Consider the following 550,379-nt stretch of genomic DNA (forward strand, 5'->3'; position numbering starts at 1 on the left):
AGGCAGCGCGTAGTAACCGACCAGAGAAGCCCAGATGAGCTGCGCGGCCTCCAGCCACAAGCCTGCGAGCACATTTAATGTACAGACGTGTCAAAACGACGAGTCACTCAATAGGTTAAAAAGAATCAGACCTAGTTTTTGCAAAACCATTCCACGAACTTGCAGGCTAACAGCCTGTACAAGAGCGCGCTCACTTTCCGAATGGTACACCCAACATCCTGTCAAAAGATAAGAAATGTGATTTATTCAGGTTACGGGGCGCTTGTTATAAGATGTTAAACGTGTGTTCACCTGTGGCCCCGCTATTGATAATGAGATGGCTCAGTATGTACTCAGCTTTCTGCAGTTTGCCTACAGGAGAGATGGCGATTGATTTCAATGTATTTGTTTACTCGTGCAGCCGCAGTCTCAGTCACCTGAATTCAGGTACACGCGGGCCTGTCGTACGACCAGCTGAGGGGCTACAGGGGCGCCTGGATAGCGCTTGTGAAGCAGCTTGCTGATCTTCAACAACTGCTCAGACTCGTCAGTCCAGTAGAGAAAGCGGTCCACCAAGAAAATCACAGCGAGCGCCACGTGCGCTTCCTGGGCCACGATGGCGGCCTCCAGGACAATCTGCCGATACAAACGTGAAAAGTAAAGGACCTGTCTCACTGGAGACTAAACATGTTCGATTTTTTTCTCCTGAGACTTCTCCAGAAGGTCTCTGCGTCCCAATGAGCGGCCGTCACCAGGAGTTGAGGTAGATGCTGGCCAATGAGCTCGCTCAAGTTGCTCTTGTCATCGGAGCTGATGTCCTGCTTGTACTGCCACTTTTCGGGCACAAAAGGCCACCTCATTTCCACGGCCTCCTGCAGAAGCGAAGCCAGCTCCACACATAGGATATCTGGAACATTAGGACAAGCGTGGAATCAGCGTCGGTCCTGTTGCAATAGCGCTCTCTTGTGTCAGACCTCTGACACTGCAGTAGTTGTGCATCTCGGCCTCAGTGAGTTGCGCGGAGCTTTTTGCTGCTGCCGTGAAGCATTTCTTCAGCAAACTTCCCACTTCCTGGCTGGTCATTCTTTTAAAAAATCAGTAAAGCCATCATATTGTAGTGTTACCGCTCGTACGGTCAAAGTCATTTATCTACATAAGTTAATGGAACACCTACCTTCCAGTAGGTTTCAAGTTTTCTTTCACTTTCTGGTTTAAGGGCGGAGACTTTAGCATGCTGCGTTCATGGAAATAGGAAATATGAATACGCATCACAAGGAGCGTTTGAAAAAACAAGTCAGCCTGCATTTAGACTTAAGGGCTTCTTTGCTTAGATATAAACGTATTTTTTTGTATTGCATTCATCTTTTATGACTTGATAAGCTAGACGGTGTCACGTGACGCACAAACACGCAGCGGCCGCTCGGCGTGGGGTGTTACCGTGACGCCACCAAGAGGCGGGACCGTGGAGCTGCAGTGCGAGCCGCACACAGCTGGAAGAGAAGACCTGGCATCATGCTGACCAGATAACTGCAACGACCGACACGCAGCCTGATGATAAATCGCCGCGTTTTGCACCTCAGGACAGCATGCAGTAAAATGGAACAATATTTGCTTCGGCAATTAAAACACACGCGCTGCTGGGACTTCTGATAAGTTGTCATTTCAAGCGCCATTTAAAAGACAATCGTTTTTCTCCCTTTTTTTTTTTTTTTTGGGAGGGGGGGACGCAAATGTTTCTGTTGGTATCAGTGTTCCAGCTGCATACGAAGGGCATGGGAACCGTCCTCCTCTAAAGGTAAGACAATATGAGGCTCTCAGCCCCCCCCCCCCCTTAACCTACTTAAGTCACTTTTGGCGATTTACTAAATTTGAGCAGCAACATCAGATACAGTGTGAAGAAATTGTGGGTGTATTCGGCACCTAATAAAGCAGCCTCGCTACATTAAACTCAACAACCCGTGGCGTGTTGCCACTGCTGCACAGAAGCACAACTGGCGATAAACACATCGACATTCCGCAAATACTCGAGAGGATGGAGGAATGCCTTATCCTAAAATAGACGCGATGTGCAAAAAAAGTGACTTGCTTATGTCTGGGAAGCCCTTTAAAGTTGTCATTTATTTGGCACGCGCCCTCATGGCCGCTGTGTGAAACGTGGCTGCAGGTGTCGTGACTCAGTGGTGATTTTTGAAGCATATTTGGGTGCCAGGCCTTGATGATTGCTTCCCTTGCAACATCTTTGTACGCGCGTGTGTTTTATTGGCGGCAGAGCAGTGGGATTTTAGGCACTAATCTGGAGTCTTAAAGTCTTAGCAGTTGTCAAGAGGCATAAAAAAAAAAGAAAAAAAAGAAGACCTTTTGAATTGTATTCATAAGATGCTCTTATTTCGGAGGATGATCAAAATGAGGCCATGTGTCATCGTGAACTGACAAAGATTAATAACCCAATCACAAATTGATTTAATTAAGCATTTCCATCGATGCAATCTCAATATCGTATGAATCGGTGCCATCTCCACTCTTCTTTTCTTCTTCCCCCGGTCGTGTGCTGCAGTGCAATTACTTCAGGCCACCTTTGATATTAATATCGCCTCCGGCTGAGCCCACGTTGCACTTATCAGGCGCTCGGGCTCTTAATTGGCTCCATTGTTGAAGACGCCAGGAAAATATTAGAGACGGATAGAAGGCACAATCAGCTCGTTTCTTGACCTTATGGGATCTCTCCCTTTTCATTTCGCCTTTTGTCCAAAGGGCACATGCTGTGGAATTGTTTAATCAACGCGCTCCGCCTCCTCACCGTCGACAAGGCGAAGGGGAAGGGTGGGAACTTGAGGAGCCACAAAAGCAAGCCATGGTCAAGAAAGATTAGCCTGATTGCTGGATGGTTTGGAATCGCACAGGCTTGAGTTCAGTGAATTCAAAAAAAAAAAAAAAAGTCTGACTGCTACTGATGCAAATGTAGGACGGCAGGCAATTCTGGAGTTTGTGGTCACCTCAGTTTATAATACTAGAAAACGAGAACTAGCTGGAGCTGGAACGACCTTTCAGGCTGTGAGCAGCTGGGCGGGGTGAAATGAAACCAAGAATTCAAACAAAACAAAATAGCCCAGAATGACTTAGAGAGCCAGATTCAATGTTCATTTAGTTCACCAGGAAACCCTAAACCAATGTTGTGAGTGTGAAAAAAACAGCCCTATTTTATTTTTCAATAAAGAAGGGTTCAATGAAATGAATGTGCATAGTCAACTGGTGAGGTTCAGTACCACCAATAAGCATAAGAACCCGTTTTATGTCGCTTTCTGTGCGACGACCAGAAAGAGGAGCCAAGCATAACCCGGCGAGGAAACAGAGAGCAACCGATATAAACAAAACAACCACTGGCCTGCTTTGCAATTCACCAGGGATCCATAACTCTTAATGGCTGTCAGAAAAAGGCAACGGCCAACATTTCCGCTCACATCTGTATGCGGAATTTGTGGATGCCAGCATAAACAGAAAGTGACTTTTATGGCTTCGGCGTTGCCGAGCAAGCAGAAGATGACCGAAATCTCGAAAGGAGTAAAACATAAAATAACAAACGTAAGTGCAATTGCATTTCACGTTTGTTCTTATACATACACGACTTCCAGAGCGGTCCGGGTTTCACAAAGGAAGTTGTGTGATCAAAAAGAGGAAGTGAGAACGCAAGTCTTTACATTGCATCCATTCTAAGTGTGTCAACACGCACACGCACACGCACACGCACACGACACACCTTTCCTGTGTTTGTTGTGGGGCAAACGGTCACATCTGGACAAAGGACAGAAGTTTGAACAGGAAGCGGAAAGCAAAAGTCTGACACGGTGATCCAATTTAGCAGCACATTGTCACAGGCTTCACACTTTGGATTTGTTAAATTTCCGATAAAGCCACCATTTTTTAAAATGCGCGATCAATGACCGCCCCTTACTTGGAAAGCCTGTACTGGCGGAATTCCAGTCGCACGTCCAAATTGAGCAGTAATACATTTAATAATAATGGGGTCAAGTTGCATTTTACAATTTTAAAAATGTGCAGAATTTCACAAGTTATTTCATGTTAAAGATTAGATAGCTCTTAATATGAAAATAATAATGCACTGAGCTGCTTACAAATGCAAGTATGCCATCTAGTGGCAGAAAAATGACCAACACAAATCAATATCACACTTATTGTTTTTTTTTACAGTACTTTTTTTTTAACTGAATTTTATGAATTATTATTAAAATACTGTATCAATGACTAAAAGATGCAGCCATATTTAATCGCTTGTCACCCCTAGTAATCATTAAAAATAATAATTTAATATTTCATAATAATAATAATAATAATAATAATAATAAAAATGAATACATGTTCTTGTCGACGCCAAAGCCAGTTAACAACCAGCCCGCTTCGTCCGCCCTCATTTGCTGCCTTTTTAAAGCCAGGTACAGCACTGAAGAGCGTCTTTGTCATCCAACACCTGCGAGAAGATCAACATCTGAATGCGAAGGTTCGGCTCGGAGGGACCTCAGGCAAATCAGTAGCCGCACACGTGAGCATGCATGGGCTCGAAGTATTTACTAGCATCGAAATGAGCCCATTATGGGGTGATCAATAGTGTCATCAATCAACGCTAGTTTCGATCTGTCTCGTGGAGCTAGTATGCCATTAGTTGGTGTCTTGGGGGTGGGGGGGGGGGGGGATAATACAAATGGATTTTAAAAGCATTTTGGGGTAAAAGCAGCAATCCAGAGCTGAAGTGACATTTTCCAGCCACGTCGCAGATGTTCGCACAGTCAGAACTGACCTGTCAAGCTCCGTTTCCTCCCCATCCCGTTGCTCTCTATAATCTGCCGGATCGAAGGGCTTGACTTGCCATCACCAGGCAACCACGCATGACATACCCCCCCCCCCCTCCATACCCCCCCACCCATCAATGTGTGCAACCTGACACAGCCGAAGAACAGCCACTAAGGAAAAGGGGGGCTTCGTTGAATGCGCTCATTTTTAGGACGATTTGTTCTGAATTGATGACAAATTACAGCTCCGATTTCCTGTCTTGAAAAGTTGTCACACCTTGGGAACATACCTGGCCGCAAAAAAAAAGAAGAAAAAAAAAGAATTTCCATCCATATGGGTTCTGTTAATTTTGTGTCTCTTATAGGACAATCAACTCCTTCCTTTAGCGATTTTCCCCGCATAGGCGCGTGCACGTGTGTGTACACGCGCGAGGCGCCGGGAGCCGCTGAAGCTTGTAATTGAGTGTGTGTGTCCGCCCACTGCTCTGCAGCAGAGATGGCACCGTGGAAGTCTTCATTGCGCCACACGCAAACACGGGTGCACAAGCCGGGAGGTGTCGTTGTTGTGACACCGAATGTATATTGAGGAGCGATGCCGTAGTTCTGGTTGCCATGGATACCTCATCGTGTCCGAGTAAGACATACCTGTACACGTTTCCCCCCCCCCAACAATCTGTTTGTTGGATGTAGAGTAGGGATAGTATTTGACAATATTTAACATTTCTACGACTATCGGCATCAGCCATTTTTTACAAATCTGAAGGCCGATAAAGCAATGGTATCGCCCTGAGCGGTGAATGTTTGTACATTTAGTGGGGTTTGTGTTTTCTTTAGGGTTTGTAACATGTTGCAAAAGGTTGCAATGGTGTTTACAGTTTGTCACAAACAGGTTTTCTTGTCACAAAGACATTTTGAAACGTGTTCTGACAAATTTTCACTCTTTGCCAACATATTTGGAAACCTTTGGCGAACTCTGACGAGAACCCCCAAATTTGCTAGCTATCTTACGAGATCCATTTAACCCAGAAATCATTTTATTTAACTTTTTATGTATTTAACATTTTGCTTAACTTTACGTAAGAGATGCTGCTTTCTGCTTTTGTTAAAATTAACCCCTTAAGACCCCTATTTTTTTCTGCTGGACATTTTTTTTTTTTCACATAAGAACAACATGGAATTTGTTTTTAGGGGTTGTCTCATGTTTTTATTTGTTATAATGGAAGCCATGATAATATGGCTGTAATGTGTTGCAAACTTACCAAAAACTTATATGTAACATTTTTAACGTGAATATCATGCAAATCAACTTGCGGTTGTGATTGGTTAGCGAGGATCCAATCATGTACCAGAAGTGATGACATCATCCAAAGCATCATCTATTGGTCCGAATTGGGTTAAAAACGAAAATAAGTGAAAGTCTAACATTTCAGTTATGGTGAAATTTTGGAAAAATATTTACTTTTTTGTTAGAATTTTAAAACAAAAGATGTCTATTTGCTGTATGTTGAAATGAAAAGAAAACATAAAAAATGTTGAAAAATTGAAAAGTTGTTTTAACAAACATGCTTGATTTATTTTTTATTTTTTTTAACTTTGATGCTATATATTATTCTACTGGAAAAGAATATTGGCTCCAAATATCGGTTATCAGCCTTCTTGCCTGCTAATAATCGGTATCGATATTGACCCTGAAAAACAAACAAACACTATATCACTAATTATAGAGGTGCCAAATCCAGGTCCAGGACATAATTGAAACTCTTTTTGTGTATAGTGCAAGACCGTACGGGAAGCTCCGGGAAGGAACCGCAGCGGGGACAGTTATGGAGCCCACCACGTGTGAGCAATCGACCACAGTGGACGACTTGGTGGAGTCGTGCATCCGAGCTTTCGGTTTGTCATTTTATCCATTATTTTTTACTGGCTTTCTTTGTGAACATGTTAAACATTCCACTCTTGTTGTTGTTGTTTTTTTTTTTTGTAGATGAAAAGGGGGTGTTGGTGGACCCTTCCCCGGTGCGCATGTTCCTCATGATGCACCCTTGGTACATCCCTTCGACTGACATGGCTGCCAAGTTGGTGCACAAGTATCCTTAAAATGTGATTTGAAGTGGTATCGAAATCTTCGAAGCTTAAATGGTGGAAGGTTTCTCCTCGACTCTTCTCGTAGATCTCAAGAGGATGATTGCACAGCGGAGCGTCGAAGCCGAATATGCCACCTCGTCAAGTAATGAACAGTCTTTCATTCACACAGATCAGCTTTTGCAAAAGAGTCACACGGCGTTTACACTCGACAGATATTGGATCTCCGAATTTCCCGCCGAGTTCGATCTGAACCCGGAGCTGGCCGAGCAGATGAAGGGCTTTAAAGACCTCCTCAGCACAGAGGGCAACGAGCGCCAGAGCCAACTCATTGACATCGAGAGCGTGTAAGCCTCCAAAAGTTCTCTCCGTCCGTCGGCTTTCTTTTATTATCCTCGGCTCGTAAACGCTCGTAAAAAAATTTGGCGCCACCTCAGCAGCCCTTTAACTCATTCACCGCCATTGACGGCTATAGATTTAAAAAATTCACTTTATTTCTATAAATGTAAATTTTTTCCCCACTTTTGTTAACAAAATTATGAAAACCTAGAAACAAATGTTTTATTGTACATTTAGAACAGATATAAAGTTAACTAGAGAAGTCATCCGATTAATTATGATTAAAAATTTTAATCGCCGGATGCCCCTCATTTTTTATCTTTTTTTTTTTTTAAGATTATTAAAAAAATAAAAAATAAAGAAAAGATAAAAAAATAAAAAAAAACTTATACATTTTTTAAAAATAGAAATGATTATTGAAAATTAAAAAAATTATAATTAAAATATTTTTTTTAAAGAAAAGATGATAAAAAAAATTCAAATAATTAAAAACATAATTTTTTTTTAATTACAATTATTAAAAAAAATAAGAAAATATATATATTTTAAAAGAACAGATTATTAAAAATTGTAAAAAATAATTAAAATACATATATTTTTAAATATTAATAAAAAAATATATAAAATTAAAAAAAAATTGAAAATATCTAGAGTCAAGCGATTGAAATTTGTTATCGTAAATAATTGCATGATTTCACTAGTTAACTCACGATTAATCACACATTTTATATCTGTTCTAGATGTACAATAAAATAAAAAATCTAGGTTTTCATACTTTTGTTAACAAAAGTGGAAAAAAATGTTAAACTAATCAAAATAGTTCAAATGAATTTTGACGTCTATAACCATCAATGGCAGTGAATGAGTTAACGGCCCTGAAGGACGAGCTTGGAGCAGATGTTGCAGATTGACAACAGCAGCAAGCAACAATTATACGCCGTTTCTCTAGCCTTTCTGCATCCATCTTATTGTTTACTTCCCATCTTTTGCCTTTGCATGAAATCCTTGTCGTTGCCCTTAAGGCCGTCTTACGAATGGAAGCGTCAAGTGACTCAGCGTGTCCCGTCCATCTCCAAAAAGAGGAAAATGTCTTTGCTCTTTGACCACCTTGACTCGTGCGAACTGGCCGAGCACCTGACCTACTTGGAGTACAAATCCTTCTGCAAGATTTTGGTCAGTCGCGCCGCCGCCGCCGTGAGGTAGAATTCAGCAATGAGCCTCGGATTGATTTCAATTGTTGTTTTTTAGTTTCAGGACTACCACAGCTTTGTGATGCACGGCTGCACGGTGGACAACCCCGTGCTGGAACGCTTCATCACGCTCTTTAATAGCGTCTCTCAGTGGATTCAGCTCATGGTGCTCAGTAAACCAACGGCGCCTCAGAGAGCCTCGGTCATCTCGCACTTTATCAGAGTTGCACAGGTCTGTCTTTGCCTTGACTTGGCCGTTCTTTCATTTACCAGTACTTCTTTTGTAAACACATCTTAAATCATGAGTCATCTTCTAGTCAGGGACGCCAGCTATCTATCTCTGTTCCACTTTACTGCCTTATATGGTGCTCGTTATAAGAGGGAACCTCGTTATCCTTTCAACTTTGCTTTAAATCATATTGTTCCAGCTGATGCTATCACTTCCTTTGTTCTATTCATAGATATAAACACCAAGATGACGGCAATGTTGCTCAGGGCTTAGGCAATGACCAATCACAGCTCACCTGTTTTCTGAAGCTGAGCTGTGATTGGTTGTTACCTGAGACCTAAGTAGCAATGATGTCATCTACAGTCGACAGCAAGTGGCAAAAATAGCCGCCCCCTGAGACGGATAAAAACGGCTGGATTTTGCTGCTTAACTCATTCACTGCCATTGACGGCTATGGACGTCAAAAATTCATTTGAACTATTTTTTATTAGTTTAACATCAAGAGTATGAAAACCTAGAATTTTTTTTATTGTACATTTAGAACAGATATAACATTTATGATTAATCGTGAGTTAACTAGGGAAGTCATGCAATTAATCACTATTAGAAACTTAAATCGCCTGGCCCCCTTTTAAAAATAATATTTTTTAGTAAATTGCGTCAGGCGATTACATTTTTTAATTATAATTAATCGCACGACTTCAATTGTTCCCCCCCCCCCCTTTTTTTTGAGAGATGATGACATGTCGAATCGGTAAAATTACCGAATGAACAATACTGAGCTCTCTCTCTCTCTCTCTCCAAAAAAAAAGAAGAAAAAAGACTTCAATTATTAACTCACGATTAATCTTACATTTTATTCTGTTCTAAATGTAAAATAAAATAAAAAATTCTATTTTTTCATACTCTTGTTAACAAAGGTGGAATTGTTTCTAAATGACTAGAAATAGTTTAAATTAATTTTTGACGTCTTTAGCCGTCAATGGCAGTGAATGAGTTCAATCATATTCCACAAATATAATATTAATCAGAATTCCCATGTTTAGACGAGTGAGGTCACATAAATGTTTAAGGTTGACTTCCACTTTAAAATGGAACTTTCTGGGGTAGTAGTTGCTCAGCACACACCGGACTGCCTCCTGTCTGCTGATTGCAAACAGGCGACCTGAATGAGACCATGCCCCTCGGGCGGCCCTCCCACACAGCTGCGACCGGATCGATATTTTCAGGGTGACGCCACACAGGCTGAAGGGCATCACGGGTCCCCCGCGGAGGGCCATTCACAACTCGTTTCAACTTCTATGCCATCCGGTTAAAGCACTGGCTGTGCATAACCTTCTGTGCTTAACCATTGTTTACGTTTGCTCTTCAACAGAAACTCCTGCAGCTTCAGAACTTCAACACGCTGATGGCGGTGGTGGGCGGCCTGAGCAACAGCTCCATTTCACGCCTCAAAGACACACAGGCGCACGTCAGCGCCGAAACGAATAAGGTGACCAGAGATTTGCCGGTTGTTTGATAGGCCTCACTCGATTGGGTACACAGTAAAAGTCTGTAAATAAAAATTTCCTCTACAGTTGGAAAATTAAAAATGAATAAATAAATAAAAGTCACTCAAGGGTTGAGGAACAAGCACACAACTTCAGTCAATCTTAGTATGTCAGCTGGAATCCTCGTAACTCTAAGATGTTTTTTGGTTTCCTTTTGGATATAAGCAAACAGTAGAAGTGGCATAGCTCAGGTGGTAGAGTGGTAATCTCCCAAACTGAAGGTCGTGAGTTCGTTCCTCAACCCTTGTGTAACTTCTATTTTTTTTTTTTTTAATTAACTACACAATAAATTCTGTAGAGTAAATTTGACTGTTTAGAGTGGGACCTCAGTTTTAGAGTAATATTTACACTTGGAAGAGAGTAAAATAAAGAATTGAAAATAAATTAATAATAAAAAGTCGCTCATTGAGGAACGAACTCATGACCTTCAGCTTGGGAGACAGCCGATCTACTCCCTGAGCCACGCAGCTTCTGCTGTGTGTTAGGTGGAATCTTTGTAACCTTTTAACCTTGTAATCTTTGTAAGACCGAAAACATAGTTTTGGTGTCCTCTTGGATGGAAACAAACAGTAGGGAAGGGCATAGCTTAGGTGGTAGTATGGCAGCCTTCCAAACTGAAGGTCGCGAGTTTGTTCCTCAACCCTTGAGTGACTTTTATTTTATTATCAATTCTTTATTTTACTCTCTTCCAAGTGTAAATATTACTCTAAAACTGAATCTATTTGGTCCCACTCTAATTAGAGTCAAATTTACTCCAATTAGAGAATTTACTGTGTACAATTTAGTCGTAATCTCTTCTTGCAAAATTGAAAAGTCTTTTAATAGGTTTTTTTTTCATGGCATAGACACATTCTCTCATACACACTAAAATACTTTGAGTAAGATTTACTCTGAAGATTTTACTCTCTTCCAAGTGTAAATTTTACTTTGTGGGACCAATAGACTCCCAATAGCTTTCCCCAAATGTATGTGTTTGTCACCGCTTTCAATCGCCATCCGACCTTTTCCAGGTTTTTAACAGTCTCATCGAGCTGGTGACGTCGTGCGGCAACTACAGCCAGTACCGAAAACGCTTCTGTGAAAGCTCCGGCTTTCGCTTTCCCATCCTGGGCGTGCACCTGAAGGATCTGATCGCCGTGCACGTGGCGCTGCCGGACTGGACTGACAAGGAGAAGACGCGGGTCAACTTGGCCAAAACCCAACAGCTTTACGTCATCCTGCAGGAGCTGGCGATGATACAGAACACGCCACCCAATGTGGACGCCAACACGGACCTCCTGAACCTGTTGACAGTGAGTGGGTGCTGGGTGGACGTTGGATAAAAAGCCGCCATTTGCTTGAATCGGGTTGTAATGAGCAGAAATGTGCACAGGTATCTCTGGATCAGTATCATACAGAGGAAGAGATCTACCAGATGTCTTTGCAGAGGGAACCTCGCAAGTCAACGGTAACAAATGACACTTCTGTGCTGGATTTCACTTTCCTTTCTTTTCTTTGATCCTTCCTCGGGTCTCCTGACAACCTCACGACTCTAGCTGGATTCGGTTTAGGTGAACGGTATGGGATTTTTAATAGGTTTTAGGTAAAATAATGAGTTCACATGCACACATGCACATACTCTGAAACATACAAAATAAAAATAAAATAATACAAAATAAATAAAAAAGAGAGCAATGATGATGACATGTCAAATCGGTAAAATTACCGAATGAGCTCTCTTATAATAAAAAAAAGAAGACACTTCTACTCGTAGAGTGTGGAAAATTGACGGCAATGTTTGTGTCTGCAGCAGAACTCCAATCCCGCTCCAGCTCCAGACGCCAAGTCCGGCGTGATCGACGAGTGGGCTGTGTCGGTGAAGCCCAACGCTGACCCAACAGTCATTAAGAAGCACATCGAGAAGATGGTGGAGGTAATGACAACTCGTGGATCATTTAAATCTCCTTTGCTCGTCAAATCAAGCCATCCAACCCCCGTCGCTCCGCGCAGTCTGTCTTCAAGAACTTCGACACGGACGGCGACGGCCACATATCCAGGGATGAATTTGAGGCCATCAGGAACAACTTTCCCTACCTCAGCAAGTTCGGAGAACTGGACAAGAACCAGTGAGGGCCGTTCGTCCGTTCGCAGGCGTAAAAGCGAGCTGCGCTAATCCGAGCGGGCGTCCCGTGCACTTCCCGTCCACAGGGACGGCAAAATCAGCCGAGAGGAGATGATCGACTACTTCATGAGGGCCAGCTCGCTTCTCAACTGCAAGATGGGCTTCATCCACACCTTCGCCGAGGCCACCTACGTCAAGCCCACCTTCTGCGAGCACTGCGCCGGCTTTGTAAGTTATCATTGATTACTTTCTATCTTTGCTAGCATCTGTGCTTCTGAATTCATTCTTCTCCATTCATAAAATAATCTTTTTTTCTGCGCTCATCTGCTGCCAGGTTAGCCCCAATTTTTCTAATCCACAACCTGGGAAAGAAAGATAATTGTGTGTGTGTGTGTGTGTGTGCGCGTGTGTGTGTGTGTGTGTGTGTGGCCCTTGACATTTCCCGTAGATGTGAGTGGGCTCTAACAAGAGCATTGTATTATAAAAGGGCATATTTTGAATTTGGCATGCAAACGGCAGAAGGAGAATGCGGTTCTCAAAACAGAAGCGGGGCGAGATAAGGACTCAAGTACGTGTCAGCGACACATCCTCCTCCTCTGCGAGCTTTCCTCTCGGCCGAACAGCGATAATGATTTTGACGTCTGCGTGTCCGCATGACGTCACGCGCGACCACTTTCAGTCGAGATGGATGCCATGTAACGCGGCAGTGCAATTCTACACCCCCTAAAAATACACGCAATGAAATTAGAAGCACAAGAGAGGGTGAGCGGAAGCAATTGAGGGGACCTTCTTATCATCTGTCTGCATGTTGTAAAAAAAACAAACAAAAAAAAAAAAAAAATTCAGGAAGCGTCGGAACAAAATGGCACTTCATTGAGAGGAAAAGATAAAAGACGTTAAAAAAAGAAAGAAGAGAATTGTATTGTCTCATGGTGTGCAGACAGTAAAGGTCAGCGAGTGTGAACCCTCCTCACTTTGTTGCCCACTGTGTGTGTTTATGCGTCGGTGTGTGAAGAGGTCAGGATATTTTCTGCCTCCTCAGATGTTCCGGGGGCCGCCGTGTGTGATCTCGCTTTCATGTCATTGTTCCCCCCGCCGTGTGCACACCGACACCTCCCCCACCGGCATCCCCTCTTGATGTCGTCCACCTCCGTCCTCACGTCGCGCTCCAGTTTTTTTGCAATCTCGGATTCATTCAGAATGTCACTGATCCTTCAACGCAGTTCCCTCAACTGTCAGGGTGGAACGTGAGGGAAACCATAGGGAAAACGGTTAGCAGACAACCTTTGACTTGATGGGACCATTTCAAGATCTACTACACATCACATCTAAAAGCTAACAGGATCCAATACAAGAACTTTGTCTGTGCTATGATAATATTCGGCCTTGAGAGAGATCGCAAACTTTAACCATCTATATCTTCTTCTTCTTTGAAGATATGGGGCTTCTACAAGCAGGGCTACAAGTGCAAAGGTAAGGCAGTCAAAGCCAAGAGCTAAGATTGACAAAATATACACCCATACACATTGCCTGGTTGCTATATCTCAAGGAAACATGATCAAATTAACTCATTCACTGCCATTGACGGTTATAAACGTCAAAACATAATTTTAACTATTCCTTTTTTCTTTTCTTTTCTTTTTTTTCTGAGAGAGCTCAGTATTGTTCATTCGGTATTTTTACCGATTCGACATGTCATCATCATTGCGCTCTCTTTTTTTAAAATTATTATTATTTTATTTTTATTTTTATTTTGTGTGTGAGTGTGTACTCATAAGTTCACATAAAACCGATTAAAAATCCTATACCGTTCACCTAAACCGAATACTTCAGAATCCAGCTCGAGTCGTAAGGTTGTCAGGAGACCCGAGGAAGGATCAAAGAAAAGAAAGGAAAGTGAAATCCAGCACTGACCAGACATTACCTACTACCCACCGGGTTACCAACCAGTCTTTCACCAAATCCAGAAATTTTAACTATTTCTATTAGTTTAACATTTTTTTCTACTTTTGTTAACAAGAGTGTGAAAACCTAGATTTTTTAAATTGTACATTTAGAACAAATATAAAATTTGTGATTAATCGTGAGTTAACTATTGAAGTAAGAAAAAAAAATAATTATCGCCTGACGCCCCTAATTTTGAATAATCATCTCGTTAGGCGATTACATTTTTTAATTGTAATTAATCGCATGACTTCACTAGTTAACACATTTTACTTATTTATTTATTATACTATTATGTTTAAAAAAAAGTGGATTTTTTTTTAAACTAATAGAAATAGTTGAAATGAATTTTTGATGTTTTATAGCCGTCAATGGCAGTGAATGAGTTAATCAGAGAAGTCGAAAGGCCATTAATCACAATTTTTATCGTTTGACCGCACTCAGATCTGTCGTACCATCAACCATCTTATTTGGGCAGATATCGCCCCACTTGTTACATCCAGAAACTTGAGCACACACGGAAAATAATGATTTTCAATTAACACACGAAGGACATGTTCAAATGTCCATCCCCATCATTCAGACTCCCCCTGGTTTGCAGAATTGTTGTCAGGCCCAGTTGGCCTCGCCGTGTGTTTGTGCGAGTGCTCTTGTGTCTGCATGGCGTGTAGCAGCAACTTCCTACCTTTGCCGCTCGACCCTCTGTCTGACCCTCTCTCTCCACCCCGCCCCTCGTCTTCCTGGCATGCTTCCACTCGCCGCCGCCGCCGCCGCCTCTCCTTGCCTCTCCTCCGAACGGCCCATCCGGCGCTGCTCCTCCGAAACCTCTCCCTGCCGCCGTCCCTCCCCTCCGCGGACTCAGCCTGCGGGGTCAACTGCCACAAGGCCTGCCGGAGCCGCCTGGCCGTCGAGTGCCGGAAGAGAACCAAGAGCATCAGCCACGAGACGCCGCCGGCTCTCCAGGCCAGATCCTACAGCTTCCCGCCACCTGCCAATCCTCCATCTAACCTCCAGAACACCGGTAAGAACCTCCGCCATTGCCTTTCCTGATCAGGTTCATGATCAAGCCTATTCTAGAGGATTTAGGGTAACGAGCAGAGACTCCAAATTCGATTTTTTTCAAGCGTTTTTCATGAAATGTACAATAAAAAACCGATTTGAGTGATCTGTCAACAAATCCTCCTTAGTTAGCTAATTACCGACGATGAGACATGAGACACGACTTTTGGCCATTGGCTTATTCAAACGAAGTCGCCACTCTTACGGAAAGACCTCGCCGTGCTTAAGTGGAATTCGTCTGCTGCGTCCCTTTCATGTCCTAGCGCTTTAGTCTCCCTCTCAGCATATGGTGCATTTGGAAGATGTAGTCCTAAAAACAATGGCGATTCATTTGCAATGGAAATGTAATTGGCCCACTGCAGTGATGCCACCAACACACAGACGCGACGCGTTTTTTTTTTTTTCATCTGATGCCTTCCTCTGGCATCCGCCAGCTGGCGGCTTTTAAGTCGACGGGTTAAGCGCCGCTGCCGGGCCGCCACAACAAAGTGACAAGATAAACACACGAAAGCTCCACAATTCATTGGCTTTTTTTAAAAATTTTTTTACCCACATTGGATAGACCAAGCAACCTCATGTTTCCGCTGTGTCTTTGTTTTATCCAGTAATCGCCGAGGAGGAGCTAGAGGCGGTGCAAGAAGGCGTGTTTGATGTTCACCTATAACAGGTGAGGAGATGAATTCACCATTGTTTGATTCAATATGACAAACTGTCAAACACAGCCATTTAGAATGAAAACACTGGCAAGCAACTTGGAGAAGACGATGAAGCTCAATTAACACTGACGTCACTCACTAGGCCACACCCCTTTAAAAGTACACATGAATCACCCAGTTTATTTCTTTATATTATATTACAAAACTACGGAAGCGTATTGTATTCACTTGTAAAAATAAATCCTCTTTTTCTGACGAATTTTTTGGGGGAGTTTGTTTTTGTGTGTATTTTTCATTTATTTTTGTTTTTCTGAATATTTTTTCCTGTCATACATTTTTGTCCCATATAACGGGGGGGGGGGGGGGGGTGAATTCCAAAATTCTATAAAAGCAGGAGGAAAAACTACTCTAAAAAAGATTCAGAAAAACAGAAAAAAAATATTCTGACAAACAGAGCACCAGCTTCTGTTTTTCGGAGTATTCAAATTTTTCTTCTTTTTTTTTACCTCTGAACTCCAAGTCACTTGTTGCAGACTCTCTAATGGCGGACACTTTCTTGCGTGCAATACGCTTCCGTAGAAACATAACTGTTAGCTTACTAAAATAATGCCGATCGATTGACCTGTTCGAATACTTACCTTAACTGAGCCTGCAGTAAGTGATATAGTTGGAGGTATGTGGGAAAGTGTCCACCATTAGCGAGTCTGCAACAAGTCACTTGGAGTTCAGAGGTAAAAAAAAAAAAAAATTTGAATACTCCGAAAAACAGAAGCTGGTGCTCTGTTTGTCAGAATAATTTTTTTCTGTTTTTCTGAGTAACCGGTAACCCCCTCTGTCTTTCTGAATATTTGTTTTTTGTGTGTAATTTTTCCTCCTGTTTCGCTGAATATTCCCCCGTTTTCTTAAATGTTTTTATAACAGAAAAAAATATTCAGAAAAACTGAAAAAAAAAAACACACAAAAACAAAGCTCCCCCCAAGAATTTGTCAGAAAAACAGGAGTTTTTTTTCTCTTTTCTTTCAAGTGAAAGCAATAAGCTTCCGTACAAAACAATGCAATTTTTCTTAATTTAAACACATTTTTGGAGGTTTAGAAATGAGCATTACTATATTATGTTTCACATTTGATAAAGCTCTTAAATAGCATGACCCTGAATTTGCTTAATTTTGAAGTTAGTGTCTCATTCCTTTTCAGGCACGTTGAAGTAAGGAGCTTTCAGCTCCCCAAAAGCTCGGAGACAAAACTCACTGCTGCCACACAGTGGCGGCACACTGCTCCTGCAACACTTGCAAACAGCACTTCTACTGGCCTGCCTCGACATGCCAGTGTTAGTGGAATATAAGTACAAAATGTCTGCGTTGGGGCTTGTGCAAGTGTGTGTGGCCCATGAACAACGTTATATTTGCGTCATGTGTACCCAGTGCTTGTAGCGGTGCAGTGATTCACTTCCTTGCAGAAAAAAAAAAAAAAAAACTTTTTCTGGAGAACCACCTTTGATGCAACTTGTATGTTGCAATGTCTTTGTTGTTGAACGGCAAATGATCATTTTTGGTGGGAAGCGCGCAAAAAAAATTCATCAAAGAAGCGTATTTTGTTTTCCCGCAGAGAGAGAGACGCTCTCAGCCGACGAGTGCCATATTGTGAACATCTGGTATGCTGTTTCCTGTGTGAATAGCTTAAAAAGCTGCTGCTGCTGCCTTGATGAAGAATGTTTGTAATGAGTATTTCTGTTCATTTATCTTCCATTGCAAGCGACTCGAGTCAACTTCTTCTTTCTCTCTTTTTCTTTTGGCGTTCCTCTCCTTGTCTGTGCAACACTGCTTGTCAACTGCCTGTTAGTGCAGATGAATAAAAAGGAATGCTGATGTCATAATGATCTGAAGCACAGGTTGGTTTTCATCAAGCACTATATATATATATATATATATAAATATATAAAATTATGTATTAGTAAAAAGATTAATGACGGATGTTGTAAAGCTGCCTCTGACCTAATACTCGCTTTGATTGATCTCCTTTGTACTTGTAAGTATGCGGCCACCCCCAACTAGCACATCCAGCATCTCTTTTAGCTTGTTGATTGATAGACCCCCCCCCTCCCCTCCCCATTCAGCTGCATCAAGGCCCTCCTCGCGCCACTGCCGCTCACAGCCTGCAGAGTGATATTGATCCAGAAAAAAAAAAAGAAAAGATTCTGAAATGAGGGAAATTGAATAGTGTGGCAGCTAATTACGCCCCGATGACAGCAGGATGGAAATAACCTCACATTGTTAGCTGCCTCTCGCTGAGACCTTGATTGCGAGGAAAGGAAAGATTTAGGCCCTCATGGCGCAAATGCACTTGAGCAAATATGTCGTTTGCCCGCTGAACAGTTGGTGGTGGAATATTACAAGTAAATTTGCTATTTATGCTGCCTATATTGGCAATAAAAAAACACGGTAACAGGTGAATAGTGTGATAGTTCATATATTGTTCATATTGAGCAACAAATGTTTGACAGGAGAGCCTTGACGCCCAAAAACAGGTCATGACTAAGGATGACCACTTGGTGGCAATGTTGAGCTGTGGCAGTCACAGCAAGGGGGACCAGTAAGTGTTCAGTCAAATCACGACAAACATACGCACGCAAACATGCTGCACATATCATACGTGCTTTCTATAAAATGACAGCATTCTTTTTTTTGAATGAGCAAAATTCTTTTTCCAGCATGACCTTCATGCCTTTGTTCAATTTCAAACTCGACAAAAGGCATTCACGCAAGAGCTGTGAGGTCTTTGCACAAAGCCACATTGCCAACAATGCACATTAGGGATTTGGGACATTTTGACAACATGTTCTGTATTCACAGACAAAAAAAACAAACACAAAGCCAATAGAAGAGTTCTGCGCTCATCTGCATAACCCGTCTTGACAGCGCAGGCACAGACATGCAGTGGAACTAATAGACGCCTCATAATGGCTCAATTTGAAGGCGGGCACACTCAGAAGTTATCCAAAAAGGTCCTTTTCCTTTTCTCCGATCAAACATAATCACACACGATGAGTGGCAGGAAAAGGTGAAAAAAATGGGAGACGGATCCTCGCCTCACAAGGGCGAGACGAAAAGCGGGTGTGAAACGCACACCCCATTGATAGTTGCCTATATCGTTGTGGTCAGAGGAGGACATTGGGGTTTTTACAAGCTCATAAGCCAGGATTACTCGCCAACCTCTATCAGGTTTTTATGGAAAAACCTCTGAAAGGCATGTTAAACCTACCTTTATTAAGGCCTCTTAAGCTGCCTTTATACCCAACAGCAATTGCTGCTTTATGTAAGCATAACCTTGCTTCGTGCCCGCTTATCAAGAAAATGACTAAAACTGTGGAGTGCAGAAAAATGATGGTAATGATGGAGGAAAAGTAGATCCAAACTTGACGAGCAGAAAGAGAACTCGGATATCTGTTGCCGGTTCCCTTGTATTTGGTGATGATGTGACTGCAGGGCAGTGGCTCTGGGTTCGATCCAACCCCAAGGGTTCGGTGGAGGTCTGACTCTCATTGGCTGCGGGTGATCACGCTGGGAATTTGGTGCGCTCAGTAGTCGGTTGTTGTAAACAATTCATACTATGTTAAGCCCCCCCAAAATAAACCAGTGGTCTGACAAATGTGCGTAATATGAATTTACCTGTAGGCGTATGGTGTTCCACAGGGTTCAATTCTGGGGCCTCTGCCGTTTTCTGCAGCCCCACTAGTCAAAATATGGTATTCTGTTTAATATTGCGTTAGTGGAATATGAGCTAAGCAGCAAAATCCAGCCGTTTTTATCCATCTCAGAGGGCGGCCATTTTGCCACTTGCTGTCGACTGAAGATGACGTCATTGTTGCTCAGGTCTCATTTAATGACCAATCACAGCGCAGCTTCAGAAAACAGGTGAGCTGCGATCAGGTCGTTCCCTAAAGCAACATTGACGTCATCTTCAGTCGACACTCGAGAGCAAGTGGCAAAATGGCCGCCCCCTGAATATAGAATAGAGAAAACACTGGTATTTGGCAAAGAGTCCACCGGAGTGATCGCCTCTTTGCAATTCGGCAGTATGGACATTTACTCTTAAAGCCTCCTGAGATGTGTTAGCTTATCCTCAGGCTTTCTTGGACCTTTAATAAAGCAAGACTCGACCCCAGGTCTTGTGTCTCTTTCACTAGCCTCCTCCCTCTGCTCGCAGCCTTGCTTTTAATTGCTTTGAAGCGCAGCGCCCACCTCGGGGAGCTCAACAAGATGTTTTACAGAGCTTTGGGGAGCCCGACTATTAATAAATAATACCTCCCTTGTCTTCTTCCCACACATTCCTCATGACAAACTGTGACAGCTGAGAATCTGTGTCGGCTGAAAGGGTACAAAAGGTTCGCGGTCACTTGCGATACACTTCAGTAGCACCGCGTTGACAGGTGTGATAAAATGGTCATGAAATGCATATACTATTATTCTAATTAACGCCTTCAGACAATCACGTTGCAAAAAAAAAACACCCTGCAAAGCGTAGACTGGAGTACAGCTTTTTATACATGTCACCACTTAGCACTAAACGGGGAAAAGTTGCACTCAAATAGGCTTGATTAAACCAATTAGCGCTCCGAAATAGCCTAGCAACAGGGTTTCACGCAGTATTTTAAGTCCACGCGGGGAAACATTTTAACCAGAGACTTTTGTCTGGTAGCTTCAATACATAATATGCTTTTAGTTTGTGTGAAAACATTGGGTCACTGCACTGAAAAAAATTAATCATTAAAAAGAAAAAGAAAAAAGCTAAAGGTAATATTGAAAATAACACATTCTTACTTTGGAAAAGTGAATTAAGATAGCTCTTTGTGCAAAGTACTATAGAGCTAAAAAAAAAATCTGAGGAATACAGCAAGGATTCAGGTAAGCATTCACTTAGGATGGAAACCAGCAAATCCTTCTCCCCAGGTTTGCTTTTCTGCCAAAAAGAAGAGTTACTGTGAAGTAGGCTTTGTGCGCCGAAGCTGCCTATGGCTAGCGGCATAGCTTGTTAACTGACTCTACGGGATTTGTTCCTTTCATGAACAATTGCCGGGCAATGTGACCAATTAGATGTTGTAACACACAAAAATGTAGGGTAAGATTGATCCGGTCCTGGATGAGTGATAGAGGAATTGATCACGGGTGCACGTGGCAGAGGAACAACTGTGATAACATTGCCTAATGGGGACGGATAGCTGGATGGAATTAGAAGGTATGCGGGCAATCGATCAGTCTGTTTTTATTTATTTTTAAAAGAAGGTATTTTTGGATGGATGGACAGATTAACCGAGTAACTGGTTTGGTTGCCATAGCAACAAAAACACGTGTTACAGATTACAGATCTGCAAATGTGGAGTAAACATTTTTCACTAGTGAGTACGTTCAAACGTACTCGCAAATACGTGCAACATGCTTGTAGGGTAAATGCTACAAACGTAGCATATTTTTCCCGTAATGCCATGGCAAATATGTTTGAAATATAAGTAAAACGCATTGCTTATGTAACACGTTGTTTGCCAATTTGTATTTTTATGTACTTGTAATTGACTTATATTTGTTTTGTGAATTATTACTTTTGCTTTTGTATTTTAGTTTACATGCTGAAGTGTTTTTGTGTACTGCACATGTCATAAGCGCAAGAGAGAGAGAGAGAGAGAGAGAGAGAGAGAGAGAGAAGACAAGAGAGAGAGAGAGAGAGAGAGAGAGAGAGAGAGAGAGAGAGAGAGAGAGAGAGAGAGAGAGAGAGAGACAAAGAGAGAGAGAGAGAGAGAGAGAGAGAGAGAGAGAGAGAAGACAAAGAGAGAGAGAGAGAGAGAGAGAGAGAGAGAGAGAGAGAGAGAGAGAGAGAGAGAGAGAGAGAGAGAGAGAGAGAGAGAGAGAGAGAGAGAGAGAGAGAGAGAGAGGTGTAACTGAGCGAGCCTCGTCCGGAGAGAGTAAAATAAAAGAGAGGCGTGCTTGAATCCTGTCCTGCCGTGTCTGGTTAATTTAGCAGGAAGACGCCAGAAAACATTATAAACTCTTTATGATTAATATGTCTGCTGTGCATGATTTAGGTTCAGCATTCCCATAATGCAATGGGGGGTATTCACTCACACATACGCTAATGCTAATATGCTAGCTGAAAAGTATGTGTGTGTTTTAAAAAAAAAATTCTCTGTCATCCAGGTCAGGGTAATCAGCAATGCCTGAATTTTTTTTTTCCCCTTGTAAAAAAAATTACATACATATATATATATATATATATATATATATATATATATATATATATATATATATATATATATATATATATAGGCAATTATGCTGTTAGGCTAACGACACCGAATAGTAGTCTTCCTAAAATAAACTTCTTTTAATAGGTTTCTTGATCTCAACTGGTGGCACCGTTTGTTTTTAACGTTGTAAAGCGCGTTCTTCCCATCTCCCCTCGCTTTGTTTACGAGGGTCTTGCTTTAGTGCCGTAATAGGTTCGAATGATTGCATATCATGGACACCGGCGTTCACTACACTGCGTTATTTTGCACAGGAGGCCATTTGGATAGGAGCATTTGCCCTGCACGCACCATGTTAATGAGATTGATGTATCGCACGCGCACACACACGCAGAGAAAAGCAAAATCAATGGTCTTTTGTTAGCATTTATATGGCTTTTGCTTGGCTATAGCCAAGAGAGTGCCTGCAAAGCCTAATAAAAGCACAGAGGGTGTTAGCTGTTACAGCTGATAGCGAATGAAGCCGACGAAGCAATGTTGTCCACTTAGCAAAGGCCATTAAACATCGTTCCAGCGCTAAATGGCCTCTTGCATTAACACACATTCACAACAATCATTAATGCTTTATCGCCACCTCCGGCCAATCACGAGCCGCGAGATCCTATCGCTGGATTCCCGACAAAACGTGCTCAGTCGTTTTTGGAGCCATAATCAGTCGTAACGCCTGATGATGTTTGCGCCATCTTGACGTGTTTCATTTGCAAATGTGAATCCTTTTTAATAGGCCTGAGAAACACAAAGCGGCGGTTGCAAGCCGATTTTAAGATTCCAGGTAGATTTGACTGAGCGCCACGCGCCTCTTATCTGCATCTCCCGAGTGAAACTGTGAGTTCTTAACATCCTGATGTGGAGGGAAAGAGAGCGACTGAGCATGAAAGTCAAACATAATCCATATCTCTGGGTGCTAATCTCCTTGATTTGGGCAAATTTCCCTTCCACAGCCGAATCAAAAAGGTCTATATCTGTGTTTTTTTTTTTTTTTATATTATTATTAAAAGATTTTTCATAAGCAACAAGGTTTTCATTTGCACACTTTGTCGGATTAGCTCAATTCAAAGCGGCTGCCCGAAATGGAAGAGATGTCTATCGCAGACGTTCCTTCATTCAGCTCACCTCATCCAAATTCACGCACGGAAAGGTTGTCGCCTTTCATGCCGGATCCCCTCGTGCTAAATTATATTTGGACGGATTAGCTTTCTGTTCAATTGGATATGCTAATCTGGCAGCGCTCTTCCCTCGCCGGCCTCGGAAATGCGGAAATGGGAAGACAAGACGTCATTCCGTCCTTTTTTACTAACACCACTTGATTACGTTTACCTTTTTTAATCCCTTTAAATCACCAGTCGCGCAACATTTGGGTGCATTGGCGACAAGATTGTCATGTTTGCTGCGACTCGGGCAAGGCTGGAGAGCGAGGAGGCTGAAAAGCAATTAACATTCACAAATGGCGTCACGGAAACTATCCGCCGAGGTTACGCAGTCACTGAATGTCACCTACTGCCTGAGCTTGCTTCCTTCATTAAACCTTCCCACAAGGGCAGACACACTTAAACACATATTTGCATACAAATGCCGCCATTAACCCTCCCAGTGCCGACATTTCATTCCCAGCTTGTCCGTCACGAGGGGAAAATGATGCTTTATTGACACGGCTGATTGTTCGGTCAGTTCTTTTGGTCTTGTATGGATTGTTGAGACATGGCGCCTCAAGTTCTATGAGCAAGGTATAGTTTAAGTACAAATAAAAAAATATAGAGCCCGTCCAATTTAAGCAGTCAGCCGAGAACCTCTTGCAATAATAGGAAATTCATGAAGTAGCAAATTATACGTTATGGATTTATTTTCTTGTTTTATATATATATATATATATTGTAAAGCTTAGACATACATACATACACTCTTTCCTTTCTCATACTCTAAAATAACTTCCTATTGTTAAAACTGGGGCTGTCAAATATTTTTTTAATCCATTCTTCTTCATCGTAGTATCTGTGACTTTGAACGTGTGCGGCTTTAAAAGCCTGGTGAGTGATATGGGAGTCGATGAAAGAGATTTTTGGTTCTGTTTATGAATATATATATATATATATTGCTAAGCTAATCATCATTACAGTTTGTTGATAATGCGATAAACACTGTGCGTTTGTCACTTTCCAATAATCCCACTCTTGCGGGGAGTTTGAGTGATCGAATGGAGACTTTTTCAGCGATTGCTCCCCTCCTCCCGCCGCTATCTCCCGCCGCATCTCCCACCGCTGCTCGTTGGCAGCACACACAGCCGTGAGCGGAGCTAATTAAATGCTTCTAAGTGAGTCGCCTCGCCTGCCATCGCTGCCTCGGCAAAAGGTCATCCGACTCACGGGCACGAGGCAGACATTTCTCATGACTGTTTTCCTTTTGAGAAATTTAGCAGATTGTTAATTATCAGATTACAAGTTTGCCTTTCCAAAGGCCAGCACACTCAGCCCCCCCCCCCACCCCCCTTGCTCCGCCTCCCCCAAGTCAGTGGAGAGAGTGTGTACCGAATGAAGACAGCTTTCAGCTTTCAGGCTTCTTGCCTCCTTTCGCTTGAGTTGAACTATGATTTGCTATCAGAGGAAAAAGCGAGATAAGCAGAGGAGAGGAGCTCTTTCTGTCTGACACTGACCTCCATGCTTCTGTCAGCTGGCATCAGCCCCCCGAGCACGCACACCTTCCACCTCGATGTCAATTCATTGGATCAACATTGAGGCCAAACAGTCCAGTTCAGATCCACACTCTTACAGATGATTTTTATTAGCATAATTTTAGACTCATACCTCTTTCACGTTGTCACTTGTGTACCTAATGAAATGGCCGGTCGAGTGGAGGCATTTACTGATAATGACGACCATTTAATTAGCTGATCACATTCAAATTTGCGATGGGAGAACGAGTGCAGCCCATGACAAATTGCAGCTTTAGGGCTTGATGCTGTGTTTTGTCATCATGATCGTCAATGTCAACTCTATCGTTGCAAATGAGCTGCGGGGCGCTTGAAATCTATTTTGAGTTTGACCCCACACCGCCTCACAGCTCCACTTCATGTCCGTCTATCAATAAATTGATTTAAAGGCCCATTAATGGAGCTATAAATCCTATGTGTCCACAGTTATTGACAGGTTATCAAGGAAAAATGATGTTGATTGGTTCCGTTTGCTGTTTAAATGGCAAATGAATGAATAAGCTGCTCTCTCTAAATTGTGAGCCATTCTCTTGGGGTAAAATGGAGGAAAAAAATAAATAAATAATAATAATAAAAGACGCAGGCCCACTGTGCATCTGCCCAGGATCCAGGGGAGCAGAGCAACAGGCACAACAGGAAATGGGCGGGGCTTGCTAGCACCAGGTGAAATTGATAGTGTGGGCAAAACAAAGGCACAGAAAACAAACAAAGCAAGTTCATATATAAAGTTCCCCTCCTTTGAATGGGGGCATTCACAAATTTTTTTTTATATTGGACATTATTAAACATTTATTTTCAAGGCAGAATTTTCAAGAGTGACTAGACATTATTTAATTTTGCACTTCCTGAGCTGCAACAACTAGCAAGCTCAGATTAACCGACACTATCTACCCCTGAGTAGCAGAAGCGGATGCATTTTTTTCCTGTGAATAATAAGCACCTGTGGTGAGTACCATGTATTGTGTTTTAAGTTTTTGTCATTTTGTCAGACAAATATTGATAGTGAACTGTTGCAGGCAGAGGAAAGGAATCAGAAGCAACATGGAATTGGCAACATTTCGGCTTGACAGGTATGTTTGTTACCTCTCTTTGATTTTCCATTGACTGTATGTTCCCAAAAACTACACACATTACAAATAAGTCATGCTAATTAGCAACCGTGGCTAACATTGGCTTATTTACACTGCTATCTTGTTTAAGATGCACATGCGTATTCTGTGACAGTTTACCATTACACACTTTGATAATAATCGCGATTATATTCGACATAACTCCACGTAACACAACGTACGTGACAGTATGCCGTTATCTCGCTGCATGAAATTATACGGTGAACTACTGAACTGTATGAAATGCTTATGAAATAAGATAAAAAAAACAACAATCAATTAAGCAAAATTACGAGAAGGCAAGTTTGCTGGGGGTTAAAATGAGTTTTGAGGACCAAGTTATAAAAAATGTATCATTATCCGCCATTTTCGTATAGTATGTTAAGTTATTAACATTGTTTTTCAGTTTCAATTTATATTTTAGCCGTTTTGGATTTAGTTATAGCTGTGGAGCTCAATGAATGGGATTGTCTATTGTATCTGTCTCACTCTCCTGAGAAAATAAGGGAGTGTATGTAGTCTGGTACCTGTCTCTGTCGGAAGGGAGGCACAGGCTGATTATTGTTTTTCTCTAATCTGATTTATAGCTATGGGAACTTGCAGAAGGGAGGAGAGAGGAATTCTCTTGTATTTACTGAGTTGTAAACAAATGTATTGTGGGCTGATGGGAGGAGACTTTTCGTATTCGCCCACTTATCAATAAATAATGATGTGCCGGAGTAGACAAGACACAATCTGACCAGAACACGGCTTCAGTGTCGTCAGTCTTTGTCATCAGAAGCTTCTGATAATTATAATACCTTTGCAAAGGGACTTCTTCACCAGAATCCCCACCATTCAGTTAATTGAACACGCAAAGAGTACAATACTTAATATTGCTTAACTCTAACAAGTAACACCAGACATTAAGTCTACCAAACTAGCAACAGTGACTAACGTTGGCTTGTTTACGAGTGCTAATGCTAGCTTATCTTTGCTAGCGCTGCTATTTTCTTGAAGCTGGAAATGTGTTTATTTCATAACTTTCATAAAGTATTCTGAATGTTGAGATTGACAAAATGGGATTAGCAAAGAGAGGCTACGTTCAAATCTTGCTAGCAGTTTTAGCGCAGTCGATTCCCAATTTATTGGACTGCTGATTTATTTCCTATTCTTAGACCTCACCTCGCATCGGTGATTTGTAACATTTAGTGTTATGGTAACACCGCATTATAAGTTGCGCTACCAACCTCGCTACAACCCACGTTTGCTTGCTTACAGTGCTAATGCTAGCTCATTATTGTTAGCACTGCTATTTTGTTGAAGCTGGAAATGTGTTTTTCTGTGACAATTTATCACTGCACACTTTCATAATGTCCTTTTTTGAGAACTGCAAATGGAGCTACATTCAAATGTACACTCCACATTTATTGGCATGCTGATATATTTCCTGTTCTCTGACCTCACCCCGCATTGGTGATTTGTAACTAATGTGCATAAGAAGTTATTTGTGCCCCTGCCAGAGGCAACACTCTCTGCCCAAACAACCCGCTGCAAGGCCAAATAAGTCAATTAACGGGACGAGAGCAACAAATGGACAAAGAAATGGATGCGCTCCTCTGTGGGACACACACGCAGGCAGGCCTAATTTGAGGTAATAAAAGACCACGTCAAGCGTGACCCCTGCTGCGGAATGAAGGGTCGATGGATTGTCTGACTGGTCTGTGCAATCTCAAGTCAATTGCTCACAGGTCCAAAGATCCCATCGGCATGATGGACACAAGCGCGCTCAGGAGGGGGGGGGGGGGGGGGGGGAGAACAATACTTGGCGCTTAATGTTCATCTTTCAACCTTTTTTGTGCTTGGCGGAACATCTTCATTTACTCAATTATCAACTTGCAACCGCTTTCTGTGCGTCTCTCGTCCCTGATTTGTGGAGCAGGGGATTATGGGTAATGGCCGGAGTACTCCCAGCGTCGGTCGTGTGATCTGATTCGTGGCAGAGGGCAGCCAATTATAACCATCACGTCACTTTGTTCAAGACTGCGGCTGCCTGCAGGAGGAAAAGGATGATTCGGAAACTTAAATCCATTCAAGGCCATCCACGGCGATACGAGTCACTCACAGCTACTTTGATGCGAGGACAATAGCGCCCCCGTCGTTGCCATGGCGACCCTACATCACCGACACTCGAGATCCACGAAATCGTATTTTACAAATGATGATGCGAACTTTGACGAGAGAAGACAAATAATGTTGACGCCGCTCTTTGGCCGCTCTCCCATGAATCTGTGCCCGTTTTCTCATTTCCTGCGACAAAGCTAATTTCCTCTGCATGCTTCCTTCATTAGCGCCCATAAGCTCCGGCGAATAAGATAATTGAGGGCTTCTTAAGATTTTCTAGGTGACATTGAGAGGGAGATTGGCTTCACTGTGTGGGTATAAGCTTTGCATAATATTTAATGACCACTCATGCTCCACGCTCCACACACACACACACACACACACACGCACACACAACACTGGCTGTGATGTCAGTATTAATTAATTCCCACTCTGGAGGAGCTGCATATGCACTTGTGTGTCTTGAGTGGAGGTTTAACTTGACTGTAAGAATCAGGGGGTGTCTTGTCTGCTACGTTCTGGCCGTGCGTGCGAGCACAATGCACGCACGCACGCCTCCCCGAGTGGCGACAGGACGGCTTGATTAGCTGGCCGTCCTGACGGAGCAGTCCTTGAATAACCTTTTGGGTGCACCTTCTTATTCTTATTGTTTGCATCAGTGCGGAAGGTGGACATTACAGAGTGTCTTGTGGAAATAATTCTCAACGGGATAAGCGTTTATTTTGTAATTTTTTTTTTTTTTTAAAGCAAATCCTTACATCTCGAGAGTGATGGATCATCTGATATATTAAAAACTACTGCTACTGCTGACAGCTGCTTGCTATTCCACATGTCATCTTTTTCAGTCGCTCCCGATTAGCGCCTGAACATATCTCCTGGCTAGAAAATTAAGTATTGATCTATTTTTCTCCGCTTGGTTCCAACCTGCCATCCCATCCTAAAACAGTTTCTGTTTTTTTTGATGCCACAAGCTGATGGAATTTCAAACGGGAGGTAGGCTAGAGAGAAGTTAACCGTGAGGAGAAAATGTATAACAATGACAGCCGTTAATGCATCGGTCCCAAGATGTCCTCTATTTTCTCTTCGGTGCAGGCAGAGTGAGACAAACGGTGTCAGAAAAGTTCCAGAACTGGTGTCGCAAAAGATATACAGTGGTGCCTTGAGGCTCGCGGCATTGGTAATGCTAATGTTAGCGTCAATGTTTGATTTTAGAACAACGAATATTTCAACAATGGAGTAACGCATGTAGACAGATAATATCGTAATACACACCCATGTTTATTCTTTATCCTCTTGACTGATGTCCTTGATATTTTTTGTGTCAGCATGACTGTATTATACTGCCTCCCAGTGGCCAAGGTGGGCACAAATTTTTTGTTTTGGGGGGGGGGGGGAATTACATTTTTATTCATTTCAGTGTGATTTAAGACACAGGTGTTTTGAGTAAAAAAAAAAAAATCACAGGTGGTTTGGAAGGTTGTTCTTATATGGTGATGTTCTTCTCGGCCAGGAAGTGTGAGATGCTCAGCTCAGGAAATTGTGAGCAAAAATATATATATTTTTTACAGTAGTATGTTATGTTCTATGCAGCCCCACTAGTCTAAACACGGTAAACTGATCAATATTGAATTTGTGAATTTGAATTAAGCAGCAAAACCCACCTATTTTCTCATTTCAGGTGGCGGCCATTTTGTCACAGTTGTCAGGGCTCAGGTAGCGACCAATCGCTGCTCACATTTTCTGAAGCTGAGCCGTGATCGGTTGTTACCTCCAACTGTGATGTCATTCTGAGTCGTCAGCAAGTTGCAAAATGGTCGCCCGCTGTGATGGGAAAAAAACCATGCATTTTGCTGCTTAATTCCAATTTCTCAAATGCAATACTAACCAGAATGCCACGTTTAGAATAGTGGAGAACGCGTAGAACATTTTGTGAACTATTAAATACTGTGTAGGTACAGTACGTTATGCATGAGCCTTCAAAAAAAAAAAAAAAGAACAAATACAACTGATTTACATTTGAATCACATCTGCCCTCCTCCTCCACCCCTATTTTCTTTTTGGCGAGAATCTACTTTGGGTTGCGACGGCCTCAGCACAGAGTGTTTGTGACGGGCCACGATGGCGTCGGCTCGCTGCTGTCTCGGAGAATTACTCGACATTCTGGCAAACGAAAGGGCTGCCCGCTTCCTGCCTTTTTTTGCGTGAGTAAGACCGTTGTGAACCTCCCGCAAGAAGTAAACGACACCTTGATGATGACGTTTTTAGATATGCGATTGATTGATCGTTATTCAAATGTTTGAGGGCCCCAAACCGATTCTAATCGGACAATTTCCGTTCTCTGCTCACTGGCGTGACCATTGAGTAGACCGGGTTGATGCGCAGTGCCATCAATCCTTTTTTTGGGCGAGGGCCGTAGCAGCTAAATAAGTGTTGCACTGCACCAGGCGGCTATCATGACTTATCGTGCCTGACAAGATAAAGCAACAATTTGACCTTTGTTTTTATCCATCATTCTCAGTAGGAAAAAAAAAAAAGCACCCCAGCCTTTGTTTCAGCTACTACCTTTTTGTCCATAAAATCCATCTGAACTTTCACACACCATAAACGACCACAATGTGGACAGTGCCATTTTGTAAGCTTGAAGAAAAGACGCACATTAAAAGATGGCGGCAGAACAGATGGGATGTTGTGCTCTGTTGACAAAGCCTGGACTCGGTCCATTTATGCGGTCCACCAAGGATTCTGCAGGAGGGGAGAGCAAGCGAATGGCGACTGGATGAGATGCTACCGTCCAATTATTTAGTGTCAGGAAAAAAGCCTCTCCTCCACCAAGGCTGACTCTATTTGAAGAATCTCAACAGAGCAAGCAGCAAATGTGCTTTCATTTGCAGTGGCAGCAAAGAGCCATGATTGAATGCCATTTTAATGAGCTTTCCCAATGAGGTGCCACCTGTTTTATCCAGATAATTGGATGATTGGCCACCCTTAAACGACCCAGGCTTGGCGACGGACTCCTTTCCTTCCCTCCTTCCAGTCACATTACAATCTGTGTATGCTGAAAAATGTCTCTGCCACTGTAAATTATTCTGCCGTCCACAAACATCCACTCAGGTGAGTTTTTTTTTTTTTTTTAAACGCAGGCTCGTGGTTGCCATGGTTGCAGTGCACACGCGCTCGGCCGCTAACTCCACTTCATTTTGCCATAATAGGTCTCAATCAGAGCAAATTAAGAACGTCACCGCTTGCTGGCGATATTTCCCCACCGTTATAATGTGCAAGAGATCAAACTGCCGGTGAACTCCCGACTGCACCAATTTATATGATTGCATTCGTTTCGCTGGCGCCAGTATTGGAGGATGCGCGGAATAGGACGACTTGGAAGGCAAATGTATATAATTGCAGAATGAATATTGACAAACAGGAGGGGACTCAAAACTATAAAATTCCGCACCAAAATCAGGACGGGTTACAGTAGAGAAGTGGATCACTCTCCCAAAATTTCACGTCACACAAATAATTTTAATGAAATAGTTTGCGCTCCTGACTAGCATCTTTGAACCTGAACAGTGCGGTTACAGATTAATGGAATAAATGAGCTCTTAATCCCATCAAAGAATCCTCGGGAAGCCCCCCCACCCCCATCCCATTTAATCTGCCTATAATTACACACAACCAACACACAAAAAACACAGTTGACCTCATGCAAATAAAACACACCCGCTGCCTTCTTGAGGCAGTTCATCTTGAGGTGACGGACGAGTATGACATTTTGTCATATATATTATGTATGTGGGGGTGTGTGTGTGTAAATGTAAATATATATATATATATATATTAGGGGTGTGAATTGCCTAGTACCTGGCGATTCGATTCCTATCACGATTTATAGGTCACGATTTGATACCGATTAATCCCGATACAAATCTATAAATTGGTTATTGCCATTTTTTTTTAAATTCTAATTTAGAAAATACTAATCAGTAAACTTGTACATGTACACTGTAAGATTTGTATGAAAATGTATTTATTTATCTGAAAATTCAGGTTGCAGTTTGTTTCATGTTTGAACAGCACTGAAATAAAATATTCAGGCTTAATATTCCATTAATATAACATTCTTCCATGCATAATGTGGGAATCCTAACCCTAAGTAAGACGTTTTGTTGAATATTACCATAAATAAAAAAAAGAAGAAGATGTTTAAAAATCGATTCAGCCACATATCGAATCGATTTGAGAATTGCGCGCTGTAATATTGCGATATATTGCCGAATCGATTTCTTCTAACACCCCATATATATATATATATATATATGTATGTGTCTGTGTGTGAGAGAGAGATATTTATATTTGAGGACACAATGGAATGATTAGTATCAGTAGAAAACCAAGCATTCAATGCACTTTTATGACTGGCGTGATGTATTGCAGCACTCACACACGTTTTGATCGATCTCATAAATGTCTCGAACAGGATCGCTGTTGAACATAAATCCTAAACGGCACAGGTAAGATGAGGAGAAGGAGAAGGGGGAGGTGGAGGAGTTTTTTTTTTTTTTTTTTTTTGTTGTCCTGCTAAAGGGGCAAACACCACGGCTAGTAAATAATATAGTAAATACTGACGCTTTTATTCCCCAACACTCCCATCTGTCTGGCCTAGGGAGGAGAAATAAATACTGTTGGAGTGGAGGAGCGAGGGACGGGGATGGAGGGAGGCAGGGAGGTGGCGATGGATCATCCGGCAGGGCCTACAGCAGATGAAAAATGCAGATTTGAGACAAGAGAGGAACATCAGTTTGAATTGCGAGGCCTCCTGGGAGCGTCTGGCATTAGCAAAAACAACCTCTCTGTATGCAACAAACTCGTCTCGCTGCTACGGGCGGATGTTTGGAATGGGCGCGCCACTCAAAACGGTCTCAATTTTTTTTTAATATATATATATATATATATATATACATATATTCAGCTTATGTACAGTCATGCATATTTATTTTAGTTCCTCAAAGCAGCTTTTCTAACCTTTTTTTTGCAAACGCGTTCATCCATGCTACTTTCCTCATTTAATAGCACGGCAGCGTATGTGCAACTCGACGAGCGGGCTATTAGCCTTGGCGGAAGCCTTGCCTTCTCCACGCCGCCTTTTTTTTTGACTTGTTAAGTCTGCGCTTGATCTCGAGTGCGCCACCGTTCGTAATGGAGCGAGGCAGCAGACGATCTGCTTTGAGGCACGTGGAAGGAAATTTCGCGGCCGATTCCCTCTTTGAATTGGAAATGCTTTGAATGTAACTCGCTGAATGCATTAGTCCAGGCTGCAAACCTACGACGCTGATATTTTTTCTGACCTGCGGTCTCTGAGGCAAAAAAAAAAAATGCATGTGGTGGTGATAAAATAAAGTCCAAAGGGTGGAATTGTATAGGATTGGATCCAAACTCGGAAACAATAGGACTCCATAGAAAGAACTTCAAAGTGTCCCCACACATGGAGGATCATTGGTTTTGTTTTGGGGCTGCTTTGCTACAACTAGCACGATGTACTAAAATGAAGATTTCATTTAATTTCTTTGTCCAATAAAATCTCCATTCGATACTCAACAATGCGTTCTTGACTGTTAAGAAAAGGTAGAATTTGCGCTATCGTGCTGTGACTTTTCATCCAAACTTTGCTCCCTGGCAACCTTGTCGCCAGGCAACGCGCGTCAGGTCCACCGGGGGGGGGGGGGGGGGGGGGGGGGGGGGATAGCGCGTCTTCTCAAAGTCTCTTCTTAACGTCCGCTTTGTTAGCTCCATTCTAAGCCTAAATGATGCTGTGCGAGTGTGACGGAACCAGAAAAAGCGAGCCATGGACGGAGAGGCCACGCCTACCAGAGCATCTCGCTTGCTTCGTATACAGGCAGGTGGAGGACTTGGTCTTGGTTTTTAGAGCTCTTAAACTGCAGAGCTGCAATTACGCATTGACGCCCGCTCACTGCCGGGCAATCAACTCTCCATTAGCCTGATGTGCATATGACACACACACACACACACACACACAAATAAGCTCTTCTCCCTTCTCTCCCGGCCCTCACAATTCTGGAGGGAACACAAATCACGACTGACTGCTGCAGCTTTTTATTTTTTATTTTTTGTATCATCCTCCTTTTCTCCTATCTCTTCCGAGTCCTTAAATTCATACCACATCTCAACTTCCCGAAGGGTAATTTTACCTTTTTATTTTTTATTTTTTTTTATTATCATCATATTCCAGCACAGGGAAATGATCATGTAATACTCCGCCTGAGGTTGAGAGTGAATGTGTTATTCATGGCCAAAGGCGTTTTCTATCATGTTAAGTGGAAAATCTGCCACAGATAGGCGACTTGTCAGGAATGAGCGCACACACATATGCACACTTTCGCACGCGCGGAACATGCTAATGAGCAAACACAGTCGCAAAAATGAAGATGAGTGAGCAAATATCGTAGTTCTGCTTTTTGGGGGGAAAAAAGCAACGCTGTGCATTCCAGCTTGCAGCTTTACATATTGGCCGTCTTTTCGTCTCCTTTAACGTATGTTGGCGTTTCCCCTCGCTTTCTAGGAAAACATGAACCCTCGTCCCCAAGTGGGTCATGAACGTTCCACCTCTTCTAGTCAATCTCAAAAAGTTGTTTTCATTTTGGAAAGAATCTGCTGGACAAATTCCTGATTGGATTTTTTTTTGTTCAATATTGCATAGTCAGTCAAGGATATTTATTTTGCTTCTTTTCTGCAGATGTATCCAAGGCAGTGGTTCTTAACTCGTTTACTGCCATTGGCGGTTATAAACGTCAAAAAATCAGTTGAACTATTTATTTTAGTTTCACATTTTTTTACTACTTTTGTCACCAAGAGTATGAAAACCTAGACTTTTTTTCATTATACATTTAGAACAGACATAAAATTTGTGAGCAATTGTTGAGTTTAACTATTGAAGTCATGCAATTAATTACGATTAACATTTTTTATTAAATTAATTAAAATTTCCAATTGTAATTAATCGCCTGACTTCACTAGTTAACTCACAATTAATCACAAATTTTATATATGTTCTAAATGTACAATTAAAAAAAAATCTAGGTTTTCATACTTATAGAAATAGTTCAAATGAATTTTTTACGTTTATAGCCATCAATGGCAGCGAATGAGTTAACCTGGGTTCGGTGAATCAGTCTCAGGGCTTTGCCGGAGGTCAATCATCGGCTGCAGGGATTTTGGTGCGCTCAGTAGTCGACTTGAGACTGTTGTGATGCTTCGTCGTGTGATTTCGATTTGCAATGCTAAGTTGAGCTATGCTAATGCAGAGCCAACTAGCTATTGAGCAAAAGTAGAGCAACACGTCCGTAAGCTGCATGGAGATGGTGAATACAAGAACAGCGCTTTCTGAATTCAAGGCAAATGTAAGCCAAATTCTATGAAAAAGCTACCAGTAAACCCTAAGTCATGTCTTGGAATTTGAAAAAATCTCTATGTTCAGTAAATTCGCATAGGAAACTGGTAGGGTTCAGTACTTCCAACAAGGTGTGTACCTGTAATGTACATTCAGAATGTGAAAAAGAACCAACATAGCTCTTTTGTACTGTAATATATACCAGCCATGGTATCAAAAAGGCAGAGCTGGAAACCCCACGGCTCGCTCTCTGATTGGTCGAGAGAAGTGGAGCAAACGTTGCGGTCAAAACCAAAAACAAAGAAACAGTTGACTCCAACGTGCCGCTTGGGGAGCTGTCACTCCAATTACGTTGACGGTTTGACCCACTGACACACAACGGCGACACACTTTCCCAACAATCTCCACGACAAGGACCGCGCGCACGCACACACGCACGCACGTGCACAAGAGCCACTTGCTGAGACTTTCACAGCCGACGTGCAGCAGCAGGGGGTGCGAATTGCTTCCCGGCTCATCAAGACTCGCAAGAATTCGACATCGCCACATGCGGCGCGACACTTCAAAGTGGCTGATGCGACTGGCAACTACCCTCAACCCTGCCCCTATCTGACAAATATCCAAATGCCACAACAAACCCTTTGCAGATGTATTCTACGGAAGCGTATTGCATCCACTTGGGAAAAAAAACCTCTTGTTTTTCTGACAATTTTTTTTCGAGAGCTTTGTTTTTTTTAGTATTTTTTTCCCAGTTTTTCTTTTTTTTTCTTTTCTAAAAGAGCTCAGTATTGTTCATTCGGTAATGTCATCATCATTGCTCTTTTTTTGTTTTTTTTCAGTTTTTCTGAATATTTTACTAAATATTTTTTTCGGTCAAAATTTTTTATGAAAAACAGACTGAAAAAAAATATTCAGAAAAACAGGGGGTGGGGGGTAATTATTTTTAAAAAACTGAAAAAAAAAGTATTCAAAAAAACTGAAAAAAAGGAGGATGTGCGGAATAGGACGACTTGGAAGGCAAGTGTAAATATATATTTTTTTAAAACAGAAAAAAAGTAAAAAAAATTCAATAACACAAGAAAAAAAATGCTCAAAAAAAACAAAGCTCCCCCCCAAAAATTAGTCAGAAAAACAATACTTTTTTTTCAAGTAAATGCAATACGCTTCCATAGTATTCCAACTCTTCTTGTCTATTCCTTTTGTTACAGCTTTGTTTGTTTTTTGTTTTTTCTTCAAGACCACCGAACGATTATAAATGTCCACAGCAGTAAATACAACTTAGTCTCAGAGCATGAAAACCCTTTTCCACAAAAATATATCAACTTGTTGTTGCAACATTATTACTTTTAAATTCCCTGATTTGAAATCTGCACATCGTTTGAATAGAAAGCGATGGATTTCAGTTTGTCACGTCGATAATGAGGGAGAGAAATACCCGATTGACGAGAAACGTAGAAAATTAACAGACTAATTATTAACAGAAGTGGGTCTTCATCTGTCAATTTAATCGTCAATAACCGGGTCTGTACGGACTGACGGACCCCGCTTCATATTTATTTACAACCGTACGCCACATCGGGGCATTTTTGCCATAAAGACAGAAATCAATGTATTTAAGGTAAGATGGCTGCTGGTGGTTTCAATCCAGTTTTATACTATGTTGACGGTCCACGCGGGAAAAAAGTGTTTTCTAATTACCGATTCTTTGTTTTCATTTAAATGTAGACTATTCACTCCAAACTGCTCTTGTCGATAGTTTAATGAAAACATAGAAGAAGCCCGACAAAACTGCGAAATTTAAGAGAATCTTATTTTTATGACTTTATTTGAGCCGTTTTTTTTGGTCCCCAAAATTACCGGCTTTTCACCACTTACCAGTTTATTTATTTTTTAATGATGGACTGACAGAGCAGTGAAATTTATTGACGGTTCTAAAATAGAGGCTTTAATTTAGCGATGATGAAAGAGAGGTTAAACAAACGATGACAAATGGACGATTACAGTTTTGTTCTGCTTGAATTAATGACGGATTGACGATGACGGACGCGTGCCCCGGCCGTTGACGGACCGTCAAAATTGAGTGACCGGGCCCACCTCTGGAAAGAGTGAATGACGAACGGCATTTACAAAAGTCAGCGACATTCAACTTTAGCATTCTGCTGAGTCAGTATATTTGTTTGTTTTATTAGCATGCCAGTCCCCATATGTAGATGCACTTTTTAATGATATACAACATCATTTATTGCAAATGATTCTGCACAGGCTTCATGGATCCTGGTTTAAGAACCACGCTCCCGGTTCGACTGTCTGAGAGCTGACAAGAAACAGCGGTGCGGTGTTTTTAAATGATCCCAAATTCAGCACTTGTGTTGTCATCGCGCAAAAAAAAACTCCTGTCGAAGAAAACAACAATTCACGAGTCCACTTGGCTTTGCGAGCGCGGCTTTCTTTTGACATTTAAAGACGCCATCGTGTTTTTTAACGGGCTGCAAATCTCCCCGCCAGACCGCCACGATTCGCACGCTTAATGTGACGTATGATAATGACTTTTTTGTGCACTCTTCCCTCACTTGACATATGTCTCTGTCACGCGGCGATAAATACAGAAGCTCTCTCGGCCAGATTGATTTGTTTTATTCAGTGATTTCTCGGTTGAAGTAGAACAGCTAAAAAGTATCTGGGGGGGCTTCAAGTGTGTTTTTGTTTTTGTTGAACAACAGGAACAAGCAGTTGATTTTCAACAATGTTGCTGTCAATGATTGTCTTTAGCTTGAACCACAATTTTAATGCCCTTTATGTATAAAATCAAGGAACGCCATATTTTCGAGTACCTTCGAATGTAATTAAATGTTTTGGAATGTACTCGCAAAGTTTACCCCGTGGCATTATGGGATAATTTTTGGGCTGGGTATCGATTCTAATTTCCTCAATCGATTCGATTTCGATTCACAAGAGTTCGGTCCAATTCGATTTCGATTTTTCTCTCTCGATTCGATTCACTTCAATCCGATATTGATTCATTATTGAACATCGATTCTTCTTAAACATCAAGGACATGATCAAAACTCCACAAACATTACATTCCAAATTCCATTTTGCAAAGGAACTGGTGAAATGATTTAGTTTATTGACTCTTAATGAAAGTAACACATGTTGTAAACACTTAAGTGTTACACAAACATTGACATCAGCAAGGATGAGATGAAAATATTTTCGTAATTCAAATTCAATAATTGTAAACCTACATTAAACAGATTCTGAATTGTCTTAGCTCATTTGCTCCCAAAATTGTATAAATACCTTCTATTTTAAATATTACCAGTGTCCCCCAAAAACGTATTTATCCGTTTTTTAATTTTAATTTTTAATAAAAAAAAAAATGCTAGACTACATGTGTCAAGATCCAGTCCTCGAGGGCCCGAGTCCTGATTCAATGATCAGGATAATTGTCAGGCTCCTGCAGAGCTTGCTGATGAGCTTAAATAGGAATCAGCTGTGTTGGACGTGGGAAACCTCTAAAACATGCAGGACTCAGGCCCCCGAAGACAGGACTTTGACACCACTTTGCTAGAGCATACAGAAGGCTTTGATGCAGCCTCTGAACTGCACAGTTGAAGCAATGGGAGTTATTACAAAAACGGCCAGCAGGTGGCAGCAGAGTATAAGACATCAACCAGGGCCATGTTGCAAACAAGCTGTTTTCACCACAGTTTAAAACTGATTTGTTGTTTTGGATGGAATATAGTTTTTTTTCCTGATGAAAGAAGAGACTCTAATCTTTCTTTTGGTATGTTTCATATTTTTTAGAACACAATATTCTGTGGGTGTTGCAAAATCAGTCAAAATCCAGTAAACCAGCCGTGAGTGAAGGGGATTGCTTCAGTGAAAAGGGCTAGGAGTGAATGAGTTAATGTGCAATATTTCAGGACTTTCATAAATGCAAGAAAGTACTTTTAAATGAATGTGAACAGCAAATTTCAAGAAAACAGTAAGGCCTTGCAAATTCTATTTTCTTGTAAATTTATAGGAAAAAGAGATATTACAATAATCAATTCATGGTTTTATTAATCGATAACAGGCTCGAAAAGGAAAATCGATTCAATATAAATTTTTCTATTTAAAATTTTTTTTTTTAAACAGCCCTAGAAAATTTGCTATGTTTTTAGCATTTAGCCCACAATAATGCTTACACGTATTCGCGAGTATGTTTTCGAACGCATTTCATTTTACCCTGTGGCATTATGGTAAAGTTTTTAGCAAGTACGTTCAAAATATCATCGCGAGTATGTTTGACCGTATTTGCGAGTACATTTGAACGTACAAAAATCTTGACTCCACGTCGGCACTTACTCTTTAACAAATTGATATAATGTCTTATAACTATCATTTAAAAAAAAATATATATTTTCTTAAGAGCTCAGTATTGTTCATTCGGAAATGTCATCATCATTGCTCTTTATTATTATTATTTTTTAAAATTATTATTTTTATTTTTTTAATAGGGGACCGCAGCACTGCTCTATACCGCGGCCCCCAACCGATGGCACCCCACAAGCCCCCCCCCCCCCCAGTTGTGTGGTGCATTAAAATTGGAGGGGAGTTGTAGGGTGAAGACGGTGTTTCCACCCTACCCCACCCCCCAAGTGTGTTATGTGCCCTATATGTCTATAAAAATGTATTGTGCAAACCTAGTGTAGTGAGTTAAGAGGAGCGACCAGCGGGGCCCTCCCCAACCGGGCGGGGGCAGGAGGCGCACCCGCCCACCAAATCCCCCCCACCCCACCGGGATACCGATAGAGCTCGCCCCCCGGATACTGGGTCCCGCCCGAGGCGCCAGGACACCCACCGGAGCGGGGCGGGCACGACCTCAAACCCCAGCCACCCCCGCCGGCCCCCGGAGCACCGAGACCCGGGCCATGGATGGAGCCCCCGGCCCAGGGGAGGGGAAGGAAGGCTATCATTTCTAACCAGCCGGAATGAGACCGACCACCTTGCTAGCACGTCATCCCACAGGGCTCCCTCACTCCTTCTTGCTAAATACTGCGCCAAACAGGCCATCCCGGCTCTTTAACTCATCACGCTCCCATGCAGAATTTGTCAGAAATGAGCGCTAATTGTGCTTGTTGTAACGCGCACCGAATGACAGATGAGATAAAAACCCCGGCGCGCGTCGTTTAGAGTAGACTTACGTGAGCTGCGTTTGATGCCTGCGCTGCCTTTCATTTTCCCCTCCTTTTTTTTTTTTTTCCTGCAGGGGGGGCTTTCATGTGCAAACAGTCGCTGGTGCGTCTGAGTGCCAAGCTGGCAAAGTAAAGTCAGTTTAGATACGCGAGCGTGGCAGCGAACATCAGAAACAGACGTTTGGAGTGCTTTTGGTGTCTCCTTAAGTGTTTTTGTTTTCAACACAAAAAGTGTTGTAATGATGACGCCAGGCCCGGTGTGGCCTCCCTGCATTGCACCATTTCCTAACATTCTTTCTCTTTTGTCTTATTTTCTAGCCAACAACATAAGAGAAACCCTGTTTTTGTGTATTTATCACATGAGAGTCGTAAACACACAAACGAGGCTTCGAGTTGTCCCCTTTAACATGCGCATGTGCGCACACACACAGAGGGCAGCGTGTAAATAAATGGTCAAATAAAGCAAAGGACGGACTGATGGACTGTCTTCATTATGTTCCAGTCAGTCCGGAGACCACTGGGAGGCGACATGGTGGTTTTAAATAAGCGTCATTTGTTCTCGCTGCTGCCGCAAAGTCCTTTTTGCTTCCATTTTTATTGTAGTTCTCCCTTTTTGGAGACTGCTTGTAGAGCGCTATGGAAAAATGTCTTCGTTTAAGTCCATATCGTGCGCGTTGACTGCTATGCATTATTCCTTACTAGAGGTAAAAGGAATCCTGCGCAGGTGCGCCACTTTGACAAGATTACCTCCGCACGCAATTGACTTAGTGGCAGACTCGAGTCAGCGCTCAACCTTTCGGGAGCGGCGTAATCATCGCAGATGGCTTTTGCTGCCGGGATGTGCACGGAAGCCTGAGAATGCTCAGGGAAATGAAAAGTCAACTATTTCTTCCGTGCAAATGAAATCTAGCATAGTTTAGCATCTCCAATGAAGGGCTAGCGATACGAGGCGTGCTATGTGATGATGCTCCTTGTAAAATGGATTCAAAAAAGGAGCCTGCACTTTGTAGGAGCAGTGAGGCAGCAGTTTTTCCCAACGTGCGATCAAAGCATTTCTACCTCACCGTGCACGGATCGTAGAACTATTTAACCCCCCCCCCCAAAGATGTCCTTGGGCCCCCCTGCTCCTTTTGCTACATTTAAATTCTTCTGCCACATAACTGATTATTTGCCTCTCCTGAGTCACTTTCAATTTACTCCCAAATGTTTCCGCTTGACTGCATCCTCATAAGTCGGAGACACTGATGTATTTGTCTGCAGTTGACGGCCGCTTGACGGCTGATTATCAATACGGGTGACAGGTTACAACTTAATATTGTAATTAAGCATGCCATTAAGTTTGAAACCTCTCGGAGAGGGTGTCAATCAAAACTTTTTAAAGGCAGACTAGAAGAGTTCAAAATTCAATTTTCAAGTTAACAAGATTCAAGGTGTAAATGTAAGTTTACCGTCAACCGAAACATAAAACAAAGAGAATGAACATCCACTTAGCCTAGCCTTTCCGCCCCCCCTAGCCAAATGCTAATGCTAAATAGAATCGATGGGGCGGTGCTATAACTTTTTAAGCAACATCTTGAAAACAAACAGTCATATATTCTTGATCCTCTGCGAAGAACGACCAATGAATGTCGTACTGATGAGCTGAAGAGTTGAGACCTTTCAATGTACAGTACATCCATCAACTCCATTTTTTGTGCTTTTGCATTGGCAATCGCCAATTGTTGCATTTGGGTCTTATTCCATTGTTTAAGGTGGTGGTAGCATATTATTCAGGCCGACATCCTGAGTTTCTTCGCTGGGCATTGTGGTACATAGAGAGAGAAGTGCGCGGAGGAAATCGATGCCGCTGCAGCTTCCTCCGTCCAAGGGTCGACCATCGAATGCCAGAGGGCACCGAGGCAATTCACAACATCCCTTTCGGGTGGTGCTTTAATGAGCTTGTTCCTCATTAAGCCCTTCCCCGAGGAAGGCTGTGTCCACACTCTGGCGATTTTGTTGAGGGAAGGATTTGTGTTAAGAAAAGAAGAAAACAGAAAATATTTCAACGCTGGCTATTTCAGTGGCTAAACATTCAACGTGTTAAACAAGAAGTCAACATATCCCGAATTCTAATGCGTATTTTTTCGAAAAAGAATTTCATTTTCTGTGAATGTGCCCTACGGGTGCATTCAAAGGAACTGCACACTCTTATGCGACACATGCACTCGCCAGATATGAAATATGATTTCAATTGAAAGTGCCTCAGGTCTTAATACTAGGTATGATGGGGTTTGGAGAGCATGAAAGGTTCATCAACAGTGCAGCAGGTTCAGCCCTGGGTGAAGCCAACATTATGTAGAGGAGGCAGTCACTTGCTGCTCTTTCCTTAATCATCGTGTCTTGCGCGACTTTAATAATCCATTTGGAAATGTGAGGAAATCGCAGGTGTCTCTGCCTCGGAGTAAAACACCACTTAGGGTGCATTTGCAGCCTCGACTGGGGCCAGTTGAAATGGTGTAACGGGGCGAAATTGCCGCTCACTTTGCGCCATCAGCAATTCAATGAGATCCAATGACGGGAACAGAACAGCATTTAAAGCCTCCCGAATTCTAAAAAGTAAAACCTCTCATCTTGTTTCATCTTATAAACAAGTAGTACACCTTGACACATGCTATTGCCTGTTGAGAGTGTTTTACTGAACCTTGCTAAGTACAATATAATAATAAGTAATTGTGAGAACAGACTCTAATAAGGGAGCTCATACTTTTACATTTTTGGGACGAACACGTGATTGAATGTGAAACCAGAGGTGCCTTCATGTTGGAGCCATACTACCCTTTAGCATTACAACCTCCAAGGACCTTCTGACTGTATGGATGAATTTTCATCATTAACTTCAGCCTGAATGATTGTTTTGTAGACTCTCACTTATCCAGATATGGCGATCTACGAAGGTTGAATGAAGGCAAATTCTTGTTCCTTGAAGAAGTTTCCTTTTTAATGCAAAAGGCTTCATCAGCTCTATAGCGAGGTTTGGCGTCCCTCTATTTATACATTGGTGAGTGTTTTTCTTGGGGGTGGTCAACAATAAGGGGGTGTGGGTAGTGGCTAATGAAGCGACCATTCTGCACAACAATCAGTCGTCTGTGACAAAACAAGGCGCACAGTGCAGCACTGGCGGTTTGCGTCCTACAGTTCAGGACAGGGTTTTTGTAGGTCATTAAAAAAGCATTAAAAGTCATGAAATGGATTTTGCAAAAAAATTGGTGTTAAGAAGCATAAAAAAAAAAAAGTAATTCAATTTTTTTCTTAAATTTGTTATTTATTTTTATATTTTATATTTTTAATTTTTTATTAAAAAAAAAAGAAGCATTAAAAATTATGACCAGAAGCATTAATTTTATAAATAATTGTGGAGATTCAGGTTTAGTTGGAATTTACAATTAACAAAATGGGCAGAGTTCCTTCATTTTTCCAATTAATTTGAAAAGAAAAATGTACTGTTCCTGTCACCAACATCCAACATGAAACCCTAATGCTACCTAGTGGCACAATTTTTTTTATCTTGGAACAAATTGGACTCAATATTTTACATTTTTGTACATTGTCTAACTTTAAATCAAGTTATAACATTTATATATACACCGTGTTCCAAGTCGGGCGCCCAAGTATGCACACTGGTACTGGCACATTTTTGGTGCAATCTGAATATCTGAATGGCAAATTTGAGCAAACAAAGTGAACCAGTGCGTGCTCGAAGGGCATTTCCAAATGCAACCGTTGCACTGGTGGGTAGCATCCTCAAGTCCAGAACAGGGTTTCTGCGGCTCAATAAAAAACATTAAAAGTCATTAAATGGATTTTGTGAAAATGAAGACCTTAAATGGCATTAATAACGATATCCGGAAGCATTCATTTTATATAAATTTGTAGAGACCGGGGATTAGTTGTAATTTACAATGAACAAAATGGACAGGAGTCTACAAGTTCCTTCATTTTCCAATTAATTTCCTCTTAATTTGTAAAGAGAAATGCACTGCTCGTATCAACAACGTCCAACATGGAACGTTAATGCCAACTAGTGACAGAACCCCCCCCCCCCAAATCAAGCAAAACAAATCGTATTCAGTTTTACACACCTTTTAACTTTCTAGTACAGTATGTATTATTAACGTCCAATCATTTTATAAATTATTGTATCAATTAATTAAATTACAATACTTGTATTTGGTAAACATATTTGTCAAATTCTATGTTAACAGGAGTATGAGAAATCTGAAAAAAAAACTTTTATTGTACATATAGAACAAATTTTGAATAATAATTTGTGACTAATCACCAGTTAACTGTGGAAATCATGCGATTAATTATGTTGTGTTGTAATGTATACATTATATATTTATGCAGTGTATTTATAGTCACATTATATATTTATTGGCCCCAACGAGCTGTTTTAGCACAAGACGAATAAATGACTGATTGGAAGTCAAAACAACGACGACACCCTATTTTTGACCACCCCCACCTACGAGGCATAAATACTTACATACTCCACAACAAGAAATTCCCCACAGGACGAATTACTGCATCATTAAGAAATGAACTAATTGTGTTCGTGTGCCACCTGCAGCACATTTTACAAGGTATCCGTGTCCAAACGGCTCGAGTGTTATGGGTGTGTTCAGCTTCAGGGCACTCTGCAGAAGGATCAAGTCTGTGTGAGCTGCACACCATTTACTTCCATTGACTCCAGCATGGGCTCTGTGTTTATACCCCGCTGTCAAAAGGAATAAGCTGAGACAAGGCGCAGTGCGGTGGTTGGCGGCGGCGTGGGCGTGTAGCGGTCACAGTAGCGGTGGGCGTGGCCGTTGCCCGAAATGCACAGGCCAAGACAAAAAAAAAAAAGAGGGGAGACACGGGGGAATCAACCACTTAGGGATAACAAAGTGTATGTGGGTTTGACCATGTGTGAGAGTAAGCAAGTGCATATGTCGGAGAGAGCCGACATGCTTCCACCAGTGCTGAGGGCAGCCTGTTTTTGGCAGGGACTGCGTTTTTCATGGCTGCCGGCAAAAGTGGCGAGACAGGACGAGCAAGAGTATTTAGGCCAGGTGGCGATGTCAGGCTCACGTCAGGCCCGGTTTTGATTGAAGCTGACCTTCGGACCTTGCTGTCTTTTACCGACTCCATTCCCATCATCATCATCAGCGTCCCCAAGACATTGGCAATGTTTTCCTGGGAGTGCCTTTACCCGGTGAACAATAAAAATAAATGTTGAAAGAAGAGGTTAAAAAAAAAAGAAGAAGTTAAATGGAGCTCACGGTGACAGGCAGCTGACGGGAGACCAAACAGACACAGGTGACACTAACGATGGGTAAAAAGACATGCACTTCATGAGCTTCAACTCTTTAATGACGCCTGCAAACATTTCCTTTTGTGTCTAAATATAGAAAGCCCGTTAAAAAAAATAGAAGAATATTTGTGAGAAATAGAGGAAAAGCATCTCACCCTGGCACGTCACCTGTTGTTTTTCTTCTCCTTTTCCACACGTTAGATAACAACCACACGGAAATGACACGTCCGTTACTGTGAATAGCGTTTTATCTCAGGTTAAAAAAAACCACACACACAGATGCTTGAAAAAAGATCTATAGATTTTTCTTTTCTTTTTTTCTTTTCTTCTATAGAGCTCAGTATTTTTCATTCGGTAATTTTACCGATTTGACATGTCATCATCATTGCTCTATTCTTTTATTTTTATTTTGTGTGTGTGTGTGTGCGTGCGTGTGAGTGTGTACTCATTAGTTCACCTAAAACCTATTAAAAATCCCATACCGTTCACCTAAACCGAATCCAGCTAGAGTCGTGAGGTTGTCAGGAGACCCGAGGAAGGATCAAAGAAAAGAAAGGAAAGTGAAATTCAGCCAGACATTACCTACTACTATCTATTGATTTTTCAATAGACTTTTTCCTCATTTATCGCACATGTGATCCATTTCAAGTTTGCTGATAACGACACGTGAACATTTACCTATTCATTTGAAAGCCGCACTGACTGTGAATGAATGAATGTAATGTTCACCCATGTGTGACATGTACATATGCTAATCTTATACACAGTTGTTCAATGGAGGACTTTTAATTCTATTACTAAATCTTTAAATGCTGAGCGTTTCTTCATAATTTCATCATTATAACAGTTGGACTTTAGTTTCTGAAAAAAATGTACAGTTGATTCGCAATCCCATTTACAAGGACTTCTTGGTTAGGCTGGTTGACGGAATGTATAGAAAGTGTCCACAGTTTTTTTTTTTTGGACCGCTCAAACATTGGTTCTCAATTGGTCTAGTCTAGCCCTAGATTGGTCGAGATCAATACTGCTTGATTGCTTCTTCATCAGACATTTCTCGACCTCTCTACTGAGGCAACACGAGCCTTTCCCCCTGCCTGGATCAGTGATGGGGAAAGGGGGAGGGTTAGGCAATTGGGAGCCATACGAGCCGTCGTCCCCTGCTGATGGATGTGGGACATTATGGCTCTTGGGGACAGGTGCCACCGACGATTAAAGGCCGCAGCCAGTGGCTCGGAAAGTGGAACGAGGAGATGGAAAGCAAAGCGAAACTGTTGCCGCAGAACAAGTCAACACAAATGCTGCAGGGGGGGCAGGAGCAGGTGTGGCGGTGGTGGCGGTGGAGGGGGGGGGGGGGGGCGGCATTTCGTCACGCTGCGATCTAAAGCGCTGAGGAGGCGACGGGTCATCGAATCCCGACGCTCTGTCAACGTCATCTGATACAGACGCGTTGCTTTTTGATGACCGGCAAGCATGATTGGATTCTTATGAAAGATCCTTAGAGAAGCCGTCCGTCCGACACGTTCAGCGGTGGGTCTGAGAAACAACCCAGAATTTTCCATGGCGGGCGGCACGGTGGCTGACTGGCTAGCCCGTCCGCCTCCCAGTGCAAAGGTTGTGAGATCAAGTCCGGGCTTCGGCCTTCCTGGGTGGAGTTTGCATGTTCTCCCCGTGCTTGCGTGGGTTTTCTCCGGGTACTCCGGTTTCCTCCCACATTCCAAAAACATGCATGGCAGGTGAATTGGACACTCCAAATTGTCCATAGGTGTGATTGTGAGTATGGTTGTTCGTCTCTGTGTGCCCTGCGATTGGCTGGCAACCAGTTCAAGGTGTACCCCGCCTACTGCCCGAAGCCAGCTGGGATAGGCTCCAGCAACCCCCGCGACCCTTGTGAGGACAAGCGGTACAGAAAATGGATGGATGGATGGACTTTCCATGGCAACATGCAAACATTCCCTAAGAGTGGATTTTTTTTTTTAGCCAAGGAGATGGCAGCAGTCTAGAAGCAATAGGCTTATCTTTGTTGAAGTACAACAGACTGATTGTGGAATTGAATCTTTTGATGGGACGGAGGCGGGCAATAATGGGGCCCTGCCTGAGAGCAAGCAGCTATACTTTTTGGTTTCAAACTGCACAGCAGAGTGGAGCGGCAAAATAAAAGGACCAGTGTCTATCTCTGTAACACAGGTGATTATCTGGAAATTGCCTTGACATTGGGCTGTAATTTGGTAGGTAATGACCGCCAGGCGCGGGGTCTTCTGCCATTGCTGTTATCAAAAACTGGTGTGGAAAAAGGTTTGAACGTCTGCAAGCAGCAGGGGGGGGGGGGAACCGCTTTTTTTTCAAAGCCAGCACCTTTTCAGTTTGCCATCTGAATAGCTTTCTTCGGTAATACTCTCGCCATTATTGTTTACTGTTACATTTTAATGTTTGCTCATCTCCTTACCCATAATCCCTCTGCACACAGTCCCTCGCCTCCTTGGCCTCCATATTAAGGCTCCGTCGTCACTGGCGGATTAGCTTCTCTGATTCAGAGTGAGCACACTGCTGGCTGCCGTATCCGCTAACATGGTCTATTGGGGGGGGGGAGTGTGAGATGTTGTGTGCGCGTACGCAGTTGTTGACTACAAAGGAAGATCTAAGAAGCTATGATCTGTCCTTTGAACTAAAACCAACGAGCTATGTCATTTAATGTACGTTTGTCTTGTTAAGGTGCTCGGAAGCCATTCCATTCCGACCAAGGCGGAACACGTGAACTTCAACAAGGAATTGCAATTCCCTTGGAAATTACTGATGAATGTGACCTGATTTTTTTTTCATCTTCGAAAATAGCAATGCCATATTTCATAAACAGCCCTGAGAATTGTTGAATGCCAGGATTTATTTTCGAAAGAACCGTAGCCCTAGTAGGAATATTTTACTCTCTCATCGTTGACGTAATGACCAACCCCCTCCAAATGAATGCATTCAATTATAATGAAACTAAAGTTACAATGCCTGACTTGCTGTCATGTTGGTTTCCTCTTCCACCTGAAAATGTCCCTTTTATCAGCAAATCCACACCGGTACAGCTCACAATGTCTTGCCAGCTTATCTCTGTTGGACCGTTAATTAGCAACAGAGTGCAGCGATTACGCTCGAAAAATCCGAAGCAACAAAGACACAAAAAGCTTGTCCGCCCTGGTCTTAAAACTGGACCGGCTCCCACAAATGAGGGCAATGGCAGACGACCGATTGGAAGGAAAATGAGGCAGCGAGATAGTAGTGCAACAAAAAACGTACTCGGTGCTCAAGATAAGACTTAGCTGCCAGTATTAATTGGTTTGTCTCTCCTGAGAGGAGCCCTGAATCTGGAAGGTTTTTCACTATGAGCTCTCTTGCTGTGTGAGTGTGTTCACAAGGAAGTTGGCATTATGCCTGCAACTAATGCTCGCTACTTACATTGGTATCAATGTCGGTATGTACGAGACCTATTTAGTTTTTAAAGAGGATTCCAGCTTGGGCAGCTCAAACGGAGTTTGGTTTGATCTTTCGTAAAAACACAGCCTTAGCATTGGATCTCATTGTGTGTGTGCAGCACAGGTGTGCATAATAAAATAGGTGGCGATCCATTGGAAGCTAACTGTATGTGCTACACTCTGCTGCTTTTTTTTTTTTTTTTTTTTTTTTTTTAAGAGCTCAGTATTGTTCATTCGGAAATGTCATCATCATTGCTCTTTTTTTTAATTTTTTTATTTTATATATATATATATATATATATATTTTTTTTTTTTTTGTGTGTGTGTGTGTGTGTGTGTGGGTGAGTGTGTGTATGTGCGTGCGTGTATTTGTTAGCTCACCAGAAAACCTATTAGAAAAAATCTCATACCGTTCACCTAAACCGAACACCAGGAGACCCGAGGGGACCAAAGAAAACCAAGGAAGGTGAAATCCAGCACCGACCAGACACCCCCCACCAGAACTCCTCCCCAGCCCAAGAAACATCCAGACCCCAACAAATCCAAAAATAGCATTGGATCTCATTTGTGTGTACAGCACAGGTGTGCATAATGAAATAGGTGGCGATCCATTGGAAGCTAACTGTATGTGCTACACTCTGCTGCTTTTGACAGTGTCTGAAAGAGCCCGGGGGGCTCGCGTGAGCCCTGCGCCGCCACTTGTATATCGGGCTGCTGTTTGAACAGCTGACTAGGAACTGGCAACCATCTGGCGCCGCCGGGGATCCAGATTCCCTCTGTAGCATTCGACCAGAAGTGCAGAACTCCGGCGAGGGAAGTACAGAAACACAAATGAGGTTGTAGGACAGAATCGTAAAGACGGCCCATTTTCCATTTACACAGTCAAAAGTCGTCTACGTTCACTTTGATCATTTCTCTGTTGGCTTCATCCTAAATCGAACCAAGCACAATAGTGAAAGGCAGAACGAGAACCATTTTCCTATGTTTTTCTTTTCTGAATCCTTCTTAAAAAGTGTAACCTCCATCCTATTTTCCCATCAATGATCTTTTTTTTTTTTCTTGAGCATCCAACTGTCGTACTCGAAATCGCACTCATTGTTCCCCCGCTGTTGTGATTCAAGCAACATTCCGTAATGCCTTGAGAGGAGGAATCCTCACACTCGAGGCCAGACCCAGATATCAAACGACAAAAGGTAAAGCACATGTCTTTTTTTGACTGCAGCAGCAGATTTAAAATAGATCTTAAGCCACAGTGCGAGCTCTATTTTGAGTGTTTCAACTTGGGAAGGCTCACAAGGAAGCGGTTTGAAGAAAAAACAAAAAAAACAAAACAGGAGTGGCACATCCATTTGTAAGTACGGCTGTAATGTCAGGACGCTGGCGGGAACGAAGAACAGTGAGGCTGATGGATGAGTGTCACCCCTCCCTCATGCCTGAACGTTCCTCCTTGGAACACTGACTACGTTTACATGCAGTCAGTAACCCTTTCACAACCCGTATATTGGCAATATTTGGGTTTTGAAACTGCCATTTAAACCGGAATTATTTTTAAAAACCTGAATAAGACCCAAATTCTTGCCCATATGAACACATACAGAATACCTTGATTGAATTGTTTGGCATTGGATCGTCTTCTGCACATGCTCTTTTTAGATCCTTTTCTTAATTGGTTTTTCTCAGGTTTCTGCTCTTAAGACATCAGTTCAGGTTATTTTTGTCCCTTCCTCCTTCGCGACCAATGAAAGATACCCCGACTTGTCACTCTTATCATAATAGACCCACAGTAAGTTCGGAGAGATGAATATAGTCAACGTATGTGTGTGACCGCTGATCGACTTGAAGGTGACGGAATAGCATTAAACACATCTCAAGTCGTCTGTGCTGATAAGCAAGGGTCACGGTTCTCACTTTTGGCAGAAATTGAGTTCTTGGAGGAAATAAATAAATGGGCCCAATGGATTTTCAAGGACTTTTAATGACATTTCTATCCAAGAAGCAGACATGAACATGTGAGTTGAGTCTTTATCATAGCAACATTGAGTCCATCCAATTTGGGACTGACAAAAAAAAAAAACAGGACAAAGAAGTTTGTTCACATCAACAAGTCTGACACCATGGCCATGCCAAATTGTGCAAATTGTAAATCATGGTGACAGAGGGAATAACAAGCATGCCCGTTAGTGACAAATACATGTCTAACATAATTTGTTCTCCCTCCAATGAGAGCACTGCACTGGGTTCAGCCTTAATTATTCATGTGCTGCAAATCAGTTTGTGAGTTGATACCAGTTCAACGAGTTCATCTGGACCTCCAGTGAAACGAGTCAAGACCATTATTAAATTAAAACAAGTAAAAGCTTTACTTTGCAGAAGAAAGAAAATGTCGAAATAGGTCATTAAGCTGTCTAAAGATGTTATTTTCTGAATGAGTGCACCTGTCAAGATACGAGCGGAGTGCATTGGAGAATTTTCCATAATCACGTATTGGTGCATTTTTAAAAGCATATTCTGCAGATTTACTGAAAATAGCAAAGGAGCAGCCTCGTGGGAGTGTTCATTTTGCGTACGATTACACATTTTGAGATTTGACATTTGACAGACATTTTTAGACCACTTTAATTGAATAGTTTGAGTATTAACGTTAGCCAAGAGAACTGCATAAAAGATGAGCGCTCCTCTCGCACTGCGAACAGCCTGCGATTGATTTTTGTTGGCCCCTGCAGATCTCTTAACAGATCCCTCCGAACTGTAACAGTAAGGAATTTCATTAAACACGGCTGGAGCGCACAGGGAGATGGCGAAACAGGCAGATGGTGGTGGGAGAGAAGGCCCGGTTGTCAGTCGGGGTCCATCCGTCAATAGCGGCGGAGCTCGCCGCTGGCAAGGGATCGAAATTAGAGACGGCCGCTGACCAATTACAGCGGCTGTGCTTCCACATTGTCTCGCAGTGCACGTCACATTGTCATATATTGTACACTGTATATGCGGATACACAAGCATGGGAGGAACCTGGGTGCCCCGTAACCACGGTGACCAAATAACATCTTGCGGCCATGTTTGATTCCAGGCCACAGTGAGTCAGCATGCCTGATTGGGTGACTCATTGCCTCCTTGGGGCGAGGAAAGGCCTTTCACCACTATCTCTATCCTCTTGCTCGTCCCGACTCCAGTGTTTCCTCTAACGCACATTCCTCTCTTGGACCTTGTCCAAGCTAATACATTGTTGTTGTTTTTTTTTTTTTATCCTTGTATAATAATTTGATTAAAAACAGTCGTGGTTCAATTTGTGTATACTCAACGAGTAGGATGGGATTCAACCTCTTTTGGCTGACACTTGTCTTGAAATATTTTTACAGTAACATAATTTTATTCTTCATAGTGCAAAGACGGCACAGCATTTTATGTGAAGTAGGCTTACTTTGCTCCTGTCACTTGGCATCTTTTAGCCCTCACAAGTGCATACATTTCAGGTGTTTAATCCTGAGTAGCAAGCCAATTTCAGAATGTCATTTAAGTGGTGTATGGTTGTCACAGCGCCCTCCGGTGGACCAAATAGTTGCTTTCATAGAAAAATTGTGTTACCAGCCGAGATCAAGACCTTATTGAGACTAGAGAGTATCTAGACCGAGGCAAGACCAAAACTTTTGGGGGTTGAGGCTGAGCCAAGACCAAGACTGTTGGAGGTCGAGACCGAAACAAGACCAAGACTGTTGGAGGTCAAGACTGAGACAAGACCAAGACTTTTCTAGAGGTCGAGACTGTGACAAGACCAAGACTGTTGGAGTTCGAGACTGTGACAAGACCAAGACTGTTGGAGGTCGAGACCGTGACAAGACCAAGACTGTTGCAGGTCGAGACAAGACCAAGACTTTTGGAGGTAGAGACCGTGACAAGACCAAGACTGTTGCAGGTCGAGACAAGACCAAGACTTTTGGAGGTCGAGACCGAGACAAGACCAAGACCTTTCTGGAGGGTTGAGACCGAGACAAGACCAAGACTTTTCTGGAGGGTCAAGACCGAGACAAGACCAAGACTTTTCTGGAGGGTCAAGACCGAGACAAGACCACGACTTTTCTGGAGGGTCAAGACCGAGACAAGACCACGACTGTACATGTTAAAGAAAAAAATCACAAAAAAACATAATAAAATAATCATCTTTTTTTCATTACGTTTCCAGGAATAAAATCACTGCTATGTTGTTTTCAAAATAGTACATCAAAACAAATCTCAATACTTGTTGTTTTACTACTCTTTTGTGATTGACTTGACTCTGACACTAGCTTCTTCTTAACTATTATGAAATCATACTTATTAAAATTAATTTTCTGAAAAAAAATCAGAAATAATGCTTAAATTAAATTAAGTGAATGTTTCTCACTATCACAATAGTACTGATCTGTTCTAAACTGATCTTGATCAAAACTCCCGAGTTCAATCCTGCGATGAGACCAAGACCCTTAAAAAGTGGTCTCGAGAACTACAAAACTACCTTTGGCTTATCCAACAAAAACAATTTGACTAGCCAATAGAGTAACTGTCCCTCTCCATTAAAAAGTCTGTGTGAGTTTTGTGTTGGTCATTGGCTCCTGCTGACTTCTGAACCACAACAAATCCCGCTATCTCTTTCTTCCCGACTTTGTCCGCCTGTTTTTAGTTCATCTACTTACTGTTGCCCTTATCTCGCGTTCTCACAGTTTCACTCTAATCCCATTTTCTCTGGACCGCTTTCAAGTTCTATTCTTGCTCTCTTCTTTTTGTAGTCAGGCCTTTTACTTCCCAATTTTCCTCTCGCCACCTCATTCCGCCAGCTCGCCTTTCCGCGCGCTGGTCCGCCCTGCGGCCTCGCCGGCAATACGCCTCCATTATACTTTCATCTCTGCCCATTAACCAAATGCACGGTTCATACTTTCACCTGCCGCAAAGATTGATATATTTACAGAAATAACTTTCCTTCTTAGATGACATTGCATCTGTCTGTCTGGTTGGCATTTCAACATTTTTCCTTATTGTTCCTTTCAAATTGAAAGTTGGTAAATCCTGCTTTTGTTTACACCGTGTAACCTTGGGCCACAATGATGTAGCACTGAGCAACGCTTGCCATGTGCAAATTAAATTGCTTTGCTTACCAATTTCATGTTGTTGTTTTTTTTAACTATTGCATTTATGATATTGGTTATGCAAACACAGAAGCAACTGAAGGGCGTTTTATTCAAACATTTATATATTCTCGACTGCCTTTTGTGTGGGTAATAATCCTGACACAGCAGCACAGTTTGACCTATTGTTGAGTGGCTACTTGTTTTATTATTCATCATTCTGGGTCAGCGGTGATTAAACAGCCGAGCTCACATTCAAAGCCACAATCCAGACTAAAGCAATTATAAAAGCACGTATTTGAATTGAGATGTTTGAAAGGACTTTGAACACATTATTTTCCTAATTTCAGACCGTAAGGAAATAACGAGCAATGCATTTCTACTCTCCTTGCCGCCCGCTATCACTCCATACATTTAGCCGCGGCAATGATGATGATTAGAAGTCGCCTGTTGTTTTGAAAGATGGATCAAAAATTACGGAGTGTTAAAGCCCCTTTTCATCGCTTCTAAATGGAATTCACGCTTAGGCGACGCTCAAGCAATGACACGGCGAGCCTGCTTTTTCATCGCAGCTTCGGTGTGTTTAAATTTAAAGCGATCGCAGATAGGACTTTAACAGGGAACGCGCCCTGCGAATGTTAGAGAAGATGGATTCTGGCCTGGTCTCGGGCCACGCAAGATGAAAAGAATACCGTACATGCTTGAAGTCATGAAGCGGCTTCACATCACGCATGAGAACACAAAGGAAAAGAGAGAGCGAGAAAGTGAGGGTAAGCTATCACACCCGCTACTCGCTCAGGTTACTACCTTCTCGTGTTGCATTCTCACTCATTTCCTAATGAGCCTAATGGACTGAGAGGAGAGTCTCACCTCTTTAAACCCGATTAGGTCGAGCAGAAAATTGATCTGCATGGTGAGCTAATAGGAGCTTGGGTGTAATGAGACAGACACTGCACGTTTCTTTCCTGTGCCATTTTGAATTCTAAGAAAAAAATACTGCTGTGCGCTTAAAGTGCATCGCGTTCGAACAAGAAACTCGTCGCAAATTCTACCAAAGCTTTGGTGATTATGGTTCTACCCGGAATATTTCCCAGCAATTTCAAGACTTGATCACATGGCTAAAAAAAGAAAAGAAAAAAAGAAGTGAATATTTTAAAAAATGTGGGTTCGATTGAACCCCATCATTGGTTCTAGCTACAAGCTACATTGCTTGGCCCACCTGTTCCGCAGGGAATTTGCTCAATAATCGACTTGTGTGATGGTACATCGTGTGATTTCTCTATTATTTTAACCCCTTCATATTGGTGAATGCACATAGGAAATTGGTCAGTACCACCATCAAGAACCACCAGTTTTAAATCTTCATGTCTCATTTGAGTCAATGCTTTCAATTAAATAGCAATGGTGTCTTTCTATTAGCTCGCATTGTAACACTCCACTTTATAAAATAATTTTTTCAAAAGGTCAGTTTAAAAAAAAAAGAAAAAAATGTCACCGCTTCAAAAATTAACACTCACTATTCCTGCATACGAAGCATTTCATTTACCAATCTCGAGGTGGCCTTGAAGCACACAAATACTTGAGGGCGCTCAATCAATGAAATGACGAGCGACAGCATTGCGATCTCGAGGCAACACCAACCGGTGGTTCAGCTCACTTGGGGGAAAAAAAAAAAATCGAATCAAATAGTGATCCTCACCAAGGTGGCTCTGATTTTTATGTTTCACAAACACACCACTGGAAAGATGTGAGCCGTCCCCATGAGCTGTTCGCGGTTGCGGGGGTCCGGCATGATCAGAGTCTCTGCTTGGTCTCTGAGGGTCCGATTCATGTGTACAAAAGAAAAACTCGGGCTTCAACGTCTTCTATGAGATGAGAAAACTCAGCTTGTGGACATGATACCGCACCGTAATATGGATTTGGGTAGTTCTCGAAAAAAAAAAAAAAAAAAAAAAAAACATGGTCCAGAAGTGTGACGTGAGCCCAAAATTGAACTTAAACATGATAATTGCTTTAAATTAAACTTTTCTGTCGTGTAAATAAAGCGAGTTTTTTTTTAAATTTTCGGAACAATTTAACTAGTACACATGATGAAGCAACCTTAACGTCTTTCTGCCGATGTATTGTCACATTATGGATAGCATGGAACTCGATTAATCTGTATTGTTATAATTTTATTTGGCAATTTTATTGATAACAACTAGTTCTTCATTTTGGCGGTATAAAAGGTTCGTAATTACATGAGAGTGGCAGCACGTCGCGAACAGGAGATAGTCACAATGGCTGGTAATCACTGCGCAATATAATATCTGCATTATATATGCAATATTGAAAACGGTTGAATCCGGTGATTGGTTTTAAAGGGGATAAAAATTCACCATCCACAGCTCGGGGCAAGTTTTCTAAGAACCACCCATGTAACTTTACTGAGCAACTGTGATCAATTACAATGTATCCAGACCTTTGTGGTATAGTACATAGTAGCATGAGTATTAGTAGTTCTTCTCAGGGGATAAAGAATATACGCCTGTAAGGATTGTTTTAACTGTTTACATGGGTAATTCTGTTTGTTTTATAGCTTGAAGCCTATTTTTAGAAGAATCGGCTACCTCTCTTATGAAAAACACGAACGTTGGAGGCTCACTAGAATTGGATTAGCGTCCAATATTAGCCTAAATAATAGGAAACAGAAACACATTGCCAGACCTTTGCCTGTCAATATTAGCCTGAAATATTGATCCCAAGATCCTGTTTCTCACTAGGGGTTATTCATGAGCTTTCAGAATCTTTAAAGCCCGAAAACACACACTTTTGTTTTGTCTCCTCGTGAGAAGCGGGCGGCGCATCAAACATGTGACAAAACCGCTGGTTAAAAGAGCATACTCGATCTTATTTCAAGCTGTCAATATAGAGCGGAGGAGTGAGACCTGAGCTATAGGAAGACGTCGCTGCAATTTCGGCTCCTCAAGTCAGAATTTAGTGCCTCGGCAGTGGAAGCCTTGCAGGGATGCCTAATGAGAAAATGCCGCTAAGGCAGCGGCTGACATGAAGTGTGCCATGACACAAGAGGTGTTGACATTTAAAATAGACACAGAGGCTGCGCGCCTGTCAATCACGCACACGGCAAGCCAGTCTTGGCAAGACTCCTTTTGTTTCTTGTTTTGTTGTTGGGTCTCGCTGCTGTTTTGATTGACGCGTCCAGTCCTCGGAGACCGGCGAGATTGAGAAATTCATATGCGTATAGCATGTGTGATTGCATTGGATAGTAATGTGTTGTCTATAGTCTTCTGCCTGCATTCTCAATTTCCCCGGACGTCGTAGACATTTTACATTGTGCTGCTTTTTTTTTTATTTTATTTTTTTTATAGCACTCCATAAATGCATTGCATAGAATATCGCCGTCAGCCCTCTGCAGACCAATCCGAACGTAAATATCCAGTGTAAATTATTCAACAATGGAGAACTCACTGAGGGATAATCGTGCATCTGTTGCGCTCTTGCCCGGGTTCCTCAATCAGTTTTATATGAGATCATGACAGTTGGTATCTACAGTATGTCTGTTGTGATATTTATGATTGTATTTTTCTTTTGGCTTCTTTCAAATCTCTTTGTAAACACGCTTTTAAAGGCACTATATAAATCCCCGAGACGAGAGACGAGAGTACGCGGCTCTATGTCCTTGTGAGCGTCCGAGTTTTTTTTTTCGGTCTGTGTCAAGTCACCCACGGGGGCCGCGATTGACAGCTTGGGTGGGGGGTAGTCGCGTGTACGTGTTGCGCGTCAGACGCAAAATGTTGAGTCAGAGGTGATGTGTGTGGAAGGGCAATTTGAGAGTAACAGTCTCGGTCACATAGAAATAATGCAAAGAGACGGCTCGTGTCAGAACAAAGGTGCCGCAGGTTCGCAAAAACGTTTGCCGAGATCTGCTCATCATGGTGGCATTTGCGGCAAAATGAGCACTCGCCCTGACATCAGGTAAATCACGCGTCGTCCTCCGAGGATGTAAAAAAGGAAGCGGATGCACCCTGAGACCAATGTCACCCCTGTTGTCCAAACAACAGTATGACGTGCTTAGCTGAGCATCGAAGTTTGTCTCTGGGAAACGACACCGGCCTGTGGCTGACTTTAAATCGAGTGCCGTTAAAAGGAAGGATTTGTGTGCGATAGTCAAATCGGGCGGTGTCAATAAATGCGATGTTAGGGAGGTCACTTTGGAGCGTGATAACAAGCTGTGTAACTGAATACTTTCTCTTCTGCCTGTGGCTGTGAGTCCTGACCTGGCCTGTGGGTGCTTCCGCTCCCCTTTTGCCTCTTGCTCCCTGAACGAGGGCAGTCTTGGCGGGAGGTTCCTGGACTGGATGGCCGCTCCCGGTCCAACTCGGGTCCTATGATTGAGGGGAGGATTCCCGAGTGGGCTGCGTTGGTTGACATGAGTTAGAAGAGAGGTTTTTTTTTTTTCGTTTTTTTTTTCTTTTTTCTTTTAAGAGCTCAGTATTGTTCATTCGGAAATGTCATCATCATTGCTCTTTTTTTTTTTTTAAATATATATATATATATATATATATATATATTTTATTTTTTTGTGTGTGTGGGTGAGTATGTGTATGTGCGTGCGTGTATTTGTTAGCTCACCAGAAAACCTATTAGAAAAAATCTCATACCGTTCACCTAAACTGAACACCAGGAGACCCGAGGGGACCGAAGAAAACCAAGGAAGGTGGAGAAGAGAGAGTTTGATGACCAACTAGAACTGGGAAATGGAAGACATGGATTCAGTTCTTTGACTTGATCAGTTATTCCAAACCAAATTTTTGGTCTATCTTTGCTAGTAGCATAGGCTTTCTTTCATCCTCATTTTTATCAATGACCTTTAGCATCCTATCTCACCTCCCCTGTCTCTATCGCTATTACCCAATAGCCAATGGGTCGGGTGAGACGGACTACAACGATCTCTCAAGGCCCCCCAGGGGTCCTTACAGGACATTGATTCCTCTGACCTCCCCGTGACTGCTCTTCTTCCTCCACTGACCGAGGTCCCCCTGCGCTTTCTTCTTCAACATGCTTGGTTGCGCAGCTAATTTCCCAAGGCTCGCGCTACTGCCGACTATTAGCGCTCGGGGCTAAACATTGGCCACCACAGACCGTTGCCTTGGCGAGATCTATGAGCATGCAGGCTGGAGTGCGGTTGTCTGATGCACCAACAGCGACAAATCATCTCGAAAACCCAATACAGTACATTAATAATTGAGTCCGTTTACAAAATCAGATTTTGCTACGTTTTCTAAATGAAACAATTGAGAGCATGTTCCAGCCCTCAGAATTGGGAGACGACGTCAGTCCTTTGCATATTTACTAGAGTAAATATTCAGACTCGATGTCGGACCAAATTGTTGTCGGCCTGCCCCCCAAGCATTCATTTTTGTGGAAGTGTTTCAGATGTGGCGGGCATATCGTCTCGTTGTCAAGGAGACAACCTCAATCTTTAACTGTAACAAATTACCGGCGATGCATAAGGAAGCCCAGCGTCCAGTCATAGTTCTTTATCCAGGGAGAGGTCTACAATCTCACATTCTTTCACCGTAACGTCACCTGCGCTGTGAAGCGCTTGCAGACTGAACTGCTAGTTTAGCCTTTCTGGCATTTCTCCCTCTGTTGGTCATTGTTTTCATGTTTCTCGGATGGTTTGAGTGAAATTTCATTGCGCATGTGTAATGACAAAGTTATTCACTTCCAGTGAAAAAAAACCTACTCAAGAACTAGTGAGCATTTCACTCAGTATTTGTTTTTCAATTGCACATGAATATATACAGTTCATCCACTTTAATCAACAATGTTGGCATCTGTTTCATTGCTCATAACAGTTTGAGTTCTGCCGACTTAAATATGTATCTTTATTAGCTGTGCAGGAATTCTTTTGAATGCATGCAACCTTTTCGACAGTGATGAGCAGCGAATGTGATGTGGTTGACCTGCTTGGTTTTTTTTTCACGGAGTATTACATTTTGCAAATGTAAACGGAAACAGCCTCTTGTGTGTTTCTCAATTTCCAAGTGGAGTTCTCGTAGGCTAAAATGCTGATATTTTTGATGACAGTGCATGACGTGGGTTCTTTTTCCCCCCCATCCATCAATTTGCTATACGGCTTATCCTCACTCGGGTTTTTGATGTGTCGAAAAATATGAATTTTTTTTCCTAAAGTTAGAATTAAAGATTGGTGCATTCAAAGTTGTGCTACTACTACTGTTGCTAAAGGCAGGTAGGTTCAGTCACATTAGCTTCTGTCCACCGCTGGACCCAAGTCAAGACATCAGAATCCCCTAGAGGCTGAATTGCTGAACAACTCTTCCTTTGCTAATCCCCCAGGAAAAGGTGACCAGACTCAGTGTGTGTGTGTGTGTGTGTGGGGGGGGGGGGGGGGGGAGTGTAAGCTTTGAAGGTCTTTGGCTGGCCTTCAACACTCAGTCCAATCCTCGGTGATCCTCCCGGATGAAGTGAGACAAAGCTGCACCGAGAAGATGTCCGGTGCCAAAGCGAGGCGGCGGTAAACAAGCTTGCCCGTCGGCTGTGAACATCAGAACTCTCACAAACACACACAAGAGAGTAGGGGGGGGGTTCAAATAAATTGAGCTCGCACAAACGCACCTCTGCCTTTGCTCGGTTTTTGGTGGTCAAGGGTCGGACCGTGTAACTTTTGGGATGACAGTGAGAATGATGTGGTTTCTAATATCAGAATTTAGTAGGACCTTTTGAGAATATTAGCTAGACAGTCCCAAAATCTGTCAATAAAATGGCAGCAAAAAACACCCGAGGCTTCTGGTGTAAGAATATTTTTTTTCGTTATTTTCCTGCAAATTGGACCATGAAACGCACTTCAAATGGCAAGAAGATAAAAGTCCTGTTCTTTCAAGTATTTGTACCGTACAAGGTGTCAGTGGTATGGAAATGTTGTAGTTTAGTCTCCAACGGTTGTTAATTAGTGATGAACTTTCAGTTTCCAGCCTCAAGTTGTGACAAATTGTTTTCTTGCAATGCAACATGCATGCAGGAAATGACGAAAAAATAATGAATCGAATGGAATCGTAGTTGCAGCAGTTGATTGAGTAATTCGTAATGTCACAGAAAATGCTTGAAGTACGACACATATAACGCAATATCGAGATGCAAAATATACATTTCTAATTGTCGTACGTGTTGCTTTTTTCCCATTAGAAGTAAACATTCTGCCTGCATCCAATTATAAGGACGTGATTTTCACTAACAATCTCACATAAACATCTTCTCATTTACTCCACAGCTGGTGGATAGAAAGTGAAATGGTATTTGGGTAATAATGGACAAATGAAATGATATTTGGAAATAGCGAGGCGCATAGCACACAAATTGCCCGCAGTGACACGTTTTAGTTCAAAATTGGAATTTAATTGTTTAAATGTGCACAAGCAGATATATGGAAAACAGGAAAATGAGAGCATAAAGATAAAAATGCACACATTATTATCTGTATGTGAGATAGGTAACCAAGGACGCACAATATATCAATACCAATCCACAGCTGATTGATGTTAAATGTACAAAAACAATAAATCGATCTTCTCCCTCTTATGAGCCATACTTGAAATTGATCGTGTATACAGCTTATTAAATAAGTTGTGCCGCATTTTGTGAGTCATTGCAAAGCGCTTCCATGCATCCATTTGCACACACATAGAATGTGGGAGGTTTTATCATCCACTTTAAATTGATTTTTTTTTTCTTTCACGGGCTGCTGGAAGTCTTTCTTTCCTTGGACATAATTAAGACTTAGCTACTGTACTATATGCTGAATTTCAATGCCTATTTAAGAATATTTTGCTTTCCTTTTTCCATTTATAATCTTTTTTTATTTTCTTGAGGTTTTTCAAGGGAAGATGAGTGGAAGCTACACCGTGTATTTAAAACGACCACCCAGTTTGTTTGGCGAACCTAAAGTTTGTTTAGCCCTAATGCTAACAAACAACGCCATAGGTGGGCGGCCATTTTATTATTTGCTGTCGACTGAAAATGACATGATAGTTGCTCAGGTGACGACCGATCACGGCTCAGCTGTTTTCTGAGCTTGGTCATGTGATGTTTGCAAGTTGAGCCCTCAATAAGTGTGATGTCATTTTCAGTCGACAGCAAGTGGCAAAATGGATAGAAATGGTCGGATTTCACTGTTGAATTCGTATTCCACCAACACAAGACATTTTTTTTCGGTAGACTTTCCCTTTAATGGTGTAAAATTTGACCAAGTTGGTTTCAATAGATTCCAGTCCTTTTATAGACAGTGGAGTCATTTAGGGTGCCAACAAAAAAGGACAGTCATTTCCCTCCAAGAAAGTCACACGGCACATTGAACACTGCCTTATTTAATGCTCCAATGGTGATACCTTCCCCCCCTAAGCACCCCCCCCCCCCCCACTGTTTGAAAGCTTTGTTTTCCCCTGGGGATTTGAAGCTTCCCTTTCCCTTGCAGATGCCTGGCTGACATAAATGCACACTTCCCCGTGGCAACCAGCCAGACTAATGGGAGCGAATTGGGGAAGCTGCTGGGAGAGAATGCGACGTGAGGTGAGAGGCTGAGCGCGAGTGAGTCGGTTGCAGTTTAAGAAACATGAAATGGAGCATTGGGTCCTTCTTCACTTTTACTGTCTATTTGTCATCCATTTGCAAAACACACTCCTTGGAGAATCCATGCGGTAAGTTGTTGGTAGTGAAATAAAAAGTTAATGGTGTTACATGGTTTTTAGGTCCAGTCTTGGTGTCTCAATTTTTTTTTTTTACATTTATTTATTTATTATTATTATTTTATTTATATATATAATTTTAAAATTTAAGTTCAGTCAGCAAGCCAACTGTTTGGGCCACGTTTACGTCAATCACGCAGTTTTCATGTAGTGATTCATACGATAAAACGATTTAACTTTTGAATCGCTAACGAACGTGTTTTTTCGCATACTAGAACTACTTCCTGCTTCCGTGTCTGAGAACCATGGGAAATGTAATCCTGCTAGCCTAATGCCGCGATCGCCGCGGCGTCAGACCCAACGCAAGAGAAGCTTTTGTGGCGGCATGTTTTCAATGTTATAATGCAGGACCGGCGGCGCAAGGTAAATGGCACTGAGCTTCCATTAGCTTTCGGGACTTCAGTGCAATACTTTAGTTTTTATTAATTAGTTTTGACTTTTGTTTTTTTAAATTCATTTAGTTTGTTAGTTAAAAAAAAATGTAGTGTAGCTTTTATTAGTTCTAGTATTAGTTTTAGTTTTTCGATATGCATGTGGAGTATTTGTTGAGTGCAAGATAACAAAAAGGTTGGAATAGCGTTATGTAATAAAGTAAACATAAATTCCCAAATAGCTGTTTGACCTTCCTTCTTCTGTATGGCCTAACAGTAATACATAAATAAATGCTTTTCAATTTTAGTTTGTTTTTTCGTTCGATTTTTTTTTTAACCTATAATAACCTTGATTTGAATAGAAATGTGCAACACATGTATATAGTCATATATTATTTATCCTCTGCAAGGAGCTGTACTGTTTGATGGTAAAAAATGAACTAATACGCTATAGCAGTGACAGGACCCATCCCATGTTTGAATATGTGGTCATGGTGAGTGGGCTTGTTCTCTCTGCTGTGTGTGCTCCTGCCATCTCGGGGGGAGTTGAGGGAGAGGGGGAATAATTGCTCACCCTCACACCCCGCGATAAGTGTCTCCTAACAGCCAGCTGCTGTGATGATGGCGATAACAACACTCTTTGCTCAACAATGCTCTTCTCACAACACAAGGCACCGATGGGACTACCTGATGGAGTGAAACACGTTAAGAAAAAAAAAAAATCCCAAACACGAAGGAGTGGCATTAAATATCATGTTATTTGCTCTCACTCCTCATGAACAAATGCAAATAAACAGGAAGTGCGTCACACGACGAAACAGTCCCACAGCGTTTTGCTTTCCGCTCCTGTGCAAAAATGTGCTGATGTTTGCACTGTGCTGCACACGCACGCAAATGCATGTCTAAAAGGCTCTGTAGGGTAAATATGTTGGGAGCCATCATCCCGGATCATCTAATCATGACGACTCCTTCAGGGAGGGGGGGGGGGGGGGGGGGTCTTTTATTCTCCCCACTTCACCTCGCAGTGCAGTTACACACTTGCTTGCAACACAACAGATTCCCAACGCTGATAGAAGAATAAAGTGCCTTTTCTGACACATTATCGCTTCCTCTCTTTTGTTTTGTTTGATGTGTGGGTTTTCTTTGCCGCCGTTGTTCCTCCTGCCACATGATATCAGACGAGATGTTTCTTCACCAGTGCGCTGGTGTCATCGTACATGTTGAAAGAAGCTCCTCACGTTGCAGTCGACAGTACAGAAAAGTAAACAGTATGCCTTGATTCTCCGAAGGGGGGGGGGGGGGAGTAGCTTTAACACTCTATCGATTATTCTGTATTTAAGTTCGAAAAAGCAAAAAGCTTCTCTGACACATTGCTATAATTGATGAAGCCCCCCCCCTTCCCCCATATGTTCATTGAGCACTGTCGCCTGCATGCTTGCTCCACAATGTAAAGGCTCTCCAAAAGGCTCCCTATTGACTAATGTATCAATAGTGGAGGCGTGTTCAATGGTTCCCAATGGCTTCGGATTGATCTCCCACTCAAGTGTAAAGCAGCCTTTTATGTACTTGATTTTGAAAGTTTAACAATGCCATAAAGGGGCATGTGACTTTACACAGTGTACTAACCTGTCAATGGCTGTGCACATCATATTTCAGGAAAAAAAACGCCCCCCCCCCACCAAAAAAAAAAAAACTACGAGGATTTTTGCCTTGTCACACTATAAAGTAGGAATACAATATCAAATAGAGAGACAGGAACGAGGTCTACTTTCTTATTCGAGCTCTAAAACATTAGGTTAAAAACTAACGTAGAATACATTTACAAGTGCAAAAGCATATTTTTTTTCCAAAATAAATGCATTTCAAAGCACTACATGCAAGATTTAAAAAGATTGATTTTGATTTTTTTTTTGAATTAACAATAATCATAATCATAATAAAACCTGACTGAGTCATTACTTTTTCAGGTGGGTCTTTCCCCCCCCCTCAAAACTAATGATGTAAAACTTGACAGATAATGCAATATATATTACATTATCTGTCAAGTATATTATACAGTAAGGTCATTTTCAGTCCAAAATTCTGACATTTTTTGTTGTTGAGATTATGTCATATACATCCACGGCAAAAATTGGAGTGTTAAAATTTTGGTCTTAAACGTTTCAGAGTTAATTTCAACCCCCAAAGTGTATTTTTGACACTGCCTGATTTAAATGGAGGTCAGTGTTGGAGTTACTTGACAGAGTTGATTTATTTAGTGTTAAATCGCTTAAGAGAGTTAAACAAAGTAAGCTCTACTAAATTTAATAAAATATTATTATATTTTTTTATATTTAAGAAAATATTTTATTATTATTATTAATATAATTATTATTAACGACATTCTTGGGGTGGAAACAGCAGTCGCAGTACCCTCAACAAGCCTGCAAGGGGCGTACCTGTGCACCGCCACTTGGCAGAAATTGGACGTGCATCAGATACCCCTAGAAAAAGCGCGGCAAAAACGATAACACAATAAAACCCAGCAGGCACACCTACAGCTGGGAAGCTTTTATTTTGAAGCCAACTCTCAGCTCGCATCCGTTCACCACATTCTGTTCCCTCTGCAGGTGGAGCGCTTCGTCCGTCCAGGAGCGTTCACATCTGTCTTGAAGGACAGACGCTGTGCTGCTCGGTGATGGTGGGGGGCTGTGGAAATCTGCTGTGGATAAAGAGACACGCGTGACACACATCCACACTGGGAATTTGTTTTTGTTTTTTGGGGTTGTTTTTTTTTACACCCTCAAAATCTGGACAATATAACGCGAGGGCTGCAGCAGAAACGTAAGTAAGGACTTTTCTATTTCTCGTCTTTGCTGTGTGTTTAATGATAAGTGTTCCGGCGGGAGGCAGACATTGTAATAATGCAGCAAACACATGCACGACAATGACGTTTAGGTTGGTTGCTATTTACGCAAACGATGCGTAATTGGTCTACAGTGGCAGATTGATTGAATGGAGGGACTGTGACGCTTTCTGCACCTTTTGACAAAAAAAAAAAAAAAAAAGCGCGGACGTGGTTTCGTCCCCGCCGGTATAGGTTTCAAAGCCACGTGTGTTAGTCACAGGGACAAAAAGAAAAGTGTCTTTTCGTCTCCTGCGTGTGCGTTTATGTGTTTTTTACGCATGTCAGCCGCGCGAACGTTCTAACAGGTTACACATTGTCTGCTTGCAGTTACGCACGCGTTACGTGCAACTTTTATGCACGCCCCTCACGCACACGCCACAAAATCGTTTTTGCATATATGCTTTATTAAAACAATTTCTTTCTCTGGCTGGGGGGGAAAAAAAAGGCGCCAAATGGAATCATCGCAAATGTATATCAAAAATTCTGCCTCACATAGATAAATACCTAGCACTGCCTCATACCTTTTAGCTGTTCCTAATAATTTGGCCAGAACAATTCAGAAGACGTCTGGTCATCTTCTCCAACTTTCGCATTAGATTAAAAAAAAACGAAACAAAAAAAAAACTTCAAAGTGTTGCATGTGCTATAGTGCACGGGTAGAAGTTGCAGCCTACGCCTGATGGAGGAGGCATTGCCTCTCATCTTTTCATCATCCGCGTCGACGGAGAGTGTGAAAATTGGAGGGAATGGAGAATGGGAATTGGGTAATCTTCCTGTAATCCCTGGCATGGCGGGCCGAGAGACATGCAGTCTGCCTCATTAACTCCCCTCCTCTGCCGCTCCCTGCCTGGCCCTCATCCATCTTCCCCGCTCATCCGTCCAGCATGCGAGCGAGGAGAGAGGTTAAAGGAGCTTAAGGGAGTCATAAAGGCAGACACTTGCATAAAAATGAGAGGATATACACAATAGGAAAATGAACAATCCCCCCCCCCACCCTCCCCCTCATACTCCACAAGCGCGCGGTGATGGAAGACGTGCCCGCCCTGCTCTTCCTGCCGCACTTGTATCACTTTTCCTTTTTGATTAAGCGGCGAGGAAGGCCCATCATGCACACTGAAGGACCTCTCGTTGTTTCTGAATGATTGCATGCATGAATCTGGAAGAGAGGACGGTGGGCCAAGGGGGGGAGAAAGCGAGGGCGAGGATTCAGTGGTGACTTATTGATCCGATCAGGTTTCCCTTCCTCGAGGTTGCCATGGCGGCGAGATCCAGACTGAGGTCAAATGTTTAATTTTAACAACGGATGGTTTTGCGATCCATGTTGGCCTTTTGTTCGCTTGTAAAGCAGATCGGCGTCGTTTTTTAAATTATGTGTTGGGGCACTGAAAAGTTTTTGGCTTGGTCCTAGCTTTTACTTGAAGAGGAGCTACTGCACAAGTCAGACTTTTAATGGGAGTCAATGAGTAAAGATTTGTGACCCCAGACTGGAAATAGAGGCATTTTGAAATATTTTCTTGTTATCAACTCATTCACTGCCATTGACGGCTTGAGACGTCAAAAAAATCATTTGAACTATTTCTATTAGTTTCACATTTAAATTTTTTTTCAAGAGTATGAAAACCTACATTTTTTTTTGTACATTTAAAACAGATATACAATTTGTGATTAATCGTGAGTTAACTATTGAAGTCATGCGATTAAATTAAAATTAAAACATTTAATTGCCTGATCCCCCTAATGTCTAATAATCTTTTCTTCTTTTTTTTTTATTAGGGGCATCAGGCAATTATTCACATGCCTTCACTAGTTAACTCACGATTAATCACATTTTATATCTGTTCTAAATGTACAATACATTTTTTCTAGGTTTTCATACTCTTGTTAACAAAAGTGGAACAAAATGTGAAACTAATAGAAAATAGTTCAAATGAATTTTTGACGTCAATAGCCGTCAATGGCAGTGAATGAGTTAAAGGGGAAGTTAACCCCATTTATTTTTTTTTTTTTACAATAATATGCACTATGCAGTCCCACTATAGTCTAAATATGCCATTCTGTTTAATATTGCATTAGTGGAATATGAGTTAAGCAACAAAATACAGCCGTTTTTATGCATCTCAGGGGGTGGCCATTTTGCCACAAAAGATGACATCAGTGTTGCTCAGGTGTCAGGTAACAGCCAATCACAGCGCAGCTTCTGAAAACAGGTGAGTTGTGATTGGTCGTTTGCCTAAGCCCTGAGAAAATGTGATGTCATCTTCAGTCGACAGCAAGTGGCAAAAATAGCCGCTCCCTGATGATGGATAAAAAGGGCTGGATTTTGCTGCATAACTCATATTACACAAATGTAATATTAATCAGAATGTCATGTTTAGACTAGTGAGTTCACATATGTATGTTTATGTAATGTTTTTGTTGTTGTTTTTTTAAAGCGCTTTGTGACAACTAAGGCTGTTTGAAAGCGAAATGTTTAAGGTTGGCTTCCCCTTTTAAGATTTTTTTGGAGTTTAAATTATTACGATTGACCCCAAAAATTCTGATGGCGTAAAGCCTAATACATATATATATTTTTTAATGCCAGTTTTGTTGAATATTTTGACAAACGTTAAGAGACTTGAAAAGAGCCCCTTCCCTGGATTCCTTTTTCTACTTGGCTAAAAGCACCTGGCAGTTAGCGGTTGTAGCACCACCTGTTGCCTTGGCATGCACTTGACAGCCAGCAAATGCCCTTTGATTTCAAAAATTTCCTCGCCATCGTGGGCCGCAGAGGAAATCTGGCAAAATTGTTGTGTGATAGCTCCGCTTGAGTTCAAAGCGCGGCACCGCTTTAAATAATGTGCCTTTGGTCTTCCTAATTGAGGAACTGTTGAGGGACTCGCCGGGAGAATCCTGGCTTCTGCATCCAAGCGTATTCCACCAAGGTTGGGTCATGAATTAATTCAGCATGGCTCGCAAGTACATCTGAATGTTTGATGAGTTTTTTTTATTACTCTTTCAAAAATGTAATCCCAGACCCCTTTTTTTTTTTTCCATTTCTGAGTAACTCCGCAAAAAGCAGGCACTACCAATGAATTAATGAAGATGCTCTTTGTAGCCTCCAGCAATTCCCTTATATGGGATATTTGCTGTACTTTATTGCTTAACTTTTGGGATATAAATTCTTGGAAGTACACTTAGTCCGACCATCTTCTCATATAATTTTGAATTCCTACATTTTGTGCTTTCAATTTTTTTGCAACAGTTTTGGGGAAGGCCCCTTTTTTTTTTTTTTTGCACATCTCGAGCTCAGGTCCAACATGAGTAAAAAGACATCTGGAAGCTGTGATTGGCTCCATGATTTCTTACGGCAAAGTGGAGCAGGTTGTGTAACGGCTATATGGGACACGCATAAGAATTTTACGCTCATAATTGAGGAGTGGGTGTTTGAAACTAATCCGTGTGTGCTGTGGGATATCACTCATCCACACAATTTCCAGTTCTGCATAATCATACAGTTTGTTTGCATAACACTAGCACGACTCCAGAGCCTGAACCAAATTAAACCCTAAAATCCAAAATGCACTGTCATACTTAAGTATAGTTTTACTCTAATTGCTTGTCACTATATTTTATTAAATTGACCTTTACTGTACATCGTATACACTTTAGGTCTCAATACATAAGCATTGGAAACATGCAGTTAGCTAGCGAGCAATGTCTACACCCTGAAAATCCATCTCCCCTTCGGACAGTCCACTGTGGCTGCTTTAGAGTGCCTCATTGTTGCACGCGAGTGCATGGATATCATGGAGAGAGAGGCGGAAGAGTAAGGTAATTAAAAAAAAACGTCCAACGTGACAGGAGCTTCAAGCTGCTGCTTTAGAGCGCCTCATTGTTAGCCACGAGTGTTCGCACATCATGTTTGAAATTCATTCATTTCTGACAAAAGTTGGCACACACTGCCTTGTTATTGGTACACCCCAGTCTGATTTGCACATTTCTTTTCAAACAGATCGCTGTCCACAGCGTCTTTATTGATGCCCCGTCCCCATTTGTCAGGGACAAATGAGCCACATTTGTGCTGAGTCACAGCTTTACGAAAATGTGGAGAGCGTCTGTCCTCATCAGTGTATTTATTATCTGGTTCAAAAAGTGCAACACAAAGCTAATTTTGGACTCGGCGTGTTTTATTTTGTTAATCAGTGTCCTAAAATCAATGGAGCGATAATGTTACAAGATCATGCTTTTCAATTCATGGCTGGGAAATTAAATGAGCTCAAATTGTGTTGGGCTCAGAGCCACTCTCCCAATCAATGGTACTAATTGTTGGGCTTTAGCACGTAGCAGGTTTCCAAGCTCACACCCACCCTTCTCTTTTCATGCCCCACCCCTCCCTTTCCAAAAGGGAGCAGTCCAAGATTCTTTTCAGCGCTCGTCCAAGCTGCAGTGACGCACCGTTTTGGCCAGAGAGATTTGCGATTGGCACGTATGGGTGACACGCACTTCCCATTCTCCTGGTGAGCTCCTGGAATAATTCAGCGATTTGACACGGCGCCTGGTGTACGGCAAGCTGTGGAGCATGTGTGTGTGTGTGTGTGTGCGTCACGCAGATGGTGTCGGCGGCAGATATGCTCTGGCCCATTCTGACAGAATGGATCCCTGGGAATGTATCAGCCATTGAAAGCATATGAAATTGGCCTGTCACCCAAATTAATGTTTGACAATTGAGCTTGGACAAAATTAGCAACATATCGTAGTCGTTTATTTTTGTCTGAATAGGGGCCAGCCAGCAAATGTTTTTGCCCTGTTCCTTCATAATAACTAAGTTGAAAAAAAAAAGTGGTTGGACGAATCACATGTATAATGGAACTTATGGTGTTCCACAGGGTTCAATTCTGGGGCATCTGCTGTTTTTTCGTTTTATCTACCGCCCCTGAGTTCCATAAAAAACAAAAACAAACAGTGCTCTATTTATATAGAAAGTTGAAAAAATAAATATTTTATTTTTCAATAAAAAAGGATTTGGCAAATTCACATTGGAAACTGGCGGGTTCAGTACTTCCAGAAAGGTTAAGAACCACTGTTTGAGCATCAGACTCCAGGACCATGGACAGAACCATGACGTGATTATGTGGAGCTGTTTTTCAGCACCAGATTGTCCAACACACTTCTCACTCATTCCTCTTTTCTTTGTGTGTGCGTGCGTGTGTGTCTTTTGTGCGAGCCGCAGCTACTGTTTTTTCTTCTATTTCTTTATTGACTCTCGTGAAGCCGGTGGGAAGATCTTACAGCCCATGTGGGACAAGTCTATGATGATTATATCTGATTTACAGCACTCAACCCTCCTTGTGACGAGCCCACACAGACACGCGTACACACACACACACACAGTCTTTCTCACACTCGTCTCCCATTCCCCAGTCCCACCTCGCTTTCCTCCCTTATTCTTTTGATATCAAGCGATAGACGTGAGAGCCGAATAATTTAGGCTGGAAGCAAAAAATGTGCTGACTGGAGCTGTTTGATGTTTTGGTTGCTACTCTTACCGCCGGGTCATGGTGTGTGTGTGTGTGTGTGTGTGTGTGTGTGTGTGTGTGTGTGTGTGTGTGTGTGTGTGTGTGTGTGTGTGTGTGTGTGTGTGTGTGTGTGTGGCTCAGAAACTGTTTAATAAATAAACAGTTTTGACATACCTGTACATCAAAAGCTATTGCACAATGGCAACAGTTCTCAATATGCATTATTAGGATCACGTCAAGACATTTTCCATTGCATTAGTGGAGGTAATCTACTCTTTAGAGAATGAGCACGATGCACAATGAGCACGATGGATATGCATGCGTCGAGTGCCCGGCACATGTCCCCGGGGGCCCCACCTGTCAGGCAAAGCAGGGTGAAGTCTGTTTGCTGATGCAGCAGCTGAGGTGTCACCTTTGCTGTGCAGATGGTCCTGATAGGCCACGGCACACAGCAGAGACAGCTGCTACACACACACACAGGAGAGAAAGAAGGAAAAAAAAAAGACAGCGAGAGAGGCGGTGGGGGATGAAGGGTTTGAATGGTAAACATACTGGAGGTGCTCTTTGTGAGAGAAAATGCAACTTTTTAACAGCTTCACTGCAGTTTGGCAGAATTAATACTTTTTCAAAAAACGATGTCTCCCCGAGTGTCAACATAAAACAAAGAGAATTTGACTTTGTGTCATTAAGACAACCATGTAACTTTGCCTTGGGAATTCCCCTGCTAGCTTAATGCTAACACAATGCAAAACTCCATTGACGGGCTAACGGATTGCATCTATGTTGTGGTGATAGCCCTTTAAGAAATAGATCTGAACACAGAATAGCAACGCAATCAGACAATATGACAGTATATATTCTTGATACTCTGCGTAGAATGACTAATACTAGTGTCGTACTGACAAACAAAAAATGTTTTACAAAGAAAAATATTACTGAGTGCTATTTTTCTTATTTAAAGGTGCATTGTGCAGTTTAAAAATGTATTATGAAAGCTTTTTTCTACATCATGCATGCTCCACCAATGCCCGGATAAGTATGAAGAGCCCTGACTGTTTTACTCTGAGCGCATCTATCAGCTTTTATCTTCCCTTTCATAGTAGAGTGTGCGGACCCTCACACTCCACAGCTTCTTTGGGGAGGGGAGGGGCAGAGTTTTTCTTACCTCATTTGAAGTCATGTCTTCGTTTGTCAACTGTGGCTGTCGCTTTAAGATCGTGAACGAGCCTGACACAGATGCTGCAGTTGCGCTTTGGGCCAGAGGTGGCAGTCACGAGTAAAAAAAGTGACAAATTGCACAAAGATCCTTAAAAAAATAAAATCCAAAGTTGTTTTTTTTGTTGACGGAAGGCTGTAATAGATTATTTCCATTAATTCAGACAAGGAAAGATCATTTGAGATATCACTTTGGTCACGGAACAAATTCAACTTGTGTCTAAAGGCACCACTGTACAGGAAACCATTGCACCTGAACGACCAATCAGAGACAGAAGACGTGATTTACGAGGCCAAAATAGTTTTTGAATATTTGGAGTATCATTCATATTTGATTCCGCAGTTTAGTAGTACTGACTCAAGCCAACCAATCAGGGTGAAAGTGAATAGAATTGCTTCCAGTCGGTTAGCTCAGACCAAAAAGAAGAGGTGAATAATATTATAGAAGAGTGAGCAAAAATGATTACAATGAAAAAAAAACTTGTTCCACCTCTTGACTCCAATCGAGAGCGAGAAAGTTGAGCAAAAAAGTGTTTTGACATTGACTCACCTTGAGTGCTCATCCTTTTTTTTTTTTTTGTCCCCTCGCTGCTTAATAACTTTATTGGCCTCCAGGGCACGCTAATGCTATTGCGGGTGTTTGTGCACAAGCTGCTAGCTAATAGCATTCACCTCTAGGTGTTATTTCCTGGTGCTCACGTGGCTTGACATTGCGTGTATGCAAATGAGCGGCTCCCTAATGTATTTTGGGAGCGTGTTACCTCGCATGGGCACACCAGGTAATCAATGAATTAATCAACGGCGGGTTCAGCGAGACACCTTCATTCCTCATCTTTCCCAATGGTAGATGATAACGTCCTGATACTTTTGTAAGTGAAGGTGTTACACCCAATAAGTGTTAAAGGCTGTACTTGTCTGTTGTGGGACAAGGTATGAAGCAGCGAGGACACTGCAGCTATCATCCATTCCGATTAGGGAGAGAGGAGAGGTAGCAAAACCCATGCGGGGGAGGGGAGGGGAGGGGAGGGGAGGACCCCCCCCCCCCCCCCCCCCCACCGTGAGCAGGGACGAATGACAAAAGCTAGAAGAGAACCAGGGAGCCAAGTTGCAGTGTAGTGTCAAACGCTAAACAAAATGCTGTTTTACTGCAGAGGCTCTCGGCGCCGAAAGACATTTTGTTTCACCAGATGTGGGCGGAGTCAAACGGAGACGTTAGCTGCAGGCTGAACACGTGCTTGTAATGCTTCCTGCTTGTTTTTTTCCTAAAGATAGTGTAACTGCGTGGAACTGCCAATGTAGAGTAAACATTTTTGACTGTTCGACCATATAGTCGCAAATTCGTTAAAACATACTCGAAACTATCTATCTATACTTGTGAGTACGTTGGAACGCACTTGTAGGCTAAATACAACAAACATAGCATCTTTTTCTCATAATGCCACGAGGTATTATTTGCGTGTGCGTGAGTGAAAAAAAAAAAACACCTGCCCACATTATACCAATACGTTTGAAGACATTTTATTTGTATCTTTTATGATTTATTATTATGTCTGCAGTGCATTATTTAGGTTCAGCATTTTTTCCCATAATCCAATGGGATATTGACATGCTACGGTTTTAGCATTTAGCCTACAAGTATGTATGAATGTACTCACGAGTTCGTTTGAACGTATTTGTAGGCATGTTTGAATATATTCGTGCGTACGCTTCAACGTATTTTCATGAAATACTTTTGAACGTACGTTCGAACACACTTGCCAGTCAAAAAATGTTTACTGAACATTGGCAGCTTTCTATCCATCCATCCATCCATCCATCCAACACAACAGCCCTTTTTCATGATAGCATTGAATATTCTTGGCCCACTGACCACATAAAAGGTCGCTCACATTCTGGCAGGAAAAATGGAGACCATGTGAGAACAGAGAGTCCCCTGGGCCTCTGCTGTGTCTCGACGCTGTCCACAAAAGGTCCCAATTCCAAGACGGATTATATTCCATGGCGGATGATTATCCCATACTCTCCTTCGTTTCCTTTTCGTGGACAGTTTGAGGTCTTCCCGTTCTCAAGCTATTGGATAAATTCTCCCAGTTGCAGCTATGAGGGAATAATCATGGCTACGACACCCTGTCCATGTAAACAAGGCAAGATTATGTTTCCGGACCTGCAGTCTAAGCTGCCTTTTGTACAGCCTCTGCCCAGTGGTATGTGAATGTTTCATAATTGAATTAACCCAGGGCTTATGGCCTGATGTTTAGATCAAACGCGACACTGTTTTGTGCTCATTATTGGGGAATTGAGGTCAAGGAAATGCGTCTGTGTTAAAGATGTGCCACCACCCTCAACAAGACCGGAATGTATCCAATCTGCATTATCTCGCTTGATTTAGATCACGTCCCGGGAAGCGGCGATGATTGCCTCCTCATCACGGGCCGTGTAAATCTCGAGAAAGTTGAACAGCTGTCAGACGCATCCATCAACCGGGGCCCTCGGAGCAGAGAGCTGGAAATAAATGCTGTCATTTATCCGGCGGAGCGGAGCACAGTTGCACTTTTGCACGGGGGAAGTAGCCGACGTACTTTAGCGTCATTGCGGTCAGTCAGCTGTAATGCTAACCTAATAGCAGGGTTGGGGAATCCAGGTCCAGAGAGAACACACCTTGAAACAGTTTGACTTTAGCCACACAGGTTCTTCTATGAGCTCATTTACCTGCCAGTTAAGTAGAAGCACCTGTGGCCAAAGCCAATCTGTGGCAGGCTTTTTACTTTCTGGACCTGGATTCCCAACCCTGCCTAATTGTGAAAGGAGCTTGTAACATGAGGTGCGGAATTAGGACCCAAACGCTGACGGGCGGCCGTTTTCTGAAAAAGTCATTATTATCACAAGGGACAAAGCAACTGCATAGAAACTGACATCGTCATCACCATAAAGGACATAGCAAATGCATTGCAACAAAAAAAAAACATCACAAGGGATAGCAACTGCATAGCAACTGACATCATCACAAAGGAGATAGCAACTGCATAGGAACTGACAACAACATCACAACGGCGATAGCAACTGACAACAACATTACAAGGGCTATAGCAACTGCATAGCAACTGACAACATCACAAGGGATATAGCAACTGCATAGCAACCGACAACATCATCAGAAGGGACATAGCAACTGCATTGCAACTGAAAACTTCATCATCACACGGTACATAGCAACTAAAATAATGATCATCACAAGGGTGATAGCAGCTGCATAGCAACTGAGAACATCGTCATCCTCATACGGGACATTGCAACTGAAAACGTCATTATCACAAGGGACATAGCAATTGCAGAGCAGCTGAAAAAATCATCACAAGGGACATAGTAACTGCATAGCAACTGACAACATCGTCATCATCATAAGGAACATAGCAACTGGAAACGTCATCATTACAAGGGAAATATACAGGACTATAACAATTCAATGGCCCCATGACCCAAACCAAAACACAAGATTTTCCCATTAAATTTAGGTAATAATGACTTTGATGAAAGTCAATCAAATCCAAATTTTAAAACATGAATCATTAAAACATACCGTATTGTATGCTGTGCATTTGGCAGCGGTTAATCCCAGGTGACATGGTCACATGCTTCAATCCAATCTCATTATGTCATCTTGTAATTTATAGCAATTGACTACATTTAGTTCCCTTGGATCCAAAATAACTTCTGGATCCGGATGAAACCGGCCTCTCAGAGCTCCCGTTTAGCGTTCTCTGTAATCCCGAGTGTAGAAAATGGCGCTCATTCATTTCTATCTCATTTCCTTCTAAAACATCTTCTGCCATTTTCCTTTGCCGCGTTAAAGCTGAGTGATGCATCACACAAAATACGCTTAAAAGATGTTCCCCTCCTCGCACAATGCCGACGTGATAAATGTGCTCATTGGCTAATCGGTTTTGGTAGACCGTGGTTCGCTACGGTGGTTCTGAACAGGAGTGTATAATGAGGATTAAACCACGAGGTACGGTTGGAGCAGTCGCTGAGTGCACCGCTGCAGTGTCGTTTCTATTTCACAGTCGAGGTGTCCGAGGCTGCACGCCGCAGCAACACGCAAGATCAACTCACCCTAAACCCAACCCTAAACCCAACCCTGACCATAACTCTAACCTATTTGATCCATGATCTCTTTAACACAATATTATGTATGGTGGTTTGTTTCCCCTTTAAATAATCTTTAAAAGCTTCCCAATGTGCTTCTGGCATCTCCCATTTTCCCTCATCTTTGCTGTCGCCGGCCCCCCACGACCCCCCCCCCCCCCCCCCCCCTGCTGAGCATGTTTTTACACTCCCACTCCCAGTCGACTGCAGCTTGAGGGCTGTTTTGACTCCAGCGGGCAGAAGCTGTGTTTAATTTTGTCGCATCCCAACCACAGCTTAACTTCTGTCTCACTTTACTGGGGGGGGGGGGCAAAACGGCTTCTTCCTGATGAGTTTTGGGCTGACTGCTTGCCGTTTGGGTCTGTTTGGTTTGGTCAATGAGCGCTAAGTTTATTGGCTCTGTGGCGAGTTATTACGGCCGTTTGCTGCTTGGCAACGAGCCCCTCCCTGCACGTCATCCCCGGGCACGTTCATCATATTCCTAATGACCAAAATCAGAAAGCGGCCGGCACTCGCCTGTCGGCTGTCTGGTTTGCGTGTGCAGATGGAAGCCTAATTGGATTCTTATTGGTCCCTGGTTCTGCTGGCGTTGGCCTCACACTCCAACTCATTTGTGTTGTTTCGAGAAGACAGACTTTTTCTGCATGCATTTGTATTGTATCAGTATCGTCATAACATGCCTTTGGTGTCTTCATCATGAAAGTGTAGCAGAATAATGAAACTCTGTGGTCTTATTTTAGATGGATTTGGGGAATTGCTAACTACAGTATTTGTATCAAGTGGATAAATGATACAAAATCAAATGTGCATTTTCACAACTTATTTGATAAAACCCTAACCAAAAGTCACTGATCATGTAAATAATATAATGCTTATGAACTCAACTGATCTCAATTTTTTGGGGGGGTGAAATGTTGGGAGTCTCAAAGGAACCGACTCAGCATTTATTTGACTAGAAAATGCAGCAGAAATGGCCTAGCTCAATTTTCTGAAAATATGATAAAATATGCTTTATGAACGATTGGAAATTTGCTGTTTGCCGTTGTTGGCCGTTGAGCCGGAACGTGAGAGAAATTTGCCGATGCTATCAGTTGCTGGCGTGAAGACACAAGAAAAGAAGTAGAAAGACGCTCAAGTTGCTTTCCCATTAAAAGTCAAAACAAGAATCATTGGAGCGCTACTGCTGTGACTGCACTGCATCAGCATTTGCAGTCAATGAATTGATCAGTCAGTGGTGGAGAGACATTTAGCTTGGTTAACATTTCAATTACTTTAATTAATGCGCCTTACACTGTTGCGTTAGATGGCAATCCATCTGTGATGCGCAGTGATTTACCTGAATATTATTTCACGTTCGCAGCCTCGGCGGTCCAATGTGACCTTTAATCAAGCTTCCGCTGAATAATTGATGTGGAAACAACTCTTGCGTTTACTCCCAGTGCCACCGAAAAAAAATCACCCAGTAAGATGAAAATGAAAAATTTTGTGTTTTTCCAGCTGCAAAATGCATCAAAGAATGTGCGGGATACTCTTTTGGTTTTAAATGACTCTTTAGGGAGGTGAGTGGGGGGAAAATTTGCATATAAGTTACTCCATATTGCGGAATAGCTTCTTATTGGCTTTCTTTGGAGCCTAATGGAAAAGCCCCTCCCCTCTTCCCATGACCCACTCAAGGTCTGTCAGTCCAGAACACGACAGCCAGAGTCAACATTTATCAGCTTACCTGCATGTAGTGAAAGTCATATTTCCTTTTGGAATCTTGTTTGGACTGGAAGAGGGTGTGAGCCGCTGTTGTCAGAGCGCGTTAAGTCTCAAATAGCACTCTGGGGTCTCATTCAATCAGACATGCTCGCTGTGGCCCAGCGTGGCGCACATCAGCGTAGCTTTGGAGCCTCCGACGAGCTCCCTTCCGTTTCCGCTCTCTCCCGCCGCGACTCGCCAAATGTGCGTGGCCTCGCCCGAGAGTAGAGCAGCTGTCCAACTGTGGCGGGGAAAAGGCTTGCGCTCACATTTGGAGGTTTGAGGCCTGAGAGACTGCTAGCAACAAAACATGGGGTAGGGCGATACCACCAGTACTTTTGACACATAGAATTTTCTGCCAAAAAATAATGATGGATTAAAAAACAAACAAAAGGCAACAAACAAAAAAAACTATATAAATTAACTCATTCACGCCCAGCCATTTTTACTGAAGCAACCCTCTTCGCTCCCGGCTGTTTTACTGGATTTTGACAGATTTTGCATGGCCCGCAGAATAGTGTGTTCTATTTCTTCTAAAACAAAAATAAAGATTAGAGTCTCTTCTTTCATCAGGAAAAAGTATATTTGTATCTGTTTCCGTTTTGCAGCAAATAGCATTAGAGTATAGCTAAGTTTCATCATTATTCACAAATCTGTTGAAAACATTGGTTGATCTCTTATGCTCTGCTGCCACCTACTGGCCATTTTTTTGTAAAAACTACCATTGCCTTAAACAACCTCTTCAGGTCAGAAGCTGCTTCAGAGCCTTCTATATGCTCAAACCATAAAAACAACAACAACGTATGAATACGTTTTTGGGACCATGGCAATATTTAAAATATAATGTTTTTATACGATTTTGGGAGTAATTGAGAGTTATTATAGCACGCTTCCTTTGAATTGCATGGAATTGATGGCAGTTTTCTATTTGTATGTATTTATTTTTTTCCATTTGTTCACAAAATACATATTTTGTATTGAACACACAACAAAATGAATGTCAATAAGTACATTCTTAATGGGCAATTGTCAGACATCATGTGCCTGAAGTTCCTGATTGTAAAATGGCCACAAGAGGGTGGTATTGGCCATTGTCGTGAGTTCGGACACCTTGAAATAAGGCCGGGTATCGGCCCGAGTGCATATTTACTTTCTATTCTGCTTAAATATTCATTTCTTTGTGAATTGTTTTGGTGTCGTGCTCGTCGCACGAGAAAGAGAGAGAGTGGGACTGAGGCAAGACCTGTTCATGTCGGGGAAAAATTTGAATAGTGACACAGCTGAATAGCATTCTGCCATGTTTGTTATGCGGTGAGGAAGACAGCAGAAAACTTCCTTACTCAAACCCGCCATTTCGCAGTCTTCGATGACAGGCTAAAACTATTTTTAAGACTCTTAAACTTGTTGGGGTGTACTTGTGAACAAAATGAACACTGTTTTCTTAATACGTAACCCAGGGGCAGCAGTTGCAATGAAAACAGCAGAGGCCCCAGAATTGAACCCTATGGAACACCATACGTCCCGTTATACATGTGAATTCATATCGCACATATTCGTTTGATCACTTTGTCGTTTTGCTCGACATTTGACTTTATCTCTCTAATATAATTATTAGTTTTATTAGTGTGTATCATGGGAGCTAGCTTACGCATGTGTGTTTTGTGGACAGGGCACCTCGGAGACCCTTGGACCAGTCCTGCTATCAAATAAAGGTTTGTAGCGCACCGATATGAATCAGGCTCTGGAATAATCGAAGGGAATGTGTTGACAAGCTGCAGCTCCCTTGGCCCCCTTGTGATGATATTGTTAAAAATCAAGAGGTTTGCTGTTGTCTGAATAGCGGACAATGAGCATCCCCCAGCATGCCAACATCAAATTTAGCATGCCGCGAAGCCCGCGCAGGCCGAATAAAAAGCGGAGTGCCGATTGCCTCCCGGGGCCCTCGGAAAATGTGTCGGAATCCTGCAGAAATCTGCGCACCTTTTCATCTGCATTCAGTGCTCCTTGAGGAGAGTTTGGCAGGGATAAAAGATGGATAGATAACAGCGGTCGACATTCACGCCGGCTCTTTTACAAAAGGCAGCACCAGAGAACGTGTAACGTGACAGATCAGTGCTTTGGATTTGGACTGGATTGGTTTTAATTTAAAAAAACAAGAGTGAGAGGGAGGTTAACTAGACCCCGGGATGAAGATGCTGGATCAGGCATCTCCATAATTCATTCCCAGCTGTGGGTAGAAAAATCCTTCATTCCACTTGAAATAATACATGAGTCGTCCGCCACAGACACACCCTTGTTAAATTTTCATGACCGTCTGCTTTCAAGGGACTATTTCAAATCAATCACCACCCTGAAAAAAACGCTCCTTCATCGCCGTGCCCTATTTCATTCAAAGTTATTAACAGACTGCAAAGCAGTGAGGGGCTTGTCTCAAATGGTTGTGGGGGTCCGCTTTGAAGGCGCGCTGGCATTTGCCCAAAGAATCTCTTGTTGAAATATGCAACCCTGAGTGCCTTCTCGCGTCCCGTACATGAAATGGGCGCGAGCACTCTACTTGAAGTTGTGTGCCACTTGTAATTCTCTTCCCTTTCCATTGGTGTATTAATATACCTGCACTCCAGAATTAGTAGCAGTCAAAGTGTCCCGTTTTGGTCTTGGACAAGCTTTTGAGTGTCTACATTTCGATCATTATGCTTTCATAATACTGGCATTGGATTTGCATTTGTCTTCTGCTGTAGGTTTTGCTCTTGCGGTTCTGCGGTGCGTTTGCATGCGTTTCGGGGATGAGCGGCGTTGGAGGTTTTTGCCTCGCAGTTTTGTGCGCTGCGCATATTTGACAAAGCTGCCGGCACCGTCTCTGACAAGTGTCAGAGACGACCCACCTCCCCGAGCACGCACACACCAAGTCCAATTTGCTTTTTGTCCCTTCCTCCCGCTAGAGTAAGTTTTCACTGCAAGTGCCAAGGTGCTGTTATAGATCCAATATGACATGCCCCCCCCCCCCCCCCCCATCCCAACTCACAACGGCATGAGGGCGGAGACTTAAAGTCACGCTTTAGTGACTTCATGGTGAAATCAATTATGCCGAGTCATAATGGCCTCCCTCCTCGCAGTCTGACATCCCTGCTTATGGATAATTGCTTCATGATCGCAGCGTCTTATCGAGCGCATCGCGCCGCGCAATTTAGCCCCCGACGCTGACATGCATTTTTAATCCCGGATGCATATCTTGTGTCTCGTGATACAACAGCACGTCATCTGCAAGGTCATCTGCACGAGAGAGCCGGTGAAGTAACCCGTGCCGGGGACGTGTAAATAAAAGCTTTTATATACATCGCGGGTTCTCAAACGTATATGAAGAGGTCAAATGAAGTGTTGAGAATGTGTTTGTCTGATCGACACCTGACACAGTTTAAGCCTTGACACCACCTCAGGCCAACCTGATTAGACCACCTCTGCCTTGCTTACATCCACTTCCTATTTATTAGCTAATAAGATTAGCGCTCTCTCGGGGGAGAGGGTCGAGCTCGCGCCTCTCCGTCTTCTGTCTTTTGGCCTGTTAGCCGTCATAATCCCATTTCGTTTTTTTCCCTCCGTTCCTGCTCCGAGCTTCCCCTTTGAACGCCGGCGGGAGCCATCTTGTTTTGAACGCGGCCACAAAACAACACGAGACGATCCTGCACGTTATATTCACTCAATTTAAAGTGAATGAATTATTCAGGCTGTTGCTGCTCTGCATTTAGGGACCCATCTCCTTCGTGCACTTTGTGTTTCTGTTCACCCCCCCCCCCCACCCCCACCCCACCCCCGCGGGGTAGAAAGCCACTCGGAAAAGAAGGGCAGGTTTTATTACTGCTTTGCTACTACTGCTGGGCGTGGAGTCATAAAAACCGACAGCATCACCCCTGACTTATCACTAGCAATATAAACATAATAACTCCACTGCGATGCTGCATTACACTGTAATTGACCCTTTCTCATCTGCAAAATGTAGACCATCATTTCCCGTTCATGTGTGGCCAAACCTTTGTGTGGATGATGAAGTCAATTAATACAAGCCGCTCCGACTTCATAAACGCCACAAGGAAGTTCATTGTTATTGTAGTTTGTACTGTAACGTTATTACAGTGCTCTTCTGCATTGCGACGTCAATGACAACGAACTACGGACAAAAACAACTTGGAAAAACGTCTTTTTATTTCAAATAAATAACAGTGAGCCAACTATTGTTACAAAAATCGTGTCCCTTTCGGCCTAAAGATCATGTTTGGATAAATAGATGGTTCATTGTTTTCCAGTTCAGGGCTCTATTTTTTGTGAGTGGCGTAAATCCTGCGCAGGCCGGCGGATCTGCAAAGGGGGGCGGGGTGACAAACCCGATTTCAAATTTTGCCCAATCAAAGCAGACTTTTGTTTCATTTTAGTTGTGCTGAAGCACATCTGCACCATGGGCACTTTAAGGCCGCCTACCAACCCTGATCGTTTGTGTGACACCCCCCCCCATCCCCCCCCCCTCCCATAGCTGAGCTGCCCCATGAGATGATTGTATTTTTTAAAATAATATTTATGAATTAAATACGTTGAGTTAGACCTGCTACCGGCACTAAGATGCATATTGCCAACCTTCCCGATTGACGTGGGAGACTCCTGAATTTCAACTCTATCTCCCGAGTGGTTCCCGATTTGTCATTTCTCCCAATAATCTTCCGATTTTACAGTGAAGTAACAGTTTACGTTGTGGGGAATATTTCACACCGCATCTGGCAACACGGTGAGAAGGCCAAGTTCAAAATACACCTTACACCTTACCTTACCAAATAATGTATGGAGCATTTATATTTTGAAATTGTCCCTAGCAGCGTGTCGTGGCGTAACGACGGACTCGTCTTACAGAACGTCGTTCATATTGCCGTCACAAACTATTGCGACAACACAACTTGGTCCTGAAATCACGGCCAATCGCCAATTAACGGCGCTAACAAAATGACTTCATTACGCTAACATTGTATTGCACGGCACCTGTTGGCAGCAATTAGCGGCGGCTAACCGCGCTACCCGCGCTAGCAGCAATAGATAGCATGACTTTTCAACGGCAGTTTAGTCGACGTAAATAACTGCCGTTCCTTGCTGATCACTTTAACAAACCAGGCTTACTAACCCTTTGTTTCACGATCCAAATTTGGCAAGTATGGAGCCGTGGTCTGACGAGGCGTACAGGTTAGATGGCCACCAAATCGTCACTCCGTCAGGTGTGATTCCCAGACTCCTAGACCCTCCCTCTGCTGATACAAAGATCCCGATCCACCGACTTTGGCGCCGTGGCACAGATGCACTCTTTCTGGAAAATAAAGTCCTCAGAATCCATCTGAAGGATATATACAAGATCGGTTAGAGCCTTTCAAGCTCCGAAGATCCGGTGTCTGTCCTTGTTGAGCTTCTCGGGAGCTTGATAAGTTCTTCTGTGTTTACATGATAAAAGGAAGTTGCTGCTTTGTGTTAAAAAAAAAAAAGCACAAGTACAGAGGCAAATGTAGCTTCGACTCAAAGCGATGTATGGATCGAGGTAAAAAGCTCTTGGCGAGAGCGTGTCAAGAGAGCTGCGGCGGAGCGTGCGTGTCTCAGGCAAACTCTGATCATAGAGTGCGTGGCTGTTGTGGGATCAAAGGCTTTGTCAGTCAAAGCCCCTTAACTGTGCCTCAGCTACTCTGGGAGGCCTGGACGCGGGAATAATTCATGACCAGAGATGCTCGCTCGTACTCGGCCCGGGATGAGACGGCACATCTGGGGTCAGAGGGTCCCGGGGCCTCTCCTTATCAATCTCCGCCTCCCGGCATGGAGATGAGAGTAGCCGCGGGGGGGCTGGCTCCTCGCGCTCTGCCGTATTATCTGCCTGAACATTATCACTGCTGAATTTCACGCCACCGTGCGCGTTTGGCACAGGTGCCATGTTTTTCATGTTATGGGAGGGCAGGTGGGTGGACTTTTGGCAAGTGATGTGTTGCTTCTCCTTGCCAGCGTGTTTGTATTTTTAGCTAACTAATCCTTCGGTGGTGCAAACGGTTAAATTGCACTCATTTCCCAGATTCCGAGTTTCAAGTAGCATATGGTCGGAAGCTCGCCGCGAGGCCGCATGAATATTGTTCAATCGTCTTCTGGCAGTTGCGTGACGCAAAGTTGAGGAGCATCCAAAGCTAACAGCCTTGCTTGGAATGCAAATGAACTCTAATACTTGCTTTGGTTTTTTTAGTATCATTGGGAAACACTGCGGTGCATGCGTCAGCGTTGTCACCAACGCGTTACTAAGTAATGCGTTATTGTAATCTGATTACTTTCTTTCAATAACGCGTTCATTTTTCCAAACCAGTAATCTGATTAAAGTTACTTTGTCATTATTGTATGTGGGATACCATTTTTTTATAGTGCGCATGGGCAATTTGTCCACGATGTGGCTCCATTGACTCCCATTATAAATCATAATTTTTCATGTTTTTTGATGCACTGTACACCTGATGTGTTATAGTGCAGTTCCCACGACTACTCAATTTATCCCTTCAGTGGGACCTCGACGAAGGCTAGAAAATAAAAAAATGTGATTTGAGAGTGTTATTTTGACATCATCCACTCGGTGGCGCTAGAGAGGTAGTTATCACTTTTGATAATAATTAGTTTAGTGACATACATATAGGAAACTGGTGGGGTTTAGTACCTCCAACAAGGTAAAGAACCACTGCTATTAATGCACTAAAGGTAAAAGTAGAAGTACAGATTTTACTCCTTAACGTACGTAAGAAAAAGCAAAAAAATTATATACTTACCTTTGGACTTATGTACATGACGGAGTACAATGTATTGACTCTAAGTCTGTCACTTTTACCTAAGTCTCATTTTAAATTCTTAAGTAAAAGTAAGAAAGTACAGACTCTTAAGAAGTCAATTTCAAATCAGTACTTTTACAAGTATTTTTTCCCCCACACAATTATACTGCAAACAAACATTTTACGCTTCAAATGCGAAAAACAAGCACAGAGAGCAAAAAAGTCAAATACTGTAGTGACAACTTCGTCAAAACCCTCAAGTGTAACTTTGTAGCGTCTTTGTTTTCTCCTGAACAAGATGTCCAAAATAACATTTCATTTATTGACACGTCTTCTGCCGTCTACCAGCATTTGTGCTTGTATTGTGCAGCCTGCCGCAATTAAAGTGTTGAGACGCATATGAAAACGTTTTCATTATCCTCAGAAGCCCATGTGGCATTAAAGCCAAACACAACCCCCTTTTGTTAGCCGGGCAATTACATTGATTCTTCACTTATGCTGCTTTTTCGTGCTTTGTCTGGCATCCATTTCTTGGAACGGCCCTGCATCAATGAGCCTTAGATATGACCAGAAAATGGAATACATGAGAAGCCGGGAGATGGCAAAGCAGCAGCAGAGTGAAAGAGAACCGAGTCAGACAGCGTGGCAATAAAAGGAAGGGGAAAAAAGGATTATTGAAAATTGTGCTATTGTTAGTCGAGGACGTCAGAGTGCTTGTGTGCGTAATCCAGTAGGGGCGGCAAGGGACTCACAAAGCCATGCCAACTGTTACTGACAGCGTGCTGCAGGATTATTGCTGCACCTATTCACTCCCTGCTTTCTTATTGCCCACTCACCTCTCATAAATAAATAACCTCACGTTCAAGGAAAACACTCTTTATTCCCCAAGTCAGACGTTGTGAGGCATGCCCGCGTCTCAACGTCCACCCTGTGGATCGGCATCTGTTATATTTTAGGGGGCGGATCTTCATTATCCGTTCAGATGGCCTTTTTATTAGCACCACCTGCAGAATATACTTTAATCCAACACGGGAGCTGAATAAACATTTATTCAGCAATATTTTGGTTGGCTTAATGATATGCATGAACGGTTCAAAACATTGGAAACCGCTCTCAGTGTACGCCACAGTGCAGTTTTGTAATAGCCTCTTTTGTGAATCCTCATAAAGTGGCGCTTTGAGATTTGAGCGACGTAACTATTAAATAATAATTATAATTAATAATTATAGCACTGCTAGCAACTAACGGCGGAGCCGCCGCTAAATGTTAGCAATACAATCTCTTATACAATACGATGAAGTCTTTTTTTAGCGCTCTTAATTGACGATTGAACGCGGTTTTAGGACATCTTGTTGTTGATATCGGTAGCAACAGTTTGTCATAGCAACATAAATTAGGGCTGGGTTTAAAAAAAATCGAATAATCAATATCAAATTGATTTTCCTTTTCAAGACCGATATCGATTCATAAAACAATGAACGGATTATTTTATATATCTCTTTTTCCCATAAATTCTCAAGAAAATAGAATTTAGAATTTATTTATTTATTTTACTGTTCCCATAAATTTAAACCTATTTTCTTACCTTTTATGAAAGACCTGACTTAATGCACTTAAAACATTTCAGAATCCTTTTAATTTATATTTACAATTATTGAATTAGATTAGACTTGCTGATGTCAATATTTGTGTAACACTTAAGTGATTATAATACATGTTACTTTCATTAATAGATTATTTGACCATTTACTGCCGCCGCAAAATTTACTTTGGAATTTAATATTTGGGGAGTTTTTAAATCATGTCTTTGACATTTAAGAAGAATATGATGAGCCTTAATTAATCAATATCGTATTGAATTGAATTGAAGTGAATCGAATCGGGGAACAAAATCTAAATCAACTCAAATTGAACTCTTGTAAATTTAAATTGATTGAGGAAATTAGAATCCACACCCACCCAGCCCTAATATAAATGCCCCAGTCATAGTCTGAAAGACGAGTCAAGTCAGCCATTACACCGCGACACGCTTCAAAATAAAAGTGTGCAAAGGTATTGATGTCCATATACTCTTTGGTAAGGAAAGGTTTATTTTGAACTTGAAGTATGATCAGTTGTTGTTTGGCTTGGCTTGCATACTTTTTCCTGACAGCGTACACATAAATATCCCATGCATAAAATATGTATTGAGCTTTTTTTTATCGAATTTGACTGAACGGATTAATTACATTTTCATTCATTTCAATGGGGAAAGCTGATTTGAGATGTGATTCGCGATATTGCATTTTATCTCAAGGCATCATTTTTTAATAATAGACCTTATCGAGTGTCAAGTGAGTGCATAATGAATTGCTCGACGTGAGGACAAAGGTTAATGAAACGTTTGCAAGTACAAGCGCTGACCCCGACGTTTTCTACAGTGCCAGCCCACGTCCAAAAGTGCACGCCGTTCATTTTCGTCGCCATTACTCCTGCCGCTGGCATGCTGCCCGTGCAAAGCCTTCTGGTCCTGCTCTCCTCCACTCTCACTCAGTTTACCTTGTTGAAATATCCTGTTGAATAATGAATGCAGCCCATCAGTTTGAAACAGTAATGGTCAAACCTTACTGAGCGTCTCCCCTACATCACTAATCGTTCCCTTGCAGTGCTTTGAATGGACGACGCTTACGTTATATACATTGTAGACAGGATGAATAAAATCTAACTCATGGATTTTGCTCCACTTTTTTGGTGAGAGACTGAAATGATGGTTATAGTGATGTTGTCTTAGACCTCTATCCCTGTCAAGAACCCCCCCGCCCTTGAGGACCAATGACATCTATGTGTTTACGGGCCTCTCACAATACATTGAGTATCATGATACGTATCGCGATACACATGTATCCCGTTACAGTGTCTTGAAGGTGATACGTATCCTAATATTTTACTTTGCATGCATCTTTATTAAAGAAGTCATATGTATACCCAAATTATGTTTTTATTATGCCGGATGGCAAAAATGTTTCTTTCTTCTAATGTTAGCAACGCTTCCGGTTTATCGCCTGGTTGAAATGTGTGCACAGTGCAAAACAAAGAGCAGGTTTCAGAGACGTGACTATCGATACATGTACAGTGTTTCCTCGTTTTTCGCTGGGGTTCCAAAAAATACCTGCAATAAATAAAATCCGCAAAGTTATCTTTATGTTTTACATTTATTATAAATGTTTTAAGGCTCTAAAACCCCTCACCACACAGTTTATACTTTTCTCATCGAGGCATTTACATTTTCTCACATTTCTCTCTTGTTTAAACGATCTTATGTTCAAACCTTCCTAATTTTTAAAAATAAAAATAGGTACACTACTGTAAAAAAACAAAATCTGCAAAAAAGCGAGGCAGTGAAGTGAAAGTGAAACGAGTTATAGCGAGGGAACACTGTATTGTAAAGAGGTCCACAACAATGTATTCTCATATCGATTTTTTGAGCACACCCCTAATCTGCATTTTGTCGTAAAAAAGAAAAAAAGAAATGACTGTATAGATTTGAAGACAAGATTAACTTTTTTTTAACCATTTACATTTTTTTTTCCAGGACCCACACTGTGCTCCCCAAAAGGTGCATAGTTTGAAAATTGCCATTTTTTCCCCCTCTCTTCATTCCGCTCTCATCTAAGAAATCGAAGTGCTGGATAGTGCCCCGTTCCCCTGTCCTGTCTCTCTGTTAGGTGTCATGATTTGTTATGCTTCTTGGACAGTTGAAAGTGTAAAATGAATTTTGTTGCTTTGTACTTGTGACATGTGCAATGATAATAAAATCAAAATCCATTTCCATCTTCTTGCACCACCTCGAAGTCCCTCTTGCTACGTCTGGCGGCTCGCTTTCAGTCCAATCTTCTACGACACTTATTTTTTTACATTGAGTGTGAGGTTAGAGCAGGGCGGCTAAACGCACTTTGGGAGCCATAGCAAATGCAATATTGTTCCCCTTTCACCTCCTCTTGAAATAAATCCAACACACATTATGTATGGACGTGGGAGAAGTGCCAAAAAGCCTTTCAAAGAACAGCTTCCTTGTGTCTCAGTATCAATCATGCAGTCTCAGATTTGGTGGAAAACATCTCTCACAGGGAGACGTTAATGACATAATTAGCAAATTAGGAATGCCTCCACACATTACGTATATTGATATGCAGAAAGTCATTTAGATGGCACACTGATAATTGTATAACATGGAAGAGATGATTCCTCTCTTGATGCTATCTTTGCTTTGCATAATGAGTCAACACGAATCCTGACTGCTGAGGCCTATATGGAATATTCGCAGCAATGCTCCTTGGCTTGCGTGTCCTTTCCGTTCTGCATTTCATGATGTCTTCACTTCACTCCCGAGGTTCGGAATCGGGAGCGGCCACGCTTGGCACGGAGCGGCAAACTCCACACGGCAAAGTGGGAGTCTTTTGTGTGTGCGCGAGACGGGAACAAATATGAAAAGAGGAGCCATGTGTTGGAGTCGGAGGCACTAACGCGTATCAACTTCTGCTCGGCTGAACTCTTCCTCACCTCACCGGAATCAGCGTAGCCTTTGGCACACAACGTCAAGAAGTGTGAAGCGGCGGAATATCAACATTGTGGATCTATAACGCCTCGCTGGCACTTCTCTCCTCAAATATGCCACTGCACAGTCCAGAAAGATGTTGGGAAGCATGCGTCATAATGAGACTTAGGTTTCGAGGATAATGTTGTTGTGTGAGGACAAAACTTGATTTGAGGAAGAGAAAAGGCACTGTTTGTCTACAAATGACCTTGGGTACCCTTCATATGACGCTGAAAAAGAAAAAAGAGGAAGGATAGGATAGCCGTTCATCTGTTTGCTTTGTCCTCAAGTTGGAGATACTGTTGTTGTAGTTCTCGAGATCAGTCTTGGTCTCGAGACCACTTTTTAAGGGTCTCGGAATCGAAGGTAATTTACAGGACAGGGCGGGCTTAGGATTTGTGATCAAGACCGGTTGAGGCTTGGCCAGTACTATTATGAGCAGTGAGAAACGAAGAATGGTAATTTGTTGTTTTTTTTGTGATTTTTTTTCTTTGATATATAAAGTTTTGGTCTTATCTCGTTCTCGAACCCCAAAAGGCATGGGGTCAGTCTCCATACTCCATAGTCCTGATAATGTCTTGAACTCGGTTAGTCTGGTCTAGACTACCACACTCGTCAATACTAATAATTAGCATTAGCATTAGCATTTGCTCATATTGCCTAATAGGTGAGCTGAGACCGCACCTTTTCTAGTTTTTCTCAAGAAAACCAACCCTCATTGACGCCTTTTTTTCCTTCTTCCCAGTCTTGGTACCTGCGGAAGAGGCTGCTGCATGTCCTTGGAGAAGGCTGCATAGTGCTAGCATACGCTCCAAAACTGCTTACATTTTGGGCCCCGCCCTCATCTTCGCCCTCCTTTGAATTTCCCAGAGGTGACAGGCGAGGAATGAGGACACTCATTGTTGGGCCACCGAGAGCGAGCCCATACATTTTTAACCAGCTCTGACACACTCGTCCTCTCCGTACTTTTCCCCAGCCGCCGGCCACGACTTGCTTGAGTCAAACCCAGTGGGGAGCCACTTCACCTGGGATGGCAAAAGTCAGCACTGCCCCCCCCCCCCCCACTCCTTCCACTTGCTGCATTCATGTGTGTAAGCACAGCCATTGTCAGTGACCTTCTGCTGTTTGAAAGAAAGGATTTACTCGCTGATATTCTCTGTTGAGGTGAATGTGAGTCTGTTTTAAAGGTTCTTTCATTGTTGACTAGAAGCTGTTAAGAGAGCTCTAATGGAAAAGTAAAGTTACTTGCTTTGTTGATGATAGAAATATACACGTCATTGTGACCATCATAATCTAATCTAAAATCTTAGTCCTATAGTATTGTAAAGTAACTCTTGTGTAATCGTGCTGACTAGCAAACAATATGTAATAATCACCCTTTTGGCGGTAGAAAAAAAAAGAAGTCTGCCATAAAAATGCAATTACACCTGAAATAGCAACCACAGCGGCGGAATCAATCTCGCCGGACAAGGTCTCGATAAAAACAACCACATCATCAATCAGCGACAACGAGCTTCATGAAATATTCACGTGTGATGTACACGAGGAGATGGATGTAAACTATTAGCTAAGAGATCATGCACGGTGTGTTTGTCCACCAACAAGGCTATTTTGAGGGCCGCTCACTCACCAGCCAGCCAATCAATTTTCATGATGCATTGATCAGCCAGTTGGTTTTACTTGATGTTGTTGGGTCACATAACGATAAAGTATTCAACTTTGCCTTTGGGCGACATTTCTTGTTCAGTATTGTTCCTCTTTTTCCTTATTTTGAAATAAACGTATTGATAAATAATATTCCATGGATCTACAGTGCTGCAGTGGCGAGTTCACATAAAATTTGTTTCAGAAAAAAAATCTGGTAGCCATTTAAGGGCTTTTAGTCTAGCGGTTAGTACTACCTACCTCTCAAGCGGCAGAGCGTAGAAACACATTGTCCATTGCTTGATGACATCACAACTGAGGTCAACTCTCCGCTGCTCCGTGCTCCATTGTAATAGAACAGGTTCTTGATGGAGCTACTGGTATTGAACATTCGTACCCCCTCAGCCTGCCTTAACTGCCTTTGGGTCTATTCCTTTAGTTATCCCTCCCCGAGCTGCTTGCTCGAAGACCATGAATTAGTCTCAGCCTTCACCTGGGACGCGTCTGTAATGAAAGCCTTTGTGTTTGTTCTCTGAGCCGGCGCCGCTTCAAAATTGAACGGGATGTTGCAGCCCCGCTCGGTTTCTCTTGGCCTTCCCATTTGTATCATTCGCCCCACTCTCCATTATGCGCGCTGTTCCTTGCCACCATGCTTGCCAATGCGTGATCCTCCATGCGCTGGTGTGTTCAAACACATGATTGCATGTCTGCTCCAAACATGTTTTGCTCCAGCACACTGCTCTTCCTTGATTGTTGTTCACTGCTTTCGCTCATTTGTGCACTTACCTTGTTGTTGTCCTCCTAGTGAGTGCTCCCGTTTCAACCAAAAGCACTCAGCAGAGCAGATCAAGACAGAAGAAGCTGTACTTCATTTGATCCATACTTTTCAGCGTCAACAATGATTGGGCTTGGGGTTTGGCTGGAACAATGGTTCTATGGGCACTTTAAAACATACATCACATTTTTCTTAAGATGGGAACCCAGGGCAGCAGACGCAATAAAAACAGCAGAGGCCCCAGAATTGAACCCTGTGGAACACCATACCTTCCTTTTTTTTTCTTGTTTTTTTTTTTCTTAAGAGCTCAGTATTGTTCATTCGGAAATGTCATCATCATTGCTCTTTTTTACATATATATATATATATATATATATATAATTATTTTATTTTATTTTATTTTATTTTATTTTATTTTCTTTATTTTATTTATTTTTTGTGTGTGGGTGAGTATGTGTATGTGCGTGCGTGCGTGCGTGTATTTGTTAGCTCACCAAAAACCTATTAGAACACCATACCTTCCTATATACCTGTGAATTGGTATTGCACATATTAGTCTGACCACTTTTTTTTTGCTCAACATAGTTAGTCTGCAGCATTACTGTAATAAAGAAATCACACGACGTACCAGGAGAAAAAAAACATATTTATAAAAAACAAAAGCTCATATTCATAAAAAAAAACATCTTGTCATGTGCTCCTACTAGCTTAGGGGCACAGAGCATCATGGCCTATGTAGTTAATCTGGTGATTAACGTGGATCTTAAACATAGGTGGCAAAACATGTCTAATAACAATTTAACTGAACTAATAAACCAATCACCAGAGGGTGCTAGAACTGCACAAATGGGGAAAAACTGGCCTTTTAAAAAGGCGTGCTGCTTTTAATATCGTAACATGACGACGACGATATCATGGCAATTTTAATATTGCCGTCATCATGACATCCCTAATTTTGAGACATCAGGAGTATAGTAGAACACAAACAGATGTAGTGAGTGACAGCCTCGTTCCTTTGCTCTTTTTTTTTGTATATCTGCTTCTAATCCTGTCTGTTCTGACACAATGGAAATTTCAATCCATCAGCCTTCATCTTCTTTCAAGTCACTTTGACAGTGACACTTTTTTTTTGTGGTACTAAAGACAAAAACATGCAAACGTGACATTTTGCCTCTCCGACAGCAGAAAAATATAGCGGTGCTAGCATTGTGCTACAACGAATCTGAGCATCTTTCAGTAAACACAAAGACATGATTATTGCACTCAAATGTACCTTTTCCAGGTCCAAAAATGAATGTCTCCAAGCCCAAGCTATAAATAAAGAAAATCAGAGCCCTCGAGAGTACCTGAACTCTGACAACATACTGTACTTCTACATTCTTTGTCTATTCAGCTTTTTTTTTTATTTTTCTTATCTCCATATCCCCAAAGAGGAAGCAGTTTGTTCAGGTTGGATGCTCAAAGAATTCCTCCTGCATTACCTTTTTCTAATCCTGAAAGAGTGAGCATTGCTTGCATGATCTATTTCGTTATTCTCAAACGACGTCTGCCCGGCGGCTTGTAAATATGTACACATTATGCACACACATTGTGTTTTTCCCAGTTCTCCATTTGTGTCTCGCTGTCCATATGTGTATGCGCGTACACAAAGCTGCGTGTCACCTCGCATCTTCTCAAGCCCCGTTCGTGCTACTTCCCTCTCGTGAGTCACAAAGCGGCACCGCCATGGCCGTGCATGTTCCCGCTCGCTCGGATTAAGAGCTGCGCCCGCCAAAGCAGAGCCGAATCAATGTTTTTTTTCGAGGAGGGGAGACTTCGCTTGTGTGTTTCATCACGTCTCCGCTCGCTTGTGGCCTCCTCGTGGGAGCAGACGATGCGGCGGAGGAGGAGGCGCGATACCGAGCGTTGCATGCAAGGCCCGAAGACCGAAGGGGAGGTTTTGTTTGCGAGCGGATCAATACACCACCATTTGAAGGATACTAAGTGAATTGAGAGGCCCGTAATGAGCTCAGTGTCTTCCGGGGGGGGGGGGGGGGGGGGGGGGTGACATTAAACACATTGCTCACGGAGTGCACATAGCAAGGTGCATTGTCTCGTATCCGTGCGCAAATCTGAATGGACACTGTGAAGCTGCACTATTGAGTTGAACATTAAGGCCCTGAGTCGTTGCTCCTTGCAGGCCTGCAGTGTTTGCTCTTATTCTTCTTTGCGATGCGATTCGCTGACGGTGCAAAGCGTCACAAATCCTCCGATGTGGTGATTTTTGCAAATGGATGCTTGCCCTGCCGCAGCCTCCGGGGCCTATGAGGGCCAAAGAGATAAAGCGTATTTTTTCGTTCATGGATAGATGTTGAATTGAATGCGTCTGCGACTATTGATGCTAATTGTTAGCCTGTGTATGCTGTTTTCAATTATGTCTTAGCATTAAGCTAGCAGGGGCAAAATTTGGTTGTTTGAATGACACGTCATTCATTGTTTGAAGTTTATGACCGTGAACTTCAAGTGCGAATGGCGTTAGGTTTATTTTTAAGCCAGCTGTTGAATGAAAGTACTTTCTCACCTCAGTGGCTATTTTCGACTATTGTACGGATACTTGTGCGGAGAGGATGAAGGGATGGAGTGAAAGAAAGAGGTTTTTGGAGTTGAACGATATGGAGCAAGAAAGCCGCTTTCTCTACCCTCTCTGCCCCCCCCCCCTTCCCCCCCTCTGTCTGCTCGTCTTCTTGTTATCTACGCCAGCCTTCTCTGTCTTTTTTCCTGCGTGCTGTCTCACTCGGTCGCCCCTGAAACCCTCGCCTCTTTTTCTCCCAGATAAGGCCGGCGGAGCTGCAGGCTGCTGGGCTGGTTAATTGGAAGCGGGAGAGTCTCGAGGCCTGGCCAGTGAGCCTTGTGCTTTCCTACCCAAAAACATCTCCAGGCATCAGGACAGCCACACGCATGCTGGCGGCCATGCACGCACACGCGCACTCGCACACATAGCACCACCCACGCACTCAAACCTAATCGGCCATATTCCCTCGGCGCCCACAGCAAGCATTTCACGCATGCACATCATCTCAACAGGAAGTAGTTGAGTATCTTACTCAGAGAGATAACGTTGCATACTGTAAACATGCGAGAGTTCGCCCCCAGCTGCCTTGGATGTCCGTTAAACATTCCAGATACAAACCTCACTGAATGTGTCACACCGCAACAGAAATTGATGAAATGTTACCCCCGTTGCATCGCGGCAAGATGATTTGAGTTAATGGTAACTTACGAAGTAACTATAACTAAAATTGGAAACAAAAGTGGTAATGGAAAAAAAAAAAGAAGCTTTTTATTGAAATGCGAAATTACATCTTACGGATATAGAACTAACTAGAATTATAGCGATTTTTTTTGTCTTTTTTAATTAACATGACAGTACAGATACCAGCTGTCTGTATCGGGCCAATACTTATTTCAAGGTACCAATATATGCGATGGCGTCTGATACCGGTACCCCTTTGATAGCCTTCTTGTGGCCGTTTTACAATCAGGAACTAGAAATTAGAGCAATAGTAAATTGTGATAAATTTTGTGCAATTTTAAGGAAAATGCTAAAGCTCTTGATCTGCTTCATTAGCATCTCCTCATCGGGGATAAACGCAGTTAGCGCCGCCGTTCTACTGACGGCTTAGAGCTGACGAGGCCCATCAAAGCAACGAGGAGAGCTCGCATCTGGTTTGGCTCCATCAGGTAGCTTGGCATTTTATTTGCACTTTTTTTTTTTTTATTACCTCCGCCAAGGTGGATGGGTTTTTATTAGCTTGAGGTTTTTGGTTGGTTCAAAGTTTCAAAATCTGGATGGAATATGCCAATGAACCTTAAATCTCCCTTTTCTTTTCTTTTTTTTAGCTGTCATGGCTCCCTAGTTTGCATTTCAAAAGTGATACCCCAAAATGACTAAGTGGCACATTTTCCTCTAAATTTGCATGATGCCACTTCTGGTTTTTGCATGTTGCCCATGCTGAATATTAAAAGTTTCTCGGCGTGAGTCTCTGGTTAATTAGAGCGCGGCAAGATGATTTGAGTTAATGGTAACTTACGAAGTAACTATAACTAAAATTGGAAACAAAAGTGGTAATGGAAAAAAAAAAAGAAGCTTTTTATTGAAATGCGAAATTACATCTTACGGATATAGAACTAACTAGAATTATAGCGATTTTTTTTGTCTTTTTTAATTAACATGACAGTACAGATACCAGCTGTCTGTATCGGGCCAATACTTATTTCAAGGTACCAATATATGCGATGGCGTCTGATACCGGTACCCCTTTGATAGCCTTCTTGTGGCCGTTTTACAATCAGGAACTAGAAATTAGAGCAATAGTAAATTGTGATAAATTTTGTGCAATTTTAAGGAAAATGGTATATATGTATATATACATACATACATTTAAAAAAACTAATACTAAAACTAATAAAAATTACAAACTTGCTCTAAAATCTAACTAAAACTAACTGAATAAAAAAAAAAAAAAGTCAACACTCCTATCGTGCCCACTCTACATTGGGCAAATCTTGAAATTTTCGTGATCGTTGTTTGTCTCCCTTTATCGCAGATTTTTACCTATTGTGGGTGACTCGAAAGGCATCACCAACGTGGTGACCTTAACGACCCCGTGAGTAGCCCGCTGGTCTGTTCCTGTGATGGAACATTGTGATTTTCTAGGATTTTTGTAGAAGTCATTATGTAAAAATGTAAACACTGTCAGACATGTTATAGAAATGTGAAAAGGGTCTAATATCATATTTATACTTGTTGTAAGAGGATCAGTGTCATTGTAATAATAAAAATCATTATAAATTATATCATTCAATCATTTTGTTAAAGGTAATTTCAGCAGGTCATTTCCAAAACTGTTAGCCCTTCAAATTAATCAGTGCCAAAGAAATAGCTCTCAGGTTCAAAAAGGTTGGTGATTCCTTGTCTAGAACACCCAAGATCCAATACAAGCTGCTGTATTGTTAATAATAGCCTGTCTAAACTGCGTGCGTCATACTGGGAATTACTATTTCTAACAGTCTTGGGGTCAAAACATCAGAAAGTACATTTCAGCTTGCACAGCAATCATATTTCCCCCCGATGATTCACCTTGTCGAGGTATCCGAGCCAAAACGGTGAAGCAACGAGGACTCCCGCTGAAAGTCGAGATTAATCTGCCGAGCTAACGGCAAGGCTAAAGCTCTTGATCTGCTTCATTAGCATCTCCTCATCGGGGATAAACGCAGTTAGCGCCGCCGTTCTACTGACGGCTTAGAGCTGACGAGGCCCATCAAAGCAACGAGGAGAGCTCGCATCTGGTTTGGCTCCATCAGGTAGCTTGGCATTTTATTTGCACTTTTTTTTTTTTTATTACCTCCGCCAAGGTGGATGGGTTTTTATTAGCTTGAGGTTTTTGGTTGGTTCAAAGTTTCAAAATCTGGATGGAATATGCCAATGAACCTTAAATCTCCCTTTTCTTTTCTTTTTTTTAGCTGTCATGGCTCCCTAGTTTGCATTTCAAAAGTGATACCCCAAAATGACTAAGTGGCACATTTTCCTCTAAATTTGCATGATGCCACTTCTGGTTTTTGCATGTTGCCCATGCTGAATATTAAAAGTTTCTCGGCGTGAGTCTCTGGTTAATTAGAGCGCGGCAGCAGCGGCCTCATGCTGACGGATGCTTCCCCGCTGAGCTTCTTACAGGATAGGATTAATGACTCCTGCCTGACTTGAATATGCGGCGTGAGTGTGTATGTGTGTTTTGTTAGCTCGTAAGTGTGTATTATCTGTGTATAATCCACACACGCGAATGAAATATGTAAATAAGTGTTTGAGTTATACTTCCTTTATTCTTTGTCTGGATTATTACAGTATGACTTTTTCAAAGCCATTGTAGACGTCAGAATTGAGAGAACATGTCAAACGAGCTGCAAAATAAATATACATACACAGACAGTGATGCCAGTAACCTGTGACAAAGTAGTGTATGTGCATTTTAACATCTAATATGTTACTTTTTCCACAAAAGTAATCTGTTACATAAATTACTTAACCTCCCTGAAAGTTACTTTGTGCCTCTACATAAAACACGTTATTTGTTATTACTATCAGGGTTGTGTGGAATCCAGGTCCAGAAAGTAAAAACCCTGCCACAGATTGGCTTTAGCCACAGGTGCAGGTGTGGCTAAAGTCAAACTGTTTCAGGGTGTGTTCTTACTATGATCCGAAATCCAATGCTTTTCAAAGCACGGACCACAGGGATAGGGAGAGAGAGAGGGTGGGGGACAGAGAGTGAGTGAGTGAAAGCCACATATCGATCGAGGCTTTTTCCCCCCACGAGTTTAATCGTGCAGCTTTTCTTAAAGATTGTGTCAACATTGACCTGTTACCTGTCCTTAGTAAACTGATTATTAAAAAAAAAATTGTAATCCCAGACGGGCAAGGGTGTCAGCACCACTAGGAGTCTGCCTATCATTTCCGTATTTTACCTGAAAGAGAAGGGTCTAGGTAAGATCTAGATTAACCTGGGTTCGACCGAACCCCAGGGGCTCGGTGAGTCAGTCTGAGGGGAAGGGCGGAGGTCAAGACACGAACCCGACTCAAATGATTCATGATGATATGCCCTGACTTGGCCATCATTGGCTGCAGGTGATCACGCTACATTGCTTGGCCTATCTGTGATGGTATGTCTTGTGATTTCTTTATTATTAAAATAATCCCTTCATACTATGTCGAGCAAAAAAAAAAGAAAAAGTGGTTGGACAGACACAGTATGTGCAATATGAATTCACATGTATATGGTGTTCCACATGGTTCAATTCTGGGGTCTCTGCTGTTTTCATTGTATGTGCTGCCCTTGGGTTCCAGCTTTAAGATTTTTGTGTATTTATGCTCTGTTGCATATGTTATATATTCCGTTCTTCATGCCACACAACTCAAAGTCCATCTTTGCCACGAGTGATGATATAAAAATATGAAATTGGGACATTTTGCGCTACAGACTCCTCAAGTGATGGTGGAGGGGAAGTGTGTGTGTGTGTGTGTGTGTGTGTGTGGGGGGGGGGGGGTTGTGTCAAGATCCTGATGCCAACGTCTCCCACGGGGTTGATGTGGGAGGAAATAGGTCGCTTCTCGCTCACATGACCATGCAGCTATCCCCAGGCGTTGCACAGCTTCGCTTTGACAAGGAGTCGGGTCAGGGTGTGCAGATTGCTCTTTCACTCAACTTGCCTCTCGCGCTGCGAGTGCGAGAGCTGTCCTTTTTCATAAGGAAAAAGCTGAGACACATTCGGAAAGGAATGAAACAAAACAGAATGCAATGGATTTTGTCGTTTGTACCACACATTGAATTTTTGATGCAGAAACACTTCACGGTTTTGTCTGGAGCATGTGTTTTTACATTTTTTTTACACGGTAACATAGACGGAATCCTTCAGTTGGGATCAAATGACAATATTTGAAAAGCATGTATGAATTGAACTCCCTGATGAGAACTGCCGTAACTCCACAAGGGCTGCAAGCACAACCAAAGCGTTGGCACATGCACGCATGGGCACCATCCACACAACTGTAGTTATGCCTCCAGTCTTGTTAAGCTTCTTCAGTGTCCTTGAATTTTGGCAGTCACAAAATCAGCAACAGGCTTACTGCCACCAACCTGACATGGGAAAGTTAAACATTCAGTGTGAGTCGTCAATTCGAGTGGCTTTCAAATGTCAGAGGGTTTGTCTTGTCAGCAAACACAGACGGACTGTGACTAAAATAACAGATTTGATCGCTCTGTTATGCTTCACACATTCGGTACGCCGTCTGTCTGGCACTCGGAGAGTCGTGTGGTATGAAATTGGAAAAAAATGATCTATATTATAGTTGGATACAAGTAAAAAAAAAAAAAATCGATTTTAAATGAAAAAGAAAACCGAGGAAAACCGGAAAATATTTTCTCCGGCCTCTCAGTCCTCCCTCGTCTTCCTCTATCGACATCACGCCTCTGGGATGTTGATTATGCAGATGACACACTCTCCGTCCCGCCTGCGCTTTCAATCCGACACCATCGCTGTCAGGAGAGCAGAAAGTGGAGCGACGTCAGGGAAGACTGTCGGAATCGTGAGCCAAATCTCAGGGTCAAGGCTATCTATTCAAATTTCCACTCAGTCGCCGGCACTTTACCGTCAATTCCATTTGAGTCAATGCAGCGTGTTTGCTTATGTTTTGCTGCCGCTAATGACCTGAAGCATGGATGCGTGCTTCGAGATCCACATTCATCAACAGGTGCTCAGACAGACCTCCGCCAAGGCCGAACAATTCTCAATTGCGCCATCAAGCTTTATAGACGCACACTTGCTGCATATAAAGCTGACCTTTGTTTTCATAATGTTGCTAGCACCCCAAAAAGCAGGTCTATTTCATTAAAAAATGTGTTTTGTCTCTCTTCTCCAGATCCTTCCTCGCCCCCGTCATGATGCGACGCATAGGCACCTAATTCCTCCTGTTCCAGAGAAGAATGGCTGTCTACTGAACTCAGGAGTGCTTTGGTCCTAAAGAGACCAAGAGGCTTCATAAAACCTTGGCCTAGCCTCCCCTTTCCGTTTATGCTCCATTATTTTTCATTCCATTCCTCAGAATCCTTGAGGCACCAACTGATGGAGAGGCGGAGGAGAGTTAGGATAAGGACAAAGAATTAGATCAGGGAGATCTGGAAAAAGAACTGCTGAGTCATTGAGAAAATTGGAAGGAAAAAGGCCCCTGCTAGGCTTTTTCTCGGGTAGCTCCAAGAGTGAATAATTGTTGCTCACATTTCAAATATATTGACGGCAGCAAAAAAAAAGAAAAGGTCCTACCTCTGCATCATTTAGACCCTGAGAACTTAAATCATGATAAGGGGCTTTAGATTCCCGTGTTGGCCCTTGCTGCCACTGGCCCTCGTCAGTCTGCTCTCCAGAGTGAGGGCGCTGGAGTTTGGGGGGGCGCCGGGTCAGTGGGCCCGCTACGGGCGCTGGGAGGCCGGTTCGGTCGGCGAATTGAGTTTCAGCCTTAAGACCAACATCAGCAAAGCTTTAGTCCTCTACCTGGACGATGGCGGCAACTGTGACTTCCTGGAGCTGCTGGTCGCCGGCGGACGCCTCCAGCTGCGCTTCGCCATTCACTGCGCCGAGCCGGCCGTTTTGCACATGGAGACGCGGGTGAACGACGACCGCTGGCACATGGTCTTGCTCACCCGCAACTACCGGGAAACCCTCCTGATGGTGGACGGCGAGACCAAAGTGGCGGAGGTGAAGTCCAAGCGGAAGGAGATGGCGGTGGTCAGCGACCTGTTCGTGGGGGGGATCCCGCCCGACGTGCGCCTCTCCGCGCTCACCTCCAGCACGGTCAAGTATGAGCCCCCCTTCTTGGGCTTGATCTCAAACCTGAAGGTGGGGGAGACACCACCCGCCCTGCTGAACAGCCAGGGCATCCAGAGCGACCTGGAGTACCTGTGCACCAAACAGAATCCCTGCTTCAATGGAGGCTTTTGCTCTATCCAGTATGGAGAGGTTCAATGCGACTGCACCCACACCCGCTTCAAGGGGAAGTACTGCAAGGAAGGTAAGGGACCAGCCTACCTTTGAAAAGTATCCCCTGTAAGCAATTCACAATTTTAAAATTTGAGTCTTTACATTCCTGTTAAGGATTTTTGGGCGGCGGTGATTAAATATGGAACGGGAGACCTTTAGCAAGGCCTGACAATGGTATTATAATGTCATATAAACACACTGCCTGAAAGTTTAAGGGCAAATTACTCATTCTTTATTCGGCTTCTTCGACGATCTTGTTGAAAAATGATGGGCCCGAGCAGTATGAAGTATTTTCTTGGCTTTTCGAAAGGTATCCTGCACTGAGGTCGCACTTGATTGATTTCCGTGGTGTGAGGCGGTGAGATGGAGTACAAGGAGGACTCAGGGTTAAACTCTGGTTAAAGCCGTCTAGGACCCAGAGGAAGGATACACTCTTTCAGAGCGCCTCTTATTTTTTTATCATACGTCTATATTGAAGTGTTAAAATAGATGTGACTCGATGAGTCTTGGAAAGAGCACAGATGGTGGAATTTTGGAGATATCAAACATTGTTGGCGTTATTTCTTTGCAGGCCCATTGTCTCTTTAGCAGCGACGACCGCCTTCATGTGCTCCTGTGCTGTCAGCTCATGTCAAACTCTGTTATGTTTTAGACCTCCTCCTTCCTCCCTTACTGACACATCCCATTTCCATATCTTCTGTGCTTGTGCCTCCGCTGCACATTTATCCATCTCGCTGGGTTAGCACCCCCCCCTCCATTCTCAAGGCTATCTGGGTTCTCCATCTCTTCTTCACCTCCCAACAAGACTCTCTTGCTCTTTATCTCTGTTGCTCTCACGCCGTTCACTCCACTTATCTCTTTTTTTTTTTACCTTTGACCGCTGTCAGCATTTCAACTCCCACCTTGCTTACATCTACCACCCCTACCCACCCATTTGTTTTTACGCTGACAAATTCTGAAATGGATTTTGCTCCCCTAAAATCATTTGTAAGAGAACTAAAGTGTCGGCATGAATGGACAGTATTTTGGCACACTTTTGATGAGTCTCATAGGGTAATGGAATAAAAAATATGTACTGTACTTGAGGAACTCCTGTACTGTTCCCTTAATCTACACTAAATAGTCCAGCCTGGACAATTGTGGTCAGGATACCGATAAGATTGATGTAATAAAAATGAAACATGAAGGAAAGGCTAACTTCGCTCATGAGCCAACACGTAGATCTTTAGCTACACCACTGAATTAGACTAACTAAATGTATTAAATAGGGGTGTCGGGTGATTATTATTTTTTTAATTGTAACATAATTGCATAACTTCAATAGTTGACTCACTATTAATCACCATTTTTATATCTGTTCTAAATGTACAATAACATTTAAAAATTTTCTCTAAGTTTCATACTCGCGGTAACATAAAAGTGGAAAAATGTTAAACTAATAGAAATGTGGCTGCATCTTTTTGTCATTGATACAGTAATTTCATGATAATGAATACAAATAAGTTAAAATAAAAAATATGTACTGTACTGTAAAAACCTGTGATTTTTCTGCCCCTAGATGGCATAATTGCATTTTTAAGACAGTGACGGCTCAGTGCATTTTTCTTTTCATATTAAGAGCTATGTCATCTTTAACATGAAGTAACTTGTGAAATTCTGCACATTTTTCAAATTGTAAAATACAACTTGACACCAGTCTCCACAAATATATGCTTTATTATTAAATGTATTACTGCTAAATTTTACATGGACATGTCTGCTGCGTTGCGACTGGAATTCCTCCAGTACAGGCTTTCTAAGTGAGGGGTGGTCATTAATCGCACGTTTAAAAAAAAATTGTGGCGTTAAAGGAACTTTAAGTTAACTCAAAATGAACGCACTCATTTTGATACCCCTAATAATAAAATCACAATTCTAATGACAAATTTTTTTGTATTTATTTTAACATTTACTTCTGATACTTGAGTAATTTAATATCAGAAAATTACCTTTGGTACTTAAATACAAATGTCAGATACTTAACCCATACCATAACCCGTGTGCAGAAGACAGCCTTAAATGGAAAAGGATGACACACTGTGGCAAGCCCTAATGGGACAAGCCGGAAGTAAAAAAAAATAAAATAAAAATAGATGTGACTTTTAAAAGTGTAGATTTGAAAAAGGGTAAATGAGTGTGTTCCGTATATTTTACTTTATAAACAGCTGTTTCTCTTTTTACTTTGGACATTTTGGAAAGTCACAAGAACTTAATCATCACGTAACCCTGATTCCGATCAAGGCCTCCAAGTTGCCATGTGGGAAGTGCTGAACAATAAGTAGCTTCACACAGCTATTGAATTCATTTCTTTCTGCCGCATGAACGGCTGTTGTTCAAGGCAACCTTTACAGCACAAAAAAAATGATGTCACCGCTGGCTAGCCGTGGATTCCTGTCTGCCTGCTTCCTCCTCCTCCTCCTCCTCCTCTTCGTCTTCGTCACTTTACTGTCTTACTCGCCGCCTGTCTGTGTGCTCCGTGTCAGATTGCTGCGCGCTGGCTAGGAGCTAAATTGAGAGCAGAATACCAATGCAGCGCTACAGTGACTGCAGGAAACATTTGTCCTTTTGAAACAGAGCGAGAGAGCGACCGCGAGGAGACAATCATTCGCCCCCGTCTTCATTTATCTTCAGAAATGTTCTTCGGCTGTAAATTGGGTCATTGTGGCGGAATGCTGGTCCGGTGGTGTATTTATTCATTTTGAATAAAAGCGTGGACAGCAGGTTTGAAGAGACACACGTCTCGGCAAGCAAATGCGTGCAAGCATGTTTTTTTTTTTTCCCCTGCGCATTTTTGTGTGAATCTCCAGAATATTCATCTTTTTTTCATGTGTCACATATGACACGATTTTCATACCTGTGGTGATCTGAATGAGACTTTACCAAGGATTAAATGGTAGCCTATTTCAGAGTAGAGAAAACGATGTCTTGGAGCAAAATTGTACAAAGACAGAGAGAGACAAATCGGCAGCTCGGACACATTAAAAACCGAAGTCATAGACCACAGAGAGTGGTCTATTTTAGTAGGAAATTATTGTCCTCTAGAGATTTTATCATCCTGGATTGTTTTCTTCGGCGCATCTCCCGCGCACAAATTTCTTCAACCCAGATAGACTTTGTCTCCTGTTACATTCATTTGAATACAAACCACTTTAATGAAGAAATCACTTGGAAATTATTTTTGTCCATAATTAGCTGATAGGTTGCTAGGGCAAGTAATGCACTTGCACTGTAAATGTGTCCAAAATGCTGTAGCAACATTTAAAGACTTGTGAGCTAGGTTAGGGTTAGGCGACATAATTAGGGTTAGGTTAGGGTTAATTCACATTACCTGCATGAAGAGTGAGACATAATTCCTCAAATGAGAATTCAGAAACTTATCTGGAGTATGCATCAACGATGGGAAGGTCCGGTTCGGAGCCGAGGTGGCTCATCCAAAAACTCGTAATTAGTCCCTTTCAGCTGTTGTTATTGCTATTGTGGTTGTTCCTGTTTATTAGCCTTTTTAGTGTTGACAATGTCTCAATGATATTTGGCGATTTTTGATTTTGACCCCTAACTTGTTTTTTTAGGTCTTTGTTACATCCACATTTAGCTCGGCAAATGTCTAAGCTTTAATTTGATATAATATGGCTTGTTACCAAATATATTATTTCAATTTATAACTGAAGTATCAGGTGTTCAATTACCTTTTTTTGTTGGTAGGTTGAGTTGCAATGAATACGTAAAGCAGCAGAAACCGGTGCACTATTGGAGAATTTTCCCATCAGCTCTCAGATTTCATTTAAATGTTTAACTGTGGTTGGATATGGAGGGGAAATACATTTGTTACCCCCCCATACCCTCTTAATTACAGGAATGGTTCTATGGCTAATTGGAGATTTCTATGTAATTTAAATATCTACATCTTTGAAACATCACAGAGGAAGCTGATGTTGGTATAATTTAAAGCGTTTTCATAGTCCTACAAAACTGTTACAAAATGTATTCTATCTACTCACGCATAACAAAAAAAAAAAATCCCAACTCTAAAACATCGAAGGCAAGTAAAACTGTGTATCTTATTTTCCTGTCAAAATAAGGCTGTGGATACTTAAGAATGTGGATACATCTTTGTAAATATTCTAATGGGCACTTAGTAAATATTCTTACGGGCACTCCAAAAGTTTCTGAGAAATGAATAATCAGCTACAATTTTAGGAAGTTTGTCAGCTTGTATTTCTCAAAGGGGTTGAGAGCAAAAAAAAAAGTTGTGTTTTGGTCTTTTTATTTCCAGGGAAAATTGTTGGTTTAACTTCTTCTGGACAAACGGCTACTGAATATTTTCATGTTAAAAATGTTAGCATTCTACCAATCAATGTGCTGATTCCTATCATTTCTACTAAATTCTGATGAGCACAGGCTGTGCAGGACGTTGGCCGTGCGGGATACGAGTGGCCCCTAGCAAGGGTGTCAATCGAATATTTTCCAACACAGCACCTCTCTGGCGTTTGTCAGGTGAGACCTCGGTTGGCTCCGAGGTGCGCGGCCGCCCTGGCGAGCGTCCGTCAGATGCAATTAAATCCTGCTGTCAGTCTTCGCCACGTGGAGGAGTGAGCAAGTGGTCTGGCTCGCGTGGCGCCTGACACCCGCTTGGCGGTCAAGCTGACAACATCGAAAGCAAGTTATTCATCAACATTAGTCGCCTCGCTCGCGTGGCCGTGTTTGCATTCTGATCTTGTTGTTCCCGAATCAAAGCTGATCACAGATTTGTATATTCAGTCAATGTGATTCCAAACTGACAGGACCACCTATGGAGTTAATGCGGCGCCGCATTCACCAAATTACAACGGAAATGAGCGCCGACTGCCAAAGTGCCTCCTGCTTGTGCTGCTGTCAGTCAAATCCCACGTTGGTTAGTGGCTCATTGGAGAAAAAAGTTAATTATGAATGCTGTTGATTTAGGGCAGCTTAAAGTTTGTTTAAGAGCCTGTAAAGAAAATTCTGAGATTTTTCCAACATATACTTATGGCTACACTCAACGCATCTTCCCTTTGGATAGTTCACTGGCGTGGTGGCTTTAGAGTGCCTCGTTGTTGGCCATGAGTGTGTGCATGTCATGGAGAAAAAGTGGAAAAGTGATGGAGAGAAAACAAAAAGAAAAGTATCACATGAAAGCCATGAAAGTGTGGACAGGGACTTTGCATTGGCGGGGCTGCTCTTAGAGCGCCTCATTGTGTGCCATGAGTGTGCGCGTGTCACAGAGAAGATGAAAGCACGAGAGTGTGTGCGGTGGTTGGTCCAATGTATCACCCAGAGCATGGACAATGACTTTGCACTGCCATGGGCACTTTAGAGCGCCTTGTTGTTGTGAACTGATAAAGTCACACAACATTAAATGATATAACGTCCAGCCACTGGACGCTTCAAATTTAGAAGATTTTCACTTTACAGGGACTTTAGGCACTATACTGTTGAAGGTATTTGTGTCAAAACCTTACTGGCATAATATTTGTCTATCCCTTTACACCAGCCAAGTAATTCTAACATGTTATTTCACAGCCAGTGCAATTAATCACAAATTAGCATAAACATTGACATATGCTGGCCAGGAAAGGTAAATATTGACTCCTCGTCAAAACAGTTTTTTTTTTCTCCTGCGAACTGAACTGAGAAGGACGCGTTGTCCGCTAAAGATGACGCTGGTCAGCCTTTATCTTCTTCTTCTCCCGCTGGCTGTCCAAGCTTGTTGCCAGGCGATACGTCTGGGAAGAGAGGTCATCCCGGTTGCTGGGAATTACACGATTTCGCTGTAAATGCCGTTGACGCGGAAATAAGGTTAATCTTGTTATGCTAGGGGGCGGGTGCCAAGTTTTTTTTTCTTTTTCTTACAATGGACACGGCTTCTCCTCGCGTTGCCTCTGCCAGCTGTTGTTCCGATGTGACTCTAAGCCGACAGACAACACGCACGTCTCCGAGTATGAATAAACAATGCTTGTTGTGCAGCCATGGATTAAATTAGCTCCGTCGTAGTAACAAAGTCATACAAAGTCAGTAATTATAGTGGTAAGTAATGTTCCCAAAAATTCACTGTAGACATTTTTGGGTGATTGTGAAGAAGTATATGGCTGAAAAATGCAGTCACTGGAGCGACTCCCCTCACGTTCAAGAAGCCAACCATTTCAAGCCTTTTTCAACATGACGACAATGCGGACCACTCCTCGTTCATTTTCCCTGAAAAGCAAAATGGGCGTCATTTCATTTCCGCTGCGACTGGATCTTCAGTAGGCGGCCGCTGCTGACAATCATGCGCCGAAGCAATAACTAAGAAGGACTGGTGTGTGATGAAATCGCTATACAGCCGACCCTCTTATTACCCTTCAAGCGGAGAATGGCGGGAACATGTGCAGATTATCTTCCCTGGCGAACTTCGAGCCGCATCATCCCTGCATTCCGACGTGACGCCTTGCTGCAATATTAAGCAGTGAGGACTTGATTGACGTTGATCGTTGCATTGCTGTAGTCTTGGGTGCACAGAAAATCTTCTTTGGCTTTGCAGAGCTAAAAGCATCAATAAAAGGTAGGCTCGGATATGTGTTTGCAGGCCGCCTCCCAGGTGGAACTCCCCGTCTTTTTCAACCTCTTGAACATTACTCTTCCTAATACTCATTGTGGTTGTGATACCGCCATGTTTTACTTTGCTATTTGGGCCTTGTTTAGCGGCCGAAACTAAATCCACCATGATGCTTTTCATGACAATAACACACAAATCCCACACCCACAAAGCCGCTAGTGGAGGATCAACCTTGGCATTATCCTGTTATCCTCTTCCACTGGGGTGTTAATGTTGAACTAAGTCTGAGAAGAATCGCTATCTGCAACACATTTGTGACATGGAAACAAACCTAAAGCTAACGTGCTACACGGGAGACTAAACACTCATCCGGCGCTTAAGATGGAAGTGTTTACACTGTCTCTCACCCGGCCAAGTTACTACTGCGATATGGCCTGCTTTTTGAGCCTGTGAATATTCGTGTGTGTGTGTGTGTGTGTATGGCAGGCAGCAGGGAAGCAAGCGGGCCAGCAATCAGGTAGAATACCACTGAGGTGGAAATAACAGTCTGGACTCCTCAGTGGCTCAGAGGCCTGGCGTGAAATGTGGCAGCCGACGCCGTTGCTTCTCCTTGCAGCACAATCTGGAACTAAATGAGTGCATAAACAAGAAAACACAGAAAGACAAACACAATTAGTTCAATTTTGTAATCACTGTGCGGGAAATCTAATGTGATATCTTCACTTATCGCTGCCGACTAAAGCACAAGTACAGTGTGTTTTCTCATCTGTAGCATAGAAACGTACATTAAAAAAAAAAAAAAACTAGCAGTGTTTGTGTGGACCTTGGCCTCTGCGTCAGATACTTAGAGAAGACAGACGAGCATAAGCGCGTTTGGAGACTGTGCTCAAGGCTTTGGTGGCTAAAACATGATAGCATTATACGCTTGACTCTTCCTGACCTGCATATAAGAGACATCAAGCTTCCTGTTGTGTGACAGACCAGTCTAGTCCCTTCTGTTGTATGTCTTCCAGAGCCTGTCGTTCCCTTTTTTTTTTTTTGCTACTTGGCAGCGAGGCGCGCCGACCAGTCAACTTTCACTGCAGTGAAAGTCTGTGACACATCCATCGCTCAGAGTCGCTCCTTTAAGAAATTGAAGGGAGGTGGGGGGCACGCTTCCTGGAGGGCCCGCCGTCAGCTCAGCCCGTCAAAACAAAAGCGGAGTTCCCTCGGTAAATTTGGTGTCACAGACGGGTGCGGAGAGAGGGAGGCAGCATTTGATCCTGCTAAGTTATCGACACCAGTGACGGAAGAAAACCTGCAAAGGCAAAATGAGGAAACCCAAATGTTTTCTTGTCTCATTGGCTGAAGGTGATCACGCTACATTACTTGGCCTATCTGTGCTGCAGGGAATTTAGTGCGCTGAGTAGTTGACTTGTAACTGTTGTGATGGTACGTCGTGTGATTTCCTTATATTTGTAATCCCTTCGTGTTATGTCAAGCAAAAAAGAAGAAAGTGGCAGGACGAATATGTACAATATGAATTGACATATGACGGAACGTATGGTGTTCCACAGGGTTCAATTCTGGGGCCTCTACTGCTTTCCTTGTTTTTGCTTTAAGTGCTCTATAAATATAAAGTTGAGTTAAGTGATGGAAGTCAGCATCCTAACTGCATGATTTGTAATGCTAAGTTGAGCAATTGTAGTCCAGCAAAACTAAAGGAATTCTTCCTTAAGATGCATTGATACGGGGAATACAAGAACACGCTTTCTGAAATCAAGGCGAAGAGAGCCAGATTCGATGAAAAGGCTGCTCTCCCGAAAGAGAAAATTGGGTGCGGTTCCGAACCTCCAACAAGGCTAAGAACCACTCGTCTAGTACCCTCTGGCAGGACGAATATGTACAATATGAATTGACATATGACGGAACGTATGGTGTTCCACAGGGTTCAATTCTGGGGCCTCTACTATTTTCCTTGTTTTTGCTTAAAGTGCTCTATAAATATAGAGTTGAGTTAAGTGATGGAAGTCAGCATCCTAACTGCATGATTTGTAATGCTAAGTTGAGCAATTCTAGTGCAGCAAAATTAGCTATTTAGCAAAACTAAAGGAATTCTTCCTTAAGATGCATTGAGACAGGGAATACAAGAACACGCTTTCTAAAATCAAGGCGAAGAGAGCCAGATTCGATGAAAAGGCTACTCTCCCTAAAGAGAAAATTGGGTGCGGTTCAGAACCTCCAACAAGGCTAAGAACCACTCGTCTAGTACCCTCTGGCAGGCATGTTTAAATTCAAAAGAATTTTCTGAATGTGAAATTGTCCCCGTTGCCTTTTAGACAATCACACGTTTGAGCTGTCAAACCTTGCAGAAAGTCTTGTGAGAAGAATGGAAAAAAGGAGGACCATCAATGTTTGCTTCCTTTCACTTGCTGTAGTTAGAATGGTCCAATAATCTTCTTCTTTTCCCTGTCTGTATTTATGTCGGCTTCTCGCCGCTGCGCATCCTGTGGAAACGTCCTATTTGGCGACTCACTGACCCATCTGAACACTGTCCCTTTGCATGACGCCTACAGCCCATTTCACATTCACTCTTGCGGACGGGACTGAAAAAAAGTCGCTACGTCGTTATAGCCCTCGTTCCGACTCCTTGGTTCTGTATTCCCTCCTTATGCTTCGCTGGCTGCTGTCTCATTGAGAAGCTGCGAAGCTGATGCGGTTGTTGCCACATCCGCATAAGGGGGGGGTAAGTAATGTCTCAGTTCAACAGCATGGGGGCCCCAGACGTGAACACGGGCTGCTTTAGGTCGATAACGTGTACGTCTCAAGCAGAAATGAATGCCCTCAAACCCTAGAAAGAGCTGCAGTTCCACAGTATGGCCACGGGCGAAACGCTGCACTGTGGACCTTGTGACCGAAGCGTGTGCATGTCTGCTTCCAGGTCCGATCACAGGAATGGATCTGTTTGCGAATGTTTAAAACCTCAACTGGTTTCACGACTCATCTGCACACCCTTTTGCAGTGGTGCATCTTTTGTGAAGTGTGCCTGGTGAATATCACTCCTCCAAGGGGCATTAGATGTGCTCAAGCGCAAACCTTAATGAGCAGAGTCGAATGGCTCCAGTACTGTAACGAACAAAATTAGGGTGCATTCACATCTGGTTCATTTTCTTTGAGTAGCTGTTCTGAAGGCTTTGATCATCTCAATACTTCTTTTTTTTTTTGCTCAGTCTCTCAACATACATTTGATACAGTAAATTCTATAGAGTAAATTTTACTCTAAACGGACGCCAATTTGGTTCCACTCTAGAGCAAAATTGGCATGTGGAAGAAAGTAAAATAAAATTAGAGGAGAAAAAAATCACTCAAGGGTTGAGGAACCAAACACAAAACTTCAGGTTTGGGGACCAAAATCGATCTCCTCTTGGATATAAACAAACAGAAGGAGTGGCAGGTGATAGAGTGGCAATCTCCCAAACTGAAGGTCATGAGATTGTTCCTCAACCCTTGAGTAACTTTTTTTTAACTCTCTTCCAAGTGTAAATTTCACTCTATTTAGAGTGGGACCATGTAGATTCAGTTAAAATTTACTCTACAGAATTTGCTGTGTAGCTTTCTGGAAGTGTCTTCAGTTGCAGCCCCTGGTGTCTTTAAAAGGAAACGACGGGAGAATGTTCGGAAGAGCAGATTTGAATGGGAATGCCCACATTTGAGGGTTCCTCCACCCAAAGTGCTGATGATGCAAGATGGGAGTATGTGGCACTGATTACATTTCAAATGTTATTGTTAAATCCATTTATGAGGACGAAGCGTTATCAAGGCTGTGCACTAGTTTGCAATCTGATTGGACTCCGCTCGGGAAGTTCCGCCAAACATGAAGGTAGGCGAGGCAAGGCGAGGGGAGGCCTCGGTGTAAATGAATAAATAAAAAGGTCACGTCATTATTTCATAAAAGCTCATTAACTTTTATCCTCTGCAAAAGATGTCGGTGTAATTAGAATGATGGAGCCCAGCTAATGAAAATACAATAAACAGTTGTGAAGTGGAACCAAAAAATAATCACGGCACATTATTGGCAGCTGCCCTTTCAAGGTTTGGACAAGGATAAGGATAGGACAGATTGGGGTGATTCCGGGGTTAGTTTGCACATTTCATGCGCAGTTCAGTCCACTTGCGCTAGTTGTGCTAGCACTGCTTTTGGTTAAAGCTAATTAGGGGATTGTTCTGCTCGGTGTATGCTCCTTGGCCCTGCGCTGAGATGATTGGACGCCACCTCCGCGCTCATACATTATTGACAGGGTGCAAGTTTAGCTTTCAGTGTTTGTCGTTAAGCAGATGAGCAGCGTCATGAATGATGGATGACACCTGATGATGCAGTCGCCCAGGGTGCTGTAAGACTGTAATCAAGTCCGAGGCAATTGAATCACCTCCCGGCTCTGATGTCTGCCTTTGACCTTCACATGTGGAGGTCACTCCGCAGGGCCGCCAAAGCCGATACCAGACAGCGATAACGTTGAATTGTTGCATTACATCAACAGCAGCATATTACAAGCTATCTGTCTGGGCTCCCGAGACAACGTGGACATTTGCCAGCCGCTTTTATTTGTCCACCATGTTGTTGCTGGAAGCCTATCAGCCAATCTAGGTCAAAGACGATGCCTCCTCTCATCTCCTCTTCTCTTAGCCTTGATCTCCGCGCTGACCTTTTTTAAACGTATGCTTGCGTGAGCTTGTGGCCGTCTCAACCCAATTCTCGGATCAATGCGGTCTACGGAAGTCTTTGAAACAATTCTCGCGGCCGTCTTTGAAGAACTGAATCTGATCTGGTCCATGAATATAATTCTCTATGCCGAGCTTGCCTGTGTGGGATGCGATGCAAAGACTGTACCCATCCCAATGCTGCGTGTTTAATACACAAAGTGCCAGTCATCCTGCGTGGCAGATGGACAGATTTTAATTGGCAGATACAAGCGAAGAAAGCGTTCATCTGTCAACAAAACAACTGTTTGCAAGGCTCCTGTGTAATATGCCAATGACTGAATTTGCGCTATAGTAAAACAAATGTTTAAAAGGTGTTCTTAGAAAAATAATCTGGAGTGCTTCATGCTCCTTCTTACTGTCTGATATTATCACCAAATCCACATATTTTTTGTACATCTTAAATTTAAAGTACCACTGATTATAGAGTCTATCAAAGCATCAAAACATATTGTTAGTGATCTGTGCTAATTAAAGTTGATCATAAAATCCAGAAAATGGATGAATATGCAAATGCTGCATGTTAATAATTGGATTCACTTTTTGCACTAATTCTTGATGGCCAATACCCAGTTGAACATTTACTTACTCGTATCTTTCGTTTCTCCTGCAAAACCTAAATGGATTTGATTCAGGATTTGACGAGATTAGGATTTGATGAGCGGATTCCTTCATGGAATGACTGCATCCACAGATTGCGCTCTGGGATCAGATTAAGATGCAATCAGATTGCAAAGCAGAACGCTTTAAATAAACATCGCGCTGTCCACATACTCCCAGTTTGAGCTGCATTTGGTCTCCAAATGAACAGCAGTGTTGTGTACACAGCTTTGGTTTTGAGTTAAATACTAGTCAATTAAAAAGGAGGTGAATTGTCAAGACTAATTCAACAGACGAAAGAGTGCATTATAAAAAGTATGTTTCCCTTCCTTGCGCTACTCATTTCATCCCATGTATTACATTTGACGATAAGAGCTTCAAAGGCTTTAATGGAAATGACCCAGTTCTTCTTCTCCTTCTTTTTTTCAAATATAAAAGTCAGAAGTGGCTTTGAATACATACACTATATAAAAAAAAAAACTCTAGTCCCGTGCCAGATTAATGACGCCTGTACAAGCCCTTTGGTTGCAGTTTGAGTAAATTCTACATTTGTATATGCGTCTTAGTCCAGTTAAAAAAAACAAAAACAAAAAAAAACAGGCTAATCGTTTGGAATGTTTCCAAGTCCAAAAAGGGCCAGACAATGAGCTGACATACTGTTTTGTCACCGTGCGCCATATGAAGACTGTACAGTGGTGAGGAAGACAGGCTGTTTGCGTTCAGGATTGTATTCCCGAGTGTTTACTTTCTGCTTGCATTTTTTTTTTTGTCTTTGCACCTGCCGGGAAGCCTCAGTGGCTGCAGCAAGTGTGTCGTCACTGTTTGTTTTTACGTTTGCTAATCAGCTCCAAAGTCATGAGCTCAAACTGTCACCGGCACGTCTTCTTTGGCGATGATGCATCTCGAAAAGGTCAGCGTGTCATTGTCACGCTTTTTGCCGACGTGTCACACTTCCTCCCTCACTTCTGCCATTAATTCTGCACTTGTGTTGGAGATGGTGTGATCAGGTTTTCACAATTTTTAAATCTGGGACATTACAATTTCCCTGAAAATATAATTTACAATCAATTCTCACCAGAAGTATTTCTGACAAATGCAAACGATAGTCAACCTGGTGATTGTGTTATTACTTTAGCTAATGCTAAACGCTGTCTTGGTTGCCAATTCAAAACTGGAAATTCAATGCATACTAAATAATTGATATCTCAGCCCATGAAACAGATGGAAACATAATTCCAAAAACATTTGAGCGCTTACAAGCACGGCTTGCACACAAACCTAAGTTTATTATTATAAACCTTCAATATATCTTTAAAAAAAATCAACAAACAACTGTGTCGTATCTGCGGGTGTATTTACCTTCAGCGCAGGGAATTTAGTGGTAATTATTCGTTGTCCATTCCGTTTCAAAGACGTAAACATTTTCAACATCCTCATTGTCTACAAACATATGTCTTAACAATATGTCACTGTCGACTGGTACCACTGGTTCGAAGTACTCAGCGCGGCGTCCATCACCATAATTTATTTCATAACTCCCGCGAATCTGTCAGCCATGAATGCTCAAATAAAATTCTAGAAAATGCTACGAAGCCTTCGTTTCATTGACGTGTGTGTTCCATTTCATTGGCTAAGAGATCGAAAATTCGTCAAAACAAAATGATGCATCCGCTTTCCCGGCTTTAAAGGTAGAAGAGCGCTGCAGCGCTCCCGGCTCTAGTGGTAGAAATGCAGTAATGCGCTCCCGGCCTAAATGGGTTAACGTATAAATTACTATGACAACTAACAATTGACTTGCTGACTGGACTTAAAAAATAAAACATTATTCAAACGGAACGTCTGGTCACCCTAGTTCACAAAAGGTTGATTTCATGTTGTCCTACTTAAAGTAGCTGAAAGCTGGATTCATGCCAGCTTTATTGAACTGTGTTAACAAATTGGATTTGGTGTATTTGGACAAGCTACAGGATATAATTAATCATTTTTTGTCTACCAATTAACACACTGCAGTTTGTTTAGTGCCAGGAAGTCAACTTTTGACATTGTAAACACAAGAGAATCCAGGTTACTATAAAACTGTATAATTTGCCTCTTGGAGTGCATTGACTCACTTGCAGAAACATGAAAACAACGTCCTTGGGCCCGTTTCGTCAAATTTAATAATTGTTATTGTCTTTAGCCTAAAGTCGGAAGTACAAAGCGTTGCAGACGACTCGCAGCCACCCCAGCGGTTGCCCAACGAGCAAACAAACTGTCTGCAACATTTATTGGACTTAAAAAAAACAACAGCACGGGATGGTTATTTTATTATTTTGTCGCTGCAGAGGTGGGAAGTTAATTTTCGCTGAGGAAAATCAAAAGGCGTTCTCTCCCGCACATTGTTTGGCTCCAAACACTTCGACAAAACAAATCAATGTGCCTGTGATGAAACAAAACAATAATTTCTGTCTCACTTGTCTCCCCGAGGTTTTTGCTCGCTCGTGTTGATGTTTTACTAACAAATTCCTCACAAACTTCCTTTCTGGACTGTATGCTGTGCTATTATACAAATCTCGGCTTGACCTGCTCAGCACCTCAGGATCTCCCTGACCACACACTCAGGCAGTCAAATTAGCTCCTCTTGACCTTGCATCTGTAATCGCCTCTGTCAGTGTGTGTGTGAGTGGCGTTTTAAGCTGTGCTCTCTCCCTTAATAGTTTTGCAAGTGTAAGTAGAGATGTGGAATGTGAGCGTTTACAGCGGCTTACTCGGACATTACAGCATCAGCAGCTTACCCGCGAGAGATGATTCCGCAAAAGTGATGCAACCGTGCCTCTCGTGGAAAGTAGTTCACTTCGAAATGTTGTGAAAGTGTAAAAATAGCCATTTTTCATGGGTCATTTTGCACAAGTGACAGCTTGTTATGTTTACAATGGCTTAGTTGCGTCTAAACACCCCGCACATGAAGCTACAATAAAAGGAGAGGTTGGCGTTTTCATTAATTCTGTCCACAAGTCTGCTCCTGAGATGTCTGGAAAAGAAATGGGAATTGGGTTGCTTGCTCTTCTTGTATTTCTCCTCAACAATAGAATAGCCGATGCATTGGGTCGGCAGGCGAGCTCAATCCTAACTCAATCGGGGATGGTCAATAATTGTCACTAAATCTGCCCCTTTAGTCTTTAGCTTCTCTCTCAATTTATTGCGAGTGAAAGGGCTTTTGTTGGCCGACTCTGCCGCCTGAACGGCAGCATCGACAAAGGCAATTTACGAGCGGGATCGACAGATGACTCCAGGTCTAAAAACACACCAAATAAACAGAGCTGCGAAGAGTGAGTGGGGAGATCAAGAGATTGGTCAGGCGTTCCATTTTTTATTATTATTATTGTTTGTTTTGCCCCTGCTTTTATCCAAGGGGGCTGTTGATCTTCTCGTTGGCTTATCTTCACAACAAATTGCTTGACACGTGTCCATGCCAAGCAACAGGACTCAATCAGATTTTTTTTTTAGGGCTTATTTGTCCATGTCACAGCAAGAACCTTATTGATTTTGATTGATTTATGGCACACACTGGCCAGGGTTAGACCTCTTTTTCAGCTGCCAGCCGAGGCTTTATGGCTTTCTACCTAGGACAGTGGTTCTTCACCTTGTTGAGGGTGCTGAACCCCACCAGTTGCACATTCACCGAAACCTTCTTTAATGAACAATAAAATACGATTTATTTATTTTTCAAATTCAAGAATTATAGGGTATAGTATAGTGAACAAAATAAACAGGGAGAGTATCTTTTTCATCACTTTGAATTCAGAAAGTGTTGTGTTCTTTTATTCCCCATCTCCATGAAACATTCCTTTATTTTAGCGAGATAGCTACTGTTTTCTTAAGATGGAACCTAGTGGCAGCAGATACAATGCAAACAGCGGGGGCCCCAGAATTGAACCCTGTGGAACACCATACGTCCCGTTATACATGTGAATTTATATTCACACATCCGTCTAACAACTAGTATGAAGGCATTATAATAAGAAATTGCACGACACCCCTAGGGTTCGATCGAACCCAACTTAATAACCACTGACCTCGGAACATGAATCCAACACATCAAACTTTCTTCTAAGCTCTTTTGCCCTGTTGACTCCAGCTCAATTAATATCCAACAAATGAATGTGTGCATGCAGGGCATAACATTATCATTAGTGGACTTGCAATGGATCATTAAAGATCCTTTCTTGGAGGTCACCAGAACATGTTTCCTTCCAGCCAAGGGTGAAAGACTGTTTTATTTACCAGCCCATGTCTGTTGGAGCACATTAAGCAAATGGGACCACATGTAAGAATGTCTCATTAGCATCTTGACGGGGATAAAACTACTTTTTCTGACACCAAACTGTAACCCCTGACCTTGGGCGGTGTGTCCCAGCTCTAATAACAAGGAACAGGCTTGAATCCACGTGGCTTGCTTCTTGTGGTGGGTTGAAACTCCATTAGGGTGTCCTTGAAATATCTGGACAGTCACAATTGTTGCCTGCGCCGGCCCATTAAGCAGCAGTTGGGCTAAAATAACGCGGAGTCTTGACATTTCTTATGACGCACTCTTGTTTAGGCGCTGCCATCTTGCCTCTTACCTTGGATAGGAGATAAGTCATCTTGCCAAGGTTTCTAACTGTGACGCCGCCTTACGTCTCGTATCTATACCCCCCCACCCCACCCCACACCTCCCCATTATCTCCCCCATTCTCCCATCTTTCCTGTCTTCCCCGGCTTTGCAAAGATAAGATGCGCTGTCCCCAGTGAGTGCCGGGTGTCGATACCAATGTGCTGCTATCATCAGTAAACCGCCAGACCGCCTCCACGCAGCCTGCCCCTCTCCTCTCTTGACCTTCATTCCACACCGACGTGTTTCGAATCACAGCTTTTTAGTTGTCTTCATTAGTGACCACGGCAACAAACATTAGGATGGTGGAGATTCACTTGTCCTTCATCCACAGCAATTCGTGCTTACTGGCAAGAAAATCCATCTGCCCAAATTTATTTAGCGAAGATCTGGAAGAGGATTTAAGAGGACAAAAGAACATGATCCCTCTTCTGTCCTATAATGAATTTGCCGAATTCCAGGAGGGCTTGCGGGGGTCACTTTAAACGGAGCTCAGTAGAGCATTTGTCTAAATGTACAACAACATGTAAAAATAATTTTGTTTTATAAATCTGATTATAAATTGTGTATTGTGTTAAGCTTGCCAAATGTAAATGGCCGTGAACACTGCTGAGAGAAGCAAATGATTATAAAGAATGTGAATCAATTGCAAGTTGCTTTACAGATGTGGGACAAAAGGATCAGGGATCAATCACCCCATATTGATCTCAAGGTGGGGGTTCCTAATAATCCAAGATTAAAAACCTTCAAGATCTTAAGATATTTTATTTTCTTCTAATAAACACACACTTGCTGCCATCTGGCCTACGGTCCCCAGCCTGAGGGCAAATTCAGTGAAAATGAAGCCTTCATTTCATCGGCTGAAAATGTTCCTTTCAATATTTTATTAAATCGAGTTTGATCTTTTTCTACATCATCGCACGCGTCAGTGTCTGTTATGAGCCTGTTGCCTGCCATCAATCATTTGCCACCCATGGGAAGCGTTCTCTATCTTTCTTTCTTTCTTTCTTTCTTTCTTTCTTTCTTGATTAAAAAACACAGCCTTTATCGCTATCATCCTCCCCAAAGGTGGTATTAGTTTTTTCAATGTTCAAGCCCCACTGATCAGCAGATTTAGGATGTAAGGGAAAAAAAGACCGTCATTACGTCGAAGTAAAATGCAGGACTTTGCTATGGTTAAAACCGATAATTACCACCACAGAATCTGTCAATAGAGCCATTCGTATTGGATATCCTGCAAATGGTTAAGAAATATGAGTTCATGAACTGCTGCAGGTCACTTTCCAATCACTGCCGACTTCATTGACTGCTTACTGTAGAAAAATAAAAAGCGTACTTTGGAACTGCCACAGAAAAGATCAATATTTAGACATGCTGCCAGGTAAAAATATACCATATTGTTCAATTATTCGACATTTTTCTTGTGCAGAAAACCTCTTCCGATGGAAAAAAAAGTGCTTTCATATCACGCTCATCTGTGTGATCGTCTTCGTTTGACCCCACATCTCGTTTGGCTGCTTTCATCCTGAATGTGCTCCGTTGCAGTGATCCAAATCAGTCAGTGTATTTATTTATTTCTCTCTTTATCTGGAAGAGAACGTCTTAACTGCAAAGGCCCATTTGTCTGGCGCAGGTTTTTCTGTTCTTTTTTCCTTTGTCGTCGAGATTTAATGTGAAATCTGCAAAGGCCGTCTCTCACGGCTTAACTTTTCACAAAAAGTTTTTGACAGTGTGATGGAGTTCAGGACAAAGCTTCTGCTTGATAAAAGTAAATTCGTCCATCTCTTCTCTAAAATGATAACAAATGGCGTTTTTTTTTTTTGTCTCGGCTGATAAAATCAAATGATATAAACCTGTCTTGACAATGTAGTGAATCTTCTGCTGCTCTGTTACTACAGTAGTTTTATGCACACGTTCTATAATTGTCTTCTTATTTCACCTGTTCTATAAATACTTTTATTTTATTTTTCATCACCAATACACAATAAAGGTGCTTTTCTTGATGTGTTGTTCTTAATGAGTATAGTTTTTGGGCAGTTTTGAAATGATGGCTCTGTGCTACTTCAATTTTAATTGGTTGATAGCAGTCTTTGGCAGAGCAGTGAACACACACGACACACACATTTCGCATAGCAGACATTATCCCATATTCCTGCGTACAGCCCTAGCACAGTTTCAAACCTCGGGCAATGTGAAATCCATTCTAATGGCAAACACCTCCAGGATAAAGGTAATGGGTGGTAAAGACAACTCCAACTGTCAGCAGAATAAAACGGCATAGGTGTGCAGTGATATTCCTCCTCAGGCTAGATTTTTAAAGTGTTCTCACTTGTGTTTAGAGGCAAGGTCTGCCCAATTAACCTTGAGTCAACCTTGAAATGATATGGACAACATTTCGTGGCCATTCAAGCTTGTTTCGAGACTGAAATTAGAGCTGGGTTTAGCTAGCTAGCTAATCTTAGCTGCTAATTTATTTATTTTAACCCTGTGAAATATGTAGCTAATTTGAAATTAGGGCTAATCTTAGCTACCTAGCTAGCTAATTTTAGCTGCTAATTTCTTTGTTTTAACCCATGTAAAATATGTAACTAATGTGTCCATCTTTTTTTTGTCTTCTCTCTGCTCCCTCTTTGGATTCTTCCCTGAAGCTGAGGAGTACGCTGTCGAAGGTAAAGCTGACGTTTGCTTCCTTGACCATGTTGTACAGTAGCTAGCTGTACAGTGGCCGCTTGCTCATGCTCTGTGCATTGTCACGGTGGACTGCGGTTTGAAGTGACTTCCAGGGGGCTAAAATTGACCGCAACTCCCCAGCCGCCACTGTTATTTCTCCTGTTTATTTTCTTTCCTTCTCGGATTTACTTTTGATTCTGTCGTGCTAGCCTATAACTCGTGTGTTTCTTGGCAGCAGAGCTCGGTTTGTGTCGCTTGTCCTTCCTGTGTACAGACTTATGGTCTCCCGAACAACATGGTCACGTCAACAATATATGATCTCTGCGCTTGAGTGGCAAGCAGCTGCTTAAATATGCATATGATTCCCGTCGAGTTGCAGATGAATGGATTACCTGTCAAGTCGCAAAAACAACCATTTCTCAGTCCTCGCGCCAATTGTGAGTTGTATTTTCATATTCAAAATAGAGAAATAAATCGGCCATTTGCTTGTTGTCATTTGAATAATGCTTGGTATTGTATGTAAAATTCAGGCACTTGTAGGCAGCTTGGAGCTACAGTTTCTTCATTCAGTTCTGACATGAGAAAGCGTATGGATGTTAGGACATTGTTTGCATGTGTGTGTGACAGTGTTTGTGTAGGAGTTCATGTCAGCTGGAGTTCAAGGAAACTGCTAGTGTTTGTATCATATTGTTATGTTTGGAGTGCTAGGACAGTTGTGTTTTAGTCTGTTTTTATAAAATCATATCGCGTCATATAGTGTAGAAGCGTCTCATGTGAATCATACTTTCAGAACACTACACGACTTTCATGCCATTTTGAAAAAAAAAAAACAGTCAGTGATTATGTTGAAAGTCTCTTGCTTTTTACGTGTCGTGTCTAAACAAATGAAAGGAAGAAACATGGTGTGGTGCTTTAATTTTTTTGACTGCACATTAAAAGGAAACACCCAACCAGAGAAGTAAACAACTTTTACAATTCCCAAACGGAAAGCCGATAAATGTAAATTAATTTTACTCCTGGAGTCATCCAGTCTATTTTCAGAACAAGAGCTTATGAAGGCGATGCAATTAATTGGACTCTGGTAGCACGTCTCTTCTCTATTTTTAGGGATTTCCCTTTGACCCTCTTGGGCTAATTAGAGTCACTGACCATGCGTTCAAAGGTGCAGTGAGATTGATGACGGCAAACTACAGAAGCCCGGGGGTGTTTTTGGAAAGTGATCGCTGGGCCGGATTGATGATGTTCCTGCGACACTGACCCGTTTTCATTGGCAAACAAGGCGTGCTGCCATCTGTGTCCTTACAGCAAGCGTGCACCCCCCCCCCCCCCTTCCCCTAACGAAACTCATGTATGATGTATAGTCTCAATATTTAAACACCACATACCCTCTTGTTATTACTCAACACTTGAAATGCGCTTTGTGGTCACTTGGAGGTTTGAGAAATGGCTCCGTGACCTAACCGCCCACTTGGTAGCCGCGGTGCTGTCTGCATTGCTTATCCAAGCCGTTGGACTTTTCAGCTTGTCTATGCAATTATTCAAATGTGATGCAAACGGTTTTCCGCAGCTGATTGGGATTCATGCATTTTAAAAGGCGCTAAAACACATAGGGCCATTTTTAATTTCCTCCCTTATTCACCTGATGATTGGACAGCGCACAAGCCGGCGAAGTCAAAACCAGCGCGCTCGCTCTAGTACGATTGGACAACGGCAGATTAAATGCGACCCTGGTCAGCTTGTCTGATTTAATGTTGGGCTGAGCGATGTTGCGGCCTAGCCAAGCTGATCTTAATCAATCTGATCAAGGCTAATGATCTTTTCTGTCTCAGTCATCAGACCGCCAGCCTAATCCTATCCTCAGGGAAGGACAGTAACCAGTTTATCATTGCCCTACCATCATCAAGCTCTCTCTGTAGAGAAAATGGCTTGCTTTTGGCTGGAGATACAGGATTACAGATTGAGTGGGGCCCTGTATTTAAATGAGATTGTTTGGAATCACCCGGAATAGACAAAGGATTTTGTGCTTATTTTATCGTGAGAAAGAAACATCATAAAGCCAAAACTTTGGCATAGAAGCAACAAAAAGAGATAACAGCGCAGTGAAGATATTAAATGCACTCATGTTGTTGTGGTATTAACCCAGATTCCCTTTGTTTCTAGAACATTGCGCTCATGTAGATAATCGTCAATTGTAAGCCAAATGTTGGCGGACAATAAGATTGGTGACACCTGTTGTGACGTGTCCAAAAATGGCCAAATTCTGTATATTAAACTCATATGACATTCACTTAAATCACCTGCTGATCAATGAGTTCAACAGTTTTTAAAGTCCGTGTCCTACTGTGTGGCTAACGTTTGCGATGCTAGCGAATGTTGATTTCACGTCGATATTCTCTAAACAGTTTTAATGTGTTTTCTTGTCAAAAGAAAAAGACAAGAAAAATGTAGAACGTTTAGCGAATGTTAAGCATTAATTAAAATTTAAAACCAGGACACTACCGTTTTGATGAAAATCAAATCTACATAAAATGTTCACCAGAAACTACCTCTAGCCAGTCTTGTTTAGGGTGGCAACTTCCATAAGGTCTAAAAGGAGGACATATTTCAAAAAATTAATAAGTGTTCCCTTGCTATAACGCAGTTCACTTTTCACGGCCTCACTGTTTCGCAGATTTTTTGTGTGCAATTTTGCATGCGTTTTTTTTACAGCCTATTTTATCAAATTAATGAAGGTTTGAACATTGAGAATGTTTAAACGAGAGAAATGTGAGAAAATGTAAATGCTTCGATGAGAAAAGTGAATAAACTGTGTGGTGAGGGGTTTTAGAGCCTTAAAACATTTATAATAAATGTAAAACAAAGCTATAATTACTTGCGGATTTCATTTATTGCGAGTATATTTTGGAACCTAACTCCAGCGGAAAACGAAGGACTTGCGGTGTATTTTCATCAACAATAAAGTTTTGCATGGTTTATAGATCATGTTTGTGCACTAAATGGTAAAAATATAAATAAAATGTCAAACTTCTTTTTGACAATTCATTTCGTTTGCAGTACCTTGTTTTTAACCCATTAAGGTCGGGAGCGCTTCTACCGCGCTTCTACCGCTAAAGCCAAAGCGGGCCAGCGCTCTTCTCCCTTTAAATCCGCGAGAGTGGATAAGCCATTTGGTTTTGTTTTGACCAATTATTGGTCTCTTTTCATCAGAATATGCACGCGCCTCGCAGCATGTCCTGGAATTTTATTCAGGCCCAAAAAATATTGAAGGTTAATCATAATAAACTTATGTTTGTGTGAAGGACACCGGTGTAAGCTCTGAGATGTTTTTGGAATTATGTTTCTATCTGCTTCAGGAGCTGAGATATCAATTATTTTTTAATATTTTAGAATTTCCAGGAAAACTTATAGTTTTTGGGGGTGACTCAAAAGTCACCCATAGGTTTTAGAGGCATGTTCTGCCATGCGCTTTGTCATGCGCAGACCAGTTGTGAGAAACGGGGGTGAGGCTGATGTTGGGTCACATAAAATCAATCACGGCTCATTTTCTTTAAAAGGCGGACAAACCAGCGTCCGGCTTAGGGTTGCGCAGGACGCCTGACTCATCACTAAAAAGTAGGACTGCCCGGCCTAAATCCGGACGTCTGGCCACCCTAGTCTCGTTGTATTATTACTTTAGCTAATGCTAAACCTAGCCAGGTTGGCAGTTCAACAGCTGCAAATAAATTAATGCACTCACCATTATCAAACCTTTTTTGCTCGGCCCCGGCAACTTTTGAAAGCTGTTTGTGCCATTTACGTCCCGCCGATCTCGCATCGTAACATTGGAAATATGCCGCCATGAAAGCTCATCTTGCATTGGGTTTGACCGGTGACCGCAGCAGTACGCTAGTAGGACTACATTTACCACGATTCTTATACACGGAAGCAGGAATTAGTTCTAGATCAGGTATGACGAAAACATGCCTGCTAGCAATTTAACAGTTAATTTCCTTATTGATTAGTTTATTATATGAATCGCTATGACAACTGTGTGATTGACATGCACATGGCTCAAACAATTGCCTTGCTGATTGGACTGGGGAAAAAATAGAACGCCGGGGTGGAACCTGCAAAATAATGCCACTAGTTAAATCCTCCGGGACTCGGGACACGAAGGCTCGAACCCAGAACTATTTCCCGGTTAAACCGGGACATCTTGTCACCCTACCGGTGGGAGGTTTATTCAGACAGAGCAATCAATATGCAGACGATTGCTGCCTTGCTTTTTCACACACGCAAACATACACAGAAAGGAAAACAGTCATCCGTGAGTGCTAGCCGATTCCCTTTGTGTACCTGCAGCCTTTTCCAGATTCAATTATGCCATGAAAATGCCAGAGACTGCAAAGCTTAGACCTTGACACAGGGGGTAGATTGTGCTGGCTGAAAAAGGTTCATCCTCCCGCCTGTCCCTTCGCCTTCTGTCTCGCTTTGGAGCCAAAAGGTTGAGGGAAATGCCACATTCACGCCGCCCACCCGCCTACACATTGTGATGTCCTTATTTGACAGTATCACACTTGTCCACTTTTTTTTTTTTTGCTCAAAAAAAAATATCACACTTTTTCATCAGAATGCATCACTTAATTTTAATGAATGGAATTGTAGTGGGAGGAACATCAAAGGTTAAAAAGCTCAAACGCTCCCAGCTTGGTTTAGAACCACTGTGGACATTTGCTGTGTTCTAAAAGTGCACAAGCTGAGTTTTCTGCAATTTTCATGCATTAGCTCATTTCAAGGTCGACCTGATTTGTGTTTTGTCCTCCCCGCGAGTTCATGATAAACAAAAGCAGACATTTCTGAGAAAATGAAATGCTGAACTGTCTATTTTACTCCCGTGGGCAGCCCCCCCCCCCCTCCCTCTTTACACTATTTTTCTCTCTCCACTGTCACTTCTTCTCTGATGAGTAATCAGAAATGAGGCGGACTTGTTCAGCAGATACCAAAAAAAGCTTTATTCTCTACAACATTCTCCTCTCTCAGTAGTAAAGAAATGCTTTAAGGGTGTCGGACCTTGGTTGTTAGAGCAATTATTGACCACCGTTCAGCAGCTTTGGCCTATCATGCAGTTCAATCAACTAAGAAAAGGTCAATAAGTCACTTCTAGGGTTAGACAATGCAGACAACTCCAACCTGGGCACTGACAGGCACCTCCAAGTCCAAGAGCTTACTTCCTCCATCACTATTCATAAACCTGTCTTGACCTTTTTGCGGAAATGTTAGGGCAAATTAGTTGTCAGAGCCCCGGACGTGGGAGCCATGCCAAGCCCTGAATGCACCGCCGTGCACCTCTTGCCTATTTTTCTCCTTTCCCATTGTGGAATAACCTGGCGTTCCATTTGTGTAGTGGAGCAGACCAGAAATATTGCGACCTGACACGGAGTCACACATATCCGGGGTAACCCTAATAGGGTATATGCCACGGAGGAGGCGGGACTTTCGACTTCCTGGTTTTCACACATCAGCTTTGTTTCCGTTTCCTGTTTGCGACGTGTGGGCCAGTTCTTGCGCTTCCACCTTTGTGCCCCCTCGGTTGCGCGTTCCCGTTGACGGATGCGAGTGTGTAGTGTGTCTGTCTCAGTTGTCCGAAGCATTTAGATGGGCGGGAGCGTGCGGTTTGGGGTGCGAGTGTTGGAACGCGCCCATCAGTGGCCGGAAACGACCCTGATGTGTGAAACCCGGAAGTCGGACGTCTGTGGCATCTACCCCATTAGGGTTCGCCCGAAACCATATACTCGTCCCTGAGGGCCAAAGACACAAACCCCGAACTCATACCCGGGGGACGGTGGTTCGTCCTCGGCTACGCGTCTGGTTGATGTCGGTCCTCTGGAGGTCTCCAAACTTGGCTTTAACCTTTAACCCAAAAATTCCAAGTTTAGAGTTTGGAATCAAAATTTGGAACTTGGAGATTGGAACTAAACCATGGAATTGGCAGTCATTGACATCCACCCGGACCTTATCCACCAAAGTCTGGTTCCAAATTGGTCAAATCTTCCACGGACCGTGCTCTGCCAACAGCTGAACCCTGACCCTAACCATAACCCGCAAACACTGTTTTGTGAGCACGTGTAATTCCTACTCAACTAAAGTCAACTTACAAATCTTGATCCCAGGCTTTTACATTTCCATTGATGCTGCTCGCAAGTACTTTAGCACGATGTAACCGAAACTCTTGGCTTTCTCTTAAGTCTTATTTCTCACGTCGACCTCAACTTGGCAATCCGTTCTCAGACTGAATTAGATCACGACTTGTTCAGTGCTTAAACCTCCTCCCTCTTCGGACTCTCCCCGCCTTTGATTGTGAACCTTCGCCTGACGCTCCTCAAGTCTTTTGAAGAAAAGTAAAGATAAAAAATGGATTGAGGGTTAATTCAGACTGCTTTTAAGTGCCGTTACTTGAAATCCTTTATTTTCTCTCTGCCCGAACGCACAATTTGATTAGCCCGAGATGAGCACAATGTACATCCCCGTACCTTAAGCAAGCGATGAGCCGCCGTTTTGCCCACCTCCCCGCGAGCGTCGTTCACCTTTAGTTGACTGCGGCGGTGATTGAGTGCCACGGTGGAAAGCGTCAACATTCATTTCATCCATATTTGATGAGCCAATGTCTCACGCTCATTACGCACAACCAGGGGATGCTTGTAATCAGCATTCACAAACACTCTGAATAATTATTTACCCAGATTGTTGTGTTTATGCATGCATAGAAACAGGTTGATTCTCTCTCTCTCTCTCTCTCTCTCTACATCCACGCCCTGCGTTGTTGCATCCCTACAGCTATGTGATAAAGAGACCTCTGATTAGGTAATAACAGGACTGATTTCCTGATGTTGTTTTTAATCATTTGGCTTGCTCGGGCAGCCTCCTGATTTGTTAAGCTAATGTTATTGCTTCCTTCCACTGAGAATGTCTGTCACCACTCCCTAAATAAACTAATATGGAACCGATCCAGCATCCAGAAGCCTATTAGCTTGTTTTCTGGACTGCAGACTCCGACTGTTGCGATACTTCATAGGATCTCGTGAGTCTCCTTTCTACCAATCGCAGGCAGGATGCGGCGTTGCATAATAATCTAAAACGATCTCATTATATGCTGTCAAGTAGCGTATATCAGGCCTTTGGCTTCTCTCAGCTGGGGAGTGCAGATAAAAGTCCAAACGCTCTTTATGCAAAGTGCAATCTGTCATTTGCCAACATGAAGTAAGCAATGCAACAAAGCAAAAGGTGCACTTTTCATGTGGCAGGCAAAATGTCTGCTGTCCTGTCTGTGAACTTATTTATTCCCCTGGTGGAGCTTTAGCTATGCAAAGAGTAGCGCGGTATGGCTGATGGCTACAGTGATGCTTTAAAACCGTGGCCACCAGGCCACCGGCTCTCCATGGAAAACACCGCAACTGTCGTTCGAATGGGATGGTAGTCAGGAGTTCATCGGGAAGCCATTAGCCTGCTAGTAACGTAGGGAAACGAGGGGTAAACATTTTTGACTGGCGCGCACGTTCCAACGTATGAATACAAAGTCATACCCCGTGGCGTTACGCAATATTATACTATTTGTAGCATTTAGCCTACAACGACGTTCAAACTCGCGAGCATGTTCAAACGTAATCTCCAGTCATAAATGTTCACTCCACATTAGCAGTTCCACACTTCCGTACAATCATGACATTGCACTTTCTACATTTATTTACTGTCACACTTCAAAGCTTGATTGAGCTGCCACGTTTGCCGCTTTATTTCAAATATAATAACTCTTTGGCGGTCTGGATTTCCACATACTGTAGTTTCCAAACTCCCACAGAGAGGGCGTTCCTTGCAAGCAACAGCGATGAGCACATCACAAGTGGAGTGAATCTCCAAAGAAACAACAACTCCTTTTCACTTGAATGAAAAAGCCACAGTTTGGAATTTCAAGTTCTTTTGCCTGATGGTTTGCGGAGGCCGCAGAGCCTTTTGTGGGCTCGTGTCGCATCTCGCCTGTTGGTGTGTCGTCTTTGTCGTCGGCTTGTGTGGCTCTCGAGATGTGTGAGTGCAGCCAGAGAGCTGCATTAAAGTTGCAGCTCCTTTTAGATGCCTAAAGTCCCTCTTTTGAATTATGGAGCAGTTAGGCACGCGCGTACGTGCGCCACCTTATCCAAGTAAGAAGAGACAATAGAATACACTTTGTAGGAATCCATTTATTTTTTTCATTTTTCTTTCCTTTATAATCCTTTTAATGGACATGGTGCAAAAACGTGTCAGACTAAAAGAAAGTAAAATGCAGCGGTGCCTTGAGATACAAGTTTAATTTGTTCTGTAACCTCACCATTAATCGGTTCCTGCTTGCCTAAAAACAACAAAGACAATTGTCATTGTTTCTTTTTATGAGGAATAATAACACTGACTCTATATTACTAATGACCTAGACTAGAATTAACAAAGATTACAAAAAAAAGTAAAAAAAATATCCTTAATGAAACAAGATAAATACAAAGATATTAAAAAAATAAAAATGCACACAAAAAAAAACAATAATTTTTTTTTCAATTTAATATGGTTTTTGATATGTACAGCGAGTAACGACTCAAGGACGGTTCGATTTGAAAGTGGAACAATTTGATTTGTTTTAATTTGGTGGGGTTACGATTCGATTTGATATGGTATGACTCTCTGGGCAATGACTTTTAGGTCATTTTACAAAAAAATTTATGAACTTGTAAGTACTGTAAAAGTGCCATTTCCTTATATGATATATCTCACCAAACAAAATGATTTGATATCTATCTCGATATATTCCAAAGTGGAACCATTTGATTTGGTTCTTTTCGATGTGCTTGCTTCTTTTAAATTAAAATGTGATTCTCTGGTTCAAACCGTTTTTTGTTACAACCCTAAAAAAAAATGGTATTAATGTATAAATGTGCATTATTTGTGTCCCAATATCAGTTGCTTAAAGGGTTATTATGCGTTTCTCATTATGTGTTAGCATTAGCATTAAGCAAGTAGACAAAAGGCTAACCGTGTGTTTGTTTTAAATACACATGCTTATTTTGACACTAAACTTCACCCTAAAAACAGTTGGGTCAAAAGTAACCCAATTATGGATCAAAAATGGAACAATCCACTTTATGGGTCAATTTAACGCAACTTTCTGGGTTGTTTTATACAAAATGACCCAATATTTTGACACAAGTAAAGGCTCTGACCAATACTTGTTTGAGTTGTTTTGCGCTGAAAGACCAATTTCTTGACTCAAAATTGGGTCAAATCGACCCAAGTAGAGGATCGGTCCATTTTTGACCCAACTGTTTTTAGAGTGTTCAACTGGGAGTTGCATTAAACAGTATGAAGCCTCTTTTCTTTGTTTCTTTTTTTTTTTAGGAATTTTTTGCAATAAATCAATTGAATGACAGCTTGTTTCTTTACTTCACAATTTATTTAAACAAATATATTCTTCCACAACATCGATATTTCCCCCCCACTATTTTTTTCTCCTGCACTTTCTCTTTCAAGCGGACGTGAAGTGACATCAGACACCTATTAAATATTTGATGTCACTCCCTTAGCCATGTGAAAATAATGGGTACTATAAAAGCCATCATTTCCTACCAGCAGCAATGCAGTGCATGTACTTCTGCTATCAAGGACATTGTTTCGGCAGATTCCTGCATGGAGCAAATGTATTTTCTTGATTAATATTTCTTTGCCCTAGATTCGACATTCATGTCCCAAAATAATCGCATCTCCAATTCCAACCCACACGTTTTCTTTTTTATTTGGTGTAAAGTTGCCAACATTTGCAACAGAAATGTTTAGCCTCAGCCTTTGAAATTCAAAATTGGTTAATTCATTTAAATTTCAGATTCTGGTTTAAATGGACCAAAAATGGTGAGTCTTGGCCTCCACTGATCAAAATGGCCTAGGGCATGTTTTCAAACGTTTATTTTGAAAAGACTACCCCAAATAACTACCCCATTAAATATTAGACAGAATAAAGTTGCCTGTTTTGCACCTAATTTTAATTTACACATTTCTTGTTTATCTGGCTGGAGTCTCAATTGGTCTGTTTTTTTATCTTTTCCACAAAAAGACCACGGAAGGACTCTCATAGCATTTATTCCAAGTACCTCTTGATTTCCTTTTCTCACGCTGACCAATCAATATCTAATGGACACTAATACAAAAGCAGAGCAAAAATCACACACAGCGTGTGCCCAATCAGCCGCTATACTTTTAAATCAAATCTGCTTCAGTTGCTCCTTGGAGGCGTGTGCGTCAAATGCCTAAAGACATGCAGGGGAAATGTCGCACACGCGTGATTTCGTATTTATTGTTTGCTTAAAGTGGCGCTGCAATCAGCCAACTGTAACGGCTGCCCTTTGCGAACACCTCAAAAGTGGCGGCGCGATTTCCACCCAGCACGCCGCTTCTCATTGACTCCCACTTGACGAAGTCAGGCATGCACCGTTGTTTTATTTTGATGGCTATTCAAAAAGGGTGTGCGGCAGGTTGACAGTGCGAATATATATAATCTGCATGTATTGGCATGCTGGATACAATGGATGCATGCTTCATAACAATTGATTAGCTCCTGGAAAATCATATGTAAAAAACTTTCTTTATGTATGATGCATCGACATCAACAGTCACACAACACACACACACAGAAATGCTAATGGCACTGTTCGTCAATTCAAATCGCTGACAAACACGAATAGCGTTTCAATCTATTCACAAAAGAGGCTGCAAAGAGGGCGCCATGGCAACCGTTAAATGATGTGCCTGTAGTAATAGTCCATCTACTCAGGGTTGAGTGCATCTCTTTAGTCCAAAAAGTGAATATAGAAGTTGTTTTATTTACAGGTTTTGTCATTTCTATTTTGGCTTTTATGTGCAAGGAGTGTCAACGTGTGTTTTAAAATACCAGCACGCTGAAAGTAAAACACACACACAAAAAAGGCTCGTAAATCACCCCGACGCCCCCCCCCCCCCCTTGCTTTTTCCCCCCTTATGCCTGTTATGAGGCACCGCACGTCCCGCAATGGACGGCTCTCATTATTTATGATGGCCTCCGCCTGTTGCCGCCCTGGCGAGCTGTCAGCCGCCACCTGACGCTAATGCACGGAACGCCGCTCGGATGGATACGTCGCCTGCGCCGGAGTAGGCATGCCAATTATCGGCGATAAGCTATAGAAATAGATTCCTCTCCACTTGTGTTCTAGTTTTATGCCCATTTGTGGGCAAAGTTGAATAAAAGGAACCCCGACTGTAATGACAAGTTTGCCCTATGTTGTTTATTTTTCAAAAATCATATCCAGTTTAATACATTTGGGCATACATTATTTATTTCATTCAGCGCGTAGTGACGTAGAATGGCGGCTGGCTCCCTGCCAGCAATGTGAAACACCTATAAAAGAAAGCAAAGTAGATCTCGTAGCGTTCCTAAAGAAACATGTGATCGGGAGAGTCAACCTCCCCCACGCATTCAAGAGTTTTCATCGTCCCTTTAGGAACGCTACGGAGGCTTACCTTGCTTTCTTTATAGGCATAAGCATTGCGACGTAAATAATAATGGTGGCGTACGTCCAAATAAAGTTTCTACAAAATGTATTAAACTGAAAATGACTTTTGAAAAATGAATTTCATAGTTATGTTAGTTACAATTAAATAAATAATATAGAGCAAACTTTCATTACAGTCGGGGTTCCTTTTAACAGTAGAGATGTTTGATAGCATTTTTGAAAAACTATTTTTCAGACCGAAACTGCGTTAAATTAATGGCAATTTTCCATTCTTTGGTTTATAATTGTCCGCCGTCTCTGCCCTGAAAGAGTGAATGTTTAAATAAACTTGGTAAGATTAATACAAAAATGGCCATTGAAAAATCAGGCCATCATGATGGATCAACACGCCTCAAACAGACAGAAGACAGGATAAGAAGGGGAATATACTGTAGCACTCGAGTAATGAACCCATTTCTTCTACAGTAGTTGCTGATATGTCCGGCGCCGGCGCCGCCGGTGGGACAACGTAGCCGACGAGATAACGAAACCCCGCCGAGGTAACTGGCGGCTGTGTGGGACTTCAAACCCAAAGCACTTTGGAGTTTGTGTGTTTTGCGCTTTGCCGCTCCTCCTCGCACCGCCCTCCCCCTTCCCTTGGCGGTGACATTTTCCGAAGTCGTGCGAAGCCATGAATGACAACGAGGGGGCTCTTTGGAGTGCGTGTCGGCAGAGTGGCCTGCCGGAGCGAGATAAGACGAGGGGAGGCCGCCCCGCGCGCACGCTCACGCCCTCTCACATGCACGGCGGCCATGTTGGGGGGATAGAAAAGGGGTAGGGATGTTCGATACACCCTTCTTTTTTTTAATTCACTTTGGAGTGCTCGCTACTACATAGTACAGATACCACCAATACTTTTGATACAAACATTTCAAAAAACACGATGACAGTGACAATGATAAATACTCAATCCATAGACAATATCACCGTTCCTCTCAAATATTGTTCACAAACTAGTCTAAATCTGTGATAGTGAGCACTTCTCCTTTGCCGGATAACCCATCCCACCTCACTGGTGTGCCATATCAAGATAATTAGTGCACAGGTGTGCCTTTGACTTACCACAATGAAAGTCCACTCTGAGAGGTGCAGTTTTGTTTTTTGGGGAGGGGGGGGGGTGTCTGGGAACTCAGAAAATGGTGAGAAAACTGTGTTTTTCTGAGCCTCCCCCCCACACACCCCCAATGAAGTAAAACTGCACCTTTCAGAGTGGTCTTTTATTGTGGGCAGTCTAAGGCACACCTGTGCACTAATCATGGTGTCTAATCATTATCTTGATATGATTATGGGCAACTTAAATGCTGGAAGGAGCCACAATTTCCTATCAGTGCTACTGGGGGAGGCACATACTTCCTAAACAGATGTAAGCCAAAAATGCTATTTTAAATATGGACAAAATATGTCTCTTAATATACACAAATTTTTAGGACACATTTTTAATGCATCTATAAAAGATGAACAACGCTGTTTGAAGGAAACAACAAAAATAATCATTTAGTGTAATTTTTTTCCAGTGCAAAGGGCTCTCTTGCATAAAACTGCTGAAGAAGAATCCTACATTAAGTGCAATAACTCATTAACTCATTTTGTATAGTTCCTCTCAAAAATCAACTCACTCAAAATGTTAATATTACTGATGTATCGTTATTAGGCTACTCACGTTGTAGTATAGGACAGTACACGACTCGGTGAAAGTGCAACTAAGACATGTCTGCCACTTAGTGGTGAATAGTGAAATTACAACTTAAACATTGAGTTTTTTTAACCAATATTCTCTCTCTCTCTCTCTCTCTCTCTCTCTCTCTCTCTCTCTCTCTCTCTCTCTCTCTCTCTCTCTCTCTCTCTCTCTCTCTCTCTCTCTCTCTCTCTCTCTCTCTCTCTCTCTCTCATAAGTGTACTGTATATAATGTACAGAAGTTCTTTACGAGGGCTACCTGGTATCGATACGTGCCCGTCCCACTAGAAATGTGCCGGGGCATGCAATTGTGCAAACAATTTAAGTGAAGGTGTTTGCAGAAAAGAAAACTTAAAATTTTATGCAAGTTGCACAGACTAATATGCTTTGGCTTTGGTAATATTTGTTAGAAGGTTGCATCACATCGCACACTTTGCAACATCAGATTGTTGTTAGTTTTTCCTCCCAGATATCCTCTTTGGGGTCACTATCATGAAGAACATCACACACACACAAACACACACACACATTCACAAGCATAAACATACACCTGTTGCATCGCACTCCCGCAAAGTATTCCGACAAGAATGCTCCCTGTCAACCACAGATGCTCATTAATATGCATGACCCCAGCCAGTCACCCCGGGTGGTACGTGCGCACACATTCGCACTCTGTTACCACTTTATTTATTTTTTTTGGGCTTTTTGCTTGGCACGGCGCCTGGAGAACGGTGGCGGCGGCAGATGGCCCCCCTTTCAGAAGCGCAGAGTAGTCATATCTGTAGGCCGGGGTTGGGGGGCTGATCATAGTGATGCAGTCGTGACGAGACCCCCCGCCACCCCCCCCCCCCCCCCCGTGCTTCCTCCCCCCGACGCGTCCGCGCTTTGAGGGAAAACAGTCGATGAATGCAAATAAGTCCGAAAAGCTGCCAGCTCGTTAAGTCAAAGTTACAATTAGCTCCTTATTTGATGCTAATGAAATATTCCGAAAGACGTATTGATTTGGATCTCGGTTTCTAAGCTATAGCTATTATTAATCTCTGTCTGGCTTTCAGCTGCGACCTTTAACTGACAATTAGTTTTAATTAAAGGAGCGTCAGTGGGAATTGATTGACTGTAATCCACGCCTTTTCAGCACATTGTAATTATACATCAGCGCCGTAGCACGACGGGATGCCTGAGCCAGGTAGTCGAGGTCGTCGGTCAGGGAAAAAAAAAAAATCTTGTTTCTCGCTATTAAAACTAGAATGCTATTGATTGTGATGCACAGGTGATGTACACTTTGCGGCCGTACTCAGTGGCGGATTTATGAGTTTAGGGCAGACCTAAAGTAATAACTCTTGTCTTGTGACCATAATTAATCTTTTTATATGGCCACATAATAGCTTCTAATAAGTAAAGGAAAGAGACGTGGGGTGGGGGGGTGGGGGGGGGGGGGGGGGGGTGGGGTGGGGGGGGGGGGAGTGGCACAAGCCGCCACATTAGCATTCATGGAGCATCATGGATTAAAATGTTAATCCTCACACAGCCTTTATTCATTTATTGTGCTTATTGTGCCCGTCGCGCAGTACCCCCCCCCCCCCCCCCCCTAATGTGAATCAAAGTTTAGTACCCGAAATGGAAATATCAGCATGGAAGTGTCGGTCTACGATTTCAATATAAATATCCATATTTTGCCGTGTTTTCTTCTCATGTGTATTTAGCGTCACTAGTCCAGTGTTGGGTGGAGGCCATTTGGTGTCCAGCTGCAGGTGCCATCTCGCTGATGACAGAGGCAGCGTCGAGCTCCTCTCATCTCCTGCCAGATACAGCAGAGGTGGTGGAGGAGGGTGGGGGTTGGTGATCAGGAAGGTAAAAATAATGGCTTTGATGGCAAGAAACCTGTGAAGGATGCAAGAAGGGAAACAGCAGATGGAGTGGTTTTCTTAAAGAGCTGTCATGGGGCTGAAAGCATCACGCTTGATATGATCTGATGAAGTTGTGACAGATGGGGAGCAGTTTTGTTGAGCGTGGCCCAACCTTTCTTATTAAGCAATCCTCCTGTAGCGTGACAGCAAACGTACATGTTGTAGTGTGTTCACTATTACTGACTGGTGTCCACATCACTCCAGACTACTAAACTCCACAAGATGCCAAAATATTTGCCTTTTTTTTTCTTTCTTTTTTTTTTTACAGAAGATAAAGAACATATGCCTATAAGTAGTATGGTAATATTGTCTGTTTTCACGTGTTGCTAGTGATGCTAATCATTAGCATGTGCATTGCATTATCCAGTGTGTGTTAGCATTAAGCTAGTGGAGGAATTTTGAAGCAAAGTATTTAAATGCATTAATGCCTATGTCTGTATTTCATTATGTTAGACAGAAATAGCCCTAGAAATAGAAATTATAATAGAAAATTGCCATAGATTGCATGCAATTTTAAGAAAACATATATAGTTAGATATTTTCTTTAAAAGAATCAGTCATTTTTGGGGGGGTTTATGTATCCAAATTACTAGTGGTATCAGTACTTGATATCGGTATCATTGACTACTCGAGAGTTGAGTACTTGTATTGGTATCGGTCTGAAAAAAATGGTATCTGACATCTTGCTTAACCATTTACATTGCATTTATTCTTCGTAAATCCTCCCACTAAAAGTTCCCAGAGTCCCCACATAGGCGCTCGTAGTCCTGTTGCCGTGACGACAAGGGTCAGCTTGGTGCTAAAGCGTCGTCAAGTTGTGCACAGGTTGTCTATCCATGCAGCTCGCTGCAATTGTAACTTTAAAGCTTTTTTTCGGAACTGGCATTTTTCATTGTTAGCCACACACAAACAGACAGTGTGGATTTGTTGGCGGCTTTTCTCCCAGCGCTGCTTTTCCTGCGCTCCCGTCATACGTGAAAAGCCATTCTGCACAGAGCTGGCCTATTTCACACAACAGCGGCACCAGACGTCTCCGCCATTGTGTCGAGCGGTGTCGGAATATTTGTTTACAAGGTTCAGTGCCGTTTAATTTTCTTGTGATCAGCTCACGCTCGTCTCTGCTTTGCCGCCACTGGCTGCAATTCAGGGCCCTATTTGTTTGAATATATGCACAGGACTTTTTTTTTGCCTCTTTTTGCACTCATCCCTAAAGTAATTAGGGAAGCTGAACAAATAGTAGGCAACAGTGGTGGTGTTTTGCGATTGGCAGCTAATAACCTAAATTGCCAAAATTAGGTGTGATGTGGAGATGACCCCTATGCAAATAATGACCTCTTTACTATATAGCCAATTAAACAATGAATGAATAAATGATTTTACCTGGTTAATGTGATGTTGGCTCCTAAATGTTAGTGCACAACATCAGCATGTCAGGGCTGTTAGGCGCCACTTTCTTCTGTGAGGCGGATGTAGCGCCTTATAATGTTATAATTTCCTGAAAATGTAATACAGTTTGCACTTAATAATAACAAGTGATAACAATTAGACTGATAATGTAATACCTTTTTAGATAATTGGGGATTTATTTCATTTTCAGGGGGGTCTTTTATTGCTTCTTCTCAAAGCTTAAATTTTAAAACTTGACAGATAATGTAATATATATGTTCATTTGCAGTCCAACATTCTGCATTTTGTTTTGAGAGTCTAAGATTGTTATTTAGATTTACAGCAGAAATTGGAGTGTAACATTTTTGTTGTTAAATGTTTTAGAGTTGATTTCAACCCCCAAGGTGTATTTTTAACACTTTCTGATTTAAACAGAGGCCAGTGTTGGAGTTATTTGATAGAGTTAATTTATTTAGTGTTCAACCATCTCTGCAGATAGTTCATCAAAATAAGCTCCGCCTACTCGATTGGAACTGCTCTTTCGCAAAGACTTCTGGAATTAAATTATCGGTAAAAATATTACAATATCAGTCAGGATTTTTTTTATTACATTAATGGTGAAATTATTACATTATTTAGTTTTAGGACATGTTTGAGCAATTTAAGTGCTAATTTTATTATATTTACATTTTCAGGAATTTATTACATTATAGAGTGCTATAAGCACATACATACATTTAGCACGTAGCATTAAATGTTCCGTTTCCTTTAGAAACTTTTTGTAAGATTGTGGTAGGGTTGAGGACCCAAATGCAGGAAAGCAGGGAGACAAGGCATGTACTCAAAAACAAAATATTTATTTAAAAAAAACAAAGCACAACAGAAATAACAAGATACAGAATCAGAAATAATAAAAGTCCAATAAACAACACACAAAGTAACAAACCCAAACTGGCAAGGTAACCCAAAATATCAATACGATCGATATTTCTACATATTTGTATGGTCTTTTCTGTCTTATGGTTGTTTAATATGCATGGATTTGTAATTCCAGAGTATTCCAGAGCACCCACAATCCAAATCCAAAGCACAAGAACTAAGAGGTCGATGACCAATTTTGCATAAAATGCAAAATATCGGCCGATCCTGATCCAGCCGGTCAGAGCTGAACTAATTTAATTTAAAAATAAATACAAAATAAATACTTCTAAAGTCACAGAGTCAGTCACAGTGAACCTCCAGCATGTCTGCAGACATGGAGATCTCCTGGCGTTCACCCTGCTCAACAAACTTGAGTGCATTTTTTTCCCCGCTGGAAGACATTAATTTTCCATTACGGTACATTGTCGTCGTTACCCGCCGCGTGCCACTCCCCGACATCAAATATATAAATAAACAAAAAGCCCAAAAGCTCGCGACAGGCCCCATTTCCAGGAAATTCGACGTGATTTTCGTCCCTGCTAGCGGAGGGGAACGCGACTCGGGCCACTAAACGCTGGCTGAGGGAAGGGGAGAGAGTTGTCAAAATGAAACATGAAACATCAGCAGCGGCTCAAGGCGAGGATTTGTTGTGCACTAATGTGTCCCTCTGATTGGAGCTTCCACGGCTGAAGGGAGGGCCGGGCGTTTTGCTGCATAGGTGTGTGAGGCCCAAACCTTCCATGACGCCAAAACTCAAGAGGAATGCCATCACATCCCTTGTTTAAATACTGTATTTAGCGTGGATATAATGCTGTGCGGTAGTTCTTTTCAAATCCTGTAAGAAGGCGTCACGCGCCCACGAAAAGAAGGTTGCCTCCTTGGTGCTCATATAGAGTTGAAATGCATTGATTGCTTTTGTATTTAAAGTGTGAAGAACGTCCTCCCTGCTAACGACCCTGTCAGCCTCTCCATCACATCTGACACCACAATTACCATTTCCAGGGAGCAAAGGAGGGGAAAACAGAAAATGGACGCTGGAAGGATGTGTTTTGTTGCCCACTCTCTGCTCTCAGACTCCACTAATGAGCGCCATTCCAGAAGTGGCAATCAGAGGCATTCAGTCCATGAAATTGCCTGTGCAGAAAGGGCGGCCGGACCGCTGGTGGGCTGCATCTGTGCTGCCGCTCGTGGAAAATTAGGAACGGGAGAGAGGCAAGTGCAGGTGGGTCATATTGGCGAGATCTCACTTGGGAAACGATGATTAGTTGCGACCTCATAAATGAAAGGAAAATAGAGGTCGCGGGGAGAACTTATTGGTTTCTGCAAGATAAACTGTGGCTTCTCCGGGCCAAAAAAAAAAAACTGACAACGTTTACTGGAAAAGCGCACGCATGCGCTTTATTTCCCACACGTGCTAAGCCGTTAGTTCCACTGAGAATCTCCCGTCTTTCTGCCGTAAATTATCCTAAGTGACGATATCATCAATATCGCCGTGGTGTGTTCGCTTCCAGCGGCTAAAACCTGAAATTAGTCCTCGCTCCCTGGCTCGACATATGGAGGTCCTATTTATTTATGAACTGCTTCATTACAACGCGAGAGGCAGCTGCTCGCTTCTCTTCCCCCCTTCGCCAGTCTCCGGGTGATGAGGTTTATTTTCCCAGACGGATCCCATGACATATTAGCTGTGTTTTAATGAACAAAATGTGTGCGTCAAAGTGATTCACTCAGCATTGCGCAGTTAATTAGGAGATGTGTGGGAGCAGATGAGATGCTCGTTCTTGTTTTGGGTCTCAACCTCATCACCAAACATTGACGTGTTAATTCCAAGTCTTTTTTTTTTTTTTTTAAAAACACTAATGACATACCTCCCACTTGGGCATTTGAGTGTTTTGGATTTATTTGTCATATGTTTCTGTTGATATGCATTTTTAATTACACAGTACGGCGCTGTCTGATAGAAGCTTTAAATACAGTGGCGCATATGCCGAGAGGGTCTCCAAACAACTTAGCGCATCACTCCTGACAGATGATGGCTGTCGCTGCTGTGTAAAGTGGAAAGTGACCATAAAGATTTAATGACTCACACGCGCAGGCTTAAGTGTCTTTCCAGGGGGAGGGGTCAATAGTTCCCCTTGGAATTTCAGAGAAAAACACACGGAAAATACAATGCGTGTTTACACCGAACCAAGTCGGAAGCGAGCTTTTAAAACTGCATGTAAACACATCGACCGCTGATATTCTTTCAAACAAAAATATTATTTAGAATAAAGACCGTTCAAAATACCTCGAAGACACATTTGCAGAAAACGTCTTCAGTACTTACCTGCACAATCTAATGCTATTCAAAATCAAATTCTACCTTTTAAATTTTAATCTGTAGTTGTGAGGCATTAATCTAATAATCCATATTTTTCTTAATAGTTACTTTGTGCTGCTTAAGTAGCGTCCTGTGTGAGACACACGCACACTTAAAGGAATGCAAGACTTATGAAAAACTAACCGCCTTATCTGTGAAATGGGTAATTTCAACTCTTCCCTGTAAAAATTGTCAATTTATGTTGAGCCATTATGATTTTATAATACTTTTTATGAATATTTTTGCATTAAGTACAGTATCAGCCATTTTGGACGGTCATGTGATCATTGTGACGTATCATGTGCGTAAAACATGCATATATGACATGGATGCTAATGACAACAAAGACACTCACAAGGAATTTATGCGCCCTATGGCGGACATCAAAGGTGGAATTATGTCTTATAGCAAAGAAGCACTTCTTTAAAAGCAGTACAGCCACGGAGGACTAGATTTGTGTCCAGCCGAAAGCTGGATGAGACTGGTCGATAAGTAGGACTCGTTCAGCCGACCGAGTCGAAGTTGGGGACCTTCTCACTCTGGAAATGTAAGTTGTGGACGGTCCCTAACCTGGACGGTAAACATCCGGGTGACTTTTATTCTGACAGGCCATGCTACATGTTGTGTGCTAAGCACACTTTAGTCCACATTAGAAGACCCCCCCACCGCCCCATTCCCCACACGGAATGAAATGAAACCTGACGTGCTGAGGTTTTTAGAATTTATTTATTTTTTCTCTCTTTTTTTTTTTTTTTAAGAGCTCAGTATTGTTCATTCGGTAATTTTACCAATTTGACATGTCATCATCATTGCTCCTTTTTTATTTTTATTTATTTTTTTATTATTTTGTATGTGGGTGAGTATGTGTATGTGCGTGCGTGTGAGTGTGTGTGTATTCATTAGTTCTCCAAAAACCTGTTAAAAAATCCCATACCGTTCACCTAAACCGAACACCGCCGTCAGGAGACCCGAGGAAGGACCAAAGAAAAGAAAGGAAAGTGAAATCCAGAGAGGTTTTAAGAATTGGCGCAGTAATTGGGATAGAAGACGGACTTTTTCGTTCCCATTATGTCAGAAAACGCCCATTCAAGTGAATGACGGCGGCTGTCGTTTACGGCACCTGATACAACATCACGATCACGTTCACCACGATATGTTCTTATTTTAATACTTAATCAGTTTAAAAGAAATTGCAGGGAATAAAATGCCAGAGATATTTGCACTTTTATTCTTTATACACAATGCCTAATCAAATACTGGAAAATGAGTTATAAGTCTTAATAAGTATCGCTTTAACATCACTCTGGAGCTTACATTTGATTTCAAAAGTATTAAATAATAAATGAATAAAAATACGACATTAAATAATATTTTCAAAGAAAATCTTGCATTGTACAAATAAAAAAAAAGTCAACCTTATTGCAAAGTTGCTCGTAAATAGTTGCAGGATTTGAACCAGGCAATTGTTTTAAAAAAAAATTTTTTTTATTTTAAAGAACTGAATCGTTGCACTTTAGAATATATTGAGATACACAATTGTCTTTTATTGGAGTGATATATCTTAAGGGAATGGCACATATACAGTACTGACAAATTCATTCAAATGTTTGTAAAAGGACAACCAAAAAGGCATTGCGTCATACCCTTTCGAAGTGAGCCGTACCATAACCACATCTAATTAAATCGTAATCCCACTGAGTCAAACTGCATTTTGCACCTCACGTATTGAAAACCATATTGAATCGTCTTTTTTGGAGCAATGCACAGCCCTATATATATATATATATATAAAGACAATTCAATATGTTTTTTTAATATGTGAGGTGCTGGTTCAATTTATTAATTCACCTATCAAAAATATCAAGTATCAATCAATAAAGTAAATAAGTCATTAAAACAGAGGGCCAATTTAAATGCATATAAAGTACTTCTACTGTTTTTTTTTTGTTTTTTTGTTTTTTTCTTCTTTTTCTTTCTTTGTTTTTATTTTTATTTTATTTTTTATTTTATTTTTTTATTTTAATTTTAAGAGCTCAGTATTGTTTTTTTTTAAGAGCTCAATATTGTTACTTCTACTGTTGATCTTTACATAGATGTCAATTCCTCGCAAGTGAATACATGCATAATTGCATCTAGCGATTGTCACCTTCATGTAACATTGCTCCCCAGAAATGAGGTCGCACATGTTGCACATACCAGAAAGCCCCACATAGCTTCATCTCACCGTCCTCCCAAGAATGGTCTCATGTCGCTCAATAGTTATATTGGTTCTTAAAGAACGTACATGTTATAATGTTTATTTACCAAAAAAAGTGTGTCGGCAAATGTGAGTAGTTCTGAAGTATAGCATGTAACTTTTGAAAGTGGGCGCACTCTATTAATAATTGAAAAGACCGAGAGCCTCAGAGCCCTTTAACACGATTCTATAACTCTCAATATTTCACCTCTCACTATCTCATCCTTTTGAATTATTACAGCACTTTAAATTCGAGCCATCTCCATATTACTTAAGCTGTGAAAAGACACTATATGCAATATGAATGAGCCTGCTGAGAGGAATTTGTATTCACTTTCAATCAGAACCATGTTTCAACAAATGTCTTACAAACGGCGTGTGAGCCCCGCCAGCACCTTTGGGTTACGTGAGACATACGGCAATGATTACGCTATGAAACTTTAACAGTGCCCGGGCTGAGTAAGAGCCACTGATTTGTAGATGCCGTTTCCCTTTTATAACACACGCCAAGGGTGCAGCAACCTTTCCTTTTCCCCTTCTTGTGTTATTCTACGTGACTTTTACAAACTCACTCTTGCCATTGCTCGCCTTTTGGCCACGCTTTGAATGCTGAAATACATCATGAACGTTTCCCCCCCCCGCTGGTGTGTCATCCTACCATTTGGGCATAAAGAGGAAGATTAAGCGCAAGTATGTAAAGTGTGGCAGCCATATGCTGCAAAAGAGCCCTGAGAGGATGCTGCTATTTAACATGCCGTCCTTTCGCTACGGGGGGAAGTAAACACGCCGCAGACGTGGTCCATGTGTCCATCTGATGGAAGGAAGCAGGAGGGGTGGAAGCGACGGATCGATGCGAGCGAGCGTCGTCGCCGCCCTGAGACCCAACACATCTGTTGCGCGTTTGTGTGGCTCATCATCACGTCTCCACGTCCGGGGGACATTGTGATGCATTAATGCCTGGCAAGGTCATTGACGAACATGCTGCACCACTTCCTCATAGATGCCATTTAACAAACCTACTGTAGTCCCCCCCCCCCCCCCCCCCAACGCACATTTTATTTCCCCTGTCATATTTGCCCCCGTCCCTCTGTTATTGCTTCCCTGCCTGCGTTGGACAATTTCACCGCTTTGGTATGCAGCGGAACAGCGCCTCTGTGTCGTCGCAGGAGACTTTGCCTTATCTGCTTAATGGATTATGAGTAAGGGAACAAAAACAGAGGGTGGTGGAGTGACTATGATTGGAGTCCTTGTATAGGGCCGGCAGAAAACCGGACAGCGGTCAGATAGAGAAAAACCCCCCTCCCGCCCCCTCGGTGTATTTATTCCGACTGTTTGGGAAGAGGGTTTTAGAAACTACGATAACTGTGGTATGAGGCTTAAATTCTGAGATGTGTCTTGTTTGTCTGGTGTCAATCGCCAGACAGCACCAGAAAGTCCAAAACAAAAAGCAAACGTTTGCTGGTTGAATCTTCTTGAGAGTCTCGGATGACATTTCTCAGGTATTTCGGCTCCTGTGGCAACGGTAGGAAGAGGAAAGGCGAGCCTCCAATGAGCTATAGGTTTTATTTATCGATTGAGTCGAGACAGGTTCCCTTGAATGGTGTTGACTTGCCCGAGCGGCTCTTGAACGTATGTCCCGCCTGAAGTCAAATCCAATTGCTTTGTTTGGGGAGTTGTGTTTGCTTTTGTCAGATTTAAGAATCCAACAATTGAACCGGCAGGAGAGGCTTTTTCTTGCCGAGAGTAGTTTGTTTGTTTTTTTCTTCATCCACGACATGGCTATTAAAATATTCAGTATTTGCTTTTGGGCCGCAGTCTACATGTTGACAAAAGGTCATTTTTAAGGCCATAGTTATCATGAACAACAACTTGGCGGTAGATTGAAGCGCTCCATCCTTTTTGCGGTGTTTTTATTCCACAGACACTGAAGGTGTTTCCTGGCTCGTATTTTGGGAAGGTTGAATTGCTTTGGCATTTTGAGCTTTACGGACTCGAACGTTGCCGGTTATCTCGCAGTTCTCGTGAGATGCGCTGCCTACGGTGAGCCAAGTCAGTATTTTCGATCGCGGCTATTATCTGCGTCGGACTAATCTTTGACTTCTTCAGATAACGCATCCGACCTTGTCTGTGTGAGACCTTGCAGAGCGTCATGTTGGTTTTCTTCTCCAACAATTTGAGTACATCAAGAGCGAATTTAGCTGAAGCCTTTTTTTTTTTTTTGCCAAACAGTTTTTTTCTGTGTTCCATAAGTTCTCCAGAGGGAAAAAAAAAAGCATTTGTGAGAGCAACAGCCTTCGGGCGTTGCGCCAAATAAAAAATGCTTCTTTTTTTTCAAAACCCTTCACACACTTCACTCAAAAAGTGTTTGCTTGTTTTCTGTTGGTATTCTCTCGCTCTCTCTCTCTTTCGAGCTCTCTCTCTCTCTGTTCTTTTTTCTGTTTTGGTTTGAACTCTGACATCCAAGTCTGCCCCAGGATGTCTGTCACAAACTGCAGTCCAACGTTGTGACAATGCTTTTGTTCTTCCCGTGCCTTTTATGACCTTCTTTTTCTTCCTCTTTCTGTTCTTTTTGTCTATTTGTTCCCTTTCAAGGTCTGGCGCACCTGACGTTAAACGACCAAGGTATGGGTTCATTCCTTTTTGTTTGGGTTCTCTCTTTTTTTATTTTTTTTTATTTGACTCCCGAGGATTTGACTCCTTGCCCTCAGCCCTTTGAACAGCTTTTCTTTTTCTTACCCTTTTCTGACCTTTCCTCTGTATCATTGAAATCCTCTCGTTTTTCAACCCTTTGGATCATCTTCCCTAAATGCTCCCCACATCTCACTCCTCCGCCCTCTCTCCTTTGTGCCATGTCATTGTGTTTTTCCACTGTGACCACCAATGTGTGTCCCACCCCTTGTCCTGTCCTATGGCTAACGTCCTGGACCTTCACCCCTGACCAACTTTGACCCCGATGACTTCACCCTGGGGCTGAAGGTAACACTCTTCTGCTATTGTCAAAAAAAAAAGAAAAAAAAAACACAGCTACTATGGTTTCATTGGGAATGTTTGCTGGTCATTCACTGACACTTCAAGGTGAAAGTGTTTGTGTTGAATGTGCAGAGTTTTTATCACCACTCTGCTGACATTCCTATTGTTTGGCAATCCTGTGAATTTAAAGGGCTCTCGTTCAAGTTCTTATGTAATAGCTGCTGGATTTGAGAAAGAAAACACGTCTGCCGCTGTTGTGATGTTTCTGATAACTGCTTTCAATTCATTCACAGCGTTCATTTATCATGCACTACAGCTCGCTGTTTGTCCGACGTGTTCAAATCATTTGCAGCTGACTTTCAATACACTTTCTTTTTCTCCTTTTTTTTTTACACCATGCTAGTAGTGTCCCATTGGCTACACTTCCTCGTGGTTCTCTCCTTCTGTTGACCTTTTTTGTGCTGTTGGCCTCCAAGTGAGGACTGTCTTACTCTCTCTCACTTTTGCTCTCCTCATTTGTTGACCTTTCGACGCCACCGGACGCTCAGTCAGAATTGTCCGCAGGAAAAGAAAAAGGGAAGTGTCAAAGCTGAGTTCATAAAATCGAAAGGAGTGAACAAGAGCAGGAGTCAGTGAGTGTTCTGACCTTTGCTGCTGTGGGAGAAGAAAAAAAAAAATCTTCCTCTCTTCTATTATTGCAGTGCATGATTCATGTGGGCAAAGATCACTTTGCTTTAACTCCAACCCTTCAAACTCGAGCTTCATTCAAGCAGACGTTCCCCGAGACGTGAAAACACAAGTACTGAATCAGTCGGACAGCGCGCTAAAAGGACCTGCTGGATGTATAATGCCGCCAAGCACTTGACCGTATTTCCTCGTCCTATATTCTTGTATCTTTATGCTAGTAAATTGACGGGACTTGCATTGAATTTGCCCTTCAAACTCAAAAATGTTTCTCCTTCAACCGAGCTCGCCGTCTTATAACATCCCATACGTTCCACACCTAATGTAATCCATAAAGGTCTGTGCTGGCTGTTTATTTCAGCCGTAATCTTGTCAACAGCCGCGCGCACTTCCAGATAATAGAAAGTACTAGATAAATGTGAAAACCACACATTAGGACTTTATTGATCCAAAGGGCTTACTATTAGTCTGTATCCACCATGTATGGGGCTCATTTCAAGCAACATGAAATCACAAGGCAGCTAACTTGGACAAAGGACGCATGCAAATACAAATCGGTTATACGGGGAAGCAGCTGATTATTCATCGAACATTGCCCAGCCAGCCATTTATATTGATCGCCTTGTTTCCACGATTAATATGGTTTGCTCCAATGTGGATGGACAAAAAAGGAGGGGAGAGGGTGGGGGGGGGATCAATAACCTTATTTAAAACATTTGACGCGTTAGCAAATTACCTGCTCTTTTTTCCAGATTTTTTATTTTTTTTACTTTACATATCTCCTGCTTCCCTCAAACGTGTGAAAAAAAAGTAGCCGTTAATGATCACGGGCCGTCACGTCAGCCGTCACGTAACAGGGCCAGAAAAATCAATGTCAAGTCTCCTTAAAGCCGCGGCTGTCCTTCACCGCTGATGCAAGGACGAACCCCAGGCCACAGTCACCGTTGATCTGTATCTCGCCGTTTGGAAGACGCCACATGCTGGGCAGGCAACAGATTAGATTCAATTGCCAACATTTCTCTTCCAAAAAAAGAGAGCATTTGCATATAAAGTAGAGTGTTGGTATTAATGTTTATTATTGTCGTGGCAGTTTGCAGTAAGTCGTTGCGAACATGCTTACGTAGCTAAATAAGGGGAACTATAATATTTTGTGATATCAAAGCTCATTGGATGGAATGAAGTGGCCTGCGGGTATATTTAGTCAAAAAAATGTAAAGTTGTTTCCAATTCGCGGCCCATTCCTTGTGGTTTGAAGTCAGCAGACTGAGGTGCTCATGTGCATCCCTAACAGTTTGTTTAGAAGCTATTTTTGGAATTAACACGCTGGGTATTGCTTGTAAAAAAAAAAACAAGTTACTTAAAGGATCTAAATTGCTGCCGTTTCCACCCTTTTGGATTGCAGATGCTTTTCACTCATGGTCCATTTGGTCTGGATGTCCAAATTTCTCCTATTTCCAAAGTCAGGTAGACGCATACTGAGAATTAAATTAAGCGAGCCCTGGGAGAAAGTGTCCCAGCAGGTCTAATGTAGATCTCCTTGAAGATACCGCAGGGAAAATGAAGGGAGTATTGAGCCGGATCTGTATCTAACCTGCAATGTAATAGACTAGGTCCAGGTCACGATAGCCATCAAGCTCAGAGCTCACTGAGGGCAGTTTATAGACTCGCTGTGTTTGTGTGGCCACAGCTGCTTTTTTAAAGAGGATGGAGCCAACAGCGCTTCATTCATTTTAAATGAATTTCAATGAATTTCCTCGAAAATGAAGACATAAAAGTGAACTCAGAAGTTTCTACATTTCCGACTCGTTTAATCACCAATCTCAAGAGTTCATTATTGTAGCCGGTGCTAAACGAGTAGTCCATTTAAATGCCATAATTACAGTCACCGGGCTGATGCTGATTGACAGGGCTGGGCGGAGGCTACACTGTGGGACCTTGAGCGGCGAGGTGTGTGAAGGTCGTTGTCGGTCCGTCGGGCTGCCACTCTTAGATCAGTCGGAAGCGCACGCGGCGTTTCCGAGTCGAGGCACGCGCCGTTATTGGCAGCTTCACTTGGAGAAAGTGACAGCGTGAATCATGCGTGCGGTGAACACGCACTTAAATGACACGCACGCTCTTCAAAGAACGGGCTCCGTTTAGCACTTTTTTGGCATCGTCCAGGACAACAACGCCACCCTCCTTGATCGTCATCAGCGGCGGTAGCAAATTACATGCGGTTTTGTGTCACATTCACAAAAGGTAGTAAACTCTCAATTAAATTCCGCTACTACGTGGAAAATGTATGCTAATTCATCTGGCATTTTTCAAAAACAATAAATATTGTTGCTAATTCTGTCCACTAGAAGTTTCACTGATTACTAGGGGTGTGCCAAAAAATCAATTCTCATAAGAATCGCGATTCTCATTTAGTACGATTCAGAATAGATTTTAAATGTCCCAAAATCGATTTTATTTAAATCATTTTATACTGTCTTCCCTTTGTTTGTGTGTGCCTTTATTGGGAGCGCTGTTCATGTTGTACCCGATTTGGCCACTTAGGAGCAGTGTGGTTCCACGCAGTCTGATACACTGTTAAGTTGTAGCCACATTTGAGAGTAGAAGGAAAAAGTCACGATCAAGTTATTCCAATAAAAGTATTTTTTTTTGCAGCATGGAGTTGTTCTTTTGAGCGATAAAAGTGTCGCGAGTAGAGCACTAATTAGCATTAGCGAGTCAGACTGGAGTGGATCATTACGATTTCTTGAACATCTATAAACTGAAGCAAAAATCATTTTCAATCAAATAATTTTGAATCATAATCTTAATCGAAAATCGATTCTGAATCAATTCGCGCACCCAAAAATTGGAATCGTGAGACATTCAAAGATTCCCACCCCGACTGATTACCACGACCACCGTAAGGACCACTTACTTAAATGACATTCTGAAATTGGCAGTTGCTCAAGATTTGGAGGCTAAGAAGGAAGGAAGGAAGGAAGGCCTATGTTATATTAAATGCTGCGCTACCTTTGCACTGTGAAGAATGAATGAATAAATGAAAATGAATAACTACTGTAGAAATATTTTCAGAAACTGAATCTTGCAAACTGTCAATCAACGACTTCAGTTCAAAAGAGGTTGTTTTTATGCACAAGGCAGGGGCGCAACTGCACCTTCATTCTAAAAAGTGCCCATTGAGATTGTATGGTGTGATGAGCCTGTGTAGGATGTCAAGGCTACCAGATCGATGTAGAAATTTACAGCATGTACCTTTAAAATGATTTATAACAATATATATCAACTTGTTTAAAAAAAAACAACAACTACACAAAGTTTATAGAGCCAGTGTAAGTTGAACATGTATAAATAAAAACACTGTCTCATTCAGTTGAAAATAAATTTCAGATTGTACATATGGTCTGAAACACAATGTGGAACAAGATAATCAATAAATGTGAATATTTGCTCTCTGAATTCACTTGTTGACTGACTTTGAGCATTTATGTTATGCATTCTAATTTCAGCAATAAATAATAAATAATAAATAATAAATGATAAATACTGCGTTTTTCCCTATCCGACTACAATGTCAACATTTCCCCAAATGTTAAAAATGGCGCGCACACACACGCACACATCGAAACGCATAATTTCAACAGAACTTAATCAAATTTGGCCAGTGGGGCATTCATCTAGGGGGCAGTGCGGTTTGAGTGTGGAAATTGGATCCAGGTCGGGTTTTTACAAGTTGTAATTAAGGCCACCGGGGGGAAGGGGGGGGGGGGGGGGTATGGGGAGGGTGGAGCGTGAGATGGGTGACATATAGTAGGAGATGGAGGTATATACCAGATAAGGCGGTGAGGTGAGGAAAGCTGTTTGGATGACTAATGGCTCTGAGAAATAAATAAATACAAAAGCAACAACTGCTTGTGCTTTACACACACACACACAAAAAAAAAGGGACCTCAAACTTATCTCGTTTGGTTTAGCACTTCATTAATTGTAACATTTTACAAAGTGTTTTCCAAGTGAACCTTCAAGGGCACCGTGTTGTCCCTTGGTAGTATGTTATAGTGGTATGCACATTCGAGAAATATCTGATATTCAGTAGCAATTGGTACGGAAGCGTATTGCATTCACTTGAAAAAAAACAAACAGGTTTTTTGACACATTTTTGGGGGGAGCGTTGTATTTTTTTTTTAATTGTCTGTTTTTCTGAATATTTTTTTTCTGTCAAAAAAATATTCAGGAAAAACAGGCTGCAAAAAAATATTCAGAAATACGGGAGAAAAAAATTATTTAAAAAACAGAGAATTTTTTTTATTTAAAAAACAGAAAAAAATGTATTCCAAAAAACAGAGCTGGTGTTCTGTTTTTCGGATATTTTTTATTTATTTTTTTACCTGTGAACTCCAACTGACTTGTTGCAGACTCGCTAATAGCGGAAGTGGAAACTTTCCCGCATACCTCCATAAGCAATAAGATGGTCATGTTTACTTACTGGCTCTCAATAAAGGAATGAATGTGTATATTGTATTGTGGTTTGTTCTCTAATCTCTGAGGGAAAATCCTTTTAAGAATAATATTGAGAAAAACTAGAAAAAAAAATCTAAAACCGAAAAATTACTTAGAAAAACAGAAAAAAATATTCAGAAAAACAGAGGAAAATATATATTTTTTAAACTAAAAAAAAATACTCCCCCAAAAAAAAACAGGACAAGTGAATGCAATACACTTCCGTGCAATTGGACACATTTTAAAGCTTTAATAGAGCAATAGCTACCATTTAGCAATATAGAAAATAAACAAGTGGCATGAAATATTCTTACTGAACTGAATTGGTTTTAAATGAAATTAAAATTAAAATTAAATAAATATATATTGTAATAAATCATGTGTGTGTGTGTGGGATTCCCCGGCCAGGATTTTAGATTGCAGCTAAATTGATAGCTGCAGAAGTAACATTCTGTCCTTCCGAAGGGGGGAACACTAGAGGGATGACTGAGATGTAAAGTCATGCACAAAAAGAATTGCTCTGATTTCCCCTCTCCTGCAGGAATGTGATGTTTCTGCATTTAGTGAATAAAACGGAAGGAGAAGTTAATCCCCTCAGTGAGGGAGGAGGACGGCCTAATGAAATATGTTGACTCACAAATTAGAGTCTTCTAATTGAATAAAGGGGATTTCGAGAAGGGCGAGCATATTAAGATACACTATGCGGAGATGGAGGCAACTCATATTCCAGCGCAAGACGGCGCCTCAGGGAGGCGGGATGTCAGTCCTACGTTTGTGTTTTCATTTCACGTTAGCAAATGTCTTACTCAACCCGAAGGAATATACTGTAGTTAGCTCCAGAAATTGCAAATACAAAACTGATAGCAATGAGAGGAGATTCGGGTAAAGGTTTGGTAAAGTCAGCTCGCCTCACGCTAATATTTTTTAAATATATATATATATATATAACACACTGCAAGAGGTGTGAGGGGTTTTGTGCTCGCCGGAGCATGCGAGCAGAGGCAATGAGGCAAGTGGAATAACATTAGAGCCCCTTGATGGAAATTGCAATCCACGGGGCAGGTAGCCGATCCTTGCTGATTAACGGCATTGTTTTTAATATTATGTCTTCTCGATTTAAAAAAAAAATAGTTTTACCGATGAAACCAAAGAAGTTAGAGGTTTCTGAATTTTTCAACAACATTCTGAGGCTATAACTCAGAGACCCAGTTATAATCCCTTTGCCCCAGCCAATTAATTGGTAGATTAATCGACTAATACCAGCCTCAAATGAGTAATTTAATCAAGCATTGGAGTTGTAACCACACACCATTAACCCCGGTGGAGCAGCACAGCACGAGTCCAAGAGCCTTAATAGCCGGTCACTCGAGCAAATGCACAGAAGAACCTTTTGGAGAAACCTTTAAAGTCTCTTTCATTTTTTTCTGCTTATAATGTCACTAAATTCCCTTTACATTCTTTTCAATTAATTTATAGCTTGTGTATAATTGGTAGGACCTTTCACGGAGCCTCTGACAGGCATCGTCAGGAATTACTTACGGTTTTCATTTACACGGTTAGACACCTTGAAGTGTTTATGAGCAGAAAGTGTTCTAGCCAGTGAGTATATTTGTTGATCGTACCACCGGCCATCAAACTGAATTACAATCTTTAAACAAAAATACTGCGCGTTGTTCATTGTGAGACATTTAAACAAAGTTCTATTAGAAGCTTTTTACCTAAATCACGCGAAAATCAAGTGTCCCCTTTTGAATGCTCTTTTTCTCACAGACATAAAAACATGTTGACAGTTTAATACCACAATCTGAGCGGCATGGCTCTTTGACAATTTGAATATTTATTCATGCAATTTCCATTTTGTTGTAAAGAAAAACAACATTTTGTCACATCCAGTGTTTAGTGTTGTTCCATTTGATTGGCATGCCCAGGCAGTGGTCGTGGCAGGCTCAAATTACACATCGGCTTTCTGGCTGCAAATTGCAGAGCACTTTTGTGAAAAGGGGCTGGCGGGTGGTGAGAAGGGTAGAGGTTGTGGATGCAAAGAATATCATGAAATAAGCTATCAAATATGGATGTTTTTTTTTTAAGCGAGGAAAAAGGATCTTATTTCGAAAAACAAAAACAGACTGCTTGGATATCAAAATTCTGCTGTGGACAGTCTCTCTATGCAGATATGACGGCTCTGGCATCCTGTTGAGAACCATTTTATATCAGAGGAGAGGTATGACCGAAGAGCAGCAAAAGGGGATTTGGCGAATTAACAGGTTGCAGCCTCAGCATCGAGTCCAGGGGATTAGCGGGAGGGTCCAGGAGAGAGATGGGTCTTGAAACAGGATGAGTATTTGTGAGGTGCGCCAGTCAACCTGTGTCACATCACAGACCTTTCCATAAACGTCAAAATGTATCGGTCCACTCCAACAAAAGTCTTTCCCTCAGATGTGCCAGGCAGAGGTGGCAAATCCAGATCGAGAGAGTACAAACCTTGCCACAGTTTGGATTTAGCTTTTTACTCAGTTCCATCTTTCTGGACCTGGATTTGCCACCTCTGTCCAGCCCCACCCTAAATCGCAGGCATCGTTTCCAAAAATCAGTCCCATCTTTCATATTCCAAATTTGAATTGTTTGTCCATAACTTTCCGCCGGTTCCTAAACTCAACCGCCCCACCGTGTAACCCAACTGAGTCCACAAAGGCTTGTCGTATAAAGCAGTCGGCCGCCAGCTCCCGTCATGTAACATAAATATAAACAAACAACATTTAGCGCCATGCACAATTTTGACTCGTTTCTGGCTTTCAGCCACCGTTGCGCCTTTCTGTCTCAGATTGCCCTCCATTTGCGAAAGCCGCGCTAGCTGTTTTGATCGCGCGTCCCGTTCCATCTCTAGAGCCACTCAAGCTTGCCGGGAAGCAGTGCTCGGTGGGACGCACTCTCCCCGGCAAGGCCAGCCACTCAGCTGTGTCTCTGTGGCTGTTACCTGGCAACAGAGCTTGCTCCAGTTGACTCTCACTGCAGAAGCAAAGTAATAAATAACCATAAAAAAAATATCAATAATTATGGCCAAACAGTCTTGTTATGCAAAGTTATGAAGGACTCAATCTTTATGATTACATTTTTTTTTGTCAATAGGTTTTTTTGTGTATCATATCCCAGAGCAAAAACTGGGGGTTTAGAAACCCAAATAAGAACATTTTGGGGATTTGTGTGCGTGTTTACATGAATTCTCCTCTAAATCACGAATATTGCCAATTTTAGTTTAGAAAGGTTTATTGACAGCAAGTAAATTTAGTCCTTGATTTCTTAGAGACTAAACCAAGTCAATCTCAAATCTTGGATTGAGATTATTTGTCACTCTTAATAATCCACCTACTCTGGTCGGGATTCCGGTTGTTCCGGTTGTTTTTCTTGGAAATGCTCAGTTATCCCATAGAACTGTCTGTTGGCTTTAGAAGTTTAGGCAATAGTAATTTAACATAATTTCTATGTTGTTAAGGTTACAGCTAAAGTCTTCTTATCTGATGTATTGTTAATGATCGTTGGTGCCGTACTGGGCTATGCTTATTTCACTTTGATGAGTACTACTTGAGTAACGTCGATTGGACTTTGACTGACAGTCGCTATTTCAAAGAGTTATTTATTATCCAAGCCGCTAAGAAATAATGCAAACGGACAAGATGTCTGGCCAAGAGCAATTAACATTGATGATTTATTTACCTTTCCGAATTGCGGCTTCTAATTATGCGTTGTCATAATTTAACCATTATCCATGCCATTAAATTTGGTCTCTTTTGGGGAGAAAAATAATTCAATTGTGTTATCTGATGATTCTACCATAATTAGAACAAAGGTTGTTTTTCTACCTTCTTTTGCATATAAATGCAAACATAGGAAATATGAACGCTGCCTTCATGTTTTTTTTTGTATGCTCTCATTAAGTGACTTCCTGTGTGGAATGTTTGCACCACCCTCTGCCTGTGCATCTGATGTCCTCCTTTCTTTCTTTTTTTTTATTGAGGTGACTTACTCATCTTTTTTCCCTCTCTTCTCTTTCAGGGGACTCATCTCAAAGCGGTAAGACAACTCATTTCTTACTCATGTCCGTTCTGTGAGCCATCATTGGCTCGTTGTTGTAATGTGTGCGCGCCTCGTCAATGATGACAAGCGGTCCTAGTTGGATGCCTTGCCAAGCGGCGAGACCTACGTGTTGGTTCTTTTCTGCTATTTTAAGAATGATCTCCTTTTTTTTTAAAATTGTTCTTTCCTTATCTGGTCACATACATTCACTTGGGTGGTTGTTTACCATTTTCTGTGCACACTGTGACAACGTTAAATCCCCCTCCGATGTCCTCAAGCCTCGAGCTGCCTTGCTTTCCAATGTAAATGTAAATTTCTGTAGAGCACACTGTCTGAGCATGGCCGCTATTATGTGTTTCATTAATTTTGTTTACAAGGTTGTTATGCTGCCGCGCCGTGTGTGGCTTTCACTAGCCAGAGACCAAACGTCTGTCCTGTATTTTTCCGTTATGGTATATATGCTGACACGTCACAGCAGGCTAGCTTTCTATTAGCACGTCGTTTGGATTGCGCAGGCCGGGATAGGATGATGTGACGGACAGACTAATGAAACGTATCGGCGCCTCACTCAAAAGTGTTGAGGAAACAAGATGAGCTCAGTTTAAAACTCTTGCCTGAAGCACTTTCACAGTCCGTTTTTTTGCTGATGTCAGTGTTACTTCTTTTTTTTTCTTTTTTTTTGGTAATTAGGTTCTTCTTCAGCTTCCCTATGAATGTATAATAGCATGACTTAATGCAGTTCACTTCATGTAATGAGCCAAAAAGTCATACACATCACATACATAACACGTCATATTCTATTATGCATATAGAACAAGTTGCAAATTCAGACATCTGTGCTGTGCAGGATGAGGATATGGAAGTCACAAGTCTGCGGGCTGCGTGAGCCGGCAAGAAAATCTTTGCATCTGCTCGGATTTATTTTAGTTATGAAAGTTTTGCTGTTCACACTCTTGTCTGTTACTTTGGTGACAATTGTGAACGTTTTGCGTAAACACGGTAGTGGTATTAATGCTCGCCTGTAATAAGAGAGCGAGAGACTGCGTGCAATTGCAGGCATCTTTTGGTTGTCCTCCAGATGCAAAGCATATCAGGCTTTCGCTCATGGGGCTAAATATTGCTCGTCCGCCAAGCTGAAAGCAGAGATCTTCATCTGCATGCCTTTTAGACTCCATCAAATGACTTTGAGAGAGATGTAAACATCTTTCTTTGCATCTGCCTGTCTCAGCGTCCCAAAACAGCGTTCTCAACCCGGTAGATGATTAGCATCTCTCCTTTCCCTTGTATTTCTTCCCGCTTTTGCCGTTCCCTTGAACGCCAGGCGAGTGCCGCAATAGGATTGGCCCGCTCGCCCCGGGAGAACGCTCACCGAGACGCGCATTCCACAATTTGGAAGATAAAGCGGGGGATCCGAGCTCTGCGCTGGGTGGAGGGCAGCACTTAGCAGAACACATTGTTTTCCTCTGCGTTACTCCCTACAGAACGGCAGCAGTCTGACAAACCTCAAAAACAAAAGTGGCGCTGCTTGGAGCTGTTTGTTTAAAACTCCCAACATCTGGTATTATGCATTCATCCACAGTTGGGGAATTCATTATTCTGCTCCGTAAGCGGCTTTATTCTGAGCTAACGCAGGCACGGCAAGAAACATCCCTGCTGTGAATCCTAACATTCCTCATTTATGAACTGCTTTCATCACCTTGATCATCACATTGCACACTTTTGTCGGACTCATAAAATTGCTCTATTATCCATGCAAATGTGAGCGGTTATCTTCCCTGCCAGCTGATAACCAGCCCGGACTGAACGGGCCACAACCAAATGGCCAACAACAGCCGAGCGTGTGGTACATTTCCGGAGCGGAGGGTGCTAAGGAACTACCTGAGATATAATTACTGCTCGAGGAGTCGAAGCTCTCAACCCCTCCGACTGTGAAAAAGACATTAAAGAGCTGCTCATTTGCACCATTTTAGGCATTATTTACGCTATGCGATGCTCCTCTGTCTTACAATGGACTCATCAAGGGATCTGAACCAGGACATTTGGGCTGCATGCATTCATGGTAAAGCAAAAGTCGTTATTAGTGGAGCTTAAAATTGCTATTCCCTCAGAAAATAAATATACATTTTATATCACTTGCCGGCTGTAACTACTACATGATAACAGACAAACGTGATTATTCATTGAAAGTTGAATATTCATTGAAAGTCTGAGGGTATGGATATTTTGACTCCTTATTGTTGCCAAACAAACAAAACATTTAAATATGAAACTGAAGTGTGAGAGCTTACATTTCAAGAAAAACTTTTGTTAAGGTCATGTGATCCACAAGGTCAGCTAAAGCAAAAGGTCAAAATCTTACTAAAACATACACGGATGATTGCATAATTGTGATTTGTGGGATTTGATGTGTTTTTGAATTCTCGTTCCAACAAAACCTAAGTTGTAGAAATGAAGGCGGCCGTACATCTTTTTGTCCAAAAAGTCCAAATATGGTGGCCCCTTGCTCCCAAACCCCTGCTCCGATTGACCTCAAATTTGAGATCTAGTGTTGTGACATCACTATCAACAAGTACACCAAGTTTCATTAAAATCAAATGCTGCTTAATTAACAATTTCTGATTTTTATTTTTATTTTTGTGAACAAATCCTGTTGCACACTCTGTGGGGGTGCGGCAACTCGTTTTCATGAGTGGCTGACAGTGGTTTTGTGATGATTCAAATTTTGATGCATCTCTTCTTTGAATCTCAAACTTCTGCCATACAAATGCATTCTATACAATATACATATATTGTGTTTTATACGATATTTTACTATATTTATAATTTAATTTGTTCCCGTACATTAAATAGTGAATCATGCAGTCTCTGTCACAAAATGTGTGGGCGACATCAGTCAGTCACTCACTCCTTTTTTTCTCGCCTACTTCTTCTCTTTATGACAACCACGCTACATTTTTATGGTTTAACAAAAGTGATAACCGTACAATATATGCGGAGCATGCCAGCTGCAAGGCTACCTGCAAACCTTGTGCCGCTTCATCTTCGTGCGGCTTGAGCACTGTATCTTTAGTTATTTTTATTGTGGCCACAAAAATGTGCTTTGAGTTTTTCCCCACTGAGCAATTGAGTTCCACACTTACACACACGTCTTTCGTCATTCACATTAAAGTATGACATGGGGCATTGATCAGTCGCAACTGCTGGATGCTTCCATCAGCGTGTTCGCTTGTTGAGCGCAGCCTGCTTCAGAGGTGACCCGACGGGAGTCAGAAGCTCGATTAGCCACATACATGGGCGCTCCCAACTCCGGTAGTTAAGAATAAGCTGGTACAAATCCTCGATATTGTTAAATTCCTTTACAAACAATAACATACGTAAACACTGCTTCAGCGTATAAAGATTCCACAAGAAGATTCTACATGAGAAGAGAGAAAATTGTCTTTTCACTGCGTGGTATATGTCCAGGTGGTACACATTGAAGTGATTAATGAGGCCCGATGGACCCCGAGTGTTATCAGCGCAAACGCAAAGAACACAAGGTCGGGGTCACTCTCAGTCAGATCAGGATTCATACCTTTAGGTCGTAGTAGAACACGGCGGAAGAAGACCACTTGCGTGTGTTCAAGGCAATGACACATTGTAATTAACTGTATTATATGGTCCATGCATAATGAGTTTTGTGAATTTATGATGCGAGCAAAAGTATTATTGTCTCCTGTCTTATATGTACCAGACAACATGTGGACATTTTCCACTAAAACACCTGAAACGTGTTGGCTGTGGTGATGAGTGACTTTTTACTCTGCGCGTACGCGCAAAGGCAGATAAAGTGCTTGACAAATGTGCTTGTTAAAAAAGGCAGGCATCTGTGACGCGATCAACCAATTAAATGCAATATGTTCCAAGGGACGGATGACGTCGTAGTGTAAAAGCGCAGGCCTCACATAATGTATATACACATGCATCAAATAAACAATCTAGTACCAAGAAATCGGGAAAGTGTCAAGAAAAAAACGCTCACACAAAAAATCGCTCCTTCCTCCATGAGCAAAATGCCGCTATGTCGACTTGATGCTTTGAAAGCAAAACATGATAAAAGTTTAATGATATTATTTTTGCATATTTGCCCCCATGTAGGAGCTCAGCCATGTCATCAATTAATGAAGCTGACGAATGTTGCGTAACACCCTCAACTTCATCTCAGCCTCATTGTGTCTTGTTTGTATTTGTTTGCCGACGCCGTGTCAGCGGAGCGCGAGAGGGTCTGCGGTTAAAAGTTCAAAAGGAGATCGCATGACAGATGCCGCCGTGTTGTGACGTGTGGAAAGGGAGGAGAAATGTATTTATTACTGGTGTCAGATGATTAAAAATTGTAATCATAATTAATCGCATGACTTCAATAGTTAACTCAACACTAATCACAAATCTGTTCTAAATGTACAAAAAAAAAATTCTAAGTTGCCATACTCTTGTAAAAGTGGTAAAAACAATTTAACTAATGGCTGCATTTTGTAGTCATTGATACAGTAATTTCATAATAATTTATAAAATTGAGTTAGAATTAAAAATTAAAAAAACTGTGAAGTGTGATATTGATTTGTGTTGAGGCCATTTTCTGCCACTAGATGGCATCATTGCATTTATGAGACATTGGTGACAGCTCAGTGCATTTTTATCATGAAGTAGTAACTTGTGAAATTCTGCACATTTATAAAATTATAAAATACAACTTGACCCCGCAGTCTCCACCAATATATTCATTATTATTTAATGTATTTCTTCCTCCAGTACAGTCTTTCCAAGTAAGGGGCGGTCATTAATCACGTGTTTAAAAAATTTGTAGCGTTAAAGGAACTTTAAATCAACTAAAAATTAATGCACTAATTTTGACACCCCTATCAATATATATATATATATATATATATATATATATATATATATATATATATATATATATATATATATATATATATATATATATATATATATATATATATATATATATAATATGTGTGTATGTACGTGTGTGTAAAATGTATTGAAATGATTTCCTTTTTTGCCATTAATCTTGCGATGTGTGAATAAAGAAAGCATTTGGCTACATTATTTTCACAAGGCAAACGAGAGCATTTAATTAAAATGTGGGTCCAGAAATAGCTGGTGATAATGTCACTGGCTGGGAATTGTCTAAATCCTCATGTGTAAATCCTGTGCATCAACAGGAAGTCGCCTCATTTTCAAGTGTGAAGGATGCAGATTTACTCCTGAGACATAATCCATATTCCCCACCCCTTTCCAATTGCATCCTTATCTCTGGGACTCCAAATAATGTTTGTGTGTTGCCTAGGAGTGGAAAATTTGTTATGGCAGAAAATACTGTACGCACTTTATTAGGGACACCTGCACAGATCCAATACAGAAGCTGATCGTGAAGCGCACTTTTGGCATTAACTTAACACCGCGTTTATTATCGTGCTTTTAGTTTGCAGCGGACTTGAGCGCACACTCAGGAGCTCGACTTAATGTGGATTTGAGGAAAGCAGGCAGTTGGAGGAGTGGTGGGTGTATAACGCGACGATTGCCATGCCCAGCACTCGTAATGAGACAGAGTTGATGTTGTAAGATCAGGCGGATTTAAGAGACATGAGCATCCTTGTCGATCAGAGCTGAGTGAAAGCACAGGACGAGGGCTATATAAATATGTATAGTAGCTATATGTGTTTTGATACTGAAGTATATGCACCCATGCTATGGCCCTCCAATGTTAAGTTAAGTATTTTGTACTTTATATAATTTAAATAAATCTGAGCCTATAGGCTCACTATTTCCTCAATTCAGGTTTGCTATCACAGCAAACACATAAATAAAAGCAAAAATCACAGGAGAATTTGGACCACTTGTTTGATTCCACTGATTAGGAAAAACACATTTTAGTTGTATCAAATAACATACGACTGTCAACATTTGACTTTTGTGCCGAAGCAAACAAACCAAGAATCATGTTTGTATTTTTGTCTTCAACAAATTGTGATATGATTGGAGGAACGCCCAAAAAAGTGTCATTTGCAAGGAAATGTATTGTACTATGTCAACAATGGCTCATCCAAAAGGCTTTTTCTCTGTTGTGTGTTGCCATTCTCAACAAGTTCTCTGACAATGGAGCCCTGATTGTCATTTTCAAGTCAACAATAGCACCGTGATTTGCTTGTGCTATTCACATTGACAAGTGATGTTGTAAACAATCTTCCACGTGAGCTGCTCTGTGTTGCTGGGATGTGTTTGTTTGTGGGAGGGCAGAATTGGGGATTGCGGTTGTTCTTTCCCCGAAATGCCATTTGTAATCCATTTCATTTTCAAACCAGATTGAAACTATAGGGTGCTCTGTTTTTCTTGTGTATGTGGAACTCCAGTCCCTGGTGACTGATAATAGCTTAGAGCAAACCAAACAACGTGTGTGTACTCATTCCCAATGGACCCCTCATCGCCAAAACCAAAATCATAAAAAAAAGATTCAAACTAAAAGCAAAAGCAGCTTTTTTTTTTTACTTATTTATTCCAACTTTAAACTGTTCATCCAATCCCCACTGCTCCCCCGCCTCCAAAAAAAAGAGCCAAAATTACTATTATTTTTCTCTCGTCTAATTTCTACCTTTTTTTTTGACCGATTCCATTTCAAACCATTCTGACATCAACATGTCCATCTCATTCCAATCACTATATATCATTTTAATTGATTCAATATCATTCTACATCATTCGATATAACTCAAAATCAATCCACAATTTTTCATTCTGCCCCTCAGCCTTCACACTCAATTTGTCCATAAATTACGAACTCTAGTTACTTACTGTATACTCAACTCACTTTGAACTCAGCAGCACTTTTTAGTGAACAATTCCTCAAGAAAGATGTTTCAAGATGTTTCATGCCACTCCCAGTTGAAGTTTACTGCCAAACTAAACATGAATCTAGGAGATTTACATATACTGTAGCTTTTCCCTCAGAATGCTAATGCTAACTCATAATGGGAAACACATACATATACACATATAGAACCCCATAAACGCACTAAACATTCAATATAATCAAATTTAATATTATTTATCCTCCGCAAGGAGACGCCTTTTCCGTACAAAGATGTACATGTAAATATATATCGATCCGATACTGCCCCCATGTGGCCAGGCGAGCAACAACACATTTGAGTGGTTGATGACTGTTGGCCCTTTCTTCCATGATGAGAGCAGGTCAGTGCGACTACACACACTACAAATGGCCTACCATCAGGTACGCTGCCCCGCTTTTCACCTAAACAGCTGCTCCTTTGGCTTGCCGCCGCTCCCCGGAGTGCTCACCGCTTTGTCTCTTTGCTGCCAGTAATCTGTCGGTGAGTTTAGCGTCTTATCTCAAACCTCCCGACTCAATTCGTGTCAGCCGTAACGTGGCGACGCGTATGTATGTTTATGGCTTTGCGCAGTCAGAGTGGCGGACACGCAACGTGTTTCACGCGGGCGTTGGTGCGTCCATGCGTGCGGTGCCGGCGAGTGTGCGTGTGTTTTGAGGTTTTTCCCGGACTAATGAGGGCCTCCCGGCAGGCACGACTGGCATCAAGAACACATTGAGGCGCGGCAAGACAGATGCATTTGAAGAATAGCTTCATCTGCCTCTCTCATCAGCAGGTGTGCAGGTCGCCTGTTGTTGACAGCAACAAACACGAGGCACCTTTTTTCGTTTCCACACTCCGCTCGCCAAATCATCAGTGTCCCTCCCTTAAGACCGATTCCCTTCTGGATTCCATCATTGAGCATTACAGCTTTTTCCCCATTTTGAGTAATTGGGAGTTAAAGGAAAGGCGCTGCAGTAGCCTACAGAAGTGATTAAAAGAGGCAACTTAATTAAAGTTGGGGCGAAAAGAGATTTATCACCGCCTTCAATTAGCTGGCAGTGGGGACGTGGAAAACGCCAGCAATGTGGAGATCATGTATCCATCTTGGACTCTCTGCTATTGATCCAAGCGGAGGAGTGACATATGAAAAGCGTCGGTCTCCTCTGCAAATGTTTCTTCTTAGCCGCCGCAGAAGTGTAAAGACAAAACCCTCGTACCAGCTTGGATGAATGACGAGGGAACACAATGCGCTGTAATTGCTACTGGTGTAGCTTTTCCATTACCAGTTTTGCCTTTCATGAACAGAAGAATAGCTTGCGTGAAGAGCATCTTTTCTTCTACGTGCCAGCGGAGGCAGAGGAAACTTAAACAACAAGACTGGAGGTGTGTTGTTGTTGACAGGTTAAGTTTGTGATGTTGCATGTGTTGGCGCTTCTGACTCAGCAGCTGGTCTGGGATCAGAAACGCTATCCGTTTTCCTCGTTTCGGCCAAATAATGATCCGTAATCACATCACATCCCTCCTTGCTTCGTCAAGGCCAAAGCCTGAAGCTATGACTCATTTTTGGACTCCATTTCAGTTGAGGAAAATTTTCACACTGTATGTAGACGCATGGCTACCAAGTTGAGGGTTACAGTCAGATGGCTGTTTTTCTGAAATACACTTGCTTTATTTGTTTTTTTGCCTGGCTGTTGTTACCCAAGATCTGTTCTCTGTCTTGACTTGTCCAGCTCATTAAAACCAATTGACTCTACTGTCGTCATAGCAACAGTAGAAAATGAGCCACCTGAACAAGCTGCAAAATATGTCGCTCCGTTGACCCGCGCAAGGCTCTTTATCCACTTGTCACCACCGTGAAGCCACCATGAGAGTCGTGCCGCAAGTCTACCTGATGGGACGGGAGCAGAGCAGGGCAACCATTTGTATGCACGGAAACAGCCGGGCTGTCACGGCGAGGGCTAACCTCGGAGATTAAGAACCCTTTGGAAGCGTTGGCGCCGGGAAGAGATCATGTTTTGGTCCTCGTGATCGCTGCCACATGACAGCGTGATAAACAGGGAACTCAGACAGCGCATATCGCCGGCGTGATTTAAATTTCCCCTCACACTCGCGTCACCGTTAACGGGGGGGGGGGGGGGGGGGGGGGCAGTTCTGAGCGATGCACTCTTCATGCTTACTACTAATAATCCTGGTCAGGAAAGTAGAGGATGTTGGATGGGATTTAATTGATCTAGCTTTAGGTTTCCTCTGTTGTACCCCAAGGCTCAGTCCTTGGACCTCAATCACTCAGGATTTCGAGTTTTTACAAGTTGCTTTTGATGTTGTCCAGTCTCGTCTGAAGAGTTTGAAATTGATAATTTCAAGCACTGATCCTAAAATTAAGTCGTAGAACATGAGATCAGGTCTGCTTTTGACATGATTGGCCAGTCAAATGTGTTTGCATGTGCAAAATCTTTTCACCTCTTGTGCAAGGGAACCCTGTTAACAACTCCCTTTGGGGGCTGCGCGCAAATGTAAGATGAGCCAGGAGAAATGAGACAAAAGGAAAATGGAGAGGAATAAATGGATTAAGAGGAAGGGAGAGGGTTGGGGTGTGACAGCGTCTTGGTTGAGTGAGCATAATGGATCGGAACTTAATCAGCAATCAGTATTAATGTTGATGTAGCTGTGTATATTCAAATTAATCATCAAGGACGGAGCACCCTCCTCCCCGTGCCCGAAGAGGAGAGAATTCGTTTCTTCTGTGCCTTACTAGGGAAATTGATGATGAATGAGTCCGTTTATCAAGCTGCCCCCATTAACGAGCCTATTGACAGCCCCGGCTTCCCATCCCGGACGTCGTTTGCTTTGCCTGCGAGGGAGGCTAATTTGGCTCCTTTTGCTTGCCGCTCAGTGAATAGTGGCAGCGAGCATCAGCGGTGATGGCAAGGTGCGACGGCGCAGCCGACTTGCATTTCACTTAACATCTCGTCGACTAGATAAGTGGATGAGTTGCGGTGGAGGTAGCACTTACAGGAAGCAAGGATGTGCATAAATCCCAGGGTATATTCTCTGTCAGCTGTGGGTAAACAAAGATAAATGATTGTGCAGCCACTCATAAGAAGGACGTGTGTGTACATAATCAACACCTACTTTGTTTATGAGGCTGCCGAGATGCAATTCCACTTGGCGGGCGCTGTTCAAGTTAAAGTAGTTAAGTTTCAAACTCAAACGAGAAAATGGCATTTTTTATACCGTAATGGACAAAGTCGGTCAAATGGGTGGCGACGAGGACTCAGGGATGATAGTCAGCTTTAAGATGTTTCGTGCCAACAGAATTACAGATATTTAAATACAGTCAAACAAAGCTACCTTAAGAACGCTAAATGTGATCGACTAATGCTAGTGGTTAGGCATCTTTGTAATTTGTACAGTAGGCTATTGCTGTCGTTACCTTGAAAAAGTAACTTAGTTACTTTACTGATTATTTGCTTTAAAAAGTAACTTTTGCATTTAGCAGATACCAACCACTATGCTCAATGTAATTTGTAAGTGTGTTTACTTATTCACCCCAAGCCACTTTTCACTGAAGCGACCCCCTTTGCTCCCGGCTGTTTTACTGGATTTTTACTGATTATGCTGGGCCCACAGAATATTGTGTTCTATTGCTATAAAAACGACCAAAATAAAGATTAGAAAGTCTCTTCTTTCATCAGAATTTTATATTTCTATCTGTTTCCGTTTTGCAGCAATTAGCATTAGAACATAGCTAAGTGTCATCATTATTCGCAAATCAGTTTAAAACAGTGGGGGGTAGAGCTTTTTGCAACATCTGCTGGCCGTTTTTGTATTAACTACCATTGCTTTAACCGTGCTCTTCAGTTCAGAGGCTGCATCAAAAGCCTTCTGTATGCTCTAGCATAACAAACGTATAAATATGTCTTTGGGAGCATGGTGATATTTAAAGTAGAACGTAATTATAAGCAAATGGGTTAACCGTGATTTTTAAGAACAGATTGTTTTTTAAAAATCTAATAAAAATAAAGACAGCAACCTTTTTGACATAATTATTTCAATTAAAAAAAGGTAAAATGTTTGTTTTGTTGAATTGAACAGAACATTCATAATAATAATAATAATAATAATAATTAATTTAAAACACACACGAAAATGTGAAATTTGAATGCTCACTTAATGCATTTCACTATGTTCAATACCAGAGTTTCATTTTTTTAATGTGTACCATAGTGTTAGGAATCAGGTGTTTTTTCTGTATTTTGTTATCAATTAGTTTAACATTGCACTGTGGGTGAGAAGAGTGTCCTTTTCATTTAAGTCTTGGCAATTATTTCTCACTGGTGGTAGTAACAGATGCCATTCTCTCAAATACTGATGTTGCTTACCTTTGAAACAAGCACATTTATCAAAGTAACTTGTTATGTCACAAGAGTACTTGGCTGGAAATAGTAATGTGTTAGAGGTTTGTTAGCGGTCTGTTACAGTTACATAGAGCACTATGTACACTACACCAAGTTGTAGTATTGGCAGTAGTTGTTTTTTTATTTTTTATGGTTGGTTGTGGTCTCCATTTTTATTCCTGCTGACTAGTGTTCCATGACATGCCAACGTCTTCTTCTGCCCCATTGTTGCAATGATCGGCCAGCTGAGGCATTGTGATTTATCATTGAGTTTCGACCTTAGCTTAGCTCAGTTAGCATTTGTCTTACTTCAGCAAAGATAGGTCAGAGATTGAAACTAAATAAAAAACAATGGCGAATCATTAACCACCGGGTTTCCAATGAGAGGATGGCCGACCAGCTGTAAGACTGAGACAGAAAAAAAAAAAAAAAAAAAAAGCAGAGGAAAGAAAAAGAAGCAATTAGGTGAAAAGACGAAGAAAGGCTTGTGGGGGACGAAAAATGGCACAAAAGTCCAAGAACACATTTCTTGTGTAAGCAATTCGTCATGTAGGGGCAAGAAGAAAGGGGGGTGGAGAGAATGGATAGCTGGGTGGGGGGCGGGGGGCCTTGGGAGGTGGAAGCCGGCGAGTGATGAACGGTTGGCCTCTCCCATCAAGGATGCCTTCTAACCTGTGCGACAAAGAGGCATATCCATCACGCGGGCAGCCGAGAGTGCTTTGCACAAATGTGCAGACGTATAGCAACACTCTGGTCACATGCTGCCGGCGTGCTCAGAGGGCCGCCTCCCAAGAAACACATCATGGTGCTGGTCAGCTGCTTCAAATCACGAGTACCACTGAATACACCTGAAGCTGCATCCAAAACACTTCAGATCCAGCCATACAAGCACTTGGCAACTGGCGCTAATGGTTCTACTGGGGCGACATGACACCTAATCACGCGAGCCTGCCTCAGACACTCACTTATGGATTCCAGCTATTGACTGTTGGCGAGGGTGAAGGCTGCGGGGAGGCTGATAAGACGACGAGGCTCTGGCCGGGCTTTTATTGACTGGCTGGCCCAATCAACACTTGGAGCCGATGGAAGCGTTGTTACAGCAGTGCTGTACTTTCGGTCGAATGGCCTCATGATGCACGCGGGGGTGTTTGCGCGAATGTCAAGAAGAGTTCAAGTGGAAAGCAAGGGCGAATGTCAAGTGTGCAAACTTACGTACATGCAGTTATTATTTCATGTGGGGTTGAAAAAAACTAGTACTTTGGTTGGCTACATACTACATAGTAAAATTGGAAGTGTAAATTTAACTCCTATAGTGTTAAATGTAACACTTTCCCTGTGTTTATATATTTCTAAGTCCGAGTTAAATTTACACTACCAAACTTTAACTCTTTGGTAGAGTGAAATTACAACACCCATAGTGTTATTTGACACATAAAAGTTTTTACACTTTAAAGTGTTATCTGCTTTTCAAATTGTCAGTGTTATTTCTTAACACTTATAGATGTTATTTCCTTTTTCACTTCAATTTTTCACAGTTTTAGTCTTGCTTTTAACCACAAAGTGTTATTGTAATTCCTTTTTTTTGTGTTAATTTCTCACAGTTTTAGTGTTACTTTTTGACAAGTTTTATTTTCCAACCCAAATGGAAACAGTGCGACTCAAACCTCGCAGTAAAATCGGAAGTGTAAATTTAACTCCCATAGTGTCAAATTTAACACTTTCCCTGAGTTTATATAGTTCTCACCAGTTTGGAGTTAAATTTACACTTCCAAAAATGTAAGAAAAATTAACTCTTTGGTAGTGTGAAATTACAACACCCATAGTGTTATTCTTTGACACATAATAAAGAGTTGTTGTTTTTTTTACACTTCAATGTGTTATCTACTTTCACATTGTGTTATTTTTCCACATTGTCAGTGGTATTACCTTAAATTTTTTGGGTGTTCATTTCTCACAGTTTTAGTGTTACTTTTTGACAAATTTATATTTTCCAACCCAAATGGAGACAGTGAGACTCGAACCCAGTACCTATATAGCACTTGGGGGGCAACAACACTAACAAGTATGCCACAAGATAGTACATGTTCATTTTCGCAAAATTCTTTCTGTAGGCCTAGTTCCCGCACGACTCCCGGTAAATCCGAAAAATATCTGCTTCGTTTTTAGTTTTACAGAAAAATTATAAACATAAATTACACTACTCATGAAAATCGTGAAGCTTTTTGTTTTATGTCTAACGCTTTTTCTACGTTAACTCATGAACAAAATAACTCAAGAACTGTATATTTTCATCCTTATGTTATAAAACAACACTCAATAACTAAAAAAAATAGTTAACACTAGATTTTTAACTGAATTTGAAACTCGAGAATTTGCTGCTTATTGGCAGCATGGCTCAGTGGTAGAGTGGTTGTCTCCCAACCCACAGGCTGTGGGTTCGACCCCTGACCCTTGTGACCATGTCATAGTGTCCTTGAGCAAAATACTGAAACCCCAGTTGCTCCGGAAGCGCTTTGAGTGTCTTAATAGAAATGGCAAAGCTCTCAACAAAGTTGAACACCATTTACCTATACCACAGTAAAGCTGTACTTTCAACGTAGATAAACAAAATTCTTCGCATTTTTTTTTTCAGCCATTGGTTTCAGAACACTAAGCATGCTCTCTAAGATGTCATGGAAAATTCCTGGTGAAACTCATGTGAACACAATCTCACAAGATCGTCAAGGTTATTTGTGTCCATAGAAACACTATTATCAAGAGGTAGTCTACTGTGGATCCAACATCAGACGCAGATGAGTCAAGGCTGTGTTGGGCCCTTCTATGATTAATGCCGTAGTATATGATCCGCAACATGCCTATCCGCCGTACCTTCAAGGTTGGATGTTAGAATAGCGGATGGTTTTGTTCCCCCCGTCACACTTCCATGCAACACGAACACATAGCAGTCGTTCGGCAACCGTTAGCGTTGCTAAAAAACGCGCAATGGCCTTCATGCCCAAACACAATCCCAGTGGCAGCAATTGGCGACACACTTCGCAGGTTTTGAAAAGGAAAGGGAAGCGGGGGCGAGTTAGAGTAACGACACTCTCAGATGAGTGTTATTAAAAATGAATGAGGGCATTACTTACTTTTTTCAATATCTGATTCAGAGTAAATGAGGGAAATTAGAGCGAGGGGAGGGGGAAGAAAGACTGATTGTACAACGGAATGGGAACTCTGATGTGACGCTCTGAGCCTTTGTTGCTATGGAGATCAGCGGGGCGGCAATTAGAAATGTGCAATCATGTTTGAATGGTGTATACATAATTGATGGTACCAATCTGGTTTCGGTGGCGGCGTCGATGATGATAAATCAATACTTTCTTTTGTCTCTGGCTCCCATCTTTGGGATGCCGCCTCTATTTCTCTTAGTGTTGGATCTGAACTCGAGTTTATAATGTGCTAAGCTTCTCTTCCTTTGAGCACAGCGTGTAGACAAAGTCACTGAGGAAGAGAGAGTGAGCTCGTTGTGTTCATTGTGATCTGGTTGTGATGTGCCAGGAAAATCCCTCTCATTCGCTTTCTGTCACCATCGTGCATTTCCTTGGCTGTGGTAATACCTGCAATTCAGACAGTCGCCATGGTGATGTGGTGTCCATGCCATTGCCTGGCATCGGTTTATATTTTATTCGGGGGTGGGAGTGATGCATCCAGTCCTGCAGGTGCCAATGTTTTGCTCACAGATGAAAGCAAAACTTTTTGTATTTTTTGGACTTCCATAAAGTTTGATTCATTTGAAATCATATGTGAAACACCTGCTATTCAGTATTCATTCATTCATTTGGCATGTTTTCCTTTTGGAGTTCACCACCATCATTTACTCAAGCCAACGTGTTTGTTTTTATTCAAAACACAGCTCGTAATTTGTGTCTAAAGGGAGCTCTGTTTTTTTTTTTTTTTAAGCTAGTTCAATAAATTGATTCATTCACTGAAACTGTTTTGTTCATATTGAGGACCTAATTATTCTATGTATGGATCATCCACTGTCTGATTGAACCAATGTTGTCACATGTCTTCTGGGCTTTGTTTAGTTTGATCCCAAAGAGGCAAGGAAAAAAAAAGTCTGCTTGTTTTTCACTTATTGTCTCAGCCTCTGGTAAACAACTTGTCCTCAATTAGAGCCGCTCTTTCCCTTTTTGACTCATTAGCCCACAAGAGCAGCTGCTGCCATTTTCGGTTCCATTTTTGGGTATATTTTCCTCTTTTTGAAAGTGATGGGGTGAACAGATGGAGAGTTCTGTATCAGATTGGAAATACAATTGTGCAATTTTCTGCTCTTGTTATTAATCAAGTGTGATGAATTACAAGATTGTTCTACAAGATAGAAGAATATGTTTAAGTAACGCAACCATTTGAGGGGCAGGAACAGAGACGGGAACCTATGAGCCAACAAATGGGCCCAATAGATGGACCCAAAAGGGTAACTAATTAGACTCAGATCACTCACATGCTGTTTCTCATTATGCGCTATGGTCTGTATTAGACTCCACCATTCAAGAACTACTACTATTACTCCAAGCACAAAAACAGACAAATTTCAAGGAGTTAGCTTGGACATTGAAATAGGTCCTTCTGACCTGCTTGTGTTTACACCAGTGAGTGACACGAGCTATCCCCACAAGAATATTTTATGTTGGCAAGGTTGCATTTTTAATTATCATAATAAAGTGAATGAAGAAACGAATTTGATATGATCTCTGTGGCCTTCATACAAAAATATCACCAACCAACAAGTCTTAGCCCTCATAACACCTCCCTTCCCCACTGTGAAGCATTCACTCAGTCGCATAACATGTCTGCGCCCCCCGTGGGATTGTTCACCATTTTCTTTTTCTTTTTTTCCCTGAGCAAAGATTTCCCATCTGTTTACCTCGCCCAGAGTGTTGTTAATAATTCAACATACAGGGACTCTTAACTAAACCCATTTCTCAGGATGCATTCACACCTACAGTTTGCTTTATTAACTCATTTGCTCACAAAAACTTATAAATACGTTCTATTTTAAATATTACCAGTGTCCCAAAAACATATTTATATGTTTATGTTTTTTTTTTAATGCTAGAGCATACGAAAGGCTTTGATGCAGCCTCTGAACTGAAGAGAACGGTTGAAGCAATGGTAGTTATTACAAAAACGGCCAGCAGGTGGCAACAAAATATAAGAGATCAAACAGGGCCATGTTACAAAAATCTGTTTTCTCCACGGTTTTAAACCCATTTGTGAATCATGAAGAAACTTACCTATATTCTAATGTTAATTGCTACAAAACGGAAACAGATACAAATATACTTTTTTCCTAATGAAAGAAGAGACTCTAATCTTTCTTTTTGTAGGTTCCATGTTTCTATAGCAATATTCTGTGGGCCTTGCAAAATCATTCACAATCCAGTAAAACAGCCGGGAGCGAAGGGGGTTGCTTCAGTGAATGAGTTAAGCCCAATCAGGGCATTCAGAATCAAAGCGAGGTCATAGCAACCAGAAATAACCACACAACAGTGACTTTTGTGCTTCGTTCAAGTAATTGCTGAGCGGTTCTTGACGTGTAGCCAATTGATTGGTGGAGGAGAGCGACAGAATGACCCTGTCCCCAAAGGACCTTGTGATAACATTTGGGTGTCAAGATTTGATTCAATCTACATGTGCGAGGGTCCTGAACTAGTGCATACATGTGCATAAAATCTCATAGGGGAGATTTACCGTGCCTGGTATTTATGGTGGCAAGCTCCTCCTGGAGGTCAATGCGAGCTGCGTCTTTGAAATGTAATTATGTGGCGATTGCCAAAGTGTGCGCACGGGGAGAAGGATTTATGGGTGACATGGACCTAATGGATGTCAACCGAGTGACGTTCCATCCACCTCCCGGGTGGCTCAGAATAAACACAGTGAGCAGGTGTGGGGCTTGAAGGTGACGAGTGCACAGCCCAGTACAAGGAGAGGGCAGCAAAAGTGTGTGCGACCCATCTCCAAGCCAACGCTGCCAATCTGACTCAGGGTTAATGTGGAGATAAAGAGCTCATGAAGGTGTCACAAAGTTCACAGCAAGGATCTTTGATTTGCATGAGAAGTGAGTCCACGTTGACGGTGATGCCATCCTCACGCTGAACGCTTCAAGGTCATTTGACGGATACCACTTTAGGACCGATTCCGCCATCGGGCATGATGTCATTCTGTTGGGGAATGTTTTCTTGTGGGTGTAATTAACTGTGAATAGAGATTAGGATTATTTCATTTAGGTAATCTGGCCAAGGCGTCCCTGTCCTCCTGCCTGTGGTGGCAAGGGGAGATAGTGGAGGATGAACTGGTAATATCCTATAATGAGCAACTACAACAGGCAGGCTTATAGCCCCAACCAGACAAATAAGCATGCAGTCACCCCATTGCCTTCTCCATCTAATGTGGCAGGCCCTCAGAATAGGAAATCATTTTTTTCCCCCTATTGCCTTTTAATCAGTTTCTCAATTTCTCCCTCCCTAACACCCATTTCTGAAAGAAATCTCATCTCAGGGACACTTCAAGAGACATCATTTTGGACACAAGATTGCAGACTTTGCATAGATGCGTGGTGTAATTTTGTCATATTTGGGCGGCATGGCTCAGTGATAGAGTGGCCGTCTCCCAACCGTGAGATTGTGGATTCGATCCTCAGCCCTCAAGTATCTTTGAGCAAGACACTGAAAATGGCAGCGCCCTGAATGGCAGGAGTCGAACACTGGTGTATGAATGTATGTGTGAATGGGTGAATATAAGGCATTGTAAAGTGCTTTGGGCACCATATGGTGTAGATAAAGCGCTATATAAAAAGCAGTTCATTCACCATTAGATTTACTGTACAAAGAAATATATCAATCCATCTGTATCTATAGAACCCACACAGTGGAAATAAACCAACCCAACTCCTCAATAACAAAGTAGCGTGATGACCAACGTCAGTTGTGGGGAAGGTAACTAGGTAAATAAGTAAAGTAAATAGGAAGGAATTTAACAGTGAAATTCCTTTTTAATTGGTTTATTGTATGAATCACCAGGACAACTGTATGATTGACCTACACATGAACCAAACAACTTGCTGGCTGACTGGACTAATATTTTTTATTTTTTTTAAACGAGACACCAGGACTGAACCTGCGTAAAAGTAGGACAAAACAATGGGGCTGGCGAAATCCGCTGGGACTCGGGACACAAGGCTCAAAGCGAGTCTCGGTCAAGCCGGGACATCTGGTCACCTTCCCCTGAATAGCCGCCACTGCTGCAAAGTTAAAAAAGCTTCTGCTCTTTTTGGGGGTCGATTGCCGCCATTTTTTTTTCCAATATCCCAAGTGTGTTTGTTGGTGGTTCTTCTCAATCAGGTATATTATGACCAGCTCAAGGAAATTATATGAAAGCACAAATAAAGATGTTTGCCAGACCTGCTTACCTCCCTTCAAACTCAACCTCTGCCGCACTTGGAGAGATGTTTGTTGACCTGAGGCTGGTTATAGAGATGCAGGGAGTGTAATAAGCTGCGACCCTGTCGTTTTTTTCCGAATCCGCCCGTGTGTGTGTAGCAGCCCTCCGGAGGCTGAATCATCTCTGCTGACAAATAATAAAAGAGAAGTGGGAGATTGTGAGCGTTGGCCCATAAATATTGAAGGAGTGGAGGATTATTACAGGGTTGAGGTTTATGATTGTAGTGGTTTGAAGGGATGCCCTCATACATTTTTACCAATTTATATGTGTGGATGATTTGGTTTATTCCTTTGTCAGGATCTCGGCACACGTCCAGGCCTCATAGTGTGTATGATGTGTTTATGTGAATTCCTGCAGGGCCGCTTTATTATGATGGAATATCTTTTCAACCACGCAATTTCTCTTCACAGCTTGAGAATTATGAACTCTGACTATATCGGATTAGAAATTATATTGCGGCAGAATGTGGAATAGAGCAATACCTGGCAACATCATTTGTATTATAATGCATATTGAGAAGGGTTTTATTCAGTTACAAAGAAACTGAGTGATTGATCTGGATTATGTCAATGAGTTGTAAAAGTCTTAAAGTTTTAAGTAACTGTGTATTTCCAGCGAGTCTAAGGTTCTTTTTAATTTCTGTGAGGAATCCCAGCATGCCCTGCTCTGTAGTCTCAATTCCCAGCAGCTCCCAGGTGGTGCAAGGTACTTTCATCGTATCCCATTGGTCGGGGGATGAGGAAAAATGACTGTGACATTAGTTATCGATTCCACATTTAATGCATCGGGCTGCAACGTTGTGCCAGACACATTGATTTCTATTTGGGATGTCACAGAGGACACAAAAAAAATGTAAGTCATGCTCTACTTTGAAAAATGAATGGTGTGTCTTTTCCGAGGAGAGGGGCTCAGAGTTTTGCCATAACCAAAGAGGTCATATTGTCTTTTTCATTGCCCAGGTTGTTTGCGCCATAGTTGATGTGTTATTCTCTGTGAAAGCTTGAAACCCCGCATTATTTATATATCGCTTGCCTGGCTTTCACCATGAAAATACTCTCCACACGGTGAAGAACCACATTTAGAAAATGTGAACGCAAATCAATTTGGTTTGACTGCACTGTACGGAAAGGAGTCTGGTGTAACACCGTGAAGCAATTCCCCGCCCTGTGGGCAGACGTGACTTTATGTTGGTGCCAATGTGTGTTTTGGACGTACAAAAGGTCGTAGATGGGGTGCATTAGTAAGAGAATGATGACTACAAAAAAAAAAGAGTGCTCATCGTGTCTCCCCAGGTCACTTCCTTGTGTCTTCTGCCCCCCGCAGTCCACGCTGTCAAGACCACTGATGTCATGTGTCAGTCAAGCTTGTTCCAACTGATGCGTGCTGCTTGAAAGTCATTAACCACTATGAAGGATGACCGTTAGCTTTGGTTGTTTAGCTAGTCCGCTGCAGAATAGGAAAGCATGTATAGCATATAACAGTGATTCTTAACTTGGGTTCGATCGAAACCCAGACACACTCTGACAAGGATTGGCCTAACTAGTAAACAACCTCACAATCTAACTCGTACACGTCTTGATAAAAATGTATGCAAAGAGGTAAAATGGGGACACCAAAGAAAATAAATGCAAGACACTCAAAGTGATGAGGAATCAATGTGTGTGTTTTAAATATGGAGAGCCTGGAATATGTGGGAGGATAGGAATCATCCTGGATAAATGTGAAAGACATTAACTGTGAATGCAAAATCCAATGATGAGGAGTTGATGAAGAAAAGAAAGAGATACATTGACGAGGGAGGGGGCCGGCGACAAGAAGAGGAAAGAGAGGACTTGTCCCAACAATTACTGTGCCTGCCAGAAAGAGGCTAATCAAATGGCACTTGGCATGGCGGGCCTGTTCTTCACGCAGCTGGTGTGGGAGGGAGAGAATGAGCTGTGACAGGAGGGAGAAAGTGGGCTGGCGAGAAAAGGTAGCGCGGGGATGGCGTGCTGAGGCGCAGGCAACAAACTTATAGGGAAAGATTAGGAGCACGGGAGGAGGAAGGATGGTGGAAATGGACACAAAGATATCCGTGGAGGGATATAGTTAGAAATATGGCTGCATCTTTATCATTGATACAGTAATTTCATAATTCATCAAATTGAGTTGCAATTAAAAAGATGTACTGTACTGTAAAAAAACAAGTGTGATATTGATTTGTGTTTAGGTAATTTTTCTGCCACTAGATGGCATAATTGTATTTGTCCGAAGCTCAGCTCAGGGCATTTTTCTTTTCATATTAATCGCTACCTTATCTTTACCATGAAGTAACTTGCAAAATTCTGTACATTTTTAAAAACTGTAAAATACAACTTGACCCCAGTCTCCACAAATATATGCATTATTATTAAATGTATTACTGCAAAATTTTGATGTGGATGTATCTGCTGCGTTGTGACTGGAATTCCCCTAGTACAGGCTTCCCAATTAAGGGGCGGTCATTAATTGCGCGTTAAAAAATGTGTGGCGTTAATGGAACTTTAAATTAACTCAAAATTAACACAGTAATTTTGACACCCCTAATATATATATATAGATATATCTATCTATATATATATATATATATTCCTATAACGTTTACATTTTTAGTGCAAGGGCCTATTACTTTTAACTGTGCTTTGTAGCTTGTGTGTGTTTGTGCGGTGATAATATTTTCGGGTTGTGTGTGAGTGAGTCACAAGAGCGAGCTATAATTGAATAAAATCACAAAACGGATGGGGCTCAAAGCAAATCGGTGACCAGTCAATGTTCATTTCAGTAACTCTTTAATTGTGCTTGTCAGGAATGCTTTGGTTCAAATAGTGCGTGCACGTGCGCGTGCATGTGTAGAGACTTTCCTTCTCAAATATTCATGGTGGGGGATGTACAAAAATGATAGAAATGCTTCTTGAGGGAGTTGTGTTGCTCGACGTTGGGATCAGAGGAAGCGAGGAGTGATGGAAGGTTAACACACTTTCCTCTTTTCTTCAGCCCTCCCTTGTTCCAGGGAATAGCTGACACGGTGACATTGTCTCCTCCTCTTCCTTCTTTGCCTCTGCCATCCCATACGGCACCTTTTTTCTCCATGTGTCATCTCCAGATGCAAGCAAGGATGAAACTCTTTACTGCCGCTTTGCTTCGATCATGACAAACTAGTCTTGATGTGCCAATGGCCTAGAATCAGATTATTATTATTTTTTTATCATCATCCCATCAGTAACTAGAAGAGAGGGATCGTTTAAACCCATATGGACGTTTTTCTTTCTTTCCAGGTTTTAAACTGCAATAGATGGTGTAATGGCAGCCAATAATATAAAATTCAAATGTGAAATGCGCCATTCATTCTGTTGTAAATAGCCTAATGATTTTCGAAATTTACCATTTAGCGTTTGTTTTGCGTCATGCTAGCCCGTTTCAAACATTTTACAACCGCTCTGTTCACGTTCTCTTTATTTTTAGTTTCAACCCTTTATTCTCTTAGCTAAATTTGCATTATATTAAAGCATTTTAGAGGTGATATTTATTGTTATTGGAATTACGACGACAAGCTGTCATGAAAACTGCAGTTGTTTGTTTACAATCAAACTAAAACTTGCAGCCAATGTGACGGCATGGAATTCGATACCAGAGTGCCAGAGTACTGTCAGTTTCAGCCTGTTTGACTCGTGTTGACTGTGAAACTGTGAGTCTTTCCTCAACCACACACGCATGCGCACACACACACACACACACACACACACGCAAAATCTCTTGCAGAGCCTGATGTCATATCAATCTCACGAGTCTAAGCAGGCTGTTCAGTGAGATGTGAAATTGAAAACGTAGCCTTGGTTATTAGACAAACAGTGCACCGGCACAACTGCTGCTTCTCTTGTCAATAACCCCCAAGAGTAAGCAACTAACAGCTCATTTGTCCAATCGCACCAGCCGGTTATTGCAGCGTTGTGTGTGTATTTTTTTTGTCTGTGTGTGTGTAAATGAACCTTAACATAATCGGAGATAGGATACCACAGCGTGGTGGGCCCTACTCGATGTGGGACCCAGAAGTGAGATTTTATATGGGGCTTCCTCCATTGGTGATTTTTGTTGGCTTACAAATTAAATCAAAAAGTTTTGTTAAAAATGTTACATTTGGCAGTTTGTTGAAAATGGGTAAAAATCAAACAATAATTATACACAGACATAATTTGTGAGCCCTAGCACAACATGCAAATAAACAGATGTCCTAGTGTTAGTCACATTTTTACATGATTTACCGGTAAATGAACCGCCAGACAAACGAAAAAGGATCATACCCTCTGCAATCACAATAAAAAAAAAAGATTATATTCCAACTCTTTTAATTCCTTGTTTTTTTTCCCTTAAATTCCCTCCCCCACACTTTCAGACACACGCTGTGCTTCTTTATTTAGATATTGTTGTATTTATTTATTCATTTTAAATTGGTCTTCATTAGAGATTCTCACTGCAGTCTCACTGGGTTGTGTGTATCTGCAAAATAAAATGCCTGCTGTTGAAATGGCTTGTCAAGTGATCGCGGTAGTTCATTTGGCACAATGCACTTTTTCTTAACACAGCCGAGCACATTTGACAAGCCACCCTTGTTTTTACATATACGGTATATAACCATAAGTTACTTTTAGCTCATAATGCTGCAAAGACTTGTGGAGGGGGAAAAACAAAGATGAAATTAGAGCACCAAATAGATGCAGGGTCATAAACACTGCCACGCCGTGATATTGTGCTTGCTGGTGACAGACAATTAAAGGTAACTGTTTCACCTGCATCAAGTGTTGTATGCGCTTCCACTGCAAATTTCCTCAAGAGTGAGCGTGTGGTGTAAGACAATGGAGGTGAAGGTTTGTCATTACAATTCCACGTGATAAACCTTTGGCACTGGGGTCAAAACATGTATTTTTATCTTAGATGTTCTCAATATCCAGTCCGCCAATTTAATATGCACACCAGTATGCAAAGACCTTCAAATGCTGTCAATCAACAGATTAAATTAACACAAACACATACTCAAAATTTGACCTGGAGCAACATTGAAAGGTGGAGGAGGAAAATAATGTAATAAAAAACTGAATCCAATCAAGAGTCCTCAAACACCAAGGGCTCTTTAAACACATGACATCCGCCACCGCACTTAGTCACCGCTTTGAACAAAGCATCACAATGCCGTGTTGACTTCGCTTTTAGCAATTAAGTCAAGTGGTTGATCAGAGGCATCGCTGCATCTACTGTTCCATGTCCAAAAGATTCATCACTCACACATGGACACTTCATTAGGTGTTCCAGATGCATTACTGCTCTACCCAGCTCGACAGTTAACAGAGGAGATGTTTTGATACGATCTTTTCTTTTGTTTTTGTAAAACTGCAATTGACAAAGTAGAAATACAGTACAACATTAGAACAATGTGTATTATGTCTGCCTTCAGGCTTTGGGAGCAATCAGATGACAAAAAAAGGGAATTGTATTCCGTTACAGTTACAGGAAAAAACATGTAATAAGATTACAGGTACATTTATTAATTTTTATTTTTATTAATGGGGATTAAAATTTCTACGAGAGAGAGATAGAGAGAGAGAGAGAGAGAGAGAGAGAGAGAGAGAGAGAGAGAGAGAGAGAGAGAGAGAGAGAGAGAGCGCGCGCCCCGGCGATTGGGACCATTGCGACATGTCAGGGAGGTGGGGACAAACAAATTGAATAGTCGTGTCCTCCACACGCGGGCAGTTTGAAAAAGCTTCACATCGGGAAGAGGAAATGGCGGCCGGTATTCACTGGAACTTACTCGGAGCGAAAATTTTGAGCTGAGAGTCCAGCGGCACGCTACGCGCTGTAGCTTCTTGCTAGCTAGCCCGCTAGCCTACAACCATAATGTGAGTTACACCTTCCAAACAAATCTTCCTCCCACCAGTTCACTATTTAAACATCATACACAACATATACACAGCTAAACTTGTGGCTGGGATAAAAGTTAATTTTGCAGTTGTCACACATTGTCATCATAATTGGATGGATGGATGGATGGATGGATGGATGGATGGATGGATGGATGTCTATCTGGCTGGCTATCTATCTAGCTAACTGTGAGGTGTGGTTGCTTTCAGTGACAGTTCGAAAACAGCTTATGGCCCTCAATCAATAGCCTACATGCTTTTTAATTACACAAGGATTTTTGCTATTTGTAGGCTGCCCGGTTCCCTATCACCCGCAAATAGCAGGGGCACATTGTATAGAATATATATTGTGGTGATATTTATTTTCATTTTGTCTTCATGAGCATACTCAATATTGGAGTAATCCAAAAGTATTCCAGTTACATTACTTTAACCATGTCTGCCTTACATTCATTTCTAGCTATATTAGCATACATCTGTGTCAAAACGTGAAGAAAAACTTCCAATTAACACACCGTAAAGTGCAGTTCTTACAGTGTTCAGAACATGAATCATACTATATAACATGAATTAAAATAAACAACAAAGGTATGCTAACATAGTTACAGTAGCTTAATGATGAGCAAAACTCATGTCTGCTGGCATAAAATGCTAACAAATGCTAACGTCTTAAATGACTCATCTTGTTTCATTTTCTTTTTTTATTTATTGGCAAATTACACATTTTACCACAGCCTTATGTAGGCAATGAGTACACAATCTGATATACACCACACATTTGACCACTGTAGGGTGCTAATAAACAACATACACTCAATGCAAATACAACGTTACAACAAAACCATTACATTAGGAACCAACAAGACCTCTATGCCTCAATAATAAACAATCAAAATGAAAATTGTTTTTTATTGGTCCCTAAAATTTAAACCATTGCCATTTGTACGGGAAATTTGTTGCCCCAAGGCGCTTTCAATGATTTTAAGTCAAGTCCTCTTTATTTGAAATAATATTAAATCATGTTAATAAACATTGAAATAAGAGGTTATGATGTCAAGGAAGTAGGACATCTTCACCAAAGGGGGTCTCGCATAGGGCGCTAATCAAGCTAGGACACGTTCCGCCTTTATGACTGTAACATCCGCTCGAGGAGCTGACAACGACATTGATATAAAACATTTTATGTGCGCCTTTTTTATTACCGCCATTTGTGGCGCAGTGTGCGTGTCAAGTGGAGACATGTTGTAAATATCCGCGGATCAAAGTGGAGACATGTTGTAAATATCCGCGGATCACGCGTGTCATGTTGTTGGCCACGATAGACAAGCGAGCGCTTGTGTGCGGGCATTTTGTCCCCCGCTGTATCTTCTCTCTTTGAAAGTGAAGTGCTCCTTCAGAAACTTAGCGCGGCAGGTGGTGCCATTGTGGCCTCGCTCGCAGGTGTGTTCTAGTGTAAAAAGATGTTACAGTGAAGGGAGAAAATGAGTGAATCTTCTTCACATAACCTAGCCATTGTTGGTTGTGTGTGGAACCATGTCCTCACCCCTCCTTAAACAGACTTCCCGTGACCCCAAAGGTGCAGCAATCAGAAAGCAGACAGTAAATGAATAATAAAGAGGCTATTATGTGTAGCTCCATTTCAAATGGCCACTCTCCTCCATGTAACCAAGTCTTACTGTGAGGCTAATTGAGACCTTGACGGCACTTAAGTCTCCGGTTCATGTGTAGGTCCTGACTTCCATCAAGCTATCACGTTAAGCCTATGTCTCCACGGCGGCACACGATGTTTAAAGACAGCTAAGAAGGTGGAGGTAATTGCTGGTTCTGATGAGATTTTACGAAAGCTGAAGTGACATCTCATCACTATTAGCAAATAATTGCAAATGGAGACGTAACCTTCCTGGTGTTGGTAATACCAGTGGACAGTATCTGAGCTCGTGGCGGTCTCCTTTTCGGCTTATCTGGCACTCTCAGCCTTGTGTTTACTAAAGAGGCGTAAACAAAAGAAAGTGTGCAGTCAGCTCACGGAGGCAAATCACACGCCACTCACTGTTAACATACTTAGCTTGTCCATAATTGAAAATGGCTGCTTTCGCGCTGCCAACATCAGCATCGCCACAAGGCTTCCCTCAAGGGGATTTACTTTTGTATTTGTTTCAGGCGCCGCCCCGCCTTCCCCCTTCTCGCACCGTTCCGTCTATCTCGTTCTGCTTCTTCTTTAATAGCTCTTTTCTGTGTCAATTCACACTTCACTTGCGATTGCTCAGAATGTCAATTTTGAGAGAAAATGCGCCTTTAAGAGACGTTTCTCCATCTCAGCCATCATAAAGCGGTCGGCTCGATGTGAGCGCATGTACGCGTTTTTGTTTGTGTGTTGGGTTTGCCCTCCAGGCGATGATGACATTTACTCATCTTTAACCATCACAGGTTGTGAATGTGCACCGCTACGACAAATGGGTGTCGTATCTGGCATGCCTGCTTGTGGCAATACCTTTATGTGGTTTTGTCTATCACCTGTAATTTTGCTGGAATGGAACCAGATTTGATGATCCACCACTTGAACCCAGTCCTCACAGCAAAAAAATTGGAGTGTTAACATTTCAGAGTTAAATTTTTGGGAGTTTATTTGAACTCCTGAAGTGTAATTTTGTCATATTTTCAGAGTTAATTGGTGTTATTTTACAGAGTTGATCACCCAGTGTTAGATTAACTCTGAAGAGATATAACTCATCCCCGCCTTTGCACATTTCAATGAACGACGAAGAGTAATTGCTGTTTAACACTGACCAGTGTTGAATAGTATGACATTTTAACTACCGTCAGAGTTGTTTTTATCTTGGTGTAAAAAAAAAAAAAACACTTTCAAAAACGTTGTTTTAACACTTTTGAGGTGTCAAATATAACTCTGTAGGTGTAGAATTAACACTGCCAATTTTGCAGTGATTTGTTGCGGAAGCAAGTCGCGTTCTCCTCACAGGATTTTTGATCACCCATTATGTATTCACCTCACTTTGTTTCTTGTATCCTACTTTTCTGTGATGCAAATCAATTCATCTCACAGATGAAACACTGCCGAATTTCTCGCTGATTTATCACCCGAAAGACATTTCGGTGGAGACATTTTTATACGAGCTGCATCATCGCAGTCAATAAGCACAGCTAATTGGTTTCATCCGGCAATATAGATCGGAGGTGTGTACAAATTAATGTGCGGAGAAGCAACTGAATGGGGAGGGTGCAAATCCAGGTCGAGAGAGTGAATATGTGATATCCATAATATGTGAGCATTTATTTTTAAGTGTAATGTTGGACGATAGGTTTAAAATGAAAGTGTCTTCGGGTCAGAGTTCAGTTTCTTCTTCTATGATGCTGGTGGTGTGTCTCATTTCATGTTTTGACGTTGTCCCCCCCTCACAGGAAAGGAAGAATCCGTAGCAACCTTCAAGGGCAACGAGTTCTTCTGCTACGACCTGTCGCTGACACCGATCCAGAGCAGCACGGACGAGATCACGCTGTCGTTCCGTACGCTGCAGCGCAACGGCCTCATGCTCCACACGGGCAAGTCGGCCGACTACGTCAACCTGTCGCTGAAGAGCGGCGCCGTCTGGCTGGTCATCAATTTGGGCTCCGGGGCCTTCGAGGCCCTGGTGGAGCCCGTCAACGGCAAGTTCAACGACAACGGCTGGCACGACGTGCGCGTCACCCGCAACCTGCGCCAGGTAAACACGCAGCGCCCGTAAAATCCGGCGCTTTTGGATGGCTAGCTTATGTATGCTAGCTGATTTACTGCACTCACAGTAGAACGGATGTTTCCTACCTATTAATATCTTTGCTTGTGTGTCAGCTAAATTTATTTTTCAAGGTTAACAGTCTGCTATTTCCTCCCTTTTTCCTCTAAGAAACTTACAAGAGTTCTTTCACCATTTAGTTCAAGGCTCTTTATCATTTCATAAGGCCCTCATTGAAATGTTCTTCATACTTTTTGCTTCCAGAACATAATTGGAGGAGGGTGGAACCCTGACTTGGTCAATATTTTTGCAGTTTTTTTTTTTTTTTTTGAAAAAGACAAACAGTGGAACATGCAAATACAAAATGACAATGCTAGCAATTCACTCATCTCATAATGTCCTTCACTAGGCCACGCCCCTTGAAGGCACACATCCAACACACAAATACATATGTTCTAACAGTGACTACGTGAAACAAATATTTAAAGACAAAGTAATTTGTAAAGTTTATCTTTTGTAGAGATGGGCGAGTACCAATTGGGGGTGTCGGTATTGCCCTTATTTCAAGGTAATCGTGTTGTGGCTGTTTTGAAATGAAACGAATAGAAAATTGTCACTCATTTCATACAATTTTAAGAAAAATGTTGTCTTGAGATTTGCACTCTAAAAACAGTTAGCTCAAAAATAGAACTGTCAAACGGTTACATTTCTTAATCAGATGATCATATTTTAGAATTTTGATTCATCACGATTAATCGCTTAATTAAAAAGGCTTTTTTTATCAATGTATTTTGCCTGCCAAATTTGACGAGTACCTGTTATGTGTTAATTATTTTGACATTTAATGTTATGAGGACGTCTTCAACACTAATATGTACAGTATATCTAAGTTGGTTCAGACTAGGGGTGTTAGAAAAAATCGATTCGGCAATATATCGCAATATTACATCACGCAATTCTCGAATCGATTCAATGCGGCCGAACCGATTTTTAAACAATTTTTTTATGGAAATATTCAACAAAACGTCTTACTGAGGGTTATGATTCACACATTAAGCATGGAAGAATGTTATATTAATGGAACATTAAGCCTTAATATTTTATTTCAGTATTGTTCAAACATGAAACAGACTGCAACCTGTTTGTTAAATGCAGTGGCTCAGTTATAAGCCTGAATTTTCAGATAGATACATTTTCATACAAATCTTACAGTGTACATGTAGAAGTTTACTGATTTGTATTTTCTAAATTTGAGTTAAAAAAAAAAATCGCAATAATCAATTTATAGATTCGTATCGGGATTAATCGGTATTGAATCGAATTGTGACCTATGAATCGGGAAACTAATCGAATCGCCAGGTACTAGGCAATTCAGACCAATTCACATAATGCAGGACGGTCTCAGTGCGTTTCTCAAACTTCTATTTGATGATAAAGATTGGTTGGGAGCGTTCACCAGGTTTTCTGGCCTTCATGCCTGTGTGTAGCAAGTACCTGCACATCTCGTAGGTGCTGAGATCATCACTTGGCACTTGCCGAGTGCTTCGGTGAGACACAATCAATTTCACTTACACTCGCCGTGCTTACTAGCTCACATTTTGGAGGCTAATTATAATTGGAACGAATGGCTTGTCAGAGCTAATAATGGCCAGTGCGGGTGGCTCAGAATGCCAAAACAGGCCAACGTGCATTAAAACCAAACAGGGTTGCTGAGAGTGAAGTTGTGGCAAACTCGATGAACCCTCACCCCATCTCCAAGCGACGAGCCACGCAATTTACGAACGTGCGGCGCCGTGCAGCTTGCGTGTCAAATCAGCAGAGCGAGACCAGCCTAATGACTTTGAAAAGCCGTCACGAGTTTGAAAGATTTGCGGCGTTAAGCGAGCCACCTACCCACCGAGTGCACCATAATGAGCAACACGTGCACACGATTGTCTCTCTCCACTACTTTCAGTTCAAAGGAACGCATAGCTTCAAACATTTAGAAACGGTTTATACATCTGTTAATCCTACATGGATTCACTTGAAATTGAGGATTATATTGGATCAGATTAGTTGACGCTTTCTTTTTGCTGAAGATTTTTTATTTTTATTTTTTTAATCAGAGGTGAACAAACTTCCGTGGACGAGGGTCACATTTGAATTTAAATGGACAGGTGGACCAGATCATAAGGTTATCGTTCAATTACGTATGAAATATTTTTAACAAACTGTAGCATTAATTTTTAAATAAAACAACAAAAATGTGTTTTTAATAAGATAAAACGCACTATGTACATAATTAATTAGAAAAATACAGTCATGACATATTTAAATACAATGTAAAGAATTCAACCACGTTTTTTGCTTCAATTCAATGGAATTGTGCTGCTCCTTCTGGTGTGTGCGTCTTGGCCATTTGGGTGCAGTATAATACAGATCAACAGTACGTGGAAATGCTCTTAGCTCCTCAGTAAGATAGTAATAATAATAATCACTCTGTGCAGAGGATAAAGAATATATGGCAGAGTATTGGTCAGTCTACATGTGTTGTTCCATTGCATGTGTTTGCATTAAGATGAGTTTTTAGATGATTTAGATACACAATGTGTAATTGTTTTGTTTGACAGTAAACTTTAATTGTGAGTGGCAATAAGCATCTCTTTTTTTTTTTTAAGAATAGTTTACTATCTGCCAAACCGCCTCTTGTTGTGAAGTCGTATCAGGCACCACTGTTTGCAAAATTGTTTATTTTACTATTAGAGTTTATTTACAATAAATCATTTAGCATTATTTAATTAAATACGTGAATAAAAGAAAGTAAATAAATTTAATGAACCAATATTAGGACAATTTGACTTAATTATTGCAATCAATATTACAGGATTCTTAACTCATTCACTCCCAGCCATTTTCACTGAAGCAACCCCCTACGCTCCCGGCTGTTTTACTGGATTTTGACTGATTTTGCAAGGCCCACAGAATATTGTGTTCTATCGTTATAAAAACATGGAACCTACCAAAAGAAAAACTAGAGTCTCTTAAAAAGTATGTTTCTATCTGTTTCCGTTATGCAGCAATTGGCATTAGAATATAGCTAAGTTTCATCATTATTCAGAAATCTGTTTAGAACTGTGGGTAAATTAGCTTTTTTCGACATGGCCACCTGCTGGCCGTTTTTGTAATAACTACCATTTCTTCAACCGTTATCTGCAGTTGAGGCTGCATCAAAGCCTTCTGTATGCTCCAGCATAAAAAAAGAAAACTTTTTTTTTTTTTTTACTACTTAAAATAAAACTAATTAATACGCTTTTGGGAGCAAATGAGTTAATAATGTAAATGCTCAGCGAGGTACTTTATCTCCCGTTTATTTGGTGTGTAATTCCACTGCTGACACTAGATTGCTTAACACTGTAATTTTGAAAGAAGAAGAATGAAAACATGAAGTTGTTCATGTTCAGCCTAATTTTGTAGATCATTGAATATCAAAATATTTTCAGTCCTGCTTTTTACGCCTACAGAAAGCGACAGCTGTAGTTTAATGTTATAACGTACGTCTTTGGGCATGATTGTTGATGTAGTTTGTGAGATGATAAGTTTGTTTGTATGGAAAAACTGGATTTTGTTTACTACATAGAGGGATTGGTAACCTGTTACACTATTTGTATTTTGTACAATATTGTTTTGTTATCCGTTGCGCTTGTTCCCTCTCAATAGATTATGTTTTGTTTTAATCCAAAAGTGTCTTTAAAGACCTTTAAAAATAGTGCTGTAAAGACTTTAAAAAAATATGGCTAGGGAGTATTTAAAGAGGGTATTTCTATCATGGATTTTACTTAAAGCGGGGGTGTTTTGGAACGTAACTATTGCGATGGAGTGCAGATTTGGAGCCAGAACTAACAAACTATATCAGCCAATCTGTGCCAATAAAAGTGTGAATCTCTCGTGGTGCTTTCTAGCAGATGGCGCAAGCGTCCTTTGACCCTAACTCTACTCCCCGTGCGTGTTTTAATCTGCTTTACATTTCTGTATGTTGCTCATGTATTCCACTGCTGAATAAATGTCTCCACGTTCTCATCCAAGAGGAGATAACTTGTCATAAGGCCCAGTTCTCCGCCTTTTTTGTCTGTTTTTGTAATTAATTACTTTGCATAAGCATAATGTAGCTGTCAGCAAAGTGCACAATGAGGTGAATCTCAGGATATGGGAGGGGCTTGAGGGGAAAAATTAAGGTCTACCAGATGACCATATGGTCGGAGCGCCGTCTGGTGGTGAGCGGGTGCACCACAAGTGAAGTGATAATTGTGACGTGGTGGTTCTTCCACACCAAACCCCCCAAACGGGAAAGCTGGAAAGGGGAATTTTCCATCGACGCTTGTCCACTTATGGACACGTGGTTTGTTTTTCCGGTGGGAATAAGAGTAGAGACAGCTTTAGCGGCGCTATGTGAGCCGAAAGCAAAAGGAGAAAAAGAGAGACAACAGTTTGTTCCTCATCTAAGCGAAACACAACAGAGGCGACTTGTAATCCCCGATGTGACTTTACAAGCCGGAGATTCAACATGCAAGTGACAGAACTGGGCCAGTCACTTTTTAGCCAGCGTCTGAAGAGACAGGCTGCTCAACTCATATCGCTTGGATTTCTCGCCTTTTAAACATCGACGCAAGGCTCGTTTGCATGACTTTTCCACCTGTAATCAGATAACACATCGTTTGCTGCACAAAAACACACTCAGTTAGTGATTAAGGAAACCACAATGAGGCAATAAACTCTGAGAATGTGCCTCAGGTAAGGAAACTAAAAAGGGGAAATTATATTTGCAACAAACAGTGGATCTAAAAAGTCTACACACCCCTGTTCAAATAACAGGTTTATATATATATTATTTTTTTAATGAAACCAAGATAAATTTTACTTTTTTCCAATAGGCCACAGGTAGGGAGAAAACTTGTACAAGAAAAAAAACAACTGGGACAATGTGATAGCAAAAGTGTGCACACCCTCTTAAAATTGTGCCTATTCAGAAATAACCAATCACATTCTCAATTGGGTTAAATGGGAGTCAGCATACACCTGACACCTTTTCAAGTGCCTCTGATAAACCCAAAATAAAGCTCAGCTGTTTTAGTAGGCTATTCTTGGCTCTTTTCTTTTTTGTTTGTTGCTTTTTTTCAAGCAGAAGCCTGAAGGTTGTTCAGTACATAATTCCCTCCACCACCTCTCTTCAATTACTTTAATCACTGTTTTTTGTTGGGTTTTATATGCTGTTGCAGTGTTGTAAGTGCCAATTTTGGAATTACAGTTATGGGCAATACGTTCATAAGAATTTCCCAAACGTGTGGGAATATTTGTCCAATTTTTCAACTGAGGGTTACACATTAATGGTGGAAAAAAGTTTGAAAATGATTCATCTTAGTCTGTTTTTCTATTACAGAAAATTTAAGCATCGGAACAGGGGTGTGAATATTTTTTATATCCTCTGTATGACACATCCATCTTATATATTCATCTTTTTGACATATGATGATTGACCATCTTTCCCTATAGGGTATCCTGGCAATGCTGTCAAAATAGGAAATGTACTAATTCTACTACAGTGTATTTCTTTCCCCCGTTTTTCAGGGTGTGCAGCAAATACTAAAGCTTCCTTTTTTTATTAATCTACATATTACTGATTTGATTGATTACCTTTCAATCTGAATTTGGGCTGATTTGTGTCCAATTGCAGCAATTTCAAATGAATGTCTCTCGCATCAAGGATCCGCAAAAAAAAAAGTCCCATACACATACATACACACACCAAGTAGCCAATCACGACAAGCCACAAGTCCCTGTGTCCAAATTTTGCTAACTCTTGTCTCTTTTACTAACAACAAAGTAAATTTGTTCCAGTTTGATTCTGTTCATTGGTGCTTTGGTTTGGCCTCTCCAGTTATGATTTCCACTAACTAACACTGTGTCATCCACGGAATGTCAACCATTCTACTTAACCTACAACGTAACATACTAACAAATGTGTTATCCTTTTTTCCCCCTTTTTCCTTTACTTTTCTAGATAGATAGTGTAGTTGTTCAACAGCTTTCTTTATTTCTTGATTTGGATATCAATTGCCACATTAGGGAGCTCGATGCATTCTTTTATATTTATACAATACTGTAGTGTACCTTTTGAGAGAAGATGGCTTTTCTTCAGTCTCCACTTTTTGGGGGCGGGGCTTAAAGTGTGTTCTCCTGAGTTTAAGGTTGGTCATTTTTTTCCCCTTCCCCCCCTCCCTGTTTTCTCCCGTAGCACGCAGGCATCGGACACGCTATGGTAAACAAACTGCATTATATGGTAGTTATCATTCTAACTGTCTTATAGTTTGGTTTGTCCTTCTGGGTTTTGTTTTTTTCCCCGTTTCTCTTCTGTTTGCTTTTCAACGTTCAATCCGCCATCAGGTAGCTGCCAAACTCTGCCTCCTTTATATTTTGATACATGTTTTTATTATTTATTTTTTATTGCCATCCAGTACTCCCCTACCTTTTTAAACACACATCCAAAGAGGTCTACATCAAAATTCTAATATGTATTTTCTAGACTTTTTTATTTCGCTCTTTTTTTTTTTTTTTACATCACCTTGTCCCCTTTTGATTCTTTTTTTTCTTTCTATTTCCTATACTTATCCCTATGAAGAAATAAAGAATTTTACTCCAATATACCTCAATTAAGCTTTAGAAAAGTGTTTCGTTTTGGGTTATTTTTCCTTTTACTTCCCCCTCCTGATTTATTTTTCCAAGAACAAGCCCCAAGACGTGAGCGCACACAGCAGACTTGTAAAGCGGGTGAACAAACATCCTCTGATGGTGCCTCCAGTGAATGTCAGCATAGCACAAACATTCTCTCATGTTGATATATTCATTTGAAAGATTGCTTTCGACTAGAGCACTACTGTGCCATGCGATCCATCCATGTGCCACCAGAAATTGGATAAAATGGATGTATAGTATAATGGGCAAAACAAAGAGATGCTGTTCCACTAGATGGCAGTTTACACATGTATCCAGCCATTCATACAACAGCATAGCTTTTATTAAAGTCCCTGTAAAGTAAAAATGCAATTGTATATTTGACACACAACGTGTTTGATCTGCAAAAATAAATCCACTTAAAGCCTTTCTAGAACATTTCCCTCTATGTCTTCTTCCAAGGGCTTTTTCACGCCATGACAACGAGGCGCTCTAAAGCGGCCACACCAACGTGAAGCCCGGTATAAACACTGGCTGTCACATTGGACTTTTGAATTGAATTTTTAAAAACAGTTTTCTCTTCCGCTTGTCTCTGTGTGAACTGTGCACACTCACAGGCAACAATGAGGCACTCTGAAGCGGAAATTCATTGATCGGCAATGATCAGCAAGTCTGGTTAGCTTCCTGTTTGGATGGATAGATAGATAGATAGATAGATAGATAGATAGATAGTCTTTCACTGGGGATGCCATCAGTCAATTTTAATGATCTACGCCGCAAGAGCTGAACTGTGTGCAAGCGAGCAGTCATTAATACTAACACTAACGTGCACTTCTGCATGACACCCCTTTTCTCAAAAGATTACATTAAGTATATATGTATATGTATATATCATGGCTAAAATATATACATGCATATATCAATACTTCTAATATAATCAATCCGGCCACACGACACTTTAGCCACAACACTCCCCCTCTTGTGCTGTTTTTTTCCCCCTCTTGTTTGGTTCTTTTTGAAATTAACCAACTAAAACCAATAACGACCTCGCACATGGAAACAAAGGGAGGGGGGCTAGGAGCTGGGGGAGAGAGGACCGACACTTCCCACTTTGCATTGTGTTGCATTGAGAGTAACAAATGCAGTTGCAATGTTAAATCGCAAGTTACAAAAATATATATATAAAATTGCCATGATGATGCAATACATGGTGACGTCCTTGCGCTCCTCGCTCTCTTGTTCCCCCTTCCTATAAATAATAATAAATCATATCTGCTGAGTTAATCCGTGACATTGTTCCCATCCTGTATTCTTTGAATGCGTCTATGTCTGGTGTACATCCTCACTGTGTTTTAATCAGATCATGAATGATTCTCCCCATATGTGTCCTGTCCAGTTCCATATTTATGCATATTTCCATATTAAGTGCATGGCTTGTGCGTCACCTTTTCACAACTTGAATGGATTCTTTTATTTATATTTTATTATTAAATTCAAACACCTTAAGTCCAAACATGGCTTTGGTTTGAGCAAAGAATCCGTTACCCATTCTCTCGACTAATTAAATTAAGATTTAACGGAAAACTAGAAATAAAAACACACAAATGTGCTACTAATCTAACGTACGTTGTTGCAAGTGTACTAACAACCATTTTTGTGTCTGCCTTCCCCTTACTGACCACAGTACTAACCGATTGTGTTCACAACTAAACAAACCCTAACCTGCCCCTGCACTTTGGACCTCTACTAACACACCTGTGGAGCTGACACGCACGCATAAACACAAAATTCTAATCTGCCAGACATCTATTGAATCTCCCCTATCACTCTCTTTGACTCGCGGATATTATTTATATGACATTGAGTTTCTCTGCAGATGTGCTACCAGAGAAGGTAAGTTAACTTTTTTACGTGTATGCCCAAAAAACAGTTAGGTCAAGAACAACCCAACTATGTGTCAAAAAGGGGGTGGGGCCCTTTTTGACCTATAATTGAGCTATTTCTGACCCACCTGTTTTAGGACTTGAGTGTTCATTCTTGCATTTATTACAAATGTAGTTTGACCACTGGCACCCCCTGCAGGTGTGGAGTTTCATTGAACATCATATTTTGGGGATTTACATGAAAATGTATTGCTTTGAAAAATAACATGCCCTAACTCTTAAATGTTGTTGAAATAATAACTGCAGCATTTTTGCACATGCCAATATGTAGCATTTCTGCTGACTGTCGATTGCTTCTTTTTTGTCCATTTGATTGAATGTTCCTTCTTGTATGGAGACCTTCATAGGTGTCTGGCAGTTTTATCATTCAGCAACTTGATCCACAAACACAACATCACAATGTGCAGCCAAGGAGTGAAGCTCAAATTTTCACTGCAAGCTTCAAAAAGAAAAGAAAAATGAAGAAAGGGAGAAAAAAAATGCCCCTGGCCCCCAATACACAAGTCGCCAGGGGGAGCAACAGCAGACATAAAAATGAGTTGCTTTGTTTAGAAGGGAAGTACAACAACAACAAGAATAAAGAAATGTGACCTTCAGCTGAGAAGAACCTGTAGAGTGCAGTCGCAGAGAACAAAAAAAACACGACTAAGATATGAAATACTGTACAGGAAAAGAAGAAATAATAACACAACTGTAATTGTACATTACAAACAAGTTGTTACTGAACCATGTAAGACATTTTTTCCAGATGTGTTAGGGGAAGTAATCTGCGCTTTTTGCTATATCAGCATTAAAAATTGCAAACCACAATATGCAACCATGCGTGAAAGGAACTCTAAATAAAAAATAAACAAGATAGTTGAACAAGTGTAATACTGCATTCTAAAGGGAAGCGGACATTTTGTCAAAACTAAAAACAAGCATGTACAAGCACATAGGGCACAAACCAGCCAATCACTCAACTGTTTGTCCTCCACTATTTTGCCTTCAATGTTCTAATTGTTCTCCCGTCTATTCCATGCCCCTCCCTCTCTTTATCTGTTCTGCTGTCACGCCTGTTGCCAGGTAACCATCTCAGTGGATGGCATCCTGACCACCACCGGCTACACGCAGGAGGACTATACCATGCTGGGCTCCGACGACTTCTTTTACATCGGCGGGAGCCCCAACACCGCCGACCTGCCGGGCTCGCCCGTCAGCAACAACTTCATGGGCTGCCTCAAAGATGTGAGTCTCAGCGGCAGGTGGCAAAATCAAAAATAATATTTAAGTTCTGATTGAAGTCCTCTCACTAGCTATGCCAACCCTCAAAAACTAGTTAGTGTAGAGTGCCTCGTTGTGGGCCCTGAGTGCATGCACATCACACAGAAATACTAAAGGGCAAGAAGGGGGCAAAAAACAGAACAGTCAGATGTGACAGCCAGCATATGGACGAGGGCTTCCACTGATATGGCTGTTTTAGAGCGCCTCGTTGTCAGCCATGAGTGTGCGCATGCAGCCACTGTGCGAAAGACGGTAGCGCAGATAGTTTTGGTGAGATGAGAGGACCTGTTGATTGAGGTTGGCTTTAGAGTGCCTCGTTGTCTCCTGGTGGGTGTGATATATTACATCTACATTTTCAACAAAAGCAACACATTGTGGATCACACCCAAGAGAGATGCACACCAACACACCCACGCAGAAGAAAATAAAGTTTTTTTTTTCCCTTTCTAGGTTTTACATCAGTGTTTAACAAGCTATCAAGAGGCACAATCACAGTTGAACGTATTATGCCCTTGTAAAGGTAATGACTTGTGTAGAGGCACGGCAACATGGTGCCACCGCATTTTCTCATAAAGCCGCGCTGATTGAATAAGTAATTACTTTTGCCATCGCTTTTAATGGATCTCGCCGTAATCACCCTCTCTAACTTAATTATGCTTGTAGAAAGACACTTTTTAGCATTCGCCTCGCTTAGCGGAAGGATCTCCCCTTAGGGGGCGCTGAGGAATTTAGCCACCCCTTCAAAGCAACAGTCGGCGGTGTGGAAGTGGTCAAAGGAAATGTTAGCAAAGTTTCACTCAAATATGCAAAGAGGGAAACATTTTATACGAGGAAGCACATTTATCAGCAGTTTAGTTCTAAATGAGCAAATTGGCAAAGTAAGAGGAGACACAAATCGTTTTTTTCCGAGTCGGCTCAACATCTTGGCTTCAGTCAAGCTTTAACAAACACATCACTTTGTCTGTGTGAGTCGTGTCTGTGGAGGAGGGGGTGTCAGCGCGTGTGTTTCAGCTTGGCTTATCGGCGGCTCCGGCCCGTGGCGAGGCTTTCATGCAGACGCCGTGGTCAAACGCCTTTGACACGCTTCGGCAGCACCCTGCGGGCTGCAGAGGTCCCTAAAAAAAAAAAAAAAGAGGGCACTGAATGGCTTGAATGTGTGAGTGTTAGTGTGTGCGTGGGGGACACAAAGCCACACAATGCATGACCTCATATAATGTGCATCAATGAGTTTGCGAGTGTGAAGATAAGCCGACGTTACGGTCGGTGTTCATGCTTCTGATCAGTCTCCAATTTAACGGAAGTGATGAGCACACTGCAGTGTGTGTGCGTGTGTGTGTGTGTGTGTGTGGTCACAAGTTGTGCGTTTTATGCCATACAACACGTTTTTCTCTTTTTCTGCACCATCTGCCGCAGCCTTTACCCGCCCGCCCGAGACTGTGACCTTGCTATCTCCCATTTCGCACCCCCCAACCCCCTTCCTTTTCTACCATCCACCTCTCCCATCACTCATCGTTTGCCTTTCTTGGAGGCACTTTTGTGTAATTAAGTCCACGGTATAAGCGCTGCAGTCGCTATGCCAGCTTTGCCATCCTGGCTGCGGCGCGGCCTAAATTAAAAATTGATTTCTTTGACTGATTCCTCACACTGGATGAATTCGCTCACCTCCCTGACTGCCGCAACCCCGCCCGTTCAACTTCATATTGATGTTCTGACAGCCTCCTTCCAGTGTCACCTTCTTTTTTTTTCTTTTTTTTTTATGCGTGTGTGTGATAACATCTTTTTAGGGTTACGCTCACTCAATCTTCAGTCCTTCAGCCTTTCCACTTGTTGGACAGTTTATTTGGTACATAGATTCTTGTTGTTAGAAATAAAATAATATCAGAGCTCTCTGAGTTCCTTTTAATATTCTTCTTAAGCAGGCAGACTGGAATCACTTTTTGTTAAAATAACGGTTGCAGACTTGCAGTTCAGTAAGTACACACTAAAACCAATTACACATTCAAATATGTCATTTGTCTTTACAGCAGTTAAGAGTGAGTTGTAATGGTTTTGGAGTTTTCATTATACTTATTATTATTATTTTTTCAAATTCAGTTAGTTTTTCAAAATGCTTCTTTTTAGTTTACTTTAGATCAGTTTTAATATTAGTTTTAGTTTTTTTAAACTATGGAGTATTTGTTGAGTGAAACCTAATTTTTTCTAAAGTTCACAATAAGCAATGTGTAATAAACAAATTTAAGCTACAATTCCTAAACGTCTATATGGCCAAACGGTAATACTGAAGTAAAGTAAATACATTTAAAATGATGTATGGAATTAACTGTCAAAGGTAAAAATGAAGGACAGACTGATTATTATTATTATTATTATTGTTGTTGTTTTTGTTATTAGGGATGGGCAAGCACAGATACCAAATCTCAAGCCGATACCTGGCCCCATTTCAAGAAATCGGTACTTGCCTATTGTAGCCGTTTTACAACCAGGAGGTAGAAATTGGATAAATAGAAAATTGCTATTAATTTCATGCAATGTTAAAGCCCGCATCCCACTGAGGGGGCGCATGTTTGCGACACGAGCGAATGTAGATTCCACGTCTCGTTCGTTCAGGGTCTAAATGTTCTCTAAACATTCTTTAAACCGTTTTAATGGTTCTCGAAACAGTTTTTATATTTTTTTCTTGTCGCTAGAAAATGTTCTGTGGGATACGGGCTTAAAAAAAATTATATATTGGGATGTATAGGTCTTTGTCATTGTTTTTTTTATTTATGGTTCTCTAAACAGTTTAAATTTTGTTTTTTTGTCGCTCGAAAATGCTCAGTGGGATACGGGCTTAAAAAATTGCTATATTGGGATGTATAGGTCTTTGTCATAGTTTTTTTTGTTTTTTTTATATATTAAAAGTACTAGTTGGTATTCAGTTATTTTTTTATTATTTAATTAGTTTTCATTGATAATAATGACATTGGTCAAGTGCAGGTGCTCCATTAAGTATTTTACCTCCTTTTGCAACAGGTGTCACATTGATCACTTGTTTTTGTTTTTTAACACCAAAAATATATTTTTTTTTAAAGTGAACCGTTCCAAGCTCAGATCTGCAGCAGCTGAGGAAAACAGAATCATTGAGTGAGCTCATTGCCTGTGTGTGTGTGCCTACGTGTGTGTTGAGGGAGCATGAAGCAGCTCGGGAGGAAAACACACACGTGCAACCGCGCGAACACCGCCTCGCACCATTACCTGGAGGACAGTCGGTGCCTCTGAATGCTGTCTGGAAGGTGTTCAACAAATATAAGAAAACAACAAGAAGCAGGGATAATTTACTTTGCCCGTGGCTGTGAATCTATGATGAATGCAAAGACACAATTTGAGTGGGAACAATAGAGCCACCTTTCATCAAAGGCTGCCTGCGTCAAGGCTGCAGGCACCATTTGGAGAACGTCACCGTGTGTCTGCGGCTCCCTAGAAGCCTATTATGGCATCCGCACTGACATTCCTGAGCTGTTTTCTTTTTTTCCGCTGCGCTTGTGTGCTTATTGTCATCGTTATTGGGCAGGCCCCCGAGCTACACTGACATCCCAAGTGGGAGTCGTCCAACGCGTGAAGGGCATTCTCTGCAAAGCGTTTGGCAAAATGGAACATATTGTGGATTTTTGGTGTAGTTCTGTGCTGAAGCTAAATTCTCACAAGGTCATATTTCATTCATCCGAAATTGTTCCCCTCAAGGTGGTGTACAAGAACAATGACTTCAAGTTGGAGCTCTCCCGCTTGGCCATCCAGCGTGACCCAAAAATCAGCCTGAACGGCGACCTGGTGTTCCGCTGCGAGGATGTGGCAGCCCTGGACCCGGTCACCTTTGAGAACCCCGAGTCCTTCATCTCGTTACCCAAGTGGAACACGAAGAAGACGGGCTCCATCTCCTTCGACTTCCGCACCACGGAGCCCAGCGGCCTTCTGATCTTCAGTCACGGCCGGCCACAGGCTTCCAAAGAGCAGAAGCCCGGGAGGGAGTTGAAAACGGATTACTTCGCCTTGGAGCTGCTGGACGGCTATTTGTACTTGCTGATTGACATGGGCTCTGGCAAAACCAAGCTGAAGGCCAACAACAAGAAGGTCAATGACGGAGAATGGTGTCATGTGGACTTCCAAAGAGAAGGAAGGAAAGGTAAGGAGTGTCATCTTGGTCTGAATGCCACACGCCGACAGGGCCGACTCGCCCATTTGGCGAGATACTAAGGGCGTCGTCACACCAAAAATCCAGTGAAAATTAACCTTCAATATAATTCTATATATATATAATTACTATAAACTATAAAACATTGAATTAACTCTTGAGGTTAGTTGCTGTATGGTTCTATATTTATGATGGTGTAAAAACCCAAGGTCACACATTCTTTTGAAGTCAAACACTCATTTGAAACCTGACTTTGAAACCTTGACTCAGTTAAAAACTGATCTCACGCATTCTGACAGCTGAATTCTGCAACTCAATTTCTGTTGAACATTGTGACCTTGCACAGAAGCCAAATCTTTCTTTGAATTGTTGACTCCTTTAAAACTTGACGTCACACATTCTGACAGCTGAATTTTGAGATTCGATTTTGGAACATCTGTTAAAAATCGTAAACCCTCCTTTGAAACCTTATTTTGAAACACGGACTGTAAAAATTAAAAAAAAATTGTGACCCTGAGCCAAACCCTAATTTGAAATCTGACTTTAAAACCTTCACTCCTTTAAAACCAGAGAGAGCTGAATTTGTCATCTCAATTCTGGAACAACATTTAAAAACCATGAACCTGCATGGAAGACAAATCCTGACTACAAATGATGACTCCTTTAAAACCTGAATTCACACATTCTGACAGCTGAATTTTGAGACTAAATTTTGGAACATTGGTTAAAAATCGGGACCCTCTTCACTTCAATTCTGAGATGCAATTTTGGAACAACTGTAAAAAAAAAATAATGTGACCTTGCATGGAAGCTAAACCTTACTTTGAAACTCTGATTCCTTTAAAACCGGAAGTCACACATTCTGACAGCTGAATTTTGAGTCTCAATTTTGGAACATCTGTTAAAAATTGTGACCCTGCATGGAAGCCAAACTCTCTTTTGGAACCTTAATTTGAAACACGGACTCCTTTAAAACCCGAGGTTACACATTCTTACAGCTGAAATTTTCAACGCGATTTTGTGACAACTGTGAAAAATTGTGACCCTGAGCCAAACTCTCATTTGAAACCTCACTTTAAAACCTTCACTTAAAAACCATGACCTTGCATGGTAGCCAAATCCTTACTCCAAACGCTGACTCCTTTAAAACCTGAAGTCACACATTCTAACAGCTGAATTTTGAGACTCAATTCTGGAACAATGGTTAAAAATTGTGACCCTCCATTAAAGCTAAACCCTACTTTGAAATCTTACTTTTGAAACTCATACTCCTTTATTTGTTATATGAAAATAAAATAATTCCAATTAATTTTTATTATTATTTAATGCTAAACTAAAAAGTTAATGATGCTATCTGACTTATTTTGTAAGAGTATGTATATCGTCGACGGAGGTTGGCACCATATAAAATCTCGCCTCGGGCGCCACATCGACTGTGCATATTTGTTTATTTCCATGCCTTAAGCTCATCTTGCGAGGTCTCGTTCCGTCTGTGGGCGCAAATGTGAACATCTGCATGTGTGACTGATGAACAGCGTCCATGTGGTCTTCCTTCTAATGGCACGCTGTAAACAAGAAAGTGTGTGACGAAGCGTGTGCATCTGTCGGCGTGTGATCTCACTGCTGCACCCGCTGTAATTGGCTTTTAATAGAAAATGAAGACAGAGCCGTTAATCACAGAAAGAGAGTTCGAAAGAGAGGGGGTGGGGGGTGGCGGTTCTTTGCTTCACCCGCTCCCTGCTGCATTCTGCTTTCTTTCTCCTCCATTTAGCTTGTGAGCAACACATTAGACAGATGCTTGTTTTTGCGCCGTCACATTCACGCAAACCCGATTTCATCCCGTTTCAGGGTCCATCTCGGTCAACAGCCGCAATATGCCCTTCAGCTCGCCAGAGGGCAGCGAGATCCTGGACTTGGACAGCGACATGTACCTGGGCGGCCTTCCCGAGGCCAAGACGGAGCTCATTCTGCCGCCTGAGGTGTGGACGGCGCTGCTCAACTACGGCTACGTGGGCTGCGTCCGCGACCTCTTCATTGACGGCAAGAGCCGTGACGTTCGACGCTTGGCCGAGATCCAGAGCGCGCTGGGCGTTAGCAGCTTCTGCACGCGCGAGCTGCAAAAGCGATGCAGCAGCACCCCCTGTGGTAACGGCGGGTTGTGCAAGGAGGGCTGGAACCGCTACATATGCGATTGCACCAGCACAGGATTCCTTGGCATCAACTGCGAGATAGGTGTGTTCTGGAGATATTGAGAGAGACTCAGTCACCTCATAAATATGAAATCATCCTAAAATACTGGACAGTTTAGTTGGGCTCTGACTTAGCATTTATGTTGAACTAAAAGCTCATGGCACAACTGAAATGTCCCCAAAATAGTACCATAATAATAAAAACCCTAAAGGGCCACAAATACTCTTTTCAATGAGGTTTGATTATCAAGATCAGACAGGTCACGTACACACTAATGACGCATTCTGGTACAGCGAATAATGGATAATGCTAACAAGGTGATTTTGTGTTTGTGTAGCACAGAGCATAATTGTTCTGTCAGTCATGGCTGGAGTGGAACTCATTTTCCGTTTCATCGCTAGACCAGCCCATTTTAGTTTACAACTTTTTTATTAAAATAGACAATTTTGCCCATTCATTAGTTTATCTATCTAAAATAGTGTGATCGAATGTCTTAGATTGACCGGGACAGTGGGAGTGGCATGTGGTAAACAGCACAACCAGCTATCAAAAAAGGTTGGATAATGATGAGTGCATTGACTTATTTAGCACTGTTGAACTGTCAACCAAGATAGCATTTAGCATTAGCTAAAGTAATACTTAATAATAGCTTAATAATATATTCATAATGTATTTGATCAAAACTATGATCAAAATTATAGTTGAATGTGCTTACAAGATCACAATCACTGTTTAATTGAACAAGTATAAGATCATAATGGACAACAAGACTAAAATGATCCAATAGAGTAAAGTGTATACAATGTGATAAGACACTATACGGCACACTTATCAAACACTGTTTAGTCAGCAATATTTTGGCTAGCTAACACGGTACTTCCTGTTAGCGCTCTTATATGAAACCTATTTACACCACTTGCAGTGCACTACTTAGCGGACTAATGCTAACTTTATAATCACACATACCCAGCATGCTTGTTGCGGTTACAAGTAGCTCTTAATGTAGGGTGAACTACAATTTACCTGAATATCAAACATTCAATAAATTCTCATTAGTAACTATAAATTGGTAGTCAATTTGGTTGTGTTAACTTATTACTTTAGCTAGTGCTAAATGCTATCTTGGGTGACAGCTCAATAGTTGTAAACATGCAATGCACTCACCGTTATCCAACCTTTTTTGCTCTGTCCGGACAGCTATTGAAATGAGGCTGTGCCGTTTACCTCGCACTGGTCCCGCATTGTAAAATTGGAAATATGTCACCAGAAAAGTTCAGCTTGAGTTGGCAGCATTGGGCTAGTAGGACTACATTTCCCATAATTCTTAGACACAGAAGAGCAGTATTTTTATTTTATTTTTCAGACAAGGTGTAATATAGTTGCAGTAATGTTGTGTCCCATAGTGAATTCAATTATTGCTATTTATTTGCTCACTACGTGAGTTGAGATGATTGGTGTAACAAATATGACTTAAAATTTACTGTGGCTGGAAATCACTGGGCTGATTATATACAGTGGTTTGGTTACGGTTACATTTACCTTCTTATTTTACCCTTGACCTTTATCTTCCATCGATATCTTACTACAATACTAATTATGGAATAACACACGTGCATAAGGTTACAAGGGATGGCACATTTGAGGCCCAATCAGCTTGGCGGTTTGAGTGGGTTGAGCAAGGTTTATATTCATGTCAGGATGAAATGTCTTCATTTTTGAAAGGATGGATTATTGTTTTAGTGAAGTTTTTCTGCCATCCAGTGGTTATGTTTGTTACTGCAGGATCAGACAGACATGCTCAAAGGATCAAAATGTTGTTTTGTTTGATTTTTATCAAGGCAAGTGTCATTTTTTATCATATTTATTTGTTTTGTAGGGTCTAGTGTTTATCACGTCTAACTGACATTTTTTTCATATACTAGAGACTAATTCAGGCTTTCTCACCACGCAGAGGCGACAGTGCTGAGCTACGACGGCAGCATGTACCTGAAGATCATCATGCCCGTCACCATGCACACGGAGGCCGAGGACTTGGCGCTTCGCTTCATGTCTCAGCGTGCCTACGGCCTGCTTGTGGCCAGCACCTCCAAGGAGTCGGCGGACACGCTGCGGCTGGAGCTGGACGGGGGCCGCGTCAAGCTCACCGTCAACCTCGGTAGGCCGCCGTCATTCCTCATTGACCTCACCATCCTTCCATTCTTGACCTTCTCGTCTTCATATTTCGATTTTTTTTAATTTATATATATACCTTTCTATCTAACGGTACTAGTGCTCACATGAGGGGAAGACGTACTCCCTATTTTGACCACTAGATGTCGGCAAAAAACCGGAATCAGCTTGTCTAGTGGAAGCGATTTCCTAACGGAAAGCTGCTCAGGCTACTTTTGCCTCTTACTCTCACCTTCTCCTTTTTATTTTCTCTTATCACATCACAGCTTCTCCAGTTTGTATTATAAATATTCGGATGTTCCAAAGCGTCATCCCACTAAGCGTTATAGCAACACAACCAAAAGGTGCAACATTTTCAGTTTCTTTTGTGATGATGTTGCAACTTTTCCAGTTGACCACCACATAAGGGAGAAACAACAAGCGATGGCATTATTTTCCTTCTCTTTTCTGCTGCCCATACGCATCAACCCGCCCATCCATCCCATCCACGGAACTTTTCATCCCTTCAATGGCTTGTGTTTCTGCGGCCTCGGATCAAACTGTCAGGGAGACCTGCTCACAGCCACATCACTTTTTAAATATTGCTTCCAAAGGATACGTCATGTCGTGAGAATGAAGTACCTCCAGGACATGTTAACATGAAATCTGAATGCGGCTTTTAATTACCTTTATTTAGGTCACACCCACTATGCTGTGATGCTGGTCCCCGGCTGTTTGTGTCCACTATTCTGTCGCGGTTGACAGCTCGAGACCACAACTCAGCTGCTTTCACCTGCACGCACAATGCGTAGATGATGTGTTGTTATACACTAGTAGTAACAAGGAAAATGACCTATAATGGCTAATGCTGAATATAAAATGATATTTATAGCATTTTTACAATGAGTCTTTTGTCATATGTGCAGCAGGAATGAAGTGGCTGGGGTGTGCAGATCACCCTTTCTTGTCACTGTTTGTTTTGGGTCTCCAAAAGTGCTGCAGGAGGCAAATGCACCACTTTCTACTTGTATATGGATGACAGAATACAACACGACACATAAAAAGCAACAATGTATTCTTCTTTTTTTCATATGCGATGTTTATTTTCATGTAGCTGTGGCTTGTAATAGAATTACATTGTTTGCATGGAAACGTCAGTGTAGCGGTTGTCAAACTTTTTACACCATACCTAAATTAATACTTACATTTTCGAGGACAATCATAATGACCAAAATGAAATTACAGTAGTTCAGTAGGCCTAAGTGTTGATAAAAAAAAGGCTAGTTTTAGTTCTAATTGGTATATTTAACATTATTTTGTTGTATAATTCAGACACATTGAAGTTTATTGCACCTAAATAAAAGATTAAAAACTAACAGTTTTGCTTTTGTGACACCTCGAACTATAAAACAAAGCAAGACTGAGAAACAGATTTTGATGGCAAAATAATGATGTGTTGAGATCTCACAAGATCTATTTTCTTTTGGCTGTTTTTTTTTGTGGGGGGGGGGGGGTTTGCTTGTTGTGCCAGGAATCCAATTGGAGGTGAAACAAGTCCTTCAGTGATTCAATTACCTCGGTTTAAAAAAAAAAAATGCTCAAGGTTTTTTTTTTTTATGACTCTAGTATTCGCTTAATTAGCATACACTGTCAGGAAGACAGTCAAGCCAGCTGCAGCAACACTTTGTCAGTAACGCGCGGTGAGAAGGCCAACTTCAGAATAAACCTTAGCATGCCATACATGTCAACACATCTCAAAATCAAGCTCACTGGACTTAATTAAACTGATATTGTATTAGATGGTGCCTGTTGCCAGCATTTATCGGCGTCTCCAGCTTTAGCAGCTATCAGTTTTTGCAGCTATCAGTTTTAGCAGCTGCCGCTAAATGCTAATGCTGCTAGCTGCTAATGCTGCTAGCTACTAATGCGCTAGCTGATAATGCGCTAGCTGCGATAGAGTTGCTGTGCTGATCTTTTTTTTTTCAGGCTTACTCAAATGTGCTGATTTAGCCGTCAAAATTGCTACAGTAGTTCTGACGCCACCTCGCCTCATAGACTAAAATCCATGGGGAGAATTCTTAGAGAGGTATACGTATATGTATTTTAATTTTATTTTTAATCTGAATACCCGATTATTCAGTAGAATTTTCAGCAGGATATCAGAATACCAAGATATTAGAACTTTTAGTAACAGGAAAGCTGAAGCTGAGTTGCGCACACACATATACATACATTGGGACCGACAAACTTGGACCCTGTGGTGCAATTTTGCCTTCTGCTGCACGTCGGTGGCCGGAAACGTTGAGTGGGTGGAACGGGGGCTGATGAAGTGAAAGGGTGATCCTGACTCAGAGCCGTCCCCGGATGGTGGCCCAGAGCAATACTTGGTTGTCTGCAGAATGTACCTTGAAGGATGTAAAATGTCTTTTCTCTCTCTCTCTCTCTCTCTCTCTCTCTCTCTCTCTCTCTCTCTCTCTCTCTCTCTCTCTTGCTCTTTTGATTTGATCTCACCATTACGCTCTCTCTTCCCGCCAGATTGTATCAGGATAGACTGTAGCCTCAGTAAGTTGTTCTATCCATTTTTATGACTCAAATGTATCATCTTATACAAAATCGGTGCGGTGGCCCTTTTCTGCTCCCTCCTGATCTAATTATCAGTGACACCTCATTATGCCCGCCCACCCCCAATTTTTCTGCAGACTTTCTTCTTAACCGCATGCATTGTCTCTGCCTCATTTCTATTATAGATATCCAAACACAATTAAAACGATTAATCAGTCAAATAAATTCAATTCATCCCTTAACGTCCCTCATTGTTTCAGAAAAGGGCAACTTGACACGACTATGCAAGATGTAACACACACACACACACACACACACACACACACTGCTAAATTATCTCTCAGGCATTGTTTTTGGCCTCTCACGGATAGAAGTGTTTATATTTGTGAAGCAGGTAAGTGGTGGCAGCAAGCTCGGTGACAAAGAGTGGGGAAAAAATTAAATTGTCTTTCCACATACATAATCGTTGCATTTCTTTTTTTCCTCATTATTATTATTTTTTAACCTTTCCTCTGTGATAATCGGTGAAGTCAAATGTCTATTGAAGGCCCTGAAGTGCACTACTCAGAGGATGCACCACTCGGGTTTACCACTAGATGTCAGGCAATGACAGAGAACAGATTTGACTGTTTTTCTGCAGGTGCATGGAACCATCAACGGAAATTGCGTGGTCATTTAATTACTTTACAGGGCAGACTGTTGATGACTAATTGATGTTATGTATCTCCCAACTTGACTGAGCACCTTTTTATGGTTAGTCAGCCGTGCACTGTATAAGAACTGTGTGCGAGAAGGGGCTCTGAAAGTGACATGCATTCTTTGTAGGGTTGCTGCAAAAATAAATCACCTCAAAGACCTCATTTCAGAGTCGGGTCAGGGTGTGATAGTATCAGTTTGGTAGCCCTTTCTTATTGTATGACATATGGCTGCCATGTGACCGTTTTTTTTTTATCGTGTGATTCGATTTAGAGGATTTTTTTTCATCTGCATTTTGTTAGCTTTCTTTTTTTCTTTTTCTTTTTAAACACAATGGCTGTTCATTTCACAACACTTTCTTGAGGAACATGGGGGCGTGTTTAAATAAACAAGCACCAAATACAGTAGTTTGAGTGTGGCTGCTATATAAGCCATACTTTTATTTTGAAGGCCTTCTATTTTGACAGGATGTTATGCCGAGCAGGCCGGGAGGCTTGTCACTACCTTCAGTTGGGAAATACTTTGGATTTAGTCAGACTTTATGGATTGGAATAATCAGGAAAAACGAAGATCCACTGTATATTGCAATACAGGCGTGATGTGATACCTTCTTGACATCGGTGTGATGTTCCTTCACTACGTGCTCACAGCACACGTAGCACAATCCATGTATCATTTATTCAGTGATGGCGCATTGCGTGTTCTGCAGCCTTTTTGCATTGTAATAGTGCTTTGCTGAATGTAATTTGGAGTGAGTGCAAATTTGTCGTGGCCGCTGTACCATTAATATTTATTGTATTCTCATGCTCTCACCTTTTTCTGTTTTCATTGCGTCATTCCTCAGCGCCATTAAATCAAGTCTATAAAATGTCTTTCTAAGGTCGATAGTCACAATTTTACAAGGATTTGGATTCCAGAATAAGTTAATTTGTTGCCATGATGATCTTCTTGGGGGCAGATCATGTCCAATAGATATCTTTGCCAAATATGTGCAAAAGTTGCATTGAGAACAGATCACCCATTAGTGTTAGATTTCGACTTGTATGTAATGTATTTTGAAAACGCTTGAATTGAGTTTTGATTTGTTAAGGCAATTTAACGCTCAAATGGAGGCCAGCCATTTTTAATTTAATTTTCATTTGATCTCCCACCACTCCAGGCCACATACGATGGAGTTGGCCAATAATATTCTCCTTGCATAATAACTCTCACATCTATGCGCCAGCAGAAGAGACTCAACCTTTTTGAAAATATTTAGATTTATGTCATAAATAATCACCAGGCTCAGAATGAGAGACATCAACATCACTTGTTTTACAGGTAATTAAACTGTATATTGTTTTGATTTACGGATAACAGGTAAAACTCTACCGCTGCCTTTATATAGCAAATTTCAAGGAAATGTGCTTCACATATGCAAAGAAACACCTAAAAGCATTTTCAAACACAACAGCTCACAACATTCAAAAGCAAAGCGGGGAGAAAATAAAAGTAGTTTACCAAATGTACTAAAATAATGTACATTGACAGCATTTGAGCAAGTTAACAGAAGACTTTCTAAAGACCGTTTTCTATAATTAGTAAAATGCCATACAGTGGAATAGATAAAAAAAAAAAAACCTTAATCAAAGGTATGGGAAAAGTAAACTTGGATTTGAAAATTACGCTCTGGGCTAATTTCACTTCTGTTGGCAGCTTATTCCTTTTGCGCGCAACATAAAAGCAAAATGCCTCTTCATCATATTTGCTTTAAACTGTAGGCACCAGGGGTGTGGCAAAAAATCGATTCTCATAAGAATCGGGATTCTCATTTAGTACGATTCAGAATCGATTTTAAATGTCCCAAAATCGATTTTATTTAAATTATTTTATACTGTCTTGCCTTTGTCTGTGTGTGCCTTTATTTGGGAGCGCTGTTCATGTTGTACCCGGTTTGGCCACTGAGGGGCAGTGTTGTTCCACGCAGTCTAATACACTGTTAAGTTGTGGCCACATTAGAGTCGAAGGAAAAAGTCACGATCAAGTTATTCCAATGAAAGTTTTTTTTTCCCGGCGTGGAGCCGTTCATTTGAGTTATAAAAGTGCCGCGAGTAGCATGCTAATTAGCATTAGCGAGTCAGACTGGAGTAGATCATTACAATTCCTAGCACATCTATAGATTGAAGCAAAAATAATTGTCAATCAAATCATTTTGAATCAAAAATCTTTCTTAAAAATCGGAATCGAATCGTGAGACATTCAAAGATTCCCACCCCGAGTAAGCACTACTAATTGACCCGAGTCTGCAGTCAGAACAATACTGGATTTTTATTCAATCAGCATTCTTTAATGTACCCACAACTAAAACCATTCATTGATTTATTAGCCAGTAGCAGAATTTTAAAATCTATTTTACAAGACATTTAAGTGCACCTGCAGTCAACTACTAAGCTCTAATGCTATTGCGAAGGTAAAAAAATGCCTCATAGGTCATTGTTGGGTCAGTGTAAAAGGAGCTTTTGGTCGCTATTTACTGCCTTTTGCTTCCACTGGTGACCGGAAAAGCACTAATGTGATACTCAGATCAATATTTTCAACAACAGACATACAGGATAAAGTTTATTTTCCTACGATCCTGGCCACGTCATGAGGCACACCTGGAGTGGCCAAAAATGTGACTCAAGATGTTAGGTAATAACAGTTAATAGGTAAAAATTAGTCAAATGGTTAGAACTTATTGGATGGCGCTTCACAGTGCTGATGGACAATGACCCGAAGCATATTCTGAAAGCAACCAAACAGTTTATTTTTTTTCCTGCAAAGAAGTCTAATTCTATGCAACAGCCAAGTCAATCAATCAATCAATCACTACTATGTTACATGGCATCGCAGACAGGTTGATTTGATCACAGTGGGTGTAACGAGGGAGCTGTCGAGACCCATCTCATCTGGCAGGACAAGATGGCCGAGGAAATGTGGTTGAAATCATGAATCAACTAGGATTTATGCAGCGTGTGAAGTAGGATTAATACCCTGCTTTCACTGAGCAGTGCCGAGAATGTCTTTCGGCAGCAGCCATTTGCATGCAGGAGATATCGGCGGTAGTTATTTAGCCAAGGGATGCTAAATCAATGATGTTTGCCAGCATATACAACCCCCTCCAATTCAATCATGACCACATACAATATGCCCCAGTTTTTCCAGGGACCACCCTAGTGACAACCCTCTAAAGTTAATGATGAACACATCTTTTTATTCCCATGTCTTTCCTGACAGAGTGTTTTTTGGATGGCTTTTGTGCACGCACACACACACACACACACACACACACACACACACACACACACATCGAGCACACAGCTTTTCATCAGACCGGCGGCAATGTGCCCGAGATGGAAAATGTGATATCTTAAGATAGGAGCCAAATGGCATCATCATCAAAAAGGAGGCCTTCTAGCTGCGGAGAGTAAATCCTGTCTTTTGTTAAGACAACAGCGCATTAACTTGTGCAGCCTTATGTAACCATTGCAGGCCTTTGCTTTTAGTGGCAGAAGGGTGGGGGTGGGGGTTTGGGGGGGTGGACACATGTAACAAGTCCTCATGGGTCACTTGGCTGTACTCTCAACCCTCTCGAAGCGGCTTGTGCACAGCAGTAGAAAGTCAGCGAAAAATGTATGCTCGTGTTTGTGTGTGTGTGCGCTAGGGGTGGGAATCTTTGAATGTCTCACGATTCGATTCCGATTTTTGGGTCTGCGATTCGATTAAGGATGTTTTTTTTATTCAAAATGATTTGATTGACAATGGTTTTTGCTTCAATCTATAGATGTGCAAGGAATCGCAATGATCTACTCCAGTCTGACTCGCTAATGCTAATTAGCGCGCTACTCGCAGCACTTTTATCACTCAAAAGAACGGCTCCACGCTGAAAATAAACAAACTTTTATTGGAATAACTTGATCGTGACTTTCCTTCTACTCTCTAATGTGGCTACAACTTAACAGTGTATTAGACCGCGTGGAACCACACTGCCCCTCAGTGGGCTAACTGGGTACAACATGAACAGCGCTCCCAAATAAAGGCACACACAGACAAAGGCAAGACAGTATAAAATAATTTAAATAAAATCGATTTTGGGACATTTGAAATCGATTCTGAATCGTACTAAATGAGAATCACGATTCTTATGAGAACACCCCTAGTGTGCGCGCCATTTGGTCCGATCTAGCCTGACTCAAACACACATGTATTTCTAACTGTCCAACTTTTTAAACAGGGCACATTAAAATCTGGCAGTCAGTTCACAGAGTGGCTGGCCATTAATGCAAACATTTGACTACTGGGGTTTCTAAATTTATTTTAATAGACCATGCTGACGTTCCATTTTAGCCGAGCAGGTGTTTGCCTGGAAGGAGACTCATTTAATTTCACAAATGTTGTTTTGTGTGTGTGTTTGTTTACCACCCATAGGGATGCGTGAGTTTTGTGTGAAAGATGGAGCCTTTTTTAAAAACACAGTTTTTAGTTTTCTGATATGTGAGCTGTCATTCGGACAATTCTTTTTCTTTGAGTTGCGAGCAAAAAGCAAAAGGAGACGAAAAACTAATGCTAATGGGAAACGTGACTGTTTTTAAAATTGAGCAAACTCATTTAATTTATTGATATAATGATTAGGATTTTGTATGTATATTGTTGACTATTTAAAATTGTTGTAACAATTGTGTGTCTTTGTTGCCCCTGTGGCCAGGTCAGTCTTTTTAATTATTATTAATCTAAATGAGTTTTTTACCTGGTTAGATAAAGGAAATTATACAAGCGTACATCACAACAAGCAACAGGTCAGCAGACAGCAAACATTTCCCCCCCAAAAAGACATCAAACTGTTTTTTCCACTCAGAGTTCATCTTTAGTGAATTGCACTGGTATTTAAAACAACCACATAGCTTTACCTTGGAAAAATCTTTTTAGCTATATGCAGACAAAATAAAAGACGGGCTAAGTGTTGCGGTGTTGTAACCCTTGAAGCAACAAATATTTGAAGACAAATGGAGGATTAACAAAGACAGATAATATAACAACCTTTACAGGCATATATTCTTTATCTTTACTGCCGCCAGATTACATTATTTTTGTCATTACTGCATTTTTAAAAAGTACAATATTATTATTATTATTATTATCATTAGTAGTAATAGTAGTAGTATTTTTTTAGGAGATTGGACTAGATTGTCATTTGGTGCATTTAATCATGGGTATTAATATGCAGAAATGAATTATTCAAATTTTCTTTATTTTCTTGCTTTAATATGGTCAATGTGGCGGCGGCCCCACTAGTTTAAACATGGTATTCTGATTAATATTGCGATCGTGGAATATGAATTAAGCAGCAAAAGCCGCCTATTTTTATTTTCATTTTCAATCGACAGCAAATGGCAAAATGGCCGCCCCCGAGGTAAAAATTGGTGGATTTTGCTAATTCATTCATATTCCACAAATGCAATATTAATTAGAATGCTTTGTTTAGACTAGTGGGGCGCAAATAACTTACTATTGTAAAGAAAATGTTTGACATGTATGTATTAGTCACTGCTGCCCTGTATACACACTTCTTAAGAAGTTAACATTATTCACTCCAAAATGAGCATCGAGATGTTTTGGCCTCAGCCTCGCCACCAGCCGACCCTGCGTAATCATGCGTGAAGGTTGTGAGGACTAAACGGCCATTAACCTCCCAATTTAGAAACAGAGGGCTGTGTGCGCGTGCGTGTGTTCATGCGCTCACCGTCTGCCCATCCAATTTGAATATTCCTAAATTGTAGTACAGTGCGTATGTGCCTGGCATGCTCGGGCCCGCTCCGAGTCTCCTGTTTAATATGCTGCCAGCTCGCCCTGCACGATACCATGCAGAACCGGCCCATCTGCCGTAAGTGGACTTGCCACTTGGGTGCCCTCATAGCCAAGCAGGGCAGTGGCTGATCTCCTTGGCGCCACTAGGGGGCGATGAAACGAAACGAGTGAATGAGTATCTGCTCGTTTGCAGCAGGAAGTCAACGCCGCCATGAGGGGGATGCACAACAAACAAGGTGAAACTAAGTGCATGCCTGCGGGTTAATTCACTTATCATTACAGCAGTCATTGTTAATATTAATGCTGATTAGGCTGCGAACACTCATGTGCGTGATGGTGCTTGTTAGAAGTTAGTGTGAATTGTGTACAAGGACATTAGTAGTAGCTATCTTGCTATCCTTTACCAGCAACATATTTACCCCTTTAATGTCATCCAAATGACCCCGAAACAAAACTTCACAATAAGTTGGAGTAGTTCACAATAAATATTTATCTAATATGACAAAAAACATTAAGCTGACAAAAACTAGCTAAGTGATGGATAAATCTTTTTCTGGTTGAAACAAGCCAGCCGGGTACAATGTTAGCCAACATGTCCAGTCGGCCTTGAAACCAATTTTGAATGTCATCCAATTATTGTCCTCCTCCACCCAAATTGCAAAAATATTTAGCGCTGATCAACCAATTGTGGAAAAATACCGACGTCACTCTAAAACTAGGTGAAGTCCAAGTTTGGTGAATCTAAAATCAGATTGCTCTGGTTATACTTTGCTAATAGTGCGCATGGTTCTTCTATTGCAAATTGCAATCGAAGCTTTTTGTGTGTGCACAGACTTACTCAGGTGTATGTAAAGTAGGCATGGCACGGTATAAAAAGCGGGAGCAAAATTCTCAGCTCTGACAGCTCTAAAATGATTTTTTTGAAATATTTGGGTAAATATAAACGTAATCTATTTTATTTGTAAACAAAATATAAAATATTTGGTACAGAAGAAATTTGTACCTTATGTTTTAAATAAAACCTTTTTTTTTTCTTTTCTGTCAGACCCGTGGGCTACTCATGTTGTCCTTGGGGCTTACTAGTGCCCGTTGGCATATATTTGTATTTTATTAAATTTTTGGGGGACAATGTACATTTACCAACAGAATAAAAAATGCATTTGTGTTTGCAACAAGCAGATAATCATATATAAATGCAAGCAGATAATCATATATAAATCAGTAATCTAGTGTTGGGGGGCTGTCTGCCTGAGGTTCATCACCTGGTGATGAAATGCTAATGGTGAACAAAAATAAACCCCAAAGCGGCATGTTGATTATAGCATCTGTCTGGCTCGGAAGGCATTTGCAGAGATGCCTTATTTCCAGCCTGTTGACCAAGATTAAGGTCTATTCCTCTTGTTTGAACCACTATTTGTTTTCCAAACTGTCGTGTTAGCTTAGCAGCCTCAAAATATTCCTCCAAGCAAACGTTGACCTTTTGACTTGGCGCCGCCCCCCGCAGTTACCCGTGACTCCTCCGCTTCTCGACATGCTGCCTGCATATGCTTGAGTGACCCTGACAAATGTCTACACCACCACCTCCTTCCCGCCACCATGTGTGACCGTGAGTCACACGGCTGGCTCAGCTGCCGTCTTGCCAGGAAGTGCCCAGGGCCCCTCTTGTTGTGTGCCATTGTCGTTTTGATCATTACTCTAAGCCTGGCTGCCAGCCCTCGTGACCCACGTGTGATTTTGGCACATTTAGTTGACAATATGTTCAGCAGAGCACACAATGCTTAAGGTCTTTTCTAGGGATGGGCAAGTGGTATCGGGCCGATTCCAGGCCTCACTTCAAGGTATTGGCAATTAAAAAATACATATATATCCTATTTTGGGATGTATGTCTTTCTTTAAAATTATCTGTCATTTATTATTGGCAAATTTTAGGTATCAAAAGTACTACTGGTATCTGTATTGGTGACTAGTCAAGAGTTGAGTCTGAAAAAAAATAGTGGTATCGAACATCCCTATTTTTTGATTGAAAACATCTTTATAAGCACATTTGGATGTTTGTCACTCCCAACCTGGTGGATGAAGTGATTCAATGAAGACTGCTTTAGAGTGCCTCGTTACCGGCTGAGTGTGTGTGCATGTCACACAAGTTGGGTTTCCATTCACCCATTTTTATTAGAATTTTCAAGAAATGCGAAAATAAAACTGAATGGAAACGCTAGAAATTCAAAAAAGGCCCAACATTTGCAAAAAAAAGTTTTTACGCTTAGAGGGGGGTGGATTTGGAAGCATATTGAAAAAAGGAAAATTTTGGCTATGGAAACAGGTTTTTGCGAATAACCACTAGCAAGACCGGATACAATGTCGAACGATAAAGTAAGGTATGTTTGGGGGGACGACGAAACAATGAATATTAATGAAATTTTAGATGGAAAATAGCAAAGAAACGCTACGTTTTTTTTAAGAACAACAAAAGCAAACTCATACGGCATAGTCGTGCAAGGTTCAATTATGGGGCCTTTGCTGTTTTCATTGTATCTGCTGCTCCAGGGTTCCATCATAAGAAAACGGTGGTGGTTGTTTCAAAGTGCTCTATAAATCGTTGAGACAACTAGCTATCAAGCAAAATTAAAGGAACACTTCCTTAAGCTGCATGGAGATAGGGAATACAAGAACCCAACATTTTCTAAATTCATGGTGAAGAGAATTCGAAAAATACACATTTTATTTTGCAAACTGGTGGGGTTTTATTTTTTTATCTAAATTTTTATTTAAATTATTTTATACTGTCTTCCCTTTGTTTGTGTGTGCCTTTATTTGGCGCTGCTCATGTTATACCCAATTTGGCCACTTAGGGGCAGTGTGGTTCCACGCGGTCTGATACACTGTTAAGTTGTAGCCACATTAGAGAGTAGAAGGAAAAAGTCACGATCAAGTTATTCCAATAAAAGTTTTATTTTTGCAGCGTAGAGCCGTTCTTTTGAGTGATAAAAGTGCCGCGAGTTAAGCACTAATTAGCATTAGCGAGTCAGACTGGAGTAGATCATTACGATTCCTTGAACATCTATAAATTGAAGCAAAAATCATTGTCAATCAAATCATTTTGAATCAAAAATCGTTCTTAATCGAAAATGGATTCTGAATTGAATCGCACACCCAAAAATCATAATCGAATCGTGAAACATTCAAAGATTCCCACCACTAGTCTCAAGTCATACTTGATTGACAGTTGAGTGAGGGCGGGATTTCAGCGCATTTAGCAGATACGTCCCGAGAGAACAACTTGATTTTTCATCATTTTGTAGCCCTTTTTTATGCTTGCAGTATTTACTTATTTTTAATTAGCAACATGTTCCAGTATGTATGTTGGAAAAACTCGCATCAACTTTTCTGGGTTTTCTCTACTTGCTTTGTCACCGACTGTGCAGAAAAAAACATGCGTGTTAATGGGGCACTCACATTCTCACACACGTGCACACACACACGTACACACAATTACTGCAATGCCGTGATTTCCCTTCCTCGCTCATCCACAGGCAAAGGACCCGAGACTCTGTTTGCGGGCCAGAAGCTGAACGATAACGAGTGGCACACGGTGAAGGTGGTGCGAAGAGGCAAGAGCCTGCAGCTGTCTGTGGACAACGTCACTGTGGAAGGTTAGTTGTGTATTATCAAAAGCGCTTGATGGCGGAGAAAGAACACATTTATTTTTAAATCGGTCTCGGCTGTATTGAAAGCTCTGAGGTGTATGCGGCGGTAGAACTGCGTACAAAAGAGCCAGTGGAAGGATGAACGGTCAAAAGATGAGGCGGAGTCACATAATGCGGCCCTGGGCAAAGGACTGTAGCTGAGGATAAGGACAGAGGCGAAGAAAAAGGTGCAAGTTGGATGAAGGGAAGGGAATGGAGTGGGTGCGGTGCGTCCGGGAGCAACGGATGACCCTGTCAAGGTCGGCCTGCTTTATGAGGCAAAAAAATGAATCCTGGAACTTTTAATTTCCATGCTGTGCAGCCACAACACTCCGAAATCCAAGTAAACTAATAATCACATCCATGCTTTATGTAATGTTTGTCTCATTTCCTGCGCTGCAAATGAAACTAAATATCGAATTTGCACCCTGATGGAACTTGTAATCATGGTCGCCTAATGTCAAGCTCAATAGTTCCCTCGACACCTTCCGTTTGCCTGAAGCAGAGCAGCGCAACGTCATTATTCGCCCTCTCTAAATGAACGATGTTTATCAGTCCCTCATCATCATCATCATCATTCCAGGCCAGATGACTGGCGCCCACACACGTCTGGAGTTCCACAACATCGAGACGGGCATCATGACGGAGCGCCGTTTCATCTCGTTGGTGCCGTCAAACTTCATCGGCCACCTCCAGGGCCTGACCTTCAACGGCGTGCCCTACCTCGACCAGTGCAAGAACGGCGACATCTCCTACTGCGAGCTCAACGCCCGCTTCGGCATGCGCCACATCATCGCCGACCCGGTGGCGTTCCGGACCAAAGGCAGCTACTTGGCGCTGGCCACGCTGCAGGCATACGCGTCCATGCACCTGTTTTTCCAGTTTAAAACCACCACGCCCGACGGCCTGATGCTCTTCAACTCTGGTGATGGGAGCGACTTCATTGTTGTGGAGCTTGTCAAAGGGTGAGCGTGCATTCAAGGACGAATTCAATAGAAACTTATTTTCCCCTAAAATCTCTTTATAATGATACTAGAAAAGAGGCTTTTGCTTCCTCGTGTTCCCTATTTAGCAGTATTATGAAGACAAAAAGCCAAGGATTTGGTGCTGCGCTCGTTTTGAATGCAACAGCCAAAATAGCATCGGCCCCAAACCCAAATTATGTCTGCAAAAAAAAAAAATATATTTGGGGGAGCGACACTAATCTTAAAGGGCTAGTCAAACCCAAAAAGTCTGTAAAAATAATATTTTCTATGCAGCCCCACTAGTCTAAACACGGTATTCTGATTAATATTGCGTTTGTGAAAAATATAGTAGCAAAATCAAGTTGCTTTTATCTATCTCAGGGGGCGGCCATTTTTCTACTTGCTGCTGATTGAAAATGACATCACAGTTGCTCAGTGCTGAGGTAACAACTAGGGTTAGACCGAATATCAGCTGGGCCGATTATCGGCCCCGACATTTAGCATTTTGATTAATGTCGACATTGGCCATTTTGAAGAATCATACGGGTGATAATAGATCCATTTAAAAGTGTTCATGGAGAAAGAAAAAAAACTTCAGGGAACTAATTATTTAAATTTTCAGTGCCGCGGACCCTGGGAACTCCCTACACCTTCTGTTTTTGTTTAATAGTTCAGATATTTTGAAATTTGAATAACCTTTATTTGCTGTAGAAAACAATAGGGAACTTTTGAAGACATGTTACTGCCTCCGGGAGATCCCTGAACTTTTTGTTCGATTTTTAAAACAGAGATGTCTATTGATTGACATTTATTATTATTTTGTACTCCAATGTTTTACGAACTCTAAAAGTTGTTCAATAAACATATGCTTAAAAATTCTAAACATTTAAGAGCTGGATTAAAAAAAAATCATTTTGATGCCAATATTTTTTTCTTTTCATGAAAATGAATTTCGGCTCCAAATATCGGTTATCGGCATCCTTGACTACTAATAACTGGTATCAGCCCTGAAAAAACACATCAGTCTAACTCTAGTAACAACCAATCACAGCTCATCTTGCAAATGTCACGTGACCAAACTCAACCCGACCCCCCCCCCCCCCCCCCCACACACACACACAAAAAAAGCAGGTCAGCTGATATTGGTCGTTTCCTAACCGCTGAGCACCTGTGATGTAATTTTGGGTCGACATCAAGTGACAAAATGGCCGCCCCCATGGGCTGGACTTAAAAAAAAAAAAGTAAAGAAAATTTTGGGCTTGATTTCCTGTTTAAGGCTGTGTACCCATGTGCATGCCAATGAGCAGGTGATGTACACTTTAAATAAAATACAAACAAATTGGTGACATGGAAAATATGGAGCCATTAGGCATTGCGAGCGACGTGTCATCCATCTTAAAGCACCTCCAGACAAATTGGTGTGGCGTGAAGAGGCACAGAGGACGGCAGATGAATTATATTTGGAACACACACACACGGGCATCATCATTATCATCATCATCTTTGTCATTGTTACCGCCTCCCTCCCCAGATACGTCCACTACGTCTTTGACCTTGGCAACGGCCCGTCGCTAATGAAGGGCAACTCGGACAAGCCGCTCAACGACAACCAGTGGCACAATGTGGTGGTGTCCCGGGACGCCAACAACATCCACACGCTTAAGATCGACTCGCGCACCGTGACGCAGCACTCCAATGGAGCCCGCAACCTGGACCTCAAAGGTAACAAGTCAGTTCCTGCCAGCTGGCCGGCATCTGGCCTCTTAATGGCAGCTCAATTGGAACCATTTGAAATATCTATCCTGTTTGTACAAGGATTTAATTAGCCCATCAGTATTAACGTCCACTGGAATTACACTCCAGAATAAACACAGCTCGAGGAATCCTCTTGACAAATGTGTCGACGAATTTGTACGTTTCTAGAAATATGCTGAATGCACACAGCGCAGTCTGGGACTAAAACACAGATATAGCAATTCCCACAATCTCCCAGGCATGCTTCTACCTGTGTATCAAAGAAAAGAAACAATTCTCCGAGCTTTATCTTGCCTGTAGAAAGTCTCTTTGTGTGTGTGTTTACAAAATAAAAACAAAAAGAACCTTCCAGCTATCTTTATTTAAAAAAAAAAAAAAAGGCTATGGAGAACAAGGAGCTTCCCTTTAAACTAGCCATAGTCATATTGAGCATACAAGTGATTCAAGTGCAGTTCATTAAAATAAATAAATACACCAAACATTGTTTACATCTGGTTGTAGGCTGAATAAATAAGCATTACATGAGTGTGATGCCTGCACTGGATATGCAATACATCCGCTGAATAATTTCCTTTTGAACAGCGCTTCAATTTGCACCTGGTGTAGAATCGCAAATGACGGAGGTGAAGGCTTTGTAATGAAGCCCTGTCAAAGCAGGCCTCGTATGCATTTGCATGATAATAGCCAAACAAATCGCACGCAGCGTAACTGGATTAGTGCCTCACGTCAGGTAGTATGAATGTCTCAACTCCAGCCTGGCGTAATCGGAGACTTCGCGGGTGGCGAGGAGACGGTGCGAGAAATGTTAACTTCACGTGCCGCCGTCGAGTTCGGTTTGATCGCTGACGGTCGATCTTATCAATTATGCTTTGAACGGCCACCGTCGTGTTCATCATCAAGGAAACTTGACAATGAGTGTTATTTCACATATGAATGTCATTTTTCATCCTCCTGTGACAAATGTATCTTTTAGTGCACTCATGAGAAAAGTCAATTACAGTCTACTTTATATCTACTGGGGGAGCTTTAGAGCTAATGAGCCGCGATGGTGGATATAAAACTGGTAGGAAAAGAATCAAGTAAAGGAAAGTGTGAAGTATGGAAGATGTATGACAACAAGGTCAACTATGACAGACAAAAATATGGGCAAGCGGAATGACAGGTCAAATTAAGCACTTGAGGGGCCTCAGCCAAGGCAAAAGCAAAAGACACTGAACCAGATAGACATCTCATATGGAGGGCAATAGTTTAGGATTCTTAAAAATTTAGTTAGTTGTTATTTTATTTTGTTTATTTACCTTCATTCTTCTGTACGGCGTTACAGCGATACCAAAATAAATGTGTTTAAAATGAACCCCACAAGGCACAGGGACTTTTTTTTTTTAGAGCACTTTAATGCACAAGGCAACAGCCACGAGCACAACATCAAGGCATTAACATGCATAACAAAAGATTTAAAGATATTTAAAAGCAGAAGAAATCAATAAAAAGTAGCTTTGTGAAATTCCTGAAGACCGTTTAGTGAAATTGATTTTAAAAATGCTTAACACACCTTAATGAAAGGAATGGGAGAATGCTTTTAACCTTTCTACTCTGAGCTAACTTAATTTCTGATGTCAACCTGTTCCATTTGCGTGCAGCATAAGATCTAAATGCTGCTTCACCATGTTTGTTTTGAACCCAACCTCATATTAATTGACAAAGACAAAAACAAATGACAGTTACACTATAATTTTTTTGTTTTATCAACATAAAATCTAGTTCCAGTTTGTTAGTTTTTTTTGAAGCGTTATAATTTTTAACTCATTCACTCCCCAAAACGTATAAATATGTTCTATTTTAAATGTTTTAAGTGTCCCAAAGACGTATTTATATGTTTTCTATGGGGGTTTTTTACGCAAGAGCATACAGAAGGCTTTGATGCAGCCTCTCAACTGCAAAGAACGGTTGAAGAAATGGTAGTTAATACACAAACGACCATCAGGTGGCAGCAAAGCAAAATAGATTAACCAGGGCCATGTTGAAAAAAAGCTCACTTACTCACAATTCTAAATAGATTTGTGAATAATGATGAAACTTAGCCATAGTCTAATGCTAATTGCTACACAACGGAAACAGATAGAAATGTACTTTTTTTCTGATGAAAGAAGAGACTCTAATCTTTCTTTTAGTAGGTTCCATGTTTTTATAGCAATAGAACACAATATTCTGTGGGCCTTGCAAAATTAGTCAAAATCCAGTAAAACAGTGAAGGGGATTGCTTCAGTGAAAATGGCTGGGAGTGAATGATTTAATCTATTTCGGTAGCAAAACTATTTTATTTTTATTTTTTGTTTTGTTTTTATTAACAGTAATAACCTTGATAGAGGGAGCGTTGAAAGTGTGTAATGATGCTGCACAATTTTAGAACCCCTGAAAGACTCACTGAAAAGTTATAATAAAATACCTCCATGTACTGTGTATTGTTTATATTACTGTATGTGTTTTTTTCTCTGTCTGCATATACACTCCCCTCTGCAGAAGTAAGGCACAGCTTGAACAGTTTTAACACAACAGCCCGCAGGGGGTTTGAATCTATGAAGATGCTGAATGGGCGGAAATAAAAATTATTATTTTTTTAAATGAATAGTGTTTGTGTTTATGAAGAATAAATTCAGTCTTGGCTACAAAAACATGGTGACACCAGCCGAGGACACAATCTGGAACCAGAGCCGCACTCCAGTCTGACTAAATGGATGCTTACAAAACACACTGCGGCATCATTATTCCAGCCACTTGATTGACTAATGCCAAAATAAGTGCCATGGCACATGTCACATGATTACACTGTCTAGTATAAAGCCCATGCAGGATAACACATTTTCCTTTCTCGCCACATATTTCAACCCTCTTGACCGCCTTGACAAGGAAGAAACGCATCATTATTTAGCAGTAACTTGAAGATTCCCCTGAAAGGTGAAAGACTAAACTGCTTCTTGCTCAATGAACGCCAACTACCAAACTGATCAATAGCTACTAGGAGCCAATCTAATTTCCACTCTCTATTCTGCTCTTTTTGTGGGTGGTAAAGTGTGCATGTTAAATACCAATTTGTCGCGCAATACCCCGGAATGCAAAAAACAGTCGTGCAAAATGAGCACAGTGGTCGGGGCATCACGCATTTGCCGCTCAGCATTCTGTTGGAATTGAGTTCTTGGTTTCTTTGTGCAGGTAATATGCACTTTCACTGAATCCAAATTATAATTCATTTTCCCTGAAAATACCATAAAGTTATATTTGTTCACATTTAATGCCAATTTATTTGTTTGAAAATGCATCAAGGCCATTGTTAACTTCATGAGAGCAGAAAAAAATCTGTATTGTCTTCAAATAATATTGGACATACAGTGTTTAATACTGCAGCAAGATTAAATATATATTTAAAAATAAAAAAGGCCCTAAAATGGAAACTTGTGGTACCCCACATTGTATCATATGCCTCTCAGACTCTATACCTTTTATACTGACATATTCCAATCTATTATGTAAATCATTACTAAGCCACTTCAGACCATGTCCATGAAAGCCATACCTATGCATTTTTGTAAGTAAAATAAAGTACATTGGAGAGACTAAGCAGGCATTACACAGGCACATAGAGTAACAACGGCATGCGGATTCTTCGGGTCCAGAGTCAGTGGTTCCTTTCTGTTTCAGGGAGGGACATTCCTTTAGTCCTTTTAAGAATGACCATGTCCAAATTCTGGATATGGAGGACTAGATGTCAAACTATGTCAAATTAGAAAAGCCCTCCCTAAACAGAGGAGAAGGTTTGCGGCATCACCTGTCGTCTTCTGGATTGAAAGTCAAACATCTTCAACAAACAAGAGCGAATGCATTTGCTTTGATTCTACATGGAGATCCCATTTACAGGCCAAGGATATCTTCGAAAGGTCATCTTTTGGCTGCCACTGAACTGATGAAAGTTCAGTGGACAAAATTGGCTCGTCTTAAAGTTGCGATAAACAAGACGTGCAGAAAGCTACCTCCCAAAACTCTTGATTGGCCTCCATAAATGTTATGTCAGCACGGTCCTGCACGTTCTGCTGTCAGGGGCCTGTTTGAGCTCAGCATCTTAGTTTCCCCGACTCCCTTCGCTGGCCCATAAGAGGTCATTACGGTAACCATGGAGACGCGGAGGTGTTCGGTCTCTGGTGATGTCTGCACGGCTATAATTGCTCGTGCCTTTTGGTTCGCTCCGTGCTGTTCTGCAGCACAAGCATTCATCACTGCTCGGACAGCAGAGTCAGACCAGGGCACTCGGGAAAGTGGTTACTCATCACTGTAACACACGGTACATAATGTGGAGCAAAAAGTTGGTCCGCTCAGGTAAAATATCTCATTTGGATAGCAATTCTTATGATACGCAATCTTTCCGAATAATGCGTATTACCTTAAAGTTTAAGGTAATTATTACCTTAAACTTTAATAATTAATAATATTTGGCCAGTGGTTCTTAACCTGGGTTCGATCGAACCCCAGGGGTTCGGCAGAGGTCAAGACATACACCCGACTCAAATAATTTGTGATGATACGCCCCATTTGGCCATCATTGGCTGCAGGTAATCATGCTACTGTACATTGCTTGGCTGCAGGGAATTTGGTGCACTCAGGGAATTTGGTGCGCTCAGTAGTCGACTTGTGATTGTTGTGATAGTACATTGTGTGATTTCTTTATTATTGTAATCCCTTCATACTATGTCGGACAAATATGTGCAATATTAATTCACATGTATAAGGGAACGTATGGTGTTCCACAGGGTTCGATTCTGGGGCCTCTGCCGTTTTTGTTACCTCCAACAAGGTTGAGCCATTGCAAAGGCAGGATTGGTTTATTTATTAACATAGAAGGACTTAGTGAAAAGTGTTTTCCATTGTAGAAAAAATGCAGTGGAATACAGTTACCACAAAAGAACCCTTTGCACAAATCATAAAAAAAGAGCAAAACAGCTTGCCAAAGTCATTTTTGCAGTGCACACTACGCCTTGCAATCCCTCTTTCCGCAGCGGTGCAGTCAACCGGCGGCGTCTCAAACAAAGCGCGCCATTTGGTCTTTGGAGATTAACTCCATACAGATAATTTCATATTTGCTAAATGGTTCTCCCAGCTGCGAGTTCACCGCATCACTCTGTCAGACTAATGAATTCATTATATTGATTGTAAGGCCCAGGCGGGGAAACATGAAGTGTCAAGTCCTCATTAATTCTGTAGAGAAGTTTGCAAACATCATTGACTTATTCCATTACACAAAGTCCACGCATAATTGACCTTTTGGCTCATTGCTTCCAACAGGCTGTAAATTGAAGTTTGGCACACAGCCTTTATGGTACTAAAATTTTGGAAGGTTTGACCAAATTTATATATACATGAGTTAAGACTACCTAATTTCTAGGTTCTACTAAAACATTATTTTGCTCAGGGTTGACAAATACCGCTCATGAAATATGTCTATTTTTCAAAAGTTGAAAAAATGGCATGGCAATTTCCGTTATATGTTAGCATTAAGTTAGAGAGGGCCATTCTTAGACAATGTTGATTTTATTGTCTTAAATAATGTGTACGGTATTTCTAATTGTTTTATACGGAAGTGTATTGCATTCACTCCGAAAAACTTTTTTTTTTTTTTTTTTTAATATTTCCCCAGTTTTTCAGAGTAATTTTTCTTCCTGTTTTTCTGAATATTTATTTTTTCTGTCCCCAAAAAATATTCTGAAAATAAAAATAAAAAATACACAAAAAAAGCTCCCCCCAGTGAATGCAATACGCATCAATAGTTTTATACGGAGCCCCTAAGGTGACACGGTAGGGGGAAAAAAATACTTTGCCTTCCCTCACCAAAAACTTTTCTCGCAAAGATTGCGAGATAACGCAAATTATTATTCTTTCCCTACTTTGTCACCTTAAGGGATCCGCAGTTTTATGTTTAGTTTGACAACAACAACAAAATCAACAGGGAGTGTGAAAAACTCGTAAGTGGGGTCATTTGTTTTGCTTATGTTGATGTAATGTACTGTGTTTTGCAGGAGAGCTGTACATCGGTGGCGTGATAAAGAACATGTACAGTAATCTGCCCAAGCTAATTGCGTCCCGGGACGGTTACCAGGGCTGCCTGGCCTCTGTCGACTTGAACGGGAGACTCCCTGACATGATTGCAGATGCCCTCCACAGGGTGGGCCAGGTGGACCGAGGCTGCGATGGTAAGTGGGTTGCCTTTGCATAAAAAAGAGGCAACGTGCATGATTTGATATGTTTGAAATCACTGGCCCAGCCCTATTCCGTCCTAAATCCAAGTAAATGTTTTTATTTTCCCTGCCCGGGCCGTATCCTCCGAGCCTGGCATCAGCGTACGCTTGTGTGGATGTTATTTACTGATATACACCAGTGGCCACGCCCATGCTCTCACAACCCCCGGGCAGCCTTTGCAGTCTAAGCCCCTGTCATCTGTAAATCCTCTCTATTGCACCATAAAACCTGCATGAGCGAAGAATCTTTCAGTGTAGCTAATCTCAGCGATGCCCCCGCCCTCCTCGCCGCGTGCCTCATTAATCTTGCATTTCCTGCGTGTTTACCTCTGCTTTTGCTCATACTTTCCTCGCCGCAGTCTCTAGCCGCATGCGCCCGTAGAGTCAGGCCGGTTAAATCCGGGATATATCACTGGATTTTGGCAATCGCGCCCCACGCTCCTCCCCCACCGTCCTCCTCCTTTATCGCTCCACCGCATCTCAACGGTGTACTGGGCGTCAAAGAGCACAGGCTTGATTTCCCCCAGGGCCACACTGGCTGACACAATGAGGCTCTGATCCAACTTTTTTGTTGCCAGACAGACATATTACCTGCCTACAGGTATACAACACATTTACCTGACTTCATACACAGTTAAACACGCCTTGAAGACGTCACGCTAACTCCCACCTGTGCCAAAATGCTGCAGAGTGCTAATATTAGCATATATTCGGATGTGCCAGAGAGCTGAGCCGCTGTACTCCAACCAGCTCAGCCCTGAACGGCCTTCAGCGAGATTTGAGATTTGTGCAGTCCAACTCAAACTGCACGGTGCCTTGATGAAGATAACAGATCTCTTACTTTACGACTGTTTGTGCTTCTGCAAGCACCGTTGTCCTCTCTTGACTTTGTTTCCTTGCCAGCCAATGATAGAACGAAAAAGATGGGGCTCTCTTTTGTGCACGTAAACCCTGTAGAACTTTTACCATTTCCCTTGAAATGTTCTTTGGCAGCAAATATTTTCCCAAGTGTGGTTCTAAATCAAGGTTTTTATGTCCCTGATTCTGATTCTGTGCTACTTTATTAGCAGCCTTGCAAAATAAATAGATGTCAATAGACATGTAAGATCGAAATGTTGGTTATACCCAAATCATAATTTTCAGCCCACTATCTTTTATCATGACAGCCATATTGTTTATTCTGGTTTCTTTTTTATCAACATTTACACTGTGAGCTCATCTTAGGAATGTGGACTGACTGTGACTTTTCAGGCAGCTGATCAATAGTCCACCCTCCATTATTTAATATGACACAATTTTTAATTAACTCCCTAAGGCAACCTTTTATTAGTGTGCCGGGTAATTAGCCTGCTCCAACAGCAGCACAATTTGAAAAAATAAACAAATTGCCTTTAAGTATTATCTAGCATAAACACATCTCCTGCACCATGTATTGATTTATTTGAAATGAATAATCTATTCACAGGAATATATCTGTTCTATTTGTTACCCAATTAGTCCCGGCACTGAAGCATGTGCGTACATGCGTGCGTGTTTGTTTTATGTTGCGAGTTTCACGACAATCTAAATCCATTTACAAACCCTTATGGAAGCCCAAAAATTGCTATGTTCACAAGCATTTGCTGCTAAATACCAGCTTTGTCGGCCTTCAGATTTATAAAAAAGGGCAGATGCCGATATTTGTCACAATAAATGCCCAATATCAGCGCCTAAAATTGGGCCAGCCAGTAATCAGTCTATCCCTGCTTAAATCATAATGAGCTGTTTAATGAGTAATCTTCTCACCTGCAAACCTGAAACTCCTCTCTCTTTAGGACCAAGTACCACCTGTACGGAGGACTCCTGCTACCATCAAGGGGTTTGTCTCCAGCAGTGGGAGGGCTTCACCTGTGACTGCACCATGACGTCCTATGGAGGCTCATTTTGCAATGACCGTGAGTCTCTGACTTTTTAGTGTGTGTGTGTGCGTGTGCGAATGCCCCGCAGGGAATGTATGGTACCGCTGGCTTCTGATAAACATCCACAGGAAAACGTTTAAGTTGTGATTTATCGCATGAATGTTTTAACTACAAGTGACCAGCAGGTTATAGACTTATGCGGACCACCCAGGTAAGTTGCATCATTCCTTAAGATGAGAAAGGATTCTGAAGTGTTCGGTTTACGTGAACGGTATGGGATTTTTTAATAGGTTTTAGGTGAACTAATGAATACACACTCACACGCACGCACATGCACATACACACCCACATACAAAATAAAAAAATGTACCATAAAAAAAAAAGAGCAATGATGATGACATGTCAAATCAGTAAAATTACCGAATGAACTGAGCTCTCCAGAAAGAAAAAAAAAAGATGAGAGAGCACACACACTTTTCATGTGTGTATCGGAGTGCACATTCTCCTCCCTTGTGAAGTCGTCACATCTTTGGAGTCTTTTGGTGTCCTCCATGCCAGCTTGGATCCCTCACTACCAATATCTCATCCACTTGACCCCAAATATAGCTGGGTTAATCCATCACCTTGTTCTCTTTATAGCCGGCCCTTTCTTTTTCCTGGCCTTCTTTACTTTCCCAGCCAAATGATTGGCCTTTTGTCCTTGGCGTCAGCTGACTCATGACAAATTGTGTCTGAGTCGTACAGCTCTCGAAGATTTGTCCTTCTCTGGAAACCAAGGTAGGGTATTCAATCTGTGTGTGTGTGTGGGTGTGGGTGTGTGTGTGCAAATCAGAATGGTTCTGCGTCATCTTTGTCTTTGCTTGTCAGACAAAGCGGGTTACTTTAGGAATATTTTGGAACTCAATCACCTCTTCTATTTTTGTCCTATTTGTCTCTTAAGAAACACTTATTTGCACTCTGGTATTCTACCTTAAATCATATTTCTGTTTGTCTTACTGCGGGCAAACACAGCAGCTGTGCTTTATGACTTAATAAACACTGTTGGTTGCACGCCGAGCTTGTGGTTGTTCATGAGCAGAGAAGTAGGGCTGCCCAAATAAATCACAGAACCTCCCTGCGAAACTAACGGGATATGAGGCGTTCTGTTGCAGCTTCCAGTTGTCCAAAATGATAAGTGGTAAGTTGAAAACTTAGTTTCTGAAAAGTCAAAATAAATATGTCTTTTAAACTTGACATATACCACAGACAAGATAACAACTCAATAACAAGCATTTTTTTACTGAGCATTGTAAATGTGTGTGATGTATATATAGAGAGAGAGAGCGAGAGAGAGAGAGCGAGAAAGAGAGATTTTTTCTGGTGTCGGTTTATCAAGTGGTATCAAACTTCCTTAATTGATTGCTCGATATCATTTAAAAAACATTTTTTATCCAGATAAGGCAATCAAAAACATATTCCTATTGCAATGCTGGCCAGGCACCAGACAGTTAACAAAGATTCTGGAATGGTGAGTGTGGGTGGTGGTATGCATGGTGAGCAGGGATGATGAGACAGCGTAATATTTATTGTTATTGGGATACTGATTGAAAAATAACAATGTTGCTAATTAGTTCATGTCAAAACATTGGAATAAATGTGAGCAATTTCTTTGTTGGATTAGACTGCACAGAAGTACATTATGCTGTCATCAATGGTCGAAATGCGTTTGCAATAAAATTCAGTTGTTTTATGCTCACATTTTTTAAAAGAATAAATTAGGGGAAAATGATGTTAGGCATCCTGCTGTTATTTCACATTTGCCGTCACTCATACAAATCATTTGTTATTCAATAGCGGCCTGCAGTGATTATCATTGACTGGTCCATTTGTGTATGTGCAGCATTGGTGTTGTGCCTTATTCATCTAGAAACCACTTCAATAGAAATGGTGCACAAACATACACCTTTGTTTCTCTTTCTTGTTTTCCTGTGAGCCAGTGGAAGCAGAGGGAGATGCTGGCCTCATGGGAAGGCTGGAAGTGAGGGAGGGAGGGAGGTAGGGAAGGAGACAGGGAAAGCCGATTTGGGCAATTCTCCCTTTTTCTTTTAAGCTGTTGGAGTCTGCCAGGCATGTGCCCATTTACAGTGAAGCCAGCTGCTGGCCATGCTAATTGAGTGTATTTGTAACCGTTTTTCATCATGCCCTCACTGATTAGGGTAATGCACACAGTGTAGGCCAGCCACAATATTGTGCACACCAATTCCGAGAAGGAAAGCTGTAACACTCTCAAGCCAGATCATTCAATTGGTAAAATAAACTAAACGCGTCTTGTTGGCAAGCTTCGTTTTTTGTGTGTGTTTTCTGCTGAGTGATTCTCCCTCCTGCAACCTCGTCTTGCCTCTCTCCACCATTTGCCAGGCGGCCCTGCAATTATCGGCCCCCTCGTTAGCCGAACCCGGTGCGAATGCGCGCATAATTGCCTGGCATGCTTTTATCATCCGCATGCAGACGTTTGAGCAAAAGCATGGGCAAGCCTATGAAAGGACACTTGACTGGGAAGGAAATGTTGGCTTCCCCCAAAAATCAACCCACTCGATGTTAAAAGTCAACATGTCAAGAGACGGCAAGGGATTGGTTGACGGTGGATGTCTGCAGCACCGAAATCCCTTCAATGTTGTACATCCATTGTACCATCATTCTTGTATCGTACACAGACGAGGAATTCTTTCGCCTGAAACTTTAGCTTTCCTCTTGATGAGTTTCTGCTTCAATGTCGATCCGGCGCAGTGCCTCTACTGCTTTCCTGGGTTTAATTAAAGAACGGGATGGCTTTTAAGCCACAATGTGCATTAAAGGACAACTAACAAGACTTACTAATTGCTTTGAGACCACTCAAGACAAATGCAAACATCATCAAAGCCCTCGGCTCCACTTTGGAACGAGAACACGAGGCGTAGAGGAAGAGAGAAGAGGAATAAAAATATAATAGAGGTTGAATTATATCTCAGGTGTGTCTTATCAGTAAAATCCTGACTGACACTGTATGACTTCCTCAGATTTGATCCCGTGGGTGCTGATAAAGTAGAGCTTGCTGTTTCCACTTCACCGTGTCCTCTTCTGCCTTCATCACTGTACTACTCCTATTACTCTTGCTTGCAAAGACTGAAAAGAGCATAAGACAATATGGAAGAACTGTTGGTATTGGTTGTTTGGGGGAAAAATATCCCAATACCGTCTGTACCTGCACCAGACTTTTATGGGCTAATCCTAGCACATTTTGTCCACAACATAATGCTAATTATAGCTTTGGGGGATGGCATTCATCAATCGTGATTCTCCAAAGCAATCCAATCAGCTCCCCTGAGTTTTTAAGTTGAAAGATTCAGTCTGCAGATACTCGTCCTTCAGCGTGGCCTTGCGTGCTTTCCAGAAGCCAAAATTGATTGCGTTACCTAGAAACCTGCAGTGGTGGTGGAAATATCCACACTAAGACGTGCCCATTATCTCTTTAAAAAAATAAGCCATTAACACGGAACAATGGGCAATGCTAGTGGATCTTTTTCTCAGAAAAAGCATGAATGCTACTGGCTAATGAACAATTTATTTGAGGTAGTAATACTTTGAGAGCTCATGTCAACATAATGGCTTTGTTGTCCACAAAATAATTCGCAGTAATTAGTGGAAGATAGTCATATTTTAGGCCTGTGAGAAAACCATGTTCTTACCCATGGAATCACAGCAATCCCTATATTTCCTGCTTGTTAAAACTATCTTCCGCCCTGTGCTGAGATCAGTAATGGATTTTCCGTAGCATGAGCACAGCGACGCTGAGGCGGGCGTGAACACGGAGGCCAATGAGGTGATAAATGGTGGCTTTCCAAGAGGGCGATAATCTTTCATTCCCCACCGCGGAGTCGTTCTAATAGATTCTTCTGCCAAAACCCTGTATGGAATATCATGCGTCCTTGTGGTGATTTGCGTGTCCTGGGAAGGATTTTATTGGGCTTAAGTCTCCCAGATGGAATTATACAACCTTACCATCAGTGTAAGAATGTGACACAGTGAACATGGGAGTTTCTGGTTGTCTTCCTCTTCCAATCTCTACCCACCACTCAGCTGCCTTGTGTTTAGCGCCGCCTCTTCGTTGCATGGTTCAGATCGGTTTATTTGGTAGCCTTCACCTTTTCTTGCGAACGATCGACATTCTACATGCACTCAAGTATCTGTGGAAGGCACGTGAGGGGATAAACAGGGCTCTTTCAAAGACTTTCTTCCTCATCCATCATGGGAACGTTCGACTGTAACATAAAAGTCAAGGCAGACTTTTCCCCCCTAAAGCACACTAACACACTAACACAACAGGGAGAAGGATTTTCTTTTATATGCTGCATTTTATGACTATATTATATTATGTTTGAGTTCCTTTCCCCATGCACATTTGATTAATTAATTTTGCCAGTCATGTCGCACATCCTTTAGGGAGAATGGGAATGCTGCAATCCAAACGCAGCTCATCTGATTATACAGTACTGTAGTTGTGCTGTAAACGATAGTCTCAGCATTTGCGCAAATTAGCCTGGGAGAGAGAAAGGAGGATATCTATGGTCAGGTTAATCTGCATGCGCATTCTAAATATTAGAAGCAACATATTTTTTTCAGAATCAGATTTATTGGCTAAGTATGTAAAAACATACAAGGAATTTGTCTTCACAGTCACAACCCGTTCAAGAAACACGAAAAAATAATAATGACCAAAAACAGAACGGGAAGCCTGGCAGTTTGCTAGGTAGCGCCTCGAGATTCTAGACAGAAAAAAGGAAACGAGGGAGGGGGAAAAAACGGCATAATCTGTGCTCCTTTTTTCTGTGCATTTTTTTTTTTTTTACTCTATTAATTTAAAAGATTTGCTTAGACTCCTGAAATGTGTATTTTGGTCTAAAAAAGACAAAATGTGTATGAGTAATAAAAATTGCTTCCCCTGTTTTCTGCCGTGACTCTTCCAGGAATGGTGCCAATATGGACAGCCACACCGCCCTCCACTTTGATCAATAGTCCCGGTCTGTCCCTCACTCTTGTTTCCTCACATGCTTTGCCCATATGTTCGCATCGGGTGACAGTTTTACTTCCATCTCATTAGCCTTTCACTTTTGATCAACATACGCCATTTCAGAAGCACGTGGGAGGACAAGAGGCGAAGCGGGACGAGTCGCTAGCTCATGATGGCATGTTGAGGCTCAGGGGATGCTCTGCAATGCTGTGTCACTTGTGTAGCTAGATTGAAGGCCTTTCTAGCATATCTGCACCGTTTTAATCTTTCTTTGATTTGGATTGGTTTAAAAAATATATTGATATTTTATGAATGGCTCATTTTCATTGATGGACAGCTGGACTGCGACACACTGTGTGTTGTCCATTAAACAGTATGTTAGGGACATTGTGTGAAGGTCAGTTTAAATTTGATTCATTTCAAAGGGTAAACTTGTCCTTCACTTCATTTTAGAATTGTGAGATACACACGCCTTTCTTGGGAACATTTGCTGTGTTCTGTTTGGTGTGTGTTGGCTTTGTATCGACAGCCACTGCAGCTCGGATCAATTTGACAGTAAAGTTGTAATGAAACAAGGCTGCCTTCATCTCATCTGAGTTGGGTGCAAGTAACTGACTTTTAATTTGAGTCCACCAAAACAATTCAGAGTCCATATTTCCAATCTTGTAGAAAGGAGGGAAGACAAAAACAATAGGCGTCCTTAGGAATGGAATGTCTCCTTGTTCCACCATGCGCTGCCTTTTAAGTCATCGCACGCCAGGGATTGTCTGCTGCATTTAAAAAAAGATGTGCTAATTGAACCAGGCTAAGATCCGTCGGCTAAAGAATGTTGTGCAACCTCCTGCGTGCTATTTTTGCAGGAAACACTTTTGCGAAAGATGAAAATGTGGTGTGAAACAACCAAAACACCACACAGCATTTTCTAGCACATCCTTGTTTTTCATTACCGGCATTTAGGCCTTCAAGGACCAGAGGAAGAAGACAAAAAAAACATCAACATTTATTTGCCTGGCCTATATTGCTCTTATAAAATATTGATACAGTTTTCAGCCCACAGCAGAGTCAGAAGTGTTCATATATTCCACTTCAAGATGAAAGTTGAGCCTTTCCACCTACATCTCCACTTTCTTCTGTGGACATTTTAATGTGGACCTTAACCCTTAAAGAGCATGTCCGGTTCAGATACGCAACCAGTGGTTCTTAACCTGGGTTCTGTCGGTTTGGTGAGTCACTCTCATGGGTTTGGCAGAGGTCAAGACACAGACCCGACTCATATGATTCATGATATACTTGATTGGCCTATCTGTGCTGCAGGGAATTTGGTGCGCACAGCAGTCAAAAATCACATTTTGTTTTCAACAAAGAAGGATTTGGTGAATGAGGAAATTGGTGGGGTTCAGTACCTCCAACAAGGTTAAGAACCGCTGGATTAGACCGAGCTGACCCTACAGAACCCTTCTGTTGCTGACCATGGTTGCAGGAGTGTATTTCGTTAGGTAGTTAGCGTGAGTATTTTTATTATCTCCTGAGCTAGATGTCCTTGAAAGGAGAAACAACTAACGTAATAGCTTTACGTCTTCTGGTCAAATCACATAATTAAGACGGAATTCACATCCTGCTTAGCCCATAAATCCTGTCGCCACATTTACTTTTTGTTTCTCTAATTGTTGAGTCCACTTTGTTGCATGTTTTACTATTGTTTCTAAAAACATTAAGGACTTCCTGGGAGGCTTTATTTGTGTGTGGCAATCAGTCCTGGAGGCAGTTAAGTGGCAGCGGGATGCCAATGCCTGCCTGGCAAAAATGCAGTAAATTATTAATAATAGGCTTAAAGGGGGAATGTTAGTCATCGGCTTTGTTTGCTGTAGCTCACACAGGATGCTTATTTATAAAGAAGAAATGGAGGAATGAGAGACTTGGGGCAGACAAACCAGTGTGGAGATGGTGAATTGTGTCATCTGAAAAGAAAAAATGTATCCAGCATATTGATCGCACGCATCTATGGACAGGATGGTTGAGTCAATGTCCAGAGAGTGAAGCCAAAGTGAGCAATGGCCATAGCATGGATAATGGGTGCTCTTTTGAAACACTTTAGAAGCACTTCAATAGCAGAGGCAAAATAATTGCCCTTGGAAAAAAAATCCAATATACAAAAATATGTTACAAGCTCCAAATGAAGATGGTCGCAAAACTTGAAAATGAAAAAGAATCTCAAGAAACATTGATTCAATATCATATAAATAACTGAATATGAATAATAAATAAACCTGCAGAGAGCCACAGTGTTTGGCGTTCCTTCATTTCATTTTGCTCGCTGTTTCTGGCTTGTTTCAGTTCAATTTAACAGTGACACTCATGTGTCCTTGTGTTCATACCAACCAAAAACAAAGGCGAGGAAGAGTGGCAATGAGAGAAAAAGACTGCAAAGAGACAGCGTGTTAAAATGCATGGCCGCCCTTGCCACTTCCCATGAAGCTCACTGTCGAACAGAAAAGATGCTGCAGCTTGAGGTTCTTAGCATTGCACCTGTAGGACCACAGGGGTGTGCCTGAGCATCTCCGCCCTCATGTTTAGGGATCTGTCACTTTTTCCTCATCGTAAAGCTTGGAGCTGGCCTCAATCCCTGAGGTAAATCCCAGGCGACCTGCTCCCTGCTCACCCATCCATACATGCTGTTGTTTTCGTGCCTGGAATCTTAAAGAGGCAGTTTGGGAGTGTCACCTCTTTGAGACAAAGCCTGCAGAAGGACACCAGGGCATTCAGCCTCCACCCCCCGCCTCCCTCCTACTGATGGCCTGTACATTAATGTGCGAGACAGAGCAGATGGAAACATAGCAGAGCGAGGGGAAAAAGGGAGAAATAGACTGTCAATACATGCCCTAACCTGAGAAAATGTCAGACGAGGCAGGCAGATTGAGAGGCGCTTGATGCGCTCTTCACGGCGTCCTGCCTCTGAGATCGATCCAGAATAGCCTTCGGTCATCGTTGCTTCAAAGTCAAGTGTTGCATTTTGAAAATGCTACTTGCCTATTAGAAGCCGACCTTTTTTTTGTCCAATCACAACCACAAGTATGTCCACTCCGTAGGCATGTTTTGTATTTGTAATGCCGAGTGTAATAATGACCAAAATCAGCGTCCACCGTGTTATGCAGTTGCCAATACATGCCGAAGGTGGAAACAATCAATCACTTACATGCACATGAATTACATTTTCAGACGTTGCCCGCGCGGATGCACATTCATCTCGATTGCGTGAGAGGAAAGTCGATCGAAAATGAAAATGACACCTTAGGCGCTTCTCCTTGCTCTCATCTCCAAAGTGGAAATCAGAAGTGAATACTAAGACCTATGAACGTAGTAACATGGTGCCATTTTAAGTTTGTAAATAAGACAGATAATTAGCAATGGATTTTTGCTCTCTCTTTTTGCTGGTGCTCTTTTTTTACTGATGCCAATCAGCTGTTAACCTGATGACATGTCCAGCTGAGCAGCACATTGGGGAAATAAGCAAGCTAAAATATCCCCATACCTCATTTTTGTGCCTTTTTCCTCAGCCGTGATAGATTGCCGACATTGTTCAGCGGCTTATAGTCACACTCTAATTGCTTTTTGATATGGTTACAAATGTGGAATTACTTTGTCCCATTAAATTAGATAAACAATAAAGAGTGAGGGGCAACAAAAGACTGCTGACAAAACTACAGCAGAGAGGAGTAATTACTGAAGCTTGTCACACTCATTTTAATGTGTCAAGAGGCGAGCGTTTTTGTTTTACCACCTCTACAATACAATTATGCTCTTAATGCTGCATTTCACAAATTTACTCAACTCAATTAATTAATTTAAACAAGCGTAGCTGAAGCCAAATGCTGTATATAAGATGGAACTTAAGACACAATAATAAATCTACTACTGCTACTAATTATGTTAGCAGACAAAATATTTTTCAAAAATATATAAAGCATAATCAGTCATTGACATACAAATACTACTGCAGCACCACCACTGTAGCTTATCAGGGCCGTAGCTACATGGGGGAGCCTTGGCCACGCCTTGCCACTCTCCGGTCACCCCCAGGCTTTCCTCCAGCATTTTATTAGCCCCGTGGCCTACCAGGCTTTCTTTGCCCCCCACCAGGCTAAGCTCCCCCCAAATAATAATTTTTAATTTGTGCACATTGACTTCCCGCGTCAATGAATGACAACTAGTAATCACTGCATGTTTTTTGCCACCCCTCTTCCCACTTTGACGAACATGGTATACAGTATGATGTGGGCATGTCATTTGAAAGAGTTGGAGCATGCTGAAACAAGCGGCTAACTCTCAACTCTCGAAAGTCATTTAATAATAAGTATTAGGGCACATAGCCTAATTAAACCATTACTTTATTAGACATTTGGCTGGACCCCTTAACGTTATAGTTATGTTTTTCTTCCTTCTGATACATGATAAGCCCGTTAACTTCCCTCCTTGTATATGTATCCTGGCATCAAATAAAATGCTAATTACCTCTAACTGCCATTTTATCAATCAAAGAGTCACATGTAATGAGTAATTAACTGTCAGATAAACTACTGACAGTTGCCACCTTGAAGGCTAACTAGAAAACAACCACCTCCCTTCTCACACCTCCCTCAGCTCGGCAACGTCCCCACTATCCACCCCTCAGGCAACAGCAGGCCAGATCATACTAATCACCCGTTCTGATTTGTATCTCGGCCATGGCACGACTCGTTGATGGGTTCGAAGATGGATAGTGATGTACGTTTACAACGTGAGGTTGCGACTATTTGATTGGATCTAAGTGGAAGGAGATGGAATTAAATGTGCATTCAAAGCTGAAGCTTTGAACTGAGCGTACATGTTATTGCTAGTAAGACACAGCAACTACATCACCGCTTTTATGTTATTTTTACAAGTCCATGTAATCAGGGCGCTGAAGTTTGTTTCTTTGATTTTTAAGACACTCTGGAGACATTCTGGGAATCATGTTTGCTGGTTGGAAAAAATAAAACGAAAACACATCTCAGGGTTTGCAAAGATCCCTGCAGAATATGTCCCACTCTGGAGCTCCCTTGCAGTTCGCAAAAACACATTGCTTTCCCATATGACTCCAACCATGGACATGAGAAAATAACATTCATAACTGACGGGAGCTAATTGTCATATGTTGAAGGATGATGACTCTGGAGGTGGATCTGTGCTCATCGTACTATTTTCCCAGGGCTTTGTATTTTGTGGAGGTGCAGGTAAGGCATTGATTGCATGCCAATTAGGCTGTCAGAGAGTAAACAAGACGAGCGTGAGAGAAGGAGACGCGATGAACGCGAGGGCACTAAACAATTTGTGAGCGGTTGAAGGCAGATATTCCACGTTCCCTCCTGCATTCACGATCCTTCTTCTATTCCTCACATGGAATACTAATATAATCTGGGGGTGCAATGTGCAACTAAATAGTCTGGTGTCAGGCTTTCATATTCATGGCCGCCATTTTTGTTCTATTCACCATTCTTCATGGTAGTGGGCTTTTCTGGAAACTATTTCAAGCTTCTGATTAGGTAAAATTATGAAAAGTCCACCACATCTACTTGTGTCTGTTTACACCAGGCTTCCCATTCCTGGTCTTGGAAGACCAGGAATGGGAATCCTGGTTTACACATTCAGTCAAATATACATGCATGAGGTCATACTGAAATGAAAACGCATCACGGCCAACATTATTTCAAGGCAACTTTAGAGTGTTTCATCTCAGCCCGAAAGCAGTTCCAAGCATCAAATGGGACTCCAAAGAGCCACCCACATTAAATTGTCATCACTCATTTTTTTAATCAGAGAAAGAAACTCATATATACAAAAACATCCCCATTAATATGTTAATGAGATGAGTAATTCTATTGAGGATTACAATTTCTGGTCACAAAGCTCTCTTCTCTCATTTCCTCTCCTCCTTTCCTCTGCTTTGGATCAATGGCCTCCACCAGCCGAACCTTTACGATCGACTTTCTTTGAGTAACATAATACTGTTGCACTCAACACAAATAGAGTGGCATCACACAGCCGTCGCAATTTACAGTCTCATGTTACAGGCGTTCAGATTATTCTGATCCGCAATTCATGTTTACTCGAGAAACCTTGTCTTGGTTGTCGAGGGCCCTTTAATGTTTAATGCTATGCGTTATTTAATGGTAGAAAGAATATAGATTCAGCCTGTGTCTAGTTTTTTTATATATGGCAATATGGTCCGAAGACAGGTTGTAAAATGTTGCCTAATACAACATAAAGGGTGACGTTGGCATCAGTTACATCCAATATCAAACTTCATTAAGGTGGAATATCACCATTACCACTTTTAAGGATTCTTTGACTTCCCTTCACAGCTTTACTTATTGGTCAATGCATTTAGAGCATGTCATTGTGTAGTTCCCACTTGTTTTCGCTTATTTGGCATTCCGAGCATGATCCCGCCAATTTAGGTAGTCGATTTGATGAGGCAAAAGGATCTATGCGTGACAAATAATGGTGAGCCTAACCAAGTGTTCACACCTGGCTGATGCGGTGGTCCTTCAGAAATCAGTCTTGCAGTGAAACAAATTCACTTGAGGCCATCTAAACAGTTTTGAGCTGAGATGTGTGGTGAACCTCTTCCATATTCGAATTTTGCCTACTCCAAAGCACCCCCGGGTCACCTTAAACGCCTCGCCTGAGAACTCTGTTAAGTATTCAGTGGCCTGTCACAGCCCAACATACTCACATGTTCCAGCTTTAGCTTTGTTCCCCCGTCACTGATACTGTGCTGAGATACAAATGAGGAGTCAATGTTCACTCACAGAAGCCCAACTCAATCTCCCTTTCCCACGGCTTCCTGTAATGACTTCATTAGTCATATCCAAGGCTTCAGCTCAACTGACTTCAACTTACCCAGGCCAATCCACGATTATTGCTTTGAACGTAGGATGAGGGCTGAGGTGGCAGTCAATTGGCCCTTTTTTCCTTTTGCGTGTTTTAGTTTTTTACTCACAAAAGACTGAATCTACAGTGTAGAGAAAAAATGGATGTGGATGTTAATTAAGAGAAAAGTTTTTCATTCCTCTTATTTCTTCCTGTGTCCATGCACAGTCAATCGTGTGACAGGCTGACTGAAGAGAACGCTCTCATATAGTAGTTCAGAGTTAAGCTATTCAAAATCCCACTATATCTGCCTGAGAGCTTTCCATTTGGATATGTATGGCATTATCACGGAAACTTTTCCGACTTACTTCTACGTGACTAAGGGCATAAATTGAGTCGGATGTCAACATCATAAATCTCTGCCTTAAGCCCAGAAGAGCCTTCAGGTCCAAGAGTACCATCTCGGTTTTTAACACTCCGTGAGGAATCATCTCTTTTGGTGTTGACACTACAATGAACTTGATTGTCAACGCTGATGTCTGCAGTAAGACACAAAAATATCAGACTGCTATAATGAAATAAGATGGCTGCCGACCATTATACAAGCTGTTTACTCAGTTTTACTTGAACATTGTAATTTCTCTTCCCATCCTCTAATGGCTTCTCAGCATGACTGTTTGTTTGCAATAATTTCTCTCCTCCTACTGTTGCCTTACCATCGCTGGCTAAATCATAAGGTAGACCGTCTCCTTGCGGCTAGTTGGCAAGCTACATCTGTTTTAATGTGGTACTCATGAAATGTTTCCCTGTGCCTCAGCAATCAGTGACCCTCGGAGGCCATTGCACAGCCATTACGCAGTCGTTGCCATTACGCAGGCTGTCGTGGTATGATTGTCATAACGGTGTCTTTGAGATGTGGTGATATTTCGCTAAATGTGCCCTGAAGTGACGTTAAATGGTAATATTGGCTCGTTATGTTAGGATACAAAACATTGTTCAGCTAAATGATTGTAAAGCAGTGCATGCGCAGGCTTCCTCTGCCCGATGTTGGATGAGATTGGCTCAAGATGCCCTATGAACTGATAAATGGAAGGATTAATAGATGGTGCAGTTGTCTGTGCGTATTTCCATTTACTTTGGTTTTTAGTCCTTCATTCTTCACCAACAAACAATAACAAAAAGTTGCTTTTACGCTTGTTCTTATTTTTTTTCAGGATGCCTCAGCGCTTGTGTTCCCATCATATGTTTGTCAATAGTGGAGTCATGCGTGGGATGGGTAATGGCATTTATTTAGACGGTAACAGCTCTTCAATCAATGTCAGCACCTGGCTGTCATTGAAGAATTGTCACTCTGAAGTGCTATGAACACTCTCCTCCAAGAGTGATGACAGCTGTGCTCTCGCCTCAGTGTAATGACGCGAGCTTTCTGTTTTGTTTTAGAATACAAATCATCTATCTGCCTTGCAAAAGCTACGCTGAGCTTCAGCAATCGTGTCATTGGAAGGTTGTGTGTTTTATCTTTCTATTTAGCCAGGATAGGCAAAAGCAAGCATGGATGAGCAAGTTGGTCAATCCTAAGCACCACTCTTGTTGCCTAGCAACCTCAGCAACTGGCTATTTGCTTGTGGGAAAAGGCAAGATACCACATTTTTAAAGGTTTTGTATTTGCAATAGGCTTTTCGGCTTTCCTTTAAACCTTCTGTAAAATGGTTGAAAGTGTTTGTTTTTTTAAGCCAAGTTTTATACAGTACAAAAGTCAAAGGGATTCACATAGTTCAAAATTAGCGATGATATCCCTTGGTCTAAATCTGGCATCCGGGCAAGGAGGGAAAAAAAAGGAAAAGAAGGCATAAAAGATGAAGGGATCCCCCCTTCCAATGTTAGTTAAACCAGCGTAAGAGTCTGTTTTGTCAAATGAAGTGACACAGGTAGCTTCTGTCCCGGTCGGTCAGTGCAGAATCCTTCCCAGCAACGGCTATGGGGTAGTGGTCCGCCTCAGATCTTGTTCCGGTTGGTCAAGGCAGAATCCTTACAGAAACAACCTCACTTTGATTGTCTCGTAACTCCCTCTCAAGCAGTGGAGGAACGGGGGAGGAAATAGGAGAGGTGGCAGAAAAACAGGACAAAATGTAGACGTCAGGGTTTAATGACAGGGTGTTGTGAATCAGAGCCTTGGCCGTTGAATCGTAATCTTGATCTGTCTAAATTGGAGGGAGAAACTGATGGAGAATTTTAAAAAGTAAAGTGGATGGACGGGTGGATGCTACAGAAATCACTGAGGCACTCTCCTTGCCATCGCATGACTTCAGTTCATTTAATGATGCACTTGTACCACACTAAGTCTTTTGTACCCCAACAGCGCAACTCTTTGCCCTCTGCGCAGAGATTGCAAGTTCATAGAACACCAACCCTTTTTTTCGGAGGCGTGCTCATTAAATGATGGATCTCATAACTGGAATTTGAGAAGTCAAGAGAACAGAACCGTGACTTGATCTGATTAGGGCATCTGTTCGGGCCTATGGGCAGTTGCTGAAATGAGTGTGTGTCAGTAGAAGTGCTGATACAGTGCAGCTGAAGCCGTGATGAATTGCACTTCCCTCACGCTAATGTTGAAGCCGATTTTGATACATTTGATTATGACCTCTGAGAGTGAGGCGATTCTTAGAGCACTGTCTTGGATGTTGTGAATTTTATTAATGCCCTCATGTAAAAACAGGGATTTTTACGTAAAAGGCAGGTTCTCACTGCTTGCTCCTTTCATCATCCCATAGATGCTTCCTGTTTTAAAAGCATTCAGCCCCTCGTAGATTCTTCCTAAGGGGGCTCATGTTGCTAATGGCTTCACCTCCTCACCATTAATCAATCTCCTATTAGCTGGCCACATGTAATGCGTTGGGCTAATGGACAAAGCTTCAATGAGAAGACCCATGTGCAAATAGAGACAAATGAAGTTGCAGCTAATGCATACGTGCCTTTTGTAACACTAAAGTGGAATGCAGATCACATCTGCAATCATAGGTGTTAATCACAAACAATATTTTCTGGCTGAGAGCAGCGGCAAACCTGATTGAATCTCACTGAATAGACTGGCAGACAAAATGCTCCCTGCGTAGTAACCATGGAAACACCACTGTGCACCACTGCCACCATCCTGGCGCGACATTGTCTTCATGTACTGTAGGCATTAGCATTATATTAGATTTTGTCCTCTAGAGGATTGTGACAAAAGGTCAAATACTACTTTACAAATTTTGCATTTACAATTATAAAATAATCATAAGCTTGTTACTTTGCTTATATACTGTGTGAGTAGAGCAAGATTAAGTATTGTGCGTAAAGTCTATTTAGAAGTCGGTCATACTAAATTCCCCATGTAAGCTTAAAAAAAACAAACATTGTCCCACAGCTGGCAAACAATCAGTATGGTCGCTGTCGACTGTTATTGTCTGCTCTTGCCCACTCAGCATTCACACAATTGTACCCGAAGCACACAAACTTTTTGCTCGTTACGAGTCAGAGGCGTCTTCCATCCATACGGCAATTATCCGCAAGCAGGCAAAATTGCACAGCGGAAGAAAGCATGTCGACATAGACAACATCTTGTTGCCGCTTTTGAGTGCAAACCTCTCGGTAACAATTTGGTCTGCCTGCGCTATGAAAGAGAAGACACTAACAGGGGCGACTTAATAGGCTGAGAGCGTTTGGCGTGTGGGTGGAAAAGAGGAGGTTTTGCTTTCTGATGTATCACTCTACCAATAGTCAAGGCCAGCTTGGTGTCACATTGTATGGTTTGTTTTTTGAGAAGTCTCTCTCGGCCTGCCTTTTTTCCATTTTATTTTTGTACCCCCTTAATAGAAAATTTAGTGATATTTCTCACCTTGTGAGGCCTGATTCACACTCCTCACTTAGCCATTTCCATATCATATGAATCTCAACCGTCAGGACTGATGCACATCCAACTGAGCACACAAAGATCATCAGGAACTTGGCTTTGTGTCAGTGGGAATCTTTGTAGTTAAAACCAAGTAATTTTCCTTTGGGTGGCTTTTCCCATCAGTGGTTTCTTGCATGAGAGGGCCTCGATGCCTAGGTCTGAAATATATATGAGGCAGTGCGCGACTGTGTGCCATTTCAGGACCTCCTATTATGACTGTGAATCACAGTATTCTCCGTCTGCATTGAATAATTCATGCTGAGAAAGTATCTGCTTAGTCAGATTTCTCTGTGTGCCCGATAAGGAAAAAAGCATGGATCTCTTGGTCCACTGGTTTAAAGTTGGAGAAGGGATCAAGCGGCTGGAATCAAGGAAGTGGAAGGCAATAAAATGCTGCAGATACTCAACAACACATCGTTCAAGTCCATATTACACCTTATTTTTGCTATAATTTACCCTTGTGCAACAGCCGAACAACACCACCATAAAATCACGTGCAATCGCTAATTTAAAACACACACAAAAAAATTATTTTATTACGCCATAATCAGGTTTTGAAAGGGTTATTGACTGCATGTAAACTTAGTCATTGGTTGCACCAAAGTTTTAGTTATGCTGCACTGGAAGATAAATAATAATAGTAGATCGGGCTGAGGTGGAAGAGTTACTGAAGATGACCAATGATTGCCAAGAAGCCACGCAGGAGTGAAAAATAACCTCAGAGCAAAATCTCCTCAGGTGCCGCTCGCACCTGTAATTATTCGTTCTCCATCGCAGCCTTAAATGACTTGTGTAACCTAAGACATGATAGGAAATTAACAATAAAACTCTGCTGGTGGACAAGTAGCGGGGAACTTTCACTCAAGGGCACACGCGTCTTTAATTACACTCTGGGTCCACAAGGGTGAATCAGCTTTGATCAGGGCTAAATATTAGCATTCATCTCGGTTTGCCAGTGTCCTCATTAAAATCTCACCTCGTCTTAAGGCTATGCTGTGCCAGTCCCAAAAGGCCAGCTATACACAGGTGACCAATCACAGAGGGAATATGCCAATCGTTGCTGCATTGTTCTCCCGGTGTTTGCTTGCCATTGAACCACACTTAATGAAGCCATTATGAGAGAATTGTGTTTGTTTGTCTGCAAGCATGCATGAAATTTCTGGCATGTCTCAGCATGTCCTCTCGTGAGAGCCAGTGGCTCCATGCACCAAGGCCGCCCTGCAGCTCCGGCGGACGCACTCATACAGACAAACAGACGCAAACGCCATCTGGCGACTTACAGGAGGCGGCGGGCCCTCAGAGGGGAAACCCTGCGAGATGATTAGCCCTTGACGAGGAGGGGAGAGCGAATGGGATGGCATCATAGGATGGAGCAATAAAGGTGCACTTTCACCTGCTTGCGTCTAGCTGTTAATTGGTCATCATGGTAGTGAAGCTGCGCCAGCCCTCAATTTGACGTCCATATTTGCCTTTTTCACAAGCTGTCGTCCGGAAGCCACTAATGAAAGAAAAATAACATGGATTTATTCATTGTTTTGACCTATGAGGCTGCAGAGATGTAAATGCCCCTGGCGGGTGCTTCAGCAGTAAATCACTGTTGCTCTGATTTAGCTGCCACCCCTTTGTCCTTGCACAGGGTTACATCTCCTATGTGCAAGAAAAATGACTTTTCAGTGAGAAGACATTGTACATTATATGGAGGGTGTTGGCGTTAATTGTAGCCTGTTCTCAGATTTCATCAACATCACCACCATCACCACCAAACAAATCCGAGGTGTCTGCTGTTTTTAAGGAGTAGAGACAGATGGAGTGAAAAAAAGAAATCTCACACTGAGAAGGGAGGCGAGTAAGACCGTTTTTTAGCGAGGTATCACAAATTGAATAATTTAAACATACTAACTAGAATCTTGTCAGCCGAGACAGTGAAAATAACCTAATGAGACAGAACAGGCCACACAAGTCTCCTCTATTTATTTCAATAAAGTTGTTTGATATGCGAGAACAGTCCGCCTCCTCTGAGGTGTTGAGACAACAAATTAAAAGTACACTCAGATGTCAACATCATGAAAATAATTTCCCCTTTTAGGAATTAGCCATGTTCAGCTCCTGCTATGATTTTAACTTTAATTTCAAGTGTTGCTCTAGTCTCCACTAGTTATCTCAGATTAGTGGTCAAAATGATGAGTGATTCAAATTCCTGGCACATGACGCTGACAGATAACACCAGAGTATCTCAGAGCCAAGATGGATGACTTTACCCGAGCTAATCTCCAAATATGGATCGCACCTCGAAAATGCTCACACAGCCCTCTTAGTGGGTCTAAATTATTGAGCGCATACATGTGATGTGTTTACTTGTCCACCATCCCCCATCAATAAATGATGTTGTGTCATGCACGGCACATGTAAGAGGATATGACGGACGGTCGGAAAGAAGCAGGGAACGAATAGGGGTGTTGCTGTGAAAGTGTTTTCTCAGTCGTGCGTTCAGTCGTGTCATGTTTTATGCACACACACAACTGAGTCAAACAATTGCACTCGGAGTTGCTTCTCCCATGTGGAAATACAGTAGTTTGCTGAATGGTGGCAGCTGTAGATGAGAATCCCACAAGCTGCACCTTATTTTGTGGCCAGAGTAACTGGAATATACTTACTCATTTTTTCCTTCTTCGACATTCAAATGCACAGCGTAGCATTTTTCTCCTGATTGACAGGCGCAGTCCAAGGGCGTGATGGATGCTCGTGTATTTTGAGTAGGCCGCCCACTGATGCTGTTGATAACCCCGACATGTTAACCCTTCAACCTTGTGTCTTGGCAAGCTCACCAACTTGATGTCTTCATCAAACCTCCACTCCCTCCCCTCCCCCTGCCAATGAGCTTCTGCTATCAGAGCTTGATCGGCAGCTGGCGGTCAAATTTCTTCATGTTCTTGTTCATTTTAAATTCCTAGCACATCTAAAGGTATATTTGTTTGGACCAATATATTAATTGACAACAAAAACAGCTCATAGGAGTTGAATTTAAAGAGGAAGTCAACCCCAAAATGTTCTTTACGCTATATCTATGCAGCCCAACTAGTATAAACATGGTGTTCTGATTAATATTGCATTTGAAGAATATGAATTATGCAGCAAAATTCACCCATTTTTGACCATCTCTTGTAAAGGCCCCACTCGACGGACTGCATTTTGCCACTTGGTGTTGACTGAAAATGGCATCACAGTTGCTTAGGGTTCAGGTAACCACCAATCATACGATTGAGCCCTGAGCAACTGTGATGCCATTTTCAGTCAACAGAAAATGGAAATAAACAAGTCATTTTTGGTGCTTAGTGTTCATGTTCCAGAAACGCAATATTAATCAGAATGTGTGTTTACACTAGTGGGGTCGCGTAGAACATATTCTAAAGAACATTTTGGGGTTGACTTCCCCTTTAATAGCTGATCAAGACATTTTCTTGATAACCAAAATCAGTTTAACATTAATAGGTATAGCATTGTACTGCCAAAAACGATGCTTTTGGAAATTCCACGTTTTATTTTGTCAGCTAAGTCACACCAGACATTAAAATGAACAAGAAATTGAAGGGTACAATCAGAATTTATGTATGTGGCAATGTGCTCGCATATTTGATTTCCAACATCCCATCTTTGTGACTTGGGATTTTTCGCAATTACACATTCCACACAATATGCCTACTTTTCATTAACTTATTTACGTGAGGCACTCGTTGAAATATCTTTCCATGGTTTCCTTGTCGCAATTGCTTTGAATTTTTTTTGCTTAAATTCCCATGGTAACTTTAGTGGCATAATGTACTTCTTACTTACTGTACGACACAGTGAAAGTGTTTTTATGTAAATAGCATATAGTACGTTGACTAGTTAATTTCCCCTGTGTAACGTCTGTCTATATGCTAAATTCCCTGGTACATTGGATATATTAGGATCTAAAATAATAAGTGGAAAGCATAATAATATATATTCTAGTGGGAAAAAAGCTCATAGTGACCCTTAATCACTGCTATGAAGAAACCAATTGGATGTTTGTAAAGGCCCCACTCGATGGACTGCATCCATCCGCAAGCTATCAAACCGCGCAGAGGTTTCCTCACAAAAGCAAATAGAAAAAGCATGCATACACATAGCTGCACCATGGATTTCTTCTTTTTAACTCAAGGCAGTAGGACAAACAGAGGACACGGAAATGTCATAAGGGCTCTGGAACAAGTGTAAACCAGTTTATGGAGGACAATAAAAAAAATGTGTACCAATGTCATCAGACATTGTAGAGCCCCCCATGTGCATTTAGGATGACTTGACTGTATTGCCTTCCTTGTGTAGCAGCAGGAGCAGGAGCATTTTCAGCCACACATGAAGCACAGACCAGCATCAGGCAAGAACATGGAGGAAGTATTTTCCTCTGACAGGGAAATCGACACAAAGTGTTTTCTGAGGGTTTTCTCCGATTGATAAGACATGACACGGGAAGAAGCCGCAGACATTCCAAAGAGGGATTATGACGAAAGTGCCTCCCAGAGGTAGCGAATGATAAAGTCTAGAGGTTTAAAAGCTGCTGTTCATGGTAGCCCTGAGGATTAAAATTGTATATATATCAAGAAAGAAGTGGGACATGGCAGAGGGGAGGAAAGGCGAGGCCCATATTGATTTACAAACACACCCCAGTTGAGCTGTCCGAAATGATGTTTCACACGTTTTATTTTGTGCCAAAACGGCAAAAACTGTCAAACATTAGTCAATTTTTACTACATTTTAAGCCATCTGCGTTGGTGAATTAGTGCACGACCAGTGACAGTTTTACTTGGGGTGGCAGCGAGATTCAGTTGGGAGGGCACAGATTAAAATTCAAGCATCATTAGCTTACAGCCTGAATTATTTAAGGTTATGTGAAAAGAAGAAACAAAAAAGACAATTGAACAAATTGAATGAAAACGTCATCATTGCACAGCATACAGAAGTGTACAGAGCAACGAAATTCACCTAAACAGTCACAACTCGTCCAATTAACATGAAAAAACAATGACCAACAAAGGGAGACAGAACGGGAAGCCTGGCATGTCGCTAATCAGCGCCCTGAGTTTTTTTGATGGAAAAAAAGAGGCACGGACACCGATAAAGATTTTTTTTTTTTTTTTTTTTTAGGCCGATGACTTTTCAGATTTTATTGCTGGTGGTCAAAGGGGGATTTTACTGTGCTTGTTGTAATTGTCGGTGGAGTTGACACACAAAAAACATGTATTCTCAGGAACAATGTGTGCTACATTGAATGGATTGAAAGCAGCATCTAGTGAACAAACGGCACCTGAGCATCATTCCGAGCGACTCCAATACTGAACAGCATTTAGTTTTTCATGAGAATATTGGCGTTTAATAGACAAAGTCCAGCTGATTGTGATTATTTTGAAAAGGGCTAATAAAGGCTGATAAAATCAATTGGCGGTATAATCGCTCGGACTCTGGAATTTAATGAAGGCAATTTTCTCTCCAATGGTCTACCTGCAAAATTCATATTGTTGTTGCTTGGAAATCTGCCTGATAAGAGTGAGGATGGATGCTGCGCTGCTTATCTGCAAGGACACCACCATACATTGTCTTCAAATACACACAGCACTCCCATTGTCTTTTTTTCTCTTGTATTCGAAGATTTTTTTTTTCTCATAAATGCTGGAACGTATCCCTGAGAAAGAGGATGACTTTTTTCCCTACTCCCTTAAGATGCTGTCCTTATTCGAACATTCTGTCTCCAGCTCTCCTCAGCACCATTTTTGGGCCTTGACACTTTAAAAATTGTATTTAAAATCCTGCAATCCGTGTCAAAATGCCTCCCTGTGTGCAGGAGATTACTGTGAAACCAGTATTATTATGGGATGGCTTAAGCAGGCGCGCTCCTTCCCTGCCCACCAGCATTTATCCTGATTATTACCTTCACAATGGAAAGCAAAAGAAGTCTCAGGTCCCAGGCTAAGTGTAAATCTTTTTTTTCTTTCTTTTTTTGTGTGTGTTTCGTCAGAGAAACGTGACGCCGCAATGACATTTTGTTTCTCTGTGATCAGCTTCAGGGTCTTATAGTAACAGCCACATAGAATTTAATAGATGTTTGAGGGTGAGCTCTCCACAGCTGTCTACATCTGTCCACCGCTGTCCGCAGCTGCGGGGAGTGACTAGTCTCTACCACAGAGATGGATGGATGGATGGCTGGAGGGGCGGGAAGAACGGAATGGAGACAGGTCCACTCCCATGCATTTGACCATGGGGACGTCATAAAATGGAACGCGTGCCACGAATATCTCCCGGCTAAACCACTTCATTGCTTCTTGAGCACATGACTTCAAGCATGGCTGAGCAAAAGAGCTGATGAGGCATCTTAATCACCACCTGCCTGTCCTACTTAAAAATTCAGCAATTCTAACCTGCGCTCTGACATGTATCAGATTGGTGTAATTACCAAAAAGACAATTAGGGAGGAACAGGCCAAACTGACGCACGATTGGCAATGCCATTCTGAGCGTGATAGTTAATGGAATCTTCGAGGAATGGAAGACATGGCGATGAGAGGAGGGAGTGATTGATACTATGTTCTCCCTTTATCTATTCTCAACTCATCCCATTCACTTGGATCTCGGCCTTTCTCTGAATGAATCAATAATGAGAATTCAGGTCCTTAAAACGTAACCTGAGGCTAATTTCCAGGCTGCTTTTTTCACCATAAAGTCTTATTGTTCTGTCATTCAAACTCCTAAAATGCACGTTAATTCAACCGTAGCTTTCCATTCATGTTGCTGCAATGTCTGATAGTGCATTGGTCCCCTATGGGGAGAGATTTGTCTCAAAATTATTCACACAAATATATTTGTCATTTTCTTTGGAGCCACAAATTATATGCGCTATTTTTGAGATCCATATGTATGTCCTTAATTTTCACGTTTTTCTCAGACCCCCAAATATATGTGAGATTTTCACGTCTTTTAGAGATTCACAATAAATCCGTGATTTTCAGGTGTTTTTAACTCATTTGCTCCCAAAAACGTACATAAACTATTTTAAATATTACCATGGTCCCAAAAACATATTTATAATTGTTTTATGTGTTTTTGTGCCAAGCGCATACAGAAGGCTTTGATGCAGAGGTTGCTTAAAGCAATGGTAGTCATTACTAAAACGGCCAGCAGGTGGCAGCCAGGACCATTTTGGAACAAGCTCTTTTCCCCAGTGTTTTCAACAGATTTGTGAATAATCATGAAACTTAGCTATATTTTAATGCTAATTTTTGCAAAACGGAAACAGATGCAAATGTTTTTTTCCTGATGAAAGAGACTCTAATCTTTGTTTTGGTAGGCTCCATGTTTTTATAGCAATAGAACACAATATTCTGTGGGCCTTGCAAAACAGCTGGGAGCAGAGGGGGTTTGCTTCAGTGAAAATGGCTGGGAGTGAATGACAACCATTTTATAATTACCAGCCCAGTCAAGAAGCATCGTGCTGCATTTGAATCATGTTGTCAAGTTGCTTCCAAAGGCCCAAAAATTATGACCTACTTAGCTCATCTCAGGTTCCTGACCTGACTTTCAAGACCCAAAACCCGCCTTTGTATTTGATCCCCAATGCGAAAGACGGAAATTGTGCTGTCTTTGCGGTACGTATAAATACGGCTACAATGGAAATTTCTTCGTGGTTACGGTGATGACGTGAAGTTTTGGATGGCATCCTCCTTTGATATTTCTCCCTGTGGACTTTGAAGGGTCCTTGAGGGAGTATTTGGAGTCTTGGGTGCACGACCATTGGATGATGGCTGTTGCATCACGCAGCTGAAGATTTGTGTGTGTGTGTGTGTGTGTGCTGCTTGTTTTTCTTTGCGGCAGCAGGTGTTTAGCTCTCCATTAATGAGGTCCCACTCCACTCAGTCCCCTGAATGAAACATCTACAGTGTCAGTGACAGCCTCATAATAAAACAAAAGCACATTTTACCTGCATGTATTTGCAGAATAATGAGAGGCTTTTTTTTGTATACTAAAATAATGCCAGGGCTGTTTTTATGAAAAGCAATACAGCCCAGTTTTTATGAAGCACTTAAGATCGGGATAAGAGACTCTTTTGTCAATTACTTTGCATAAAATTAATTCGCCTAAAGCACTCTGGTAACACAGTAAACCTAAAAGCACACACATTCAGTCGAAACTTTTAAAAACATATTTTCCATGCTGATCTGCATTAAGGATGGTCAGTGTGAAGCCTATGATGTGTTGACTTGAGGGCCCTTTAAAATACGTTAAATTCTGCCAGGGTTGATAATTAAGTTGGCATCGCTTGAGGCCCGTTTATCATATTGCATTTATATGATCCTTTTGTATCTGTATATTTGGACTTTCATTCCTCGCTTTTTGCTAAATCACAGCAGGCGCTCTTCTTCCAGAAAGCTGCGACCTTTTTCAACTTTATTTTTTTTATTGGAGGGTATATATGTGTGTGTGTGAGTGTGTGTGTGTATTTTTGAAGATAGTATAATCCTTTGTCTGAGTTCAGCAGTTCAGTGTTGGTGCAAAATGAGGATGCGGCGCCATCACCCTTGGGTGTCACTTCATGCTCTCCCTGACGGGAGCAGGCACCCTGGGTCTCCCCTGGGATGTTTCATCTGCTGTCAGTTGGTACGTGCGTGCGTGCTCGTGCGCGTGATTATTCGCATTCTGGAGTCTTCTTCCCTCCATCATTGCGGATGACGTTAGCTGGCTTTTTTCTGTTTTGGGGCAATTTTTCTCTGTTGCTCTTCCTCCCCGGGTCTCATCTTAGATCTCTATCGGCCATGATTCATCTGATACGCAATCTCACTCCATCTCTGCTCTGCTCTGCTGCACGCCACCCTCTCCCACCCTCTCCCACCACAACACACACACACACACACACACACCCCCACACACACACACACACACACACACACACACACACTTCCGCTCATTTGCATTTTAGCTCTTTTTCTAATCCTGTATCTAATCTTTTAAACATCGACATTCCACGCCACATACATTTTACTTCTTGCATGGTTTGTTCCCCCTCAATTTTAAATCACTACTATTTCTGTATCTAATTGATGTAATTGTATTAATTAGGGGTGTCCAAACTTTTTCCTTTGAGGCCCACATTATTAAACACGCTAAAACCAATCGGGCGAGCAATTTCATTATATTTAGTTTAGCAGTTTCATTTATTTATGTTTTAAGGAAAACAGTTTGGGATTGTTCATGATTTTTGGGTGGTCCACAGTCCTGTATCCCACTAGAACAGATCCGCCCCTGCCCTGAGCAGATCTAACCTTGCCAGCAAGCTGAATTCTCATGGTATTTGTTCATAAATACTACGAGATTACATCTTGTACTGCTCCCGCTGATACGTTCGCAACAGACCTTTTTTAGGTCAGACCAATCAGGCGTTGTTTAAGGCAGGACGAAAACAAGAATTGATTCTCTTTTTTTTTTTCCTTTCTAAGGAAAAAAAAACAAGTAGTTATTCTAATCTCGCAGATTTACTCACCGTTTCCTTGTTGAATCTTGAACAGCGACAGGCGCTTCGTGCATTTTTTATCTGGTTAAGATTTTTTTTTTTTTCCTAAGACGAGACCGAAGACGACATTTTCATCCGTTGCCGTGGTCAAAACAAGCGTGCACAAGATGCCGTATCGTCCAATCAGCTCGTAATATTGTACAGAATGTCCCTCCTTTCCCGAATGGATCTGCTGAGTGAAGTTCCAGATTGATAATGTGGAGAACTCCCTTGAGTGAATCACAATTATCAATCTGGCTTGTGAGGTTAGCGCAGATCTCCACATTCAGAACTAAATAAATTGCTAATTAAATGACAAATTTTAATGCCAGATTAACTAATTAAGGAAATTGCTCATTATATGATATGTTCACAAATCAGACATTGAAACAGAAATATATTTTTGCTTCTGAAACTGAAATGTTCATTCATGAGCCATAATAAAAAGAAATGTTATTTTAGTTTCTTTGCATAGCTCGAAAAGCTATTTAAAACTAATTTATTAGTAGCACACACAGACACACACTTTTTCAACGCTCACACTTAACACAGTTACAAGGCCGTATCAAAAGTTATTTCTATACATGCTGAGGGCTGCTAGAAAATGGACGGTGGGCCGCAAATAGCCCTGGGGTCGTAGTTTGGACACCCCAAGGCATTAACTATAACATCAAACAAAGTGAAGACAGTGATCATGTAGTGGAAATAATTTGGCACAACACAGTGACAGTACCAATAAATGGCGGTCTCTCCCTAATTGATGAAAATATGAAAGGAAAAATCATCAGGGCGATTTTAAGAGGAGCTGCAGGAATTTCTAGCAATTACCGGATATGTCTTCTTTGTATGTACTATATCTGGGCAATAGGGGGGGGGGGGGGGGGGGGCAAGTCTGAAGACTATTCTTTTAAGAAAACCATTTAATCACTTTTACAGCATAAATTGACATCATTACATCTATATATTGTCCACACATATGTTAACCCATTTCCTTATTTAAGCTATATCAGGCAATAAACCAAAATATTGAGTGGTTCCATTATGATGCACATTCACAATTAAATGTGAAATGTTAGAATTGAGTGAGACCTTGATTGCATTGGACCCAATGGTTTGGCTTGTGTGTGTGTGTGTGTGTGTGTGTGTGTGTGTGTGTGTTCAAGAAAGGGTGCCTCCCATCTTCCTGTTACGTTCTGATTCTTTTCACTCGATCTCCACTCTCTCTCTTCCCGTCCTCCCTCTCCTCCTCCCACCACTGTAGACACACACGCGCACGCACACAGCGCTCTGCCTGACAGTCAGTGCTTGTGTTTTCAAAGGCTGAGTGTGTGTTCACCTCGCCAACCTGCCCCCTCCCCCAGCCCGCCACCCATCTACCTTTCGCTTGGTTTCTTGCCCCGCTCTGTGCGGAGGAGCCGCCTGCAATTCAGCCGTCGAGGTGGGGGGGAGATGAGCTGACCAGAGGAGCTGGGGGGGGAAAAGGGAGACTGACGAAGTGTGCAGGCAGGAAAGGGAAGGATGCTCTCGCCGCTGCAGCTTTTGATTCGATTAGCATGAATTTCACAGCAAATGCAGCAGTTGCGGCAGTCTAACTGGGAGCTCCAGCGAGACAAACACCAGTCTCGACTCGTCTGGAGAGCTCAAGCGACAGGAGGGAACAGCCAGGAGCGGAAACGCAGGAATTATTCTCTCAGCAAGTGGAAGGACAGAGCCTCGTCCGGAGACTCAGGATCGGCCGATTGTTGTTGTGCCCGACTCCTGGTGATGATTTGATGCCGTTCTTTTCTTGGTGCTGCTGAGCATTCCGTTACTAATATTGATTGGTTTCTTCTTAGTTGAAAAGGACAGCACAAGGAGGCAACCAACCATTTTGTCCTGCTTCTTTTTTCTTTTTTATTCTCTCACAAAAACTCAGACTGGTTCTGAGCTTCTTGTGGGATTCTTAACCCGACATCTGGATTCTTCCTTTTTTATCGACGTCCTTCTACCTAACCATCGCAGCCCGGTGTCCATCAAGGGTATTTTGCCAGCATCCAGTGTTAGATTCATTCATCTGCAGACAAAAGTTCTAAAGGGATGGCAGGAGTGTTTCTCCTCATTATGTAGGCTTGACTTGTGGGTGGAGGACACGGCGTCAAACAACTAAGTCAATGTAGACAACAAAATTGGAAAGGATGACAAATGGAGGTTTACTTATAAGAAACATTTTGGATTTCATTTAAATTAGGGAGGGATACAACATTTGGATATCGATACAAGACTTGGAGGCTCAGGAAGGATTTTTTTTTTTCAAGGATTTTTTAAACAAGGATATTTTTCATTTTTGGCTTTTTCCTTTCTTTTTTTTTATTTCCCAACCTGCCCGGGCTCAAGAGCACGAGATGGTGGGGCCCAGATCCCATTGAGATGTTCTTTCCTTGTTTGTGTCGTGTACGAGGGAGGGGCCTCCTCTTCCTCTCAGGCCCTACCCTCATGGAGCAGGAGGTGGAAGTGCAGGTGGACGGAGGGCTCTTGGTGGTACCCAGGCCCGGGGCGGCTTCGCCCGCAGTCTGGGCCAGTCCGGCCTTCCTGCTCAGGCTGGTGCTCTCGCTGGCTCTGCTGGTGTTCCCGTGCCCGGCCGTGGCCGCCAGAGTCTCCTCCTCCCTCAGCACCACCCACCACGTTCATCACTTCCACAACAAGCACGGCACCGTGCCCATTGCCATCAACCGGATGCCCTTTCTGACACGTGGGGGCCATGGTAAGACCATTTAGTTTTTTGGCCAACACTTGAGCAGGAACTTTGCTCAGTGAGACATGTGGATGCTAGACTCGGAACTTTGTGGATTTAGTGGGTCAGAGGGAGTTAATTGCCTTCAAAGGGTTAATGTATGGTGGCAATGAGTTCTAAGTTGAGTACATAAGACCAGGCAATTGCTTCATCCATCTATTGATCCGTGTTATTTCTGCAAAGGCTGACAGGAGGCCGACCTTGCCGCCTCAGCTCCCGATAGGCTAGCGTTTCTTTTCATACAACCCAAACAGTTCAGCAGCTACGTGCAGTCGAAGTATGATGACTGACTGTGGTTGCAGTTTCAATCGCAAAAGAGACATCACAACTGGGGACTGCACGTTGCATCAGTCTTTTAACCAGCCATCTTCATGCTCATGTATTGTTCTTCCTCTTTCTCTTTCACTTTATTTCCAATCATTATCAATCAGTTTGTTGTCATGGAAGGCATGAGTAAGGTTGGCATTGGCTGGTGCGTCGAGCACCACTGCGCTCTCTGAGGTCAATTGGTTGGGGTGAGCTTCCAGAGGCATTAGTGCGTGACCTCTTTGCTGTTTCCCACTGCCTGCCGCATCAGATTTATGGTTTTCATATTCAACACCAGTCCTACAGCGGTGTGACGGCACACACAAATGAGGGTCCTACTTGACTCGGGGAATGGAAGTTGAGTGGATGCAAGTGTTTTGTCATGTGTGTTGCTGCGTAAGCAGCATCACCTGTTATCCTTCTCCTTTGACAAGCTTGTATAATTGGATTGCTCCTCTCATGTCTTGATATTAGCTATGTCAGTGCACATGATTTACACAAAAATGTAATCCTTGTGCCAGATGTGTTACTGCCTGTGGACACCTGTTGTTTTAGAATGCTTATTTGGGTAAAATGTCAGATTTCTCTGGTGTCAACAATATATTTCCAACATTAATGTCACAATCGGAAATCAGAGCCTAATTGCTTCTTACAACGTTGGTTTACCAAAAGAATACGGTCCCATTATACAAGACTGTAGCCCAATGTTGTGTATTGTGTTGGGACTGTTTAGTGCACAGAGCTGCTGTCACTGCAGTTTATTTAGAGTGCCTCACCCACATTGCTTGCAGATTACAGCTAATTGAAGAGTCTTGACCACTGAACTGTGGCATTTCTGGGAGTCTGCTTGGTGATTAGTGGGATGCATACACTGCCACCACATACAAACACATACAATGGGGTAATGATGTCTATTTTAAGCTTGGCGCAAACAGTGTGACTTGTATTTCAATATCAGGGGTGCTTCCTGCCACAATAGGCTCTTACTCTAATACCAAATGTAAATCAATACGCACTGCCAGGGTTGGAGATGTCCCGGATCAAGATGTTTTGGCTTCCAATCGGATTTTTTAAGGCGTGCTCTTTCCGATAGAGATACCTTACCGATCCTTTTTTATTTGTATTATTTTTTACTTCAACCCTAAGGAGTGGAGAATGTAGTTATGACCTTTGCTCCAAGTCCATTAGAAACAAAAGAAAAAAAAGCCAGTGTTTCCCACAACAGACAGTGGTTGATCGTCGAAAGCAGTGAATTTGACAATCTGTTATTTTCTTGTACTTGTCGCCATTTTGAGGTAACTTTTATCTTGTTTGAAATGCCTCCATAAGTGTTTGCTGCTGTGTCTTTGCCACCTTGTGCTTGTAAATCAAATTGGTCTGATTGTCTCTGATACTAATAAAAGAGCTGGTTCGAGAGCCAATAAGCTACCGAATATCGGATCAGAATATCACTAGGCCGAGGTTTATACGTTGCTTTTATTGACCATTGGCTTGCCTGCTTTGTTTGCGTTTATTCACTGATTTTCATTTATCAACACATCTGCGTTTGGACACACAAACACACTTACGTATGCCATAATTTCCATGGTTCAATTGGAAGATGCCGAGCGAAATGTTTGCCATGTCGAGGTAATCCGACCTGAACGCCCCATTGCATCGGACTAAAGAGATTAAATAGCTCATTTGAATTCAGGAACTCTTTGATGTTTTCCCATGGATCACTTCCAAGCCATTTCACTGCCGGCTGCATCAGTTTGTCCTTGGTAGTGGACAGGATATGAAAGCACAGTACCGGTGGGGGGTAATCTGAACATTAGGGTAGCCATTACCAATCAGATACAAGCCAATCTAATGTATTATTAAAAAACAACCCTTCCTCATCCTATTTTGTGTTTGTCCCCAATTGGAATGAATGGAAAATTCTAGTTTCTTCAGGAATGAGGATGGACTTTCATCGAAATTAGTCGAAACAAAATGAAAAAAAAACAACTGGAAAAAGGACAACTGGGTTCAACACTTAATAACTATAATCACGACATAAACGTGTAATATTTTGTGCTAAAATGCAACCGGATGACAGTAACAACACATCAAACTAAGCTGTGAAATCATCCTTGTTCTATATTTGGTTTGCACGGTGTTGATGTTAATTGCAGGCTCGCTGCCATAATCATGGCAACGCGTCTCCATGCTCTCAAGGTAATTGTAGAAAAATTTTCACATTGATTCACACCAATTAGCTAAAACACCGGTGTTCGAGATGCTATGCTCGCTTAACTGCCACTGTTGTGCTTTTATTTGCCTCTTACTTTCCTTTCCTTCTGCAGGTGTTATGAGCCTTTTGTTATATTTCTCTGCCTTTGTTTGTCCTCTTTTGAAGAATTGATTGCCATTTTGAGAGAACCGTTTCGGCTTGCGATCTCCGCATCTCTGCTTTGTTTTGCCTGACCACACATGAATACTAATGGCGTCAGCTACTACATGCTTCTGTACCCTGGTCCCGAACATGGAAAATAAGAATACCAGCACTCGCTCTCCTTTTAAGTTTTCAGCCTTTAAATCTAAAATGGTACTCGATCACGATGTTACTATGTGCGTAACAAGCTGCTGTGTTTGATAATTGCCGCTTTATCTCCCGCCTGCAGTGTGTTTGTGTGTGTGGACGTTGAACTGTCTCCTTTTAAAGTCAAGTCACAGCCCCAGTCTTTCACAGGGCGCCATTAGTATTCATGATTGCGGGCCCCACACAACGTGCAAGGCGCACAAGCGAATGCATGGACACCTGCGCGCTGATGAGAAGCAAAGCAAAGGATGCCTCAGGTGTCCTGGACAGTTGAGATAAGCTTGCTGTCTTGACATTTTTTCATTTCCCGCTACGCCACCTCCTCGCACCCAACCTCCTTCAACACCTGTGCGACATTATGAGAAAACAGATTGAAGATGTGTCCAAAGTCGGCTGAATGCTTCAGTTTTTATTATTTGTGCTGACAGTCAAGATCCTAAAGCCAACCCAAACCAATAAGTGATTATTTTAAGAGGCGGTCCTACGGATGAAGCAAATGGATTTCTTCTGTCTAAAAGCGAAGGGGGCTGATAGCACACCACCTGCATGAGGCGTTGTTGATTCTCCCCCGCATCAGGTCACAAACCATTTGTCACACACCAATGGATATGAATCGCAATGCCATTCAATCGCTTGTTCTTGACAAAGCACCTATTAGTCTTCTGTATATTTATCATCGGGTGGGCAGTAATGGCGATGGAAGTTTGTTGGCTGAAGCTTCACTTTGTTTTTATGGAGACATGGCCAGGTTGATGCCTCAGCCCAGCTTACCTCACCAACTGTCATGAAAGACTTCAGTTGGAGTTGCACCTTGGCTTTGTAGACGAGGGCGCCTCGACTACAGAGGGCTCTGTGATGTGTGAATTATTGAAGCTCAGGGTACTTCTCAAGGAGAACGTGGTGGGCTCATATAAGGCATCCGAGTGTCCACTGCCCGAGCTCACCATTATAAAATATCATGAACCGCTGCCACGCACAAGCATGGCATTTTCAGTTGCAAAGTAATGAGCAGGCTCTTCACATAAGGGCAAGTAAGGATTTCAGATATTCCCCATCAGTGTTGTTTGTCCTATTTCTTCCTACCTATTGTGTGCACACAGCGAGGGTCATTAATCATTCATCCAAAGAAGTGGTTTCGTTCAGCTGGCCTTTCCGCTCTGCTCTGCGTAGCACTTCATTGTATTTAAAAAAGCTTTTGCTTCGCTTTGTGTTGACATCAATTATTCACTACAAAATGCAAATTCCTTGACAGAACACTCGCTGCGAGCCAGACGTCACAACAAGACTCTCCATGTTGAATTTTGTTTATTCCATCTGCAAGAAGGGAGGTTCGACTATCCCATGGGATAGGATGCGATGGTGCGGTATGTTGTCCAAGTGTACATATCATATCCAAGATCTTTTTAATGCCCTCAAGTGGCTCTGATGATTTATTTTCTTAATTATTCCTCGCTGACGCCTATATTGCGTCACATAAAGCTAGCTTGTTCACCACAGGTTTCCGACACAAGTTTTACGATGAGAGAAAATAAATCACTTTGCATAGCTTGTGTTTACTTCAGGGATCTTTGAGTCTTGAGCTGACACATCTGTGTCAAGACTCCCGTGAATGACAGATGCTTCTTCCGTCGCCTCAATTTCTGCCGCAACCGATCTTCCGTCCCTCTATGCTGCCTCTGTACCAGAGAGATTTGTAAGCAGGAAGAAGATGGAGAAGATGTGGTGCGAAGAAAAAAATTGAGAGGTTGAAATTAATTGGGATGAAGGCAAAGCTGTGCAGGAAGGAATGCACTTGAGGTTGTAACTGATGTTGCCTTGACACACTTGAAAATTCTCCCAGGGGTCTTGGGAGAAGCTGGAGACATGAGTCAAGGCATGACTGGAACGGAACCAGGAAGAAATAAAGGCAAACCCCTGCTACTTGCCACTCTGCTCCACCGCTGCCATCTCCTATGAACCCTTTCATCATTTCACTGCAGGGATAAGTGTGTGCCAGGACATGCTACGTGCCTGGTAAGTGGAGCAAACCAAGGACACATTCAGCCTTGTTGTGGCACTAAATGATCAGCAGTTCAGGATGCAATTAGGCACTTTATTTACGTGTTGAGTTCCCTTTGCCGTAATCAGAGCACCGTAGAATATTCCTCTTTGGGAAATGAAATTTTCTTCACTTGCTGCACATCCAGGTATGCATTCTGTGTACAGCATTACACAATAGAGTGCGGTTGAGTTTGACAGACAGTTATTTTTGGGGGGGTGGGGGGGGGGGTCCATACTCTGTAACTGAGCAGTCAGCTTGATGGGAACTGGGTATAACATTATGTATTGTGCAATTGCCTTTATCAGATCCGTAGATTCGAGTCTTTGGGTTTGGTGAGGACAAGGTCACAGCCTGTTCCATCTCAGGATTGAGGGAGAGCTCGGGTCAATATCGGCTCAGAGGGAGTCAAGTGAGAGCGATAACTCGGAGCGGCCGTAAACGAGATTGATCACAGCGCAGCCGGTGCATTCTTAATGGCGGCAGCAGAGAGAGAGAGGGATGGACAATCACGGACAAACCCAGATCTTGGATTTACAGATCGGAAAGCTGAAGCCGGGGTGGTATAATCTGTCTGTGATGATAACCGTAACATGGGGGCCCTTTATCTGCCAACCAAGAGGCTTATCTTGTGGCCTTTATGGAAGGCGAATAGCTCAACCACCCGCCGACACTAGTACAAGCGTCAACCTACGCCTGTACATCCTGTTTACAGATGCTTCATTCGAGGATCCAAGTTTATCCAGTTTAACTTTTTCAGTTCCATTTTAGTTTGTATTTTCTCTGAACAATTTTCTTCCCAGAGTTTTTTATTCCAATGCATCAATTGCTTTTGTTAGAGAGTCTGTTTACTACGAGTGGACGGGTTAATTTATAGACATCTTATGCTGGTCGCTGAGGCAGCTGAGTGGTCTCTACCCTCTCAGTCATTCATCTGCCTCCCTCCATCATAGCCCCATTTCCCTTTCCCGAATGCTCTCTCTCTCAGAGTGCTCTCCAGGTAATAATTGTATTTCACTGTCATAGCTTGGCACTTCCCAACACTTTCTCCATGAGAATTACTAAGACAATGCAAAGGTCAGTGCTATTGATGAGTAATAAATAACTGACCCCAAGTGCTTGAGTGGAAGTTAATGGATTCTTTATTGCGCTTTGTCTTTTAGTAGCATTCAGATATTGCCTATTGTGTCCAATATTGGCAATGCATGTATGCAATGACCATAACATTAGACGCAAGCATCACAAATCCCTACACTGTCGAGGGTGAAAGGCAGTTTATAATTCAACTGTTATTATTGGAAAACATGTGATTAACCAGACATTTGCAATTTTTGGAGAAATTTTGTCTAAAGGCTGAATAAAAAAAAAACATTAAAGCATGTGAAATTATTTGGAATCATGTGGAATGATATTGAATGACATGAAATAAGCTGAATATATTGAAGTTGGAATGGTTTTAATCAGTCAATATATGTAAAAAGTGGAAGTATAAGGGTGTGACAAAAATTGGTTTGAACGGGAAATCGTTTTTTCTTTTAAAAGCTGAGTGCATGGAATCGAACTGAATCAAAATGAATTGGCTGAAAAAAAGGGGAAATTTTTACATGTTGAAAATCCTTCATAAAGTTAATTTAATGAGCAGAATGATTTAAATTTCAAATGGGAACTGTCTGAATCTGTTATTATTTTCTTTGTCAATGAAATTGAACGGTGAATATGTTTTGAGGGAAATTCCGGCTTCAATTGCAATGAATGGGGAATTTTCTGGAGAAAAATGTTGGTAAAGCTGTGAATTTTTGGAACAAATCAAAAGGGAAGCCCTCATGGTGGGAATTTTTGGAATATATTGAAATTAGCCTTCACACAGTTATTGCAAATCAGCTAATTGCTGTGTGTCCCAACAAATCAGGTTAAATGTGCCATTTTTTTAATTAGTTTGCTGTGATCGTTATGGCTCAGCTGCAAGCATCTACATCACGGTTCCTGCTCATAATTTAGCATTTTCAAGCTCATTTCCCAAAGAGACCCAGTCGAAAAGACAGGAGATTAAATTGATGCTTGCCGTTGAGAGACGGGCTGTGTCATTTCCCTCCTCGCTCGTCGTTTCCTCTCAGCGTGGGGAGGTGACCTCGAGCTCGACGATATGAAGAGAATGTCACGCAACATTACCACCCCAGCCCCCCTTGTCTCCCCCTTTGCCTCAGATGAAGTTTTATTTTTTTTGTGCCGTTCTGTGGAGACAAAACAATTCCTTCCCTTGATTAATGTCTGCAGCGTGGGTGTGCAGTGCAGTAGAGAAAGGATTGTTGTCCCCCTATGAAGTTGAGTCTATTCTTCTTCCTTTTAGAATTAGCAGACCCTTGTTGTTTCACAGCAAAATGAGAGCTCGCAAGGTCAACACAACCAGCTGCATAACCTTTCTCAAGTGGACCATCGAGCCGCACAATTAACTTTGAGCGTTCTTGCTCTTGTGTCTCCGACCGGACCATTAGCGTTCACAGTCGTGTTAATCATGAGATATTATTTGTAACACTTGACATGATACTTTGTAGTTGTGAGGAATAGTCGGGATGAATTCGTCTCTGTACTCTCACTTGAGCAGCAACGTGCCATTTGAAGCTCGTATGGCGCTTTGAAATCACACCTCCGAATGACACTAATTTCTCAGTCGTATTTGTGCAAGTGCAGCTGGGCCAGACTTGACTTGGATTCTGAATGGCTGATAAGCAAACCAGCACAAAGGGATATTTCCAACTGCTCCCTCAGTGCTGCACTGTTTTTGCTTTGTTGAAGAGAAGCACGGAGGTGAGAGTGAGTGAGAGAGGTGAGGTGCATGTCTGCAGAGTGTAGGTGCATCTGTTTTGGTGTGATCGTGTCATGCCACACGCTCTGTGCGTGTTGTGCAATGACATGCACTGTCAGATGCCGTCTCGGGTCCATACTGAACCTGAGGTTTATCACATGGTGAGATACATGGGAGTGTGATGTGTTGCTCTCCTCCGAGCATCGAGAAAGGTCAAGTTTAATTTGAAATAGAACTGCGCCGCTGCTCATAAGCAAGATGTGCACGCCATATTTTCTTTTCATCATGTGATAAGGCACTAAGCCATGTTCTGTGATACATACATAATAATTCATTTTACTCGTATTTGCTCAGGATTCAGGGATTACTGTGGGACCTGAATTGATGCTGCTTATTCCACATCTTGCAAACACGCAGAGTGAAAAGTGAGATGAGACGTATAAATGAGAAACAAAGTTATGTTTCTCCATTGCATTAACAATGTATACCGTACATTTAACACAGGCAGCTTTCATCCAACTGGCAGACTAAGAGCGGTTGCCATAGTAACCGACTCTGGAGCCAGCTGAGCCGAAGCTGGTCCCCCCCTGTCCAGCACTTTCTAGATTTTACACAAAATAGCACATAAATGAAAATAAAACACACTACTGCCATCACATTGTAATAATCTCGAAAACAACTAAAATCAATGTTCAATTCAGTTCAATGACAGAATTAATAGGCTTGTGCTGGTTATCACCAAATGTATGTTTACTGATTAAACTGCGCACAAAGCCAAAAGTCCCACATTTCCTCCAGTGCGCTTCAAAGCCAGATCCGCAGTATTCCCTCATCACGACAACCAATGCAGTGGTCACTGGTAATTGGCTCTCCTGGGCCCTCCAGCAATGCAGAACCGGACTGCCAGTGCAGAGATGAGCGGAGTCCACTTTGAATAAAACAATAATGAAGGCATCACCTGAGCTGGAAACCTGTCTGTATTGCGGTCTGGCTATTACTTTACATACATATTACGGAATGGGCGGATTTGCGTGTTATCTACAAAATTTAGGAGATTTTATCCTTGCATCCTATTTCCTTACCTTCTCCTCTTTTCATTTTGCTTTGCTTTTCTCTCTCCCTCTCTCTGCCCACTGCTGCATTAAAGAGGCTTTATCTTTGTTCTCCGGTTCCCTCATTAGAGCCGAATGCAATCGCAGCACTTGTGTTGTGTTTTCTCCGCCTCTTGTCCTACTTGAGCCCAGACTTATTGGATGGCATTGTTACGGGTGCGGAAAAAAGAGGATTTTTTTGGGCGGGGAGGGGGGAGTTCTGTGTGATTTGTTTCTATGCTGCTGTTAATTGAAACGTGAGCTGACTTGAGATGAAATAGGCTGAGGAATAATTCATAACATTTCAAGTAGGTCCAACACGACCAAAATAATGATGGTGTCTCAGCAGAATGCAGAGAGATTCCCTCTCTCTGGCACACTTTTATGACTTTATTTTGATTCAGTAGAGTCAGCAAGGCCTTATTTTAATGGTGCCCTCCCTTCCTACATTTGACATTGACTACATTAATATTAGGGATGTAACAATATCCAAACATCATGATACAATATTATTACGATATGAAGGTCGTGATACGATAATTATCACAATATTGTGGGGAGGTTGGCGATATAATAAAAATGTCACAATATTGTAAAAAAAAAAAACTGAGCTCATACTAAAAAAAAATATATATATATTGTGATTGTGTACATATAAATAACTTACAATCTCTAACAACACTTAACATTCAAGCACTTACTTGCTTGCACACACACATTGAGTTCCTACACATATTGACTCATATTATGTTCCCCTTCATCTGACCAGTAGCGTGGATTTTAAGCATAGAATGGCCAAAACATGTCTTGTAAAAATTAAACTGCACTAAAACACTAGCCACCAAAGGGTGCTAGAACTGCACAAATGGAAAACAAGCTGACTTTTTAAACAGATGTGCTGCTTTTAATATCGTGACATGACGACGACGATATTGTTTTAATATCACAATATCACGGTATTGCCGTTATCGTTACATCCCTAATTTACATGCCGTCAATATTCAGGTTAAAGTTAAAATTCCATTTTCTGAAACATTTGGGATAACATGTTACATGCGTGAGTGGACAGAGTTACTCCCACATACATATTCCGATGCATAGGCTTACATATACACACTGTGGCATTTTTGCAGCGGAGACAGAAAATAATGTGAAAACACCGCAGACAAATCAATGTATTCAAGTTAGGATCATTTAGCGAGTGGCAACGTAAAATGGCCGCTGTGCATGCAAGTGCTGTAGTTTTGACAAAGATATCTTGCAAATAGAGCATGCGCAGAACAGAAACCAAAGTTTGGTTCAAATTAGGTACCAGATACGTGTTTATATGACCAAATACAGTATTCAGGTTGGAAAAAGGGTATCCCAAGGGGCTTTTTCCATTTTTTTAAAGTATTTGTGTTTTGAAATGGTTATTGACTGCATGTAAACTTAGTCACTGATTTCTAGAAGCAAACATAAATAGAACGTAAAGCCGCTCTACTTGTTGCCAATTAGAGCATGTTGATGACAATGTGATTTTTTTTTCTCATAGCTGCTGGTAGCCTGGCATTTCCAGTGAGTTTCTTGGTTAAAGGCAGGCGGCCTTAGAGTGGTGATTGACCTTTTACCTCACTTGTTTTCTCCTAGCAGTGGTGGGCTGCATCCTTGGGGTAGCCTAAAGTCAAAGACTAGCCCAGATGTTTGTACTGATGATGCCTGGCGATTGACAGGAGAAATACTTTAATCTTATAAATGCTATTCAAACTTCAAGCAGACTTGAAGACTGCTACATTAGCTTCTTGCTAGCTTCTAGATCTGAAACAAAATACTGATCGGCGGCCCAAGCAAGCGGTATAGATCATCCCAGTCATGGCCTCCTCTCACTCTACATAGTCACTAATTGTTTTCCATGCAGCACGCCTTTGTCTGATGCACAGTGTACCATTCAGGATGTTTTATGTGTATGACTTGAAAGGCAGACAGACAAGAAAGCAAAGCTGAGGTTGATGGAAAGAGGTTAGAGGTTGAGGAATTTACTGCAGAAATCTATGGACCTCATGTCTACTTGCTTATTCTCCATACTGAATAATAAATACGGGCGTGTGGAAAATGCTTGGCATGCTGGGCTTCATGCGACCACAAATGGATCTATGGCTTGCCACAAAACAACCCGCGGTTATTCACGGACACATTTGAAGCGTATTCCTTCACATCACATTTACTTTTAGACGATTTGACGAGTCTCACTCTTGTTCTAGTTTATCGGCGCCCGCTGTTGTTTGCCGCCACTGACAGTGACAGCCACGCTAACGTTGTAATCACGACTTTGGCACCAATGTTGCTGCTGAAATGTTTGTCATGCCCAAAAGACAAATGGCAGAGCTATCTGAAGGATGACAGGTAAAGAAATACTCACAACACTGACTCAAATTGAGGTCCACCTGCACAACCTAATGAGACAAAATACTAACCAAAACATGAAAATAGAGATTTTTAAAGCAGGTTCTCAGGTAGACCTATATAAGATGGCTGTGCATTTGCGCTGAAAGAAATGTTAGCTCAGCAGAGCGTAGCACGAAGGAATGTGAATGCATCTATACCTGTCTCCTTTGCCGGTATGCTTGGCTGCTCTAAGCACTCATCTGTCACAAGTGCTGGAAACAAAGATGTGACCTGAGTACAAGCCCCGTTTTATTGATCGAGTGAGAGCATTTTCTCCATATGGGCAAACAAAAATATTATAACCGTAGTTTTAGAGTTGGTAGAGTTGGTCCACTTGCACACTTTTGGGAAGACTTTCTACAAAGGTGAGGAATGAAGTATGACAGTTTTAGCATTTTTAGCATTCTGTCCAGCCTTCTATGATATCATTGGACATAGTCATAGTACAAAATCCATTTTCAAGTCTTAAAAGAAAACATGTTATCAATTAGTGCTAATACTGCCTAACGCCTTAAGAAGATAAAGGCTAACCGTCATATCCCTTCTGGCAGATAAACCCGCTTTTGCTTTCCTAGCCAACTCTTTTGTGTGATTGTTACACCTGGTTGAGGTTCTTTCTTGGCTTGCTTGTGCCTCCTTGGCCCACATGCAGGTCCTTCAAAGTCCTAGTCAGCCAATCCTCTTAGCGCAGGCAACGTTTGACGTTCACAGTGTAAGACCTGTCAAATGTGTGTAAGGTGGGAGTGTGTATCTAAGTATGAAAGCAAATTTTGCATGTGTGTGTATATCTATAAAAGCATTTTGGGCTTTCAAAAGTAGACTGATTCCAGTGACAGACAGCCATTACCACCTAACTGGAGAATTTTGCTTCCATAATGGATAAGTAAGAACGTAAGCTCAGGTTTTAATGGATGAATCCATCAATCAAGTATTCATGTGTTGGATTTTGGATAGCAAGATTAACCCTTTTTTCTGTTGATTTTTTTTTCTGGAGTTTGAAAAGACTGTAAAATAGTCTAATCATGTAATAAAGAGCCCCACTTTTCAGGCCAGTATCTCAGCGTGCGGATGTTTGTGGGGATTGCAGCATGTTGTGATTGACTGCCATCCCTATTGCCTGCTTGGCTTGTTCCTTCAAAGATATGTTGCTCTTCAGGCTTGGTTGAGAGAAAGACAGATGTGTCTAGAAAGCGGAGCTAAAGAAGCATGAAGGAGGCGGAGGAGACATGGTTGGAGGAACACGACGGAGAAACGGCGTGGAAGCAGACACAAACGAGGGAATTCATAGCTGGTGATGGAGAGGAAATTGGCGACGGCGTAATTATTCACGCTAAAATGTATAAATCACGAGCCTGCCTCGACAGATTCAAAAGGCTCTCGTGGGGAAAAACTGAGGAGCTTGGAAAGGAGTGATGGTTGCTGTGGGCACTCTTTCACTCAGAAAATATCATTTGGATCAATTTTTTACATCATATCATCAATTCATGATGTGTTTAAAATAAATGAAGAGAATTTCAGTGGAGTGGATGAAAAACAACGGTTGTGTGGACCTAATGCACAATTTACACATTCCACACAGCTTCGTGCATTAGGGATGCATATGGGATCAAGTCTGTTTGTTCGTGCCACCTCCTACGTTGTCTTCTTCACAATATAGTTCTGGCTGTAGAACTGCATTTCACTGGACTGAAGGCTGGAACTTCTTTTTTTTTTCAAACAAATTTGGCATTACGAATCGCTTTTTACAGTTTTTGATTTGGCTGTTTGACAGGTGCAAGTGTACCTCAAATAGTCACAGGTGTTTAATTGGTGTATTCCTGAGTGGCATTTTAGTTGAAAAAATTGGCTTGCAATCATGACAAAGTTTTCCCCCAATTAAAAACCAAGCAATGCAAGTGATTGTCTTTCTTTAGGTACATCGTTTAAAAAATAGCAAATTAATCGATGAAATGGAGCGGTAGTAGCAGCTTAACGACATCAGCATCTCTATCGAGGCGTGCACGCATAGATTACAGTAGTCAGTACTGTTACATCGCAAGGGGGCCATTAATTTCCTGAGCTGTGCTTAACGCAGTTACAGTAGCTCTCCGCTTGCATATTCATGAGATTCGAGGGGCCGGCAAGAAAGCGCGTCAAGTGGAATGAAGAAAAGAAATGTAAAGAAAGAGACACACAAAGACAGGAGGTGATTACTGTGAGGAAGAAGGAAGTGAAGGCACTATGGAGATTAGAAAGAGAACAATTGCAATTAAGGTGCTGGCGTTAAGTGAATTGTATGAATTGCACGGACTCCCTAATCGCTGTCATTAACTATGAAGCCCATTAGAAATACTTTTACCTTAATTTCTCCATAAGTCATATGTGTCTATTTGTGATACCAAATGGAAATACACAAACCAATTTTGGAAAATAAGGCCTGAAAAGTTGATACTACTTTGTCCGGTATATATCTTATATCTACATGGAATTAGTATTTGAGCTGCAAAAATATTTCTGCTTAAATTCTGGAAAAGGCAGAATTTGCACCGAAAAGCAACTCAGAATGCCATGATAAAGCTTTGCTATAATATTGTTGTTCATTGGACTGTAATATGCTAGCACATGATTTATTGCACTTGATTTGATGTACCACATTCAACAAAACACTTTAATGAAGTGAGGTTGAAATTCATTTATCATAGAAAATGTTGCTTAATTAAGTGAATATTTTAGTGGTTGTAAGTTGCAGTAGTGTGTAACCGTGCAATATCATCCTTATTGAGAGGGGTGAGTACAGTTGAATCATATAGTGAAAAATGTCCGATTAGAAATTGTTTGACCAAACAACCTACTGAAGGGTCCGTCCTTGGCATTTTTCTGGGGTCACTGAAAAGAGGAACATTTACTTGTTGACCTCATCCCCTCACACAAACACTATCAGATGCTTGACTTGACTGCCGGGTCTCCACGGGGCATCCGGAGTGCAAGACAAATGTTTCCTGTCGAAAGGAGCCCTACTGATATGGACAGCACTACCTGCAAGGGTACATGGAGAGGGAAGACTGCCGGGTACCCTGTGTGGCCGTCTAGTTGACGAGATGGAATGGCTGCAGAGGGCAAAAGCTGCTTGCTAAGCCTAATGGCCTATGCAACACCCCGCGGTGAATGAAATCAAGCTCTAAATTCATCCCGTCCCCGGGCAGCATTTAGCGCTGCTGACTTTCCACCTGGCTTCCCCCATTATTCAGCCTCTTTGGAATCTGTGTTGTCCCGTTGCAGCTAAGACTTTATATTACCTGGTAACAATAGCTTTAGCGCAAACCTGCAAAACTGTTTGCAAATGGGGTGCAATCAGGCTAGCAGGTGTGACCCTTTGTTGCACTTCAATTAGTAATTATGCAAACAAACCACAAAACGGCTTCAATGGAGATAACCTCCATGGCAGTACTGATGATTATGTTATTCTGAAGGATACAAATGTAATGCCCGAGTCAGCCTAAATGGGGAAGTAACATAATGGCTGATGGTGTTTAACCTTGGCATATTGTGCATGAAGTACACGTCCTTGCTGTACATGTACTGACATGGACTATGGATATATTAAAAAAATATATATATATATACTGTATATCAAGACTACTTCAATGTCAGGGTTTTGTGATATATAGAAATGAGACGAAGAAATAATTTAAAAAACCCAAACAGCAAAAACAAAATCATGATAATGAATGAATGAAAAGTGTGTACACTTGTGCAATCACACCTTTTTATTTCACTGGACAGGTTATAGGTCACATTAGTGGTGAAAAAAGTTTTGAAATGATTGATCTTGGTATAATCACAAAAACATGCCATTTGAACTGGGGTGTGTAGACTTTTTATATCCACGGTATGTAGGACACCCTTCATACCTCTTTGCATCTCTTTGCATATGCAGCTAACCCAAAGGCAATGTGTTTCCGAGGAGCATAGTGACGACTTCATGCATTTGCATGTAGGCACATTTAATTACACATTTTGCCGTGCACGTCACAAGCCTTAAAGCTCTCCACGTTTAATGTGCATCGACTGCAATGGCGTACGCTTGCCCTAAAATATACACTTTGTAATGGCCTTTGTAGTGCTAAGCTTCACCCAGATCTATCACGTTTAAGAAGGATGAGGAGGACTCACCCCTGTGGCTTAATGCTACGCGCGCTTCCTGTAGGCTGAACTATTTGGACTCATTTAGCACAGCATGCTATTTGATAAACAAGCTGCTCCAGCTAATAGAATTACTTCATCACATTGCTAATGAACAATAATTTAGGCCATGCTTATAAGTGACATCACAGATGCAAGCGTGATATACTTTGAGGAGGGAGATAGCCTACCAACTACTTAACTGTGGCATTTAAGCACAAACTATGACTATTAAGTTTGTTAAAACTGATTTAAAAACAGTATACATTATTGTTGTCTGAACATTAAGAATTATTTTTAAATAAATGAAACCTTTAATTAATGTTTGTAGTGTCAGTAATCCTAATCATCCTGAATGAATAAAAAAAATCAAGATTTTATCATATATATATATATATAGAGAGAGAGAGAGAGAGAGAGAGAGAGAGAGAGAGAGAGAGAGAGAGAGAGAGAGAGAGAGAGAGAGAGAGAGAGAGAGAATATTGATAATATTGTCTGAATATATGGAGAAGGAGCCAGATGGGCTGCCATGGATAGACAAGTCCCTGCATGGCATGTACCACCGGCAAATGAGGAAGTTGCAGCACGGAGGCACTAATCATGGTAGCACAAGAACAGACCCTAAACACAACATCAATCAAGGCTATGCAAAGAAGCCCCAGAGATGGTGCAGCATATCACAGCAGGGTGTAAGATGCTGATAAGCAAGGCATACATGGACCGTCACAACCAGGTAGCAGGAATATTGTACAGCAGCATCAGTACCAAGTATGGACTTGAGGTCCCAGAATCAAGATCACTCTACTTCCATTGTCCACTTCTCTCTTTTAGTAGTAATAGTATAAATTTCAAAGTGTTCTCTGTTAGGATGCTGTACTCAGCAAAGCTGAGCTTGAAGTGGCCATCGTCAAGTAGTTGGTTGGTTACTGGCGCCACTTGACACATTATTCAGTGTCTACACTCGAGCTGGCCTGTAGCAAAGTGGAAAATAAGAGTATAAGACCGTAATGAAAGAAAAAATAACCTGTGGCGAAGGGAGTTTTTCTTGGAAACAGACTTGAGTAGATGGATAAAGCTTTCAGTGCAGCACCGAAGGCTGTCATTCACATTTGATTGAAGCTGACATTCCACTAGTTTTGCCGCTCCCCCGAATCATTCCCCAGTTTCCATAGTTTTCATTTGTTGGACATTTGACTGGATTTGAATCACAGTGTTTACCGTCTGTCGGTGTCAGGCTGACAGGTTTTAGAGAGGATACCCCCAACTATCACTGCCCTGAAACCCCGACTATGGCTGTGCCTCGACATCTTGATTGACCTCATGTAACTTTGCGGATCTTTTCATTAAAAAGCAACCAAGTTTGTGTAACTGCTTTGTTTGACAAAAAACGATACAGTGGAACCTCTGATTTTATGATTAGGACTAAAACCAAATGGTATGAAAACCAAAGCATATGAACAAAAATTTAATTTCATAGGGAACAACTATATACAGAAAATTGGCGTCCACAGAGACTGAATGGCACAGCCTGACCTTTCCAATGCTGCTCCTACAAAAAATATTTAGACCTGCGTTAGTTGAGATAAGTCTGGATCCACATGCAGAGAACTTTTCCTTTCCTTCATGATATTTGGGGTCAGGCATGGTGGTTGTGGTGACTTACATGCATCCAAATTAATATGGGTGCCAGAGAGTGCCTGTTTGTAAAATATGGAATCGGGAGTTTGAGGGAATGCGTGGCGATGACCCGGTCTGTTTAAAGATGGAAATTAATTCAGTCCTAAGCAATTGCATTTGAGTGACAGGCCTGGCGAAGGGCCTTGATTTCCCCACAGCGCCATCGCTCCATCTTTAAGTCAACCTCATACATAAAAAAAAAACACCAATTAGAAGTTAGTCAGGCGTGCCCAGCGCTCCCTGGATTATGATTCCATAATTGAGTGTGCCAGAGGTCATTGTGTGCTGACTCCCTCTCCCCGGGTGGGGTGGGCGGGGTCGCCGGCTCGCTTGCGAGAGGTGAAGGCTCGCTAATGGCTGCCGGCTCCACACAAAATTGCCTGTCAATGGCTGTAATTGGACACATAAACTGTTGTATTGTCACTTCACGTGCATTCCGATGGCTGTAATTTCATCCAAGGACCACGCCCCTGATTCTGTCTAACCGGGAGTAAGTAACGCCAAATTGACCGTGAGTGGGAGAAACACAGTTTGAAACCACATCTCAAGCCTTGGCTGTTTTTTATTTTAGTTTTTTATTTCAGTTTTGGGTAAAGCGGCCTGACCCTTGGCCATGTGGACGCAAAAGTGTTGCCTTCAACTCCAACTGCGGCCATTGCATGAATTATTCACTCGACTGCCCCCCAACCCTTTTCCTCGCCTGAGGGTGCATACAAAAGGAAAAATGTCTTCGCCCATTGGAATTGCATTTGCGTTAATTACACAATCCATATTAGTTTTAAACCACATGCGGGGATGGTTTTAGTTATGATGACATACGTGACACAAAGAATAACTTGCATAAATACACTTAGAAGACATTTTTAATTGACAGTGCTGAGTGCTTCTGAGGGGATGTGCAACACTACACAGCACCACACGAGTACAACAGTTCATTTGTCTTTGTGTTGTCAACACTGGAGACAAGGCTTTCAAGTACCCTTCCATGCCCACTGCTGGGAGGCTCCCCAAGGCACTGGTGCTGGGAAAGCACAACGCATGGCCTCAGTATTTAAGATGAATATGCTTGCACTTCCCAAAGAGTCACATTCGTACTATGACTTTCCTCTTTGGTCCTAATGTTTGCTTTTGTATTTTCCTGTAGTGATAGCAGCCAGGCTTAGTGGTTATCAGGAACACTGACCTACATTTATGATTCAATTGTAATATTGACGCCTAAAATTGCATTACCGTAAAATCCCGTGTATAATACGCCCCCTCAAAATCATCCTTAAATAGCATTTTTTTCCCCGGTACTTGTGTATAATACGGTCCCCCATCTGTTTCTTTGAATTGCATCTAGGTTTAGAGATGTTGATATTTCTGACAGTTAATTATAGTGAAGCAACGGATCATCATTGATCCGTGGACGGTTCGGATCAGGCCCCACGGTTCGTTTCACGCCCGATCTGCAGATTGGTTGGTGGGGGTAAAAACAAAACAAAAATAAAGTGCACATTCACAGTCGATAACATTCTGATATGACATGTCAAGGAAGTGCAAACATACTCAACGTAACAGGCTAAACCAAACTTCAAAATCAAGTTTACCAAATTCAGTAATACATTGACAGCAATGCAAATAGCCTTAGTACACTTTTACTTATATATTTTTCCCAGCTGTGTCTTCATTTTTCTTGACCGCAGTGCTTCCAGTACGTGTTCGATTTTTCATCCAACCACATTTGAGCCTCTGTGTTACCATGTCAATGTAATCTGCCCAGGGCCGTCAGAATCAGTTGTTCTGCTCCATATGTTCTATAGCAAAACATATCTGTAGTGATCTGCACAAATTGATATATTTGGTAATCATCTCAGGTGAGTATGATTATTTCAAGATCATATACATAGCATATTTTCATAATACTGGTGTGGTAGTGGTGGTATTAAGAGGTTAAATCTCTACTGAAGGCCCAGGTACCAAATACACAGCCCGCCCCTTAGTGCGAGTGTATACTAATTAGACCACTGATCAATTCTGCTCTCAGTTAGCAAAAAACAACAACAATATGCTTGCAGGCTTGTGTATTAGCAAACCTTTACAGCTGTATCATGTCGGTGTGTGTTGAGAAGCTTAAAGGCCATAAGAGAGAATGTTTGTATTCTAATCCAAACTGTAATTTATGGGCAGCCACTGGCCCATGAATGAAACCCTCCAAGGAGGAGGCAAAACCTTTTCCAGGCCTGTTTACAAATCAGGTCACTCAGCGAGCTATACTGCAAGTACAAAGTATGAATTGCAATGCAGTGGTCCGGTCCCGGCAGGCTCCGACAAGCGCACCTGCATAGCATTGATTTTAGCGTCCAGTGTGCGGCTGCTTTGTGTTGGGAGCATGCATTGACATCCTTCAGTTAATAGCTTCCCAAGACTGACACAATCAAAGCTGTGCATGATTATTAATTGATTATTGATAGCTGCAGTGGCAGACAAAAGGATATAGCGTGCTGCTCTGAAAATGATAAGACAAAAATGTTACGAGTCCTGCCTAGCGTGAAGTCAATAACAGGCAATTGTTGACAAACATGGTCTGTGCAGTAATTAGCAGCTTACAAACAAACATATGACCATAGCATTTTACAATTTATCATTTTAGCTGGAAAATGTAAAAAATGCCAAAGCTGCCACAAAGAAGCATGCAGTTGCCTCTATATTGTAAACGAGCAGCGGGTAGCCACTGGCTAATCTAACGTTGCATTTAGTAAATCTGATCCCCTCTGATGTTGTTATCTGGAGGCTGACTGCTGTAATTATCATAATCTTATACCATCTCAAGATTTACCAATTATTTTTTATAAACACTTCCTCAGCGGAAAGATTTCAAGAAAGAGAATGGATTGAATCGTAAATACTGTGTGCTGTCAGACATGAGGACGATGAAACAGCGAGAAGGGTGATAGTCAAATGGGAGTTTTGTTCCTTACATGTTATCAAAGCAGTAAAACTGGGCAAGAAATGACAAAATACAGAGTAGTTGTAAAAGTGGCTATTGCCTATTCCTGGGGCTGTTTGAGTAATGTTCTGCCTTCAACCACAATTTCTGCCTTAGTATAGCATAATGCAAAAGGCCATAGGCAGGCTAACAGATCAGTATAAACATTTAAATTAGTAATTTAACACAAATGTCATAGCAACATATACAGCACAGAAAGAATCAAATCAAACTTTATTTATATAGCACTTTTCAGACATAAAAATGCAACTCAAAAGTGTTGTGTAATAAAAAAAACAAAAAAAACATCCATAGTTCAATGTAAAAATAGAACCCCAACATCCCCATGAGCACACACACACAACCTGAGGACTATGCAAAAAGACATAGCGAGGCACAGAGAAACAATGTGAGGAAAAGCACCCAAGTGGAGCTCATCCACCTCCATCCCAGAGACCCCCGGTCCAGATAGACCGGGTAGGCCCCACAGAGTCCCCCGGGCCTAGGGAACCTCTAGAACGACAATCTGAAAGACAACTAAATAAAAGGCTGAAAGTAAAGCTAAAGGACAATACGATAAAAGGAGATAAAAAACTAAAAGTGAGTAAGATTAATAAATTAAATAGTTCATTTAAAAGCCAAACTAAAAAGGTGTGTCTTGAACCTCCTCTAAACTATGTAACAATACTCACAGACACATCTATTCTGGAAAAACAAAACTTTTTTATCAAATCTACATGTTCTATTTGATTGAAGTTCTTGCCATGCTCAACATAAGTTTGTTTTGCACAATATTTGATTAAAACTAAATCATTTTCATCACCTCTAAGTACATGTACTCATACTATTTCATTAAAGAGGACTGTATTGTTCACACAACATTGAATCCTTATTTTTCTTCCAGATCAAAGCAATAATTGTGCATAATTTTTGTAGTTAGGCAGCAGTCATAATAAACAGTAAAAAAAAAAAACTTCTAATACGAAGCAGTAATTAGAAAAGGCAACTTCATTAGTGAGTGACAGTAGCAGGTGATAAGATGGGGGAATACTGCGCAGCCACTGATGCTCGAAACTCATTATCTGCCACGCACGCCTTAATTATTTTACACCCATCGGAGCTTTAAGCTGCTCTCTTTTGGAAGTGATCTTTGCGGCGTCCTTACTTTCTGCTTTGGGGAGGTGGTTGGCCTGGGGATGAAAGTGATGGGAGGAGGACGGATGGATGCTCGAGGGTGGAGGATTTGTGCCAGTAATGACCGTCTTGGCGCTTTGGCCTTTGATGTAAAGCAGATGCGGCTAGCTCTATTTGCTTTCATTGTGCGCTCGCCTCACTGGAGGCTGACGGGCTTGTTTGATATTTTAATATTACTGACATTGCTCGCCAACATACCCCCCACCCCACCACCCACCCCACCCTCATCTCCTTCCACTCGCAACTTATTATTGCTGTGCCTAAATACAATATGTCAGCCTGGATGCAGCTTCTTTTTTTTTCTCTCTCAAACACACGAGTGAATTGGAGAGACGAATTCAAGAGGAAGAGGCCACTTGAACCTGACTCCAGAGATGCTCACAGGGAGATAGCATGCCGAGCGGGAGGGGAAAATAAAATTGGAATGCAAAGAGTGACAGGAGGCGTCGCGAGGAGGTGGGCGCGAAGGGTTGCGCTTGAGTCGGGCGATCTAACGACACCGGAACAGAGCAGATCACAGTGATTGAGAGAAGAGGTGAGATTATCTGTGATTATGTGTGCTTGCGTGGAGATCAGAGCGAGGGAAGGCAGCAGAGAACAAGCCAGCGCAAAGCACTATGCATGTAAATCAGCCTGTGGTGCAGCAGCAGCAAAACTTAAATCATTTAATTTGGGGCAAAGTGAAGTTCTTGCAAGCCATTTTATGAGCACCAAAACAATAGCTACATTTGTTAATCCATGATGCGTCATTCACACGTGGATGTTTTAAATGCGAGACCCAAGTCCATCCTGCTCCCCAAAGAGTTGGGCTGTGTGCTGGTAAAACACAATTAATTGCCTTGTCGTTCAGTGGCTGCTAAATTAAAAATCAGGGTGAGCTTGTCATATCCCGTCAGCGGAGTGTTAAATGAAAAAGAAAAAAACACATGTTCCTCCACGTGTTTCCTACAGCTAAATGCACAGGATCGCATGTTGATCAAATGGGAGATCAAGAAATACATCAGAGGAGTCACACTGGGATTTGCTGGTGTTTTTAATCATGATCATCACTGTTGATGTGCTGCTGAAACCCTCAACTCCCATCAGAGGGCGGCCATTTTACTACTTGCTGTCGGCTGAAAATGACATCACAGTTACTCAGGGCTCAAGTAACAACCAATCACGGCTGACCTGTTTTCTGAGTTTGGTCACGAGAAACAGTTTAGTCATGTGATGTTTGCCAGCTGAGCTGTGATTGGTCATTTTCAATCGACACCAAGTAGCAAAATGGATGAATAAAAACGGGTGGATTTTGCTGATTAATTCATTATTCCACAAACGCAATATTATTATAATCAGAAAGTCATGTTTAGATGAGTGGGTGTTTCAAACAGCATATTATTTTAAACAAAATTTTGGGTCGACTAACTTTCCCTATATGTTAAAGTAACACTTAAGAACTTTTTTTGTTGATTATGGCGGCACCTTTTGGACAAGGGGGAAGAGACATATACCGTAAAGCTGTCAGCAAATTTGTAGGGTTTTTTTTTGTGTGGCCTCATCAATGTTGCTTAGTGTCAGTAAACGTGATACAGACTCTCTGGCCATGACATAGGTACCATTCAATTAGTTGTAAGTATATGTTTCATCAGAAGAGTTATGAAAATATTTTATGATGGTTGAAAAGTTCCTTAGTGTTGCTTTAAAAACAAAATGTGTTTCATGGGTTTTTTTTAAATACAAAAAAACAGCACTGTGTGGCAGTAGATGCTAGGGGTGGGAATCTTTGAATGTCTCACGATTCAATTCAGATTTTTGGGGCTGCGATTCGATTCAGAATCGATTTTCGATTAAGAATGATTTTTTTATTCAGAATGATTTGATTGATAATGACAATATATAGATGTGCAAGGAATCCAGTCTGACTCGCTAATGCTAATTAGCGCGCTACTCGCGGCACATTTATCAAGAACGGCTCCACGGTGAAAAAACAAACAAACTTTTATTGGAATAACTTAATCGTGACTTTTTCCTTTTACTCTCTAATGTGGCTACAACTTAACAGTGTATTAGACCGCGTGGAACCACACTGCCCCTAAGTGGCCAAATCGGGTACAACATGAACAGCGCTCCAAATAAAGGCACACACAGACAAAGGCAAGACAGTATAAAATAATTTAAATAAAATCGATTTTGGGACATTTAAAATCGATTCTGAATCGTACTAAATGAGAATCACGATTCTTATGAGAATAGATTTTTTGGGCACACCCCTAGTAGATGCCCTACCTTAGGTGATCTGCTTCGATATCAAGAATTATACAGTCATTACCACAAAAAGTTTGGTTTATTTTTATAGTATAGTATAACATTGAGAAAATAGAATATGACCTTATTTCGCTACAGAAGAGGGACAATATATTACGGACAGCTCTCAGTAGAGACTTTGTTACAGCTGCGGTTCTTGTTAAAGTGGTCTATAAATAAAGTTGAGTTGAGACTGCAGCCTTTCCCAGCTAATCACAGCGCAACCACTGCAACCTACAAGCAGAATATGAAGCCCTGTGTGTTTGTGTGTGTGTGTTTTAAGGATCGGTTGGAGAGCATAGCGTCTATTTTACCTGAAGAAAATATTTTAGAAATTACAATGTCCTTTGTTGACTTAAAAGGTAAGCAAGAGGGCAAGCCAAGCAAGACTAAGTGTAGCTATTCTTTGATAATTGACTCTCATCACAGGTCCTGATAGACCCCTCCAAGCTTGTCAAGTACTCTGAATTATATGTGCATTTGCTATTCTCATTTAGCATTTAATTGTATTTCCAGTGCCCCGAGAGAGCAGCACGATGCACCATTTTTTTTTAAAGCCCCCATATTTATGGTTTTATGGTTATGATTATGTCTATGGACTACAAACACCATTACTCCCCGTGAGGCTCCACCTGACATTTAGAGGGCGAAAAGCGAGGACGTGGTGATGGAGGGTGTGTGCAGGGAAAGAAATGCAAAATGTCAATTGTCTGCGAGTGGGCTGCATGGCGCTGGACGAGCAGTGCAGCTAAAGTGAAGCTATTTCTCCGCTCTTGCTAGAATTAGCTCGTAAATTTGCCGACGTAGTCTTTTTATAACACAGCGCGGTCACGTTTGATGTGAGAATCCTGACGCTGGCCTCTAATAAACAAACACTTGCTATATTTTGTGGGGGAAAATGGGAGGCAATCAGCAGTTACAAACACCAATAAACCCCTACCCTTCTTTTTATTCCCTACTTCCCAGTGTCCGCCATCACTGACCTAGAAAATGAGAAGTAGGGATAAATGAGGGGGAAAACATTACACAAGCAAAAAAAATTATGGATTCTGCATAAATAGACAGCTGCAATGGGCATTTGCATATAACAACAGAAAACTATGGAGGCGTATCTGATGTTCACAATTGAAGGAGAATATATCGTTATGATCTCCAGGATGAAATATATTATACATTTTAATTGCGAATGAGTGAAACGTTGATGTAGTCCAGCTATCGTACCCTCTTAGGCATGTTACGCTACAAATATTTGGACATGAAAGAAGCACCCCAGCACTTGCAAACTAGGTCATCACACTGTGGGGGAAGCCTGAGTGTTACGTATGGACGACATCCTTCATTGCCTCTGCAATGCCAACAGGCTGATGAAAAAAGGGTCAAATGATTTCCGCCAATAAACTTTGTGTATTAACTCCTACTAAATTTTCATAATAATAACCAAAATAACTAGGGCCAATCTGGATTTATTTTTTTTTTTAAGCCAATGCTGATTTTGGGCAGGAAAAAAATATAGATCACCGATTAATTGGCTCATTAATTTAAAAAATATATATATAATGAATACAATAATGATTTTGACATACAATTTTGGTGGTCCAAGGTTTCATCCCAACAATATTGTGTTTATGTTACCAGTAGTTGAATGTGTGTTATATTGAACACATTTATGTTTGATTCATGTTGCACTGTTTTAATGTATTATTATTTTGTTTAAGCAAACCATGACTTTAGGTTGTGTGTAAAATACTGATATCCAGGTCAGTTTCATTACCCACCGAAGCATCGCTTGTAAAAATTAAAATTTCCTTTGTTTTGAATGGCAGGTCTATAGAATGACCTTATCAACAAATGTCATTACAGTATATATTCTATTTTTTAGGGATGCAAGGTTATTGTATATATTTCCGTGTAATACAATAAATAATCAGACTAGTTTTACTTGTGTACAAATGCTGTAGATGGTTAGAGTAAATAAATGTAAGCCATTGGCCGATTAATTGGTCAGGCCCTTATAATAACCCACCTCTATTTAGAACAATAGGTGGTTTATAAAGAGGAAAGATGGAAACAGCCTCTGGTGAGCTTTGAAATGCTTCATTAAACAAACAACAAAATAACAGTAATCAAAAGTACTTTCTGAGCACACCTGATGCTAGCTTTAATTGACACCGTCACTGAACACCACAGCATCTAATGCCTTCGTCATACATCCTCATACATTCACCTCTACATCGCTCAATTGACCACACCCACTTTTTAAAGGATTGACAGTCGTAGTTACTAAAGTGTGGAACGTGTAGGACGTAAGAATGATGACAAGTGTGGGGTTATTGCAATCGAGAGGTGGTCCTTCTTGTTCTTTTCGTCTGTTCAGAGGTCAGGCGACCAAAGGGCTTCAGACGTGGATGTGCCGTATCATCGAAATTTATATTTTCAAAACTTCAAATCTTTGACGATGTTGCTTCAGTGTCTTCTTGCGCACTGGTTTTCCTAAAAATAATAACTCTTGTTGTCAGGGCAACCCTACAGAAACTGCTGTCTATCATATCGTTGGAGCCGCATCAAATAGTCCGGCATTGAGTTAGCACTGGAGCTAACATTGCTATCCACAGTTATGTGTGCTGCTTCCAAACACTCTTTGTCTCATATGATTGACTTGTGCAAAGGACACCGGCTATTATGTGCTCTAAAGGGAGCAAGGCCACGACTAAGTATGACAAATGAGTGTCACGCTTATCACTGGTGGAATGTTTGTACATTGCGTAGAAGCGTGCGGGAGCTAACATTCTTTTCTTTTCTGCTCTCCTCCTGCTCTCGCTGATGCCTTGAATACAACCATAACAAGGTAAGTCTGTTTTGTTTGAATTCCCAGTAATTCTCATTGCATTCCATCTTCCTAGAAGGTAAATGTTGTACAGCCAAAGCATGTCGACATGAGAGGAAAAGAGCGTAAAGATGGACAGATGAGCGCGAAGGAGACTTGGCGGGAAGGTCCGTCGCCGCAGGGGCCCGGGTGGCCAGTTTCGGTGGCGCTTCCCCCGCTATCTCTCCGGCGTTAAATACACTGGCCTGAAATCTGCACTAAGCCCCGAGCCTCACTCTGTGCAATCCGCTTACCCCCCAATAGCTTCAAATTAGCGCTTTGCTTTTTCGCTCTTCGCCGGTGGCGAGTGGAGGAGAAACATGTAATGCGGCCGGCAATTTTTTTTTTTTTAATTAACTTTCCTGAAGGGTTGTTCTCATGCTGAAACTTTTGATAGGAGTGTTGCAGCTGAGTGAGCCATTGACCAGGCATAGATGCATTTTTTTACCATGACTTTATTACCTCCAAATCCTTTCATGTGCACTTAAGTAGACAGCAAACGGCATATTAGCAAGATTTGGGGATGTTTTATTTACAGCAGCAAGAAAGTGCTCATTAGCATTTTTTTTTTATACACAAGTCGTCAAGTGCTCAAGCCAGATGTAATTGCAACTGAAAGTTTCCATGTTTGATGATTAGCCCTCAAGTCTGTCCAGTGGTAGAGCAAGCCAGGGGCGGGGCCAGGCAAGTGCTGTCGACGGCGACGCCCGGCTGAGCATAAAGGAGTCAGGAGGCGATGATTTATGGGTGCGGCGAGAGCGAGGGACACCACACTGAATGCATATCGCAGATGATTTTGCATAACATGAGAATATTATACAAATCAGGGGGCAAGATGGCAAACATTTGAAATTAAAAAAGAGGGGCTGGGTGCAAATTGACATTTTTTAAGGATAAGCCGTGCAGGCACAGTCATTTGTCATGCGTCCACCTTCTTACTCCCTTGTCTTGACTTTTAATCTTGGAATTGGTGCACGAAAGGCCTGCTGCTTTCTCTGCTCTCAGAGTACAGTAAAGTATAGTGACCTGCAGTACGGACTCAGTTGCATCACCCATTCCCCCCAATTTGTCAAGGTTGTTTTGTGTTCAATTTCGGCTAGTCCCCTTATCACCCTTTTTGCTCTCTTTTTTTAAGGAAGCCAACAATGTGTTTCTTATTAAGGCCATGTTTTGTCATTGCTTTGCCTCCTCTGCTTCCTCTCAAGGAAGAATGCATTATAAATGCTGCTGCTGCATTACTATGTAAGATAGCACGAGGTTGCGTCAATCAAAAAGTGAGCGTTATCGTCTCGTGTCAGATTGAGCAGGCATTCCTAATGTTGTAAGGCATGTAAGTGTATTGTTTACATCTCAAACGACATACTGAGGCCAAAATCAGCAGCAACAGAAAGCTGCAGGGACATTTGAAAATGTTATCATGTTAGGCCATAGTTGCTGGTTAAATTAACCATGGCGGTAGCAACTAATGAGATTAAGGCGATGTTTTCGCCGTTTAGCTTGTAAACTTTTGTGTTTGCGCTGTGCTTTCATAATTGAGCATTATGTACTGTGTGTCAAAATTCACACTTTCTTGAAGTAGGAAAAGCCCTAAATGGGGTTGAAATGCCATTTGAGACAGAATAGTTAATGGCCATGACTGCGTTGACTATTTGTAAGTGTTGTGAATAAACGAATCAATAAGACAGATGTTACAGGTCATGACTTGATCTTTACTCAACACACAGAGACTGTTTTTATACACCCACTCTGATTCTTGGAATCTTGAAACCCTATCAGGTTTAGGACCCATGAGAGAGGTGTTTCTGTTCAAAGTATGTTCACTATGGAAACATGTTTTTGTATAGTTGCACAGTGAGGAAAAGCGACCTTAGCTCTTTGGTGTGCCTTAGTTAATTCTATCATGAAGCCAAGCCCCCAGCACCACCACCACACCCAACCTTTTTGATGGAGGGTGGGGGGTTTCTTTCATCGAGATGATTTGATGAGTGGGCATTATCCCCTTAACCTTGACAGCAAGATGAATTCTCGCGGTATTTGTGAGTTCACAAACTCCGGAGAATACATCTTGAACCGCTACCGCTGATACGTTTGCAGCCAACCTTTTTTTTAGATCGGACCAATCGGGCATTGTTTAGGCAGGACGAAACCAATAAGCGCCCACGGCGGGGGAAACAAACAAACCTAACAGACGAATGGATGCTGCAATTAATTATGTTCTCGCAGAATTATTCACCGTTTCCTTGTTGAATTTGAACAACGGGAGGAATTTCGTGCATTTTTATCTGGTAAAGATGTTCATGCTCCCCCCCTCCTTAAGACGAGACGTCTCGGAAGACAAGATTTTCTTGCGTTGCCTTGATTGGACAAAACAAAATGTGCAAAGATCCTGCATCGTCCCCTCATGTACAGCAAGCCCCGCCTTTTCCAAACGGGTCTGCCTAGTGAAGTACCAGATTGATAATGTGAAGAACTCCCTCGAGTGAGTCACATTATCAATCTGGCTGGCGAGGTTATCATCCCCTTCCATTTGCACTGGCCAAAAATGGTTCACCTACTTTAATCTCTGCTCCTGCAACAAGCACATCCTGATTGCAATGTCAATATGTCATGAATAAATGGCTCAGTAATGTAGACACAGGCGGTTGCAGGTAACAATGTGATATTTACTGAACACACACTTTTTAATCCATGTTCGGTGTTGAAACAATTGGAGGACCCTCACTCCTATTCTTGGACTCTTGGAAACCTGATTAGCTGATCATTTGATTCAGCTGTGCTGCAGAAGGGGAAACATGGAAAACAGGCTGGATAGGGTCTCTCGAGGACTGGACTTGGGCACCACTGCTCTAGTCTATGAAGGGAGTTGTCCACTTAAAAATAAGCTCACTGTGTAAACATGTTTTTGTACAGTTACACAATGGTGGCAAAGTGACCTTATTCCTCTGGAGCATTTACGGAGGTAATTATTATATTATACAATTCATCAAAATGCTGGAAAAGCAGAATTATTCAGTTTTCTTTTCATCTTTTTCTTTTCTTGATTTTTCTGATTTTAAGCAGTCCGCTTCTAGCACACATAAGATAATTGTTTCCCCAGACAAATGTCAAACTAAATGTCAAATTTATTTTCATGTACAGAACTAAGTGTTGACAATGCTTTGCGTTATTTCTCTACAGTTGACATTTCTAACTTTTTAGTAGATACCCCCCCCCCCCCCCCCCAAAAAAAAAATGAGGACAATTCTGCAATGTTAGATAAAACGTGTTAGTAGACTATACTGTATCAATACCTTGCCACGCCTTTTTGAAAGCTGCATCCTACTTCCTTGGTCTGCCTGATTCTTAGATCCCCTCATTTACTCCATCTCCTCACTTCATGCTACTCTGCCAGTGTTCCAAAGGTGAGGGGATTGTTTGAAACCACATCTATGGTACCTCATTAGGAAAGAAAGGCTTCAACCGCCTCCTACAGAAAAATCCTCTTGCAGAGCAGTCTCTGTCCACGGTGGCAAAGTACAGAGAGAATAAGGAGAGCAGCGAGGCGATACACAACAAAAAGAAGGATGCAAAGGTGGCGCCTAGCAATCTTGTTTTTTCCCAGCTCTCCAACTCTTGCTCGGGTTGCCTCTCTGCTCTCCATCTTGTCAGAAACATCTGTGAGAGGAAATAAGGAGCGAAATGTCAGCCTGCTCCCAACATGCCAGCTTCACACCTGCTGTCATCTCATTCGTTCTTATGCGCAACACAGAATGATGAATATCTAGTGTTTCATACATCGTTGAGCCTTGGGTGCAATTGATGCATCTCACGTCGTCTATGTTCGCAGCAATGCCTTTCACTTCATTTTAGGTTTCATGGTGTGGTTTTCTGGAACTTTGCAGTCATTGCTAATCAACAACAAAAATCCCACTCAATTGTCTTATTCATTAGATTCTTAATTTTTCTCTTTTCACCTGTTTTTACTATTCTTGTTTAACCAGTTTTCTCCTGCTTTAATGTATCTTGTTGTAGCTCATGCCCAGTGCGGGAGCTCCAAATGAGCGTTGTGGAGGGAAAAGAAAGGATTAGCAGGTCTTTCCCTTCATCTTCATCGCCTCGCGCGAGAAGCTAATGCTTCTTGACATCTGTGAAACTTTTCTAAATCTGTTGACTGCAATGATGGGGAAGAAAAAGGGGGCAGAGGAAGTACTACATTGCTTGATCTTATTAGTTTTGCTTTTGTTTGCCGTTTGTTGAACACATAGCGACCAAACTTTTTGGTGGCACTAACCTTAAAATCATTGTCTTCTCTTCTTTCATGATATCCACAAATAAGTTTTGTATTTAGTTTTTTGGAGCAGCAACATTTGGATGGTTGCCATCTTTGTGAGCAACCTTCATGGACAACCTTTATTGTGCTCTTATCTGCTCGCTACCATTGACAAGACGAGATATGAATGCACTTTATTTACCTCTCAGCGTATCTTTTAGTCAAGCTCTGCTAGCATTCTCCGCTGGAACGCATCGTTTTTGGAGAACGTGTTGTAGCTCTTTTGTACTTGAATGAGCGTTTAGATTGTCATCACAATGGTGTAGCGCGACTCGCTCTTTTTCAGTGCTGATCAAATGCTTTCCCCGCGCAGAACTGAGCTGTCATGACATTTAAGAAGCGTAAATCGGCCCGTTTTTTTTACGGCTCTGATCCTACCTTTAAAGGAAGAATCTTGGCGGAACGACTCAGTGCCACAATTCTGCCAGTTGGACCACATGTGGTAAGTGCCTGAAGCCCATTTTTAAAAGTCAAGTTTCTTAAATAACGACAAGTACCAGCAACATGCTTTTTGCTATCCTCCCATTTGAGGGGACTTCCACGCATCTGTGGATTCTCATTTTCCGTTCATTAGGGCACCTTTTCAGTGCTCGTGCTCTGGCGACAGATTTTTCTCTGAGAACCTCTCACATAATAGTCGGTTATGCAAGAGCAATAGAAAAAAAGATGGGCTGGATGGATAAGAACGAAGATCAAAGGAGGTGAGGAAATGAGGCCTCTACAGACACACTAAGTGGCCTTTGGCTAAAAAGTTTGGGGTCTGGACAAGGCGCATAGCAAATATCCCCTCCCTGTCCTCGACGTTGGGTTTTTGTCTCTTTCACATCACTGCTTCAGCTTGATTTGTTTTTCAATGAAGAACTCTCAGCAGGAAAGTCATTTATTTGGATTCAGGCTTCTCCCTGCTCCCCTTGTTAGATATCATCACAGTGGCAGGCCACCCAGACCGGATCCAGGAATCGCTTGGGGTCAGTACAATGAGTGAGGAGCGATAAAAGGAGTATAATAAACTGGATTTTATTCATTCAGACATTTGAGAGTACTTGAGGCACACATCCATTTTGGTTTGGCTTTGCACTATTAGCCACATCTTTAGGAACATGGCAACTGAATATTTCAAAGCATGTATGTTTATAAATGCTTTGGCCTTGTTATCCACGTTCAAATTGTTTTCATAGTGCCTTTTCCTACCAATAACGTTTTTCCCCACAATCTGATTTCCCACAGGTTTTCTTTACCCCAAAAATTTACTTTGAAGACTCCCCGTGCGCTGTAAGTGTTAAGCAGTCGACTGCACAATAACCAGCAAGGCAAAGAATGACATGAAAGGAAGCTGGACCACTGCTGTTTTTACTTCTGGCTTGTGGTCTTTTTACTTACCTGCTGCTACAAGTCCATCATCCCAGAGGAAATTGATCTATTATGTTGGCTGTTCACTGGTGCAACCTTAATCCCAACCGGATTGATCTGACACTGCACATACACCGCATACGCCATGTGATGTATTCACTTTGCACGTCATGTCCGTCTTTCATCTCCCCACTTGATCCGCCTCCACTTTTTGATGTGGAAGACCACAGTCCTGGGGAATGTCAACGAAGTTCTCACTCTGTGGAAGAGGCTTCACATAGATCCTCCCCATCCGACTCCACACTTTGCATTTTCTGTTCTCCATTTCCCTCTGTATGCCCGCTCATCTGCGCTGTAAACTCTTTATTCTGCCAAGCGCTCTGAGGCACAATCTGTTCATTTCATCAAAGCAGAACAGATTTGGAGTAAACTGTGTTGCTCTAACCTGCGGTCTCAGGGGCTTCATTTTCGGACTTGCCAAATATCAGCCTTGGACAAACTAATTGTATAAGTATTGGTTTATACGCTCTTAATTCAATCTGCTTGTACCCAAGGTCCATTACAGAAGTGGGAACTTTTCTGTCCTAAATAACTTTTCTTTTTTTAATTTAGAGGAGTGGTTTCGATGGGTGAATTAATTTGAGCAGTTCGGTGGAGGTCAAGACACACACCCGACTCATCACCTTGAGTTTGAAAAAAAATTTAGTTTTCAATAATGAAGGGTTCGGTGAATGTACATAGGAAACTGGTTATGAAACACCGGTTTAGAGCATTTTTTAGCATCGGTTCATGGGTCAATATGGCGATGTGGACTTAATGAATAATCAAGCCATGACGTTGCACTGCTGAAATATTCATGTAAATGTTGCCAGTCGGCCATTTGATTGGCATGTTATTAGAAGACTTAATTGAAAATGTGTGTGTGTCTGTTGCTTGTTATTGCACGTAACTTGCAATGTCATAGCCTCCTCTTTGGCGTGTATACATTACCAGTAGCATGTCGGCTCTAATGCACAGTCACACAGTGGCTTCCCACACATAGACTATATTTTGCATGCATGTTGAAAGATAATGCAAATGAGTGCATATTATGCACTTAAGGTGCTAATGCTGCAGTCGTGTATGCTACATAATATAAGAGCTCGTCTGCCTTTATGATATGTTTAATATTGCGGTAGTTTCTCGTATTTTGGTTGGCTTATTTAGCTACATGATGGATGGACGTAATATTGGAAACAGCTCTCAGCAGGATGTCACACATTTCTAACACCACTGCAAACCCCCCACAGTGTGTAAAACTACACAAACCAAAACTTGAGCTTGAATGCAGGTGGATGATTACTTGTAAAGAAAAAAACTGGAAGGTGTTGTATTTTGTGTTGACGAGTACCTTTCATTTTTACTTACATACACTAAGTGATTATATTTAGCATGGCAAGAAAAAAGGCATTAATGTGTTGCGTGTGCGTTGGAATTCATCACTGTCGTGATTGTGAGCTCGTCACAACTATTACTGGTATCTATTTCTAATTTCCCCTCATCTATAAAGGGAAATCATCATCGAAATATTAATCCAGCATCCTGCGGCACAGCAGGTAACATTGATTGGTCTGGTCGATGGCGCCGGAGCTAATTGAACTTGAGCAATAAATATTTTGATCGTTTTTAGCGGGTGGAGGCAGTTGGAGACGTGGTGGGTGTGAAATCTCCATCATTATATGAGCAAAAGGCCAGCATGGTTATTGGTTAGACTAAAGGTCAAACAGATCTATACTTGCTTTATTTGCAAGGTGATGCAGCACAAATTCACTTTGGAATTTGTCTTTTTTTTTTAGTAAAGTCATGAAAGAAAGGTAGATTTCTCTCCTTTGTTTTCAATCTGACTTAAACACCATGTGGATGCATAAGCTTTCTTCGCTATTTTAATTAATGCTTAATAAATTCATTTTTTAACAAGAAAAATAGTACTGGAAAATATTGTACTTTATACAAAAAAATATACAATATCATTATTAAATAAAAAGAAAATAAATTGTCCGCCTTGGCCACCTGGGGGCAGTGTAATCTTGGCTCCACTAAGCTCTTCGTAGAGGATAAAGAATGTATGACTGTGAATACTGTTATCTTGATTGTATGAATATGGCAATGCCATTATGTTCAAATATCAGTTGCTTTAAGGGTTATATATGCAGTTCCCACTATTTGTTAGCATTAGCATTAAGCTACTGTACTAAAGGATAAACTGTGGGTGTTTTTAATACACGATGTGCAATTCTGCTTGATGTTTTGCCATACATTGTTTACCTGCATGTGTGGCCTTATTGTCACAAAATGGCATCCACAGCTATTTCTAAACCAACTTCCATCCTCAATCTCAAATTATGGTTGATAAGTAATCAAATTTTGCGTGGAAATCCCTACTTTTGTCGGTTGGAAGAGTCACAAATTATAGGGCTTTCTTTGTTTGACGACCAGCCAGAGTGCATACTGTAGATGTTCTGTGATAAAATAATCCAGCTACGGCACCACAGGGAATTTCTTTGGTGGAATAAAGATATGTACCCCCCACTTTGTCTCCGCCTCCACCTCCAAGCGTAAGGTGGATGTTGTCAGAAGCCGAGCAGCAGGTGTTTTGCTGGGAGAGAACAATGTCACATGGATGCCCCCATCCGACACTACTCATTGGGGACGCCACGCTTCATTAAGAAGTGAACACGCACACATATGATCGTAGAGTAGCAGGGAGCAAAAATCATCTGAACAAAGCAGGTGGTTAGACGCAGGGAGGCGATGGGATTCCAATTCCCGTTTCCCTCGCAGCAAAGTGATGATGCTGAAGATGAAGAAGCACAAAACGGTGACTGTGACAGGCACGGGACATACGGCAGATGCCGAGCATGCAGGGTGTTAATTGACTAAATTTATTTCCCTTTCGGTGCTCAGCACGTGCAAGTGACATGTGCACAAGACCTACTTTCAGCCCAGTGACTCATTTTGTATATCTCTACTAGAAAATGGTTCAAAATGTAACAACTTGTTGTAGCGGGGCGCTCAATAAATCGATACGAGAATATATCGTTACGGGCCTCTTTACAATATACATATCAGTATATGGAGATGTCAGAATCGACATTGCACATTCATTCATAATTCATTCAAGTTTCCCAGCGCATCTCTGAAAGCTGCTCCTCGCCATGCAGTGAGTGTGCACACTTTTCAACATGGCACGGCGCTAGCATAAACAGGAAGTGCTGCTAACATTAGAAGAAGACATTTTTTTTGCCGTCCACTATAAAAGAAAGATAATTTCCGTATACATGACAGTTATCATAAAAATTTATGTAAAGTAATATAAAATATTGGTATACATATCACATTGATATCGGGATACATGTGCATCGTGATGCGTATTGTTTTTATCGCGATACATATCGTACGTATCATGATCCCTGTATCGTGACACGCATTGTATTGTGAAATTGTTAGCAATATCCAGCTCTAGTTTGTTCGAGAATAGATACAAAATATACCTTCAGAGAAATACTTGTTTTGCATTTAAAACAACCAAGCATCTTAAGCTTACAAACAGTGGAGCAACAACAAACAAACTTGAATTTGAAATTTATGGAGTTATACAAATAAAGAATATAGGTGCAGAAGAGCATACAGTACAGTAAGTGCTCTTCAGCATTTCTGCACTAATAATGCTACTTTAGCTTTACTTTAAGCCTTTTTTGGACCCAATTGTGTCCTCTTCCCCTTCCGTCTACTTTGTAGTTTTTATCTCCGCTTGTCCCCCTGCAGTTTGCTCCCATGCCATCACGTTACCACTCGCTCGCCGTTTTCACACCTTGTTGCCTTTCATCATCCTCTCCTGCATGACTGCCCTCCTCTGGCACACCTCCTCCTCCCTGCTTCGAAGCCCCCGCTGTCATGCTGCGATAATTAGTCAGCACTGAAATAATACAGCCGCCAGAGAATAGCAAGAGGCGAGCAAAGGGCTGAGCCGCGCCGTGATGAAGGAGAATGACGAGGAGGAAGAAAAGTAGCATTCCAGAGAGAGGAGAGGATGTGTCAGCGTGTTTCAAATTGTTATCAGACAAATGTTGGATCGTGAAAGTGTCAGGTAGCTGTGTATGTTGGTGTGTCCATTGTTTGATGGCTTACTGGCCCTGCGGCTATCACAGCCAGTTACTTCTTTGTTCTCTGATTGCAGCCCACCTAGGAGATAACAAGGGTGTGTATGTGTGCTTTATGTAGTGAACTTTAGGCGCTTATTTTGCTAACAATTCCAGTAGCATTCATGAGAACACAGACCTCCACAAAGGAGGGACGATCATAATTTGCATCAGTTGTAGTTGAATCTGTCACCTTTCTCTAGATTTTGGAGGGAAATGTGAAAAATATTAGGGGCAGTCTATTAAGCTTTCATTGTTGTGAAGTGAATTCTGCAATCATCACACAAAAATACACAAAAGCGAGCATGCAGTTGACTAGGGTGCCATAACTCCACTTCCTGTCGAAGCAGCAATGGCGCTGTTGAGACGCTTTTAAATCTGTGTGAAATCTGTGGGCCAAACCCTTTAAGGCTCAGGATTCGGAATGCTGAGGCTGAGTTCCTTTCACGGCGAGATCTAAGAAAACGTGTGTCGTTGACGTTAAGACGTGCCCATTTCACCGACAGCATCGTCAACAGCACAAAGTGTGTCTGCTCACCCCTGTTTGAACGCAGCTCGACTACAACTTGAGCCTCGCAGCGGCCGGATGGCCAGATTAACAATTCAAAGAGCAACTTGCTATAGAATTTGTTGGCAGAAATTGTATTGCAATCCCCTGCATATTCACAGTTCACTAGTCCCATCATCACCTATTCATGTTTTTGTGCTCTTTCTGAAACACCCTAAGGTGCTAAAGATGCCTTCAAAACCCTGTCTAAATAAGAAAGTATCAAGGAGGAATAATGAAGTGATAAATCTTGACTGAGAGGTGAGCTTTGTATGTAGGGTAGGAGCTAAGTTTAGCACAGGTTGTTAGTTGAAGTCACAACAAAGTCTTTGCGAAATGTGTATATACATGGGCTCTTTCTGTGCATGTTTTCAAAATACAATCATCCTTAAGATGCTTATTTCTAAGGGTAATGGGTAGGGGTTTCCTTCCGCATTGGATATGCATGCAGATTTTTCACATCTTTACAGCTGCTGTTTTTTGCTCTGGCCAGAAATAATGGAAAATACTCTCCTGGAATCTGACTTACTGTCATCATGACTCTTTACCCTTTAGAAGAGTGTAAAGCAGCGACCTAACTCTTCTGGGATGGGGCCTTTGCTTCTTCCTAGCTCACTGCAATGTTCTTCAGTTCTTTTAGTGTGGAAGGTTGCCAGTTGTTTCTTAGCCTACCGGTTTTCCTTTTCCCCTGCAGGTTGTAGTCCAAGACCTTTCTAATGATGTTTGGGTCCCCCTCAAGGGTGCGTCCTATCCAACTCCACTTTTTTATGTCGGTAACTATGCTGTCCTGGTTTGAAGGGCTGCCACAGTTTGAGGCTCTAGCACAGTTGTTTATTGACAAGCACCTGGGCCTTATTTGTGAGAACTATGGTAGTCTTTAACGTTTCAGAGCTGTAGAGCAGGTTAGTCTTAACAATGGTGTTGAAGAGCCATAGCTTGGTGTCGTTGGAGATAATCGGTCTGGCTCGGGTATCGTCCCTGTCTGTCTCTCAGTCCCTCGATGGCGGTGATTCCCAACCACTGTGCTGTGGCACATTGGTATACCATGAGAGATCCTCAGCTGTGCCACAAAAAATTATACGTTTACCAATGACTACATTCCGAGACATTTGCTTACAACATTCTGGTCTTTTGGTGACTCTGAGAGCTAAAACAGAAATTGGTTCTAAAGCATTCTCTATTCAGGCTGGTATACCCTGGAGCGCCCTCACCACATCAATTAGAATGGCTTCCTCTACAGAAATGTTTAACTCTGGACTTCAGACTTATTTCACATTTCAAGTCACGTTTGGTGAAACCACAAATGATATGCAACTCGGGCTTTTTTACTGCCGCTTATCCTCTGTTTCTATTTGTTGGATTTTGCAAATATCACCATGTGCTTTGGCTCAATAAAGGTTTGGAAACACTGATCTATGGCCTTAGTGTGGTTGGATCATCTGTTTTTAGGTTTAACCTCATGATCTTGGAGCGAAGTTAACAATGCCTACTGGATTCCTGTTGACTTTCAGGTTTTTTTTTCCCCCTTGATCCAGTCAATGGCCACAAGGAAAATCCAAGGAAAGCAGAAAACACTGTCACATGATCTTAGACCTTAGGGCCTAAGGCCTAAGGCTTAGGCCATACTGGCCAAGGATTTTTCCATAGCACTTCCTTTTAAGTAAAATGTCAACGGTTGTTTGAAATCTATTTTTCCTGTAATCCAGTTTTACGATTAACTATTGAGAATCAATGAACACACCGAAATACACTAAAGCCTTTTTTTTCCCAGTGTCTTATCGTAATTCTTCTGTTGTTGCTTTATTGTAAATGTTCCTGTTTCTGCTCTGTGTGTTGCAGCTGGGACAACATACATCTTTGGCAGAGGTGGGGCCCTCATCACATATACGTGGCCGCCCAACGACCGGCCAAGCACACGGGCAGACCGGCTGGCGGTAGGCTTCAGCACGCAGTTGAAGGAGGCCATCTTGGTCAGGGTGGAAAGCGCCAAGGGACTGGGCGACTACCTGGAGCTGCACGTTGTAAGAACAAGCCTTCATGTTGTTGATGAATGAACATGTGAACATGTACTATTTAGTGCTGGAGGGGCAAAGGTTGTGGTGGGCGTGACTGTGAAGGCTTTTCGGTTGTTTAATTTTTTAGATCCACTGAATTTTATACATTGCAGATAGATTAAGTCTGTAGAAATTGCTACGGATGTGGGGAAAACAAGGTATCATTAGTGGCATTTATGTATTACTGACTGGCAGGAGGCCAAGCTTATTAACACCTCGTTCCATGTGCAGCAATTAGTCTCGTTCATCTGGCTTTATTGCTTTCATATGTTACGCTTAAAGGTCATTTAAAAAGCAGCGCTAATGACAACTTTAAATGACAATTAAAGGGAGAGACGGCAGTCACATTAAATGCACCATCACCGGCTCTGATTGTCTCTTTGACCCCTGATGGAACATCAAGGCCAATTTGAATGCTGGGTGATAAATAATACTTAGTGCAGGCGATAATGGGGAAAGTCAACTAGAGGCGTTGCAGGCATTGCTCAAGTGAGTTGATGCTTGTGATCAGAATGCAACTTTTTCCTCTGATTGCCATTAAAATAAAAGTACAGGTGAGGTCCCGTTTTATTTTCCCTCATTAGTCGTTCGCCTCCTTTCCTGTTTTACAGAAGTGCATCCTCTGTCAAACGTAGGGAAGACTCATTTATCCCTTCATTCCCTCCTGCTGCTCAGTCTTCTACACACGAGTGCCTCGGATGCAACGGCCCGCCTCCTCTGCTCCCACTGCAATTACGTTTCATTTGCAGCCGTTCCTCCTGAGCCATTCCCCTAAATGACTCCTTTCAGCCGGCGCCGGGTGTTTGGGTCCTCTTAATTATGCTGCACTTCTCTTTTAAAAGCACCAGTGACTTGCAGCGAGAGCACCCCAGCCTCCAGAGGCTTCTACATAGAGTAGCTAGGGAAAAGTAGACATTTACATTGTCATACCAGCGCGTGGCATAAACTTCTTGGGGACATTTTAATGAATTTTCTTTGGTATGATTGATAGTTTTCTCCTTGGTTGACAGGAGAGACAGCAAAAGTAGAAATGGTACCTTTGCATACTAACGAAGTTATGGAAATTCCATTTGATTACAAAGCCTACCTCGCAATTGGAGCTAGCTGCTTGATATCAGAATAGCCTCCCAGAGCTTCTGTTCGGATGCGAACTGCCTCCCAACCTCATAAATCTTTTGCTACTACCTCCTACCATCATAAAATGTTGTGCTTAAAGGATGTTTCAAAGGTTCTCAATATGCTTGATCGTCAAGAGAAGATGGGGAGCCACACACAAGTTTCTCTTCTTTTATGCCCATAGCAGCCCATGTTGCAGCGGAATTTCATAAGATGGTGCGTTGTCATGCATAAAGATTGCTTTATTTGGCAAAGTTCTGTTTTTAATTATGTACCATCGCAGAAAGTAGTCAGAAACCGACCCGCTCTTTCCCGATGATACGACTTGAAACATTACTCTGCTAACTCCTTGCTGACGTTGCAGTCTTGGACCATCCAGAGTTGTATGGCGCTCATTAGTGAACAATCTCATTCTGCAAGGAATACCCATGGGAAGGAACTAAATTGTGTGCTCCCTAACGGCCCCTGACCTCAACCCTGTTCACAACTATTAGAGCATGCTCCAGCAGCGATCTCTGAAGTTCAGAGGCAGTGAGGGACGTCATTAGAAGGAACATACTGGCATCTGTGTTAAGCCATGGTCCGAAACATACTGCGCATTTTGGCCTCCGGGACTCTGCAAACGTGGTTTACAGGCTGCCGGGAACATAATGTAAACGTATTCTGGTGGTTATGGTCCAATGACAAGTGACATAAGTGCTTCTTGGATGCCGCGACGCGTATGGACGACAATCCACTTCTAGTCAGGAGAGGGTGTGTTACCTCAAAGATAGATCCCTTCCCGTGGTGATCGAAATATGACCACGGGTGTGCACAGCTGATAGTAGCATGCCACAGCGAGAGAATTTTTCTTATCTCGTTCTCATTATGTTCCCTTCTTCCTTTACCTTTATCGTCTTTCCTGTCACTCTCTCTTTCCATTGTCGTCAATTTACCTGACACAGCGACGCTCACCGTCATCATGACCAGGGGGATAGGACCACAGCAGGTGGAGAAGGCGTATAATGCTTGTAACTCACATTATCCTCACAATATATCCTTGTGTGCACTAATTATTGACTATCGGTGTGTATAGAAGTGTGGCAAAGTTTGGGATGCTCTCTGAAGAAAAGGCCTATTTTTTATTTTATTTTTTAATCGTTACCCGAAAAGGCCATAAGGAATGAGTCACTGCTGAGTAAATTCTGGAGCACTGCCCCCTGACAACCAACCAGCCGCACCAGATGATAACAAGTATGAGTAAACCAAAAGAGCTTTGTTGTTTCTCGGTTAAGTGTCACACTTCGCACAATCGTGCGACAGCAGTGTAATTCCAGATTGTCAGTTAAACAGAAAGCGACAGGTGATAGCACTCTTGTCCGGTTTTTATTTCACTCTATCCTTCACACGATGTACACACCCCTCTGGGGCAAGCAGCACCTCAGTTTTGCGATTGTTTATTTTATCTTTATAAAATCTCGTTGACGTTTTCATGTTCTTGGCCTCGGGTGGGAGGATCTACAAATGCAAATTGCTGTGGACATTTACGCCAGAGGGACAGTGAAATTTCAGGAAATGGTAGATGTGTTTGAAAGATGTTGTTTTACAGCTTATTGTTACCATAACAACCCTGCTTCACTGTCTGTAATATTTATGGAACAGCCAGGACACTCATGATTGTGTTTTTGTGTTAGCATATTTGGTTATTGAGTTAGTTTTATCCACCATTTATACTTCATTACTGTAGGGGAGCCCTGAAGCCAAAAAGAAAAAAAAATGCTGCTACATTTTATGATTTTTCACTTCCAACCGGCCCACTAGGGAAGTTACTAGAAGCCCGCTTGCTGTGCATAAACAACTCTGCACTATTACAATACACGCAATACCTTACTAGAGGGGCCTATTTGTGGCTTCATGGCTTATAAGCAATAAATAGGCGATGCTGGCTTTTTAAGATGAGCGGGAGTACTCCTACTTGCCAGGGAACCGTTGACGTGGAGTGTTTTATTTAGTTGTTTTCACTCCGAGTCCAAGTAATAGGGCAGCCAATGTGGGTTATTTGCTATGCATAAAGAGATGAGTCATTGATGAAAGAAGCAAGTATCAGAGTCATTCACTTTATGAAGCCCTAATAAACTTTGTAAAGGACTTGCTAGATGGACTGAATAAAGTTGAGGTACTTATGCTAGATTCTCCTCGTACTTTGCAAACTAGCGTAGTGTTCTCTGGGTTCTTTATGTTTTTGGATGTGTCTGTTTGCTGCTAATGAAGGCAGCAGCCCTCACACTTGCCGGTCATTATGTTTATTGCAAGGCAAGGTGTTGCATTAAATGCCTTTCTGGAAGTGTCTCATCTGACGTTATGGGCCAGCGCACTGGAAGCCTCTTAGAGTAACTATCACTTCCTGTCCACTTCCTGCTCATAACCTTAAATAAGGGCTGCCCCTGATTGTCAATCAGGGAGCAATTGTTCTCTGCAACGGCCCATTTTGGGCAGGGCACAGTTGGGAAGGGGTAAACATGACTTTATTGAAATCGTTTTGACCCCCTTAGCCTTCCTCCAGCATGTGACAAGCCTTAGAATAGTGACTAGAGTTTTTATGTCCCTTCATTTTGAATGGAGCAAGAAGCTAACATTAAACTAATTTGATAATCACTAACAAAATCGGAAGTACGTTACGGGTCATTGTCATGTTTACTGTTATCTCTGTCTTTTTTTCAACAGTAATACAATTAGGCTTCCTAATAGCACAATCACTTGCACTATTCAGTTTGGAGTCATTCCGAGGACTCATTTTCAGCAAAAGCCAAGTACCTGAGAATGACGTTTATGCTGTGGGAGAGTAAAGACAATTGAGTTTCATGCACGGATACCAAGAAGTATACTTAGTGAACCCCATACATTTATGATTTGTTCGTGAACAGGGTCATTTATGAACACACGAGACACTGTCTTCTGTTTTCCAGTCATATTATTTTCCAGTTTGCAAAAGGACGATCGCATTTCTCCATTTCCACTTTCTCACCTTACGTTACGGAAAGAAAAGAAAAACGATAACAGGTCGCTTACATTTAATAAAATGTACATTATTTTGCAGGATTATATTTCTTAACACGGGGAGAGACAGGACAGTTTAGTCGAGTCTGCCCGCTCTCAAACTTGTTGGCCAATATCTTTGGTATTGGAGTAATCCAAAAGCAATTAAAAGTAATCAACTTACATTACTTTCATATTATGGTACTTGGATTGCGTTACTCACTGCATTTTTTAACAGGAAACTACAAAGTAGTAATATTATCGAAATATATTTTTTAAAGTAACCCTCCCAACCCTGTTTAGAATATTGCGGCCTTAAGTTACCTTGAAAGAAAAGCAGCCTTGCTGACACCAGACGTGCACCATGATTAAAAACCTCCATTTATGCAGAGAAGGGCAGCTGCTTTTGCTGCTGATGGAGCAGCAACAGTATGAGTCGCATACCAATACAACACAACCTGTGTGCAATTTCAACCTGCACTTAAGACCCCCGAAAAAGCAAACCTTACAATTTGGCAAAGATAGTTAGAGAATCCCTAAAATTGTTGCTGAATCCATCACAATAGTTTAGTGAACAAGATGCTTGTAGGTCACTGTTCACCTTGCTCAAACTCTCGACTATCCTGTGAGAGCAAAGTGGTTCTGAATCAATAAGCTATTAGGGTCATAGACAAGAACTGTATGGATCCAAACATGCCTCTAATAATCACCCATGAAAGGCAAACCAAACCATTTTTTCATTTTTAATCTTTTTTGTGCACTTTTTCACAGCCACAAGAAAGCCTGCATGTTTGTCGTCGCTTGTTCTCAGAATTGTAATATATAAATCACACTGACTGCAGGATTTCATATTTTTGAAGTGTGATGTATCTCAAATGTGTTGTTAGGGCCTGTTTATAGATGAGACATGATGTGAAGTAAAGTGAAAACGTGTCGTTTAAATTTGGCACACCACATAAAAGTGTTCACAAATTTAAATTATTAAGAAAATCCCTAAGTGTACAGTATACAATAAAATGAGGCTTCAAAAAGAAGCACATGAAAAAAATCACACACTAAACTGTCAACTGCCAATTCCATACTGCAACAACGAGGCACTCTAAAGCAGTTATGCCATACTGAAGCCACGATCCACACACCACCTGTCAAGTCTGACAATTTGTTTCCCCCCCTCACTCTTCCGCATTATCTCTGTGACTTCCACACACTGAGGGCCAACAACGAGGCACTTTATAAGCAGCCATGCCACCAGACTCTCCAAAGGGACTGTGTATTTTCAGAGTGTAGTTAGAGTTAGCAAAATAACTGCATGTTGCCGAGCGCCTCCAAAATCTCCACAATCGAGCACTACATTGTTCTCAGTCCTTACACGTTTTCAGCAGTTATCTTCAAACGTGTATAACATATTTATTAAATAAATCTCTGAATTACACGACTGATGCATGGACATAAACTGTAATTACATTGACCAGTTGTGCCGTACAACCCCACAAAAGTTAAACCTTTCATGCACTATCATCCTACCAATAAGGTTCAAATAATGTTTACTCGCAGCATCGCTTGTATTGCTCTCATAAATCTTCAGGCAAGAGGCTTTTTTTATGTATTTATCTTATTTTAGTGTGTGTCTCTGTGTTCCCGGCAGCGTAAAAGGTTGGTGAGGTGAAAGCGTTCAAAAGACCCAATTTTATGATGGCCGAGGCAACGGCAATACAAAATTGCACTTGCGAAAGAGGCTTATAAATGTCTGCATTTCGTCAGAATGTTGCCGTTTCGACGCGCCAAATAGTGGAGCGGATAGAAGATTGCTGAAAAATTGTATAATGTGTTCTGTGTGTTAATTTTTCCTGCATAACTGTGATGTATGTGTGACCCAGAGGATGCTCGACATATAAAAAATGGACGTTACATCCCCATTGATGACATCTCGACTTGGAGAGTATCGCAGGTGTTTTTCTGCTTCACAAATTGGACAATTAGCTGCGCATCTGGCCCAATGATCGAGAGGCTCGGCCAGATATTATGCCAGTGTTTAATGTGCAAATTTGGTTTGGGAATGCTTGTTCCTTGAATTTGAGTTACAGACGCGACTGTACTTCCACTCATGTTCTTGGCAATGCGACGGAATTATGTGAAGTTGGCATTGGGCCAAAGTTGTCTGGTTTTATAACTTTAACGGGGCCGTATTTACATCCTGTAGGTAACGGCCGCACATTTTGGAGCCTGTTCACAGCTTTCATTCTACGGACTGAAATGAGAGGGAGAAAAATGTCAAGAGTCCACTTTGACTCAGACGGGAATTGTGTAATGACTTGACGTGATTCTGCATCCAGACAGAAAGATTTCGATGTTGAGACGTTTGTAGTTTTGTGGTATCTCTGGGCGAGAGGTCATGTCATCGACTTCCCTCTCCACTCTTCGTTTATCCGACCTACGCTTTTATACTGGCCTTAGCAACCAGCAATTAGACAACATCCAGGTAGCAGCTTGTCACAGGGAGGTCACATGGGTTCTTGTTAATTAGCGCCTGGAACAAGCCACGTTTTTACTTGTTTGCACCTTCCGAGTCAGACCCCCGGAAAGGTCAGCCCAACAAATTTCACATTTCACATTCAACAACCAACTCAATGTTCTCCGGTCATACATAACAATAAGTGTAAGGACAAAAGTGAAGAAATGCAGTTAGGATTAAACTGTCTTGCTACCTTTGTGGCTGCAAAAACTTCCACTTCTTGAGAGGTCACCATGTTGGACCGATCAAAGCATGTCCTGCACGCCATCGCAAGTCAATGAGCCTCAAGCATGTTCAATTAAAGTTGAATTATTTGTTCCGGTTAGACAGGGTTGAGTCCACTCTTTTAATTGGGCTGCAGTTAATCCCGGCTTTCATTTTAGCAACTTTCAGTAAATGGATTCTTGGTTGGCTTGTGGCACAAATTGGTTTTACCGTTTGTGTGTGCAGAATTCAGGTTTCCTCACAGCAAGGCAAACACAAGTGCAATGTAAAACCAGCATGTAGAAGAGACGGCGGATACCGCAGGCAGGGATCACCGATGTTTAGATCCGGATCGAAATACTAGCACATGCGAGTCAACAGGTGCAGCACGGTAAGGGAGAGAAGAGGAAAGAGCGTGGCCCTAAAGTGAGTTTTCGATGATGGATGAGCCTTTATTGCTTCCAAGAACGCTTACAGTGCACATCCTGCCTGGAAGTGCTGGCGATGGAGCGCTCATTGAATTTCCCAAACTATCTGTGCTGCAGGGAATTCGGTGTGCTCAATAGTCGATTTGTGGCTGCTGTGATGGTACGTTGTGTGATTTCTTTACTATTGTAGTCCATTGTCGAGCAAAAAAAAGAAAATGGTAGGACGAATATGTGCAATATGAATTCACGTGTATAATAGAACGTATGGTGTTCCACAGGGTTAAACTCTGGGGCCTCTGCTATTTTTATTATATCTGCTGCCCCTGGGTTCCATTTTAAGAAAACATAGAGTTGAGTTGAGTGATGGGAGTCAGCGTCCTAACCGCATGATTGACAATGCCAAGTTGAGCAATTCTAGTCCAGCACAATTAGCAAAACAACCGGAACACTAGCATGGAGGAATACAAGAACACAACGCTTTCTTCATTCAAGGGAGCTACACTCGATGAAAAGGCTACTCACCTTGTTCATTTTGTACACCAGTAAACCCTATCCTGTAACCCTGTCTTGAATTTGAAAAAAAAGTCATATTTTATTTGTCAATTTTAAAAAAATGGTTCGATGAATGTGCGTACTGGTGGGTTAGGAACCACTAATCTAACAGTAATCAGTCATACATTCTTTATCCTTTGCAAAGAACAACCAGTATTAGTTCCATGCTGATGAGTTTAAAGGCGTTAAGCCGCCTTAACGCATTTAAATTGGCCAAAATTTGAGTGAACAATACTTATGTAAAAAAATTTATATATTCCAAGGGTGAGTGTCCCACATCAACAAAATCATTTGGCCCAATTTATCACACCAAATGCTATCATGACATGCGACCTCGCTTATCGCCTATCTATTTTTAACCCAGCTGGCCATCTTTTATTATATGCCGCTCTGCTGCGTTCTGTAACATTTCACTCCATTCTTTTCTTTTCTATTATTACCCAACCTATATCTATGTGCTCCAAATCTGTCAAGTCCATTCCGACGAGTGCCTGTGCTCTGTCATTGCGGCTACATTAGCCTCATCAACCTACAGAATCCACATCCCTTAACTGTGATTAATAGCCAGTAATTAGGTGTTTGATTGGCTTATAAAGTCGTTTTCGGGATCAAATTGGGCAGCTAATCTCTGAAAGTGCTCCTGTGTATATGCTCCTAAAATGGAATTTGGCTGCTCACTTTTGGCCCCCACCCCACTCTGCCACCTTTCCTGTGGGAGACACGAATGACTTTCTCCAAATGTGACTACCTATCTAATCTCGGAATCTCACCGGGCACCCGCTTGCCAATTTTTAAGGAAAGTTATGGGTGGCTATCCTGAATTTAGGTCATTAGCCAGACCAAAAATGTTGATTATTTTTATGAGCATGTTGACATTTCCATGATGTCTTTTTAATTACTTTGAGTGTGATGAGTTTTGAGTTAAGACTGAATGGCTGCTATTCATACTGGCACATTTTGAGATTTGTGCCAAATTTTGGTAAGCATTTTGTGTTTATTCTTTATAGAAACACATTTTGTTTCACCTCTAAATAAGCACAAATACCAAAAGCGAATCTAGTCTGCCCATTAAAAAGCCATCGTCCCTGCTTGTTTCAGACTCTCAACAAGTAAGCAGATTTTTTTTATATATATACCGAATGGTGGCGTGAGGACCGCCAAGTGAAAAAGAAAACATCCTAATCTAGGCCACGAGCTGCATTCCATTAACTCTGCCTGCCAAGCCTTATCCATTGATCTGGCCCGATTCGAGAGACTTTCTAACTTTATTTTTTATTTTTTCAGTTTGAGGAGTGTGACTTGTGCCTCGCTGATTTGACAGATAAAGGAAAAAAATGAAGATGAAAGCGTAGTGTTTAGGAACAGAGCAAACCAAAAGGCAGCAAGAGGGGTTTTGGGGCAGTGGCGAGAGATAATGGGCTGAAATGAGTGCGATGTGGTCAGTAAAACTTTCCGTGACAATGCATGTTTGCATTAAGGTTTACGCATAAATGTAATTTTCTTTAATCTCTCGATGAAAAATCCACAAAGAGGAACCAAAGGAAGTTTGTGTACAATGTGTTTTGAGCACAGGAAAAGCTTTCAATGCACCATGTTTCTCCTCTTGTGCATCTCCCACACAGTACAAGTTGACCTGAAAAAAAAGTGAGTGAGTGTATTTTCCCTCCTTAATTAAAAGTGTCGCTCCTGTCCTGCTCGGGTCCCGAACCCCTCAGCCCGGGTGACAGCCATGCAGAGCAGAAAATCTGCCGACTGCATCTCGCCGCTCGCGGCGTAATCGCTGCCTCCTTCCGAATTAACTGTCTTCATTATCGCATCCTCGCAGACACTCGCTTTTTTTTCTCCCTCTCATTCCCCCACCTCCATCGCCCATCTCCGTCTAGCTCTTCCTCCTCTGCGCCTTTCCGGCTCACCCGCCCAAAAAGTAGGACAACAGCAGATAGAGAGAGAGAAATCAAGCTTCTTCTTTTTCCAAAGTGTCCTCCTGCCCAAATTTTAAATAGCATCATCAGTGGCCAAAGGCGAGAAAACGCATTTGAATGTCAGGCCCAGTGACGATTGCGTTTGAGCGGTGGCGGGAGCTCATTACATAAGCAAAACATGAGTGGAGGCTTGGCGCCGTCACACAGAGGTGCCGTTGAAACGTGGCCAAGCGAACATGGCCGGCCCGTGCTCCGTCACGCCCGCGCCTTGGTGGCACGACAGCGTTACTGTAATTAACCCAGTGGTTTGTAACCTTGTTGGAGGTACTGAACCCCACCACCTCACCGAACCCTTTGAAAAATAAAATATGACATTTTTTTTTTCCAAAGTTGAGACTTTAAAAGTAGAATTGCTCAACTTGGCATTGCAAATCATGCAGTTGGCAGCAGCAGGGTCAACAGATACAATAATAATATTAGAGGCCCCAGAATTGAACCCTGTGGAACACCATACGTTCACTTATACATGTAAATTCATATGCACATATTCGTCCGACTGGATTACAATAATAAAGAAATAACACGACGTGCCATCAAAACAGCCACAAGTTGACTACTGAGTGCACCAAATTCCCTGCAGCACATATAGGCCAAGCAATGATGGCCAAGAGGAGCATATCATCACAAATCATTTGAGTCTGGTGTGTGTCTTGACCTCCGCCAAACCCCTGAGCCTGGCTTACCAAACCCAAGGGTTTTGATTGAACCTAGGTTAAAATACACTGACTTAACCTTTCAAGCAAATCTCAATATACAATATCCTTTCTTCAAGCATGCTTTGTGTGTGCATTATTCCTCCATTGGTGCAGTGCTACAGTGAAAGTTCCAAAGTTAAAGTACAAAGAAGCTAGATACTAACATCAATGTGGACATAGATATTGAAAAAAAGGCCTATAGGAAGAAGGCGGTATTGGGAGATTTTATGAGCCGCATTGCTGCACTTTAATTGAATCCTGTGCCTCTTCTATGCCAGAGCACAGGTTCCAAAAAATAAACAATAGCTTTTTTTTTTCTTTCTTTTTTTTACATGATTCAATCTCTGTGGGACACATAAGCTTGGAGGGTCGTCTGGGCAGAAAGGTTTTAAACTGGAGAAGTTTGACATGCTAATGGTTAGCATTGATAGTTGTGAACACGTGGACACAATAGTCAATAATACATTCTTTATTATCTATAAAAAAAAATGGCTTAATATTACAGCACTTTACCAAGTAGTAGAACTCTATTCTTCGTTTGTATTCATGGCTGTATTTTACAACATTGCCTCCTGGTGGCCAACATTAGCACACTAGTAGCACCACACAGTATTTATTGGGTTGCAGCATAAAATTATGATACAATTTAATTGTTACAGGGTTTCAACTTGCAATTATTTTGTTTGAGTTTGCTCCTTATTCATATTTGGCAGTCAACCATTAACAGAACTTTATGTTCCACTGTGATGCATTCCTTGAGTTGGGCAGGATGTTATTGCGCTGTTCGATTCGAACCGTACCGGGGAGCAAACTCTTCTGTGACTTATTTTCTATCCCGTTTATGACATTACAAGATAGCTCGATCCCTGGAGTGCTTGAATACAGACAGGTGCGCCACGTTTGGAATTGTTGCTGCCAGGCGATCTGTCTTTTCCCAAATCCTGACAGCCCATCTCATTCATTGCCAGCACAATGCACGGACACAGGGGGAATTTTTTGTCAGCTACCTTGTGTGCATAATATTACTGCGGCAAGATTTATGACTCTGCCTTAAGTGTATTTTACAAAAGGGGAAGGAATGAGCTGCTTGGCAACATCAGTGATACACAAAGTGGACAGCAATGGAGTAGAGCACCCATCGGTGCTTATAATGCCCTCCATCACTTGTCCGCCATGCAGTCAGCTCATTAAGAGGCTACAATTTAGCAAGACGGACCCCGCTTTGGGCAAGATTGCACTTCGGGGTCCAGCAGACTGATTGGCAAACACGAGCGAAGACAGCCGGAGAAGAAGAAGACGTACAAGGCCGGGCTTAAAACTCAGGATGGGGATGAAGACCTCAAATGCTTTCATTATGGGCTGTCGGATGCCAGCGGGAGATAGAGAAGCTTCTGCACACATCGGGTCAGGACTCCAATCCCCAGCCACAGCCCAGCGGCGGCAGGAGAAACAATTGAACGCATTGATGTGACGCTGATGGAAAGGAGTTTCAGACGCCCACCCTGCATGGTGATGGGACTAAGTACAAATACTTCAACAGTGTACTTCAGATCAATACCAGTATGAGTACTTGAGTAGTCACATATACTGATACCAAGGACTGATACCACTGGTACTTTTGAGCTGTAAAATTATCCCCCCAAAAACATTTTGAAGAAATACCTATATATTCCAATATAGCATTTCTTAAAATTGCATGAAATGAATGGCGATTTTCTTTTCTTTTCATTTCTAAAATTTCTCGTTCTTGATCGAGCGAGTACTGGCACCTTGAAACGCAAACTAAAATTGTTTATCAAATTGACTATAGCTGCCTTTTTGCCTTTTTCTATTACTGTTATACATTAGCTTTGGGATTATTTTTAAATGTATGGTATTTATTTTGAAACACCTAAAACTAAAATTGAGAAAATATTTTCGTTCACAAATTAAAATATGCTTATAAAATTAATTAAACGTAAAATTAACTAAAAGTAACTTTTGGTCTTTTTCAATTCCTTTCATGCATGACCTTTCAGGTTCGTTTTAAATATATTTATTTTTGGTACAACATTGCTGTACATCTTTATAGAAGAAGGAAGGTCAAACAGTCGTTTGAGAATTGTAATTTATTTTATTACACAATACTTAGTGAGCTTTTTTCAAATATAAATAACTGAATAAAAAAAAATAGTCAAAAGGAAATAAAACTATGATAAAAAATCCAAAAACTATTACAACTCTGGTCTGGATTTTCTATTTGGTGTATATTTTGTTCTCTTCAGGACGCTGCGGCCTCTCCTTCATCAAAGCTAGCAACGCTTTTTTTTTTTAATCAATGCATGGTGCACAGTATTGCGAGCATTCGAGGCGCGCTGACCTGTGCTTTATGGAGAATAATGGCACCAAAATGGTTACCATTGGCGTTAATGTTCCCCAGATGAGCATTCATGTATCATCGGATTTGCTGGCCTCCCGTGAGCATCGTAATGTTGACGGAGAGAGGTGGGAGGAAAGGGGATTAAAAAAAAAAAAAACATCCATCTTCCCATTAATGGCCAATCAGCTCTGCAGGAAGTCGCGCTGTGCATTTTGTCTTTCTTTGCTCAAGTACTTCCTGTGTGCTTGTCAGCTGCACTGGTCCTGGATTTCGTCTGGAAATGACGGGGGTTTTTGTCGATGAGTCAATTTTATCCAAATAGAAAGAAAGTTGTAGCCCAGAAAACATACACAGGACACATCCCATTGAGAGCATCTCACTGTTGTAGTTTCTCTCTCTAAAAAGTAGCACAGGATGTGAAATTGGTGTTTTTCAACCTCTCATCTTCAAATCTATTTGTTTACAGCCGGCGTGTTCAAATATTGATAAAAGGGTCAGGTTGCAGGTGTGGTAGCAAAAGGCTATCTATTGTAAGACAAAACCTGACAAGCAGCTTTTGGCCCGATGTGGGGGGGGCAGAACTGAGAGTCTGATATGACTCCTATAGAAAATCTACTTTCTGCTTTATGACAGCCACACCCAGCGCTGGTATAGTGGGGGGGAAATGCTCTGATTACAGCCTCTCAACAGTAATTATTCACTTTTGTGTTTAATCCAAAAAGACATTTGCAAACATCTGTTTTGATTTACAATGGCCAAACTGGTGACTGAATCAGTTTCGAGTACATTTTGATCACTAAAAAAATACAAAATAAACAACAAACATTGGTTAATAAATAGAAATTCGGGGCTGAAAAGAATGTTTTGGTGATAAACTTCAATTCAAAATAGAAATGCATCTGATTATTCAATTAATCGACTGAATAATCTATTCTAAATATATGAGATAGTGACAGCACTAGTTTGTCGCACTACAATGGAAAAGTGTGACCCTGTATCAGACTTTGAGGCTCAAGTTATGTACTAATATACTGTACTGTGTTCATCTTTATTGAACTGCAAAAACATGGTGCGATTGTCATGGAGGAATGATGCAAAGAGAGGAAACAAATGATAATACAGGAGAATGTGTGGATTGTTTGCATGAAAGGTCTAACATTTGGCATTAAATAATCATTTTGATCAACGAAGGCCACAGTCACACGACAAGGAATTTTTCATTTTTTACTTTCTTAAACATTGACACCAAGGTGTCCAAAAAGTCAGACGTTTAACACAGACAAACGAGAGAGTAAGATGAACTCATCCACATTTTTAACGGTCGTCTTGTTGCCGTGCGCGCGGCCTTGTCAGATCACCAGCTGCGGCAAATTATCACGCGCTGCAAATTGTTCCTCTTCACTGCCATGATCACAATGAGGCCCCCATGGTCCCGTTTTGGCAGCTTGGAGGGTGAACATGAAGCAATCTATGGACCATTAACTCTTCCAGATTCTTTTCTATTGCTTGTGTCTGGGTTGATATTGTTTGATATTGGGGAGTAATAGTGCACGCACATTTTTATTGTGTGTGTGTATGTGTGCGTCTTAATCAGTGTGGCGCGGTTACGGTACATTGAACATACAAGTTACGTTACTGATTACTTCCTTTCAAAAAGTAACTTAGTTACTAATTTAGAACTTTCTCTAAAAAGTAACTAAGTTAAATTACTGGTTACTTTAAAAGTTGCATTTAGCAGGGAGGCTACATAAAAATTGTACCGTTTTGCCACTTAACTCATTTGTTCCCCAAAACGTATAAATACGTTATATTAAATTAAATGTTAAATGTATATGTGGGGGGGGGGGGGGGCGGTTATGCTAGAGCATAACGAAGGCTTTGATGCAGCCTCTGAACTGCAAAGAACGGGTAACAAAATTTTAGTAATTACAAAAACGACCAGCAGTTAACAGCAGAGTAAAAGAGATTAACCAGGGCCATGTTGAAAAAAGCTAATTTACCCACAGTTCTAAACAGATTTGTGAATAATGATTAAACAGATACAAATATACTTTGTTTTCCTGATGAAAGAAGAGACTATAATATTTCTTTCGGTAGGTTACATGTTTTTATAGCAGTCAGTGAAAATGGCTGGGAGTGAATGAGTTAATTGGAAGTATGTTTTTAACAGTGACAATAAAGAACAAAGTTTGTTTCTATTAAAAATAAAGACCTTTTTTGACTTATTATAATTATTTCAATAAAAAAAATTGTGACTGTACCTCCTCTTACGCTTTATGGACACTTGAGCGCGCTAAAAAGGATAATGTCATTCCCTCAGATAGGAATGTTTTGATATCACTGACTCCCCGAACCCCCACCCCCCTGACGTGACATATACTGTCGTATTAGGTCAGCTATATTACCGTTGTGTTTGTGTTGCACAAGCTTGTTGCTGTACGATGCATGTTGACGCATGCAGACAAACACAAGCTACACAGAGCGCAATGAATATAAATGTAGACATTTATCTGCCACGTGAAGAGCCATTAACCGCGCCGCGCTGTTATTTATACACCCAAGCAGGATGTCATCCGTCCTGACGTCGCTTCACATTGCACAGACGTGGAGCAGGAAGGGCGCAAAACGGCAAAGGAGAGGCAGACGGCGGGGCAAGCGATGACAATCAACAGGGGCCAGCTGGGTTATTATTTATGCTAATTGCGATTTTGCAATTATGAAAAATGAAGAAATGGAGACCTTTTGAGTAATTCATTGTCAGCATCACATGAGAAAAACAATTAATTGGAGTTGTGTTTTTGTTTTGACAGCAACAATGTGACCCCACACTGACACACACACTTTCATTTGTCAATTAATTGCAGATGACTGCCCCCGCCCCTATTCTTTAATTTGTACTGTTGGTGGTGAGATATGCAAATGAAGTACTTACTGCTTCACTGTGTTGGTGCTTGCAAAAGACTAAAGCTAAGAAAATGGCAAAGAAATTGAGGCACACAAATTTCAGAGTCCTACCGCTCTCTAATTAAGTGATTAATTAACTTGGTGGAGGGAAAGTTTATTGTTCTTTTCTAGCAAGGGACAGTCCTAATTTTCTTGTCTTGTCTCTCTCACCGTTGACATTTTTTAGACAGCCACATCCTGAGACGCTCCCCAACTAGCTTAATTGTTACCCAAAATGCAACACTGCATCAACTGTTTGAGTGTGATCTTTGTCAAGTGCTAACATTTACACTAACGCACGCTGTCAACTAATTAACACCGACATTATTAGCATTTACACGACTTTTTGGGGAGGTTTGCCCCCAAATCTTTTCTCAGCGAGTTCTGGAATTGACTGTGCAGCATTTGGATAAAACAACAAAAATCCTCACCTATTAAGTCACACCGACAGCAGGTGGTGGTACAGAGACACAGGTGTCGTGTGCACAAGGCTCGACCAGAAGATAATGCAATTGCGTTTGCGAGAGGAATCATGATGCATGCTGGGTAGGTTGTCAAGCTGTAAAAATGAAATAATGACTTCCAATGGGAATATTGTGTATTTCATTTCCTCAATGACACACGATTTGCATAACATTGCTGTTCGGGCGGATCGGTTTGCTGCATTGTAGCTATGGTGCATTAAGTCGCCTCAAGATTGTGTGTGTGTGTATATACATATATATATATATATATATATATATATATATATATATATATATATATATATATATATATATATATATATATATATATATATATATATATCGCTCTTCCTGTGTGGAGGTGTGATGTTGTCAGGAGAGATGAAAGGCCAACCCATCGGGCAGCCCGCGATTGTGTTCTCTTTATCCATGTTTGCTCAGTTTAGCGCAGTGCAAATATTAGCCCCTTTTTGTTTGGCGGCCTCTCCACTGGCCTTGACCGCAGGGAGGAAAATGTGAGCGCAAACGTCCGACGTGCAAAAGGAGCTGATGTGCATGTTGCTTCCTATCGTGATCTTTGTTTTGATGCAAGCACTCCAGTGGACTCTTTATTAAGTCCAGATCACATACGCCAGAGAAGAAAGTTTTTAAAGTTTAAAAGGATTTGTGCTGTTGTTTTTGTATCCGCCGCGGAGTGACAGGAAGGGAGATGGAGCAGGCAAAGGGAAATGAGGCAAGGAGCGGAAAACAATGGAGACAGAAAACACTTTCCTCTTGATTTCCTGCAAAGGTCACAGTCGTTCCCTTTCCATTTCAGCCACACACCAGAGTTCAAAACGCACAGCTCGCCTTTAGCTACATGCACTGTTACACCATCAAAGTGTAAAAACATCAAATGGAAAAAGGAGAATGAAAAAGTAATCTCCGGTTTAGGTTTATTTATTTTTTGGATTCCCTCAACGTGCTTCCACCCGCCTGACAAACGCTACGTGCAAACTGGAGATGAAACGGGACAGGGAAGCAGACTTCATCTCCACATGTGCCGCACTCCCAAAAACAAAATAGCACCACTGTTTACGCAATCAAAGCCGGTTCTCCGTCTTGTGTTGACTCCCACGAGGCACCTGCAATGCAAGTTGCACACACACACTCACACAGTGATAGTGAGTAATTATTTAGAATGGGATTGTACGCAACCTGAAGATAGCAATGACTCTTGGCAGTAGTCGCAAATGAAAATGGAATTCGGAAATGCTCGCTGAGGCTGTTGAGTTCTGAACTGCAAATTAATGACATGGGATTATGAACAAGATAAAGAGAGGACTCCAGGGGTCGTGTGGGTGTTTGTGTGTCTAATCTTTCTGGTGTGTGACGACTTGTCATTGTTCTCACACTTTCGTTTCACAGTTCATAATGGTAGGTACACCTGCGCAGGGGGTCAGCGCAGTTGTAGCTAATGTTTTGGCTAGTGAATGGAGTGCAGTTCAACAAGTTTCCTTGGGTTCAAATTCTAGCATGCTAAAGAAATAAGTTAGAAGTTAGTCAGAACATCTCACAGTTTCACTTAAGCAACTGATACAGTCATATTATTTATCCTCTGTGAGGAGCTAAGGCTCTGTAGTCAAGACCACATTAACCAAAACTTATTTTCACCGTCTCAGACTAAAAACTGAAAGTCTTAAGGAAGTTTTACTGACGTTTCAGTGCGCTTTCTTGATCGTTTTGTGCGCAGTGGTAATCTTCCTTGTTTTGGGTCAGTCTTTAGACATTATTGAGACTAGAGAGTATTAAGACCAAGACAAGACCAAGACTTTCGGGGGTTGGGACAGAGGCAAGACCAAGACTTTTGGAGACCAAAACCAAGACAAGACCAAGACTTTTGGAGATTGTGACCGAGACAAGACCAAGACTTTTGGAGACCAAAACCGAGACAAGACCAAAACCTTTGGAGATTGAGACCGAGACAAGACCAAGACTTTTGGCGGTCGAGACCAAGACTTTTGCGGTCGAGACCAAGACTTTTGGAGATTGAGACCAAGACAAGACCAAGACTTTTGGAGGTCAAGACCAAGACTTTGGAGGTCGAGACCGAGACAAGACCAAGACTTTTGGAGGTCAAGACCGAGACTTTTGGAGGTCGAGACCAAGACTTTGGAGGTCGAGACCGAGACAAGACCGAGACTTTTGGAGGTCGAGACAAAGACTTTGGAGGTCGAGACCGAGACAAGACCAAAACTTTTGGAGGTCGAGACCAAGACTTTGGAGGTCGAGACCGAGACAAGACCAAGACTTTTGGAGGTAGAGACCAAGACAAGACCAAGACTTTTGGAGGTTGAGACCGAGACACGATCAATGCTGTATATACCAAATCAAATTATATATTAACAAGTTTGCCCAAAAAAATTCAAAATTTTCAAGGGCATTGCATCGCTCGTCGTCTTCATCCACTCTCTGTGTCCAGTGGCTGTCACCCTAGGTGACACAGAGATTCTACATTTCTCACTGATCACAGTAGCACTGGTGTGGTCTTGACTGATCTTGATCAAAAAGTCCCGAGTCCGCCCTGTCCGAGACTTGGACAAGACCAATCTCGAGAACTAAAACAGTAGCTAAGACAGATGATAGTTCTGTAATGTACAGATGTCCATGTACAGTATATCGAGCTATCTATCTTTAATGATCCCAGGTGGCCAAGTGTGTGAAAGACTGCTAGAGATCCTATCATTGCCTTTATTGATTGGGTTCTGTTTTCTTTGCTGCACCCATGCTCCAAAGTTTGCATGTAAGCAAATTTGGTATTGCGAGAGTGGTCCGGGCATAAACTGCAGCTGTTATGCACAGTAGGACGGAAGGCAGACAGATGGATAACGTGCTATTAAGATGTGGAGATGTCGGGCAGCGTCAAGGTGACTGGCACAGATCACAAACACATACAAATGAGTTGGCTGGCTTGAAAAATGGAGATGGAAAACAAGCGTCCGCTCGTCTGCATCTTTATCCTTGCAACAGGACGTCATCGTTTTCCCATCAGGAGACATCAGGTGATCGCACCGACAAGGAGGCCGCACGGCCGTCGCTTTGGTTTCTTACGTAACGCCATGGTTCCAGAATGGGAGATTAGCCCCATACTGTTCTGCCTGCAGCCGATGCCGCAGCTGTTGTGTGCTGCGAGGCATGGTGGGTGCGTACTGACAGGATAAGGCGCACAAGGCCAGAATTACCCTCGCAGAGGAGATGCGCCGTAGCGATATGGCACTAAGACGTCAAGTTCAGTGAGTGCGGTTGGGATGTCTGACAAAAATATTAATCCCTCACTAAGAATAGCATATAATCAGAAAGCCGGCATGGAACTGATTAGTTAGTTTGCTCCATAGGCTTGTTTTTCAGAGGAGACTGAACATTTATCAATCTTCATCTCTGTTAGTTTATTTTCCAATTTACTTGTTGTGGCACTCACACTAATTAGCGAGGAAAATCAGGTCCGTGCAAAAACATAACCAGGAATCAAACAAATGACAATATAGACTATTTATTCTTTTGTCCTTGCAACCTCCTTATTAAAACAAATTTCAACACCGCCAGCAGACGCCGTTATCCCAAAGCACCAAAAAGTCCTGAAGGATCATCAAGGTTTCTGAACATCCTTTTAATCAAAACATGTTTCTATCTAACCCTTGGACCATTTTCACTTCCCCAACCCCAACCCCCTCTTTCTGCTTTGTGCAACCAGCGAGAACTCTCTGAGGGCACATACAAAAGCCCATAGCCTACACATTCCTATTCCATCCCTAGCAGTGATTTTTGCAAGGTCATATTTGACCGTTTTTGGATGGAAAAGATGCAAGGAAGATTGCAGAAAACCCTAGTAACTAGTTTTCCATTTCATTCTACATTTGGAACAGATTTGGATGAAGAATATAACATTTCCTTGTAAGCATTAGCTGACACCTCCAGCCCATTAAGTGGGTACTCAAGAGTAGTTGAGACGCTTACATAGCGGTCCCCTGTCTCAAAGAAGCACCGGCTTGCCACTGTAGTAATATTCCGACACCCACCTACCCACAACCGCACACACTTCCCGCCCGCACCGGGAAGATCGCTAATGTTGCAGAACACAAATGCTCATCTGCCACAAAGCTGACGTGAGAGTGAGTTTGACTAATATTTACAGTTTTAATAGCACGGATTGAATTAATTCTCCTGCCACAAGGGTGTTATGATTATTCTAAGCTGCCTAGCGTGAGGCGCTGTAATGGAGATGATCCCATGGCATTCCCACTCCATGTTGTCTTTTTTTCTTCATTCTTGCATCTAAAAGGTATCAATAGCTGTGATTCAACTTGGACTTGCGTGTCCCTTGCTGCCCCCACCCTCACCCCTGCTGATAGTATTCATATTCATGTCCCTGGATCAGTATTGAGTTTCAGTGTGCATGGGTAGAGAGACTGCGGTTGGTGAGTTCATAACATGAGTCTATTGATTAAGTGGCTCCCGACTGTAAGCGAAGAGCACTTTGCCATTTGAGACGTTCAACCCTCATTATGGAGTGAGATCATTTGTGTCTGTCAAGCACCGCCAAATGTAGAGCCATCTTGGTGGGCTTTGGTTGAAGAATTGATTCAATGCCCATTGCTTAATGTGTGCTCTATAGATCACTGTACTATCTCTTCACCCTATCAAAATACAGTACCATCACAAAGTCTTCGGTTTCTGTATAACCCTAAACATCCACAGTTGGACTTAGCATTAAGTCTATGCAAAGCAGGTGCAAACAAGTGCACAAAATAAGAGAACCTTTCTGCTCATGTGAACATTTTTGAGTAGCCAATAAAAATAAATGTGGTATATTTTGGAGTTTCTTCATCTATGGTCTACATTGCAGCCAGTCACAAGGAGGAGTCTTGCCATACCACCAAAACACATATAATATGCAGTTTAGCATCCGCTATTTGGGATCTAATTTTATTAGTTGTTGAAGATCGAGCAAATCTTAAACATGCTCAAATATTGTGAATGTTTTCCTCAGCCGCAAGCTGTAAAGACCACTGAGCATTGCAGGAGATGCGATGTTCCTTTAGGATTCCTTTGCAGTGTTGTTATATTTTCCTGGCCGGCTCTTATTTGAACAAGAAAATGGCTAGAAAGCTCTTGAGCTCTCTATCATAGATTCTACTGAGGCATTCAGTGGATGTGTTAGCATGGTTCCCAGCATCAGCTGACCTCTTAAGCGGATCCATATAATGGAAGACTGCCACTGCATCTTTTGAATACTTTGTCCTTGACTGAATAATACACTTTTAGCAGCAAATGGGGATTAGGATGCCCGTAATTCCAACTGTGATGTTACTGTCCATTAATTTACTGTACAACCTCTGTGATTGTTTACTCAATTAATTTACTGATTATAGTTCTGTTAGCATCACGCTGGTTTATTTTCCGTTTCTTTAAAAATAGCTAATAAGCCGTGAATAATGGGAAAGCGCTGCAAGGAAACAGTCACATAACTCACCTTGGAATATGATCATAGCAAATGCAGCAAATGTACAAGTACATGGGACATGAAATCAATGATGTTGGATTGTTTCCGGAGGATGACCCCATCTGCAATTGAGCTTGACCTTAAGTAATATTGCTCATAATCTGCAACTGAGATGCCGTTCCGCTTCTGCAGCGCCGTAAACGGCTTTGACCTTTGGTACGACTCACGACAGGAAATTATGAGGAGATGGGATTGTTTGTGGGTTAAGGGGCGCAGAGTAGGCAGTCAGTTGCGAGAGACTCAAAGCAGTGTGCAGCTGTAAGTGCTAATAGATGGCGAGGGTAGGGCACAGGTCAGCCGCCTGATAAATACTCGGGAGTCTCAACAAGTCCACTCTGGTTTCTCAAATTGGATCTCCTGCTGATGTGCAGATGCAACAAAACCAATTTGATCACGGACTTGAGAATTTCGGGATCAGATTTGTGCTGCAAATCCGATTTTCCTGCTGTGTGAAGGCAGTGAGGCCTAACGCAGCTCAAAAGCATTTGGTGTCATTTCTTGAGTCTAGCACAAAGTTCCTAAACCAAATTCACCTGACTCGTGTGAAATTTCAGTTTGTTTAGTAGAAAGCAAAGCTGATATTATTGTTGTAGTCAAGACCACGCCAACCGAGACCAAGAGATTATCAAGACTAGGGAGTATCGAGACGGAGACAAAACTAAGACTTGGAGGTCGAGAACAAGACAGGACCAAGACTTTTGGAGCTCGAGACCTAGTAAGACCAAGACTTTTCGAGGTCAGGTCCGAGATAAGACCAAGACTTTTTGAGGTCGAGACAGAGATGAGACAAAGATTGTGTATATACGAAAGAACCATCCCAAAAAAACTGAACATAATGACCAGTATCTTTTTTTTCCCCCATTATGTTTGCAACAAAAAACAAATTATGCTTTGTATTTTTTTTTAAATAGTACAATGAAACAAATCTCAAATCTAGGGGCCGTGGCACTCCAGGCAACACCTGCAAGGCAGCGCAGCGTCTGTCATTATAAATCCCAAATATGCCCTGTCTGAGACTGAGACAAGACAGAGTAAAAATACCTTCAATATTTCGAGAAACGGCAGATACCTTAAAACAGTGAAGGGCAAACTCGGAGTCCTGCAGGCTTTGAATGTTTCCCTGCTCCAACGCAGCAGATTCCAATCAACAGGTTCGTTATCAGGCTTATGCAGAGCTTGCTGATGAGCTGATCATATATCAGCTGTTTTGGAGAAGGGAAACATCCAAAACCCGCAGGACTCCGGCCCTTGAGGACCGAGTATGCTAACCCCTGCACTAGAAAGTAGTCAAGACCAGTCTCGAGACCAAGGCCGATTTCAAGAACGACAACACTAGCTGATATACTCACTAGTCTTAAGAAAGACACACACAGGTGTTAGTTAATCATTTTTGGACCATTTTAGTGAGATTGTATAATTTCCCATGGCATTGGCAATCACCGGTTTAGGTTGACAATTGTTGTTGGTTCTTTCTCCTTCTCAACATTTTCCCCTGTCCTTCTCTATCCGCAGGAGAGAGGAAGGATCGGCGTGATCTTCAACGTGGGAACGGACGACATCTCCATTGAGGAGAGTGCGGTGATGGTGAGCGACGGCAAGTACCACGTGGTGCGCTTCACGCGCAGTGGTGGTAACGCCACGCTACAGGTGGACAACCAGCCAGTCATTGAGCGCTTCCCCTCAGGTAGGGACATAACCCATCATGCGGGGACCTTATAAAAGATTACACATGAAGAGAATTGTTTTACTTTGTAAGAAACACAATGGAGAGAGAAATGGTGGAGCTTAATTTAATAGTTCACCCCCTTAGACTCCGACAAATGAGATGACAGATTATTCTTCAAAGCCTTTTATTGTTATTCTCTCCTCGTTACATTTCTGAACTGACCAGGAGAAATCAGTTGATTATGCTGCTGAGATGTGCTCGTGAGATGTTCGTATCCAGGTCATGCTTGCATCATCACTTTAAAGAGAAGCAAGCAGCCCTCCTGAGGCAAGCACTATCCCATTTTTGGCTGATGCTATATTGCTCTGTAGTTAGCTCCTGGCTCTCTTGAAATTCAGAGCTGAACCTAGATCGGCGACACGTGCAAGTGCCCACTATTTGGTGCACCTGGAGAGGTATACAGAGGAAGTGCACTTGATGCTTTTAGAGCACGTTGGTTCCGAAAGATAAAAGCAGATCATTTCACATCCATGATGAGTCACTACGAGCAGCGCTATTTTATTTAGGCCTCACTTGCAAGGCTATTTTGGGTGCATGCCGCATTTCTCTCACAATTGTGTTTACCTCTGCTTGCGTGCTTGTTCAAAGGAAGACATTGTGTGCTCCCGTCTTCTTCACCTGTAAGGTGGGCGGGATCCTGCTAGTATCCTGTCAATAATCGAATTAATCAAATCCAAAACAGGAGGGGAAGGTCACTCAGCAGTTCACTGTATGGAAACATTTGGCGTTATGATCAACCTTATTGTTCAAGTGACCTGGATATTTTGACCACCATGTATCAGATTCTGGCTCTATGTAAGGAATTAGCCCTACTTTTCATAATGCAGTGCAATTAGTAATGTAGATTTAGAGTTATGATGCATTGATGTGAAATTCTCCATCACACCAGCAATCCTGTATTTTTAGCCTTTGTTTTGACATTGACAAAAGTGTGGAGACTCGCTCATCCATCAGTGTTGAGAGGCCCGACAGAAGACGGAGACAGCTCACTCTTCTCGGTTGTTTTTACTAATGGAATCTATAGCCTGCCACAAAAAAATATCAGCGGATGGCTAAAAGGCCTGTTAGCATTGGCGAGAGAGCGTCATGTTGGGGTGGCGTGGCTCTGTAGTAAAGTGGTCGTCTCCCAACCCAGTGGTTGTGGGTTAGATCTCTGGCTCGTTACCTTGTCCAAGTGTCCTTGAGCAAGTTTTTTTTGGTTTTGTTGTCAAATTCCACTCTCTGTGTTCCTCTGCTGATCAAAAATTGTGCTTTTAGTTGTTTGTTGGTTGGCAAGGTGAGTCTTTTGCCCGCATAAGGAGGCCGGAGCCTGCCTGAAGCTTTTGGAAGATGCAAGGAAACAAATAGAAAAAGGAGGATTGGAAGGGACGGGGTGCTTCTCTCATTCACACTCCAATCTATTTTCAGGCTGTTGCTTGAGAAACAGCATTCAGGGAGCAAACACCTCACACCGGGGGCTGAGGTGCGATGGGGCGGAGGAAGACGAGCGACGGATGAAGGCTCATCTCCCTCGCCAAAACAGGGAAATGCGTGGCGACGGGGAGCGAATGAAACAAGTTCCTGTGACCCACATCAGATCATTTGATTCTCTAAGTGGAACAAAACATTCAAAGTCGACACTTTTGGGAACACATGCATGACTATTTGATTTCCTCCATCTTTATCAGAGTCATTTTTGGTCCTTGTGGAACGCCTGAATCAAAATGTCCGTGTTGCCAGATTGAGTGAAAGATGCCGCCACGAGGAATGACTGTTCCCATCAATCTAAACAAAAGTTGTGGTGAATTTGCCGTCCCTCTGGGCTCTTCTGACCTGCTGAAGGCTCCCGCAATGGGATGCCGAGGGAGTCGTGAGCCCAGCCGAATGCGTTGTGCTCTCAGGAAGTCACTTTTGGGATCCTTTTCCTTTCGTAGACCACATTCTAAGAGTTGTACAAGCTCCCAGAGGGAATAAGGTACACCTGTTATCCTTCACAAGACAGACGCTGACACTGTCTTTTTTTCCCCTGCCACTCACTGTAACCTGCACTTTAATCAAAAATATTTTGAAGATTGCTCAGAGGCCATGATTTGGAGCAACAGAAAGGAGGATGACAGCCAACGTAGCCGCTACACGTCAAGCACTTTTAAGGGCATAGCCACACATCTCCTGATGGCCCCCACGACTTGATGTGTGTCAACATTTATCTGTGGCAAAGTGTGTGTGTGTGTGGCCAGAAAGCGGAGAAAAAGTGTCACAAGGAGCAGCTGGCCAGTTAATCCAGTGTGTCAGGTGTCATTGGTGGCTCCTTCACCACCTGTTTTTCTTTTTTAACTTCCTGCAAACCCAAAGTGACAGAAGCAGAGTCTTGGTGTCACCCCTCCCTCTACACAATCTTTACTTCTTCATTTCCATGCTAAAATTTGCAGTTTGCAGCTTTGTGGAGAAGTTGGTAATCTTCTAATCATTTGGAAGTTTTTGTTATATGCACTCTCCCATTCTCTGATGTTTTTTTTTTCCATTATGTCCATTGACTTTATAAGGGGAGGTGCAGGCAACCCTGGGGACATACTTCCTGTAAAAGCACTACTCAGTGCAGATTAAATGGTAAAAACAACAGGGTGATGCTGCAGGGACACAGTATGGACCCAAAGTACTAGGATGAAAAATATGGAGCTGGTTGCTTCCGCTCTGTTTTTTGGTCCGTTCAACAGATCCTTGCACAACAAATTCAAGCAAGCATTTCTTTATGGGTCACTGGGGAAAAAGCTTTCCCACAAAATGTCTTCAAGGGACTAATCCAAATATCTGATGAGTTCATTAAGCGGTATCTTGGTGTGAACCCTCTCCAACCATGCATGGAATAGAACATTAAAAAGATAGTGTGTGTATTTTGGGCAAAGGGTCAGAATTCAGAAGGTTATTTATTTGGTTTTCTCGCAACTTGTTCTGATGGTCTCTTACACACTTGAAAGATTTATCCAATTACAGGCCTGTGGCCCATGGATGATGGAGACACAGAGACTGGAAGGTGGCGTTGAGGACGGGGAGGGAGCGCGACGGACTGGGAAACGATAGCTTTGGGTCAAATGAGACGAGTCGCAAGGGTGCCACCGCAGGAGGGCGAGATTAAAGGTGGCAAGGATCCCGTTGAAGAAACGAAAAATCAAACTTGCCGCAGGCTTTAGAGCAGCGGCACGGATGAAAGATGAGCATGTCGTTAAAAAGACGTGTGCGTTGAAGGCATGCACCGGCGGAGCCGGAATGGGCGCAGTGTTTACACTGTACAAAACAGCGCCTTGCCTGGAACCTTTTCATCCATTTTGAGCCCTGAAAGCCAAATTTCCTGTGCTTCAGAATCATTTAGTTTGTTTGCACGATTTGACTTCTTCATGCAGAGACGTGAAGCGCCGGAGCCTCTGCTCTATTCCTGTAGTGGAGGATGAAAGCAATCCATCTAAAGTTACCAAAATCATGAATGCAAGGAGGCCGGCCTGACAAGGAGAGAGGCTGCTGTGACAGCCAGGGAGAGAGCCGGATGGCTGCCGGCCAATCGTCTACAATGTAATCTCCGCCCTTCTTGATGGATTTCCGATGTGGGTGTCCTGCACAAGGACACCTGGCTGCCTGCAGAGCGACATGATATACAGCTGGCTCCTTGGAGAGCCTCAGCACACCCGTGGATGTGCACTGGGATCTTTTTTAGGGGGTGCATAAAGGCTGAAATCATTGTTAGGATATGGAATGAGGAGGAAGTTTGCTTTACTACGATTCTCAATTCTTCGTTGAATCATTGTCATTTTTGTTTTTTTGATACCTTCTATAGTGGTGGCATTTCATTGGGGAAATGATTTGAACTATCAAGGCTCCACTGGATTTTCTCTACAGTTAGCTGTTAGAGCGCCACCTGTCGCTTTGGCAAGATCAAATCCATTTTCCTGATCCCAGAAAAGCAATTTTTGCCTTGTGGAAAAGTCTCTTTCCTGTCCTCCACCTTGCTTTGTGCCTCCCATAGGTGCCAGTCAATCAGCATGCCCTTGCCCTGCCCCCCAGCATCCGCATCTGGGATATGGGCCCAGCATGGCTCCCATCACGGCGGTAAATCCTGCTATTGCTCCGGGCGACCAGCATAAGGGAGATTGGGTGGGGGGCTGGCGGTTGAGTTTCTGTTCTGGCTCCTAAAACGGATATGACAGCCAACTTGTGGTGGCTAGATCTCAAAAATTCCGTAAACACATGCACCTATTCCTAACCCTGGCTTAGGTGATGATTCATGACTCATCCTGAGATCAAAACACACTCATCACCATAAGAAAAGACTAAAAGGACAGATTATTTGGCGAGGACAAGGACACAATTGAAATAGAAAAGATCCCCAGAAGAAGGCAACGTGGATTTCGAAAAGTGCAATTTAGCTGGGAAGAGGACGATTCTCGGACTTAAGCCTCTGTGAAGAAATACATCCGCACTGTTCAATGTTGTGAACTGATAAGGGAGATTTTAGTATCCTGAAGAGACAAGTTCCTAATTGCAACTGTTCAACAAAACTGAGGTCTGACTTTTTTCGATATTTGTCAGAAACCAACAGGAGGCGCAATTAATTCATGCCCAATTAGTTTGCTGCCCAAATGGGAACTGGAAGTGACCATTATATGTCATCAGGACACAGCAACACACTGCAACGATTTTCAGGGGTCCAAATCACTTTCTGTGTCTTCTGCCATTTGTGCGCCTCCACCTTTCTTCCAACATCAATCCATCCGAGCTTCATTCTTCTCTGCTTCTCTTTCTCAATATGTGTGAGCTCAGGCGGGCTTCCTGTTGGATTGTGCTGGCGGAGATAGAGAGCCCCCTGGGGAGCAGAAGCGGGTAGTGCAGAATGGTGAAGCAGCCTACTTTGGATCACTGCGGCAGCGCAGCAGTTTTCAGTGGAAGATAGGATACACTCAGTGCGTATGTAATAAGAAAACTGGTCTGATATGGCGAATTGGAGGTTGAAATGTAGAATGTGAGCATTGGAAGGGTTTGATTTGCATTTGCACAATTCTTAATTATTTACAGCAACGCCCACCTCTGACCCGGTCGCCGCATACGTGAGTGGACTGTCGAAGAAGTTTGCACTTTAGGAGAGAAACTTGTTTGAGAGATGCTAATTGTCGTGCGCTCTCGGTTAATTTCTAAAACGGGGGAGAGTGACCGCAAGATGTTGAACTAACAAAATGTCTTCCTTGAAACAACCATGAAAGATGTTTTATTGCTGAATGTGAACTGTTTAATTTGCAGTTTTATTCACTGAGTGCAATTATCCTGCTATACTAATGATTGCTTGGCTTTATTTACGTGACTGCAAATGCATTTAAGTGTACTAAATGTGGGACAGGTTTAATACTGTGTGGGGGCACTTCTATAAATGCAATCTGTCTAAATCATTTATAAAACTGTCTTAGGTCTTCGTGAGTTAAAAGCATATAAATACATGGTAACTAGAGTGTTATTAACCAAGCAAACAAAGCAGCCCCAAAACCTCAAGCTCTTGATGTCCTAACTAAAACCTTTAACGCACATAACTTTTATGCTAAACATTTGCCATGTTGCCCTTCTAACCTCTAACCTTTTAACTTCCAGATTTTCTTTGTCTTATTATGATTATTTGTAACCTCTCCTAATTTTTCTCCAAATTTCTTAAAGGGAACTTTGATAATGAGCGCCTGGCTATTGCTAGACAAAGAATCCCATACCGCCTCGGTCGGGTAGTTGACGAGTGGCTACTCGACAAAGGTAATAAAATCACTTTAACTCCACTAATGATCTACCGCTAACCGCTGCTCTGGAAGAGATGCAGATCCATGTGACCTGGAGCTCCGCCCCCTCCCATACTCATATCTAACCAATGAGTCAAGTTTTTAAAGTCTTCCAAAGTGATGCAATCGGGATTTTTCAAGTTTCTCTGTTAGCGCCCAGGTGAGCAAATCCTTAAACTTGGACTGCATCTCTTCAGAGAACTAACCCCCAAATAACCTGACATAACCCCACCTCCCCCTTACAAAAAAAAACTTTTTGTGTTATTCCTGTGTCTTTTGTTGGATGAATGTGACTATCAATATATTAGCGGGGGAAAATGACACGAGAAAGTCACTAAAAGTTAAAGGGACTGTCCAAAGTGATGCTCGTTTAACCCTTTGAGTGCTGAACATCCCGCCTGCCCACCACCACAATGAAGGTGCTCGAACCAGAATCATAAGCTTTGTGCGTCGAACAAACAAGATGAAGGCCCGCATGTTTATTTCACAGAAACAAAAGCGGTTCTTTGTCGCCCCGCGTCACCTCCGCTCTGACTGCTTCCGACACAAATCCCAATCAGAGGTGGCCCGGGAGATGAAAGTCGAGCGAAACAGCGGATCAATAAGAGATGAGTCGCCCACTTCCCGAATGATTTGTGCGTGCCACCAAATGTGCATGCATTATTCCCTTTCATCTTCAGAGGATGCGTTGGGATTACGTGAGGACTAAATGAATCATCGCCCCCCTTATTTAGCATGACATGCATATTGGTAGAGGTGTTCGCTTATTTGTGAACTTGATTGTATACGATCGCGGAAGTAAGGGGGCGGGGGATACGTCCGAGCTCAAAGGGTTATTAAAGTCTCGAGCAGAATCTAACCACCTAACACACTAACTAACCACTGAGGGCTTCCCCAATGACAAGTTGGAACAATTTGACACCATTGCCCTGAAAGCCCTCAGTTTTAACCTTATTATAAATTCTTATAAACCTCATTGGACGAGCGACAGCGATTGCTCGAGAAAAAGCTAACAAAGTTCTAACTGACTCTAAAGATGAACACCTTCAAGTGGAGATGCGCTTCTCTTTAATCATCCTCTCGTGCGAAGACTCAGAGGGTTAAAACAAAGCAGCTCCGAATTCGACGGTGGCTTTTCAACTCCTGTCCCTTTAACATTTATTGTTTTCACCACTGAGAAAATGGAGCATGTTTTGTGTATCATTGTTTGGATTATTTTGAATGATGCTGGTAAAGAGCTTGGATCATTCCCAAATGGTCCAGGTTTTGGTACCACCTGGCTTTGTTGTCATTATATCAGTGCCTCAACCTTTTGACCCGGGTGCCCAAAACCATTAGCCACACATTAGAAAAAAGACCCAATCCCGCTCGGCCCACTGAACAGCGACCCGAGTCGCGCATCTTCCCAATCTCATCCCTGTCGAGCCTGATCCAGATCGCAGTGAGCATCTCCTTCCTATTCCCTGCCAGCTGACTAAATCCAAAGCGGCAGCCATTGCGGGGAAGTAATGAAGGGAACAAATCAGAGCCTCCAAAGTTCCGTCTGAAACTTTCAGTCCTCTCTTCTTTGCATCTCTCTAGCGCGGTGACGGATCAGTCATCCTCATCTGCCCTCTACATTTCCTCCTCAGATCCTCTAAGACAATCGCGGCTCCGCTCCCGGTATCGTTTCCCCTGAGTAGAAAATTACAATAATAGCAAATAATTGGCATTCTTTTAGGAATTGCGTGTATATGAAAGCCAAATGAAAGCAAGTGCGGTAAGCAGCGTCGAGATAACATAGAAGTGCTTTGAGATGATGCCATGACATCATTTGTTTGGGGCGGGGAAAAAACACCTGATACAGTGAAAACCTAAAATAAATCAAAAGCAGACAAAATTACTTGGTTTTTGCAAATAGGTCAGACAACAGAGTAAAAATAGTGACTGGCAGTATGTCAGTATCTGCCCAGAGGGAATTTCAGGCACAGATTTTATACCTGCCCTCATGTAAATGGGCTGGAAGAATAAACATAGTAAGAAGACAGCCCAGAAAACAGCATGGGAGGAAACAGCATGGCAGCATTTTGGTAGAACATCGAGAAGGGTCTCGCGTCTTCCTTCCAATTGTTGAGTGTTGGGGGCCAAAGAATACAAGTTACACTAACGTTTTCCATTACAATCGCCATTCTTTTTACGTTCAAAGTCCATTTCTTGAACTAACCAGCATTGTCTCTTCTATGACGCTCTCCCGACAGCATTGGCGTCCGGTAGACGTCGGGATGTGTAGATCTAATAAGATTACATCGGATTCAATTGTTCCTCTCCCGGGGGACTTTATGCCGATTGGTCATCTCATCCGCAGCACCCTCGGTTCCCTTCGGGGACCGGGCGCCACCTCGCAGGGGCTTTCAGTCTTAACTTCATGCTGTGTTTAGCCACTTGTCTCCGTTGTCAGACACAATTTATCCACGGTGCTCGACCACGAAATCCGCCCCACTTTTGTGGAGTTAAAAAAAAAACACACACTCTTAATTACCAGAGTGTTGCGCTTTGGGAATAACTTGGGAACACTTCGTAATGGGTTGTGTCAGAACTCCACCCCGCCTCCGTTGTACTCTCTTCTGACTGACTTTTTCGTCTAAGGAGGAAGTTCACATTTGTTTATATGGAACCCTTCAGGCTGCAGCGTTACTAGTAAACACAAAGTCATTAAGTATGGGGCCAACTTTCAAGAGTGAAAATCTCCTTGCTGTTATATGGTAAGGAAGGAGGAAGTGACGCGCAAGACCAACCATTTAGAGCATCATTCCCTCGCTCCAATCTCCCACAAATAATCCCTCATGCCGGATCGTGGAGGGTTAAAGTATCGAGCGTACATCCGCAGCCGCTATTCGACATCCTCGGAAAAAGCTATCCATGCATTAGCAAAGCGAGTCAGCCCCCTTGGCCTGGCACACTAATTCCTCTTATCTGAGATTGAGCATTATTATCTGATGCAGCTCTTGTATTCTGCACCCGTGTACCAAATATTGTGGCCGGCTGAATGTAAAAATCCTTCACAATATATGCCTGTGTGGTCTGCTTCAACACAAAGCAATCCTGCCATTTCCCCAAGGTTAAGTATGTCATTATTCCGACACGCTTCGGAGGCTGCATTCGGGATTTGAGACATAAAGAGGGAAAGCAGGACTTTCCGTTTACAATGTTCTCCCTCATCCGTCCTGTCACCCTTTTCGTCTGAAAGAAGTCGTCATTTCCTTGATATACGCTTGGCTTCAGGTACGGGACGTTAGTTTGTCCTCTATTTGGGTTAGTGTTGCACGGGATACCTGTAGCAGTACCGTCCCAAGATGTTTTGGCGTCAAAAACACGCATGGCCGCCTGTCTACCGATATGCGGAAAACGCCTTAAGTAAACGGCACGCCTCTTTCAGCTTGTCTGCGAGACGGCGCAGGAAGATGGCTTCACGCACTGAACACTGAAGCGCTGCTGGCCGTCCACTCCTCGTTGAGAAGTATGACGCGCAAAGTGTCATATGGCCGACAGCCACATTAAGCCAACCGACATGACGCTTTGTAACAAGAGCAAATGTTTTTCGCGGAAAAGCAGAAGAAAAAGCAACAATCACTCCTGCTGTGGGCTCAAGGTGTGTTCAATAAACAGGCACACAGTAGGAAATCACAGGTATGCATAGAAAAAGCCCCGACAGAGCGACAGGTTGTGACGCATTTTTGGACACTTCCCTTAAAAAATAAGCCGAGTGTGAATTATTTCCTTCCCAGTTTGTAGTACTTGATTACGCATTCGACTAATTGGGATCGTAATGGAGAAGAGCAAAAACATGCACGCACACTCGAGCAACGTTACATCGAGTCATGGGAGTGCCACTGTATTACCAATATTTAAAACGGATGACATCAAATGCAGTCAAATACAGAACTTCAAGAATATGGCATGCAATGTGAAAGCACAAATAGTATATACATAAATATACAGTATACAGTATTTACATAAATTAACATGTATACATCTTAATATTTTTGAATAAATAAATACATAATTATAAGTTATTTTGTCAGTTTTAATTTTGCTGATGTTTTAGATTTTTGTCGAGGTACCGTTTCAGTATCGAGGTATTTTATGCAGGTATAGTACCGAAGTCAAAATTTTGGTATTGTGACAAAGCTAATTTGGGTTGGATATATATGTACGGGTTTTACATTTCGATTTATCGACAGGAACGATGTCCTCATTGGAGTCTTTGGTGAGCTGGAGTCTACCATACTGCCCTGCCATAATATTAGTTCTCAGTCTGATGCGGTGCAGCAAACTCAAACATATAGCAAACGTAATATCTCTGACGAGTCATTCAAAAATGACAATTATCTTTGTAAAGATTTTTTAGGACACCATTTCGAATAGCCTTTGGTGGCTCATAGCACCAGGCCGACCGTCACTGCAGTTAATTAAAGCTTTGTGCACAGCAATGGATGTCCGCTATAATGAGAGCCTTGGCTGCCTGCTGCCCTCGCCTGGCGAAGATTTGGGAGGGAGGGACGGAGGGAGGGAGGAGTAGCCCGAAACCCATCAAACTGCTCCTTGTTAGCGCGCGACACGCACACATGTACACACAAAGGTAAAGGTGTAAATAAACATTGCGTTGCAAAGAGCAGATATCACACCCGAAAAGGTCATCTCATTGGCATTTTTCATCCACTATTAACCGCACGCCGTCGAGCCATTTCTGTCCAGAGCTGCTCGAAAATGCACCAGCCGAACCACAAATTGGCTCGTAATGCTCTGGTTTCACTTTTGACTTGACCCACAAAAGGATCGCTTCATCGGAGCCTCAATCAAAACAAACACTTTCCAGAATCATCAAGCGCGTTCCATGACATGTGAGTAAGTAGGTCACCCCCAAAGAGACTGGGGCCCTATTCAAAAACAAAAAACAAACAAAAGAGAGCTACTTTATATGCGACGATGTATACTCACCTTTAACTGAATTATAATAATTAAGCTCTTTGCAATATTAATTACCGGACTTTGGCTCGCAGTGTAATCGAACATGTGATACACAAAGCTGGCTCTTTTTGAGAGCAACTTCAACGAAACGGAGCAAACGCCACCCTCTGGGTGCCGTCCACTTGAGAGTATTGGGGACCACTTGGGCCTGATTGCATGAAATGAAAGACCCTACAGGCTGTCCTCTTAACGAGGACCCTGCACAAAAATGGTCCTCTCTCCTGTAATGTTTGTGTTTCCTTCTTAAAACTCATTCTCTCCCAGCCATTTTCACTGAAGCAACCCCCTTTGCTCCCGGCTGTTTTACTGATCTTGCCAGGTCCACCGAATATTCAGTTCTATTGCTATAAAAACACATATTTTTTTCGTTTTGCAGCAATTAGCTTTAAAATAAATAAATAATTTAAAATAAATAAATAAAAAGTTTCATCATTATTCACAAACCTGTTGTTGCAACATGGACCTGGTTGATCTCTTATACTCTGCTGCCACCTGCTGGCCGTTTTTTTGTAGAAACTACTATTGCTTTAAGTGACCTCTTCATGTCAGAAGCTGTATCAAAGCCTCTAGCATAAAAAAAATCATAAGAACGTAGAAATGTTTTTTGAGTGAAGGATAAAGTATTTAAAAAACGTATTTATACATTTTTGGGTTTGGATGAGTTAAAGAGGAAGTCAGCGTTAATTATTTTTTGACAATAATATGTTATAAGTGACCTCACTAATCTGAACATAACATTCTGATTAATATTACATTTGTGTAATATGAGTTATGCAGTAAAATCTAGCCTTTTTTATCTATCTCGCTGGGCGGCCATTTTGCCATTTGCTGTCGACTGAAGATGACATCAATGTTGCTCAGGGCTCAAGCAACGACCAATCACACTTCACCTGTTTTTTTTAAGCTGAGCTATATGATTGATTGTTACCAGAGACCCGAGCAACTGTGATGTCATTTTCACTCGACAGCAAGTGTCAAAATGGCCGCCTTTTGATCTTGATAAAAACTGCTGGTTTTGCTGTTTAACTCATGTTCCACCAATGCAATAATTAACCAAAATACTGTATTTAAACTAGTGGGGGCTGCATAGAGCATATTTGTCAAGGATTTTTTGGGGGGCTGATGTTTAACTATATGGAAATTTTTTCTAAGACTCCTATCAGAAAATTCTGCTTTTCCATAGAATCAAGATTGTACAGCGTCATCGACTTTTCCGTTCTTTTTATTGCCCCCGTGTAGCCGAAGAGGGTCAATATTGAGTGGAGTGCCCTCTGTTCTCATTCCGAACTCACGTGGACGTCTTGTTCCTGGTGTTGCTGTGTGTGCGTCCGCTTCCCACGCCACCGGAAGGCAATATTGCAACTGTGTTTAGACGATTAATTAGTCTTTATTAAACGCTAATGTTCGCCGTCTGCACGGGGTGTAAAATGACGGCGGCACTCGCTCCCAAAGCTTCTCTCATTTCAGCAGTCTGCATCATCTATAAATATTACAGCCTCCCATCGGTATTGGATGCGTTTTGCTCTTCCCTTGCACGGATTGATTTCATGAGAAAGCGCAATGGCTCGTCGTCTATAATTATCTCGTCAAGGCTGTTTTTTAACCCACCTTGATTATGCCTCATCTCCCTCCGACGAGCTCTATATTATTGGCATTCTAGGGAGAATGTGACAGAATCCTGCGATTGGCCTCACCTCTTCCTGGTGTCACATTAGTGCTAGTGACGGTTAAGCATTCAGGCTCCTTCCCTCTTCATCCATCCATCCATCCCGATTAAGGGTAATGAGCAAGCCCTGCTGAATTAAACATCACCTACAACCGGCCTGACCATTTTTTTCCCCTGTGGCAAAAGTGCTTTATCATTGTGCAGCTCCGTTGTATTGGAGGTCAATAACACCGAGCCGGAGTTGTTGTAATATATTCCAGCTGCGGTCTGATGAGATCCATTCCCTTGCGTAAATTCAAGTAAGGTCGACACCCTAATCAAAGTCGACTGTCCACCCAAAAAACACCATACAGTGGCCCTTAAGTGTTATCAGCAAAGCCCCCGGTTTATTTGGACAGAACCTTCACCAAGCAGTTCAATTCAGCTGTTATTTTGATTAACACAAAGTATGCTGCTTGGTGGAAGAGTTTTGATGTCTTTGCTGGAGTGTGTGTTTGCCACTTTGGGTGTTTGTGACATTTGTGCTCTCCTTTCTCGACACTTTCTCTCCTCTCTCTCTTCTTCATGTCCATCCCCCCACTTTCACTCCCTTTCCTCCTGCTCGCATCCTCTCAGGTCGACAGCTGACCATCTTTAACAGCCAAGCGTTCATCAAAATCGGCGGCGGCGAGAAAGGCCGCCACTTCCAGGGCCAGATCTCGGGCCTGTACTACAACGGCCTGCAGGTGCTCAAACTGGCCGCCGAGGGCGAAACCAACGTGCAGACGCAGGGAAGCCTGCGGTTGGTGGGCGACGTGCCCTCGGTGCTCGCCACCGACACCACCTCCACCACGCCGCTGGCTGACATGTCCACCACCATCATGGAGACCACCACCACCATGGCCACCACCACCACCCGCAAACAGCGCTCGCCCACTATCAGGGACAGTGTCACGCAGGTGGGTCATCGTGGGAGGCATTTTGGATTGACTTGGCCAAACCCAAACCAATATTTGCCATAGGAAATAATGTAAATCCAATTAATCTGTTCCAGGCTCCCGGAAATATTAACAATATGTCATTTATAGAGTAGCTACCACACTTTGATTTGGCCTTGTGTGTTAGTATCGTTAGTGGCTGTTGTCATAAATGCGCATGGAAAGGTCTACAATACATGTAAACCAGGGATAGACCGATTATCGCCTGGGCTGATTATCGGCGCTGGTATTCAGCATTTTGACAAATATTGGCATCGGCCATTTTGAATAATCATATGCCCGATAATAGATCCATTTAAAAAAAAGTGTTAACTCAAGGGAACTATTTAAATTTCCAGAGATCTTGCTGGCCCTGCACCTTCTGTTTTTGTTTGAAATTATTAGTTATTAGTTATAAAATTATGATATTTTTAAATTGTGGAAAAATGTATTTACTGTAAAAACAATAGGGAGCTATTAAGTTTTGCCCCTGGGAGATTCCTGAACTTTTTGTTAATTTTTTAAAACAAAAATGTCTATTGACTAAGACTTTTTCTTTTTCTATTCTCAGAATATTGTGTTCTATTGCTATAAAAATATGGAACCTAAAAAGAAAGATTAGAGTCTCTTCTTTTGACAAAAAAAAAAGTATATTCTTATTTGTTTCCGTTTTGCAGCAATTAGCATTAAAATATAGCTAAGTTTCATCATTACTCACAAATCTGTTTAGAACTGTTGGTAAATTAGCTTTTTTCAACATGGCCCTCTTTTGCTCTGCTTCCACCTGCTGGCTGTTTTTGTAACTACCATTTCTTCAGCCGTTCTCTGCAGTTGAGAGGCTGCATCATAGCCTTCTGTATGCTCTAGCATAAAAAAAAACGGATACATACGTCTTGAGACACTTAAAACATTTAAAATAGAACGTATTTATGCGTTTTGGGGGAGGAAAATAGTTTTTAAAAAATTCAAAGAAACTTAAGAGCTGGAGTTTGTAAATTTTGATGCCATTATTTTCCCTTTTAGAAAATGAATATCGGCTCCAAATAGCGGTTATCGGCGTCCTTGACTACTAATACTAACAGTCTATCTGTATCAGTTGCTGATGCATTTTAGGTTGGCTAAGGAACAGAAAGTATCTCACGGCACAGCACAGGTGGGCCCCATAGGTTGATATTGCTGCGTGTTCAAATTCCTGTTCTGACTTTATCGCTGATGCAGCACGGGCTGCTAAAGAAAGCGTGAGCGTATTCAGGGCCAACCCAAATTTTAATTCCTCCACGAGCTCTGAGCGGCTTTCCACCCTGATAGCTTTGATCACAGGTGAATAATACGCTCTTGACACTTTGAATGAAAATTAGAGATGTATGACCTGGATATGCTATCAGAACCTTGGACAACTAAGATCCTGGTCTAAATAACTGCCACAAGAGCTTTCTGAAGCAAACTTGACTCCTTTCGGCCTCATTTGTGGCAAAAGCCAGAAACACAGGAAACACAATTCCAATGCAAGATGTTTTAAGGGGACTGCATGGGGCCTTTGAAAGTGCTTTTTGACAAGGCTTTTGTTATGCAGCCAGCAAGACGCCAAAAGCTGGAAAAAGGAAAACAGGTTTTAAAGAAAGAGTCAAGGATATTTATTGCTCACTTGTAAGAAGTGCACAATGATTTATTGTGGGCTTGAGTTTAAAAAAAAAAAATGCCATCCTGGGAGTCGTTTTGATGGAATACAAACATTTCAATGGGCAAGCATTTTTCTTTTCTTTATGTTTGTGTATTTGCAGAATGCGGATGAAATTTTGGTAGCTTCCGCCGAGTGTCCGAGCGATGACGAAGATTTGGAGGAGTGCGAGCCTGGAAACGGTGAGTCGACTCGGTGGGGGGTTGTGATGCTCGTTCTACCAAGTGAGGTTGTACGTCTTGGGGATTCTTATACACGACTGCGCTACTCTCGTTATGCAGCTGGGACTGGCCAGATGTGGACCCAAGGTAGCCCATCGGTTCCGGTGACTTTTCAAAAGTCATGTCTGGTTTAACTAATTAACTCATTCACTGTCATTGACGGCTATAAACGTCCCAAAAAAAATTTGACCTATTTCTACATTTTTCCCCCCACTTTTGTTAACAAGAGTATGAAAACCTAGGGGAAAAAATATTGTACATTTAGAACAGGTATAAAATTTGTGATTAATCGTGAGTTAACTAGTGAAGTCATGCGATTAATGACAATTTAAAAAATTAATCGCCTGACTAGATGATTGTTAAAAATTTGGGGCGTCAGGCGATTAAAATTTTTAATCGCATGACTTCAATAGTTAACTTAATGATTAATCACAAATGTTATATCTGTTCTAAATGTACAATAAAAAAATATAGGTTTTCATACTCTTGTAAACAAAAGTGAAAAAAAAATTAAACTAATAGAAATTGTTCAAATTAATTTTTGACGTTAATAGCCGTCAACGGCAGTGAATGAATTAAAAAAATAAGAAAGAAAATATTATAAAAAATTCGGGGCGTCAGGCGATTAAAGTTTTAATTGTAATTAATCGCATGACTTCAATAGTTAACTTCACGATTAATCACAAATTCTATATCTGTTCTAAATGTACAATTAAAAAAAAAGTATAGGTTTTCATACTCTTGTTAACAAAAGTAGAAAAATGTTAAACTAATAGAAATAGTTTAAATGATTTTTTGACGTTTATAACCGTCAATGGCAGTAAATGAGTTAATTTCAGTTTCCTGTTGCGGTTCATAAAGGATCACACCGCTCCCTTATTTTAGTCACCTTCCCAACTTTTGACAGTCGAAATGCAAAGAAGTCCATAATCTGTGCTGCGCCTTTCCAAATAAAGACGAGCATACTCACCATGCACCTCGTCCCACCTAAACATTGTTTCTACATCTTGCCCTTGGAGATGCATATATAGAGGGTAAAAGGGATCTGGGAAGCTCAAAGTGTAACATGCTCCGTAGGTGGCTGAGACAGAAATAGAGACTCGATTCTCTCCTTATCGAAGGCAGGAATGATTTTTTTTTTCTTCGTTTGGAGGTGGATGCTACGCCCGGGCTTAATCTCCCGTGGAGAAGCTCAACTAACTCTCTGATATGCCCACACAGGTGCTTGCACACGGTGATTGGCAGACAGGCTGCTCCTTTACGCGGAAAGACACCCCTGCATGTCTCTCTCTTTCAAGATCCCTTTTGTGGGTGTTTGGAAGTTTTAATGGCGAAATACCAAACCTGCTCACTATCGCACCCTCCAGACACTAAAACCGGCGCCAGCCAGGCAAAAGCCAAAGGAGTCCGATCGGCTCTACTGAGATTGAAAGTCATGAATGTATCTTATAGTACGTTGCGTCCACATGACGTATATCTGCATTGGAATTTACCGTGAATAATTTAGCCACAGCTCAACATTTTCGCAGTCCACAGAAGCCGAAAGAAAGGCACTACCGAAGAGGAAGAGAGAAAAAAAAGCTCAGTGGATGCTAATAAGTTGAAGCAGCTGATGCAGAGGAGGAGGAGAAGCAGAAAAAGCGCTACGTTGCCAAGCACTAAGCGTCAGACAGGCGAGACCGAGATGGAAATTCCCGCCTTCCCCGGCAGGTTAATTCAACTTTGACTTTGTTGGGCAGCTGTAATTACATCAGCCAATTAAACCTTGACTGGGATCCTCCAGTAATGTTACTGAGTATGTGTGTGTGGGGGGCACGTGAGTGCATAAGGAAATCAAGCCAGAGGTGGCAAATCCAGGTCCAGAATATGAAAACCCTTCTTAAATTACTAAATTTACTGAAAATATACATTGAAAATGTTAAAACATTAGACAGCAAACTTTAAAAACATTTAGCGTATGGAAGTTTAAAAATAACATGATTTAAAAATGTTTAACTCATTTACTGCCATTGACGGTTATAAACGTAAAAAAAAAAAGCTTTTTAACTAGTTCTATTGGTTTAACTTTTTTTTCTACTTTTGTTAACAAGTATGGAAACCTAGACTTTTTTATTGTACATTTAGAACAGATTAATCGTTGAGTTAACTATTGAAGTCATGCGATTAAATACGATTTAAAAAATGTATCGCCTGACGCCCCTAATTTTTAATAATCATCTAGTTAGGCGATTACAATTTTGAATTGTAATTAATCGTATGTCTTCACTAGTTAACTCACGATTAATCACAAATTTTATATCTGTTCTGAATGTACAATAAAAAAAAATTGGGGGTTTTCATACTCTTGTTAACAAAAGTGGGGACATTTTTTTTTTTAACTAATAGAAATAGTTCAAATACATTTTTGACGTTTTTTGCTGTCAATGGCAGTGAATGAGTTAAAAGAACTTAATCAAAGGTATGCGAAAAAGCAAAGTTTTGAACCTAGTTTTAAAAGTATTTACACTCAGGGCTGACTTCACTTATTCCATTTGTGTGCAGCAGAACAGCTATATGCAGCTTCACCATGTTTAGTTCAAACTCCGGGTTCCACTATTTGGCCCAAGTCTGTCACCCAACCCCTGGGAGTTGGATTAAACCCAGGTTAAGAACCAATGCTCTAATATCTGCTAATATATTCCATCTGTGGTCTGATGAGACCCATTCCCGGTCGAGCAGAAGGCCAAACTGTGGCATCATTTTTACTTTACCTGGATTTGCCATTTTAATCTCCACAGTCTCTACTTCGGGATGACCTCATCTCGATTATCTCCGAGGCACTTGTAAGTCTCAGCATGACGGGAAGAGAAGAGCTTTGAGGAGCTCCTCAATAAAACGGCCCACCGTCATCCCGCCGCATTTGTAAACATCTCATGAAGAGCGCCATCGCGCCGACGATATGAAGCCGGCCGTGTAGCCTCTGCGTATTTTTTCCATCTGCAGCCAATCACAGCCGAATTACCGAGCGCCTCGCACTCCCGACAACCTTTTCGCTGTAAATATTTGAAACGGCCGCCAGCGGCCCCGATGTGACGGGCGGGCTAACGATGTTTGTCAGGAGGACGACACGGCCGCATCAGCGCCCATCTGCCCCGCGCTCCGTTCCGAGTAAACAGAAGCACGGGTGACTCATCGCCGTGCGCGCTGGAGATAAAGAAAAATGTTTCATCATGCGGGCTTAACGCGCGGCTCCACCGCGGTCCAATCACGGGAGTCAAGCCCAATCAATCAGCCTGAATATCCCGCAGTCTCTCCTGTTTTATCGCTTATGTGCCCGCGTTAGACAGAGACAATCGCACGTTATTATTCCTGATGAACCACGTAGAACGTCCGCCGTCGGGTTTCCTGGCCTGTCCGAGGTGCATAACGAAGGGACGAGGGCACGAACCGCCCTCGGGCGCAGTCGTTTTGGGTCACGGGGGGGGGGAGATGGGAAGGGGGGGCTTTGAGTTTGCTCTCAGTGTGTTTGAGGGAGAAGTCGCCATTTCGCCCGCTTGAGCTCATTCCAAAGCGAAGCAGCAGGATCAAAATGGCCGAGCGACTGCGCCGCCTCGTTCGGGGAACGCGGCTGACTTTGACAAGTCAGTTGGCGCCACTCGGAGAAAAAAAAACAAAAACAAAAAGAAGGAAAAAAGTCTTAACTAATCCAGCCGACTTTTACTTTGTGCTGCTCGTCTTTTTGTTCCTCCGAGGTGATCGTCTGTCCTCTCAGGCGTCAAGGTGAAACGCAGCCCGCAAACACACAAGAGCAAAAGGAACGCAAACGGGCGAAATGAACGTCATTGCCATGGAAACGATCTTTTACCGCAAGTGAAAAGTATGAGGGAAGAATATGCTTGAAGTTTGTTTCTTTCCCAGCTCTCACATGTCTCTTCTCTTCAAGGCCTTGGGGAGGGGAAGGGGGGGGGGGGGGGTTGTGTGCTGACATTTCTGTGGCTGTGAATGCATCAACTCTGATAATTTATGATTTGAAAAATGTTTGTTTTCGGGCGGGGGCTGAGCTGACCCGAGGCGGGCGTCCCGTCCCCTTCTCCCTTCTGAGCGGCCCCCGATTCACCCCAAGTAAAAACCAAGCCGTGAAATCGTGATTTGATGCTTTTTCTTCTTCTGATCATGTGTTGCTATGAACTTGAACAACCCCCCCCCCCCCACCACCACCCTTCCCATGACCCGCCCCCACCCCAACACTCCCTCCAAAATGTGCTGTTCTCATGTTGACTTCTGTTCTAACCGCACTTGCTTTACTTGCGCTTTAATGGTCATTCAACGGAGAGCTAAAGTCTAATGACGTAACCGTGGCTTAACAAGAAATTGGATGATTAAGAAATTGTTATTTAGTGAATGCTAATTAGGAATGTCATTGACCTGTTTTACGTGTGCTTTTGGGAGGGAAGAGTGGGGCTGTGTTTGCACGTTATTGATTAGTTTGAAGCCTCCCATATCTCTAAATTAAGCTAATTATAGACGAGCCACACACGCAAGCCCTTAAGGCCGAACTATAGCGATTTTTTTTTTTCACGAGGGACGCTGAAGGTAAAAGTGGAGGTAAAGAAGGGAGGGGGGATGTTGATCACTATCCAAGAACAATCTTACACAGCTTTCTTTTTGTAATTTTTTTTTTCATGCAAAAATCATGCGGCCAATTTGTTGATGTAAGTGACCTGAACCTCGTGGTTTTGCTATCTTTCTCAACCAATCACAGCAGACACATCAGAGTGCTAGGTCAGCCTCATTTCTAGTTTAGCATTTGATATTGTTCAGTGTAATTTGTAGTCTGCTTTTTAAACTTGTATGACTGACATAGCATGTAGCGTTAGCCAGGTTTAGGATAGACCATGTTGTAGCGACTTCTTGTAGCTTGTCTCAGTCAGTCAACTCATGAGCTAGCTTAGACTTAATGAGTAGAACTAACATCATGTGAAGTTGTAGTGCTGTACTAATACTGCTTCTGTTTTCATGGCGTGTTCAAGTTGCGTCTCGACTTCTGACCCGTTGCATCCTCCGCTCTCTCTTTCTTGTCCTAGGAGGTGACATAGTCTTGCCCATTATAACGGTGGACTCGATAGACCCCCTCTCCATGGCCACCCGCTACCCAGTAATCCCTCCACCCCCCACCACTTATCGCCCCTTCCTCACCTTACTCGAAACCACCAAAGAGTCCTTCCCCTTGCCCAACATGCGCCCCCCCTGCCCCATGGACCAGGAGGGCTGCGAGGAAAACGTGGAGGTGTCCGCGTACGGCTCGGGCGAGATGACCGAGTCGGATGACGAGGACTATTATAAAAACTCGCCCTTGGTCACCGACAGGACCGTCCTGCCGCCTCCCCCGGGAGCGGAGGGCCAAAACCCCCGAGACCGCCATTTCTCGCGCCTCCCTTACGACCACCGCCCGCCCGCCTCCTCCACCCCCACGGCCGACCCCGATCAGCTCAGCCCCCGCGTCAAGGGGGCGGCCGGCGGCAGCGGCAACAACATCCCGGCCGGGAAAATGAACACTCGGGATCAGGTGCTGCTGCCGCCGGCCCAGCCCTCGTCCGACCCGGGCCACCGTAGACCGTCGGGAATAACCTACCCTCCCGATTTCCCCCACGTTCCCGCTCCAGACCCCACGTCCCCCGAGAGAGGTCTACCGGGCGCAGTGGAGGTGCAGCAGTCGAGCAGCACCACGGGGATGGTGGTGGGCATCGTGGCGGCCGCCGCCCTCTGCATCCTCATCCTGCTCTACGCCATGTACAAGTACCGCAACCGAGACGAGGGCTCCTACCAGGTGGACCAGAGCCGCAACTACATCAGCAACTCGGCCACGCAGAGCAACGGCACGCTGGTGAAGGAGAAGCCGCCGAGCACCGCCAAGACGGCGCCAAAGAACAAGAAGAACAAAGACAAAGAGTACTACGTTTGAGGGAGCGCCGGCCACGACACGCGGAGGCCGCTCGCGTTTGGGAGAGAGAGAGAGAACGAGAGAGGCGGGAAATGCCACATCACGACCATCTTAATCGACGGCAGAGCTCAGTCACCTCTCGACGTTTCCTGTGCCAACAACCGATTGGGTTCAGTTACTTCTCCAGTGCTGTATAGAAACACCATCAGTATCCTCGATATCAGTATCCAGTGCCACATCCTCGCCATCTCTCTCCTCTCTCTCGCTCGCCCTCCTGCCATGTCTACGGCGCTCAGCAGATGGCGCCAACCCGAACTCTGCCGTGTTTCAAGCATGTAGTATTCATCGAGGACAAAGAAATAAACTTTTTCTTTACGTGGAGTTGTGAGATTTAAAAAAAAAAAAAAAACTAAAACATAGTAGCAATTCACGTGCGATGCCGCCGCGGAAGATTTCAGACTCGGATGGCCAAAATTCCCCTCGGACGTCTGTGTCGTGTTTCTGGCACCCCCTGGTGGGTCAGCGGAGAAACTGTCTCTACAGCAACCATCAAAGCGGGGGGGAGGGGAAAGCTCGCCAACCAGTCGACCTCTGCTCTCTACGGACAGACACGGAGAGTTGGCCGAGAAAAGTGTAGCTTTGACTCTGTTGACGTCCGAACCATTTCACCGCCTGAAATCCGCAGAGGCTGCCCGGTCAGGAACCCGCGCGGCGGTCACTCTCTTGGTTTTGAGAAAGGACAGAATGGGAATTCTGCGGCGGAGAGCGAGCCTCGAAGGACCTCTCCGGAGCCTGAACGGACTGAAGAGCAGCCTTTGCGGTTCTTTGTCAGCTCCCTGGAAGACGGGAGTTATCAAGTACTCTAGTGTTCCAATTTTCTCAGCTCTATTAAAAGAAGACAAATGTACCAAGATAAGAAAAAAAAAGCCGAAAAAAGTTTGTGAAATGTCTAAATATTTGCCATCACAAAGAGAAATGTGTTCCCTCCTTGACGATCGTTCCTGTTTGCTAAAAGAGAAAAAAAAATGAGGAAAAACTTTTTTTCTTGTTTTGGGTTTGCCTTTGGTAAATTTGGGGTATGTACTTGTTCATCATGCTTAGTCAAATCTATTTTTTTGGGGTACTGCGATTTGTTTCTTTTCTCCGTGTGTGGCAGATTGTATGTCCCTTTATCCACCCTACTGTTTTCTAATGATTGCTTTTCTATCTCTTTGTGTCTGCGTACTGACAGACCTGCGCCATCGTTCCGCTGCCACTTTTTTTTTTTCGTACTCCCTGCCTCACCCCATACTCCCCCCGATATCTCCCCGTTCTTTCTAAATGTTATTGTAAAGTGTTCCAGTGAGATGACTCTAAATATGTGTACATTAACAGAGGGAATACACTTGGTTATATACTTCTTACTTCCTGTGTGGTGCACTTTTTTTCCCCCTCCATTCAATGCAATATAAACACAATAGTTTGCTATCAAGGTAGGTTGTAATAACGAGGTTCTATTTTTACTGGGGCTGACAGTGAGTGAGTTAAGGGTCATTTTTTTCTAACTTTAAAGAATCGAACTGATTGCAATTTACAGGTCTAATAATAAGGCATATGCAGAAGAAGAGGCGTAAAAAAGAGGCTTGACGAGCGGGACGCAAGGCTGGGAGCCGTGGCTGGAAGCGTGACGGGAACAATATGTGGCTGGCTGGCAGAATGTAAAATAACGCCCGTGAATAGTCAAATTGTTGGTGTGTCGTTTTCAAAGCAGAAGACAAACGAGTGCTGCGAGCAGAGAGGAGAGAGGGTTTGCGTCTAGGTCATCCCTCTACTATTTTGGCCTAGTTACCATGGCAACCACCATCCTCGTCCTCATGAGAATGTTTTGGGTGAATGCAAAAACAGACGCAGTATTGTCCACACCCCAAAAGATGAAGAGCTGCCTAAGCCCTGTGCAAAGCTATTCGATGCAAACAGGGCCAGCAGATAACTCGCACTCCACAGCATATTATTATTAAACGATACATGGAAAACAATGATACCAAAAAAATAATAAGCACATCAGTGTTAACTGATTCACGGCCATTGACGGCTATAGACGTCAAAAATTGATTTGAACTATTTGTATTAGTTTAACATTTTTTTCTACTTTTGATAACAGGAGTATGAAAACCTAGAAAAAAATGATTGTAAATTTAGAACAGATAGAACATTTGTGATTAATCGTAAGTTAACTAGTGAACTCATGCAATTACGAAAAAAAAATTAATCGCCTGACGCCCCTAATTTTTAATAAGCTTTTCTTCGTTTTTTTAAAGAAATTTTAATTATTTAAAAAAAATAATAATAACCTTTTCTTAAAAAAAATATATATATATATTATTTTTAACATTTAAAATTAACATTTTTAATAATCGTTTCTTTTTTTCTTCTTTTTTAAAAAAAAAAAAAATATTAAAAATGTTTAAAAAATAATTAAAATTTCTTTTAAGAAACGAAGAAAAGATTATTAAAAATTAGGGGCGTGAGGCGATTAAATTTCTCATTAAATTTCACGCCCCTAATTTTTAATAATCTTTTCTTCGTTTTTTTTTAAGTAATTTCAATTATTTTGTAAACATTTTTTATATTTTCTTTTTTTTTTTTTAAAGAAAAGATTATTACAAATGGGCGTCAGACGATTACAATTTTTAATCATAATTAATCGCATGACTTCACTAGGTAACTCACAATTAATCACAAATGTTATATTTGTTCTGAATGCACAATAAAAGCTTGGCTGAATTACTCATTTAGAACCAGTAGTAGCTTCAATGCAATTTAAGTAGGTAATACACCAAGTCAGCATGACTTCGTGACAACATGATACTGAGATAATCAAAAGTCTTCAATAGATGCCTTTAAGTCTTTAAGTGTAAAAGGCTTGCTTGGCCATCATTCGCGTCTGACTTTCACCGTGTTCGTGTTGCTCGATAGAGAAGTGCAATCTAAGACCCGTTGTTCATGTAATTGACTGGAATGAAAAGCAACAATTCCCGCGGTGAGCCAAAGCAGTCATCGCGACCTGTCAGCAGATGGCGCTGGTGTGCAAAGTAAGTGAACTCAACCGGCAGGAGAGCACACGAACACATGTTTGTCTTGCCGTTGACACCGTTTCGAGGACATCATTTTTGCTTGTTACAAGATTTGCACTTAAGGGACACGCACTGATCTGTATATGTTATTGGATAGACGATAGGCCAAGACTTTTGAAGCCGCCATATTACTAGAAACTGCATGATTTATAAAGTTTTAAATTTGTTAAACTTAAACAAGAGGACTTCATTGCCTTAAATACATGTATAAATTATATGCTTAATGATGTTTACAGGGGGGAACTTAGAGACCTTTATTAAAGGGTTATATCTGTAATTCAACAAAAGATGCCTCTGTCAGATCTAATATTGGAGTCTAAAGAACTGAGCGATAAAAGACTTGTAAAAAAAAAAAATACGCCATTGCATTAACTGGGGTGAAATAATTCGCTGCCATCTTGCAAATTATTTCACCGTTTTCTTTCAATTGTTATTTTAAGAAAGCCTTATACATGTTTTTTTTTTTTTTTGTAAATGCCTTCATCTACATGTTTATCTTAAAATATATATTTCCTCGCATCATGTCACTTTCTACTAAATAATGCCTTACACAGTAGATGTATTTTTCTTTAAATTATCATACCAAAAAACAACAACTTTCTACACATTTACTGGAAAAATGCCATAATCATGTTGGTTTGTGGATAATGGCATGGAGTAGTAATATTAATAATCAGAACAGTAATAAAACTACACTTTGCTCTTTGGCTCAACTTCTTCAAGTCGTTCGTGGCCTCCTCCAAGCCAAGCCAGTCACACAGCTATCCCATGTTTTGCTTTATTTGGCAGCACTGTTCAACCCGGTAATTACCTGTTAAGCCTCTCCCAAGGAAGCGGGTCAAGAGGAGAAGACGTGCACAAGAGATCAGGAGTAGGAAAAGAGAAACAACACTGGACACAGTCCTGCTTCCATTTCTCACACTGGGAGGGTGGGGACACATAAAGGTAAGGACATTTTAGACAAAGTACAGGTAACACATTACAATTTTTTTTCTCTCTTTTGATTCAGCATGTCCAAGGCAGGAGAGAGAACAACATCCACTACTTCTGTAGACTCCGCTGCAACTGATGGGTATGTTTCATTCGTGACGTTCAAATGATGTGCACGCACGCAAAAAAACATGAGCGCTCACCCGAGTTGTGTTTTGGTCCAGCAATAGTGAAACGGCCTCGTCTCAGGCGTCCCCATCGGGCTCGGTGTCGGGGACGCCGAAGAAGTCCTCCAAAAAGTCCAAGAAAAACAACGAGAGTATGAACAAAGTCTACAACTCTGTGCTTAGCAGTGTTTTCGGCGCTGTGAGTAGACGACGTTGACTTTATATGCATGCGCATCAATGTAGGACTGTTGGTGTGTATGATTCGATTGTTTTAAACATTCGCACAGATTAGTCGTGTGAAGTAACCAAGTACAAATAATTTAGAGTTTTCTAATCCTGACCTTGTCAAATTAGGCTAATTATTTAGAAGATGACTGCAAAACGGGGAAACAATGAACCAAGAACTAAAAACTGTCTAATCTGGAAAAAAAAAAAAAAACTCAAATTTGGTATTTTTTCTCTGTTGTTTTCATTAGCTAATTTAGCTTCTTCTTCTTTTTTGTCACTTCACATTAGCAAACCTTATACCATGATGCATTTAGCTACATCTTTAAATCAGTATTATTGTTACCGGTCTTCTTCTTCTTTTAATCAGAAACTTGTATTTAAGTCACTGTGTGAGTATTTTTTCGCCACCTGTGCACAAATATCAGACATCGCGGTGGTGTCAAGTAGCGCGCGCGGGGCTGATCCGCGCAAAACTGCTGTCTTGCAGCATTAGCTGCCGCTTAACGCCACACTTGGTTAGCTTCAGTGAAAGGTGATTTCAAGTTGCTGTGTGCGTGATCTATGCCACTGAATGTGATTTTTTTTTTTTTTTAATGGTGTTGATTTCTTCCTACAGGAGAGAGAATTAGCACAAGGTGAATTAGATGGTAAGTCTCACTAATCAAATATACTAAAACTGTTTTTTTTTTGTTTTTTTTCAAATCTGCTTGCTACCTGAATGTCACGTGAAAGGTTATCCCGGGCCGCTGTATTTTGGAAGTTCTCCCCCGCATCACCGGCCCAATTAAAGTTTTAGCGCGGCCGCTAATCCGTTCCTGGAAGCGCTCTCAAGGTCATCGCGTTGTTTTTTTCGCAGAGCTGCAAGAAGCCTTCAAGGAGTTCGACTACGACCAGGACGGCTACCTGAACTACAAGGACGTGGCCGAATGCATGAGGACCATGGGATACATGCCCACTGAGATGGAACTGCTGGAGATAGTGCAGCAGATCAAAATGAGGAGTGAGGCCACAAATGCGCTTGCCACACTTTATTTAGCACGATGACATGTCGCGATTTTATACTGCTGTGTTCCAATGCTCCCCCCCCCCCCCCCTCTTCCTTAGTGGGCGGGCTCATGGACTTTGAAGACTTTACTGAACTCATGGGACCCAGAATGATGGGCGAGACGGCAGACATGCTGGGACTTAAAGAGCTCCAGTCAGCATTCTTACAGGTGGCCTTCGATCATAAACCGCCAAATATCGCTTCGTGTCACTTACGCCATCTTGCTGCCGTCTTGCAAAGTTTGACCTGGACGGAGATGGCAAGATCACTCAGGACGAGATGAAGGAGGCGGCCAAAGGCCTGCTGGGGGAGAAGCTGAAGAAAGGAGAGCTGGAGGAGATCTTGAAAGAGTTGGACATAAACGCCGATGGAAATATTGACTTTGAAGGTGAAAATAGCACAAGTTGACCGTTTCTTTGCTTTCTCGCTTACATGAAGTTGTTTCTCGGCTCTTCCTCAGAGTTTGTCATGATGCTCTCCATCCGCTAGTGGCCGCACGCGCCAGCACAGAATCCACTTCTGCAACAATAATTGATCAACTGTTCATAGTGCAACATACGCAGTATCGTGTGCCTAATTGTGATGACTGAAAGAATGGAATGCAATTTGATGCAACGTGTAAATAAAGTTAAAGAAGGTTTAGTATGTTTTGCTATTTTAATAAAGAAATCCAAACAGTCTTTTTCCATTTTTGACTTTATGGGGAAAAGAACACAAGATTCTCTACTCTTCTCACATGAAACTTTATTTCACAACTCTTTATATCTTATTGTTAAATAAAATGCAAATAGCAGTGTAAGATTTCATTCAATAAATTAGTTAATAGTGCAGCTCAGAGCTTTGTCCGGTCAACAGTGGAATGTGGTGCATACTTCCAAATTGACATGCATTCATCGAATCCAAATAATATCTGCACACTGCCTGGAAAGAATGCAAATATTTAAACAGCAAGGCTAAGCAGCGTTTCACACTATTTCTGTGGCACTGCAGTCACTCAAATCACATTAAAAGGTCAAGTCCTAGTTGTAGTTTCAGATATGGGCAGCAGGGGGCACTATTTCATCCACGCTGCTTCTGTTCCACTTTGCCTTTGGTCCTCTCTTTTCCATTCTACTTTCAGTCCCGGGAATTGTTTGAAAATGAATCAACACTTCAAAAGAGACCAACTTTAGTCGGGGAGCTCGTCAACAAACTCCGCCATGATGTCGTGCACCCAAATGTCGCTCTCTTGCTGCGAGGTGTCGACCAGGAAGACGGTCAGCTTCCTGTCCCAGGCGTTCGCCGCTTCCTGCGCTGCCTCCAGTTGGGCCACGAGGGGCTTCTTCTCCACATGGTTTCTGAAGACGATGGCGGCCTCCTCGGACCACTGCCTCGTCTTCACTCCTGAGGGCCGAGATGATCTATTTGGGTAAAAGGGAACGTGCCACTTTTGGCGCTCACGTCGGGTTTTGGCCTTGAGACTCACCGGCCAGCTGAGCGGTGATTCCCTGGAAGGGAAGCTGCCTGAACTCCTTGTTAAGACCTCTGAGCTGCGTACAGTTGACAAGCTCGTGCTTACCGTAGTCCAACTCGTAAATGGACACCAGCCCATTGGTGAGAACCCCCTTCACTAAAACCCGATACCAGCTGCACAGCGGAGGAAGCGCACACATTTACAGAGAGTTCTCGTGTTAGGCCCGAATTGTTGTCAAGCTCTTCAACTCACTTGTTCTCCACCTTAGCAGCATAGATGTGATTCTTCTGCACGTTCAGAGGTCTTTCTTCACTTTGGTTGTAATGGAGGATCATCTCCCCCATCAGCACCACCAGTTTGTACATATCCCTCCAGGGCTGGAGGACAAAATGGCCCGGATGGCACGCCACTGATATGTATACGTCCATGTTGTTTCCTGGAAGTGAGAAGAAAGAAAAAAATCAGTATGAAGTCGGGAAATTCTGAACTCAAAAGCGAATTGAGATGATGACCTGCAGGGGGCAGTGTTAACAGTGGCGGCAGCTGGTAAGTGAACGAGGGGACTGACTGTGCCCCAGGCGGGCTGCTGGCAGTTCCTTTGGGTCCGGACGGGACCTTTTTAAGATGAGGCTTGGCTGCGACCGAAGCCGACTTGGGACTGCCGTTGGTGATGTCACTGCCGCTCGATGTCTTGCTGGGTGCGTTGAGTGTGGAGATCTTGATGGGACTGTGAGAGCAATGACCAAAAAAAAAACTGGAATACATTGAAGTGGAAGAAAAGTTTTGTTTGTTTGTTTTTCCCCAAAATGTTCAAGTTGACCTGTGGCTCGTCAGGTAGACGTCGGGTTTCTGTTTGAACAAGTCCGACCGGGCCATCTGGCGGTTGAGACTACAGTTTGGGTCGTGGAGGTTCTTGTCAGTGAAAAGGTGAACGGAGACGCACTGTTTGCTTTTGTCCACCTTGGCCACCTTGAGGTGCAGATTGAGTGTGCGAAGAGAGATTTTATAGACAAAGCATGAACATTTTCATGAGTTAATTCGACTAAAGAATTAACCTTTATGCTACAGTCGGTGGTGTTGAGAACTTTCTCCCGAAGCCACTGGACAGTTTCTGGAGTCCAAGATCCGACGCTGACGGAAAGGTCTGCCAGGCAACACTTGACAGCCTAAACACAGATTAAGGGAATTGCTTATTGTCCATCACGTTTTTTTTTTTTTTTCATTATTATTATTATTATTATTTATGCCAACCTGTGGTGGGATGGCCATGATGTCACGAAGGAACTTTTGCGGAATCTCCCTGAGCTCAAACACTTCAACGGAAGCCTGGACTCCCACGTCAAGGAAGAGGATGTCCAGCACTCTGCTACCATGTAGATTTGTTATCTAAATAGATATATCAAATAATAAACGGAATGTAGTTTTTTTTTTTATATCTTCAGAGTGCCAATTTCTTATAAATAAATCTTTACTTCCACGCGGGACCATTTGCCTTTGTATCGAGCCACGCATCCTTTGCCGCAGAATGGCCTGGACACCAAGAACTCGGACGTTACCTGGGAGAAAATTCGAATTCGAATTAGAATATATACTACTCGTTCCAGCGTTATGTTTTCTTCGCAATGCCTCCGCACGGTCAAAGCCATGTTTACCTAAACACTGACGTAAAGCTTTAAAGGAGAGCGGTGGCACTGCACCGCTCACGCATCCTAAGTGGCTTGGCGAAGCATCAAATCCAGATTATCAAACTAATCTCAGTCTGTCCACTAATTTGAGACAGCAAAGACACATTCACAAAAGGACTTCTGAGGCTGAAACGTCAGTTGGATGCAGAAGCCTGGAACGGGATGCCATAGTGGAGTAAACATTTTTGACTGGCAAATATTTGTATTAGCGAACAACATTCGGGTGTATTCGCAAATGCTAAAAACGTAGTATTTTTTCCCATAATGCCACGGGATATTGATTTAGGCATGCACTTTTTTTTTTTTTTTTTTAGCATTTGCAATTAACAAGTAAACAATGTTTGATAGAAATTTGTTATTATGTCTGCAGTGCATGATTTCCATTCAGCATTTTTCCCCATAATACCATTAGGTATTGACTTGAGTATAACCAGTGGCATCCTGGGGAAAAAATGCTGAACTGATATCACGCACTATATGAATAAACAATGTTTATTTGTCATTTTTGAATGTATTAGTATAATGTAGGCCAAATGCAAAAAATAATAATAATAAAAATAAAAAATAAAAAAATGTTTATAGCATTTAGCCTACAATCACGTTTAAATGTATTTGCAATTATGTTCAAAAATGTGCCAGTCAAAAATGTTTACTCCACAATGTCATTCCCGCAGGAATACATGAACAAAGTCTTCTTTGACTTTATAAAAGTATCATCATTTGGCCAAGGTGCTAAACATGAGGTCAACCTGCGAGTGGAAATATGTCTCGATGTTCTCAAGGATCTCTTTGAGTTTGGCGAGACCTCTGGAGGGCAGCTGACAGTAGATGGTCCCGTCGGAGCAGACACTGGTGACAGTCACGTTCATGTAAGCGCTGTGAACCTGAAGGGATGCAAACCAATATGATGAGCCTAGCGTGTTGTACGTCCATACAGAGCGCGTTTGAATTCTTCCTTTGACCTGCAAGGGACTGCTGAGGCTCTTGTCCTGAAGGGCTTTCATGCAGGCGGCGTTGACGTTGACGTCGTCATCCTGCGACGTGTCGTACAACACCATCAAAGGCGTCTGCCCTCTCTGCAGGATTTCAGCCAGAAGGATCCGGCCACTCGCCATCGACTCGAATGTCTTCAGCACGGCGGGCTCCTGACTGAAGGGCTCCAGGCCTGGACACAGAAATCCAAAATGGATGCTGAATATTTATTAGCAATGGAATGGCCGCATTTTCTGTTCCTTGTGATTTGGTCTCACCTGCCAGTCTGCTCTTGGTGGCTTGGAAAGGTAGTTTTAAGAAGTTCTCGTGCAGCTCAAAAAGTTTGGCTTTGCCAACGGCTTCTGAGAAGCCATGATCCACAAAGTGAACCTGTAAATAAATCCACCGGGGCGATTAAAAAAAAAAATTTGGATGTAAACTCTTCAAAGTTACATGAATGTCCTGGAAAACAGCGCCGGAGAAGCTCTCACCTTCACCTTATCTGCCACGAGCTCGCACACCTGAGCCCTCAGAACTTCCTCCTCCTCGGTTTTGACAGCCACAAGTTGGCCCGACAACGGAGATGAGCAAGGCATCCATTTCCGCTCGCTGTAAAATTCCCTCATTTCATCCTCCATACGCTCCTGAGCCCGCGAGTAGCTCTCACCGATGTACCTTCAAATGCAGGAGGATCATGCACAGGAGTGACCGATCGAGGAAATCTGCCTCAAAACTTCTCATGTACCTCAAGACGACTTCATTGGTGTTTGCGGCTTCCACCACCAGCACAGAGGGATACTCCTCTTTGGGGATCTGCAGGGGAGGTACTGAGTGATCACATGGCTTCTTCCCCGCCTCCTGCTTCGCTCGCTGCTCTTCTTCACTGGCCAACGAGCCTCTCCTGTTACAGTTCTCATCTTCTCCTCCTCCTCCTCCTCCTCCGCCACTGCTGCTGCTGCTGCTCCTCCTGTACATGATGGCCCTCTTGGGGTTGTCGGGCATCGGGTAGTCGATGGTGCAGATGTCAGAGAGGAGGTGAAGGTTATCGAGGACGTGCCCGGGAAGTTTGGTCTGATCGAACAAAAAGCAAAACAATACATGAATACAAGCTTCATGGTGTTTTGTTTTTTTTCCCCTCTACTGACTTTATAGTTGTCCTGAAAGAGCTTCGGCAGCGCGTGTGCCCACAGGCCGTTGGGATACTTCAGCAGCAGTTCCTCGAGCTTATGCGTCAGCTCGGGGCTAAGAGGAGCTGGCGAAGAGGGGGGGCTGGGGGACGACGAGGACGTTGAGGGAGGAGGGTGCGAGCCGGAGCGTTTAAGTTGGGGTCTCTGGCGGTCGGGGGACTGCGGGGGCTTGTTTGATGGGGAGCGAGCTGAAGCAGGGGCGGATGCGCCGGTCTGCTCCTTGGCGGGGTAGAGGAGCAGCTCGGATGGGTTGCTGCTGCATGTTCTCTCGACCTGGGAAAAAAAAAAAAAAAAAAAAAGCAAAACAAACTGATTAGACTATATTAGGCTGATTATATCGTGGGATTACGTTTTCAGAGAAGTTACAGTGCATATGTGTTTCCAGGTCTCCAGATCTCGGATGGCCTCGGCCGGCAGGTCCTGTTTATGAAGCTCTTTGTAGATCTGAGGCAGCTTGGAAACCCAGAAGCCATTGCTGTACTGCGACAAGATATCCTTGATGCAGTTCTGGACCTGCTGAGGGTTGTAGACTTTGCCAGAATCCAAGTTCTCATTTAAATGTGAAGGTGCTGGAGGATGCAAGTGCAAAAGAGGATAAGACGGGTTTTATGATGATGATGATGATTTATTGTTCTTGGTGAGACAAAACAGACTTACGACTTGTCAGCTGGGAGTTTCTGGAAAGGTGAGCTTGTACCTCCTTCCGAAAGCGTGATGGGAGTGTCATCCTCTTTTCCGACCTGGACGGGACGGGACCTTAGTCTTAGTCTTAGGTTTCCAAGATTAGCTAGTACTGGCTCTGTGTCACATCGTGAGGAGCTCACACCTAAAAGTCAGTACTGTCTTAGCACACAAAATTTAAATTTCCAGATCCAGGACAGCATCAACATCAAGTTGCATTTTTTTCATACTACTAATTTAGTACTTCCTGCGACAGAACCAAATGCATGATAGAACTCGCCCGCTGTCTCAATGAAAGATCGAGAAGGCTCCATTAGATTTGCTGATTCACTCTGTATTGGTTTAGATGCTTTAATCTACCAGAGAATAGAAGGGGATTAGGAAGGTTTACACCCCCCCCCCCCACCACCACCACACACACACTCAGTGCTCACGAGCCCCCGACAATACATTGGGCTGGGACCAGGACGCCCCATTGTGCTGCTGAGGGCCGCGGTGATGTCAGTTGTTTTTTTCCCAATGAATGGGAAACTGTGGCTGGAGCTGATTCCAGAGAGCCACGTGTGTATTTACCTGTTGGCTGTGTTCTGATTGGACATCTTCAGCTGTTGTGTTCCCGTCCTGCCCTCCGTCTGTCCATCCCTCACATCCCTTGACTGTCTGAAGTCTCCATGTCCGGAGCCTCGGCCACCGCCGCCGCCACCGCCACCTCTACCGCCGCCCCGTCCGCGATAGCTCGGTTGCCTCAGGGAGGTTTGAGGTTTTGCTGCATTTGAAGCACAAATACACACACACAGAATGCTGAGACAAGATAGTATTGGATTGGAGGGCACGTGTCAAACAGGAGACACCGGAGGTTAACTATCAACAGTACACTTTTAATTTAAAGCTCTTCCTCCTATGTATTACGATACACCCCCCCCCCCCCCCACATCTTAACACATACTGCCCATATTCCTCACCTAGATTTATTCATTCCTGTTCAGTGACTGTAGGTGTGCATGCGAGACCAATCTAGGGAGCCCACAATCGAGTCGCCGTGATCAACAAACACAATCTGCGTCTCCATTTGATCTCATTTAGCATATTTTCCCAAATAACTGCTGGAGTCAATCAATCAATCAGGCATGCATACGTAAAGCAAATTGTAAAATCCTACAGACGAGAATCACGTCAGCAAACTCACAGTCTGAGGTCTTACTCTCCCTGAATAACAAAATCCCAGGTGCTGAAGGAGCGATGGAGAGGCTGATGCATGAACCAGCTGCTGTGGTCTCGCGGGGAATTCTCAGCCTTTTCGGCTCACTGTCATTCTCGCTCACTGGCTCCTTTTTTTCGACCACATGCCCAAGCCCTGCGCCAGCATTGTGCTGCGTTTCTTTTTCCCCCTTGAAGTGCTGTCTCGTCCTCCTACAATACTCCTCTCCCCCACCGCCACCTTCTCTGACTCCGAGAATATTCTGCAGACTCACACACTCTAGTGGAGGCACTGCAAACGATAGCACCAAAGGAGCGTCTGTGTCGCATGGTTTTGTATGAGAGCAGCACAACTTTATGGATCTGACTGCACTACCACTGATATTAGAGATTTTGGGAGGGGGGGGGGGGATTATGAAGCATATTAATTTGTGTGTGTATAATTAACAAATATTACACAAACACTTGATTTTAAGTTACACAATGCCTTCTGTTTTCGTTCTGTCCACAATATAAAAAGCTTGGATCTGATCGGAAGTTTAACCATAAACCTAAAATAAACTTGGATTATACCATTAAAGACAAGCAGATCTGTTGGTTTGACCCTCATCTGGGTGTTCACCATGTGGGGTCGCCCAGTCTTCTTGGAACCGCGATGGCGAGCCATCACCTTGGCAACATGGGCCGTCTCTTTGTCCACAGAGGCAAAATACACTATCTGTAGACATACGACAAACGCTATTAGTAATGACTGGCTACTTATCTTCTAAATGTTCTCCTACGACCGGATTAGACTGTTTGCAAGCAACCTCACACCTCTCCTGAACGGCTGCGTTCCACGCGAACGGCCGAGGGCACGCTGGTCAGGAGAGTGTCCAGATGGTTGTGTCCCATCTGTTTATGTGGAATCGGTTCACCGGTCAGTTCCTTGTACTCAGACTGCAGACGGGATAGCGACAGCCCACCCTTGTTGGCTTGGAGGATGACCCTCAGCATTTTTTTCACCAGCTCGCCGTCAGACATGGTCTAAATTAACAAGTGCAAAAATACACAAGCAGAAAATGTTCAAACCGGTCCATGAAAGGTTAAATGTTAGCATTTCATATATATATAATTCTTTTTTCATTTTTTTATTTGAACACTATTATAATTACATGAGGTGGAAGCCTATTTAAGGTGGTGCTTTTTATAAATGCATTTTCAAGAACGTAATGGGAAGAACTAATAACTTTGCACATTTAAGCTTGTGTGCACGCGAAATGAAACTTTGAGAATGACGTAACGTGTCACACTTCAGCTCCACGCCCTAGATTAGACACTAAAAAAACTACAGGACTTTGATAAGTTTTCCTAAATTTTGTTTGTGCGAGCCTAAAACAACTTAAATTAGTCGCAAATATTTATGCATGGACTGCCTCGTTCACGATAAACATTGCGATAATACCGGAACGCTTAAATGGCAGGGAATTTAAAATCTTCCTGCCACAAATGGTACAGTGGCAAGTTACTTTGGGAGTTGTTCAGAAAACCGGAACCAGCCAGATCTTTCCTTCAATAGAAAACTCAAAATGGCTCTTATTTTCTTCCGGTTTCAATCCACGTAACTATATTTTGAAATCAAAACAGGAAGTTAAATTTTAACTTTGTTAGCTTGAAAATACCACCCTTATAATGCTATTTAAAAAAAAGAGTAAACAAAGAACCAAAAGCACTTTCAACAACAACAAAAAGTCACCGTAACTCACTTTCAAAGTGTTTCCACCTTTCGCCCAACAGTTCCAAGTTTGACAGCTCAGGTCCAGCCGCTGTCGTGACGCGATGTCACCACCCCGGAGCTTCGCGGCCGGATCTCTGGAGCTCTGTCTGGAGCTGTTGAGCCGGTGTGTGTGGCTGCCAACTGCAACAAGCACTGCCTCTCCTCCGCAGCCTGATTGGTCAGTTCAGCCTGGGACTCGGGACCATGACAAATGGACGTGCATAGCGCACAACACATCTACTACTGACGAAAACAAATTATTATAGTTTAAATCACAATTGCAATTAGAATTCTTATTGGTCTGAGAGGTCGTTGCGTATGTATTCAACCTGCGATGCAAATGCAGCTAATAATGAAGCAAGAAAACATTATTAGGAATCGGATACACCATTGAAAAATAATGTCATAAATGTGCATGTTAAATAAATCATAATTTCACAATTACATACAATAACATGTAGTGGCAATAGACCAGAAAAAAACTGCCGTTCTATCTCTCTTTAAAAAAATAAAATAAAGAAATACAGCGCCCACAAACTAGTCAGTAACAGTACTGTAGTTCCTTGATTGGCACTCCATGCCAGAAGGTGGCGGTAGTGTGCACCAAACTCATCAGTTAAAAAGAAAGGCCACAGAGGAAGACGAGCAAGGAAAAGCCCAAGGAAAAGAAGGAAAAATAGCAACAAGAAACTGAATCAACATTCCGAGGAGATACACCTAAAGGTTGTATTTTAAGCGTAAGTGTGAAGAGGCGTAATTTAAAACTGCTAGCGTCTCGAATATCATCCTTATTTAATTAAACAATAGTCGTGCGTTACATTAACTTGACATTAGCATAACAATGATAAATACTAATAGAGGAGAGGGATATGATTAGAAATGTGCTTCTGAACGTCAACAGACATGGAAGCTGTCGTATTGTGTGTGTAAATTGGATTTGAGCTATATTTAATGTAAACCGGAACTTTGGTTCATGACGGGTTAGTAATAACCTAGCTTGCCTGGGATGTCTGCCAGAACATGTGTTTTTCGCTGTCTGTAAGTCTATCACTTCATTTTTAATTTCGTGAAAGCGTTGTCAGCTGACCTAACAGACAGACAGACAGAAAATAAAATGACACCAAATCCACCGAGCATGGATAAACGGGACAGAACGGGAGTGGGTCAACCAATGGGCTACAATAATGGTCATTGCCATAACGGTATTATTGGTTTCTATCACTATAACTTCCGTTGGCCATATATAAATAATATTGAATTAAAAGTGGCATCCTCTAGTAGTGTCACCTAACCTTTTCAACAGCTGTTTCAATATTGACATGGGAAATATCTCTCCCTCCCTTTCCCTGTTACTCTCAGTTGTGACGTTTAGTGATGCATAATATAGGCCCCTCCTTTAAATGCTTGTCCTTTTCTGTAGAAAGGAAAAGCATTAAGAGCAAAAAACAAGACTTGTAGTTTTTTTTGTTTTATTTCTGGAACCACTATTTAATTAAATTTTCGTAACAATGGCTATGAGCAGGAGGCATTCTTATACGCCCCAGGTAAGTAACTTCAACGCTAACATCAATCTACTGACTACATAACATTAGCCCTGACTAAAACACAAAATGTCATCATTTAGAATTGAAATATTTCATTTGGGAAACTTACCGTATTGAAGTGCGAGTCAGCTCGTTGTATGTCTTCATGTGTGTGAGAATGTAAATCTGGTTACTGTAGAGAAAGAGAAAATTAAGTGCTAACTTTACCCAAATTTAATTCATACAAGTTTATGAATAATAGTTAACTATGTTTTTGCTCCTGCTTTTATGAAGAAAACCCTTTTCTATCCCATTTTCTCCCCTGTGGTTAAAGTCATCCGGCGCCATGAGTTAACATGACTTGCTTTGTTTTGAATGGGAGTCTTTGTGTGAGCTGGGGCAAGTAAAAGACAAAATTGTATGCAGTCTTCTGTGGTCCGTAACATGTGACTAGGAAATGGTGTTTGCACATCTTTTGCTGACCAAACTTTTGAAGGCAAAGGATCAAAATGATATCAATAGTATGAAACTAACCAATATCACTAGTTTCATCACTTCTAATGATGCGAAATGTATATTAACTACATTGGTGTCTGTTTGCTTTCTGTTCTCCTTTTCCAAAATCCATCAGCTCACCAGCCCATTGATAAGCAGAATGAGCAGCGGGGGAACTATAGAAAGTGGAAAACCTCCAAAGGTTGCAAACATTGACAGAAAAAAATATTTTAATAAGGAACAATAAAGCATTCCATCTTAATACCTGCTGCCCTCTCTTAGATTGGTTCTGTAGTGGAAGTGATAGGAAAGGGTCAGCGTGGCACTGTCGCCTTCATTGGAGCGACCCTCTTTGCCTCCGGGAAATGGGTGGGTGTCATCCTCAACGAACCCAAAGGCAAGAATGACGGCACTGTGCAGGGGAAGCGCTATTTCACCTGTGAGGAAAACCATGGAATATTTGTCAGACAGACTCAGGTTTGTAAGATGTAGATTATGCAATTTATGCCTGTTAAAAAGTGAATATTAGTATTGATTTGCCGTGTGTTTGCATCGCTCCATATGTCACGTGCAGATCCAGGTGGTGGATGATGGCTCGAGTGCAACATCTCCAGACACTCCCGAGTCCGGCGCTTCCAGGATCCCGAGACAAAAAGGTGGCCATTTTGTGTTCATGCATTCATTCATTCATAGAGCCTTACAAGTTATAGTAAAATCATCTCTTGAAATTTGACTTCTTCTTTTTTTTTTCACCAGATATATCAGAGACCCCCAAAACAACGAAACAGGTATGTAATCATAATAAAGAGCAAGATTTAGAAGTCCATCATTTAACAATTAAACACAAAGAACTTGGTTTCATTTTTTTTTTCTAGGCCCCAATAAGCGCAAAGAAGGTAGACATGTTCTTGACAGCCTTATTTTTCTGTTGCATTTACATAACTTTTAACATTCTTAATCTCCTCCCTTTAAAAAAAAAAAGGCAAACGCAACATATTTTTCTTTGGTCACTCAGTCTTGCACAGAACTGCATTGTTTTTGCATGTGCACGTTTTGTTGTGTTTTTGTGAACGCATGCACGCCTTCTGTGCGAGATTGTGAGGCGTTCCTCGCAAGTTGCATGAGGTGACATGTTACTATTCTTCTAAGTTGTGGCAGTAACTGGGTCTTTTTTTTAAACTAACATTCAATATACACTCTTATGGTTTGCTGTTCCTGTGTTGCTAATCTCTTATCTTGCGACGCTGGCTGTGTGTACGCATTCCTACTCTCCTCCAGTCCTCTACCCGTCGTTCTGCCAAGGTGAGATAATGGTGGAACTATATCTTTTCAAGGATTCACTTTGAAGGGAGGAAGTGACACTGATTTGTCTACATGCATTGTACACGGCATATAGCAGGCTACCTTTTTGATACATGTAGTAACACGTTCTTTATGATCGTACTGTGGCAGTGGACCACACCAAAGCGTCTGGCATCAGCCATTTCGCTACCCTCCCTCTTGGTACATCCCCCGAGCCGCTCCAGGCTGCCGCTCATGGTATGCTCCGCCACGTCACGTATCACAGGAAGTGGTGAAGTGTATGGTCCATGGACACGGGTGTATTTGGCCTGTTTGGCTCAGTGGTGCGATTTACTCATGTAGAGGGCACGTAGGGGTGGTGAAATATTTAGACTATATCCAAATAAAATTAAGAATGTAATGATTTTTCTAACACACCTTCTTTTGTCAGGCATCTCGTGAGAATCTGTCATCTGGTGATGTCAGTGAAGTGGGCCTATCCCCCCACCAGGGTGCGCTTGGTGCTCCTATTACTCCTCAACTTGGGCCTCTGACAGAGGTAACCGCAACTTCTGCTCCAGCTACACCGAGCAAGGTGGGTCACAGAATTATGCTGGTCAAGATTTGTTTAATTTTCATTTAGGTTAATGGGAAACGATCCCAACCATTTATTCACACCAAGTCTTGTGCATCTTCCTACCTGTCTGCTTCTTCCAGGAGGAGGAATCACTGCGCGTGCAGGTCAAGGACTTGGAGGAGAAGCTGGAGACGCTGAAAATCAAGCGCACGGAGGACAAGGCCAAGCTGAAGGAGCTGGAGAAGCACAAGATCCAACTGGAGCAGCTGCATGAGTGGAAGACCAAAATGCAGGAGCAGCAGGCCGAGCTACAGAAAAATCTCAAAGAAGCCAAGAGGGTGACATCAATTATGACAAATATTGGTTTACTTTTGCGTGCAAATAATGAAAATGTGGATTTTTAAACCCAAGGGGATCATCAATTGCTCCGTTCTTGTTCCTCCAGGAAGCACGTGATGCTCAGGAGGCGAAGGACCGCTACATGGAAGAGATGTCTGACACAGCAGATGCCATTGAGATGGCCACTTTGGATAAAGAGATGGCTGAAGAGCGAGCAGAGTCGCTGCAGGTGGAGGTGGACACGCTAAAGGAGAAAGTGGAGGAGCTCTCTATGGACCTGGAGATCCTTCGACATGACATTTCAGAGAAAGGTCTGTTCTCTACAAGCTTGTCACACAAATGTCTCATCGTGGAGTTACACAAAGATAACGCGGTCTGTGTCTGTTTCTCCTGCAGGCTCAGATGGTGCTGCCTCCAGTTACCATGTTAAACAGCTAGAGGAGCAGAACAGCAAACTAAAAGAAGCCTTGGTCAGGTGAGTAGGTACGCAGAAACAACAGTTCGAAATGATCTTTTTCCTAAACAACTTTCTTCCTCAGGATGCGTGACCTGTCTGCCTCTGAGAAACAGGAGCATGTGAAACTGCAGAAGCAGATGGAGAAGAAGAACTCCGAGATGGAGACCCTCAGGACTCAAAAGGAAAAACTGCAGGAGGAGATCAAGCAGGCCGAGGCCACAGTCGATGAACTGAAGGAGCAGGTGAAGCTCGCGCAGAGATTCCAAAATGTGAAAATTTTCCATGTCTTGAGTGTTCGTGTCGTTTACCAGGTGGACGCCGCCCTGGGATCAGAGGAGATGGTCGAGACTCTGACGGAGAGGAACCTCGACTTGGAGGAGAAAGTCAGAGAGCTGAGAGAAACCGTTACCGATCTGGTCAGTCTGGATTTACGGATAGCATTCACAGCCAATCGCTCCGTGTCATCAAGTCATTGTTCTGCTTCAATAGGAGGCGATCAATGAAATGAATGACGAGCTTCAGGAGAACGGCAGGGAGACGGAAATGGAGCTGAGGGAGCAGCTGGACCTGAGTGGAGCGAAGGTCCGAGAGGCGGACAAGAGGGTGGAGGCCGCCCAGGAGACAGTGGCTGATTACCAGCAGACCATCAACAAATACAGAGAGCTCACCAATAGACTGCAGGTGGGTGCGCATCACAGATGGGCGCAATTGCCGTACCGTGGATGCTCCGACCTTGATTTAGTTTTGTACACCAGGAGGCCAACAAAGAGCTAATGACCCAGCAGAATGAAAGTAGTGAACAAGTTCAACAAACTCCCGCGGAGCTGTTTGACTTCAAGATCAAGTTTGCAGAGACAAAGGCATACGCCAAGGTAGGTGAAGGAAAGCTGAAGGAAAGTTGCTTGCGCTGAAGGATTATCTGCGTCTTTCAGGCCATCGAGATGGAGCTGAGGAGTATGGAAGTGGCTCAGCTGAACCGGGAGGTGTCTCTTCTTAAATCCTTCATGCCGGACTCCTTCCTTCGTCACGGCGGAGACCACGACTGCATACTGGTGCTCCTGCTCATCCCCAGGATCATTTGCAAGGTCATTTAAAACAAGCGCACTGGACACACTGTTGCCGTGTAAATCCCGTTTACGTAGCATACGCACTTGTCCCTCATAGGCTGAGCTCATCAGCAAACAGGCGCAGGAAAAGTTTGATTTGAACGGGAACGTGGTCCAAGGCACGACACTGAAAGGGCCACCAGGAGAACAACGCAGTTTTGCCTCTGGACTAGTGTACTCCCTTAGCTTGCTGCAAGCCACCTTGCACAAATATGAACAGTAAGCCACAAGTAGTCACGTCACAACATTTTAGCATCAAACCGAAAGCACTTATTAATGGAGTCTGTCCTGTCTGATTTCCAGAGCTTTGAATATGTGCTCAGTGGAGGTTTTCAAGCGCATGGGCACGCTCCACTCCGAAATGAGCTTTCACGAGCGCTCTCTGGATTATTTCATCGACCTGCTGCACAAAGACCAGTTGGATGAGACTGTTCAGGTGGAACCGCTGACTAAAGCCATCAAGTATTATCAGGTAACAAAACTTGCTCTACGTTTTAGAAGCATCCTCTTCCTTGATAATAGAATCTTAACAAGTCAGTTTTGCTGTGCGCCCTAGCAATTGTACAGTGTTCATCTGACAGACCACAAAGAGGAGTGCACAGTGCAACTGTCTGACCACATTAAGGTACCAGTCAGTCTTTAGTGGTACAATTCAACATGTGAACCTTGAAGAAATGTTACAAGCAGGTTTCAAAGCATGCCAAGTTAATTCACCTTCTCACCCTCAGTTTACCCAGAGTGCCCTGGACTGTATGGGAGTGGAGGTAGCCCGTCTGCGCGCGTTCCTCGCAGCGGGTCAGCAGAACTCGACGCTGGCTGTTCTCCTGAAGGAACTCGACACGTCCTGCTCAGACATCAAGCAGTTTTGTAAGAAGATCCGCCGTCGAATGCCTGGAACCGATGCCGTCGGGACCCCAGCTGCGCTCAGTTTTGGACTACAGGTAAGAACATACACAAACTCAAATGAGGCTTAATTACAATATTGAAGCCAGAGCGTGTGTGGCCTTTTGTCCATCAGGTGTCTGAGGCGCTGACCGATTGCAGACGGCAGCTGACCCGCGTGGTGGCAGTGTTCCAGGAGGTGGCGGCAGCCGGAGCCCAGATGATCGCACCGCTGACTGAGCAGGAAGGACTGAATGCGCTCAAACTGGAGGATACGATGTGCCAGGCTGTGGAGCAAGTAGGGAATCATTTGAAAGATTCACTTTCAACCAGGAAGTGGGTTCAAGAAGTTCTTTGTCCCTCACACAGGTGTATGGCGCTCATGGTCTTAATGGCACAGAGTGCCTGCGTCAATCATGCAGCGCTATTGTTGCTACTATGAACAAGATGGCCACCGCCATGCAGGAAGGAGAGTATGATGCAGACAAACCACAGGGAAAGGTATTTGTGTGTCCTCGTGTCTTTTATGAACCAGGACATTGTAGTCATTTTTGTCCTGTGATTTTCCCGTCAGAATCCTCCAGTGGAAATGAGAGCAGCCACGGTTAGAGCTGAGATGACTGATGCCGAGGGTCTTGGAGTGAAGCTGGAGGACAGAGAAGCAGCCATCAAGGAGCTCAAAAAGTCCCTCAAGATTAAGGTGGGATGAGGTCGAAAAGGCTCGTTTGGTGTACAAGTTCAAGAAGAAACATTTCTTTCTTGCAGGGAGAAGAGCTGAGTGAGGCCAGCGTCCGCCTGAGCATGCTGGAGAAGAAGCTGGACACGTCCACCAAGGATGCAGATGAACGTGTGGAGAAAATCCAAACCAAACTAGACAAGAATCTCGACCTGCTGAAGAAAAAAGAAAAGTGAGATGAACATTTTGTCTCGCGTGCCACCATGTGCACCAGCGCTCAGTCACTAACTCGCTCCCTCGCCTTTTACAACAAAGGGAATTTGAGGAGACGATGGATGCTCTGCAAGCTGACATCGACCAGCTGGAAGCGGAGAAAGCCGAGCTGAAACAGCGCATCAATAACCAATCAAAGATGACCATCGAGGGCTTGCGAGGCGTGCCTGCTTCAGGAATGGCTTCCGTTGTTCAAGGGCCGGCAGGAGGTACATTTGTAATATCTGAGATGAAGGCTGGATCACTTCAACTCGGAATCATTGGGACTGTGTCCTCCCCCTGTAGGCATGTCTTCATCACTCTCAGGACCCATGCAAGTCGTGGACTCGCCTCTCCTCCAGCAGCAGCTTGACGCTCAGAGGCTGAGCATTAAACACCTCAAGACCGAAAACGTCAGACTTAAGGTAGAACTGAGATAAGTGTTTTCTTTTAGAATCCATCTTCTCTTCGCTTGACCAAGAGTGTGTCTGCCATTCAGGCAGAAAAGATGAGTGCCCAGCTGGCCTCCCTGCCTCCACTTCGCCCAGCCAAACTGCGGCAGGTGTCCAAGGACAGCTCCATGCTACCAGAGGGACTGAATGTGGGCATCTACCGCCGGACAGACCAGCTGCTGACGACCCTTCTCAAGCTGAGTGCAGAAGTCAAAGTGGTGGACATCACTGGGAAGACGCCAGGTGTGTGGATACATCTGATTGTTTTGTTTTTTTTGTGTTTTTTTTCTTCCTTCATAATCCCAAGTATGTCTTCCTCCAGTCAGCGCCAGTGCCCAGCTGCTGGAGCAGACTGCAAGACTGCAAAATCTCAGCAACGCTCTAGTCAAACTCAAGGTAAAATGCATTTGGATGAGCAACTCTTGAATGTGCATCTGAATATTTATCTTCTTATAGGGTGAAGTAGCTGAACACGTTGTGTCCCATCAACCGGGAGCAAAAGTTGCTTCCGACTTCGCAACCTTCCCAGTCTCTTCTTTCGTCAAGGTGAGATCAAAAGTTCTACATACTCACTCACGCGCGCACAAACTTAACGAGTCATCGTGTTCTCTAATCTTAGGCAAGAGAAGAGAAGAAGGGCGAGACCGTGTTTGTGGGCCGCGTCGCCATTCCTTGCACTCGTGGACAAGAACAAGTCCACCGCGTGGTCCTGTCGCAGCAGCAACTGCAACAAGTGCACCGCCTACTCATGGTCTGAGGCAGCTTGTTGCTTCTTGTATTCCTGTTCCTACTTTCAATGTTTGTAATGCTAAGACGTGGTTAGCACTAATGGCACTAATAAAGAAGTGATCATTTGGACAAGCACCAAATGATTACACACGTCAACATTTTTTTTTCACTCTTTCACTTTACAGGGGATATTAGATCATTTAGCATTTATACTCTTCTTGTACCAAATATTTGTACTGTATGTACAAATCCTCTAATAAAAAGCAACCACTTGTTCAACGAACCACTGGAGGGTTTTTTTGCCTGTTTCTACTGAGCCTTAAAAAAAATGGAAAATGTTATTCACATTACTCATTATGACTGCTGTTTATAATGTGTAGTATTCAATTCACTTGGTAGTACTTTTTTAAATGTTCATGCATCGTGATTTCCTCCTCTCAAACAATTAATTGAAACAAATTAACAATGGTGGGTACACCACAACAAAAAATTGTCAACGTCATGAGTTCTTGAGCGTCAATTACAGCTTGATGACGTCTCATATAGTGTTCACAAGTTGACTAATTGACTGCTGAGGCATGGCATTCCACTCTTCCTAAAGGCCAGCACTCAGGTTATTGAGGTTCTGGGGTGCAGTTTCGTACCTCTACACGGCGACTCTGCTGATTCCACAGGTTTTCAATAGGATTCAGGTCTGGAGAAAGTGCAGGCTATTCCATTTGCTTGTACACCAGTCTGCAACAGCCGTTCACTAATGATGCCACCTCCATGAGCTGCAGCATTGTCGTTTGTGAATTTTGCCGTTAAGCTCCTCGTTAGAGAACAGCAACTTGTGCAAAAAGTACTGAAATATTTAACAGTTGGACATGTGCACTCAAAAGTTTCGAGAAGGTCACATTAAATTTGCCTGTAAAGATTTCATTGCATTTTAGGCTCATCATTAAATTTCACCTGAAAGCCAAATATCCCTAACTTTTTGAGTAGTGTATATTTTTCTTTTGGGAATGTCATACTTTTGTTGTTTTGTAGCCCTTAAAAATATTTTGAAAATAAAAATAATATATTTAAAAACGATCTTTTACCCTGGATCAGCTGAAAATGACGTGATCAGGGCCAGATTTCCGGTCACGTGATTGGAATTTGAACATAGCTCAAATTAATCTGTGATGCCAGGACTCTCATTTTTAAATCAATTATGAACTGTATCAGAATAATTAACATTCAAAATGCAATTGTTTTTTAATCGTTGACATCTTTTTATCTGTTTTGCTCATTATATGTATGTCAGGTCACAGACTCATTTTGACATGTTGCTTATAAAACTGGAAAAAAATGGCTTATGATAGAAAGGCACCTTTAATATGAAACATGAATTTAAAAGCAAATGAACAATATTAACAATATAAAACTTACACTAAGAATTAATTAGTGGAGAACTGACCACAGAATGAACATCTTCTGCTCTCTATATGTGCAGAAACTTCACGCGGAAAAGAAAAAGGTCCACCTCGTAGGAGTCTAGTAATGCTGATAGGGCCTGTGACGAGTGTACGGCATGTACTGGTATCTGGCGTGCCTCGTCTTCATCGTGTATGGGTTGGACCTGTTGTAATCTGCAACATGTAGAACACGGGCTGTTGATTGGACACACGAGCACACCCGTCAAGCAGGCATTAGCAGAGTGTCATTGTCGGGTGTTACATACCAGTTGGACGTGAGTAATGATGAGAGTAAGGCCTGTGGTAAGCAGCATTATCGCGCCTGTTCGGTGTTGCTTTAACTTTACATTTTATATAGCCATTATGGGGATGATAAGGCAAACTGTTCATTCTTGGAGGCCTCACTGTGGAAGGGAATCACAGCAAACATTCATTAAAAAAAAAACAGAAACACACAAACAGCTGAGGATAGGTTCCACAGGAAAAAACGCAGACAAGTGAATTTGTAAAACGTGAACTGCAAATTTTATTCTCCTCCATAATCAAGCGGAAGCCACCATTTTACATATTTGCTGTATTAACTCATTTACTGCCATAAATTCATTTAAAAAAAAGATTATAAAAAAATAAATAATCATACCTCTTGTAAACAAAAGTGGAAAAATTTTAAACTAATAGAAATAGTTAAAATGCATTTTTGACGTTAATAGCCGTCAACGGAGTGATTAAAAAAAACATTTTTTAATTAAATATAAAAATTTTGGGGCGTCAGGCGATTAAAGTTTTAATTGTAATTAATCGCATGACTTCAGTTTAATAATTTAATATCTGTTCTAAATGTACAATACAAAATTCTAGGTTTCCATACTCTTGTTAACAAAAGTGGAACAAAATGTTAAACTAATAGAAATAGTTCAAATGAATTTTATAGCCATCAATGGCAGTGAATGAGTTAATTAATAGAATAAAATACTAATTTGACTCCAGTGTATCTTACCAACAGGTCTCGTGCTTTCCAGGCCTGGCAGCTGATGAGCAACAGAAACGTCCGCTAAAAGAACAAAATGAAGCGAGTCAGCGTGAATCAGACCAGCCCCCTTTCGCAATGTGCCTTTGTCATCACCAAGAGAATTAAGTGGCAGCTTCACGCCCCAGGCGTCTGCGGCGTGCAGCGACAGCAGGGTGCTTATGCGGCGGTGCGCCAGAGCGTTCCAGTGGACGCCGTCGCTGGTGCGATACTGCAAGGAGAAGCGGAAACGGAAATGGAGATCCAGCACGTCCACCTTGTAGGCTTCGGCCAGGACTCCGCTGAAGAAGTTGGCTTCGATCACGTCGTGACGCAAGTGGGCCTCCTTGTTCGAGATCTGCTTCGGAGGAGAGCGACAACAGCGGTTGCCCTCACATCATTTCATTTTGTTTTACTGTACCTCAGGAAGCAGAAACCCCCCTTTGATGCGATCTCCCAGGGGCATTGTGAGGTTCCATAAGACCAAGCTTTCTTCTGGCAGGATCCCAAGTAGTTCTTCAAAGAAACTCCTGAGGTTGTCCTTGTACCTGCCCATCCATTTTAAATCGTACCTACACAGAGATTCAATGAAAGCAAGTGGTAGCATGGCTGAGATATACAGACCTGTTCAAAATCTTAAGACCAGTTGGAAAAATAGCTACAATTTGGATCTTAACGAGGTTTTAAGTAGAGCTACAATATGCAAAAGCAAGAAGCGGGAGCACTTTGAAACAGTTTATTGAAAACAACAAACTGAAATACGCTGTTTATCTGCTGATCAAATGTTTAAGATCGTGCCTCTCCAAACCAGAACAAAAAAATCACAGACGAGGGCCCTCAGTCATGAGAGATGCTCGCTGCAACATCTGCACTGTGCCGGGTAAAAAACATCTCAGGTTGGATCTCCTTATCATGCCAGTAACGTTGGAACCCATCTGGACCATCAAGGTCATTTTTTTCCCCCATCAGAGAATACAACTTTTTTCAACCTTTTAACGTCCCATGTTTGATGCTGGTGCAGGGTCGTCAAACGGCGGCTGGTTACGAACATTTGGGGATGGATGGCAAGTGAAGTTTTTCAGTTCCAAACTGTTGATGCCCTTTGTGAAGCCATCTTCACCACTTGGAGCAATGATCGCACTAACCTCCTGAAAACACTTGTATCAAGCATGCCCAAATGATGTTTTGAAGAACGGTGGAGCTACTCATTACCGAGCCCTACTGATAATTTTTTTTTGTTTTGGTTTGGAGAGGGTTTTTTTTTTTTTTGGGCCATGGTCTTACATTTTTGATTTGCTGATTAACAGCCTTTTTTAGTTTGAGTTTAATAAATTACTTTTTCAAAGTGCTTTTTGTCACACTCCCCATTTCTTGCTTTTGCATATTGTAGCTCTACTTAAAACCTCATTAAGACCCAAATGTGCAAAAAGTAAAGTCTAGCTATTTTTCAACTGGTGTTGAGATTTTGATCAGATCTTCATATATAAGCAAATTGTGAAACTGTGCTATTAAGTGGAAACGGAAGATTTGGATCTTAAAATCACCTTAACAATAAGCTCTGTGACTTACCTTGAAATGTCCCAAACACAGGAGTTGACTATGACCAAATCTGGTTTAAACCCACGGCGGAAGTCCTCCATGATGCTCTTCATGTAGTCGGAGTAGATGCTGGTCACAAAGTAGAAGCGGACCAGGTGGTGGGGGGACTGGTACTGCCGGACCTCTCTGTATCCCGTCCCATTGGTCATGCGGCTCAGACAACCCCCTTCCACCAGGCAGTCCTCTTCAAAGCTCTTTTCACCCTGCAGAAAGACAGATATGAGAGATACATATATACAACTGAAACAATGAGGACAAGTTATACATCTCTTATGATTACTTGCCTTTCTTTTCAGTTGTGCCACGTAGAGGTATTCGTCCTTCTGTAGAAGCTTGACAAGGTCTTTGTAGACAGACCGCTGAACTGGTGATTATAGGGACACAAATTACATTCTTCAAGATTAATTTGGTAAGGCCAAGCCTCTCAGTCTTGGGCTTCTTATGCTCATGTTTGTCACCCTTATATGTGAAGAAATCTATGAATATTGAGTAAAATACTTACTAGAGTCTCCCAACACCACAATGAACTTGTTGTGGAAAAGCTGGCTGACTTGCTGGTGGCTCACAAACATCATTTCGTGCTTCTTCATCATTAAAAATAACCCAGATTTCTTTCAATGAAGACTTTTCATCATTTTAATATTTATGACCATAATTACAGATAGGCCTATGCAGCAAAAAAATATGCAAAATGGAATGGATTGTTATTGTTTATCACTGCTATTAGCTTAAATGCTAACGTAGTATGAATGATACGTACCGTCGCAAAAAGTTTCGTAGTTTGTTTCAGTTTAATGTACGTTTCTAATCACTCTAAAATTGACCCGCACTTCAGTTTTAAAAAAAAAACATCTAAAAGTACACAAAATCCTACCACTATTACTTGAACTCCTTATCGTGGTGAAAAAACCACAGCAGGTACGACTCTTGATTAAAAAAAATTGTGCTGACGAGTGAAGCGTTCAGGGGTCGTTGGAAATCAAACGACGTTGTCTCATCTGAAAATTCGTAACATTTTTATAACCGTATATTCAGAAGCACAGCCACACAATCTCTAGAAGAAAGGGTTTGAGCTTTAGCTCTAAAATTTAAGGATTTATTATGTAACAGTGAAATGACCAATACAAAGGCTTCAACAGTTGCTGTTCAGTCACATACACAGTACACTAACCAACAGGAATCAAAATTGCACACAGGTTTTACAAAATCTATACAATACTCAGATTTTTTTATTTTTATTTTTATTTTACTTAGAAGTCACTGTCATCATCTTCAATGATTTTAATGTGATTTTTCTCATTCTGCTCCTCTTCCTCCTCCCCTTCTTCTTCCTGTTCGCTGTCCTCCTCAGCATCCTCCGGCTGGTGAAACTCCTTGTAAATACCACTCAGGGCTTTCGCTGCCTCAAGTGAAACCTTCAAGAATCCAATCACCTCCTGCTCTTCATCCACACGCACGACTGGAGAAAACATGCAAATGGAACAGTGAGACCTCCCCGAGCAATCCAACGCAATGCGCTTCATCATTTCACAGAGATAAACCGCCAAAGAAACGCCTACTGTCAATTTGCCGTTCGATGACATCACTTCCTGTCAACAGCAGCTCCTGAAGATCCAGAAAAGCATAGCCGACATCGGCACATTCCTCGTCGTCGTCCATCGGCTCGCTGACAATTGTGAACTTTAACCTGCACGAGCACACCAAAATTTGTGTGAAGGAAGGAATACATGAAGAAAATTGACAGTTTTCAAACAACGTGAGATACTATACCAGCGCCTATTAGGGTCACCGCCATCCACCATGGTGTACAGATACCGTCTGAGTGGCGCTGACTGTGAACCATCCACGTAGATGACTTCAGAGCAAAAGGGGGGATTTGACCATCAGCGAAAAGAACATTTTGAAACCACACACACACAGGCATTATTTTTTTCTCTGCTCTCACCTCGTGTGAAGTTGTAGTAAATCTCCTCCCCAGCTGCGGGCTTGCGGAGGGACACGGGCGTCTCGGTGGTCTCCATGGGGACGCCCAGCAGTCGATATTCCACGTAGACGCGCTGCACCGAGTCGTCCAGCGCCACGTGCGAGGAGGGTTCAAAGGTCAAGGACAGGATCTCCACTCTCAGTTTGTTTCCCTGAAGGGAGGTCAATGGATTTTACCATGGCATGCTTTTAAAAGGATTTATATAGATGAATTTGACCTGTCTGTTCTTTGGTTTGGATGGGATGATGAGGTCGCTTGTTGAGGTATCCGAAGACTCTGACGGTTCTTCAGCTGCTCCACAGTAATAAAAAAATTAATAAAATGCTTTCCACTATTCCGTCGATGAGATCAATGAGCAAAGTCAGACTGTTCCTACCACTCTCACTCCTATCCTCTTTTTTCTCTTCCTCCGGCTCCTCCGCTTCATCCACTGACAACACATCCACAGAGGGAATATTCTGAAAAAAATCAAACCACAGTGCATATAACTTTTCTCCGATACATGACATGATGTTGTTTGACCAAATTCCTGTGGCTTCCTACCAGAGTAGCACCCTCACGAGCAGATCTGTTTCTCACCGGAGACTCTCTGGAAGTGCTTTCTGGAGCTCTTTAAGGGTTCAATGAAGAGAGTTGTGTTATGCTGAGGTGTCCATATGCTTATAGAGGAAGTGAACCCGGTGAACACGGCATTCTGATGAAAACTGCGTTTGTGGAATATAAGTTAAGAAGCAAAATACACCCGTTTATATCCATCTCAGGGGGCAGCCATTTTGTCACTCGGCTCACCTGTTTTCTCAACCTGAGCAACTGTGATGTAATTTTCAGTCAAAAATGGCCGCCCTCTGAGACAGATAAAACCGAGTGGATTTTACTGCTCATATTCCACAAACGCCATATAAATCAGAACACCGTGTTTAGACTAGCGAGGCTGCATAAAACACATTTGGATTGACTTCCCCTTCAGCTCTTGTCGGTGTAACTTACTTTGTCATTGGTAGATCAGACCACATGGTCAGCGCAATTGGGGGTCCCTTATCGCGTAGGCCAGATCGCCTGGCGTCGAATGGTTTTATGTAGTCGGATGCAGGCTGTCACACACAAGAGTATTCAGAACTTGAGCATTATCCGTTAGTGTACCCTGATGTCATGCTTATAAAACCTCACACAAGCTTTTGTCTTCTTTTGTCTTCTTTTGGGTTCTCCTGGCCCAAGTTGCTGCGTCTGGGGGGGGGGGGGGGGGTGAGTAAATCATGGCATAATCGCAGCCATTTGGCAAATTTAGCAGAAAGAAAGTCAACAATACCTTGACTCTGGGCCTTAGTGACCCTTGTTCTTCTTCCCGCCTCAGTTCACTGGCGTTCGCTGGCGGTTGAAATGGGTATTTCCATTTAATCAGCACCCTGACCGTGCCCCGAGGACCCCCGGCTGGATCACGTAGCACGTAGTCGCCTGGAAAAGAGGAAGGCTTAGGTCCTACTGACTTGGATTTTTTGAGGCTGGTTCCGATATTTGGCACAATAAAACTGATAACTGATTTCCGTTCCCTTTATGGTTACAACAATATAGATATTAACTAATTTGCTCCCAAAAATGTATAAATAAGTTATATTTTAAATGTTTCAAGTGTCCCAAAGACGTATTTATACATTTTTTAAATGTTTTTTTATGCAGCCTCTGAACTGAAGAGAATACTTGAAGCAATGGTAGTTATTACAAAAACGGCCAGCAGGTGGCAGCAGAGTACCAGAGGGCCAGGGACAAGACGCAAGAAGCTCTTTTTCCCAACTGTTTTAAACAGATTTGTGAAAAATGATTAAACTTAGCTATATTCTGAAGCTAATTGCTGTAAAACGGAAACAGATAAAATACACAATTTTTCCCTGATGAAAGAAGAGACTCTAATCTTTCTTTTGGCAGGTTCCAGGTTTTTATAGCAATAGAACACAATATTCTGTGGGCCTTGCAAAATCAATCAAAATTCAGTAAAACAGCCGGGAGAGAAGGGGATTGCTTCAGTGAAAATGGCTGTGCGTGAATGAGTTAATTACAGGCAGAATGTTCGACTCATTTAGTATTTGTTTAAATTTTGGTGATTTTTTTTTGGGGGGGGGGTCATCATCTTTTGTCTTGATAAAAGTAGATAAATAAAGATAGACTTTAATAGAGCCTAAGCTCCTCTCTTGGATTCTCAATACAGCAATAATACTAGCTGTTCTTAGCAGAGGATAAAGAACATATTCCTGTAAATAGTGTTATTGCCTGCATGTTTTTCTGGACTATTTTTTCTTCAAATACCTGATGATTAAAGGCTCATATTGCTGCTAATTGTCGGCTTAGAGCTCTAAAAACTCACTGGCATGTCAAGGTACTACTATATAATGAAAAGAACAAGACCCCTTTGCACACCTGTGATCTCCTTGCCCGTAGCCAGCGCTCTCAGTGGGATAGGTGTTTTAGCCAAGTAGGCTGGAGGGATCTGGTCATCGCTATCATCAAACACATACACCCAAAGACTGCTCGACCTGCGCGAATGAATGAATGCGCGTTTTTACACTTCACCAAAAAGCTTCTTAAAGCATCTTAAATATGAAATGTCATTCTCACAGCGTACCGCAGGTAGCGCAACACATCTGCCGTGACTGCAAGTGGATATCTGGCAGTGTCATGGAAGACTGGGTCGGCAGCGCCCGGGACAGTTTTAGACACGTGTGGCTGCAGGTCGTAGAGCCTGTAGGTCAGGTATGCATCAGGAAGTAGCCCGGGCCATCGCCCACTGAGACCATCACAGCGGTCCAGCAGCAGCAGCAGCTCATTGGGGATCCCGCCGCCGTAGTCGTACAACTCCTGTTGGGGGTAGAAAGTGACAAGTCAGAGATGGGATTTTTTGTTTTGTTTTAAGTTAAACGACAATATTTACTTCGTGTCCGCCTTCTCGCCAGCCCAGGGTGACGTGAGTAGGTATCGTCTGTGTTGCTGTGATCCTGTCACTGTCTCTCGCCGCCATGCTTGCCATGGGCCCTGCAGGCCGGAACAATCGCACCCAGAAATCCATAACACCGACTACTTCCCCCTCAGGACCTTGACGAGAGACAAGAATGTAGGGTTGCAAAATTACACGCTTAACTCATTTGCTCCCAAAAACGTACAAATATGTGCTACTTTAAATATTGACATGCTCCCAAAGACGTATTTATACGTTTTTCATGGTTTTTTTTTTTTATGCTACAGCATACAGAAGGCTTTGATGCAACCTCTGAACTGAAGAGAATGCTTGAAGCAATGTCCGTTATTACAAAAACGGCCAGCAGGTGGCAGCAAAGTATAAGAGATCAACCAGGGCCATGTTTTAAACAAGCTCTTTCATCCACTGTTTTAAACTGATTTATGAATAATGATGAAAACGGAAACATACATTTTTCCAGATGAAAGAAGATAGTCTAATCTTTCTTTTGGTAGGTTCCATGTTTTTATTGCAATAGAACAAAATACTCTGTGGGCCTTGCAAAATCTGTAAAAATCCAGTAAACCAGCCGGGAGCGAAGGGGGTTGCTTCAGTGAAAATGGCTGGGAGTGAATGAATTAAAAGTCAAACATTTTGTGCAAATCTAATTTGGAATACAGTTTTCCAGAAAATTCCCCAACCTAACCTCCCATCTAAACCAGTTTTTTTGTTATAAAATGCTTTATTTATTCATTTTGTTATTCTATCTTTATTTGGAACTTTCTAAAATCCTTTATTTGATTGTAGTTTTTATTAATTTTATTTTTTGTCAAGTACAAGCAACCCCATACTCATGACGGCAGCCGTTACCAGCAATGGCCGCCCTCTTGTGGCCGTTTTACAACATTTACATTTACATTACATACATTAAGATATACAACCACATATTTTGATTGGGACATTTTCTGGACACTGGATTGTTAGTTTCATTTTATTTATTTAAAATTAATTTTACTGTGCGTTCTTTACAAAATATTTGATTTTATGAACAAAAGATCATAGAAAATTGCCAATTAATTTAATGCAAGGGAAAATGCTATATTGGGATATATAGGGTATTCTTTAAAATGATAAGTCATTGTTTTTTAGGAAATTTTCTCTCAAAAAAAGGGAAAAAATGGGGGAAAAAGAAAAAAAGGAAATTTTATGTATCAAAAGTACTATCGATATCAACGAGTTGTGTACTTGAATCGGTCTGAAAAAAAGTGGTATTGAACATCCCTAGTTAATTCTAGTAACCTTGTACCTGTGATGTTGACACGGCCATTCGTGCGCTCCCCTCTCCTCTCCATGGACCCCGTGAGGGACAAGTGGCCACTTCCGTGCGTCACAAAGCGGACACCCCCGATTGCCTGGTGTAGCTCCACTCTGACCCTTGCACCCTGAACCCGCAGCCTGCCCAGATCGCGGGCTGTCAAAGCGTAATGGGAGGTGAAGCCATACTTGGGCTGGCTTCCCGCCACCATAGGCGTGGAGTGAACTTCAAAGTCCAAAAGGCTGTAGGTGCAAAAGGTCACCATGTCTTCAGCTTGGCCGGCGTGAAGGTTGCTCATATTCCGAAGGCCGCCTGGAGTAAAGGTGGCAGCCTGAAGGAGAAGGACAGCAGATTAGATAACACACTGCTTCCATCCAACCATTAACACAATCCTACAAGTATGATTTTACCTTTATGTGAAGTTCCAGTAGGGACTCTCCGAGCCTCAGAGGAGCACACGAAATGTCCTCCTCAAAGCCCTGGACTACTTCCTGGTCTCCCGATGGCCACGTGTACTGTATTGGCATGGTCCCTTTGTGATTTTTGGTACTGTATGCAAATACTTTCAACTGGGCTTTAGGACACAAACAGGTCAAATGAATTTTTCTTTCCATGAAATGAATGTTTGAACGTGACCCATTGGATGATTCCTACCTTGTAAAGTGTTAACCTGAAGAGCTCTTTGGGCTAAATGTTTGTCTTTCTCTGCCATTGCCATCCTCACCTGCTTCCTCTCTGTCTCAAACCTCTCCTTGACTGTGTCCAACTCCTCCTTCAGGTAGAAACGCTTTTTTTTAAAGTGAGCAAGGGCGAGTTTTGTGTCTTACTCATATTGAGGGCGTGAAGGCACCTGAAGGTCTTTACTGATGCGGTGCTCCAGTAAAAGGAGGCTCCTGGTTTTCTGCAACTCCAGCACGGTCTCAGCATGTGATGCTTGGATGTTGGTCAGCTCGGGGTCCTCCTTCCCGCCGTCAGGCCCAAGGAAACGCAAACCCTCCCTGCTCTCCTGCTGCATCCGGAAGGCCTGCCCCATGTGGGAAGACAAGACAGCTTCTGGAAAAGTCCAACATTTAGATAAAAACAGATATTCCTCGCTTCCCCACCTTGATTTGTAAAAGTGTTTCGCTGAGCTCTTCATCGCTCATGTCGAAATCCTTGATGACGAGATTGAGAATGAATCATTTCATGCTTTATGGTTATGTACTCCGGTTATGTGTTTCTGGACTAAAGTCTTAGAAAAACTTTCCGCTGTCTTGGACTGTAGGATACCGTTCTCTCCAAACTTGTGTTTGCTAGGTGACTTAACAACAATTGACTTACCACATAAACAATTTCAATCTATACTTGTAGCCCTTACTATCGCAAAAAAAACAATTCTTGTTAACTGGAAAAATAAACAAACTTTGAATATCGACCAATGGTCTAACCTCCTCATAAATCATATTTTAATGGAAAAAATATCTGCCTCAAATAAAAACCAAATGTCAAAATTTAAAGAAACATGGTCTACGTATATAGAATTTTTTAACCTAAACTTGGATTTTAATTCTGCCTGTTAGCGAGAGCCACAGCAGCGTTATAACTGGCATTGATGTTTCTGTATTAGGCAATTTGTAACTAATGGTTGTGTTTCCATAGTCAGGAACCCGGCTGCTGCCAGCGGGATCGAGCGGATTCACCTCCGATGGGCACCAGGGGTTGATATTCGGATTCACGGCATGCCAGTGGGTTAATTCTGTGGGTGCTGTCCCCCCTGGCGGGGAGTGGGCGGGTCTGCCCCTCTGTTGGCTGCTGGGTGGCGGCTGCGTCTTGGCCGTTCCCTGGGTCTCTTGGGGGGTGCTGCGTTGCGGGGCTTTCCCTGGTGTCGGGGGCGGCGCCGTTCCGGCGCGGTCCGTCGCTCTGGGCCCGGCGACGCGGTTCGGGGCCTGTGGGCCGCCGGGGTGCCCGGTGGTTCCCTCTCCCCTCCCCCTTCCTCCCCCTTGCTGCCTCTCCCTCCTCGCCTCTCCCCGCCCGTCCTCCGCCTCCCTGTCCCCTCTCCCTCGTCGCCCTTCCTCCTCCTCTCCCCCTCTCCTTGCGTCCCTGCCGCTGCCCCCTGCCCTTCTTGTCGTCCCCTTCCCTCCTCCCTTCCCCTTCCCCGGTACGCCTTCCTTCCCCTCCCCTGGGCCGGGGGCTCCATCCATGGCCCGGGTCTCGGTGCTATGGGGGCCGGCGGGGGTGGCTGGGGTTTGGTGTCGTGCCCGCCCCGCTCCGGTGGGCGTCCTGACACCTCGGGCGGGACCCAGTATCCGGGGGGCGAGCCCTATCGCCCCGCCGGACGGGTCCCATATGCCCGCCGGGGTCCTGGTGGGGTGGGTGGGGGCTTGGTGGGCCGGTGCGCCTCCTGCCCCCGCCCGGTTGGGGGGGGCCCCGCTGGTCACACCTCTTAACTCACTACACTAGGTTTGCACAATACACTTTTATAGACATATAGGGCACATAACACACTTTGGGGGGTGGGGTAGGGTGGAAACACCGTCTTCACCCTACAACTCCCCTCCAATTTTAATACACCACACAACTTGTGGGTGGGGGGGGGGGGCTTGTGGGGGTGCCATCGGTTGGGGGCCGCAGTATAGAGCAGTGCTGCGGTCCCCTGTCCGTGTCGCCACCCCCCCCCCCCCCCGCCCTATCTATTTTTTTTTAATGCACCACATACACTCAGCAACATGCTTGGGTGGCGGGTGGATCGGAGCGTGGGAATATCATTTCCATCGGCTCCGGTTCACCTGCTCCTAATTTTAATGCACCACACACACACACTTGTATATACACTGGGTGGGGTCACATTCACGGTTTAGGGGTAGAGTTCGCCAGTCCGCGAGCTGGCGGACTCAGTAACAGGGGTTAATTTTCACAAAGAACGCTGGGGTGACGACCGGGGCCTTCCCCCGCTGGGCCTGGGGTTCGGGGGTGTCGGCCGCCCTCCGGTGCCCCCATCTCCCCCTTCTGCCCCCGGTGTTCCGTCCTTCCACACGGCGGGGGGTGGGGTGGGCGCGGCTGCCCTCTCCGCTCCGCTGCCCGGCCCCTCTTCGGCGCCGGTGCCTGGGTGCGGGTGGTCCCCGGGGGCTGGGGGTCGGGGGTTGGGGGGCTGCCGGTTGGTCGGGGTGGGGTCGGGGGGGGGCGGCTTTGTTGGGGGGGGGCGGTGGTGGGGGTTGCGGGGTGGGGGGGTGCTGGGGGTGGGGGGTGTCTGGGGGATTGGGGGCATGGGGGCGGCTGGGGCTGGGTTGGGGTGGGTGGCGGGGGTGGATGGGGGGCGGGGGGTTGTGGGGGGGCGGGGGTTGGGGGCCGGTGGGGTGCCTGGTGGGCCTGCAGTGCCCCGTCCTGCTGCGTTGGGCCGGGGGCGCGGGCCGGGTTGGGGCGGGGGGCGCTCCTGCTCCTGGGTTTGCTCTCCGGCCGGTGGCCCTGGTGGGGCCCGGGGGTCGTCCTTTGGCGCTGCCGCGGCCTGGGGGGCCCTGAGGTGTTGCGCTTGCTCTGTTCCGGCGGGGGTCGACGGCTCCCCTCTTTGGTGGAGATTTTCATGCATGCCAGATCCACCACACCAGCATCTACCGAAACTCAGACACAATCTGTTTCCTCCTCAGGTTATTGAATCGGTGGAGGCTGGTGTCTCGGATCTCACGCGGCTTCGTCTGTCCTTCCTTCCTTTTCTCGGTCTCTCCGTTGGTCTCTTGAGGCCTCCCTGATTTTATGTTTTTTGGATTTGTTGGGGTCTGGATGTTTCTTGGGCTGGGGAGGAGTTCTGGTGGGGGGTGTCTGGTCGGTGCTGGATTTCACCTTCCTTGGTTTTCTTCGGTCCCCTCGGGTCTCCTGGTGTTCGATTTAGGTGAACGGTATGAGATTTTTTTTTTTCTAATAGGTTTTCTGGTGAGCTAACAAACACACGCACGCACGCACGCACGCACGCACACACACACACATACTCACCCACACACACAAAAAAAAAAAATGTATGTATGTATGTATGTATGTATGTATATATGTATATATGTATGTATATATGTGTATATATATATATATATATATATTTAAAAAAAAAAAAAAAAAAAAAAAAAAAAGAGCAATGATGATGACATTTCCGAATGAACAATACTGAGCTCTAAAAGAAAAAAAAAAAAAAAAAAAAAAAAAAAAAAAGAGAATGAATCATTTCAGAGGTCAAACAATGACATGCTAGCGTGTGTTGTGCGCCATTTCTGTGTTTCTTAACCTTGGTGACCGAGTCCAATCTGCTCAGCAGGCAGGATATTTGTTCCTTGTGATGAAGAATCTCCTCTTCCAGATGTTTTAGTTCAACTGCACAAAAACAAAGACGCTATCGAGAGGAATTTGCATGTGAAAATGAGCATTTTGCACCTCGTCAAAAAACAATGAATAGCAAAACTGGGAATCACAGATATTTTTTTTTCCCCAGTAAAAGAACCGCCGAGACTGCCCCAAAAAGTTTCGCTAAGCTGGACGCACACCACCTACGTGCGAGTAGTTGGAGATCAAGGCAAGCTAGGTACCACTTAAGCCGTACCAGCTAGCTAACAACGAGCTTCAGCTGGCTACTAGTGCGGCTAAACATGTTGTGGACTTGTTCCCAAGTCATTGTGTCCATGGCAGAGAATAAGCAACACTGCTGACAAGTATCGTCACCAAAGGAAGACGAAGAAAAATGGAGAAGCTATACTAATTGCTAAGCTAATCTAAGACTGACGTCTAATCGCGAAATACTGGAATTAAATCTTTGGGTGATCAACTACAATTTGCGCAGAAGTGCGGAGTATACGACTTTGTCTTATTCACTACGCCACACAGCGAACAGGACTGCAAACGGAAATGAACCCATTCAGAACTATTAAGTTTAAACTGACATTTTGCGGCCTTGCTTCAGGTTTCTGTAATTAACCTGAGAACTGTTCTGTAAAATTACAAAATTGCTCCTCAAGTGAAGTCATTCATTATCATAACTTATTTTGAGCTTTGATACGTGAACCCTTACATAGCTTACTATATTAACTCATTCACTGCCATTGACGACTATAGACGTCAAAAATTCATGTGAAGTATTTCTATTAGTTTAAAAAAAATCATTTTAAAAATTTATGAAAACCGAGAATTTTTTTATTGTACATTTATAACAGATATAAAATTATCATGTGATTAATAACGATTAAATGGCCCTTTATTTTTAATATAATTTTTAAATTAGGCCCATCAGGCGATTCAATTTTTTAATTGTAATTAATCACATGACTAGTTAACTAGCGATTAATCTGTTCTAAATTTACAAAAAAAAATTCTGTTTTCATACTCTTGTTAGCAAAAGTGGAAAAAAATGTTAAACTAATAGAAATTGTTCAAATGAATTTTTGACGTCTATAGCCGTCAATGGCAGTGAATGAGTTAAACAACGATGAACACTAAATGGTCAGTATACCATTATGTTTCCCCTCCAGCATCTTCTTCTCTTGTCTGAAATTCTCCGCCTCTGACTCTAGTCTGCCTCGCTCCTCCCTCTCGATATGCAGCGTTGCCGCCAGGATCTGGATGTCCATCCTGCAGACGTCGTCGTTTGGCTCCTCCCTCTGCACGTTGACCTCCTTGTGTTTGTCCATGTGGCCGTCATGGCTGGCGTAAGTCGATAACGTACTAAGGGAGCGAGAGAAACAAATCTGAATGAAGCATTTTAAGTGCACTGAATATATTTTGTCGTGTTACCTCTCAAGTAAGGAGTCATAGTTTTCTTTGATCCGATCTTTCTCTCCCTCCAGGTCTGCTATACGCTCTTGTAGCTGGAATATAAACAATCCTGTTGTTGAACGGCACCTGCAATAAAAAATCGTACCCGGTCATTGGTGGCTGCGGACCTTGTCCAGGTTCTGTAGAGACACGCCGGCAGTCGTCAGTTCAGCCTCCAACGTCAGTGCTCTGTGCCTCTCCTGCTTGAGCTGCTCGCTCAGTTCTTCCACTTTCTCCAGAAGAAGTGTGTGACTTTCCTGAAGACACCTCTGACTCTGGAACAGAAAGGAAATGCTTGAATAATGAATACCAGGACTCGGTGAGATGGTTAAAGTGTGTGTTTACCTCCTCCAGCTGGTTCTCATAGGCCTGGAAAGAAAGAACATGATGATGTACTGATATTGTCCCTGATGTTGTGTCCGAAAAGCGCCGAACCTGTTGTAGATCGACAATCTTCTCTTGCGTGACCCTCAAGGTGGCGCTCTTTTCAGAAAGCTGCTTTTGGAGACAGATGACGTCCACGTTCTCTCTGATGTTAATCCTGAGCAGATAAATAGAATGTAAAATTTTAGTACAGTCGTGTAGATTTTCAGTCGTCCAGATCGCGGCAATCTGCAAATTTTGAATCACACATTCTTTTTCTTCCGCCCATTATTTTGACATACATCTACTTCTACATAATTCATACGATTCACATCATTCTAATTTCAACATATTCCAAAAGTTCACGCCTTGCGGGCTATTATTTTATTTTCCAAATATTCAATATTTTCCACCAACAATTCCACGCTCATTCCCAATGGGACAGTCAACATAACAGATTCACATAACAACTTTTAGCTCATTCAAATCACCTTGAGAACGATTTTCAACATGCCAAAAAAATTCCAAGTCACACAAAAAAAATCCCATTCCACATCATTGGGTATCATTCCACATCATTGCAACAATGGTTCCATATTCCATTCCAATTTCTCTAGTCACTTGAAGGCGTTTCACCTTTAATCCCAATTTTTTTTTGTGTGTAATTTCCAATTCTCCTTTCAACCTTTGCAAAATCTTATTGTATATTTATGGCCTCCTCACCTGTGCTTTTCCACCTGTTGCCTCTTCATCTCTCTCACGGTTCCCTCCATCTCTTTATCTCGGAGTGTTTCCCGGAGGGTCTGGGCGGTCAGCTCGAGCTCCGTCACCCTCATCTGCTCGCTTACGTTGCTGGGAGGAAAGGATGCGGAATGGAGATTTGGAAATGATCTTGAAACTTTCTCATTTTATTGCTCACTTACAATTTGTCCATGTCTCCTCTGGTGTCCTCCATTGGGGGGCAGTAGCGGGGCGGGGCTGTGTGGGCCACCCTATTGACATCCACTTCCATACCTTTTGTACCTTTGGAGGAGAAGAAAGAAAGTGTTTTATTACTCTGAAGAGATGGGAGCACCTCTATACAGAAAAGTTGCACACCTTTGCTGAACTTGTATGGCGTGCGACGCCCAAGATCCAGGATGTGCTGCTTGGCCAGGCCGAGTTTGTTTTGTAAAATTACTTTCTGGCTCTCCAGTGAGGCCACGCGACTTTCCAACTCCTGCAGCGCGTCCTCCATGTCTTTCTCCTTAGTACTGCCGGACCCCGGCCCCGCCTGACGGAGACGCATCAGTCTAGTAGACATTCTTTGGAGAGAAAATGAACTACTCAGAACACTTGAGAGTTTCGTTTTTTCAAGACTTTTTAAGTGTTGCTTTGTGCTTGACTATCGCGCATCACCTGCGCATCTTCTGCTCCTGAGCTCGGGTGTGCTTTCTTAGGACAACATTTTCTTCTTGCATGTTAAAGCATAGATCCTCCAGTTGCTCCCTGGGGAGGCGAAATAACCGCTGAGGATCTGGAATGACGGGAGAGAACATCACTTGATAAAAAATAAACATGAAAAATAAGATTTGGTCAAAAAGAATGCAATTTGGGTGAAAAATTGACAGATTCAATATTTAAGTTAATTTGAATCAACTTTCTGGGTAAATTGTGTATTTTTTTTTTTTAATAAAACAACCCAAAAACTTAGGTCATTCTGCACAAGACAATCCCCCCCAAATTTAGTTATTTTTGTATAAACAACCCCAAATAATTACCGGTAGGTTGTTTTGTGCAAGACAACTCCCCAAAAATTTACAAATTTTGTATAAAACAACCCCCAATATTGGCTCGTTTTGTATAAGACCACCCATAATAATTTGGGTCTTTTTGCATTTAAAATACAGTAAACAAATACAAAATTGGGTCATTTCATACAAACCCCCCAAAAATTGGGTCATTTTGTACCAGACAACCTAATAAATTAGGTTTAAAAAATATATATATATTTTTTTTAAGAGAAATGAATAAAGAAAGGGGGGTCATTTTGAATAAAACAACCAAAACATTGGGTTTTTATGTATAACCAACAAACACAAACGAAACAAAAAACAAATTGGTCATTTTGTATATAACAACCCACAAAAATGTGTCTTTTTATGAAATATATATATATATATATATATAAAGTCATTTTGTATATATCAAATAATAATAATAACACAAAAATGGGTCATCTTGTACAAAACAACCGAGTAAGTTGGATCAAATTGATCAAAGTACTGGATCAGTCCTTTTTTCTTTTCTTTTTTTTTACCCAAATTGGGTTATTTTTTTACCCAAATGTTTTTAGAGTTAAGGTGCCCTCACCTTTTGTAATCATGATATGATGCTTCTTCCATGGCTTCACATCACTTATGGCATCTGCTCAGACAAGACATGTTCCCAAATGCAATCCTGGTATTTTAAACCTCTCAACTGGACCGGTCAGAACATACCTGGGAGAGTGGGCATGAGTCCTCCCTTCGTCAGACCCACGTCTCTTACTGGGAGATCCCCCGCAGTCTCGTCCATCATGGGCGACATCAGACGAACTCAGCATATGGTACCAGGATGGGGTTTTAAAAGGCCGTGACCAACAAGAGCACTATTAAAACATTAGTGTACATGCTCATGTAATTTTATGACGTAGGACACTTCGTTAATTTCACGTGACAGAATCATAGCAAAGTGGATATATTGGAACTTACCTTGCTTCTGCAACAATTCCAAGACATGTGAACATTCCGCTTGGACAAGGCGAGTTTTAATCCATCTTCATCCTGCTCTCATTGGCTAAGTAAACCTGAAGACCACCTCACGGCTCCATCTGCTTCTGTGGGTAATCCTGCCTGTGCACTAATCAGATTACAATGTGTGCTCCCAGGTCAGTTTAGCAGCAGCGGGCAGAGACATTTTTAGTCGAACGCTGGTCTGGGGCCTGTGTTCAAGGTGAGACTTGCAAAACAGGTTTGATTGGAAGTAATCACATATATGACAGGCATTCCACTTATATATGAAAATATACAGTATATACTATAAACAAAGGAAACAACACCCACATCAGAGGTTAGTAATAATTGGAATAAAAAAAATCAACAACTAATTGATTGTGAAATGAATGGACAACTATTTTAATAATCAAGTAATCGTTTAGAGAGCCATTGTTTAAGTTAAAATTGTCCAAATCCTCTGATTTCAGCCTGATTAGACTGATTATTGACTGACATCATATAAGATAAGACATTTGCAAAGATCTGCTTTATTTCTGTTTTATAAAAACAAACAAACTGTATATCCAATCACTTAATTAAAAAAATTGATAAAATCAACAATTCTAAAAATATTAGATAGTAATAGTTTAAAAAAAAGCTATCTGTCAAGTCAGGCGTATGAACTGGGGCTTGTCGCCGGTGTGGCCATGTTAGAGCGCCTCGTTGTCCCGGCATGGAAAAATCATGTAATATTTTTCAGCCATTGCAATAAGCAGACACAATTTTCGCATCAAGCATTTCGTTACTTTTTTAAATGACCATTAAGGGGATTGATATTCAAATTGCTAATTAATATGGATTGCGGGTTTTAAATTAAAGAATATTAATCAAATGTTTCTGCGCTGTCTGTATTAGCGCAATTATATTGTGACATCTACATTCATGCTTCCTTCCGCAGGTCGGATGATGAGCGGTGAGCCGTTCCTTCCGTTGTCACTCACATCCGGGTTGAAAAGTGGAAATATGGCCTCTGTGAAGTGAATGTGTGTAAAAGAATAGATGTGCGATTTGGCCTCAGCGTCATAGAAGGACACCGTTCCGTCCGTTACATCCAGAAATATGCCGATGACCTTCGGCCTCTGGGGGAGATATAAAAGCTGTGCTTGTGCCGCACAGGCCCGGTACTCTGAGGCCCGTCGCAGACACACTGCCCAGTATCCGTCTTGTGGACTGAGTGTCACCAAGCCCTTCCGGTTGACGGACGCCTGGGCCACCCCCAGGTCCCAAGACGTTTTGTCCCCCACCTCTACCTCCCAATAGTGCCTCCCTGTGGTGAAACCCTGCGTAAAAAGACAGATTGTCTCCTGTAACGCTTCCCTCCTGCTCCTTCCATTCAGTCTGGTGTTACCTTGGTGGCCAGCACGCATGGAGCGGTGTCAAAGCGCTCAGGCAGGTCCGGCAGGTCCCGCTCAACATCTCCATCTTGAACCTGTCTCCCGTCGTCAGACAGAATGAGCCACGGGTTGGCTGTCCGAGGGTCTACATAAATATCAGCTACAAAAGAGCACAATAATTGATATTATCATTTCTGGGACATGAGCATTATTTTACTTTTAACGTTTGCCTACCTGAATACTGCAACATCATGTCATGCTCTGCAAGTTATTAAAAAAAAATAGTTGAAAGAGAGCAGCCCTGTGTTAAGAAGTTTCTTTAAAAAACGTGCAACTCGCCTGACCTTGAATTGAAAGCGTTTTTAAAAAAGAGCAAAGTTGTTCATCAACGTGGGCCAAAGCTCTCCTCACAATCCCCAGACACGGATCTGAGTGGACGACCCCGTCCCAGCAGGACTCGGACACGGAAGACAACGCTGAAGACCTCTGACACACACAAATTGAAACGTATGCAAGGTTTGAAAAGTAAACCACTTCCAGCTGGGATCGCCGCTGACCTGCAGAAGAAGGAGGCGGTCATCTGTGTGGAGGAACTGCTCCATCTCCTTCCTTCTCCTCTCCAGCTCGTCGACCTCCATCTCCAGCTGCGCCGTGAGCCTCTGGGCTATGTGCTCCATCGCAGCCTGCCGCCTCTGGATGGACTCCAGCAGCTCGGACCGGCTTCTCTCAAGAGCCTGGAACAGAGCAGAGAAGATCTCTGCACTGTGGTCCATTTCCAACTTGGCATTTTCCTGGACACATAATTGAAAGTAGTTGTAGTTGTGATTGTCCACTATTAGATGTATTTAAAACAATGAGATAGATTAACTTTTAGTCCGCTAGCTTAATGCTATTGCTAACTTAGTCATTTGAGTATCTTTATTCATCTTCTTGACAAGTTTATATTGTCACAAACAGTTGCCACCAACATCATCCTGAAATCTATCATGTTCAATTGCTAATTATGGACGCAAAAAAAATAAAAAATGTATATGCTGACATTGACACCTGTTGCCAGTGTTAGCGTCTAGTGGCTAGCACTTAGCCGCTAAGGCTAGCAAGAAATATTTGATTTCTTTTCAAAGGCAGGTTGATTTAATAAGCGTAAATGACTGCACATTTTTTGCTGACAGCCTGACAGTTGCACTTCCTACTGATCAAATTTTTAACAAATCATGCTTACTCTAATGTGTTGCTTTAGCCAGCATTATTGCTACTGTGGTTCTGTCAACACACCATCTCATAGCCCAAAATCTCACGCTTCTAAGGAAGTTTAAATTTTGATTAGGAACATGTTGATTAAAAATGAAAACCATTTGGTCGCTCGTGAATTGAAACGTTATTTCCTTTCACAAAGCAAAGATAAATATTTGTATTTTTATCCGACTACTACTCCATTGTTCGAAATAATTTTCAGTAGGATATCTGATTACCAAAATATTCAATAACTGCAGCTCTACACAAGACATCCAGACATTTTCTTTATCCTCTGTGAAGATCTGAGACAAAGATTGTTTACAAATCTTCTCTTGTGGTGTGTAAAATTTAGAATGCATAATAATCTCAACACTGTGTTTAGACTTGTAGGGGTGGGTGTATACAACATATTATTATAAAGAAATTATGGGTTCACTTCCCCTTTAAACAGATCAAATGTGCCACTTTGACTTCAACATACTGGAAGGCAATTACTACTTTCCTAGTTTCTGAACTGTAGCGCCATCCTCTGTGTTCAACCAACTCACTTTGCTGAGTTCCACACAGTGTTTGATCTCCTCCACCTTCTGGAGTCTGTCCTGGATCATCTCTTGAACCGCCGAGTCCATCTGCCTCCTTCTGGCTCGAACACGCTCGGACATTTCCCTGGCGAAAGAGTTCTCGCAGAGTTCTGGCGGGCTGGCAAAGAGCGTGTTGCATTTGGGGCAGCTGGAGGCGGTGCTTCGGTTCCAGCGGGATGTGATGCAGCCGAAGCAGAAGCTGTGACCGCAGGGAATGGACACTGGATCGGAGAACACATCCTGACAGATGCCACACTGGAGCAGCGCTTCTGACAAGAGAGTGCTGGGGGAGGCCATGACCTTATAAAATAAAATAATATATATTAATGAACAATAACTTGCAACAACAAATGAAATCTCTTAGATAAGTGTTCTTAATTGCTTTTGGGGGCCCACTGGTGTTCATTGAGTGGGATTACAAGAGACTTTTAACTGGAAGAAGAAACTCAAACTAGATGCATTTACTGAGCCACAAAACACAACTTCCTTATCATTAACTAACATTCAAAGCTGTTCAAAGTCCAGCATGCTCGCATGGACGTGAAATGTGAAAGTTTGCTCTCTCATGTTGTTGAATTTGCCTTTCACCTGCCTGCTGGCATTCATAAGCGAGTTATTTTAATTTAGTTGAAGTTAGGACAGAAGTAAATGAGGTTTTGCAGTGGTCCTACCTTGACGTTCTAAAAGGAAAATACGCCCTTGTAGCAAACACTTGCAGCAGTTGTAAAGTCCTGCACTTTTCAGCCAAGCCACGCCCACCGGTCTAGAGCGTTTTGCTCCACACGGGGAGGAGTAAATACGTTTAGTTCAGGTTATTTGTTTATTTTTCTTTTCGGATATGTTATTACAACAGACCTCCAACAAATCATTTACCCGCATCATCAATATCCGGAAAAAAAAAGGGCTGACGGGTTGATTTAGCCGCGCGTCCACAATTTTTATTCAGGTTTTTTTTTTCAAAAATATGCGCGTTTAAATGCACACACAAAAAAAAAGTGTGGAAACGGGCAAAAAGCCAGGCGATTGAGACAAATAGAAAGAACGAGCTTTTGCTGTGTACCTGAACGCATCACCAAGATCCAGTCGTGAGCACGGCGGCAGTGAGGAGAGGATGAAGGAGGAGGATGGAAGAAGTATGCAGCGTTCAAGCATCAACTAGACTCTAACGGCGGCTTCCCTGGTTGCCTTGGACGCGGGAAGGGAGGCAGGATGGAGGAGAACCAGCACTTTCTTTGCGGGGTGGTGGAAGGTAAGCGCGGTAATCAGCATCCTTGACCCGTCACATCGGGTGATTTACTTCTTTCTTCCCCCTCCCCCTTTTCTCTAACCATCTCCATTCTTTTGACCTACATTTTGTGTGTGGCTCCCTTGACTCCAGTCCGCATGCATGCACCAAGACATGGGATGATCATCCCACACCTGTGATGTGGATGGTCTCAGTATGCAGGCTCAGGCAAGAAAAGGCGCTGGTAGCCATGGTTGTGATAGAAATAGGGATAGTGATGTTGCAAATGTATTGAGGTGATAGTAATGATGATGCTGGTGTGTACAATTAAAGATAAGAATTGATCGTGAGGTGGGTTTCTAATTACCTCACATGGAGTTCCATGAGCGGAGAATAGAAATAGCTCTCAGCATGATGGAGGTGAACAAGTCTCAATCTCTATCATTGTAAATTTAGGCTTTTGCATGTACTTAATAAATACTACTTCTCTCCTTTGTGGTGCCCTGTACGGTCGGTAATTAGGTCTGCACATGCACATTGCACACACAGCACTCCCCACAGATCAGAAAGAAAGGAACTTCCTAAGAAAGGAAAGGAACTGAGAAAGGTAATATTAGCAGCACGGTTGTATATCCGATCGCCACTCGGCAACATTCCATGTTCACACACATATTCAGACATTACAAATGGAGGAGGGAAACACTGGATATGCGCCGATTTCTAAAAATAGCGGACATGATGGAGAGCGTAGCCAGGGATGATGTCTCTGGTAAACATGGGATGAGAGGATGGATGAGTTTGACCACATAAAGTAGAATTACTATATTCCTAAAGAGAATAATAGCACAGCAGCATTAAGCTATGGTGGTGTGAAATTACGCAGTTTCATTGATTGTGCATAAATGAGACTCAATATCCTGTCTAGGAAACCCAAACAAACAGAAAACTACTGTACATTATGACCAATCTGCCTTCTCCAGGTTTCTATGGGAGACCATGGTCTATGGACCAGAGGAGATTTCTCTTCCAGTGGTAAGCAAGCCACCATCATGTGTTGTTACATTTTCCATTTGTTCTACATAAAGTCATGTTTACTCGCCGTTGGCGTGTGGACACAAACTTAGAAAGACTTCCGTCACCGCGTTGGCGTAGCGGCAGCCGAGCGTGGAGTGTGGGCACTGCGGTTATTTATAGATCCCATTCTTTAGGCTCAAACGGAGGCGGTATTCAGGGTTGCGTAAGTTTGGCACAGCGGGGGACCGAGAGGAGATGGTGGATGACTGCACAATACGTAGCATCTGTTCAGGAAATGAGATGCGCCTACAATAGAAACAAACATGTTGATGTATTTGTATGAATGTTTTCCCTGTGATAGTACCATGCTATTCATAATTAGGGAGGTCATTTCCAGTAAATTACCCACAACATCGATACAGTTTACCTGCAACAGATATTGGGCTCTATTTCCATAGACTTGGCATTAAAGCAGGTTCGATTTTAGACTTGCAAAAACCAGGTCTATCAAGCGGCGCAAGTGGTGTAACGCGATTATGGCAGACAAATTTGGCGCTCTGCGGACGTGTGTGGTTGACGTCATCTATTAAATTAAAAAATATGACAACAACATGGGGCAATCCCTCTGATTCATTGTGGAAATCAATTCACAATTTCCCGGTCACACCAGGAAAAGTCTTGTAGATTCTCGTTACGCATTTGTGACTTCAGTTACAAATTATTTTTTTACATATTTGTAGATCAAAATCTGTGTTAGATCTGTGTTATATGTGCTAGGATGCAGAACTGGGGTTTGAACACTTACCTGTATGGTCCAAAAGATGACCTGAAGCACAGATTGTTGTGGAGAGAAGTCTACTCACCTGAAGAGGAAGGTAAGACCGTCACATTCATCAGTGTGTCTAGCTTCTTCTTGTTCATGTTCAAATGCCGCCCCCTCACAGGGCAATTGCGCACTCTCATCACGGAGGCCCAATTGAGAGGCCTGAGGTTCGTTTACGCCCTCTCCCCCGGTCAAGACATCGTCTTCTCGTCCCCCTGTGACCTGACTCTCCTGAAACGCAAACTGAGACAAGTTGGTAACACTTCAGACTTCACAATGCTTCGCACACTTTGACTCCACCAACTTGCGTTGTCGCGGATTGCGTGCAGGTGTCCGACCTCGGTTGCCAGGCGTTTGCCATCCTGTTTGACGACATCGATCACTCCTTGTGTCAGGCTGACAGCGAGGCCTTCTCTTCGTTCGCACATGCTCAGGTCACCGTAACCAATGAGATGTATCGCTTCTTGGGGGAACCGCCAGTCTTCCTGTTCTGCCCTACAGGTACACATCCTGCAGAACTCTTTCAAAGCTTCAGTAATGTCAGATTCAGTCAACCTAGAATATTTAATAAACAATAGACAAGAAAGGAAGACAAGAGATTTAGATTATTTTTGCTGGCGAGGAGAGCGGACAGAGATGTGCACAGATTACAATCTCCTATCCGTTCTGAGCACACTCCGCCGAGTCCTCTCTTTTGAATAGTATTTTCCCTAGTTTACACAGATGTTGCTGCTTTAAAGGGGAGGGGGGGGGGGCACACAGCAGCAACCTTCAAGGATATGAGTCATTATGCAGATAATAATACAGCGCTGAAGGTTTCAACAGTTCATTCACAAAGTGTTTCAGCCGCTATCTTATGATAATGCACAGTTCCTGCCCTGCAGCTGCAAACAAGTACAAGGTACAAACAAGTTTATGCCGCTGACTAAAATGCTTATAAGAGTAAATATGGGATAACCTATGTAGATTTATTCTAACAATTAACTTCCTCTCTTTTTCAGAGTACTGCGGTTCTCTGTGTTCCCCCAGCGTGCAGAAGTCTCCTTACCTGCAGACTGTTGGCGAGGACTTGCTTCCCAACATCACAGTAATATGGACAGGTGAGGTGCTGTTTTTATTAACATTTTTTAGACATCGCCAGGGTGATTCGGAAGCAACTCTGGCGGACGGGGATCCCAACACCGAACCCCTGGGGTCTGATCGAACCCATATTAGGAAACGCTGGTTTAAGTCCTTGTGCTTACTGAGGATCATTAATGATAAAGTCTTTGAAGTCTAAAGCATCCAGAACTCTTGGTACATTTTTAAAAACTTCAGATGCGTGGCTTGCAGGTAGCAAGGTCATCTCGAGAAAACTCTCCGTGGACCGCCTGGCTGAGGTGGAGTCCGTCCTTCAACGGCCGCCGCTCATCTGGGACAACCTTCACGCCAACGACTACGACTCCCGCCGGCTCTTCCTGGGTCCTTTCAAGGGCCGCGAGCCATGGCTGAGGGGCCACCTCAGGGGCCTCCTCCTCAATCCCAACTGCGAGTTTGAGGCCAACTACATCCCGCTTCACACGCTGGCAAGCTGGTACCGAGCTGGAAGCCAGGAGAGAAAAGGTGACGTTGCACGGATACAAGGAAAAAATAGAATATCCTGTAGTATATTTCCCAAGTGGTTAGCTGCACCGTTCGACAGCGTCTGTGATTAAAAAAGTGAGGGATGTATCTGTAAACAAAGTATAATAACGCAGTAGTATTTATCCTTTAGATGAGGAGACAGATTATTGTCCCGACAGAGCTTTGTCTGCTGCATTGCATGACTGGATGGAAGAACTCAACCAACCTCTACAAGCAGGTAAATATTAGTAAATACAGTATAACCGTGAGAGTTTCCACTCTACACATATGACTTTGTTCTCAGGTCGGCAGAGTGCGCGATCAGATCATCGCAGTTCTCGATCCAAAACCCCAGATAGATCCGACAGCACCTTTCGAGGGACCTCCACGGTGGAAGTGGCTAAACTCCCCGTCTTCCCCCTGAACTCAAGCTCCCCCCCTCCCTCACCCACCAAGGGCAAAGGGGAGAGTGCTGTCCGAGAGGGCGAGAAACGGCAGCCCGGTCAAGCCAGCCGCCAGGTTCCGGCCCCCAGGCCTGCGGCTCCGTCAGGGGGAGGCCGCGGACCTAAGGCCCAGGGTCGAGGCCTCTGTGGTGGCAAGGGTCTACTGAGTGAGGCCCAGGTGCGGCTGCTGGTGGGCCTCTATTATCTGCCTCACGAGCACGGCCCATCGGCCCACAAACTTATCCAGGATCTGACCTGGCTCAAAAGCAACTGCCACCTGGTCAGCGCCAACAGCAAGAAGAACTCGCCTCACAAGGTCCAAAAAACTTCTCTCCATTGAGAAAAGGGTCGTTGATAGGGCCCGTCCCGTCTTCTGTTTGGACCCAGTGTGTGATTGTGGCATGTGTCCACAGGTTGATGAATGGCGGGACCGGGCCGCCGGGTTCCTGTCTCTGTGCGACGACATTGCACAGCTGCACTGTAGCGTGGTGGGCGGGGCCAACCGGGCTGTGCTGTATGACCTTTACCCGTATGTGTGGGATCTGAGGAACATGGCACTTGTGGCCAAGGCCTTCGTATGCTGGCTGGGTGAGGAATGTACATAAGAAGAAGACAATGGTGCCTTGAGATCCAAGTTTAAAGTGGAAGTCAACCTTAAACATTGACATCACAGTTGCTCAGGGCTCAGGCAACGACCAATCACAGCTCACCTGTTTTCTGAAGCTGAGCTATGATTGGATGTCACCTTCAGTCGACAGCAAGTGGCAAAATGGCCGCCCTCTGAGATGGATGAAAACGGCTTTGGCTGACGGATTTAGCTGCTTAACTCATATTCCACTAACGCAATATTATCCAGAATACCATACCATGGGGCTGCATAGAATATATTGTCAAAAAATGTGGTTTTAATAATGAAACATCTTTCCCTATTGAAATGAATGGAAATGCCTTGGATCTTTACTAGCCTCCCTCCCTAAAAAAATAATAATAATTTTGGCCACTTGGGGCAGTATGATTTAGACATATGGATATACACAGTGGTCACATATCTGTTGCTGAAAGCATTATAACACTGAGACATCGATGCTATTTGAAGCCCGTCTATGATGTTTCCCATTATGTGTTAGCATTAAGCTAGCTGATTTAAAGGCCTTATGTGGTTGCTAAAATACACAACATGTAATTTGGCTTATGTTAGGTTTACTTTAATAATAAGCATCAATTTAGAATGGCAGTAAACTTGTCAAACCAAGAAACAGTCCAAACAACAGATCGTATTTTGAAAAACTCGTTAGTCACTTGTATGTCAAGGCACCATTTTAGGTTTCACTTGATTTTTACATGATTTAGGTGGTTCGGTAATAATAAGCTGCTCTTACACACCCCTCATCTGTCACTCAGACGGTCGTGTCCTCAACGACAGCGCCACCTTGGCTTCCTGGAAGAATTGCTTCCACTGTGAGTAATCACATCTTTCAATTATTATTATTCCCATTGTCTGACCAAAAAAGTGCTATTGATTTGAGCTAGTGTGCGGAAAGACGACAGGAACGGAGCTTCTGGGAGACGAGTCGGAGCCATGGGCGTTTAAAGGAGGCGTATCCGGGGAAGTGCAGGTTTGTCATCGGGGTTTTTTTTCTCACATGAGATGACTCGCTTTGTTCCTATACTCAGCTCACGTACATTTCGTGCAGATGCTTCTCCCGATAGGCAGCAACAACGAATTCTTCACTCACCCGCCTCCTCTCTTCCCCACCTCACGTCTCTACAACATCAGGCCCTACCACAGTAAGGACAAGGTAGGGAGCTAATGCGGCTGGTTATGTGATCCCGCCAGGGATATAACGATGTCTTCAGTGCAGGAGGAACTGGTCAGCCATGAAAGTACAATAGCGTGCAGATTCAAATACTTAGTTAGCTCATCATTTTATTTTCATCATTGTTTTATTTATTGCATCACTCAATGCTCTAAGATCTTTGAAAACGATTTTGGGGAAGATGACATAACCATTTTTTTTTTGCGTACTTAATTAGTGTTTAAAGTTTAAACATAAATTTTGGGTGATGTTGTATTGATGCGCAACAGTACAGTATACGCTAGAAATATTTTAATCTTATTTTTTAGAAAGAATACTTTTTTTTAGGCCAATGCCGATTCCAATATTTGCCCATATAAAATCTTCGTAACCGATTAATCGAACTGTTAATTAAAAAAAATAAAATGAATGAAATAATTGACAGAACATTTGGCTGTTTTACAGTACTTTGTCCTATTGTAGTTAACTTTACAACATTGATGAATTGGCAAAAATCACATTTTTTGTGGATGGGTAATGTTTAAAAGTCATTATTTTTTCTCTTATGTTGTACGGTGTATAAGTGGAAAAGAAAAAAAATCAGCTGATTAAAAATTAGCATAATAATATTGATATCCTAGTATTACGGTAACATCCTGGATTTAGTTCTTCTTGGACAAAATTCACACTCATTGTTTACAAACATCACAATTTGATCTCTTGCAGGTGGAGTTGTACCGAATGGTGCGTCAGCTTCACTTAAGGTCTCATGGTGGCAAAGATTCTGGTGCGTCTCATCCGGATGTCGTAGGAGACAGGTGCGTATCAAAAGATCTTGATCTCCTCAGATTCCCTGCACAGACTCCAATAAGAGCCACAAGGTTTCATTTTGCTCGCTCAGGTGTCTGGGACCATGCCTGGCCTTGTGCCCCGAATACAGCTTCATCTTGGAGGATGAACTGGGCGTGTGCGGATGCATTTTGGGCATCCTGGACGTGCGCTCTTTTGCCAAGAGGTGTCAGGCCAGCTGGTTGCCCGCAATGAGGGACAAGTACCTACCCAAAGGGGGGCACTCGAACACACAGGTGCGTACATGTGTGGGTGCTGAAAAGGTTGGATGCTGAATGGGAGCAAAAATAGAACGCAAGTAGGTTAGACATGGGCAGAACGCCGAGCTAAAAGATGACTTGGCTTCATCGTCGCTGCCTAACACTGTGCGTCAAAGCACATGCTGATTGTCCTTTATGTCCTCTACGCTACAAATATGGATCCGGAGGAGCTTTTTTTTTTTTTTTTAACTGGACATTCAGATTCAATCCAGCGTCAACAAAAGAGCAGCGCTAGCAAAACAATGCTCGCATTAGCGCTGTAAAGAAGCTGACGTTAGCCGCAGTTGGTACTTTGGTAGCATGACTTATTTGTAATGACAGTTATGGTAATGCTAAATGGTACTGGTGTGAGGTTTTATTTTTGGAATTTCCAATCAATTCAAAATCAAAAGGTGATAAACATACCTGTTGGATGTTGCTAATTCCGTGTCGTGCCAATGAAACCCCCCAAAAATTCTTGACAATAATATTATATGTGACCTCACTAGTGTAAACATGACTAAATAATATTACATTTGTGGAATATTAATGTTAAGCAGCAAAATCCAGCTGTTTTTATCCATCTCAGGGGGCGGCCATTTTGCTACTTGCTGTCGATTGAAGGTGACGTCAATGTTGCTCAGGTCTCAGGTAACATCCAATCATAGCTCGGCTTCAGAAAACAGGTGAGCTGTGATTGGTCATTGCCTGATGGACAAAAAACGTCTGGATTTTGCTTCATAACTCATATTCCACACATCAGAATGTCATGTTTAGACTAGTGATGTCACATATAACATATTATTGTCAAGAAATGTTTAAGGTTGACTTCCACTTTAATGAAATTGTGACTGCTGTCAAAATTCTCAAGGGTGAGCTGAAACATACTGAGAAAGTGACCAAAACAAGGAAGTAAGGAAGTGGCGCAGCAATTGTACAGAGAGAGAATCTTTATGCTCAACTAAAAACATACAATAATTGAGCCAAGAAATGTATTGGCTGGTTGTTGAGTAAGTAAACGCCCCCTTTTTTTTCTCCCCTCACAGGACTTAATTAAGCTAATGGAGGAGGACCAGGGCGAATATCCGGACTCGCTCGTCTATCACTTCCCCTCTCAGCTACGTCTTGACACCCTGCCCGAGTTGGTGGATGTCAGCGTTAGCCGCACCCTGCTCGTCACCCTCCTGGTGGCCCTCAAGGCCAACGGTGAGGACGGATTTGAGCGGTTGCGTGCGTGTCCCAAATTTGTAAACCCTCCCCACTGACTCGGGTGCATTTGCGCAGGTTCTCAGGGTGTTTTCTGCGAGGTTCAGCCGACGGACAGCCAGAGGTTGGAGTTCTTGACTAAACTGGGCTTCCTGGAGATTCTCAGAGGGGAAGCCAGGAGCAGAGAGGGGGTGGTGATGGCGAGGCTGCTTTAAGGACATCGCCACTGGCACGCAAAAAAAAGTCACTTTCAGAACACACTCATGTAATATTTGCACGTACGCAGTGGATACACAGAGGCACTGTATAGCATATACATTTGAAAGGTAAGCAGTAATTTGGCAGTGCAACTGATGTACTTTCCTGGTGTATTTTCAAAAATCAAACACTGCAGAATGTTTTCATCTTTAGACGTCGTGGGAGAAGAATCTGGAATGAAAATTACTTTAATAATTACACCCGACCGGTGAAATGGCACATCCAAAATAGCAAGAGAATTTTACACGTGCTTAGTTTAGATGGTGTTTACATGCATGAAACGTTTGTGGCTATTCATGAAATGTAGAAAAAGCTTTGATGTAGATTTAGGAGAGAACACTCCAAATGCTAGTGCATGTGCATACAAATTACAACAGGAAAACACACACACACACACACATACAGTATGTTTCCTGTATATGTGTGTAGGTCAAATGAGCTGCCATTTGTTCTACCATTCTCATAAAATAACATAAGATAACCAAATGAGCAAAAACGCGACAAGAAGCACAACAGCACTCACACGCCACCCTTCAACCGAAAGTACACACTAAGAATGTTCATTCATTTAAGAGACAAAACGTTTGTGCAAGTATTTTATATTTATACTTTGCTTTTGGTTGTTGTTGTTGTTTTTTTTTTTTTTACACAATTCACACTCCACCAATCAATCAATAACAGACTGAAAACAAAAAGCACTTTTGTATGTTTCTTATGAGCAAACACGTCACCGCCGTCTGTCAGAAGAGAATCAAATCATTTGATAGCATGTTGACTCCAAAAATAAAATATAAAGCACTGTGGCAGAAAAGCTCATTAGCATCATAGAAGCAATTTAAAAAGAGTGTTTAAGGGAATAATGCTGTGAAATATGTTGAAAATCGTCCTCAATGTTAACATTGTGGGGAAGGAACACACACTTATTCCTTCACTTGTGCACAGTAATAATAAAAGTTGCCTTCAGTTGTCACCTGTGAAACTCCAAACTCCAATTCATCCCCCTCGACCAGATTTATGGCGAAAGTGTCCGGTGCTACACGTCGGTGCTGTCTCTGTCCGCGGTGCTGCCAGCTTCCCAGCGGCTGCGGGAGCACAGGTTCCGCTCGGGGGCCTTGACCCGAGCCAGGGGGATTCGGTACGCCGATAGACTGCCCGTCAGCAGCAACATCAGCGTAGCGCTCAGCGTGGCCGCCCAACTGCACGCCGGCAGGCCCAGCTAAAAAGTGAAGGCGTGTTTCAATAACAACAACAACATACTTTGGGCTGATGTGCTGTATAAGCCCAAAAATAACATTTTACACACACACAAAAATAATTAGTGACTTTGTTCTGATCAATGTAGAAATGTTGGTATTTAGTGGGAGGTTGTTTATGTGAGAGTTTTGGCATCACAAAGGTTTTTGCGAGTGTACGAGTTTATTTGTGAGTGAGGCTTTTATGTGTGATATTTTTCATGAGAGAGGTGTTTTGGCTTGAGTGAGAGTTTGCTTTGATTAGTGTGGGAATTTTTGGGTGAGATTGTTATTTTGGGGCTAGTTTTTTTTTTTGGGTGCAGAAGAGTTCTGTGAGTATTTTTTCTTTTTTTTGCGAGTATTTTAGGTTTTTGTTTTGTTTGTCTGAGTGAGAGTTTTTTTTGTGAGTGTGAAAGTTCTTTTGGTGTAAGTGAGACGTATGTGTAAGAGTTTTTTGTTTTTTACAGGGGTGAGTGTCTTGATTAGCGTGAGAAGTTTTGGGGTGAGTGACAGTTTTTCTTTTGGGGGGGGGGTCAGAGCATGAGAGTTTGTGGAGTAACTGATGGTTTCAAGAATTAGGTTTTTATTGTGACATTTATTTATATTTTTTGTATGAAGGGTTTTTGGATATGAGAGTTTTTTTTGTGAGTGCGACAATGTGAATGAACAGGACGTAAGAGGTATTTTTGGTGAATGTGTGTTTTGTTGAGTGTGATTTTTTGGGGTGAAAGTTTTTTTGTGCCATGTGTGAGTGTGTGAAGTTTTCTGGTGAATGTGTGAGATTTTTTTTTTTTATGTTTGTAAGAATGTTTTTTGGGTGTGTGACGGAAATGTTATCGGCCTATATGGCATGTCATAATTTCACTTAATTTATTTTGATATTCAATTTTCACAACATACAGTTGAGTAAACACACACGCGGCAATTTTTTTTACCATCTATTGCATGTCCATTTTTTCCTCCTAAAAATCAATAGCGATATAGATTATGCACAAACCCCTTTAAGATACTCAAACTTCAAATACATTGAATAGTACTCACAGCTCCAAGCAGATTGCTCAAAGCGATGTCGACAAAAGCAGAGAGGAACGCTGCGGAGGACACACCACACGTGAAGGCCTCAAGGAGAATTTAATACCACAGGCCCTAAGCATGGACGTGTGTGTGTGTATTTTACCACAAGCGATGGCCAACAGGTGGGTCCTCCAGCTGAAGGTGAAGAAAAGCCCCCCCACAGCCATGCAGCCCAGAGCTCCATTAAAGCCGGACAGGCCGGTATAGAGACACTCGTGGCGCACGGACATGGATAACCCTGCACAAACAACAAACATGCATGCTCATGGTTCCAACTCACTGCCACTCACATAGCTCAATTGTCAGTAATAAAACAATCCACACGGTGGCAGCATTTCACACAAAACAACAGCATTTTTCTACCAATGCCTATTTTGTGATTCACTCAAATTCACATTATCAATCAGGGACTTCACTCGACAGATCCGTTCGGGGAAGGAGGGACTTGCTGTACAATACTTTGAGCTGATTGGACGATGCGGCATATTTGTTTTGACCAATCAAGGCAACGGATGAAAATGTCGTCTTCCGTCTCGGTTTAGGGAGGGGGGGAGGCACGAACATTTTTACCAGATAAAAATGCACGAAGCGCCACTCGTTCAATTTCAACTAGGAACCGGTGAGTTATTCTGCAAGAACAGAATTAATTACACTGTCCATTCGTCTGTTAGGCTTGTCTTCCCGACCCCCCGAGCATGGGCGCTTATTGGTTTCGTCCCGCCCTAAACAACGCCCGATTGGACCAACCTAACAAAAGGTCAGGAGCGGTACAAGAGTTTGTGAACTCACAAATACCGAGAGAATTCAGCTTGCTAGCAAGGCTATTCAGCTGAAGTAATTTTGTGAAATTTAATGATAATGTCCACGTACTGTATAAGTAGCATAAACGTGCAAAAATAATTTCATTTTGAGTTAGAGCATTTCATAGTGTATATTAGAGGTAGCCTAATCCTGAATTACTGTATGTCCCTCATGGCTCCTCAGATACCCGTCTGCCATCTGACACGTGTCCACAGGAGACAAAATCCACATGGGGACATGTTGACACAGGTGCACCAGAGAAGGAGGCCAAAGACCTTTTGCCTTCTCTTAGTCGCTCAACCCATAGCCAGCAAATACTTTGAGTATTTAGATCAAGATGTGTTTTGCATTATTAAACACAATCATGTAAGTGCTATTTTTGTCCACTTGGTGTCGCCATCCTTACTTTATAACTGTATTATCTTGTAAATGTGTATGGTTTCAAAAGGAGGGGCCTGGCCTGGTGAGTGATGTGGGTGTCAGCTTAAGCAGCCTAATAAACCTGCAATGAAAAACCTAATTTAAGAAGATCCAAACTCAGGATCCCAAATATCCCCCCATTTCCCCTCCTTTCAATTGCCTTCGACTCTATTTTGGCGGCTGACACTCACCAGCCAGCGTTCCAACTGCCGAGCCCAGCAGAGCGTGGACGGCCTGCAGGGGGGAGTAAAGGCAGAGTCCGGCCAGGATGAGCAGCGATGGACCCAGGGAGCCGCAAGCGAATATCTGGCCCACGCCGAGGGGGATACCTTGTAACACCTGTGCACCAGAGAGTATCCGGGGGATATAATATATTTAGAGTGCCTCGTAGACCGAAAGTATGCATGTCTTGTGGAGAAAGACGGAAGAGCGAGGAGGTGTGATTGTTATTATTATATATTTTTTTGTCCCACAGCCAGTGGGTGGACTATATGCATTAGAATGATATGTCACATTTTTCCAGGACTACTAGTTGTATTTGTTGAGAGTTAACAGATAAAAAAATGGCATGGTGTGTATTTTGAAGCCTCATATAGTCTACATGGCATTTTTTTTTTTAATGAATCAAATTTGTTGACCGTCAATTAATTATATACAATGTAATATTTTGATCACTTGCAACCCTCGAAATGCCCTGTTTCCATGGCAGCTGCCACGACCAGACTCCGCTCAATGCATTTTCGGTGTGATACGCTGTTGAGCAACCATCTTGGCGAGAGTGCAAGATGAAGACATGAAATATAAATAGGACCCACGTCATCATCATCTCGGCTACCAGGAAATGGAAATGAGAAATGGAAAGGGGGGGGGGGGGTGTAGACTGGGAAGCGAAAGAGAGTGGAAGTGAGGTGGTGATGAACTGATGGAGAGCGGAGGAGGAATATGAGCAGGGGAGATTCAGCATTCAGATGCTTTGAAGGGAATTGAGGAACTACAGGAAGGAAATGAAGAAGTAAACGTGAATCCTCAATTGATGCTAAAAATAAAAAAAGATAGACTGGATGAACACTATTTTCGGTCACCAATGATACATGCATGTGACTTTTTTTCTCCAATCACATTTCACCCGCTATGTGTCGCTACTGGCCCATTTAAGTTAGAACTACAAAAGCGATGGGACTGCTTCTTTATCCAGTCCAATAACATCAGCATTTTCCCATCCTCTGATTAGTTGGTCAGAGCAAGCCAACCCCGAAAATGATACCTGCGCTGCACTGAGCGCTGTGACGTTGGGCGGCACCGAGCTCGGCGGTACGGCGAGGTGGTGTGGGAAATACGGGTTATCAGCGCCAGTGCACAGGAAGTAGAGGAGGATGACCATGTTGAAGGGAAAGACCGCAACTGGCAAGTCCCAGCGGTCCAGCACTGGCGAGAGACCACTGAAGAAGAAGACACTAAGGTGGAAAAGGAAAACAAAGGAAGTGATATGATGAACTCATTCACTGCCATTGACGGGTATAGACGTCAAAAATTCATTTGAACTATTTCTATTAGTTTCACAAGAGTATAAAAAACTATATATTTTTTATTGTACATTTAGAACAGATATAACATTTGTGATTAATCGTGCGTTAACTATTGAAGTCATGCGATTAATTACAATTAAAAAAGATATTGTCTGACGCCCCTAATTTTTAATAATCTTTTCTTTTTTTTGATTACATGCATCAGGCGATTCAAATTTTTAATTGTAATTAATCACATGATTTCACTAGTTAATTCATGATTAATCAAAAATTTTGTGTTCTAAATGTACAATAAAAAAAATTTTTCTAGGTTTTCATACTCTTGTTAACAAAAGTGGAAAAAAATGTGAAAGTAATAGAAATAGTTCAAATGAATTTTTGACGTCTATAGCCGTCAATGGCAGGGAATGAGTTAATTGGGCTTGAATGATTAATCGTTATCAGCTTTAACACATTACACATAAGGAAAACGTAACGACATTTAAACTTTCACTGCCCAACCAAACTTAGCACAAAAAAGTCACTGCGATTTAAAGTGGGTTAAACGTGGAAGTCAAACTTAAACATTTCTTGACAATAATATGTTATATGTGACCTCACTAGTCTAAACGTGACATTTTGATTAATATTATATTTGTGAAATACGAGTTATGAAGCAAAATCCAGCCCTTTTCATCCATCACAGTTGCTCTGGACTCGGGCAACGACCAATCACAGCTCATCTGTTTTCTGTAGCTGAGCTATGATTGGTTGCTACCTGAAACCTGAGCAACACTGTTGTCATCTTCAGTCGACATTATGTGGAAAAATGGCCGCCCCCTTAAAATTTATGAAAACGGCTGGATTTTGCTGCGTAACTCATATTCCACAAATGTAATATTAACCAGAATCATCTTAAAGGTTTCAAATTAGTGTTTCAAACAAGTAGTACTTAAAAAAAAAAAAAGTAGGGGGGGGGGGGTTAAATCAGATTTCGGGTTTGAAGTTAATGTTTAAAAATTGTACTTGGCTTTCAAATTAGGGGTTAAAGTAAGGCCAAGGTTTCTAAAGTAGGGTTTCAAAGTAGTTTTATAAACTCGGGTTAGTATTTCAAATTAGGGTTTTAAACTAGGCGTAACGTTTTAAAATAGAGTTCTAAACTAAGTTTAAGTTTTCAAGTTACAGTTTTTTGTTAACAGATTCCCCAACACCACCCCCACCCCCCACCCGTCAGATCTTGGCATCAGTCTAAAAAAATGTCATCGGTGAGGCTCTAATGATAAACACAATTATTGACATGTGCGTGTGTCTCGCCTTGTAGCCGATCCCAAACAAACGGGCAGCAGCAGCCACAAGTACCAGTCCCCGGCGCTGTTGAAAGCGCCCATCAGCAGGGAAACCAACATTCCATTAAAGCCGTGGAGTCCTCCCCACACTTCTGCACTGCATACATATAAACAGAAATGATTGGAGTATTGTTTTGTTTAAAAAAAAAGAAAAGCTTGTTGTGTCAGCAGACGTGGCTTCAACCTGTCTTGTCCCAAGATGACCGCGACTAGCGTGGCGGTCAGCACGCCCAGCGTTCCCAGCAGGCCTTGCCAGGGGGAGGCCCAGTAGAGTGCAAGCAGCATGACAGCACCACTCAGCGGGTTGTTGGCTAGAATCACCCGCGTCACCCCTCGGAGGACCCACACGGCCAGCTGCAGCACAAACCACTTGTCTGGAAAAACACGTGAACGGTCACAAAAAAAATGTAACAGGAGATTTGGTGGAATTTTTGTGATCATTGTGGATTCATTTTGGTTAGCTTCAAAGCTATTATTTCTAAAATGGCGCCGTGTAACACACTAGTTATGATCTTGAAACATTTTTTATTTTTTTTGCATTTAGCTCCTTAGCTTTGTCTACACTCCACTCCATAAATACATCTTGCCTTTGATTAGTCTGATAGAGCGCCTCGTTGTCAGCCCTGAGTGTGCACAGCTCACGCAGAGAACAGCAGGATAGCAAAGAGGAGATTTTTTTTTTCAACCCCTTAACGTTCCGACTGTATATATATTTAGACACATTAGAGTGCATTAGAGTGCCCCGTTGTTGCGGCAAGAGTGATTGATTTTTCGTGATTTTTAAAGCCTCCTTCCAAATACTTATTTATTTATTTATTTTTGTCATTCAATAAACGGATTCAGATAATGAATGAATGGAAGTTTGTTAACGCTCATCCTGTTAGGTTGTGTGTGTGTGTGTGGGGGGGGGGGGGGGGGGGCAAATGCAGGACGCAGGGAGACAAGGCTGTGTAGCAGGATTTCAGAACAAAAATGGATTTTATCTCTAAAAGAAAAAACCAAGAGGCAAACAAGGAACTACTAAAGTAACAAAAGAAGTAACAAAAGAACAAAAGCAGATAGAAAGTTTAAAAAAAACACTATCTATCAAATAAATACTGCAGGGAACGGGGAGAGCTAAATAGAAAACTAATGAGATAATGACAAACACCTGGACATTAAAAGCTGCAGATTGGAAGACACTAGGGTCACATGACACCTCAAATCAGTATTTGTACTTGGATACTACCCACCACTGCAATACAGATACTTTGGCGAGTTTCCCTACCTTGCATGTACTTATCCAAGTGCGCCATGTCCCCATTAAGTGCCATCAGACTTTTAATGACACGCCCGGTGTTGCTGGCTCCTTTCCTGCCGGCGTCCTGCATGTCTGTTTTACCGTCCGTCCACATGGCGGGAGTCTCTGGTGAAAAGTTGAAATGTTGCCTTCTGCGTCTGCCTCCGAGTGCCTCCCCATCCCCTCTCCCGTTGCTGCCTAGCTGATGACTTATAAACTGGTAGACCGGGTAACGCATTGACTCTGCTTTGGATGAGCCCGAGAGGAGCAAAGTTCAATCCGGCGAAGAGCAAGATGAGGCCGTGCATGTCACTACCGTCTCGTCACCTATTGCTTATTCAGGCTACTCATCCACCTTTTTTTTATGGCAGCACCTTCATTAATGTTTCTCTATTTGCTTCATTTGCAAAGCTATTAGTGTGCAATGTTTATTCAAAAGGTGTAATATGTAACCCTACGCTTCTGTTGCACCCGAGGACGATGACTCGTTTGACTTTGTTTCCACGGTAATGAACATTTAGATACCACAACCACATCTTGGTTTATCTTAGGGAAGCTTCTTCGATGGAAACATGGGTGGCTGCGAGGCCAACGAACAACATTTGCAGGATTGAGCCGACCAATAGGGAGGCCTATTTCCATTTGTATAATACTTCATTTTCAACGCATTCACTCCCAGTCATTTTCACTGAAGCAATCCCCTTCGCTCCCAGCTGGTTTACTGGATTTTGACAGATTTTGCAAGGCCCACAGAATATTGTGTTCTATTGCTTTTTTTTCTCAACATGGCCCTGGTTGATCTCTTTTGCTCTGCTGCCACCTGCTGGCCGTTTTGTAATAACTACCATGTCTTCTCTCAGGCTGCATCAAAGCCTTCTTTATGCTCTAGCATAAAAAAAACGTGGAAACACACTTTTGGGACATTTAAAACAGAAGGTATTTATACATTTTTGGGAGCAAATTAGTTAAAGGATCAAGTAAGACTGAGTCTTCTTTTTTTTCCCTGATGGATTCAAATACAAGTATGCATGTGTTGCAACGCGCGCGGGCCGATCGGCCATGGATAGCGCAGCGGGTCAGCAAAAAAAAACAGAGAGCCACAAAAGGATTGGTAGTCCACGGATTCAGTTTATTAAGCCGAAAGAAAGACAATGGGCTCGGCGCCATCACCAATTACAACGGCAGCTTCCATGGCATCAAAAGAAAACATTCACCACCCAAAAAAAAAGTGGCGCGGTGCCACACTGCATTGTTACAGAGTGTGTGTGTGTTCCACATTCAGAGGTCAGGAGAAGCATGCCAAGTGAGAACAAATCAATAACAGAGGAGGTGATGAATGTATGCTGGCTCGGTTTAAAGGCCAAGGGTGAGGAAGAGGATTGGAAGTGACATGGCATGATGGACGCCGTTTAATAAAACCGCCATTTCTTCCCCCCCCCCCGCCTCATGAGTGTTTTCCGAATAATTCCACACTGGGCTCACCTCGGACTGCTTTCTTGACTTCCCTTCTGCGCTCGATAAATGTTCAAAATGGGCTCAACATTGTAAAGAACCGGAGAAGCTTCCTCCATTTGTTATCCTCTCTTTCACTTCACTCCCTCCCACTGAAAGCCTCTGTTGCCATGGCGCCAGAGGTAAGGGCCTTGCTTGTTTGTGCACTGTCAACACGCGCACACACACAAGCGCACACACGCTCACTCAGATGATTTCTCGACAACAAAATAAGATGTTTGTGTCAGACCGGTTTGCCCATAGATCGGCACTTGTGGCCTACATGCTGTAACCGTGGCAACCAGTATGATCCTGCACAAGGGGGCCCCATCGGGAAGTATTTCTCATTGCGCTCACTTCCTGATAAACATGCGGCCTTGCGTCACCAATAAATCGCCGCGCGGAGATGGATGGCGCCTGTCGCGCTGCTAAAAGACGTTCAGGGTTGGCTGTGCAGCGTGTGGGTGCGAGGGGGACATAGAAACCGTCTGCCAGCGTGAAGAGCATTTCCATGATGACTCATCCCCTCTGCACTCAGCATGCACCAACTTTGTGCAGGCAGACATAATAAATGGTTCGGAGTCGGTGCACAAGGGGAGATTAAATACAAATTAATGTGGAAGGAGCATTTTTTTGTCCAATCAGATTTCAGATCCTATGTGTTGCCATGTGAATCTAATCTGCCCAAAGCCTTCAGAATCATAATAGGTGGTTTCTGTCGTTAAAATCTAGAGAAACAACAACAACAAAAAAACAATGGGGCTGTTTCTGTAACCAATTTAGATTATGAGCTCTCAATGACATCAGCAATCCTAGTGCCACGAGCAAAACACATCTATAGCACACAATCAACATCATTTGGGCGGGGCTGTAACAGATTAATTGCATATCCATTCATTTCTATGACTAAAGATGATCTGAGATACAAATTCGATTTGGAATGATTTAAACTTGTATCTTGTATGTATGGATAGTTTCTATAATCATATAAAATAAACACACGGATTATTTTGTCATAACTTGATCTGTTTAATTTGAGGGTGCTTACATTTTACATTTCATTTCAGCTGTCTTTGTGCTCACAGTAAAGGGGACAAAACACAGACAGTAAACATTGTAATGTGCACACTCACACACACACACACACACACACACACGTACGTACACTCACAGTTGCGCACATCTGCATTCATAACATTCTCACCAACAAGCTCAAATCACCTAATTTAGGCTTTATATGAAATAGCACTTACAAAACATATTCCACAAGTCCACCCAGAGAAGTACAAAAAAAAAGATAAGAAACAGAAATAACGTAATTGTTCATTCTAAATAATAAATGTCTTTTTTTTAAGAGATTTTTTGTTTTGTTTTGGATATTAGTCAAAAGGCACAGCTCAATTTAAAGAGGAAGAAATTAAGCTGATGTTTAAGTCCACGGTAACCATGACAACCTGAATGATGTAACCAGGTGATGTTGGGCGACAGTCTTTGGGATTATTTAAAGATACACTATATTGCCAAACGTGCTATTTATGCATCCAAATATGGTCAATTTCATGAATTTTTCTTAACAAATCCATACTATTGGTCTGCTATTATGAACCAATTTCATTTGAAAATAGCTTGAGAACAGATTTATTAATTCTATGGAATTAATAGAAGTGTTGTAAGACCTCGTCCACCCCCAACACCCCCCCCCCCCCCACCCCACACACACACACACACAAATTGCATTGACTGAAAAGAGCTAGGTTGGATAAATTTTTTATTAAATCTATCTAAGGAACTTGTCAGCCATGAAAGCAAAATCTCCAGATTCTTTTCCACCTATTAAACTGCTTAGTCATCTTTACTTCGTCACTCATGGCTCAAAAGACCTTTGAAAAAGAGTTTGTGAAGATGATGATTTTTTTTTTCTTTTGGGGTAAATTTTCTAAAAAGTAGTAATTTGGGAGATGTGAAGAATCCGCCTGACAGCAACGATACTTCTACTTTTGGCAGTATTGTTTAAATATGGTTCTGATTTTGGCTCGCGACAGACAGCAAAAAAGAAAAAAGAAAGAAATCTACCAAGCGACGCCTTGTAACTTAAAAAGTAGTAAGTTGAGGTACCACTGTCACTTCCAAGATGAGCGAGTGATTGATTGATCGGTTAATTGATTGATGACACCCCCCCGTCCCCCCAACTGTCCAATGGCTAGCCGGACGCCAGATTGCGCTTTCATCATTCAGTCGCTCTCGCGGTTGAACCATTTGGGACCTTGAGCACGCATCCCGCCATCTTAATCCTCAGACATGGCGTGCCACTTGGCGATCTGGCGCCGCGGGTGCTCGCAGATCTCCCGCCAGTGCTCACCGGCGGTGCCCGCCACCGTCGTGCCCATCCGCAGGCGCCCGAGGACCGGTTTCGGGCAGCGGGAGTTGCCCACGTCCGAGTCCATCAGCAGCAGCTCCACGCTGGTGTCTCTCAGGCCCTCGTCGGAGGGCAGGTCAAAGGTGAAGAGCTCATTGAAGACGGGGTTGGGGGCACATTTCTTCACGTGTGTCTTTTTCTTGCACACACGCTTCTTCCCATGATACAGGTTGACTTTGACGTATGGATCTACGGAAGGAATAGGAGAAAACCATGATACTTATAACACGATGACTCAGCAGAAATTACATTTTGTTTCGATGAGTTTGAGTGTAAGTGTCAAGAGTACAAAATCCCAGCTACTGCACCTGACGGTCCGTTGTTGTCATTCTTGGGCAGGTGACGGGCCTTGAGGACCACCACGGTCAGAGTGTTGGTGGTAGACTGGTAACACAAGGAGAGCAGCAACTCGCCTCGGCCTGACGACTTCTGTGACGACACAAACGAGATCAAGTTATTTAAAGTTACTAAATATGACACTTTAACCATCCATTCCTCACCTTGAGATTCCTTTTGATGATCTCCCGGCTCATCAACACGCGGCCTTCCGACAGGTCGATTCCTGAAAGCGGGACGAGGGTCTCGCCGATGATCTCATCCCGGGAGAATCTGTCAAAGCTGAGCACCATAAACTGCAGAGCCAGTTCCGACACTCTGGGCAGCGGGATCCCGTAGAAGCTGAAGGTTTCATCAAAAGTCGGGTCCAGAGTCTTCCTCAACACTCTGGTTTTCACCCGGTGCTTCTTCTCTGGCAGTAGGGTCAGCTTGATGTATGGGTCCGAGGTCAAGGACTGCTCATCAGTTGGGCTCAGGCCATGAGCTTCCTGGAGTCAGAAATATAAACATTGCAGTTAAAAACAATAACAAATAAGACATAAAAATAAGGGCTCAAGTCTTGTGCTTTGCGGAACGCCAAGGAATAAAAATTGTGTTTTAAAACGGACCGAGGATTGTCATGGCACCATTTAGGAATATTGGAATAGAGCAGCTCAGGGATGACGGCAGAACGAGACCATTTGGAGATTTGAAAACAAATAGAATCTTAAAATGATGCAAGCAGAGAAATCTGACGATTGCTGGCTGACTCCAAAATGCATTACAGTAATCCAGCTGGGAAAGGCTTACCTTAATGTGGACAATGAAGGCCTTCTTTTCTGGTTGGTACTCCAAGGCAAAATGGAGGGTGCCAAGCCTTCCCTCTCTCTCGTCCGCAGCCGGAGTTGGGGCCTGGCTGGATGTGGCGCTAGACGGTGAAGCGGGTTCCCGACGGTCTATCACGGCAGGCTGGGTGAAGCCGGCATGTGGCGAGGGCAGCTCCAAGTCGGGTGAACTGCGCACCTTGTGGTGGTGAAAAGGTTTGGTAGGGAAGTTGCCGTTGAGGTCCCGTTGCTCCAGGTCCAGATGCAGGGCCGGTCTGGAGCCGCTGGGACTCGACGGCAGCTTCGGACTGGCCGTGGGCGTCATGGCTGTGTGGCAGTTTCCATTAACGTCCGTTTTGCTGACTTCATTTGTTGTCATGCCGGTGGTGGAGGCAAACTTCTTCTTGCCGCTGAGGCTCTCTGGATAGATGTCGACACCTTTGAGCATGTGCACAAACTTGTACGGGGGCGTCTTCTGGCCTTTGGTGTTTTTGCGCTGGCAACAGATCCACGCAAAGGCAGACGCAGTGAAGATCAGGCCGAAGACGCTCACAACCGCAACACTTGCTGGGACCTCCACTGGAGAGCAGCAAAGGGAATAGAAAACATGAAATATGGTGCATATGGGCCTTAATAAAACTAAAGTCCGCCGAACACCGAGCGAAGCGACTAAAATGGGCAATCGACACAAATTACAGCTGGCAATTGACCCTCACACACATTGAACCATTATAATCACTATTTAGACATTTCTCATACCATTCAGTATTTATATTGATGTAAAAAAGCTGCGACATATTGTGATTCTCCTGCAATCTTACATCTTCTTAATGTGCATGTTTTAAGGCAGTGGAAATGATGAAGTATGTTAAATGTTGACTAATGTTATTATCCATAACAGTTGAGTTGAGTTGCCGGCCATTTTGGTTTGAAGCAGCCATTTTAAACAAATTCCATGTCTCGCATTCTTAAAAAATCTTACTTGGATCCCGCTTGGTTGCTAAACTTTTAGCCATTTGATAACCATTTGGATTTTTGGAATGAAAAGGGGGCCGTTTATCACTGCTCGCAGCTTCAGTTGTTGTTATCCCAGAGTCACTAATACTGCTACTAGTAAAGACAACAACAGGCATGTTTTTGGACAGCTGTTTGGATGCATGATAAAAGAAAAAAAAGCAGCGTCTTATGTAATACACAATGGGGATTTAATTACGCACATCTGAGTGCACATGTTCAAGCTAAGGATGAGCCAGTCAACGCTTTAACCAGCATTTTTTCATATTAAATGTCATCATTCTATCCTTATTTTGTGACTGGGGAGCTTCTTGTCTTCGGGTGTGACTCAACAGAACGACAGCCAGGCCTTAACACGCATTCCCCGGGTCCTGATGGCTCAATTTCAATGGCCGTTTATTGCTCTCCACTCCCCAGAAAGAAATAGTGGCCATATAGAACTGACTACTGAAAATGTGTATTTTACCGACATTTCCACGACTTGTCTTGATTAATATTTGGTCCTTTGATTGTTTGTTGATTAGCTGCCCCGCCCTAATGCGTTGAGCGCACAATTAAAGCCCAAACAATCATCGATTCTAAACGGGACGGACATTTTTAAGCACTCCACTTGGAGTCTGCTTCATTTAGTCGATTTAAGTCAGACAAATGAAAGTTAATCAACCTCACGTGCGGTATACATGACTGATGTTGTTATTACGGAGGGGGGGTGGGGGGGGGCATTTTGACATCCAAACAAAGTGTTCTCGTACATGAACGAGGTATCAACGGTGTTCGGGTGTGGCAAAAAGTCCAAAAGGATGCAGACTCACCAGGCTGGGCTCCATCCTCCAGCGTCATCGGCGCCATGGTCGCTATCCGAGGTGCTGGAATCTTTTTTTTCCCCCCCTTGGAAGCAGCCGAGTGGGAGCTTTGACTCCACTAAATAATGAATGAGGTTGCAAGTCAATAATTGAAAGCAAGATGAAGACGGTTGTTGTTTGTTCTAATCTCGCTGCTCTGCTGCTACTGTCCTCTGTGTGTGTGCGTCCCACACCCCACCCGTCCTCCTCCCTCCATCACCATGAGCTCATGCGCGCGGTGACGCAGTGGTGACGCAGTGGTGACGGAGCCTGCCTCGCATTGGTTCTGTCATTGTTGTGGCCCTAAAATTATTTATTTACTCCAAGCAATGCATATTCGTCTTATCTACTTAGGTCAGAGACATATAGTAACGAACGAAACTCTTCTTTTTTTCTTCTTTTCCACCAGGTGGCAGAATTAATCTGTGAATGTGGACAATAAATGATTGGGGACAAACGGACGTAGACATTTTATTACAATGTCCTTGCTGACATCTGGTGTTCTTTAAGTAGAAAGCAGTCTTCAATGGAATTTTCCAAATTGCCAGTGCCAGTGGGTTTGTTATTGTGTTTCACTATGACTCATTTAATATAAATGCGTGGTTATGGCTAACTACGTGCATGGTCTCAGAGCAAATCCCCTGCTCAAGTTACCTCCATGGGGTCTCGCAAACCAATGCTGGAGAGTAATGCACGTGGGCAGAACTAAACCTGCAGCGAGACGTTTTGAGAACTGTTTCGTATGAGAAGAATATATAAGAGAAGATGCCTGATTTGTAAAGCGAGTTTGTTTTGATCAGTTGTATTTTACAGAATAATTCATTCAAGGACCAAAAAAACAAAAGTCTTTGAACCTAAATATGCTTTCTATTTGGTGATTTTACATTCATTCCACAATTTGCCTCCATATAATATCCATTACTAGCTTTTTAGAAAATAGTAGCAGAAAATTGTGATTAATTGCGATAATTGCGGAATCTTGTGGGATTAATTCGTTAAAAAAATATTTTTGTGAGTAATATCTCTTCTCTTCACTGACTGGACTTGAACCCAAAATATTTTCAGAGCCTGTTCTACTGCTTTTGCTGATAAGATTTTGTTGAAACCAAAACATAAAAAGGGCTTGGTAAAATCTGGATCACTTGACAACATGTACAAGCACAGAACAAAGGGAGACTGTGCCAACATGGACTAAACCCTGAGGGGGGGGGGGGGGGGGCGATTGGGGGGGACAGATCTTCTGAAAATGACAGATCTATCAATAAAATGCTTTTGAGCTTTTGGCAGAAATTGTGAGTAATGTGTATTTGAAGTATTTGTTTCTGTGGAAATGAAAGTGAGTATTGAGGGGCGTGCCAAACTCAAGTCGTACAATATAGTGCAACAGTTTCCTTTTGACATTCACTCGTGATCGCCGCATCCATCACACAACAAGAACATTCTTGTAAGCTGATCAAGATTTATATCTGGGAGAGCTGGTTATTGTCTTATTATGAACTATTCTCTTTTCAGGACAGTTCCATCTTGCAGACTAATGGCAGCGACCTTGGGCAGAAGCCTTTACCTGGCCTTCACGCTGCTTTGTCTGCTTGGCCGCGCACAACCGCTGTATTACAAGGTAAACTACTGGTATTTTATCAAATAAATCGGGGGTTCCGTACGATGACCTGTCAGTATTCCCTGATTCTTCCAGGAAGCATTAGAAAACCACGTGAAAGAATTACAGCAAGGGTTAGAGAAATTAAAGGTGAGATTCCTTTCTGTGCTGTGTGTGTGTGTGTGTGTGTGTGTGTCACTGGCTTTCTAATGTGTGTTTTGGCACAACAGGTGGAGAATAAGGCATTGACTGGACTAGGGTTAGTCCTACAAGAAAACATGAAGCCCATCATGGTCTATCTCGACACGCAGACGCCAGATATTCCGTCACTGCTGATAGTAAAAAAGGCCTTCGACCTTCTTGTGACGCAAGCTGAGTCCATCCTGGGTATGTCGGGGGACTTAAATAACGAAATCATGCTTTTGGAGAAAGACATGAAAAAGCAGGAGAAGCGGGTGAAACTCCTGGGGGAACTCTAAAAGCTTCGCTGATTGTGAATATTAGGTGTGGCTAAATGATGAACTATTTTACTGCCAAAACGTTATCGAAAAGACAACCCAGAGAGTGCCAGCCGATTTCAAGCATTTTCACTCATCTGTCACTGCAAACAGATTATTGTGTGCTATGACTACATAAACAGGGTGGATGATACCATATGAAAGATTGGATTCCATTCTTTTATTAGGAAAAAAAGTATGTTTCTTCCTTATTCCGTTTTTTAGTAATCACCATTTGAAAATAGGTAATTTGAGTGACATCAAGCGAAAATGGGAAACAATAATGAAAATACAAGCTTTTTATGAAGATACATTTACTGCAAAACAGTGACTTTGACACTAATATTTTTTCATTTAGTGACGCTCTGTGAATTAGAATTAACGCTTAGATCATTCAGTCAACATTGAAAACTTTCTATTTCCTAAGATACTCCAAGTTTTCATGTAATTTGACACCCGGCAGCCCATTGAAAAGAGATACAATGCTGCCATCTGCTGGCCATAGTTAGTGGGTGTTTTTGGATTTCCACAACCCCATTTACAAACCAGCGCTGCACAAGACGTTGCACTGCCCATTGACAAAACGAAACGTAGTTGACGTCAATTGACGTTTTTGGCGGTAAAAGGGGTCATGGAATATTATATCATAAAACAGTAAATCTGATGCTGCTTTTAGTAATTACATGTACTCAGGTGTGTTAAATTGCTGCCTATTAGTCAGCAGGGTGAAGCGATGAGTCAAATCTATTCTTTCAGCTGTGCGTGCTGTGTTACAAAATAACCAGTACAGTCATAGAAATGAAAACAAGGAAATAATTATTCTTCTTGCTCAGTATTTCTGTTGGTCTACTGTGAGAAACTATTAGAATTTCTTAAGAAATTGAAATATAGAATAATATGCTATTGAATTAAATGTTAATTAATGAAATTAAATAATATGGACTCATACTGTATGTAAAAAAAACTGCAATATGTTGGTGGAATGATTTTGATGAAAAATGCAATATATTTGTGATAAATGTGGAATGATATCAAAAGATGTGGAATGTTATTGAAAGATATGTAATGATGTAGAATGATACTGGTGAAAAAAATGTGCAATGATGTGGAATGATATTAAAAATACACTAATATTGAATTATAATTACTGATATTGGTTAAAAAAATATATATTAAAAAACGCATGGTGATGAAAAATGTGGAAATGTAGTTTTTGAAAATCATTCCCGTGAGCTGAACATTTTGTACTATGAACAGGACTGATGTGAATTTGTTATGTTTTGAATGTGTCATTGGGAATGAATGGGGATTTTTTTGGGGGGGTGAAAAATGTGGAATTGTGGGAAAAAGTAATAGTCTGCATGGTGGGAATTTTTTTGAATATGTTGAAGCTGGAAAGAGGACAATCATTCTATAAATGTCGAAGTAGAAGCACGTCAGACCCATGAGAAGAGGATAAAGGCGTAGACTTAAAAATTCCATTTACTAAAAATTTTTTATCTTTGTAATCTATGCCGGTGACAAGCAGAACAATTACTGTAAATGCTCTTCCATTCAATAACAGTGATCTGTTGTTTTTTTCTAATGCATAATTGGCTAAAAAAAGAGAATCCTTCCCCATTTGCCTTACTTGTCTTTGGGTTTTCAAATGTGATTTATTACAAAAACAAGACAAAACAATACATAGGATTCCACAGAACAAAGTTACTCCTTGCGTCTCGGGCACCGGTGCAAACCCGACCGGGAGGACGGCATCGAAATCACGAGACCTTTTTGGTCCCGGAAAGCGAATACCGACCTGGTCACTTTACAGCTCGGCAGTCCTTTGGCGCCTTTCGGATCGGCGAGGGTCCCAGATTGAGAGAAGTTGTGTTTTGCAGTGCATTACTCTTTGGAGGAAAGAATGAAAGCAGGATGAGGAAGGACAGTATGGCTTTTGCATGTCTTTGAGTCCTTCAGACACGCTCCGATTGCACAGTCCGCTCCAAGTAACGTATCACATACAGAGTTTCTCTTTTCAATCCGCGTGGCATCTCTTCATGACACCATCCAACGGCAGTGACAACTTTGTGGGCTATTATTGCTCCCGGTGGCTTCCAGATGCAGAATATGCGTCTCAAATGGAGCTTTCTTCACATGGAGCGAGGGGTGCTGGTGATTTAAACACGGGGAAGTTGGCAAATTCTTCCTCTAGTCCTGTCATCACTTCCCCTAGGCCCTCATCCATTTCATTCCCCTCGATTGACTCCCTCTCCCCCCCCTCGGAACCCCCTCCCTCCCTTCTGGCAGTTCGTCCGTCCAGAACGTCTACAGATAAAATGTTGTAGTTAGCATACAAAGTGTTCCCGCTTCCGTTTCTGGCTTTGTTGCCGGCCGTCGTGGCACTCACACTGTTGCCGTGGTGACTGCCGTTTCCCTGCTTCCGGACTTGGCTGGCATCGCCGGCCGTGGCCGCGATCCCGTTGCGCTTCTCCGTCAAACAGAACCCTGGTTGCGGGGCGTCGGAGGAGGAGCCCAGCAAGTTCCGCCCCACCCCTTCCCGTAGACCGCCGGCATGCCGACGTTTGACAAAGTAGAAGAGCATCACCCCGAAAAGCAACCCCGCGAAGAAAAAGAGGACATAGAAGGCCACCACGTGACGAGTGCATCCCGCCACGGATCCCGCAGTGCTGGGGCCCTCGAGTGTCAGCTGATAGGCCGCTCGACGGCAAGGAGTGGGGTCATGGATTTGGCCTTCCTGTTCAGGGAAGAGAGACGTTTATTGGCTCCTTTGTGAGTGACTCGAGGATTAGTAGCATCTCTGTATGTATCTTTGTGTGTCTCGAATCTATCTATAGAAATGTATCTATTAGGGGTGTCAAAATGAGTGCGCTAATTTTGAGTTAATTTAAAGTTTCTTTCTTTCTTTAATTTTTTTTTAACGCGTCATTAACTCATTTGCTCCCAAAAACATATAAAAACGTTCTATTTTAAATATTGCCATGGACCCCAAAACATATTCATACGTTTTTTGTTTTGTTTTTTAAGATGCCTGATTTGTAAAGCGAGTTTGTTTTGATCAGTTGTATTTTACAGAATAATTCATTCAAGGACCAAAAAAACAAAAGTCTTTGAACCTAAATATGCTTTCTATTTGGTGATTTTACATTCATTCCACAATTTGCCTCCATATAATATCCATTACTAGCTTTTTAGAAAATAGTAGCAGAAAATTGTGATTAATTGCGATAATTGCGGAATCTTGTGGGATTAATTCGTTAAAAAAATATTTTTGTGAGTAATATCTCTTCTCTTCACTGACTGGACTTGAACCCAAAATATTTTCAGAGCCTGTTCTACTGCTTTTGCTGATAAGATTTTGTTGAAACCAAAACATAAAAAGGGCTTGGTAAAATCTGGATCACTTGACAAGATGTACAAGCACAGAACAAAGGGAGACTGTGCCAACATGGACTAAACCCTGAGGGGGGGGGGGGGGCGATTGGGGGGGACAGATCTTCTGAAAATGACAGATCTATCAATAAAATGCTTTTGAGCTTTTGGCAGAAATTGTGAGTAATGTGTATTTGAAGTATTTGTTTCTGTGGAAATGAAAGTGAGTATTGAGGGGCGTGCCAAACTCAAGTCGTACAATATAGTGCAACAGTTTCCTTTTGACATTCACTCGTGATCGCCGCATCCATCACACAACAAGAACATTCTTGTAAGCTGATCAAGATTTATATCTGGGAGAGCTGGTTATTGTCTTATTATGAACTATTCTATTTTCAGGACACTTCCATCTTGCAGACTAATGGCAGCGACCTTGGGCAGAAGCCTTTACCTGGCCTTCACGCTGCTTTGTCTGCTTGGCCGCGCACAACCGCTGTATTACAAGGTAAACTACTGGTATTTTATCAAATAAATCGGGGGTTCCGTACGATGACCTGTCAGTATTCCCTGATTCTTCCAGGAAGCATTAGAAAACCACGTGAAAGAATTACAGCAAGAGTTAGAGAAATTAAAGGTGAGATTCCTTTCTGTGCTGTGTGTGTGTGTGTGTGTGTGTGTGTCACTGGCTTTCTAATGTGTGTTTTGGCACAACAGGTGGAGAATAAGGCATTGACTGGACTAGGGTTAGTCCTACAAGAAAACATGAAGCCCATCATGGTCTATCTCGACACGCAGACGCCAGATATTCCGTCACTGCTGATAGTAAAAAAGGCCTTCGACCTTCTTGTGACGCAAGCTGAGTCCATCCTGGGTATGTCGGGGGACTTAAATAACGAAATCATGCTTTTGGAGAAAGACATGAAAAAGCAGGAGAAGCGGGTGAAACTCCTGGGGGAACTCTAAAAGCTTCGCTGATTGTGAATATTAGGTGTGGCTAAATGATGAACTATTTTACTGCCAAAACGTTATCGAAAAGACAACCCAGAGAGTGCCAGCCGATTTCAAGCATTTTCACTCATCTGTCACTGCAAACAGATTATTGTGTGCTATGACTACATAAACAGGGTGGATGATACCATATGAAAGATTGGATTCCATTATTTTATTAGGAAAAAAAGTATGTTTCTTCCTTATTCCGTTTTTTAGTAATCACCATTTGAAAATAGGTAATTTGAGTGACATCAAGCGAAAATGGGAAACAATAATGAAAATACAAGCTTTTTATGAAGATACATTTACTGCAAAACAGTGACTTTGACACTAATATTTTTTCATTTAGTGACGCTCTGTGAATTAGAATTAACGCTTAGATCATTCAGTCAACATTGAAAACTTTCTATTTCCTAAGATACTCCAAGTTTTCATGTAATTTGACACCCGGCAGCCCATTGAAAAGAGATACAATGCTGCCATCTGCTGGCCATAGTTAGTGGGTGTTTTTGGATTTCCACAACCCCATTTACAAACCAGCGCTGCACAAGACGTTGCACTGCCCATTGACAAAACGAAACGTAGTTGACGTCAATTGACGTTTTTGGCGGTAAAAGGGGTCATGGAATATTATATCATAAAACAGTAAATCTGATGCTGCTTTTAGTAATTACATGTACTCAGGTGTGTTAAATTGCTGCCTATTAGTCAGCAGGGTGAAGCGATGAGTCAAATCTATTCTTTCAGCTGTGCGTGCTGTGTTACAAAATAACCAGTACAGTCATAGAAATGAAAACAAGGAAATAATTATTCTTCTTGCTCAGTATTTCTGTTGGTCTACTGTGAGAAACTATTAGAATTTCTTAAGAAATTGAAATATAGAATAATATGCTATTGAATTAAATGTTAATTAATGAAATTAAATAATATGGACTCATACTGTATGTAAAAAAAACTGCAATATGTTGGTGGAATGATTTTGATGAAAAATGCAATATATTTGTGATAAATGTGGAATGATATCAAAAGATGTGGAATGTTATTGAAAGATATGTAATGATGTAGAATGATACTGGTGAAAAAAATGTGCAATGATGTGGAATGATATTAAAAATACACTAATATTGAATTATAATTACTGATATTGGTTAAAAAAATATATATTAAAAAACGCATGGTGATGAAAAATGTGGAAATGTAGTTTTTGAAAATCATTCCCGTGAGCTGAACATTTTGTACTATGAACAGGACTGATGTGAATTTGTTATGTTTTGAATGTGTCATTGGGAATGAATGGGGATTTTTTTGGGGGGGTGAAAAATGTGGAATTGTGGGAAAAAGTAATAGTCTGCATGGTGGGAATTTTTTTGAATATGTTGAAGCTGGAAAGAGGACAATCATTCTATAAATGTCGAAGTAGAAGCACGTCAGACCCATGAGAAGAGGATAAAGGCGTAGACTTAAAAATTCCATTTACTAAAATTTTTTTATCTTTGTAATCTATGCCGGTGACAAGCAGAACAATTACTGTAAATGCTCTTCCATTCAATAACAGTGATCTGTTGTTTTTTTCTAATGCATAATTGGCTAAAAAAAGAGAATCCTTCCCCATTTGCCTTACTTGTCTTTGGGTTTTCAAATGTGATTTATTACAAAAACAAGACAAAACAATACATAGGATTCCACAGAACAAAGTTACTCCTTGCGTCTCGGGCACCGGTGCAAACCCGACCGGGAGGACGGCATCGAAATCACGAGACCTTTTTGGTCCCGGAAAGCGAATACCGACCTGGTCACTTTACAGCTCGGCAGTCCTTTGGCGCCTTTCGGATCGGCGAGGGTCCCAGATTGAGAGAAGTTGTGTTTTGCAGTGCATTACTCTTTGGAGGAAAGAATGAAAGCAGGATGAGGAAGGACAGTATGGCTTTTGCATGTCTTTGAGTCCTTCAGACACGCTCCGATTGCACAGTCCGCTCCAAGTAACGTATCACATACAGAGTTTCTCTTTTCAATCCGCGTGGCATCTCTTCATGACACCATCCAACGGCAGTGACAACTTTGTGGGCTATTATTGCTCCCGGTGGCTTCCAGATGCAGAATATGCGTCTCAAATGGAGCTTTCTTCACATGGAGCGAGGGGTGCTGGTGATTTAAACACGGGGAAGTTGGCAAATTCTTCCTCTAGTCCTGTCATCACTTCCCCTAGGCCCTCATCCATTTCATTCCCCTCGATTGACTCCCTCTCCCCCCCCTCGGAACCCCCTCCCTCCCTTCTGGCAGTTCGTCCGTCCAGAACGTCTACAGATAAAATGTTGTAGTTAGCATACAAAGTGTTCCCGCTTCCGTTTCTGGCTTTGTTGCCGGCCGTCGTGGCACTCACACTGTTGCCGTGGTGACTGCCGTTTCCCTGCTTCCGGACTTGGCTGGCATCGCCGGCCGTGGCCGCGATCCCGTTGCGCTTCTCCGTCAAACAGAACCCTGGTTGCGGGGCGTCGGAGGAGGAGCCCAGCAAGTTCCGCCCCACCCCTTCCCGTAGACCGCCGGCATGCCGACGTTTGACAAAGTAGAAGAGCATCACCCCGAAAAGCAACCCCGCGAAGAAAAAGAGGACATAGAAGGCCACCACGTGACGAGTGCATCCCGCCACGGATCCCGCAGTGCTGGGGCCCTCGAGTGTCAGCTGATAGGCCGCTCGACGGCAAGGAGTGGGGTCATGGATTTGGCCTTCCTGTTCAGGGAAGAGAGACGTTTATTGGCTCCTTTGTGAGTGACTCGAGGATTAGTAGCATCTCTGTATGTATCTTTGTGTGTCTCGAATCTATCTATAGAAATGTATCTATTAGGGGTGTCAAAATGAGTGCGCTAATTTTGAGTTAATTTAAAGTTTCTTTCTTTCTTTAATTTTTTTTTAACGCGTCATTAACTCATTTGCTCCCAAAAACATATAAAAACGTTCTATTTTAAATATTGCCATGGACCCCAAAACATATTCATACGTTTTTTGTTTTGTTTTTTAAGATGCCTGATTTGTAAAGCGAGTTTGTTTTGATCAGTTGTATTTTACAGAATAATTCATTCAAGGACCAAAAAAACAAAAGTCTTTGAACCTAAATATGCTTTCTATTTGGTGATTTTACATTCATTCCACAATTTGCCTCCATATAATATCCATTACTAGCTTTTTAGAAAATAGTAGCAGAAAATTGTGATTAATTGCGATAATTGCGGAATCTTGTGGGATTAATTCGTTAAAAAAATATTTTTGTGAGTAATATCTCTTCTCTTCACTGACTGGACTTGAACCCAAAATATTTTCAGAGCCTGTTCTACTGCTTTTGCTGATAAGATTTTGTTGAAACCAAAACATAAAAAGGGCTTGGTAAAATCTGGATCACTTGACAAGATGTACAAGGACAGAACAAAGGGAGACTGTGCCAACATGGACTAAACCCTGAGGGGGGCGGGTGGGGGGGGGGGGGTGATTGGGGGGGACAGATCTTCTGAAAATGACAGATCTATCAATAAAATGCTTTTGAGCTTTTGGCAGAAATTGTGAGTAATGTGTATTTGAAGTATTTGTTTCTGTGGAAATGAAAGTGAGTATTGAGGGGCGTGCCAAACTCAAGTCGTACAATATAGTGCAACAGTTTCCTTTTGACATTCACTCGTGATCGCCGCATCCATCACACAACAAGAACATTCTTGTAAGCTGATCAAGATTTATATCTGGGAGAGCTGGTTATTGTCTTATTATGAACTATTCTCTTTTCAGGACAGTTCCATCTTGCAGACTAATGGCAGCGACCTTGGGCAGAAGCCTTTACCTGGCCTTCACGCTGCTTTGTCTGCTTGGCCGCGCACAACCGCTGTATTACAAGGTAAACTACTGGTATTTTATCAAATAAATCGGGGGTTCCGTACGATGACCTGTCAGTATTCCCTGATTCTTCCAGGAAGCATTAGAAAACCACGTGAAAGAATTACAGCAAGGGTTAGAGAAATTAAAGGTGAGATTCTGGCTGTGCTGTGTGTGTGTGTGTGTCACTGGCTTTCTAATGTGTGTTTTGGCACAACAGGTGGAGTATAAGGCATGGACTGGACTAGCGTTAGTCGTACAAGAAAACATGAAGCCCATCATGGTCTATCTCGACACGCAGACGCCAGATATTCCGTCACTGCTGATAGTAAAAAAGGCCGTCGACCATCTTGTGAAGCAAGTTGAGTCCCTCCTGAGTATGTCGGGGGCCTTAAATAACGAAATCATGCTTTTGGAGAAAGACATGAAAAAGCAGGAGAAGCTGGTGAAACTCCTGGGGGAACTCTAAAAGCTTCGCTGATTGTGAATATTAGGTGTGGCTAAATGATGAACTATTTTACTGCCAAAACGTTATCGAAAAGACAACCCAGAGAGTGCCAGCCGATTTCAAGCATTTTCACTCATCTGTCACTGCAAACAGATTATTGTGTGCTATGACTACATAAACAGGGTGGATGATACCATATGAAAGATTGGATTCCATTCTTTTATTAGGAAAAAAAGTATGTTTCTTCCTTATTCCGTTTTTTAGTAATCACCATTTGAAAATAGGTAATTTGAGTGACATCAAGCGAAAATGGGAAACAATAATGAAAATACAAGCTTTTTGTGAAGATACATTTACTGCAAAACAGTGACTTTGACACTAATATTTTTTCATTTAGTGACGCTCTGTGAATTAGAATTAACGCTTAGATCATTCAGTCAACATTGAAAACTTTCTATTTCCTAAGATACGCCAAGTTTTCATGTAATTTGACACCCGGCAGCCCATTGAAAAGAGATACAATGCTGCCATCTGCTGGCCATAGTTAGTGGGTGTTTTTGGATTTCCACAACCCCATTTACAAACCAGCGCTGCACAAGATGTTGCACTGCCCATTGACAAAACGAAACGTAGTTGACGTCAATTGACGTTTTTGGCGGTAAAAGGGGTCATGGAATATTATATCATAAAACAGTAAATCTGATGCTGCTTTTAGTAATTACATGTACTCAGGTGTGTTAAATTGCTGCCTATTAGTCAGCAGGGTGAAGCGATGAGTCAAATCTATTCTTTCAGCTGTGCGTGCTGTGTTACAAAATAACCAGTACAGTCATAGAAATGAAAACAAGGAAATAATTATTCTTCTTGCTCAGTATTTCTGTTGTTCTACTGTGAGAAACTATTAGAATTTCTTAAGAAATTGAAATATAGAATAATATGCTATTGAATTAAATGTTAATTAATGAAATTAAATAATATGGACTCATACTGTATGTAAAAAAACTGCAATATGTTGGTGGAATGATTTTGATGAAAAATGCAATATATTTGTGATAAATGTGGAATGATATCAAAAGATGTGGAATGTTATTGAAAGATATGTAATGATGTAGAATGATACTGGTGAAAAAAATGTGCAATGATGTGGAATGATATTAAAAATACACTAATATTGAATTATAATTACTGATATTGGTTAAAAAAATATATATTAAAAAACGCATGGTGATGAAAAATGTGGAAATGTAGTTTTTGAAAATCATTCCCGTGAGTTGAACATTTTGTACTATGAACAGGACTGATGTGAATTTGTTATGTTTTGAATGTGGCATTGGGAATGAATGGGGATTTTTTTTTTGGGGGGGGGGGGGGGAATGTGGAATTGTGGGAAAAAGTAATAGTCTGCATGGTGGGAATTTTTTTGAATATGTTGAAGCTGGAAAGAGGACAATCATTCTATAAATGTCGAAGTAGAAGCACGTCAGACCCATGAGAAGAGGATAAAGGCGTAGACTTAAAAATTCCATTTACTAAAAAATGTTTTATCTTTGTAATCTTTGCCGGTGACGAATTGTGACAAGCAGAACAATTACTGTAAATGCTCTTCCATTCAATAACAGTGATCTGTTGTTTTTTTCTAATGCATAATTGGCTAAAAAAGAGAATCCTGCCCCATTTGCCTTACTTGTCTTTGGGTTTTCAAATGTGATTTATTACAAAAACAAGACAAAACAATACATAGGATTCCACAGAACAAAGTTACTCCTTGCGTCTCGGGCACCGGTGCAAACCCGACCGGGAGGACGCCATCGAAATCACGAGACCTTTTTGGTCCCGGAAAGCGAATACCGACCTGGTCACTTTACAGCTCGGCAGTCCTTTGGCGCCTTTCGGATCGGCGAGGGTCCCAGATTGAGAGAAGTTGTGTTTTGCAGTGCATTACTCTTTGGAGGAAAGAATGAAAGCAGGATGAGGAAGGACAGTATGGCTTTTGCATGTCTTTGAGTCCTTCAGACACGCTCCGATTGCACAGTCCGCTCCAAGTAACGTATCACATAGAGTTTCTCTTTTCAATCCGCGTGGCATCTCTTCATGACACCATCCAACGGCAGTGACAACTTTGTGGGCTATTATTGCTCCCGGTGGCTTCCAGATGCAGAATATGCGTCTCAAATGGAGCTTTCTTCACATGGAGCGAGGGGTGCTGGTGATTTAAACACGGGGAAGTTGGCAAATTCTTCCTCTAGTCCTGTCATCACTTCCCCTAGGCCCTCATCCATTTCATTCCCCTCGATTGACTCCCTCTCCCCCCCCTCGGAACCCCCTCCCTCCCTTCTGGCAGTTCGTCCGTCCAGAACGTCTACAGATAAAATGTTGTAGTTAGCATACAAAGTGTTGCCGCTTCCGTTTCTGGCTTTGTTGCCGGCCGTCGTGGCACTCACACTGTTGCCGTGGTGACTGCCGTTTCCCTGCTTCCGGACTTGGCTGGCATCGCCGGCCGTGGCCGCGATCCCGTTGCGCTTCTCCGTCAAACAGAACCCTGGTTGCGGGGCGTCGGAGGAGGAGCCCAGCAAGTTCCGCCCCACCCCTTCCCGTAGACCGCCGGCATGCCGACGTTTGACAAAGTAGAAGAGCATCACCCCGAAAAGCAACCCCGCGAAGAAAAAGAGGACATAGAAGGCCACCACGTGACGAGTGCATCCCGCCACGGATCCCGCAGTGCTGGGGCCCTCGAGTGTCAGCTGATAGGCCGCTCGACGGCAAGGAGTGGGGTCATGGATTTGGCCTTCCTGTTCAGGGAAGAGAGACGTTTATTGGCTCCTTTGTGAGTGACTCGAGGATTAGTAGCATCTCTGTATGTATCTTTGTGTGTCTCGAATCTATCTATAGAAATGTATCTATTAGGGGTGTCAAAATGAGTGCGCTAATTTTGAGTTAATTTAAAGTTTCTTTCTTTCTTTAATTTTTATTTAACGCGTCATTAACTCATTTGCTCCCAAAAACATATAAAAACGTTCTATTTTAAATATTGCCATGGACCCCAAAACATATTCATACGTTTTTTTTATGCTATAGCATACAGAAGGCTTTTATGCAGCCTCTGACCTGAAGAGGTGGCTTAAAGCAATGGTAGTTATTACAAAAAAATGGCCAGCAGGTGGCAGATATAAGAGATCAACCAGGGCCATGTTGCAAAAAGCTCTTTCCCCACTGTTTTAAACAGATTTGTAAATAATGATGAAACTTAGCTATATTCTCATGCCAATTGCTGCAAAACGGAAACAGATACAAATAGACTCTAATCTTTCTTTTCAGTAAAACAGCTGAGTGCAAAGGGGGTTGCTTCCGTGAAAATGGCTGGGAGTGAATGAGTTAATGACCGCCCCTTACTGGAAAACCTGTACTGGGGGAATTCCAGTCGCAATACAGCAGATACGTCAAAGTCAAGATTTAGCTGTAATAAATTCAATAATAATGCATATATTTGGGGTAATTTGTATTTTTAAATTTTAAAAATGTGCAGAATTTTACAAGTTACTTCATGTTAAAGATTAGATAGCTCTTAATATGAAAAGAAAACTGCACGGATCGGTCACCAACGTCTTACAAATGCAATTATGCCATCTAGTGGCAGAAATATAACGTCTAAAACATGCAGCCATATTTCTATTAGTTTCACCTTTTTTCCAATTTTTCCGTTTCATTGTGCACTGAGAACAGATATAAAATTTGCGATTAATCAAGAGTTCACTATTGAAGTCATGCGATTAATTACGATTAAAAAAAATTAAAAACGCCTCTATGCTTGTGTGTTCATTTTCTATCATGGTACCTGGCATGCACAGATGTAACTCCCCAGTCCGTCTTTGGTGACGGTCACCTCCAGGTCAGGGTGGTGCAGCTTGGTGAGACTGTTGTGGGGTTGCTCCCAGCTACAGGGCCTGGGAGACAGCTGAGCGCACGGCAACAGGAGACGCAGACCCAGGGACACACGTAGCTCCTTAATGGGCGGAGAACAGCGCTCTGGGGATAGAGAATTGTATGAGACTTTACATGACAGAGAGTTTTAAATGAAACGGAAACTATTTTGTTATCATTTTTAGCAACACTTGACAGATTTTTTATCAAGTATGAGTGTGATAAATATACCTTCCTGGGTGTCACATTTCCTTAATGCTTCTTCTATTATATCTCCACTGACAGGCCTGAACCCACATATCACACACACACACACACATAGCATTATCACTGCATATTAGCGAGGCAGCTGGATTTGTAGGATTTCGATAGTGAATGGCCATACTTACGCCACTGTGGAGCCAATGCAGCGTCCCTTGCCGGCATCCCACTCGCAGCCCAGTTCTCGGAATTGGCCGCACAATTTACAGCTCAAATAGAGCGTGCATTCTTCAGATTGAATGCGAGCTAGCGACAGCGGGCTGCCCGCCACAACCCAACCCTGACAAACAGGAAACGGCAAGAAACCAGCCAGTTGATTAGCGCATTACATGCAGTGTGCGTGCTGGTGAAGATACACGCACGCCACTTACTTGGTGCAGCAAAATATTGTTGACCGGCTCTGTCGGCTCAAATAAAGGAATCTCGCGGAGTAGAGTGGCGTTCTCGCCTATTACTGCCACCTGATGGAGCTCTCCATAGTCTGGTGAGGCAACACGCATCAACTCATCTCTACATTTCTACTTTTCTTAAATATTGAGAGCTTTTACCTGTACCGAGGTGCAACATTGCTTCCCTTTGGCCCTCCTTGCGGCCTATCAGCGTGACAGCCAGTTTGGTGTACGTGACTCCTTTTCTGACCAGTAGGGGCGTTGCATCAACACTCTGCTGCATGAGGGGGTGATTCCTTACGTACGCCAACAGGTTGTCAGGCATTTTCAGGGAGGAGTCAATGCCCTCTGACTTCAGCGCATTATTCAGACACTAAATGTTGGGGGAGGTAATAAAAGACATTTCAAGTGACTGTGTCACGTGATGACAAGCATTGGCCAATATCCATCCATCCATTAGTGATACTGCATAGTGTTTTTTTTTTTATAAGGGGTGTCAGGTGATTCATATTTTTTATCATAATTAATCGCATGACTTCAATAGTTAACTCACGATTAATCGCAAATTTTATATCTGTTTAAATGTACAATAAAATATTTTTTTACCAAGTTTTCATACTCTTGTTAACAAAAGTGTGTGGGGGGAATGTTAAACTAATAGAAATATGGCTGCATCTTTTAGTCGTTGATAAAGTAATTACATAATATTTCATGAAATTAAGTTAGATTAAAAAGATGCACTGTACTGTAAAAAAACGAGTGGGATATTGATTTGTGTAGAGGTCATTTGTCCGCCACTAGATGGCATAACTGCACATGTAAGACATTGGTGACAGATCAGTGCATTTTTGTTTTCATATTAACTCATTCACTCCTAGCCATTTTCACTGAAGCAATCCCCTTCACTCCCGGCTGTTTTACTGGATTTTGACTGATTTTGCAAGGTCCGCAGAATATTGTGTTCTATTGCTATAAAAACATGGAACCTACCAAAAGAAAGATTTAGTAGAAGTCTTTTCTGTCATCAGGAAAAAAAGTATACTATATTTCTATCAGTTTCCGTTTTGCAGCAATTAGCATTAGAATGTAACTAAGTTTCATCATTATTCACAAATCTATTTAGAACTGTGAGTAAATTAGCTTTTTTTTTTCTAACATGGCCCTTGGTTGATCGCTTTTGCTCTGCTGCCACCTGCTGGCCGTTTGTGTAATAATTACAATTTCTTCAACCGTTCTTTGCAGTTGAGAGGCTGCATCAAAGCCTTCGTATGCCCTAGCATACCCCCCCCCCCCCCTAAAACCATTTTAGGGACATTTAAAACTTTTAAAATAGAATGTATTTATAAGTTTTTGGGAGCAAATGAGTTAAGAGACATCTAATCTTTAACATGAAGTAACTTGTGAAATTCTGCACATTTTAAAAATTGTCAAAAACATAATGTTACATTACGTGGAGAGGTCAGTACCTGGCCAGGCCTCGGTGAGCCCACCGGTGTGGGCGTGTCGATTTTGTCATTGCGCTTCTTGAAGGGGCCGTTCATTGCTCTGATGATGTCTGACACACTGAAAACACACACTGCTGACTGCTTCGGTTCCCTAGAGCACAAAATGAGAATCGTCGTTATTGGCCAAATACGTAAAACATACAAGAAATTTGTTTTTACAGTCACAGCTCGTCCAAAAAACAGAACAATAACAATGACCAACTCAATCTCTGCTCCTTTAAAGGGTGGGGGGCACAAAATGAACCTGGGAAAAAAACAGGCACGAGAAGAAACAATGGCCCAATTGATACAGATGATTTGTGTACCCCCTTTCATCTTACCATTGTGTGGTGAAAAGTCCATAGAAGTGTGTGCTGGTGGCTTCTTGGGGTGAATGTTGCAATGTGAAAATGTCCACCAAAATGTTGAAACGCTGATGTTGGAGTTTGTCCTCACACACCAGCTCCGCCTTGAGAAAGGTGGTCCAATGCTGCTGCAGGGTCCTGAGACCTCCCACGTCAGACTAAAAGGAAGCAAAATGAAACTCAATGCTGCTCCTTCTGGTGTGCTCGCTTTGGCCAGCTGGGGGCAGTATAAAACGATGGATATGCTGTTCATTGAGACGTCATTATGAAACCCACTGTCCTGATCGGACACAGTGGGGCATGTGCTGCTTAGAACTCAAGTGGAATTCAAAATAACGGTTGAGTGAGATGCATTAACTTCTCTCTCAGTTCACTAATATTTGTTGATCTACGCAGAGGATCAAAAATAAATGAATGTGAGAATGTACTGTTGTCTGTCTACCAAGGTTATCATAGTTAAAAAAAAATCTAAAAATAAAATTGAATAAACAAATATTGATGAAATAAAAATAGGTGAGAATGCTTTTTTTTTTTAATGCAAATCAACCAAAATTTTATCTTATGTTTAAAAAACTAAAACTATTATAGCGAAAATGTCTTATATTCGTCACTCAACAAATATGCGAAACTAAAATTAATACTAAAACAAAAACTAAACTGAAACAAAGCATAAAAAAAAAAAAGAATAAAAACTAACAAACACGCTCTAAAAACTATTTATAATGTAAGTTAAAAAAAAAAAGTCACAACAAAATAAAAACTAACTATAATGAAAAATCCTGAACTATTATAACCCTACTATCCACAGATGCTAATTAGCATTAAGCTAGCAAACTAAAAAACTAAGTGGCATATCAAAAACCTAAAGTAAGCGCTCGCGAGCCAAGTGCCTCCAGGAATCCATTCACACCAAGAATCGATAAAACCCAAGCTGGATCCTCACCTTGCACACACGTGCCACTCTGGGCACTCGAACTTTGGAATATAAATTGTACTCCATAGCTGCCTCATTGAAAAAGAAATAAATCCTGTCATCCTCTCCCGTCACGTTGTTGTCAGCCGACAGCTCCACGACAGCTGAGCTCACAAAGTCGGGCTCTGCATGGCAAAAAATTAAAAATAAAATCAGAGAAGCTCTCCGCGTTGGCTCGTCCGATTGCACAAAGGTCTCACCATCAAGCCAGTGCACTTTCTGCTCACTTCGGACCTGCTTCTGCTCCAGCCCCGTTGCCCGGGTGATATCGAACTCCGTCCCGCGGAAGTTGATGGAGGTGGCGGCATACAGGACGTCACCTTAACAAACGACAGTAGGATAAAGAAAGCGGTTTTGCTATGAAAACAAACCAATGGCATCACGACCCGCAGCGACTCACCCGTCATCACAGCTGTGAATGGCTTCCTGGGGTCAAAGGGGACCTTCTTCCTCCCTATCTCCTTGGTAACCTGCCCATCGGCATCCTTCTGCAGGGTGAAGGTGGACATCTCCTGCGGCGGTGGCATTGACATGTTTAACCAAATGACCAAAAATTACAAATATTGACAAAAAAAACATACGCACCAGGAAGGCACACTTTGGGTCAAAGGCGTACGTGCCACACACGTAGATGTGCCGTCCGTTCGGGTGAAACTCCAAAAGCAGGATGTAGTTCCGGCACTCACCCTGCAGAGAGAGACAAACAACAATCAATAAGTACAGACGTGAGTGCCGTCTGCTCACAGTCGCATCATTTTGTGGTTACAGTAGCTTAATTAACCTCAGCAACACTAACAAGATAACCTCTTGAGTCATTTCAATTAAGAATAAATTATTGGGTGAACTTGGGATTTTTGGGGTTGATAGAAAAGGGGAAGTCACCCCCCAAATTTTTGGGGACAATATGTTCTACGCAGCCCCACTAGTCTAAATACGGTATTCTGGTTAATTCATTCACTGCCATAAAAAAAAAAAAGAAAAAAAAAAGATTATTAATTGTTAGGGGCAAGAGGCGATTAATTTTTTAAAATGGTAATTAATAGCATGACTTCACGAGTTAACTCACGATTAATCACAAATTTTATATCTGTTCTAAAAATTATTTAATTTTTTTTTTTAACTAATATAAATAGTTTGAATGATTTTTTTTTATGTTTATAGCCATCAATGGCAGTGAATGAATTAAAAAAAGAAAAAGAAAACATTATTAAAAAATCATGGCGTCAGGCGATTAAAGTTTTTAATCGTAATTAATCGCACTAGTTAACTCGCGATTGATTACAAATTTCATATCTGTTCTAAATGTACAAAAAGTTTTCATACTCTTGTAAACAAAAGTGGAAAACAATTTAAACTAATAGAAATAGTTCAAATGAATTTTTGACGTTTAGAGCCATCAACGGCAGTAAATGAATTTAAAAAAAAAAAGAAGAAAATATTATTAAAAATTTGGGGCGTCAGGCTCACAATTAATCACAAATTTTATATATGTTCTAAATGTACATTTTCATACTCTTGTTAACAAAAGTGGGAAAAAATGTTAAGCTAATAGAAATAGTTCAAATGAATTTTTTACGTTTTTAGCCGTCAATGGCAGTGAATGAGTTAATGTTGCGTAAGTGGAATTTGATTAAACAGCTAAATCCATTTGTTTTGATCCATCTCAGGGGGCGGCCATTTTGCCACTTGCTGTCGAGTGAAAATGACATCACAGTTGCTCAGGTCTCAGGGAACAACCAATCATCGGAAAACAGGTGATCTGTGATTGGCTGTTGCCTGAGCGGAACAAGACTTAATTAAATTAAGAAACTTTAATTAGTAACACTGTCAAGTGTCAACATAAGGAGTGTAAAATGTTCACCATATTCGATAACTGTGGACATGACTTAACAGTTGCATATATCTTTGTTAATTTCGTCAAGATTTGACGTTAAAATGCTGTAATATGTTACGTAAAATGTACACGAAATGAAGCAACAAAAAAAACTAATCCGCCATTTCGTAGGACGCAAGAATTTGTGTAATACACAAATGTCCAAACACAAATGTATTAAGATGCACCTCTGCTTCAAGAGATAGCAGAAGTGCAAGATGTGGTGAGATGAAGAATGACTCAGCAGTTCCTCATTGGCATCATTTGGCCACCGTGTCACTTCCCGTCTGTCTTTTGATTGTCACGCACGCAAAACATCAAGGGTCTCTCACCTCTGTCTTTCCTTTCGTCATACAAGTATTCCTGTTCTCCTGCGGCACGTCCCAAATCACCTAAAACGGGGGAAACCATCAAATTGCAATCATGTTCACATCACTGCCATGACTCTACAAATTGATAGTTATGGTTCAATCACCATGCGCGGTGGCTCGTTCAGCTTGTTGGTGTCCACTGCCACGATGGCGTCCCTGGCGCCCAGGAAGAGGACACCTGACGCGGGATCCAACAGGAATGCGCTGAAGTTGGACACAGACCCAAACTCTCGCTCACCCAAAACAGTATCTGTGGGTAAAAAAAGCTAACTGAAACCTTCGTATGTCCAAATATGGTCATTTTCACAATTTTCACAAATTGATACAGTTTTTCTATCCCTACGTTGCCAGTAATGTTTACGCTTTATTAACCAACATAAAGTGATGACAAACGAATCAATTAACTCTCTTCAACAGTCAACTGTGTGAGAAATGTAAAACTCCGCCTCTTTCGTCACTTTTTGGGAGCCTTGTGGTTTTACGACTCCTCAAGTTTGAAACTCTGGATGTTTTTTTTTTAGACAATACAGAAACACTCATGGCTCTAAGACCTTTGAAAAATAGTTCGGGAAGATGATGAACCAAAGTCATTTTTGAAAAAGAACAATGGTAAATTATAACACACACGCACACACACACTTGTCTTTGTATCATCGCGGGGACATCTCATTGACATGATGCATCACCCCTAACCCCAACCATCAAAAATAATTACCTACCCCCATTCCTTACCCTAACCTCAACCATAACCAAATTCAAACCTAAACTCTAAAACCAAGTCTTGACCCTCAAAAAGAGATTTGAACTTGTGGGGAACACCAAAATGTCCCCACAATTTCTAGCAAAGACAAAAGTACTCACACACACTCACACACACAATCTACCACCGAGTCGGTGTGTGTCTGTTTCCATTTGCAAAAATGTCATTTCTCATTCACCAAGGAGCCATCTGTTCAACTAAAAGCCTCCTGGCATTTTAAAAGCCACCAGCGCTCAGACGGATCCTCGCAACCAGACACACACACACACACACACTGTCAGGCAGCAATATTGCATATATTGGGCTGCGAGGGAATCAGCAATGAAGAAAATACAAAAGTACCATTAATTCATTCAATCGGTGTGATTTGTCTTTCCTCAACCACTCCAAGCACACGCAATAATGCACAAAGATGACGTGAGTGCTGGTGACAGAGGCCAAAGGCAAGGTCTTCCGGAATGTCCTTTGGAGCCGGTCGTCAACCTGCGAAACTTCCCCGTCGACCACACTCCTCGGGCGACACCGTCTGCCCTTTGCGCGCACACTTGCTCGTGCAAACTTTCACTAAAAAAGCATGGCTCGTGACAATATGAGCGTTAAAACAACCATATGCAGCATTTTAACGTATAAACACGAGAGCAGTAGCTGCGACCTTAAAAAAAAAAATCACACTGCTGAGTGAATAAATGAATCAGTAGTCTTAAAATATAAACATTCGCTTCCCTGGCATTAATCATTCATTCATCATACATTAAACATGACTCGGGCCAGCAGGGTGGGAGTCAGCGTTCATGTGTTTATGTACCTCAGAAAATAAATAAAAAGAGAGTGGCATTTTAGAATTAAAAACACATTTTTGCCGATGCTGCAATGGATTACTGCCGTTTTCATTCATTTCAATTGAAGCCGACAATTTGAGAGAATCAACCCATGCAGAGTGTGTTTCTGTCTGCAGGGCATTGCAGGCCTGGACCAACCAGGAAGTGATCATTATACAGCCTGCCCGCTTCATGTGTCAATCAAGAGTGACGGCATGGAGACAGGAGAGTCAGAGTAGCGCGCACATGCACTAGAAACACACACAACGAAGCCCTGAGGTGAGATAGGACACAGCTGTGAGACACACACACACACACACACACACACGTTAGTCCTATTTTTTTATTGTTGTAAGCATTAAGGGAGCAATTTTTTTTTGATTTTATTCATTATATATTTTTAATTAGTCCGCCGATTAATCAGCTATCAGAATTTTACTTAACTCATTTGCTCCCCAAAACATATAAATATGTTTTATTTTAAATATTACCACGCTCCCAAAGACGTATTTATATGTTTTTGATGCTAGAGCATACAGAAGGCTTTGATGCAGCCTCTGAACTGAAGAGAATGGTTGAAGCAATGGTAGTATTACAAAAACGTATAAGAGTATAAGAGATCGACCATGTTACAAAAAGCCCTTTTACCCACAGTTTTAAACAGATTTGTAAATAATAGGTAAAACTTAAAGCTATATTCTAATGCTAATTTGAATAAATATTTTTTCCTGGAGAAAGAAGAGACTATAATCTTTCTTTTGGTATATATAATATTCTGTGGGCCTTGCAAAATCAGTCAAAATCCAGTAAAGCAGCCGGAAGCGAAGGATTGCTTCAGGGAAAATGGCTGGTAGTGAATGAGTTAATATTGGAATCGCCACAGGCGGAAAAAAATAAAAAAGTAATGAATTAATGATATTCAGTGACCATGTTAATGATTTCTCATAATTGGTGTTGTGTGCCCTCCGAACAAGGATAAGTATGGCATAAAATAACTGATGATTTTTGTCATTTATTTTGAGCAACTTTTTAACCATACTCTTCTTCTTTTTTTTCATTACGGGAAGTGTGCGCTTAAAACAAAAGCACATGGTCGAAAACAGGAAGTCAAAATTTACCATGCAAATTTCAAAATAAAATACAGTCATTACTTCTGTGTAAAATATGATTATGATTATTTATAATTGGGAAACTGATAAACATAGATTTTTTTTATCAATATCACATTTTCAAATGATCACGATAACTCTTTTTAGAAGAGGTATTTTCGCCTTTTTAGCAGAAAGTGGATGACAAGGTCAAGGATGAGAGAGCTCTTCCCTGTAATGCATTTTCTTTTTCACATAACAAATGCCAGCTTCCAACCTCGCCTGTCATTTTACGCTCCCCAATTCCTCCTCCTCCTTCTCCTCCTCCTCCTCCTCCTCCTCCTCCTCCTCCTCCTCCTCCTCCTCCTCCCCCGACACTCTACTCTCTCCAGGCCAGCGGGTGACTGGCTCGCGCTGATAAGCAGTAGCACTACTAATCAGGCTTGCCCTAAATTCACCCATGCCCGCCAGAATTGTGTGTGCGCGCGCGTGGGAGCCTGCAGCGGCCCTCGCGAGGGCGGTACGTGCATATAATGTGTACTCGTGCATGACCAACTTTCTCAGTGAATGAGAATCCCGCTACTTGTATCTTTATAGTACAACACCCCCCCCCTTCCCCCCTGTTGCGTAATAAAAACATCTGCTGAGATTAAATAAGATGCAGGAGAAATGTTTAGCTTATAGAACATTTACAGTGTCGACCTTTCACCACTACATTTTAATTAAATGTCACACTGCAGTTTACACGAGAGATGCCGGAAGGACTTCATCAGTCTCGACCGAATGAAGTCAAGGGGGATTAACGGCCTTATTATTACCAGTGGGTGATACATGGGTCGATGAAAAAAACTGCTAAATAGGTGCTGTACTTCAACAGATGCTGTATGCAGTATCTCATAAAAGTAATCACACCCCTCACTGAACAAATGACACTGACACAATGACATCTAGTCAGTGCACATGCACAGCTAACAGTGTAAATTTACCATTCCTTCAAAATAATTCAAAATGCAGCCATTAATAACCAAACCCCCCAGGCAACAAAAGTGAGCACACCCCTAAGTGAAAATGCCCAAAGTGTCAACATTTTGTGTGGCCGCCATTATTTTCCAGCACTGCTTTAACTCTCTTCGGCATTGAGTTCACTAGAGCTACACAGGTTGCCACTGGTCTTTCCATTGAGGATGTCCCAGAGATGTTCAATAGGGTTAAGGTCTGGAGACATACTTGGCCAATCCATCACTTTAATCCTCGGCCTCTTTAGCAAGTTTGCTTGGGGTCATTATAATGTGGAAATGCTAAAAATTGTGACAAAAGATTTTTTTTTTCCGATGCCGCTGATGATTCACCAATGTGTCAAACTGTACCACAGTATTGCGCCAACTACTGGTGAGGAGGACTTAATTACATATTGTATACGAGGAGAAATTTGTCTCAAAATTATTCACACAAATATATATATATATAATTTTTTTTTAACATATTTTTGAGATCCACAAATATATTTGTGATTTTCACATGTTGTAAATGTTTGTTAGAGTCGTATTTCGTTTCCCGAAGTGTGTTGAATAAACACATAATAGTAGATCAAATAAAGGCTTGTTTTCCATTTTTCAATTTCCAATTTTAAACAAGAAAACGGGAGACAGCTCCTTCCTGTTCAATGGAGACGGCAACACTGCCTCCTAGTGGACGGAGGAGAAACAGGCTTTTAGACACGTGAATATATGAGGATCTCAAAAACGTGAAAATCACCAATATATTTCTGTGAACAATTTTGAGACAAATCTCTCTCCATATAGGTATCGGTGGCTGGTATCAGCAGCCTCCACGAGTACCCGGTACCTTAAAATAAGGCCACCTAATAACGATACCTCGTACAGGTACTCACACATCCCTAATATATTATATTACATCATATATGTTTATAATGTATGTGTGTATGTTTTATTACAACAAAAAATACTGCCACTCAAATTACACTGGAAAGACGGCGCCGATGCACTGTGTGAACTTCAAGAATCCCTGGAGAGAGTGTGACACAAACACAGTCACGCCAGAGATAAACACATATTGCATGAGAGTATGTGCATGCACGTGTTATGTCACGACTCCCTGGCCCGGAATCATTGTCTCCCTCTGCATCTACTTGAAACACCCTGAGTGCCGCACCTCTTTTACACTTGCGCACACACATGCATGAATAAAACATGTGCCAAGAGATCAGGGTGTGCGTCTGCACGCGTGATCATCTGTCGCACACAATAGATCAGCGCCGATGTGAGGGCCCTCAAATACCAGTGCGTGCTGTTATTTATTCATTGGCGGCAGGAGGTCTGTAGACAGACTCACATTCACATTAAATACAGATACATGTGACTTTATTTGGAGAGAGGTCAAAAGGGCATTTCCCACGATGCCTCCTGTGATGTCATCAAGGAAAAAGGAGGCGTGGCTTTCCCTTCCTGGTCAATACAATGGAGGCCTGGAACAAGACAAAGCTCCTTGATGGTCTTCTTTTTTTTTGTAAACATAAGCGCCTCTGCCGTCTCATGAGAACACTTGCCAGGAGGATGAAACGGCGAACCTCCCATCCCCAAGGTGCGATCTGCCCACTCTCACTTTCCCGCCAGTGACAAACACCTTGCACTACCTGTCTCACTAGTGCACGTGTGTGCGTGGGCGAGCGCATGACTCTGTGAGGACTCGCAGCTAAACGTGGTTCGCCAAGTGGGGTCAATTCTCATTCACAAGGCATGTGGCAGCGCAGCGAGACTTGATAAGGAGGTGGAAATTAACAGAGCCAGTTGGTGATACAAGTAGATAAATGTTTATAATCGCCAACATTCAAACCGTAAATACACCACAAACTATGATCCCAAATCAAAGTATCTAGGGCTGCAACTAATGATTTCAGTAATCGATTAATCTGGCAATTATTTTTTCTATTAATTGATGAAGCGGATTTTTTTTAAATAAGATTAACATTTAAATACTTTTTTTTTTTCCAAAACAAGACATTATTTTAAATTGACAGTGCACAACATAAAATTAATTATGATTCAGTTACTGGTTTGGCCTGTAATGTGAGGAAAATAGGAGGCAAAGGCAATTGCTTTATTTTGCTTCAAAACAACCTGTCTGCATTCATGAAGGACGTCAGAAATTTTGAGCATTTGGACCTTTTTAAATTTAAAAAAGATATATGAAGGATTATTTAATTATCAAAAAATAATTATCAATTAATTTGGTTAGTCATCAATTAACTCATTCACTGCCATTGACAGCTATAGACGTCAAAAATTAATTTGAACTATTTCTATTAGTTGAACATTTTTTTCCACTTTTGTTAACTAGAGTATGAAACCTAGAATTGTTTTTGTACATTTAGAACATAAAATTTTTGATTAATCGTGAGTTAACTAGTGAAGTCATGCGATTAATTACGATTAAAAAATTTTTTTAATTCGGGGCATCAGGCGATTACATTTTTTAATCGTAAATAATCGCATGACTTCACTAGTTAACTCACAATTAATCACAAATTTTATATCTGTTCTAAATGTACAACAAAATAATATAGGTTTTCATACTCTTGTTAACAAAAGTAGAAAAAATGTTAAACTAATAGAAATAGTTCAAATTAATTTTTTTACGTCTATAGCCGTCAATGGCAGTGAATGAGTTAATGGTTGCATCTGTAATTGTATTATCGTGTGTTGTTACCATTAGAAATAAATGCCGTAGAGAGGATTTATTTTTTTAAATACCGTTGAAGTATGAATCATCAACTAGGAGTTTTAGAAAAGTCCTTTTAGCTTAAGGCTAGCAAACAATGCAAAACTCCATTGACGCGTTCACAAATAACATTTGTGTCAATGTATATTTGAATGAAATCCAAAGTAAACTATTAATAAAATAATACCGCGGCCTATTGAGGAACTGAGACTGTCTCCATGGACACATACATTAGAACTGAAGTATACTGCCCCCAGGTGGCCAAGGCATGTTTAACTTCTTTACGTTTGTTCTATTTAATTATGTCATTGCAGTGTGATTTTTTTACAACAGTGTGAACATGCACGTACTGTCGTCCAGCATATTTTTAGCAGCGTCAGCATGGGCCCACGTCTCACAGGACGCTGAGTAACCGCAACACGTGTGCTTTAAGTCCCTCCACATCAGAAAGGCCAGACCAGACAGCAACATAAAAAATTTAAAAATAAAAATATAAATAGCCTGGCCTTCATAAAGTATTGAAAGGATGAGTCTTATTTTGCCATCTCTTTGCCCGGATGTGAGCGGCTGCTCCATTACGTAATCAGATCTGTCATTCATGTGTGAAAGCTGGAACACTCAAAATAATCCGCACGCACGGATGTTTATTCTCTCCCTCGCAAATCAAGATGTTGACCGCCGCATATCGCGGCCGTTTCTTTGCGCCACCTCGCAGTGTTGTGACTTTCCCCTCGGCCACTTTTCTCCGTGTTCCTCAGCGCCAAGCGCCCCGTGGGTCGGCGGGGGTGGTCACTCTCGTCTAATAAGCCCCCGTCGCCGAGATTAACCACCACCCATGATAAATCTCGCCCCCGCCAACCGCTCAAACCAACTGTCTGCTTGATTAAACCTAAAGCGGGAGAGATGGACCTCCCTTTTCATCTCCTCTCGGGCCGAGGTGACAGCTCATCTCCACTTCAGATGACATTATTTATTTCAACCTGAAGAACACTGAAGCCTGCTTTGCTCATCCAGTTTCCAGTTTAAAGACAATCAAGTCCACTAGCTTAATGCTAACGCTAGTTAGCATCTAAATTGGGGTTCATTAACCCTTTAAGGAACAAACTGAGCACAAACTGCTTTCGCATGATCAAAATCTCTCATACATTATTTATCCTCTGCATAGAACAAGTAATATTAGTGCTGCACTAATGAGATAATAGAGGAGCTGAAATATTTAAATCAGGGTGCTACATTAAGCTTTTGAGCCATGTTGTGCTAGCCTGGAAAATGTGACTTTTGCCATGTGCAGTTTTTTTTTTGCATGCTTTTTCTTTTTTTTTTGCAGTATAAGATCTAACTGAATATTTAAGCTTTGCCATTCTCTGGGCTTTATATCGTGTTCATTCCTTTCATTATGGAAGGATTTAACATGACATGCAAAAAAAAAAACTGTAGTAAATATATCAATGATGATTGATCAATTTAAGGTGAAAAAACTCACAATATTATTTTTTTTAAAAGAAAGAAGTGTTTATTTGATCATATTTATTTATTATTATTATTTACATATTGTTGGCCCACTGAGTCACTGTTAATGTTGAATCCTGTTCGTTTGACTGTCAAATAAACAAATAGCAAGGTGTAACTCTATTTGTTTTGTTTTATTTAAAACAACCACATAGCTTTTCAGTCTGCTAGCCTAATGCTAGCGCTAATTAGCATATGTTTTTTTTTAAACCTTTAAGCAATGAGCTGAACCCAAATGGTGGGCCGTTAAGACCCGTATCCCGTTGAGGGTGCGGACATTTGCAAAGCTAGTGAATGTTGTTTTCAAGGGCGCAACGTTCACCAAACGTACTCTTAACATTCATCAGACTTTCTAATGCTTTAATGTTTTTTCTTGTTGTTGTCTTGAGCACGCTCAAAATCGTCTTGCGTCAAGAAAAGAAAAAAACTGTTGGCGAACATCTGGTGAACGTTTAGCAACCTTCAACCCTGACGAGAAATTAACATTCAATACTTTGCAAATCTTCGCCCCTCATTCATGGTCTTAACATATCCAGACAGACAATATACTAGCACTCAAGGTCATACATTCTTTATCCTTTGCAAAGAATGACTAATATTAGTGCCGTACTGATGAGTTGAGAAGAACTCGTGGAACAAATTGTGTAATTAAAGTGTGATAAAGCGCATTACACAGCAACACATTGTTTTTTAATTAAATAACAAGCCTTTCTTCTGCTGTTTGAACAAGGTCAAGCCGCATTTAATCTGCTTTACCCCCTGCTGTCAACAGCGCTAAAAGGCCTCAGATCTAAACTAAAAAAAACAAAAAATGCTCCTCCAACCAAACAAGCACGTGTGAGTGTGTGTATGTAGTACACACTTGCTCACCACAAAAAAAAAAAGTGCATCTGAGGACATCCTTGGACAATGTGGAATTTTAGTGGCGCAGCCCGGTTTAAGTGTCACAACACAGCGTGCACACACACACACACACACACACATGGTAGTGTGGTTTGATGGGAGGGGCATATAAATAATGCTCAGATGGAACATGTTGTGCTTGTTAGATAACCATCCTCACCTTGTGTGGATATTATGTTTATCTTAGGTTGATTAACACAACTAACTGCTTTATAACCCTGGTTGGCACACACTCTTTCTTTCTCACACACACACACACACACACACACACACACACACACACACACACACACACACACACACACACACACACACACACACACAAGTGAGCATAAGCACAAAGGCGAAGAACTAACAGAAGCTTCCTGCCAGTGCGTTCTGTGTTAACACACAAAAGGTCGGCTCCAATGTCTCACGCAAATGACACCGCACGCATCCGTTACCCGTACACGATTCCGAGAACTCGACTGACGAAATGACTAGTCCTCGGGCGCCTCACCTTATATATTGCCATCAACGCCGCAATCGTGCGTGTATAGCATTCGCACTAAATGACTCATGGGAAAGTCGGCCCATGGAGTTGATGCATCAATCACACCGTGAGCGCAACTGTCACTGCTGAGTGACAAAACGTTTTTGACGCGCAGCTAGCTGCATGTGACTGAATAAAGGGAAATCTGTTGCTCGTTTATACGGAGAGGAGCGCGAGGTGCGCGCTTGCCCTGTCGGTAAGCCATTAACGCTGTTAATCATTTGTCAAACAAGTTCGGTGTCAGGCCTGAACAATGCTGTCTATTGTGTGCGCGCAATGACACCATCAAAAGCAGCACTCACACGTCAGGAAACCAGGCTTACTTTAACGGACATCATGTTTCAAACTAAAAAGCCTATTAGTGGCCGCCACGCCCAGAAATTAACTCTTAAGTCCACACACACACACACCCACACACAAACACACACAGCATGAGCTGACCCATATGTTTAGGGAGATAAATCCACATCGCCCCAAAGTGTAACGCATTAGCTACTATACATCACTCACGCTTAAGACAGGCTTTCAAAATAACATTCACAAAACAGTCCCATTAGCAGATTGTTTTGCATTCGTTCTTTAGTGTATGTTATATATTTATACTAGAAAATGGATGGATAATTGTTCAAGCACTGTGGTTGTGTATGTTACAAATACTGCAACCGGGAAAAATGGATGCCACTACTTCAAACATCTCTCATATTAGGGACGGCCGAGTACAGATATCAGGTATCGATATCAGGTCAATGCCTGGCCTTATTTCAAGGTATCAGTACTCGTGGAAGTCCTGAGGCCGTTTTGCGATCAGAAAATAGAAATTAGGAGAAAAGATAAATGGCATTCATTTCATGCAATCTTAATGAAAAATGCTCACTCTAAAAACAGTTGGGTCAAAAGTAACCTAATTATGAATCAAAAATGGACCGATCCACTTTATGGGTCAATTTGACACAACTTTCTGGGTTGTTTTATACAAAATGACCCAATTTTTTGACCCAAGTAAAGGATCTGACCAATATTTATGTGTTGTTTTACACTAAAAGATCCAGTTCTTGACTCAAAGTTGTGTCAAATCGACCCAAGTAGAGGATCGGTCCATTTTTGACGGGAAAGTACCAATACAGGTATCGGTATAAGGCAGATACCAGGCCTTATATGTGGCTGTTTTACAATCAGGAGCTAGAAATTAGAATTTAAAAAATTGCCATTCATTTTATGCAATTTTAAGAGAAAATGCTATAATGGGATATATGAGTCTTTCTTTAAAATGATCTGTCATTGGGTTTTTTTTTGGGGGGGGGGGCATTTTATGTATCAAAAGTACTAGTGGTATTGGTACTTGAGTCGGTATCGGTGGCTACTTAAAAGTTGAATACTCGTACTGGTATCGGCCTAAAAAAAAGGAGTGTTGAACATCCCTAGAAATTATGTGTATCAAAAGCACTAGTGGTATCGTTACTTGGTATCGGTATCAGTGAATACTCAAAAGTAGAGTACTTGTCTGGCTGTCACGCCTGCCCCCCCCCCCCCCCACACACACACCTTTTCAACTTGACATGCGTGCACTCACAGCCGACCACGAGGCACTCTAAAGTGGCCACACTAGTGGACTATCCGAAGGGAGGCCGTTTTTTCAGGGGATAGGCATGGCTGCAATTCACTGTACATGGATTTGAATTCAGGAAATGTAATGAAATTAGTGACCGTACCCGGCTGTGACATTTTGCCCTCCACAAGCATCTCATTGGTCGACATTTATTATGTAAGAAGATTAATCCATGCTTGTAATGTACACCACCTAATCTTGCGTTGCATCCGTTGTGAGTCATCGCGATAAGAAGCATTTTAATCTCATCTGGACTGCTGGGATCCCATTTGGGTCCATGGTGTAGTGGAAAATGAGTGTGGGGGGGGGGGGGGGTTGTTATAGAGAAAGCACTTAAACTGATGAGGTTGCTCAAGATGCTCCTTGACGTCACAGTGCCAGAGGGCGGAATATTACTCCAAAGTCAAACACACGTCACTTGACTATGTTTTGCCCGCAAGTTGCGCGTCTTGTTTTGAAACACATCGGTGGGGTCATTTATTTAGGATACACACCTGCCTAACATTGCAATGCAAACGATATGAGAACGCAAAGCCCTAAACAGTGGGAGTGTTCCTACCACCAGTGCTGATCTGAGAAAAGCAGTTTAGGTCATTTCTCCCTCGGTGCCTTTCATTTCCACCTGACGCTCCAATTAAAAGCAACCACAGTAAAGAAAGCTTATATGGTGGGTGGGGGTGGGGGGGCAATGGGGGATTCGGAATGGGAGGCACAGAAGGTGGTATTTAATGAGAGGTGTGCCCACACATGCACACACTTAAAGACCACTCTTGCTAGCACAAGCAGGAATTAACAGCAACACGTTTTTTTTTTTTTACTCTACAGCTCTCTCTCTCTCTATGGCTTTTCCTTTGTGTCAGCTTCTGCCAATTTCCTGTTATTAAGGATTTCCTTACCACCAACAACCACCTATCAACACCCCTCCAGCCAAAGCACAATAACGCCAGTTTACTGTCGAGGATCCATTACTCATCGCGGCGGAGCGCCTGCGCTTGGGTGTGTGTGTTTGATAGTGCGCTTCGTTGAGCTGCAAATGAGTTCAAGTGCATCTCTTGTTTTCTTTCCAAACCGGTTCAGCCAAAGGCGCTTGCGGGTCAGCTGCGAACAGGTTCGACCTGACCGGAGAGGGAAAGTGTGCGCTTGTATCAAGGTGGCGCTTGTACGAGGCCATTTGTCTGGAATTGTTTTGCAAAAGCAAATAGTCTAGGAAGGATGAGGCAAATTCAGAATGCAGAAACATCTTGTGTAGGTCATCTTTAGCAATATTGAACACTTGTGACACATTTCATGTTTCTGCTTTAGTTATTGATTGCACCATGTTGGACAATCACTGTTCTCCTTTGCAACACCTTGAGAGCAATGCCGTGGCCTGGAGAAGTGTGTAAACTCTAAAATTGTCACTTTTTTTTTTTTAAAGTAGAAAACCGTCCCGTTCTAGAAATGGTGACACAAGATGAATCCGTTAATTGTACTTGCTTTTGATGATAAAATTATCATGACATGATTAAGAGCCGGTTGAAGTTATTGCAAGCTTGTCCCACCTTACTCTGCCTCCGATTGGTTCATTAGTCCTCATGCCTAAAGTTAGCCAATCTAATCAGCGAAGGCAACAAGTATGAGCCAATTAGAGGCAGAGGAGGGTAAAAATGGGTAGTCTGACTCACATATATTACTGGACAGTGTGCGTCAGGGATGGTTTAGAAGTGGGTGTATACGCATGCTGATTGAAGTGGGTATACCCGTTAATACTTTGGACTACACCACTGCTGAGAGGCTGTAAAAACAATACACAGAACACGATTAGCATGATTGATGATGCCAAAAGTCCATCAGCACCACAACTACACCTTAAATCACTAATGTTTCTGGGATGGCTTGAAAAAGATGCTGCACTTTCACAAAGTTAGATTAAGAAAAAGACGCTCTTCCGCTTGAGTGTACCCGACTGTGTCTAAATGTTACAAAATGGCTCTCTATGAATAATAATTGGTTTCAACTTTTATCTGATGGGAGGGCCGGGGGGTGCTAGGAAGGAATTCCAATGAGCGGATGATTAATGATTAGGGTGCAATCTTCTGAAACCCACTGTGGCTCATACATACGGGGGGGGGGGGGTGTGGGGCAATCAAGACAGTAGATAAACATCAACAAGCGACACAAGATCTACTGGATTTTTGATGAGTGAGTGGGAACAGATTGAAAAAGACGGATGGATGTGGGAGGACGTAAATTAGGATAGGAAAAAAAAAATCACAGAATCAAGCAAGACAAGGAACGCCAAGTCATGAAGAAACCCGATTGTTAGAAGGGCTTTTTTAGACCGAGCAGCCTTATTTACGTCTGACTCGAGGTGACCTTCACTTGGACCCGCTCACAGGGACATGGACGCACTACGCAGTGTGTTGTTCTTGAACGGGGCGGGGTTAATGTCCATGGGACATAGGGGTTCCACTGTGTTTAAAACATTAAAACATGAGAAGTGTATTCTTTATATATGTGGTGCATCGTGATCCGCATACCATTACCAGGTATCCGTATCGGTGATACTGGCCGTTTTTCAAGGTATTGGTACTCATGACAATGGACGATACCAGTATTGGCTGACCACTTGTGGCCCTTTTACAACCAGGAACTAGAAATTACTAATTAAAAGACGCGAAACTTGCCATTGATTTCATTCAATGTTAATGCTATACTGGGATATATATATATATGGCTTTCTTTAAAAATATCTGTCATTGTTTTTAAGAAATATGGCCATTATTGGCACTCGCCAACACGAGGCTATCTAACGCTGCTCATTTACAGTGCTAATGCTAGCTTCACACTGCTAGCGGTTAAAAAATAATAATTCAGATAAGGGTGGGCCACTCAAAGGCGAAATGGTCAAAAGGGAGGCGTATCAGAAGTAACTAAAACAGGCACGAAATAAAAGCCCTCCAACTAAAACCACACTGGCCTCTTTCAGTATCACGATGATGGGAAAATAATGGGCGGAGGGTAGAAGAATGAGATGCAGGGATGAAAAACACTTCTTTTGTCTTGACATATAAAGCTTCCTTTTTATTCCCACTCGTGTGACAACACACAATCCACTGTAAGCCCATGTGTGTTTCTGCCAACGTCCTTCAGCCAGAGTCTTTAGTGTGTCAAAGGCAAAGCACGTCATGAAGAGGATTTAGCTGAGCACAACTGGACAAAACACTGGACAGCAGCATCAAATCCTCCTTGTTGCCGCTTGGAAAATCTCTCGGTGTCTCTTTTTATCTCCAACCACGATGCTGAAAGGCATATTTCTTTCAGTGGGACTTGATTCCTCTTTTTTTATTTTTTTTCATAAGGAATCACCATCCACGCCCACACAAACACATAGTTCGCCTCTAGCCAAGTGAAAATGTTGGCACTGAAGCAAAATGAAGCAATACATGTTGCATCTCTGGAGCTACTAGAGCGACTCCTGTTTGAATAGAAAGTCCACGAGGCTGCACTTGTCTATAAACATGGGAAACGAATGACTGCTTAGCAGTAGATAGACACAGGATAGCATAAAGAACAACATAATGCCCATTAATCGTATGTGCCTGGAGCTCAACTGTAAATGGATCCGTGCAGCCGCCACCCTGCTGGGAGCCTGCCGACCCCCCCCCCCCCCCACACTTGTGGGTTTAACGAGTTTCACGTGAGGGGCATTAAAAGGGTGGCTCAAGTAGTGGAAGCCACTGGAACAACAGAGAGCAGTAAAACCCCGTTTAACGCGAGCCTTATATTCCAGACCCAAATCTGATTCACTTGTCACTCCCAGTTTAAGTTAGCTGTAAAACTGACACAGAAAACAAAATTAAACAATCATCAAATTCAAACAACACATTATTGTAGTCATAAATTTGGAGTCCGCAAGCTTAAGGCTAACATATAATGTAAAGTCCCAGAGAAGGGCTAACGGAATTAGCATTAGATTTATGGTAATTATGAACAAGTGCTACTTCAACATAAAATGAGCACACTGTAGGTTTACTATGCCAAAGCGCGCAGCTCTATGTTAGCAGTTCACTTTTTGCTGTCTCACTGTATCAAAAAAAAGAAGATAGAAATAATTTTTGGGGGTGTTTTTTTAAAAATTCCATTTGTGCACTTGCTCACCCAGAGGTACTCAACAAGCAGAGTTAAGAGCCAACCAACTCTAAACTCTAATTGGCTGACTTCTCTGTCACTCACCATTCGAAGCCACACACATCCAAAGTCACAGATACTACAGTGTGCATCGTGAGGATGGCAACTCCAAGTCAACACCAAACAATAGCTGCATCTCACATCACATGCACGTTTTGTATCATGCATAAAACTTTTTTTTTTTTAATTATAAATGACAAAATAAATGTTCTGCTATATCCCAGATAAAGGAGTTCTGTACTCTAAAATCCCATTAAAAAGGACTGCTTATAATCTGCGACAAGATTCAGATAAGGTTAGATACATCACGAGTGTGGACTCAAACTAGGCAAAACACACACATGCAAATACACGACACCTGACCACTATTACACAACTCAGACTCTGTAACATCACATGTTGTTATTGTTTCACACTGTGTTTACAGCGACATAATAATACAAGTATAAAAGCAACGCTGAAGACTGTTCAGCGGACACACACAGTGACGCAACATCTTTTCCCTCATCACTGCCTCGGGGTGCAAATACCATCATATGGCCCCGGCCTTTTTACCCGCAAACTTGTGATGAATAATTGCGTTATCACGCAGTTCTCCTCTCATTCTAACTGTCCTTCCACTTTCCAGAAAACAGGAAGCCTGGCAAATGTGTGCTGCTGACCTCGCCAGTCACAACACAAAGAGCGAGCTTGTTTGAGAGTTAGTCTTGTCTTGCGATCAGGCTTGCATTTTTGGTCTCGGTGGCCGATTTGGGATGCTTGATACAATAAAAGGTAACAATTACAAGTAGGGGTCACTTTAAAAGCCACTGATGCTTTTTAACATTTCATCCAAGCCTTTGACTTCTCATTCTGGTGTTTCTGGCCAGTCTGTGCACTGGTTGTTGATGTTAAAGCGCGGCTCCTTCATCAGCATTTATCATGCCACAATAAGCAGGAGGCAGAGTACTGGCGCTGTGCCCCGAGCGTGTAACAGGAGCACTGAAATGCTGAATTCACTTCAGCTAGTGTGCTGTTTTTCCGGATTTTCAACTACACACTTGCCAGGGACGTCGTCATATACACTGACTGCTACATATCTAACAAGATGCAATACAACTTTGCTAGTAATTGTACTAATAAATTCTCATTTTATTTTCATGTTCATATCATTTCGACTTAACCGGCCTTCCGGGAGGCGACATTGTGCATTGTGACCTCTGATGTTGAGCCTGAGACACCATATAAGTGAAAGATTGTTAGGAAAATATTATTGGATATTAAAATGTCCATAATGACAATTTGTTACTTTAAAAATATGTTGGTTTTTTTGTGAGACTTTCGCCATGCCATGTTTGTGTTGACAATTGTAAGATGCTGCTTTATTATGTATTGGCAAGGACTGAAATGTAAGTAGGCCTACTACTCATTAGGGGTGTGAATTGAGTAGTGCCTGGCGATTCGATCCGTATCACGATTCATAGGTCACGATTCGATTTGATAAATCGATTTTTTAAATAGATTTTTTTTACTATAATTTATAAAATATTAATCAGTAAACTTGTACATGTACACTGTAAGATTTGTATGAAAACATATTTATTTACCTGAAACAGGCTCATAAGCCACTGTATTTAACAAACAGGTTGCAGTCTGTTTCATGTTTGAAAAGCATTGAAAAACAAATATTAAGGCTTAATGTTCCATTCATATAACATTCTTCCATGCTTAAAGTGTGAACCCTAACCCTAAGTAAGACTTTTTGTTGAATATTTCCATCAAAAAGTGATGTTTAAAAATCGATTCAGCCGCATATTGAATCGATTCGAGAATTGCGCACTGCAATATCGCGATATATTGCCCAATCAATTTTTTTTAACACCCCTACTACTCATACTAGGTCTGAAATAAGTCCCTAGTTTCTACTATTTTGAAAGTGAAGTGCAAATATGATAAAGATTTCAAAACAAAGCAAAACTATTGTTTAGCTGTGCATGAGTCAACTTTGCAAAGACAGAGTATTTGTTGCAGATGCACCCAACATTGTGGTCAATGAGTGGACTCGTATTACAAGATCCACGTCCATTAACAACCTTTTTGCATCCAAGAAGGCATCTACTTACATTGCCGACCGCTCACAGTCGCTGCCCAAGCGGCTCCGGTGAGCAGACAGCTCACCGGGAGGAGGAACATCACGGCGGCAGGAGTCATCCGAACTCGGCTTCTGTCCCGTCCAAGTGTCGGATGGAGGTCCACTCGCTTTTTGGATATGTATTCCGCGTGTGGTGTCTGTGTTTCAGCTGCAGGGCATCCTCGCGTTGACTCTTGACCAAGTTAAGAATAAATAGCAAAGGATGATCAAGCCGAGCGCGATTCCTGCTAGAACACTTCGCCCAGAGCTGCTGCCACATTGCTCGCGTCGGTGCGCTCCGAACAAGCAGCCGGAGGAGGAGTGCGCGGTGCATTCATTGCACAGGTGTCGTTTTGTATCCCCGCGTTAAAACAAGGTGTCGAGCTTAACTGCAACAAAAGTCATCCAAAGTGGCATCATCTCGGTACGCGTAACATCCTGGACGAGACAGCGAAGAGTCGCGCGTATGGCCAACCGGATGTGCCGACGCCAGTCCCACCGGCCGAACACACATCAATTCGCGCGTTTTGTTTAGAAAGATACGCGGGAATATTGAATAGGAAACTATAGAAACGGCGTTTGACAGAAAGGTTTGCGCGCAGGCTGGTGCTACTGCTCAGCAGTCAGCACACCGCTGAACGCCAAATGGGGATTGGAGACTCCGCCCCCCGGAAAAGGCAGCGCACAACAGGTAAAAAATGATGACGTAGAAGCCACACATTTATTTTGTAGTTCCAAAACTTTCTATATTTATTTACGTTACATCTCTTCCAATACATCTTAGTGATGCCCGGCACTTTCTATCTACCGTTGATAAAGGAGCCTACAACACAGAGGGACCATTTTCATAGGGCAAAGCAGCAGACATGTACCCATAGTCGAGGACACAAGATAGGGGTCACGTTGGAGTCTGGATTAAAGGATTTGCAAGCCTTTAAGATGGTGAGCAAGGAGGAGAGAGGTCAAAGGTGAGTGAATGATGAGGAAGAAAAGCCAAAACTGTGAATGGCGCCCTCTAATCAAGTCTTATTAAAGTCACAATAAGCACATGTCATCTAGGGCTACATTTTAAAGATAAAACATCACAACCAGTGTTTTGAGGCAGATTTTTTTGCATTTCCAGAAATAATATGTAGTAGTAGAACCTTGAGTAATCTGTTCCAGAAAGTCTGACTAAAACCGAATCGTATGATATCCAAAACAATAATTGTTTCCCATAAAGAATTATGTAAATTCAGTTAATATGGTCCAAACAGCCCAAAAATATTCACTCAAAAATTTGCATTGTTTTGTTTTTGGTTCTTTATTGAGTGTGTCTATTATATAAGATACCCCAGTGCCAAATAATGTGGTGGAACTGTGTTATGATGAATGCTTTTATTTTGAAGGTCTGACTTTTGACAGAGTGTTATATAGATGTTGACTGAGTGTTGCAAAGCACATCAAGAGGAAATTTTTGACAAAAAAACAAATGAGAGGTTGCACATTTTTGCTCTAACGACAAACCAGAGTATTTGTGACCGTGACCATCGTTCATTACAATAATATGCAAATTTCTGCTGTACATTAGCATACATTGCGAGTGTATAACAACAATAAATCAGGGAATGGCATTATCAAAGGCACAGGATATTTGTGTTATACACTGGATGTTTGTGTTTGGTACAAATTTGGGATTTTTGGCTCACCGAAACAAACGTCGCATACATAGAGCAATCAATTTAGTTGAAAATGTCCTCTGACCTCACGTTCCACCTCCTTTTTCTATATTTGTAAAACCCCTCAAAATTGCACTTCAGTTTAGTCACTGGAACAAGGAGCCCAAAGGTTTGCCTGGCTCTAATCTTCTAACAATAGCTCCCTTGTGTTGTGAATAGAACAGGTCTCAACTTTAAACACAGATAGCCACTCAAAATTGGATTAGTGCTGAGGTTAAAGCATTTGATTAACAAAATCGTCCTTTTAACACATGCATTTTTCTTTCACAAAGATTGATGATGTATCTTGAAATTGCAAATAGGCTGTTATGCATATTGCTAAAAATCTCTCCACCCAAAGGAATCCTGCTTCTCACTCCAAAATGTAACAAGATATCTTTCGGCCCCCAATAAAAGACTCATCCACGTGCTGAATATACCAAGCGGCAGTGACAGTGATACACTTTTTTCTGTCCATTTGTGCCTTTGACCACTTTCCATTAAAATTAGCCAGAAATTCTCTAACCCGATTCCTAATGTGTCACGTTGCGGGGGATTGATTCCGCAGCAGATGGTGATATCAATTATTGAACCCGAGAGGACGACACTGGCCTCAATCAGATTAAGTAGATTATGCCAACATCGCCTCCCTTAACATCCACACTCACTCAGTCATCTCTCTCTCTCTATCTATCTTCAGTAGCCTATCTATCCATCCATCCATCCCTCGCTCCTGTCACTCACATCCCCGGGTTGTTTGTGCTCTCATTTAATGTATGCGATGTTTAAATGTGACCTAAATACACCACACAGCGAGCAATCCAAGTGCCATCCCCACCATGCAGCAATTGTCGACCTTGTACCGATCCCAATGCAAATGTCCCCTTAATCCAATAAGGCCACCCTGACAGCGTGGAAGAGGCCGAGAGGGTTGGCCGAGATGGTCGGAGTTCCCGAAAACAGGATTGAAAAAGTGGATAATAGTGGTGCCTTGAGAAAGGAATGGCCGCTATGAATTAGCGCTGTTTGGTGGTAGCAAAATTAGCTCAACTCACTTCATAATAGTTCCTCAGACAGTAAATGAGTCTTAAGGGAAAAAAAAGGCTTAATTTGAAGATGTGTACCGCCACTCCCACATGAAGTTTACTGTCAAACCTTAACATGAAATAAAGAGAACTGCAAGTGGTGAATCTCAAACAACCAAACATTGCCATAGAAATGTTCTATTTGGTATTATTTTACCACTTTTGAGAAGAGACTGTGCCATGAGATGTGCGACCGTGTGACGTAATATTCGGTCAAAACGTGCAAATATCCAGTTCTGATATCGTGAGCCAAAATTCACATTTACCTTTTATTGATACCCTGAAATATCCACCACCATATTATTCTTAGTTGTTGCCTTATTGGGTAATTTTCTTGAGTGCTGGAGCATATTAATACAATTTCAATTTGTATTCAATGCACCCACAGCTTCCAGTTTTCAAGACAGATGTATGAATACTCTCAGTTCTAGTTCCTTATGAAAGTGTTGGTTAAAGTTTCTCAACAAACTCATCCAAGTGTACCTTCCTTGTCATGCTGCTACGGAAAAGCAACTTCCCCCAAACTGTTTGCACAAAGTTGAAATTGAACTCATGTTCTACTGTAGGCAGTTTCAAAATTTAAATAAAATGAAAATGTTTGAAACCAAGTTGTAGCACAGAAAAAGACATGCCGATACACTGTAGCTGTGTAAAATCAAGTAATTACAGTACACAGAAGCTCTTTGAAAGGAAATGAGATTGTAATCACACAGAGTAATTACATGACTTTATGCATTCTTTGATGACAGATTTTAGCGCATGATAGAGCGCTGATGAGCTAATTTGGTGCACGTCTTCAGCTCTGTGCAGTTCTAATAAACCTCGGACTGTCATCTCCAGAACAAATGTACAGGAATAAAATATTGAATATTTGCCCTGTTTACTGCAATAGAAACTGCTTTCAAATCTGTCTGTTTTATAAGGGAACATCTCATAAACTGCTAGTTTTTGCCATGAAATCAATACAATCGTGTCCTCTGCATTGTGACGACTTCTCAACTCCTGTTAAAATGAGTTTGAAAAGCATTTTTTTTGACACATTTCTTTAGACGATACAAACAGGTAGTTAAATGCAACCTGACAATGCTGGTGCTTCCCCTTGGGCTAAAATGGCAGAATACCGATTTGTACTAACAAAAACGGGGGTTGGAGAATAAACCAAAGAAAAAAATCACCGATAAATGTCAGAACACGTTAAATCAGTTGAGGCGTTCAGTCACTCCTCCCCCCTGTTCTAACGTCAACGCTTTCTGTTTATATTCGAAGCATTTCTGTGCAAATGTACATGCTTGATTTATTTATTTTTTAAGTATTTCAGGCTTCTATCTTCATTCCGGTCTTCCCTAAGCTTCTCCTCTGATTCCCTGAAGACAGACGCAAAGTAGACTTTGGGGGTAGGGAGTGATGCTGATGGGTGGTGCAGAGATAAAGGTGTGATAGCACTCTCTCTCTCATGCACACACACACACACACACACACACACACACACACACACACACACGCGCGCGCGTGCGACTGCTGCCAGTCTTTTCAACCAAACCCCTCCAGGCCACTGCACGTTTTAATTGGTGTAATAATATTTGCATAAGGCCAAATTGTTGCAGGGCACACCACACATACGCGTGACAAAATTTGAATAGGTTATTCAACCAAATGCATTATTCTATTATTTAGTAGTTGTCCTACTGAGTACCCTCAAGGCTCTCTTGAATCTCTATATGTTTATTTTGTCAATTACCAGTAGGTCATGTGTTTATCAGAAGAATAAAGAATAATTAATTGAGAGAGGGCCTTGTGTGTGTGGGGGGGTATCATTTTTTTGCTGATTATGTGGTGAACTATGTTTTTTGTTTTTTATCACAGGACCAAAATCCTCCATTGCTGAGTACATATCACAACCCCCTTTTGTGCATGAAGAACTATGAACTCACCTCACCTATGTAAGCCATGCACCCCCCACCACCCCTCCCCAGACCCTTCCACCTTGTCCCTCACCTTTAAAAAAAATGAAATCTGAATCCACGTCTCTCTCCCTCCCTCTCTCTATTGATGAGGGTCTCTGGGTCTTTTGTTCATCCACTCGCTCATGCGGCCTGCTCCCGTTGCCATGGCAACCGGGTGTACACACGTACCATTGAGGGAGACAAATCGTGAAAAGGAATGGGATGCACTTGAGAGGGAAGAGAATGAGAAAGCGTAAGGAGCATTTCAAAGAAGGTGGATGGGGATAATTTTGCAGCTGAATTAATACAAAAACATCACAATGGGACCCCAATTAGACTGAATGCCGAGACCTTAGACTGACTATGAAAGTTGCAACCAAGACGGGCATATTTTGTCAAAACAAGCTAAACAAGGATGGAAACAATAAATATCATCATCCCGGAGTCTTCCTCCCGCCAGTTGTCTGTGTTTGCCGTGTTCAAGGCCCTGTAGGAATCCAAACCCCGCAGACGAGCGGCCATCTGCCATCTTGGCTCCAGTCCAATGAAGCCTTGCTGAGCCAGAATGGCGCCTGGTTACGCACGGTCCAAGCACTCACTTTTGTATTGATTTTTTTTCATGTCTAAAAGCAGACTATTTCACACACTGCACCGACAATATGCATGCAATTGCAGTGCTGTGTTTTCAATTATAAGTGACCATTTTAGATCAATATTTCCCCCACTGCATTGCATCCCCAATGAATACGATTATATTAATCCTTGTCTGGAGTTTGGACTGATGATGACAAAATCTGCATGTATGGTTGGGCCTTTATGTCAGGTCAAAAGGATTAAGGGAGTCCCTTTCATGTAAATTGACTATATAGCTACAGATTCCGTGTGATTGATTACGTGGCACACTCGAACATGTATCGCTATAACCCTGATTTCATTCTTCAATAGCTCTGTTTTAAATTTGCAGCTGATGAAATGTAACTAGGATCATTATAGACATGCATGTGTCCTGTGAGGTGAATGTGGAGTTACATGTCTAGTGATGATGCTTACGTGATACATGGTTTAATGCTACGGATTATGATAATGTATTCATATGTGTTCATGTAACAGCTAGTGTTAGGTGGAGGTCCTAGCATACAATAACAATGGTGGAAATGCTAATATGTGAGTGCGTGGAGCAGAGTGAGGGGTTTATTAATCCGCAGGATTAGTGGATTTAAAGCGAGATTAAATTAAACACAGAGACGAGCAAGGCCCCTCCTGCAGACAGAGAGATTCACACGTGCGTGTGTGTGAGAGGTTCAGTATAAAACAATATGGTTAGTATAACCATGAATTGAACCAATTTGTAATTTTAATTCTCATAAAAAGGCAACGTGCAAACACAAGCTTGAATCTTTACCCGTTTCCTTTTTCAGTCAACGTGAATTTGCTTGTGGCTTCCTGTTCACATTGCATCAATGATTTCTGACATTTCCCTCCGTGGGGGAAGGAGGTTGCGCTCAAGTGAGTTTTACAGCTATGTAAGAAAAATAAATCTTCCTAAAGATGGACAGGTAAAGGGAAAGTCTTCTACCGGTGAGTGGTAGCATCTTGTGTAAAAAAACGATCCTTTTCATCTTTCAAGAACCTTGAAAATCTGACAAAAACGCTGCAGTAAAAAAAAAAACACACACACAGACAAAATCAATGCTCCCCTGACCCATTCATTGCGACAGCACGACAGGATCAATACAATATGTGTCGCTAAATATCTTGAATCAAAATAAATGTAATAAATGCCTCTGTAAGTATTTGCAAAATGTTTTGCACACGGACCTGATGGACAAATGGGAGCTCCGCATCAGTCAATACAATGGCAAGCACTCTACATGCAATACTGTCAATATCAACAGTGCACTCACACACAAGTGCATATTGACAAGCTCAGACAATTTGTGGTAAAGTGTTCGAGATGGGTTCGAGATGGGTTGGAAAAAACATGAAAGATAAATGACCATCTGCAACCCTCACTTTTTTTTTTTCAGACTATCATCTAGCAGTAGTTGCTCCAGGCTCCTCTCACAGATAAAGGTTAAGATGTTATTTGGGCAGAAGAAAATGCAAGATGCACTGAAGCAGTTTGACACAAATCAATGTCCTTTACATTGTTCCCAAGGCTTTTCCAGGACAAGATGTGTCTGAAAATGTCATTCCTATCTGTAATGCTTTCACTATGAAATGACATGGATTTTGGCCAGATACCTGGAATCGCTACTCGCCCATACCTAATACGTATATAATGTTCTAAATATGAGCCAAATGGGATATGGTATTATCCCATATATACACCCAACCAAAACAACATCAAGAACACAACAACTAGCCACAAGGTCACAAGGTATTAGTGTATGTGACACAAATAGCCATATTGCAAATCACCTCAAAACACCCCAACAACAAGAGTGGCATTGATGCCTTGAAAGGTCTCATAACAATTGGATTGCAGTAGCATGTACAAAAACAACTTAATACCCCCTGTCCTCTTTTTTTTTAAGCATCTTTCTCCACTCCCTCCAAAAAAACACTTCCTAAATAATCAGCTTAGGTGATAAGACTGCTCCACTTCACTGAACCTGACGAACGTTGCCGATTTACACTGGACAGCCATTTCATTAGGTACACCTGCACGTTCTAAATGAAACAAATCTTAATGACACCATGAATACAACATGTTTGAAAATAATTGGCGAAAATTTGAAAATACTGTGCAACAAGAGTGCAAGTGCAAATCCACAAGTCTCAAACACAAGTTTAATCACACGCTAACACGCAGCTGGCCAGCCATGAGACACACACCCTGGGGTGTGGGAACACACACATCCATTTGGTGTTATTTATGTGGTACCTGTTTGCAGATGATCTCTTATGCACATTGCGAGAACAGAGGACGCTCACAATGGTATCACTTGAGTCTGTATAAATCTCCTTCAACCTCCCACTGGGCGAAGAGTGGTGGGAGCAAAGAGATTAAAATGGGAGTGAAGGCAATGAAAGGGAATCATGTTTGTGCCTGCTGGGTGATGAGTGTGTGAGGGAAAAGAGGGGAGAAGTTTCAAAAAGCAACATAGACACTATTTTGTAGAGGAGGGAATCTTTGAATGTTTCACGATTTGATTCGATTCAGATTTTTGGGCCTGCGATTCGATTCAGATTGATTTTTGATTAAGAACAATTTTTGATTCAAAATGATTTGATTGACAATGATTTTTGCTTCAATCTATAGATGTGCAAGGAATTGTAATGATCTACTCCAGTCTGACTCCCTAATGCTAATTAGCACTTTTATCACTCAAAAGAACGGCTCCACTGCAAAATAACAACTTTTATTGGAATAACTTGATCGTGACTTTTTCTTTCTACTCTCTAATGTGGCTACAACTTAACAGTGTATTAGACCACGTGGAACCACACTGCCCCTAAGTGGCCAAATCGGGTACAACATGAACAGCGCTCCCAATAAAGGCACACACAGACAAAGGCAAGACCGTATAAAATAATTTAAATAAAATTGATTTTGGGACATTTAAAATCGATTCTGAATCATACTAAATGAGAATCGCGATTCTTATGGCAATCGATTTTTGGGCACACCCCTACTATTTTGTATTAAGCTAGCAGACTGAAAGGCTGAGCTATGTGGTTGTTTTAGATACACTAGTTGTGATTCTTGCTGTTTTATGTTTAATTTGACAGTAAACTTAAGTGGTAAATAAAGACACTTTTATCTCAAGGGACTCATAAAAGAAAATACATGTGGTCATGTTAGCCACTGCCAAAAGTTGGCATGATAAAGTGGATTTTGTAACCCTTTACCATTTTCAACACCAGCAAAGTCAACTTTTTGCTGGACAATTACTTCCCTCCCTCTCCACCTTGCTCATGTCTTTCATGTACAGATCAGAGAATTGTGCCACTTATCGCAGCAGTCGAAAAAGGTTTTGCTACAAAAGGTGCCGTGACATGCCTGATTTAACAGGGCACACACAAAGACCCCTCAATGGCTCTCTTCTTGTCACTTCCTTCTTCAAATAAGCTTTTTTTTCCCGCACAGAAATAATGTCACTTGCTCTTTTGGACTGTGGTTTTCTTCTTCTTTTTGCCTTGGCCCTTGTTCTCCCACAGCGGGATTAGCAGGAGGGATTCTTTCACTCCTTTCAACTGGGCACACCGATCCATTTACGATAGACTCTGATGAATACTGAATAGTGTCGGGGCGTTGGGGGGTTGATTTCGGGGGCTGAGAAGAGTGATGAGGAGTCAAATGGAAAGGGATGAAAATAAAATAATTATTCAGTTGTCCTCGGAGGAATGTATATAGAAATTAATTTACGTTTCATATTCATATTCAGAAACTGTGAGAGGGCCACACAGATGTCACTTCTATGTCTAAATACGGAGGGTGATTGAATCACAACATGATTACATCACAAATGAGAGCAATGACTTATTTTCTCTCCACACTCAGTCTTCGCTTTTCAGTTTTATACCGCTCATTAAAACAGTCCATTTTGTATCTGCACCAAACACACATCTATTTTGAGATAGCTAAGCGCCAAGCCTAGGTTGTTGTTTTTTTCATTGTGGATTGAGCGTGATTTAGCCCAATGCAATTACATATAACGCATAAACCCCGCCAACAGCTCAATATATAGAGGAACAAATCAATGGGCAGATTTTTCTTCTTCATTCACAGCTCCTTTTGTCCTTGCCATATTCCCCTTTTTGCTGTTTTGCTGAAATGACAAGAATGATAAACTGCCATTGTTTGCCACCGCACATAACACCCCCCCCCCCCCCCCCCACACACACACAATATTCATCATTCTTGTTTTGTACAGGATCGGTGCAGAGCGACAGCCTAATTTCCATGACAACAGGGCCAAGGATTAGCGAAGGAAGAGCAAAGTGATGGAGCGGAGCAGTCAGATGAAACTCAAGATTTGAGGTAGTTTGGGCAACAGCCAGATATGGGTAGAGTTGCCACAATTTGTACTCAAGTAAGAGAACTGTTACTTTGGAATAAGACTCAAGTAAAAGTAAAAAAATCGTCTCAGCGAAATAGTTGACAAATTTCTGTAGAGTTAAATTTATGGGTTGGAGAGAGAGCGAGAGATTAAGGCTGCAAAATCAAATTTGAAGCAGGTACCACATTTGAATGACTGGAGGCTAAGTTAAAAGAACACCTTGACTTTTTTAATGCTGTTTTCTTTTCTGCCCGGCCTAATCTTTCTCAGGCAGAAGCATTGCCTCCCACAAATTCCAAAAGCACAGCCAGGAAGTCAATTGATCTTGTGGGAGCAGGTTTCACGGTTGAGGCGATGACTGTCTGTCATTCTCTTTATTTTCTTAAAATTCTCTCTCCATATACTTCAATTAGGCTTTTTTTTTTTTATCTGCAAGTGTTAAATCCTTTCTGAAGTTTTTTTGACGAACTGGCCCAGCTTGGATGCTACTGCCTGGAGGACAATTGAGACAACGATTGAGCAGATCAGATGACACCATTCAGCTCTGCTGTACAGTTAACGCTACAGTGTCCATCTGATCCGCTGACATCAGGGTTTATTACTGTTAAAATATGTCACAAGTAGCCATTAACCATAAGGTTGTTGAAGCCCAGTCATAAAGGAATCATTTTGTGTTCATATGGTACATTAGGAACATGGCTTCTGCTTTCTGTTGCTTTTTATTATTATTATTATTATTATTATTATTATTATTATTATTATTATTATTTTATTTTATTTTTTATTTTTTGGTGCTGTTTTCTATGTCATGACAAGAATGCATGGACACCCAAAAAACATGATGTTGACTTAACTATAATCAATTGATTTGGGATAAAACTATGAGCTCCCCTAAATGACACTGAGTCCTGACCTCAACCGCATCACACACCTTTTGCCATTATTCCATTAAGTTACATCCCTAAATTAAAACGCTCCCATCCGTTTGTGTGCCTGTCTATTCAACTTCAGCTTTGCCTCTAAGTGAGAAACACACAAACAATATCCAAGCTAAACTGTCTTGCACTTAAAATGTCTTTCACCCGGATTAGTACAAGCCTCTAAAATAGGATGCTATAAATCCAAACATATTCCCAAAATATTCATCACAAAACTACAAACATTCATCACCAACAGGCTCAAATCAACACAACACAACTCAACTCAACACACAATAACAATCCACAAAAAAAAATTTCGCCCGAAATTTTATCTTGCTGTAGTAATACAGTAAAAGTCAATGCATTTATGAGAAGAATGCTGTCAAACTGGAAACAAGTATTTCTCACAAGAGGATTTTGTTTTTTGAGTCATACTTAAACTTCCCATCGTATAGCATTAGTCTAAAACAAAGCAGCTGGTGTGTGAAATGACAAGCTAAAGTACATGTGAAACTTTCCCTCAAACCCCCGAAAGTACATTTAAAAAAGCATACCGGATTACTGCGCTGCTGAAAAGCTCTCATTGTTTGTGCACGTCACAACTAAATGACAAGGCTCATGAGAATATTCCTATGACTCTGCCTGAGTCTAAACTCTTCAATTCCATTCCATTATATGCACCTGAATTTCTAAACGCTAAGCTGTTAAATTCAACTTTTAGGAAAGTGTCCAATTAATATAAGTGAGCATAGGTATAAAGCATATGCTCGGGGGTTTAATCCAGCCCAAAGAATGCGTTAGAAAATGTAAAAATACTGTTGTGAACCTGCAGGTGCAGTATGTGTTGTGTTAAGAGTTTTAGCATTTAATATCATGCTGGGATAATTGTTAAAACGCTTCCTATATTTCATGAAATACATAAATGTGTCTATGTATTTTGTTATTTCATGTTTTAATATGTACATTTATTTATCTATAACTTGGTCTGTGTTCTCTTAATTATTCGTTTAAAATTGTTTTCCATTTACTGTAGCTTTTATGGTTCACGGAGTCAATTTGAGAAACCCCCAATTTATTTTTATTTATGTTGATGATGCTGTGATTTTACTGGTTTTGGCCACTTGACTCAACGTAGGTTTTACCTGGACATGTTGGCGCCCCTAGTGGAGAGTAAGTGAACAATCCTATCTGAAAAGAATCCTCCATTTTAGGCATTCACTTATTGGTTGAGTTGGCTGAGTCTACTAACCTAAGTTTGGCTGCTGAATGGTAAATAAAAAATTGTTTTATGGCAGATATTGTCTTCAATCGCAGGAATGAGGTGTGGAGAAATGTAATATGAACGGTTTTTGATATTATGTAATGTTAATATAGGAGACCTTGTTTAGGTGAACGTTAGCATTCGTCATTAGCATTAAGCTAAAGGTGGGATAATCTACACAGCCGTTTTTTTTTTTGACCGCTTGTCCTCATAAAAACGTGTTGTGGGTTGTGAAAAGGACAGATAGGAACACCAAACAGACTTCAATACTCTGTTGCCTTGACTTTGCCGCTGGTTAGTACGTAAAAATTCTTCCTACTTACTCCCTTTTGAACATGTAAACTCTTTTCTTTCTTCCTATATAATATTTTATACTTGTAATGTGTTTTATGTTTTTCTATGTTTATATGTTCAATAAACCAACCAAACCAACAACAAAAACTTCTCTGAAACAAAGGGGGCTTTCAGTAATCCAATGAGTAATTTATTTATTTTATTTATAAAAAAAAAATGTTGGGGGGGTGGACGTTTCGACCCGGTGACAGCAGAAATGTCATATATATGTATATTTTTATATACAGTATAGGGTGTTGTATGTGTGTATATAAAGTAGCCAAAAGAACAGTAGTTAATTCGACAGTATTTCCCATTGAAAAGTGACGTCTGTTGCCGTTAAAACCCCTTGGTTGTGTAGCACGTCTGTTGGTGACAGTTAAATTGGTTGACATGTTGACTCTGCTATGCATCTTAAATCAAGTCCAAGTCCTAAACTTGTAAACAGGACGGGCATCTGTATGGAATTCAACATTTAATCCTCAGAAAGATGAAAAAATAACAGCAGTATGTCTATCCGTGAAACACACATGCTGCACTGATTTACTGGTGAATTTAAAAATAACACATTTTCAAGTCAAGCCATCAATAAAGAAGCGTGAGCCACTGGTAAACTAATTCTGTTTTTACTTATTACATGCTTAGCAAAGCCTCTTCATTGCATTTTCTTTTATTGTATTGCTTCGCACTGGTGGGGGTTGTTGCTTTTTTCATTTTTATGATTAGTTCGCATTGTCTCCTCGTGGTCCGATAGCGATAGCTTCTTTTTTTTCTCAACTCAGCCTTTTTTTCTTTTTCTTTTTTTTTTTTACAGATTTTATGCACCCAATGTTAGAACACAGTAGTCAATATAAACAAGTTTTTTCATGTTTTCAGGTGGCATGGATCACAAAAAGAGTTTTGCTCTCTCCAACATTGCATTTCTGCTACAACCAGCCAGGGTCTTGATCATTGAGGCAGTGCCGCCCTGGTGGTCCGAGACCCGCACAGTTCTCTGTGATGCTCTTGATAACTTCCTGACGCTAGTCTGTAGTCTGAAGGGACCTTGTAAGCTTCCTCACCTCAGCGTGTTTGTCATCAACAGTCAGCAGGAATGTCTGCTCCCTTTTGTGGTATTGGACACATTCTCTCATCAAAACTTCCGTTCGTACCTTTCCTCCTCTCATCCTTTTTTGTTTTGTCTTTTCAGAGAGTTCAGGGTAACCTGCCCAGGTTGCTTTCCTGCGTGGAAGCGCTACGGTCGATCCCGAGCGCAGGTGTCACCACAGAATTGGCCAGTGTGGGCAAAATGCTGCGACAGGCCGTGCTGGACAGCCAGCGGCAATTTAACCTTTACAGGAATTTCAGTGGGGTCACTATCGAGGCCAACATATCTGTTGAGGTGAGGCAGTGCAGAACAACAAACAGGATTATTATGTAAGGATTGTTTAGTTTGAAATGGCTGTTGAAAACCTCTTCAGCAGCTTGTTTCAGTGAGGGATACAAATTCAAACATTTAAAAAGGGTTATCAAGCAAGTGTGAGTGTTGGTCTAAAAAAAACAACTTTGCTCTTTCTATCAGTACGTTCATGCACCTCGAGGCTGCTTATGTACACTTCAGTGCAGTAAATGGACTCGTTTCATCCGCCGCTGAGCCATCTGTGTGTGGGGATTTGTTTGTCTGCAGAGATGTTGCTGCCTTAAGATCCTATCAGCTTTCTGGCAGAATGTCCTATCAAACGCTTAACTCCTGGGGTTACACCCACTTGTTGCAAATAATTATCTGACACTGTCATCTGGGGAGAGTGGGGGTATGAGTCTAGTTTTACCAGCTGCTTCTATTTTGAGATCAGCAACATCCTATAATAATCCAGTTAAGATAATTATTTTTATAATGTTCTCATTAGGGAAATTGCACAAGAGACCACATCTATTTTCTTGCAGAGCTTCGCCAGCAGCTGTTATGTTCCTTGTGTTGCAACATGAGATAGTTTTAGTTGTTGTTTTTGTCTTAAAATCCTCACGCACACACGTAACATTTCCTAACAGTCTTTTATTGTTTCTCGTGTCCCCAAAGTACAACCTTGGCCTCAAATAGTGTTTTATCAAAGAGAAACCAGCTGTAAGCTTGCAGAAGAAAGTGCCAGTGATTCAAGTGGATGTTCTTTTTTTATTAACAGGTTACCGTGGTAACCAGCCGTCCAGGAAGAGGCATGGTTCATCTTTTGAAAAATGTGCTCAATGATGATGACCTTCTGCCGATCCATAGTTTCATGGTGGTGCAGCTCTACAGTGAGGTAGAGTGGGGTCAAGAAGATCTACTCCCACCTCAAGACCCACCTCAGCCTTATAGTGGAGGTAGGAAGGAGGATACAAACACAAACAGACTGGCTCCTTGCTATCTCTTTCCTGAGCAGACTTGACTCCCACTGAAATTCCACATACTTTTCCCACCCTGCTCGCTCCACATGATCGGGAAGGACCATGTGTGACCCATCTACACTCGTATTTGTGTCTGCCTCACACACCCGTAGAAACTGTGCCAATTTCTCTCTTGTGTTCTAAGCCACTAAAGTCGCTGCTGGAACAAACTCTCTGCTGTTCCGCAACACAAGAACAAGGCAACAGTCAATCCTTAATTAGAAAAAAGGATCAAATGCGTTTGTTAAGGGGCCTCAGTATGCATTCCGTGCTGTTGGACTCTTGGGAGAAGAGAAGACACAGAAATGGGTCATGAAAAGATGAAAAGCAACACAAACAAACGAAGGAGTCGAGTTAGCAAGACAGGACTCTTATCTGACTAATCTCGGATGCGATGTTAACATTGTTTAATTGTGTTTTTATTTTGTAAAAAATAAAAATAATGTGAAAAGTAGCAGGAACAAAAACTTAGTACTTTGTTTAAGGGGACCAGGTAATGTCATCAAGTCAGTCCCAATTATAGCAAAGGATCCTAATCCTCCATTGTTTGCTCTGTCAGCCCTGAAAGCTTAAGGTAGGTGCTATTTGCTGCTACGTCATTTCCGTTCAATCATGCTGCTTGAAGAATTCCAATTTACAGTTGCAATGCACAGATGAGAAGTCATGACTGATTCTTTGCAACTTTTTTTTATCTTGATCAGAGGGGGAATGTATGTGTGGCCCCAACCAGTTGTAATTACACCTTATCATTTTCACTTAAATCATAGTCTGCTGCAGGGCCTCTTGTTCACTTCATCAAAGCCTCACATGAGAGGGCTTCTTTTCCCTTTTTCCTTCTTTTCTCCCCAGTGACTAAATTGTTGTCTCCGCCTCTTTTTTTCCTTCTATATATCTCTTCATACGAGGAGTAATAGAACATCTGTGTTTTCCTATGCTCCCATTTTATATTTCATCCTAGTCAATTTCCTATCTGCTTTTATCGTCTTTCTCCATATCTCTTGTATTATCGCTGATTCATGTAGCATTAACCCAAACTTCGGCCATAATCACTTGTAATGTAATTTCAAAAAATATCCTGGTTTTAGACTGTCGGCAGTCTTCAACTTGATGTGCCAGTTCAGCATGTTGAGTCTACCACCCAGTACAATGCATGCACTTTTAACATGACAATCGATCAAAAGCAGTCGTCGAAATGAGGTTACCTGTCAGAAATTTTACATCAGATTACATCATGGGTAATCCTGTAGATGAAACCAAGACTGTGGGCATTCTGTTGCTTGTAATAGCATACAGCCTCACACTGTTTTTTTATTTTTAATTATTTATCCGTTTCCTACTTTGCCCCCTCAGAAGCACTGAGGCCTTCTTTACACCCCGTCTCGTCACACGTGCACTAAAGTTGTATGTTTTTGTGTGTTACAACTGCCCATCCTGTCTGTATTTTTTCCTTTTGTATGTACTAAACAATATTTGTAAGATGCCTACAGTCGTAAGTAAGGATTCCCTAGCATTTTATTTTGAGTGTCATTTTCTCTTTCCTCGTCCTCCTCTTCAGAGAATACACAGTGCTGTTGTCTTCGCCTTTAATCCTAGTGTCCTTTACAAGTCTCTGTCAAATACCCGCCATAACGTGCCTGTGAGGCAATTAGGTCACACTGCCACTAGTGTGTCGAGCACCCATGTTGCATGCCGGACGATCAATGTGGCATTTGTCACAGTCTCAAACAACATCAATGGGCTATTCACGGCTGTGTTACACAAGTGTTCATGCGGACCAGCTTGCCAACGGACGAGGTGTGTGCTGTTAGTGTGGTCATGTGCGTAAGGCCACACAAAAAAAAAGACTATGGCTATTGTATATGTCCTTTCAGGTACTGTAGATACAGCATGCTGATTTGGGCACAAAAGGCATGTGCATTAGAGATTAATGACTGTCATCCATCCTACCAAGAAAGTTCTTTGTGAAAAGAATATCTCATACAGAAGCTTCTGTAATTCCCCCTTAATTTGAATCTATTCTACTTCTATCCGCCTTCTTTCTTCTTTGCCATCTAGCTCTCCTTCTGCCCTCTATCCTCCCTTCCTTGGCCGACATTTACAATTACTTAGTCTCCTGCTATCATAATTATTCTCTCCCTCTTACTCTAGCTCCACATCTTTGCTTCCCCACTCCCTGGCAGGCACACATCATTGGAGACAATCGATTTAATTTAACTGGTGTTTTTTTCATTTCCAACCACCGCCTAAGGTTTTCCCTCCTATCTCTCTATTACCACAATGAAGAGATCCACCAACTACAAGAGGAGTTGAAATAAGCCAAATTTACATCCCTGTGGTCATATGTCGCCATCTAATGGTCACAGTGGAACCTTGTCTCTTCTGGTTTTTAACCTCTGGAATACAATTTAGTAACAGGAGTCCAACTTAAATTTGGATTGAGAAAAAATATTCTGATCAATAACATCAGTGAAATTCCTCTTACAGAGAGTCGGGTGCAGGTGGACCTGCAACAGATGGACAACAGTGTTTTTGCAGTTGAGGGAATGTTTAAGGAATGGCTTCAAGAATATCGAGTGGACTATGAACACATCCACCTTGTCCTGCCAAGCCCACTGGGAAGTACTAGTCCAGGTTAGTCACCACTCCTACTGATTACAAGGCAAAACTGTCATTCATGCTGTGAGCGACGTGACTGTGGCTTTTTGCTGCTATCTAGTGTGCCTAAAGTGCGACATGCAGGAGCGTGTCATCAGCCCCGGCCTCCTCCCACTGAATCCCGCAGAGAAGCCAGATAGCCTTTGTGACGTTATGTCTGTCTCTCAAGTACCACGGAAGTTGAGAGCAATCAAGTAAGATTGAGGACTAATCAAGTGATTGATTTATATTCAAGTAGCTGGGGGGGGGGGGGTACCCTATATCCACCCTTCATCATCTTTTGGTCATCACATACATCATCACATTTTTACCAGCTAAAAATGCACGAAGCGCCTCTCGCTGTTCAACATTCAACAAGGAAACTGAGTAATTCTGGAAGAATTACAGAATTAATTGCAGCGTCCATGTTAGGTTTGTTTGTTTCCCCCAGCGTCAGCGCTGCCTTCCTGGTTTCATCACAGCTGCTTATCACGCCCCAAACACAATGTCGCTCTGTGATTAGTCAGTTCGAATTGGTAGAAATCAAGGGGCTCGGTACAAGATGTATTCTCTGGAGTTTGTGAACTCACAAATACCGCGAGAATTCATCTTGCAGAGCAAGGTTAGAACAAAGGCACAAAAGGCTAAACCGTGCTGTAACAAACAAACCATAATCTTGTTTATACTCATCAAGATAATAATGAGTGCCTCTGTGTGTATGCTTGCCTTTAGGGTGCTGGAAAATGCTACCATGTGTGAAACCGTGCTATATGGACTCCCACTAACTGTCAGCCCAACCACCTGCTGGCGGCTGAACTGGGATGAGATCGAGACCAACCAGCACAGATTTCAAGCTCTCAACTGCACACTGATGGTGTGTGAATGCATTGTAAATACAAATCGTCACCATCCTAAAATAATGTCCTATGGTATTTTTTCAATTGTTTCAGAAAACACAAAAAACTGAGGCAAATATGTTATATTTATTAATAATTTATTTTCAGCGGTAGAATTGAATGAACAAAGGATGTACCGGTGTTGTAACTGGTTTTAACAAAGCTGGCCAGCACCCTGTGGTTAAGGCAAAAACTATATATAATTGCCAAAATGACTTACGCTGGTATTTTAAGAAGGTGACAAAGTGCAACTATTGTCTCAGCTTCCATATTAATTAAGTGATGTTCTTTCTCATTTTCTTTTTCAGAATGATGACCAGGTTATGTTGTTGCAGATGGCAGCGACAGATGGAGGCCCAGGTGCGTGACTTATTAAACACTGGCCTTAATGATCTGAAAAGGGACTTGAGACTTAATTTTCGTAATAGGGATGCAACAATACCAGAATATCTTCACATGGTTAATTATTATTGCGGGATATGCTAATGATGAGTAATTGCTTTTGAAGTTCATGTTTTAACGCAAACCTGCATAAATGTATGCAACATGTATTCATGCTCTGTGTCCTGTGTGTGTGTCCTTTAGCATGCGACACAGATTTGTGTTCTTTCTATGCCCTCTATCCCTCTCCAAAATGCGCCATGCTCCTGAAACCAATTGTCTGCAAGGAACTGTTTATGCCTGCCACATACTCTGATCCACTGCAGGAGCCTCCACCTGAAGCCATGCAGCTTATAAAGGTAAAAGGACCTTTGTCTTCTCTGAAATTACATTTTACCAAAATGGATGGTCAGATGCAGAAAGAGGCATGTTTGGTTCGTGCTTCATGTCTGTTTCTATCAGGGTTGCCTCGTGCAGATAAAAGATGTGGCTGAGTTGCGCCCCAGCTGTCTGAAGAGCAACCTCTATGAGTATCTCAGGAGGATCCTGGTCACTAAGCTACACTACCCCTTGGGGTCAGGGTAATATTAAATGTGGCTCATCAGGCTAAATATATGTGCGTTAGCTGTGAGTCGTGAACATGTGACAATGTGTCTGTTGTTTTTAGTGCTTCAAATGTGCACCCTGCTACCAAGACATACCAACGTCAACCACCAGGGAGTGCTGTAGCCACAGCCAGCAGTCAACCCCATCAGGTTAACAGTTTTGTTTTTCCATACAATTGAGTTCAGGCAATATATCAGTAGCTCGTAATAAATCTTAAATCTATTGTCAATCTATATGCACAGTGGATGGTTCTGAACTTTAGTACAGTTTGTGTTTTGTCAGCTGAGGCCTGTAGTGACCTGAAAGCGCTTAACTGCTGGCTGTGTGACTCATTGGGTCTGATAAGGCTGCTGACATGCAAATAGTTTGAAAGGCGGAAAAAATACTTAACCGCGCTGCTTTCATTTCTTCCTATGCTAAGGAAAGTTGAAAGTCAAATTGATACATTCAGTCACTCAATTAAAAATAAGCATACAGTAAGTAGATAATCCTCTTCTGTATGCTCCTATTAGTATGTGAATGATGCAATATATTAACACATTTTATTAGCATACGTGGCACACTTAGATGTTGATCTAAATTTTGACCTATGCTACACTGAGTAGTACCATTCTAATTGATTATTGCATGGTATTTTGCCTTCCTTCTAAACCAGGCTCACCAGCTTGGAATGTACAACATGGTCACTTCCACTGTGGCCCCCAGTCCTTCTTCTTCGCTGAGAACACCGCCAAATTCTTCCAATCCCACTCTGCTGAGACCCCCGCCTCTCTTGAGACCACGTCGAGCTTTGCGCTTAGTGGCTCGTGATAGCTCACCCCCTTTCCGCTCATCAAGAAAGATCTGACAAAGGTATGGGAAAGCACTGATGGGGGCATGGTGGTGAAAGGAAGAAAGATAAAAAAAAAGGAATATAGTAGCAAATAGTCAAGTGGTTGGCTAGCACATCCTTAATAAAAGTTCTGGCGTACAGTTAAGAGTGTTTCCTACACTTAGTGTTTCCTTTTCAATATACAGAGCTGTGTTCTTTGAAGGTTCTAGTAATAATAACACATCCTTCTGAAGTAAAAAATAAAATATAATAATAATAATAATCACACACTCACCATTCTGAGTGTGCAATTGTATGTCTGTGTGTGTTGACAAATTTGTCTTAAAAAGGGGGAGAAGCAAGGAGAAAATATATAGACAAGTATGCACAGCAGACAAATGGCTCTCTGTTTTCCTTCAGTCTCTCCTCTAAAAGGTGGCATACGAAGAAGGGTAGTAACTTCTGAAACATCAGAGAACAAGTAGATTTTCTAGAATTGGGACGCATAAAATTGCCCTCTTGGTTAATGAAACATTGTCATACAGTCAATAGAAGTTCATACATTACACATACTGTAAGATTGAGTTATGCTCATATTTCTGATACACATCCATTATCGCTATTATTAATCTATTCCTTACACAGAGTCTCGTCTCTCTCTCTCACACACACACACACACACACACAATCATACTTTAATCAGTCTCCCGCCATTCCACTCCCATGTTGAACCTTGTAACACAAGCGACAGCCCAGTGACACATTACTTCACGGCGTTGTGATGTCACAGAACTTCCGCATTCAGAAATGACAACTACAATGACTCTTTTGTCTTGAAGGAGAATTTGAGTAAATTAGCTCCCATTTCACTTGCTTCTCTCTCTGGCTCTGTGTTGTTTTTCCCCTCGCTACATTTTTTTTTGGTAAACCCTTAGTATCTCTGATAAATTAACTGTTGTTTGAGTTGAAACCTAAAAGGTCAAAAGTCTGAAGTTCCTCTTTCAGACCGTTAACCATAAAAGAGAACCGGGATAGCAAAAGTGTGATTTTTGTGTGGGTGGGTGTGTTGAATTCTACTGAAGAGCATCTTTATAGTTAAGTTTGAAGACCGCTGAATTTTTTGGGAAACTTTTTGACACACATGCGATTTAAAGAAAGCATTTAGCATTTTCTTGTTCAGCTTTCACATATCAACTTTTATTATTTTTGATGTTTTGTAGACTGCTACCCTTAAATGTGAACTATTGTAGTTGTGACAGTGTTCTAATTTGGTTGTCAATAAATTGTCTTGAGACTTCAAAGACACGGTAGCTCATTGTGTTGCCACTGGCCGCACGGAAGAACACTTTTTTATTTTATTTTTTTTATCTCTGGCTCAGACACATGCTGTGTCTTTCCTGCAGTTGTCTGTTCTGAGCTTAGTGATAAAAAACAATACAAATAGCAGTAAAAACACTTCATATACTGTACATGTCAAAGAAAACAATTAAATGCATCTACTTTAAGGAGATACAGAAATCCAAATCTAAAAAATGTATGCCTGTGCAGTCAGAAAATTGAAGAAAAGCAGTTGAAAGTACCATACATTTGATTATTTCAATTAATTAGTCTTACATTTTTTTAAAAGAGTTAATTCTAGTAGTAAATGCTTAAATCAAGGAAGTGAATGAAATTATAACCACAAACTGAGACAGAGCAAATGCAACTTCAGAGACCAATAGAATGACTTGCCCACGCAGTGCTAAAAATAGAAGTTGGTGGTCTGCATTAAAACATTTTATGTGTGTTTGCAGACCATATAACAGTTAAGTTAAAAAATAGAATGATGAAGATAGATATCATTGAATCGCCTGAAAAGGACGCTAACACGTACTGCACTTTGCCTTGAGCTCAAGCAAGGTATGCAAGGACTTTTTGTTTGTTGTGTTATAGCTGTTTAGGCCCTTCTCATCTCACATACTGAACAACTTGTCTCCACATACATTTTTCTTAAAAACGGCTTTTTAAACTGGTCAAGAGCAATATAAATCCATTAGAATGTCAACTGTGGCTGCTGTCCAAATACAATTTCCTAACAGGCCCTACTTTTGTGGCCATGTGAGGGCCGGATGGGGAAAAAATATATATACTTCTTTGGATATCAACAAATAAGTGTTGAGTCATGTAAAAAGGAACAAAGGCAAAAAGAAATCAGTAAATGTGCGAACATGCGCTAAATATGTCAAGTCTGTTGTTGTTTGATTAATTTACTGCTGCTTTTCCTTTGCTTTTTGCCCCGCCTGATGGAGCACAGAGATGGAGACTGGTATAGTTAAAGACCTTAAAAATGTATTTCTGAAGCTGTTCACAAACAATTTCGGCAGCAGTTGGGAAAATAGAAAGCAGAGGGATGAACGGGATACAGAACTGGGGCTGCGACTGGAACAGTCTGTCCCTGTTTTGCAAGCCAACTGACACATGCAGCGCTTTCTTGCCAGCATTCATCGTGTCAATGTCTTTCTCATCTCCTATTGTAAGAGCTGGAGAAAGTCTTTAATATTGTTTATCCTGTTTTTAGCTGCTTTTGGCTTTGGATGGAACCCTTCTTGTCTTTCCAGCTCATGTTGGATCTACCTTTTGCACTTGAAATGCAAGACACAAACCACGAGCAATTAGTTGACGCCATAACAGCCTAAAAACACAATCATGCCTTATTGTTGCGATTAAGTGGTTGCAAATGGAACGAAACAACAAAAACAAAGTGTGGCAGAGGAGAGGAAGTTGAAGATGAGGTCAGACTTGCTCAGCCCAGAACAGAAAGTCTGTTTACCAAGAATAACTGTGACATTTGTGGCAGATGTACACTATGGAGGAATCTTTTAAAGATATTTTTTTATTGTTAGATATATTTAAAGACAGCACAGCTGTTTCTTACACATACATATATATATATTGCCGGTAATTGCAAAGTCTCTCATGTTGATGCAAAAACAAGAGTGGAATAACATTGAACAACTGCAGTTTAAAGGCCACGTGACTACTTTTTGTCTATTTCCTTGACCCAAATGTGGACTTGAGTTCACAACATTGATCCGTGCAAAGGTTTTGCCACCATATGGAGCCTTTGAATAAAACACCTCCCGTATTACTTCAGTGGGCTTGAACATATGCAAGTCTCCTTGGATTCGTAGCATTTAAGATGATGAATTGTTGCAGTAAACCCTCGCTCACATAATTGAAAATCTCTGGTTGCATGGCGGCAAAACACAGTTTGCTTCGCCATCTATGGATTCGACCGCCCAAACACTTTTCACTTCTTTTGCCTTCGCTTGGCTCTCACTTAAGCCGGGCACTAACACAAAGCATGGATAAGCAGAAATGAAAAATGTGCTTTAAAAAAAATCAGCTTTTTATCCCTCACAGCCTATCTATGGCGACCGTCAAATATTTCCCAAGTTGTCATAGATAATATCAGGTGAGCTCAGTGGTGTCGGTTTGGACTGATTTGACCACAATTTAGAAGGTTTTGAGACTTTGCTGTACAGCTCCGTTTCCCCTCCGCCCTCTCTGCCCCTTATGTTGTTGTTGTTGTTCACGTTATTGTCAGGCTCGCTATGCTTCCCAGGAGGCAAAGGTACGGGCTCCTTCCGAGCTAAATTGCCCATGCTAGGTTTGGGAGCGGTGACAGGTTTGGGCCATCTTGGAGTCGGCGGGTGTTGTCCTCCCTTCGGGGGAGAATGTTTGTGAGACTCTAAAGACTTTCCGTGGGTCGGGGTGCTGTAATTTCCCTCCAGTCCTGTTGGGGCAGCCACTTCTTCCTGCCTCTTCTGGCTGTAAGGCTCCAAACGGGCTTCGTTGTAAATACTCATCACTAAGGTGTTGCTGGAGTTCAAAAATCCTTTGGCACAACCCTCTGGTTCGTCGTAAATATGCTCCAGAGAAGGAACAGCGTGCGACAGAGTTCCCTCTGCTTGAACTCCAGGGGTTCGCTTATTACTGTTCACCCCTCTGCCTCCACATTTCCCACCTGCTCCTGCAATCCCAGCCCCATTCAGACTCAATGCATCAGTCTTATGGCTCAGCTCCAGGCTGATGTGATCATACAGATGTGAATATAGGTCCTGGGCTTTCTTTTGGTTACCATGGTGATGCTCTGTGTGGGCCCCACCTCCAGAGGACTCGCCACCCCCGGGTCTCAGGCGAGTGGGTTGCACTAGTGGCGCGGATGTAATGCTGTCCACTGGGTCCGAGTAGAGGCCATCAGCCGTGTGCAGGAGCAGACGAACAGCATCCGCTGGCTCTGAATAAAGAGCAGCTTGTTGGTCAGCCGAGGAACAACACTTTGACGCCCCTTGGCCTCTTGGAGACCGCGGAGGTGTGTTTCCGCCACTCACAACCCCCAGTATGGCAGGCAGTTCTGGTAAACTCCTCCCTTTGTGTCTCTCAGCACCACCGCTTGCTTGCCCTCTTGCCCCCCCTCCTCCATCTCCTCCCTCTCGCTTCCCGAGCACACCATCGGCAGAGCCCGGTTTGCTGCCACCCGAATCGCCGTCAGCCTCCCAGCTGCTACAGCTGCTGCTGTCTCCGCTTCCGGGCGCCACGGCGCCAGCGTTGCGTATGTGCAGCAGCGATGGCGGGCACTCCGGGTCTAAGTAGATGGGGCAGCTGAGAGGACGCTCCTCAGCCAGGGCCTTCTGGGACTTGATGGCCTGGTTCACGAGGGTGAAGATCTCGTTACCTTGCTTTGTGTCAAAAGTGAAGTTACCGGGGCCTGAGTCACAGCGGCGGCCAGACTCAAAGGAAAACATCACCTGGAGAAGTAACAACAAAGAAAAGGTCAAGTCATTACTTCACCCCAGTTACCAAACAAAAAAAGAATCCCCACAAAATTGTTTTTAACACCTTGACGACCTTTTCTTGAGCAGTCGGCTGTCTCGTCTGCTTTAGGAATTTTAAACACCATTTAGTGTATTTCACACGTTGCAGAAGCAAAGTGACAAAGAGCAACCACAGCCTCTGAAGCAGAAGATGCTCTGACCACATGTGCACACACTAGCGTGTTCTGGCACCCACCCGGTCTCGCCCATATCTCCTTAGCAGCTTGTACGGCCAGACAAAGATGTTCCTCTTCGTTTTGGGCTCTTTTAAGATCAGGACGTTGCTTTCAGCTTTCAGCCAGTAGTTGCCCGACAACCTGCAGCGGTCCGAAGCCTCTGTTCGCTGAACGCTCACCCAGAACTCGTTCACTACAGACATTTTTTTTTTTTACAGTTTAGGAATTATTTGTTTGTGCTACAACTTTCTGATTGTGTTGCATACTCACCCTCCTCTCGGGAGTAGTAGATGAGGTTCTCGGACATCTTCAGGTCTTGGGATTCCCCGTCTAAATCCCCGTTGCCACGGCTTCCACCCTGTAGAGAAACAGATTCGTCTTCATGAATTGTCTTTTCAGTTGACTGCACCATTGGTAGCAATTCCCCTTTTCGAAAAAGTAGATGATGAATAACAATTGAAGGGCATTGTGCAGTGCAAACCTTCTAATTTGAATGCCAAAGTGGTAATGAAAGCAGTATATCAAAGGATCTCTCTGATAGTTATAAAGTCGGTCATAAAAATATTTGACTGTGAAAGGGAACTTTTTGTAGCCATTGGCACACAAAAGCAAACCAAAAGGAGCCAAAGAAAAAAGGGATACCTGAAATGCAATGTCACACATGGTATTCATCCACTCCTTGGCGGCATTCTTCTCAGCAGCGAACACGTGGGTCTTGTCGTTGGTCTCCACACAGAACGCCGCCATGTTGTCTTTGGGACAGTTTTCCGTCAGCGCCGGCAGGATGGAGATGCACTCGGACAAGCGGATAATCTTCTTGTCCAGTTTTCTGGTCTTCTCATTTGAATTTCCGCCCGAGCCGCCACCCACACCTCCCGACCCGGACGAGTCGAAGAACTCGAGGCGCGCAATGCCATTTTGGCTGGCCGGGTAGAGGACAAACCAATTCTTCTTCCATTTCTGGTGGACAGAACAACATAATGAGCCATTGTCAAATCCTCGACATGATCCATTTATTAGTTATTTTTTTGTAAATTTGACATGCCAATGAGCTAAAAGCAGTTTTGTTCTGTTCTGTTTTATGCCAGAAGAGTGTCCATTTGGCACAGAAAAATGGGCGGAAGACAGGAAATGAGCGACAGGAAAAGGACAAAACTGAAACTGAAAATGTTGCCTAACACATCTGAGCTGTACACATCCGCTTAGCTCAGGAAGGAGATGTGCAGGCGAGATTTGTGGGTTAAGGAACATGTGCGGTCACAGTGTTGATCTCAGAAAAAAATGTCTTTGTTTCAAGTAGTTCTGCACCGTAGATAAGTACTTTGGATTACATACAGGCGTTCACATTTGAGTTTTGCTACTAATGTCTATTGTGTAGTAGTGACCAGGGCCAAATGTTTTGTCGGTGCTCGTCATATGACCAGAAAGAGGCGCGTAACAGACAAAGACCCTCTTTCAAATCCCCATGAGGAGAGATGTGTTCTTATCTAGCGTTGCATTACGAGCAAACACAAGTTTGCATTGAGGCCCAAGCCTGATCCACACAAGTAATGAGCGTCCATGGTCCCTCACACTGTCTGAATGGCATCATTTCCTGATAAAATGCAGAACGTGTGAAAAGAATGAACAAAGGTGTAAGTTTTTTTTAAAATCTCTCTTCCGTGTGTAGCTGTGTGCAGCTCACACACTAAATTTAGCTCATCACAAGGCCAGCTGCAATTTGTTTTATTTCTCATCTGCCTACGTCATAGCAAGGACTTTAAAGTTAGACCACTTATCAAACAATGGTTGAACACATGCTTAGGAACTATCTCTACAATATCCCAGGAATACCTACCTAAGTTTTTATTTGTGATATTTGACTAATGTGGTACAGGTTTATTAATGTTTGGCTAGGGTAAGAAGAGCAAAAGATTACCTTGCCAAACTTTAGATGCTGTACATAAAGTTGTCCTTCTTTAACGTGGGTGTCCATGCCCGCGGCCTCCGGGGACTCTTCCCTCCAGTTAGCCCAAATTTGACTTAAACTTGACAGCAGGGGAAAAAAAATATCCTCTTTTGAGTTTGTTGTTTTTTTTTCTCCCCCCGCCCCCCGCGCCTCTACATCCCCAAGCAACTTCCCCACTTCTCTCACTTCCGCTGCCTGGCCGTGAAAGGGCGAAAATGGTTGCTGTGGGGCGCGGTGCAAAGCGGCATAGCTCAAAGGAATAAAAGACCCAACCAAACACTGGGTGATCCCGTCAAGGATCAAAAAAGTCCAAAACCTTGACCGTAAGTTATTCCTCTACTTGACGCATCTGACGGCTGCTGTGAGAGTGGGCAATGTGAAAAGCTAGCACTAACGACATCAATATCCTTCTCAACCTTTCAATATAAAAGTCTATTTTTTTTTCTTTTTAATGGCAATGACATTATGACATATCAAACAATATGCTTTTACATTACAATAATGTACAATAATAAACCAGTGTATCCACTTGTCATTCATATAACAGAATAAGTCATGTTTTTTTTAGTTCTACCAGTTGCTGGCATCAGGCCAAAACCTTGTACCTCCAAAGTCATCTTTTTTCAGGAGACCGCGGCATGTTTGTTCAGACATTAACATTGCATCATCAAAGAGAGCAAGCCATTTTCAATACTTAAGATTGCTCAAAATTTGTAATAAATAACATCCACGCGTCGTGTTGACAGATCAATAGTATATATTTTTGAAAAAAAATATTACATTTGACAAATTGTGACGTGAGGTTTCGGCCCGATGCCAGCGAAATATATCTCCTTGGTGTTTATTGGCTTTCACACTTTGTAAGTCAATTTGTGGATAAATCGAGATAAGATCATAGTTATTTTGTTTATTTACTTTTCGTGGCAATTGATGATGGGTCATTTTTCTTAGGCAAAATAGGTGCCATGGCTCACTGAAGATTGTGAAACATTTACCTAATACGGTGGTGTGCAAACTTAGTCCTCGAGTGCCGGATTCCTGCAGGTTTTGGATGATTCCCTGCTCTAACAAACCTGTTTCCAATGAACAGGATCATTAACAGGCTTATGCAGAGCTTGCTGATGAACTTCAGGTGTGTTGGAAATGGAAAACATCCTAAAGGACAAAGTTTGGATACCACTGATCTAATGGATGCGATAATGTTGTTTTATTTTGAAGGTTACATGCTTCGTATCCGCTTTTGCACTCACGCTTGACGTGCGCTCCTCTTCCTCTTGTCCCGCCTCCTCACTCTTGCGTAACGGCTCTTTTTCTCATGGCCACACTGAGCACCCCTTGTTGTCCATGTTAAGGTGTTCACACTAAAAACAATAATACGACTACAAAGTAGACGTGGTTTCCACACTATACGTTTCTTTTTTATGATCATTTAACAAAAAAGTTACAGGGGGACTGCCCACTCTGGCAGGAGAAGCGAGAATCACTTTCTAATGAGCTGCAGATGCCTCATGTTGGCTCTCAGCGTTTGTCCCTGATTCCAGCCCAAAATAAGCAGCGTGAACCCTCTACATTTATCACGACATGGAAAGTAGAGGCGGTCTAATCAGTCGGTTAAAAAATAAGAGTAAATCCTTTTAAAACAAAATCAAATTCACTTTGACACGTAAATATTTAAAATAAGTTAACGAGGTGGTGTATTTTATTTGTTTGGTTCTTTAAGAGATGGCTTATTTTTTCCTTTCTATTTTACTTTATTCAATAATTTAAATTTACATACCATTCAATTTACATACCATAAGTACCATTCAAACATGAACATCAGAAAAAGAAAACAAGAAACGCTAGGGGGTAACTAAAATACATGTCAAATACAATTAAATAATCTTTAAGAGATGGCTTTATGTTTTGATTGTTGCGACGTGACGCGTTGCGTTGCTTTTGTGTGCGCGTGCTGCCCCCTATTGATCGTTTGTGAGCAACGCAGAATCTAACCCAGTATGAGAAGTATCACGAGATCCCGTAGTCATGAAGAGTGAAACAGGAAGAGGACCATGGCATCGGTGTTCGGCGGCGTAGAAGGGTGAGATTTAAAACGAAAATCGGTCTATCTACACTTCGAAAAAACTATATACAAATGTTGTTATTGTTAATTGTAAGCGTTTAGTATTAGAATTATTTCCAGATTCCTAATGACATAGATTATGGTTGTTAAGTTTCCTCGATAGTCATCACTGCTCCTATTTACTCAGCCTTTGCCACCACAGTATTTATTTAGTTCAAAAGTGTAAGAAACGTCTTGTGGTGGTGCTATGTCAGTGGGGGGACACACTCCAAGGCGGTGCTGGTAGCAGAAGATGGAAGAATCCTTGCAGAAACTGAGGGACCCTCCACCAACCACTGGGTGAGTTTGAGTAATCCTTATTACTTTGTGTGTAATCTAATTGTTCTATTAACTTCACTCGTGTTTATACAGTTAGTGGGTGTGGACAAATGTATTGAAACCATCAACGAAATGGTCCAGAGAGCCAAGGTGGAGGCAGGACTGGATCCAAACATGCCGCTGCGTATGCTGGTCTGCCGAATTAGTTCTTTTCCACACAGCAGAATGTGATGTTTGTTTGTTTGTTTGTCTTTCTCAATGTGTGTTTGTGTTTGCAGGGCATGTCTCTGAGTGGGGGCGAACAGAAGGATGCCATCGACAAACTGATTGCTCAGATGAAAGGCCTGTTTCCTCATCTTAGCCAACATTATTTTATCACGACTGATGCTATCGGTGCCATGGCTACTGCTAGTGATCGTGGTATGCAAACACCATCTTTATACACGTTTGTCAAAGCAGGTTTGATACTTTGCGCCTTTAAGGTGTGGCTTTATCTCTTGTCAATTTTACTGCTTGGCCAGTTGTGCACCGTTAGAGACTGTAACTGCAGTGTAAAGGTTTGTCTTTTTCACCAGGCGGTGTTGTCTTGATATCAGGAACCGGCTCCAATTGCAAATTAGTTAATCCAGACGGGTCCCAGATTGGCTGTGGGGGATGGGGTCACATTATGGGTGATGAAGGATCTGGTAAGAAGGCCAGTTTTGCATTTATTTATGTACTGTACAGTATGCAATAGAATTGATGGGTCAGAAATCCTCGTAACATTTTATCCCCAGCATTCTGGATTGCTCATTTGGCGGTGAAGACTGTGTTTGATGCCAGAGACAAGATGGCCTCACCTCCTCATGATGATACCCATGTGAGAAAGGCCATGGAGGAATATTTTGAGGTGAGACCTGATCCAAATCAGCCAAACACCGTTGATTTGTAAAATAGCAGATTACAAATCATGAGGGATTCTTCGTAGGTGTCTGACCTCATGGGAATGCTGCCGCACCTCTACAGAAACTTCCAGAAGTCCCATTTTGCTGGTTTCTGTAAGAAGCTGGCTGAAGGTAGGCAATGAGTCGCTATAGTTTAAAATAGAATTAGTAGAAAATTGTAAGAAGTCCATCCATGGTTGTTGTCCAAAGGTGCGGAGGCTGGGGATGCTCTTTGTCAATACGTGTTCTCTCAAGCTGGCAGAGTCCTAGCCAAACACGTGCGAGCCGTCCTACCTGCAGCACAGGAGGTGACATGCACACGTTGCGTTGCATCTTCAATGATGTCCTTTATTAACACTTCCATCCCTTAGCCTCTACTGAACGGAGACCTCGGCCTGCCCATCCTGTGCGTGGGTTCCGTGTGGAAGAGTTGGGAGCTTCTGAAACCTAGTCAGCATCCAACATCCGTCAACTTTGCCCTTTTAACGCCATCAGAATAGCGCCTGAAGCTCTCCTCTCATTGTGCCTCTTCACAGGCTTCATTGAGGCCCTGGATGAGGCGGCATCATCCGAAGAGTTCAAGGGCCGTTTCCACGGCTACAGCCTCCTGCTGTTGAAGCAGTCCTCGGCGCTTGGGGGCGCAAGTCTCGGAGCTCAGCGTTTAGGTGCGGTTTTAAAGATGGACTACGCGGCCAACGTCAACGTCTTCTACCGTCACTCCTGCAATAGTGAGCAGGGCGAGTGCAATATCATCCACGTTGGCAGTAAGAGCACATTTTGATCTTTGAAGTGCCAATATTTGTGGCAAAATCAACTCTGATCCTCAGGCGTTATTTACAATATTGTGATGTCAAATCATCCAGAAGAGGGACTCAAATTTTGAACATAATTCCAGGAATTCCTACAAATTATTATTCCTTTTGTACACCAGTCTTTCAGCATTGCACGCCACTCAGGATAGGACAGCTGTGTTAAAAAGTGTTCATGCGTGGTGCTAAATACAAAACCAAATGAATCACTTTGTTTTGGCATATACACTGAATGAATCTTTATGTAATAGTAAATTCCAATGCAACAGACTTATTTTACAGTTGTCATGTATAAGAAAACTCCAAACTCATTTGCCTTTAACATCTTTATTCATTATTTTTATTGAAATTAATACTCTGTGTGTCTTTGGACCTCTTTACTTTTACGGCTTCTGTCAACTAACTTGAAACAAAATCACCAAAAATGATTTCATGTTGCACAACCCACCTGGCAAACATTCCTATTAACTTCATCGGGGTTCCGCGCCACATGAGGAAGTTCTGCTTTGACCCTGCCGGCATGAACTTGAACGTTAACTAAACTTGACAAGTGTCAAAAGTGAAATGTTTTTACTTAAGTCATGTTCATGACACAGAAAATAAACATTGAGAAATTAACCCGATTGGACATTTTTTACCTGTGCAACCCTTTCCTATGATTTACGACAAATTGGGCTCCTGAGAAGAACTTCCTCATACAAATAACCAGGTTTACACAAGAGGGCCATGCAATCCACCACTTAACGGAATTTAAACCAGGCGGATGACAACGGTGACAATATGCCCTCTACACAGCTCCCCACGTTACAGGACTGAGCGGACCCCCCAGGTTACTGTACCCAGTAGACACAAAACGCCTCCGTCCTCGAAACAGATGAGAAGGACAAAAAGCAAACAGGAGACCTGATGCGAGTATGGACACTTGTTGAGATGCTAAACAAATAAGCAATGTCTGCATTCCAAACCAAACACTCCCCCTTAGCAGGAATGACCTGATTTCCACATAATCAGTCCTGCGCGAGTATTTGGTTTGGTTCTGTGCCATTGCGTACCCGAGTAGCATCCCGCAAATTTGCAGCCTATGACATCACAATGAGCTCATGACATCATGGGCCTGAACGGATTGGCCTGTGATAGCTGGACAGAGCAGCAAGACGTCCACTGCGTCCCCCAAAAGTACAAGTAGAAGTCACCTCGCTGGTATAGAAACCTTCAACCTCGTTGGCTTTTATCCCCAATTTGAAGAAACACAAAATGTACGTGAGGTCAATTTTCAAGTTTATTGTTACACTTTGGGGGGATTCAAGTTGACTCTGGCATCACTCCTAGGTAGCTGCCTCATTTCCCAGGGGACGTCAGTGGGGGTCCGCGTGCTCTGTGAAGCCTTGACTTGTATTCTGAAGTGCGGTGACGCACTTTCGCCCAATGTCGGGCTGGACATGTGATAACAACCCCCGCCCCAAAATGTCACTCGGTTTACAAGAAACAAACAGGAAACAAAAAGAAAGGGAAAAAATGAAGAAATAATCCCCCCACCCCCCGACTGGGCCTAATCACACAGTTGTACTTCAAGTGTGTGTATGTGTGTGTGCGTGTAAGAATCAGTGTGCTCACTCATGGCCGCCAGAGTCTCTGACAATGTGAGGACTGGTGTGTATGTGTTTGTGTGTGCACATGTGTGAAGGCTCCATGGGGGTGAGGGGGACTCCTAGTATTTCTTCCCAGGGACGAACTCCTTTGCTTCGGGGTTCAAAATGCTCTTCCTCTGTAGAAAGGATGGGAGAAAATTAGTGTTGTTGGATGTTGAACGTGTTTCTCCTGTCTCCCTCCCTCCCCCGGCCTGTCTTTTTCTTACCGCCACTTCCTCCAGATTGCTGTGTTCGCTGACAGACAGGCCGTTGAGTTGCTGCTGCAGTTGCTCCACCCCCTGATTGTTGAGATCACGTGATGGGATGAACCAGTGCTGGTCCTCTTCCTCCAGCATCTCCTGGAAGCAGCGGTCCAGGAACTCTTGTTCCAGCAGCTCCTCTTCCACCTGCAGAGAGGGTCAAACAATGTCAGTGGAACTAAAAAAACAACAACAACAAAAACAATACAAATACACTACATGCAAACCTGTCTGTTATATTCCTCCTCATTCTCCATCCACATGTATTCAGCAAAGGGGTTGGCGTCATTGGTGTCGCCCGCATGCCCGTTAGCCACCGGCTCTTTGCCCTCCTTCCCTGGCGCGCCTCCACCCGGTGTCTTGGCCACCTCGGGACCACTCATCTCAGCCGGCTCTGCATCAGAGGGTTCGATGACAGTCAAGGTTGTTAAAATTTGTAAAATAAGTAACATTATAAAACCTGACATTATGCTTCACTCTACACAGACTTGCCACAGAAGAAGAAACATGCAACAGCCTGTCGTGTCACAAGGCGGTAAGATACATCTGTCCTAAGAGTTGTACAAAAACAACGATCGACATATTGACACGTGATACAAATGTGAATTATTTGAATTGGTTTGGAACTTGACTACAAATGTTGAATTGTTCATCTATGTCAGCAACGTATTGAGACAGACAGAACATTTTAAAGCTCTTCCACTAGAATGTCACATACAGTTAAATTAGCATTCTTGTATAGAATCCTTCCAATGAAAACATGTAAACAGTGGTTTGTTAACACTGCATTCGAATGTGTACCAGAACGGTTATACTATACTCAAACGCTGTTGTACGTGCTAAAATAAAAAGGTGATTAACACAAATGAAATCAGGCCACGGTGATGTCAGGGGGACGGTGGAGAGTTCAAGTGATAAATAGCAGACGCCTTCGCCGCGCATAGCATCCAAGGCTTCATAACAGGTTATGTAACGCGGTCGTCGTCGTGGCTTCGAGCCTGCTAGCATCTGCACACGGCTAACGGGCTAACGCAGGTGCCCGCCCGGGCCTACCTGCCAAGTTGGTAAAGGGATTGCACAGTCTTCTAGCCGGGGGTGGTGCTAAGAGGCTAGCTACAAATAGACGCTGAGCTGTGCCTGTGCTGTCAGCGAGCAGGCCTTAAGACGGCCGCCATCCCATCACAACAAAAGGCTGGGACAAACTATCGCGCGCGGTTGCTCAAACACACACGGCGCAACTCACACAACGTCACTGCACCTCCAAACAACCGTAGGCCAAACTTGATCGCCGTGCGAGGCAAACAAAAGACGAGTGATCAGTTACGTGTTAGCACGATGCTAACAGCATGGCAGCATCACCGAGGCAGGTCAACAAAAACAAGGCAGCATTCAGGGATTGCAGTCACTTTGCACCGACATAAGCATAAACCACACACAGCCACGGTAAGTTAGGGCCTCCGAGTTACCTGGCATCGTGTTCTCCAAGTGCGATTCCAAACGTGACGTGACACAAACGTCGGTTCTCTCGCTGAGCGTTGCTTCCGTCTGGCTTTCAGCGCAGCAAAGCAATGGTGCGCGAGTTAGCTAAATCTTGTTAGCCGCCTTGCTAGCGCGAGAGAACTGCGATGGTCACGTGATCTGTATTTAGTTGACGTGCTTCGTGAAAATGACTTTTCGCATTTTTTGCTTTTCGAATGTTTATTGCGTAATGCTATTGTACCGTGGTCGTTTTCGAACACTGGTCATTCGTTTGTTCGTAATGTTTTACCTAATTGGGTTCAATCTTGCCATAAAGCAAAATACTGTACTTACAAGGATGAATTTTAAAAATACGGAGTCAAGGGGGGGAATTGAATGCAGCATGTGAACAAACATGCCGCCCGTCTCTTTCTTCGTGCTGCGTTCAGATTCCGTTTAATTGTCGCTTTCTTCAACAGGAACGCCCCTTTGAACGTCGCGTTTCAAATACGTCCTAGTTGGGTTTTTTTTTGGGGGGGGGGGTAAAGTGTGGAAAACCAAAACTGTTTGGATGAAGATGAACTATAGAAATAATTATAGAAACTTAAAATGTCTCAAAGCCGGTACACGTTCACGCATGAGTGACGTAACGCTAATCTGATCCTGTGATGCCTACATTTGTCGTTGACTTTTATGGCTGTGATACTGCGATCATTTGGATCTTTATGTAGACACTGCTTTTCATGACCATGATGTCAATAAGAGTGATCGTTTTCTTAAAAGGGATTGGTTTGCCCGCTCATTTGATGGCTCGGTTGTGACGCCACGACGACCCAAAATTCCGAGGTAACGGGAATGCGGCATTACACACACCAAAAACAAATGCCTGCGTGGCTTCATAAAACCTTGACCATCACCAAATACCCAGTGGATTAAATTTCATTTGACTTCTTAATAATGAATACAGCAGACGTAGCAAACAATAAGATATTTCAGGACAATTATGTGTGAGGGAGGCTGCCACATGTTGACTTGTTCGGCTCCCGTGGAATTGCCCTAAAAAGTCTTGCAGTTTATGCAGCCACACGAGGGAAGTAGTTATTCTACATTTGGAAGAACCAGATTCTCTCCCCATTTTTCCTCCATGTGGCAAAGTTCTCACTTGACTTCTCACAAGCAGACAAAACGGACTCACCGAACAACTTGAAACGTAAACACGGAGCGAATCCACTTGGACAAACGATCGTCTCTGCTCCCGGACGTAAAGCAGTGTTAACTTTCAACTTTTTTTCAACGAACACGCGTCTTCTTTGACAGCTTGTTGGCGTTAAAGCAAGAGAAAGCTACTGCAGCGTTCAGGGGAGACGAGACGAGTACCGTGTCGCGTTTGTCCAGCAGGAACTCTTTTCCCATTGGTCGAAAGGGACGTCAATCAACTCATAGGCGCAATGCCATTGGCAATTCACTCCATATGACCCGCCCTTCCTCCATTCACATAAGTAAACAAAATATACCCCATGTTCTTGTTGTGCTATTTTTAAATCAATGAGGCGTGTTAATATTTGACAAAGTGAATGTTTATGTAGCAGACTTTACACCACTGCTTCTAACTAGCATTTTAGTCCCTATAATTAATGCTGTAATAGCTATTTTACCACCTGCAGAAATTGGCCAAAAAATTCTATATGTTTTAAACAAGTGGTGTAGTGGTTTTCACTGCAGATTTTCAGTCGTACGATCATTGGTTTGATTCCCAGAGGTGCTAAAGTCTGCAAACATCTGGATTTAATCTTCTTTGGGGATGTAGTGCCCGAAATCTACAGTAGAGGGGGACTCTGATACAGAGAGTAAAATAGTTTTCATCACTTGACCCTTCTCGTGACCTACCTGATGATGCAAACACATGTATCAATGTTTGATTGTTTGGCCTTCTTTTTTTTTATATCAGGCTTGAGGTGTACCAAAACCCAGAACGTGTAAACTGGACTTTGGATAACTTTTCGCTAGTTGCAATGCCACACATCAAGCAGGTGCATACTTCCCGTATGAGGTGTTTTTTGTTGTTTTTTTGCCTAGTGTTTATTCAGCAATGAAAGCATATTCCTACATTTTGTCTGATCATACAAAATGTTTCTACAAACATAACTGAATGTGTGTTTGTGTGTGTGTGTTAGTGGTGTGCCTCGGTTTGCTCAGGACTTCCAGGGTCCCAAAGATAATGTGGAATTCATGAGAGGATTGCTGTGCATGGGTCCCTTCCTGTCACCTGACTCCCATCACTTCCTATGTTTGGCTTCCTGCGTCGACCTCGAAGGCGCAACACAGATCTTGAGAGCCGGCATCTGTTTTATGTTTTTGTGTCTCGGAGCTGGCGGGCGGCCCTCGTTTCATCACAGCTCATGCAAAACGCGGCAAACGTAAGCGTAAAAAAAACATTCACAAAGGCACAGTAGAGCATGGGTTACATAGAAGAAAAGCAATGTGACATGGGGTCTGTATCGGGGCCCCTTGGATTTGGGGCATTGCCAGGTAATGGTTTCCAGATTTCGAAATTGAATCACTCTGCTGTGTGTCGTGCAGCCAAGAGCCTCGAATTCCTTTGGCCAGCGACTGTATTTTATAGCTAATGGAGGGAAATGAGATGTAAAACAACTCTACTTGACATTCTTGTAAACAAAATCAAAAAGATGACAGGAAGAAGCAATTCAACGGAGGAAGGGCAGATAATGCAAAGAGGGCGAAATGACACGATGTGATACGCGATGCAACCCTCCCCTCCACTCAAGAATAGAGCACGCTCAGTCTCCATTTCACACACACACAAATGTAGGTAACTCCCCTCAACTGTGCTGTCACAGTCCTCCCATTCCTGTTACTCGTTTCTGCTTCACCACTTTTCTCTGCCCCTCCAGTAGAGAGGAGGGTTCGAGGCTGCACTCACTGATTGCCTCCAACCCCCTTCGGGAAAAAAAGACCTTTTGTTAGAGAAAATAAATTCTCCCAGTTTTGGATTTGAAAGGCATCCTCACTCCTCAAGGGCGCAAAGAGTTGCAGCAGGGTGAGGGTTTCTAATCTTTAGCTACGAATGTTTTTTGGATTCAAATTAGTACAGTATGAGTGAATGCAGATTTTTATTTATTAGGCGTTTTATTCATAAATAATTGTGCATATAATGTAATGTTGCTTACTTACTCACATGTGGTTAATTACACCTCTCCTTAGTAATATGACTTTTTTCTTTTTCCTTTTTCTGTCTCCCCTCCCAGATCGTGACACCTGTAAAGATGGCTGACACGGAGCAGCCGGACCCCAGCGGCCTTGCATTGTCACGTGAGATACATTTCTAGAGCAATTTTGTTATCGCTATGGCAACCTGACCAACCCGACAGGGATTAACGTCACGCTTTATCTTGAACACACGCTGACCTCTCTGCATGTGCTTCTCATGCTTGATTATTCAATTCACATTCCGAAGACATTCCAGTGGTTTCTTCTCGTTTAATCCCACATCTCAAGACAAGTGTGTTTACATGCTAAAGCGCTAATGAGTATTTATCATGCGTGTCAGCCTTCCTTTTCCCTGCGATAAGACTTTCCACTCGCTGTTTCAATGGATGTTCCAATGTGGATTTTTTTCAGCCATTCAGCACATAAACTTCTCACCCATTCCTGTCTTCATAGGCGACAGTTTATCAATGCCGTCGTCATCAGCCATTTTGGGAAATGACTGCAGCATCGCACCCCTCACGCCGTCTCCCTCGCCTGTAAAGACACACACGAGTGTTTTGTCATATTTAAGATCAGATGTTAAAAGAAAAACTTTGAACAACTCAGTCATTACTTATAATAATTATTAATTTCATGTTTTTGATCCGAAGAGGGTGGAAGTAAGACCACGGATGGCCTGTCCATTCTCAGTCGTTGTGGCAATAGACTTTGGCACGACCTCGAGCGGCTACGCTTTCAGCTTCACGGAGGACTCAGAAGCCATACACATGATGAAGTAAGGAACTTCCTCGCTTTTAATCTATTTTACCACCCTAATGCTGTTTTGCCAATTTGTTGCCTGCAGACGCTGGGAGGGCGGGGACCCCGGCGTGGCCAATCAGAAGAGCCCCACGTGTCTGCTGCTGACCCCCGACTTGCGCTTCCACAGTTTCGGATTTGCAGCGCGGGATTTTTACCACGACCTGGATCCAGACGAGGCCCAGCTCTGGCTCTACTTTGATAAGTTCAAGATGAAGATCCACAGCACTTGTGTGAGCATGTTGGGAGAGAAGTGGCAAAAGTACTCATGCTGGAAAAAAATACTGATGAAAGTACAAGTACTGATTCAAGTCTTTTAAACTGAAAATTAACTCATTCACTGCATTGACGGCTATAGACGTAAAAAATAAATTTTAACTATTTCTATTAGTTTAACATTTTTTTCCATTTTTGTTAACAAGAGTATGAAAGCCTTTTTTATTGTATTAGAACAGATTTAAAATTTGTGATTAATCTTGAGTTAACTAGTGAAGTCACGCGATTAATTACGATTAAAAATTGTAATCGCCAGGCGCCCCAATTTTTAATAATCTTGTCTTTAAAAAAAATATATATATATTTAAAAAAAATAATAATAAATAAAATTAAAAATAATATATATATATATATATTTTTTTTAAGATGAAAAATTTGGGGCAGCAGGCAATTACAATTTGTAATTGTAAATATTTGCATGACTTAACTAGTTAACTCACAATTAATACCAAATTTTATATCTGTTCTAAATGTACAAAAAAAATAATTCTAGGCTTTCATACTACATAAAAAAATTAACTAATAGAAATAGTTACAATTAATTTTTGACGTCTATTGCTGTCAATGGCAGTGAATGAGTTATTGTATTGTAAATTTGGCATTTAAACAACTCTAGCCATTTTGATTGATTAAAAAAGCTTTGAAATTGTGAAGAAGTACATTTAATTTAATTTATTTTATTTAATTCACCCGTTTTTATCCGTCTCATGGGGCGGCCATTTTGCCACTAGTTGTCGACTAAAAATGACATCACAGTTGCTCACGGCTCAGGTAATGACCAATCATGGCTCGTTGTGCGAACGTCACATAAGCAAAATCAGAAAGCAGCTGAGCTGTGATTGGTCATACAAATACAGTTTTACAATCAGTTTTATATACCACCAGTTTTTATAATTTGTAAAAAATAAAATTAAAAGGTACTGCTACACGTATATTTGAAGCGTATTCTTGTAAATGCTGTGTTTGCCGCAGGATCTCACGATGGAGACGGAGCTGGAGGCGGTGAACGGCCGGCGGGTGACAGCCATTGAGGTGTTCGCTCACGCCCTGCGCTTCTTCAGGGAGCACGCCCTAAAGGTATGACACGCTAGTAATGCGCAACATTAGCGCTGACAAAGGAAGCTTGAACAGGTGTTGTTTTAGGAAGTGAAGGAGCAGACCACCTCCGTACTGGAAGGAGACAAAATCAGATGGGTGATCACCGTTCCTGCCGTGTGGCGACAACCTGCCAAGCAGTTCATGAGAGAGGCCGCCTACCTGGTTAGTGCCACAAACTCGCAATTAGAAGACTTCGATAGCTACACCTGCGTTTGGACGCACGCTCTGAGCGGTTTTCGGGCGTGTGCGCGCGTGCTTCCTGCTGGTCGCGATGTCATCAGCAGAACAATGAGCGAGACCGGCACACAAACACGGGAAGTTGTGAGCAAGTTACCGCCCTGCGCTCACCCACACACACACCTACAGTATGTACAGTATAGTCCATTCTAATTACTCGTATGTCCACGCCTCCTCAGCCCGTCACTCCACTCTACCTATCACCCTGTTTATGAACCCTTGTATGTTTAGCCACCCCTTGTTAACCTCCATTTCATCCCCATCAAGTTGCTATGATTTCAGTCATCATAAGGACGCATTTGAGAGTTCCCCTCCCCCCTAAAAAGATGCTGTTTGAAATGTATTTGTATTAAAATAAATTAATAGCTAGCAGACTATGTACATGCAAACAGAAAAATATGTGAGCCTGCTGACAGGGTGGACAATAACAGAGTGGACATTTTTGGCTAATGTTAGCATTTATTGAGCACATTAGCAACATGTTAGCAAGCCGTACTGTTTAAAGTGGAAGTCAACGCTAAACATTTCTTGACAATAATGTTATATGTGACCTCACTAGTGTAAACATGACATTCTGATTAATATTGCATTTGTAGAATATGAGTTATGAAGCAAAATCCATCCATTTTTAGACATCTGAGGGGGCGGCCATTTTGCCACTTGCTGTTGACTAAAGGTGACATCAATGTTGCTCAGGGCTCGACAATGACCAATCACAGGTTACCTGTTTTCTGAAGCTGAGCTGTGATTGGTCGTTACCTGAGACCTGAGCAACATTGATGTCATTTTCAGTCAGCAAGTGGCAAAATGGCCGCCGCCCTGAGACGGATAAAAACAGCTGGATTTTGCTGATTAACTCATATTCCACTAACACAATATCAACCAGAATACCATATATAAGTCATGTGATTAATTACAATTAAACATTTTAATCGCCTGATGCTCCTAATTAAAAAAAAAAAGAAGAAAGAAAATATTATTAAAAAATTAGGGGCGTCAGACGATTATTTTTTTTTTATGGTAATTAATCGCATGACTTCAATATTAACTCACGATTAATCACAAATTTTATGTCTACTCTTGTTAACAAAAGTGGAAAAAATGTGAAACTAATCAAATTATTTTTTTACGTCTATAGCCGTCAATGGCAGTGAATGAGTTAAGAAAGACAAAATGCTAGTTATAATGTCAATGAAGACTGACGGTCTCTTAAAGGGGCAGTAACCGCTTAATGACAGGGTGGACAGGAATTTCAGGAACGCATGCAAAATCATCAGTGTGATTATGAAAATTGGAAATATGTGATCAAACAGCATAATATGTGAGCTTGATGACACAGTGGACACTTTTGCTTTTTAAACAGAAAATCCTTTCACCACATATTACATATACAGTAGTGTGTGGGACATACTGCAATAAGATACATCCAATGGGGGGAAATGTTTTCTAATTGAGGAAAGACATTTTAAGAGGCTCATGATTGCACTTACGTGTGCTAAAGACACTTTCTAGTAATACTGACCCTTCCTCGTCCTCTTCCTCCTCCCAGGCCGGTCTGGTGTCTCCCGACTGTCCCGGGCAGCTCCTCATCGCTCTCGAACCGGAGGCCGCCTCCATTTACTGCCGCAAGCTCCGCCTCCACCAGGTGATCGACCTGAGCCTGCAGCCGATCGCGAACGGCGTGGATGTGAACGGATCGCGACCTTTTGACTCCAGCTTTAGACAAGGTTAGAGCGACAAGTGCGTTTCCACAACGGGGCAACATATTATTCAGCGTAAGAATATTTTCACCCAAATACCGCCGACCCCCTCTCCCCTAACCACGGCTCAGCTCCACTTACAAGTGGCTGCGAGACCATTCAATCTCACACACACACATACACACAGGCGTACACTAAACACAGGATATTGTAATTGGAACAAGGTGCAGCCAGACTATGATCTCACCACTCCTGGCTTGTCATTTTGACTCCATTTTTCTTTTCCTTCTCTTCGCTCTCACTCCCTATATGATGTTTTTTTTTGCTGCACTTGTAATCGTCATCACAATTTTGCTATCCTTCCACCTCAGTTTACCACCAGGGACAACACAGAGGAGCCGTTTGTACACACACATGTGCACAATTGTTTTTATGTCAATTGTTTCCAGATTCCTCATCCACACATTTGTGGGCTGATTGCATTTTTCTTTTCTTTTGCATCACACACACACATGCAGACCACACGCGTGACCTCAAAGGACAAAAGTCACTGTGCTCAATCGCATACGTATCACATGTTGGTCTTTATTACTCCGACTCCGCAGGCCAGAGGGGGTTCGGAGGGAACTTATACAAACACTCCACACTGCTATACCTGATTGGACGCGCACACACACACACACACACACACACACACACACACACCCCCACACACACACACACTCCCTCACTGGGTTGGATGTTTATTTTTGTAATTCCACATCGTCCTCAACTATTAATCATCTCAAAGCCGTGACGTCTCATTGCGTTTGCTGGGGATCAGCTCAGCCTGTTCTGTACGTGTGGACTGAATTGAGTGTGGAAAGTATGAGAGTAAACATTGTGGAATAAATGAATGCCAATCAGATTCGAGCCTTGTTGTCTTTGTGTGACGCAGCCAGGGAGCAGTTGAGGCGATCCAGACATAGCAGGACCTTCATAGTGGAGAGCGGAACTGGAGAACTGTGGTCCGAGCTGCAGACCGGTAAGGTTTGCATCTTCTTTATCTGTGTTTTAGAGATGATTTTGAACAGTTATCCCATCGCTGGTTGATTGCAAGACATCTATTCCGCCTTTGGACCCAACATTTGCATGATCTCAGAGGATTAAAATGGCCGCAGTTCAAATGAAAGCGTTGTATAATGGGAAAGTAAGTGAGTGTGTCATTTTTCTGCTTTTAAATGCCTTTTTCAGAACCACTTACTCCCCCTCAGTGACCCTCATAGCTCCCCTTCCTGTCCACACACACACACACACACACACACACACACTTCAATGCTCTTTTCTGCTGCACTCAGCATACCTGAAGCAGAAGCCGAGCCTTATCGCGGGATATATCATAAACACTGGCACAAGGAGCGCAGTAATCTAAGATTCCTCTAGGCTGTTTGTGCTGGTCTGGTCTGGAAAAAACATTGTGTTCTTTGTATCAAATAGTACTTGAACTGATGGCTAACGTGTCGCCCAGGTGACAAGTACATTGTGGCAGACTGCGGAGGAGGAACAGTGGATCTGACGGTCCATCAAATCGAGCAGCCGCAAGGGACGCTTAAAGAACTCTACAAGGCCTCAGGTGCTATTTGCTCGCACCTGAAGGGGTCCCTCCAAAATCTGCATGATGTCATTTGTTCTTTTCATTTTCCAATTGGCAATGAAAAAGTGACTCCATATTTTGTTGATTAATCTTAACACAAAAAGCGAAAGAAATGAGTCATTAAATGCAAAAATGGAAAGCACAAATAATACACGGATTCTACAGACGCTTTCCAACAGTTTTTCATCCTCTCAGGTGGTCCGTACGGCGCCGTTGGCGTGGACCTGGCTTTCGAGTCCATGCTCAGCCAAATCTTTGGGGACGACTTCATCCAGAGCTTCAAAGCCAAGCGGCCGGCCGCCTGGGTGGACCTCACCATTGCGTTCGAGGCCAGGAAGCGGACGGCGGCACCGGGCAGGGCCAACGCCATCAACATCTCCCTGCCCTTCTCCTTCATCGACTACTACAAAAGACACAAGGGGCAGAGTGTGGAGGCCGCCCTGAGGAGAAGCAAGTCAGTGGCTGTGTTCCAAATCACTCCCTGTCCACTATGTACTCCTGAATCACTATAGAGGGATTTTTAGTTCACTTTTTTTATTTTTTATTGCTTGACAGCAACTTTTGTGTGTTCTAGTATGAACATCGTCAAGTGGTCATCGCAGGGCATGCTGCGGCTTACCCAGGAAGCCATGAATGAGCTCTTCCAGCCCACAATCGCCAATATAGTGCAACACATAGGTGAGAATAACGACATTATTAATCACAATCAATAAAAAAAAGTACACGGGTAAGGCAAGTTTATTTATTCACCGTTCATACAGAAGGCAAATACATCTGTTTAACTTAATGCTAACAAGCAATGCACAACATCATAGACATGGCTGAACTATACTGCCCCCAGGTGGCCATGGTGTAAACACCAGAAGCAGCAGCACAATATTCATTGAATTAAAGCTATATATTTTTTTATTTTTGTTTTATTGTTGCTCAATTAATGTATTTACCGTGTGTTATTTTATTACAATAAAATAGAGTATTTTTTAAAATAGATTATAAAAACACATTACAAACGTTTTCATTTACTGGATGAATCCAGCAGTCAAAATCTGTACGAGAATCAGATGTCTTCTATATAAATATAAGATTACTTGACTTTACACATCTTTTTTGCTTCACCGTCGTAGAGGAGCTGATGTCGAAGCCAGATGTGCGCGGCGTGCGTTTCCTCTTCCTGGTGGGCGGATTTGCTGAGTCGCCCATGCTGCAGAAAGCCATCCACAAAGCACTGGGACGCACTTGCCGCATCATCATCCCCCACAACGTAGGCCTAACCATCCTCAATGGGGCAGTGCTGTTTGGGCTGGACCCCACTGTGGTGAGGGCACACAAATAGTGACATATGAAACAAAAGACAAAAGTTCATGTTCAACCAATCCATAATTATTGAAAGCTTGCTAGCTTAGTGCTAACCTAGAATGTGAAATGCTATAGAGAGGCTAACAGAAATGAGCATAGTTCTTAAAAAGTCTGCAGTTGTGGTGGTGGGTGGTCAAGATATTTCCAAACTTTAATAAAATAGTTCATTGCAAGACTGGGCCCTCACAGGTGCGAGTGCGTCGATGCCCACTGACGTACGGCGTGGGTGTCTTGAACCGCTTCGTGGAGGGACGCCACCCCCGGGACAAGCTCCTCATCAAGGACGACCGACAGTGGTGCACCGACATCCTTGACCGCTTCGTGTCCGTAGACCAATCAGTGGCTCTGGGCGAGGTGGTGAGGCGAAGTTACACGCCGGCACGCCCGTGCCAAAGGAAAATCATCATCAACATCTACTGCAGCGCCACCGACGATGTCACGTACATTTCGGACCCGGGGGTCAGGAAGTGTGGAATGGTCACGTTGGAACTGCCCGAGCCGTTACCACCGCCCAACACGGGAGCTGGAGGCCCGGCGGGGAGGAGGGAGATCAGGGCAACCATGCAGTTTGGGGATACAGAAATCAAAGTTACAGCCGTGGATGTCTTGTCCAAACGCTCCGTGAAGGCTTCAATTGACTTCCTGTCTAACTGAAGGGCAAGATTTCCAAAACCCACTATTGAAGGGTTGTCCCAAGGTATAAATTAGTTTGAAGATGCAAAGAAAGCATTTAAAGACCCCGTGAAGTGAAATCAAGCTGGGAGAAGCTCAGAATGTGAGGACCTGTCCTCTTATTAGCAGGAATTGTATGTATGAGGAATGTATCAACATCAGCCATTCATGGACTTTTATGGTGACGTGGACTTACGTTAACAGATTTAATCACCGACGTGACAAGTATGTTATATTTTGCGATGATGCCACATTTTGGATTGCCTTGTCCCAAAGTAACACGCAAGCCATCGGTAAGTTGATTTCAGCGGTGCATTTATTGTAAAGACTGGTCCAATAAATACACGCACACGGCGCAGATCCTTTCAGTGCTTTTCATTCAATGTTTCTTACATAACACAAAACCTGATGAGTGGTTTCAGAATGCGAGCGGCAGTAGGAGGCCCCGAGGATGGAGGAGAGACCTACAACTGACGAAGGCGGTGCTTGGTAAGTCACACACAAACGATGAAGCCTAAACTCACAGGTGGGGGGGAAAAACATCTTCAAATAAAGAAAATGATCTTAAACGTGTGTTTAAATAACACCTGCTGTTTCCCGTGTGTGTGTCAATGTAATTTAAATGCAGTAATGGAAGAGGGGGGTGGGTCCTTAGTGGGCGTGAGGTCTTCCGCGACCTCTGCCCCTCCCGCCACCCGGCGGCCCGTCGGCGCTGCTGCGCGGGTTCTTGATGGTCTCGTCGACAGACAGGATGAGGCAGGCCGCCTCCGAGGCTGCGGTCAGCGCATTGATGCGAACGATTGACGGCTCCCACACGCAGGCGACGAAGTTGTCGGCGATGTCTTCGTTGTTGATGTCCACGCCGTACCACATGCCGCCCTGCGAGGTGGTGCGAAGTAACATAGTACAAATGTTTCCATACGCTTACATATGAATTTGCTTACAATATGTGTATGTACAGGGCTTCTGCAGGTATCAGCAATTGAATTGAATGCCGTTTTTAATACAAACTAAAACTGATTCAATGCCCACGTTGTACTTCATGTACAAACACACGTACATGCATACTGTTCATAGGTTAGGGCTGTCAGTCGATTACAATATTTAATTGTAAATTCGTAATTACTTCCATTATTAAGTCACGATTAATTGCAAATAATTGCACGTAATTTCTGTTGTAAATGTACCACCATTTTATTTTATTTTTACAAGATGTTCATACTCTTTAATTAATATAAAAGTGAACAAATATAGTTGCCAAATTGAATGTGGTGGTATCCTTTAGTTGATTGATCCAGTAATTCATAAGTTATTTGAAGTTAAAAAAAAAAGTACTGAACAGTTAAAGGAGTGTGAAGCTGAGTCCGATTTGTGTTGAGATATTTTTCAGTTGGCATTAGCGTTACATATTGGACGTTGGTGACAGGAACCGTACATTTTTCTTTTCAAATTCAGAGCAATTGGTATTTAGAACATGAAGCAACTCGTGGACTCCAGGCCATTCGGTTCATTGTTGAATACAACTAGTCACGAGCACCCACAAATACATATTTTTTCCACATTTATTATTGCTAAATTGTGTTATAGTGACTTCCTTTGCTCAACATTTGTAGAAATAGAGCATGAACAACAATGTTTTACAACAACTGTATTTAAATTTTGAATGGGTTATACTATTTAGGGCCTTCATTTTGGCAACATCCATTCGATGACTTTTCATGCTTTTTTTTTTTATGACCCGCGGAAACCCTGATGTATTTATGTAATGTAATGTAATCAAATATACAAGTACTCTGGTATGGACGGCTTCCCTACCTGAGCGTGTTTAGCACGTAGCTTGTTCAGGATGTTGGTGGCGTCGAAGCCGGCATTGTCACACAGCTGTCTGGGGATGATCTCCAGGGCCTTGGCGTAGGCGCCGATCAGCAGCTGCTGCTTCCCCGGAATGGTTCTGGAATAATACCGCAAGTACTTTGACAGCTCCATCTCCACAGCTCCTCCACCTGCAACGACTGAGTTGTTCTGCAAAAGAAGAGTCCAAAGGCTGTCAGCCTCTGACTAAAGCCTGGCAAATATTGACACGGATTTTTCCTGACCTTGATGGCTCTGCGCACAATCATGATGGCGTCGTGCAGCGAGCGCTCCGTCTCCTCCGTGAACTGTTCGGCTCCACCTCGCAGGATGATGGTGCACGTCGTGGTCTTGGGGCAGCCCTTGAACAAGTTATACCTGCACCAGAAATAAAAGTTATCATCGAAAGCTGGGCACAACAGAAACTACGAAGATGAAAATTCTTACCGTTCTCCTCCCATCTGGACCTCCTCAAAGAGCTCACACTGGCCCAGGACTTCATCTGTCAGATTACTAACTGAAGTCTGGATGGAGCCCCCGCAGGCCTGGATGGCACATGACACAATGTCATCTTCAGATTCATACAACATTAGAGTTTGTCTTCAACTGAACAGGCCCAATTTTCTCACCAAATGCATTTGAGTGAAACTTTTCACCTTAAAGGTTTACAGAACATTTTAGGATTTCTGGTGTCCTACCATCATGGTCCTCTTCAAATCTTCCTCCTGGACCCTCCCGGCACAGAACAGGTCTCTGTCCGCAAAGTATTGCGTGGCCACATCACCAATGGGCAGTTTAGACAGAACCACTTTGGCTCCCGACTGGTAGATTTTCTCCAACTTGTCGTAAAGGATGTTCCACTCCGCGTCCACGATGGCTTGATAGTCCTGAAGATGCGAGGAAGAGGATGAATAACAAAAGGGGGACTCCGCTGTCCTGCGCGGGGGTTCTCCATACCTCCACAGACTTCACCCGAACCTCCGCGTTGTCCTTCTCGGCTTTCAGCTCCAGCTCAACGTTGAGCAGCGCAATCTTTGGATTCTCGTAACACTTGGGCTGCATCTCGAAGCCGGCGTAGGAGAAAGTCTTCTTGAAGGCCACCCCGGAAATCAACTGGGAATCCTGAGTGGGGGACAAGATGCGCATGAGTCAAAGTCAAAAGTTGTGCTTTGGGGGGGGGGGGGGGGGGGGGAGAAAGGAAACCCACCTCCAGACCTCCTCCCTGGACCTTCTTGATGCCGATCATCTTGAGCGACAGCAGCTCATCCAGAGACATGACGGCATCCACCACCATCTTGGAGAAGAACTCCTTCTGACCGGCAATCAGCTTGGAGTTGAGCGCCGTGGCTGCACACTTTTCCAACAACTGCCGTTGCTCTCTGAGGACACCACATGGGTAAGAAAAAAAACTTTTGAGCAGGATTTCAAGGACGACCGAGCACTCACTGTTTATCGCCTTTCTTCACAGGGACGGCGATCTCCTTGATCTTGTTGACAGCCAGGTTGGTTGCAGTACGGAACGCGCGGATGATGGTTTGAGGGTGGAGCCCCTCCTCCACGTACGGCTTCAACTGCTTCAGGAACTCTGCGGCCAGGAGTGTGACCGAGGTGGTGCCATCTCCGACCTGAGTACAGATATCACAAGAGATTTTCAACTGGGGGCTGGAATACTGATGGGAGACAGCTACTACCTTGCTTTGAGGTTTAAAACAATTATTAGTATTCTTTTCTAGTGTAATTAACTGGGAGGTTAATTTAATACAAAGGTATCATATTCAAGAATTAACGCAACTATTAGTCCTAGAATTTTGCAACCCTTCCGGGTTTAGATATAAACAAGACCTCAGCGTCCTGAGACCGGGCAATGTCCACAAGAGTCTTAGCTGCAGGGTGGACCACATCCAGCAGCTTCAGGATGGTGGCCCCGTCGTTGGAGATGGTGGCCTTACCTGGAAAACACAAAGCTCGTTTTAACGCCGGCGCCGCGTGCTCAAGCTGTGTTCCCTTTGCCATCCGTCTCACCTCTGCCGTCTACCATGAGTTTGTCCATCCCTCTGGGACCCAGGGTTGTCCGCACAGCCTCGGATATAACCTAAAAGACGCATGTGGGCATGATTACTTAAGATGAACCCGCACACACAAAAGTCGAGATTTGCAAACCTGGCAGGCATTGATGTTGCTGATGAGCTGGGGGATTCCCTGAGACGTGTCTGTCCCTTCCTTCAGGAGGATCACTGGTGTGGGCTGTGGACAAGCAGAATCGGTATCACAATGAACCCGTGTGTACTTTAGCTTTCATCCATACAAAGAGGCTAGCGGCTAACCTAGCAGTTACATCAATAACAAAACTCACAAACTGGACACGATAATCTAGCAACACGGCTTATTTAAAGGGGTCCACTGTGGTTTGCATTTCAGCTCCGACGGTTTGATTTGGTCGTGTTATTATTATCGTACGAAGCCGACAAGCCGTCGTATACGCCCATTGACAGATGTTAGCCTTCCAATGCTAACGGTATTTTTAGGCGTTTTACATAGTCATCTCCTGAAATAATGGCTTCCCGCTAACGAGAACAAATTCGTGTTTCATCTCGGGTTATTTGGCGTGTAAAGCCATGCCGCGAAACACTACGATGGGGACGGATTGTACTTGAAAAAGCGGCATGGTGGCCACTGAACTCACCATCATTTTTGCAGTTCCTTCGAGAAGCTTCGGACCGGCTTGAAATCCCACAATGCTTTGCGGTGGTGCGTTCAGGAGCATGTGGGAATGGGACTTATTGTAATAAAGTAACCACAAACGATCACCGTGGCGACATATTCAATAACAATAATAATGATAATAGTAGGCGTACTATTTGTTTAAAATACTTTTTTTAATTAAACAAACTTTACATTATGCCAAGCAATAATATGATACACGAGAGCCATAACATAACAGACACAAGTAAAACGATAGAAAAAACAGAAAATATAAATTCCTTGACAAAATTGTATACATATTAATAATAGTTTCATATATTAAATACATTTATAGAAATACATAATAATGTTAAGAAGATTACAACTACCTTTTAAAAAAATCGTATTAGTAAGTGTATAGGTTTTACGAGAATGCAGAATTTGCATACTGTGGTGCAAACACAGCATCACGTCACTCAATCATTTGCATTTTTTTCTCCCCTTAAATAAATTTGTCTTATTTATTCGAATTTGCATGCATAGGCGCTGTACTTTCCAGAAGTCATAGGTAAATGTTTTGGTTCTACGGTATGTTCAGGGCTAATGTGCACTACCTTTTTTATGTGGCATTTTCGTGTTTATATGTTAAAACTTAATTTAAATAAAGTGAAATCCATGTTAATGAGAATCAGTGAAGCAACCTACCTCACATTCTGAGGACATTTTTGATAGGATTTTATTTATTTTTTACATACTGTACATGGATACACTCTTTGGCTAAATCATCGCAGTACTCGATGCAATATTCTAACAAAGTTACCAATTTTATCATTAAACTGAAAGAAAAAAAAGAGACGGTCATATTTTGGGCTTTGTTTTCTTGTGGTACTGCAGGTTGTTGCACAGGTAGAAGAGCGGATGCAGATAACCGCAGCTGAGCAACGCAGCAAAAGCCATGGGTATATACTGACACTTAAAAACCCGAGCAGGGACCAGGCCGTACATCGAAAGGATGACGATGAGGGGCACGTAATTGACGACAAGCATGACCTGGTTGATGAGGATGGTGATGAAGGCTTTTCTCTTAATGCCGTGCAACTCTGTATTTCCCACCGCATGGCCGACTTCCTGTCTCTGTCCTGGTGGACTTTTTCTCAACGCTTTGAGTACAGCCACGCAACAGTAGGTGTCCACAGCCAGGACAGGAGGGAAGATGAAGCACATCGCCTCAATGGATTGGTAAAAAATAGAAGAGGCGGAAATGCAGGCGCTCAAGCACAACATAATAACAAGAGCTGTCCATTTGTACTTTAAGGCCTTGAACCTGGCAGCAAATAGACATCAAATGAAGTCACATAATGAAAAGTGCTGATTTTGATGTGTTTATAGATGAGCAAAGTGGTTTTACCTTTGAAAGGCCAAAGGACGGACCACAGCCAAGTACCTCTCCACACACACCACACACATGAGCATCGGCTTCACGGTGGTCATGGAAGAGCTCAGAAATGCCGTCGCGTCCATCAGCCGAACATCTCGCCAAAGGAAGTGATTAGCCAGTATCACGGGCACCATCACGTAGAAAGGCAATTTGACGAGGACCAAGGAGAATGGGAGGAAGTCTGCAGTTAGAATGCCATCCACCTTGGACCTTCAACATACGAAAAGACATTTCAACAGTCGGTGTGAATGGGAAAAAAAATCACCCAGAATACTAATTATGGATTCTCCTCTCCATCACCCCTCCTCATTATCCATCAATTCGAGATTTGACAACCTTCTATGGAGGATGAACCAGGCAAGCCAAAGGTTTGACGGGAGGCTGAAGACAAATTCACACACGTGGGTGGCGAAGAAAATGACAAGGCCCGCAGACGGTTCTCCAGATTCAGCGTCGTAAGGATCGCACTCATACCAGAAATACGGTAAATTGGGCGAAACGCTGGAAGACGATCCATTCATTGTGGTGGAAATGCTGCAGAGAAAACCGTGTGTTTGAACCCTGGCAAAGCAGCACAATCACAGAACGAAACGAGTATAGCAAAAAGGCAGACCTCGCCCTGTGTTCCTCTGGGGACAGAAAGTTTTGTTGGTATAGCTTTTTAAAACACGCATATACTGACAACAAAAAGATTTGCATGGCAGCATGATATTGGGCAGGTGGCTTTTCAGCTTGGACAGGAAAAGACACGTTTCATGCTAAGTATGGGCCCCTGAATGCACCTAAAATTCACTTTGCAATGTTTATGTGATGTGAGCGGAGATGGGAAAGTCCTCACACTGCATTTAAGAAGAATTAGGCTGTAGTTACTTATTTCAAAAGAAACCATCAAAAAATAAACTTAAATAGTAAGGAGGAAGTTTGTACTTTGGTACAAAAACTCTTCATAATTACTACGATAGGGGAATGGACAATTCTGAATATCCGAGCACTTCTGATATTTACATGGTGACTGAAAACAAACGGCGTATAGTATTGCTTTTGCCTGTGACTAGCACACAAACCAGGCGGATTGTTATAGTAGTCAAACTTCAACAACAATCTTTACAAATCAAATTACAGCGATCCAAAGCCCAATGCTTTTCAATGAGCTGAGAGCGTCCTTTCACCGAGTCGGACCACCATTTTTGACTTGCTCGGAGTTGTCCATGTCCGAATGAGGCCTTTGCGCCAGTTTACTAGTTTGTTGTTCACAAGTAACAAATTGCATAGAACTTATTGTGCTATGATTATAGGGTCATAAAGGTACAATTTCCCAGCTGTATACGATGCAGTGTATTTTTTGTTAAAGTTGCTTGTAACAAAATAATCGAGGTGACAATGTGTTCGTGAACGCACCTTTGGTGACGTCTTCAGCGCGGACGAATGCAGCCCACTGATTGGTTCGAGACCCTTTGCGTCACTATCTTGGAGAAGCGCTCGATTTATTACAGCACACAAACTACACGTCTTCGGCGCACATTCGAAAGCGTTACAGACACCGCCCTGGCAGACACACGAAGCAACAAATCAATGAATGTCGTACCCACGAATCTGTGGCGGGAGACGGAATCTGCACTAAACATACGAATACACATTCCGCGTAGAGAAATGGAGGAATTTGGAGTTTATGCAGTATTTGGGGTAAATGCGTCACCTCAACAGCTGCTCAGGTACGTCGAATACTAACATAAACTCTAGGAATATTGTTTAAAATTAGCTTCAAGAAAATTGCATGCTAAATGTTTGACAATGGTTCTTCCATGTTCACCGTAGATTTCTATCCAGATTTAACCATTTTACGCCGTTTTCTTCTCAAACTTCCACAATAGACCTTCTAAATTTTCACAAAATTGAAAGTTTTCACATTTCTCTCTTTTTGTGCCAGCGCGGAGTGTCCCCGCCAGATATCTGTTGTCGTTCCGCCAACCGTCCACCAGGTGGTGCTGTTCAGCAGCGGGCCTTGGGGCGAGAGGATTTGCGTCAACGCGGACCTTTACGACGCTCATCGGACCCTCATCGCCATCGGGAAGCTGACTCCTTATAACAGGTTAGACGCCTATTTGAAAGCTGCTTGGGTATTTAATTATTTTATATCCTTAATATTCATGGGCTAGTATGCTTTTTGTCCTCAGACTACCTACTATTATTATAAGTGAGTCAAAACCGCACAAATTGACAACCGGGAGCATAAGCATGACTAGTGACAGTCTAAAAGTCAACTAGTTAACAACTAGAGCTTCACTAGTAGTATTAGTACAGTGCAGATGTGAACAAGTGCAATGTTTTGCCTCACTAGTATCATGTACAGTGGGTACTAAAAAGTATACACCCCCCCATTCAAATGCCAGGTTTTTGTGACTTTAAAAACTAGATTACAAATTTTCCACCATGAATATGACCTGTATACTGAACAACTCTGAAGTACTGCTACAACCCAAAATAAATGGTAAATTGACTGAGCTTCTCATTTATTTTAGAATGGCATCTGAGCAAGTGTGTTTTTTATACCTCCCTACGATTGTTGTCTTACTTGTACAGAAATATCTAGTAAAACAGTTTTTCTACTAGATTAAACATGTTTTTATTCTGGGAATCCTATAGATGTCTGTCTTGGGAGCAGTGGGAAGAAGAGACATGGACAAATGGCGCTACCCTGAATGTTACACTGGAAGGAGGACATATGGTAAATAATGGGATTGACGGAAAACGGTCATGAAGCACAACCCAGAGAGGTAGAAATAGAAATTGTGTTTCTCCTCAGGTGAAAGAACCGGCTCTCATTTTGGCCGCCAAGGAGCACACACCAAAGGTAATACAGTGGTGATATTTAAGTAGCTGTGTACTTTCTCCTTAATTTTGTTTAATCACCGTGGATGACGGCACAAGGTGCCAAAGATATGAATAGAGAGTTTCTTCTTCTTTCTGCTCCTAGGATGCCGTTGCCCTTCCCCTTGCAGCCCAGGAGCTCAACTGCAAGAGGAAGAGAAAGCGAGCCGCTGCCGGAGAGCGTGAGGCGGGCAAGGATGCCGGGATGTTGGTGGGTGAGGAGGATGAGATGGAGAACTTGTGTCCCAACAGCGGCCCGGAGCAAATCACGCCTGTGCGAAAAGTACCACGGCACGCCAAAGGCAGGCAGAAGCTTTTCTCGGGCGGGGGCAACTCGGCCACAAGTCAAGGAGGTGAGATTGTGGAAAAGTAGGGGGTGTTCCGATCAGGGTTTCAAGCTGCCGATACGATCATCCATGAGTGTGATCAGCCGATACCGATCACATGGATTCGGTGTCAAATTTTCCATTGAATTTGTTGATTGAAAAAAAAAATTTGTATTAATCAGATTTAAAACAACAACTTTTGTTACATTTTTATCCCGTTATTCAAAAACAGGACATTTCTTCAAATTGACAAATTATGATTCAGGCGCTATTTTAGTCTGTAACATGTCAGAAAATAGAGGGGAATCATTAGGATCATTATTGTCCTTGCAAGTAACATAAAGATAACCACTAGTCACATTTACGCGGATGCTTGTATTCCAATTAAAATGAAACTAAATGGAATGAAAATACTAATCACACATCACAGGGCTAATCAGAATGGAGTTTCATTTGGGTGCAAAGGGGTAGCGTATTCCTGTCACCAATCCTGCTGCAGTACGAGTATGACATTCATAATTTAATGATTATTTTCATTAAGTATAAGGAAAAACAAGAAGAGTGATTCAAGTAACATTTAAGAATAGTTACCGAACCAGTTGATTTCTTTATCTGAACTCGCTGGCAAAATCACAAGTCAGAAATCTGATGTGACGTCATGCTATAGCGCTTTGCTAAGTCCATGTCTGCTACACTAAGTAAATAAATACAAGACTGATTATTGAGAATACGACAGCGACTGAGCTTCAACGTCTGGTACAAGTCCAAACGGCGTCCCCCCGCCCATTGTGATGGTCACAACAACTCGCTCGGCTCCGGTAAGATTAGTTGTTTTTTGGCAGGGAAACAACAAAAGAAACCATGCTTTTCTTGTTAGCATGAAGCTAAGATGAATTTCCTAAGGCAGAGCTTGTAATTGTCTTTGTTTTTGTTTTAGTTCGACAGTAAACTTCAGTAGAACTTTTTTTTTATGACGTTCCAGCAGTGACACCGTCAGGCCCGTCGGGTCGTTGGGGACAAATGCTGTGCCCCGTCGATGCCCAGACGGCCATCTTGATTGGAGGTCAAGGTGCCAGGATGCAGTTCTGCAAAGATCCCTTGTGGAAGCTCTGCACAGGTCTGTTTCTTGTATGAAAGCAAGATTTAGAATTTGAGAAAAACTGCTTATTGTTGTGCGGATGCAAAATATATTTACGTTCTTGTCCCGCAGAGGACCTGTCCTGGGTGGCGGCCGAGACTCTGGCGCAGGGTCCGACTCCGGAGGCCAGGATCGGCCACACGGCCGTCTACGACCCGGACTCCGAGCGCATCTTCGTGTTCGGCGGCTCCAAGAACAAAAAGTGGTTCAACGACGTCCACATCCTGGATACGCAAAGCTGGAAGTGGAGCATGGTGGAGGTCAGGAATCAGGATCAATTTTAAGGTCTCCTTCCGTGTGACACCGTCAACTCTACTCAAAACACGCATCTCAGGCCCAAGGGAAGGTCCCCCCGCTAGCTTACCACAGCTGCAGCCTGTTTCGCGGGGAGCTCTTCGTGCTGGGAGGGGTTTTCCCCCGGCCCAACCCAGAGCCAGACGGCTGCAGCGACTCCCTGTACATCTTCGACCCCCAGCTGTCCATCTGGTACCAGCCCATTGTCATCGGCGACATCCCGTCCCCACGCTCGGGGTAAGCCCGCCGCTGCTTCGTCTGCTGCCCTCGTCCGTCTCGGTTTGAAATACGATTCAGTCCCACTTTGCGTTGCAGTCATTCGGCTTGTGTGATGCCGGAGGGGAAGATTTACCTATTCGGCGGGTGGGACACACCTGTGTGCTACAGCGACATGTTCGTGTTGGACCTCGGTGAGGCGCGCGTCCAACTTCCTGTACCGTACTTACGACTTCCTACAACATGACTAACATGACGTATTTTGTTTTGTTTTGTTTTTGTTTTTCCACCCCCAGGTCTGATGGAGTTTTCTGCTGTTCAAACAAGTGGAAATACCCCCTCTGCTCGATGGTAAACTCACCTGGATAGTTGACTTGATCTAAAAACATTTAATGTGCCTTGTCTGTGGGTGTGTCTTACCATGTGTGCGCCCGTCACAGCTGGCACGGCAGCGCTGTCATCTCAGACACAAAGTTCCTGATCCACGGCGGCTATAACGGAAACAACTCGCTCAGCGACGCCTTTGTTTTTGACACAGGTGAGCAATCATTACCGTCATGACCAGTATCAGCCGCCCTCTTTTACGATCAGGAACTAGTAATTCAAAATTATTATATTCAAAAAATAAATAAAATTGGTGTTAATTTCATGCAGTTTTATGGGAAAATGCTTTATGGGATATATAGATCTTGATTTAAGATAATCTGTCATTGTTTATTTTGGGGGTGGAATTTTATGTATCGGTGATTACTCAAATTGAGTACTCTTACTGGTATCGGTTTGAAAAAAAGCTCTGGAGCCACATGTGGCTCTTTAGTCCCTCTTCGGTGGATCTAAAACACCCCCCCCCCAAAAAAAACACTTAGATTTAACAAACAACAAAAATATTTATCTTTATTTTTAGATAAAATATTCTTTAAATTAATTAATGATTTAGAAAAAAAGAATAATTAAATATTAAAAGTGTCCAGAAAGGCGCCTATAAATAAAATGTATTATTAATATTATTTTTTTAAAAATCAGAAAAAGAGAGACAAAGGGTAGATTACCATAAAATGTCCACAAAATTGCCCCCCAAAATGTCAAAAAATTTAACACAAAAAGGCAGAAAAAATGACAAAAATAAAATGTCCAAAAAAAAAAGGAAGAAAAGGCAGACAATTACAATATGTCCATAAAATGTTCAAAAATAAGACATTTGACAGAAAGGCAGAAAAGTCTAAAAATGTCTGGGGGGAATACAATCTAAAAACTGAAGATTACAGAAGAAAATTAATCTCAAAGTATTGGATGCTGCATATTTTTCTGTTATGGTGTACCGGTAAATTGGCACTGTCTGAGGCCCTCAGTCCATCCGACTAACTAACACTAAAACACTGTTTCCTTCATCACAATCTTCAAATGTTTTGTGGCTCCAGACAGATGATTGTTTATTTATTTGGCCTAAAATAGTTATTTTGACATTAAAGGTTTGCCGACCCCTGGGCTATATAATACTATACGTCGTTAATAGTGTTCACTGTACGTCACAATGCACAAATTCCAACATTTTCATTTCCTGACGGCAGAGACAAACATCTGGATAGAGGTGACGCTCCCGCAGCTGTCACTCGCCCGGGCGGGCCACTCCATCGTCGCCATGGAGACGCCCATCGCCCGGCGAAGCGCGGAGCAACAAGCGGACAAAACGCTGCTTGTGTTCGGCGGCGGCGACAACGAGGGCGCCTTTTATGCCGACGTGACCGCCGTCGCCGTGAAAGAGCTGCTCGCTCTCCTTTGACGGTTTTACGCCACGCACGGAAGTTTTGGTTCATTATCTTTTTTTTTAAAAACAATTTATTTATTTTTTTTTATGTTTGCAGTATATTTGAGTTGCATTTTTAAAAAGTGTATTTTTATATCAATTTGCATGAATAAATTGGGTGAATTTGAAAGGACATTTTTTTGTGTGTGGAAAGAAAAATTAATGAATCTACGTATTGGACGTCACTGACTGGTCATTTGATGAAAAAAGGTACTGCAAAAGTTCACTTATTTTATTTTATTTTTTTATCTATGGTGTGTCATTTACATGCAAACACATCTGACATTTTTTAATCTTTTTGTCTAGGACCAGTAGAGAAAAAGGCATCCAAATTTCCAGCAGTTTTTAGTGATGTCAAAACGTGTTACATTTGACCTGAACATCTCTCCCTAAATTCCACTTTTTTTCCTCCCTCCTGCTGGTCTCCGCAGCCGCCCCTGTGCCTTGCGTCAGTGTGGGAGAGGAAGGAAGGAAGTGCCGAAATAAGCAGGAGCGGCGGCTCGCCCCAGCTTGAACACCGTTTTTTTTTTCCACACGCAACTCCGTCGGAGTCACAGGCACAAAGTCGCCATGAAGACCATCAGGGTTTTTGTCCTCCTGCTAACATCAGCGCACGTCTTCGCGCCAGGTAAGAGAATCAGCTTCATTGTTTTCTTCTTTTTCTTTTTCAGAGCATCTCCAAGCTGGTGTATCAAACTCAATTTATTGCGGAACACATTGGAGTTATGGTTTGAAAAATATTGAATAACCTAATATTGTGACTACCCAATTTTATTTTGATGCATACGGTGGGGACTTCGGGTTTTCTCATGTTTTTAATAAGAAAAATAGAACTCTGTAATGTACTTTATAAAAAAATAAAAAAATACATTCATGCGATAAAATAGAATGTCAAAAGTTCTAACAGTGTTTTCCCCATTTTTTTTGTTTCAATTGTGCTACTCCTTCTGGAGTGTTAACTTTGGCCACCTGGGGGCAGTATAACGTAGACCCCCCCCCCCCCCCCAAAAAAAAAGGCAGCTCACCTATTAGTTGTTCTTTGCAGAGGATAAAGAACAAACGCTTTAATATTATATTACTTGTCTACTTGTCAAACAGGAGAAGCAGTAAACAGCTCCTCGTCTCCATTTTGAAGAATTATTCACTATCTGCCAATCAACAAACAATGTTGGCCAATTTTGACTGTCTCCAATGTAATGAATGCAAGTTTATGTTGATTTGTCCATCCGAGAAACGCTCACGCTTTGAACCATCAAAGCAGACGCGCACAAATGAGGCCTCGAGGGACCAAGCAACAATGGGAGTCGTTTGGTTGACGCAGAGGAAAAAGTCCCATGATGTATTTTGTTTATCTTCTGTTTGTGCCGCCAAAAGAGCTTTTTATCTGCTCTGCGCGGGTCCGATAAATGATTCAGGGGCAGATAGCGTTGGGAACCAAAGGGCCGCCGCTCTCACATCACATCAAAATGTCCCCGCAGGCGAAATCTGGAGGAAATCACCTTAGCAACTCACGTTGCGGCTTTTGAGTTTGAAGCAAGCGAATAATGTAATACAATACAAGATTCGAGTGTCTTGTGGGGATGTCCTCACAGTTGACAAGTGTGAGGGGAGGAAGTGCCGATTCAAAGGTCAGGGGGACAACAATAGCGTGGAGGACAGGATGCAGCTTCAGTCTGCGAGGAGGATCCCAGCAGAGGATGTCAGCTGTATTGACAAGGAGGCAAGAGTGATGGATAATTCGAAAATAACACAATTGTTGCATCAATGCTACTCACAACCTTCATTCCCAGACGAACCTAAAATGCACTATAACATTTACAGGTGAACTTAACCCTATAAAGCCAACTAAACAACTAAAGATTTGTGACCGGATGTATCAAATATGACACAAATCCAGTCATATGTGGACAGAGGTAAAATCCAGGTCCAGAAAGTAAAAATCCTGCCACATATTGGCTTTACTCTCATGGTGCTTGTTTACCTGCTAGGGAGCTAGCTAGCACTAAGGGCTAAAGCCAAACCGTGGCAGGGTTTTTACTGTCTGGACCTGGATTTGCCACCTCGGTCCACATATGACTTGATTTGTGTCATATTTGATACATCCGATCACAAAGCTTTAGTTGTATATTTATAACAGTAAAAATATAGTAATAATAATAAGCAGACTTGTCGAACATATTAGTATTTCCACAAATCAGAAAGAACATTTCCCACTATTAATAAGTATACATGTCTCTCCGTTCTTAATTGCAAGGTTGCTGGAAAAGCCATCAGATGGGTAATTACTGCCCCCTAATGGATTATCCGTGCAATGCATGTGTCAGATCATATACGTCAGGGTTGTAATATAAAATAAAATATTATACTCGTAAAATAGAGGGCTCAAAATGTCTTGTATATTAATATGATACGTTTGGCTTTATAGTGTTAATTACCTCCCCCTACCAAAACACAACAAAAAAACGTGATTTGTTTTTAATAAGAAAGATAGCACAGCATAAAACTATGACATTGTGAGACAGAATGTCAAGACATTATTTAATATTTGCTACGTTTTTTACTTGACTTCAAAAGACTTTGTGCTGCTCCTTCTGGTGTGCGCACCATGGCCATGTGAGGCAAATTGCAGTAATAGTAATCGTTCTTCGCAGAGGATAAAGAATACACGCCGATGACATGATTGCTTCATGCACTGTTTGTGTTCAAATGTCTGTTTAAAAAATATATTTGACAATTTTTACTGTAATAGATTTATTTTGTGAGTTTTTTGGTTTTTAAAATTATCATTATTATATATATTTTTTTTTAATTATTCATTTTATTATTATTATAATCATTATTTAATTTACCATTATGTGTTAGTTTCTTAAAAAAGGCTATATTGGCTCACTTGTATCTCAAGGCACCACTGTGTGCAAAAAACAAATTGGGTTCTAATGCTATGTTGTTAACCTGCTGTTTATCGTCCATGTTGGTCTGCTTCAAAGTGTCAACAAATGATGTTGCCGGGAACCAGCAGGCGCAGAGTTCAACATCGGCCAAAGCGTGGCCAAAAAGCCACCGGGGTAAGTAGAAATGTTGCATTGTTTACGAAGGCCCGAACTATTAATTAGCTGATATTAGCTATTTTGAAATAATCAAAAATCGTCCATTTTTTACACACATTCTTCGATTAATTGTTTATGGGAATTTTAGTCTGCCAAATTGGCACCTGCCACACAAAAAAAAAATTCCATATTGGATGACTTGATTGTTTACACCGCTTGAGTTTTGCCCACTTGTTTATTTTGCTTTTTTGTACCCTTGATCAGCACCGACAGCGCCCGCAGCTCCGCCCGCAGCACCGACAGCGCCCGCAGCTCCGCCCGCAGCACCGACAGCGCCCGCAGCTCCGCCCGCAGCACCGACAGCGCCCGCAGCACCGACAAGCCGAGCGCCCGCCACAGTAGCGCCTCCGGCAGAAACCACCAGGCCACCTGCTGAGAGCAGTGAGTGCCTCAAAGACCTTAAAAGACTGCGCAATATTAATATTGACCTTTTTTCCGCAGCAAAAGCAGTCCAGGCGGTGGCAACGACCCCGGCAACGACTCCCTCGCTGATGCCGCCACAGCCCAACGTGACGTCGCCAGCAGCCAGAACGGACGAAAAAAGTTCGAGCTGTTTGCTCCCGTATTTGAGCCTCGCTTAGCAGGAATTGGTCCTAAGGTCGTATTTTGTGTGTTCATGATCAGCACCAACACAAGCTGCGCCAAAAAACAGCACTCAGCCGAGGAGCGCTGGCTCCCAGACGGGCATTGTGACGATCCAGACTCGAGGTAAAAGAGCAAAGAAGAGTACACAATTGACTTGCACAAAACAGACGACTAAATGCTCTTCAAATATAAATAGGACCAAGCCCGACCTTGGCGCCACTGCAACCTGACAACGGTACTGTAGTGTATATTCCACATGGGTTCATCATGATGTTGTTTTCCTTTTCAACAACTATCCGTTGCACTTTCAGCGACGGGCCAGACCACAGAGAAAAGTCATGGTAGGTCACCTTAGAATAATTAACTTTCAGAAGATGAAAATGCAAGAGTTTTTTTGTTTTTGCTAGCTCGCCAGTGATATTGCACACCCGATATAACGATTCACTTATTGTTGATAACTATTGTGGGAAATCATTAGCCTGGTCGGTGTCTTCACATAGTAGTAACATAGTGAAAGGGGATTTGTGTGTCACAAACTCTTCACATTAACCACTGCTACTAAACTACTGGAGACCAGGATTCAAGTAGTTTTAGATTATTATTATTATTATTATTATTATTATAGTTGCTTTAATTCAGTCAAGTTTTAATCATAGTTTTTTTTTAATGGGTCATTTTATTGTAGTTTTTTATTAGTATTAAGACAGAGAAAGATTTTATTTTTTTCATCAATAAATATTGTGTAATAAAGTAAACTACTAAATTTCAAGCGACTGACATTGCTTCTTCTCTACGGACAAAATAACTCAATTTAAAATGCACTGCAAAAGCTAATGCTATTGAGAAAGATATTTTTACATTTTTGCTGTAATTATAGTTAGCTTGTTAGCTTTATAAAGATAAATTTTAGTTTGTTATTTATTTTATATTCTCTTCAATTTTAGTTTGAGTCCTCGATTTACGCCATATGCGACCTACGTTGTTTCGACTTTACGGCGCCGTGCCTCGTTCGTAGCATTTTTTTTTATTTCCCACAGTAAAGTTATTTAAAGATGTGTTGTTGTTACCTCCAGCTACGGACATCAAGCAGGTCGGCTCGCCATCAAGCACATCCCATTTACGTGTTTAGGTTTCCATGCCGTCCGTTGGCAATGAACGTCCGTGTGGAAACGAAATATTGTTTCCGCCTTTCCCGGATCGCGCAAATGTGTGTTTTTTTTAATTGCTGTACAAACGAAAAAATGCAATTTTTTTAGCACTTTAGCCTACAAATACATTCAAACGTGTTTGTGTTAAGCCTAAACATTTGCAAGTACGCTTGAACGCATTAAATATGTTTACTTTAATTAATAACCTTGCTGGGGACAAAGTGTGTTTGAACCCAAAAAAAAGACGATTGTGATTGTGATTTGAAAGGTCCTCAGGTTGGCAGCGGTGACAAAGAAGTCGCAAAAGCAGGTGAGGGACTGGGCAGCGTGCAACTATGCCAGGCAGCGCCGGCAGGCTTGCAGGAAAACAATTTTTTTTTTCCTGTTTCAGCTACAGACAAAAGACTTTGGTGGATTGTTTTGCTCATCCTGCTGGTTGCCTCCGCCGCCATCATCATCCTCAAGTTCAAATGCAAGAAGATCCACGACCACACGGGTACATTGCGGATGTTAAAATCTTCATGTATTGTGAAATCGTCAATTATGTTGTTAATTAATTAATTAATAATTTTTTTCAACAGAGACGATTGACACTGGAACTGAGAAGTAAGTTGCGAGCGCGAAGGTGTGTAAGTGTTGATTGCACACAAACACAAACAAGCCACCCGCCCGCCCTCGTCTCCTGTGTGTCCGCAGCGCGTCCTTCCAGAGCCGCCCGGAGAGCACCAAAGACGGCGTCATGCTTCTCGGCGTCAAGTCGTCAGGCGGCGAGGAGAACGGTGAGCCTTCTTCTGCGTGCGCGGCGTGCGTCCGGCCTTTCGGTGAGGCGGGAAGTGGCCGGCTTTTAATATCTTATTGTGCTGCGCGCGGCTTCGGGCCTTGACTGGGCCGCAGAAGGTGTTTCCTGTGATTTGGGGCAGCCGCCCTCCGGCCAGCGGCAGGGCCCAAAAGATAGCCACTTCCTAACATAAACACCGATTTGTTTCGGCCAGGGGCTATTGTGTGCCTACGAAATGTCACCGTGGCCCAGACGCGCACGCGCGCGTGTGTGTGCGTTTTTGTTACATAGTGAGGCCAACATTTCGGGATTTCACAGAGTTGTGGGGCCCACCCGTCCGTGTGGGGCCATTTTGCTGGGCCTCACAAGTTTAGACCTCTTTTTTGAGGGTCAAGACTTTTAGAGTTTAGGTTTGAATTGAGTTATGGTTGAGGTTAGGGTAAGGAATAGGGGGAGGTAATCATTTGTCGTGGTTGGGGTTAGGGGAAGGGGTTAAGAAATGCATTATGTCAATGAGATGGCCCCACAAAGATAGTAAAACAAACCGGTGTGTGCGTGCGCGTGTGTGCCCCCATCCATGCATGTGGTTCACGTGCACAACACTTGGCCATGAGCTTCACAGGGAAGTTGAGTCATTTTTGAGGAATTCTGCAGAGGAAGAAAGTGTTTATGCCTTTGCTGGATGTCGGATTCCTTCGGAAGCACATTCCGAAATTCTGCCCAAAACAAACTCCAGACAGATAAATAAAAGATAATTCAGTTGCATGACACAAGAACGGCCTGAATTGTTTTTCGCCCATTTTGAAAAGGGTTTGCTGTGTGTTGTGCAACAGCACCATCTAGTGTCGTTTTGAGAAACTACACCAAGTCGCATCATCGTGTTTTCTTCCCTTTTATGTTGCAGCTTCAAGATGAAGAGGCCCCAGGCGTCAAGATGTGAAGCGCCCCCCTTGACCTCAAGTAACCTTTTCATGTTCGCGATGCAGGAAGTGAAATGGTCGCGTGAGCTCGTGTCCACGGTAGAATACAATAAAAACAAAAAGACTGTATGACTCTTTGAATCTTATGTGAATTTATTTCAGTGGCGCGTCACCAAAGGTAAACCCAATTAGAAGCACATCCTTCTCTTATGCAATGTATTTACGCATGATCATGTATGCTACAGTTGAGTTCTAACATTTATGTTTTTGTTTACAAATGATAGTGCTGTTATTTTAGAACTGAATTCATATTTGTTGTTAAAAAAAAAAAGCTACTACATAACGCAAATACAGTATTTCATAGTTTTACATTTTTGAAATATTGGCATTTGTAGAATTAATTGCTGGAATTAGTTGTCAAATAAATCCAAGCCAAATTTGACCCTCTTTCCTGTGGTGTATATTTACAATGATGCTGTATTATTAAATTATAGACCACTCAGTGAAGATGAATTGCCAAAACAAGGACGCAAGTGCAGGATGACCTCCTTTTCATGAGCCAGTGTTTATTACCAGCAGGCATTTTGTGAGGCTTGTGACATGGACGAGTGAGATCTCGGCAGCTGATGTGAAAAAAAAAAAAAAAAAGCAGTCTTGCTTTTATGATTTTTCACTTACAGTAGAACAGCAATGTTTGCAAGGTCATTTGTCCACATAATGTACAGTTAATATGCTTGTAAGGATTTTATGACGAGGTATAAAATGTAGGTCAATGCCATTGTGGTTGTATAGCCACCGTTCATTTGGGTTAAACATCATTCAAGAATGATGACATAGTAGATGATGTGACTTTTTTTTCCCTCCTGTATATGTCAATGTGTTTAAAGGCAGCTGCATGTGACTGCTGGAAACATTCTCTGGTCTTTCAGATTATTTAACCCCGAGCCAGCTGAGTTATTCGGGGACAAGCTCCACTTACTGAGGGATCACGCTGTGGTGTGGCTAACTTTCCCTAGGGGAAATAAATAGAAATTATTGACAATATTTTACCAGACAAAAATGAATAAAGTCATTTATTTATGTTGGGTTCGCTCTTTTTATTTTAGCTGTATACAAGGTGTTCTTATCAGGTATTGGCCAATGATTTCATGCCAAGCTTGATTGAGCAGCCAATGAGGAAGGCGAAGAGTACGGCGGCAGCTGATTGGTCAAGCCCCAGGGTCAGCTCACCACGAAGAGTATAAAACCGGCACCCGTAGCCGGGCTTCATTTAGGAAGCGTTTTCCCCGTTGTAGTGTTTTTTTGTTTGTTTTTTTCCGTTTGTGTGTGTCTTCAATTACCTATAAACGTATTTATTTATTTGTGACGTAATTTATGAATAAATAAAACCGTCAAAAGTAATTTATTTGTGTACGAACTATAAGGTGAGTTATTTTTTTTCTGTGTGATGTTCAAGTTCATGAGCGTAGTTAGCCACCTAGCGAATTTTGAGCTAATTTACATTGTTGTTGTTTTTCTTCCAACAGTAGAGAAGAAGAAAGTCAAAATGGTTGCCACAAGCTCCCTGAAGCCGAAACCAAGCGAGTGCGTCTCCAACGTGGCCGAGTGGAGATACGACCAGGTTTCCACCGAAAAGGGTGAGTTTTGTTGCCCTTTTTCTAGCTGCCTATAGTTATTAATAATAATAATAATAATTGCCAAAAGACGCTAGCAGCCATTAGTGCTAATTAGGCTGCGCACCTGGGTGACGTCATTGTGCCATAAATTCCCTCAACCTCTATCTAAAGCAAAAATTGTATACCTGTAAAGTTGTATGGAGTTGTTTACCAACGTTTTTGATGGTGTTGAGTATTTTAATAAAATGTATACCGTTTGTAGGGGACTGAATGAGTGGCCGTTTATACAGTTGAGCACCCCTTTGTCACAATGTCACTGCTCAAAATGCCATCATGCAACATCAGACAGGAAAAAGAAAAGACACTCTTTACTACAGCCTCCAGTCCTGGATAAAATATTTGCATTGACTCTTTAGAACCAGAATTGTGGGATCTTTGCTCGGCTGAATCCCCAAGGAATTCGGAAGCCATCAAGGACAGAAGCTGCCACCGGCTTGCCAAAACACTCGAGTGCTGCCTGTCCCGAGCCAAAAGGTCCACGCTCCACTGCTCCGCCGTGCTGGTCCCGGAGCAGCTCACGCGGCAGATAGCGGGCCAAGTGCTGCAGCTGGCATCCTGCGAGCCGTGTGGCCTGCGCGGCTGCGTCCTGCACGTGCTCCTGGAAGTGGACAAGGGCTGCAAGCGGCTGGAACGGTTGGTGTACGACGCCAGCGTGGTGCCCACCTTTGAGCTAACTCTGGTGTTGAAGCAGGACACCAATGCCTGGCCCAGCTTGCGGGACTTTCTTTTGATGGGGACTTGCTTTGCGCCGACCTTCGGACGCGTGCTGAAACTGAGTCGTGGCTTCCGACTTGTCAAGAAAAAACTGTACTCCTCCTCGGCTGGTACCGTGATCGAGGAGTGCTGAACTACGGGATGTTCTGCCTCTCCAGATACATGCACTTTACCTCAAATATAAAATGTTTACAATGCATATAAACAATTTTTTTACACTTGTTCAAATGCAAAGTTTTTGTGATATAAAAAAATAGCACCATGATTAATTATTTCAAAATGTTTCCACCTTTTATCGTGATGTATAACGTGTACAGTGCAATTGTGCAACACCCCCCCCCCCCCTATATTGAGTTTTACAAGATTATAGGTCACATTGATGGTGTAAAAAGTTAGGTAATGGTTCATCTTGTCAGTTTCATTTTTTCATATCACAAAACCGTAACATTTGAACTGAGATGGGTAGACTTTTTCTAGCTGTACATTACATTCATTCACTATACTGTCTGCAGTTCTTATGTTTGGCATCAGAATTGTTTTAAATTTAACAACACTGTTCTAATATGCAATTTTAACAAGTACGCTAAACTAGATGAATTTATTTTCTTCAATGCGATGACTGCTTGGCAACAGTTGTCAACATGAATATGAGCTGTTGGCCTCATCGCAGCCGTGTGAGCTTTTATTTTTTTCTCTCTACAGCTAAGCTTGTTTTATGCCAACGTTTGCATTTTTAAATCCACTTTTGCATTTGATTGAAATGCTTTATTGCTGTCTCGCAGACAATAAAACATTTAACTTCATTTACACCACTTTTTATTTGCAGGTAATATTGCACTGCACCTGAAATAAACGGGCTCATGTGAGTCATGTTAAACAAGAAGTGCTTAGTACTTGATGTATATGTTACGAAACATAAAAAAAGTTAGCTTGTATACTACAACATGAAATGGCAAAGTGACACCTAGATGAGACATTTGAAGAAATACAAAAGTAGGTCACTGGCACATTATGCTAGCGCACGGATGAAGTATTACATAGTAATTTCCCTGCATCCTTGGTTACTTTTTTTCTTCCTACCCACCTTCTCTAGTTGAGTACTGTATACAACAAACTGGGTCCTTGTGTAACTGGGTCTACGTAAAGAGTCGTTACTTGGTTGCCAAATATAATTAAGCCACCCAAACGTAGTCCAAATTATACATTTTTTAACTGGCTCTTCATTTTTTACATTACTTTGAAATCTTCCGGAAGTGTGTCGCTTACTTGCCGTTTGACTTCCTGTGTGGTTGTCATGGGCAACACGGACGCTGGGAGACTCCACACGGTCGCGCATGGGGCTTCTGACGCGAATTATTGTGTTTTAAATTACATTCCTGGCAACTGTTTGAAGCGAAATGGCACCCAAGGCTGCCAAAAAAGGCGCAGCAGCCAAGAAGACCGCCGCCGCACAGGGCCCGGAGGTCCAGACATGGGAGAGCGGCCTCGCCAATGCGCAATTTGACGAGGTTTGCATGCGAGCGTTAAACGCTAAACATTGCTTGGAGGACCTGTTCAAACGTTTTGTATTGTGTATAATACTTCATTCAGGTACATCTCAATCAATCAGAAGAAGGCGGAAAAGTTCAGTTCAAGAAGTGGACTTCATATAAATCCATTAAACACATAGGATAATGCTTTTTGTTTTGTTTATGTACATGGTGTTCAAAACATACATATGCATAACCTATAGGCAAAAAAAAAAAAAAAAAGATTTATTGAAAATAATGTACAGTGAATTCTAAGGAAAGAAGCAATGACCGAGAATAAGTAGAACAATAAAAAAGACGTTGCACAAAGGAAATCTCCTGAAAATTGGCATCTACTCCACAAGGGGGCGCACACTTTTCACGAAGCCTTTTCAAAACGCGCCTAGCAGTTTGCCGCGCGCTGCCCCACATAGTGCACATCCAAGAAACCACCTCGTCCCATGTTTGCCATTATGTTGTAATGTTTCCAATAACTTTATTTTTATTTTTTTATACGTGTAACTGTTGTATGTCCTCGCTGTCATTGCAGGATAACTGGAAAGCGTGCGTGTGCGTGCTGGTGGGTCGAGATCCACATGACGAGGAGCTGATCCGGATGCTGGCTCGGGCTGTGCAGCAACCGCAACGCAAACTTTTCACCTCGCTCGCTTGGGAGGACACTGAGGCCAAGGTAGCTAACGTTTGAATTATTGTATTCATTTGAATGCATAGATTTATCCATTTTGTTGTTTGTCCGTTTGTGTTTGAACAGATTCGTGAATATGGGAATCCCAAAGCAAAAAAACGTGACGCCTTTCCTCAGTACTATGAGGTTTGTGATCAAGACGCATCAAGTCTCGCCTCTCCTCCGCCTCTGCAAATGTTTGCCGTGCGCTTCCGCAGGTGACCGAACCCGCCAGGGAGCTGCTCGAGGCCCGAGAGGAGATCCCCGCTGAGCTCATGGCGCAAATAGTCAAATTCATGCTTCTACAGATTAAAGACAATGACCACCTCAGGCGAAAAGCGGAGCAAGTAAGAGACCTGAGCAAAATGTGCTAACCCGAGTTTTACATGCTTGTTGACTGTTCAGTATGTCTTTTTTTGTTTGTTTGTTTGTTTCTATCAAAGGTTGCAGCTGCTCCTGCTGCCAAGGAAAAAGCAGGAGCGAAAGGCAAAGACAAGAATTTAAAGGATGAGCCACCTCCTAAACCCAAAACAAAACTTAAACGCAGGGATGATGTCGAGCCGCCCAAGTACATAAGTAAACATTATTATTATTACCTAAAATATTTGGTCATTGCCTGAAGATTCCACAGACAATCACTACTTTTTGGCTAAATGAAACTCCTGGACTTAGTTCCTTGGGGCCGAGATGCCACAACTTTTGTTGAAATGAAACTTCTTAATGTACATCAACATGGTCCCTTGACATTGTTTGTGTCGCCGCAAAGATGATGAGCCGACCGACGGCCCTCAACACTACGTCCTGCTGGTGGGCTTCCACCAGCCCCGGCTGGTGGGGACGCTGGATGGCGCCGGCGTCCACGTCGACAACGTCATCAGGCTGAGCGGCACGCACGCATCCTGTGACGAGGACCCGGAGCAGGATGAGGAAGTCTCTGAGCCCAGCGGTGAGTGGGAGAAAAGGAGTTGCTCATTACAAATAATGGACTTTTGTTTATATATATATATATGGCAATGACGGATAGTAAAAGGTAATAATAATAATAAATACTTCTAGCTAAAAATACAAGTAAATTGAGCAGGGGTTTGCAACTTGCAGCTCTGGAGCCACATGTGGCTCTCCTGTGGAAAAAAAAAGTAGAAATTAATAATTGTTTTCACTTATTTGTATATTTTTTTAAATAAAATATTTTTTAAATCAATTAATGATTTAGATGTTAAAACAATGAATAGTTAAAAAAACCAAACATATCAGAGTCTAAGTTTTTAAGTTGTGGGGGAAAAGTTTTTAATAAATTACCTAAAAAAAGTAACCTAAAATGTCAAAAAATAAAAGAAAGGCAGAAAATGACCATCAAATATTTTTTGGAATTGAAAATGTTCAAAAACAAAAGAAGAAATCCCAAAAATTCCCATAAAATGTACACAAAATTGCAACCCAAAAAAGTCAGATAATGTATTTTTTAAAAAGCAGAAAAAAACATTTAAAAAGTAACTATAAAATTTTCAAAAACAAAAGGAGAAATCCTGGAAATTACATTAAAATGTCCACAAATTTGCCAAAAATATCAAATTTACAGGCAAAAAGGCAGCAAAAAATGTATTGAAAAAATAGACATAAAATGTCAAAAACAGAAAGAAGAGGGGAAAAGGGGACTATAATATGTCCATAAAAAGCAATAAAGTCTCAAATGTATGAAAAATTACACACACAAAAAATCCAAAAACTAAAGACGTAAGGTAGAAAGAAAATGTCAAAGTATTGGATGCTGCATATTTTTGTGTCGTTTGTGGTGCAGCTCTAATTAGCTCTCGGGCCCTCAATACATCAGACTAAAAACACAAACGCACTGTTTCCTCCATCTTCTCATCATCACCTTGTGAATATTTAGTTTTCTGTCTTCCATCAGCGGACGAAATTGCCGCCGAAGAGGCGAGGGCCGCTCAGGCCAAGGTGCTAGACAACTTCTGGTCAGCTCTGAGACAAGTTTTAGACAACGGAGGGGCAAACTCCAGACTCCACAACGTGGCTCAGCTGGAGTACTCCGTCCCAGACTCGTTGATGCCCTTTGACCCGCAGGATCCCGAGGCTCTGGTGCGTCACCGCCCACTTCCTGTGACAGTCTTTGGCGCTGACGTCTGCTGCCGTCCGCTTGCAGGTGTCCGTGGCCACCCAAATGTTTGACGGCGTGGCCAATCTCATCTATGACTGTCTGGATTGGCGCAGGCAGCATCAGCACTATTTGGACAGCGTCAACTTTGTTCGTGTGCCGTCTGTACTCTCGGGGCAGGATGTTCCGCCACCTGTTGAGGTACACACACACACAGCGCTGGTGGGCCTTCATACACTCTAAAAAGAGTTGGTAGTAACCCAATTATGGTTCAAAAATGGGCCGATCAACTTTAAGGGTCGATTTGACCAAATTTTCTGGGTTATTTTACACTAAAAGACCCATTTCTTGACTCAAAGTTGGGTCAAATTGACCCAAGTAGAGGCTTGGTCCATTTGTGACTCATAATTTGGTTATTTTTGACTCTGTTGACAGTTTTTAGAGTGTAATCAGTAGTACCAGTACATGTTACATAAAATAGAGCAATGAGACTCAGATTTACATTTTTTGCCCCTGGCTAGCTCGCCAGCTTGCTTCCGTCGTCTGATTGGTTGGTTTCTATTAGGGGTGGGAATCTTTGAATGTCTCACGATTCGATTCCGATTTTTTGGCTCTGCGATTTGATTCAGAATCGATTTTTGATTAAGAACAATTTTTGATTCAAAATTATTTGATTGACAATTATTTTTGCTTCAATTTATAGATGTTCAAGGAATCGTAAAGATCTACTCCAGTCTGAAGCGCTAATTAGCATTAGCGCGCTACTCGCGTCACTTTTATCTCTCAAAAGAACGGCTCCACGCTGCAAAAAAACAAATTTTATTGGAATAACTTGATCGTGACTTTTTCCTTCTACTCTCCAGTGTATTAGACCGCGTGGAACCACACTGCCCCTAAGTGGCCAAATCGGGTACAACATGAACAGCGCTCCCAATAAAGGCACACACAAACAAAGGGAAGAGAGTATAAAATAATTTAAATAAAATCGATTCTGAATCGTACTAAATGAGAATCACGATTCTTATGAGAATCGATTATTATTATTTTTGCACACCCCTAGTTCTTATAAATGTGATGTACACACACACACTATTCCCAGACCTTTTTCATTTAATTGTGTTTCCTGTCAGACTGGAGCTACTGTGTCCCCACGCTCTAAGAAGTCAGGGCGTCCGGCACCTCCAAGTAAGAGCATTCTTCATCATCATCATCATCATCATCATCATCATCATCATCATCATCATCATCATCATCATGTTCATCACAAGCCGACTTGATTGTTGTTTTATTTATGAAATAGAAAAGCCGCCGTCATCTCTGACCACCGATGTGGACATGAATCACTACAGCGGCCTCCTGGAGCGCGTCCCGGCCGAGGCCTGCTCCGTGCCGCTCATCTTGCACTGCATGCTGGAGCAGGTTTGCGCGTCTTCAGACATTTTGACAGATTCCATAATTGCCGCTGTGGTGCATTAAGAACCCGGGCCTTCACCACAGGTTGTGCTGACAAGCGAGCAGCCCCCTCCACCGCAAGCTGCGGACGACTCTGAGCCTCAGACCGCTCCCGGTCTGGATCATCACGTGGTCGCCCAAATGCTGCACAACATCCTGCCTCAGGTTGAAGCAGAAGATGAGAGGAGAGACTTGCTGCATTGTTTGTTGACCTCAGTAGAGAGAGAAGAAGACAGGGAGGTGCAGGAAGGGGGACAACATATTGTAAATAATAACACGGCAATTATGTCTTCTTCATATTGCCACTCGCGTTCCGTCTTAGATGCTTAAGGAGGAGTTTGGGGTGGAGACGACGCCAAGGAGGTCCAATCAGCCTGTCATTATCAGACACCATGATGAAAGGGCACTGCGCATGATTGGCATAACTGTAAGTCAAATGTGCGAATTGAACGTGTCCGCCTTCCTTCGCTTTGCGTAAATGCCAAAAGGTGAGTTTTATGACGAATTACCGATTGTGTGAAGTGCAAGCCAGGGTTAATATAGTTTGGGAGTTTTCATTTCAGTTTTTAGGGCGGTTCTATTAGACTGTATTCATTTTAGTTATTTAAAAAATGCTTACTTTAAATTACTTTCAGTATTAGTTTTCATTTTAAAAAAAAGTGTAGTATTTGTGTGCAATATTTAATTAACTCCACGGTAAAATGACAAAAAGTAACACATTTCTTACCTAGTGTTGCCGAGGAGCGATGTCCTCTGAAGATGCTTTTCTATTGGCTGCTGCTAGATGACGACATTTCTGTGTGACACTTTCAAACGTCCTTATTTTGGTTAATATGGGGAAAAAAATCACTTAAAATCAGTACGTTTACCATAAAGTCACATTTAAAATCAACCCCAAAGGCTTATGTATTAAATGACTTACCAAAGACTAAAATGAAGGACATTTTCGCCAATGTGCTTTTGCTGTGTAGGGGGTTCAAGGTTTGGATCCAGCCCAGGAGGAGGCGTCCATGATGAAACGATCGCCCGAGTGGAAGCTCATCAACTCTGTGGCTCAGCGGCGTTCCAACAGCTCCTGCTGGAGGGCCATCAAACAACAGCTCCAACGCCAATGCACCAACGGTCTGAAATAGAATATAAATATTTTGTGTGTTTTTTCCTCCGCAAATATATATATATATTTTTTTAACTGAACCTTGCTCCACAGACAAAGTGTCATGGCCGCTGGCGGAGCGCTTCTTTCACCAGAGCGTGTTTGAGAGCATGCTGCTGACCGGATTGGATGACGAGGGCGTTCTGGGAAAAGACTGCAGACCTTTGGGAATGGTGCATCATTCCAAAAAACACCCCGTCAACCCCTGGGACAACCCGTTGTCCTTTGCTAAGCAAAAACTTCGCAGCCTGCGCAAGAAATGTGTGTTTATTCGGTGAAACGTATTCCGTTTGGGTTCACGTTGTCATTATTTACTTTTCTCCACTGTAGGGCCAACGTTTCTAGAAGAAGACTCTGATTCTACAGAGGTGTTTTGTATTTTAATCTTCACGTGTCTTTTATTATCTAAGTGCCACTTTTAGAGATTCATTTTTTTTTCTCCGCCCAGTTGGATCTATCCGACATTCAGAGTTGCCGACTGAGGTCCCTCAAGGACTGGCACTATGTTGAACACTACGAGGCGGCTATCTTACCTCAGGTGACCTCCGGTTTTTTGATGAGATCATGATCTCGCGACTTGTCGGTTACATGGGACGCTTTGTTTTTGCCGCAGGCCCTCCAATCAGCTGCCCAGCAATATCGCTGTCTGGACACACTCAGAGGAAGTCATAATAATGTCATGTACATTTTCTGCCACAATCCTATGAGTCCTGATCGCTTGTGCAAGGAATTCTGGGATGTAGCCATTCACACGGATGTCAAGTTCAGGTCAGAGTGCAGTTGTTGGATTTGCTTGCAACATGATAAATGTGTGATTTGTATTATTATTATTATTTTTTTTAATAGGACGTATTTGGAGCATGTGGCAGCCACAATCAGAGACTGGATTGAGAAAGAGGAACTGATGAGGCAGCCGTTGGAGATAAGTCCTGCGCAAGCTTCAGAAAGTACAGCTGAGCATAAAAACGAGAGTACCGTCACATTATAAATGAATAAATTGATCATCTTGGGCTTGATTAAAACATTACAGATTTGACAGTGGAAGATGATGAGCCCCCGGAGCTGTATGTCACAAAAAATTCACTCAAAGTTTGTAGCAACTCGCACGCACAAAAAACTAAAGAGCACGCATGTACAAAAAAATATATTGACTCGTCCTTCCAATTGGCAGGCTTCCAAGCTGGAGGAGGAACGGCTGAAGGAAGAGGAATCCAAGAAAGGCAAGAAACCGGCAAAGGCGCCGGCGGGCAAGAAGCCGCAGCCGGCGGAGGACCCAAAGAGAAGCGACAAATCTGGCAACACGGGGAAGAGCAAAACTGCCACCAACAGCTCCACGAGCGCTCGCTCCGACCAATCGTTTTCCAGTAAAGGGGACGACGGAGATGAGGCCAACGATGTACGAGCACGGACGAGCCATGCAAAGTGTTCCCAAAATAGTTGTGATATTTAGCTTTATGTGCCTCACTTGTAGGGATTCACAGGTTTCCACATGGATGGATTGTTGGTCCATCTATCAGGGTGTCTCCAGTACATATTCCCTGCATCCGGTGGGCATGTTACCGTGGAGACCATCAGCTACGTTGGAGGTAAAGTCGTTTGCACATTTTGTAGCTTTTTAGCAGGATTATATTTAACACTCAATCGTCTTGAGATATGAGTGAGTTGATTTTCTTGTTGTTGCTTTGATTGAAAGACAATTACACTTGGTGTGTTTAAAACCGGCCCCAAATTGTCTAAAGAATCCCACTTGAGTTCGAGGCAAGACCTACCACACTGCATTGCGATTGGCTGCTGCAACACTGCCACCAGGTGGCCAAGGCGGGCACACCTGAATGAGCAGCATTTACTGTAATTGACGCCGCTGCAACTCACACTAAAGACATGTCACCGTAGGTTCCAGCATGCTGAATGTGGCCGTGAAGAAAGATGGCCACCACTTCTACACGCACATCAACCATATTGTCCATACAGCGAGAAATGACGTTAAAGGTAAAGATCCACAAGAGCATTTCACTCCAAAAGAGCATCCTGTGAAGACGGCTGCAGCGTCCAAGCGTTCATTCTCGGCCTTGCTGGATAATGGCGTCCGGCTGTCTTATACTTTTGAATACCCACCACCAGAGAAATGCAAAGGTTTGTGATGAATCGTGAGTTAACTAGTGACGTCATGCGATTAATTACGAAAAATTTTAATCATCGGACGACCCTAATTTTTAATAATCTTTTTTAAATTAATTTAAAAAAAGTATTTTTTAATTTGTTTTAATAAACTTGACTTTTCCTTAAAAAAAAAGACACTATAAAAAAATTAAAGGGCATCAGGCGATTAATTTTTAATCATAATCGCATGACTTCACTAGTTATTATTCACCAATTTTATACCTGTTCTAAATGTACAATAAAACAAAATTTCTAGGTTTTCTCAAAAAAGTGGGAAAAAATGTCAAACTAATAGAAATAGTTCAAATGAAATTTTGGCGGCGATAGCCGTCAATGGCAGTGAATGAGTTAAGCAAGTGGAATGTCATTTTCAGTTGACGGCAAGTAGCAAAATGGCCTCCCCCTAAGAATTATATTGAATTATGTCGTAACAATATGTTTTAAATACAACATTTCATAGTGCTCCTTTTCCTGTTAAAAACACATTATACAGATTTATTTCTATTCATTTAAATAGGAAAATAAGATTTCAGATGGTTTTAAATCACAACTTGAATTTCAATAAGAGTCCATAACAGTTTCAAGAAAGGTCAACATTTTCAGAGATACATTGCAATCTATGATAAACAGGAGAGAAAAAAAAATCCACTACTTTGCAGCCCCAGCAGAGACTCTCATGGAAACGCAAGAGTCGACAACCTCGGGAGCCCCAGCAGAGGGTCTCAAGGAAACAGAGAAAGAGCCACAAGAGTCAACAGAGTTCGCAGCCCCAGTAGAGAATCTCAAGGAAACGCAAGAGTCAGCAGGAGCGGAGCTGGGAGACGATCCGAAAAGCGAAAACAACTCTGCGGAGGCGCAGGTTGATACATAATATGAATGGATGTATATATGACAGTGTATATATATTTACTGTGAATGTGTTATTGCGTGAAGCCATGTGAAAGCCAACCACAAGAGCCCCCAAGTCCACTAAACAGCCTCAGCTTGTCTATCCCGAGTGGCTTACTTGTGCAGTTCATGCGTGAAGATGGTTCGTGATGTCGTCGTCTTCTTCTTCTTTTCTTTCAACTTTCACTCGTTTGCCATACCAAAATCAAAATGTGTGTGTTGTGTCCTCAGAGAAGCAGCATATGCTGGTGCGATTGAGTTTTCACGCCACGGGTGACCAGGACCCCTCTTTTGCCAAAGAGGCGTCCCGCATTGTCACCAGCCAGGGAGCTGTGATTCGATACATGAGGGATGGCTCCAGTGAGGTAAACGCGCCAGCACGCACATGCTTCTCTGTGGTTGTTAATTCACTTTTCTTTTTTCTTTTTTGTGTGTTGCAGGTGCTCTTTGCAGACGGCGCGGTCAGTTCCAGCTTAGATTCTGGCCCAGTGTGGGTACAAGAAATAGAAGAAGACACCACAGATGGCAAGGAAATTGCACTGAATATAAAGGCGGGGGGGTCAACCCCCACATTTTCTTTACACTAATATGTTCTTAAGCAGCCCCGATAATCTAAACACAGTATTCTGATTAACTCATTCACTGCCATTGACGGCTATAGACGTCAAAAATTAATTTTTACTATTTCTATTCGTTTAACATTTTTTCCCACTTTTGTTAACAAGAGTATGAAAACCTAGAATTTTTTTTATTGTACATTTAGAACAGATACAAAATTTGTGATTAATCGTGAGTTAACTAGTGAAGTCATGCGATTAGTTATGATTACAAATTTTAATCGCCTGACGCCCCCAATTTTTTATAATGTTTTCTATTTTTTATTTATTAATTCATTGCCATTGACAGCTATAAACGTCAAAAATTCATTTAAACTATTTCTAATAGTTGAGTTGAGTCTGAGTTAACTAGTGAAGTCATGCAATTTAATTACAATAAAAAAAATTAATCGCCTGTTGCCCCTAATTTTTTATCATTTTTTATTTTTATGAATTTATGCCAGTGAATGAGTTAATATTGCGTTTGTAGAATATAAACAAAGCAGCAAAATCCACCCATCGTCGGCCATCATCAAAATGACATCACAGTCGCTCAGGGCTTAGGTCACGGCCAATCATGGATCAGCTTGAGAATGTCACATGACCATACTGAGAAAACAGGCGAGCCCTGATTGGTTGTTACCTGAGCAACTGTGATGTTATTTTCAATTGATAGCTGAGATGGATAAAAACGGGTGGACGGGTCTTTCTTTCAAATGATGTCATTAGCTTGTTTTGGGGTTTTTTTGGTAGACATTTTATGTATCAAACGTATTAGTAGGTGTTGGCAATCGGTATCTGTGATTACTCAAGAGTTGAGTACATGTAATGGTATTGGTCAAGAAAAAAGTAGCATTGAGCTTCCCTCATATATATGCATATATATATTAGGACTGTCAAAATTATCACGTTAAATTTGAGCAATACAGTATTGTGACCTGTATATACTTCTAGAACAAAATCCAGAGAACCAGGTTACCTCTCCTCCTCGAGGGTTTTGGGCAACGACGACACCCTGCGGTACTCGTATCTGCACTGTCGGTAGCACACACGAACAGAATCCCGCCTGCTCTCTTCTAACCTACAAGACTTCGGACCCGGTCACTCACGATGTGAGAGCCCTACCGCCGCTACACAGGCGGCCTGGTTTGCTTGATCGTCTTGGGTTTCTTTGCATTCACTTCCAGGTGATGCTGAGCCGGGAAGATCTGGTGGTGACGGTGCAGAAGCCAGACGGATCTGTGAGCGTCGATCACGCGGATGGAACGAGAATCACTACGTTCCACCAAGAAAGGCCGCCGCCAAGCATGGGCGAGGAAGGATGTGAAACCCAGATAAAGGAGGAGAGCGAGAGGGTGGTGGTGGTGGAGAGGGTGGTGGTGGTGGAGAACGAGGCCTGCGCCACTGTGGTGATGTACCCAGAACGACACGTGGCTGAAATCTGGTTAGCGGATGGGACGGTTATCACCGGGAATAACGAGGGAGCTTATGAGGTAATTGATGTGTGTCATTGTGTAGTTCCTCAATTATTTTGTATGGACTTTTGCAGATTTTTCTTTTCTTTTTTGTCAAAGGTGGTCCCATCCAGCGTCGGGCTCCTGCACATCCAAAGTGATGGCAAGTGTATCTACTCCAGTGGACCCCCTCAGGGTGACCTCCCCTCTTACGTCATGAGTCACACTGACAAAGTGGTCTGTGACATAACAGACTTGGACGGAAGCTACTTTCAGGTGAGCTGCAGTTCAGAGTTTTCAAGGTGCACTATTGGGACACTCCATTGGCACACGGGCTAGCAATTAGCATCTTTGTGGAGATGTTACCCAATAAGGATTGGTTGTTAAAATACAGCTGTCATGAGGGACATGATTGGTTGTTAAAATACAGCTGTCATGAGGGACATGATTGGTTGGGGGAAGGTGGACCCAAATGCAGAGAAGTAAGGCAGTGAGACGGGAATGAAGTGCAATATGTGGAACTTTAATCAAACACAGGAAAAAAAAGAAAAAGGTGAACAGACAACAATGGTTGCTGTGACTGGACAGGACTGGACGTCGTGACTGGACTGGTCGTCAGGACTGGACAGGACGCGACTGGACAGGTCGTCAGGACTGGACAGGACGCGACTGGACTGGTCGTCAGGACTGGACAGGACGCGACTGGACTGGTCGTCAGGACTGGACAGGACGCGACTGGACTGGTCGTCAGGACGCAAATAGACTGGTCGTCAGGACGCAACTAGACTGGTCATCAGGACGCGGCTCGACTGGTCGTCAGGACGCGACAGGACGCGGCTCGACTGGTCGTCAGGACGCGACAGGACGCGGCTCGACTGGTCGTCAGAAACCGACAGGACGCGACTTGACTGGTCGTCAGGACGCGGCTAGACTGGTCATCAGGACGCGACTAGACTGGTCGTCAGGACGCGACAGGACATTCAAAATCAAACAAAACCCCAACAGAACTGAAACATGACACCAGCAACAACTGTCCTGTAGACAGATAATTTAAAAAAAAAAACAAATGCATTGATTCTTTATCCCCCTTGATGCACCACTGTAGACCTTTTTATGGACTACTAAAGATTCACATTTTCTTCAGGTGTTAGAAGACGGCCAGGTGACCGCGCACGTTGTCGACCCAGCTTCGAGCATGCTGCAAATGGAGCAAGAGGATGAAGACAAAAAGATGATGTCAAAGCCCCAAGACCATTGTCCTAGGTGACACACACACACGCGCACACACACACTCAGTGTGATATTCCACTTGACTGCTTGTTTGTCCGCAGGCTGTTCCTGGTGCACGAGGACGGTTCCGGTACCGAGCTCTTTTGTAGGCAAGCTGTGGAGGAGCTGCTGTGCCAGGCCCACTCGGACCCCACTGTGGTTCTGCTGAAAGACCCGCTGCCAGACACACAAGGTGAGTGACTGTTCATCCCACGCTGTAACGACTTATTGCTACAACATGCGTTGGGACTGCTCCAGGCGAGTTTGGCATCACCATCCTGAAGCCCAGTATTGAGAGCGTTCGGTCCAAGTGGGTGCACGTGAAGCTGGAACCTGACGTCATACCCCAGCGCCTCCAGAAACACATTGAGCAAGATTCCCCTCGCGTCGAGGTACTGGACAATATGATGCGACGATCCCTTGACGAAGTACCACAACTTAGTTCTCAGCCTTTACTTGGTTAAACTCGACCTTTTTGTTTATCACAGAAGCCTCGCAGTCCTTCATTTGTGACCACTGCAGGACAAGGCCACAGTGTGGGAAAGCGGGCCGTGGCCAGTGTCGATGTCCGCAACTGCCCCAAAATCCTGGAGATTCGGGAAATTTACCAGCACAGGGCTTTAAGCCCAAAGCTCAAAAACTTGGTGGACACGCGACTGAAGGCAAGTACTGACGGTTGCGCGCCGTGTTTGTCTGATGAAAGATTTTGATAACTTCTCCTTGTTAGGAATATATTGAGAGCTTGATGGAGAAGTCCCAATGGTCTGCTGACGTGATGCTCAAGGAGCCTCGCACTGAAGTGGAGCGAGCCCACGCTGGGTTTCTGCTTAGTCAGGTGCCGCTAGCTTGATGCTAACGTGTAATGTGAAACACTGTAGGCAGGCTAATCGAAATGAGCAAATGTGTTACACTACTGCTTCTTGTATACAAAGTCTTTTTCAGAGGAAGCGGATGAAGCCCGCACCAATATAAAAAGGACCCCAGGTAAAGGGAGTCATTAGTCATGCCTGAATTGAATGTCCTTTTGTCTCATTGGCTGCTGTCTGTCCACAGGGGACATTGGCAGTCTGTACAGAAAGGCGGTGCAAGCTCCAGTCCAGCTGTTGGATGATTTGACGGACACCACGATGACGGCCAGCATCGGGTAGAGGCCATTTTGGTACTTAACGTGATGTCTTTGGGATCTCATCATTGTGTGGTCTTCTTGCAGCTGCACCCATTTTAAGGAGTCAAAGTGGACAGACACGTTGGAACAGTACAGGTTAGCAGACATGTCGCTCAGCTTTTCAAGTCAAGCCTAGTTTGTGTAATTACTAGGGGTGTCAAAATGAGTGTGTTGATTTTGAGTTAATTTAAAGATTCTTTAATTCCACTATCTTTTTTTTTTAATGCGCGATTAATGACCGCCCCATACTTGGAAAGCCTGTACTGGGGGAATTCCTGCAGCAGACACGGCCACGTTGAAATTTAACAGTAATAAATGTAGCAATAATAATGCATATATTTGTGGAGACTGGGGTCAAGTTGTATTTTACAATTTTAAAAATGTCTAGAATTTCACAACTTACTTCATGTGAAAGATTAGATAGCTCTTAATATGAAGAGAAAAATGCACTGAGCTGTCACCAATGTCTCACAAATGCAATTATGCCATCTAGTGGCAGAAAAATGACCTCAACACAAATCAATATTACACTAGTTTTTTACAATAAGTACTTTTTTTTTAAACTAAATTTTGTGAATTAATATGAAATTACTGCATCAAGTTTCTGGAAAATCTACAAAAAATTACAGCATTTTCTTGCTTTTTAATTTTACAGTATTTAACTGTATACAGCAATTCATTATGGGTAAAAAAGTGCATTATGGGTAAAAACAAAGTACGGTAATTAGCGGTCAAATACTTAAATGTTTACAGCAACTATGTTTCGTCATGTATTTACGTGGATTACAGGTAAATACCGTAAAGATTGTCGGGCTTTGGCTTTTTTTTTTTTTTATTACAGTACATCTTTGTAATTGTAACTAAATATTATGAATTATTATGAAATTACTGTATTAATGACAAGAAAATACAGCCATATTTCTATTAGTTTAATATTTTACCCACTTTTATGTTAAGAAGAGTATGCAAACTTTTTATCGTACATTTAAAACAGATATAAAATTTGAGATTAATCATGAGTTAACTATTGAAGTCATGCAATTAATTACGGCAAAAAAAATTTTTATCGCCTGACGTCCCTAGTAATTACAAAAGAGAGGGGGAAGGGAGAGGCAGTAAAACAGGCCATAATTTCGATTTTTGTTTTTCTGTATGCGCGTGTCTCTTAGACAGGAGCTGTTTGAAGTGAGGGCTTGTGTCGAAGCGCTGAGGAAGAAGATGATTGTGCCTTTCTTTCACCCAGAGAACAACTTATTACACCAGGAAAGTGTTAACCTAAACTTGTTAACCACTATCCGATCATAACCACGTTTGCTCATACAGTGTGCGTTAAGTGCTTACTTTTACCGTTTACTGTATTCCAGAATTATCTCCTCCGTCGAAGTCCAGACATTACCAGGCCAGTCTTCAGCAGCCCAACATTTTCCGGGTCCGATTATACGGAAGAGGCCTTCCAGAGGGACGTCCTCCCAAAAGAGTACCGTAAGTATACAGTATAATATATCTTAACTGTGAACTCTTTCCGAATTTGCGGAATTTCAGTTCTAGATGACACCGTCGAACCGCCGCCGCCGCCCTTGCACCCAACACCTTATTCTACCAGGTTGGTCAACCGCACCGTCGGCTCACATCATTAATAAGAAGCTAACGTTCGCCATCTGCGTTGATGCTCAGTCACCCAACAGCGAGGAGCAGCAGGATGCCTGGCGTGTCTCCTCCAATCACAGCAGGTACGTAAAAATGGATTTGACTGCCCTGCGGTGTGTTTACGCGAGTGTCCGTACCAGCGGTCAGCTTTAGGACGGACCCCCGCAAGCCTCTGAAGTCGGTCCACGTGAATGTAATCGGGCAGCCCAGGCGGACAAGCGTCAGACTTCCACCCTCAATTATCAGCTCCAAACCCTTCAGTGTGCCCAATCATCACGTAAGACAGCCGCGCACATGTTTGTTCTACATACCAGCGTGTAACCAGACCAGTGATTTCCATCCCCAGTTCCGCTCTGTGGAGGAACCGGTGCGCCGCAGGTGTCGCACCATTTCACTGGCCGACCCCAACGTCATAACCAGGGGCTTCCAGCTGCGCCCGTCCAGCGTTGACTTCGGCCTGCAGAGGGACGGGACGTTATCGGTCGTCACCGTGGTCATGAAGAACGTGGGTGTCGACACCTGCAGGTGAGATGATGACAAAGCGTCAGCTTCGGATGTGGCGTTGAGGTCGCGTTTGCTACTTAATGGCTCACACTCGGCGTCGCTCCCAGGTTCCACGTCAAGCAGCCTCCGATCTCTTCTGGCCTCCGTGTCAAGTACCAGCCAGGACCTGTAAGTTCAACGATGGTCACGTGAGGGCTTGCTCAAACACATTCAGTCTGTTCCGTCTTGCTGTCTGACTGTCTGTCTGTCTAGGTGCCGGCAGGTTTGCACATTGAACTGAACATTGAGCTGTTCGCCATGTGCGAGGCATACGAGGGTTACATGGATCCCACCAAGTACATGTCCCACGACATTATCATCCCCACAGAGACCGACATCCTCTATCTGCCCGTCACAGCCAATATCCTTCAAATACGCGTGGGCCAAGCGTCAAGTAAGTTTGCCAGTTGTTCATTTAATTGTGACGGGCTCAAGGTAGTGCAGTCACATTCTATGCTACTATCAATTTGACTTCACAAAAGAAAATGGCTATTGGTAGCCCTTTATTCCCAATGTTCGGTCGGTGTGTTCACATCCTTGACTAAATTCACCCATCCTTCCTGAAATATTTTATGACATTTGGATGAGAGATTACTTCAGTTCATACAGCAGGAGACGTTCCAGAGCCCCCAAACAGTCCCGCAGTGTCCCAGCGAGCCACGGGCACGAGCAGAACCCGCCCGGCTCTCGGGGGCCCGCGACCACTGCAAACGCAGGTACTTGTGCGGAAAGTTCAACCAAAACTTGGAATATACCATTTGCTAGATATAGTATTTTTCTCTATTTTATTTTTTTATTTTTTTACAGGGCACCATAAACGCACAGCTAGTCTGTGAAGAATGCATCAATTCACCAAAAAGCTGTTTGTAAAGTCTGTTTTAAATAAAGAACGGTCAACTCTTGTGTCTGTGTGTGTGCGTCTATTTTGTTGCTTAAATTGTCATTTTATGGATGCTGTCTGGATAAAGTTGTCACCTCGTCGTTATTTGAATCGACAGGAACACCACCGGGTAAGCTGCTGACTTCATCTAAACTATTATTTTGTTAATCTCGTAAACCAAATGCTAATGTTATGCTACTGCAGGGTTTCTGTGGGTCATTAAAAAAAACATTATGTAAGTCACTAGTGACTTGTAATTTACAAAAAAAAAAAAAAGACCTGGAGTCCATGAGTTGCTTCATGTTGCTCCGAATTTGAAAAGAAAAATGGCATGTTTCTATCACCAACATCCAACATGAAACTCTAATGCCACCTAGAGGCAGAAAATTACCTCAATACAAATTTGGTAGCCATATTTGTCTACCTATATGTTAATAAAAGTATGAAAATCTTGAAAATATATATTTTATTGTACATTCAGAACAGATTTATCATGCGATTAACGATGGAAATTATGCGATTAGAATTGTAATGGACTGTGATTGCATGTATATGTGTGCACGCGTGTGTATATGCAGTATGACATGGGCGTCAAATTAGTTTGAAGTTGCATTTTTTTTTAAACGGCATTAAAAAGCATTAACTTAGGTTTTATGATACCTGCAGAAACCTGATAAGAACCCAAGTTACAATGCCAGCTAAGCTAAGGCTAACTGGTGCTAATGGTTCATTCATCCCAATATCATTTTAAAAGTTACTGAGCAATACTGTATATGATCACTACGCCAGTTTTAAGCATGTTCTGAACCTTTTATTTACAGTATTTACCTTTCATTTTATACAACCTAAATGGTCAAGTACACACACACACATCAATTTGTCATGTTTTATTTGCTTTAGGCTACACCCAGGTTAGCATTGCTAATGCGAATCTGTTTGAATAAATAATCACTTTTCTACTTATTTTTAAATTTAGAAAAGTTATCTCATATAATGATTTTATGATATGACCTTCTTCTTTTTTTTAATTAATCAAATTGCATCCTGTTTCCACAGGGACAGAGGATGAAAATTGGTTGATGTACAGCAGCAACGAAAGCGGCCTAATTCGCAAAGGTCGCTAATTAAGACGCAATCGTCATTCGCCTGCCAACGTGCACAATGCGCGCGCACGCTCGAGGTGAGCGCGCGCCTCCGTGTGTAACGGCGATGACATCAGAGAAGCCAACAAGGTGCAAAAAGCAGAATCGGCGCTGTCTGTCATCTTCGGCGACTCCGCTTTTTGCGGCGCTGTCGTCTTTGCGTCTCCCGTTTTGCGCCACCGTCTCTTTAGCAGCAGCAGGAAGAAGGACGCCGCGTGACTTTGTGTTTTTTTTTTTTCTTTCTCCACTCCACGCAGAATGACGGAGCCGGCCGAGGAACCGTGAGCTCCAAGAGGCGGACTCGACGATGCCCGTTTGCCGCAGGCGCCGCCATCGTGTAACCGGACACCGACTTGCGGCGGATGGGATGACGGAGGTGACCGAGCCCGCTGCTCCACCCGGGAGGAGGTCCCTGCCTTCGGACGCGGCCGCCGCCTGTGCCCGCTTGTAGAGGAGGAGGGGGGAGGAGACGAGGAGCGGCAGGAGGGAAGATGCGGACGGAGGAGGAGAGGGCCGCCGCACAAGAGCCCATTTTGGAGGAAGGGTCAGGACGAGAGCAGGTAAGGACGCCGATAAGTTAGTTGCGCACTCACCTTTCGGCGGACGCCGTGTCATTGAAAAGCGAAGCGGAGCATCACTGGGTCAAGGACACTCGGGCACATAAATGATGCTGTGTCGATGCCAACAGCAGACAAAATGATTATTAAACACATGCACGTATGCAGTCAACCCTTCAATGTTGTTGACATATTTGGCCTTTGAGACATATTCGCCCAAAAAGTTGAGATTTGAGCTTTTTCGCTAAACATAAACGTATTAAGTAGTTGTTATGCTGTAAGAAATGAATATTGGCTAGCGGTCATGCTCTCCTCCTTTTTCAATCTGTTCCAGCCCCCCCCCCCCCCCCATAAAACCCATTTGTCGTGTTTTTGTTGTGAATAATATCAATGTCATATAGTAGGCTACTTGATAAAACACAATAACTAGAGCTGCAACTTTAACTATAGTTTAAACAACAGATTAATCTGGGGATTAATCGATGTATTGGATTTAAAAAAAATTGTAAATATCCATCCTTTTATTCAAAAACAGGACATCATTTTAAATTGACAGTGCACAAATATAAGCTAATTATGATTCAGTTTCAAGTTTGATCCGTAACAAGACAGAAAAATAGGCAAAAAATGTTGATTATTGTTTCCCAAAGTAAAAGCAGATGTTTTAATTTGATTCAACACAAAACCTGCTTTCATGGAGGACTACAGAAATCTGATAATGGTTACTGTTTAAATTACAAATTTAAATCGAGAAAGGTATCTAAACGTTTAGTTGATTATCGATTAATTTGATAATCAATTAGTTGTCAATTAATTGATTCGTCATTGCACCTATAGTATTAATAGGATTTAAAGCATGAAACAGTTTGTCCATCAAGGTTTGACTACGTACATCCAATTCAGTCTGCTGCTCCTTCTGGCCACCAGGAGGCAGCACTGTGTAATACAGTCATGCAGACGTGAATGAAGAAGAATAGACTTCTTCTACTCGACTACTCCTTATTAAGTTGCTGCATTATGAGTGATTTTTCAAGGGGAATGAAGAAAATATGCCTGTAAATTTTGTTATTGCAAATATCGATGCTCGTGTCAATGGCATTTTCCATTCATTTTAGCATTAAGCTAGCCGGTCCCAAAGTAATGTTGCTTAATTGTTTTAATTTTGTTTTTGACCGTAAACTCCAACTGGGAGGTGCAGTAAACATCTAGAAACATATTTTTTGATCAAATGTTCACTATTTGCCGAAGTGTTGCTTTAATTTTAAATCTAAAATGCAAATGTTGTAGCCTATATTTAAATGCTCCATTTCACTCAGTTCAATCACTCTTTGCTCGCCATCTTGCGAGAGCAGCCGTAATGCATCGGCTCGAGTGTGCCGCCATTAACCCTCACTTCCTGTTTTGGGCTGGCGCAGCGTGGACTATATGGCCTCATCCTCCAAACGTTCCACTCAAGCACTTATCTCATTTACCTTGAGTCAATAGTCAGCTGCTAAAGTGCAGTAAAGTCGTTCATTCGTTTTATTACAGTTCGTGTCATGACTGCAAGCATGGTTGCGCTCTAACAAAAAATGAACACGACGTCCTTCTACGCCGCTAGCAATTTGCGCGACGGTTAACAATCACCCAACGCTCGCCCCCCCCCCCCCCCCTTTTTCAATGCATTGCAAACCTCCTCGGCTTCATTGGCAGCCCACACGCCGGGATTTGCTAATTATAGCCTCGCCAGTCACACCTCAGCAGCGGAATCGCATGGAGATGGAGAAGAGTGAATGTCGCTGCACCGTAATAACAGCCCGCGTGGACTACGTTTGAATACCAGGTGTAGAACTGGCCTCACATTATGTGGACAAAGCAGCCAATCTTTATCTAATAACCTGACAAAAACATTGAACTAAAATGCATCTTACTCATCAGAGATCCCGATGATGACGAAGTGTTTATGAAATTAACCTGAGCAGGTTTTGCTCTGACCGACCAAAGTATGGGAACATTTGACGCCACTATGAGAACAACTTTGAAAATCTGATTGGTTAAAAAGTTAAATGGGCCAGCACTACCGATTCTCAAGCTCCCGGGCAGATTTAGATCTACGTGGCAACGCACAGAGGCTGAAATCTGATTGGACGAAATAGCTCACATCCACGTAAATGTACTTGAAGCATGAATGTTACTAAATGAGAAGAGACTTGAAATTTAACACAATTTCATAGGGAAAAAAATCATTTTAACTCATTCACTGCCATTGACGGTTATAGACGTCAAATATTCATTTGAACTTTTTCTATTTAACATTTTTTTCCACTTTTATTAACAAGAGTATGAAAACTTTTTTTTTATTGTACATTTAGAACAGATATAAAATTTGTGATAAATCACAAGTTAACTTGTGAAGTCGTGCAATTAATTACGATTAATTGTAATTAATCGCATGACTTCAATCGTTAACTCACGATTAATCATAAATTTTATATCTGTTCTAAATGTATAATAAAAACATTTCTAGGTTTTCATACTCTTGTTAACAAAAGTGGGGGGGAAAATGGTAAACTAATAGAAATAGTTTAAATGAATTTTTGACGGCAATACCCGTCAGTGGCAGTGAACGAGTTAATTTAGCTTGTTAATGTCGTTTTTTAGACAAATCCCACAACCATTCCTCGCAATCTTGCCTGTGACACTCCCACTCCAATCCACTTAGAGGACAGACTCCGAGGGAGGGAGGATGTAGCAGCGATGGGTGAGGACTTCTCGGAGGGAGAGTGAACTCTTAGAAAGAAAAAGGAAGGGGGAGGGAGGAAGGAAATTCGAGGGAAGGAGACTGATTACATAAGCAAAGGTAGGAGGGTGTACAGATAAGACAAGTCAGTCCAATGGGATCTGACAGAATGATTTTAAAATAGGCCTTAGCCAAGAGACGATAGCTTGTCGGCGTGTGCCCTTCGAGTGCGCTCGTAAACGCCAGCCGCGAGTGTCTAAAGAGCCTCATTGTGCTCGACGTCCTCCAGAGCAGCCGGTCCACTCAAACATCTCGAAGCATCCTTCGAGCGACTAAATTATTCACGTGCATCGCGATGCCGGACTCCGAGGGTGCAAGTGAGGCCGTGTGCACTTAGCTAAGCATTAACTGTGTGTGTGTGTGTGTGTATGTATGTGTGTGTGTGTGTGTGTGTGTGTAAATTGCAGCACTAATGCTGTGATGCATTCAGGGTGGTAATGCATCTGTTTTGGTCACAACCACAAGCTTACACCCTACGAAATGTGACACCCTTTACCAAGCAGGAAGGTCGTATAATTGTTAGGGGCGTAACAAAAGCCGGTTTGAAATCAGTCTTGATTTAAAACGTGTCAAATTGAACCAAATCGCGTGGTCAGGTTATGACCAATCACGGCAGAGCTTGCGAACATCACATGACCAAGCAGCAAGTGGCAAAATGGCCGCCCACGGAGATGGATACACATACGAAAATCTGATTGGACAAACGCGTGTCTCCGCCTCCGCAGCAACGTCCGATCCAGCAGTCCGTGGCGTCGTCCCTGTGCCGGGAGTCCCACTGGAAGTGCCTCCTGCTGACCCTCCTGATGTACGGCTGCTTCGCCACGCTCATCTGGTGCGCCCTGTGCCGCGTGCCCGTGCTCAGCTCGTCGCCGGTGCGCGTGGCCGCCGCCGACGGCAACTCCACCTCGGCCGCCTACTACAATGACGTGCAGCGCTTGGAGAGTCCGTGCTCCAGCGGCTACCTCTACATCCCGCTGGCCTTCCTGGCAATGCTTTACGTGGTCTACCTGGTGGAGTGTTGGCACTGCTTCTCGAAGACGGCCATGTTGGCCCACGCTGAATTCCAGGTTTGCTCAAGGCACATCTGTTTGTTGCTAAAAGACGGGCGAAGAGTGAAACCAGATAGACGTTTGTTCGTATACAATTTTTTTTTTATTGAGAAAATAAAAGTCTCATTTAAAGGGATAATGTGTTAGTTTTAGCATTTGAGACACAACAATATCATCTATAAAATACACTCACACACAAATAAAATTGCAACAAAATTGCTACGTTTATAGGTTTTATGGTTAAGTCACCTGGGAAAGCATTTGTACTTAATGTGCTTTAATTTTTAAATCAGAAATGTAAAAATAATCATATGAATAATTTTGATTGAATATGATTAAATGAGGCTGGTTGAAAGCAAATTAACTCATTTACTGCCATTGACGCCTATAAACGTCAAAAATTATTTTTCAATTCTATTTCCATTAATTTAACTTTTTCCCCCACTTTTGTTAACAAGAGTATGAAAACCTAGACATTTTTTAAATATTTTTTTTTAAAGAAAAAAAAGAAAAGATTATTAAAAATTAGGGGCGTGGGGCAATTAAAAATTTTCATTGTAATTAATCGCATGACTTCACTAGTTAACTCACAACTAATCACAAATTTTATATCTGTTCTAAATGTACAAAAAAAATCTAGGTTTTCATACTCTTGTTAACAAAAGTGGTAAAAAATGTTAAACTAATAGAAATAATTCAAATAATTTTTTGACATCTATAACCGTCAATGGCAGTGAATTAAGTAGGTCCAAAAAAAAATCAGCCAAATCATTCACTCTAAAAACAGTTGGGTCAAAAGTAACTCAATTATGGATCAAAAATGGACTGATCCACATTTGACCCAACTTTTATGATGGTTTCATACAAAATGACCCAATATTTTGATCCAGGTAAAGAATCTGACTAATATTTTTAGTTATTTTACACTAAAAGACCCATTTCTTGACCCAAGTAGAGGATCGGTCCATTTTTGGCCCATAGTTGGGTTAATTTTTTAGAGTGTTGATAAGGTTTACTTAAAAAAAAAAAACACTTAAAATATTTATGTTAAATACTTTATTTAATTAAAGAAAACTATTTTAGTATACTGTATACAAAACAATGATATTTTTTCCCCAGATGTTGTCCCAGGTGTTGAGATGGTACAGCTCAAGTTTGTAGTCAATCGGGTTAACCGTCTAGCACAAGGAGACAACAGTATGACCACTGTAAATGTGCAAAAAAATGGGTCAAAATTGAATATTCAATACTCACTTGCTATTCATTTTCTCTGGCTTGGGTAGGTGGGGCTCCCTCTTGTGGTACATGAAAGTACCACTGAATTAAATGTTCAAGATGTGTATGTTATTTTGATTTCCACAATTTTTACTTGAGTACTACAAATATTTCTGTGTGATACATTTTCACCCTTTCCCCCTCCCCATGTATTTAATGTTAATGTTCAAGTTGTGTATAATTTTTTAGAACAATATTAACTCATTCACTGCCATTGACGGCTATAGATGTCAAAAATTCATTTAAACTATTTCTATTAGTTTAACATTTTTTCCACTTTTGTTAACAAGAGTAGCAAAACCTATATATTTTTAATTGTACATTTAGAACAGATATAAAATTTGTGATTAGATGTGAGTTAACTAGTGAAGTCATGCAATTAGTTATGATTACAAATTTTAATCGCCTGACGGCCCAAATTTTAATAACGTTTTTTTTTTTATTCATTCATTGCCATTGACAGCTATAGACGCCAAAAAAATCATTTTTACTATTTCTATTAGTTTAACATTTTTTCCTCTTTTGTTAACAACAGTATGAAAACCTAGAATTTTTTTTATTGTACATTTAGAACAAATATAGAATTTGTGATTAATCATGAGGTAATTAGTGAAGTCATGTGATTAATTACAATTAAAAATGTTAATCGCCTGTTGCCCCTAATTTTTTATAATCTTTTCATTTTATTTTATTAATTTATGGCAGTGAATGAGTTAAGTGTACTTAAAAAATTAAACCTTAATTTTGGTTATTATGATTGTACTTTTATATTTTTGACGTCGTATTTAGTGTAAAAAGAAGCGGATCGCGATTCCCTGAAAAATGACTAAGACCAAGTGTTTTGTTTTTTTGTCCGCATGCAGGATGTCTATGAGCGAGTGCAGCGGCTCCAGCAGGCCACGCCCTGCATCTGGTGGAAGGCCATCAGTTATCATTATGTGAGGAGAACCAGGCAGGTGACAAGATACCGCAACGGAGACGCGTACACAACCACACAGGTGAGGGACATGGCCCCCTCTAGTGGTCACCAAAAGAATCAGTGTATTAAACTGCATAATGTTACAGCGGCTTAACATTTTATTTTATACGGTACAGTACATTTGTATTTAACTTTGCTATTTGTTCTGCAATTAAGGAACTTTTAATTTTTTTCCCCAGGTGTACCATGAACGTGTCAACACTCATGCCTCCAGCTCAGAGTTTGACTACGCCCGTTACGGCGTCAAAGACGTGTCCAAGGAGCTGCTGGATCTGCAGTTGCACTCGGCGGTTCGCCTCCGATTCACCAAGTGCTTCAGGTGAGGCTCGCTTTCTATTCATTTGTTGCGATTTCTTGCGAATGCTGACCAATTTTTTCGCACCCTCAGCTTCTCCAGCGCACGTGCTGAAGCTGCCTATCTCACGCAGGTAAGTGACAAAGCAAGCAAAGGTGGGGGGTTGGAGTCATGTGACTTGACTTCAATTCTACTTTCTGCCCCAAGCGAGCGCGCTTCTTCGGCGAGAACGAGGGCCTGGACGACTACATGGAGGCCAGGGAGGGCATGCACCTGAAGAACGTGGATTTCCGCGAACACATCCTGGCATTCCCGGACCCCGCCCACCAGCCGTGGTTTTCCAGGTACAGGGTGTTCTGGCTGGCCTCGGCTTTCCTGCTTTCGTGGCCGCTACGCGTGGTGTCCGAGTACCGCACGGCCTACGTGCACTACCACGTGGAGAAGCTGTTCGGGGAGGACGAGGATTTCGGCGGCGGGGGCGGTTGTGGCACCGGCGGGCCGGGAGCGGGCGGGAGAGGGGAAGGGGAGACCGAGAACGGAGGGGTGGGGATCGGGCTGACCGGGTCCAGCTACAGAGCCATCTCCCGGGTCAACACAGTGGACATGACAGAACTGGAGTGGCACATCCGCTGCAACCAACAGATGGTTCCCAGTTACTCCGAGGCCATCCTCATGGACTTGGAAACGAGCGGGGGGACGAACCCGGCCGCTTACACGCCCGTGTCCGGGCCCCCGGGCACCACCCCCAACCTGGAGGGGAACCGGCCTCCCCTGGCCCTGCCCGTGGTGTTCAACTCGACTTACCTCCTCCAGAGCTGCCCCCGATGTCGACGGACCAGCTCCAGCTCCAGTCTGCCCTCCCGACTGAGGGCGCCCATGGGAACCACGGCCCTGCTCAACGCCACCGTGGCGGGCTTGAGGGCGGCCGGGCACGGCGGGGGCGGGATCGGGGGCCGGCTGGTGCTCAGCCGAAGCGGGTTCTCCTTAGGGAGGCTCGGAGGAGGGAGACAGAACAGCCTGCTGCATTCGCGCAGCATGGGGGGCGGCCTGGCGGGAAGTCGGGAGGACGGAGCAGGAAGCGGAGCCGGGGGAGGGGGCGCGGGCGGGTTCCTGGGCTTGGGATCCAGGCAGGACGACGAGGAAACCCGAGGCGTGCTGGAGGGAGAAGGCGACGAGGATGATGAGCAGGAGGAGGAGGTGGAGGAGAGGAGGGGGGAAGATGGCGGCAGAGAGCGGGACGAAGACGCAGAGCAAGATGGAGGCGTGGTCGAGAGGGATCGCCCACCTTCTTACCAGGATGCCTTCTTCTTCCCTGTGCTTATTATCCACGGGGACGAGAGCTGCCATGCTGGCGACCGCCTCTGAACCTCCAAAACATTTTGGGATGACACAGGCCGTGTTTGGAATCACTCACTCATTCACTACTTCATCTGCTGTGATTAAAATTGACCCCACACAAAATATTTTGTAGTTGCTGATAGATGCCAGCAGGTGGCAGAGGAGCACTTTTTTTTATTAAACAACATTCACACACACAAAAAAAACTGGGTTGTGTTCCTAACCCACTAGTTGTAGAGCAGATTGGGTGACTTTTACCCAAGGTTAGGTAAGGTTAATTATTTTATTAGATTGTGTTGAGCTGAAACTGATCGCCATTTTGGATGGGTAGCGGGTAATCAAATTCTTTGTAACTGTAACTCATCACTATGGGTAGTTTTTACCTCTTTTTGGATCAGAATCTTGACCCAATGTGCTGAGTCAAATCAACACAATGCATGATATATATATATATATAAAAAAAAAAAAAAGTTTCCCTGCTGGATTAGCCATTTCACCTATTTTAGGTTACTTTTAACCCAGTGTTTTTAAAAAGTAAGTCAACCAAAAATGTGCTTTTTTTACGTTTTATATTACCCCATTAGTGTAAATATGCCATTGTGATTAATATTTGTTTGTGGAATATGAGTTAAAAAGCTAAATCCGTTTTCTCATGGGGCGGCCATTTTGTCACTTGCTGTCAACGTGTGACCGTCATATCTGACCTGCGATTGGTCGTTACCTGCGTTGAGCAACTGTGATGTCATTTTCAGTTGATAGCAAGTTACAAAATGGCCGCCCTCTGAGATGGATCAAAATGGATACGGTTAGCTGCTTAATTCATATACTACAAACACTATATTAATCAGAATGCCACGTTTAGACTATAGTGTGGGGTTGACTTCCTCTTTAACCCATTCACTGCCATTGACGGCTATAGACGTCACAAATTCATTTGAACTATTTCAATTCGTTAAACATTTTTTCCCACTTTTGTTAACAAGAGTATGAAAACCTAGAAAAAAATATTGTACATTTAGAACAGATTATGAACAGATTTGTGATTAATCGTGAGTTAACTAGTGAAGTCATGCAACAAATTACGAAAAATGTATCGCCTGACGCCCCTCATTTTTAATAATCTTTTCTTCTTCCTTTAAAAAAAAAGAAGTAATTTTATTTTAATTTTTTGTTTTTAATAATCTTTTTTTTGTTTTTTTTAAAGAAAAGATTATTAAAAATTAATATTTTGTAATCGTAATTAATCGCATGACTTCACTAGTTAACTCACGATTAATCACAAATTTTATATCTGTTCTAAATGTACAATAAAACAATTCTAGGTTTTCATACTCTTGTTAACAAAAGTGGGAAAAAATGTTAAACTAATATAAATAGTAAAAATGAATTTTTGACGTCTATAGCCGTCAATGGCAGTGAATGAGTTAAGAGTGTATAACCAAAGCAATAGTTTTTTATTTACATTTCACCCGAGCACAAAAGCATTTTTTTTCAGCAAATAATAGTGGATAGCACAAAGGGTAAAAAAATAAATAAATAACACATGCAGAGAGTGATTCCAAACACATCCACAGAGATAAAACTATGCAAGAACAGGAGTAGGAGGGGAAACCATCTACTACTATATTGTGACCCGCAGTCCAGTTCTTCCACACCAAACTGATCCAGGCAAGCATCTTCTGGGGGGCGGGGGTCCAAAAAGCACTCCTCCTTCCTCAATTTGGAGGAAAATTTAGAATGCTCGAGAACAAGTGCTTGCACATCACCTGCTAAGCTGTTTGGATCAGCACCGCTACCCCCCCCCCCCCCCCCCCGCTCCACATATATGTAAAGCACACACACGCGTGCAACACCGTGTGCAAAAGGACACAATGAATAATGAGTAACATGAAGACGAGCTGCACAAAGGACTCGAATCAGCCACTATGAGATGAAATCTGACATGAGAATATTTTTTGTTTTTAACTGTGCATCATCCATCCATCAAAAGAACACAAACTCTTTTTTATTATTATATGATTGTACCGATGGAAAGCACTTATACAACACAATACTGTATTCTATCTATAATCTATTCTGTGCATATGCTGTAACCACTTGGCCACTTAAACGCAACCACGCTTTTGACATTTCTGTGCGAGCCATGGCTCCAAAACATGGACTCAGTCAGTATTCGCGCTTCTTTTCTATTTACCGACAGTGAGGAGGTCGTCCGAACGCCTTTGCAGGTGTTCCGCACACTCGCGCGCACTCTCCGAAAGCATGGAAATGTCCTCCTACGTTGCCTTGATGTCTGCCACCGCTTCAACCTGGCATCTCTTGTGACTTCCGCTTCCGTTCTTGACACCCAAAGAAGCCCGGGGGTAAAAAAAAAAAAAGTGGATGCACTGTATCATGACGAGACATAAGGATGTTTGAGGTATCTCAAATATTTCATGACGGAGGAGGCTTATGAAACTAGTGAAAAGAGAGTTGTGTTCACTAGAGGGCGGCAAAGATCTAAAAAGCACTTTTAAGGGGAGTGAGGCTGCAGTTACTCAGACAGGGTAGAACAGATTCTGACATTATGGAAAGTCATTTGAGCATTTTTTTTTCCCCCTCTGTGTGTGTGTGTAGCCCTTCAGCCTTCACATATTCTTATTTTTTTTCCTCACGCTTTTGACATGCATCTCTTTCCACATAATTCAGCCGATTCATGTAATTCAAATTTAAACGTATTCAAAAAAGTCACGCCATAGGGGCTAGTATTTTTCTAATTCCAAATATTCACGGTTTACCCTAAAGTAAACATTTTGTTTTTTACCCCCAAAATTCCCTATTTATTTCCCTTTGGGGGGGGGGGGGGGGCTCAGTATCGTTCATTCGGTAATTTTACCGATTTGACATGTCATCATCATTGCTCCCCAACCCCGCACCCCCGTTTATTTCCAACGACGCCAAATTTCCCCCAAGAAATGTTTATCATTCATTCCAATGGCACATTCGACATTAGGTCGCCATTTGAATTTTAAATCATTCAGCGCAATCTTGACAAAATTAAAAAAAAATCACCATTAAAATTCCCATAAAAGATCCCATCAATGACATGATGTACAAAACAGGCGCACAAAAACAAACAGCAATGACATAATTAAATAGAAAGTGAAGCATTGTTTTCTTTGTTTTGTTTTTTATCGCTGCTCCTTTTAGTGTTCAAAATGGCCACCTGGGGACAATATAATACAAACATACGGTACATGGAGACGCTCAAAACTCCTGAGTATGTTTATGTTGTTTTTCATTGTTTGTTAGCATTAAGCTAACGGACTCAAAGAGGGCAAAGTTTTTTTTGTATGTTCTGTTCATTTTGATCAACAATAATAAACGTCTCGAAGAATCGGTTTTTGAAGAACTGTTTAAATAAATAAATAAATTAATTAAAGTGATTTGTAATGCTCAAATGGCTTTCCATTGACATCCATTTTAAAGTCCATGTACTAGTAGGACAACTTTGGCATACTAGTAGGACAATTACAAGTTATAAGTGAGACAACTGCATGCTACTAGTACTACTAGTAATATATATATATATATATATATATATAATAGTAATAATAACCTACTGGCACTTCAGGGGTAGTACTAGTAGCCCACAGACGTCAACTAGTGCCCGGTTCTTTTGCACACAGTGAAGATGAAGCACGTCGTTTGTCTTTGGCAGCTGATCAACACCACAAAAAAAAATAAAAATAAAAAGCACTGTGACGTCACTGATGTGTAAGACAATTGCAGCAGGTCTGACGGAAAAAGCAATCATGTGACGCGTTCTTCAAAATCACAGCTGGCCTCTACCAAATCAGTCCCATCAGCGATGTATTTTTTTATAATCTTGAATGAGACTGCCACCCATGTGACCAATGCAAGGTTAGCATATTGTAAAGAGTCAGACACAAAACGAGCAAGGGGGGGATTGAATAGAATCAAATAACCTGCAGCAATATGCGCTAAATGGTCTAAAGAATGTTGTGAGGGCGTTCTTGTGATCACATGATCATTCGGTGGCGACATGACACTGTTCACGGATCATGACAATAAACGTGTAGGATGCAAATAAAGTCTGCTTCATAAAACGTCGTCCTTTGGTGTTGATGCTATTTATCATTTCAAGATTGTGTTTGTGTGTGTATATATATATATATATATATTGTGTATATATATATATATATATATATTGTGTGTATATATATATATATATATTGTGTGTATATATATATATATATATTGTGTGTATATATATATATATATATATATATATATATATATATATATATTAGGGGCGTCAGGCGATTAATTTTTCGTAATTTGTTGCACGACTTCACTAGTTAACTCACGATTAATCACATATTTTATATCTGTTTTAAATGTACAATAAAATATTTGTTCTAAGTTTTCATACTTTTTTTAACATAAAAGTGGGGGGGAAATTACACTACTAGAAAAATTGTTGCATCTTTTACACTGTAATGAATTAACTCTAGAATTTACAAGAAATAACTGGCAAAAACAAGTTGCCAGCTAATTTTTGTAAAATCTCATTTAATTACTGTGTATATTACTGTATTTTTTACAAGTATTTACTATATATAAATTACAGTTACTTACGGTATTTAATTTAATACAGGGTCCGTTATTTGCTACTTCTCTATTGATACCCGCCAAAGCCCGACAATCTTTACAGTATTTACCTGTAATCCACGTAAATACATGACGAAACATAGTTGCTGTAAAATTACAAGTATTTGACCGCTAATTATACAGCGAATTACCGTACTTTGTTTTTACCCATAATGCACTTTTTTACCCATAATGAATTGCTGTATACAGTTAAATACTGAAAAATTAAAAAGCAAGAAAATGCTGTAATTTTTTTGTAGATTTTCCAGAAACTTGTTACATTGTACTCTTGATACAGTAATTTCATATTAATTCATAAAATGTAGTTTTAAAAAAAGTGTTGAGGTCATTTTTCTGCCACTAGATGGCATAATTGCATTTGTAAGACATTGGTTACAGCTCAGTGCATTTTTCTCTTCATATTAAGAGCTATCTAATCTTTCACATGAAGTAAGAAATAAATGCATTATTGAATTTATTACTGCTAAATGTTGACGTGGACGTGTCTGGTGCGTTTCGACTGTACAGTACAGGCTTTCCAAGTAAGGAGCGGTCATTAATCGTGTGTAAAAAAATAATGGTGGCGTTATAGGAACTTTAAAATAACTCAAAATTAACACACTAATTTTGACAGCCCTAATACACACACACACACACACACATATATATATATATTAATAATAATCTTTGAATGTCTCACGATTCAATTCCAATTTTTGAGTGTGCGATTCGATTAAGAATCGATTTTCGATTGAGAACGATTTTATTCAAAATGATTTGATTGACAATGCTAATGCTAATGCTAATTAGCACGCTACTCGCGGCACTTTTATAACTCAAATGAACGGCTCCACGCCGGGAAAAAAAAAACTTTTATTGGAATAACTTGATCGTGACTTTTTCCTTCTACTCTCTAATGTGACTACATCTTAACGGTCTATCAGACCGCGTGGAACCACACTGCCCCTAGGTGGCCAAATCGGGTACAACATGAACAGCACTCTAAATAAAAGCACACACAGACAAAGGGAAGACCGTATAAAATAATTGAAATAAAAGCAATTTTGGGACATTTAAAATCGATTCTGAATTGTACTAAATGAGAATCGGGATTCTAATGCAAATCGATTTTTTGACACACTCCTAATATATATATATATATATATATATATATATATATATTGATTGTGGTGGTTTAAATCCACATGAAGGCCAATCTGCAAAATCCACAGGCCGCCCCTGGTGTTGTTTGACGGAATCGTATAAGTGTCGCTCCATGTGATGCGATTTGAAGCTCCCGTCACTCGATAGTCTCGTCTCCCGCACATTTTGGGGACAAGGACGGTGGAAAACATGTGTAATGACTTATTCCGGCTGGCTTGACTCTAGCCAGTCCCAAGATTGGTTGCAGATGGCAGGCAAAGCAGTAGTTCCTTGGTGCAAGTCTTTTTTTTTTTCCTCCCTTCGCTTTGTGAGTCCCACTGGACTCCAAGTTACAGTACTAAAAGGTGCAAATAAAATGCCTGAATGCACCTGAAGTGGCGGCTCAGAGAGTAGGATACTGTTTAGCAGGTTGTTTGCATTTGCAAGATGAAAATAGGGCAATTACTGCTTTTTCAATTATTTATAAGCTTTAATAACGCCAGTCACTTTTGGAAGTTTAATCTCTGTGAAATATTCATGGCTTTGAAATTGAACAGTTCCAGGCTGCGGGCTCCTATTGCACCCCCCTCCCCCCGCACCCCCCACCCCTTCCTCCCCTGTGTTTGTTTTATAGCGACAAGTCTCGAATGTGGTTTCTGGTTTGGAGAAAGCGAGAGAGGCTGTGTGATGTGTGTTCACGCTGACAAAAGCAAAGCGCTGATCAACTCTGTCATACGCTCTGTGGACAAAGGTATGTACAGTAAATGAGTCAATATCACCATTAGGTAAATGTAAACATGGTTTTATTCTACATGAGTCAATATCACAATTAGGTAAATGTAAACATGGTTTTATTCTCAAGTTCACATATTTTTTGTTTTTAATATAAATAAGCATTCAACCAGCAACTGACAGAGGTGGGCAATGACAGGGTGGACATTTTGACTTATGTTGACATTAACTCATTCACTGCCATTGACGACTATAGATGTCAAAAATGTATGTGAACTATTTCTATTAGTTTAACATTTGTTTCCATTTTTTATGAAAACTTAGAAAAAAAATTGGTGTCAATTTATAACAGATATAAAATTTATGATTAATCGTGAGTCAACTATTGAAGTCATGTGATTAATTACGATTAAAAAATTTAATTCGCCCCTTTTTTTAAATTAGGGGCGTCAGGCGATTACATTTTTTAAATGTAACTAATCCGATTAATCACAAATTTTATATCTGTTCTAAATTTACAATTAAAAAAAGTCTAGGTTTTCATACTCTTGTTAGCAAAAGTGAAAAATATTTTTAAACTAATAGAAATAGTCCAAATGAATTTTTGACGTCTATAGCCGTCAATAGCAGTGAATGAGTTAAATAAGCACACGGTGGATCTCAGCGATTGAATGTCATATCAACTCGTACGCTATTTCACTATGACAGGGTGGATACGTTAAACTTGACAACAACCAAGCGCATGGATTCAAGCGTAAATATTTATTCTTGCAACTACCCACTGTTTCAGCCTTCGTTGTGCAAAGTTAAAATGCCGGTTGTAATGTCACCGAAAACATCCGAGACTAAAGGGTGACAGGGTGGACAACCATTTCGGAGACACATGCTAAAATGTTTATTATGATTATGAAAAAAAAAAAAAAAGAACAGGCATGAACAAACAGCAAAATACTGTATGTGAATTTACTGACAGGGTGGAGATGACAGGGTGGATATTTTTGGCTAATATGAGCACATGGTGGATCTTGACTTGGCAATATAATTCACTTAGAAAGCTGACTGAGGGTTCTTTATATCAGTGCTTCTCTTGAAGGAAAAACAAAATGCTCGTCTAATCACTAAAACATGTGTGGGTTTCTTAAAGGGCCAATTACCCCCCGAATGTCAGGGTGGACAGCAATTTCAATCCGTACACATCATTTGCTACAATATGACGTTTTTGTTGGGCGCCTCGGAAATGTTTCCTTGATGGGAAAATGAACAAATGATGTTAGAGTTCCATTACCTGCATTTACCCACGTCCCATCATTCCTGCACTTGCCTACTGTGCACGCCATGCTACCTCTTCTATCCGCACTCCAACAACAGTAATCTCTCTGTCAGAGCAAGGCCTATTTGCTAACAGCGTACTGAGTGACAGACTGGTCGCAAGATCAGGGTAATTACGAAATTAGACATCTTCCCCCTTTCAGACCAAACATATCATTTAGGGAGTAATCGGAGCCGCATCTGAGCCTTGCACGCTCATGGCTTTGATTTACACGCGAGCGGTTCAATACTAACCATGTGGTCGCACATTTGCAAAGAGTGGCTTTTATATTCCAGCGTTAGCATCAATGTAGATCCAAATCCATCATCGATATACTACTATATAAGGAAACAAAAAAAAAAGTGTATTTCTTTGTCGGATATGATGAGATGCCGCTCGCTTATGTGAGTAAAGACATCCTGGATAAATCCCATCATGCTCTGCGTGCAGTTTCCAAGCAACACAGGCAGTCATGGCTGAATTACAATATTACACCGTTCCCAGTCCTCTGAATTACTTCTTGGCTGCGAGGAATGCATTAGCGAACAGCAGAGGTCCATAACAGAGCCAACAGGTGTAGTGTGTGTATATATACACAAAGCTTTATATTATGATGATGGGTGGATGCAGCAGAGGAGCGCAGTGAGCTATTATCCGCCTTATGTTTATTTACGAGCAGCACAACTGCTGAATGGCTTTTTTTTTGCGGGTGCCGCATCAATTCGATTTGGTATTAAAAGAACAGCGGGCGCAATCGGCCGGTCTGCAGCACAAGCACTCCCGAGTGGTTTTGGCGAGGATGGGGAGTGTCAGTCGGTGTCTTTTTGACGTAGTGGCGCAAGGATGAAGCCGACTTGAGGGGGGGGGGGGGGGGGGGGCTGACGGGCACTGCGCCGGTGTTTTTCTGGGTTGCCGTGGCAACCGGAGCATGTATTGTCCTTAAATGACCAATGGGACTGCCATGGTCAACAATTGTTTTTCAGTGGCTGTATATTAAAGCGCCCACCATTTTGTGTTCCATGCTATAAAGCCATTTGAGCTTTTATTCCATATTCTAGTTCACTCTTTGCCCTCACAAGTAGAAGTGCTGATTTATTAGTAAAACAATTTTCATTACTACACTTTCTGCATATTAGCTCATCAGCTCCTTCAGTAGATGGGCCAAATGTACGTAAAACTTCCCGACTCTAAATTTACTGTTAGTTGTTCTGTCTCTGGAATTTCCCGACAAACAAGCAGGGATAGACCAAATGGCGCAAAAAGAGGCAAACCAATTGAGTTCTGTGTCTAGTACTAAATGTTGATATGCAGCGTACACAAGTGCCTTTTAGTCACGTGGGCGGGCCAATTTGTATTTATCAAGCTCCTCTGCGCGACTGAGAGCACATGCTAGCATCTTGATAGGAGTGCAGAGGCCATGTAAATGCCAAGTGGCACTCGGCCATGTTTGTTGCCAGGCGGTGAAATGTTAAATAAGGACAACGTATGTTTGGACTGGTAATCAACACAAAGGAGCACAGGGTAGAGGACACAAACGCTGCGGTGTCAAACTCATTTTCATGGCGGCTCACTTTGTAGTTATGGTTTTCCTTTCTAAGGTCTTTATGACTGAATCATAAATGTTTAATCACCTCATATATATCCTGGAACAATTTGTAGTGTGGCATCGCGCCACTGGGTGGCGCTTCCTTGTTTTTGTTGTGCATATGCAGCACTATTTTGTTTTGGCCATCACTGTATTTGACGCCGTGGACATGTCGCGCGAGAAGCCCACTGCTTTTGTTTCCCTTTTAATAAAGTGAGCCTGTGGACTTCCAGTTCCTTTGTTACATGTACTTGAGTAACTTTTTGAAAAAAAAAAAAAGAACTTCTAAGAGTAGTTTTACTTGAGTAATATTATTTTGAAGTAACACTACTCTAACTTGAGTAAAATTTTGGGCTACTCTACCCACCTCCGCTGATCAGCCACCGCGCGTTACAACACATCAGTGATTCTCACAATGTGGTACATGGTACACTCTTCTTGATTGAGAAATAATAATAAATTCAAATTCAACCACTAAAATAAAACGGCGCGCCTGCTCTCGCCCACAGGCTTTAAGTTTGACACCTGTGCAATCAACCGCCAAGCAATTTTGTTGTTGTTGCTATATTTGTATGCTTATTGTGCTCTAAACTGAATAATTCAGTTTCCCCCTCTGGAGCAGTTCACAGCTAATTAACAAAGAAGCGTGGTGCCAGGGCCCACTAGTCACTAGTGGATGTGACGCAGGTTCTGTGAGTGATTCAGCCGGCGCGTGAAGCAGGGGAGCGATCCGTCTCGGATTTATTGACAGTACTGGTGCGCTGACGCCCCAAATCACAGATGCATCATGGCTTGATTAATTGGAGGCCGGACAAGGGGGAAGCCTGGCGGATCAGTTAATGAAACTGCAGAGGTAAAATAAATAAATAAATAAATAAACACCCACATTGATGACTCCTGCCAATGGGCCATTCAACCGGAGTTGCCACAGTCCAAAAATGTCTGGTCTGTCTTTCTCTATGCACTTCTTTGACTCCCCGTCTGATCAAACCACGCTCCATCTGCACTCTCGCTCTCAATTAGCACTGTTGTTAGGGGAGATAAATACATCTGCTACAGCTGCAACACTGTCCAAATTTCCCCGGAGGGGCAATCCTCAATGAGCCGATGCTTCAGAGAAAGTTTGGAGAGAAGATGAGGATGAAAAGGCAGGCTTTTATACAACAGGAGCAGCTGATAGCTTTAGAGCTTCATTTAGATTCATAATTACTTGGGTTGTGTAAACACGGTTATGTCTTTGCAATCGTGATTCAGTGATGGAAAAGTACTGACATCATTGAGGACCAGCTTGCTGGCCCTGGGAGGACAAATCTGACATCTGATTGAAGCAACAGCCCATATTGGTAAAATAGTAAACATTACATGGACAAGCACTGTTGATTCTGAAAGCCCCCGGGCAGATTACATTGGCATGGCAACACGGGCTGAAATCTGATTGGACAAAAAAATCCATTGCCTTTGAACATAACTTTAGTATTGCACTTTCATTTGGAGTCAGCCAGCTGGAAACTTGCGAGGAAGTGAAGGAGCAATGAGTTGTCTGAGGTTGACCAGCTG

At 42.2% G+C, this 550,379-nt stretch overlaps 26 protein-coding genes and 3 long non-coding RNA genes across 64 annotated transcripts in view; 15 read left to right on the plus strand and 14 right to left on the minus strand.

Annotated features, from left to right (window-relative positions):
- Positions 1 to 1,189, minus strand: part of alpk1 (alpha-kinase 1) — a 9,239-nt gene extending 8,050 nt beyond the window's left edge. Inside the window, exons 1-7 of the mRNA XM_086059165.1 lie at positions 1,154 to 1,189; positions 954 to 1,063; positions 732 to 886; positions 417 to 615; positions 292 to 351; positions 132 to 218; positions 1 to 62 (exon numbers count right to left, since the gene is read on the minus strand). The exon at positions 1 to 62 is cut by the window's left edge and continues 15 nt beyond it. Of these exons, the coding sequence (XP_085915291.1) occupies positions 1 to 62; positions 132 to 218; positions 292 to 351; positions 417 to 615; positions 732 to 886; positions 954 to 1,062 (672 nt within the window). The 5' untranslated portion in view covers position 1,063; positions 1,154 to 1,189. The remainder of the gene's footprint in view (positions 63 to 131; positions 219 to 291; positions 352 to 416; positions 616 to 731; positions 887 to 953; positions 1,064 to 1,153) is intronic.
- A 233-nt stretch (positions 1,190 to 1,422) lies between these two features.
- LOC147159440 (RAS guanyl-releasing protein 2) lies at positions 1,423 to 17,804 on the plus strand. Of its 5 annotated transcripts, none has more exons than XM_086059159.1 (17): positions 1,423 to 1,774; positions 6,556 to 6,674; positions 6,766 to 6,868; positions 6,952 to 7,008; positions 7,079 to 7,210; positions 8,225 to 8,375; positions 8,451 to 8,624; positions 9,997 to 10,113; positions 11,182 to 11,463; positions 11,544 to 11,618; positions 11,961 to 12,083; positions 12,161 to 12,276; positions 12,359 to 12,500; positions 13,709 to 13,745; positions 14,800 to 15,237; positions 15,881 to 15,942; positions 17,126 to 17,804. In XM_086059159.1, exons 2-16 carry the CDS (start codon positions 6,605 to 6,607, stop codon positions 15,937 to 15,939), a joined length of 2,076 nt encoding a protein of 691 aa, XP_085915285.1. In that variant the 5' UTR covers positions 1,423 to 1,774; positions 6,556 to 6,604; the 3' UTR covers positions 15,940 to 15,942; positions 17,126 to 17,804. The 5 variants fall into 5 exon arrangements, with proteins under 5 accessions (XP_085915285.1, XP_085915287.1, XP_085915286.1 ...); XM_086059161.1 differs by having other exon boundaries at positions 14,818 to 15,237; XM_086059160.1 differs by having other exon boundaries at positions 11,964 to 12,083.
- Positions 17,805 to 66,351: 48,547 nt separating this feature from the next.
- On the plus strand, positions 66,352 to 339,741 carry nrxn2b (neurexin 2b). 7 transcript variants are annotated; one of them, XM_086058190.1, is made up of 23 exons: positions 66,352 to 66,567; positions 101,477 to 102,622; positions 121,796 to 121,816; positions 146,464 to 146,493; positions 156,070 to 156,087; positions 184,203 to 184,504; positions 190,782 to 190,805; positions 194,227 to 194,388; positions 198,145 to 198,583; positions 200,441 to 200,824; positions 202,734 to 202,937; positions 205,466 to 205,492; positions 215,542 to 215,661; positions 216,278 to 216,659; positions 218,191 to 218,381; positions 224,477 to 224,650; positions 226,510 to 226,629; positions 293,361 to 293,542; positions 316,897 to 317,068; positions 322,778 to 322,867; positions 330,179 to 330,501; positions 332,301 to 332,379; positions 337,482 to 339,741. In XM_086058190.1, the coding sequence occupies exons 2-23, from the start codon at positions 101,911 to 101,913 to the stop codon at positions 338,357 to 338,359; spliced, it is 5,034 nt and encodes a 1,677-aa protein (XP_085914316.1). In that variant the 5' UTR covers positions 66,352 to 66,567; positions 101,477 to 101,910; the 3' UTR covers positions 338,360 to 339,741. The 7 variants fall into 7 exon arrangements, with proteins under 7 accessions (XP_085914316.1, XP_085914315.1, XP_085914321.1 ...); XM_086058189.1 differs by having other exon boundaries at positions 66,352 to 66,563; XM_086058195.1 differs by having other exon boundaries at positions 66,352 to 66,563; positions 338,061 to 339,741.
- A 2,493-nt stretch (positions 339,742 to 342,234) lies between these two features.
- On the plus strand, positions 342,235 to 344,501 carry LOC147159442 (calcium-binding protein 2). The gene is made up of 8 exons (XM_086058456.1): positions 342,235 to 342,396; positions 342,461 to 342,523; positions 342,606 to 342,747; positions 343,393 to 343,423; positions 343,633 to 343,776; positions 343,881 to 343,990; positions 344,062 to 344,209; positions 344,282 to 344,501. The coding sequence occupies exons 2-8, from the start codon at positions 342,462 to 342,464 to the stop codon at positions 344,308 to 344,310; spliced, it is 666 nt and encodes a 221-aa protein (XP_085914582.1). The 5' UTR covers positions 342,235 to 342,396; position 342,461; the 3' UTR covers positions 344,311 to 344,501.
- Positions 344,502 to 344,548: 47 nt separating this feature from the next.
- Positions 344,549 to 352,965, minus strand: tdrd7b (tudor domain containing 7 b). The gene is made up of 20 exons (XM_086058454.1): positions 352,742 to 352,965; positions 351,813 to 352,022; positions 351,570 to 351,714; positions 350,373 to 350,565; positions 349,776 to 349,858; positions 349,485 to 349,687; positions 349,077 to 349,391; positions 348,677 to 349,002; positions 348,423 to 348,606; positions 348,210 to 348,321; positions 347,922 to 348,124; positions 347,709 to 347,843; positions 346,747 to 346,830; positions 346,526 to 346,660; positions 346,330 to 346,440; positions 346,095 to 346,243; positions 345,787 to 346,001; positions 345,527 to 345,710; positions 345,287 to 345,447; positions 344,549 to 345,204 (listed from the first exon to the last, which is right to left on the minus strand). Exons 2-20 carry the CDS (start codon positions 352,017 to 352,019, stop codon positions 344,990 to 344,992), a joined length of 3,360 nt encoding a protein of 1,119 aa, XP_085914580.1. The 5' UTR covers positions 352,020 to 352,022; positions 352,742 to 352,965; the 3' UTR covers positions 344,549 to 344,989.
- A 376-nt stretch (positions 352,966 to 353,341) lies between these two features.
- Positions 353,342 to 361,804, plus strand: dctn1a (dynactin 1a). Of its 4 annotated transcripts, XM_086058453.1 has the most exons (31): positions 353,342 to 353,489; positions 354,907 to 354,972; positions 355,053 to 355,247; positions 355,345 to 355,426; positions 355,527 to 355,558; positions 355,646 to 355,666; positions 356,049 to 356,072; positions 356,223 to 356,309; positions 356,503 to 356,646; positions 356,769 to 356,966; positions 357,074 to 357,278; positions 357,364 to 357,442; positions 357,507 to 357,666; positions 357,736 to 357,840; positions 357,914 to 358,105; positions 358,180 to 358,296; positions 358,357 to 358,509; positions 358,589 to 358,749; positions 358,834 to 359,002; positions 359,087 to 359,155; positions 359,259 to 359,471; positions 359,549 to 359,710; positions 359,782 to 359,913; positions 359,987 to 360,112; positions 360,178 to 360,320; positions 360,404 to 360,570; positions 360,647 to 360,765; positions 360,840 to 361,035; positions 361,115 to 361,188; positions 361,249 to 361,338; positions 361,412 to 361,804. In XM_086058453.1, the coding sequence occupies exons 2-31, from the start codon at positions 354,931 to 354,933 to the stop codon at positions 361,547 to 361,549; spliced, it is 3,795 nt and encodes a 1,264-aa protein (XP_085914579.1). In that variant the 5' UTR covers positions 353,342 to 353,489; positions 354,907 to 354,930; the 3' UTR covers positions 361,550 to 361,804. The 4 variants fall into 4 exon arrangements, with proteins under 4 accessions (XP_085914579.1, XP_085914576.1, XP_085914577.1 ...); XM_086058450.1 differs by lacking the exon at positions 356,223 to 356,309; XM_086058451.1 differs by lacking the exons at positions 356,049 to 356,072; positions 356,223 to 356,309.
- Positions 361,805 to 362,858: 1,054 nt separating this feature from the next.
- On the minus strand, positions 362,859 to 366,517 carry fam113 (family with sequence similarity 113). 2 transcript variants are annotated; one of them, XM_086058297.1, is made up of 9 exons: positions 366,326 to 366,517; positions 366,068 to 366,149; positions 365,850 to 365,929; positions 365,536 to 365,768; positions 364,388 to 364,538; positions 364,084 to 364,324; positions 363,958 to 364,011; positions 363,227 to 363,364; positions 362,859 to 363,134 (listed from the first exon to the last, which is right to left on the minus strand). In XM_086058297.1, exons 2-9 carry the CDS (start codon positions 366,138 to 366,140, stop codon positions 363,040 to 363,042), a joined length of 1,065 nt encoding a protein of 354 aa, XP_085914423.1. In that variant the 5' UTR covers positions 366,141 to 366,149; positions 366,326 to 366,517; the 3' UTR covers positions 362,859 to 363,039. The 2 variants fall into 2 exon arrangements, with proteins under 2 accessions (XP_085914423.1, XP_085914422.1); XM_086058296.1 differs by having other exon boundaries at positions 366,068 to 366,232.
- A 115-nt stretch (positions 366,518 to 366,632) lies between these two features.
- Positions 366,633 to 381,058, minus strand: rpgrip1 (RPGR interacting protein 1). 2 transcript variants are annotated; one of them, XM_086058287.1, is made up of 31 exons: positions 380,667 to 381,058; positions 380,415 to 380,563; positions 380,287 to 380,340; positions 379,333 to 379,450; positions 379,033 to 379,238; positions 378,858 to 378,957; positions 378,658 to 378,786; positions 378,007 to 378,112; positions 377,917 to 377,940; positions 377,700 to 377,846; positions 377,551 to 377,624; positions 377,270 to 377,481; positions 376,055 to 376,140; positions 372,912 to 372,962; positions 372,659 to 372,832; positions 372,463 to 372,580; positions 372,219 to 372,382; positions 371,800 to 372,139; positions 370,470 to 370,630; positions 370,164 to 370,396; positions 369,959 to 370,074; positions 368,856 to 369,001; positions 368,717 to 368,773; positions 368,537 to 368,640; positions 368,093 to 368,159; positions 367,926 to 368,007; positions 367,767 to 367,840; positions 367,511 to 367,700; positions 367,336 to 367,420; positions 367,125 to 367,252; positions 366,633 to 367,024 (listed from the first exon to the last, which is right to left on the minus strand). In XM_086058287.1, exons 2-31 carry the CDS (start codon positions 380,500 to 380,502, stop codon positions 366,816 to 366,818), a joined length of 3,843 nt encoding a protein of 1,280 aa, XP_085914413.1. In that variant the 5' UTR covers positions 380,503 to 380,563; positions 380,667 to 381,058; the 3' UTR covers positions 366,633 to 366,815. The 2 variants fall into 2 exon arrangements, with proteins under 2 accessions (XP_085914413.1, XP_085914414.1); XM_086058288.1 differs by lacking the exon at positions 372,912 to 372,962.
- A 143-nt stretch (positions 381,059 to 381,201) lies between these two features.
- Positions 381,202 to 387,507, minus strand: LOC147159447 (ret finger protein-like 3). Of its 3 annotated transcripts, none has more exons than XM_086058292.1 (7): positions 384,552 to 387,507; positions 383,848 to 384,180; positions 382,621 to 382,797; positions 382,408 to 382,549; positions 382,298 to 382,324; positions 382,078 to 382,223; positions 381,202 to 382,009 (listed from the first exon to the last, which is right to left on the minus strand). In XM_086058292.1, the coding sequence occupies exons 2-7, from the start codon at positions 384,175 to 384,177 to the stop codon at positions 381,590 to 381,592; spliced, it is 1,242 nt and encodes a 413-aa protein (XP_085914418.1). In that variant the 5' UTR covers positions 384,178 to 384,180; positions 384,552 to 387,507; the 3' UTR covers positions 381,202 to 381,589. The 3 variants fall into 3 exon arrangements, with proteins under 3 accessions (XP_085914418.1, XP_085914417.1, XP_085914416.1); XM_086058291.1 differs by having other exon boundaries at positions 382,621 to 382,854; positions 384,941 to 387,502; XM_086058290.1 differs by having other exon boundaries at positions 382,621 to 382,854; positions 384,552 to 387,502.
- LOC147159448 (protein O-GlcNAcase) lies at positions 384,892 to 394,305 on the plus strand. The gene is made up of 17 exons (XM_086058289.1): positions 384,892 to 385,129; positions 386,086 to 386,137; positions 386,897 to 386,994; positions 387,064 to 387,194; positions 387,272 to 387,443; positions 387,944 to 388,042; positions 388,275 to 388,544; positions 388,696 to 388,782; positions 388,849 to 389,303; positions 389,401 to 389,575; positions 390,389 to 390,445; positions 390,518 to 390,603; positions 390,682 to 390,786; positions 391,510 to 391,601; positions 391,685 to 391,868; positions 392,918 to 393,077; positions 393,156 to 394,305. Exons 1-17 carry the CDS (start codon positions 385,090 to 385,092, stop codon positions 393,290 to 393,292), a joined length of 2,400 nt encoding a protein of 799 aa, XP_085914415.1. The 5' UTR covers positions 384,892 to 385,089; the 3' UTR covers positions 393,293 to 394,305.
- Positions 392,920 to 401,174, minus strand: LOC147159449 (urea transporter 1). Of its 2 annotated transcripts, XM_086058294.1 has the most exons (8): positions 400,981 to 401,174; positions 399,898 to 400,087; positions 399,682 to 399,810; positions 398,127 to 398,316; positions 397,054 to 397,201; positions 395,745 to 395,879; positions 395,609 to 395,658; positions 394,279 to 394,551 (listed from the first exon to the last, which is right to left on the minus strand). In XM_086058294.1, exons 1-8 carry the CDS (start codon positions 401,105 to 401,107, stop codon positions 394,369 to 394,371), a joined length of 1,152 nt encoding a protein of 383 aa, XP_085914420.1. In that variant the 5' UTR covers positions 401,108 to 401,174; the 3' UTR covers positions 394,279 to 394,368. The 2 variants fall into 2 exon arrangements, with proteins under 2 accessions (XP_085914419.1, XP_085914420.1); XM_086058293.1 differs by lacking the exon at positions 395,609 to 395,658 and having other exon boundaries at positions 392,920 to 394,551.
- A 3,060-nt stretch (positions 401,175 to 404,234) lies between these two features.
- On the minus strand, positions 404,235 to 408,100 carry syt4 (synaptotagmin IV). Its single transcript, XM_086058076.1, has 5 exons — positions 407,865 to 408,100; positions 406,025 to 406,617; positions 405,400 to 405,723; positions 405,208 to 405,328; positions 404,235 to 405,088 (listed from the first exon to the last, which is right to left on the minus strand). The coding sequence occupies exons 1-5, from the start codon at positions 407,899 to 407,901 to the stop codon at positions 404,769 to 404,771; spliced, it is 1,395 nt and encodes a 464-aa protein (XP_085914202.1). The 5' UTR covers positions 407,902 to 408,100; the 3' UTR covers positions 404,235 to 404,768.
- A 4,383-nt stretch (positions 408,101 to 412,483) lies between these two features.
- LOC147159451 (uncharacterized) lies at positions 412,484 to 415,546 on the plus strand. Its single transcript, XM_086058528.1, has 4 exons — positions 412,484 to 412,760; positions 413,760 to 413,865; positions 413,941 to 413,994; positions 414,075 to 415,546. Exons 1-4 carry the CDS (start codon positions 412,543 to 412,545, stop codon positions 414,321 to 414,323), a joined length of 627 nt encoding a protein of 208 aa, XP_085914654.1. The 5' UTR covers positions 412,484 to 412,542; the 3' UTR covers positions 414,324 to 415,546.
- Positions 415,547 to 415,967: 421 nt separating this feature from the next.
- sema4f (sema domain, immunoglobulin domain (Ig), transmembrane domain (TM) and short cytoplasmic domain, (semaphorin) 4F) lies at positions 415,968 to 446,182 on the minus strand. Of its 2 annotated transcripts, XR_015090446.1 has the most exons (16): positions 445,515 to 446,182; positions 428,393 to 428,538; positions 428,250 to 428,309; positions 426,630 to 426,731; positions 426,445 to 426,556; positions 426,245 to 426,364; positions 426,015 to 426,169; positions 425,048 to 425,229; positions 424,689 to 424,818; positions 423,382 to 423,595; positions 423,205 to 423,314; positions 422,962 to 423,113; positions 422,804 to 422,859; positions 422,487 to 422,677; positions 420,507 to 421,443; positions 415,968 to 417,078 (listed from the first exon to the last, which is right to left on the minus strand). XR_015090446.1 is itself a non-coding variant. In XM_086058527.1 (15 exons), exons 1-15 carry the CDS (start codon positions 445,600 to 445,602, stop codon positions 420,823 to 420,825), a joined length of 2,439 nt encoding a protein of 812 aa, XP_085914653.1. In that variant the 5' UTR covers positions 445,603 to 446,182; the 3' UTR covers positions 420,175 to 420,822. The 2 variants fall into 2 exon arrangements, 1 of the variants encoding a protein (XP_085914653.1); XM_086058527.1 differs by lacking the exon at positions 415,968 to 417,078 and having other exon boundaries at positions 420,175 to 421,443.
- LOC147159453 (uncharacterized) lies at positions 417,870 to 419,905 on the plus strand. Its single transcript, XR_015090447.1, has 4 exons — positions 417,870 to 418,054; positions 418,123 to 418,228; positions 418,304 to 418,357; positions 418,427 to 419,905. It is a non-coding gene; the product is annotated as an uncharacterized LOC147159453 (long non-coding RNA).
- Positions 446,183 to 457,332: 11,150 nt separating the features above from the next.
- On the plus strand, positions 457,333 to 466,796 carry m1ap (meiosis 1 associated protein). 4 transcript variants are annotated; one of them, XM_086059785.1, is made up of 12 exons: positions 457,333 to 457,442; positions 458,644 to 458,879; positions 458,957 to 459,148; positions 459,927 to 460,104; positions 462,652 to 462,798; positions 462,884 to 463,016; positions 463,534 to 463,690; positions 464,006 to 464,057; positions 464,283 to 464,437; positions 464,541 to 464,659; positions 464,746 to 464,833; positions 465,340 to 466,796. In XM_086059785.1, the coding sequence occupies exons 2-12, from the start codon at positions 458,649 to 458,651 to the stop codon at positions 465,529 to 465,531; spliced, it is 1,644 nt and encodes a 547-aa protein (XP_085915911.1). In that variant the 5' UTR covers positions 457,333 to 457,442; positions 458,644 to 458,648; the 3' UTR covers positions 465,532 to 466,796. The 4 variants fall into 4 exon arrangements, with proteins under 4 accessions (XP_085915911.1, XP_085915914.1, XP_085915915.1 ...); XM_086059788.1 differs by having other exon boundaries at positions 464,541 to 464,653; XM_086059789.1 differs by having other exon boundaries at positions 463,534 to 463,675.
- dok1b (docking protein 1b) lies at positions 466,742 to 472,845 on the minus strand. Its single transcript, XM_086059784.1, has 5 exons — positions 472,446 to 472,845; positions 471,170 to 471,487; positions 470,798 to 470,885; positions 470,548 to 470,720; positions 466,742 to 470,285 (listed from the first exon to the last, which is right to left on the minus strand). The coding sequence occupies exons 1-5, from the start codon at positions 472,500 to 472,502 to the stop codon at positions 468,915 to 468,917; spliced, it is 2,007 nt and encodes a 668-aa protein (XP_085915910.1). The 5' UTR covers positions 472,503 to 472,845; the 3' UTR covers positions 466,742 to 468,914.
- An 815-nt stretch (positions 472,846 to 473,660) lies between these two features.
- nagk (N-acetylglucosamine kinase) lies at positions 473,661 to 477,232 on the plus strand. Its single transcript, XM_086058308.1, has 10 exons — positions 473,661 to 474,555; positions 474,792 to 474,876; positions 474,949 to 475,047; positions 475,134 to 475,275; positions 475,431 to 475,541; positions 475,632 to 475,744; positions 475,823 to 475,910; positions 475,989 to 476,086; positions 476,150 to 476,228; positions 476,315 to 477,232. Exons 1-10 carry the CDS (start codon positions 474,527 to 474,529, stop codon positions 476,557 to 476,559), a joined length of 1,089 nt encoding a protein of 362 aa, XP_085914434.1. The 5' UTR covers positions 473,661 to 474,526; the 3' UTR covers positions 476,560 to 477,232.
- On the minus strand, positions 476,899 to 481,320 carry paip2b (poly(A) binding protein interacting protein 2B). Of its 2 annotated transcripts, none has more exons than XM_086058310.1 (4): positions 481,129 to 481,320; positions 478,703 to 478,869; positions 478,443 to 478,622; positions 476,899 to 478,352 (listed from the first exon to the last, which is right to left on the minus strand). In XM_086058310.1, the coding sequence occupies exons 2-4, from the start codon at positions 478,856 to 478,858 to the stop codon at positions 478,296 to 478,298; spliced, it is 393 nt and encodes a 130-aa protein (XP_085914436.1). In that variant the 5' UTR covers positions 478,859 to 478,869; positions 481,129 to 481,320; the 3' UTR covers positions 476,899 to 478,295. The 2 variants fall into 2 exon arrangements, with proteins under 2 accessions (XP_085914436.1, XP_085914435.1); XM_086058309.1 differs by lacking the exon at positions 481,129 to 481,320 and adding an exon at positions 479,942 to 480,111.
- On the plus strand, positions 478,707 to 491,296 carry hspa12b (heat shock protein family A (Hsp70) member 12B). Of its 8 annotated transcripts, none has more exons than XM_086058303.1 (17): positions 478,707 to 478,898; positions 478,962 to 479,918; positions 481,882 to 482,759; positions 482,846 to 482,991; positions 483,200 to 483,263; positions 483,615 to 483,697; positions 483,812 to 483,936; positions 484,006 to 484,192; positions 485,208 to 485,312; positions 485,379 to 485,495; positions 487,120 to 487,297; positions 488,208 to 488,294; positions 488,778 to 488,882; positions 489,099 to 489,357; positions 489,478 to 489,581; positions 490,028 to 490,218; positions 490,449 to 491,296. In XM_086058303.1, exons 5-17 carry the CDS (start codon positions 483,218 to 483,220, stop codon positions 490,911 to 490,913), a joined length of 2,052 nt encoding a protein of 683 aa, XP_085914429.1. In that variant the 5' UTR covers positions 478,707 to 478,898; positions 478,962 to 479,918; positions 481,882 to 482,759; positions 482,846 to 482,991; positions 483,200 to 483,217; the 3' UTR covers positions 490,914 to 491,296. The 8 variants fall into 8 exon arrangements, with proteins under 8 accessions (XP_085914429.1, XP_085914430.1, XP_085914431.1 ...); XM_086058304.1 differs by having other exon boundaries at positions 482,849 to 482,991; XM_086058305.1 differs by having other exon boundaries at positions 481,882 to 482,350; positions 482,621 to 482,991.
- On the minus strand, positions 491,230 to 495,550 carry cct7 (chaperonin containing TCP1, subunit 7 (eta)). The gene is made up of 12 exons (XM_086058307.1): positions 495,466 to 495,550; positions 494,943 to 495,026; positions 494,805 to 494,874; positions 494,625 to 494,731; positions 494,229 to 494,407; positions 493,990 to 494,161; positions 493,740 to 493,904; positions 493,481 to 493,669; positions 493,230 to 493,327; positions 493,028 to 493,160; positions 492,747 to 492,953; positions 491,230 to 491,810 (listed from the first exon to the last, which is right to left on the minus strand). Exons 1-12 carry the CDS (start codon positions 495,544 to 495,546, stop codon positions 491,583 to 491,585), a joined length of 1,713 nt encoding a protein of 570 aa, XP_085914433.1. The 5' UTR covers positions 495,547 to 495,550; the 3' UTR covers positions 491,230 to 491,582.
- A 436-nt stretch (positions 495,551 to 495,986) lies between these two features.
- Positions 495,987 to 497,423, minus strand: LOC147159460 (uncharacterized). Its single transcript, XM_086059053.1, has 3 exons — positions 497,239 to 497,423; positions 496,873 to 497,112; positions 495,987 to 496,788 (listed from the first exon to the last, which is right to left on the minus strand). Exons 1-3 carry the CDS (start codon positions 497,421 to 497,423, stop codon positions 496,323 to 496,325), a joined length of 891 nt encoding a protein of 296 aa, XP_085915179.1. The 3' UTR covers positions 495,987 to 496,322.
- A 1,041-nt stretch (positions 497,424 to 498,464) lies between these two features.
- On the plus strand, positions 498,465 to 503,883 carry krcp (kelch repeat-containing protein). 2 transcript variants are annotated; one of them, XM_086059534.1, is made up of 12 exons: positions 498,465 to 498,614; positions 498,830 to 498,991; positions 499,546 to 499,627; positions 499,706 to 499,753; positions 499,877 to 500,123; positions 501,079 to 501,213; positions 501,307 to 501,494; positions 501,569 to 501,765; positions 501,844 to 501,938; positions 502,041 to 502,095; positions 502,185 to 502,282; positions 503,313 to 503,883. In XM_086059534.1, exons 1-12 carry the CDS (start codon positions 498,475 to 498,477, stop codon positions 503,522 to 503,524), a joined length of 1,659 nt encoding a protein of 552 aa, XP_085915660.1. In that variant the 5' UTR covers positions 498,465 to 498,474; the 3' UTR covers positions 503,525 to 503,883. The 2 variants fall into 2 exon arrangements, with proteins under 2 accessions (XP_085915660.1, XP_085915659.1); XM_086059533.1 differs by having other exon boundaries at positions 501,082 to 501,213.
- Positions 499,793 to 502,147, minus strand: LOC147159462 (uncharacterized). Its single transcript, XR_015090522.1, has 3 exons — positions 501,599 to 502,147; positions 501,292 to 501,472; positions 499,793 to 501,221 (listed from the first exon to the last, which is right to left on the minus strand). It is a non-coding gene; the product is annotated as an uncharacterized LOC147159462 (long non-coding RNA).
- A 132-nt stretch (positions 503,884 to 504,015) lies between the features above and the next one.
- On the plus strand, positions 504,016 to 510,528 carry LOC147159463 (uncharacterized). Of its 2 annotated transcripts, none has more exons than XM_086059535.1 (12): positions 504,016 to 504,176; positions 506,536 to 506,613; positions 506,860 to 507,036; positions 507,097 to 507,198; positions 507,280 to 507,363; positions 507,437 to 507,475; positions 507,552 to 507,581; positions 508,657 to 508,698; positions 508,780 to 508,884; positions 508,970 to 508,994; positions 509,085 to 509,167; positions 510,071 to 510,528. In XM_086059535.1, the coding sequence occupies exons 1-12, from the start codon at positions 504,119 to 504,121 to the stop codon at positions 510,079 to 510,081; spliced, it is 834 nt and encodes a 277-aa protein (XP_085915661.1). In that variant the 5' UTR covers positions 504,016 to 504,118; the 3' UTR covers positions 510,082 to 510,528. The 2 variants fall into 2 exon arrangements, with proteins under 2 accessions (XP_085915661.1, XP_085915662.1); XM_086059536.1 differs by having other exon boundaries at positions 506,890 to 507,036.
- On the minus strand, positions 504,541 to 508,615 carry LOC147159464 (uncharacterized). Of its 2 annotated transcripts, none has more exons than XR_015090521.1 (3): positions 508,308 to 508,615; positions 506,850 to 507,024; positions 504,541 to 505,252 (listed from the first exon to the last, which is right to left on the minus strand). It is a non-coding gene; the product is annotated as an uncharacterized LOC147159464 (long non-coding RNA). The 2 variants fall into 2 exon arrangements; XR_015090520.1 differs by having other exon boundaries at positions 506,850 to 507,027.
- A 141-nt stretch (positions 510,529 to 510,669) lies between the features above and the next one.
- LOC147159465 (DNA damage-inducible transcript 4-like protein) lies at positions 510,670 to 513,263 on the plus strand. 2 transcript variants are annotated; one of them, XM_086059539.1, is made up of 3 exons: positions 510,670 to 511,510; positions 511,613 to 511,723; positions 512,119 to 513,263. In XM_086059539.1, the coding sequence occupies exons 2-3, from the start codon at positions 511,633 to 511,635 to the stop codon at positions 512,607 to 512,609; spliced, it is 582 nt and encodes a 193-aa protein (XP_085915665.1). In that variant the 5' UTR covers positions 510,670 to 511,510; positions 511,613 to 511,632; the 3' UTR covers positions 512,610 to 513,263. The 2 variants fall into 2 exon arrangements, with proteins under 2 accessions (XP_085915665.1, XP_085915664.1); XM_086059538.1 differs by having other exon boundaries at positions 510,670 to 511,723.
- A 515-nt stretch (positions 513,264 to 513,778) lies between these two features.
- Positions 513,779 to 530,009, plus strand: spag17 (sperm associated antigen 17). 2 transcript variants are annotated; one of them, XM_086059243.1, is made up of 47 exons: positions 513,779 to 513,984; positions 514,535 to 514,675; positions 514,757 to 514,816; positions 514,888 to 515,016; positions 515,113 to 515,245; positions 515,436 to 515,615; positions 516,579 to 516,763; positions 516,828 to 516,980; positions 517,910 to 517,964; positions 518,080 to 518,198; positions 518,277 to 518,471; positions 518,554 to 518,658; positions 519,203 to 519,353; positions 519,439 to 519,645; positions 519,715 to 519,752; positions 519,833 to 519,922; positions 519,998 to 520,152; positions 520,231 to 520,331; positions 520,415 to 520,473; positions 520,556 to 520,780; positions 520,856 to 520,970; positions 521,278 to 521,517; positions 522,204 to 522,403; positions 522,478 to 522,574; positions 522,664 to 522,797; positions 522,873 to 522,957; positions 523,983 to 524,140; positions 524,216 to 524,521; positions 524,603 to 524,758; positions 525,627 to 525,745; positions 525,814 to 525,944; positions 526,010 to 526,143; positions 526,240 to 526,413; positions 526,479 to 526,586; positions 526,684 to 526,735; positions 526,805 to 526,895; positions 526,962 to 527,012; positions 528,086 to 528,175; positions 528,277 to 528,398; positions 528,459 to 528,519; positions 528,591 to 528,646; positions 528,704 to 528,840; positions 528,910 to 529,088; positions 529,175 to 529,235; positions 529,320 to 529,467; positions 529,658 to 529,822; positions 529,914 to 530,009. In XM_086059243.1, exons 1-47 carry the CDS (start codon positions 513,874 to 513,876, stop codon positions 529,940 to 529,942), a joined length of 5,991 nt encoding a protein of 1,996 aa, XP_085915369.1. In that variant the 5' UTR covers positions 513,779 to 513,873; the 3' UTR covers positions 529,943 to 530,009. The 2 variants fall into 2 exon arrangements, with proteins under 2 accessions (XP_085915369.1, XP_085915368.1); XM_086059242.1 differs by having other exon boundaries at positions 522,664 to 522,957.
- Positions 530,010 to 530,906: 897 nt separating this feature from the next.
- On the plus strand, positions 530,907 to 541,762 carry LOC147159467 (transmembrane protein 151B-like). Its single transcript, XM_086059245.1, has 7 exons — positions 530,907 to 531,218; positions 531,386 to 531,688; positions 535,190 to 535,531; positions 537,652 to 537,786; positions 537,947 to 538,086; positions 538,156 to 538,195; positions 538,270 to 541,762. Exons 2-7 carry the CDS (start codon positions 531,620 to 531,622, stop codon positions 539,425 to 539,427), a joined length of 1,884 nt encoding a protein of 627 aa, XP_085915371.1. The 5' UTR covers positions 530,907 to 531,218; positions 531,386 to 531,619; the 3' UTR covers positions 539,428 to 541,762.
- Positions 541,763 to 550,379: the final 8,617 nt, after the last annotated feature.

The sequence above is a fragment of the Leptonotus elevatus genome, chromosome 17 (assembly GCF_054856555.1).
Source record: "Leptonotus elevatus isolate MCC_2025b chromosome 17, RoL_Lele_1.0, whole genome shotgun sequence".
NCBI classification, from domain to species: domain Eukaryota; kingdom Metazoa; phylum Chordata; class Actinopteri; order Syngnathiformes; family Syngnathidae; genus Leptonotus; species Leptonotus elevatus.

Excerpts from the sequence above, each read along its gene's own strand:
- fam113 (XM_086058296.1), bottom strand. The coding sequence starts at position 366,158 with ATGATGAAGAAGCACGAAATGATGTTTGTGAGCCACCAGCAAGTCAGC. Across the intron at positions 364,539-365,535 it reads TGTGTTTGGGACATTTCAAG|GTACGATTTAAAATGGATGG; the intron begins GTAAGTCACAGA and ends ATCTCTGTGTAG. Across the intron at positions 363,365-363,957 it reads GGAAAGCACGAGACCTGTTG|TGAGGCCTCCAAGAATGAAC; the intron begins GTAAGATACACT and ends TCCCTTCCACAG.
- m1ap (XM_086059785.1), top strand. The coding sequence starts at position 458,649 with ATGGATCACAAAAAGAGTTTTGCTCTCTCCAACATTGCATTTCTGCTA. Across the intron at positions 463,017-463,533 it reads CGGAAGTTGAGAGCAATCAA|GGTGCTGGAAAATGCTACCA; the intron begins GTAAGATTGAGG and ends GCTTGCCTTTAG. Across the intron at positions 464,660-464,745 it reads CACTACCCCTTGGGGTCAGG|TGCTTCAAATGTGCACCCTG; the intron begins GTAATATTAAAT and ends TGTTGTTTTTAG.
- LOC147159467 (XM_086059245.1), top strand. The coding sequence starts at position 531,620 with ATGCGGACGGAGGAGGAGAGGGCCGCCGCACAAGAGCCCATTTTGGAG. Across the intron at positions 531,689-535,189 it reads AAGGGTCAGGACGAGAGCAG|CAACGTCCGATCCAGCAGTC; the intron begins GTAAGGACGCCG and ends CCGCCTCCGCAG. Across the intron at positions 537,787-537,946 it reads ACGCGTACACAACCACACAG|GTGTACCATGAACGTGTCAA; the intron begins GTGAGGGACATG and ends TTTTTTCCCCAG.
- cct7 (XM_086058307.1), bottom strand. The coding sequence starts at position 495,546 with ATGCTCCTGAACGCACCACCGCAAAGCATTGTGGGATTTCAAGCCGGT. Across the intron at positions 494,162-494,228 it reads GTGAAGAAAGGCGATAAACA|AGAGCAACGGCAGTTGTTGG; the intron begins GTGAGTGCTCGG and ends TGGTGTCCTCAG. Across the intron at positions 493,161-493,229 it reads GTCCAGATGGGAGGAGAACG|GTATAACTTGTTCAAGGGCT; the intron begins GTAAGAATTTTC and ends TTTCTGGTGCAG.
- LOC147159465 (XM_086059538.1), top strand. The coding sequence starts at position 511,534 with ATGTTCAAGTTCATGAGCGTAGTTAGCCACCTAGCGAATTTTGAGCTA. Across the intron at positions 511,724-512,118 it reads CCAGGTTTCCACCGAAAAGG|AACCAGAATTGTGGGATCTT; the intron begins GTGAGTTTTGTT and ends TTGACTCTTTAG.
- nrxn2b (XM_086058190.1), top strand. The coding sequence starts at position 101,911 with ATGATAAGGGGCTTTAGATTCCCGTGTTGGCCCTTGCTGCCACTGGCC. Across the intron at positions 200,825-202,733 it reads TGGCATCAACTGCGAGATAG|AGGCGACAGTGCTGAGCTAC; the intron begins GTGTGTTCTGGA and ends CTCACCACGCAG. Across the intron at positions 216,660-218,190 it reads GTTGTGGAGCTTGTCAAAGG|ATACGTCCACTACGTCTTTG; the intron begins GTGAGCGTGCAT and ends CTCCCTCCCCAG.
- hspa12b (XM_086058298.1), top strand. The coding sequence starts at position 482,219 with ATGTTTGGCTTCCTGCGTCGACCTCGAAGGCGCAACACAGATCTTGAG. Across the intron at positions 483,698-483,811 it reads TCACGCCGTCTCCCTCGCCT|AGGGTGGAAGTAAGACCACG; the intron begins GTAAAGACACAC and ends TTTGATCCGAAG. Across the intron at positions 485,313-485,378 it reads TCAGGGAGCACGCCCTAAAG|GAAGTGAAGGAGCAGACCAC; the intron begins GTATGACACGCT and ends GTGTTGTTTTAG.
- sema4f (XM_086058527.1), bottom strand. The coding sequence starts at position 445,602 with ATGACTCCTGCCGCCGTGATGTTCCTCCTCCCGGTGAGCTGTCTGCTC. Across the intron at positions 426,170-426,244 it reads GAAAGTGCACTGGCTTGATG|AGCCCGACTTTGTGAGCTCA; the intron begins GTGAGACCTTTG and ends TTTGCCATGCAG. Across the intron at positions 423,114-423,204 it reads ACAATATTTTGCTGCACCAA|GGTTGGGTTGTGGCGGGCAG; the intron begins GTAAGTGGCGTG and ends CCTGTTTGTCAG.
- LOC147159460 (XM_086059053.1), bottom strand. The coding sequence starts at position 497,423 with ATGAATGGATCGTCTTCCAGCGTTTCGCCCAATTTACCGTATTTCTGG. Across the intron at positions 497,113-497,238 it reads TGGTTCATCCTCCATAGAAG|GTCCAAGGTGGATGGCATTC; the intron begins GTTGTCAAATCT and ends CGTATGTTGAAG. Across the intron at positions 496,789-496,872 it reads CGTCCTTTGGCCTTTCAAAG|GTTCAAGGCCTTAAAGTACA; the intron begins GTAAAACCACTT and ends ATTTGCTGCCAG.
- krcp (XM_086059534.1), top strand. The coding sequence starts at position 498,475 with ATGAATGTCGTACCCACGAATCTGTGGCGGGAGACGGAATCTGCACTA. Across the intron at positions 501,214-501,306 it reads CTTGTGGAAGCTCTGCACAG|AGGACCTGTCCTGGGTGGCG; the intron begins GTCTGTTTCTTG and ends CTTGTCCCGCAG. Across the intron at positions 502,096-502,184 it reads AATACCCCCTCTGCTCGATG|CTGGCACGGCAGCGCTGTCA; the intron begins GTAAACTCACCT and ends CGCCCGTCACAG.
- LOC147159449 (XM_086058293.1), bottom strand. The coding sequence starts at position 401,107 with ATGTGGACGGACGGTAAAACAGACATGCAGGACGCCGGCAGGAAAGGA. Across the intron at positions 398,317-399,681 it reads TGTTTGGGATCGGCTACAAG|TGTCTTCTTCTTCAGTGGTC; the intron begins GCGAGACACACG and ends TTTCCACCTTAG. Across the intron at positions 395,880-397,053 it reads GGCAGTTGGAACGCTGGCTG|GGTTATCCATGTCCGTGCGC; the intron begins GTGAGTGTCAGC and ends TTGTTTGTGCAG.
- LOC147159447 (XM_086058291.1), bottom strand. The coding sequence starts at position 384,177 with ATGGCCTCCCCCAGCACTCTCTTGTCAGAAGCGCTGCTCCAGTGTGGC. Across the intron at positions 382,325-382,407 it reads AAAAACGCTTTCAATTCAAG|AGCATGACATGATGTTGCAG; the intron begins GTCAGGCGAGTT and ends AATAACTTGCAG. Across the intron at positions 382,224-382,297 it reads CATGATGTTGCAGTATTCAG|CTGATATTTATGTAGACCCT; the intron begins GTAGGCAAACGT and ends GCTCTTTTGTAG.
- nagk (XM_086058308.1), top strand. The coding sequence starts at position 474,527 with ATGGCATCGGTGTTCGGCGGCGTAGAAGG. Across the intron at positions 474,556-474,791 it reads GTGTTCGGCGGCGTAGAAGG|TGGGGGGACACACTCCAAGG; the intron begins GTGAGATTTAAA and ends GTGCTATGTCAG. Across the intron at positions 474,877-474,948 it reads GACCCTCCACCAACCACTGG|TTAGTGGGTGTGGACAAATG; the intron begins GTGAGTTTGAGT and ends GTGTTTATACAG.
- paip2b (XM_086058309.1), bottom strand. Across the intron at positions 478,623-478,702 it reads AGGAGGAATATAACAGACAG|GTGGAAGAGGAGCTGCTGGA; the intron begins GTTTGCATGTAG and ends CCCTCTCTGCAG. Across the intron at positions 478,353-478,442 it reads GCAATCTGGAGGAAGTGGCG|AGGAAGAGCATTTTGAACCC; the intron begins GTAAGAAAAAGA and ends TCCTTTCTACAG.
- LOC147159448 (XM_086058289.1), top strand. The coding sequence starts at position 385,090 with ATGGAGGAGAACCAGCACTTTCTTTGCGGGGTGGTGGAAG. Across the intron at positions 385,130-386,085 it reads TCTTTGCGGGGTGGTGGAAG|GTTTCTATGGGAGACCATGG; the intron begins GTAAGCGCGGTA and ends TGCCTTCTCCAG. Across the intron at positions 388,545-388,695 it reads TGGAAGCCAGGAGAGAAAAG|ATGAGGAGACAGATTATTGT; the intron begins GTGACGTTGCAC and ends TTTATCCTTTAG.
- dctn1a (XM_086058453.1), top strand. The coding sequence starts at position 354,931 with ATGAGCAGCGGGGGAACTATAGAAAGTGGAAAACCTCCAAAG. Across the intron at positions 358,297-358,356 it reads AGACAAAGGCATACGCCAAG|GCCATCGAGATGGAGCTGAG; the intron begins GTAGGTGAAGGA and ends TGCGTCTTTCAG. Across the intron at positions 358,510-358,588 it reads TCCCCAGGATCATTTGCAAG|GCTGAGCTCATCAGCAAACA; the intron begins GTCATTTAAAAC and ends TGTCCCTCATAG.
- LOC147159442 (XM_086058456.1), top strand. The coding sequence starts at position 342,462 with ATGTCCAAGGCAGGAGAGAGAACAACATCCACTACTTCTGTAGACTCC. Across the intron at positions 342,524-342,605 it reads GACTCCGCTGCAACTGATGG|CAATAGTGAAACGGCCTCGT; the intron begins GTATGTTTCATT and ends GTTTTGGTCCAG. Across the intron at positions 343,777-343,880 it reads GCAGCAGATCAAAATGAGGA|TGGGCGGGCTCATGGACTTT; the intron begins GTGAGGCCACAA and ends CCTCTTCCTTAG.
- syt4 (XM_086058076.1), bottom strand. The coding sequence starts at position 407,901 with ATGGCGCCGATGACGCTGGAGGATGGAGCCCAGCCTG. Across the intron at positions 406,618-407,864 it reads GGAGGATGGAGCCCAGCCTG|TGGAGGTCCCAGCAAGTGTT; the intron begins GTGAGTCTGCAT and ends GCTGCTCTCCAG. Across the intron at positions 405,089-405,207 it reads TGACAACAACGGACCGTCAG|ATCCATACGTCAAAGTCAAC; the intron begins GTGCAGTAGCTG and ends TTCCTTCCGTAG.
- rpgrip1 (XM_086058287.1), bottom strand. The coding sequence starts at position 380,502 with ATGTCGCCCATGATGGACGAGACTGCGGGGGATCTCCCAGTAAGAGAC. Across the intron at positions 372,833-372,911 it reads AAACACTTTTACAAATCAAG|GCCTTCCGGATGCAGCAGGA; the intron begins GTGGGGAAGCGA and ends CACATGGGGCAG. Across the intron at positions 368,160-368,536 it reads TCTGATCTACCAATGACAAA|AGCTCCAGAAAGCACTTCCA; the intron begins GTAAGTTACACC and ends GAACCCTTAAAG.
- LOC147159463 (XM_086059535.1), top strand. The coding sequence starts at position 504,119 with ATGAAGACCATCAGGGTTTTTGTCCTCCTGCTAACATCAGCGCACGTC. Across the intron at positions 507,364-507,436 it reads TGTGACGATCCAGACTCGAG|GACCAAGCCCGACCTTGGCG; the intron begins GTAAAAGAGCAA and ends AAATATAAATAG. Across the intron at positions 508,699-508,779 it reads CAAAGAAGTCGCAAAAGCAG|CTACAGACAAAAGACTTTGG; the intron begins GTGAGGGACTGG and ends TTCCTGTTTCAG.
- LOC147159440 (XM_086059159.1), top strand. The coding sequence starts at position 6,605 with ATGGAGCCCACCACGTGTGAGCAATCGACCACAGTGGACGACTTGGTG. Across the intron at positions 7,211-8,224 it reads CTCATTGACATCGAGAGCGT|GCCGTCTTACGAATGGAAGC; the intron begins GTAAGCCTCCAA and ends GTTGCCCTTAAG. Across the intron at positions 8,625-9,996 it reads ACTTTATCAGAGTTGCACAG|AAACTCCTGCAGCTTCAGAA; the intron begins GTCTGTCTTTGC and ends GCTCTTCAACAG.
- tdrd7b (XM_086058454.1), bottom strand. The coding sequence starts at position 352,019 with ATGTCTGACGGCGAGCTGGTGAAAAAAATGCTGAGGGTCATCCTCCAA. Across the intron at positions 351,715-351,812 it reads AACGCAGCCGTTCAGGAGAG|ATAGTGTATTTTGCCTCTGT; the intron begins GTGTGAGGTTGC and ends GTATGTCTACAG. Across the intron at positions 349,392-349,484 it reads CCTGGAAACACATATGCACT|GTCGAGAGAACATGCAGCAG; the intron begins GTAACTTCTCTG and ends TTTTTTTCCCAG.
- dok1b (XM_086059784.1), bottom strand. The coding sequence starts at position 472,502 with ATGGACACCCACGTTAAAGAAGGACAACTTTATGTACAGCATCTAAAG. Across the intron at positions 471,488-472,445 it reads AGCATCTAAAGTTTGGCAAG|AAATGGAAGAAGAATTGGTT; the intron begins GTAATCTTTTGC and ends TCTGTCCACCAG. Across the intron at positions 470,721-470,797 it reads CTACTACTCCCGAGAGGAGG|TGAACGAGTTCTGGGTGAGC; the intron begins GTGAGTATGCAA and ends AAATGTCTGTAG.
- spag17 (XM_086059242.1), top strand. The coding sequence starts at position 513,874 with ATGGCACCCAAGGCTGCCAAAAAAGGCGCAGCAGCCAAGAAGACCGCC. Across the intron at positions 526,414-526,478 it reads TGGTGGACACGCGACTGAAG|GAATATATTGAGAGCTTGAT; the intron begins GCAAGTACTGAC and ends TCTCCTTGTTAG. Across the intron at positions 528,176-528,276 it reads CCAGAGAACAACTTATTACA|CCAGAATTATCTCCTCCGTC; the intron begins CCAGGAAAGTGT and ends GTTTACTGTATT.
- LOC147159451 (XM_086058528.1), top strand. The coding sequence starts at position 412,543 with ATGCCGACGTTTGACAAAGTAGAAGAGCATCACCCCGAAAAGCAACCC. Across the intron at positions 412,761-413,759 it reads AGACGTTTATTGGCTCCTTT|GACACTTCCATCTTGCAGAC; the intron begins GTGAGTGACTCG and ends TTCTATTTTCAG. Across the intron at positions 413,866-413,940 it reads CACAACCGCTGTATTACAAG|GAAGCATTAGAAAACCACGT; the intron begins GTAAACTACTGG and ends TGATTCTTCCAG.